We start from the raw sequence: 473,857 nt of genomic DNA on the forward strand, positions 1-473,857 counted from the left end.
ATGCCACTGATTTCTAAGAAGCCGAATTTATAGATCTTAGTCATTCAAGGTCTTCCTTTAGGTACAGGACTTCAGTTGACATAGGTCCTAAGGGCAAATTGAAGCCACACAAGGCAGGAGTCACACAGGTAAAGGCTTAATTTTCAGTTCAGTTCAGTCGCTCAGTCATATCCGACTCTTTGCGACCCCATGGACTGCAGCACGCTAGGCTTCCCTGTCTATCACCAACTCCTGGAGCTTGCTCAAACTCATGTCCATCAAGTTGGTGATGCCATCCAACCATCTCATCCTTGTCGTCCCCTTCTCCTTCCGCCATCAATCTTTCCCAGCATAAGGCAGGGTTTCTTCCAATAAGTCAGTGCTTTGCATCAGATGACCAAAATATTGGAGTTTCACCTTCAACATCAGTCCTTCCAATGAATACTCACGACTGATTTCCTTTAGGATGGACTCATTGATCTTCTTGCTGTCCAAGGGACTTTCAAGGGTCTTCTCCAACACCACAGTTCAAAGCATCAATTCTATGGCACTCAGCTTTATTTATGGTCCAACTCTCACATCCATATGTGACTACTGGAAAAACCATAGCTTTGACTAGATGGACCTTGGTTGGCAAAGTAATGTCTCTGCTTTTTAATATGCTAAGTTGGTTATAGATTTTCATTCAAGGAGCAAGCATCTTTTAATTTCATGGCTGCAGTCACCATCTGCATTGATTTTGGAGCCCAAGAAAATAAAGTCTGTCACTGTTTCCATTGTTTCCCCATCTATTTGCCATGAAGTGATGGGACCGGATGCCATGATCTTTTTTGTTTTGAATGTTGAGTTTTAAGCCAGCTTTTTCACTCTTTCACGTTCATCAAGAGACACTTTAGTTCCTCTGCACTTTCTGCCATAAGGGTGGTGTCATCTACCTTAAATTACTCAGCCTCCTGGAGGCTCAGTTGACCCATCTGTGATATGGAGATAATGACCTCCTCCCAGAGATAATAAATTGCAAACTATGGTTATTTTTATAACAAACTATTTTTAGAATGACATGTTTTTCTATTATAAGACTATATCTTTAGTAATATATTACAAAGAAAATTTAAAAATGAGGGGAAAAACCTATAGTCCTTCCACCCTAATACTGTTGATATTTTGATATATTTATTTTCAAACTTCTATCTTATATTTTTTCCTTATTTTTTAAATTATAAAATATTTATTTAAAAATTCTAAGAATATGTAAATGTAAAAAGTGAAATCTTTCTCATTTCTTCACTCCTTAATCCTGATATCAAGGGGTTTGTTTTAAAAACTATATAAATTATTTTCCCTCTTTACTTTATAATATTTATAACAAATGTTTAAAATAGCTATATAATATTCTATTAAGTGGAAAGTAAACATTTTTCAATTTATTTAAACAATTCTGGACATTTAGGTTGTTTTGAACTGTTAACTCTTACAGATCAACAATGAACATCCTTTTGCCCATAACTCTTTCCACATATTGAATTATTCCCTAAGAGAAGATTCCCTCAAAGTAGAATGACTGGGCCAATGGAAATCAATATTTTTATGGCTCTTAGTAAGTCTTGATAAATATCAAAAGGTTTTTAAAATTTGCTCACCCACCCATAATCTTTTATGAGAAGGCCTCTTTCATCATAGGGCTTCCCAGGTGGCACTAGTGCTAAAGAAGCCACCTGCCAACGCAGGGGGCATAAGAGATGTGGGTTCAGTCCCTGGGTGAGGAAGATCCCCTGGAGTAGGAAATGGCAACCCACTCCAGTGTTCTTGCCTGGAGAATGCCATGGACACAAGAGCCTGGCAGGCTAGAGTCCATGGATTCGCCAAAGAGTTGGACACAGCTTAGCAAGTAAGCAACTTTCATCACTCTCATCAACATTGGGTTTTGATAATTTAATAGGTGAAAAGAGTTTCTTAGATTCATAACAGTCACTAGAAAGGCAGCTTGGTGAGTGGAAAGACCCTGGTCTTTGGAGCCTGACAGTCATCACAGGGTCAATATCAGCTTTGCCAGTTGATATTGGTCAACAAGCTACCTAACCCTTCTGAACCTCAAGTTTCTTCATTCATAACAAGAGAATTATGGCATCTAACATGACCATGATTGTGAGGATGAAATAAAAATGCTAGCAAAATGCTTGGTCCCTAGGCAGGAGTGGTTTCCCTTCCTCTCCTGTTACAAGTGAGTGTTAATATTTTTCATAGCCTGTGTCTTTTTGTACTTTCTCTTTTGTCAATCATCTGTGCATGTCCTTGCCCATGTATCTCTTGGGTTCTTAGTGGTTTCCTTTTTTTTTTTTAATTAATTTGTATGAGTTTTAGACTATCAAGATATATTAACCCCTCCTGCCAGATGTGCTGTAAATCATTATTTGGCTTTTAATATTTTTCATTATATGCAGTTTATATATTTTAAATTAATTATTTTTGGCTGTATTGGGTCTTTGCCAGGACTTCTCTAGTAGTGGTGAGTGGGGGCTATTCTCTAGTTGTGGTGCATGGGCTTTTCACTGGAGTGGCTTCTCTTGTTGCAGAGCTCAGGCTCTAGGTGAGTGGGCTTCAGGAGTTGTGGCACTCAGGCTGTTTCTTTGAAGCATGTGGGATCTTCCCAGACTAGGGATCAAACCTGTGTCTCCTGCGTTGGCAGGTGGATTCTTTACCACTGAGCCACCAGGAAAGCCCCCTGCCAGGTGGATTCTGAATCACTGGACCACTAGGGAAGTCCGATAGTCTATACTTTTTTTAATAAAAACTCTGCCCGTGCTCCGCAACAAGAGAAGCCACTGCAATGAGAAGTGTGTGCACTGCAATGAAGACCCAAAGCAACCCTTACCCCCTACTGAAAAAAAGAAAAAACTCTATTCCTTTTTCAGCTAAGAACTGAGAGGTCTCTGATAGCACTGTTTATATTGGATAAGGGGAGCTTTCTCTGAGGTTTTAGAACTTTATACTGGTCACTTGGTATCTGTAGGGGATTGTTTTAAAGACCCTACAGATACCAAAATCTGAGAATGTTCAAGTTTCTTATATAAGATAACAGTACTTTCATGTAACCTATAAGCACCCTTCCATATACTTAATTTCATATACTTAAATTTTTTTTTCTTTTAGCTGCATTGCATGACTTGTGAGATCTTAATTCTCCAACTAGGGAGTGAACCAAGGCCCCTAACAGTAAATGCACCAAGTCCAAATCTCTGGACCGTCAGGGAACTTCCCCCTCTCATATACTTCAAATCATGTCTAGATTACTTATAATACCTAACACAATGTAAATGCTCTGAAAATAGCTGTGAACAGCATACTCCTTCATGCATACATACATACACACATTTGTCACTGAACGGCAAATTCAAGTTTTGCTCTTTGGAACTTTCTGGAAATAAACTTTCAATCCATGGTTGGTTGAATTTCTGGATATGAAACCTGTGGATATGAAGGGGCTACTGTATATAAATATATTTTAGTAAATTAGCAGAACCTTTGAGCAAGTAAGGAATATACAATAATTTTCAAGTGCTCTTGGAATCCTTTTAGTCTTTGACTCACCAAGCTTCATAAGGCGTACTTAGGAGGTATAGTTGATAGAATTTACTCTTTCTGAGACTGCTCAGCATCTTTGAGCCACGCTGCCTATATTTGCAGATCTCCTCTATCAAGTCTTGCTGCTCCAAGATAGACGCCAAGATCCTGCTTTCACAGCCTTTCTTGTCTTTGGGGTGCAGGCCTATGACTTAGCACCATAAATCAGAGGCATCCTCACATGACTTATGTTTAGAAGAGGAAATAAAAGGTACCAGCAGCAGACGGAGGCAGAAACCTGAGGCTCCAGCACTGTACCGGGGGCGGGGGTGGAAGCTGCGGTTCTGGGTGGAGACTGACAGTGGGGAGAGAGGACAGCTGGGGAGAGATAGCTGAGTAGGTGTAATTTTATAAGTGTGACGTTATAACATAGAAACTATTTTCTCAATTGGAACAAGACATTTAGTTTTTTATTTGAATAAACAGAAGAACCAGCTGAAGTGAAAATGAAATAATTATTCAACTTAAAAAAAATGTGTCTTTATCAATAAGCAATATTAGTTCCAAGGATACTCCTCCAAGATTAAGAAAAAAAATCATGAAAACTCATAATTAGATACGCTATTTTTATAAAATTATTTAACTTTAAATAGTATTTTTGATCTATCTGCTACGAAAAATAAGGAAAGGAGCACCTTATTCTCCTATACCTCCTGTTTTTGTTACTTCCATTATTTTTGCTTTCTGTAACTTTTATATTCCATTTCAAAACCTTAATTCTTTCATTTTCTTAATTCCACGTCTTTATTCTCTAACCAGATCCAGTATGTATCCCTCGTAGTTGATCCATGTCCAAATTCAGTGTTTTGGTTTCTCTCTTGGTTAGCAGGACTCCACTATGGAATGCTTTTCCTTGGGTGCTGGGTTCCCTGAAATCTTTCCTTCTGGATGATCTCTATTGCTTTCATGATCAAGAGGATAACCCTGTAGATACTGCGTCATGCCTTCAAGGTTGGCATGTTACTGTGAGGAAGTGTGGGACCAGTCAAATTCAACCCCTTTGAAGAAGACTTCCTTTACATACCAAACATTAATCTGGTCTTAAAAATGGGAAAAAAACAAAAACACACCATCCCTCCATGAATAGGATTTGTAAACCACTGCTAAGATGAACTCATTGACAAGTTTCCCAGGCCTCACAGTCTATGATACTATGTATGTGTGCTCAGTTGCTCGGTTGTGTCTGACTCTTCGCAACCCATGGACTGCCGCCCACTGGGCTCCTCTGTCCATGGAATTTTCCAGGTAAGAATACTGGAGTGGGTTGCCATTTCCTCCTCCAGGGGATCTTCCTGACGACCCTGGACCAAACTCGTGTCTCCTGCATTGGCAGGTGGATTCTTCACCACTTGAGTCACCTGGGAAGCCCCGATGATACTATGAGAACCAGTGGAACCTGTCCTTATTTCCCCAGGTAGGGTGACTATATCCCAGTTACTTGGTCTTTAGAAAGGAATCAACCTCAGTGTGGAATGGGGACAGCTGATAAGGAAGGGAGAGACAAGATAGTCCATGGTGAGGGTGATGGGTGTGGAGTCAGGAAAGCTGACCCTTGTTCCTCGATTAATCTAGTTACCACGGAGCTAAATATAGACCAGGTTCTATGCAGATTAAAAAATTATAGCACATTTCCCCAAACAAGTTTTGTCTCCTTGATGGTATTAGTATCACTATGATAATGACTTACAATAAAATTTAACAACTGCTGTGAAGTAAGCAGGAGGAAAGGGCAGAGGAATAAATATTCTAGTTCTATGTGAACAATAGGGTTTCCCAGGTGGCACTAGTGGTAAAGAACCGGCCTGTCAATGCAGGAGACATAACCTTGGGTTCAATCCCTGGGTGGGGAAAATTTCCTGGAGAAGGGAATGGCAATCCACTCCAGTATTCTTGCCTGGAAAATCCCATGTCCAGAGGAACCTGGTGAGCTACAGCCCATAGTGTCGCAAAGAGTTGAACATGACTGAAGAAATTTAGCACAGCACGGCACATCTGAACAACAAGACACCTGCTTCAAGCATGCCCATCATAGACACATGCTTCAAGCAAGCCCATCGTGCCCATAACACACATACATCAATGCCTGCTTCATCCCACGGTCAGAGCTAAATGATGTATCCCATCACGGAGACACACTTCAGAGATATCCTACCGTTTAATTAGGAATTATCTCTATTGCTATTTATAGAGGAGTAAACTCAGGATCAGATTAGTCAGGAAACCCATCAAAGGCACACAGCTAATAAGCAGTAGTGATGAGTTTCAAATCTAGGTTATTCTAGTTCAAAATCTCAATCATATCACAAAGTCTCAATTGACAGACTTGGGAAATATAAGCCACTCAGTGTTTCTGATTTGAATTTTTTTAAAACAAACCTAAAACAACTTAGTTGAAGAACTGTAATGATGTAACTGTTCCGTGGCGTTGAACAGGGAATCAAGGAATTCACATGAAGGGTAGTAACTAGTGTTACTTTTATTCTCATTAATGTCCAAGCCCAGTAAGCAAGAGGCTATGATCCTCTTCGTCACTCAGCGTCCCAGGCTAATAGTGGCTGCATCTCAACACGTATTTCCACGACTGCTGAGGCCAGAGAAATGAACACCTCACACAGCTCTTAAAGTGTTTTCCCAGAAGTGACACATTTCATTTCCCTTCACATTTCTTTGGCCAAAACCAGTCACACAGCCATATTTCAAAGTGGGTGTGAAGTGCAGTCACCACAAGCCTGGAAGGAAGAAAGCTGGAAGTACCTGGTGAACAGCAGAAAGCCCCTTCTGACCTCCGGGGAACCACTCACCTGTTTTCAGCCCCCTTGATCTTGTCTTTTTCCAGAATGAAACATAAATGGAAGCATACAGTGGGTAGCCATTGACATCTGGCTCTTTTCGCTCAGCAGGATATTTGTGAGACCCATCCACGGTGCTGCCTGTTAAGGTAGTTTGTTCCTTCTGTTTGGTGAGTGACAGTTCATTGTCCAGTGGTTCCATAATTCATCAGGTGAAGGGCTTTCTAGCGGGTCTTTAGTGTTTAGTCCACAAATGCCTGCTTGGGCCTTGTTTGCTACCAGAGATTTTTGTTAAGGTTTCCTGTTCAGTTACACGTTATGGCTACATACTTACCTAACATCAGCTAGTCATCAACCTGCAGCTACTAGAGGGGGTAGGTCTCCAGGAACTTTAACTTCCATTTACTTCTTCCATGGGATGATTCATCCACCCACTCACCTGTTCTTTGTTTATCTGCTAGGTGTCAGGCATTGAGCATATCATGTCGAAAGGACAGTCTGGGTTCCTACTTGTATAGAACTTATACTTTTTAGCCCATTAATCCCTTCATGATAGGTGAAGCAGGCTGGAGGAGGGAAGGGGAAATGACAAGAACTCTTTGATGGCAAGTCCAAGGTCTTTGGGACTAGTTATTAGTCAGTTTGAAATGACACATTAATCTTGTAATTGTCTCTTTTGGTGACAAGATGGCCCTACTGAAGAGAACCCACCTGTGTATGTTTCTTTGTAGTTTACAGTGTTTTCATATGAATCCTCCCTTTTTATCCTCACAACAACTCTGGGAGAGGTAATACTTATTATCTCCACTTCCTCGATCAGGTCAAGTAATGGACGCTCAGAGAGATAGCAGACTCTTAGGCCTGACATCATGATCTGGAAAAAAAACATCCAGGAAACTATTAGGGAGTGTCTCGTACCAGCTTGTTAGAGCCTAGGCCTTCTGATGATGCTGTAAATTTTTATGAGGTCTATAAATACCTACCTGCATTTCTCTTTCCTGGCATCTCTCTTGTATCTAACCTGAAGTTTTGGCAGGTGGCTTCAGGCCAACACCATCCAGTTAGGAGGGTTTAAAGCTGTCCTGGTTGATCAACATCAAGACAGGAGGACTCTGGCCTACATAATCTCTATGTCGTGCCCCTTACCTTTCATTACTTCCCAAACAATTGGAAAATGAGTGTGCCCTGCTGGGGTCATTTAAGTCCAAGGGTCTAAAAATATTTTCTAGATTGTTACTTACTGACAAATCAAGTCCTGAGGTGAAGGCTCAACATTGCCAGGTCAGAGGTATAGGTAGGACAAGCACTCAGGCTAGCGTGTGGGTGGACAGCAGACCTAAACAGTTCCCAGGGGACAGTGGGTGTGCTGTGATGTTTACAATGTCTGGCTGAGCTGGTTCCGAACGTGAACAGGGTCAGAGTCAGCAGATTCTGCTAAGGTCTCATGGGGGATTAAATGATGGGACAGAAAGTGTGCTGAGATGTTTGGTGGGCTGCAACCCTGATCTAATCTGCCAAAGTGTCACCTTCATGCCCCAAGCTGCGATTACTGGCGTCTCCTAATGTCAAGGTTACTGTCACAAAGCATCTGAAAGGCTCATCCATCCCTGTCATGAAAGGCCCTCAGTAAGTAATTAATAAACAAACGATCAGCCAAGCTGCCACACTCACTGGCCATGTAAATATGAGGCCCACAGCTCATCACCTTCAAGCTCCAACGTCTCTCCACCACAGAGCGCAGATATGTTTACTTTACCTTCTCCTCCAAAACCTGAAGAGTGGGCACCCAGTGGTGGTGGGAGGCATTCAGGAGGAAATTTTCTGTGTCTGAAGACTGGTTACTGGCTCTCTCAAACACACAGAAAGAACAGCAAACAAAAGCAGGTGTTATGCCTGAAGTAGGTTTTTCATCATTTAGGTCAATCCATCTGCCCATCCATCCATCATCAAGAGCACATTTCCTCACCCATACTGGGCACTGAGCATACAGAAATGACTCAGCCCCTGCTCTGCCACATTAGAGTTCATGGTGCAGCTCCATCATTTAAATGATGCCCTCATGAAAACGAACCTGTTGTACTCTGAGGTGGTGTGTTTGTTATCACCAGAAAAACACAGTGAAAATGATATTGATTTTATTGCATTATTTTACTGACTAGAACGCCAGACTTAATAGTGGGTATAAGTATAAAAATAATCGAATTCTTACAAATAATAGTTTGCTGCTACAGTACTGAATAATTAGTGAAGGTTGCAATTATAATACAACTTTAAATAACATTCTTATAATGGATTTAACACAATCAACCAGGGGCGAAGGTTTAAAGGTCTGCAAAGAGAAATTTGGGACAATGTGAAAACTCAAAAAGTTAATTTTCCAGCTACAGGCTTCATTTAACCAAAAATCCAACAACACAAACATTAGCTAAACTCACAGCAACCCCTGATGAGAGATCTTTTAAGAAATAGGCAAAATAATACAGAAACCTGGGTTAGTTTCCCAGGTAGACTGGTTCCATCCCATCCCTGTCTAGTCCCATCCTTCCTACCCAAAAACTCTGCACCTGAAGTGCACTATTATGTATCCAAGAGAAAAAAAATAATAAAGCCAGAATATAACATACAATTTCTTTTAAATGTGCTCTTTACAATGCCTAGAAGACAGAACCAGTATAAGATATGTCTCTTTTTAGACCTCAGTTGTCCCCTTGAGTTGCACACGGTTTTCTGTGAGCACTTTAAATCAAATAGGATGGATTATAACACGCTTGAAAAGATACTTTAGCACAACAAATTAACTAACATTTAATAATTTAATCTTTCTAGTAGTTTAAGCAGTTCCTTTCTCTGGGGATTCAAGAAAAGAAAAAGAATACATACTCAACAGCCAACTCTACAAAACTGTATCTGTTTCCAAGAATGCACACAAGAACCTCTGAATGACGCTTTGTCAAGAAGGAAAGAATGGAATGTCCCTTCTAATCCCCACAAAAGTTTCACACAGAAAAGAATCTCTCTGATATTAAGGGTGGTGTTCAATACGATACAAAATACTGAGATACTGAACTTTGCATTCTTCCTCTCTCCAAAGAAGTGCTCTAGTTTTGAAATCAGTGTATCTTAGAACCATGGGTAAAAGCCCTAATTTGGGGTGTATTTCACTTCACTTTTTTCCTTCAACTAAACTAAGCCAGGAACAGTTGGCCTGAACACTCTCGTTTCTACCAGCAGCATTCACAGTTACAGGCAACAGAATGCCCCGACAGCGGGCAAGATGGCTTAACAGAGGCTCCAAAAAGTCACATGTGAGGACTGACCCTGATGTGTCTACTCTGGGAACTTTTATATCTGAATGAGCATCATCCTTCAAAGACATTTTCATGGGCAGCCGTCCCATCTTTGCAGAGACACTGCCCTCTCATTTGGTCCAACATTAAGAACGACCTCTTCAAGAACTTAACAGTTACATCTTAGTTCTTGACCTGAAGTGCTGATAAACCAGCTTGATTACATTCTCCACTCAGCAATTTTGGTGCTAAATGACTTAGCTGCTTCTGAAAACAAACTTTTGTCAAAGGAGGAAGATTTGTCAGCATCTAAGACATTCAACTGAATGAATACGTTCCAGACTGATAATATTCACAAAAACATGCTTCCAATATGTGGGAAACACAGCCTCACCACTGGAACAAGGCAAGGCAGCGCTCAGAAGGATGACTAAGTCTGGACATGCCTGTCAAAAACCCAGGTCATCACCATACACTTCCTTCATCCAAAGCCACGTACCAATATGCTTCTTGCTAATAAGCATGAGCCAGCCACTATTAACAATGACCATAAGCATCCAAGCAAAAAATGTAAGGACCTGAAAGGACTTTTCAACATTGTGTTTTTGCACTTTATGGCATTAGTTTAGCTACTGCTTAACAATATTAAACACAACTTTTAAGCCCAGTCTCTCGAGCTCTCTGATACCGGATGGTGTGAGGCATCTGCCAGGGAGGTGAGGCAGGAGGTACAGTGGGAAGAGGGAGCCAGGCAGAGGGTATGGGTCCTGGCTCTCTAAGCCAAGGTACTGATCCCCTCTGAAGGTTCTCATGTCCGAGAAATGGGCCCTCTCATGCCCACTTCACAAGGGTGTGGTGAGGCCAGGTACTCTGCACAGAGCCTGGCTCTGGTGGGAACGCGTGAGATGCTCATTGGGACTATTTAGGCTTTCTAAAATGTCTTTAGCAAGGCTGGCTCATGAGGCAAAAAATGAAAGACACCAGATTTCAGACCCTCTGGAGCTTCAGCAGACTCCACAGATGATGGTAAGCCCCATAGAGCACTGCCCTGCTCTCAGAGTCACCATGCTCTGGCATGCTGCATGACACGGGGGTTCCATGTAGCTCCACACTTTCCTACTGAGGTTTGAGCGTCTTATGGGCAGCTTCCTCAAGTGGGGCCCCACAGAGGACCAAGGCATTTCTGTGAGCAGGAATCACTCCAGGTGCGTGGACTAACCTGAACCTGTGCCTGGGCTTCTAGTCACCAGGGGTGCATCCAGCCTTTCCCCTCAGTCCTGGGGCTATTGCCCCACCAGCTAGTTCTCAACTCAGGGAGGACCTTTCTGAAAGTATTTTAATCCCAACCAGGAATGAAGCCGGCCTCTCCCTTCCTCACCCAGGAGGGCAGCCAGCACTGGCACCCTAACCCCCGACCCCCACGAGCTGCCTAGGAACTGCATATGTGATGTGACCTCAGCCTTGCAGGGTGCCTCCCTTTTTCACAGTAAAAGAAAAAACAACACTCTCAATCCACTTCACATGCACAAAACCCACTCCCAGGAAAGCCTCCTTGAAACTCATAGCACACTCTGTTCTGGACGTTGGGATTCTGCTCCAGAACACACTCGGGACAGAACGCTTCATTTGGTGAAGAGTATAGCTTCTGGCCCCGGCACAGATGACCTGCCAACTGTGATGTCAGCTGCAGGCGGTGGGCATGTATGACTGGGGACGGCCCCCACTGCGGCCCTGGGTCCCGGGGGTGGCAAGGCTCTGCAGCAGGAGCCTGGAAGCAGCAGCCTCCACACGGCCCGGCTTGCTGGCTCAGGTGAGCTGAAGCTAGGAGCTCGAGCTCTCCAGTTAGATGAGAGCCCACGAGGCACACAAAGGCAAGTCTGGTTGCACGGAGAGAGACAAGACCCGAGATCTCTAACAGGTGATGCTATGAAATGTTAAGTTAGCACCCACTGACAAAAAGCAGGATTCTTTCCATGTGTCCCATGAGATGAATGCAATTTAACCACTAATGATCACACCTGAAGAGTAACCTGGCTGCGGTGGGGCGATGGTGACTCGTGCAGACCACAGGACTCAGAAATTTGCACTCAAAACTGTTAGGACGAGGATTACACTAGGATTAGATTCATTCTGAAGAGATTAGAGAACCCTGAAGGAACAATCATGCCTGGGCTAAAACGGTCTCCAAAGGCTGCACCATTTCCAGAAGTGTGGGTGTCACTGCACTCCAAGCTTTAGGATGGGAACAGTTATTTTACTTCTGTGGTTCACTTCATCCCAAACCAGGATGTTCAAAAGCAGATGACAGAGATCATGGGTCCACAGCAGCAGGTAAAGGCACAGCACTGGATATGCCCCCCGGCAGGACCCACGCCACAGCCTCATACAAATGTGTGGAGCCTCCTCCCCTGAGGCAGATGCTCCATTCCCTAAACAGCCAGCGGTCTTTAGTTCTCCGATGCTAACTTGAATTACACCCCTGTTTCAGGAGGGAACTCCGTAGTCGTAGAAAGAGTTACAAATTACTGTTTGAGAGAAAATAAGTTATTTCTTCAATGAATAAATAGCTTTGAGTGGTTGGCTGAACCACTCAACCAACACTGAGTTTGTGGATGAGATCAGGGTCTAGCAAAGATGCTGCACTGGTGGGTAAGCAGACGCACATGTGGTTCCAGCCCAGCTCCCCTTTCTTCCTTGGGAACCGCATACCTGGCTTCCCAAAGCACTGGCGTCTCAGAAAATGGACACACCTGTTCAGCCCGTTTCCTGAACCACATTCAGCTGCTTTTCCATTAGTGGTAAAGTACCTACCAGCTTGGACCCAACCTGCATTCAGACTTCTGCTCCACACACAGAAGCCTTGGCCTCAAGGGTGGAGGTCTGAGCCCATACCCCAGGCAGCGCCCTCAGGGCCAGCACCTTCCCCCAGGGTCCTTGCCCAGTGCCCATAGGGCTCACCATGGGGCGGCTGGGTGCCTCGAACTAGAATCAAACAAAACTTGTTTTGCTCTGATCCAGACATGAATGGTAACATGAGAAGTAACCGCAAAGGAATAATCCTAGATAAATGTGTCCCTTTGACCAAAGAAAACAAACTGGAGCTGTGTGCTATGCCTCACAAGTTTCAGTTCCTCCATCTAGGGGTTTGTTTGGAGAACATTGCACAAGAAGACTTAGGAGCGTGTGAAAATGCTGCCTGTTAACCTGCAGCATCTCCAAACACTAGTGGCATGTCCTTCGGCATCTACTGTTCAGCACGTAGCTACTGGGCAGGAAAACAATGAAAGAGCATTTCACTGTAAATGAATCACCAAACAGAGTCCCAGGGAAGTGTCTGAGGAGAAGAGGCCTTCTTTCCAGAGCAGTCTTGGAAAGAATCCGAAAGGAGGCCTCTCTCCCTCCTTCTGCATTTACTAAAGTGCAAACTGAGGAAAACCTGGGTTCCTGCATGGATGCCTAGTGATCAGCCCTAACTGGCAGCCACTCCAGAGCTGTGGCCATGCTGCGGTCACACGGGGACTCGACTGGACTGGCCCGTGATCACGTTCACAGTAGCAATGAAGGTGCCGAGCAGCCTGCAGTTCCACATCCAGGGGCTCCAGCTGTCCCCTCCACTGTGGTCACATCCCCCCATGCCCATCCCCGTTCTGCTGGCTGCTAAGGAATGGTCCCACTAGTCCTGGAAGCAGCCCCTGGGCAGTGCTCCCCTGGTGCAGTCAGAGCAAGGGGCCCCTCTCTCTTCTGCATTTAGAAGTAGTCTCTTCTCCTGCTCTCATCACTGATGAAAGATGGGTTATACTGTCCGGGGAAAATGCAAGAGTGCCGTGATCCTGGCAATCCAGTGTAGGCCGGGTAGAGTCCATTTCGTTCAAGTTCAGGATTCCTTACACTTGAGGGCTGGTGGCCAAAGAGAAAAGAAGAAAAGTCAATTTAATCTTAGGTTTAAATCTAATAGATAACAAAAAAAAGAAACAATGAATACTACATTTTGAGGAATTTAAAATGGAGACAGATATATTTAGCAGAGGAAGGTCTCACCTACAAGTCAGGACCTCCCAGATCGTCTCTTTATGGAACCTGGGACCCTTTGCCCATATTTTAAGGGCAGTTTTAGAAACATTATACAATCAAGAGCAGCCCAGCGACTCAGACCTGGGTTAATTATTCTCTTGATTATTATCAAAAGTAATGATTATCTGATTACTATTTTGACTTTCAAAAAGGCGCTTCTCTCTGGAGCACAAAGGCTTTACTTTTTTAAAGCAGTTTTATTTATTTATTTATGGCTGTACTGGGGTCTTCATTGCTGTGCAGGCTTCTCATTACAGTAGCTTATCTTATTGAAGAGCACAGGATCTGGGGCACTTGGGCTTCAGGAGTTGCAACTCCCAGGCTTTAGAGCACAACAGGCTGAACAGTTGCAGCCTGTAGGCTTAGCTGTTTCTCAGCTTGTGGGATGTTCCCTGGTCAGGGATTGAGGCCGAGTCTCCTGCACTGGCAGGTGGATTCTTTACCACTGAGCCAGCAGGGAAGCCCCAGCACAATGGCTTTAGATCCTCTATGCCATTTAGTGGTTTATTACCGTTCCAGATGAGACAGGGGCCTGGCCTTTGCAAGGTTGTCTGGCCACCCATTGGAGGGAGTTAGGACCCCAAAGCAGAAGGTGAGCTGATTCTCAGGTGTCTCTAATCAAATCCCAGCTTAGTGGGTCGTGACTACCTACCTAATGCAAAAGGAGCCCCTAAACTTAGACTCTGCCTCTACAGACTGTTCAGCCTACTGTCTGAAATGAGGACGGGGCTTATTTGAGTTCATGGCTACATCTCTGTAAGACAACTCTTTAGCTAGTGGCCTGGGAACACACAGCAAAGGCGGGTCTTGTGATGCCGCAGGCTCTGTCCTGGCGCTGCCCGGGGGCTGAGCCTCTAGAGAAGGGTGTGAGGGTGCGGGCACCCCTGGGAGAGATACTTGCTTAGTTTCAGCTGCAGTTATCAGAGGAAAAGAACTTGACTGACAAACCAAGGGGAAAGCAAAGCCCTTAACTGGAAATAGGGCTTCCCTGGTGGCTCAGACGGTAAAGAATTTGCCCACAATGCAGGAGACCGAGGGTTCAATCCCTGGGTCTGGAAGATCCCCGAGAGAAGGGAAATGGCAACCCACTCCGATATTCTTGCCTGGAGAATTCCATGGACAGAGGAGCCTGCCGGGATACAGTCCACGGGGTTGCAGAGTCAGACACAACTGAGCGACTAACACCATGTGGAGCTACCAACAGGACATTTGAACTAGAGCGATCTTCGTATCTACGGTTATCTTTCCCCTTATTTCTTTTTGTTTTTCTTCTATGCCAGGTTCAAATTTTTCACAGTCTGTTGAAACTACAGCTTCCTTAGCACGAATTGCCTCTCCCATCCAAAGTCTAAACCCACAGGTTAATCTCTATAGCAACCAGAGGGGTTGTGCTGTTAACAGGATTGCCTAAAGTGATTAAGTCCTCACAGGCAAGGTTTCATTGCTGTGCCTCTGACGGCTTTGCAAGGCAGAAGTCACCTGATGGCTGTTAATTTTTCAGCTCAGGTATCCCTGCCTGTGTTTGCTTTATGGTTGATGCAGTGTAACACAAAAGAACTGAGCAGGCATAGGAATATGACATGGGCTATTCAATGTGGGACAGAAGAAGCAAGGGTTCGAGGTGGTCCCCCATCTTTCCAAATGATCCAGTCCAGGGCCAGACATAGCAAATTATTAAAAACCTATTGAATCTTCTATACCTTTTGACAAGTGCTGGTTGAGGATGACATTGAATTATTCTCTTTACACTTTTTCCCAGTCCCTCAGTTTCAACTACCGAACCACATGATATAAAGCATGGCAGACAAGAGACAAAAAGAAAGGGTCAAAGACTAAATACCATTAAATTCTTTCTCTATCTTTTAACTTCCAGTCCTATAACTTAAAAGCAAGATCAGTGACAAGTTTATTGCTACAACCTCATAAAGTACATACAGTGCTCTGCAGAAGTACTCGTCTTATCAATGTCGAAACTAATAAATACTATGCAAAGAGATAGTGAGTAAATTGAATATTAAATTGTATGAGTCAAAGGTATAGGCCACCATTCTCTTTAACCCTTAATAAGCTGGAGTGTTTTTACTACAACAAAACAGAATCCCTTGGGAATTCCCTGGTGACCTGCTGGTTAGGACTCAGCGCTTTCACTACCAAGGCTCACATTTAATTCCTGGTCAGGAAACTAAGATTCTTCAAGTTGGAAACTAAGATCCTGCAAGTTGTGCATAGTGAACAAAAAACCAAACCAAAACAAACAGAAAAATCCCCAAACAAAAAAACAGAATCCCTTTAATTCTCCAAGGAAGTTGGAGCTGGGAGGTCACTTGGGCATAGGAATACACACCGAGTAATACACGTCTGTCATCTGGAGAAGGTTTTTGGTACTTCCATTCTCATGCATTTCAATAGCTTCTCGGCCCCATTCTTGTGAGCGAGGATTCTTGGGGTACTCAGCATACGGGGACATTTGGAAATCCCCACTTTTGAAGATAAGTTTGCTTATGTCATTTTTATTCTTTCTGCATGGTAAAAAAAAAAAAAAAATTGAAAAAAGTTCTATGAGGAAATGATATTTGTGAAAATACCATCTAGCTTTTTAACAAAGAAAAACAGACCTAAAGATACCACTATATTTTTTTTTGTAATTGCCCACTGAGAAATGTTATTGGTGTTATTTTTAGTATTTACCTATAAAAATGCAACTGAATGTAAATAAAATATGCAAAAAGCTTCCAACCCAAATGGTCAGGTTACTGGGGGGCTGGAAGAGGACAAAAACAGCTGCAGTGGAGCAGATTTAGACTCTACTGGGGGACAGAAATCACTGCACTGTGGGGGTGGCCAGGGAAACAAGTCATAAATTCACAAAGTGTTGGAGCTGGAAGGGCTTGATGGTTCTTTAATCCAGGGGTTCCCAACCTGCTCCAGGAGCTCTGGGGATGGGGCTTTGTGAAGGATATGACTTATCTTGGGGTCACAGTTTGCCTCTAGCAAAGCTGGGACTAGAATGCAGGCCTCCCAACTCCTTGGCCAGCGCTCTTCCACTTCATGAAGCTGTTAGGGGAAACAATGACAGAAACCGCCACCTGGCCAGGCAAAATAGGGGCCATTTGCATGAGCTAACTTACAACAGGAGGTCCTGGTAAGGAACTCAGAACTAATGAGCAACCCAACCAGAAGAACTTGGGAAAGGTCAAGAGGAGAGAGGAGACCCCAGTCCATATGTCCTACTGACCTCCCAGAATTCTCCTTGCTGGAGTCCATGTTGGTTGAGTAATGTGTGTACCAGCAGGAAGGACAATGAGTCAGAATGACTGGCCGGAGACAACCCGGACACTAACCCCATGACCATACAACCTGAGACTGCGAGCCACATGGTAGAGCAGTTCTCCTGGGTTCCCTTGCCCTGCACTTCTCTGCCCGGGCGCCCCTTCCCAAAAAAGTCTCTCACTTTATTAGCGTGTGTGTCTCCTCAGACAGTTCATTGCCACATGTTAGCAAGAGCCCACTCTCAGGCCCTGGAAGGGGCCTCCCTTCCTACAACAGAGCTGCTTCACAAACCATGAAAATAGTATGTTTTGTTGGCAGAAATGCCCACCTATGTATATAGCCATATAGATCCTCATGTCAGCAGGGCAGGGCAACCCTGGCACAAGTTCCTTACTATTGAGAGTCCTCTGACTGCAAACTGTTGGAGGATGTATTATTCACCTTCTGTAATGGGCCTCAGATCAGACAGTAAGATAACCTGGAGTTTCCTCCCTCCACCTCACTTTGCTGGAAATAAACTTTCTAGGGAAGACACCATATCATTCAGGATCTTCAGATGTCCAGCATGGGGCTTAGGTGCTATCTCTTCTTAAGCTGAGAACAGATCTGCCTTTGTGCTGCTCCCTGGGGGTGGAGCATCCAGTCTCAAACAATGCCTCAATGATTAACAACGACCTTCTCCCAGGGACCAACCGTCAGGAACTCTCTTTCCCCAGATGGCTGTATTACCTGACAGGGTACTCAGTAGATACGCAGCTTCTGTGCCCTGCAGAACTCAAGGTCTGTCCTCTAGCTCCTAGTCGCATACCCAGAACTTTATTTCTACTCATGCAGTTTCTCTTTGATGCTTTGATGGCAATTTTATAAACGACAGGTCAAGACTGAACCCTGAAGCGTGTGTCCCTGGATGGGAGCAGTTGACCCTCTGCAGCCTTCCTAGAGATAGATTATCTTAAAATGCCTTTTGGGTCAATGGTCAAAGAGATAATTTGCTACTTTTGTAAGTCCCCTCCATCAGTCATGTCAGGGTAATTCCTGCCATTTATTACCATCTAAACCAAAGATCTGAGTTTTCCTTTAACTGAATAACCACAGAGAAGGGAACTGACTCCTTTTTCTTCCTTTTCCATTCAAAGCCCAATCACACTGCTATCCAGGAAGCCTAGAGCCAAGCTTATAATGTCTGTTTATCTACATGCCTGCCACTTCTCCATTGCTAAATATTCAGGCAACCCCTTTTATCTTTGTTTGCTTCTTAATTTTCCCATTTAAAGTGTAAAAGTCAATGGCTGTTGGTATACTCAGGGTTATGCAGCCATCGGTTGTGCAATTTTAGAACAATTTCATCACCCCCGAAATAAACCCCACACTCTTTAGCCATTCCTCCCCAATTCTACCCCTGCCCATCCAGCCCTAGGCAACTGCCAGTCTACTTTGCCTCTCTTTGATTTGCCTATTCTGGACATTCAAATAAATGGAATCATACAGGTGTGGTCTTTTGTGACTGACTTAATTCACATAGCATACTATTTTCAAGGTTTATCCATGTTATAGTGTGATTCAGTATTTCATTCCTTTTTATGGCAAATAACACTCCAATGCATGGATATATCACATTTTGTTTATCTATCCATCAGCTGATAGACACTGGGTTACTTTCACCTTTTGGCTATCATGAACAATGCTGCTATGAAAACTTATGTACGTGTTTCTGTGTGAATACCTGTTTTCATTTCTTTTGATACAAGAATGGAAATGCTGGGTCAAACGACAACTCTGCTTGATGTTCTGAGGAACTGCGACTTTTTCAAAGTGGCTGGAGAAGGAAATGGTAACCCACTCCAGTATTCTTGCCTGGAGAATCCCATGGACGGAGAAGCCTGGTAGGCTACAGTCCACGGGGTCGCAAAGAGTTGGACACGACTGAGCGACGGAACGGAACGGAACACCACTTTACGTTTTCACCAGCAGTGTATGAGTGTTCTACTTTCCCCACATTCTCACTAACACTTGTTATTTTCTGGTTTTTGTTTGTTTTAGTAACCATCTTAGTGTTTGTGAAGTGGTATCTGATACTGTTGGTTTTGATTGTATTTCCCTGCTAAAGACAGTGAGCATGCTTCCATAGGTTTATTGGGTATCTGCATATCTTCTTTACAGAAATGACAATTCAAGTTCTCTGACCATTTTTAGCTTGGTTGCCTTTGATACGGACAAAGTAAAGGAACAAAATAGGTGGTTAAATAGTTAATCCCACTAAGGGATCATAAATAAAGAAAAGTATGGGAGACCCCCTGTAAGTTAATGATCACTCCAGAAAGCAGGTTTGCTTAACCACAAAACCAAGCTGCCTTGCTCTGAAACAAAACCATGCTACATAAGCACAAGACATGCCCCCAAACAATAAAACAATGGTAAAACAAGACCCACATCCTGCCTAGTAAGGTCAGTAAGTTAATGATTCCCAAGACATGTTCCCCCGTGCACACTAAAAACAAAAATACAGGGAAAAGAAAACATTATGCTCAAACCTGAGATCGTTTACCATTTTTAGCAGAGGTTACCACCCTTCTGCTCATTTAAACAGTGCCATGATAGTCCTGGCTTGATCAAGCGGGAATAAGAAAACTCCCCGCCTGACAGGGAGAAGGAGCTGATGATGGAAGCTTGACATCTGCTCAACAATGGCTGTCTCCCCGGCCCCATTCTTCCTTTGATTATAAAGCTATGGCCCACTAAGTTCTCAGTGCAGCACCCTCCTGCCCACCTGTTTGTAAACCTCAAAAGCATCCTATTCTCATAAATCACTTCTCATCCATCACTTTGCTGAATTCTTTTTGCACTGAGACAGAAGAACCTACACTCTCCTAAGTCCCAAAATGTGTTCTGTGGTTTCACCTTTTATTATCCAACCAGTCCATTCTAAAGGAGATCAATCCTGGGTGTTCATTGGAAGGACTGATGCTAAAGCTGAAACTCCAATACTTTGGCCACCTCATGCGACGAGTTGACTCACTGGAAAACAGTCTGATGCTGGGAGGGATTGGGGGTGGGAGGAGAAGGGGACGACAGAGAATGAGATGGCTGGATGGCATCACCGACTCGATGGACATGAGTTTGAGTGAACTCCGGGAGTTGGTGATGGACAGGGAGGCCTGGCGTGCTGTGATTCATGGGGTTGCAAAGAGTCAGACACGACTGAGCGACTGAACTGAAGGATTCCTTATATATTCTAGATACAAGTCTTTTATTACACATATGATTTGCAAATACTTTCTCCCCTTCTGTATGTTGTCTTTTTTCACTGTCTTAATAGTGTTCTCTGAAGTGAAGAAGTTTTAATTTTGATCAAGTCCAATCCCTTTACTTCGGTTGCTTGTGCTTTTGAGTATTCTTTTTTTTAGTGAAAATCCCATTTGCTGTCCTTTTCTTTCCCCAGTGGCACTATCTATCACAAGTTTCCCTTTTCTTAATAGTTCAGTCATACAATAGGATTTAATACTGTAAACCACCCCACGCATTCTTTTAAAAGGGTAAAAAATTGACCCTGGCTTAGCATAGGCAAAGAGAATTAGACTGTGTACTCTTGGCACTCACCTGCAACAGGTTACAATCAGTGCGATGCCCAGGATGAGTAGAAGCCCACCTCCTGCAGCTGCGATCACCACAGTGATAAGCTGATAGGCTAAAAAGGTTTAAAAATGAGAAAAGTGGATTGGGAGCAGACAAAGAATGAACAAAGGAATGCCCCCAAATGGTCCCCTTCCCCACCCCACGGCTGCCCCACGCCTCAGCTGGTGACCACGTTTCATTTTCTGGGCCGCCAGCAAAAGCTACTTAGGCCAGTTCTGCATTTTCTCCATTGAAGAGGGAGCAGAATGAGCCAACCCAAAATATGTCTCTTTGGTATATTTATTATTTCGAGCTGATATTTTTGAGAAATTCCAGACACCAGAGAAGCTCTTAAAACTGAGTATTATTAATAGTTACCCTTTTGTAAGGGAAATTTACATTAGAAAGAGACTTGTACCAGGAAGAAAGCTAGTATCAGAGAGAACTTTTTCACCTAAGAGACTTATCTGCTTGGCACCCAACCTTTGTTTCCCAAACACTTCCTCTTCTCACTTTCCTATAAACTGCACTTTCCCCTTTGAAACCTGAGACTCCTGGCCTTTTCTTCAGCTCAGGAGGGCATGTGAGCCTCAATCATCTGGCTGCCTTTTGAGTCTCACATCTTTGTGGGGTCCCCGAGTATATTCACAGAATTAAAATAGTTTTTTCTCCTGTTACTCTGGCTTTAAATGGAGGTAAGGATGTCTCAGCCAAGAATCTGGAAGGGTAGAGGGAAAATGACTTTTCCTCCCCAAAACTATTTTGAGAAGAGTTCCCCATTCTTAGCCCCTCCTAGAACAGGGGCTCCCAGATTCTACCTGCAGACCAGCCTGATTACACTGTTACCAATCCACAATCAGATGAGAAAAATAAGAGATGCATGCATGTATTTTTCAAAACCTAAACCTGTTTGGGTTTTTTTCTTAGTTTTAATACTTTCTAAAATTTGGTCCTTCTTACTTTTTCCCCTCACTTAATATAGATGCATTTTTTAATGTGTAAATTATGCCTCCAGTAAAGCTGGTTTTTAAAAATTAATGGGGGGAAAAGATAGTATTTTCTTGGTTACTTCCCATCCTTTGGAGTTTTTTGAAGGGATTGATGGTGATATAAAAATTTTAAAATACGGTTTTAGGTTCTTACTTGGTAAAATAGAAAAAAGGCAACAATAATTTTTAATTCCACAATTTTATAATCATCACTGCATAACCCTGGATAGGAACTGGATAGTCTCAACACACACATACACACATATTGAATTTAATTATCAGAAATTAGCAGTCATATAAATAAGCACTTATCATGTATAATAAACAATATAAATTTTAATTAATTGGTTTCATACCTGTGTATTTCTGGGAAAATCATATTTTCAATATAATCTATTAAATATTCAGATTGTTTTTTGCTGTGGAAATATGATTATAATTGTGCTTTCAGGCTGTAAGGTCCAGTATGAAAAAAAAAGAGCCAATAACCGGATTTTCTATAGTAAATTAGGATGGAACCGTGCTGTCCAGGTATTTAGGTAAAGTCAAAGGAGAATGCATAGAGGTCACAATGGGCAGATTGTGAGAGAGGAGCAAATACAAGAGAATACAAACACCCCCAACCGTTCACCTGTCTTTTCTTGAAATAACTAGCACAGAAACCTGATTACTATGAAAAATCGTCAGTATTAAAATACCCAGGAGACAAAGCCAAACCAAGAAATGAGTTAATTCTCTCCCTCACCTCCTGACACATGTAGTCAAGCTTCGTTTTTTAAAAGTGAGGGCAAAGACAAATCTCATGCGTGTGTCGACTTCTCTTTATCTCCAGCAACACAACCCTAGGCCCCTACTGACCCTGATCAGGCAAATGGAAACACCTCCCAACCCGTGTTTCTGTGCCCAGTGCTGCCCACTCAATTAAAAAACCAAACCTAACCAAGCCATCTCCCTGCTCCAAAAACTTAGAGTGGCTCCCTTTGTTCCCAAGCAGAGACCGAAGTCTGGTTCCTGCTCTGCTTATCCCTCCACACCAAGTTCATGTTTTCTCACTTCCGGCAAAACAAGCAAGCATTTGTCTTGGAAGTGACCCTTGCAAGTGGCTGCGACTGTGGCAGGTTCCCCTTTGAAACCAGCACCCTAAGAGCCCCCTTTGTGTCTGAAAGGAGACAAGACAGTGGAGACCAGTGCTTCCCAAACTATCCATGGTCAAGGGCCAGTGTTTTTGGCTTGTGCTTTTGGATATTATTTTTAAATGAAGAAAATAAAGTCTCATTTGTTCCTTTGTCTTTTCCCCAGGGCACCGGCTATCATGAATTTCTTTCTCTCCTTTTTTTTTTTTTTTTAAAGAGTCTACTGCAGACCAATACTAAAATACAACGAGGTTACTCCCTTTACAAAGGGTCCCACGCTCGGGTGTCACAGCCGCGTTCATATAAAGGACTCTAAGTGCCCACTTTCTGTTTCTGTGCCCTCGTGCTACCTTCTCGTCTCCGTTCACAGCCCCCCCACACTTTGAGAGGCGCTGTGCTATGAGGTGGTTTTATATGACTTCAGGTCCCCTTGACTGTGACAAAAATGAAGGTGTCTTTAAGAATGAAGCCACTGGGGAGCTCCCTGGAGGTCCAATGGTTAGCACTGTGTGCTCTGACTGCCGGGGCCCACATTCAATCCCTGACCGGGGAACCTGGACTCTGCAAGGCATGAGGCATGTCAAAACAAAACAACAACAAAAGAATGAAGCTGTTTTGCTATAAAAGTGAAAACATATTTCAGGATGTCATCACCCACATCGACGGCTGCCCACAGCACTTGACAGCGCAGCTGGGACCTTATCAATAGGAACCTGTGAGGAACATATAGACCCGACACACTCAAGAGTTTGTGAGGACTCTCCAAGAGCACCCAGTCCGGAGAAGGCCATCCTGTGCTGATCTAAACAGCTCTCTGAAGACCTTGGCACACCAGTTCCTCCCACCTCCCAAGGTAAAGGAGACTCTTCTACCAGCAGTGCTGAAGTCGTGCAGCAGTTTAGTCCCATGAAGATCATCTTGCTTGTCAACACAACTTGTCTTGGTTCCCTAGAAACCTGCTCTGGAAACAAGAACTCTGGCTTTTGTGCTGACAACTGGAGATCAGCTGAACCGTCTCTCCTGAGAACCAACTTGTTGAAAGGAAACCTCAGTTAAGTTTAGACTTTATTCCTTTCATCTCCCCTTTCCTGGAACAACAGTGTAATTAATAAACATGTCATTAGTTTGGACTGTTATTTCCTTATTGACTTACTAAGAAACATTATCCTGTATGCTATAGGGCAGTGCTTCTCAAACTTTTCCTGTCCATCTGAATCGCCCAGGGGATATGTTAAATCTCAGATGCCTGGTCCCCACCCCAACAGATTTGATTCAGCAGGTCTGTGCAAGGTCCAAGAAGCTGTATCTCTGGTAAGCTTCTGGGGGATGGAGATGCTGCCAACCTGCAGGCCAGACCTTGGGTGGCACTGGCTTAAATTATGCAGGAGAGGAAAGAACATAGGACTGAAAGCCAGAAGACCTCTGTGCATGTGAGCTCAGAGAAAGTGTCTGGGAGGGAACTCACAAAAATGTTCAGACACCATTGCCACCCCGGGTACTGACAGACTGGTACTTTCTTCATGTTTTTCTGCTTCCCAAACTTTATTCATGTGTTTATATATATATATATAGAAACACACAACCAGGAGAAGGAAATGGCAACAACCCACTCCAGTATTCTTGCCTGGAAGATCCCATTGATGGAAGAGCGTGGTAGGCTACAGTCCATGGGGTCACAAAGAGTTGGACACGACTGAGTGACTTCACTTTAAGGATCAGGAACACAGATTCCTTTGCTTTTTCCATCAATGTTCTATACATAGAAGGTCTTGATATTTGTTGAATGACTTTTTTAGGACATAATGTTTTTGTAAAGAATTCTATGAGGAACATTTTAACAAAGCAATCAAAATTAAAAAAAAACACACAACCTTCTCTAAATCTAGAAATTACATGTGTATATGTGTACATATATAATTTACTTTATACACATACATTTTTTAAAAAGTCATTTGATGTACTCTGGCAGCTATTTCACTGGAAACTTATAATAAGCTTGTAGACAACGTAGTAGATCTGTTTTTCTCACGTTGCTGTTGTTCGGTCGCGAAGTCGTGTCCAATTTTTTGTGACCCCATGGACTGCAGGACGCCAGGCTTCCCTGTCCTCCATCCACTATCTCCTGGAGCTTGCTCAAGTTCATGCCTGCTGAGCTGGTGACGCTATCCAGCCATCTCAGACTTTGCTGCACTCTTCTCTTTTTGCCTTCAATTCTTCCCAGCATCAGGGTCTTTTCTAATGAGTCAGCTCTTTACATCAGGTGGCCAAAGTATTGGAGCTTCAGCTTCAGCATCAGTCCTACCAATTGATATTTAGGGTTGATTTCCTTTAGGATTGACTAGTTTGATCTCCATACTGTCCAAGGGACTCTCAAGAATCTTCTCTAGTACTTTTTTCTCATACCTGCAGTCAAGTCAGCTCATGAACTGCAACTGATCTTTCACATTTAAGGACTGATTTAGATTTACGATGAGGTCACACAATGATTACAGTGCATGGGATTTATATCAATGCCTACTATAACGTTCACTAATCTTGTAGGTTCCCTGAATGTTCAGGTGAGAGTGAAGGTCATGGGTATTGTCTTAGGGTGGTCTGTTCTATCCTTCTCTACTTTGAAGAGATCCTGCAGAATGATGATCCTGGAATTCTTTGTTTTCCTTTGTCTTCCACATTGTTGACATCTCTTTATTCTTCTTGTTTGATCATAGGTTGCTGTTTTTGTCATTGCTGTTGCTATTTTTCATTAAACCAACCCACTCTGGGCCTTAGTCTTTCCTATAAGCCATATTTGTCCTTGCTTATATGGTTATTTGGAATCTATAGGACTGCCTGCTTAGCCAACCCCCTATTGGGAACTATCCACTCCCTTCCACATGCAAAGTTCAGTGGGGCAGTCATGCCTGGACTTTAACACCATCCCAAGACACAAAAGTTTTGGTCTGGGAGTAAACACAAGATCCCAACTGGATCAATTAGTTTTTCTCCAGGAATATCATTTTGGGAGAGAGAACCTTTTATTTAAAAAAGAATGAAACTAGAACACTTTCTAACACATTCACAAAAATAAACTCAAAATGGATTAAAGATCTAAACGTAAGACCAGAAACTATAAAACTCCTAGAGAAGAACATAGGCAAACACTTTCCAACATAAATCACATCAGGATCCTCTATGATCCATCTCCCAGAATATTGGAAATAAAAGTGAAATAAAAGCAAAAATAAACAAATGGGACCTAATAAAAATTAAAAGCTTATGCACAACAAAGGAAACTATAAGCAAGGTGAAAAGACAGCCTTCAGAATGGGAGAAAATAATAGCAAATGAAGCAACTGATACAGGATTCATCTCAAAAATATACAAGCAACTCATGCATCTCAATTCCAGAAAAATAAATGACCCAATCAAAAAATGGGCCAAAGAACTAAACACACATTTCTCCAAAGAAGACATACAGAGGGCTAACAAACACATGAAAAGGTGCTCAACATCACTCATTATCAGAGAAATGCAAATCAAAACCCCAATGAGGTACCATTTCACACTCAGAATGACTGCTATCCAAAAGTCTACATGCAATAAATGCTAGAGAGGGTGTGGAAAAAAGGGAACCCTCTTACACTGTTGGTGGGAATGCAAACTAGTACAGCCACTATGGAGAACAGTGTGGAGATTCCTTAAAAAAATGGAAATAGAACTGCCATATGACCCAGCAATCCCACTGCTGAGCATACACACCGAGGAAACCAGAATTGAAAGAGACACGTGTACCCCAAAGTTCATCACAGCACTGTGTATAATAGCCAGGATATGGAAGCAACTTAGATGTCCATCAGCAGATGAATGGATAAGAAAGCTGTGGTACATATACACAATGGAGTATTACTCAGCAATTAAAAAGAATACATTTGAATCAGTTCTAATGAGGTGGATGAAACTGGAGCCTCTCATACAGAGTGAAGTAAGCCAGAAAGAAAAATACCAATACAGTATACTAACGCATATATATGGAATTCAGAAAGACAGTAACTGATTATCAGTTATTAAAAAAGCTGATTTAAGCATCTGCAAAAAAAAAAAAAAAAAGAAAGACAGTAACGATAACCCTGTACGCAAGACAGCAAAAGAGACACAGATGTATAGAACAGTCTTTTGAACTCTGTGGGAGAGGGCAAAGGTGGGATGATTTGGGAGAATGGCACTGAAACATGTATATTATCATACGTGAAACAAATCGCCAGTCCAGGTTTGATGCATGATACAGGATGCTCAGGGCTGGTGCACTGGGATGACCCAGAGGGATAATATGGGGAGGGAGGTGGGAGGGGGGTTCAGGATGGGGAACACATGTACACCCGGGGAAGATTCATGTCAATGTATGGCAAAACCAATACAATATTGTAAAGTTAAAAAAAATAATAAAATTTCATCATGACAAAAAAAAAAAGTGACCAAGGTACTGACACACGCTTGAAGCTGTCTGCTGAGCCTATTTTCCATTGTGAGGCAGCAAGTTTGTGCACAGACCCACAGTAAGAGCCAAGACAGAGATGAAGATGGCTCCATGTTAACATGTGCTCTGAAAAGAAGGTGCCAACCTCCTCTGCTGAGACTCCCCACAACTCCCTGACTCTTGTCACTCCTGAAGCTGGAATTTCATGATTTCCAATAATCCATCTTCATTGTTCAAGCTGCTGCTGCTGCTGCTGCTGCTAAGTCGCTTTAGTCGTGTCCGACTCTGTGCGACCCCATAGACAGAAGCCCACCAGGCTCCCCTGTCCCTGGGATACTCCAGGCAAGAACACTGGAGTGGGTTGCCATTTCCTTCTCCAATGCACGAAAGTGAAAAGTGAAAGTGAAGTCGCTCAGTTATGTCTGACTGTTAGCAACCCCATCGACTGCAGCCTACCAGGGTCCTCTGTCCATGGGAATTTCCAGGCAAGAGTACTGGAGTGGGTTGTCGTTGCCTTCTCCATTGTTCAAGCTAGCTACATTTATTTACCCCAGAAGAATCTTAGTCAACTGTGATACTGATTTATAGGAAATAATTTTTATCTGTTCCCCATCCTTGTTCCAGGCACAGCTCCTAAAACTCTAGGAATTTCCTAAGCTTGCAGAGCAATGGTGTCTTTTGTTACATTAGTGACTTCTGGATAGCCCTTAGGTAACTCTTGGATGGATCTTTGCTGCCAAGGAAACCAATTTGTGATTAGCTCATTAGAACTTTCGATCCTACCCCCAATCTCCTGGGAAGGAAGAGGGGCTAGAGACTGAATCAATCACCAATGGCCAGTGATTTAATCAACTGTGCCTGTGTAATGAAGCCTCCCATAAAACCCCAAAAGGACAGGGTTTAGAGAGCTCCAGGTTGGTGAAGGTTGGGAAATGAGGGGAGGATGGGAGGGCTGGGAGAGGGCATGACATTCCCAGCCCTTCCCCTAACCTGGCCCTGTGCATCTCTTCCATCCAGCTGTTCAGGAATTCTCTCCTTTTATAATAAGCTGAAAAGAAAAGTGAAAGTCGCTCAGTCATGTCTGACTCTTTGCAACCCCATGGACTGTCCATGGAATTCTCCAGTACTTTCCAGAATACTAGAATGGGTAGCCTTTCCTTTTTCCAGGGGAATCTTTCCAACCCAGGGATCGAACCCAGGTCTCCTACATTGCAGGCGGATTCTTTACCAGCTGAGCCACAAGGGAAGCCCAAGAATACTCGAGTGGGGAGCCTATCGCTTCTCCAGCAGATCTTCCCACCCAGGAATCTAACTGGGGTCTCCTGCATTGCAGGCAGCTTCTTTACCAACTGGGCTATCAGGGAAGCCAATTACTCACAACTCAAACCAGTGGAAATGCTATGTGTGGCAGGAGTCACTCATAACACACTGCTCAGGAGGAGGAAGAGATCATTAGTTATCCAGCAGTAAGCTTGAAGTCTCATGCATCTCTTAATAAGCTGGCATCTAGTAAAATGTTTCCTGAGTTCTGTGAGCCAGTACAACAAATTAATGGGCCCTAGGGAGCAGGTCACTGGAACCTCTGATCTACAGCCAGTTGGTCAGAAGCACAGGTGACAACCTGGATGCGGGACTGGGATCTGCTGGGGAGGGGCGTGGGGTGGGAAAATCAGCAGACCCAGCCCTTAAGCTGTGGGATGTTCCTGGAGACAGTGTCAGAACTGAGATAACTGGCTTAGTGATGTGGGAAAAAAAACATCGGAATTGATGTCAGAACTATACCAACCTATATGACTTCCTTTAAAATTAGGCCTCATTATAGACCTTCCTAGGTGGCCACATTCGTTTCATTTTAAAATTCATTTAGTCCTCCCACCTGCCCTCTCACTGTGTTCATTAGTGATGTGTGGTTAGAGTTCTGCTGTTTAAATCTTTCCACTCCTCTTACATCATCTCTCCTTTAGAACTCTGTTCACAACATTCTTTTTTTTTTCCTCTGTACCTTTTGAAATTTCCCTTTCTCGCATCTACAGACTGTAAGTGTGGCCGTAACTCACAAGAGTAGGGACAGAGTTGCATCCCCCTCTTCCAGAGCTGCTTCCTATCAGTTCTGACACCAAGTGAGAAGTTTGCTATTAGCTGCATGAGACTTCCAGCTCACTGCTGGATAACTAATGATCTCTTCCTCTTCCTGAGCAGTGTTACAAGTGACTCCTGCTGACACATAGCGTTTCCACTGGTTTGAGTTCTGAGCCCAATGTAACTACAAGGTGAAGACATCATACACCTGCTGCCAGATTGTGGGTTGTGGTGGGAAGACAAGGCAGAAAGATCTGTAAGTTGAATGTTTGGTTTCAGTGGAAGAGGAAGAAGACACCAAGACGTGGAAAACAGACTCCACATCCTCCTGGCTGCTCAGGGAGCCTGGCAGGGAAGGAGTTTCCACTGGAGAGATGCAGGGCATTGGAATGGAAAGGGTGACTTACAAAATGATGTGTCATGGATAAGGAGGAGGGATGGATACAAATGTCTGCAACCAGAAAAAGGTAATCTAGGAAAATCATCTGATGATGTTCTGTCCTCACCAAGTGACAGTGACCACAAACAGAAGAATGGCAATACAAAAAAAAATTTTAATTCTTAATAAGAGGGGATGGTTAAGTAAACTATGATATATACAGAGTAGAATTTAACAGAACTATCTAAAGTCACCTTACAAATTTATGCCAATGAAAACACTGCACAGTTTACTAAATTCAAAGGCAGGTTACAAAACAGTATCTTCTGTGAGATCTAATTTCTGTTAAAAAGACACATATGCAAATCTCTGGTACACTGCTTCTTAAACTGTGAGATGTATGCAAATCTGCCTATTAACTGAATCCAGGAGTCTGGTTAAAATTCTGATTCTAATTCAGTAGGTCCAAAGTGAAGAGGCTTGAAATCCTGGATTTCTAACACGGTCCTGGGTGCCGTCAGTGGTCCTAGCCACCACATGTCATAGCAAGGATATCCAGAAGGGTATTAGCAGTGAGGTTTAATGGGTGATGAGACTTCAGTTTTCTTCTCCCCTTGTATCTGTCTGCTAATTAATTTAGATTACAGAAGGAAAATTAATGGGCAAGTATTTCTTTTTATGTTATGAAAAGACAAAATTCACCTACTTTAAAAAGAGAAAAAAAGGTGAAGCAAAACCATGTGGTCATAAGAGATATAATAAAATTGTGAGAAGAAGCCTCTATAAAATTCACGCAAAGAAGGAAATGTGCATGCCTGAGAAAGGCTGGAGACGGGACAAGGGGAAGTGGGGACACTCTGACAACAACTCTGTAAGAATTCTAGAGCCACAGGACAGTGGTACAAGAAAACAGAATTGTTGGGATCTGTGGTATAAACACATACTTTACGTGGAAAGGAAACTAAAAGGTGAGCAGCAATGAGACAGGTACAGCCCTGCCCTGCCCGGCGCGGGAGGCCCTGCCAGCTGCACACGGGGACTAAGGGATGCAAGAGGAGAGCTTGCTCTGCCCTCTCCAGTCTGAAGGACGTTCTCTATGAGGAGACAAGTGAAATCTGGGCGCAACTAGAAAGCTAATAGGCTGCAGAAAGGCAGGTCAGAGGCTATGCCTAAAGCCAGAATACGTTAGAGCTGGGTGATTCCCAGGGACGCAGGTGTGAGGGAACCACAGGACCGCGTGCGTGGTTGGACAGAGCAGGGTGCCCTATCTCACGGGGCTTGGGCAGCAGAGCATGTGTCCCCAGAAGACTGCAGAGAGCAGCGTTTCTTTTCTACAAAAGGTCCAGCCTGAGTCAGATCCCCAAGAAGGCATTGAAACTGTCTTTGGTGGCCACAGCAGAAATGACAGGGGTGGGCGGTTATCTCTGTTATTTGGCACAAAACACCAGGTGACAAGTCACAGACCTCACAAGGCATTAGCTATCAGCACAGGTGGGAATGAAATTCAGGTGCTCCGATTCCTTAACCCATACCAGGGCTGATCTGAGATGGCATGTGCTGTTTATTATCAGTGACTGTTAACTGCTTTGTGACACTGACATGCATACAGATGTCAAAGTCATAAAGTGGTATGCACGCCATCAGAGTTAACCAGAGTCCCCAACAAAACGTGGCAGAGAGCTAGCCATCCAGGCCAGAGTCTGCCCTCTGCTGGAAATGACTGTGATGACGCGGATAAAAGGGAGGAAAAGGAAATGTCAGGAACAGAGAGAGATCCTGCTACTTCCAAGACCCCACCCACATTATGCGGAGACACAGGAACTCAGAACGGTCAGTGGATGTAGCGTACATCATCTCCACATATATGGTATTTAATGATCTCTGAAAAGCAAATCACTAACTGCCATCAAGAGCAATACGCTATTCCCTTCTCTTTCAACCCTTTCGAGGGTTTTTCACTGTATCCATTTTTGCTCTTCCATTCACAGAGAAATAGGAAGCATTTTCTAGTGAAACCTAGTCAGGGAGCTGTTCGACTACAAGCAAGTGAGAAGTACTGGAACATCCTATGAGGGGCTGAGGAGCCCCAGGACAGGCAGGTGGGTCCCTCACCTCCTGCTCCCGGCTCACCCTGAGCTGGCTACATCTCTCCATGCCTCGTGTCTCACTCACGCTCTTATTAAACCAAGTACACCTGTCATATCGTGCCATCAGAAAGATCCACCTAGTCTTCACCCTCCTCCCCTGTTTCTTGCATGAGCGCTCTAAAAACACTTGGAATTTATGACTGATGGGGTAAGGGTAGCATCTCTCGTTAAATAAAATCATGTCTACTTGTGGGAAAGTAAACTTAAGACTATGGACTGCTGGAAGATTCTACAGAATGGGGGACAAAGCTATCCTAAAATACCGACTGTTATTAATCCTTCTTCATCTTATATCCTAGAATTTCTTTCAATAGTTTTGAGGGTCACTTTAACTTCTCAGGTCTCAGGATAAGAAAATGTCAGAGGAAGTGATCTGAAATGAATCCCAACTGCTTTTCTCAGAGAAGCAAACTGAGTGTGAAACATGCCGCACGCTCGGTCAGCGCCCCTCGACCATCGCACTGCAGGAGCGCAGCTGTCAGCGAAGATCAGGGGCCTCCCAAGTCTGCGTCCAGCCATGACCCCCGCCCTGACGACGCTGGTCTAAATGGCCCCACGCTCTCTGTCCTCCTCACTGCCTCCTGACTTGATTTTCTTGATCAAAAATGCCTTCCCGCTCTAAGACTTGCTAGTTCTACAGAGGCTACTGACTGGAGTCGAAATTCTCAGGCTCTATCAAAAACCCCAAGAGTTTGATCCTCACATACTCTGCCAACCTAATCCTTCACTTTCTACCTTCCTCTGTCCTCAGCCACACCTACTTACACATTGTCCCCCAAAATCACAGGCCCAGGCTGGCCCAAGACCTTTGTTTGGGTTGTTCCCTCTGCCTGGATTCCTTCTCCCTCCATACCAGTCGTCACTGCCAGTCTTCTTCCAGTTCCATCCCCTCTAAGAAGTGCCCAGGAGGTTCTTCTCTTCTCCTGGGGGTGGTCCCTCCCTCCCAGCCTCATTATTGACTGATATTCCTCTGTCCAGCTATCTAGGAAATTTATCTAGATAAATAAATGTTTATCTCCCCTACTAACGCCCAGCCCTGGTGAGCACTCTGCTCTCCGGGGAGCTGGGAAGCAGGCAGGTGGGGAGGGGAGGGGACCGACACACGTCAGCAGCCCTGCCCACGTGGAACTCCGGACTCCTGCGTACTTACGGTTTCCACAGTTGAGACCACCAAGGCCGAATGGGCAACTGCAAGTTGACAGAAAAAAAAAACAACAAGAATTAGTTTCAAATATCAAAAGAAATTACTGAGGCAATTTACCTACATAACTTCTAAATAAGGTTTGGAACAAATTCATCAGAATAAATGAACATGCTGCCTACCTCATACAGGTTTCATTTTCAAGCCTATATCCATCTTCACAGGCTGAAAGAGAAAAGGAAAATCCATGATCGTGTCTATTAACTTCTCTTGGCCCAACTGATGGTTAATAAAACCAGCCACCATAAAGTTCACAAGAATATTCTAGAACCAAAAGGCTACAAAATAGCTTTGTTGTAGGTTATTTAATTGCTGAGTCATGTCTGACTGCAACCCTATGGACTGTATGCCAGGCTCCTCTGTCCATGAGATTTTCCAGGCAATAATACTGGAGTGGATTGCCATTTCCTTATCCAAAGGATTTCCTGACCCAGAGATTGAACCTGTGTCTCCTGCATTGGCAGGTGGATTCTTCACCACAGAGCCACCTGGGAAGCCCACAAATAACTTTAGAATTATCTAACACCTGGCCTAAATACTGTTGCCAGCTCAACCTTTAATTTTATCAAAAAGACCCCAAAAACTTAATCTCTTAGTGATTCTAGCTTCTCAGCTATTAAAAGAAAAGGAATAAGTGGGAATTGAACGGACATACCTCAACATAATAAAAGCTATATATGACAAACCCACAGCAAACATTATCCTCAATGGTGAAAAACTGAAAGCATTTCCCCTAAAGTCAGGAACAAGACAAGGGTCCCCACTCTCACCACTACTATTCAACATAGTTCTGGAAGTTTTGGCCACAGCAATCAGAGCAGAAAAAGACATAAAAGGAATACAAATTGGAAAAGAAGAAGTAAAGCTTTCACTGTTTGCTGATGACATGATCCTCTACACAGAAAACCCTAAAGACTCTACCAGAAAACTACTAGAGCTAATCAGTGATTACAGTAAAGTTGCAGGATATAAAATCAACACACAGAAATCCCTTGCATTCCTATACACTAATAATGAGAAAATAGAAAGAGAAATTAAGGAAACTATTCCATTCACTGTTGCAACGAAAACAATTAAATACTTAGGAATATATCTACCTAAGGAAACAAAAGACTTGTACATAGAAAACTATAAAACACTAGTGAAAGTAATCAAAGAGGACACTAATAGATGGAGAAATATACCGTGTTCGTGGATTGGAAGAATAAGTATTGTGAAAATGAGTATACTACCCAAAGTAATTTATACATTCAATGCAATCCCTATCAAGCTACCAACAATATTTTTCACAGAACTAGAACAAATAATCTCACAATTTGTATGGAAATACAAAAAACCTCGAATAGCTAAAGCAATTTTGAGGAAGAAGAATGGAACTGGGGGAATTAACCTGCCAGACTTCAGGCTCTATTACAAAGCCACAGTCATCAAGACAGTACGGTACTGGCATAAAGACAGAAATATAGATCAATGGAACAAAATAGAAAGCCCAGAGATAAACCCACGCTCCTATGGACACCTTATCTTCGACAAAGGAGGCAAGAATATAAAATGGAGAAAAGACAGTCTCTTTAACAAGTGGTGCTGGGAAAACTGGTCAGCCACTTGTAAAAGAATGAAACTAGAACACTTCCTAACACCATACACCAAAATAAACTCAAAATGGATTAAAGATCTAAATGTAAGACCAGAAACTATAAAACTCCTAGAGGAGAACGTAGGCAAAACACTCTCCGACATAAATCACAGCAGGATCCTCCAAGACCCACCTCCCAGAATATTGGAAATAAAAGCAAAAATAAACAAATGGGACCTAATTAAAATCAAAAGCTTCTGCACAGCAAAGGAAACTCTAAGCAAGGTGAAAAGACAGCCTTCAGAATGGGAGAAAATAATAGCAAATGAAGCAACTGATAAAGGATTAATCTCCAAATTATACAAGCAGCTCCTGCAGCTTAATTCCAGAAAACTAAGTGACCCAATCAAAAAATGGGCCAAAGAACTAAACAGACATTTCTCCAAAGAAGACATAAAGATGGCTAACAAACACATGAAAAAATGCTCAACATCCCTCATCATCAGAGAAATGCAAATCAAAACCACAATGAGATACCATTTCACACCAGTCAGAATGGCTGCTATCCAAAAGTCTACATGCAATAAATGCTGGAGAGGGTGTGGAGAGAAGGGAACCCTCTTACACTGTTGGTGGGAATGCAAACTAGTACAGCCACTATGGAGAACAGTGTGGAGATTCCTCAGAAAACTGGAAATAGAACTGCCATATGATCCAGCAATCGCACTCCTGGGCATACACACCGAGGAAACCAGAATTGAAAGAGACACATGTACCCCAATGTTCATCGCAGCACTGTTTATAATAGCCAGGACATGGAAGCAACCTAGATGTCCATCTGCAGATGAATGGATAAGAAAGCTTTGGTACATATACACAATGGAGTATTTCTCAGCCATCAAAAAGAATGCATTTGAATCAGTTTTAATGAGGTGGATGAAATTGGAGCCAATTATACAGAGTGAAGTAAGCCAGAAAGAAGAACATCAATACTGTATATTAACGCATATATATGGAATTTAGAAAAATGGTAACCTGAACCCTGTATAAGAGACTGCAAAAGAGACATAGGCATTTAGAACAGTCTTTGGGACTCTGTGGGAGAGGGTGAAGGTGGAATGATTGGGGAGAATGGAATTGTAGCATGTATATTATCATAAGTGACCAGTCCAGGTTCGACGCATAAATTTTCCTCTGTTCAAAAAAAAAATAAAATAAAATAAAAAAAAGGAATAATAATAATTTTTTAATAGTTTCTTGGAGGCGATTAAGGAAAATAAGGCACGCAAATGACTTACCACAGCACCTAGCATACAGTAACCACTAACTGTAATTGTAATTATTATCTAACATTTGCAATTATTTTTGGAATTCTCTGTGGTCCCTGAGTAACTTCCTTCCATAAACACAAAGATAAATGCCTCACCTTCTTTAATGTAAGTCAGACCTTCTCTAACCTGCCATTGGCTCCATCAGTGCCCTTCCATCAGGAAGTGAGAGCTGTGACACCTATAGAGCCATGGTCAGTTTCCATAAGAGAACGCTCACCCTGTAGTCTGTGTAGTGGGTTCTGGACATACCAAGCTGAGCCCTAATCAGCACATCACACAAGACTATAGTTTTGAGCCCTCTGGCACTGCGGCTTATAGACCACTGTTTCACTGAAGGCTGTGGGCCAGCCATTCCCCTGGATCAGCAGTTCTTGCACTGATCTGATCACGGAACATTTTCAGCACTACAATAAGCTGATAGAACATCACGAGCTGTAAAGTGTGCTTGGATGAAAGTAGATAATAAAAAATAGCCTCTCAGATAAATTCACTGCTGCAAGGAATGACAGAAATTTGACTCATGGTTAATGTACGCCATACACTGCACACAGGGACCACAGCTGAGTAAAGGCTCATGGCATAGAGCAGTAAGCTCTGGACAGACAGCACACACACTGATGGAACATCTGAGTGCCAGCAGCACACATGGCTCACAGGCCGCAGGCCCCATAGATGCGGAGAGCTCTCAAAGGCTTCCCTTCAAGAATCAGTGCATAACAACATTGAACTACGTGGGTTTCCCAGGTGGGGTAGTGGTAAAGAACCTGCCTGCCAATGCAGCAGACACAAGAGACTAGGGTTCGATTCCTGGATCGGGAAGATCCCCCGGAGAAGTGCAAGGCAACCCACTCCAGTATTCCTGCCTGGAGAATCCCACGGACAGAGGAGCCTGGTGGGGCTACAGTCCACAGGGTCACAAAGAGTCGGACACGACTAAACCGACTTGGCACGCACACATGTAGACGTGCTTGATGTGTTCTATTTTTAAATGTTAGACACTAAATGATTCTAGCATCTATTTTATTGTCATAGACTATTGACATATCACTAGAGTCTTGCAGAATGGTGTGGGAAATACTGTTCTAAATAACCGAAATTCTCTCACAGCAGATCATGAGAGCTGTGAGGCTGCACTGCACTGTTTCAGCTCCCCTGGATTCAGTTCTCCTGAGCTACTCTTGCTTTATTAAAGGCAATCTATTACTAGCAGCAGCCCCAGGCATGGTCTAGGGTATTTATCACAGGCTATCATGGATCACATTGCCACAATACCACTCAGTAACCTCGTGATGTGGACTTCCCAGAGAAATTTCTCTTGCGTCCCAGGATCTAGAAAAATGGGGATGGTCCTAAAGAACTATTCTTTATTTTATGGTCACTATTTTTTTTTTTTTCAAAATCACGTTTCTCTCTTTGCCTTAGCGTCCCAGATGCTCAGAACTTGAGTGAGTGCCTATCTTTACCAAACAAGTGAGAACTTAGGGCATATCTTTTTGTATGCTCACATTCCTACTAGCCTCAACAAAGTAGTCACTGTATTTCTCCTTCAACCTTATTTACCTTTTAAATTAAATCTCATTTTGTTATAGTGAATCTTCATTAGGTGCTTCAAATCATTTTTGCAACAAGGTAGAGTATGATCATACACCATTTCAGGAAGGAGGAACCAGGCCCTGCTCCCAAATCTTTGATGATTTTGAGTAGGCCTCACGTAGGGGTGGGTGGCTGTGGGTGCGGGTGTGTTGTTCAGTTGTGTCTGACTCTTTGCAACCCCATGGACTATAGCCCACCAGGCTCCTCAGTCCAAGGAATTCTTCAGGCAGGAATACTGGACTGGGCAGCCATTCTCTTTTCTAGTGCATTTTCCCCACCCAGGGATCAAACCTGAGTCTCTTATGTCTTCTGCATTTCAGGCAGATTCTTTACCATCTGAGCCACCAGAGAAGCCCTTACTCAGGTGGGACCTTCTCTAAGGAACAAGCAGAGCACTCCTGTCTCCCTGGAGTGGAAGTGCCATGTCTGGAAGCCCCCACAGTACAGCTGGGTCATGGGAGCAGGGAAAGCTGCCCTTGGGTGACCCTCGGCTCTTGACTGCAGGGCAGTCACACAGGGACTGCAGGTGCCCCAGTGACTCATCCCCACCCATCTCAGCCCCAAGGCAGGTAGATGTCACACTAGTCTGTTCTATTCTGAACATTTCTTCCTGGAAATGTTTTTACATCAGATCTACCCACTCAACCCTCATTTGCTGGGTAGGAGCTTTCCACGCCGTGGCTGTCACCCACCCAGATGTAAGGTCCATGTGTTGTCCTGCCTGTGAGCGGATGGGCTGGGCTGTCCTCATGTAGCTTCAGAAGTGGCCTGGCTTCCTGGTACAATGACATTTCCTTAGCTCAGATGGGCCCATTCAGTCATTCATCAAAGACTGACTGCTGCCTCGGGCCTGGTACCATGGGCTACCATGGGCTGCTCTCGGGCTCTGGGAGGGAAGCCTTGTCACAGGGCACTCCAGTGGGCCTGTGGACCCAGCTCCTCATCTCCACACCCTAGAGGAACCCTGACCCACACAGCACTGAAGATGAAATCAAAGGGGTAGTATTCATATATGCCCAAAGTGGGCTCCCCCTATTGATATGAACATAAGCAAATTCAAGCCTTCTGGCCTTTTAAAATAAAATCAGTACATGGTAGAGTCTTTAAGGCTTTTTTGCTCCCTTGCAGGAAACCAAATCAAGACCTGCCAACCTTGTCATATCATATTTGCTGCCTATTATCCATTTGTTCTTTCAACAGACATTTGTGGAACCCCAGAATGTACAAACATATTCTACAGACAGGCACCCACTTCCCTGGTGGCTCAGACGGGAACGAATCTGTCTGCAATGCAGGAGATCTGGGTTCGATCCCTGGGTTGGGAAGATCCCCTGGAGAAGGGAAAGGCTACTCACTTCAGTATTTTTGCCTGGAGAATGCCATAGAAGAGTGCTGAGCAGCGCTGTGAGCTTCACACATCAGCCTAGACTTCACTGTGAAGTATTAGTCACTTAGTAGCGTTCGACTGTTTGGGACCCATGGACTGTAGCCTTCCAGGCTCCTCTGTCTAAGTATCTGCAGTCTAGCCAGAGGAAGAGACTTGCTAACGGGTGGCTGGGATTCATCAGGACATCTGCATGATGGAAGGAAGCTAAAAGACATTTATGGGAAGGACACCTACTTTAATTTTACATGATGCTTTGAAAGTCTGGTAAAGACATTTTACGTGAGATAGTAGGAAGTGTGTGTGTGTGTGCATGTACAACAAAAAGCAATATGCAGTTGCTAATATGCAACTGTTAATTGTAGAGATATAGAAAACACACACCACATGCCTTTATCCTCAGTTTACACCAGGGATTTACCCAGACTTGAGGTATCCTAAAGAGTGCTCCTGTTAACCATCCCTGTGCTCCAGCACCAATGGCCAGAAGATGTCACTGTAACCCCTCAGAACGCAGCCATGGGTCTGTGGCCCAAGGAGCTCCAGGATCCATTCATGGAGCCCTGATGTCCACGGATGAAAATCTAACCAACAGGATGCCGCAGAAACCAGGCTGAGTGGAGCCTTGGCTGGAAGCCCAAAAGCTAACCACGGCTTCCTTATTCTGATTCTTGGTTCACTACTTAATACACATAACGTTGCTGGTGCCGGTGTCCCAGTTCTGCTATTGCTAACGCTAGTCTGTAAGCGACACAATTAGGACATTGCGGACTTGCCGAGAGAGGTAAATGACTTAGGCCAGTCAGAAGCAGAGGTGGCAGGGCTACTGAAATTGCACAGGCCCTGCGTACAGAAGCCACCACTCCTCGGCCCCCCAGGGGCCACACAGCCCCCGGCACACGTGGATGTCAGCAGAGTTCACCTGCCCGCCCGAAGTGGGCTCAGTGCCCCAGTTAAGACAGGACAGGAGCACTCTGCATGAAAGCAGGTAAGAAGGAACTAGGAAGCAGCATCTCCACATCAAAGTGGTGGACTGGCAGGGTGCTGAGCAGTGCTGTGAGCTTCAGCATCAGGCCCGCTGCCCTACATCGTGGGCCCCCCTTCAAACCGGCAGGGCTGCACGCAGAGCCGAGAAGGTGCACTTTTAAAGTACCTAAGTCAGAGGGGCCGAAGCTGAGATGTATTTTTACCCTCTCCTCTAACAGGAAGTCCTAACAGAAATAAGTGACATGTCACCTTTCCCTGCTGCTGCTAAGTCACTTCAGTCGTGTCTGACTCTGTGTGACCCCATAGACGGCAGCCCACCAGGCTCCCCCGTCCCTGGGATTCTCCCTAGGACAACATTTTTACTCAGATTCCAGTACATCTGTCACTGGCAGGTGCTAACTGAGCAGGAAAGCTGGGCCACACACGTTCTCGTGTGACGTGAGGCCTAAGGCTACATGACACCTTTATGTTGCCAGTTTTCCTGTGACTGTGAATTGCAGCAGGCTTTTATAAGTCAGGGTACCCATTGCTCTGGATTTTAATTCATTTTATTTTAAAGCAGTATTCGTGCACTGTATTCACTGAACAGCCGATATATGAAACTGGATGAATTTAATCCTCACCCAAAGGTTAGCAGAATGAGGTTTCTGACATAAAATCTTTAAAACCAGAACCCACTGGTTCAACAATAACCTGGGTAAAACACAAGAGCAAATGCTGATGGCTTACAAAGTACCTCCGTAACCACTGCCTCTTTAATTCCTAGAATATCTGATGAAGTCTCACTGCACCCCTTGAACAGAAGAGGGAACTCGGGCTCAGCGAAGCAAAGTGACTTGCCTGAGATGATAGAGGATGGGCAGGCAGAAGAGGGTTCTGACTCAGGTCTCCCAAGCTGCCAGCTACTGCTAAAGGGTACACCCCTGCCTTCATGCTGGTATTTCCATTTTAAAAGATTAGCAGACAATAGAATAAAGCTTTAGGAATTAAAACAGTAATTTTTCTAACTTCCTCTAAGTAGGAAAAAAAGAAAAAGCCTGGCCACTCCAGGCATTCCATTCTCTTTTCTTTTCCTTTGAATCTGATTGGCCAGACTAGGGCGCACCAGTCAAAGATAATGCTATTATTCCAAGGAGATAACAAATTCAACCCTGCTGGGAGCCAAACAACCAGGACCAGTTACCCCCAGACTAGAACGGTCACCCCCAGAGCAGAGAGAAGCCCCTTCCCCCTATCCCTCGGGCCCCAGAGCCCCAGACCTGCCGCTACCTCGACAGGAGTGGTCCATCTTGTTGAACTGGAAGTAACCGGACTTGCACTGGCACAGCGCGACCCCGTCCAGATCGGTGCAGATGGAGGTCTCCTTGTCACATTCTGGAGTCTTCCGCTTGCACAAGCTGCCCGCTGAAATGGAAAAACAAGACAGTGAAACAAAACAAAACCTCCTCCATGTCAAACATTAAGATGCATGAACTTTCTATTTCAAGAGGCTCAGAGAACAATTTCCAAAAGAGCCTGCATGGAGTGCACTCCTCTCAGGGGGCCCTTCTGCACTGCCTTCTTCCACTCCTGCCCTGGGGCTGGCCCAGCCTGTTACTAAAAATTTATGCAGCGTGCCACAGGGAAAAAGCAAACCCAGAAGAAATGGGGTGGCATCCCCAACTCCAGCGTCCCATGCAAACACAGCCCCCAATAGGTGGGGTCCTCTGCACCTTCTCACTCAAGGGCTGCAGCGGAGAACTGGCACAAACCCAGAAAGCATGCCCCTGCCCTCTCAGGGAAGAAGACCTGTCTCAGCCCGCTGCTGCCGAGAAGACTCAAGAAGAGGTGTGGAATGTAATCTGGATATCTGTGCTCTGTCACTGTCCACCTCCCCGCTATGCCTGGCGCTGGCTCAGCTCTGTCAACCCAAACTCAGGCTTGACACATACACGCTGAAGGTGGCACTCGACAACCGGTTACCAGGCCAAGAGGGAGCTCACCCTTCCCTGCTCTGCCTCCTTCACTTTATAGCCTCAGTTCTTCCATGTGTGCATATCCACCTGGCTTTGTCCAGCCCTGGGCATGTGGGTCATGCTCATTTCAAGGATGACAAAGAACTCTTTCATGATTATCAAAGAGCATTCACTGTGGCCCATGTGGCCCTCTCTGAGGTTGCACACAGTGAATCGTCGCTTGGGTTGTATATAGCAGGCCCTCTGTGAGGTTGTAAACAGCAGGCCCTCAGAGGTTGTATACAGCAGGCCCTCTCTGAGGCTGTAAACAGTGAACCCTCTCTCAGGTTGAATGGGTTGTGTATAGCAGGCCCTCACGAGGCATTAAACAGCAGGCCCTTTCTGAGGTTGTACACAGCAGACACAATGAGGGTGCTTTTACCATCTAAGACAGGTCTAAACAAAAAAACACACATAATTGGGATTTACAGACAACAGAACAGAAATATAAATCAAGGGATAGTGGAGAGTATCTTATTTACACCATTTACAGACTGATGTACACCATTGTTTTTGGTGGGTGTGAACAAGTTCAGGGTGAGGACAGAGCTGAGGAAGGGCCACGGGTGTACACCGGGCAGTGAGGTTTGGGCTCCCTTCTCCTACCTTAAGGAAAACACCAACTGATTCAAAACCCCAAACCAGGTGCCTGCTCTTCACGCGGCAAAACTGCACCCCCCTCCCAACCTCAGGCAGGTTCGTGTGACAGGAGCGGACACCCACCCAGGGACCCTAGCATCCACCCCCTTGTCTGAGTCCGAGAGCTGGGGGCCTATGGGTGGCTTGCTCACAGGGAGGTTAGTTTAGGACACAGCTTCAGCTCTCAGTGCTGAATTTCCTGTCTTTATCAGTGGAAGCTGGCGTGCTAAATCAGAACCCTATTTGTGTGTGTGATAGAATTTCCTTTGTTTATTGTGAAAGGTTTGTATTTAAGGGAGAAAAATGAAAAATGGAAAATCTCACCAAGCAAACTGTGAAGCTGGCACAGAGGGCATACTAAAAGGCCACAATCTCTCATCTAAACTTTTTGAAGTCTTAATATAAAGAAATACCTCCAGCACAAAAGGCTGTCCAGGCCAGTACTAGTTTGTGCAGCAGCCAGTCTGAGCTGCCTGGCCTGATTAGATATTTTCTGGAAGCCAATGTCATGTTTTCCCTCTGCCCTGCCCACAAAGCCTGCCTGCGGGCAAATACCACTCGCTTTGTTGAAGTGACTCTGCCCTGAATCGAAGCAGATTCCCTCGAAGGCAGGGGAAGCTGGCCCTGCCTTTGTGACGGAGGGGTTGCTGTCCTCCAGATTCTTAATATTTTGTCATCAATCTGTCAAATGGAACCACATATAATGCAGCTTAATTTTAAGCCTGGTGATGTGATTTTTCTGCATCCACAATTCCCATGGTCCTTCCTGGGCATAACATCCGCCAAACAGACAATGAGAACTGATGTAAATCTAAGGCTGGGGCACTCCTCTGGGGGATTTCCAAGGACTCAAACCTCTGGAGAGATGAGAGCTACAGTTCTTTGAAAGGCGAGGAAGTAGATGTTTTGTGAATTGAAAGGGAAAATCCCGCCCGTCCAACAGCAGCATCCAGAGTAGCCCACGGCCTCTCATATGCTGGGAACAACCAGATGTCAGAATCTGACCGCTTCTGCTCATCTAGCCCGACTCTCTAGCACTCAGAGAGGTGAGTGAGACACCAAACACGTGCTGGCAAAACCTGGAGAAGCCCTGGGAGGGAAAACAGAGAAGTGAGGCCGGGTTCAGCCAGGAGGCACGGCTGCCTTTGTTCTCAGGGGCTCAGAAAGCAGAATCAAAGAATGGGCACCAGCCCCTGTGTGGGCAGGAATATATGGGAAGTCTCTATTTTCCTCTCAATTTTTCTATGAAACTAACACTGCTCTAAAATTGTTTTTAAGTCTTTAAAAAATAAAAAGCTTGGGACTTTGGCAAGGAAGCAAGGGAAGACAGGAGCTTTCCCATAAGCAGCTGGAAGGAGGAGGGTCACAGCATGGGCAGGGCAGCCATCGGCAGGGTCTTACAAACCCAAATATCTGGCCTCTTGATTGGCAAGACATGAAATATGTTTACAGAGGACAAAGTAGTAACCTGATATGATGTTGACCATGCAAAACACACAGCATACGTGTTTTATGAACTGAAAGGTGCCCTTTCCTCTTTCTGGGAAGGAAAAATCGGGACTTCTGCATCACTGGCAAGATAAAGAAAGCCAAATCAAAGAGTTCCTGCCTCAACAGGTAGAGCACAGTACGAGAGGGCAGGGACTTTTCAGCTAATTCCCCCGTGAAGCTGAATGATAGCAGCTTCAACTCCAGAGTGCTGGGCTCTTTCTTTTTCCTTCAAGTGAATAACTAGCCCTGAAATGGGCCAAAGCTAGCATTTATCCCAGAACAAAAGGTGAGCTTCCAGCTCTACAGAGCACAGTCCACAAGGAGGGCTTTCAGGACCAGCTCTAACAAAGCTCTGGCCCACCGGGAAGGTCCAGGATCTGCTCGCAGACAGAACACCAAACCTGCCACCTACAGTTGAGATCCAGCATCTGGGCACCAGATGTGGAGGTTGACTCTGACTCTGCGTCCCTCACCAGTCCTGTGTGTAGTAAAATGAGCTAAGCAGAGCCAGTTCAGACCACTTATGAGACGCACGGGGGCAGGCCCCCCTGCATGAGGAAGCACTTTTGATTCCAGCAGAGTTTTCCCATCCCAGAGGCGAAACCTCCCTTCCAAGACCCAAATCTGCCTTCCAAACTTGTTTCTAATCCCTTTATTCATCTGTTTCACACCAGATGCTCTGTAGAAGCTTTTGACAAAAACAGATAAAGAATAAGAAAAGAGAAATCACGGACGGCACCATGAGCTGTCTGGCCTCTAATCTTCATCTTGTTTCTATGCATTTAGAATCTGCAAACAAATACCCAGGAGGATGGGAGACACTGCACATGCTTTATTTACCTAATGGCATGTCATGATGAAGGTTTTGGGCCACTGACAAGTGTTGTACATTCTGTGTGTGAATTCTACCTCCCCAGAGGGAGGGAACCTTTCAAGGGAAAGAAGAGTGATTTCTGCTTCGTTACATCTGCTCCTATACCCCTTCCGATACCAACGCTGTAGAGGAGAAATAGAAACAGCATGCCGAGGACTGTGAGACTCCAAGGCTGTGTGTACAGGATTGTGTGTGTGTGTGTGTGCACGTGTGGGTCGGTGCACGTGTACACAAAGATATACACACACAAAGCCCTTGTGCTTAATGCCCATTTCAAAGACAGGCTAGCTCTATGACAAGTTTCTTGGACCTGTGCCCAGAAGGCCTTACACTTCTACCCTAGGTCTGTGCCTAACTGGATGGGGGGGGGTCCTCCCAGAGGGCCCCTCTCTTACCTCTAAAGATCCGCCTCTGAGACCCTAAGAGCTGGCAGACCTCAGCAGAGGCCCGGCAGGAGTTGACGCATTTCTGTATCCTATCAGCCAGGTCGAACAGCGTCACGTTGGAGGCCAGGGAAAAGGTGACTTGCAGTGACATCGCCACAACACTGGACTCCCTACAGGCAAAATATGCATGTTTTAATCGTCCTAAACTGATATGTGGGACCCAGGATTTTTGGAAAATGAGTGTCCTCTCCATTCTGCAATGAGGACCTGGGAGAGCATGAAAGTTCTGTGACCTTGGCCTGGGATCACCCCTCGCAGCCTACAATGAGCTGACCTAACTCACAGATAGGTCCTCTTCCAAAAGGCTCTCCATGAGAAATTACACTACAGTCATAACAGGGGCCAGTTTTGTTGCCAACACACTTGTTAGAATATCCTCCCCTTTCTAGAGACTGGTCCACAAACAAGTACATATAATCCTGCTACTTACCTAGAAACATGAGCTGTGGATCGGGTATAACCAGGTAATGTTGAGAAACACACATTTAACTGAAAGGAAGAAGAAGTTTATCATTAACTGTGAGTCAGACAAAAAAGCCTTGAACCCAGAACCAATTTCCTATTTTCAAGATCAAACAGGCATTTTCCAGTCATTGAGTTATCAGCAGGCAGCCTCACACAGGAGTGGTGTCCCTTTTTTTTTGTTCCTTTCTTAAATGCCTTTCTGCTCTTCTTCTGTTGTTCCATGAGCACAAAGAGAGAGAGGCAGATAGTAAATCAGTGGGGGAAAATCTTGGCAGGAAATGATGTTCAGAATAGCACCCTTGGATGTAAAACATCTTCAAAGGAGCAGATCTCATCTAAGACCCAGGGTTTCAAAAAACCTCAGAGGCAACTGTTTATTTGGACTTTGCATAGTGAACAAGACTTCCTGAAAAGGCTGGGTTCCTTTCAGCTCCCTCAGGTCTGGCAGGCCTTACACAGACCCTTCATAATCTACAATGAGTTGACCTAACTCACAGATAGACCCTCTTCAATAAAGGCTCTCCATGGGAAATTACATTACATGGGTCAAGAGCCCTTTTGTTGAGAGCAAATTAAGAGTGACGCCCTGTGTTTGCCTTGTGACCTTAGAAAGAGCAGAAAATCCCTGTGGGGCATGATGTACCATGCCTACTTCCCCACTCCACCCATAGCATGAACTGGGGCTTGGGGCTTCCTCTGATGCAGCTGAGGGTCTCAATACCTTGACCAATGCAACCTACCTGTCTTCAAAGCCTGTGTGTCAGACATATCTCATCCTTTACAAGATGGATTCAGACACAGGATGCTATCAAACCCTTTTTGTTTTTGTATTAACATTGCTTTATATTCATAAGGCAATGATTTATTATTATTAAACTTTCTTTTTCCCCAGGAAAAAACAGAAATAGCACATTTCAGAACAGAACAGCATCTTGGGAAAGGCCATTTGAGTCACAGCCTAAATCATCTCTAGTCATAGCCTAAACCTTCGCTATTTCTTGGGGGTGGGGTTGTCACATCACTAATAAATTATATGTTGATACTGGGTGTGCGTGCGTGTGTGCTGTTGCTTCAGTCATGTCCCACTCTTTGCAACCCTATGGACTGCAGCCCACCAGGTTCCTCTGTCCGTGGGATTTTCCAGGCAAGAATACTGGAGTGGGTTGCCATGCCTGGGTTGCCCAGGAATCAAATCTGTGTCTCCTGCATCTCCTGCATTGACAGGCAGATTCTTCACCACCGAGCCACCAGGGAAGCTGGTTGATACTGGGTAAAATTGAGCAAAGCAGATGGGTCATTGAGGACTGTGCAATGGGAAGGACTATATCTCTGCAGGAGGTTCTCAGCCCCTGTACTATCTTAGAAGGAAATACTGACCTACAGCCCAGCAAAAAGGCAGCTGCAGTGGGGTGCCAAGAACACTCACTATAGGGTTAGTAGACATAAAACCCTGCCATTTTGATCTCTTTGCCCCCAAAGAGAGGTCCGGCCCTTGACTCCTGGAAGGTAATCTCTAATCCTTTGGAATGTCCTGCCTTTGTAGACCTGGAGGCCCTGGCCACTCCAGATAGTCTCACAGTATGATTTATGCTGGGGGTTTTGAGTTACAAGGTACCAGCTGGACTTCCAGAGGGGCTAGAGACTCAGGTCAGGCTTACAGGCAGTAACTATCTGTGTTTTGGCTCCAGACACCAAGGCTTGGTGAGTCTGCCTGGTTGGCGATGCTCCATGAATACTGTATACATCATTGCCGAGAGGAGTTAACTGTGTCTATGACCTCACAGAGAGAGGATGACTGGAATGAATTTGAAACCTTCCTGGACTCTGCCCCACGCATATCTTCCCTTGGCTGCTACCTGGATCTTTCCACTGTTCAGTTCAGTTCAGTCACTCAGTCGTGTCCGATTCTTTGCGACCCCATGAATAACAGCACGCCAGGCCTCCCTGTCCATCACCAACTCCCAGAGTTCACTCAAACTCATGTCCATCGAGTCGGTGATGCCATCCAGCCATCTCATTCTCTGTCGTCCCCGTCTCCTCCCACCCTCAATCCCTCCCAGCATCAGACTCTTTTCCATTGTAATAAACCCTAATCATGAATCTAACAGCTTTCAGTGAGATTTCTGAGTACTTCTAGTGCATTATCAAAACTGTCTCTTGGAGATTCCTGAACTCACAATTGGTATCAGAAATGACAGTGGTCTAGTGGATTGCTTCTTAACTTTGCACCTGCTCTGTGTAATCTCAGGCAATGTCATTAATTTCCAGAGCCCTTCAGGTTCTCATCTCTAAAGGTGTTGGCAATACCTCTTACAGGAGGCAAAGTGCCTGTCACAGAGTAGATGCTCATACAGAAAGGGAACTGGAATCTAATTTTTACACAAATCAAACCCATGGTCTTATAAAATCTTATAGGTTTTGGCTAACATACTCTTACCCATAAAGAACAAGTAAAATCAAAATCAGAAATCAATCTCTAAAACTTATTTTAATGGCAAATTTCAGGTTTCTGAGCATTAACTCTTATACTCTGGTAGCAGCTGAGAAGCAAAATACTGTCTGAGCTTCATTTCTAACTCTTCTCCCTTCTTCTCCATTTTTACTTTTTTCCTGACAAAAAGGAGGCGAGGAGGGAAAGAAGAAGAATCAAAGGCCCCCAGATAATCCATTCAGTGAATTCTCAACCCTGGATAATGGGATTAACTTCCACCTTTGTCATTCCCTTGAGAAAAAAGCATCATGCTCCCCAAGTTCTGAGACACACACACAAGTCACATAGCAGGTCAACAGCAGATGGGATGGCAGGATTCTCTAGGTCCTTCCTCTTTACCAACAGCTCTTACTGGTGCATGTCACCTAAGTGTGTGACATGGAAAAGAAATGAACGCCAAGGCATTGAAAAAAGCAGTTCAGGAAGACACATTAGAAAAAATGCTTCTACCAGCATCACTAGTTCTCAACACCTCCCTACCATTTCTGAGAGGCCTTTAATTTGACCCTGACATTCACCTTTCAAACATGATAGAAACGAACAGTCTGGGAGATACAGGTGATCCTCAGGAGGTTCCCACTCTGAATAAAATCTGTTCTAGAAAACAAAGGACTAGCAGGGAGATGCCTCTCGGGAAACTTACCATTTTGGTGATCTCATTTTCAATTTCACGGAGGTCTGAATGTTTTTCCACGGTGGTATTAAGAAATGTTTTCTTTAGTTTAAACTCTGTCACGAAGGTTCTAACTGAAAATGAAAACATAACCTGTTAGACCTCACAAGGTCAACCTGCACAAGTGTGAGCATCTATAAATCTCAGGGCACCCAGCTTTCCTCCACCTCCTAGGATGCTCTCCAAACATTTCTTTCTCCTGGAGGGTGCAGACCACCTCTCCCTTCTCAGGGTTCATCTAGCAACATGAGCACCTACTCAGTTGAGCTGAAGGCTCAGACTGAGCACTCCTTTGGGTGAGAGGTTCCAAGGAGACTTTAGCCTACATGAGCATGAGCCCTCCTCACCTCTCCAATGGACTCTCAAATCTTGGATGCTCAGTGAAGCTGTGATAGAGAAGAGAGGTGAGCTAAGGACACAGTTCAAGGCGGAAGGGAGGGAAAGCTGGGGCTGGAAAGACTTGTCAACCCCTATAAAGCTTTGGATGAAGGAAAGTTCTTGCTTTCTAGGTCTTTTATCAAGTTAGTTAGCAAGCCCTAACTTCAAGGGTGTGCTCTGATTTCCTCTTCTCATTAGTTACCTCTATCCAATCCCCATTCCTCTTGCTCAGAGGAAATGTCTGTTCTATCATTGATAAAAGAGGCTTCCAGAAGCTGGGTTACTTCCCAGGATCACCCAGCTCCCAAGGGCCAAAATTAATATTTAACATCATGTGCGTCCACCTTCCAAGGTCTTCTACCCACTAAAGGCACAGCCCCCTGAGGAATCTGACAGTCTAAGGACAACTAAGTTGCTGCGGAGAAAGATGTCAAACATCCAAAGCAAGATCCCACTCCAGGGAGCTGTCAGACTCCATGATTATAAGCTTTATATGAAAACAACCCATAGTCAAGATACCGTTGGGTTCAGACACAAAAGGATGTAGCCCCATTTTCCAAGGTCCATTTCACTCCTAAAATAAAATTCTAGTTAACACCAATTTGTGCTGATTGGGCCTGAGGGGAATGGAACTTACAAATGGGTAAGCAATCAAAAATTAGGGTAGCCTGCCTTATATCTGGTTCTTATCTTCCTTTAAATTCTTATCTCTCCCTCTGGACAAGAAAAAAAAAATCTCAACACAGAAACCCATGAAACTGCTCTTTCACAGAAAGCTTGCCTGCTGAATTAAGAAAAAGGCCCACAAATGAGCCAGGGAAAACATTTAACATCTTATACTTACTGTCTAAAGCCCTTAATCCTTACTTAACATCTTTTTGCTTGTTCTACAGTTCAGTGAAGCCAGCTGCTTAGGACTCTTTCTGAGCAGCAGGGAGCTCTTTGAAAACATTCTTGGCCAAATGAAAGCGTTTCAGCACACTCTAATTTGCATGTTTCTCTGATGTTTATGAACAATGAAGCTAAATGACTTGAAAAGGGAAAGATGATTGTTAACACAGTAAGCGGCTCTCCTCCACACACAGGCTTCCAGAACAGTCCCCCCACTCCTTCATCCTCAGGTCGAGGTCTGCGCCCAGTTTCTCTGTGCAGAAACGCACATATGGTAACCGGCAAGTACAGATCCCTTCTGAATCAGCGCAGGAAACATGGCCTCCGCATCCGTGTGAATAAGAATAAGGCTCCACAGTGTCCCCGACAGTCACATCTTCACTCTGCAGTTACATCATCTAGCTTTAGGGCAACGTTTTCACTGGTGATTTACATATTATCTAAATGATTCTTAAAAGATCCATAATTACTGCTCTGTATTCAGAGTAGTTTATCACTTTCATTGCTTTCAGTTCTGGTCCAAGAGATTAGAAACCTAATGTCAAAGGATACCCCCCATCTGAAGAATCCTACCACTTTCCAAGCTTGCTCAAATACATTATTTTATTTGATCTTCATAAATATCCTCGAGTGGGAAGCAGAGCAGGTGGTAATCTGATTTTACAGACGAAGAAATCGAGGCTCAGGGAGTCAATGTGCTGTACATGCTGACCCTGGAACTGGAAACCTGGCATTTGAGTCTCTGGGCAAGTATACTTCTCCATATTGTTTCAAAATAAAATCATTTCCGTCTCCATTCTCAAACGGAAAACTCCTCGCTTATTTCTTATAGGGTGCAGCTAAATGGCGGAGAAGGCAATGGCAAGCCACTCCAGTACTCTTGCCTAGAAAATCCCATGGAAGGAGCAGCCTGGTAGGCTGCAGTCTGTGGGATCACTAAGGGTCGGACACGACTGAGCGACTTCACTTTCACTTTTCACTTTTACACATTGGAGAAGGAAATGGCAACCCACTCCAGTGTTCTTGCCTGGAGAGTCCCAGGGACGGGGGAGCCTGGTGGGCTTCCGTCTATGGGGTCACACAGAGTCGGACACGACTGAAGTGACTTAGCAGCAGCAGCAGCAGCTAAATGGAATAGGCTACGAGGATGTCTTGACTTTGACTGATGTCTATATTCTCAGATTTTTCTTCCTTAAAAAATAACACTTGATCCCTGTATTTTAAACAATTTTCAAATTTGACTCTTGTTTTAGTAGGGTACAAGTTGTTGAAATACATTTCTAGCCCCAAGATGGAGCTATACCTGCCTAGGGTGCCACATCAGCAAGTCCAACCTTCAAATTCCTAAAAATGCTCCCCTTGATTAGTAATGCAGCACATCAGTCAGCCCATCCTCAATAGTGAGGCCAACTCTGGGCTCTATACTTCTTTCTAAATAAGGTCAGATATGCAACCCCAGACAATCATGCCCTGTTTCCCCATTGCTGCTTCTATGTTCTATAAAACTCAGTTCAGTTCAGTTGCTCAGTCATGTCCAACTCTTTGCAACCCCATGGACTGTAGCATGCTAGGCTTCCGTGTCCATCACCAACTCCCAGAGCTTGCTCAAACTCATGTCCATTGAGTAGGTGATGCCATCCAGCCATCTCATCTTTTGTCGTCGTCTTCTCCTCCTGCCTTCAATCTTTCTCAGCATCAGGGTCTTTTCAAATGAGTCAGCTCTTCGCATCAGGCAGACAAAGTACTGGAGCTTCAGCTTCACTATCAGTCCTTCCAATGAATATTCATGACTGATTTCTTTAGGATTGACTGGTTGGATCTCCATGCAGTCAAAGGGACTCTCAAGAGTCTTCTCCAACAGCACACTTGCTGCTGCTGCTGCTAAGTCACTTCAGTTGTGTCCAACTCTGCGCGACCCCATAGACAGCAGCCCACCAGGCTCCGCCGTCCCTGGGATTCTCCAGGCAAGAACACTGGAGTGGGTTGCCATTTCCTTCTCCAATGCATGAAAGTGAAAAGTGAAAGTGAAGTCGCTCAGTCGTGTCCAACTCAGGCTCCTCCATCCATGGGATTTTCCAAGCAAGAGTACTGGAGTGGGGTGCCACTGCCTTCTCCGAACAGCACAGCTCAAAGACATCAATTCTTTGGCACTCAGCTTTCCTTATGGTCTAACTCTCACATCCATACATGACTACTGGAAAAACCATAGCTTTGACTAGATGGACCTTGGCCAGCAAAGTAATGTCTCTGCTTTTTAATATACTGTCTAGGTTGGTCATAGATTTTCTTCCAAGGGGCAAGCCATCTTTTAATTTCATGGCTGCAATCACCATCTGCAGTGATTTTGGAACCCAGAAAAATAAAGTCTGTCACTGTTTCCATTTTTTTCCCCATCTATTTGCCATGAAGTGATGGGACCAGATGCCATGATCTTAGTTTTCTTAATGCTGAGTTTTAAGCCAATTTTTTCACTTTCATCAAGAGGCTCTTTAGTTCCTTTTCACTTTCTGTCATAAGGGTGGTGCCATCTGCATATCTGAGGTTATTGATATTTCTCCCAGCAATCCTGATTCCAGCTTGTGCTTCATCCAGCCCAGTATTTCTCATGATGTACTCTGCATATAAGTTAAATAAGCAGAGTGACAACATACAGCCTTGATATATTCCTTTCCCAATTTGAAACCAGTCTATTGTTCCATGTCCAGTTCTAACTGTTACTTCTTGACCTGCATACAGATTTCTCAAAAGGCAGGTAAGGTGGTCTGGTACTCCTATCTCTTTCAGAATTTTCCACAGTTTGTTGTGATCCACACAGTCAAAGGCTTTGGCATAGTCAATAAAGCAGAAGATGTTTTTCTGGAACTCTTGCTTTTTCAATGATCCAACGGATGTTGGCCATTTGATCTCTGGTTCCTCTGCCTTTTCTAAATCCAGCTTGAACATCTGGAAGTTCATGGTTCATGTACTGTTGAAGCCTGGCTTGGAGAATTTTGAGCATTACTTTGCTAGCATGTGAGATGAGTGCAATTGTGCGATAGTTTGAGCATTCTTTGGCATTGCCTTTCTTTGGGAACGGAATGAAAACTGACCTTTTCCAGTCCTGTGGCCACTGCTGAGTTTTCCAAATTAGCTGGCATATTGAGTGCAGCACTTTAACACTCAGCAAAACTCACTCTTGCCCAAAATGGCTCCAAAAGAGTGTTCCTCCCTTGGTTTGGGAGGCCCTGTACTTTCCCAGTCCACAAATTGCTTTCCCTTTAATAAAGGACATCAAACTTGTTACCAAATTGTTTCAGTTTTGTCATTTGACACCACCTTCACAAAAAGTCTTGATGATCCTCCTAAGCTCATGGGCAGTAGAAGTCATGCAAATAACAATTTCAAAGGATACAGACATTTGTTCTCTCAAAAAAACATTTACTAACAACTTTTTCTGTGTTAAATACCACAGTAAGAGATTTAAGACGATTCCAAGTTGTGTCACTGTACCTGACAGTTTCCTTATCCATCTTCAGTTCAGTTCAGTCGCTCAGTCGCATCCGACTCTGCGACCCCATGAATCACAGCACATAACCCCATTCCTCACTTCTAATTTCTTCTAGGTCTTCATTGAACTTGGCATTCTAACATAGGTTATACACCCTGGGTGCAAGAAAGTTCTTAGGACAAACACAGCCTTGTGTGATGGAAGAACTGTGGGCTGCAAACCTGGCCTCTCACAAAGCAGTTACGGAAACTGGGCCACGAGTTTACTTTGTCAGGGCCTTAGTTTTCCTTTGGGTTGTTTGCTTTTTAACCTATAAAATGGAGATTATATCTAAAACCAACCAGCTTCCCAGTCTCTATTAAATTCAAGGTCAAAATGTGACAAATTGTATGATACAATTTTGGCAGTAGCTTTGTAAAAATGTATCTACCTGTGGACAAGAACATGAAGATAGTTTTTAAAAATGAAAAGTATGTGCTAATATGGTAGGACAATCAGGGTTTTAATCTCTGTTATCCTCTCCCTAATTTTTTTCTTTTCTTTTTTTTTTTTACTCTTTGGTTGAACTATCCTTTTGATCTTTTTTTCCCCCCTAACTGTAGGGTAGAACATTAAGCAAACAGTGTTTTCATAAATGATGGCATATTTATGCGGTCACTACAAAGTTTGTACAATATTTTTAATAACATGAAAAATGTTTAAGATATAAAGTTTGTACAATTACCATATGACTTCCAACTGTATAAAAATATAATGTACACTAAGAAAAGACTGCAAATACAGTGCTATGTCTCTGAGTGGTAGAATAAGAGTGTCTTCTACTCCTTCTGTATTCCTTCAATTTATACCTTGGGCAAATATTGATTTTGATTAGGGAGAAAAACAATAAATGTTATTTTGCAAAATACATTGTAGTGCAGAGAAAATTCCAAGACAGACGAACTCTCTTACCCAAATTGCATATCCCTTTTTCCAGCTGGTACCCCACTGGGCATCTGCAGGTGAAGGATCCCTGAGTATTGTTGCACGTAGCTAGGGGTGGGCAGGGGTTCGAGAGGCATTCATTCACATCTGTGGAGGAGGGAACACAGGACCACAGTGAATCTGCAGCAGGCAGCACACTTATAATCTGGTAGAAGGAGCAATTCTAAGGGCCAAATGGCACCGGGTGTGGAGAGGACCAGAAATGAGTGGACACTGCACTTGTTCTCAAGGGGCTACCAGTCTACTGAGGGTGGGGGCAGCCAGGGGTACAAATAAATATAAACATAAGGCAGGATTTGAAAGTAAAGAAGGTAATTATTTTGATGGGAGAGAGAATTAAGGACGGTTTCAAATAACACCTGGACAAAGACTGGAAGGACTTCAATAAGCAGATGTGGGTAGGGGGATTCCAGGCTGAAGCACCAGCACGGTGCAGAGCAGCAAACTGTGGGAGTTTTCAGGGAGCCGTGGGTGGTCCAGGAACACAGAGTCCGCAGAAGGCAGCCGGACCATGGGGGCCTGTCAATGTCACTGTCCGACATTACTCGGCAGACAATGCATGAGCATGCTAACCCTCAAGTAATCAGGGCATGAATTTAAAAATCTTACTGCCCTATGTTCTGGAGGAAAAAGGAGTCTATTGCCTGCCTCAGTGTGGCACTGTATTATAGACCATCGCAGATGACTTTTCTTCTTACCCACACTGCAGTTGTCTCCTTGCCAGGAAGGTAAGCACACACATTGGTACCCACGATGTGTGGTGGGATCCACAACGCACTTCCCGTCATGAAGACAAGGGTGAGTGGTGCAGCTGTTAACTGAAAACAAATTTCCAGAATAGAGCAGTTAATCACACAGCAAAGGTAAAAAGGCAGCTCTAGGCAAATATTTAATTCTCCCAGCTAATATTTGATTCTTGCTTATTTCTGTGTACTTGCCCTGAAAAGGCCATACTACGAAATAGACGGGGTTCCCGGAGGTGCAGCAGAGAAGCACGGGGACTGGATGCCAGCACTGGCTGTGTACACACAGGCATATTAAACAGCTGGATCCCCGAATACAGGTGCTGGTTCAAATCCGAATGCTGCTTACAGATTCCTGAGCCTGGAAATGATGACGTTGCCTTGGGATACTTAACAAATTCTATTTGAAGCAATGCCTATTTAAAACACACGTTAAGGGGGAAATGACACCTGATCAACTATCCTCCCTGCTCCAAGTTTTCTCCTTTCCAAGGATCTCACACTGTAAATAAGTCTCCAAATAACTGTGAAGCCATTCAGAAAAAAGCCTGCAAGTGAGCACTCTCTTCACACGGTGTGACCATGAGCCCATCTGACTCAGCCCGGCCCTGACGAGGCAGAGGCTCCACTGTCCTCTTGGACTCCCAGCTCCCGGGGCAGTGACCACACTCTCTGTTTTGGTTTCTATAACTGGCCTTGTCACACTCCAGTTATATGACAACTGCCTAATAAAGGTTTCTGACCCACACTGAGAAAAATCAAAACTCATAACAGAAGGAGAAAAATCATCTCCAAGGAGAAAAGTCAGTGGTAGAATGAGAAAAAGACAAAAATCAAGAGTTCTAGCCCCAGAATTACCCTGAAGACAAACAGGCTAAACCTGAAGACGGTGTCCTTGCTTCTCATGGCTACTTCAAATATACCTAAACATGCACACAGAACCTATATATCCAAACACTGCGCCCACGGGCTCTGTCACAAAAGACATAGCAACAGCCAATGACAATCCTCCTGCTGGCCTACAGATATCACTGCAGGGGCGGTCATCGGCTTTAAGGGACACTTGTGAATTATGTTCCATCTAATATTGGAATATACTTGGCATCTGGAAATGAAGCCTGTGAGTCCTGAAGCAGGACTGCAAACTCGCCAGAAGCAGCAGACAGCTTCTGTCTCTAGCGGCACTCAGACCACTGGCACGAAGCGGGCACTGATGCATCAGGGCTCTCGGGGCTGCGTGGGCTCTATGGCTGGACCACAAGCTGGATGATGGCTGCCTCGTTGGACCTGCCTCCAAGGCCCTCCCACTCTTCCCTCCTCCCTTCAGTCTCCATTTCACATTTTTATCAATAGAGTTTTCCTTGCCTGAGTCTAGACAAACTAACATCCAGCAAATCCTGACCCTGACACCAAAGGAGGCACCATCCTACTCCCTGCTACCCGTCCTTAAGTGACAAAGAATCACATGGATGGCTTTATTTCTCTTTTCCCAGCAATTTGAACATGGATAGAGAGATACATAACCTCAAGCGCAATGTCACACAGTCACTATGGGAAAGGTCAGTTCATCGTCTTATTGAACATGTCCCTTCACCCGCATTTATCAGCCAGCGCCATAGTCTTAGGGAAATCTCAGGGGATCAAGAGACGCTTCCCCGGTGACTGGGCCACCGGCTGACCAACCCAGCAGCTGGGGATTCCGATCTGGAAGCAGGCACTTGCTCACTCTGTGTCTCAGACAGGTCACGTAAAGCTTCTTGACTCCAGTTTCCCACCCTTTCAATCTCACTTCGCTACCCGACTCTGGCCTTGTTAAAGGCATGCTTGAAAAGGTCATGCAATTACAGGGCATTACAAGCTACTAACTACCGGTGTCAACACGGCCAATGGCATCTTCTCCTGTCTGCCCTCTGTAACTCAGGGGTGAGAAAAGGGCGAGAAAATGGTCACTGGGGCATTCTTTCCTGCTTTAAGTACTTCAACAGAAAGCACTGAGATCACACTGGAGTCCCGCGCAGTCCTCAGCGTGTGTCCACAGCCGTGTCCTACCTGAAGCTGGAGACGATGGTGCTGTGGGTGCCTGCGTGCTGCTCTGGACAGTGGAGGTGGTTGATGGAGAAGTTAACACCTTAGCTGTAGAGACAGGCGTGGTTCCGGGGGAAGGAGATGTTTTGAGGAAAGAAGAAGCCAGGCTGTCCTCTTCTGTAGGGCCAGGCCCTGCTGTTGAGTCTTCGGTCAGGGGGAACAATCTGGTGGCAGCATCTCCATGCACTGGGCTCCCTTCTGTGGTGACACCACCTTCTGTTGTGACTTGGACCACGAGAATTTCAGGACTGGTTGGCGAGAGCTGAACCACTGCCTGGACTGTTTCCCCAGTCACTGTCTGCACTGCTGTGGGGCCACCCATCAGAGCTGCTGTGCTTGACGGGAGGCTAGGGCTGGCCACGGGAGAATGAGAGGTCTCGAGAGTGGTGGCGGCCAAAGCTGGAGACGTGTGGGCTAAGTCGGGGCTCGTGGCTGGAAGGGCTTGCTCAGAGTCTGTAGAAGTGGAGTAGTCTGTGAAGGCCAGGGGTGAAGGGATCCCCAGAGTAGACATCACTGTTACAGATTCCGTGGCCTCCGCGGGCAGAGTCTGCAGGCTTGGTGGCTTCGATTCTGTAACGATGGTCTCGAGGTATGGGTTACTCTGGTTCTTAGGATCTGCTGCTTGACTGCTAGGGAGCAGTGGCATAGACGATGCCACTGCTGACGTCCGAACTGAAGTCACGGGAGCATCCCTTGCCCTGGGCAGGACTGGGGTAAAAGGTGCAGGTGGGAGGGCTGTCTGTGAGTCAGACAGCGAGGTGGGGGCAGATGCCGTCAGGGATACTGACGAGGGTGGTGGCGAGGAGGACAAAGGAGTGGGTGCATCGGGGGTGGACTGCAGGGGACGAGTGGAGGCCCCGGCAGATGGCACGGTTAACGAGAACAACTGGTAGGATTGTGACACTGAGGGCAGGGGCAAGGGCGGCTCCGATGAAGATGATAAGGCATCACCAACAGGTTTAGCATAGGCGTCCGCAGGAACCAGAGCGGTCGGCATGTTAAGGGTGGGTGTGTGAGACGGAGAGGTGGCCATGGGCAGAACCAGCGCCTCAGTGGAAGGCTGAGCATGTTCTCTGTGGTGGGACGAGACGTTACTCCTCTCGGTCTGAGCATGAGAAGAGGAAGAAGAGTCTGAACTCAAAGAGCTTGAGGTCTTAATAGAAGAGGTCGAAGTGTCCCTTCCATCCGAGGATGAACTGTTGTCTGTAATGGACAGCAGTGTCCGTTCCCCTTTGGTGAAAGGAGATGAAGCACAGGTGTAGTTTGTGTGTTCACTGGAGGTCCCGCAATCAGGATCCGTGCTGCTCGCTCCATCGTAGCTAGTCCCAGTGACTGCCAAGGGAAAACTAGTTAGGCCAAACAGACAGGCATCTGTGAACCCGCACTCTGAGACAGACTTTCAGTGTCCGGCCCATGAACTGCCCCCCCGGGGGAGAGACACTTTCTCTGGAGAGACTGCACAGGGAGGCAGGCAGGGTTTGAATGGACCTGCCCTCCTCTGAAGAGCATAGTGGCAGCATTGGAAACGGTAATAAAAGAGAAGTGGGGCCCCAAATAATAGGGAACAGGTCCAAATTCCTTCCACAGACCTTTTTTTTTGATAAAAGCAAATTAGTATCTGAAAAGCTCTTAAGACCCCAAATAGAACAATTGTTGTGCCTAAATGGAAAAAGGAAAACCCTCCCAACTTTCCATTCTGTATAATGAGATATTTCTTTCCCAGGAGATTGGCCCCAGCCACAACCCGGCTGGGCTCCTTGATTGCAAGCATCCTGGCTGACAACGGTGCCAATGTCTCGGGTAAGCGTGGGGGAGGATGGGGGTGGGGGAGGTGGGAGAACCCAGACAGTGCTCTTCAGAGGGAGCTGGTAAGACACTTTCTGGGTTGACAGCAAACTCATTCTAGGAAAGTGAAAGTGAAAATGTCATGTCAGACATGTCACTCAGTCATGTCTAACACTTTATGACTCCATGGACTGTAGCCCGCTGGGCTCCTCTGTCCACGGAATTCTCCAGGCAAGAATACTGGAGTGGGTTGCCATTTCCTTCTCCCAGGGATCTTCCTGACCCAGGGATGGAACCTAGGTCTCCTGCATTGCAGGCAGATTCTTTACCATCTGAGCCACCAGGGAAGCCAAAATCATCCTAGCACCACAAGCAAATTGACAGATATGCTGAAGGAACATGCAAAGAGATCCTGCCCTTCACCTCCATGCCCTCCAAAGGCCCTTGTGGCCGCCAGTGAACCCAAGGCTGGGCGGGCGTCCCCAGGCGCCGTCGTGTCCCCCTGCTGCGTGGCACTCTCCATGTCTCCAGTTGCCGCCGCCGACTGCTCCGCGTCCCGGGGAGCTGTGCTACCGTTGGTGAGAGATCGCAGCGTGCGCTCCCCCACTCCAGCGAACGTAGCCAAAGTGTGTGGGCTGTGAGTGCGGACGCCAGGCGCTCCCCAGGAAGCCCCCTCCTCAGCTCTGGCACCAACACTCAGCTCAGGACTGTCTTCGGTGGCTACAAGAGGACCAGAAAGGGGAGGGCTGGTCAGTGAGGTGTCCAGCGGGGCTGTGTGAGCCACAACGCTGTCCTCCGCCTTCTCAGGGTCTTTGTCTGAAACTGACAAGGTGAAAACCCAACACGTGTGTCTTTCCTGCTAACACAGCAGTGACTGAAACCTCCGGAGGCAGTGCAGGATCAGCACTGCTGTTCAGATGACTTGGATTTACGATAAGGTTCATTACTCCAGTGAACAGGATCAATACAATATTTCTGCTTGGTGATACATAATAAATAGTGTTTATGTCAGGGAAATTGGTGGTGGTCAGGGGAAGTGAAAATGAAAGTCGCTCAGCCATGTCCGACCTTTTGCGACCCCATGGACGATACAGTCCACAGACTTCTCCAGGCCAAAATACTGGAGTGGGTAGCCTTTCCCTTCTCCAGGGGATCGTCCCAACCCAGGGATTGAACCCAAGTCTCCCATATTGCAGGCAGATTCTTTACCAGCTGAGCCACCAGTGAAGACCTAAGTGGGCAAAAAACTAACAACCCTGCTGGAGCTTTCCACCTGACAGACCAGGGAGGGAGGCTGGTATTACCCTAAAGGCTTTTACCTCCAGCTGGGACCAGCAATAGCTGATTTACACAGGGCCATTCTCTAGTGGCTGCTATTCTACAGTGTAGCTCTTCACCCTAGCACTTCAGTGAGAAATGTCATCATGGTTAGAGGTTACAGGTGGGCTTGTTTTTTTTTTTTCTTGGTGGGGACTGAATAGGAATAGGTGACACATGAATAAATATCATTTTCCTTTTTTCTTGGGTATATATTTCATGCTATAAACTTAAAGAATCTTAGATTATTATCAAATAAATCCTTCTTTTCAGAAATGAGGGAAATGAGGACCAATTCTCCTTGGCCTAACTGCTTCATAATCTGGATCTAATGAGAAAAACAGGCTCTTTTCTGATTCTTATTCCAATTCCTAAGTCAGTCTAGTCCTTGAGAGACCTACCTTGGTGAGAAATGGATGTAAAGCTGAGGATAAGGTCAGTTCACTTCATGATGCTAGTGCTACGTGGCTTCAGTCGTATCCAACTCTTTGCAACCCCATGGACTATGGCCCCCCAGGCTTCTCTATCCATGGGATTCTCTAGGCAAGAATACTGGAGTGGGTTGCAGTGCCCTCCTCCAGGGGATCTTTCCAACCCAGGAATTGAATCCACATCTCTTACACCTCCTGCAAAGGTAGGTGGGTTCTTTACCATTAGTACCACCTGGGAAGCCCTCACTTCATGACAGGTTCGTGTTAACTGACCGGCAGGGATGAACACGGGCAGAGGCACATACAGGGAGCTGGGGCAGCACCAGGAAAGCCAGGACCTGGTCGCAGATGTGATCTGACCCTCGTCGGGGGACTTAAAAGAGACCCACGCAAAGTCTACCAGGAGAAGCTGGAGAGCTGAGCATACCTGACCACAATTTCCCTGACAAAGAGGACAGGCCTGTGATGATGTTACACAAAATGTAGGCTAACCACCCCTCTTAGGCTGACAGACTTAACACAGCGGGCAGTCTTGCCCTGAAACAGAGGGGCTGCATCTGAACCCAGAGGAAGGGATGAAACAAGAAATCTGAAAGTTGTATGGCAGAAGCTGTGAGCTGTGGGTGATTCCAAGGAAAAGAGAGAAAGCGTTATGTTAACCCAGAGCAGGTGGTTTCAGGAACATGGCTCTTCCTTATCTGGGGCCTCAGAACCCCACGTGCCACTCCCACTGAGGTCACATTGTCCACACACGCCAACTGCACCCTGACTGCAGAGTGCAGGGCGCTGAAGAGATGGAAGAGGGAAACTGGAAGGGACGCAAACTCCAGGCCTGCGAAGGCGAAACTTCTGAGACCACAGGGGCAGGGCAGAAAAGGATACCTTGTGTTTCAGTGACAGAAAGAGTGTGTTTTCCAAGCCTGGACATAAAACAGCACAGTCTCCACCCACACGGGTGGTATTCTTTACAACAAAGCATATGCTTTTCCATGTCACATCAGTAGTAAATAATAAACGCTGATTTTCCTCATTAATTAGAGAACTCGTAGCAGGGAAAAGAGCTGCCAGTGTTAGTGGAGAGGCAAGAATTTAGACCTATTATAAGCTTAAATGATAGTTACTGCATTTTTGGTTTATCAACATACAATTTACATTGATAAGGCTGATGAGAATTATTCTCAAAATATTTTCCAAAAACATTCTTAAAAAGGAACATCAAAGGAAAAGTGTTGTTAAAGTGACAGACTAGAATTCATCAAAATAAAAAAATTTGTGTTGTCATGGGATGACATCAAGAAAGTTAAAAGACAGCACATAGAATAAGACAGTAAGTGAGTGAGTGAAGCCGCTCAGTCGCGTCCGACTCTGCTGACCCCATGGACTGTAGCCCACAAGGCTCCTCTGTCCATGGAATTCTCCAGGCAAGAGGACTGGAGTGGGCTGCCATTTCCTTCTCCATAGAATAAGAGAAAATAACTGCAAATCATCTTTCTGATGAAGGACAAGAATCCAGAATATATAAAGAACTCTCACAACTCAATTAAAGATAAACAACCTAATTGAAAAAGGGTCAAAGACCTAAACAGACGTTTCCAAATAATATATACAAATGGTCAATGAGCACATGAAAAGATGCTCACCATCATTAGCCAGCTGGGAAAACTGCAATAATACCACTTAAGGCGCCACGTAACCTCCACTAGGATTGCTGTTTTTGTTGCTCAACTGCTAAGTCGTGTTCGACTCTTTGCGAGCCCACGAATGGCAGCATACCAGGCACCCGTGTGCTTCACTATCTCCTGGAGTTTCCTCAAATTCACATCCACTGAGTCGGTGATGTTATCTAAGCACCTCATCGTCTGCTGCCCCCTTCTTCTTTTGCCTGCAATCTTCCCCTGCATCAGGGTCCTTTCCAATGAGTCAGCTCACTAGAATCAAAAGAGCTCGACAACAACAAGCAGGGCTAAAGGTGCTGAGAAACTAAAACCCTCCTACTTTGCTGGTGGGAATACAAAATGGTGCAGCCACTCTGGAAAAACAGTTCCTCAGAGGTCAGAAACAGAGCTACCATCTAACCTGGCCATTCCAAGAAAACATATGTGCACACAAAAACACGTACTTGAATGTTCACAAGAGTACTATTCATAATAACCAACAGGTGGGAACAACCCACATATGCAATAACTGATAAAAGTATAAATTAAAATGTGGCACATCCATGCAATGGAATGGTATTTGGCAAAGGGATGAAGCAGTGACACATGCTACAACATGGATGAACCCTGAAAACCTGATGCTAAGTGAAAAACACAAAAGACCATTTATAAGCTACGTCTAGAGTAGGCAAGTCTATAGAGGCAGAAGGTAAATTCATGGCTGTCAGAGGCCCAGAAGCAGAATGGGGAGAGACCACAGTGAGCACAGTTTCTTTTGGGGATGATGAAAACGTTCTGGAATCAGATGGTAGTGATGGTGGCCCAACTCTGTGACTATACCAAAACCCAGTGAATTGTGCATTTTAACTGGGTGAACTGTGCAGAATGTGAAATATAGTGCAGTAAGGCTGTTTAAAAGGGGGAAAGGAGAATGTCGCTCGATGAAAGCCCAGGCCTGGTGTGAACAACCACTCATGAGGAGGTGATACTCTCACCTTCCAGAAGCTGTGTGATGGCGGCAGCATGGGGGTGTGGGGTGAGCTCTAAGGGCTGGAAGGACACTGCAGAGCAGTGCCCGAGCTGCATGTGGCAAGTGGTAACAGCAGAATCTTGGAGACATTACAGAAAAATGGGGGGATATACAGGTATATGGGTATCAACCAGCTAGAAGGATGGCCTGGAGATATGGAGAGGCCTGCAGAACTGTTTCATTCTCGCTGAAGATCAAGCTCAGGCAGCCCCCCACCCTCCTTGGGGTGCAGTTCCGTGGATGAAGACTCACTCGAGCGCTCCCCACGAGGCGCCGAGAAGCCCAGGCTTCCCGAGGAGGATGAAGACAAGGACTCGGCGGCCGGCTCAGAGGAGCTCATTCCATACAGCGCACGGTCACCTCCTCGAGACTGTGGGGCGGAGGCTGAGAAGCGGGTCAGAGCTGAAGCATTCACAGCCTCAGGATGGGAAGTGGAGCTTCCTGCTGCACCTGCAGAGGGCTTGCTGCCGGTGGGAAACCAGACAGCGGTGCTCTCTTCACCTCTGACTGGCGGGATGGACCGAGAGGAGGTTTCTGTCTGAGACACAGGGCTGCCATTCCCTGCACCGGAGCCGCTGGCCAGCTGGGGTCCTCCGGAGCCTGAAAGGTGTCGACACAAAAGGCCATTACATGGATGTAAGAGAGATCCCTCCACAACTAAGACATGAGTCTTCCCTAAGAGAAGGTGCCCTTTGCAAGGACCTTGTACAGTGTTTGCTATATGTGTGACCTGGCGTACACTTTCATGTTCTAAACAATTATTTCAAAACTATTCAGTGTCAATAAGAGAGCACTACCAAAAACTGGTGAAGAGCAGAACTTTTAAACGTACATGCAAAGTCTCAGAGTAACTTACAGGCCTGAGTGTTTTATTCTTTCCCCTAAAACATGGGGTAGTATGAGCCAGTGAGTATGCCGCTACGTCCATCAAATACAACGTGCCCAAATATTATGCTTAGTCGGCATTTTCCTAAGGCAGTTCTATTATTAATAAAGATTATTATAATTCTGAAATAGAGCAAAAAAAAAATCAACTATGGGGGCTCACTAAAACCATGAACTTGAGGAGTATATTTCCATACTCTGCACATTTTATTTGTGAAGATGATCTGTACATAAGATAACTGAAGCTGGCTTTAAAGAGCAGCCAGCTGTCAGTCAGAAGTTGAAGCTGCAGAGCCACAGGATGCATCCGCACTGGGAGCTCGGAGGTGGGAGTCTCAGCTTCGCGGTGAGCGAGATAAAGATCACGCACTCACTGCTTAAACCAGCTGAGCCTCAGTTTCCTCATCGACAAGAAAGCAGGAGGAATGATGCCTGTTTGACTGATTTCACAACACTGTCATGAGGCTGAAAATCAAAATGTGATAATGTGGTCTACCAGATAAAGGAGATAGTGTTATCCTAGAACACAGTTGTCTTCTATTTTTTTTAAAGATTACAAATGGTCTTGAAGTGACCCCTTGAGAAAATTCAACAATTTTAAAATGTCCATAATAAATCAAATAGAGGTTGAAGACTTACTTGGAGAATCATTTTGCCAAAATTCCCTTGAGACGTTGGAAGACGCAGAACCAAATGCACTTTCTGTGGACAGCTCTGTGAATGCCCCATCCCCTGGGCTCCCGAATACTCCACTGCTTCTTCTCAACTCTGCCTCCGACGGGGAAGAACCGACTGATGATGAAGTTATGGAAATTTCAGAGTCCTCGGGGAAATGTTCTGTCTCATTCAGAGGTCGCAGACTGATGACTAAAGACTGGGGTGTCCTTCGGACACTGCTGGGGAACATGGTGGCAACATGGACACTCTTTGTCCCACTCACCGAAGAGCTGTGGACAGCAGTAGAGCTGTTTAAATCCTCTGTACTTCCAGAAGCTAGAATGGAAGAAAATATGCTTTAAGACTAGCCAGGGTGTATCTGGATGCAAATGATGTTAACTACATTTTGGTAGATGAATATATGTAATGTGGAGCTAATCAATAAACACACCTAACACACTCACTCTCCCTCTTTTCACAGAGCTAAGTGGAGAAGCATGAGGTCCTTCACTGAGCACAATGAGAGCTTCAGATCAAGCTAAGAGGAAGACAGCAGAAAGTCTCTAGACCCGATTTGCGTCAGTCTATATAAAAGAAGTTGACAACTTCTGCTCTTGAGTTCCACCTTATAACTTACACAGGACAGGCCACTGTGATACAGTCTGTGTTTTGTTTTGTTTTAGCCACTCAAGTCTTTTGTTCAAAGGCTATTATAGATTAAAGCCTATACCTAAAAATGCATAAAAGTGGGTGCATCATAGGGGGCCCAGTCACCAGCGAGGAGGCCTTGGGCTCTGCACCCACAGTTGGAACAATGGTAGCCTAGAACAGTCATTCCCAGCCTTGCCACCATCGACCTTTCTTTATTACAATGGCCACCTCAGGGCCATTGTAAAACTGACATTTCGAAAGACTATTAACCAAGCTGCATTTATTAAGTAACAGAGCTTCTAATCAGCAGGAGATACTCATCATTACCCCACTGATTTGATTTAATTCCACCCAAAAGCAACAGGCTCCATCCCTGGAGTTAACCTCATGAAGCTTTGGAGACTGGCTCACACAGCACTCCAGTGGGCCCCAAGGACTCCAGGCTGGGAACAGTGTTTTCTGATGAAATGGATGGCAGACACTGGATCAGCCGTCAAGAGCCTCGAGAACTGAATAACACACCATTGGGCAAAGCGGACAGTCTGCTCTGCAGAAGTACAGTGGCTTGCTGGTGGTTCCTTTCCACAAAGAACTTTCCAAAGGACACCCTGAGAAATGACCTCCACAAGGGTACACCGAAAGCCTCATTCCAAACAGGAATAAACCGCAGGGAAGCTTGGTGAGTGGGCAAGAAGAGCCAGAGGCAAGAAGGAAGAGTGCTTTTTTTCTCTTTTTAAGCCAAATTTTAAAAAAAGTACTCTCTATACCTATAAAATGAAAGGCTTCAAATTGTTAATATGACCCAGGAAACGAAAAAATAAAGTCCTCATTATAAACGTTTCTTTGAAGACTAGTCCAATATGCAGTCCAAAAGCACAAATAAAAGTTAAACATATACATAGAGAGCAAGCACAGGAAACAAAAAGGCTCCTTTTACTTTTGTACAAAACCACAGAACCAGGTATACCTAGAACAAAGGCTGCTGGACCTTCAGGGAGACAAGGAAGATGCAAGCAGTCCATAAAACTAGTAATTAAATCAAAGGAATAGAGAGACCTGGAAAAAAAAAATAGTTGCAGTCTATAGCCAGCTCTACTTAAGAACAAAAACAAATGGACCTGGGGTTTTTGAGCACAAGCCATCCATTCTTGCTTAACCCTGAAATAAACCTTTCTCTGCTGCTGCTGCTGCTGTCACTTCATTCGTGTCCGACTCTGTGTGACCCCATAGACGGAAGCCCACCAGGCTCCCCCGTCCCTGGGATTCTCCAGGCAAGAACACTGGAGTAGGTTGCCATTTCCTTCTCCAATGTGTGAAAGTGAAAAGTGAAAGTGAAGTCGCTCAGTCGTGTCCGACCCTTAGCGACCCCACGGACTGCAGCCTACCAGGCTCCTCCATCCATGGGATTTTCTAGGCAATAGTACTGGAGTGGCTTGCCATTGCCTTCTCCGCCTTTCTCTGCTACAAACTAACAAAAAAAGGTTCAGTATTTTTTAAAAAAAAGCACAACACAGACATGTCCCAAATCCTCACTCACCTACTTAGCTTCTTGGGCCTAACTTCATTAGAGTCACCATTTATATCCACCAATTACAGCCCCATCGGATTGCTGAGTGCTCTTTCAAAACACTTTTATTCCCAGTAAATTGCATTATTTCATGGACTCAGTGCACAGTGACGGTTTTATTGGACTCAGCCTGAATACCTGTCCAGCAAAGCAAATGGCCTCAGAAATACAACCATAAACATCACAACCGCTGAAAGTCACCAAAGGAAAATGGCTAGGCTTTCCCTGACCCTGAGGCTCCATGGAACACTGTTCACCATTTCATTATCATCAGTATTACAAGCTGCCTTTTCAACCAATAACAATATGCCACTACCTTGCCTACACCTCCACACATTGTGCTGCCTAGGACTTTATTTGCATAATCTCATTCAATCCTCACAGTAAAGCTACTAAGCAGTGTGAATACTTCTGTAGAGTTGGTGCTTCTTAATAAAAGGAGAAAAGGCTTGGTCAAACTAACCTACAATCACCACTTATGTTACCAAATGAGCACCTGCTGAATACATCTGGGGGAAATGTACCATGTTTCTAATCAGCACTGCTCTGCTCTCTGCTCAGTCGCTTCAGTCATGTCCGATTCTGTGCGACCCCAGAGACGGCAGCCCACCAGGCTCCCCCGTCCCTGGGATTCTCCAGGCAAGAACACTGGAGTGGGTTGCCATTTCCTTCTCCAATGCATGAAGGTGAAAAGTGAAAGTGAAGTCGTTCAGTCGTGTCCGACCCTTAGCGACCCCATGGACTGCAGCCTACCAGGCTCCTCCATCCATGGGAGTTTCCAGGCAAGAGTACTGGAGTGGGATGCCATTGCCTTCTCCGCTAATCAGCACTACTGATTATTTAATAATTGCCCTTCCTGGCTCATTTTCTATCCTTGAAGCAGCCATTCAAAAATGAGAAGACCATCCATTTGGGAGCAGAAACAAGCTAAATTCCCTAATATTTACAATAAGAGGTGAAAAGAACGCCTGCTTTTCTGGGGAAAGAATATGCGTCCCTCTCCCATTACAACACAACTACTGGAGCCTTGGGCACGTATTATGATGCTTGCCCTCAACTTGGCTGCGATCCAGAACTTGCCAAAAATCTGGCTGAAGCAGCTGATATTTGGGAAAGGTATTGCTAAATCTACAACCCTCAGAATTATTTATATTCTCTTCCTCTACAAAGTGAAATCACCACAAAGCAATTTACCTGGACCACATCAGCTCAGCTGCCCACAGAAACACTTTCATGAGTTCAGATCCATCACTACACCCTCAGCTCCTATTGAGCATATATAGAAAACATCACCTGCCAAAGAACATTAGCACAGTTCCCACAAAACAGCAATTGAAGGCATTTTCTATTATGATCCTCAATATTTATATACAAAATTCCTCTTAGAATGTACTGCCCCCAAAACACTGAAGCCTATGGATCAAATTGTATTACTCACTTTATCTGACAATATATCATACCCCACCCAGTTTCCCTTTGTGCCCTGGTTTCCAGGAAGCTCGGTACTAAATTTAGTGCTCAACGGTAGCCACTCTCACATAATTCAACATACACATATCTCTTTTCACCTTTAAAAGATAACTTTTTTTCCTATTAGTTGCTTTGCTTACTTTTCCCCCTAATTATTAAATAGTACATGGTCATTCAAGAAAATATAAAAAGTAGAGAAGGAAAAAAAAAAAGCAGGAAGCAAAATAATCTCAAATGGCTTCCAATCTTTTTTTTAAATTTGAGTTAGCTGTCTAGGCCTATACTTGATTTAATGCATATATTTATTAGCATGTAATTTATTTTTGGAAGCAGGCAACCCGTGGCTACCCAAGCCTCAGAAAGGCTATGTTGTGTGTACATTTGTGTGCAGCAGAATGAGAAGTGAAAGGAGTCACAGAATACAAAGGCCGAAGTATCTGGAATAACAGATGCTGGAACTAGCAGGATCTTCAGGATCAGCTGGTCTAATCCCTTTGTGTTTCGAATAAGGACCCCCATCCTCCCCAAGCCACGCTACTGGCTGGCCATCCTAGCGCTCACCTAGTGAGCAGCATCAGTCCTCTGACTGATCCAAGTGCCAGGACTTTCACAGGGTCACATTCACTAGTGACAAAGCAGCCACGTGTCACAAAGTACACGCCCCCGCTACACTCCCTCTTGGCTTCGATTCCCCACGGAGAGGCCAGCTGGGTTGGGTGACTCCCAGTCTGTATCTGGCGAGTCCTGCTGGCTTTCTCAGCACTCTTGCCTGCATGCTTAGAACTCTTGGATCCCACAGTCAGGAAATCTACATCTCAAGATTCAGGTTTCAGGGGAGATAGGAGATACACTAGAGCTCTGGTTAGCAGGTTAGCAGGGACCAGCCCAGCACTCAAAAGAAAGCAGAGCTTTGGGACTTCCCTGGTAGTCCAGTGGTTAGGAGTCTGCCTTGCAATGCGGGGGATGCAGGTTCAATCCCTGGTCAGGGTACAGAGATCCCACATGCCGAGGGGCAACTAAGCCCATGTGCCACAACTAGAGAAGCCCATACACTACAATGAAGACCCAGCACAGCCAAAACACAAAATAAACAAAAATAATAAAACAGAGCTTCATCTCCCACGTGGCTTCAGGCCCTTGTTCATGCCCCCTGTACATCCCTGCAGCAGAATGCGGCTAGCAGGCTGGATCCAGATGGCTGGCAGTCACATCCTCAATGCCTGGGTCTCCCTGCATTGAAAAGCACCCAAAGTCCCCTCCAGTTTCTAAGAGGGAGGTGGGACTCTACCTGGCACAGAACAACTGGTTCACTAAGAAGGAAGAGCAATGCTCAGTGAAGGATTTAAGGAAGAGGAACAATATAGTAGACCACTTCAAAAATTAAAAGTATAAGGCTCTAAAAGGATGAAGGAATTGGAGGGCTAAATATTTTTCTGAAAGTACAGATGACTACAGTCAAGGCCTGTAGTTGGAAACATACACTGATTTTCAAATATACCACAATAAATATACCACAGCAGTGGGCTGAATTTAAACTATAAATATTAAATGATCCTGACCAGAGTCAAGTTTAGCTTCCTAGAAAATGCTTCCTTTCCACCATTTCGTAAAGTGGTTCTTAAACCACCGAACCACAGGACTTTGAAGCTGGAATGGATCTTAGCTTTTATCCAATCTAACCAATGTTTAAGAATAATTTTAAAAGCAATCCCCTAAAAATATGAATCATAAATTATATATATACCCAGCTGGCAGGAAACTGTATAGCGTATATGAAAGGGGAATGGGCTGCTTTCAATAGGTATTCCAGAGAGGATCTCCGTTTTCACTTTGATGACATAAACCCAAACCCCTAGTCCTGTAAAGTATTTCTAATATCCTCTGAAATGGCAACTTCTGAGGCCATTTAAACTTCATTTCCCAAGGATACTTCCAACCCTCTCGGCCCTGCTCCCAACGACATGGAGATGAAAACACAAGCAGCACGCACAGGCTCAGAATGAAACCTCATAGAAGAGAAAAGGTGGGCAGAGTTTCCAGCACCGGCCTGTGGCCGGATGAACCCTGTAATATCTGGCACATGCTCATCCCCTAACTCATCAACTGCACCTCGCCGTGGGGCAGAGGAACCCAAGAGAAGTAACAGACACAATCTGTGTCCTCAGAGGATTACAGTCCAGCTGGGTAGAACGCTAAGATGGATAAGGATAAGCTAGTGTGACCTGGTGGATGGCTCAGAGGGTTGATGAAAGGCTCAGTGGAGGTGGAACACCTACATGGAGACTTAACTGATGACCAGGGGTTGGAACACAAAGGGCCCAGTGATCCACCGCTATAACCTTGCAAGCACCTGCCTGCATGGGTTTTCTTGAAATGATGCCCAGAGAAAACCGTCTGTTATCTTTGCCATTGAAAGAAACATTTTTGCAATAATGAGGAAATACAAATACAACTCTCTATCGAATGGCACACTGTTCACCATTTTATTCACCCTGGAACTGGTCTCTTATGCAAGAACACACACCAGCCACACTCAGTCTTGGCTGTGTGTGTATGTAGGGGAAAGGGGAGAAAGCAGGGCCTGGTGGAGAGAAAAGTCTAGAGCAGCTACCAGACCAACTATTATTTTCTTCCTTATACAAGTAAAGAAAACGCATTTTAAATATGAACTTCAGCACTGCGATAAATGGTGCAGGTTGTACTTTTAACCCCCAATACTTTGCACTGGTGCTTAAAGTCTTCCCCCTTAGCGCCTGTAATGAGTATGTAACTGGCTGGACATTCAGGGTTATTTATTTCTATTCTGCATGACTTCAGAGGGTGAAGCTGGGACAGAAGCACTCACATGAGGGACTGTCAGAGGGAGGGGAGTAGGCCGATGTCCTGGAGAGAGGTGGCCACGAGGGCTCTGGTCCCGAGGAATTTCTCTGCCTGGGGAGTTCAGTCTCTTCTCCCCTCTCCACAGCAGGGAGAGAGGACTGGCTCAAAACTGAAGTCGCAGCCATCTGGGTGTGCACAGTCACTTCTTCGGGGAGCCCCTGCCCCCTCGCCGGGGAACCCCAGGATGTTCCACTCTCCATGTAAAGAGGGGCAGTTCTTGCTTCTGACCCTGAACTGCTGGATGGCGGGTGACGCTTTCCCAAGGCTGAAAGTAGACAGAGACAATTAAAATTCCACCAGCAGACTTCCAAATGTCTGAACCATCTTTGAGTGAGCTCACCTCTGACCTCTATAAAACAGACACAAGAAGAAATTAGGAGCCACTATTCATTCTTTGAAAAATTTCCTCCTGAAGCAGAGACCACAGACCCACACAAAGGCTGTTTTCAGATCTCGCAAACAAAGACTCTGCATTTTATGGTAAAATTATCAACAAAGGAGCACAAAGAAGCTAAATATCAGACGACATGGAACCAGAGGTCGGTTTTGGATCATGACATATCAACTCACATTCTACAAAGCTGGTCCCAGAATTTACTTAAATTTAACATAAAATTTCCACGATCTGAATGACCAAGAAACCCAGGCAGCATCACATACAGTGTCTAAGCTCCATATCCATCATTCACAAATGGAATGTAAAATACTGCCCTACATACCCTTTACAGAATTGAGTCCCCCAGCCAGACCTCCCATCTCTGGGGTGGGATGGGGTCACCTTTGATGGTTTTAGCCTCTTCCTTTAGGTCATCACCAAAGTGTATCAGTTTTCCTTTGTGAAGAGTCTTTACTGATTCGTTCCTCTCCATCCCCAAAGCCACCAGACCGCACATTAACACCAGGCCATCCACTAGCACCTGTATCTGGATTTCTGTGTCTGCTGGGGTGCTCCCCAGGACTCGAGGTTACTTCTGCTCCATCTCCCACCCCAGACATCGCCTACCCATCTGCCAGATGCACCTGCCCAAATCCACTTTAATCATGGACTGCCTTGTTCAAAAATCTTCAGTGACATTCCCCATCACACCAAATCAAAACTGCTTGGTTTTCAAAGTGTTGGATAATTGTGCCTAACCCCACCGCCACGACTGTCCTATCCGCTGCTCCTCTCCTCCGTGTGAGACTTACGTCCTCCCCAGGGGAGGCTGCTGGCCTCACCACCCACAAAGAGGCCACCTTCTCTTCCTTCCTCTGTATCTTCGCTCACATGATCCGGGCATTCCACTCCTCAGCCACCCCTCCCACCTCACTCAGATACACAGGCTTAGGCTCAAATCTCAGCTCTGAAACCCGTTAACCTTCTGACCTGCACACATCAGACTGATAGATTTCTCTAGCTTCAGTTTCCAAATGCCTAAAATGAGAGTACTGTGACCTCATCATCTGCTGTGAGAGCAGAGAGATGAGATATGTTGGCACTGAGTGGGTATCTAGTCGGTGCTAGCTTTCTTTGTCTTCGCTTCTTCAATCAAATCTTGCTCATTCAGCCTGAACCCCTTATTGAAATCCTCTGCTAACATTTTGTGCCGTGCAGATTGGCACAAGAACAATCATCTGAGCCACATCAACACAAACAACACAGCCCAGCAGTCCACCAGACCTGGTACCTAGGAGACGGCTGAGTGTGGCAGGATGGCCAATGTGGTGTGTATTTGGTACAGCCGTGGAATGTAGATTTCACAGGACTGGTCAGGCCACTCAGCAAATCTGCACCCTCCCCTGGTCTACACTTACAACTCAATTAACCACAAGGAGCCACAGGTGGAGCCGAAGAAACAGCGTGGTCCTCTCTGTCCCAGGACCCTTGGCTGAGCATCGTGACTCAGGATGGGGAAAGGCAGAGACCATCAGATATTTGGTTTCCCAGGACTGGATATACATGCATGAAATAGTGTCATTAGCATAAACCCACCTAAGGTGCTGCTCTGAGAAGTCAGAGTCGTTGTTCTTCCAGGCCCATAGGGGGAAACAGTGAAATCTGTTCTCCCTGAAGAGTCATTTATTCCTCTAGCAGCTGCTGTTTCAGTTTGGAGGGTGATGTTTTCTGGAGCATCCAAAGAAGGATGGCTCTTCCTGGGGGTCTGCACCATGACACCTTCTTTGGAGACCACTGTTGAAAAGTCCACTTGATTCTGACCAAAGGTAATGTTTTCTGTTCGGGGTTCAGTGTTGCTTTCTAGCCAGCGTTTTTTTACAACAGCTGAAACAACAGGGAAACGAATCAATGAGAACTTATTGCCATCTGAAAAGAGCACTAAACCTTCAGAAAAGGTACATCAGCACATACATCAGTGGAGAGGTGGGTTCAAGGAGAATAATTTCACCTTCCTTTTTTTCCAACAGTAATTATTCTTGCAATCCAGGGGAAGAAATTAGAAAGCAACAATATCATATAGGATTAAATTTTATAATAGAATAAGTGATGAAAATCGATAGAAAGAGACCAATTTGAAGTTATTGCTGACCACATGGCTCCTTGAAAAACCCATTTTTATGTTCCCATTTGGGAATGATATCTTTCTTTCTGCTTAGGACTGAGGGTGGTGTTGAGAAAGCTTTGCAGGGATGAATGAAGTCATTTCCATCTATATAAGTCAGGCAAAAATGGCCAACCATTGGACCAGCAAATGTTGCAGGCAGAACCTACAGTTCAACTCAAAATATCACACACACACCCCAAAGGAGCAAGTTATCTTCTAGATTAGCCCTGTCCAAGAGGCATATAAAGTAAGCCACAAATGCAAGCCACATAAGTAACTTTAAAACTCATAGTAGCCACATTTTTAAAGAAATGGGTGAAAATAATTTTAACAAATATTTTATTTACTCCAACATATTCAAAATATTACTTCAATATGTAACTGATATAAAACTATTGAGATATTTTGCATTCTTTTTTTGTAATTAAACCTTTAAAGTCCAGAGAGTAATTTGCCAGCCACACTTCAAGGGCACAATAGCCACATGAGGCCATACAGACAGCGCAATTCTAGAGCAGAGATTTTCAACATTGTCCCCACTCTGATCCACTCCTACCTGAAGCAATGACGCATAGACTGGAGTTGGAGGGGTGCTGACTATAAATTCTTCCATAAAGAGATTCTGATGACCTTTCCTAAGGGAATCATTTCCTCCCCAACCCCCTTGAGAATTACTTTTTCCATGCTTCCTATTCTGTTTCCTGTAAGTGATAATTAACAGAAGCTTCCTAAGAAGGAGGGCGTTTCCTAGGCATCTCAGCTCCCTTGGGGCCCAGCCCGACAGGCAACGTCCACACTCAGCTAGAAATGGGATGTGGAGTGGTGTTTCCAGGGCAGCCGCCAAGTTCATAAGTTCAACATGGGACTCTAGGGTTATGGACAGCAGTGAGCAACCCACACAGCATGTAACCTCTGTTCTTTCTCTCTGAGCTGCAAAGGCCAGGTGACCTCCCAAGAGGAGGGAAAGGATCTGAAGATGCCTTCCCTACCCTCTTGGTCAACTTGGCACAATGAGATAAATTATTCTCAAAAGAAGCCAGAAAACAGTGATTGTCAGGAGGCAGAAGGGACTTACAAATCCCTGCTCCAAAACTGGTAAGCCATGAGCAAAGGGAAGGAAATGAAGTTAGCTCTATTTACAGCCTGCAGATGAGTGTGAGGCTTGGCCAATGGTCAGCATGGCTGAGACTCTGGAAGCACAACGTCTCCTTCAGGGAGCAAGAGATGGGTGCCCCAAGATCCAATCAGCTCAAGGAATTCCAGTCTTCAAAAGGAAAAGAATGGCCACATGAAGACAGGACATGGCTATCACTGAACCATGCTGTCTCCCTGGAGGGTCGACTAAAAACAGAAGGCAGTAAAAATGCACACTATAAACAAAACTAAAAGGTAGACTATTGTCTTGCAGTATCCTGAATAACCCTGCCACTAACAAAAACTAAAAACGCTGAATAAAATGTTTTTTAAAAAATACTTCTAAATGCATTGCTGAGTTAGCAAGCAAATCCGGTGAGGTCAAAAATGAACCGAGAGCTGGAATTCAGAGAGGTAAGCTAACTCCAAAGCTGGCAGCTGCTCTGGGTCACCTGCTCATCATTTGTGACCTTGAACTTCTGTCCTGTTGGCCACAAGGATGCAGGAGATAAGAGGGAGCCTGAGAGGAAACTCCTATATGAAGTTGGGACCAGGGATATACCTTGGGTGTAAGGCAAGTAGAAACAAACCTGCCCTGCCAAAGAGGACAGCAAGAAATCTGGCCCCTCAATCTTGGTTTTAGGTGAAAGAAAAATAACTCACCCAAGAACTGATAACCATGAAGCTAGCCCTCATGTGGGTGTGCAGCACATACAATACCTGTGTAGTCTAAACCTCAAGCCAAGCGTATATTTAAGAGTGATCCTACAGAGATTATGATGCTAAGTGAAATAAGTGAGGCAGAGAAAGACAAATTTCATATGATATCACTCATAGGTAGAATCTAATTTTTAAAAATAATACAAATGAACTTATTCACAAAACAGTCTTTAGGATATCAGAAGCAAACTTACAGTTACTGAAGGGGAAACACAGCGGGGAGGGACAAATCATACTACCACAAACAAGAGAGGCAACCAACAAGAGCATGTTGCATAGTACAGGGAGCTCTACTCAATATTCTGCGATAACCTACAGGAGAAAAGAATCCAGTAAAGAATGAATATCTGTGTGACTGAGTCACTTTGCTCTGTACCTGAAACAACACTGTAAATCAACTATACACCAAGAAAATTATTACAAATATGTTTTAAAAAGTGGTCCTGAACCTTGTGAATATACTAGAAACCACTGAATTATATACAGGCATACCTCATTTTATTGTAACTCACAGATACTGCTTTTTTTACAAATTCAAACCTGTGGTAATCCTGTGTCAATCAAGTCTATTGGGAACAAAAGCATTATTTTTAACTAAAATATGTACATTGTGCTTTTTAGACATAATGCTATTAACAGACTACAGTATATTTTAAACATAACTTTTAAATGCACTGAGAAACCACAAATTTCATGTGACTTGCTTTATTGTGATATTCACTTTATTACAGTAGTCTGGAATTAAATCCACAACATCTCAGAGGTACGCCTGTACTTTAAAATGCTGAATTTTATGGTATGTAAATTATATCACAAACCACACACACACAGTTAACGGGGATGAAAAAGTGGTGCTGATACACAGTGTCTCTGAGTACCTGGAAGGAACAAATGTGAATGATCTTTAGGTGAACATACCTTCACCTTATTTTTATTGTTACTTAAAATTGGATAAAATCCTAAGGAATAAGAAATCACAGTAAAAAAAAAAATCACAAAATAAACAAGAAAAAGGCATTTGTGGGCAAAAGTCAGCAAACTAGACAAAGACTTCAACTACTGGAATTATCAGACAAAGAATGTAAGTATATAAAACTCCATGAAGATAAATAAGAAAAAATTGAAAATGAGAGAAAAAGACTATAAACAATGGCTAAAAATTGAAAGACATCTGCATGGGAACTCTAGAAATGAAAAAATAATAATTAAAATTAGGAAACTCAACAGCAGATTAGATACAGCTGAAAAGAGAATTAAGAATTACAAGACAGATGACAAGAGGATGCTGAGATGATATGAAGAGACAGAAAACATGAAAAAGAGGTGAAGAGACAAGAACATACAGTGAGAAAGTACAACATATATCTAACTGGAGTTCTAGGAGGGGAAATGAGAAAAAAGAAAAATAGTAATATTCAAAAAGGTAATGGCTAAGAATTTTCCAGAACTGATAAAAAGTATATGTCTTCTGACTAAGGAAGTCCAACAAATCCTTAGGAAGCTAAATAAAAAGAAATATAAGCCCATATCACAGAGAAAGGGCAGAAAATCACTAGGTCTTAAAAACAACCAGGAGGAAAAAATGAGAAAGCATCTACAGAAGATGATAATCCAAATAATTGTTGATAGCAACAATGGAAGCCATTGTGGATAAATATTTTTAACGTGCTGAGAGAGAAAAACTAGAATTGCATACTCGGCAAAACTATATTTGAAAACTGTCTTGAAACTATCTTTCAAAACAGAAACATTTTCAGTCAGATTTGGGTTAATCAACTACCCCCACTAAAGGAAATGATGGAGAATTTATTTCAAGTAGCAAAAAAAGCAATTTTAGGTGAAAGCTATAAGGTGCAAGAAGAAATAATGAGCAAAGCAAATGGTAAATATGTGCATAAAACCAAAGAAACACTGAATTTATAAAACAGCAGTTTCTCATTTGTCGGATTAAGAAGACAAGACAGAGTAAACGTAAGTCAGGTGCGACGGTCAGAATCATGTTGTGTAGGAGAAAGGGAACTTTAAGCTGTGTGAAAACGCATTTTAAAGCGGACCCTAAAGAGTAAAACTGGTAGAGCTTGGAATGATACAAAATTTCCAAGAGAAATCAGCGATTATATCCTAAAACCAAAACAAAAAATCAATAAGCAGGGACATAAGCATGCTACTTAGAGATATGGACATAATTCCTAAAAAAAATCAGTTAAAAGGGCTGAAAGTGGGAAGCAGAAAATGATAACAGTAGGAGTGGTCAGTGTTTTTTTTATAATAGCCATATAAAACGTACTCAATCTTTAAACCACGCAGAAGTTTGATAAAAATAAAAATAAAATTTTATAAAACAAGCCCCTGATGTCCCTAGCCTGGGATTTCCAAACAACAGTATCCCACTGCCCCTGGCTTAACTCTGGAGGTACCTCTACTCCCTTTATTGCAGATGAACTATTTCTCAGAAAAGGGATTCACAAACCACGTAGGTGGGGGCAGGCAGAGCCCAGCCCACCCTCTCTGCTATTCAAGGTCTTTCTTTCTTTTTTTTTTTTATTGGAGGCTACTTTACAATATTATCTTGGTTGGTTTTGCCATACATTGACATGAATCCTCCCCGGGTGTACATGTGTTCCCCATCCTGAACCCCCCTCCCACCTCCCTCCTCATCCCTTCCCTCTGGTTCATCCCAGTGCACCAGCCCCGAGCATCCTGTATCATATTCAAGGTCTTGATTGTGATCATTAAGTGCTTTGCACCATTCCAGGCTCTATCTCAGGAAAAGTAATGAGTCAAGTGCTAAAATATTTACTGAAATCCAAGGACGACTCCTTACAGAAGTCCTGGGTTGTTTAGGGTTCCTGTGGCTAAATTTTGCTTGAGGTGTGCTCCTTATTTAGTGCAGGTGTAAAAACCTGAGTGGGAGAGCAATTCAGAGTAAAGTGAACAGGACTCTACAGGAACCCACCAAATGCAGGGGCAGGTATCTGGAAACCTGCTCTTCTTGGGGGAGAAGAGGAATCGGCTCTTGAGAAACAAAGGAGAAAGTATGCCTCAGACCGCGGAGCCTGGGCCAGCCAGGCAGTAAGCAGAAGAGGCTTGCCCCACCAGATGCAGGGCGCAGCCTCTGGGTGGGAAGGGGCATCCCGAGGCGCAAGGGGGCTGTCACTCCTCACCTCACCCATCCCTCTCCCTGGAGGGGGTCAGAGGCGATTACCCACTCACATCCTGTGGCAACTGAGCCACACAACCAGCCTCATAGTGGACTTTAGATGGCCATTTCCCAGGTGTCTCTGGAGCTGGAAATACCATCCTTCCCTCTGTGCTCAGCCCCTGGTGTCAGGCCATCACTTTCCTTTGCACCATGAATGGAGATTACATTAACAAGAGAGCTTTACTGCTTAGTCTGTTTTATTATTTTTCCAAGTTGACAACTTCCACTTCTGTAATGTCTTAATGTTTCAAAACATCTGTTTGTGAACCAGCATCATCAGGGGTGCTAGCACTGCCTGGAAGTAGCATTTCCTAATTAGCAGCTGCTACAGAGTCAACTCCTCGCTCCCCAACCCCCTGATTTGAGGGTTTTGGCTCGCACTGTTCCTGAGCAGCAGAGTGGGTGTGTGTGGAGAGCCTGCCGTGCCATCCACAGAGGCAATTTCCTCCAGGCGGCCCGGCCACCCCCGCCCCCGAGGCACCACCTACGCTGCGGCCGCCCCAAGTCAAGTGTTGCCAGCTACGCCCTCTGCTTCTGGAGCACAGAGTTGACGTACAAGTGCTTTATGTTCATTTCCCTCCATTTAGATTCAGATCTCATGCCCCGGTGCTAAGTGTTTTCACCTGTGTTATCTCACTCAACACACGTGACAGCTGGTCCAGCGGGTGTCATGGCACATGAGGGAGACTAAGGGGCAGAAAGATTGACTGTTCAAGGTCACAGCTCAACAGCAGAGAAAAAACCATCAACGCAGGTCTCCTGCCATCACACCTCAGCCTATTTGGTGACACTGGGCCTTCAAGGCACTAACCAACGAGCACGGCCAGAGGAAGTCTCACCGGCCTCCAAACTGCAGCCTTAAGCCCAGCTGCACTCCCTGCTTCTAAGAGGAGCGAGACAGTGCCTATCACGTGGGCTCCGGAATCGGACAGACTTGGCCTGGCAGCAGCTGTGTGTTATTAGCTGGAAGACTGAACAAGAGGACATCTAAATTAGCTTCTAACTCAGAGATGAATTTCATGGGTAATGAAAAGGATGATAACAAAGAAGGGGTAGTGGTGAGACGGAGGATCAATGTATGGGAGAAGAAAAGACAATTTTCAAAATATGAAGTCTGGGATGATGTTATGACTTCCAGGTGGAAAGGTCTGACGGGCAGTTAAGATGTGGGACAAGCGATCAGGAGGAAGGACAAAGGGATGGCAGATGAAGGGGAAAGCAGGGCAAGGACTGAATTGAGAGGAAAACCAGAATCTGGTGGGAGGAGAAGAGCCAGTGAAAGAGACACAGGTGACAAGGGAAGGACAAGATGACATTAAAAGTAGGAGTCAGGAAGGCAGTGTGCGCAGAGATACAGCAGAGAGGCCACAGACAGCAGGCCTGCACAAAGGCCAGAGTCAGCCGAAGTTCCCAGGACTTTGCTGAGTGTTGCCTGGAAGATGGAAGGTGAAGGTCAGACGGCCAGGGGTTAAAGCTCCCCAGGGAGAGGCTCTGGGCGGTCAATAACACACTGAGCCCTGACCACAGTCAGCTGTGGGATTCCCGGTTCCTGCCTGTTTTCTGGGATCCTCAACCTGGGGAATGCTCTTCAGAGAGCTGCCGAGCTGGGTGCCTGAATCTGCAAGGTCATATGTGCCAACGTGGCTTCTTAAAACTATGACAGCAGTTACTTTGTAATTTTCAAAGACTTTCCTAAAATTCAGTTGCTCACACAGGGAGGGAAGAAATGAGACTTTAAAAGAGAGACTGTGAGCCCTTTCTCTTTTTAATTCCTTTGGCTGGAAACCACAAGAGGAGGAGGATATTGTTCACAAGAACTTTAAGGGAGAAGGAAACTAGGCTCCTATTCTCAGAGATGTTATCAAGAAATCTCACACATTCACAATCTGCAAAGTACTTTTTACGGGATAACTTTGGGGGAGGTGGCTAAATTATCCTATTAGATCCTGACATTCTGAGTGCAGTAGGATAGGAATTCTTACCCCATTTTACAGAAGAAAAGACTGAGGCTCAGTATCAGGGTCACTTGCCCAGAATAATCCAGACAATAAGTGGCAGAGTAGAGACTAGAGGCCAGCTCTTTCATTCCAGTGTCTTTCCTAATTAACGCACCTACGTGAACACCAGTCAGGACTGAGAGAAGCTCAGCCAGCTCTTCCCAAACTATGTAATATATGGTGTGTGACCTGTTTCACCAGCTAGCACCCAAGGGCTTTTATTTGCTCTGGGCAGAGTTGGGAATTTGGCTGTGTGGTCTTTGGTGCCCTCATCCCTCTTCAGAGGCGATCTCTGTCCTCAGGGACCCCAGCAGCCAACTACTCTGGCCCTCACATGACAGGACTGAGGCCCAAGAGGGGCAGTAACTGTTCCAAACCCACAATTCAGTCAGTGGCATTTATGAGTTTTAAAAATATGTTTACTTTCACGCTCAACAGGATAGAGATTATCCAAACAAAATGAAAAACAAAAAGTGTTAGCAAGGATATGGAGACATTGGGACCCTTGGTGCTTTGCTGGAGGGAATATAAAAGGGTGTAGCTACTGTGGAAAATGGTTTGGTGATTCCTCAAAAACGGAGACATATAATTATCATATGATCTGGCAATTCCACTGCTAGGCACGTACACAAAAGAACTGAAAGCAGGGAATCAAGATACAAGATACTTGTACAGCCATGTTCACAGCAGCATTATTCACAGCAGCCAGAATGTGGAAGCAGAGCAAGCGCCCGTCATCAGGTAAACAGATAAATGAACGTGGTACATGCACACGACAGTATATTACTCAGCCTTACAAGGGACAGAAACTGACATATGTTACAACATGGTGAAACCTGAAAACATTATGGTAAGTGAAAAGAGCCAAAATCAAAATGACAAATATTACATAATTCTGCTTCTTTGTGGTACCTAGAATAGATAAAGTCATACAGACAGAAAGCAGAATAGAGGTTAGCAGCGGCTGGAGGGAAGGAGGAAGAGGAAGTTAATACTTGATGAGTTTCTGTTTAGAAAATGAAAAAGTTCTGGGAATGACTGGTGGTGATGGTTGTATACCACTGTGGATGTGATGAATGCCAATGAATTGTACACTTAAAATGGTAAAAATGGTAAATTTTATACTACATATGGTGCTCGTACTCAGTCGTGTCCGACTCTGCAACCCCATGGACTGTATGTAGCCCATCAGGCTCCTCTGTCCATGGGATTCTCCAGGCAAGAATGCTGGAGTGAGGGGTCACTTCTTCTTCCAGGGGATCTTCCCGGCCTAGGGATCGAACCCACGTCTCCTGCATCTCCTGCACTGGCAGGTGAATTCTTGACCACTGAGCCACTGGGAAGTCACATGACTTATTTTTTCACAATAAAAAAATACATATGTTTACTGAGCGTCAACCACACACAAGACACTGGAATCTTGTGTCAAGGAGCTTCAAGAAAGCTGGACCATGGAAATAAATCCCTCTGGTGCTGCTGAGATGATGGCCCAGTGAGGCGGAGTGGGTGCTAGGGGAGTTTGGAAGATGCGGAGCTAAGACCAGAACACCACCCTCCCTCCCCGGCTGCTGCCCCTCCTCCAATCCTGGGCCTTCCACAGCAGGGCCCTGGTGGCCTCACGGCCTGCACCCCAGGAATCCTCTAAATGAGGGGGATTTCAGGCCAGATGGCCAGTGGCGGGATACTCTGGGGCCGGCAGGAACCTTGGGGGCGTGGGGGGAGGGTGGCTGCAATCTCACCAGCAAGGCAGCCGCCTGCTCAGCTGGGCCACTCTGGGCAGTGTTTTGAAATGCTGCTGCGGATGTAATGATTCTGGGTGGAGGACGTTTAGGAGCCAAATGAGTTTGTGTGAACAAAAGACTCAGCTCTCAATCTGGACTGTCCAGGGCTCTCGGGGAGTTTCGTTTCCTTCCTTGTTCTTACCCTGAAAGGAGCAGCCCCAAGAAAAACCATACACACTGAGAAGTGTTTGGACTCAAGATCCGATGATGTGATTTTTTAAAAAGATTCCCCTGGAAGGGCCTCCTGTCATGAGAAGCATGAACTTTACAAGGCACATTATCCTCCCCTCCCAGGGAAAGAGTCGGCTTTTGTCCAGCTGACCGTCCTCTGGGGACAAAGGCAGGCCTGAGGGACTGACCGGGAGTCTGCCTGACCTGGAGCCCACCCGGGACTGGGATCAGGCTTCCAGAGAGGGAACTGCCCCTGAGGTGGCCTCGGGGGTGCAAAGGAAAGAGGCTGCCTATCCAGGCAGGAATGAAAGATGAAGGACCTTGGTGTGACCTCATGCTCCTTGCTTTAAAAATAATTCTATAGGTTTAGGCGGGGAACAAGACCTTTAGAAGGACAAAGGTCAGAAGATTCCCATTGATTATATAAGTAAACAAAAGGCTTTCTGCAGGGGGCCTGTATACCTTGTGCCTTGGTGTTCTTTGTCCTGCTTTACCCTCTGAAAAATAAACATGCACAGAGGAGCTGAAACGGAGGCGCCTTAGCAAAGATGCCCTTAGAAGCAAGCGGCGCCTGGAGGTGAAGGTTCGGGGTGGGGAACCGGCCTCCTTGCCTCCCGCGTGGTCACTCTGACATTCGCTCACACCCAGAGAGGAAGCCTGGTGGCAGAGCTCCACCAAAGGAGGCCTGCCAGGTTAGCTAAACAATAAAGAGGCAAGGAAAACATCCTGGTTCCGAGGAGGAAGGGGGAGAGGCGTGGGGAGGGGGCGGGAAGCCTGGGCGCTGCCGGGGCGGCGGGCGGACTGAACCGGACGCCGGTGCCTTCACACAGTCTGCAGTCCCGTTACTCCACCGGCTCTGAGAGGCGGTCAGGCCTCCGAGGAAACCAGAGAAGCGTCCTTTGTCCGGAAAGTTTACAGGGTTAGAAAATGTACGCGTCAGACCCACGCTGAGGCCTGGACTGCAGAAAAGAAGAGGTGGTCGCCGTGGTCACTGGCTCTCATGGGACCAGGGCGGGGGGCTCGGGCGTGGGCCCACTGGGAGCCTGCAGGGGCAAAGGAAAACCTATTTTTGGAGATAAATTAAAAGTTGACTAACAGCCCTTTAAAATTAAGATTGAGAAACCTGACACTTGATTCAAACATAACCAATACTTGAAAAATCACCTGCCATAGCCAGGGAAGAACAAGGTAAAATAGAGGGAGAAGAAAGGAATGGGGCTGAAAAGAGAAATAAGACGAAGGAGAGGAACTTACAGAGGGAGGGAGAGATAAAGCTAGAGAGAATTTTTTAAAAGACGGCCACCGGAGTAGGGTAATTATTGGTTGTTATTACAGCAGCCCAGATGAGGGGGGCACTGGCTTCCAGCAGGCACGTGCCAGCACTTCACAGGGACCGTCCCAGTTAATCCTCTTGGCAGCCCTGGGAGGTAAGCACCGTTAATATCCCTGTTTTCTGATAAAGACACTGAGGTGCAGTGAGATAAGTAAACTGGCCAAGGTTACATGGCAAATAGAAGCCCTGGACATCAACCCGGGTCTGTCCAACTCCAAAGAAAGACTGATTAAAAAGATGGAAATAAAGAATGAAGGTTAGAAAAGGAAGAAGTGAAACAAAGACAGCTGTGAATGCGAAAGCAGGAGAGGGCTGAGGCAGACCTCCTGCTTCCAGGATGTCCTCCAAGGGACCCAGGCTCCACGCTGCGGCTTCACTACCCAAATGGGATGACACACCACGACAGCTTGGGTCGCCCACCATCAGAAAGGAGTTCTGTGAACTTAATTCCGTTCAGGAGGAGGAAGGAAGAAAGGGAGAAGGGAGGATGGGAGGAAAGAAGGGAGGGAAGAGTCCACAGTGATTACCCGTGAGTGAGAAAAGGCAGCGCAACAGAGATGACGGGGTTTTGAAGGTGCACTGGAGAGATTAACAGGGCCATTATCAGGCAGAGGGAGGCCAGGTCTAGGGGAGCAAAAGGGTGACATGTCTGCATTTATAACTGCTATCTGAGGTGTGGAAGTGAGGCAGGATAAATGTGTATGAATGTGTGAATGTCTGACTGCTGGCTGAAGGCATGGAACTGGGTTTCTGCAGAGAAGACAGGTTGCATGGGAACCACCCCCTCAGTGAAAACAGGTGAAGCCCTGCTGTCTCCTCTCCAAGCCTGCCTTCCTGCCACCCTCCTACCTAGAATACCCTGCTCTCTTTGGCTTTCTGACAAAATCCGACTCATTTCTCATGCCCAGCCCAGAGACTGCCACCTCCAGGAAGCCTTCCCAGAGACAACTCTCTCCCTCAACACTACTGTTTTACTTTTTTATACAATTATAACTTACATGATCCCATTTCTGTGTCCCCTGTGAGAGACTGTGGCTCACAGGAGAAGATGCTCGATAAATGTTCACTGCACTGAGTTGGAGGGAAAAGGCCAAGGGCGGGGCTGTGAGGGATTTAGTGGGTGAGGCAGAGACAGGGAGAAGCTATTCGGCCAGTGCTAGCTGAGAGGATAGGCAGAGGCTTGAAAAAGGCCACCAAGATTTTCTAGAATGTTCTTCCTCTCTCTCTACCTCCTCTCCACCTTTCCCTTATCGTCCCACATCTACTTTCTCCATGGAGCCCCACCTCACTTAAGAGTAGTAACAATGTCCAATGTGTTCCCCAGGAAGCATCAATGACTAACTCACACGCAGCACACACATTTACAAAGCTCATCCATGTGGATGCGCCCACTTCACCCCCTACAACCACACTGTGCGGCAGACACAACTGGTGTTATCACCTCCGTTTTACAGATATGGAAACCGGCTCAGAGACAAAAAAATCTTGCCCAAGGTCCCCATCAGTTCATTATATTATGACTCATTACTTGATACGCCAACATTTAAACATGCTTTCACAGTCATAATTATATTTGCTTCTCCTCAAAAGCCTTGTTAGGGAAGCATTAATAGACATTATTATCTTCATTTTTAACATAAGGACAGTAAGACCCAGAGATATTAGGTGTCTGCCCAGTGCCCCATACCTAGAAAGACCTAGAAAGTGAAGGGGTTAAGAGCAGAAGTTCTCTGACCCTGTCAGAGCACTTGAGCAACCACTGGTATCTGTCTTCCCAGCCCTCCCAGCGGCTAGAGACAGCGGCACTCTATCACCGCAAGGCGTGACGATACTATAAATAATTCCTAGCAAACCACAAGAATTCAGCTCCCCAGAGTCGGATCCCCTTCAAGGAGGTCCCATCAAGGCCACTTATTTCAACAATGCTATCACTGCTCATGCTCTTTTCTAAAATTCTCTAATTTTCAATACAGCCTGCAGAATTATCTCTTGAGTTTCCTAGACAACAGCAATTTTTCATCCCTTGATAAAGGGGTTAGATTATTTTGGAAACAGACACAAATTCAAACCCCATTCTAATATAAGAGGTGGAGATAAGTGAACCCATTTTGGATCTGGGAGAAGGTATAACTGCCAAAATAAAACAAATCAGCAGCCAGTTGCTTGCGCCCCGCAAACCAGCTCTGAAGTGGCTCCCGACTCCTTCAAACACTTCGGAGGTGTCAGTAATGTCCAAAGGTTCTGACCTGAAGAACAACACTCATTGGCCACAGAGGCCCAAGTATAACTGACTTTCAAAGGCTTAATGTTTTGAAGTCACGAGTGAACACTTCACATACTGTTTTTGCTGAATCCTAGATCCTCACGACCAAGATAGTCACGATAACGTGATCACTGACCTAGAGCCAGACATCTTGGAATGTGAAGTCAAGTGGGCCTTAGAAAGCATCACTACGAACAAAGCTAGTGGAAGTGATGGAATTCCAGTTGAGCTATTTCAAATCTTGAAAGATGATGCTGTGAAAATGCTGCACTCAATATGCTAGCAAATTTGGAAAACTCAGCAGTGGCCACAGAACTGGAAAAGGTCAGTCTTCATTCCAATCCCAAAGAAAGGCAATGCCAAAGAATGCTCAAACTACTGCACAATTGCACTCATCTCACACGCTAGTGAAGTCATGCTCAAAATTCTCCAAGCCAGGCTTCAGCAATATGTGAACTGTGAACTCCCAGATGTTCAAGCAGGTTTTAGAAAAGGCAGAGGCACCAGAGATCAAATTGCCAACATCCGCTGGATCATGGAGAAAGCAAGAGAGTTCCAGAAAAACATCTATTTCTGCTTCATTGACTATGCCAAAGCCTTTGACTGTGTGGATCACAATAAACTGTGGAAAATTCTGAAAGAGATGGGAATACCAGACCATCTGACCTGCCTCTTGAGAAACCTGTATGCAGGTCAGGAAGCAACAGTCAGAACTGTACATGGAACAACAGACTGGTTTCAAAGAGGAAAAGGAGTACGTCAAGGTTGTATATTGTCACCTTGCTTATTTAACTTATATGCAGAGTACATCATGAGGAACGCTGGGCTGGCAGAAGCACAAGCTGGAATCAAGATTGCCGGGAGAAATATCAATAACCTCAGATATGCAGATGACACTACCCTTACGGCAGAAAGTGAAGAGGAACTAAAAAGCCTCTTGATGAAAGTGAAAGAGGAGAGTGAAAAGATTGGCTTGAAGCTCAACATTCAGAAAACAAAGATCATGGCATCTGGTCCCATCACTTCATGGGAAATAGATGGAAAAACAGTGGAAGCAGTGTCAGACTTTATTTTTTTGGACTCCAAAATCACTGCAGATGCTGATTGCAGCCATGAAATTAAAAGACACTTACTCCTTGGAAGGAAAGTTATGACCAACCTTGATAGTATATTAAAAAGCAGAGACATTACTTTGCCAACAAAGGTCCGTCTAGTCAAGGCTATGGTTTTTCCCGTGGTCATGTATGGATGTGAGAGTTGGATTGTGAAGAAAGCTGACTGCTGAAGAATTGATGCTTTTGAACTGTGGTGTTGGAGAAGACTCTTGAGAGTCCCTTGGACTGCAAGGAGATCCAACCAGTCCATTCTAGAGGAGATCAGTCCTGGGTGTTCATTGGAAGGACTGATGCTAAAGCTGAAACTCCAATACTTTGGCCACCTCATGCGACGAGTTGACTCACTGGAAAAGACTCTGATGGTGGGAAGGATTGGGGGTGGGAGGAGAAGGGGACGACAGAGAATGAGATGGCCGGATGGCATCACCGACTCGATGGACATGAGTTTGAGTGAACTCCGGGAGTTGGTGATGGACAGGGAGGCCTGGCGTGCTGTGATTCATGGGGTCGCAGAGAGTCAGACACAACTGAGCGACTGAACTGAACTGAACTGAACTGAATTGCTTCATGTGTGTTAACCTGGTCTCCTCAGATGACTATAAGCAAGGACTGTCGCACTGAGTTTTTCCAACTTCAAATCTTACTCTTTTCTCTCTGTATCTGAAGCTGAGGATGGAGAGAGAGTTCTAGAAGACCACAGGTGGAGTGGCAGGGGTCTAGGGTGAGAGAGAATCAAGTAACAGAGGTGCTCGGAAGGCACCTTGAACCTGGAGGTGAAGGTGGCTGTGCCACCAGTACAACGGTCAGTGTGAACAGGCATTGGTTTCGGGAGTGTCATCATGGCCAGTATTTATAGAGCTCTCCTGCCCAGGAATGTCGCGTCTGCTCTCCAGGGGACTATGACACTCTATTCCCTGAGCACGGGCCTGTTAATAGCCCACTGGACAAATGAGAAACTGAAGGCACGGAGAGGCTGAATAACACAGCAAGGCCCCACAGCTGGCCAGCGGCACTGTTAGGGTTTGGACTGAGTCTGTCTGACCTCCAAGCCAGGACCTCCCTGGGTCCATGACTGCAAACCCAGCAAGGCTCTCATCCACACCCTGGCAAAAGATGATTCCAGAAAAAGTCTCACCCGGAGGGAGTGGTGGCCCCAGAGGCCAGAAGTAAAATTCATTCCCACATTGAAGCTTCTCTGTCTCCTCCTACCACCCGGGGACAGGAAACAGTGGTTGTCAATACTGGCCTGACACTCAGTAATCACGAGTCAGGACCTCACCCAAAGAACAACATCCCACCAGATTACAACTGGGTGTCTCTCCTCCAGATTCTTGCTGCTCCTTCCTCCTGTGTGAGCCTCTATTCAGACGCCCAGGATGGCCCAGGGCCAGCTGGAGAGCTTGACCTTGGCCTCTGCCCTCTTCTCGTCACCCATCTTCCTCCCTGGTCTTCATCTCCCAACTTATCAAAGACATTAAGCAGAAACTTGTCAAACTTAACAAATCCATCTCCTTGCCTCTAGCAGCCCAGCTCCTCCCCTGCCCAGAGATTGGGGGTGGCTCTTATTCAGGGTCTCCAATGAATTCAGAGCCTCCTCTCCAGCCCCCACCCGCAACAACCCCAGGAACTGAGAACGCAGAGCCTAACCTGCTGCCTACACCATCTGACCTTAAGCTTTCCTCAAACACGCTTACATGACAGAATAACAACATGACGTTCAAGTACCCCAAACCAAAATACAGCTCAAAGGCGTGTGTCCCTCTTGAACAGTCTCTGGGGGCCTGCCGGCTCCTTAAGAGACCTTACAAGCAGAGCCCTAGAGCATGTGGCGGTGTAGGTGCTGCTGCGGCAGTGCTGGGCAGAGGGTGACCTGACGCCAGACAGACGCTCCCTACGCCAGGGCCCAAGCTGGGCATGAGGGAACAAACATGAATAAAATCTACACTTCCTCCCAAGGAGCAGCAGCTCACGTGGGCTCACAAGTGCACATTGAGAGCCACTGGCTCCCCACAGTCTATTCTCCACATCACTCCTCTGCTTAACACCCCTCCTGGCGCCGAGAAGACAGTCTGCCCTCCTCACTGCCTTCCCATGGCCCCATGTGACCCGGGCCACTGTGGCCTCCCATCTCTCCATCCTGAAACAGGCAGCAAGCTCCTTCTGGCCTTGGGGCCTTTACACAGGCTGCTCCCTCTGCCTGCAAGGCAGGTACCACTACAGCTGGAGACACATGTGCCCCGTCTCCAGGACAGGAAGGGGCTGGGTGTGTACAAACAGTGATCTGGGGGTTCGGACGGGGAGTGGTGTGAGAAGAAGCCGGAGAGCTGGCGGGGTCAGACCTATGGATCTTGGGTTCTACCAGGGGGTGTAGATTTATTCTCAGCCCAACAGAAAGCCCATGGAGGGTTGAGAGTGAGGGGTTCAGCCCAAGAGTGAGGTTACCAGAAGCACATTTTAGGAAAATCACTGGCTTCTGGGAGCACAGAGGAGAGGGAGAGCCTGAGTATACACAGGGAGGACAAAAGAACAGCAGGGATGAAGAAGGCAGATTTGGGGTCTAGTTATGAAACAAAAGCAACTGGAGGTGCCCCCATCACCGCACACGCGCACCAAAATGCAGAGGGTGAGGACAAAGAGGGCGGAGGGCGGCTTCTAGGCTTCTCCTTTAAGTAACTAGGTGGACGGCGTCACCAACTCCCTTAGCAGGATGGGGGAGTCAACGATGATTTGGGGTAGGAACCAAGGGCCCCAGGTGTCTGACCTTCCTCCTTTGCGTCACCGTTGAACTTTGCCCAGCGAGGCCAACATCTACCTTCTTCCCTCAGGCCTCATTCTCCCCATCACCCTTTTCCTTTCAACTGAGACAGTGTACAGATGCGACAAGACTCAGCAACTAATGTCAGCTTACGTGATTTTTCACAGCTTTGTATACCCACAGTGGGTACTGACTCAAATCACCTGCCCTTCCACAGCCAGCCCTCAAGGTGCCCTCAGGCCTGCCTGGCCCTTGCCAGGCGCTGATTCCTTCTCACCATCTACGCTGGACGTTCTCCATCAGGGCAGAGCTGGCTTCCTCTTCTTCCAGGGTGGTCACTGCTGCTCAGGCTCACCCGCCAGGCTGAATCAGCCCTAAACTCATTTGAGCTCAGTTCTGCATCCTCAGCTGTCTGTGGAAGACACCCACTGGGACAGGCTACAGTCTTTACAGCAAAGGCACTTCAGCTGCTGGAAACCAGCTCCTCTCTGTCCACTGTACACCCATCACCCCCGCAGCCAGGTGGTCACCAGGTTCTCCTGCATGGGTTCTTGCATCGCTCCCTTTCAATTTCCACTCACTCCATTCTAGCCCTGCTCAGCCTTTTCCTCCCGACATCTGGATACACTGCCCATCAACATTCCAGTATCTCTGACCTGACTGCTGGGCTGTAGTATGGGCAGATGTGTATGTGACTCACCCATGGGCCCCAGCACCAAGCAAGTGTGAACACTCACCAAGAAAACAATACTTCTCCTTCCTCGCAAGCCCTCGGGGGGCTCCTCACTGTGGATGAGACAAACACAGATGCCTTCAAGAGGCCTCGAAAGCCTTCCAACATGACCCAGTCCTCTTTTCTAGTCCTGTCTTCAATGGCTCCGGTTATACTAGAGTCTAACTAGTCTCCCCAGGTCCTCTCTCCCATCTTCCTGGCTGTTAAGAAGCTGCATTTAAAAAAAAAATCTTCAGTGTTTCAGTATTTGGGATTTTGCTGATGTCAATAGCCTCCCCGTCTGTCTATCCATATTCAGGTAGCTTCTTCCTTCTCTCTATCGTGTCTGCCTGGAATGCCCGCATCAGCTGTCTCTCCACCTCTGCATGTTGCAGCCTGTCTCCATCCACACCATACCTAAGGGTCAGGATGATTGTCCCGTGACCCTGCATCAGCAATGAGTCACTTCTGCACCATCACTTCACTTTTTAGACATTGGTATTTGCACTCCAATAAGACTGCATGTACCCCAGGGGCAGGTACCCTCCCTATGACCTGCCGCAGCTCCTCACAAAGAGAAAGGGCTCTGTACTTATTTTCTGATCTACAGATCAATCAAATGTGATGCACACAGTCACACACCACACTCCAACAAAAGAAGAGCGAGAAGACAGGACAGAAACATCTTTGTTTTGATCTAAGCAAGATGCATGGTAAGTGGGTAGAAGAGAGTATAGATGTGAAAAGAGAAACAATTTTACAGCCTCTGAATGGGGTACCATTTGATGTCTCCTCCTACTGAATGGGTATTCATAACACGGCCTCAGAGTATCAGCCGTGCTCCTGGAGAGCCCATTAAGAACATCACCAATTCATTTCAGTTTGGTTGCTATCGAATGTAGTTACCTCTAGCACCAATAACCTATGGATTGGCATATAAGCAGGGTGTAATTCACAATCTGTATATAAAATACCATCTTATACATGTAGAAAGGCTCATGAGCCCACCTTCTTTCATTAGAATCTCTATTCTGCAGGTTGTCCCCATTACCCCTGCGATCTCCTCATCCCAATCCTAGTCCCTATTCTGTAAAAAAGGGTGAGAGCAAGGGACCAAGGAAGAAGGATGATACGCTAGAGAGGATCTTAGTGATCGAGACAACTCTCACCCCATTTTACTGATGAGAAAACTCAGGCTACAAGATAATTGTGGAAAGAGCAAATAGATCTGGTCAAATCAATTTAAATTCTTCCTCCTCCCTTTATATGTCTTATCTAACATCACCAGGCTTCAGTTTCCACAACTGTAAAAGGGCAATAATATCCCTTGTGGGGGTTATTTTGAGAATTAAATGGGATGAGGAATGTGAAAGTTCCCACCACACAGGAGCTCAAAGACTAGAAGTCAAAGAGGGAGTGAAACTATCTTTCCTGTTGCTTCCTTCCCCAGGATTCTTGAAAGAAGGGACATTTACTGCAGCTGAAACCTCTGTTCAAACAAAAGCGGGTGGGGCAGAGGGCAGCCGCTGAAGGAGACACCGAGGACTCGGAAACTGCAGCTGCCATAGGGGCTTTGCTTTCCTTCTGAGCGGCTGAGACAACATGCCAGTTCCGAGAAGGCCGTTTTCAGCCAGCTGGGCAGGGCTGCTGGAAGGCAGAGGGGAATCACTGGGAGGGCACAGGCTCCTCCCCGCCCCTGCTCCAGGACCAGGGGCGCAGTAACTGCTCAGCTGGGCAGCAAAAGCCTTTCATTCTCACCCTTCCCACACCATTGAGGCAGGAAACAACAGTTTAGCATTTGTACGCATGAGGTTAAAAGGATGTGGCTTTTAAACACACAGGGGCCAGGGTGAGTCCCTTTCCCCACACCTCTCCTTCTATTTGGGGTACCCCCCATCAAAGCAATAGGGCTACTCAGGAATCCCCACCACCACCACCAGTCCCAGCCAGGATGATCCTGAAGGGAAGCCCCTCTCTCTTCCCTGGGGGCTGCCTCCTGCCCAGCTTGGGTCTTCAGTGCACTGTGTAAGGGTTCCCCCCAACTAAAGCTGAATGACCAGCTAGCCCGCAAAGTTACAGCCACTCAGGGGACAGCTATGTAACTGCCCAGAAGGGGCTGGGCTCACTGTGCTTCCTTTACTCTAGGGAACTGCATTTTTCTACGATTATTATTCCTTGGGTTGGCTACTCAGCTCCTCAGCGTCATTTCCCCTTTGGGTGGGAAAGTTCTTTCCTTCTGCATTGATTTTCATTATGACTTAAGCCTCCTCCCCCAACCCCCACTCTCATTTGCGGATCTCACAATTAAAGCCTGGCAAACGGACTGCAAAAGTCAGTGTATAAACTTAAGCACTCTGCTTAAAACTGTGGCTCGGAAACCCCAAGTTGTTAAAAAAAAAAAAGAGAGAGAAAAGAAACCTCGAGGACTTGGCATCCTATCTCCGCTGGCTGAAATACCAGCAACAAGTTGAGCTGAACAGCCCGCGGGTGACAGGTGGGCGCAAAAGCTTAACAAAGGCCACACAAACGGGAAGCAGGGCAGAGCTGCCGGCCAGGGACTTGTGGTCTAAGGCAGGCTAACAACCCACAGAATGCAAGCCCAATCACTCAACAGTGAGAACCTTGATCTCTGCCAAGAGGAAAGGGGCTAGAAATGGCCCCAGGGAAGAAAAGGACATCTCTGGTCCCTCTGTTGACACCGTATTTGGAAGCCCAGGCCACGAGGACCAGGCACTGACCACCAACATCCCCACAACATAAGGGGCTGCAGGCAGTTTCCCCAACAATCCAACGAAGCACCTTATTTATAAGACTCAGGGCTCATAACCAGCAGCAGCAAGCATCTCCCCAAACACAAGAGCACTGGTGCAGATACTGGCTGTCCATTTGTCAGGGATGCAGAGAGGACAGACATCCAAATGGGATACTGTGTGGACCACAGGGCCTCCAGAGGCCCTTCCAGGATTGAGACTTGGCTGCCTTGGAAATAACTGATTATACCTTGTGATACACAGTGGCTGATCAAAAAAGGTCCAAAGAAAATCTCAGAGGTTACTAGGAAACTCAAACTCACTGCACATCACTTGATGCAAATTTCTTGTTCATTGTTTCTTTTTTTTCCCTCTAAATGACATTGTTGAGCCACCACCAGAAAAGAAGCACAAGTCCTGCCTGAATCCTCAGCTTTATCAGTAGCTTCTATTAGTTTTCAACAGGTAATCAATTTCCTCTCTTCTACTCTCACCTTCCTTACATTCTACATTGGAGCCAGCCTGAGCTCAACTGAAGCACAGACACTCCTTGGGCGGTCTCTGTGGAGGCGTGGGAGGAACAGGGGAGATGCTCTCAGGTCAGAGAAGTTTGGGATGCCCCCAGCTCCTGCCTAGCTGCTCTCTGTGGCTCTCATGTGCCTGCCTCTAGAGCCACCACGCACCTCAAACCTTCTTTGCTCTCACCTCCCCAAAGAAATCTTTGCAACTGGAAAGGTTGCAAAGTCAAGACTAGCAGAGTTACCCGCCACGCCTGTGAGGAAGCGTGGATCATCCACAGTGGCCGGGGTCCCTGACCAACAAGGGAGATCAGCCCCAGCTCTCACTTGCTGAGCCCCTAAGCCAGCTGCCTCCACTGTCCCTCTCCTGTAACACCGAGCTCGATGAGCTATGTGAGGATTCTCAGCCACAAGAGAAGGAAGGAGACTTCTGCACCAGTCCCGTCCACTCAGGTCCCTCTCAAGTCAGCATCCCTCCCACCCATCCATGAACAAGACCGGACCCCACAGCGAAGAAAGCCTGACTTCCAGCCATAGAAAGCTGATTTCGGTTCCTGTACCCCACTTTCCATTTAGAGGACTGACACAGTCTTCCTGGTTACTTTCCTTGTGTGAGAAAACCAGGAAATGTTCTCTTTCATGTTCTTGACTCCTTTCCGTGGAACTTAAAACAATGTGTGCTGTAAGTCACCTAGAGTTGGAGTCACGGTGAGTGTGTCTCTTAGGTCTCTGGGAGCTTCCTTCCCTTCTCTCTTCCCTTTCCAGTTTCTGTTTCTCAATCCTGTGCCCATGATGGAGAAGTTCACAAGGACAAGGCATTTGCAATGATGAGAGTACTAATGAATGTGAAATTGAGTTTTTACTTGAGGATCTGATTTTTTTTTTAAAGCTTTTTGCTTATTTAATTAGAGGAAGCATCCCTAGGTGAAATGAAGTAAGCTAATTCCTATCCCAGGAAGTTTGTGTGATATGAGAGACTTAAATGAAGTATCCACTAGGAAGATGAAACCTGTCTTCAGCCTTCACCTAAACTCTAAGACAATACCTAGTGTTCCAAGTGACCTGGCTTCTCTGGGTAGCCCAGAACCGACGCCTTTGTCACTCATGGGAAGGCAATGTTTTAACACCACCGCATTGCTGACTTTGTTCAAAGCACTTTCCACTTATTTTTACTTTCATTTTGTCCCAACATCACCAGGAGGCTGGGAGGAGGGTCATTACTTCCATTTCACAGATGGAGAGACCGAGATCAAAAGAGGTGACATTCCCAGGGTCACAATGGTATTATGGTTGGAATTCCACTCGGTCCTTAGAATTTCTTCCTGACCCAAAGAAGGAACTTGATACAAAGGTCTGGAGGAGAGTAGGCAGATCCCTCTCTGAGTGGACAGGCGGTGGCTGTGTATGGAGCCGCAGCTCATCATGAAAAGAAAAGGGAGGAAAGGCTGGGGGACAGTCCTGTGTTGGGGTCTGCCGTACAGGGCTTCACCTTGGAAACCCCCACCTCCACACAGTCCCTGGATCTCTCTGCTTTAGAGAGAGCCAGTGGAGTGTTTGGTTTCCAACTACATCCTTTGTCTTTTACAAATATCCTTAGCGCTAGAACCCTTGAAAAAAAAAATCAGTTATTTAAATTTGAAAGTCAGGCTCTGTATGGAGAGAGGCCTATTTCTGCATCCACAGAAAAAAAATGGAATTGGGGAATGGGCTGGCCGGATGTTATCACCTCCGAAGTGGGAGAAGTGCTTTTTGTGAGGTTGGATTTTTTTCTTTCATTTTTAAGGTAGGTGTATACAGGATCCGGGGTCCACCATGGGAGATAAGTTTTCTTCCAAGGGGGTGCGGGGACAACAGGATGGTCACACCCCCCAGTCCAGCCTCCCGCGAAAGCGTCTAGGAAACCACTCTTCCTGGCTCGCTGCCCTCCCTCCGGGTCCACCCGCAGAGTCCCAGCGCGCCCGGCCAAGCGGAGCCCCCACCTGGGTGAGCGTCGCCCGGGCCTCGGGCGGGGATGCGGCCCCGGCGCGCCCACGCCCCCAGCCCGAGGCTCGCGCGCGCCCGCCCCCGCTCTCACTCACCCGCGCTCCCGCCTCGGGGGGCCCGGCTCGAGGGGCCCGGCCGCCTCGCGGCGCCCGGCGCAGGGGCGGTCTGCCGGTGGCCGGGGCGTGCGGGCCCGCGGCGCTCCGGGAGCGGCGTGGGCGACGGCGGCAGCTCGCGACCCGGGCTGGACTCGGGCGGCCCCGCGCCTGCCGGGGAGGGCGGCTGGCCCCGCGTCCCGGGGGCGGCCGGCGGCGGCAGCAGCAGCGGCAGCAGCAGCAGCAGGAGCGGCGGCGAGGCCATGGTGGCGGCGCCCGCCCGCGCTCACATGCCCGGCGCGCGGGGCGGGCGCGGGGCGGCCGCGGGTGCGAGGGACGCGGGCGGCGGGTCCCGCGCGGGGCCGGGGAAGTGAACGAAGTGAGGCTGCGAGCGCGGTCCCCGCCTCAAAAGTTGTGGGGAGCCGGGGGAGGGAGGCCGGGGGCCGGGCGGGCGCGGCGGAGGCGGCCTCGGCGCCGCTCCATGCTGATTAGCCCGGGCGGGTCGCGGGGCGGGCGGCTCCTCCTCGGGTTGACATCACCGACCGAGCGCGGCCCGGCCGGCCGGGGCGGGGAGAGGGCAGGAAGGGGGCGGGGGCCGGGCCGCCAGCGCCGGCCTGGGACCGCGGAGGGGGTCCTCGGAGAGGGCAGCCTTGGGCGCGCGCACACAGAGACACGGACACGCACACACAAACACACACATGCACACACGCCCGCCCTTCCCCAGTTAGAACTGCCTGGCCATGAGCAGAAAATTCAGAAAACCCGAGTCTTCCAAATCCGGAACCAGAATTTCCCAACTCCTTAAATGCACAATCAATCGGCGAGAAGCAGGTACTGGGTAATGTGATTAGCACTGACCAGATCCTACAAAGTGCTTTGATATGCAGAGCAGTGGAACCTGTGGCCCTGTTCCCACCCTTATTAATCTGGTTTCCCCACGACCCACCACCACTTCTCCTCCAGGCCCCCAGGGCTGGGGCTGAGTTGGCGGTGGCCAAGCCTTAACACCTCACCCTTCAGCCAACTGAAGAGTCATCCTACCCAACTACCCGCGCCCTCTCAAGCCTAGATTCCATCCCCACCCCACCACTGCCTTTGGCTCACATCAGAGTTCTGCAGAAATGTCATGGCCAGGACACCCAAACAGGCTGAAGGGAAAAGAAAACTGTGAATTCAGACAGGCCTAGGGCAAACTCTATCCGGAAAAGGGCTGTAGATCGCGCATTAAACAGAATAATGCACAGGGATCCCTAAATTTTAAGCCGGTACCTTCAGGGGAAAGAGTCAAAGATTTCATGTAAACAGACTTTCTTGGTAAATAAAGGATAAAATGTCTGTAAAATTTTAAGACTAAGCGTCTGTATTTCTAGGTGAAGAAAGAAAGGCTCAAAATGAAAGAATAATTTGCTCAAGATTCTGAAGCTAGACCCAAAGATGAAGCGATTTATCTGTGAATGACCATGTGGCATCATTAATATTCTGGTCCCACAATTTTGAATTTGAAATAATCCAGATAGTGTCTCAACTGGAATGAATGCTGGAGCTCCTTGGGAGTCTCATCAGTTCTACTGTCTGACCACCAGATGCTTGGGAAGCTATGAGTGTGGACTTCCCTTTAAGGCCTGTCTCCACCCTGATTCTCTGCTCCTCTCAGTGGCCGTCCCTGAGCCCCATGATCCACCTTGAGGGTAATGAGCAGATCATGGTGTCCAGGACAGCTACAGATGGGCCCAGACCCACTCTGGTGATTCAGTCAAAGTGAGTCACTTGGTAGAAAACATAAAGGATGCTCTGTATACACAAGTTCACCTTAAACTGTGGAGTGAGAAGTTAACGACTTGGTTTTATTTTTAAAGAACCACAAAACAAACCCAGCTTTCCAGGGCTCTCGTGTGGAATTACCAGGCCTTTCCAAGAAAGTGTCATCCCATCACACCCCGTAGGAAACTTGGTTTGCCCTCCTGGCCCCAGTTCAACTTCTTGGATCCTGCTCTCATAGTAACAGGCTGCCCAGGGTTCTGATATAACCAGTTGCCCAGAGGCAGCCAGACAAACCCCAACAAGCCAAGACACTGTGAGGTTCAGAGGTTCTGGTCACTGCCATTCCCTTCTTTCCTCGGAGAACATTCCACATAATCCAGTTACCCTCCTGAGCAACCAGTGACATGTAAGGACTTAATGACTCTCAGGCTTCTGGTGTGGATTCAGAGAGATCTTCACCATCAAGGCCTGGGGACCAAACATGCACCTGCACACGTGCCTCCCCTTTAGGCACAGATTCACCATCTCTGATCTTCTCTCCACTTTCTAGGAGAAGGACCTATCTCAGGTCAGCTGGGTAAGGCTTAAACTGGGGGTGAGGGGCAGGGTGGGAAGCAGGAGAACCTAGAAAGATTGATCACAGTGAAGATGGATCCCAGCATAATTTCATCTCCTCCCAGGACAGAACAAGAGAAAAGAGCAAGAGAGAGTTGGAGGCAAAGAGAACCCTGAAGAGAGTAGTCATATTGTTTTAGGGCCCTTGCCCTCTGTCCTGACTTCACCACTATTTGTATGATCTGGGCCTGTTTCCTCATCTGTGAAACAAAGATTGTCCTGATGATTTCGAAGACTACTCCAGCTCTGCTATTTTAGTGTTCAATTAAAAAAAAAACAAAAAACTTCTGACACAGTAGCAAGGAAGTATAAAACAGGTGTCTAAGGAATTTGGAGTGTTTCCTTCCTAGGGATATAAAAATCCAGACAAGATTTTTGGTCATCTCAGATGGCTTAGAAGAGGCCTGTCCAGAGCCAAGGAGATAAATCAGATGACATTCCTAGGTCCATTCCAGATCTAGAATTAAACAGGTTGGAAACCCGTTCAGACCAAACTCCTGGACTGAATAGGTTAAGAGTCAGACATTCCTAACCTCTCTAAGGGTCCACCGGAGAGGGGACCACTCCAGAGTGGTTAACTGTGAAATCAGCAGTGAGCCTGGTGTCTCCAGTACTGTATATAGTCAGAGCTTTTGCAGGGGCTTTTCTGCTCTACTTGTAGGAGTTGGATTAGCCTTTGGCTAGGCTGCAGTAACAGATAGGTTCCCCAAAGGCAGCAGCTTTACGTGGTAGATATTTTGTTCTCCCTGTTCACTTACCAGACTCAGGCACCGATGTTCAGGTCGGGGGGTGGCTCTCCCCAACTTGTTTTGCAGGCTCCACACTGCGGCATCTCCGCCATCCTCTAATGCACCGCTTTCAAAGTTGCCCTTGGAATTGACATCCCAATCAGCCAGAGGTGAAAAAGAAGCATGAAGATGTGAGGATGGAGGCTTGGATGGGCCAGGCTTCACTTCCTCTTATATCCCACTAGAGAGAACATAATCACATGGCTCACCAAACGGCAAAGGAGTCTGGAAAATATAGTCTAGCCATACAGGCTAGAAGGGGAGAAGGGATTTGGGTAAACAGCTGGCATTCTCTGCCCCACCACTTACTATCAGTAGGGCAGGGAAAGGAAAGGGAGGAGAAAGGAGATTCATATCTCTGGCCTCAGTTTCCTCCTTCATGAAACAAGGGTGTTGAATCAGATGATCTGTCAGGGCCCATCTGTTTTAACATTCTGTGGTTCCAAGAGGTGATGAAATGTCCTTCTGCACCAAAGTAAACAAGCCTGCAGGCTCCTGCGGCAGCCTGTGCACGGCCTGTGGACTCCTCCTCTGCCAATCGTCTGGAGGGTGGACCCTGCAGAGAGGGCCTTGGGTTCTCTCCAAGTTCTCTTCCTGAGCTGTTCTCACTCCTTGGCCAAGAAAAGTGATCTCTACTGACCTCAGTCTCCCCAACTGTACAGTGGGGAGAAAAAAATCATTACCCTTTGCTGCCTCTTGGGGTTGATCTAAGGATATGATGAGATCATTGCCCGGAAGGCATCAGGAGCCCATTGGACTTAAAGTGCTACACATGATGCTCTGATTTTAACCAGAGCCTTTAATAATACTGCATTCAGAACTGGCCCAGAGTGTGCCCGTTCCTGAGGATAGTGCCCTGGTAGGGTTTGTGGTGGTAGACACAGTGGTGACTGCATATCAGTAACATCACGGGACTAAAGACCGTGAGGGCTGAGAAACCAGTCAACAGACTCCTGGACTGAGCATAATCTGGGGGTGGGATGCCAGGCCTGGTCATCACCGTCTCCTCCGTCCTGTCCTCTGCTGTGTGCTCATCACATTTTTACACTCATCCTCTCATCTGCTTGTCCCTTCTACCCCTCATCTGTGAATTGCTTTCTGGGAAGTCCTGAACCCAGCATAGTGCCTTCTTTCTTTCACTTAGTCATTCAACAAATATTTACTAAGTGACTCCTCTGTGCCTGGCACTGTGCTGGGTGCTGTGTTGTGCTGGCACTGTGCCTGGCCCTATCTGTTGGGTGAGTCTCTCAGACCTCACAGAGCTTAAAGGTTTGGAGGAGACAGAGAGCAGTCAAAAGAATGCAATGTAAATTTGTCATTGTGGAAAGTGCCCTGGAGGAAGAGACATGGTGTGAGGTTTCCCTGTGAACGAGATACTGAGCTACTATCTGGAAGCTCTGTAGGCCATTAATATGTAGGCTACTAATCGGGCAAAGGAGAGTGGGGAGCAAAAGCCCTGAGGCAGGAAGGACTGAGATAAAGGAAAGGAAAGGACCAAAGCAAGCCAACCTGGTTAGAACACAGAGAGTGAGGGAGAACATGGAGGGAAGGGAGGCTGGAGACTTTCAGAGCAGATCCTGACAGCCCATTTTTAAGATTTTTTGCTTTATCTTAATAATTTAGAGAAGTCATTTTAAGATTTTAGGTTAGTGAGGTGGAGATGGAAAGTATCATTCCGGCTGTGACAAGGGGAATGATTTAGAAAGAGACAAGCGCTGATGCCTGAACTCTTGGAGCCCATGTGAGAAATGAAAATTCTTGGACGAGGATGATAGAAATGGGTTCAGAGAAGAAAACAGACTTGAGACTGCAGGAGGTAAAATCCATGAGATATACAGATATATACAGAGGGTGAGGAAAAGAGGTCAAAGATTTCCCGAGTTTCTGGTTTTCATGACTGGATGGATAGCGGTATCACACAAGGAAGGGGAACAGTGGATGAGAACTAGATCACTGCGGTCAAGATCATTAACTTTGTCTTGAACTTGGGAAGTTTTTGAGATGCCCACGTGGCCATGTCAAGTGTGCCTCTGCAGACCTCGAACTGAGAGGAAAGGTCCAAGTTTGAGGTCTAGATCTGCGTAACAGGGAATGAGATCATCTAGAGAGGGCTGTAGTAAGTGAAGGAAGCCTAAAAATGAGCCCAGAGGACTCATCATGAAATGGCTGGGGAGAGGGACTGTGCCAGAAAGGAGACCGAGATGGAGGCATGGAGAAGTGGGAGGAAATCCAGGAAAAGCTGTGTCACTGGAGCAAAGGGAAGGAGATCATGGTTAACAGCATGTAACTCAGCTGAAAGGTCAAGTAAGGTAAAGACCTGAAAAGCCACTGGTTTTAGCAACATGGAAGTAACCAGCGACCATAGTAAGAAACATGTCAAGGGAGCTGAAGGGACAGTGGAGCAAGTCGGGAAGGATGGGAAGTGATGAAACCAAGCTGATCGATGCAACTTCAAGAGTTTGGTTTTGGGCTTCCCTGGTGGTCGAGTAGTTAAGAATTCGCCTGTCAATGCAGGGGATACGGGCTCAATCCACGGTCCAGGAAGATGCCACATGCCTGGGAATGACTGAGCCTGTGTGCCACAACTACTGAGCCAGCACTCTAGAGCCTATGTGCCACAACTTCTGAAGCCCACTCTTCAAGAACTCCTGCTCCACAACAAGAGAAGTCACCGCAATAGGAAACCCACACACTGCAACGAAGAGTAGCCCCTGCTCGCCGCAACTTAGAAAAAGCCCACATGCAGCAACGAAGACCCAGCACAGCCAAAATAAATAAACAAATAAATCTTTTTTTTTAAAAAAAAAAAAAAGGAGCTTGGCTTTGAAGGGGAAAGTGTATTAGGAGAGTGACTACAGGGGAGTGGAGGGGGCCAGGAATTTTAGTGGGAGAATGTGGTCATAGAAAGGGTCTGCCTGGGAGAAAGAAAAATCGAAGGTTAAAAACGAGAAAAGACGAGTGACAGAACAGGGATCCTGAGAAGCAGGAAAAGAGAACCTGTAGCATGGGTGGAAGGACCGGCCTTGGAAGAAGGGAAAGAGGAGAGGGCTGATGCGGTTTGGATTTCTTTCTGAGGACTTGAAATTTTTTGTAAAATAGCAAATACAAGGCTATTTGTTAAGAGTTGGGGAACTGAAGGGGTGGGGCCTCTGAATTTGAAATTTGGGGGAACATCAATACATTCATTTCCTAGGCTTGCTGTAAAACAAAGTACCTACAAACTTGGTGGCTTAAAACAACAGTTTATCCTCTCACAGATCCGAAGGCTGGAAGTCCAAAGTCAAGGTGCCAGCAGGGCTGTGCTCTCTCTGAAAGTTCCAGGAGAGAATACTCCCTTGCCACTTCCTAATTCCTGGTGGCTGCCAGCCATCCGTGGTGTTGCTTGGCTTGTAGACATATCGCTCCAGTCTCTGCCTCTGTCACCACATGGCCTTCTTCCTTCTGTCTCTTCACCTGGCCTTCTTATAAGGACACCAGTCATTGGATTTACAGCCCAACCTAATTCAGTCTGATCTCATTTTAACTTGATTACATGTGAAAAGATCTTTTCAAATAATGTCACATTCACAGGCACTACTGGTTAGGGTTTGAACATGTCTTTCTGGAGACACGGTTCTACCCACCAGAATGAAAAAGTTTAGAAAGCTGTCGAGTGTGAGACCAATGTGCCAGTAGGCCCACCCTGTTCAGGGCTCCCAGAGTTTTGTGGGCAGTGTCCAGCACTCCCAGCTCTTTCCAGGCTGCTCCTCTCTGCTGATCTGCACCCAGCATCCTTAGCCTGAGCTGGGGCATGTCAGCTCTCTCCCATTTCAGGGCAGATTCCCTCCCAAGGAACAAAACCTTCTGCCCTCCCTTGACCCTCCTCCTTTCCCATCTCAGTCTCATCTCGGCATTCCACCCCATCCTTTCCTCTGCCAGTGATATATCAAGAACCCTGCAGACAGAAGCTGCTGAGCCAGCGCTGACAGCACCAGGACTATAACAGAGGGAGAGGATGCAGGCCCCCAGGGAACACTTACTACACCTGCACTGTTTTGTTCACAGTTCCAGGAAGCAGAATGCCTCGGGATTTTGACAAGAGAACTGAAGGAATAAACACATCTCCTTATTTTTGACCCCCCAGAAGATGCCTTCCTGTCCTTTTCTGGTATGTCAGGAATGGTTTCATTTTGTCCAGGCCAAGCTGGGCTGCTCTCCACCTGCTGGTGCAGGGCTCTAGAGGCATTTGCCTTGGAGAGCCAAGGTGAGAACGTAAACACGGCAAGGCAAACGCACTGCAAATGGTCTGGGACCTCCTCCAGGGAGGAAGGCTTGTTCATGGCTTGGCCAAGCTCCCAAGCATCATGTACAGCAACCCTGAGTTCCAACTTCGACAGCTCGGGGTGGGTCCTCGAATGACCTTCCGTTTCTTGTCTGCCCATCTGAGAGGACCGTTCCTTTCCAAACAACATTCCTCCGATAAAATCGGTTACACACTGGAAATGTCAAGGAGCCAGGAACATTCTCCAGTGCAATGGGACTCTGATAAAGTGGTCTGATTTTGCAAGGCCTTCTAGCATGAAAAATCCTCCCCAGAACAGGCCTCTAATCAAATTCCTGGGATGCCAGGACACCGGGCAGAGTGGCCTGGGCATGAAGGAAGGAGCAGAAAACCCAGAATGACATTGCTGCCATGGCAGAGAGGCCTGCATTTGTAGGCATCATCTCATTCACCAGTCAACACCTAGTTGATGAGGACTCTCCAAGTGTCAGGCCCTGATCCAGAGTCACTGGGAAGGCGATATCTTCGTGTGACAGCTCAGCATCCCTGTCTTTCAGTTCAGTTCAGTCGCTCAGTCGTGTCCGACTCTCCGCGACCCCATGAATCACAGCACGCCAGGCCTCCCTGTCCATCACCAACTCCCGGAGTTCACACAAACTCATATCCACAGTCGGTGATGCCATCCAGCCATCTCATTCTCTGTCGTCCCCTTCTCCTCCCACCCCCAACCTTTCCCTGTCTTTCAAAGAGCAGCAATAACTTGCTCCCCACACACAGCCCAGCTTAGCAATCACGGGCAAGTCTGTGGCTTCACCTCCATGGGTCTCCTCTGTGGGCGCTTTCCTTCAAGTCTCACTTTGCATCAACAAGTGCCTCCCGGTTTGTCCATTTCTCTGTGTCTCCATCAGACTCTCTTTTCCTGCCCTTCCTCTAATCAAGTTCTTCTTTTTTTCTCCTTTTTTCTGTTTCTTTTCTCTAACAAACTGTTACACAGAACTGCTACTGCTAAGTCACTTCAGTTGTGTCCGACTATTAAAAAGCGTTTGTGGAATAAACCTTTACATTCTCTGGGTTTTATTCTTAAAATTGGTATTGGTTGAAGAACATGTGTCCTTCTCTGTGTCATCTGCATTTCTTACAGGACCGTGAGTCACTGTTTATGACTTCTTATTAAAATATGACGTACACAGAATATGTGTAGTGTTCTACAAGTGCACATGTAGTAGCTGTGAGTGTGCCACGCAGAGCTCACTACCAGAGCGTCAGCATAGGGAGCACTCACGTGGAAAGATGTCACGTTCTTCTCTGCCCATCCTCCCACACCGTCACCACCATCCTGAATTCTTTCAACACAGATTAGTAGTTTTTGATAAAATACAAAATACCTGTGTTTTAAATTTTCTATCAGTGGAGTGCTGTAGGATGCACCCTTTTGTGCGTGGCTCTTATTGCTCAGCATATGGCGGTAGATTCACTCACATGAAGCTATAAACCCTTCATTCTCCTTGCTTCACAGCACCTAAGGTGGGGCCAACCCACAATTTATTTTCCTTTCTATGGTTAATGGGCATTTGAGTGGTTTCCATGAGCAGCTTTTACAAATAATGTTGCTATTAACATTTGCGTATGTATCTTTTGATGGCATCTATTACTTTTATAATCAGGGGGAAAAAAAGAAAACTATTTCCATTTTAAAAGATGGAGGTGGACCAGTGCGATGTTTTTAGAAAAGGGCTCTGGAGTAGGAAGTTAGAACACATGAGAACACACGAGCCTTTGTTCTGGCCTCTCTATTCTCTATTTCTACAATTTTGAGCCAATCAATTAATCTCAGTTTCCTCATCTGCAAAAGATGGACAGTAAGATCTGCCTTTGGTAGGCATGACTGCCTCACAATCAAGAAGGATGATGGATATGAGGGGTTAAGTGTCATGCAAAAATAAAACACATTAAGGAAAAATAAATAACAGTTACATCTTGATTTGCCTGTTTTTAAAATTTGAGAAAACAAAATTGAACCTGGGGCCTTAGACAAAAGATCTCCCCACTCCTGACCCATTGTAGGCAATACAAGATACATGCATATCTCAAAGATAAGAAACAACAATTAAAAGACAATAAATGTCTCGAAATATCCTGTCTCCAAAAGTCTGTTTCACATGAGTGACTGAGAACAGATGGGCTGTGACATCTTTTATCCCTTTCAAGTGGCCTTGTCTCTGAATAGATGGGGTCCCTGGTCTAGAACAGCTCCTCACTGACTGAGCTATAGGAACCTGGGGGATGGACCCAGGACTCACAAGAGGAGCGATGTGCCCACAGAGGACACACAGAAGGCCAGGACTGGACGTATCTTCAGATCCAAACCAGTGCCCTGTCCAAGCCCCTGTATTGTTCCCTCATAAGGAGAGACTCAGACAACAGTACAGGACTGGAAACAGGGCTGCATGACTGCTGACCAGCAGAGCATGCATATCTGAGTCTCCAAGCTCTCTGCCAGCATGGGGTCATTTGTCAGTGGAAGGCAGTGGGACTGTCCACACGCTAGTGCGGATGCAGGCTAGGCATGGCCACCAGCTCCCACCCTGTTCTCTTCCTCCCCACCCAACCCAAACAAACCCTGTGCTGAGCCCCCACCCTGCAGGGAGCTCCCACAACACTGGCTGTCCTGTGCTTGGTGTCCAGGGATGTGAACCTGCAGGGTCCCTGCCCTTGTCTGGGTGGGAAGGGAACTGTGGCCTGAATGAAAGAGAGGTGTCTGGGAAGGAGGCCGCTGTGCAAGAGGTGTTCTGAGCAGGAACTCCTGAGGAGACGGAGAAGTGAATGAGAGCCTTAAAAACCAGGCATTGCCCTAGAGTTTCTCAGCCGAGGTTGAATATGAGAATTGCTGAGGGAATTTTTACAAAATGCTGGTGCCTGGAATCCACCTACGTAATCAGAGCCATTGGCCATAAGATGGGGCATCAATATTTTTTTAAAGTTTTCTAGGTGATTTTTGGGACTTCCCTAGTGTTCCAATGGCTAAGACGCAAGCTCTCAAAGCAGAGGGCCTGGGTTCAACCCCTGGTCAGGGAACTAGATCCCACATGCTGCAACTAAGACCTAGCTCAACCAAATAAATAAAAAATAAAATTTTTTTAAATTTTAGAATCACTTTCCAGGTGGCTCTAATTTACAGCCACAGTTGATAACCACTTCCTTATCCTTAGTGTGATAGGAATACTCAAGAGCATGTAGCCTTCAGCAGTAGAGGAACATGATCAAAGCAGTTGCTCAAGAAGCATTTATTGAGCACCTACTGTGTACCAGCAGGCACTGTGCAATGCTCTGGGTATACAGAGATGAGGAAGATGTCTATTCTCCCTGCCCTTGACCAGTCAGCAAATCAGGAGAAGGGACAGAACCACCAATAAGTATAATATAAAGAAATTTGTTTTACATAAGTATGAACCAAGTGCTCTAAGAACATTGAGGATTTGCTAGAGAAAGCTTTCTAGGGAAGTGACATTAAAATTCTTTCCTGAAGGATGTTTAGGAGTTTACCAAGCAAAGGAAACAGGGGAGAACATTCTGAAAGAAAGAAGAAAACGTGTTATACAGGTGCCGAGTTCGATCCCTGGGTTGGGAAGATCCCCTGGAGAAGGGGACAGCTACCCACTCCAGTATTCTGGCCTGGAGAATTCCATGGACTGTATAGTCCATGGGGTTGCAAAGAGCTAGACACGACTGAGTGACTTTCACTCACTCAGTCCTATGAAGACCCCTGTGCTCAGCACAACGTGGGGGTGTGGGGAGAAGAGGCCGGAAAGAGGATGAAAGCAGACACCAACAGCTCAATACCATTTGAGCTCTGAGCATTTGAAACGTGAGCTACAGAGAGCAGATTAGAAAAGGGAAAGGGTGGTAGGGAGAGCAGGCAGGAGCCACTGTAGATATCCTGGCATGAAGTGATGAGGCCTGGACCAAGGGATTGATGGTGGGAATGAGGGAGAGAGCAACCAAAGAGATACGGCCCCGAAAAGCAACAGAATGTAGTAGCAGAACAGATGTAAGGAAAGAGACAGGCAAAGATGGCCTCACAGTCCTCTGATCTGAGACAGCAAGAGAACAGAATAACACGGCCTTGGCAAGGACAGGAAGCTGCGTGGACTACTGGAATTTCGTTTAACTCCAAGACATCCACAAGGAGATATATGCAAAAGGCTAGTTGAAGGGCACACGCTGGGTTGTAAAGGTAAGGAGGGAAAATACAAGGGGAGAAAGTGAAATGTCCAGGTATAAACCATCTACACCAGGCATTTGTCAGGGAAAGAAAAAAATGAGATAGATACCAACCAGCCAGTAGATCAGGCACAAGGACTGATCTGTGTGTGGGTGGAGAGAGGAGGATGGAGGAGAAATTGGAGGAGGCTGAGGAGTTAGGTCCTGGAGGTGCATCCAGCACAGAAGGAATTTATCTTCAGGAAGGAGAGGCCTTTCTTCATGGAGATAGAGATGTCTAAGGAAACTCACTCCCAAGGGCCTGGGTCCAAATCAAACCCTCTAAAGCAGGTGTCAGGAAACTTTTTCCATAATGGGCAATGCAGTCAATATTTTAGGCTTTGTGTACTAGGTGGCCTCTGTCACAACTACTTAACTCTCCCATTGTAGTGGGAAGGCAGCGTGAATGAAAGGGCCTGGTTGTGTACCAATAAAACTTTATTTTCAAAAACAGGCAATTGGTTGCAATGGCTAATTCTATGTTATATGAATTTCACCTCAATTTTTTAAAACTGCAGACTCTAAGCTTGATTTGGCTTACAGGGCTACAGTTTGCCAACATAGAGGTGCAGGAGGACCTGCTGGGGACTTAGGGTCTGGGCTGGCCTCCATGGGACTGTGAACAATGAATGGTGTGAATTCAAATCCAGTACTACCACTTACTATAATAGCTAATTACTTAATTTTCTCAAGCCTCCATTCCTTCATCTGTAAAATGGGGGGAAGAACACTAATACTTCACAGAGTTGTTCTGAGGTTCAAATGAGATAATGAACACAGGGCTCAGTGAAGATTTTCTTTTTTTTTATTTATATATTTATTTATTTATTTAGATTTTCTTATTTATAAGGACTGACCATGAATTGCAGGACTCCAGATGCAAGCGGGACTGGAAGGAAGGAGTTGGGGGCAGGGCTGCAAGGTCAGGGGGAGGGGCTGTAACAACAGAGAGAACAAAATTTGTATACTCAGGGCTACAAATAGACCCACAGCTGCAAATGCACACACTTGTGCATACCACACCAAGGTCATGTAGCCCACCTCTCCTGTTCTTAGTGGAAGGAGGTTCTGCCATGCTTTGTCTCTGGCCAATCGATGTGGTCCATGGGGAAATGCCCCCTGCAGTTTGTTTTATCCAGTCCCAACATGGACCAGCACGCCTCACCAGCAAACAGCATACAGAGCTTGGGCCTGGGAATGCTACTGCCCGTCACAGAGCCTGCAGCTGATGGAGAAGACAGGTCTCAAATTTGGGTGAGCTCCAAACTTTTCCACCTGTGCTTCTCAACCTTTAGAAAATCATCTGGGGGAGCAGTTACTTTAAAATGTGTATCCTAGGTCCCACCCAAGAAATTCTCATTTAGTAAGTCTGGGAATGGTTGGGAAAATTACATTTTGGCAAGAATCCCAGGTCATTTTTTCTGTCGATGAGCTGAGAACCACAGTTTCAGAAATAAGCCTTTATACCCTCATCTCTGGAATGCAGCTGTGTGATGGAACAATGGGATCCCCCAATTTGTCCCTGGAATCATCGAACAGGGTCTACCCCTATCTCTTAGGCTCCTACTGCTCATGAGGACAACAAGCTCAGACTGGGTGTCTTGGGTAACATGACAAATTCTAAAACAGATGTGAAGATTTCCCAGGACACTGTATTTATCAGGAATGTTTTACCATCACCTTTAGGCTTCCCTAGTGGCTCAGAGGTTAAAGCGTCTGCCTGCAATGCGGGAGACCTGGGTTCGATCCCTGGGTTGGGAAGATCCCCTGGAGAAGGAAAAGGCAATCCACTCCAGTATTCTTGCTTGGAGAATCCCATGGACAGAGGAGCCTGGTGGGCTACAGTCCACGGGGTCGCAAAGAGTCGGACACGACTGAGCGACTTCACTTTCACTTTCAGAGAAGAGGTGATGCTGTGTCCTCAGTCCATAAGAAAATACGATGAATGATTATGAGACTCAGAACATTTTGGTTGAACCATCCAACAGCAGTCTATTCCAAATCCCATTTCCTCTCCTCCTGGCCAGCTCAGAAGTCTGCGCCCTTTTCCTGCTTCTTCATCCTAGATCACTCCTGCAAACTGAGCTGCAGGCTACTGAGGGAGCAAGTGCTGTCATCTGGTTTCACAGTTTCTGAATCAAAAAGAGTGGCTTCTACACATTCATTAAATACTTGCTAAGTGAGTGACTGAATGAATCCATGGTGAGATGGATGGGTTGACAAGGCCATAAAAAATACTTAAAGCCATGAATTGGGATGATTTATAACTAAAGACACACCTCTACTACTGAAGGTCTTTCAGTCTGGTTGAGCAAAAAACAAGCTACACAGATCATGAATAAAAGATGCACAGAACCAAAACTACAGCTGCTCACTACACACATACACATAATCTTCCTAAATAAACTGTGCTGTTCCTTCAAATCAGCATCTTGAAAGGCCTTATAAAATTATCCCAATGATGCTGTCAATCCTCAAAGTGTGTTGTAGTGGGATCTCACCTTTAGACTCGAGGGCTGTTTCTTGCAGCAGCAAGCCCATCCTGGCCCATACAGACACACAGAATTACACAGAGCTGCCCACTTGCCAAGCAGTTCAGTCAAAGAAATTGACACTGCCACTGTGTCTGTCCTTGTGACTTTCAGCTTGGGATTCATATTTGAACCTTAGCCTCTTAACACATATGGTGTATGTCACATTGCACAGATCAGCGTTCATCGAGCCCTCTTGCTGGCTGCTGGGGAATGATTGCTAATCCTTTGAAACGCCACTCACCCTCAGGGCTGCCCAGAGTGAATCTGATAGAGACCACATGGCCCATATTTCAACCCCGTCTTCACATGTGGTGAGTCCAGCTTCTTTTTACAGAGAGGCATCTCTAACTGACACAAACAGTCAGGAAAGTGCACAGGCATGCACACACATGTGTGTGTTTTCAAAGAAGCACAATTTACCTGCTTTTTTCCCCTTTTTCTTTCTTGGAATAAAACTTGGAGAAAAAAAGAAACAATTTTAAAAAAGAGAAAAACCCAGGCTCTCCATTGTTTTAAGAGACTCCCATTAGAGAAATGCTCTGCCTCTTTTAGAAGGAAGCTGTGGCCACCCTCACCTCAATGAATGGTGGTGAGCAGTCAACTATTCTTCTGCCCTCCATTCACCCTGGCCCAGCAGCCCAGGGAACAGGTAAGGGTGCCAGGCTTGATGCTGTGAGATGGGCTGCATGCCCAGGAGCAGAGCCAGCTGGGGACCCCATGATGCTGGTGGGCCTTTCTGCCATCTGTTTCACCCTTTACTTGAATGTGACCTTCCCCTCACCACCTAAGAAGAGTGCCTTGTCAAGAGGCAAGGGCTTACGTCTCCACTTCTTGCATCAAACCAACAAACTGACATCTATCTTTGCTTGTGAGCTCCCTCACAGCAGCCCAGACACACCTCCCAGATGCAGAGATGCTGAACAGTGTGTGGTAAATACAGACTTCTGCATTTTTGTCTGCAGAGAAGTACAAACAGTATGGGCTAATCAAGCCCATGCAACCACTGCTTCTGATCTTCTCTTCCTGGGCATCCACGTGGATATGTAGGGAATAAGATATAGGAAGAAATGGATTATTTGCTCTAGAAGGTTTCCCTGGTAGTTCAGACAGTAAAGAATCTGCCTCCAATGAGGCAGAACTGAGTTCGATTCCTGGGTTGGGAAGAACCCCTGGAGAAGGGAATGGCTACCCATTCCAGTATTCTTGCCTGGAGAATTCTATGGACAGAGGAGCCTGGCAGGCTGCAGTCCACGAGGTTGCAAAGAGTTGAACATAACTGAGCGAATTCCACTTTACCTTGAACTTGAGAGTGGGATAGATTTTTTGATGTTTAAAAAAATTTCCCAAGGCTCTGGGAAGGGAAGGAAGGCTGAGAGCAGTGGTATAGGGTCATGGCCAGATGAGTCTGATTAGCTGAGGGGGGTGAGGGGGAGGCAGAACTGAAATCAGCAAGTGGTGGCTGCCAGCTCCCCATACCCAGACTACACCTGCCACAGAGCCCCTGCTGGTGTCTGGAGAAGGGGGCCCACCTTGTCTGCTGCTGACAAGATACAGCGGGGCCTCCTGAAGCAAGTGGACTCCACCCTGCTCTGAGACCTCAAGCTAGCAGATGCCAAGAACCACTGCAGCTCCTGTGGATTTGTTTTCTTTCAATATTGCCCACAGTAAGTGACACAGAATCAGCAGCGCTGATGGGAGAACACTTCCATGACACCTCCTCCACCGTGATTTCCTCCCCCAAATACTCACAAAATCACTTGGAGGAAGGCAGGGATTATAATTCCCACTTTACAGAGAAGGAAATCAAGGCACAGAGAGGTTAAGAAGCCTACCCAAGGTCACAGAACTAGTAAATGGTGGAGCCAGGATAAACACAGATCTTCGCCCTAAATCCCATGAATTGGCAACTATACCAAACTCCCTCTCAGAGGAATCCATTTAAAGGTCAAAGGATGGAAGAAGGGATGATCTACATTCTCCTGTTTTGTCCTTCTGCGTTATTTGTCTTGGCTCACCTCATTCGTGAGCCTTTCCATGTACTCTGACCACCCACTTCCTTCAAGAAGTTGCCTGGGTTTCTTCCTCACTTGGTATCTCCTCAGCATTCGTGAATTCAACTTGCAGCAGTCATTTGACTGCGTGCTGGACACTTTGAGGTTACACTCCAGCCCTTTCCCTGTGCCCCTCCAGTGTCTCCCCAGCTCTCCAGACTCCCAAAGAGGGTCAGGTATTAAGCCTCAGCTCCTATGTAATAGTTACTTATATGGCCAAAGGCAAAAGCTTGAAAGCAAAAGGAGGAAGGCGTGACAGATGGTTAGATAGCATTAGAAAGAAAATAAAGTGAAGTTGCTCAGTTGTGTCCAACTCTTTATGACCCCATGGACTGTAGCCTGCCAGGTTCCTCTGTCCATGGAATTTTCCAGGCAAGAATACTGGCATAGGTTACCATTTCCTTCTCCAGGGGATCTTCCCAACCCAGGGATCGAACCCAGGTCTTCTGCACTGCAGGCAGGCTGTTTACCATCTAAACCACTGGGGAAGCCCTAGATAGCATTACTAACTCAATGGACATGAGTATGAGCAAACTCCAGGAGGTAGTGAAGGACAGGGGAGCCTGACATGCTGCAGTCCATAGGGTCCCAAAGAGTCAGACATGGCTTAACAACTGAATAACAACAAAAAATCGCCAAAGGAACTGTATAGACACAATTAAATTAATGATCTCGAGATGGGGAGGTAATACTAGATTATCCAGGTGGGCCTATCTAATTAAATGGGTTTTTAAAAGCAGAAGAGGCAGGCAGGAGAGTTAGAGAAGATTTGGTGGCAGAAGCAGAGAAGCAGGTAAATGGGCTTGCCGATTGCTGGCTTTGAAGCCTCCAGAAGCTGGAAAAAGTGAAGAAAGAAACACTCCCCTACATCCTGCAGAAGGAACCCAGCCCTGCTGATGTCTTGATTTTAGGCCCGTGGGACCCATTTGACACTTTCGACCTCTGGAACTGTAGGAGAGTACTTCTGTGCTGCAGTAAGCCACTGTTGATGGTGATTTGTTACAGCGGCAACAGGAAAGTAACACACCAGGACGGGCTGCTCTAACTGTCTGGCTCCTATCTCCACTGGACCCCCTCCACCCTCACTGTCCACACCCACGAGGCACTGGGACAACTGGTCCTCAGCATGGGGGAGGGGTGAGGGGCTCTGTGAACCTCTCACAGAGAGGCAAAGTTCAGAACTGGTTCCTCAGCCCCTCCTCCCACACGCTCTGATCTCAGGGGGGATGACCCCGCTGGCCCTCTCTTCCCTCCCCCATGGGAGAGCAGAAACAGAAACCATGTCTGAAGCCGGGTGGCTCCAGAGCCTGGAGCACACTCACTGGATTCTCACAAGGACCTTCTGGAAAAGCCCGAGCAATGCTGAGGGTGGATTTTTATCATCACTCTCAGACTCCCCTCCTTACTCCTCAGCAAAGAGTGGTACAAACCCCTTCCGGTCCTGGCCCTTGCCTGCCTTTTCAATACTTCCCCTGCTTTGCACTGCCTCACCCCAACATTCTGGAAGCCCTCAATTACCCTTCAGTCCCATATGCCTTTGATCACGCTGACCTTTCTATTGAAAATGTCCTGCCCCTCCGCTCTGCCCATGAAGTGCTTGAATGAGGTCAGATATCTCCTCCTCCAGGGAGACCTCCCTGACTACTTACTGTCAGAGTGGTTGAGAGCTCCTCGGTCTACTCACAGATACTGTGCCTGCCTCTATCACTGCTGTCACTACTACTGGGATCCCTTTAGCTTTCCTCACTTTCCTTCTCCATGGGGAAGATGAAGCCAAGCTCCCACCAGGAGAAGCAGAAGCAACACTCTGCCCCTCGCCCCTCAAGAGCCCATTGGTCAGTCTTAGCTCCTCCCCATGGGAGGGGGAACACCAGTCTGATTTGTCCAAGCTGGGGCCACAGTTCATGAGTAGGCAGGCCCTGGAGTTGAAAGGTAGCAGGTGATCACTTGGAGAAGGCAATGGCAGCCCACTCCAGTACTCTTGCCTGGAAAACCCCATGGATGGAGGAGCCTGGTAGGCTGCAGTGCATGGGGTCGCGAAGAGTAGGACACGACTGAGCGACTTCACTTTCACTTTTCACTTTCATGCATTGGAGCAGGAAATGGCAACCCACTCCACTGTTCTTGCCTGGAGAATCCCAGGGACAGAGGAACCTTGTCTATGGGGTCGCACAGAGTCGGACACGACTGAAGCGACTTAGCAGCAGCAGCAGCAGGTGATCACTTTATGATCTCTGTCCATGTGTTATTGGGAATGGGGCCAGCTGGTCATTCTCTGCCCTGATTCCAGCTCCTCATCCAAGGGTCTGGGAGAAGCAGATTCTTAGATTCAAGAGGAAGAAAGTTAGACATTACAGGTCTTGCTTCAGCCTTCTGGTATCAGCTACACCATACCAGCATGGTGTTTTCCATCCTTAATATACTCCCTCAATCAGACACCTGGAGGGAAGGCAGGATGATGAAATCCTGAACCTCAGACCTCCACACTGACTTAGAATCATTTGTGCATGATGCTCTCTATTGATTACGTAAGTCAGAGAACTTATTAGCATGATTCCCAGAGACATCTGAGAAAATGACCCCTGTCCTGGTTCCCAGTCCTGAGTTCAAGAATCCTTTAGAACTGAGCAGTACTCACCTTGAAAGTCTGACAGGGGTGACTGAGGAGTTGGTTCATTTCTTCCTAAATGGCCTGTGATCATATTTTTACATTATAAAGCTCCGAGATCAGTTACTCAACTCAGGTGAGGTGGTCTCAGGCCTGTGTACCACTGCTTCAGTCATGCACGGGTGGGTAGATGGGTAGACCAATGGGTGGGTCAGTGGGTGGGAGGATGCTTGAGTGAATGGAAGGATCAGTGGATGAATAAGTAGATGGTTAAATGGATGGGTGGATGGATGGATCATTAGAGGGATAAACTGAAAGAAAGTGTGGCCTGAAGGGAGGCATTCATGGTCCCAGAAGATCTAATACAATCCTCACTCATTCAGATGTTTTCCCCTACAACTTGACACTCCTTGGTTAAGACCTTGAGTCTAGGAATCTGACCCTTTGCCTTTTTAAGAAAATGTTGCTAGTCTCACTGCCATATATCCTGACTGTGCTGGCATTTTTAGCATTCTCTATACAAGCAAACTCTCTCTAAATGATCCAGTGTCATCTGCCTCACCTCTCTGACAACTTGAACTTACTGCTGACCTCTGTCATACACAGACAGTACATGGTACCTCTTATATGCCACCTCAGATTCTCTCTGCCCCACCTGATTCTGGGGCTGCGGCTGGTCCACCTTAGCCACCACCACAGCAAGAAGTAATGCTGGGCTCCAGTCAAGTTCATGTGCACAAACCCAACCATGCCTCATGCCCATGGGGTAGCCGCTTGCTGCAGAAACTCACTAGGTATTCACACAAGTTGAAATCACAAGTGCAGGGGGTGGGGTTAATGCCCCTCCCAGCTACCCTTTGACTGTAGGGAACAGGAACCAGTGGATGAATTTTCATCCTTCCCTCCCTCTGCAAGGTGGTCATAAGACAGGTGTTCCTACCATCCCTTAGAAGAGTCCTCAGAGACCAAGTGCTCCACTGCACATGATGCTAAAGGGCCACTAACCCAACGTCATGCCTTCTCACCTGGTCCACCCTCTTCTTTTCTCTCATTCCTTCCCTGGATGTACCCCCTCAACCCCCCCAACCCCACCAATAAAGCAATAACACATAGACTTCTGCTTTCTGGGGAGTTCAGCCTAAGAATCCATCACTCCATTACTGCTTTACTGATTACTATCTATATAATATAGTTTTGTTTAAATATAAGACATCTGGATCTAATTAGAGGTTCCAGGGTTGAGTGTCTGCCTCCCACACTAGATTGTGTGAGAGACTCCTTTCAGTATTCACAACACCGAGCAGAATGCTGGGATTCTCTAGCATACCCATTCTTCTTTCACCCTTTTCCATAAAATCAATCATCTGGGAAAGTTCTCATCTTGGATACCTGAATCTTCTGCTGTGTATGGTTTCCAAACCCAGGATCATCTCTATCAGAGGGGATACTTTCTTCCATCTTGTTATGCAGAATTCAAAAAAGCCAAAAGCAGAATCACTAAAGCCTTCTGTGACCGGCTGAAAAACAGTGCCCCCAAAGTGGGGGCCCCCATCCCCACCCGTTACTGTGACTGTGTCCTCATTCGCCAAGGCCTTTGCAGGTGTGATGAAGTTAAGGCTCTTGAGATGAGGAGATCAACCCACTAAATGCGATCACATGTCTCCTTATAAGAGGGAGGCAGAAGCCCGAGGTGTGTGCACACAGAGGAAGGCAAAGTAGTCACATCGAAAGAGCTTAGAAGACACTGGCCTTAAACAGGGAATGATGTGACTATGAGTCAGAGAATGCCAGCGGCTGCCAGAAGCTGGAATGGGCGTGGGTCAGATGCTCCCTGAGAGCTTCTGGAGGGAGCACAGTTCTGCTGCCACCTTGTTTTCAGTTCAGCAATACTGATTTGGGACATCTGGTCTCCAGAACTGGGAGAGAATAAATTTCTGTTGATTTAAGCAACTCAGTTTGTGTAATTTGCTACAGCAGCCACAGGAATCTAGCGCAGCTTCAGCTTTAAAAGGCCCTCAGAGACACCAATTCAGCCCTTCATGAGTACACTGTCTTTCATGCTTTCCCATAGACCTATAGTTAACTCAGCGTTTATTTTCTTTCCATTGTTTCTAATGATGTTTGGAAGTCTGGCATTTAACTCCAAAGGTGCAAAAACAGTAATTATAAACTAGATGTCATTGTGAAGTTACCATAAACTCTACTTCACTTTCTAGGGAAGAATGTTGAGACCTAACGGCCCCTCATCATGACATCCCTGCCCCCACTTGCTTTAAGCCTATTTCATCCAACTGGTCAGTGTTTCTCAAAATGGGGTCCAAGCATCACCTGCATTGAATCACCTGAGGCACTCATTAAAAATATAAAGTCCAGTACTCACCCCAAAACTCACCTCTAGGACTGAGCTGCAGAAATCTTCACTTTTAACAAACCTCCCTGGTTTCTTAGCGCACTGACTTCAAGAAACTCTACTACAGAAGAAGGGCTTCCCAGGTGGTGCTAATGATAAAGAACCTGCCAGCCAATGCAGGAGACCTAAGAGATACAGGTTCAATCCCTGGGCTGGGAAGATCCCCTGGAGGATTGTATGGCAATCCACTCCAGTAATCTTGCCTGGAGAATCCCATGGACAGAGGAGCCTGGTGGGCTACAGTCCATGTGGTCGCAAAGAGTTGGACACAACTGAAGTGACTTAGCACGCACTACAGAAGAAAGAAGTCAGAATGACCCAACAGTACGTCCCTTCGTCGCTCAGTGGTGACACCACCAATTCTGGGCCAGGACTGATTTCATGCAGGAACAGCCCCTGCCATGGCCCCTAGACTGGATGCCTGTGATGAATGCCACACTAGAAAAAGTGAGTTGTGAAAGTGTTAGTCACTCAGTAGTGTCCGAGTCTTTGCAACCTCATGGACTGTAGCCCACCAAGCTCCTCTGGCCATAGAATTCTCCAGGCAAGAATACTGGAATGGGTAGCCATTTCCTTCTCCAGGGGATTTTCCCAACCCAGGGATCAAACCCGGGTCTCCTGCACTGCAGGCAGATTCTTTACCATCTGAGCCCCCAGGAAAGCCACACTAAGGAACCAAAATAGTCCTGTCCCCTCATGTGTTCATACTGCAAAACAGCTGCAGAGGTGTCTGGAGTATGGGGCACCACACATGCTTTGGAGAACGTGAGTCACCATTAAGTAATTCTTGGTAATTTAACTTTTTAATTAAAAAGACCTTCACTAAACAATAATAGCTTACAAATGCATGTCCCCTTTGATCTTGCAATTCCACTTTTGGGAGTTTATCCTACAGATATTCATTATGCTTGTACATATGAACACGATTATTCCCTGCAGAACTGACTGTAATAGCAAAAGACTGGAAACAATCCAAATGCCATCACTGTAGAACTGATGAAATAAATTATAGCACATTCATACAATGAAAAATAATGAGGAAACTGCATGTGTATTGATATGGAAATGTCTCCAAGATAGATTGTTAAGGGGAAAGGCAAGGTGCAGAGCACATGTATAATATGCTACCTTTTGTGGGGGAAAAGGGAGCAATAAAACCGCACACTCCTATTTGCTTCTCTATTCATAACGAAATGCAGGTAGTGTACCTGAGAACAGTGGTTCTCTCTGGTGCTGCAGATGGGAACTGAGCAGATGAGAAACAAGAATGGGAGGGAGGCTTTTCATTGTATACATGATTTCACTTTGGGGTTTGGAACCATGTAAACATATTATTTATTCAAGGAATAAATAATAAAGCTTAAAATAATCATTTATTGTGGCCCTTAGAACAAGCAATCTGGCCTGGTTCTCCACACCTGCAAGTCTTGGTGTCCATGTGGTGCTCTTCAGACTGGACGCATGTTGCAGGGGCTACCACCACTGCAGTGGAAACCTGGTTAGATGTGGTTCTCCAGACCAGAATGCTCATTTCCATTATCCAAAACAGCAGGGGAGGGGACAGGTCTTCGAGTTTCTTACCAAGGAGAACCAGCTCCACAGAGGTTCTGGGATTTGGGTCCACTGCACCCTGGACAGCTCCAAAAGGGGAGGGTTCTGGGCTGCCTAGTACTGAGGACTCGGTACCTAGTACTGAGGCATCAGCTCTTCCCGGCTCACAAAGGAGGAGTGGTGGTAGCGATCCCGAGTGGCGAAGTCTGCGTTCTCCTGGGTGAGCTGAGTCATCTCCATGTTAACCCTGGTCAGGGACGGTGCCAAAATTATCTGCTCTTGGGGGGATCGCAAGCTCCTTTGGTGAGAGAAACATGGGGGACAGTCAGACGGAAAGACCAAAGTACTAACCACTGGCAGTCAATCTTCTCTAGGCCAGAGAAATGATTTGCAAAACATCATTGTGCCTATTACTTAATACGTATTAAACAAGAGAACTGCTGAAAGCTCTATGTACAACACTTCATGAATCCAAAGTATTAGAAATAAGTATCAAATAAAGAGTGACATTTCCCTTCCTTAGCAGAAATGTATAAAACTATAAAGATAATCTTCCAAATGCTGTGGTGTTGGGGCTCTATAGCTCTACTTTGCCTTTCTGTCAAATGAAATAATGGAATGGAGAGGTCAAAAAGTGGAAGCGAATAAAAAGAAAAACCTTCTCTTTAGTTCACCGGAAAGAAAGATGAATGAGGAACAGCCAAGGTTTACAGAGTAAGCAGTTATGCAGTAAAGCATAAAAGCTTTGGCACCAAGCCGGCCTGCAGGCAAAAAGTGAGCTCCAGTGTCAGAGAAAGGTCCACATAGAGTTGGAGTTGGAAGAAACTGGTAGAGAAAAATGTTAGGGATACGTGAAGAAAGTGCTGGCAGCAGAAAGACGAGCCTGGCAAACAGGATATCCAAAGAAGACAGTCACAGCTCTGTCACCAGTCAGCCTGGCAGCCTCAGGCAAACCTCTTCACCTCCTTCCACTTCTATCTCCTTACCTTCTCAACACCCTTCTAGTTGCTGCAGTGTGTTAGGTCCTGAAATCACCTTAGGCATAGATTTCCTCTTAAACCTTTACTTTGTGGGTAGTTATGTTGAATTGTTTAAATAAGGAATATATTCGATAGTTGTTAAAAAAAAAAAAGGTAGAAACCTTGTTATAAATCTGTGGAACTTAAGCAGAAAGCTTCACTGACTAGAAAAACTTGCTGTTATAGATTGGAGTTCAGATCACACGACTAAGGCTTTGCAGCCACTTGATGAGAACATATCTAAATTAGAGGGGTTGGGCTTTCTGAGAAATGAACTAACTTCTATAAAGGTTGAATGTGCAAGAAGTAAGGTTAAGAAGTGACAGAAATGCCATACCAGTCAACAAGTGTTTAAGGTCAAACCATAATATTTTTCTGAGTTCAGGGAAATAATACACTTCATTTCCTAGTCTAGAACGGCCTGAGTTCTCACCTGGGCAGTTGCTGAGACTTCAGGAAAGAAAGCTTCTCTAAGGTCAGGCTTAATTTTACATAAGTCTGGGAATTGTAGGTTTAACAGAGGAAGTAAAACACCCAAACTTCTTTGCCCCAAACACCCTACAGTGTTATTCTTCTTTGGTTTTGAAGAGCATCTGCAGTGACAGTTGTGAAAAATTCAAAATTACAAGAAAAAAAAAAAAACCACAGCAACCAATTTCTACTTTTAAATGGTCATGATTTCTAGGTCCTTTCCCCCGAACAGTCACCACAAGGTATCGCTCAGTAGCTGTGACGAGGCCAGAAGCTTGATGCTGACTCTTCGCTGAGGCCTCACCACCCACTCTGCAAGCCCACGGAGACATGAATAGTGTGAACCAGGTTCTCTTCCAACCAAAGCACTGTCATTTTCTAAGAATAATCTCCTCCTAACACATGCTTCTTTCCACATAGCACAACAGTGACCTCCGAGGTGAAATCCCAGAAATTCAGAGATCAGAAAAGAATGCTGCCCTCCCATAGTCATTGGTAGGCTTTCAAACCTACAATACCTAAAAATATCCATGTAAATTGGATAAGGCCAAATACACTCATCCACACACCAGTTGCAGCTCCAGAATCTGAAGGCAGCTTCCACACAGAATCTATTTCCACTTAACCTCTACTTGCCCTCAGGACTAGAATCAGTGCAGGTGTATTGTGACCTGAGCCACCAAGCTGGTGCCTCAGCCTGAAAGAGAGGCAGAGAGTGGCCCCAACCCTCCTACAGCGTCACACAGGACATTCAGTTCAGCTTCCAAGCAGATGGCAGGGAATCGCCCCTCTCCACACCACTCTCCCTGCCAGCCCCCTCCCTGTTGGTTGCCACGACCCCTGCTCCTGTCATCATCATTTCTCTAGCATCCAGGGTTTAGCATCCTGGTTTAGCATCCAGGTCATTCTTGGGCTGACTGGAACAGACTGGCAGTGCTTATATTGCCTTAAAACAGATTCATGGGCACTTCCCTGGTAGTCCAGTGGTTGAGAATCTGCCTACTGATGCAGAGAACACAGGTTCAATTTCCATTCCAGAGAGGTTCCACATGCTGTGGGGCAACTAAGCCCTCACAGCACAACTACTAAGCCTGTACTCTAGAGCCCTGGAGCCGTACCTATTGAGTGCCCATGTTGCAACTACTGACGCTGGTATATCTGGAGCCCATGCTCAGCAACAAGAGAAGCTGCCACAATGAGAAGCCTGTGCACCGCAGCTAGAGAGCAACCTCCACTTGCCAGAAGTAGAGAAAGCCACATGCAGCAACAAAGACCCAGTACTGCCAAAAACAATATAAATAAATAAAAATTCCCAGAGTCTTGAGGCCTCCAAAGGTGTGCAAGCATTGGCACTGGAAGCATAGAGGAGAAGGAAAGAAATTGGGGCACTCATGAAATCTTACCTTCCGTGAAAGGCTTTCTGCTATTTCTCAGGAAAGTTTGTTCTTCCCTGTCCTTGGGTATTTGAACACTGAAGTCCCACAGGAATCCTGAAGGGTCACTACTCTGTTTCTGTACTTGCTCTCTGCACTTTCACCAACAGTCATGTCAACTACCTCTGACTTGAGATGGAGGAACGGAAGTTCTGGGCCCTGAGTTTGTGTGTGAGTCAGTACTGATGCTAATGTGTCTTAGATTGTGAACTCATTAAAAGTAACTCTCTTGACTTAGATCTCTCAGCAACCAGATTCTAAAGAAGCCTCTGTTCTCGATTCCTGAGTATAAGAAAAGAGGGGCCCAGAGAAAGCTTCTGATGAGCTGAGGCAGAGGGGCTGGGTGGTGGAGGGCAGTGAGGGGCAGTCTCAGTTTCCTTGAGGTTCTCAAATGTCAGTTATTCACACCACAATTCACCCAAGCCCATGAAGCACCTTTAGCACCTCCCAGGCCATGCATCTGCCCTCATCCTGGCCCCAGGTTGGCACAGACCTGTAGGAGGGCATCAGAAGGGATCTCATCCATCTCAAAAGGCTGAAGTTGGAGGCTAAACCTGCAAGAAAGACATAGACATAAAACTTAGACTCTATGTAAGCATCTACAATCCCAGTTTCATTGGGGTAAATATATCCCCTGATACACACAAAGAAGAGCACAATTTTTCCCTCTTTTTCAGTCTAATCAAACTACTTTCATTATAATACTCTCTGACAGTAACCAGCTAAGGACTTCATACTTATAAGTAGTTTCCAAAAGTTTATTTCTAAACTCCAAAATCCCAAGAAAGAAAATGAATGTGTTAGAGAGAAAGAAGCAGATGACTTGCAAATTTCAGTCTTAGGAATTACTAATTTTTTAAAATTTTGTTTTTAGATTCAAACTGATATGTGTTAAATATATGCTATAAAATCCGCCACTAGACCATACCCTCCATGAGGACAAGAAGCACATCTTTTTCACCCAGTAAGACTCACAGTACAACAATAAGAGCATCTGGCCCTTAGGAAGTTTTCTACATGTGCCAAGTGACTCAAATAGCTCCACATGTACAAATGTTAGAGCTGAAGTCCGAGATGAGATTGTTGTTGAACTGACCAAATAGCCTGCCATCAGATACACTGTTAAGAACAGGGTTTATCAAATTTTTTAAAAGTTTTTTTTAATCCATTTCTCCTTTTATGTGATCACACAAAATGAATTATATACAACTTTAGGAAACTGAATGAAATGTAGTTTTATAAAATACTTTTCCAAATTACACATTTATACATATTCACTCCACCAGATATATTATTCAGCCATAAAATAGAACAAAATGATGCCATTTGCAGCAACATGGATAGACCTAGAGAGTGTCATACTCAATGAAGGAAGTCAGACAGACAAGGAGAAATATTGTATGACATCCCTTAAGTGTAGAATCTAAAAAGAAGTGATACAAATGAACTTACTTACAAAACAGAACAGACTCACTGACTTCGAGAATGAGCTTATGGTTGCCAGTGGGAAGGATGGGAGGAAGGGATAGTTAGGGAGTTTGGGATGGGCATGTACATACTATTATATTTAAAACAGACACCCAACAAGGACCTACTGTATAGCATAGGGAACTCTGTTCTGTGGCAGCCTGGAAAGGAGGGGTTGGGGGGGGAATGGATATATATGTATGGCTGAGTTCCTCCGCTGTTCACCTTAAACTATCACAACAGTGTTTGTTAAATGGCTAGCAGTTCAGTTCAGTTCAGTCGCTCAGTCGTGTCCGACTCTCCGCGACCCCATGAATCACAGCACGCCAGGCCTCCCTGTCCATCACCAACTCCTGGAGTTCACTCAAACTCATGTCCATCGAGTCAGTGATGCCATCCAGCCATCTCATTCTCTGTCGTCCCCTTCTCCTCCCACCCCCAATCTTTCCCAGCATCAGAGTCTTTTCCAGTGAGTCAACTCGTCGCATGAGGTGGCCAAAGTATTGGAGTTTCAGCTTTAGCATCAGTCCTTCCAATGAACACCCAGGATTGATCTCCCTTAGAATGGACTGGTTGGATCTCCTTGAGGTACAAGGGACTCTCAAGAGTCTTCTCCAACACCACAGTTCAAAAACATCAATTCTTCGGCGATCAGCTTTATTCACAGTCCAACTCTCACATCCATACATGACCATGGGAAAAACCATAGCCTTGACTAGACAGACCTTTGTTGGCAAAGTAATGTCTCTGCTTTTTAATATATTATCAAGGTTGGTCATAACTTTCCTTCCAAGGAGTAAGCGTCTTTTAATTTCATGACTGCAATCAGCATCTGCAGTGATTTTGGAGCCCAAAAAAATAAAGTCTGACACTGTTTCCACTGTTTTTCCATCTATTTCCCATGAAGTGATGGGACCAGATGCCATGATCTTTGTTTTCTGAATGTTGAGCTTCAAGCCAACCTTTTCACTCTCCTCTTTCACTTTCATCAAGAGGCTTTTGAGTTCCTCTTCACTTTCTGCCATAAGGGTAGTGTCATCTGCATATCTGAGATTATTGATATTTCTCCCGGCAATCTTGATTCCAGCTTGTGCTTCTGCCAGCCCAGCGTTCCTCATGATGTACTCTGCATATAAGTTAAATAAGCAAGGTGACAATATACAACCTTGACGCACTCCTTTTCCTATTTGGAAACAGTCTGTTGTTCCATGTACAGTTCTGACTGTTGCTTCCTGACCTGCATACAGGTTTCTCAAGAGGCAGGTCAGGTGGTCTGGGATTCCAATCTCTTTCAGGATTTTCCACAGTTTATTGTGATCCACACAGTCAAAGGCTTTGGCATAGTCAATGAAGCAGAAATAGATGCTCTTCTGGAACTCTCTTGCTTTCTCCATGATCCAGCGGATGTTGGCAATTTGATCTCTGGTGCCTCTGCCTTTTCTAAAACCTGCTTGAACATCTGGGAGTTCACGGTTCACATATTGCTGAAGTCTGGCTTGGAGAATTTTGAGCATGACTTTACTAGCGTGTGAGATGAGTGCAATTGTGCAGTAGTTTGAGCATTCTTTGGCATTGCCTTTCTTTGGGATTGGAATGAAGACTGACCTTTTCCAGTCCTGTGGCCATTGCTGAGTTTTCCAAATTTGCTGGCATATTGAGTGCAGCACTTTCACAGCATCATCTTTCAAGATTTGAAATAGCTCAACTGGAATTCCATCACCACCACTAGCTTTGTTCGTAGTGATGCTTTCTAAGGCCCACTTGACTTCACATTCCAAGATGTCTGGCTCTAGGTCAGTGATCACGTTATCGTGACTATCTTGGTCGTGAAGATCTTTTTTGTACAGTTCTTCTGTGTATTCTTGCCACCTCTTCTTAATATCTTCTGCTTCTGTTAGGTCCATACCATTTCTGTCCTTTATCGAGCCCATCTTTGCATGAAATATTCCCTTGGAATCTCTAATTTTCTTGAAGAGATCTCTTGTTTTTCCTATTCTGTTGTTTTCCTCTATTTCTTTGCATTGATCGCTGAGGAATGCTTTCTTATCTCTCCTTGCTATTCTTTGGAACTCTGCATTCAGATGCTTATATCTTTCCTTTTCTCCTTTGCTTTTCACTTCTCTTCTTTTCACAGCTATTTGTAAGGCCTCCTCAGACAGCCATTTTGCTTTTTTGCATTTCTTTTCCATGGGGATGGTCTTGGTCCCTGTCTCCTGTACAATGTCACGAACCTCCGTCCAGAGTTCATCAGGCACTCTATCTATCAGATCTAGTCCCTTAAATGTATTCCTCACTTCCACTGTATAATCATAAGGGATTAGATTTAGGTCATATCTGAATGGTCTAGCGGTTTTCCCTACTTTCTTCAAGTTATGGCTATACCCCAGTACAAAACAAAGTTTTTTTTTTTTAAAAAAAAAGGAGTCTTAGGCAAAGCTTATAAATGCTAAAAAATATGCCTGTAACAGTAAAATGAAAATATTACATGAGTAAATGAGATAAATGACAGAGGATGAGACGGTTGGATGGCATCACTGACTCAATGGACATGAGTTTGGGTAAACTCCAGGAGTTGGTGATGGACAGGGAGACCTGGCATGCTGTGGTCCATGGGGTCGCAAAGAGTCGGACACGACTGAGTGAACTGAACTGAACTGAAATGAGATAATGTAAAATTCTTAGCACAATAACTGGTAGTAGATATTTTTAAACTCTCACAAAATGAATTATATATAACTTTAGGTAACCAAATTAAATGTAATTTTATAAAATGCTTTTCCAAATTACACATATTCACTCCACCAGATATATATATATGGTTGAAAATTTATTAGATCATGTTCAATATATGATCAGGAAGTAAGGATGATTTTAAGAGGGTTACGTTAGAGTCTTGGCTAACATCAATAGTATGCAGCTGATAAGACATATTTATTGAATCTCATTTAGGGTTCTTATGGTTAGGGGGAGGACAAATTTTAAATTTGCATTAATAATCTGCAATTGCAAAGAGAAAGTCCCTAATATTTTTTTATATTGTCAGAAGGAAGAAAATAAACATTACATTAATTGGTCTTACTTATTTATGACCATTTTGATTCTAAATCATCTACATTTTAGATGTAGATTTTCCTGAAATTTGATTTCATATTTTCCTGTTAACAAATATCTGTGAAATATTTAAATTTCTTAAGATTAAACTAACTTCTAAGAAATTCAGGAGCAATCATTGATGTAATCACTATGTTAATTAAAATATATCTATCCATTAAATTGGGCTGAGAACCTGCCTGCCACTGCAGGAGATTTAAGGGACCAAGGTTCAATCCCTGAGTTAGGAAGATCCCCCCACCCAGAGAAGGAAACATCAACCCCCTACAGTATTCTTGCCTGGAGAATCCCATGGACAGGGAAGCCTGATGGGCTACAGTCCATGGGGTTACAAACAGCTGGACATGACTGAAGCAACTTAGCATGCAATGCATGCATCCGTTAAATTAGCTGATATAGGGACACTTAGCATGACTTTTTCTAAAACATTATTTTTAATGCACACATGATTCAAGTGTTTGAAGTGCATTTCTTTCAAAAATATATGTTAAACTACTCTAATTTGAAAGAATTTCTTTTTCAGTTGGCCTGGATTGTTACAGTCCATCTGATTTAGTTAGGACTTAAAACTACGTTATTTATTTTAAAAATTGAGACACTAGAATTTTGATGAAAAGGGCTCTAGAATATATCTTCCAAACAGTTTTATTATTGAGGAATAAATAACACACAATAAACAAAGTATTCAGAATATTTTCTTCCTTTCTTTATTCTTCCTGCTCTGGCACTTGGGGGTCTTGACTCCTAGAAAGAACAAACAACTCCCCTATGAGCACATTTTTGATAAATGGTGGTGGTTTAGTTGCTAAGTCATATCTGACTCTTGCAACTCCATGGACTGTAGCCTGCCCAGCCTCCTCTGTCCATGGGATTTCCCATGCAAGAGAACTAGAGTGGGTTGCCATTTCCTTCTCCAGGGGAAGATCCCTTTGACTGAACCCACATCTCCTGCATTAAGGGAGGTTTCTTTACCACTGAGCCACCATTAATTTGCCAACAAAGGTCCGTCTAGTCAAAGCTATAGTTTTTCCAGTAGTCATGTATGGATGTGAGAGTTGGTCTGTAAAGAAAGCTGAACACTGAAGAATTGATGCTTTTGAACTGTGGTGTTGGAGAAGACTCTTGAGAATCCCTTGGACTGCAAGGAGATCCAACCAGTCCATCCTAAAGGAGATCAGTCCTGGGTGTTCATTGGAAGGACTGATGTTGAAGCTGAAACTCCAATACTTTAACCAGCTGATGCGAAGAGCTGACTCATTTGAAAAGACCCTAATGCTGGGAAAGATTGAGAGCAGGAGGAGAAGGGGATGACAGAGGATGAGATGGTTGGATAGCATTACCGACTCAATGGACATGAGTTTGGGTGGACTCCGGGAGTTGGTGATGGACAGGGAGGTCTGGCATGTAGTCCATGGGGTTGCAAAGAGTCGGACACGACTGAGTGACTGAACTGAACTGAGCCACCAGGGAAGCCCCACCTTTGATACACAAACCAATTAATCCAGAGCCCACACTCCCAACCACTTCTTTTATCAAGCTCTTATACATCAAGTCAATATCCCCCTGGCTTAACTTACCCCAGGGCCAAATACTAGACAACTGGAGATGACCCCTCCAACCCAGAGCCCCTGTAATTATTCAAACTATCCAATCCTAAACTTTCTTACGTATCTGCCTTGCCCATTCTTTCCCACTAAAACTCCCCTAAGAGCACACTTTTGATATCTGGTGGTTGTAAGGGGCCATGCTCTCCCCTTGACCTCTTTTGCCTCATGACCAACTGTGGTCCTTCCCCTGTGACCCTACATGGCCCTACATGGCCCTTCTGTTCCTAGGGGTCTGTGAGTATAAACTTGTTTCTTCATTTCTGGGTCTGTGTCTTATTCTACCTGATTAAAACAAGTCCCAGGTACATTTTGGAGAAGGCACTGGTGACCCACTCCAGTACTCTTGCCTGGAAACTCCCATGGACAGAGGAGCCTGGTAGGCTGCAGTCCTTGGGGTCGCGAAGAGTCGGATACAACTGAGCGACTTCACTTTCACTTTTCACTTTCATACATTGGAGAAGGAAATGGCAACCCACTCCAGTATTCTTGCCTGGAGAATCCCAGGGACGGGGGAGCCTGGTAGGCTGCCATCTATGGTGTCACACAGAGTCGGACACGACTGACGTGACTTAGCAGCAGCAGGTACATTTTTAGAATAAAGTGTGTGTATTTAAGAATAAGATTGATTCTTTGTAGCTAGAGATGGAGAAGCTCTATGCAGTCAGCAAAAACAAGATCAGGAGCTGACTGTGGCTCAGATATGAACTCCTTATTGCAAAATTCAGACTTAAATTGAAGAAAGTACAGAAAACCACTAGGCCATTCAGGTATGACCTAAATAAAATCCCTTATGATTCTACTGTGGAAATGACAAATAGATTCAAGGGATTAGATCTGATAGAAAGGGTGCCTGAAAAACTATGGATGGAAGTGCATAACATTGTGTAGGAGGCAGTGATCAAAACCATCCCCAAGGAAAGGAAATCCAAAAAGGCAAAATGGTTGTCTAAGAAGACCTTACAAATATCTGAGAAAAGAAGAGAAGCAAAGGAGGAAAGGAAAAATATACCCATCTGAATGCAGAGTTCTAAAGAATATCAAGGAGAGATAAAAAAGCCTTCCTAAGTGAACAATGCAAAGAAATAGAGGAAAACAATAGAATGGAAAGACTAGAAATCTCTTCAAGAAAATTAGAGATATTAAGGGAACATTTCATGCAAAGATGGGCACAGTAAGGGACAGGAGCAGTATGGACCTAACAGAAGTAAAAGATAATAAGAAGCAGTGATAAGAATACATAGAAGAACTACACAAAAAAGGTCTTACTGACCCAGATAACCATGATGGTGTGATCACTCACCTAGAGCCAGACATCTTGGAGTGTGAAGTCAAGTGGGCCTCAGGAAGCACTACGAACAAAACTAATGGAGGTGATGGAATTCCAACCGAGCTATTTCAAATCCTTAAAAGATGATGCTGTTAAAGTATTACACTTAATATGCCAGCAAATTTGGAAAACTCAGCAGTGGCCATAGGACTGGAAAAGATTAGTTTTCATTTAAATCCCAAAGAAGGGCAACACCAAAGAATGTTCAAACTACCACACAATTGTACTCATTTAACATGCTAGTAAGATTATGCTCAAAGCCCTTCAAGCTAGGCTTCAAACGTACACAAGCCAAGAACTTCCAGATGTATAAGCTGGATTTAGAAAAGGCAGAGGAACCAGAGATCAAATTGCCAAGATCTACTGGATCATAGAAAAAGCAAGAGAATTCCAGAAAAAATATCTACTTTTGCTTCATTGACCAAAGCCTTTGATTGTGTGGATCACAGCAAACTGTGGAAAATTCTTCAAGAGATGGGAATACAGATCACCTTATCTGCCTCCTGAGAAACCTGAATGCAGGTCAAGAAGCAACAGTTAGAACAGGACATGGAACAACGGACTGGTTCAAAATAGAAAAAGAAGTACGTCAAGGCTGTATATTGTCACCCTGCTTATTTAACTTCTATGCAGAGGACATCATGAGAAATGCCAGGCTGGATAAAGCACAAGCTGGAATCAAGATTGCCAGGAGAAATATCAATAACCTCAGATAGGCAGATGATACCATTCTAGTAGCAGAAAGCCAAGAGGAACTAAAGAGCCTCTTGATGAAGGTGGAAAAGAGTGAAAAAGTGAGAGTTGGAAAGTTGGCTTAAAACTCAACATTCAAACAACAAAGATCATGGCATCTGGTCCCATCACTTCATGGCAAATAAATGGGGAAACAATGGAAACAGTGACAGACTTTATTTTCTTGGGCTCCAAAATCACTGTGGAGTGACTGCAGCCATGAAATTAAAAGATGCCTGCTCCTTGGAAGAAGAGCTATGACAAACCTAGATAGTGTATTAAAAAGTAGAGACATTATTCTGTCGACAAAGTTCCATATGGTCAAAACTATGGTTTTTCCAGTACTCATATACAGATGTGAGAGCCAGACAGTAAGTGCCTAAGAATTGATGCCTTAGAACTGTGGTGCTGGAGAAGACTCTTGAGAATCCCTTGGACAGGAAGGAAATCAAATCAGTCAATCCTAAAGGAAATCAACCCTGAATATTCATTGGAAGGATTAATGCTGAAGCAGAAGCTCCAACACTTTGGCCACTAAGGCAAAGAGCTGACTCATGGAAAAGACTCTGATGCTGGGGAAGATTGAAGGCAGGAGGATAAGAGGACAAAAGAGGATGAGATGGCTGGATGGCATCACCGACTCAATGGACCTGAGTTTGTGCAAACTTCAGGAAATAATGAAGGACAGGGAAGCTGGGCGTGTTGTACTGAAGCTGGGGACGCAGAGTCGGACACAATTGAGCGACTGAACAACAACAACAATATGCATTTACAGTGTACCATTTGGTGTTAATACACGTATGTTTTGTGAAATCACCACTGAACATATCCATCTCCTCCAAGTCCCCTCAAGCCACTTCATAAGACCTCCCTCCCACATACCCACACCTCCACCCCATCCAAAGGCAACCGCTGATAATGCTGTCATTATAGATTAGTTTGCATTTTTGATAATTATTCTTAAGTGGGAAACAGTGGTTACTGATTTGAGACATTTTTCTTTTATAATACAAGCATTTGATGCAGTAAACTTCCCTCTGAGCACTGAATTAGCTGCAGCCCACAATTTTGATGTTATATTTTCATTTTCATTCAGTTAAAAATACTTTTAAATTTTACTTATTTCTTCTTTGAACCATGAGTTAATTAGTTTCTTTAGTATATTTAGTGCTCTTTAGTATTCTTAGTCATTTAGTGTTATTCAGTGTTCTTTAGTTTCTAAATATTTGGGGATTTTACAGACATCTTTCTGGTATCTATTTCTAATTCACTTCCTCTTTGTTCTTGAATTGACTTAAATATTTTTAAATTTACTGAGACTTTAAAAAATTTCCTAAAATATAGTTTATTCTGGTAAATGTTTCATTCTTTTCATTTGAAAAGAATATATATTCTGCTGTTGTTATATATTCTACACTATCAATTTGGCCACATTTGATAATGTTGACAATGTTAGTCAAGTCTTCTAAAGCCCTACTGATTTTTTCTATTTGTTTTATCAATTATTGAGAGAGAGGTATTGAAATCTGAATATAATTGAGAACTTTTCTACTTATTGCAGATCTATCAGGCTTTGTTTTTTTGTATTTCAAAGCTCTGTTTTTAAGTTCATCAATATTAAGATTTATTATGTCCTCTTGGTTAATTTTCCCTTTGTCTTTATGAAATGACCCTCTTTACCCCTGTTAATATTCTTTTCTCTGAAATCTACTTTGTCTTATGTTAATATAGTCACTCCAGCTTTGTCTGATTTATCATGATACAGCTTGTCCTGTTCTTTTACTTTTTATTTATTTGTTTTCCTACATTGAAAGTAGGTATTTTGTAGACAACAACTGGATCATGCTTTTTATTCAATCTGATAATCTCAATTCAAATTGAGAATTGAAAAATTCAGTCTGACAGTGGTTTAGATCATTTAATCGGGAGTGTTTAGACCATTTAAAATTAGTGTGGCTATTGATACGGCTAGGTTTATATAAACCACCTTGCTATTTGTTTTTGGTCTGTTATCTTTTTCTCTTTTTTCTGATTTGAGTGTTTTAAATTCAATTTTATCTTCTTTATTGGCTGATTAGTTGTAATTCTTTGTTGTGTTATAGGCATAACTCATTCTATTGCACTACATTTTACTGTGCTTCTGAGTCCTGTATCTTATACATGTTGAAGGTTTGTGGCAACCATGCATTGAGAAAGTCTACCAGGGCCATTTCCCCCACAGTACTGGCTCACTTTCTGAGTCACATCATGGTAACTGTTATAATACTTCAAACCTTTTCACTATTATTAATATTATACTTCTTATGGTGATTTGTGATCAGTGATCTTCGATGTTACTGCTATGACTTGAAAGCTTAGACAATGGTTAGCATTTTTTAGCAATGAACTATTTTAATATTAAGATATGTACAATGTTTTTTAGACATAATGCTATTACACACTTAACAGATTGCTGTTTAGTATAAATATGACTTTTATATGCACTAGGGAACAAAAAAAAAGTATGTGACTTGCGTTACTGTGATATTCATTTTAATGCAGTGATCTAGAACTGAATTTGCAATATTTTCAAGGTATACTTGTCTTTTAGTAGTTGCTTAGGGTTTGTAATAACCTTTTTAACTTACCACAGTCTATCTTTAAGTGATATTTTAGTGCTTCATATATAGTATAAGAAACTTTCAATAGTATATTCCTATTTCTTCCCTCCTGGCTCTTAAGCTATTGTTGTCATCCATTTTACTTCTACATGTCTTATAAACCTCACAATTTATTATTATTTTTAATTTGTTATCATTTATGCCCATGCCATATTTTTTTCTCTTAGACTGTCAGTTTGAAAGTGGGATTTGTATCTGAGTCAGTGTTGTCATTTAACAGGTGTTCAAAACATGTGTTTTTCAATAAATGCTGAAAGAGAAGAAAGGAGGTAGTGGCAAAATGGCTGTATTGCTCACCAAGGTGAAGTCCAGGACTTGTCCGACCAATGTAGAAATATACAATGGCAGCAACACCTATGTTAACCAGGGTATAGATCCATTGGATGACAAACATGATGAGAAGGGACCCAACAGCCTGTGGAAAGAGAAGGAAGAACAAGTCAGCTCACGGCTGAAACACACACTAAGGAAGCCACAAGACAAGGGCCTTAAGTGGAGGAATTCCCTGGTGGTCCAGTGATTAGGACTCCACACTTCTACTGCAGGGGACCAGAGTTTGCTCCCTGGTCTGGGAACTAAGATCCTGCAAGCCACATTGTGTGGTCCCCTCAAAAAACAAACAAACCCTTGATAAGACTAGGGCCTTTAGAAACAATGGTCCTCTCATCAACCTCTGAATCCTATCAGTTCAGTTCAGTTCAGTTCAGTCGCTCAGTCGTGTCCGACTCTCCGCGACCCCATGAATCACAGCACGCCAGGCCTCCCTGTCCATCACCAACTCCGGAGTTCACTTAAACCCACGTCCACAGAGTCGGTGATGCCATCCAGCCATCTCATTCTCGGTCGTCCCCTTCTCCTCCCGCCCCCAACCTTTCCCAGCATCAGAGTCTTTTCCAGTGAGTCAACTCGTCGCATGAGGTGGCCAAAGTATTGCAGTTTCAGCTTTAGCATCAGTCCCTCCAATGAACATCCAGGATTGATCTCCTTTAGAATAGACTGGTTGGATCTCCTTGCAGTATAAGGGACATCCTATAGAAGTCTGAATAATTGAAGTTTACTCGTAACACAAAAAAACCTCTTTAAAGAAGATATTTGAGAAGATGTCCTTCTGAAAGTACCCTCTAATCAAAACAATCAATAAATAGATATTCTATTCCAGCTCCTTGTCCTACTCCTCTCTAAGAGAAGCAAATTAAATTATGCTAATATGGTGTACCTGGAAATTCAGTGATCCAGAATTTATCAGAGATGATTATTTAAAAAGTAAACCACTGATTAAAATAAATGGTTCATTAAACGTAATCTTGCCATGTGTTCAGTTCAGTTCAGTTCAGTCGCTCAGTCGTGTCCGACTCTTTGCGACCCCATGAATCACAGCACGCCAGTCCTCCTCATCTAAATTCTAATATAACAGGCAGTTAAAACACATTGTTCCTAATAAAGACTTTCCTCTGTCCTCCCCTCAACCCCTACCCCAATATCACAAATGTATCCACCTGAATTAAGTCTCAAGAACAGTTGAGATCAAAATGAAGTTACTCACCCCCAACAGGGAGACCCAGGGATTGCATATGTGAGTGTAGAAAGAAGTTGGTCTCCTCTGGATATCTTGTTCCTGTAGCCTGGACTTTAGGAAGAAATCTAAAACATAAATGAGCCAAAATCCTTGGTTATGATTTTGTTATCAAACCTTCTAGTGTTTTTATTAGCAAACACCTATGTGCTCCTCTTCTCCAATTTTGTAATTCAGTCTAAAAGACAATGTCCACTCACCTCAACCATTAGTTTCCTTGGCCACACCTGAGGCTTGTCTTACCAGAAAGTTCACCGCCTAAACCATGATTTCAATAAATCTGCCCTCAGTCCATCACCTCTGGTATTTTTTTTTCTCATTCACTCTGCTGTCTCCCAACCCAACTATTCATAGCCTGCAGGGGGACCTTCAGTCAACTTGCCCTAATATGTTTTTGCTTCCTACCACATACTTTCTCTTTTCATTATCCTCTTACCTAGCTTAGAGTTCATGTCCAAGACTGTTAGCAAGCACTCCCTTGGACAGATCATCTACTTCCTCACTTCGGCATCACTCACAAGTCTTATACCTTAAGTTAACTCATTCTCCGGTACTCTGATGTAATAAATTTACAACCTGTCCTCTCAAAAGAGAGCTTTCATATCCTCTCATCACCAAATCTACCAACCTGCCTTTCCATTGAGAAAGTAGATGAACAGTGCTGGCTCCTACCTAAGGCCCGTCCCTATATTTGTGCCCTGCTCATTTCACCTTTGCATCATCAATTTTTCCATCCTCTACCAAATCATCCTCATCAAATACAAATACACTGTACTTTCTTCCAACTAAAGAAAGTTTCTGGTCACCCCCTAGCTACTGTCCTATTTTTTTTTTTTGGTCTCCCTTATAGCAAAAATTCTCAGAAGAATCGCCTATGTGCTTTCTACCTCCTATTGTTTCCTCAGCCTACTTTGAGGAGAGTACACACCACTCAGCTAAAACTACTCTTCCTCAGGCTGTCAGTGACTTGAATCTTTTCAAATTCAATGGTCAACTCCTCATTTCATTTGACCTTTCTGGTAGCATCCGACACATGCGATCACTTTTTCCTGATTGAAATATATTTGTCTCCTGGTTTGTAAGATGCCTTGATCTCCTACTCTTCCTCCTATCTCACTGTCCACTACTCAGTCTCCTTTACTGGCTCGTCTCTTCCTTCTAACCCCCAGATACTTCATCCAGTCCTCAGCACTCTTCTTCACTGCAGTTAGGTATGGTCAAGTGACTAAGTTCTCACCAACAGAATGTGAACACAAGTGGTGAGTGCTAGTTCCGCAACAAAGCCTTTGAGAGGTGGGTATACCTCTTCTCTGTGCCTGAAATCTGGATATGGGAACTCAGTCTTGATTTTGTTCATGACAAGGTCCGACGGGATCAGTCCAGTTCAGTCGCTCAGTCATGTCTGACTCTTTGCAACCCCATGAACTGCACGTCAGGCCTCCCTGTCCATCACCAACTCCCGAAGTTCACCCAAACCCATGTCCATTGAGTCAGTGATGCCATCCAGCCATCTCATCCTCTGTCATCCTCTTCTCCTCCTGCCTTCACTCTTTCCCAGCATCAGGGTCTTTTCAAATGAGTCAGCTCTTCGCATCAGGTGGCCAAGGTATTGGAGTTTCAGCTTCAGCATCAGTCCTTCCAATGAATATTCAGGACTGATTTCCTTTCGGATGGACTGGTTGGATAGTGGAATCATAAAAATGGAAGGAGGCTGGGTCCCTGAATAGTGCATGGAGGAGAGCCTCCCACTGATTTGGAACACCCTTCCTGGACTATTAGTGCAAGTGAAAAATAAATTTCCATTGTGTTTGAGCCAGTGTTTTTACTTATTTGTTATAGCAGTTTCAGTTCAGTTCAGTCGCTCAGTCGTGTCCAACCCTTTGCGACCCCATGAATCACAGCACGCCCGGCCTCCTTATCCATCACCAACTCCCGGAGTTTAACCTCCCTTAATTAATATACCTCCAAGCAGGCTTTAGGTCCTTCTGCTACTTCTCTACAATCTATTCCTCACAAAGCCAGTGATCTGCTTTAAGGCTGGATCTTATCATATCACACCCCTAGCTAGAACTTTCAGTGACCGTCTGTTGTGGTCACCATGGCATGTGTGACTCTACACAGGACTGACCTCTGTGTTCCTCACTCTGCTCCTCTTCCATCCATCTCCCGTGACCCATTCCTCTCCAGTCACTCCTGGGATTCTGCTGTTCTTGCAATCTGCCAATCCAATTCCCATCTGTACCTTTACACATGCCATTTCCTCTACCTGGAACTCTTCCCTCACATCTCTGCCTGGCTCACTACTTTACATACTTCAAGTTTCCATAAAAATATCCTCTTAAAAAGATCTTTTCTGACAAAGCTATCTGAAACAGAACCACTATTCCCACCCTAGTCTCTATCCTGTTACCCCACCTTATGACTCATCATATGACTTATCACTTACTGACATCCCAGTATGTGTGTTTGCTTGTTTATTGTGCGTCTTTCCTGATAGAAGGCAACTTCAGTGACAGCAGAGACCCTCTACATCCATTCAGCACGTTCTCCATCCCTAGTCTAGAATAGTGCTTGGAAAGTAGTAAATATCCCATACATGAGGGTAAATTAATGACAAACCAACCCAGGCCCCAAAGAAGTCTGCATCCTCTCAACATGTCTGCCTTTATCATATACTTCCAACCCATTATACTTATTTTTTACACTTCCCTATCTTGAAGGCAAAGATTGTCTGTTGTAGCTCTAAATGTCAAATCTAGGCAGTTTGTGCATAGGAAGTGCTCAACAAATGTCTCCTTTTTAATTGTGGATTAAAAGAAACTCTTCCAGAAGACCTAGATAGACATTTATCCAAAGAAGACATACAGATGGCTAAGAAGCACATGAAAAAATGCTCATCATCACTAATTATTAGGGAAATGCAAATCAAAATAACAATGATGTATCACCTCATACGTCACAATGGCCATCATTCAGTTCAGTTGCTCAGTCGTGTCCGACTCCCTGCGACCCCATGAACCACTGCACGCCAGGCCTCTCTGTCCATCACCAACTCCCAGAGTTCACTCAAACTCATGTCCATCGAGTCGGTGATGCCATCCAGCCATCTCATTCTGCGTCATCCCCTTCTCCTGCCCCCAATCCCTCCCAGCATCAGAGTCTTTTCCAGTGAGTCAACTCTTCGCATGAGGTGGCCAAATTATTAGGGAAATGCAAATCTAAACAACAATGATGTATCACCTCATACATCACAATGGCCATCATTAAAAAGTCTATAAATAACAACTGCTGGAGAGGGTGTAGAGGAAAGGAAACCCTCCTACACTGTTGTGGGAATGCAAATTGGTACAGCCACAATGGAGAAAGGTATGGAGGTTCCTTAAGAATCTAAAAACAGAGTTGAATAGGATCCAGCAATCCCACTTCTGAGAATGTATCCAGACAAATCTATAATTTGAAAAGATATTTGTACCCCAATGTTCATTGCAGCACTATTTACAATAGCCAGGACTTGGGAACAACCTAAATGTCCACTGACAGATAAATGGATAAAGAATATGTGGTACATATATACAATGGAATACTACTCAGCCATTAAAAAGAATGAAATAATGCCATTTGCAGCAACATGTATGGACCTAGAGATTATCACACCAAGTGAAGTCAGTCAGACAGAGACAGACAAGTACCAAATGATACCACTTATATGTGGACTCTAAATGTGACACAAATGAACTTATCTACAAAACAGAAATAGACTCAAAGACATAGTTGCCAAGGAGGAGGTGATAAGGATGGACCAATAGTTTAGGATTAGCAGATACAAACTGTTACATATAGAATAGATAAACAACAAGGTCCTTCTGTCTAGCACAGGGACTACATTCAAATCCTGGAATAAACCATAATGGAAATTAATATGAAAAAGAATATATATATATATATATGTATAAGTGAATCATTTTGCTATACAGTAGAAGTTAATACCACATTATAAATCAACTACAACAAAATAAATTTTGGAAAACTCTGCCAAGGTTTATAACTGATTTGAATTGATGGTTCTATTTTTTTTTTTTTAAAGAAGAAGCACTGTTAGGATAGTCTCTGATTACACTGTATACTTTCAACATGCTCAATGCATGATTCATTTTTCCAATCACAAGCTTAGTAAAATATGGTTGCTCCATTGGTTATTAAGAAGAAACATGACTGGTGAAGAACTTAGATTTTTGCCTAACTGAAACAAAATGTTTGCCAAGTGTTAAATTTACTTTTTCACACTTGATCTTACACCAACTCAATTACACTGTACCCAAGGGAGCTACAGGGACAGTGATGGGAAGGGGTGTGTCTTTCACGCAAGCACAGTGCGGTTTTACACATCAGCAGTGCAAGGGGGGATTCAGTCAAGGATGCTCAATGACTCTGAAGAGGCATGACAATATAAGCAGACAATTACTCAGAATTCTGAACAGCTACGGTTTCCAAACCCTTCCAAAATGAGTGAAGGATTCCCTCCCCCCACTCTTCTCAAGGATTATGCTGAAAGAAATAAGTCTTACAGACTAGCGGCAGGAGACCGTTTTTCATGTTAGAAATACTAGAATAACAACTGGGAAGCCAACTTTATCAAGATTTAGTCACAAAACAAACAGGTAAGCACAGTGTGTGTAGTCACTCAGTCATGTCCGACTGTTTGCAACCCCATGGACTGTACTCCAGGGTCCTCTGTCCATGGGGATCCTCCAGGCAAGAACACTAGAGTGGGTTGCCATGCCTTCCTCCAAGGGATCTTCCCAACCCAGGGATTGAACCCAGGTCTCCTGCAGCTGCAGGGGGATTCTTTACCATCTGAGCCACCAGGGAAACCCTAGAATACTTGAGTGGGTAGCCTATCCCTTCTCCAGGGAAACTTCCTGATCCAGGAATCGAACCAGGGTCTCCAGCATTGAAGGCAGATTCTTTACCAGCTGAGCAACCAGGAAAGCATGTATTCAGCTCAGTTCAGTTCAGTTCAGTCGCTCAGTCGTGTCCAACTCTTTGCGACCCCATGAATCACAGCACGCCAGGTCTCCCTGTCCATCACCAACTCCTGGAGTTCACTCAAACTCATGTCCATCGAGTCAGTGATGCCATCCAGCCATCTCATTCTCTGTTGTCCCCTTCTCCTCCCACCCCCAATCCGTCCCAGCATCAGAGTCTTTTCCAGTGAGTCAACTCATCGCATGAGGTGGCCAAAGTATTGGAGTTTCAGCTTCATCATCAGTCCTTCCAAAGAACACCCAGGATTGATCTCCTTTAGAATGGACTGGTTGGATCTCCTTGCAGTCCAAGGGACTCTCAAGAGTCTTCTCCAGCACCACAGTTTAAAAGCATCAATTCTTCGGCAATCAGCTTTCTTCACAGTCCAACTCTCACATCCATATATGACCACGGGAAAAACCATAGCCTTGACTAGGCGGACCTTGGTTGGCAAAGTAATGTCTCTGCTTTTTAATACGCTATCTAGGTTGGTCATAACTTTCCTTCCAAGGAGTAAGCGTCTTTTAATTTCCTGGCTGCAATCAGCACCTGCAGTGATTTTGGTTAGGCATGTTAAAAATATAAAATATAATAAACATAATATATAATGTTAAATTGTCTTTTAAAATGTAGCAGTATATCTAACAAGTTCCGTTTTCACAAAACCCATGCAGATATGAAGACTTTAATCATGAAAGGGAAAACAATTATGTCAATTTTTTAAACCACAAATTTAAATAATTTTATAGAAATTATTTAAAATCAATATGAAGCCATCTCTGGAAATACACTCCATATTTTCATCAGGATAAACAAACACATAGTTCTAACTGCTGCTGCTGCTGCTGCTAAGTCACTTCAGTCGTGTCCGACTCTGTGTGACCCCATAGACGGCAGCCCATCAAGCTCCCCCATCCCTGGGATTCTCCAGGCAAGTACACTGGAGCGGGTTGCCATTTCCTTCTCCAATGTGTGAAAGTGAAAAGGGAAAGTGAAGTCGCTCAGTCATGTCTGACTCGTAGCGACCCCATGGACTGCAGCCTTCCAGGCTCCTCCGTACATGGGATTTTCTAGGCAAGAGTACTGGAGTGGCTTGCCATTGCCTTCTCCATAGTTCTAACTAGCAGGTACAAAATAAGAATGGGCATTGATATGGTCCACAAGGGATCATGTTTCAAGTTCATGTGGTATCTTATCATGTTGGTTCTGCAATCTTTTAACCACTTATCAAATACTGCACATTTATTTCTAGGTTGTTATCAGCACCAACAATGCAGTTATGAGAATCCTGTACATACTTATGGTTTGCTGTTCAGTTTACGGTTGTTTTCTTGAGATACAATTCCCCCAACTAGATTTACTAAGTCAGAGCAATTAGACAGTTTTATATTTCTTGTAAGTTCATTCTCCAGAGAGGATGAACCAGAGGGACTTCCAGCAACTTCAATGTGAAGAGGGCAGTAAATCCTCTCTGTAAGAGATAGGTGTACAAATAGATGAAATTATCAGAAACAATCCCTTGGGGCTCTAGAAATTTACCAAATGGAGACAAACTAAGAAGTGTTTATTTTTCTAAAACTGCTGGAGTTGAGGGTAAGAACAGTGAGAGCTTACAGTCTTCCTCCTGGGCTACTCGTATCCCCACTCCAGTTTTTAGTAGCATGGAGCTTGCCCCTACGTCTATGTGGCATAGGAGGCTTCCCCCTCTGCCAGCAGGTCTGTGTGTGGGTTGGGAAGCACAGCTGAAGCTGACTTTGACTTTTCCCAGGCTCTCTCAGGCTGCCCAGATTGTCAGTGTGGGGAGCTACAGTCTTTCTATGGCTCTCTCATTTCTAGAATCTCCCCATTAAATTTCTAGCTGGTACACTGCTCACCCTCACTGGTTCCACTCCCTCAGGCTAGCAAAGATAAAAATTTCCCCATTCCATTTCTTCTTGGCTCACCACATTGAGCTTATAAAGGCACAGGCCACAAATCAGCTCCCTCTGGGAGCTGCTGCTTTCCAAAGAAATCATGACCCCAAACAGCCTAAGTCTGCTGAAAAAACTAATCAATAGATCCAAAAGGAATGACTCCATTGACATTGCTTCCAACAATGCTTACATATAATACCTGATTTCCACCAACCTAAATACTTTTTATTGAAATTTTTGATAGCTTAATAGACATGCAGTGATATCTTCAGTTCAGTTCAGTTCAGTCGCTCAGTCGTGTCCGACTCTCCGCGACCCCATGAATCACAGCACGCCAGGCCTCCCTGTCCATCACCAACTCCTGGAGTACACTCAAACTCATGTCCACAGAGTCGGTGATGCCATCCAGCCATCTCATTCTCCGTCGTCCCCTTCTCCTCCCGCCCCCAACCTTTCCCAGCATCAGAGTCTTTTCCAGTGAGTCAACTCGTCGCATGAGGTGGCCAAAGTATTGCAGTTTCAGCTTTAGCATCAGTCCCTCCAATAAACATCCAGGATTGATCTCCTTTAAAATGGACTGGTTGGATCTCCTTGCAGTATAAGGGACTCTCAAGAGTCTTCTCCAACACCACAGTTCAAAAGCATCGATTCTTAGGCGATCAGCCTTCTTCACAGTCCAACTCTCACATCCATACATGACCACGGGAAAAACCATTGCCTTGACTAGACGGACCTTGGTTAAGGGTGGTTTAAATTGGATTCATTTAACCCAGCTTCGATCCCTGGATTGGGAAGATTCCCTGGAGAAAGGAATGGTTACCCACTCCAGTATTCTTGTCTGAAAAGTCCCATGGACAGAGGAGCCTGGCAGGCTACAGTCCTTAGGGTTGCAAAGAGTCAACACAACTGAGCAACTAACACTTTCAGTTCCGTGGCCTAGTTCATAATAGACACTGACCCAAGCAGCATACACATACTTTTATAGAGCACAGATCCTACAGTGAGATAGACCTGGGTTCAAATTCCAGCTGCCACCTATTCTGAGTAAGTGTATAACTTCCCTAAGCCTCACCTTTGCCATCTGGAAAAAGCTAGTAATAATGCCTAGATATGAAATAAGATCATCTGTATTTAAGAGAGTATCTCCACACCAGGCAAGTGGGACAGACTCAGTAAATGCTGTCTATTTTTAGCTACTAATAACATTCAACACTTAATCATAAAAGTTAGTTTGTTGAATGGACAGTGAGTGAGTTTGGGCACTGTTTTTTCAAATGTAAACTGCGTGTTCATTTCTTCTGACCTCTCTTTAGTAGAATCTGGATTTTGACCTTCCTGTTTTTAAAAATAATATGCTTTGGGAGGTATGCTTTTATCAGTTGTGTTTGTCAGAATAATTGTTTCCTTCTGTGACACTGCATTGTGCAAATGCTTTTTATTTCCGTTTAATCAGATCATTTTTGTCTTTGATGATATCGTCAATAGTCACAAATCTCTTTCTTGAGAGGAAAGGAATTTGTGGCTAAATAAGGTATCAAATACAGCCCCAAGTTAATTTTTTGATCCACTTACTCCCAACAATATTTATTCACTAGTGATTTGACTCATTATTTTATGGCATCTGGTTTCTCATACATTCAGTTCAGTTCAGTCGCTCAGTCACACATTAGGTTCTTATAGTTTAACTCTTTCTACTCTACCTATCAATGTTTAAAAATTTTAGCCAATATTTGTACAATTGTTAATCAATTTATTAGCCTTTACTGAGTGTTTGTCAGTGTCATGTATTGTGTGGGAATATTGTTGCTGAACACAAGGTAGAAAGACATGGTTTGTGACTAAAGGTAGCTCACAGACTAGGGGCAAAGAAATAAAACTAACATTTCTTTTCCTTAGACAGACAGATGAGTAAGCCTGAAGACAAATGTGTAAGCAAATGTATAACACAATGTGATAAGTGTTCATACCATCAGTGTGGCTCAAATGCTATGCTTGCATAGGAGAGGAGATCAGGGAATCCTTCCCAGAGTGGGTCTGAAAAGTCAAATGGATTTTAAACCGCAAGTCAGCATTTTTCAGATGGAAGAAGAGGATGATGCAACTGGAGCAGGCAGAATGGCATTGCAAAGGTAGGAAGCAATAAAGAACATGATGTGTTGGGGGCACACATCTGGGTGTAGCTGAACATCTGTATATGGGCTGTCATGAGAAAAGTGACCAGGAAGGTAGGGTAGGGCAAGATTGCCAAGAACCTTGCAAATCACACCAAGATGGAAGGTATTATATTCCAACGAAGGTTTTTAAGTAAAAGAGACAGGATGAGAATTTTATTCTAGAAAGATCATTCAGAGGACAGTGAAAAGGAGAAAGAGGATATGGGAGAATCTGGAGTCTGGAGGTGAGTGTGGAGATAAACAAGAGTCTGGGTGCTGGATGATGAAGGCCCACACCAAGGTACAGGCAGCAAGAAAGCGGGGTGGGGGTGGTCAACAAGAGCTCGGGACATTTCTAAGATCTGGCAACTTCACTGACTAAATGTTGGAAAATGACCACACTTCTTTCCTGATAACCCACTAAGAAAACAGAAGAGGAACTAAATAGCCATAAACCCACAAACACAAGAAGTCTCAGAGAAAAAAGATAAAAACAATTCTTGGAAGGTGGAGAGGTGACAGAGAGGAGAGGAGCAGAGCCGAGGATGAACTCTAGGGCCCACGGACAGGGTGCTGGCAAGGACCAACCCAATGTACCCTGCTGCTGCTGCTGCTAAGTCACTTCAGTCGTGTCCGACTCTGTGTGACCCCATAGACGGAAGCCCACCAGGCTCCTCCATCCCTGGGATTCTCTAGGCAAGAACACTGGAGTGGGTTGCCATTTCCTTCTCCAATGTGTGAAAGCGAAAAGTGAAAGTGAAGTCGCTCAGTCGTGTCCGACCCTTAGCGACCCCTCGGACTGCAGCCTACATCCAATGTACCCTAGTGGACCACAAAAGGTTCAGGACCAGAAATGGGAAGGTGCAGGCAACTGTTCGCAAGACTATATGAAACAGCTGGGCATCAAGTTCCTTTCCTCTGTTCAAGCAGCTGGGGAATAACTCCTCTTTGCCTGACCCCTCCCCAAGGTGTGTGTGTGTTCGCGGGGTGGGGGGCGGGGGGGCAGGGGAGTTCCTCTGAAGGAATCAAACCAGAGAGGGCCTGAACTTGGGACACCAGGCATAACAAAGAGAGAGGGGATGGAACTAGAAACTGCAGGATTCAATGACGTCTGTATCCTAAGCAGTGGGATACCTCAACTCCCTTATATCACCTGGCTCTCTGGGGGACTCCCAGGCAAGAGATTAAAGGACTCTTCTCTGGAGGAACTGAAGAGCCACAGAGGAAATCTCTAGCTAATCAACTTGGGGGTCCTCCCATGAAAAGCCAGCTTCTTGATCACTCTACAATGAGGTACCTTAACCAATAAGCTTTGCCCAGGACACAGGTCTTCTCAACAGGTTTTCAGGACTCACTTCTAAGTAGAAAAAGAAATAAAAAGATCAACAGACATTTTAGTAAAGCCTCCAATATAAAAGGGAGCATGAGACTAAGCCAAAGAAAAAAGAATCTAAAGATCATAAGGCAGAAAAAGACTTTAAAGGGAGAATAACCGATATTACCTGGAAAATAAGCATTGTACCCATAAAACAAGAATGAGATGATTTTCAAATTTTTTTAAAAGATAAAGACAAATCAGATTACAACCAAGAGCTCTTGGAAATCAAGAACAGGGTAATATGACCAGCTAAACAGATATTTCCCAGTCTGAGAATAGCTGGAAAGGCTAGTGAATCAATCTCAGAGGTAATAGCCAAGGACAACACTCAAAATTATGTCAGAGCAGTCTAGTCGGGATATCACTGCTGCAGCGACCAAGGTTCTGACACCGTTGACCCTGAAAAGCCCTGGATGGTGGAGCCAGGAATGTAGACACCTTGCAGCCACTATCATGCTTCCAGAGAGCTCCTCAAAGTCCTCTTCTCTTCAGGTTTCCGGTTCCAAGTATATGGAGGGCTTATCTGAATCACTGGGGTTTATTCCTGTACCTGAACTCTAGCTGTAGGAGGGATTGGAAAACTGAGCATCTGACATTTCAGTTTCAAGTGTGAAAGGCTTGCTTTGCCTCCCACCAACACTCATAGCACTGGAAATTCTTCAAACATAGGGAGGTCAGTCAATGCCAAGTAGGAAAAAAAAAAATGACAAAGAGAAATTCCATGACAACAGCTTTGTAGCAGGCCTAACGCACTGACAAACTAGTGGGGATCAGAATAGGAGCCATAGGACAGACAGGAAAAAACGAACGGATATGCTAAATGTCTTAAGAATTTGAGCATTTGGAACTTAACATTGAGAGCCATTTGCCATATTCACCAGAGTACTCAGAAAAAAATGATGACAGAAAAACCAAGCAAATAAAAAAGCCATGGCAATTATTAACCCCAGGAAACAGGAAAAGTTGGACAAAAAAGGCAATGTAGTCATAGTACAATATATGGCTCATAGTTAAGCACTATTTACTTAATCATGATAATATGAATACTAGCTACTAAAATTAATGTTTAAAACTGTGATATAATTACATGGGGGACACTGGATGAGAAATCAGAGTGGCATAAATGGGTTAGTCTTCATTTATCATAATAGTAAATCAAAAAATGATATTTAAAACTGATATATCAAGAAGCAGCAATACCAACATATTATTTAGTAACCTGAAGGTTAACACGATTTGATTGAAAGTGGGATTTTCTGGGACTGGAACTACAGGACGGAGAAGAGGGATGGTGTAGAAGAATAGAACTACTGTTTCTGACTATGTGACTTTTAATTCCACTTGGCTTATTAAACTGTATTTATTATTTTGACAAAAATGATATGATTAAAAAATTTTAATTATGCTCCTACCATTAAGAACCATCCACCTATCTGGAGGTAAAGAAGGAAAAGCAGCTGTACAAGAGAACCCAAAGCAATCATTTTTGGACATGTCCTTCCATGTCCCCCGTCTCCTCCTCTGCACCCACACTTGTCTGCATAGACCTCAGGAAGCAGGTTAACGTGGAGGAAGGTACTGGGCCTCAGATACAGGGAGACCTGGGCGTGACATCCAGCCACACAGAACACCAGCTCTGAGGCGTCTTTGTAATCTCACTGGGACGTGGGGTCTTCACTGGATGCTAAAGCTGAAACTGCAATACTTTGGCCACCTCATGCGACGAGTTGACTCACTGGAAAAGACTCTGATGCTGGGAAAGGTTGGGGGTGGGAGGAGAAGGGGACGACGGAGAATGAGATGGCTGGATGGCATCACCGACTCTGTGGACATGAGTTTGAGTGTACTCCGGGAGTTGGTGATGGACAGGGAGGCCTGGCGTGCTGTGATTCATGGGGTCGCGGAGAGTCGGACACGACTGAGCGACTGAACTGAACTGAACTGAACAATGATTATATGACATGCAATCGTGTATGTCAAGTACCTAGAATATGGGGCTTCAACAGGTGGTGCCGTGGTAAAAGAATCTGCCTGACAGTGCAGGAGTTGCAAGGACACAGGTTTGATCCCTGGGACAGGAAGATCCCCTGGAGAAGGAAATGGCAACCCACTCCAGTTTTCTTGCCTGGGAAATCCCACGGACAGAGGAGCCTCGCAGGCTACACAGTCCATGGGGTCACCAAGAATCGGACACCACTGAATGAGCACAAGCAAGCACCTAGAATGTGGAAGACTAAACAATTCTGAGTTCTCTCTTTCTCTTGGAATTTCTCATGCCCCGTAAGTCTCCCTTGACCGTCTCCCTCTGCCTCCGTCTGCAGATATGAGGAAGCAGAGAAAAGCTGTGCTCTTTATCACATCTCCTGTCTCTCCATCCCCCTCCTGCCTGGTTTGGGAGATTAATCCTCCAAAGACAAAACAGACTGAGCCCTTGCCAGGCAGCTTGTCACAACTCACTTTCACTTCCCTTGAAAGGAGAAACTGGTTTCATTCATGTTGGCTGATTTTTGAGTAAAATGAAATTAATATTTAGTTACCAGTCATGGCTCCCAGCCTTAACATACAAGAGTAGATAGAAATTTCTGCTTAAAATTAACACTCTATGCCAGATTAGAATTATAAATTCAGCTGATAACTGACCATAATATTTTAAAGTAAATATCAAACGAAATTAACAAGGATTTTAAACCCAGCTATAAAATGACCTAAGGATTTGAAAGAGGGTTGTGATAACTCCCAAATTAGAAGGCCCTGGTGTGACTGCAAAGCACCCACCTTCTCTGCTTGGCCTGGGCTGGTTACTTGGCTCAGGGATGAGTTTTGCTCCATAGGCTCTCCTAGACTGATCCCCTTCACTTCTGGGACTCTGTGCGTTCCCGTAAGGCCCCTGCCCCTCCCAGGAGACAGTAGGCCAGCCATCAGCCTCCCCAGGAGAGAAGGAAGCAGGGGACCTGAGGTCCAAGAGGAAGCTCTCTTGGAGGGTTTGCTTGCTCGCCTTCTTGGTCTTCCCCTTCTGATTCTCTAGGATCCCATGGCTCTCTCCTCCCCTGGGCTGGCTACTCTCAAGCTTCCTGGTTAGCTGGAGGAGCTGATCCATGTCCTTGGTGAATTCTAGCAGAGTGCCCTCAGAGGGGCACTGGGCAATGCCCTCAGAGCCATAACTGGGAGCCTTCTCCAGAAGCAGGGGTTCAGAGCAGTGGAGTGCACCCAGGCCCTCCCTGGGCACCGACTCAGGCCTCTCCGAGAGGCTGCAGGCCCCCATGGCCAGGGAGAAGTAAGAGTAGTCCACCGTGGCGTATGTCAGCATGAAGTTGATGGTGACGATGGGGGCCAGGACATTCACCTGACCCACGAGGACAAAGGCCATGGTCACCAAGCTGGTCAGGCAGATGGCAGCTACGGGCGTTTTATTTGGCCCTTTCTGCAGAAACAAAAGGAACATGCAGGACCATGAAATTTCATGGAAGAAAATCACATTACATTATAGAGACACAACTGAAATTGGCTCAGTCGCTTCTCCCAAGTGCTTCTTGGTGTGTTAATAACAGTTCATCTATAAGCTTGGGATAATGATGTCCAATCCAGAGTAACTATTAATATGGGACAATACTATAGAACACGAACTTCACAAATATTTCTCTTTTTGTCTTTCACTGGGTTTTAAAGTCAGCTTTGGAAATCGAAGAGGTACAAAATTGATTCTTCCCAAGCTTTAATGGAGAAAACAACCTCAAGGGGAGTGGCAGACTCCAGAAGACACAGCAGATTCGTTGGTGACTGAGGTGGGGAGATTCTAATACGAAACATGAACAAACTCACACACACACTTATGCACATCTGTTACTAATGGGGGTGAGTATGGAGAAAGTGTGCTAACTCCATGTACTGTGACCTGTCACTCCACAGAAGCTATTCTGCACAGTCTGACATGGTCCTTGGGCCAAAAGCAACAGTGCTTCTAAGTCCTCACCTTCCTTAACCTGAGGATTACATTTGACCCAGCTGGTTACCCCCTGGTCTCCTTACTTCTCTTGCTGATCCCCTTATCATTGACTGCTCCTTAGTCTCTGTCACTGGCCACTCCACATTTCTGACTTCTGCATTCAGAGCAATCTCCAGCTCCATCCTCAGATGCCTTCTCTTCTCTACCTATCGTCCTTCTCTAGGACCTCAATCAGGCTCATGGCCTTAAAAACCAGTTTAATGCTCTTAGCTTCCAAATTTGAAACTCCAGCTTGAAATGTTCCCCTGAAATCTAGACTTAACTGTCTACTCAGCATTTCCAGTTGATATCTAATAGGATCTCAAACCAAATATTTCCAAAACCAAACTGCTAATCCCTCGATGTCCTGCCTCTCAAATCTACTCTGCAGCTTCTCCACTTAAGAAAGTACCCATTTAATCCTTCTAGTTACTCAGTAAGCAAAATTCTTGGTGACTCCTCTCATTCCCTCGTTCTTCTTCAGGAAATACTGTCGGCCTTACACTCAGGATAGACACAGGACCTAACCACTGCACCCACCTCCTTTATGCCAGCACTGTGATGGGAGGGACAGGCACGTCAGCTATATCCAGACCTCATCTGTGAACCTCCCAAGTATGTCCCTCCAAGTGCATCCCCCTTAATGAAGATTGGAACAGAGTTCAACCTTCACGGGATGGAGGAAGCAAAGTCATCACTGGTCTGAGTCTCTGAGGATCACAGGCCCTATTGATCTGAAACACTTTCCCCAGAACCAGAGTAAGTTGGGTTGTTTTTTTTTTAAAAAAAAGGAGTAAAGATATATTTCATTGTTTTTGAAAACTACATTTTGGATATACTTACAGCTATTTAGAGTGTTGCTGAACTGCTGCTGCTAAGTCGCTTCAGTTGTGTCCGTCTCTGCGACCCCATAGATGGCAGCCCACCAGGCTCCCCTGTCCCTGGGATTCTCCAGACAAGAACACTGGAGCGGGTTGCCATTTCCTTCTCTGATGCATGAAAGTCGAAAGTGAAAGGGAAGTCGCTCAGTCATGTCCAACTCCCAGCGACCCCATGGACTGCAGCCTACCAGGCTCCTCCGTCCATGGGATTCTCCAGGCAAGAGTACTGGAGTGGGTTAGCTATTTAGCATACCCTGAGGAGCCAGGTAGGCTGCAGTCCGTGGGGTCGCTAAGGGTCGGACACGACTGAGCAACTTCACTTCCACTTTTCACTTTCACACACTGGAGAAGGAAATGGCAACCCACTCCAGTTTTCTTGCCTGGAGAATCCCAGGGATGGGGGAACCTGGTGGGCTTCCGTCTATGGGGTCACACAGAGTCGGACACGACTGAAGTGACTTAGCAGTAGCAGTAGCAACAATAAAACTATGAAGAATAAAGTAAACTGTCAAAAACTTATGAAATAAAAGGAGGGTCTGAAATAAGTGGAAGGAGGTCTTAGGTAAACTGTAGGATGTGCTAGTGATCCAGGAAGGACTTTGATAAGGGTGGGTTGTAAAGCAATAAAACAGTCACACACGGACTTCTGTTACCAAAAGACAGCACAAAGAAAAGTCGCAGAATCGGAAAAGATCTTTGTTAACACATGTAACTGACAAAGAGCAATTCAGAATGTACAAGAATCCCTACGACATAATTAGAAGACAGACGACCCACTAAAGACAATGTGCATAAGTGAGTGAAGGTCGCTCAGTCGTGTCTGACTCTTTGCGACCCCGTAGACTATACAGTCCATGGAATTCTCCAGGCCAGAATACTGGAGTGCGTAGTCTTTCCCTTCTCCAGGGGATCTTCCCAACCCAGGGATCGAAACCAGGTCTCCCGCATTGCAGGCGGATTCTTTACCAGCTGAGCTATCAGGAAAGACAATGTGCAGAAGGATGTCTATTAAACATATGAAAGATGCCCAACCTCATGAGTAATCAGGGAAATGCAAATTAAGACTGTAGTGAGATACCATTAAACACCCACCAGATTGGCAAAAATTAAAACATCTGATAATATCAAGTATTGGCAAGAACACAGAAGAATGGGAACACTTACCAACTGCTGACAGGAGTTTAAATGAACACAACTACTTTGGAGAAAGAGTTCAGTGTTATCTACTAAGCAAAGATATACACAGCTTACAACTGAGCAATTCCACTAACAGGTCTGGAAGAACTCCACACGTGAACCAGTCTACTGCAAGAATGTTCACTGCATTGTCCATAACAGTCCCAAACAGGGACATACCATGACAGCAGGATTAGTAAAGAAACTGCAGCAAATGAGGAAATGCTCTATAGAGATAATAAACAAGCTGCTGCTATCAGCAAAAACATGGATGAGTCACATAAACACAATGATGCCTGAAAAGCATGCCATATTTATGTAAAGCTTAAAAAGCAGGCAAAACTGAACTGTTTTGTTTAGAGATACATACGGAGGAGGTAATCCAGAGCTGGCAAACCACGGTCCCTGGGCCAGATGTAGTCACCATCTGTTTATGTAAGCCCACAGGCTAAGGGCATGTCCCCTTGACCTCATGAGTCTCCTAGAGACCAGAACAGAGTCCTATAAAGCAAGGTCCTTGGCCCAGGTCTAACAGTCATGCTGGCTGCTGGAAGACAGGAACTTTCATACATTACTGCTCCCATGGAAGGTGTTTTGACAATATCTATTAATATTAAAATGCACTTACCCTTTGACCAGCAAACTCACTTAGGATTGTACACACACACACACACAGAATATCCTTTGTAGCACTGTTTACTGGAAGCTGTACTGTCTATAGGGAACTGGTTAATAAACTATGGTATATCCACATGATGGAAAAAGAATGAGAAAGTTCTTTCTATATTCATACGAAAAGACAGATTTCCAAGCTACATTAAATGAAGAAAAGCAAGGCAAAGAACAATGTACAAAGAACACTACCTCTGTAAAGAGACAGAAGGATTCATGAAAAACTAATAAAACCAGCTTTGATAAGGCATGGGTACAGGTGACGAAAAGGTAGAAATACTCATGACAGGAGCAAAAATTCTCAGGGTATCTTTTATTTTTAGTTTTGAGTCCTGTATGCACATTATCGTGGAGAAGGAAATGGCAACCCCCTCCAGTATTCTTGCCTGGAGAATTCCATAGACAGAGGAGCCTGGCCAGCTACAGTCCAGCGGCACACAAAGAGTCGGATACAACTGAGCGACTGAACAACACAACTACCCACGTTACCTAATAAAAAATAAATTAAAATAAAAGGCACAGACCACATGGAAGTTACTAGAGATGACAGTCACTTGCCCTACCCGTCCACGCTGACTGGTGGATAAGCAGAGGAAGGTAAAAGGAGGGATTAAAGTGACTTGTACCTACGTGGCATCAAACAAGAGTGGGGCTGGGGATGGGACTGGGATGGGGAGAAACCCTGTCATGTTTCCACAACATAGATATCAACTACAGCTTGCCAGATGGGTTTGGGTGGACTCCGGGAATTGGTGATGGACAGGGAGGCCTGGCGTGCTGCGGTTCATGGGGTCGAAAAGAGTTGGACACGACTGAGCGACTGAACTGAACTGACTGACAGCTTGCGAAACACATTATTGGGAAGTGGGGTTCTCTCGGCTTCCTTCTCTTGCCACCCCTTCAGTTTTAAGAATGTCTCATTTGATTTGACTCAACCAAGTTGTATCAGTTAGGGTTAGGGCTATGAGGATTAACAGGGTACCCTTCTTGCCTGGAGAATCCCAGGGACGGGGAAGCCTGGTGGGCTTCCGTCTATGGGGTCACACAGAGTCGGACACGACTGAAGTGACTTAGCAGCAGCAGCAGCACAGACCAGAAGTGTGAGAGTTTAGCATAAAGAGACCCCAAAGGGGAGGTGAATCTCCAGGATAGAGTTAGAGTTGCAAGGACCAGGTCCTCTCTTCACCAAGAGGTTCTTTCCTCGAGGCTAAACTTGGAGGATCCGGAATTTATTTTTACTAAAGGTTGTGGCGCTACTTCTCTTGCTGTGGCAGGGTCCATGGTGCTATTGTGACGGTTAACTAACCCAGTGCCGAAGTGCTCTGGGTGGATATAACATTGACATATGCTTTGTCCAGTGGCCCCAGACTAAAGAAGCCAGAGGACAGGGGTGCAGGCTTGTTTCTCCCTACCAGAACCGGACCAGTGGCTCTTATCAGAAAGATTTAAGCAATTTATTCGCCAACAGTCAGTTGAGCGGCAAAAATGTACATTTCTCAAAGAAAAGGTCACTTACCCCTTGCCCCAAACAGGCCAGCGCGGGGATCACTCTCTCCTGGGCGATGCATTGCAGGATCCGGGGGGCTCCATAGAGGCCTCCCATACAGGAGGCCAGGGATGAGATGTACAAGCCCAAAAGGAACAGGAAGCCCACTAGGGACACCTGTATGAGGAAGCAGTTTCATTACTCAACATCAGAGTCTGCTTCTGCTCCCTTCTGCTCCCCGGTACCCACCCACCCACACCCCATCTGATCATAAATCCTGCAGACTCGACATCTTAGATATATTCCCAGTATCTCAGGCCCACCCCACCTCCTTGGCACTGCCACCATTTCAGTTTGATGCACCATCACTTCTTACATGGACTACATAGAACTTCTCAAACTGACTGTGTCTGATTCATCCAGAGTGCTTGTTAAAACACAGATTTTCTGGGTCTTTGCTCAGTTTCTTGATTCAGTAGGTCTGGTATATGGCCCCCAATTTGGATTTCTAACAAGTGTGTGTATGCTCAGCTGCTTCAGTCATGTCTAACTCTGTGCCACCCTCTGAACTATAGCCCACCAGGCTCCTCTGTCCATGGGATCTTCCAGGCAAGAATACTGGAGTGGGTAGCCATTCCTTTCTCCATGGCCTAACAAGGGCCCAGGTGATACTGATGCTGTTGGCCTAGGGACTATCCTTTGTGAACCACTGCCAGCAACAATGCTAAGGGCTAAGCTCTGTCCCCAGGCCTCTGCCAGCATGACCTACAAGCACACTGGTCATAATGAACGCCCCTGCCATAAAAATATCAATGGCTCCCCACTGCCCTGACATACCTGGCCCTTCTTGGTCTGTGACACTTCCAGTCCCACACTCTGCACACACAGAATCCATCAGCATGATTTCTCTGCTTGCTGGAACCCTCTGTCCACATCCCTAAGCCACTCACTGTCTTGTCTCTTAAACTCCCAATTGTGCTTCAAGACTCAGCATAAACCTCCCCTCCTCCATGAGCCTGCCCTCCAGCCCCTGACATGAGTGGGTGCTCCTCGGAGCTCTGATGCACTTCAATGGGAGGTTGGGGAGCACCAGACACACTATTGCCTCCACTGGCTTCACTTCCATGGGGCTCCTGTTTAGTTCATCCTGGTCCACTTGGTTCCAATACAGAGATGTAAGTGTTAAATGAGAGCGTGAGATCCACATAGCCCACAAGGTACCAGCAGATAGAAGGAGAGAGGGCAGAGTTGCTCCGCTTGATGTCCCCTTGCAAAGATCAGTGCTGCTGGTATGCAGCTGAGTCCCACACCGTCTGTCACGAGTCCATGCGTCCAGCCCCCTCCTGAGCTGCACTTCATCTACACCCACAGGAAAGCCTCTCTCTTAAGTATTTGAGGTGCCATTTCCTTTCTATCGATATTTTACTTTAGGCAAATAGCCTGAACTGTGTATTTTAAGTGCTCATTTGTCCAGCTGTTACAGCTGCGTTAGATTTCATTTTTCATTTTGTCCCTTATACCCTTCTCCATGAAGATGTTCCTCACCCCAGTTTTTACTTCCTTGCTTTAACAATGCATTAAGCTATACTGAACACTGGCTACAAACTAACACCAAAAATCTGCATCAGCCAGGATTCTTGACAGGAAATATTTTTTAAGCATGTGTTTATAGGATACTGGAGGGTCACAGAATCATCAGAAGGCTGAAAGATGAGGCTTGGAAAAATGCAAGACCCAAAGCTAGCAGCGCACTCAGATTCCTGAACAGGAGCAGTCTGACCAAGATGCTACCAGCACCTGCTGCCCCAAAGATGAATTCTCACCATCACCTTACCTTTGCACCATTCATGACATCTGAAGCATCTGGTGGGCCCAGCCTAAGTCACACACCTTACCAGGGGCACAAAGGGACAGGCAAGCAAGAGTCTGGTCATTTGGTGTCCTATAATAATAAATGGGGATCACTCCCTTCAAGACCTCACATAGGTGAATAACCCTCAAACGGTCAGAGATGTCAGAATTTTGTGGATAAGCCTAAGGTCCACTAAAGAGCCTACCTTTTCCTTAATTCAGCGTGGATTAGTTCTCCTTAAATGCAGTACTTCATCTTTATCCCCAGTGAATCTCCCTTCTTTTCTTCAATGTCATGAATTTATGTCTATCTCACCCTACACTATTTAACACTTTATTACTAGAAGAAATTAATGTCATATAATATTCCCTCGCTTTATTTGTGTACTCTAATGGCAGGTCGTCTACCCTGTGGTTAATTACACTCATGGCCCCCCTTGCCAGCATGCCATAAGCTTCTAAGTCTCCTGCATCTTGGCCCTCCCTACCACACTGAGTCTGGCACACAGCATTCAGCAAGTACCGTTGGCTGGAGTAATAAGGCTTCACAGCTCCACTGCAATTGGTGTCCTGGATGTCTTACAAAATTGTTAGATACCCTGGTCCCAGTAGCAAACCCCTGACTCATTCTGAGATGCAATCATTCATCTATATCCTTTGTTTCCACCTTCTGTTAAAAGGATTCTGTAATAAAATTTTATCAAAAACTTTTTGAAAATCTGGCCCAGTAGTCCTCCACTCTGATTATACACACAAGTCACCCCGAGATTCTGCTATAATTGTTACAGAGTGGGACTCAGACATGCTTGATTTTTCCAAAAGCCCTCCCAGTGATTCCAAGGTGCAGTCAGGGTGAAAGCCACTGGGCATGGTTCCCTATCTTCAATGCATGCTCCCCTCAGAGAATTCTCCATCACAGGCAGGCATGGTATCTCCTTGCAGAAAGTTTACTGCTTCTTATCCAAAAGGTTACATACACTTGAGTGTAAAAAGTTCTTTTCCATGTATAGCTTATCCATTTACAGTGAATGTGAGTGGGAAGGAGATGGCCCAGGCTGGTGTACTTCAGTGTTGGAACTAACCTCGGGAACTTAATGAGTCTCTGGCAACATGTGGCTGGATACGGTGACCTCCATCCTGGCCAGCCTTCCCACCAACACTCCCCAGGACCGCTGCAGAGCCCTGGGGCCAAGGACCAAAGGGATGACCATCTAGGTGTAGGAAGCTTTGTCCGGTTTGTCAGTTGCATTTAAATGGACTGTACATTTGCCACTCTTTTATGTAAAACTGTTACTCAACCAATTTTCTGAAAAAGAAACGAAACTGTGGTCCTTGTGGTTGAATAGAACACCTCCATTCTCTCTCTCTCCCACCTGAGTCCTGCCCCTTCCTTGTCACCCATCTACCCTTGTTGGGAGCACTGAGAACAGCAGAGACACCTGGCATAGGCAAAGCTTTACAGGTACAACAGTAAGCTCCATGGCTCTGCTCCAAGCCTTGTAGAATTAAATCATTTCCTTTATTTATCTGGGACTGTAAACTTAACTACCTGTGCCAGTGAAGGTGGAAGTGAGAATTTATTTGTGCAGATACATGTCAACAGTTCTTTAGGAAAACCCAAAAGGTGCCCTTCTATCATCTACCTGTGTGAGTCATCACAAAATGCTGTCTTTCTAATATATTACCTGGGGTGTGAACTACACTAATTTCTTTTTCAGTAACTACTGATGAAAAGCATTAACTCGTCTCTCTGTTCCTGGTACTTGATCCCATCTCCCATGGGACCTCCAGTCACTAAAAGATCCTGCCAACCCACTGGCCACTCCCTTCTCTTGAAGAACTGGGTTTAATAAGGTCACTTCCAAAGTATGCATTCTGCCTCATCCAATTCCTGTGGCCCTTTGACTGAGGACTACATCCTGACACCTTTACCCCTTAACAATCCCAAGCAGTTCCCTCTTTTTGCAGAAAGAGTTTTCTAATACTGTCCTCATTCCACAAGGTGACCAACATCTCCACTTTCAACCAAAGTTTTTCTCTCACTTGACAGCCGCTTTCCACAAGGAAACATGTGGGCTTCCCTTATAGCTCAGTTGGTAAAGAATCCACCTACAATGCAGGAGACCCGGGTTTGATTCCTAGGTTGGGAAGATCCCTTGGAGAAGGAAATGGCAACCCACTCCAGTATTCTTGCCTGGAGAATCTCATGGACCGTAGCCTGCCAGGCTCCTCTGTCCATGTAAGGAAACATGGTTGACTTCACTTGCTGAGAGGCAGAGCTGTGTCCAGGACAGAGAGCAGAGGGCAGGCAGGCGGGGCTCGGTGGCCGTGCTGGGCCAGGCTTGCCCCCAGCTACGAGCCCTGCCTCACTCCATGTGCAGCTTGTGAACATGGGAAATCGTGACTGTCAAATCCAAGAGTGATGAGAGTTTTCCCTGTGCCATGGCTCATTTTTCACAGGCATGCTTTGAAGATACTCCTCCTATTAATCTGTTCTTATTCCGCTAGTTAGCAAGCTCCAAGGCTCCTAAAATATTTTGTATTTTTGATGTGTAATAAACACTTCTTCTTGGGCTTCATATAAGTTTATTGTGAAACAACTAATCAGTCTATTTCATTTTAGCCCTACTAATACCTGCTGTTTATACAACTCCTTTTTCTGTAACTGAATAATATTGAGACTGACACTTTGGGGGCTTTTCCTATTCAGTTTAACATGTGGATTAATAGGGGAAAAAAATGTCCCCACCTGAAAATGTGTACTGTCTGTAAAGGTATCCCCATAGGAGTATGTCGAGTACGTCTGTGTCCAGTCGCTCAGTTCTGACCAACTGTTTGCGACCCCATGGACTGTAGCCCACTAAGCTCCTCTGTCCATGGAATTTTCCAGGCAAGAATACTGGAGTGGCCTGCCATTTCCTACTCCAGGGGATCTTTCCAACCCAGGATCAAACCCACATCTCTTGCTCCTGCATTAGGAAGTGGATTCTTTACCACTAGCGCCACCTGGGAAGTCCATAGGAGTGTAGGGGAATCAAAATGTAGTAAGCATCAGCCGGGCACCAGGTATTATGCCTCACACAGATTATCTCAGAGTCACTGTGACACAGTCAAGATTTTTTAGAAAGCTGAGCAACCGACCGCCAGGGAAAAGTTCCTCTGGGGTAGGGATATAAAGTGAAAAGAAACTTCTTAGAGAAACCATGGGCTGGGAAGCCAAATAATTAGAAATAGATCACAGGAGCGGCAGGAAACCCAGAAAGAAACAGATGAACTGACCAGCTGCAGGTCAGTGGAAAGGAATCCAGGGCAGCCGGCAGCCACTGAGGATAATTGTTCTGGCAGAAAAGGCCTGAGAGAAAGAAAAGGAAATGCTCAGAGGCGCTTGCTTCGTTAGGAGGAGAGTCAAGGGGCGGAGGCCACAGGTCTGGGCCCAGGCGAGACCCTCAGGGCACACAGACCAGGAGGAAGAGGCCTTGCTTTCTTGGAACCCAGGAGAGCTCAGAGATGGGCCGGCTCAGGACCAGGCCACAGCTAAGACAGGGGGCGGGGGGTGGGGGACGAACAGTTTACTAAACACCACATCAGGGTGGCAGGGGGTGTCAAGAGACCACGTGAGGCGAGTGCACCAGCCAGCCTCTCGTGCCACACGCTCCCCTCCTCCAGGTGCCGAGAGGACAGCTGCCTGGGGCCCAACTTACTCCCTTAGTGCCTGCTACTGCAGACCAGCCAGTCCCAAGGAGGGCAAGAAAGGAAAGCCAGGTTCGTGGCTTTCTGGGGGAATCTCACTTGATCCTCTTTTTGTGGGACCCCAGGGCGGGGCGGGGTGGGCAGCACCCCAGGGAGCCGCTGTTGTGGAGCTGCCCTGAGCGGTTCTGTCCCTGTTCCCGCACTTGTGGCCCCAGCCTCTGATTGCTACTGACAACCAAGGATACCATCTTTTCTTTCTTGCATAGGCTTTACAACCGCCTGTTCCCGGAAACAGTCTCGTGTCCTCTCCAAAAACCCATCTTCCACCTCTCACCTGGTGTGTGCATATTGGCTTGTCCACATGCTGCCACCAGGCAGGGTTTTAGCAGGTGCCCCAACCGCCAGCGAAGTGCTGGCCTGCCTGTCTGTTTTACTGCTGGGGACAGGTGGCCTTTCCAACAAGTCTCCCCACCCCCAACCTCCACGCATAGGTCTATTGTTAGAGGTGGAATCTCCACCCACGAAGTCTCCCGGGGCTGCTGGTGAAGCTGTTCTTACTCTCTTACTTGTGGCCTTCCTGGGACATGTGCTGCCCCCTCACACACACCTATTCTTAGCTTCCCTACAAAACAGGGGAAGGAGTGGAGAGAGAGGCCCCACCCAGTGGATCATTCGACTCTTTTCATCCAGATCAGAGTCTCTGATGGTTGAAAGCGCCTCTGTGGGGAAATCCACAAGAAAGAACCGGCTCAAGAAGGGGCAGAGCTTGCTGGCATGGTGTGGACAGCAGCTGGCCGCTCCCTCAGTCCAGGCCCAGCTATTCCCGGAGGCCTTTAGTCGCTCTAATGGAGCCCAGCTTTTCATTCCACAGTTACAGAAGAGGCCCCTGGGAGATGAGACGTGAGACAGCAGCAGCAAGCACAGATATAAAATGAGGGACATTGACTCCTTCCCTGAGAGTAAACCCTGCTCACCTGGGGGCTCTAAGACCTGGGAGATGGATGTCAGTGCTCTCACTCCCTGAACAGCTCCCCCTTGCAAACCTTCTTGCGAGGTAAGGCCAAGACACCTTCCCACCCCCAAAAATAAATATCACCTCGACACTGGTGTCCACACACCTGAAAAAGAAACCTGCACTAATGTGAAAAGCAAGCCCAAACACTGCTCTAAAACGTAAGTTCAGCGCTTCCAGCCCAAGGCTGCCCCAAGCAGCACCCCTCTATGTACCTGCAAGGCAGCTTTGCAAAGCCTCACACCAGAGAAAAATGTGCTTTTTCCGCAATAAGAGCAGTGGTAGTAAGGACACCTCCCTGTCCTGGCGCGTCTTTCTGATACATGACGGGAATCTCAGGGTCCACTTTCCCCCAGGGAACTTAAGGGAAGAGAGGAGTTTTGGGGTATTTCCAGCAAAATGTCTGGAAGTCTTAATCTCCTGGGTTCTAGAGATGCCAAGTGAGTGTCCTTGACTGTCACATGACCTCCAGCCTGTTCAGAGGCTGTGGAACATGAGGACTTGGCTAATCATCTTCAGGCCAGTGTAGTGCTCAGGAAAACAAAGATGCAGTATCCAAAGCCATCGGGCCATCCCCCGGGGAGCCCGAGAGGACAAGGGGCCTCCGACCCTTCCTCCCACCACCCCTCACCTTGGCACTGGGCTTCCTGCCCTCTTTTCTATTCATCAGCCTCCTCTTTCTTACTGGTTTCTTGTGAGTAGCTTTCTGCTCATGGTGGAAGGGAGGCTATTGGCAATAATGAAGGATTGTTGGAGCTGAGGATCTCAGGTGACCAGATTCTTTGTTTCTGCTCTGATTTTTGACATGCAGGATTGCCTGTGTCCCATTATTTAGCACCTGCATGCATGTGTCTTCTCTGATGTGGTTACCCAGGTTGAGATATACATATGAAGGACCTGTACCTTTCCCATGGTTTTGGCTGCTGTACTGCAGTCCTGGGCCTGCGACTACACGGGTTCCCCAGCCAGGATGCAAAGGGGAGGCAGCCATTGCTGCTCAGAGCTGATCAACGACCTACAGCCTGAGCCCACCAGGCTGCAGGACCCACCCACCTTTTCGGCTATCAGGAAGTCATAGCGAAGGGCCTCTCGGGTGCAGATGGCGCCGAGCAGGAAGACAAAGATGATGTACAGAAACCACCTGCAAGAAACCCAAGAGCAGAACAGGGCTGCCACCTGACATCACTCAATCCCATCCCACTCCACCCTCCTCAGCCTGAGGGCTCCCCCAGGGAACTGTCCCGAAGGACAGAGAATGGCCATCACGAAGGCTCCCCAGATTGTCTGGGGGCACTGCCAGTACTCTTTTCTCCTCTAGCATATTTCATATAAATATATATAAACTTGTCATTTCATATAAACTTATAGAAATGGATTATTTGCCTCTTACAGAGGAAAACACACAGAAGTTTTCTGGGGTGGGGAGCAGCCCAGCTGGCCGGGGAGCAGCCCAGTTTGCCAGGAAGCAGGCCATGGTTGACTGGCAGCTCTGTGCCCCATCATTCTACAGCAGAACAAGTTGATGAGCCGTCAGGCCTCGGAGTCCCGCTGTTCCTTGGCCCCCAGGTGAGAGAGAGCCAAGCCGAGTGTGAAAGGCCAGCAGTGACCTGGCTCTGCCCTCAGAAGCCCTGTGACCTCGATGAACTCCCATGAACCCAGTGGCCTCATTCCCATCTGGACAGTAGGAGGATGGGCCAAAGGCTCCTCCTGGGACCTCCCAGCTGTGACCAAAAATGAGGCAGGGCTCTTTCCTTTCCTTCTGGACACCCACCCTTATCTTTGTCAGCCTCATTTTCCTCCCAGAGAGATCACCTTATTTAGCACAAAACAGACAGGTGCTGTCCGCCTGGCTAGGAGCCACAGTGCCATTACAACAAGCTAAAGCAAACTCGGCAACGACGAAGAGGTGTATTAATATTTTTTAAACATCACGGTTAAAATAATGCAGGTACTTTAATCCTTGTCATGTCTGGGATTTCATTACCTTTCACTCCTACCCAGTGAAGGCAGAGGAGCCTCTTGCAGAGAGAAAACAGAAAATTCTAGGTCAGAATCAGACCCAAGGCACCCAGCCTGCTCACATGGGTGGCACAGTGTGAACTAACACAGGGAAGCCTGACAGCCTTGGGGCAGTCCTGGGGAGGCAAGCTGGGAGAAGAGGAGAATCAGCCTCTGACTTCCTACTGTGCGCCATTACACACAGCGTCTCCTCCACAACCTACAGGACACATGTGTTCTCATTAACCCCATTTTACAGAGATGAAAATGGAGGCTCAGAAGGTTAATCGTCTGAAGTCCCACAGACAATCACTGGGGGGGAGTAGTATGCAAATCTCATTTTGTCTGCAAAACTCTTCCTTTTTATATTCCCTGCAACGGTCCTGGAAACTCAATGGTTACAAAATGCCCAAGTTCAAAATGGGGGTGGGGAAGGGGAGGAGCAGGAGGCTGAGGGAAAAGGAGAGAAGGGAGTCCACCTTCTTTAACGACCCCCTTCCTTGCTGCATTCCCAGGCAGGGGGGATGAAAGGGCGAGCATCTAAACCCACCAGACATGAATTTTCCAGCTGGCTGAGTGTTAAAAGGAGGATTGGAATATAGAATAGATTGGTCACATACAGGGCACTCTAAGAACAAAAGGAGCAATCCCCTCTTTTGCCTGGGGTTTACTCTCCCTCCCTCCAGCTGATTGCCACAAGGGGAACTTACGAGATGCCAACGGCTACTAGGGAGCCCAGGGGGATGCTGGCAGCAGGCTCCCTGAGGTCGCCCCCCATGTTGAAGCCGGCCATGACTCCTGAAAGACACCCAGACAGGAGAGAAGGGTGAGCAGCATCCTCCACACATCACCTTCCCCTCCCCGGGGCCTCTCCTGGAAGGGATCCTCAGGCATGCCTTCCCATCTGCGGCTCTGCAAAGTGCACTTCTCAGTCTCCCCTGGCAACTGGGGAGGCATCCTCAAGGCGTGAAAGGGACTTTTGTGGGTTAGCTGATGCTCAGGAGGAGAGTGCGACTAGTGACAAAAGCATCTTATGGCCCAGTGCAAAGTAATGAGGGCCAGGGAGGCGGCTGGCGGGCCACACAAAGGTCCCAAGGCCACATGCTGAGCTCTGAGCTCTGCCTTCCAGCCGGACAACACCCTGGGGAGACTCAGCCTTCGCAAAGAACCCACCCCTGCCTGCTCAGCAGAGTTCTTTTCCTCTGCTAGCCCCAGACTACACTGGGGCTCAGGGGCCCCAGGGACACGTTTCATCCAATATTCAGAGTCAGCAGCCATGTTCAAAGCTCCTGAGCTGCCAAAGGGCTCTAAACAGATTTCAACGAACCCATCTTGATGCTATCAACACTGAGTGGCAAGCTCCTCTTCACTATGGATGCTATTCCTCATGAACACTCATGAAAAGCACGTAGTCATGATGGGAAGGTCATCACTGTGGTCCAAACACACACAGGCAGGAAACCAACAAGACAGCATGTGCTGAACATCATGTGGATCCAGCCCACACGTGCCCTGCAAGCCCACGCGGGTGGGTGCATTGTGAATGTGGTCTCGAAGGACATTTTGGGGAGAGGAATGGGTCAAACTCCATCAATGTGGATTTATGAATCCTTTGAACCTGACATGGCCTGTGTTAAGTGCTTTTCATGCTTTTTTAAAAAATCTCATTTAATCCTCACAACAACCACATCAGAAAAGTAGAATTATTTTCCCCATTTTATAGACAAGGAAACTAGTGCTAAAAGAGGTAAATTAAAATAGCCTAAGGTCACACATTTAGTAAGTAGCAAAGCTAAGATTCAACCCTGGTCTGTGTGATTTGGAAAATTGCTCTCTTAACGCCTCTGCTATAACGTTTGAGGGAACTCAAGTGCAGTGGAGTAAAGTGAAGGTTTGGGCCCAGAAAGTTAAAGAGGAGCTATTTCAAAGGCTACCGTGAATGCTGAACCAAGGCAGAGAACTACATACATTTTGACCCAGCAATTCCACTACTATGGTTGTATTCTAAGTGAACAGTCAAGGACGTAAGTAAAGATTTATCCAAAAATGTTTATTAAAGCTTGTATATATAGAGTGGTGAAAACTATAAACAATCTAATGTCTAAAAGTAGTGTGTGTGTGTTAGTCATTTAGTCGTGTCTAACTCTTTGCAACCCCATGGACTGTGGCCCACAAGGCTCCTCTGTCCATGGAATTCTCCAGGCAAGAACATTGGAGTGGGATGCCATTTCCTTCCCCAGGGGATCTTCCCTACCCAGAGTTCAAACCCGGGTCTCTTGCATTGCAGGCAAATTCTTTACCATCTGAGCCATGTAGAGGACTGGCTAAATAAGTGATGATACATCTTTCAACACATACCAGCCCTCCGATAACATCAAGGATATGTTGTAATGTGAAAAGAGCTATTGTTTCAATTTCAGAGGCATATCTGAAAGCCGAACATACGGTATGATCTTATTGTGGAAAAAAAAAAACAGATAAATAGATGTGTTCGTTCGTTCGTTCGTTCCGTCGCTCAGTCGTGTCCGACTCTTTGCGACCCCGTGGACTGTAGCCTACCAGGCTTCTCCGTCCATGGGATTCTCCAGGCAAGAATACTGGAGTGGGTTGCCGTTTCCTTCTCCAAAATAGATGTGTAGAAAAATGAAAAAGGAACTAGAACAAATTCAAAATGTTAATGTTATTTCTGGGTGATGGAAAAACAGATCATTTTTTATTCCATCATTTATCTCTACTTTCTCAATTTTCTATAGTGATCATTGTGAAATAAGGGAGAAGTAATTCTTAAATGTTTTTTGATTGTTTAAAATGGCATGTTGGGCACATTTTCTTTATTCTCAGTCCTCTCCCTCCCAAGATCCTATAAAAGGATAGTAAATGGGGAAAATGGATGTATGCCTAAAAAAAAAGAGGATTGGGAGAGGGAGCCATAAGTAGATGAAAAGTTTCCACATATGTCTGGAACATAGAAAATGGATAAAATGATATAGAGTACTAAAACGAAAGGAAAAGAAAACCTTGGAACGCTTATCTAGAGGATCTAAATAAACTGCCCAAGGAAAACCAGGACCACTAGTATGGATGTTCACACCCCAGATGAAGCTCTCCTCAAGAGCCAGACATACCCACAAATGTACTGCTGTCAACTCTTTCATGAAGGAAGAACCCCATCAGGGAGACAGACCCCCACACACTACAGTAGGAGATTCACACCAGCAACCAAAGATTGTCAAGTGTATAACAAAAATCAGCAACAAATACATAAACATATGCATGATAAAAACAGAACAACCTGGACTGGAAGAAACATAAAAATCAGGACACAGAGGAAAATTCTGAAGGAAATACTAATTAGTAGCTCCATAAACATCCAAGAAGAATATTCTACCTATAAAGCAAGATGCTATGAAAAACAAAAAATAAGAACAAGAAAAAGACATTTGGAAATTAAAAACATGGTCACTAAAATTAAAAACATGATCACTTAAACTAAAAATGCAGTGGAATATCTAGAAGATAAAGTTAAGTAAATATCCCAGAATTTAGAACAAAGACAAAGGGATAGAAATTTTGAGCAAAGAATAGGAGAAACAGAGAGGAAATCTTGGAGTTACAATATCCAGCTAACAGGAGGTCCAGAAAGAGAGAACATAGAAAATAAAATAAGCAGGTAAGCAACAGAAACAAATGTCTTCAACCTGAAGAAGACACAAGTCTTCAGGCTGAAATATCCCATAAAGTAAACAGCAAAAAGGCCCACACCTAAATGCATCATTGTGCACTTTCAGGAGAAATCCTAAATATTTTCAAAAATAAAAACTGAACAGTTACAAAGGAACAAAAATTAGACTGGCATCAGACTTCTCAACAGCAACAGTGAATGCTAGAAAACAATGGAGCACTGATTTTTAAATTCTGTGGAAAAGCTATTTTGAAACTAGAGTTTTAGCCAGATTACCAATTAAGTGAAAGTAAAGTTATGCAAAGAAGGGCTCAGAAAATTTACCTTCCGCACATCATTTCTGAGGAAGATACTAAAGCAAGGACTCCAGTAAAATAAGGATATAAGCTATGAAGGAGAAAAACAGAAGATTCAGAAAGCAGTGGTGGTAAGTCAGGAGTTAATAAAGTCCCAGAACAACAGTTGTGCAGTTGTACAGCGAGAAACCAGCAGGGACTGAAGCAGAAGAATGGAGACCCCAGTAGGGATGCCTCTGGATAGGAACTGGATTCAACAAAGGACACTATGAATTATTTTAAAGATTTGCTGACTGCATATTTTGGCAACAAGAGAAAACGCTAACCGAAACTCGAGGAGAAGTAAATAAGAAAGCCAACATGTAAATATGAAGGAAACTAAAATAGGACATGACTTTAAACAACTAATAAAAAAAAGTCTTAAAGTTAATCCATTTGGCCATTATATTAGGAACATTCTCCCCTAAATGACACAAGGGCCACGTCAGATGCAGCCAAAGAAGTGGAATTCTAGCCCACCACTTTGCTCTTCAGTGAACCACAACCACAGTCATAGACATAGCCCAGAGGACTCAACTTTAGCTGCAAAGTGGAATACAAATATTATCTACTTTGACAAAGTAACATAAAGCTATAGCAAACAGCTAATAAGAAATGAAAAGTGAAAAGAAAACTAGAAAGAGGAAAGGCACTCATATTTTTTTTTGTAGTAGTATGTGAAACAAAAGTCCCAGGATCTTCACTCAGGACTGGCTGAATGTTACAAGCTTCAGTTAGCTTAATAAGAAAACCTGAAAAGTGAGTTAGTCATTAGATTTGTTAGGTCAATAAGGAAATGGCCAGCAAATATTTATATACCAGCTGCAATAAATTTAAAGTTAATGCTAGAATTTATTCTGTATTTTGTCATCATAAAGGGGAGTTTCTAAATGTTTGTTAAGAGGAGCAAAGAACTTTCCAAGAATATTGAACAGCTTGTCTTTGAAGTTCCAAAATCTGTTGACTTGTAACCTAAAGGCAAAGGAAAAAAGAAGAAAAAATTTTTTAATAGAAAGAGAGAGGGTGTGTGTGTGTGAAACTGTGTTTGTTCACTGCAAGTTGTAAACTACAGCTTTCATGAGATTTTCCTCTTTACCTGCTAGTCATCAACTTGTCATAGCTTTCCTGATATTGCTTTAAACCATAAATATGAAAGGATTATTCATATTCCCTTAAAATCAGGGATTCCTTTAAGATAACTAAAGAAGTCCTGGTCAAAATACTTTACACATGAAATAAATATGATTAATTTAAATACATTAATCTTAAAACACAACACAGAATATTAATTTTCCACATCAACAATAAGCAGTGAAGAGATATAGCCTAGAATAGATAACAGACTTAAGCATATTATTTAAAGTTTTAAAGACAATCAAAAAAGAACTAAAAATTAAAATATGACTATTAAAAATTGGGAAATGGATAAAGGAACAAGCAAGGAAGCTAAACCCTCTACATTTCTTAACATGAAGTCAATAAATTCTTGCCTGGAAAATCCCATGGACGGAGGAGCCTGGTAGGCTACAGTCCATGGGGTCGCAAAGAGTCGGACATGACTGAGTGAGTTCACTTCACTTTATAAAGTTATAAATATAAGCATGTACATGCAAGCTAAGTCGCTGTGTCCAACTCTTGAGACCCTCTGGGCCATAACCCTCCAGGCTCCTCTGTCAATAGGATTCTTCAGGCAAGAATATGGGAGCAGGCTGTCATGCCCTTCCTCCTCCAGGCGATCTTTACAACTCAGGGATCCAACCCACATCACCTGCGGATCTCTCGCTGCAGGCGGATTCTTTACCACTGAGCCACCAGGGAAGCTCAGATATAGGCATATTGCTTGGTAATGCAGTTAGCTCCTGAAGAACTAAAAATGACTAAAAACGGTTGCCCCTATAGAGGGGTTCTTTGTGTGGTAACGTTGGTGGAGGAGGGAGGGCAGGCTGAGAGACTATCGCTTTATGAAACAAGCACCTCTGCACTATGTTGTTTTTTAATTACATACAGGTTTTATTTGGATCAAGAGAGCAAGGCCAAGGTCCTGCCTTACTCTGACCACAGCTCATGGGACCATGTCCTTTGCTGCTTGAACAGTCTGACGGCCAAGGTCAGCCTTGGCCAGATCTCCATGTCTACCTGATACTCAGGCCCCACTAACTTCGTCCATTAACACCACCTCTTTCTGAACCTCTGCCAAGGTTCTCACCTGTCACCAGGTTTACCAGTGTCTTACCTGCCTGGCTTCCTACCTTAGGCAATGACTTCATTCTGCCCCCAAGCCCCTGGCAGTTCTATGCCCATCCATTCAGCTTTGCAAGGTTACCTACTGCTATGTATTCTTTGCCATTTTCGTACCTCCTCTAGTTTGTCATGTCATTCTGTACGCCTTCCTTCAGATCATTTACAAAACTCTAGAAATAAGGAGCCACAAGAACTCCATTGCCATAGGCGCTTCTGTCTAGGAAAGTGACTGATTAATCGTAATGGCTTCCTGCTTCCAAAAAGGATCTGTATTCATAACAAACAAATGCTCTTTTCTTCTCCCTCCACAATCCCTTGCACAGTGATGACCCTGCCTTTAATTAGAGGTCCCACTAGCTGGCCTGGTATGGGGCACGTGGGAATCCTTCTCAGTGGGAGCAGAAACAGCTGACACTGACACAGGCCACCCTCAGGAATGGGCCAGACCCAGACAGCCAGGAAGTGGGCTTTTGAGACAAAACAGTCAAGCCAGAAAACAGGCAGTCAGTACCATGGACACAAAACTCCAGAGACAAGGAAATAGCAGTAACTTGCACTCCAGACAGGAAGCCTTGGGGTAACTCCCGTGGGTGTTCCGGGCACACCTGTTAGATTGGTTTCCACACTGTTACTCCCAGAATTTTGCCCTTGCACGACTACACAATTCTTGAGCAGATGATCTCTAGTTATGGTGGACTATAAATGTCTTGCTTACCATTTAGATCTAGAAAAGTTTTTTTGATTTCATATTTTTTCACCCATGCTTATCAGGTATTATAGAGATTCCCTAGTTACCTTTCTTTCTGCTTCTGCTACAATTTAAAAATATTATTAATGTTAGAGCTAGATTTAGAGGAGGAATAGTAGAATAGGTATTATTTCTCAGCGATATTTACAAATAATGCCCCCTAAAAAGAAGTTCCACAGTTAAAAAATGTAAGTGATTAACCTTGATTTAATCAAAACGTTGATTAAACAAGATTAGAGAGATTCTTACTGCTGGACTTACCATACAACATTCTAATTTTCATTGTCCATTTCTAAGAAGAGAAATGTAGCACATACTATTTCCCAAAACTTATTTGACATTCAACACTTTTTTTAAAAGAATGAAGCACTTTAATCATTGGAAAACACCAAGTGTCCATTTTGTAATTCCTATTTGATCTTTACACTCTTTTTGGCAGGCTTCCTAAAAATCTTTAAAGTGGCTATTTAGAATCAACAATACTTAAAGCTGGAAGTTATCTTAGAGATCATCGACTCTGGCCATTTATTTCACAGATGAAGAAACTGAGGCCCCAGGAGGGGAAGCAATTTTGCATATTTTCAAGCTAGCTGCTTGCAGAACCAGTAGAACTCATTTTGAAGTTTCCTTAATTCAAGTCATGTTATTTCCTCCACATCATACGGTCTCTCCATTTCTTCCTAACACCCATGCTCTTTTTGGATTTTTCTTTTTAAAACAGAGTAACAGCATGATTATCTGGGGCTACCGCCCCCACAAGAGTGCTGAACTTAGTGATAATCAGCACTACTTATAATCAGCTATAATCAGCACACACTGGTTTTCCTACAGCAATTTCCGTCACCAGTTCTGAATCACTAGTCTGTCCTGGTCCAGGGCATTTCCCCTCCTCGTTGGTCTTGAGCTGCCAGTTCCAGGAAGCAGTTAATTGCTTTACCCTAAACCATGTCCTCGCCCTGTATCAGGATGATGACATGGGCTGCATCTTGTGACCACGTGACTTAGGTAACAGGTTTCTTCATACGGGTAAAGCCTTCTGACTTGGTCTTCCATCCTAGTCCTAAGGCCTTTTACATCTCCACCGACTCAGCTTTCACAGGTGAGGGTGATGGTGTTGGCCATCACTTTACCAGCTTGAGTTGAGGAGGTTAAACCTCCAGCATCATCCAGACCTTTCTGGGCACTGCCATTAACCTCACGCTCTGGTTGTGTGGCACCAGGTGAACTGGGGGTTTGGCTTGGCACCCTGGCTCAAATATCTGTGACAATAGACGTGGATGATCAGGGGAAGAACTGATCCCTTAAACATCTCTAATATCAGTTCAGTTCAGTCGCTCAGTCGTGTCCGACTCTCCGCGACCCCATGAATCACAGCATGCCAGGCCTCCCTGTCCATCACCAACTCCCGGAGTTCACTCAAACTCATGTCCATCGAGTCGGTGATGCCATCCAGCCATCTCATTCTCTGTCGTCCCCTTCTCCTCCCGCCCCCAACCTTTCCCAGCATCAGAGTCTTTTCCAGTGAGTCAACTCGTCGCATGAGGTGGCCAAAGTATTGTAATTTCAGCTTTAGCATCAGTCCTTCCAATGAACACCCAGGATTGATCTCCTTTATAATGGACTGGTTGGATCTCCTTGCAGTCCAAGGGACTCTCAAGAGTCTTCTCCAGCACCACAGTTCAAAAGCATCTCTAATATCAGCTATTGATAAAAATAACCAGGATAAATGTCAATTAGCCACTTACCAGCATCTGCAAGACAGTGTCTCTGCCTCTCCTTGCTGCCCCTTCATCAGCAATAGTGCACAGAGAGCAAAGTCTTCACCTCTCACCTATTATTTTAATCCCACTCCCTATTTTCTTTTTTGAATCTGAAAATGAGAAGTGTTAACAAAAAAGGCTTCCCCAATGGCTCAATGGGTAAATAATTCACCTGCAATGCAGGGACACAGGAGGTGCAGGTTTGATCCTGGGGTCGGTATAGTCAAAGTTATGGTTTTTCTAGTAGTCATGTATGGATATGAAAGTTGGCCCATAAAGAATACTGAGCCCTGAGGAATGTATACTTTCAAATTGTAGTGCTGGAGAAGCCTCTTGAGAGTCCCTTGGACAGCAAGGAGATCAAACCAATCAGTCCTAAAGGAAATCAACCCTAAAGGGGCTGGATGTTGAAGCTCCAGTACTTTGGCCACCTGATGTGAAGAGCCGATACACTGGAAAAGACCCCGATGCTGGGAAAGATTGAAGGCAGGAGGAGAAGGGAGCAATAGAGAACGAGAAGGTTGGATGGTATCACTGACTCAATGGACATGAGTTTGAGCAAACTCCGGGAAATGGTAAAGGACAAGGAAGCCTGGAGTGCTGCAGTCCATGGTGTCATAGTCAGACATGACATAGTGACTGAACAACAAGCAAACAATGAAAAAGAAAGCCTGGGCCTTCTGGATAAAGCATTTGCCTGCAATGAGGGAGACCGGGGTTCAATCCCTGGAGAAGGAAATGGCAACCCACTCCAGTACTCTTGCCTGGAAAACCCCATGGACAGAGGAGCCTGGTAGGCTACAGTCCCTGGGGTCGCAAAGAGTCAGACATGACTGAGCGACTTCACTTTTCCCTTGTGGTCCAGTGGTTAAGAATCTGCCTGCCAATGAATGGGACTTGGGTTCGACCCCCAGTCCAGGAAGATCCCACATGCCACAGGGTATTGAAGCCTGTGTACCACAACTACTGAGCCCGCACTCTAGTAGAGCCCTCGAGCTGCAGCTATGAGCCCCCACGTCCTAGAGTCTATGCTCTACAAGAGAAGCCACCACAGTGAGAAGCCTGTGCACCACAATGAGGGACAGCCCCCGCTTGTCACAACTGGAGAAAGCCCGCACACAGCAACAAAGACCCAGCACGGCCAACAGTAAATAAAGACAGAAATGTTTTTTCTAAAGAAAAATACCTAATCATTTTCTAGACTTTCCTGGTTTCCGTTGGTTGGTCATTAAAGAACTACTTACTCTTACTTAAGGAACTTCCAAGCTTCCTCCTGGGAGCCTCTCTATCCAAATCTGTGACCTTAGAAACCTTCAGTTTTCCCTTTCCCTTTAGAGACTGTTTCTCTGTTGCCTTTTTTGTTTCTTTTTTAAGTTCATAAATTTATTATTTTTCTTTTTCATTAAGGTAGAATATCCATGTGCTAAAGTGACTTAACCTTATCTGCTGCCTTTTGTTGTTTGGAGGCAGTGTGGCTCTGAGCCTCGGTCTCCCCATTTGCAAATGGGGATAAGATTACGTACCATGCAGGACTGTTGTAAAGCTCGAAAGAACATCTATAAGGCACCTAGCACGGTGCCTGGCACCTAGCAGGTGCTAAATAAATGTCCACTTGGGAGTGGGGGGGGTGGGATAAACTGGGAGATTAGGACTGACATTATTATCTATAAAACAGATAACTAATAAGAACCTGCTGTATAGCACAGGGAACTCTATTCAATGGTCTATATGGGGAAAGAATCTAAAAAAAACCAAAAAGAGTGGATATATGTATATGTATACCTGTAACTCATACAACATTGTAAATCAACTATACTACAATAAAAAAATTTTTTTTGAATGTCCATCGGGGAAGATGGACTCCCTTCCGCACTCAGATCTCCCCTTGGGTTCCTAAGCACTCTGGGTGCCCCTCCTTACCTGCCACCTGATTGTCAAAACCCCACTCCTTCCCCATGCCTGGCTGATTGGTGTGTTTAGCTGTTAAGGTAGGAATCCTTCATCCCTCTATTCTTAGAGGCAGAACTAGTCAGTGCTCCACCCTTGCGATGCCTTAGAGATGCTGCTGAGACAGACTGTGTCGAATAATGGGACATTCAAACACTAGGATTCCAGCAGGATTTGTTGACTTCCGGGTAGAGCACAGCTCCAGACAAACGTGTGTCCTCTTTTCCAGCATCCTTGCCAAAGCACGTGGGAAGCAATGGGGTTCACCGTTTTTTGTTGGGTGACCTTGGGAAATCACCTTTTTGTGTCATTGTTTCCTCATATGTAAGATGGATTAATAATAGAACCCATGGGGCCTAAAACTTTTTAAAAATACAAAGTTATGAATATGAAACGGAACTTTAGAAGGAGTTCATGCAACCAAGGGACCCTGAAACGCAGGCTTCATTAACTTAATGGTAAATCTGCATCTGATAGAAGCACTGGGGTCATGATGAGGTTTAAATGAAAGACTGTAAAGCGTTCAGCACAGTGCCTGATGTTGTAGCCTACTGTAATGATAATTATTATAGATATTGTAATAATTTGATAAAATCATAAATTCTATAAATGAAATTACAAAAATAAACACATGTAATCATTATAAAGCTCCCTTCTTTTCTCCTGTTACTGCTCACAAGTCCATCAGAATGCAGTGGGGTGAGTCCCATCCTCAGACTGTCCTTCCTCAGGCTCTCTGTTCCTTAAAATAAGACCTCATTCTGGCCCAGCAGGTCCTTGTTCTCTTACCCACAAGAACACATAACTTAGGAGGAGGCCTGGGGATACACTGGGAGAGAAGGAATGTAGAAGTAGGCTGACGGCAAAGCCAGCATGGATGCCTAGAGCTGAGGGTCCCAGAGACAGCCAGCCAATCCAGAAGAGCCCAGAAGATTCCAGAACTTCTCAGAGTATGTGTGTGTGTGTGGGTGGGGGGAGGTAGGATCAGGTCCAGGGAGGCCAAAGGATGTCACAGAAATTGCAGGGCTCCTGACCACAAAGGTAAGCATGGGCATTCTGGTAAAGGCTGCTGGTTTTCCCCCATACATTTTGGCGCTGGGTGTAGTCAACCACAAGAGGCCCTTATCCCTTGCAGCAGGAGTCTGAAATTTGGGGACAAGCGTTACACAACTTCATACAATGGTATTTATCCCAGTGAATTTCCATTTTCTAGTTCCTCCATGTATTGTGGTCCCAGATTCCCAGAGTGGCTATGTGTGTGTATGAATACCTGCAGGGAGAGATGCTTGTTTTTCAGAGAAAGTTTGGTGATATAGCTCAGAGAAGGAAAGTGCTTCGGGAAACTAAACACAGAGTCTATTCCAAGGTCCCAGCCCCACCCTGCAGCCACCACCACAGGGTGTGGTGGAGTGCAGCGAGGAGGACGGACAGAAGACCTTGCTTCCTAAACCCAGAGGAGCCACTGAAACCTAGGCTTCAGTTATTCTCCCCAGGAAGTCTCCCACCACCGGGATAAAATCTCTGGAGTAACCTAAATAACATGTCACTGGTCGGAGATGAGGATGCAGGGTCGGGGGACTGAAAGTGTCTGTTCTTCTAAACTCCTCTCTCCTCTCACAGCCTGGAGGTTCTCTTGTTCCAGGAGAGGATGGCGTTGGAGGGAGCCCCAGCCATGACTCACTCAGAGCTAATCCTTGGCAAATCCGTCACCATGGAAACTGCCAATCATCCATGCTTTTCATAGCTTAATGGAACATCTGCCAGGGGAAAGCCAAGGGATACAAATTGCCTGTCCTGCCTACTGTGTTTACACTGGGGCCCCTGGAAAACAGAGATAGCCAGGAGAGGCAACCCTTTACAGAGGGATGGTGGCCCAACTCTGTTGCAGTGGGGGACCCCTTCCAGGGCTCGAAAGTGGGCTCTTGTCTAACACTCAGAAAAGAATTGTCAGAGGCGACACGTGCTGACAAAGCAAGAGACTTCACTGGGAAGGGGCGCCTGGATGGAGAGCAAGAGGGTCAGGGAACCAAGGAGACCTGCTCTGCCATGTGGCTTGTAGTCTCAGGTTTCATGGTGATGGGATTAGTTTCTGGGCTATCTCTGGCCAGTCATTCTGACTCAGGGCCCTTCCTGGTGGTGCACACACTGCTCAGCCAAGATGGAGTCTAACAAGGAGGATTCTGGGAGGTCAATGGGACATGAGTATCACCTTTTGACCTTTCCCAAATTCTGCCGGTTGTTGGTGGCTTTTTAGTTCCGTATTCCTTTCCGGGCCCTCCTGTCGCAAAATAACCCACAGGAATGGTTACTGTGGTACCTGATGAGAGTAGGCAGTTTCAGTCAGTGTGTTTCTCCTTACAACTCTGGTCACTAATTAGCTGGGTGACCTTCCACAATCCTTCATAAACTCCTCTGTGCTCATCTCCTAGATCAGTGATTCTCAACCTGGTTGGGCCCAGACCAGTGTGGAGGGTGGGGATGGGGCCGGGGGTGTCAGGGAGGCAGTAAAGCACACCCTTTAAGATGCGTGGGGTAAAAGAGGCCTGTGTAGACAGCCTGTTCAATATTATAATTTCATATTTGGAATATTACCAAACAATACCTTCATAACTTAAGCCACAGAAAATAAAGAAGCTTGGCTAATCTTCTTAGGTAGAATCTTTCTCAAAGAAAGGATCAAGATACTCCTGGTCCGGGGAGGCACAGAATTTCCAGTGTAGTAAGGTTTTCAGTATGATTAACAAAAATGAACATGGATTAAAAGATAAAAAGTTGAGAGTCGCCAAACTGGCTGATCTCAAATGGTAGTCCAGCTCAAATTCTGGGCTCCTGGGTGGCATCTTCCAACCTCAGGCCACTGCTGATTCCTTACTGAAGGGTGAAGCACCAGAGGGAAGGCTCGTCACCCCAGGCCCTTCACTCAGGCCGGGCATTCCCTCTCTTACAAGATGCAAGGCCTGCAAATAAAAAGGAGGGAAGCCATGGGAGAAGCTTGGAGGGGACCTGACAGGGTCACGCACATAAGGCAACATCCTGGTGGTACTGCCTGCCTCAAAGGACCACGGCCCTGCTTCAGTTGGAACTGCTAACCTGGCACCTGCAAACAAGGATTTGACCTGGCAATAGGCCTCCCTGCCAGGCCCAAGGAAACAAACACTCAGGTGGGAAGCCTCTTGAATGTGTTGGGGAGGGGCAAGGTGTGGGGGAATGGGGGCAGACGGGGCTAGAAAATATTTTCAGATGTTAATGTTAAAATCTTTCAAAAATTTTCTTCTTTGTGTATTTCATCCCCTCCCCCTTTCCTTTTCTGTCCATTCAAGAGGAATATGACCTTTATTTTATTGTCTTGGTGGAAATACGTGGCAAGGAAGAAGCAGACTTTTCACACTGTTTTGGGTTCTGTTTCTCAAAAGGCTCTGCCCTTAGGAGATTTTAGAGGATCTAGGAGGTAGAAAGTGACTTCACTTTCACTTTTCACTTTCACACATTGGAGAAGGAAATGGCAAGCCACTCCAGTGTTCTTGCCTGGAGAATCCCAGGGACAGGGGAGCCTGGTGGGCTTCCGTCTATGGGGTCACACAGAGTCGGACACGACTGAAGTGACTTAGCAGCAGCAGCAGCAGGAGGTAGAAAAGAAGCTGCAGAGTGACAGGAGAGCATGGCGGGAACAAAACCTATTTGCTACATTGTTTATAGGGCCCAGTGCAAAAAAAAATGTAGGACCCCTTGTTCAAAAATTATTAAGAATTTCAGCAACAGCAAAGCATTAAACCAAGTGTGGGGTCCTTCTGAACTTATGACCAAGTGTGAATGCATAAATTCATGCTCACGAAGCTGGCCCTGGACAGCAGTGTCCCCCGTATTAGAAGATTGCCCCTCACGCTTGGGCAGGAAGAGAAAGGCCCACAGGATTTGAACAATGGAGACCTGAGGCCTGCTCCCTGGCAGCACCAGTGGGTTCCAGCAAGGCCTCAGGAAAGAGAGTCTGAGGGTGCCCAGACTTCAGGCACACGGTTCCCAGGTTCAGCAAATCTTCCATCCCCAAAAGTGGCTCCAAAGCAGCAGAGACCATAAACCTAAAGGGATCTGCAGACAGGGCTGTGGGAGGGCCTGGCTCAGAGCACAGATGATGAACAGCCAGAGCCCCTGACATGCCCGGGTACTTAGTAAGACCCTGAGACCTAACAGGGCAAGGCAGAGGCGTGATGAATGACTGGCATCAGTTTCCAGCCACCCTGGAAGCCTGAAGGCTTAGGGTCAGAGACCAACTCTTTCCACTTCATTAAGATGAAAGAAACGCATTGTTTCTGGCACACCTGGACTGTAGAACAGCATGCTACCTGCCATCACTGAGACCTAGCTCCAGCCTCCTTCCTGTGATCAAGCCTCAAAGAGGGAGGGGGTGGCAGGAGGGGTGTCAACTCAGAGTTGCCTTAGTTACTCAGCCGAGAAATGAAGCTTGGGGCAGAGTGGTCAGGTGGTAGAGACAGAGGGAAGCGAGAGTAAAGGCAGGTAAATTTAGGAGGTAAAATTCACAGGACTTGGAGGGGACTGGTAAGGAAGAGGCTCCTTGACGGCTCAGTGGGTAAAAAGTCTGCCTGCAATGCAGGAGACACAGGAGACATGGGTTCAATCCCTAGGTTGGGAAGATCCCCTGGAGGAGAAAATGGCAACCCACTTCAGTACTCTGGCCTGGAGAATCCCATGGACAGAGGAGCCTGGCAAGAGGAAGGTGTCAGAAGTAACTCCCCATTACCAGCTCGAGCAATTGGGGGGATGAGGGTGCCATCCCTGAGATCAGGAGTGGAGGAGAGGAACCAGTTGGGGCTGATGGGATGGATGGGTTCTGAACATGTTGAGTCTAGGATACGAAGAGAAGGTGTCGTGTAGGCACTTAAATACATGATGTGAAGCTTAGAGAAGTCGGGGCTGGAGGCATAAATCTGGGAATGGCCCGCATTGTGGGTGGTCCCTGAACAATGGGCATGAATGAGATCCCAAAGGAAACAGTAGGCACAGCCTGAAGAACCCCAACACTGAATGGGCAGGCAGAAGAGGATGCCCCTACAAGCGGGTCAGAGGAGGGCGCTACATCACAGAAGGTACGAGAAATGAAGGAGAAGGTGGAACGCGGCTGAGAGGTCAAACGCACTGAGAAACTCTAAGTACCCACTGAACTGAGTGGAAGCCACTGATGACTTTGGAGAGAACCATTTCACTGGAGAGACAGGCCTGGAATTCCAAAAGGAGAGAGTGGATGAGCACAGCAGGAGGCAGGAGAGTGGTTGGGAGAGCAGAGACTGGCTGTGGAGGGGAGAGAAAGGGGCGGTGGCCAGGGGGAGAAATGGAATTCAGGGAAGTTGTTAAATATGACTATAGTCAGTAATTTCCCCCCCACGTTTTAACAGCTTTACTGAGGTATAACTAACATTCAATAAACTGCAGGTTTACAGTGTAACAGTCTGTAAAATTTGACAAGAACACACTTGCGAGTCCATCACCACAGTGAGAAACACATTTTTTCATCCCCCAAAACTTCCTCGGCCTCCCTTCTGCTCCCTTCACCTCCACCCCTAGGTATTAACTGACCTGCTTTCTATTACTGCAGTTTTCATTTTCTAGAATTTTATATAAATGGATTTTTAAATAATTTTATCTTTTTAAAAAGGAACTCTTTTTTTTGTCTGATTTTTTTCACACAGCAGCATTATTTAGAGAGTCATCTACATTATCACAAGTTATCAATAGTTCACTTTTTCTAATTGCTGAGTATTTTATATTGTGTGGTGATACCATAATTTGTCTCTCCATTCGCCTGTTGATGAGTATTTAAGTTGCTTCCAGTTTGGGACTATTAACAGACTAAGTTGCTTTGAACTTTCATATACAAGTGTTTATATGGAAACATGCTTTTTTTTTTTTTTTCCTCAATAGTAGGTAACCAGGATTGGAATGGCTGGGTATATGTTTGGTTTTTACGAAACTGTCACACAATTTCCAAAAATGGTTGTCCCATTTTATGTTCCCATCAGCAATGTATGCAAGTTCCAGTTCCTCCAAATCCTTGTCCACATCTGATAGGGACAGTTTCTTAAATTTTCAACAATCTAGTAGCTTTTCCTCCCTTCTCTCTGGAGGAAGGCAGAGGGAGGAGGGAAAGGAGACAAAATCAGCTCCAGGGCATCAGCACTGCCAGGATGGAGAAAGAAACGTTTTTCTGAGTCTGTGTTCTGGGAACAAGCCCAGTCCCTAGTAAATGGTAATTTCTTGTGGAGCATTTGGTCAACACGTTAGCTTACTACCTTCTGGGCCTGGGACCCGAGCATGTGACAGGAGTTCTACCAGGACCTCAGCTGTGGGAGGCTCCTCTGCAGCCACCACGTAATGGGAAAGTGGGGGAGGAGACGCAGTCCTTGCCCATGGGATCCTGATTCCACCCACAGCCAAAGTGGTAAGAGGATAAGAGCATTTCTCTGACCCCTGGGAGAAGACACGAGGGTTGGGGTAGGGGAGGGGGAGATTAGAGACCAGTCTGCACGCACTACAAGGTGGAAAGGGCAGCTGTCCTGTTGAGGAATCCAGCCTGCTTAGCCCTAAGAGAAATATGTCCCCTCTACTAACTTGGCCAAGAGGTGTCAATATGCGTAAGGGGTAAGGAGTCTCAAATCATGTTGGGAGCCTTCAGGAATTATGAACAAGTAAAACCTCTGTCAAAATAATAGATGTGTAGTTAAAGCTAAGGCCAGCTATAAAGCCAGACATATACCCTAAGAGCACATGCAAGTCCATTATGATACTGCATTTTGGGAACCAAGCATTTACTTATATCCCTAACATGATAATGAAAAAGAATGCCAGTACCTGTAGCTGCAGGGAAGAACACCCCGAAGACAGTGAAAAAGGACTCTCCAGGGCTGTAATCTGGCAGAGTGTTGTTCTGTAGCAGTTCTGGTGAATATCCAATAAAACCATGTTCTGAAATAATACAGAAGAAAGCAAAATGAGCTGAGTGACAAGACATAGCACAAGTTCCCTAGATTACAGTCCCAGCTTTAAATAGTAAATAGTCCCAGTTTTAAACAGTAACTTTAAATAGTAAAAGGTAGGTATGATGTGGGGGGCAGGGAGAGAGCACAGAAGATAATAGAAACGTCTCCTTCCCACATCTAGGGCTTGACTTTTGTGTATCTATATCTGCAGAGATAGGTAAATAAAATGACATGAAGCAGAGAGTAGTCACCTCTAGGAAAGGGAGCTTTTTTTTTTTGCTTATAGATTTCAGTACAGCTGAAATCTTTTGATGAGCATGCACTGATGTGTTTGCTTTTGATTTAAAAAATTACATTAACTCCCTGCTCAAAAACCTCCCCACAGATTCTATTAGCTACAGAATAAAGTCCAAACTCCTTAAGATGAGTGTGGAAGCTCCCCACAACCTGGCAATGGCCCACCGTTTCCTATTCGTGCTTTGCCTTTTCCTCTTCCCAGCAGTCACGCAGACAACTCTGCCCAAGTCGTCTTACCCATTCCTGTGTCCCCTGCTTCCAGACCCTTCCCCACATCTCTGAACATCGATCTAGTGCTCACTCTTCAAGGCCAACCCAAACGCCGCTCTCTTTGGGCTTTACATTAACTCTTTGGTCAGATTCCTCCTCCTAAAGTGCCCTCCATGACCAGACTCCTTGGGGCTAGAGATCTGGTCTTAAACACCTCTGTCCCCCAGGGCCAACCACTGTGCCTGCCACACAGCTGGCAGGGAGCAAATACGGGTCACGCTGAAAGAACCTTGCTCTTGGATCTTTTGCTTCCGTGCTTTCAGTCTGATGGTTCACAGACTACTTTATAGCAGGAACATCAGAGATCTCATTTCTTCAAAGCATTTTAAACATTTTTTACATTGCCTTAAATGCAGCTAAGAGATTTCACTCCTACAGATACCGCTTTTTTGTCAAAGGGGGTCACCTTGAACAGCATCTGTGGATGTGTTAGTGGGCTGTGGAATTTTAAGATACAAGTCCGGTGTCCTTGGGCTCAGGAACATGCAGGATATCCAGTGTCTGTTTTTGGAGAATGAGTTGGTTTGTTCCTGCTCACTCTAGTCCACAACTCGGTCTTGATCTTTTTCCCTCTATCCCCTCTGACATGCAAGACAAGCACTTAACAATTAGTCTCTCCATAGCTGACCCCCAGGGCTGCGGTGACAATCCCCTGCCAGCCTGTCCTCCACCACCCTCAGGGCTTAACTTCACCCTGAGCTTCCATCCAGTAAAGAGTGCCGGCTCGCTGATGAGTCCAAGATCACGGGCACTTCTCATGGCTTCCAAGATTCATATCTTCATAGGAAAAATATTTTTCCAAAAAAATAGCAAAATGAATGCTCAGTGAAGCACAAGGAACCCTGGGGAGTCCAGTCAGGACTTAAAATCATTGTCAATTGCTCTCTTTCTCCTGAACCTTAGATCCCAAGGACTGTGCAGCATTTCCGAATGTTTTGGCGTCTTCACAGCTGGTCCTCCCCTCATTAACAGAAAAGCAATAATAGCTAAGTTAACTTTAGTTTATCCGCTGGCTGACCCCGCTGACTAGACTTTCTGAGGAGAAAACCAGCCCAGCCTGCCTTGGAAGGGAGCTCAGCCAAGCTGGATGATACACAGGTCTGAGCACATTTGAGCACAGGGCTGTGCGCTGGGCAGGCCAGCCATGAGGACCATAAACACTTCATCAGGCTCCACTGATCTTGGCTGTCCCCGAGGCCACCCTGACATGGGCGGGTATTTGGTCACCAGGCCTGAAGGGCCTGGCCCCAGTCAGCCTGAAGGGTCAGAGGGATTTCAGGCGCCGTAGATGAGTCACCGGGAAGCCTCTTCTCTTTCTCCATCATCCCACCAATGAGATCCACAGATTGAGGGGATGAGTCACTTGGCTTATTTGAGGAGGCAGGGGTGGGGGCGGGGTCCCTCCTCAGCAGGATGATCACAAATGCAGCTCTCACACACTCACAAGCACGCTCACACTGACAACTGCTGCTGACCCCAGCCCTCTCCCTGCAAGTCCAGTCCTGAATTTTCTCAAGGAAATCTTAACTTCGACAAGAATTTTATGAACAGAGATGCTTGTCAATGAGTTATTTATAATCGTATAAGTGAGGAGTGTCAAAATGTCCAACTGAAAGGTTGAGGTATTTTAAATCCTTATAAAGACTCACTAGTGCCAAAGAAAACTATCCATGTTACATATGATATATATTAAGTAAGAAATTGGATACCATTTATAGGATGAATACCAAAAAAAAAAAGTTTTAATGTAAGTATGTAAGAAAAGCAAATATACCAAAAACTAATTGTTGTTGTCTATATAATGCAGTCATGGGCAATTTTTTTTTTTTAATGTTTAGAAACTTTCCATGTTGTCTCTCGTGAGCATACTCTCATGAGCATAATCAACCTATCAACAAAAATTAATGCCTTTTGTAAAAACTAACAAAACATCCCACAACTGAAAGCCTACTTTCTCCAGATAGCTTTTCTATAAACAAATTCATTTTTTTTCCTTTCCATTTATACTCTCCCTGTTTTTCAAAATGATACTTGCCCCATTTTTCAAAATGATTTAAGTAGCTTATGAGAAAAACATAGGTAAGATAGGGCAAGTAAAATAAGGGGCCAAAAAGAAACAGAAGAAAAAAAAATGAAATTGAGAAAAAGATAGGGAAGAAAAACCTACAGCCTCAGGTCTCTGAGGTAAGATCCTGCAGTGATTTTTTTCAAGCCTAGAGGAGAGATCATTTCTGACACAGCCCAGTCCAGCAGGGGAGGACCTTATGGCCACCATTCACACATGCCACATTCTGGTGGATGAGAAGGAGCCCTAGGCTCGCATGGCGGATCTGTCTCACTGCCTCTGCCCTTACTTTCCTGGGACCCTTACGACTTCCACCCACATGACAGCCCCCCACGTCATGCTCCCCAGTTCTGAGCTAGCTCCACAGAAGACCTGGCCTTCATCCTGACTTCTGGGGCCCCAGTCTCTTTCCCATAACCCTAACCTGTGGTCCAGCTGGACCTTGACTTTATGTTGCCCAGGTCAGGCACTGATGTCTCAGAATCATGTGTACTTTAAGGGGTGGCCTGAGGTCTGCTGGCCAAATCCAGCATTGCAGGGCTGAGTAGACACCACCTGCCACAGCCTCTCACAGTGGGTCTTACTGCCTGATTTGCTAATTCTTCTAGTCACGGGTCACGGGCCCATTTGAGAATCTGATGAAAGCACATTTTTCATTCCACTTGGGGGGTTCCCTGAAGCTTCCCCAACGTTCAGGACCTCTATGCTAGGGGCTGCCTCTGTACCTGAGACTTCCGGCAGGCCCCACAGGCATGGGTGGGGCATGATGTCTCAAGTCCCACCATGCCCTGCCGTGCTGTTGGTGAACAGAGGCCAACATTTCATGCTGTCATCTCTGCCGAGCAAGGCATCTGCGTGCATGGGGACAGGGCAGGTCTCCCAGGGACATCCCGGGACACTCCCTTCTGAACATAGTGACAAGTCATCATTTATTAAGCACCTCCTCTGTGCCAGTCACTGGGCACCAAGTCCTTTACAACATCATCCTTGATCCTTACAACTACCCCACAAGATCAGAAGTGAGCAAACCAGGCTCATGAAGGTGAAGAGTCTTGTCCAAGGTCACACAGCAGACCTGCCTGTATGACAGCCCTGGCCTCTCCTCTGGAAGGCCGGTCTCCAGGTCCCCAGGTCCCAACACCACCCTCCCACACAGAGGGATGCATACAGCCGAGGTTTCCTTCAACTCCGAGAGAAACGCCCACAAGGTCATGGCATCTCCCCTTCTCCACCTCTGTGGGGCCCACGGGGGTCTCCCTGTGGAATGCCACACACACTGAGGAGTGTGTGCACAGCTGGGAAGAGGCAGAGCCCAGCCTCCACCCCAGGTCTGTCTGAAGTCAACGTTTTCCATCTACCATAGCAGCTCCCTGCAATGTATCCTGAGTTGTTTCCCCAGAGATTTCTAAGGTGAGTGTCTTCGCCTCTGTGGGCCCTTCAGAGACTCTGCTGGTAGCAAGATGGGCTCTGGTGCTCTCAGCTGGTGTCTTCCAGCTCTGCAAGACCCAGAATGCCCAGTGCCTGCAGCTGCTGCGTGTGACTGTATCTGGGTTTGACCTGAACATCGGCTTCTGTATCCACACACAAAAATTCTTTGGCCCCACGTGGGTTACGAGCTTTTAGGAAGAACAAAGATAGAACAGTGAGGAAAGAGAAAGCATGATTAAAGCCAGGCAAGAACAGGAGGGAAGATGCCTGAAGCCTGGCCTTCCCCCTTGGCACTCGGGAATCACCGCTTCCTGTCACCTTAGGAAGCCCCCAGGGGGCTGCGGCTCTGCAGGGTCATGGATCTGCTCCCAAGGACTATCATGGGACCCTGCCTACCTCGTCTGGGCCAAAGGAGCCAGCCCGAGTCACACACTGCTGCAAAGGGCAGCTCCCTCAGGCTGGGCTGCACCCTCTGGGAAGGTGGCTTCTGGGAAACTCTGTGTGTCACCTGTGCCCCTGGGGTCCGCTGAAATCAGAGGAGGCCGCGGGAAGTCATCCCCCGCCCTCACCGTGGGTGTCAGATGGCAACCGCTGACTAACTTGGAAAGTGAGATTTCTAAAAATGAGCCGGCACGGCGGGGGGGGGTGGGTGGGGGGGGGTGGGCCCTGCCATCCCTCTGATAAGCCCGGGTGGGGCAGGGGGCTTCCCACCCGGTTTTCTTCTTGGCTCAGGTCCCCCACCCCTCGACCAGCAAGAGAGCCCTTTCCTGGGAACGACAATGGGAGAGGCCAGTCCAACCAGGAATAGAAAGAGCAGAGGAAGGGCCCAGGGAGAGGAAGGCGGGAGGGGCACGCTGCCCGGATCCTAGGACATCACAGGAAGAGCAGCTCTGCAAGGAAAAGGAAAGGAGAGGCCGAGCTTCTGGGAAGGGACACACACACCAAAACAAGGCCTGGGGGCGGGGAGGGCGCGAGAAGGCCGCCGGGCCTCAGAGGATCCCAGAGGAGCCGGAAGTACAGTAGGGTGAGCACTGAGGGAAAGGTGACCTGGGCGCCTTGACCAAGGGCCCCGCCTCACCCTGGACACTCACCCCTCCCGAGAGCCTCCTCCGCAGCAGAGCCCACCTGGAAACCAGGGTGGTCTGCCCACTGCCCGCATTGCCCTGATGGCTCTGGGACTCTGTCTCGTGGGGACAGAGACCTGCATTTTGGGGGAGGGACAGAAAGCCTCAAACGGCCTGACAAAGACAGGTCAGTGCCAAAGAGAAAAAAGGCGTGGCCAGGCCACATCCTATCACTGAGGCTCTCAGAGCTCTTGCCATGCAGCCCCTGCGCTTACTCAGATATGGTCCAACCCCAGAAGGTCCAAAGTGGACACAGACAGGCAGTCCGGCCCAGCAAGTGCCCAGGGGCCTGGGCTGCTCAGGGCAGTTTTCTGCCTCAGGGTTTTGGTGTCAGGCCTGGGAGCTGCAATGCATGAGGCAGCCTCAGTCATGAGAGAGCAACATGTGCCCAAACTGAACTCAAAGAGGGTAGATCTGGGAGAAGCCTGGGCTATTCTTTTCCTCCCTGGGGTGGAGCATGAGGCCCTGGGGATCTCTGGGAGGAAGGGAGAACCATGACAGGAACAAGAAACAAGACACCTGGGCTCACGCTCTGGTTCTGCCACAGACTCACTGTGGGACTGTAAGTGAGCCCTTCTTCGAAATGCAAATGGTAACTCTGTCCACCTGGAATGGGCGGGGGATGTCCACCAGGGATGAGAGTCTACAGCCTAAATGAGCCCAGGTGATGCAGATCACGCTCTCAGTAACAGGTAAACTAAATTCTCTTTCAGAACCCTTGTAATTCTGAAAGCCGCCGGTCAGAAGTCCACTCTCAGGACTCAGGGCACATCATCCAAACGCACCACTGATCTCCAGTGGCTGATACAAAATCCCGAACTAGCTTCCAGAGCTGCCAGTGCTGCCCTCCACCTCCCTGCTGTTGTGGTCCAGTCACTCAGTCGTGTCCAGTTCTCCGCGACCCCATGGACGGCAGCGCGCCAAGCCTCCCTGTCCTTCACCATCTCCCAGAGCTTGCTCAAACTCATGTCCACTGAGTCAGTGATGCCATCCAACCATCGAGTCCTCTGTTGTCCGCTTCTCCTCCTGCTTTCAATCCTTCCCAGCATCAGGGTTTTTTCTAATGAGTCAGTTCTTCACATCAGGTGGCCAAAGTACTGGAGCTTCAGAAACAGCTCTTCCAATGAATATTCAGGATTGATTTCTTTTAGGATTGACTGGTTAGATCTCCTTGCAGTCCAAGGGACTCTGAAGAGTCTTCTCCAACATCATAGTTCAAAACAATCAATTCTTCAGTGCTCAGCCTTCTTTATAGTACAACTCTCACATCCATTCATGACTACTGGAAAAATCATAGCTTTGACTAGATGGACCTTTGTCAGCAAAATAATGTCTCTGCTTTTTAATTTTCTGTCTAGGTTTGTCACAGTTTTTCTTCCAAGTAGCAAAGGGTAACCTCCCTGTTACCCTTCCCCATCTCTATGGCTGTGGATATCAAGTGTGCTCCAGACTGTGAGACAAGGTCACCACCACATTTTTCATCCACTAATGAAACAAAGCAATTATGAATTATAAGTCCTGCCACTAGGTCTTAGAGTATGACAGTCACGTGTGCCCTCCATTAATGCGTATACTAAAAGCTTCCTGGTCTAATTCATTGGTCTGTTTTTACCAGTGAGGGAACTGGCTAGAAGCCAGCTACTCAAAAGGCATGAGAGTTTAAAGTGGGAAAGGAACCCTGGCTTGGAGTCCCATTTGGAGTCCCCAAAATACTCCCTGTTTGCTGGATTCTCCCATTGATCTGGGTCATAACAATTCTAGTTCACGACAGGTGCGCCATCAGAAATACTCTGAAACTGAACCAGATCAGGCTATACTGACTGGAAGGAGCAATAATGATGGGTTAGGAAGAGATCCCCCCAAAAGGCCCCGTCCACAGCATGGATTTCCTTCTCCACAGGACTTCCGTTCCATGAGCTAGGAGCCTTCCCCAGACCACAACCGCCTCTCTGGCTTCAGCCCTGGTGAGTTTGGTCCTCCAAAGGGAGGGTGGAGAGAGGATGTGAACAGGGTTTCCAGCTCCCGGGCCCCCACCCAGAGAGAAAATACACAGAGGGAAGGCTGGGCATTCTAGCAGTGGCCAGAAGGGAAGTCTGAAGTGGAGCTGGGCCTGCCCAGAGGGCGTGGGGAGGAGCAGCCTGGAGCCTCCAGGCCCCTGGGGGAAGGCCTCCACCCTCAGGACAACTGACTGGCGGGAACAGCCGGAAAAGCCCCCAGGGCCAGGCAACCCAGGGCATGAAGGGCCTGGGTTCGGGGGATGTCAGGGCAACCCCTTTGGGAGGCAGTGGCTTAGTTTCCAGTAAGAAGAGAAGCTCCTGCCAACCCCTACAATCTAGGACAGCAGTCCTGGAATTCCTCCTGAGAAAAGGAGCTCTCACTTGTGAAAGGGGGCATTTCTAATATCTGAGAAATTGTTCCATCCTCTGACATTGGCTCTATTTTAAATGCTTAGCAAGACTTTTTTTTATAATGGCCTTGGGGTCAAGTTGAGATAAGAAGAGATTTTTCACCTGGAAAAGCCTACACAGCAGAGGACTGTCAGATGCCCTAGGAAATTTAGGAATCCGCAACTCACTTGGACCCAAGAAACAAAGAGGTGTCTTTGGATAACAACCAGGACTGCCACAAATTGCTGAGCAAAGGTTTGTGCCAGGCACTGTTCCAAGTGCATTACATATTTCTGCTCAACAAGATAGGTACATTTTTTCAGGTAAGGAAGCCAAAACACAGAGAGGAGACAAGATTCAACCCTTGGCTGCCGGGGTCAGAGCTCACCCAAAGCTGCAGGGAGTCTGGGAGAGGGGCCAGGAGCCCAGCTGGTCAGGTTGGGGCCAGATGGAAGGGACTGCAAAGCCCCCAGCCCCCAGCCTGCAAAGCCCCCACTGGCTTACCCAGCACTGCTCTCAGCTCAAAGGAGCACTGAGAAAGGAAAATCTGGCCTTCTTATCTCCTGGGGGAAAGGAATTCACTCTCCAGCCAGGATAAGTGGCTGTTTTGACAGGAAGTCTCCACCCAGGCTGTGGGTTCCTCCCAGCCACCACTTATTCCTTCTGGCTGTCCCTGCCTCTGGCATCCTAATTCCCATCCTACCTAATCCCCACACACTCCCCCACACCCCCCAAAATAATCTAACCCACCTGGGGTCCCCTACATCGACTGTCTCTGCATAGCCCCGGCCTCTGTGGCAGGTCCAGAGGTCTGACCCGGGAATCAGTCCTCAGCCCCTCTGTTGCCTGGACACTGTCTCCAGGCAGGCATTGAGAAGGGGGTGGGAGGACAAGAGGCCCCCCTGCAGGGCGCAGTCAGCATCCATGTGGTTATGCAAGCAGGGTCACCCTCCTGCCTAACACCATGCTGGAAATATCCGGACTCCACACGCCCCAGCTCTGCAGCCATGTGCAGTTCTCCCTTACCTCAAGCACTACCCAAGAAAAAAATGCAGGGGACTTACTCTTAGAATCCCACGGCAGAAGATTCAGTATCACAGGACTATAGCACGTTAACACTGCAGGTGTCCTTGTTGCAAGTCCATTGTACAAATGGGAACGCCAAGACCCAAAAAAGGAGACACCATGCCACACAGTGAGCAGCTGGCCAGGCAAGACCAGAAGAACCCAGTGCAGCCAAGCCCCTTCCAACATGTGCCCTCCTAGGCACTCATCCCTCTGTTGTCACTGCCTGCTGCCTGCCGGGTCAGGGCAAGAACTATGCTGTTTTATTTCATGATATATCTCATTGCCTAGAACCAGAGGGCAAGCAAAAAAATTATAGTTTATTAATAAACAATACAGGGACTTCCCTGGTTGTCCAGTAGCTAAGACTCCACTCCCAATGCAGAGGGCCTAGCTTCAATTCTGGGTCAGGGAACTAGATCCCACCTGCTGCAACTAAAGATCCCATGTGCCCCAAGGAAGACGAAAGACCCCATGTGCCACAACTAAGTCAAATAAATAAATACTGTTTAAAATACAAAATAAACAATGGAAACAACCCAAATATCCATCAACAGATGAGTGGAGAAACAGCACATGGTCTATCCATACAGAGTACCATTCAGCCATCGAAAGGAATGAAGCACCAACACTTGATACAACATGGATGAATCTCAAAAACACGTTAAGTGGAAAAAAAACCCGCAAAAAGACAAATACTGTATGATCCATTCATATGAAACATCTGGAATAGGCATATTCCAGAAACGGAAAACAGAACAGAGGTTATCAGGGACTGGCAGGGGAATGGAGAGTTATTTTTCCAGAAACAGTTTTTGTTTGAGGGTGATAAAAATTATTTTAGAAGAAGACAGTGGTGATGGTTGTACAACACGGTTAATGGAGTAAGTGCCACTGAATTGCACACTTTAAAAAAGGCAAATTTTATGTCATATATATTTTGCCACAATTTTTTTAAAAGCCATTTCTTTCCACAGTGCCCCCTGCAGGGACCACCTGCAGCATCCTTGTTTCAGCCAGGCCTAGTCTCTGCTTTGCAGATGTGGAATAGAGGATGAACGGAGCTCCCCAGCCAAGGCAGAGCGGAGAGGGAGGAGCAAAGCCACAGGTGCAGACTAGTCCTGGATGCAGAGTCCAATTCCCCCACCAAAGCAAGTTGCCTCCTCAGATGGAAGCAGATGAGTGAAAGCCTCAGCTCTCAGCCACTGCAAGGTGAGCACCACCCCCCACCCACACGCGCCCTCCACCGACCCTGCAGTGAGCCACCGGCCCACACACAACCCTCCCTGGAGGAACTGGGCAGAAAGTCATCTGCCCATGCACAACCCCTCCTTGGAGGAACTGGACAGAAAATCCCACGCTCTCAGGAGTTCAGGCAGAAACCCCAGCTCCTTTTGCTGACATCTAGAACTTACAAGGTTTTATTTAGGCATCACGGGCTGGGTTGTGGGACTTGGAGGAAGAGCTGTCCAGAAGCACAGACTGTGATTTCTCAATATCCACCATGCCCAGACCCCATGGAGAACTCCAGCAAAGTTAAGGACGCTATTGTCCCAGTCTTGTTTTGGACACATGTTCCTGCTTTCAATATTCTGCTGATCATTGGCACCCTGGGCCTGGGAGCAGTGTCTAACACAGGTCCCACTTAATAAGAGCTGGCCCGGAATGAATATGCCTTTAACCTGGGCTGTCCTGGGCAAGTGCGAAGAAAAAGGAGGCCAGGGATGCTCCTCTGGGGGACTTAGATGATGGGTCCTTACCTGGTCTTGGGCCAGTGGTGTCAGCATCAGCACCACCCCAGAGCTTGTTAGAACTGCGGCATCTCCCCCTGCCCCCACCTGTGTAACTGGCAGCTTTACCAATACAAGATCCCCTAATCTTGAAGCTTGAGAAGCACTGCCTTGGAGCATAACCCAGGGGCCTCCAGAGACACAGTCATCCAGGATAAACAATGTTAATAATAATAATTATTTATTAAGCACCCACTTCGTTCAGGCTATGACAGTAGGCCTCTTATATATATTATTTTATGCTCTGGCAACCCAGTAAACTAGGCATTATTACCTGATTTTCAGAAATGAGAGTGGTCAGAAAGGTTAACTAACTTGACCAAGTCTATGCAATGAGTTACAGCTGTGCTGGAATCTGAACACAGAGGTCCGAGTCCAAAGCTACAGCTCTGACAACTATGTAAGTGTGATGCAATCCTTCAAATGGGGCCAACAGTTACAGCCACTTGTCAGTTCTCTATGGGGCTCAGAAATGCACTGGCAAATGCAGTCCCCAGGGAGGTGTTCTAGGGGCTGCTGTGGTGCCTGGCGCTGGCTGGGCTCTGGGCGCTTGTGTGCTGAGATTGGACTACTTCACAGCAGAGGGATCACTATTTCTTCAGGATACATCCCTGAAGATGAATTTGCATGGCCCAACTCCCAGCAAGCATTAAGTATGGGACTGGAGAGACAAATAAATTAGATGGTGAGCAGGCTGAGGGCACCTGTGCCACAGGCTCAGAAACCTCTGGCCCTGACCCCATCTGAGCCCTGGAGTTTACGACTTGGGGCTGCATCTCCTGCCAGCCCCAAGGAGGAAGCACTCTCCTGCCGAAGGCCCCCATAGCAAACCCCACTCTCCCTTCCAGCCAGCACCCACAGGCTCCTCAGGTCGCAGAACATGGCCCGGCCCAGCCAGTCCTCTCTGCATCACCCACAGTCAGCCTGAGACTCTGTCTATAGATGGCCGTCATTCCCCACCCAAACATGAGCAACTTGAAGGCCGGTCTCTTGCCTCTGGGTCCCTCTCAGTTCAGTTCAGTCGTGTCCGACTCTTTGCGACCCCATGAATCACAGCACGCCAGGCCTCCCTGTCCATCACCAACTCCCGGAGTTCACTCAAACACATGTCCATCAAGTCGGTGATGCCATCCAGCCATCTCATTCTCTGTTGTCCCCTTCTCCTCCCACCCCAATTCCCTCCCAGCATCAGACTCTTTTCCAGTGAGTCAACTCGTCGCATGAGGTGGCCAAAGTATTGGGTCCCTCTCAGACCCCCTCAAATGTATCTCAATCTGGTCAGTGTTAGTTGCTCAGCTGTGTCTGGCTTTGTGTGACCCCATGCACTGTAGACCGCCAGGCTCCCTTGTCTACGGAATTCTCCAGGCAAGAACACTGGAGTGAGCAGTCATTACCTTCTCCAGGGGATCTACCCCACCCAGGGATCAAAGCCAGGCCTCCCTCACTGCAGGCAGATTCTTTACTGTCTAAGCCACCAGGGAAGCCAAGTAGGTGCCCCCAAAATGCTTGAATCTGAAAATGCCATCATTTGCCCCTCCACAGCCACGCTGAGGGCATCTGGTTCACCCTCCACAGCCAGAGGACTCCCTCCTGCAGTGAGCAGAGTACCAGGCTTGGCAGGGCGGAACCAGGGGTGCAGGCAGGATGTGCTAACCCACCCCTCAGGGTGTCACCCTCCATCTCCTTGAAAATCCCAGCTGCTCAGGGCTGAGGCAGGCAGCCCAGCAGGCGAGGGCCCTCCCAAGCCAGTGATTTCATGCTTCAGGCATCCATCCCAGGGAGCTGTCTGGGGAGCCTGGTGGGCCAAGCCCCCTCCTGCTCACAGAGCCGACACAAGGACAGAGCCGGGCAGCATTAGCTCGGGTTTCCTTCTGCAGCCATGACTGGGTCCTCACGGCCTCCTCAGCCTAGCAGTTTCTTTCTCTGCTTTCCACAGGCAAAGCCAGCAAATGAAAAATAATGCAATGGAGAGGGTGGGAGAGTTTTGGAGCTGGGGGCCTGGAATTCTGGGCAGTCAGTCACTCTCTTCATCAGAGGCAGCCTCAGAACAAGGGGAAGGCCTGAAGGTGCCTGCTTCTGCCCTCCTCCAGCCAGGCAGAAGTCAGGAGCACAGACCCCAGAAAACCTCCTCCTGAGGGCTGAACCCCAAAAGCCAGGAAGGCAGGGCACCTAGAGCTTCATGTCCTCTCTCTACCAGAGGAATGGTAAATGTTCAACTCAGTTGATTTTAAAAACAACAGTCACCAACATAAAGGACTATTTTTTAAAAGTTATTCCACAGGTAGAACAAATAGAGAAATGTGCTTTGCTTTCTACTTGGACTGCAAGACCAAACAAGTCAATCCTAAAGGAAATCAGTCTTGAATATTCATTGAAAGGACTGATGCTGAAGCTGAAACTCCAATACTTTGGCCACCTGATGTGAAGAACTGACTCACTGGAAAAGACCCTGATGCTGGGAAAGACTGAAGGCAGGAGGAGAAGGGGACGACAGAGGATGGCATCACCAACTCAAATGGACATGAGTTTGAGCAAGCTCCGGGAGTTGGTGATGGACAGGGAAGCCTGGCGTGTTGCAGTCTGTGGGTAGCAAAGAGTTGGACATGACTGAGCGACTGAACTGAACTAGGTCAGTCAGTGAGCAGAAGGGAGACGGAGTGGATGGCAAGAAGGGATGACCAGATGGACACAGAGAGAAAAGAGGGGAAAAGATTGGGGAGGAAAAACACAGAAAAAGAGACAAACCTAAAGGAAGAAAGAATGATGCAGGAAGAAGAGAGGAGAGAAACCAAGTATGGTTTTAAGGCATGCTGGAGATCTCAGTTCTGTTGGTTTACAAAAGTTTGGAAACCCTTACCCAGACCTGAGCCTTTGTTTACAATTCTTCACTGTTCTAATCCTTAAAAATCCTTCCGTTCAAATCCTTAATCTTTCCCCTTTCAGGGTCAGAGATTCCTTTGAGAATCTGGCAGTAGTCTGAACCCTCCCCTAGAAAAATATACATATTCACATAAAATTTTACCTGCAACTTGAGGGGTTCATGGATCCTGTTAAAAACTATTCTAGAAGCTCCACTCTGATTGAGAGACCTGTAAAGACCAAAGCAAAAACACTCCCACTGCCAAATTAAACTAAGATAAGGGAGGATGTGTTGAATCTTATGTGTATTCAAGCCATCATATCAGGCTTTTAATTATACCATTTTCTTCACTGATAGAATTTTGGGGCCTGAACACCCTTCTTTTGTTACTACCCCATTAGCGGTACTAAAAGCAAGGTTCCTTAGTCAAGGAGCTAGCTGTGTGTATGGGTGGTTATTATGCAGTAAAAGGTCTGCCTTTGACCCAGGCCAGAGTGTCTGCGCTTACCTTGAAATTAACCTTTTGCAGATTGATAGGATTATTAAGTTACACATATGCAGTAGTTCCCCCACCTGAATGTATATAAGCGTTAGCAAGGTACTGATTTAAAATGTAGATTACTAGGCCAAAATTTGAGAATCTAATTCAAACTTTTTAATGAGCTTCTTTCTAGGTGATTCTGACGCAGGCAGGCTCCAGACCACACTCTGAGACACGCTGCTCTTGTAGAGGATTGCAAGCTTCAGCAGATGTGCCGTTCCTGCATTGTGGGGGCCCTCCTTGCACACCAGGGGTGTCACTAGGCATGTATGGAGGGGTGGTCTGTGACTGTGCATCAGAAAGGCTATCTGTATGGGGTATAAAAGGCAGATAAACCATGTAGGGCATAAAAGGTATAGAGCCAAGTGAAACCCTCCAAGGGCCTCTGTGGCTCTGTGGTTCTCAAATCTGTCAGCACAGAAAGAATCACCTGGAATGCTTTTATGATTCAGTTTCCCAGGCCTCAGGCCAGTAGGGAATATATATGACACCATTGATACTAACGGTTTCCCAGTGGTTCTGACACATGGAGCTTGTTTGTTGATGGTACCCAAAGGCCAGAGGGTATTTCAATCAAGATATCAGACCACTACTGTAAAAATGCTTTGAAAAAATAAGATGCTCTTAAAATTCTCCAGCAAAAACCCAATGAACATTAGCAGGGCTTCTGCTTGCTTTTCTCTTCCTTCTCCTCCTCCTTGTTCACTGTAGACACTAACGGTGGGCTACACTGGGACAGCCTGAATGATTCCAGATGGTGAGAATTTGGACCTCTTGGCCTGACTGATCCTCCCTTTACCCTGGAGTCTTGTACAAATATTATCATTTTCTGGCTGTGCAGGGACATGAAAACAGTTGGAAGGCACTAGGTCAGGTGTAAAAGAAACTTGTGGAAAAGGAGGGACTGCTTGGTCCAGAAGTGATTGTTTTCTGAATCTCTATGAAGTGGAATCCACACAAACAGGAAGCAACAACATGCCCAAGCTTGCCCACACAGGGCCTGGCATCCAATTGGTGGGGGCAAGATATTGAGAGAAATGCTGAAAAGGCCGCCCGCTTGGCAGATTGCTGGCAGAGAGGCGGTAACAGGGACATCTGGGCACAGACCACAGCTCCACCGATACAGAGAGGGTAAGAAGATAATAACCCATAATAATTAGACTGCCTTACCCTCAATTTAGTGAGTTTTCTTTCCTTTTATATTTGATTTCTTGAAATTTGCCTTACATTCAACATGTAGACTTAATATAATGGTTTTTTCCACCTGAAAATTTGGTGTACTATAAAACGAATGGTATCTTAGAATTGAGGAAATAGGGCTTATCACCTAATTTAATCTCGAAATGACCCATGAATCAGGTGCTGTTTCCGTCTTCCAGATGAGGAAACTGGAACACAGACTGGTGACCTGCCCAGGGTCCCAGAGCGAGGAAGCAACGGAGCCAGCACTGGAGGCGTCTCCCAGGCCTCCCCCAAACCCCACCCCTCGCCTGGCATACCGTGTGCACTGTGTGAGCACACCTGCGTCAGCACACCTGACCACACAGTAGGAGCTGGGGTCATAGAGTAACTCCTGAGGGGAAAGTGCTCCAAAAAGTGACTTCCACCTGAGTCACTGCAGTGCAAGAAAGTAAAAAGTGATGGTCATTTTACCTCAAATACAAACTTGAGAAAAAATATAGAGTTTGTTTGGTTGCTATTGTTTATCTATTTTAGGCCATAACTCTACCTCTTCTCTGATTGCAGGAACTTAAGGATGTGCTGTAACTACTATATAATGATCACATTTTGGAGGTTTAGTTTAAAATGGTGTGCATTTGGACAGTGATCACAGATTCACTGTTTGAATTTATCTTATTTGTTTTTGAATGTTTCTACTGATTTCTTGTAATTGGGATATAGTGTTGAATACCTTAAGAAATCTCACATTTGGTTTCTGCCAGTTTAAGAGGAGCAGGAAGTAGTTTAACAGAAGAAATCATTGTCAATATAATAAAACCAAAAATTTATTCATTACAGTATTCAATAAGTGTTCATCTTCTGGAAAGCAGCCGAGGACAGAAAGAGAACCCCATCCTCCACTCCACACCCAACACACACACACATAAACTCAAAGAAAAAAAGCCACTATTGACATGCATTATTATTTATAATTCTTAAAAATGCCCATCCCATGTTACAGATGAGAAACTCAAAGAGTATCCGTGAGTTGCCTACAGTTACACAACTAGTAAGGAGTCTGTGTTGGGTGGCCCTAATATTAAAGCACATACCATTGTCATCGGCCATGATCTTTCCTAGTCATCGCCATGTTGAATGAGGATAGAGACCATGTCCATTTTATTCTCCACTATATCCTGGAGCCCAAAGTGGGCTTTGGTAACTGCTGGTTGGGTTGGTGGATAGAAGGGAGGCAGGAAGAGGTAAATGCACCATGGGCCGGCCCCTCGAGCAGGTGCTCTTCTCACCCCCCACCTGCACTTCTATGGCGACTGTGCTCCAACAACCCCTATCGCACTTCTGACCATGTTTCCTAGGACTGCATCCCTCTGCCTGCTGGCGCCTGCTCACTCTGATTCCTTTCCCAGTCATTCACTCAGCAAAGTGTAATTGAGAGCCAGCCACATGCCAGGTACTTTCTAAGATGCTGGGGGAAAAGCAGTAAGATTCGATGCCCATCCTGCAGGTTCCCACAGCTTAAGGCAATGATCTCTGTATTTCCTATCAGCTCTGGATACCTCAGAACCCAGTGAAGACAGGGTTTCCTGAAGCTGCCTATAAACTCTCTTACTTTCCACCAACACTTCTGCTGTTTCTGAAGTTTTGTCTGCTTATTTTCAGAGATGTCAAAGGACGGCCCACAGTGAGATTCTCCTCTCTTCCTTTTAGCATATTCTCACACTTTTCTCATCAGGGCACATTTTGCACATTGGGAGGCCTAAGAGACAGGAGTTAGGCTGCTGATGTCACACGAAGTTCCGCCCTGAGCTGTGAGATGGATGTGCCTGGAAGCACCAGCCTCAGGAGCTAGAAGAAGCCTCTTACAGGTGAGGAAACACAGGTAAAAGCCCTCCTGCCCCCACTCCTAGTGGAGTCAACTTCTCTCGGCCAGCATCCTTTCATGGCACCTACTCTGCACACCAAGAGATGAGGAGTTAGGTCAGAAGGGAACCATAGCCCACTGACTTCCAACAAATGATGACTCTAAAACCAAGCCTTATTACGAGGCAACTGAGACCCACAGATGGCAGGGCCCTGGCCCAGAGTCCCAGAGACAGCCATTGAGAGGCCCTGGCTTCATCTCTCTCAATGCAAAACACTGTAACTACAGTAGTTCTTTCTCTTTCCTGTTTAGCATCTTCTCAAAATGCATGTTAAATATCACACCCAAAGTGTACTGCTTGTTCCTTTATTCAGTAATTAGCGTGGCTAGGAGCAGTGTGAACTTGATGGATACAAAGGTCATGGAACCTGAGATCAGCTGCCAGGGTGCCAATCCTGGCTCCACGGCTTACTAGCTGTTTGACCTTGGACATAATAACCTCTCTGAACCTCAGTTTTCTCATCTTTATGGTAGGGACAAGAAGATGGAGAATAATGGAGAAATAACTCCAGAAAAAGTGAAGAGGTGGAACCAAAGCAAAAATACCCAGTTGTGGATGTGACTAGTGATGGAAGTAAAGTCCAATGCTGTGGAGAACAATATTGCATAGGAACCTGAAATGTTAGGTCCTAGAATCAAGGAAAATTGGAAGTGGTCAAACAGAAGATGGCCAAAGTGAACATTGACAATTTAGGAATCAGTGAACTAAAATGGAGCAGAATGGGTGAATTTAATTGAGACGACCATTATATCTACTACTGTGAGCAAGAATCCCTTAGAAGAAATGGAGTATCTATCATAGTCAACAAGAGTCTGAAATGCAGTACTTGGATGCAATCTCAAAAATGACAGAATGATCTCTTTTCGTTTCCAAGGCAAACCACTCAATATCACAGTAAGCCAAGTCTATGCCCCAACCACTAATGCCGAAGAGTGAAGTTGAACAAATCTATGATGACCTGCAAGACCTTCTAGAACTAACACCCAAAAGAGATGTCCTTTTCATCATAGGGGACTGGAATGCAAAAGTAGGAAGTCAAGAGATACCTAGAGTAACACTCAGGTTTGGCCTTGGAGTACAAAATGAAGCAGGGAAAAAACTAAGAAATCTTCACCAAGAGAACTCACTGGTCATAGCAAACACCATCTTCCAACAACACAAGAGAAGATTCTACATGGACATCACCAGATGGTCAATACCAAAATCAGATTGATTATATTCTTTGCAGCCAAAGATGAGAAGCTCTGTACAGTCAGCAAAAACAAGACTGGGAGCTGACTGTGGCTCAGATCATGAACTCCTCATTGCAAAATTCAGACTTAAATTGAAGAAAGTAGGGAAAACCACTAGGCCATTCAGGTATGACCTAAATCAAATCCCTTATGATTATATACTGGAAATGACAAATAGATTCAAGGGACGGGATCTCATAGATAGAGTGCTTAAAGAACTATTGATGCAGGTTCCTAACATTGTACAGGAGGCGGTGATCAAAACCATCCCCAAAGAAAAAGAAAGGCAAAATGGTTGTCTGAGGAGGCCTTACAAAGAGCTTAGAAAAGAAATGAAAGGCAAAGGAGAAAAGGAAAGATACACCCATTTGAATGCAGAGTTCCAAAGAATAGCAAGGAGAGATAAGAAAGCCTTCCTCAGGGATCAATGCAAAGAAATAGAGAAAAACAATAGAATGGGAAAGATTAGATATCTCTTCAAGAAAATTAGAGATACCAAGAAATGGTATGGACCTAACAGAAGCAGAAGATATTAAGAAGAGGTGACAAGAATACACAGAAGACGTATACAAAAAAGATCTTCACGACCAAGATAATCATGATGGTGTGATCACTCACCTAGTGCCAGACATCCTGGAATGTGGAGTCAAGTGGGCCTTAGGAAGCATCACTATGAACAAAGCTAGTGGAGGTGACGGAATTACAGTTGAGCTATTTCAAATCCTGAAAGATGATGCTGTGAAAGTGCTGCACTCAATATGCCAGCACATATGGAAAACCTCAGCAGTGGCCACAGGACTGGAAAAGGTCAGTTTTCATTCCAATCCCAAAGAAAGGCAATGCCAAAGAATGCTCAAACTACCGCACAATTGCACTCATCTCACATGCTAGTAAAGTCATGCTCAAAATTCTCCAAGCCAGGCTTCAGCAATATGTGAACCATCAACTTCCAGATGTTCAAGCTGGTTTTAGAAAAGGCAGAGGAACCAGAGATCAAATTGCCAACATCCGCTGGATCATGGAAAAAGCCAAAGTTCCAGAAAAACATCTGCTTCTGTTTCATGGACTATGCCAAAGCCTTTGACTGTGTGGATCACAATAAACTGTGGAAAATTCTGAAAGAGATGGGAATACCAGACCACCTGACCTGCCTCTTGAGAAACCTGTATGCAGGTCAGGAAGCAACAGTTAGAACTAACAACAGACTGGTTCCAAATAGTAAAAGGAGTATGTCAAGGCTGTATACTGTCACCCTGCTTATTTAACTTATATGCAGAGTACATCATGAGAAATGCTGGGCAGGAAGAAGCACAAGCTGGAATCAAGATTGCCAGGAGAAATATCAATAACCTCAGATATGGCAACCCACTCCAGTATTCTTGCCTGGAGAATCCTGTGGTCAGAGGAGCCTGGCAGGCTACAGTCCACAGGGTTGCAAAGAGTCGGACACGACTGAACGACTGCACTTTCAGATATGCAGATGACACCACCCTTATGGCAGAAAGTGAAGAGGAACTAAAGAGCCTCTTGATGAAAGTGAAAGAGGAGAGTGAAAAAGTTGGCTTAAAGCTCAATATTCAGAAAACTAAGATCATGGCATCCGATTCCATCACTTCATGGGAAATAGATGGGGAAACAATGGAAACAGTGTCAGACTTTTTTTGAGGGGGCTCCAAAATCACTGCAGATGCTGATTGCAGCCATGAAATTAAAAGATGCTTACTCCTTGGAAGGAAAGTTATGACCAACCTAGATAGCATATTAAAAAGCAGAGACATTACTTTGCCAACAAAGGTCCGTCTAGTCAAGGCTATGGTTTTTCCAGTGGTCATGTATGGATGTGAGAGTTGGACTGGGAAGAAACCTGAGTGCCGAAGAATTGATGCTTTTGAACTCTGGTGTTGGAGAAGACTCTTGAGAGTCCCTTGGACTGCAAGGAGATCCAACCAGTCCATTCTAAAGGAGATCAATCCTGGGTGTTCATTGGAAGGACTGATGCTAAAGCTGAAACTCCAATACTTTGGCCACCTCACGCGAAGAGTTGACTCATTGGAAAAGACTCTGATGCTGAGAGGGATTGGGGGCAGGAGGAAAAGGGGACGACAGAGGATGAGATGGCTGGATGGCATCACCAACTCGATGGACATGAGTTTGAGTGAACTCCAGGAGTTGGTGATGGACAGGGAGGCCTGGTGTGCTGCGATTCATGGGGTCGCAAAGAGTTGGACACGACTAAGTGACTGAACTGAACTGAAGGGAACATTTCATGCAAAGATGGGCACAATAAATGACAGAAATGGTATGGACCTAACAAAAGAAGAAGATATTAAGAAGAGGTGGCAAGAATACACAGAAAAACTCTACAATAAAGTCTTAATGACCCAGATAACCACAATGGTGTGATCACTCACCTAGAGCCAGGCATCCTGGAATGAGAAGTCAAGTGGGCCTTAGGAAGCATCAGTACAAACAAAGCTAGAGGAGGTGATGAAATTCCAGCTGAGCTATTTCAAATCCTGAAAGATGATGCTGTGAAAGTGCTGCACTCAATATGCCAGCAAATTTGGAAAATTCAGCAGTGGCCACAGGACTGGAAAAGGTCACTTTTCTTTCCAGTCCCACAGAAAGACAATGCCAAAGAATGTTCACACATTCCCAAAGAATGTACTGCACAATTGCACTCATCTCACATGCTAGCAAAGTAGTGCTCAAAATTCTCCAAGCCAGGCTTCAACACTACATGAACCAAGAACTTACAGATATTCAAGCTGGATTCAGAAAAGGCAGAGGAGCCAGAGATCAAATTGCCAACATCCGTTGGATCATAGAGAAAAGCAAGAGAATTTCAGTAAAACATCTGCTTCACTGACTATGCTAAAGCCTTTGACTGTGTGGATCACAACAAACTATGGAAAATTCTTCAAGAGATGGGAATACCAGACCACCTGACCTGCCTCCTGAGCAATCTGTATGTAGGTCAAGAAGCAACAGTTAGAACGAGACATGGACTGGTTCCAAACTGGGAAAGGAGTACAACAAGGCTGTATATTGTCACCCTGCTTATTTAACTTATATGCAGAGTACATCATGCAAATTATCTTGACTGGATGAAGCACAAGTTGCAATCAAGACTGCCGGGGAGAAATATCAATAACCTCAGATATGCAGATGACAGCACTCTTATGGCAGAAAGTGAAGAGGAACTAAAGAGTCTCTTCATGAAAATGAAAAAGAGGAGTGAAAAGGTTGGCTTAAAACTCAACATTCAAAAAATGAAGATCATGGCATCCAGTCCCATCACTTCATGGCAAATAGATGGGAAAACGATGGAAACAGTGACAGGCTTGATTTTGGGGGGCTCCAAAACACTGTAGATGGTGACTGCAGCCATGAAAATAAAGATGCTTGCTCCTTGGAAGAACAACTATGACAAACCTAGACAGAAAATTAAAAAGTAGAGACATTACTTTGCCTACAATGCTCCGTCTAGTCAAAGCTATGGTTTTTCCAGTAGTCACGTATGGATGTTAGTATTGGACCATAAAGAACGCTGAGCACCAAAGAACTGAAGCTTTTGAACTGTGGCGTTGGAGAATTGGACTCTTGACAGTCCCTTGGAGTGCAAGGAGATCAAACTAATCAATCCTAAAGGAAATCAGTCCTGAATATTCATTGGAAGGACTGATTCTAAAGCTAAGCTCCAATACTTTGGCCACCTGATATGTTGAACTGACTCATTAGAGAAGACCCTGATGCTGGGAAAGACTGAAGGCAGGAGAAGAAGGGGATGACAGAATGAGATGGTTGGATGTCATCACTGACTCAAAGGACATAAGTTTGAGCAAGCTCTGGGAGTTGGTGATGGACAGAGAAGCCTGGCTTGCTGCACTCCATGGGGTTACAAAGAGTCGGACACAACTGAGAGACTGAACTGAACTGAACTGATGTAAAATGCTCAGTACAGTGCCTGGCACATAGAGGGCGCTCAATAAACATTAGCCATTGTTACCTTCCTGGGCCACAATGCTGTCCTCAGATCTTCAGTTCAAGGAATCTGCAGCAATGTGAACTGACCCACAACTCCTGTCTCTTCTTAATAAACTATTTCATTTTAATTTTCTTCTCTACTTACAAGCAGAGATATACATAGTGTTTCAAAAAGTATTAACTGTATCTGGGCCCTTTGATAAACAATTTCTGAACAAAGGCATGGCAAGATTTCTAGTGCACTAACTGATATGGACATAAAAATCTGATGAACTATTAGAAATAAGTGTGAAAGTATTAAGACCTGGATAACAGTTTATGTTATGGGCTTCCCTGGTGGCTCAGAGGTTAAAGCGTCTGCCTCCAATGCGGGAGACCCGGGTTCGATCCCTGGGTCGGGAAGATCCCCTGGAGAAGGAAACGGTAACCCACTCCAGTATTCTTGCCTGGAGAATCCCACGGACGGAGAAGCCTGATAGGCTATGGTCCACGGGGTCGCAAAGAGTCGGACACGACTGAGCGACGGAACGGAACGAACAGTTTATGAACTCTTTTCTTAATCATTAAGCTTCCTCTTGCAAGAAAAAATCCAACCCTTCATAACCCAATGTTTTCAATTTTTTAGGAAAGGGACACAAATTCTTGGAGAAATGGGAAATTTTCCCCTTCACATCTCTAGACCAACTGTTCAGGGTGAAAGGAACTGTTGTTTGGGCCACAGACTTGTGAGGCAGACGGCTATTTTCACATGCAAATGATGGCCACATAGAGTGATAATCCAGGCTTGGGGCAGGCAGAGACTTCAGCCTGGGCTGTCTAGTCATGCTCTCACGGTGCATGTGGCTGAGCTAATTAGGGAGCCTACTGTCCAATGAGAGAGGGTATGTGTGAGAAAGACTAAAAATACAAAGTGTGCTAGAAACCATGCAAATGAGTTTAGCTTGGAGTAAACAGGCTTTAGTCACAGGATCATAGCTGGGGTTGGCCAAGGCTTACGAGCAGAGGTGAAATGTTTGGGTTGGTATGCCAGGCCCTGTGCTGGGCACTTAAGTATTTCAGGTGGGCAGTCCAGCAGTGCATGTGGCCCTGTGTGGGTTTATGTGTATGTCCATTCACACAGCTGGCAGTGGTGGGGGTCAGACAAATATTTGTCTTTGTTTATTATTCTGGATCATAAACTAACAAGAGAAAAATCAATCAAGGGTCTCATTGGTTAAAATAAATTTTGTTTGCTTGCATTTAAGGAGTGTGTGCATGTCCCTCAGGGTGGTGATGGTGTAAGGACAGGGGTAGGAGGTGGGGTGGGGAGAGAGGAGATGGAAAAATAAAGAGGTATTTAGGAACAAGTCAAGGGGATGAGATCATAAAATAGTTTCCTAAATTGCATCTGGTCCTCATCTCCACCCCACCTCCACTGCCCAGCCAGGCTGGGTTTCCTCCTGTCTGGATGACTGCAGCTCCACTGACTGGCTCCCTCTGCCTTCAGTCCCTCTCTGTCTACACCCACAACAACCCCAGGCAGGATTCCCCAAGAGCAAATCTGATTTGCAACTTCCCCACTTAAAAGAAAAACCTATTGACCTTGCTCAGCTTTTATATTTTCTGCATCTTTAAAATTCATGTGGAGTTTTAAGTTATCCCTGGTTATTCTGTGTTTCTTTTTGTTTGTTTGCTTTCCTAACTAAAAAGGCTAAGAACATCCTCAAGATGTGTCATGAAGCCTATGTTTATATTATATTCCATCTGGGACTTCTGAATGTTGCTACATTAATTTTAACTTTAAAAATACTATACATTGTGTGAGTTCAATTACGTTTTAAAAATATTTTTAAAAGTCTATAAAGAAATAGCCTTTATACTTCATATTTAAAAATGGAATGTGCTATTCTCAATAAGAATAAATTAGAATTATAATTTAGAGTACACCAGCTATTATGGACTGAATGTTTATATCCTTACCCCGCCCCTAACCCCTAGTGTGGCTATACTTGGAGATGGAGTTTCCAAGAAGTAATTAAGGTTAAGGGAGGTCTTAAAGTGGGATTAGTGTCCTTATCAGAAGAGACACCAGAGAGGTAGTGTGCACGCACTGTCACTTTCCCTGCCCAACCCACACATGTGCAAGTACGTGTACACTGTGTGCATGCACACACACACACTGAGGAAGGCCACATGGGGACATAAAGAGAAGGTGACCATCTGCAAGCCAGGCAGAGTCCCTCATCAGGAGCCAAATCAGCTGGAATTTTTATCCTGGACTCTCAGCCTTTAGAACTGTCAGAATACTAATTACTGTTGTTTAAGGAACAGTTTTCATATTGGCAAGCTCTTCCTGCCTCAAGGGATAAACCCAGCCTTTCTGAACTGGACAATCCAGGAAACCCGTGATGCCTCCATGCTTACATCTTTCAAGGATACGGACCATGAGAACTGATTTCTGCCCCAAGATCTCCCTGTACTCTATGCTTCTAGTTTCCTGGACACAATCTCCAAACCAGAATTGGGAGCCTGAGCCATAAGTGACATCATTTTATGTGTCTATTGGCCATCTGTCATTGTGCATTTTAAAGTTTTGTTAATCTTTTTTCTGTGATTCCTCCATTGCCACTTTGTCCTTCATTGCCCTTTGTCTCTTTGTCTCTTATTGTCCCCTCTCCACTTTTATTTCCCTCTCTCTCCCACTCTAATCAATTAACCAAAAACTTTTCCTGAGTGTCACTGTGTGCAGACCCAATGCTAGAAGTTTAAGATATATATAAGAATACTGTATAGTCTCCCCTAGTCAAATAATCACCATATGTTGGTTAAATGTTAGAAAATAAACATGTAACTGGTAGAGAATAGTGGAAAGATTACCTCCAGGTGTTGTATAGGTCTTCAAGGAGAAGGTGACATTTGAATAGACCTTGGAGGTTATTCAGGGGTTCACCTGGTGGGAAACTGCTCCTCCATCCATGGGATTTTCTAGGCAAGAGTACTGGAGTGGCTTGCCATTGCCTTCTCCGATATATATATAAAACTGAATCACTTTTCTGTACAGTAAAAATTAACACAACATTGCAAATCAACTACACCTCAATAACATTTTTTTAAAAAACAAAATGCACCGTGAAAAATCTTTAGGAATAAGTGCATTTTCCCATTTCAACCTTATGTTTCATTTCTAGTAGATTGTTTTTCTGCTTATTTTCTGTCCTAGTGAGCCCTGATGCCCTCTATAGGATCCCCTTTAGACAACTCAAGCTTTTTCTTAGATACTAATCTCACATATTTCAAGCATGGTGTCACTTTCTTCCTCACAGCAATACCTAAAACTTGTTTCTCGATAGCCTGCAGTCTCTCAAAAGTGGGGGAGGAAAGTTCTGACAGTCACTTGGGAGAGTTTTCACAGTGCAAAGTCACAGTTTCTGACTGCTATGATGAAGTAGCAACCCATAAGGTCACATGTACTGGAGATAACAAGTATTCTCAAATATTGATTATAACACCAGGTCACAAATCATATTGCAGCAATCCACCAAGAGAAAGTACTTCCTTCATATCTTTTCTACAGTATCATCCTTAGCAACGACAAAAAAAAATTTCTTTTTAAAAAGTATTATTCATAGGTATAATCCACACAGTGACTATAGTCCTAAGTACAATATTTTAGTTTGCTAAGGCAAGAGAGACAAGGATCTCTCATGAAAAGATATACTAACATTACTTTACACATGAAAAATTCTGATTTATAGAAGGGAAACAGTAAATAAAATTTTCTAATTAACATTTTTTAACATAGTTTATCATTTAAAAATATTAGCACCAGAAATCTGGGATAAGATTGTAGACTGAATACATGTTCCTAAATTTGTCCTCTCCTAAAATCCCACTTATAGACAGCAAAGAGGGCTTTTTTTTTTTTTTTAAATAAATGATGTAAATCAATAAGAATGGAGAAAAGAACAACAAACTTCAGAAGCTAAAAAGTGGATGGTCCAGTGGAACTAGGATCAGACCTGAGAAAACAGAATCTCAAGTCTGCAGAGGGAAAAGCAAGAACCCACCTGACTGACCCCACACAATTCTCAAAGGTCCCAAGATGAGCAGTACCAGGTGTCTGGATCTAAGAATGAGAGGTGGTAGGTTGAAACAAGAAAGACAGGTGGGAATTCTGAGAAGTCACTCATGCTACCAGGCACCTGATGCTCCCCAACCCACAGAAATCGGAAGGTTTGTTCCCTGGAGGGGATAAGCCAAGAGCTTTGACAAGGGGTACTAGGTCCAGCTGAGGGAAATCAAGTCAATGTTTATTGAATATTGGAAGCAGAGACCCCCAATCCTTTTCCCTAATTCAGCTCTCACAATAAGGGCAGCCAGAAACATCCTTCAGCCAGATTGGAAGATTCCTTTCTGGAGAAAGTGAAGTAATTCCACAAGTGCATAAAGGTATGAACCCAGGAGAGTAACCTCAACAACCAATCTACCCAAACTATCTAATGCAGTTCACAACTGACAGGACTAAACTGTGTGTTCAGTATTTCCAATCAGCTTTTATCCCCAACTTTTAATCGTAAACAAAATGTCAAGAATTACCAGATAGATGATAAATTCCTTTATGATAGAAGATAAAACCTAAACAAAGAAGGAAAGGGCCACTTAGGGGAAGCAGAAACTAGGCAGAGATTTCCTTTTAAATGTTTTAATAAATCTTTTGAGAGCTAAGAGAAAATACTGTATCCATGAAATAACAACAAAAAAGATATTATTAAAGCAATAAAAAGTAACATTCAGAAAACTAAAAAAAAACAAAAAAACTTGATTAGTAAGAACATGGTAACAAAGGAGGAAGATGATAGAAAGACTGGAGAATCAAGCTGAGGGAAATTTTCAAGAAGTGAAGATTAAGAATAGGTGAGAAAAAAGTAAGAAAACCCAATATCCAAATAGCAGAAGTACCAGAAAGAGAAAATAGAAAGTAGAGGGGAAAAAAATCATCACTGAAATAATTCAAGAAGATTTCTTAGTATGAAAAGATACAAACTATCAGAAAGGACCCACCAAGTGCCTAGTGTATCATAAATAGAACCTCATGATAACGTATCATTTTGAAATTTCAGAAAACTGGGGGCAAGGAGAACTTCCTTCTAACTCACAGTTACATCTAAAGGATTATGAATCAGAAATAACTTTAGACTTCTCCCTGGCAATACTAGAAACAATGAGATAAACAGTCAGAAATCTAAGATAAAATAATTTCCAACCTAGAGTTTGATACCCAGCCAAGTGATCAGTCAAGTATAAGCACAGGAAAAAGACACAGAAAATCTCAAACAACTGATCTCCCATGTGTCCTTTCACAAGAAATTACTAGAAAATGACCTCTATTAAAATGAGAGAGCAGATTAGGATGGCATGGTATTCAGAAATAGGAGATCCAACAGAGAAGCGAGATGAAGGAAGGTGAATAGAGATCCTGGGATGACAGCTATGGGCAGGAGTGACCACCCAGACTGAAGCAATGTGACTAGGGACATGTTGAAAGATTCCCACAGCTGCCACACCTAATTTTGAACCTGAGGTCAGAACACTGGCATGAACCTATCTCAGAGCCTTAGCTGTGTTTGGCTCATTCTGACCACAAACTTGGCCATGAAGTTGCTGGTCTTTTTTCTTCACACTGCTGCTTCAACCCCCAGAAGTGTTCTGTTTTTACTTACTCCTGAGGTCTAGAGGTAGGCAATGATGGATTTAGATGGAAAAATAGAAAGCAGCTCAGTCCTCCAAAACATCCCTTCAGATATTTAGTACATGACCCATATAACAACTGTGAGAAAGGCAGGCACCTAAAGTCAGATAGTGATTACTTCTGGTGGGGAAGGAGAGAGATGCACTTGGGGAGGAAGCAACAGGGAGCTTTCTGATTGCTTCCTTCCAGGACTAGCAATCTTCTGCTTCTTAATCTAGGACTAGATGACATTTTGCTACTCTTTAACAAGGACATATGTTTTTTATACATTCTTCTATATGTGAGATATGTTTTATAATAAATTAAGAAATCAATTCTCATGTAAATGTTGGAAGCAGGAATATTTTGCCACCTGATTAGGGGTAAACTACCCCCTCCATGTTCTTTCTCTGTAAAGTCCTGTACTTTATTCACAGAGAAAAACAAAATTGTTTACCTTATGAAGTAATATCTCCATATTTTCTATAAAGACTTTGAGAATCTCCTTGCATTTTCACAAAAAAACGGATGTGAAGACCAAATTAAATTAAGGACCAGAAGTTCCCCATCTCTGGCTTAAGGTCTAAGTCTAGGGTTCAATCCCTGGCCAGGGAACCATCCTGCATGCCATGCAGCATGGCCAAAATACAAAAACAGACATTAAAAAAAAAAAAAACAGTTTGCGTTCTGGAACTAGACTATCTGGGGTGACTGTCAACCCTAATAACGCTGTAACCTTAAGCAAGATCTCCCTCACAACCTCAGCTTCCCCAACTGTAAAACAGAAATAATACTACCTACCTCTCACTGGAAGAAGTAAATGAATCAACACATGTGAAGCCCATGAAACAATGCCTGACATATATTTTAAGTGCTCAGTAAAGACTAGTTGCTATTATTATTATTATTTTCATAAAGATAAGCAACTGTTTTACTATGTGTGGCAACCAACCATTTTTCTACAAAAGAAGCTGTTTCCATCAAAAGGTCCATGAGTACTGGCCCTTGCTGTGGTCAGTCCCTCTCTCCAGCGACTCCTGGTGTTCCACAGCTATCACTGTCTTCCAATCTGCTGCTACTTACAGATGTAAGTTTGGAGGAAGAAGGTGGTGTTTATAACAATTCGTCAATCTTCTTGCACTCAGGACTGAGGCGTGGTTCCCTAAAAGTGGCAGACTTAACTTGCAGGTGGGCTATCAAACAGCACTGCTGCCTCCTTCACCAACCAGCATTATAAGGGGATCCCTCTCAGCAGAGCCAACACTTAGATGTGAGCGATGACTCCCTGTAAACACCCAGGCCACAATGGGGTCTGAGGCAGAGAGCACTGGACTGGGAGTTGGGAGCACTCAGTTCCAACTGTGATTCCATGTGACTCAGCTAAGGCCGCTCCACTTCTCTCTGCCTGTTTTCTCACCCACAGAATCAAACACATCATTCAGCATTCCCAAGTTCTGGAATTCTCAATGTGGGTTGGTTTATCCTTAAATATGATACAATTAGTGCAGGGGGGGGGGGGAAGGGAGGTCAGTCATGGGGCAGAGAGTCTTCTGAAAGCATACCCCATCCTCTAAAACTGACTTCAGAGCTGGTGCTGACTTGCTGTGGGCTTCCATCCTCATGTCTAGGCAGGGCCTGTAACAATGTTATCACTTTTTAAAACATATGCCTAAACTAGTTCCTATTGCAGAAAATTGGCAGGTGCTCAGTTAATAGATTATTCCACCAGACAGTTGAATGCATTGGCCATTGGTCAAAAATGAGGTCATTGCAATCCTATGTGCTATAACTGGAAAAGCCTGATGAGAAACAATTGTCTATTTTGTAACAAATAGGAATCCATATTCTGATCTTCCTAAATTTGCCTTGCTTGGTGTGTGGTTCAGGAGCAAAGAAAGATCATGTTCAAGGTCAAGTTGGCTTTGCTCTTTGACTCATCTGATTGTCCATGCGTGTTTCACATCAGCAAATCCCCAATCAGATTCCAGCTGACCTGGTGGAATTTCTGGCCAACATCACTAGATCCCTGGTCTTTCTCTCAAACCTGCACAGTTGGAAAAAACGAGTCAGAAGACTCTTGCCCCAGCCATCTGGACACACACACTCAGGGGATATGCGTAACATGAAACCTGTGTGCTTTTCCAAAAAAAAATTTTTTTAAGGCTTTAAGGGACACAGAACTCTTATTACCAGAGGCTGAGGTGTCCTTCCAGCAGGCAGGCAGGTATTCGCAGATACAACTAGCCCTGTGGATTCACAGCAGGTAAGACCTGCACTTTGATTTTACCAGTAATTCGTCCACACATTTTCATCAAGTATTTAATGTTGACCTAAGCAAGCATCCCCACTCACTGCAAACAAAAAAATCCAAGAGGAAAACTTTCAAAGCCACAGTTTCTTCTCGGCTGCAACCCTTCCTTCCTTCCTCCTTCCCAAGACGGTCTGACTGAACTTGAACCTGACCCCACCCTGGGCTGGGCTCTCCACGCAGGCATTGTGGTTCCTCCCGCCAGCTGCAGCCTGTGCAGACAGAATACCTGAGAACCTCGGCCAAAACAGGAAGGCCGGCGCCTCTCTGAAGGGAGGCCTGGGGAGTATCCATCTCCCCGGCGACTGCAGATAAGAGATGAGGGGGCCGGGCTTGCCACACCTCCGGTTATGTCCCAATCAACCCATCTGACCCAGTCAACCCATCTGATTAACTGTTCATTCATTCACTCAACACACAAATTGAGCACCACTGGTTTAAAGCCCTGGCTTGGACACAAAGGTAGTTGAAATGAACCCCTATCTCTGGGGCCCCCGTGCTGTGACAGCCACTAAGGTGCCCAGCAACTTGCATGCCTCTGGGGCCCCCAGGGAAGCCTCTGCAATCCCAGTGTAGATCCCACAGCAGGGTCCCTGAGGTAATGGAGGGCTTGAGTAGGGGAGTGGGCAGATGATCACCGGCCCAGCCCTCTCCTGGGTCTCACCTCTCCCTTAGCACAGAGGGGGCTTGCAGATGCAGGTCCACCTTTCAGTCCCAAGAACACATCTTGTCACAGACTAGTGGCAGGCTGGCTGTGGTGAATAAACTTTTCAAGACTAAATCATCAACACCACCCAATTCTGGATCCTCCAAAAGCCTGCTCATTACCAGTCTGCAATGAAGCATGTCTTTAACTAGACAGCAACTGGCTTCTATCTACAATGGCAGAATCCTGTGTTTTACAGAGGGGGATTAGGGCAGTAAAAAGGACCCCAGACTGGGCCAGGAAACCCCCATATAGTAATTCATTCCAAGATCCAGCCATGAATAGAGGTAGAGGGGAGGAGGAAAGGGGATTAGAGGAGGAAACAAGAAAATGAGGGAGGGAAAAAAGGAGTCAGAAAGATGGTGGTGTGATGGCGGGGGGCGGGGGAGATAGCAGGAGAAATCTAAAGAGGCTTAAAGTGCTACTTCACATTCTCTTAATGTCCACCAATTCCAGTAGATGGTTTAATACTCCCACCTGGGGTCCTGTGGACCTCATACCTTTTTGAAGTAACACAACTTCCCAAGAAATCACCTAAGAAAGTGACAGAAGTCCCCACCCATGCTCGGGTCAGGCTGTCTGAGGCTGACAACGTGGAGGACAGAGGAATGAACATCCTGGCTCCCAGACCGGCCTCACCCCGTGCTCTCCAGGAAGAGGGGCAGTGCCTGAGGGCCAGAGGGGAGTATCCAGCTATGTAGGGAGCAACCCCCAGCCCTGACCCACACCAGGCCCTGCCTTGAATTCGGTCCCGGTCAGCTAGCTTGTCTACTGTCTCTGTCCCTGGTGGCCTTTGGGAACCACATTTTAGCCTCTGCAGCACCTGGTTCCAGCTTCTGATCTTGCCTCACAGTCCTCCACCTCATCTCCTGCTTCCCCAGCAAGCTCTGAGCCCTCATAGTTCTGAGCAGGCCCGAGTGGGCCCACAGAGGCTGGAAGGGCCTCAGAACCCCTTGATCCACAGGAGAAGGGGAGCAGTAGAAAATTCTTGGTGGAAGAGAACAATTCCACCACTTTTCTTCCAGGCTATGCCCAGAGAAGCACCATGGAACAGCACTTTGGAGCCCAAGCTCTGAGTTCAAAGCTTAGCTGAGCCACTGACTTTGCAATCTCAGGAAAGTTGCATAACCTCTCGGGACTTTAACTTCCTCATCTATAAAATGGGGACCACCATCTGACCCAAAGCACTAGGCTGTTTCAAGAATAAAATAAAATATATGTGAAGTGTCTGACCCAGAGCTGGTGCTCATTACATCCATACACACAAGCAAGCAGGTTCTGCCACATGAGGCTGGTCAAGTGAGGCACAGAGGAAGGAGGGACAAGCCCTTGTTCTGGGGCTCAGCGCTCCTGTCCCTGCCCTGAGCCCATTCCCAGAGCGGTGAGTTCTGCAGACCGGTCTCCAGGCTTCTGCCACCCTGAGCAAGTGAGGTCTTGGCCCATCACATTTGGTTTTTATTTCACTGAGGCTGAGAGCAGAGCCGAGTCTACATGAACAGGATTCTCAACCCTGGCCACGTGTGGGATCATCTGGAACACTTGAAAATACAGATCAACGGGCCCGTCCCAGCTGTGCTGATCCACTTGGTCTGGTGTGGGGCTGGAGATTCTTTTTTTTTTTTCTCCACGAGGATCTCCCAGTGTTTCTAATGTGCAGGCAGGGTCGAGAACCCCAGGGACAGAGGCTGGGATACTCATTTAAAGAGCTCATCAGCAGGGCTGAGAAGACATTGTTCTCTCTCGGCTGGACCAGGAAGGAGGCTGGGTACTGAGGCCTGAGTTCTTGGAAATCGTTTCTCCTCTCTGGGCCACTGTACCTGCATCTGTGAGATGCAGAAAACAACCCTGCCCAGCACAGGGTTACCTGTGAGGGTCACGCGAGATGGTGTGTGTACTGCAGCACCTCATAAGTGAGACACCAGGACCTCACAAACCACTTGGCGTGGGGGAGTTCAGGTTTCCTCCTGGTCCCGCCATGAGCAGAGAGTAAAGGCTGAGGGAGCCGTCCTGGGACAGGGCTCCCCAGCCCTGAGAGGCTCGAGAGCGGACAGCCAGAATCACGACTCCACACAGAGGCCATCCTGGGTACTGCAAGGCCCTTCCAGGCAGCCCTTCCTCCCCAGGGCTGGAAAACCCTTCCCCTTCCCAGCAAGGGCACGAAGCCCCGCGGAGGGAGAGGAGCCCGCCAGGAAGGCTTGGGAAACTGCCGGGAGGGGAGGACGATGCCACAGGGTCATGGGGGAAGTTGGGCCACTGTCTTCATCTCAGGAGGAGAATGGGGGCCCAGGGAAAGGGGGGCCCTGGGCAGAAGTTCCAGAGTAAGGGTGTCTGCAGACGGGCTATCATCACTGCAGGGGGGCTAAGAGGCTGCGTGCGGTGTGGTATCACCATCTCACACTCAACGTGCTCCTTCCTGCAACTCACTCAATGTCTACTACCCGCCAGGACCTTAAGAAGACCACCCAGGAAGACCCCTAGCCTGTCTTCACTAGCCACAAGCGCAAGCCAACAGTGAGTTCCAGAGAAGGGCAGAAGCGTGGGTGTGCTCATTACTTCCTGAGTGGAACACGGAACAGTCACCTGAAGAGTTTCTGGGGTGAATTCTTCAGAATATACATCTTTAGCCTACTCACTTTATATGTTTGGAATTTTGTCAGAGTTGTTTTTTTTTTATTTTTAATCCCAAACAGTGAAAATTGTCTCTTCTGGTGAAATTAATTTCCATCTTAACAAATACAGCTCTGTTGGCTTCAAAATCGGCACGCCCTGCCCAAACACCTTCCACCCATCCCAGCGCTTCACCTACGTGTCCGCACCGCTTCCGACTTGATGGCCAGATCTTCCCTCACCTCTTACATTCCCCTCCCCGCCCCCTCGCCCTCCCTGCCGCGTGTTCCTTCCAGATCCGTGCACCACACACTAGCCAGCCAGCCCCGGGGTCAGCCTTGTCTCTTCTACCTGCACCGCCTCTCACCATCTCGCCTTCACCTGCCCCTCCCCCACCTGCAGAGGCACTGCATCACCATTACTTTTCTGGGTTACCAACAACAGCCTCTCAAATCAGGTTTCTGCCTCCATTCTGCACCCCTGTCTCGAGTCACTGGTCTTCTAAAATATAACAATGCTATCACATTTCCCACAGTCTCAAGGAAAGCCCAAGTCCCTTGGTGCAGCAGACAAGGCCTTCGGTGAGCTGGCTCTGCCTGCTCCCCACCACCCCCCACCCCAGGCACCCTCACTGTATACTCTCTTCGGTCTTTGTATAAGCTTCCCTCCCTGTAAGATTTCCTTCCTTCTCTTCTTCTAAACCCTGTATTCCTGCAACAATCAGCTCAGGGGGAATCTCTTTTCCTGACTCTCAGGCTGGGTTGAGAGCCCACCACAACCCCAGGTTCCTATGTAAACCCCTGTCATGGTACTTTACACAATTTAGTAACGGCTTACTTGTCTGAGTCTCTGGTGACACTGTGAGCAATTAAAATGAATGAAATGGTAAATGTCATAACACAGATAAATCTCAAAAATACCTTGGGTGAAAAAAGCCAACTGCAAAATAATTCATCCACATTTAGCAGGTGAAAGGTTCCATGCAGTATGATTAAAGGTATGTACAATTTTCAAACACTAAACAACCGCAGAAATCAATTGTGGCTGTCTACAGACGGTAGAAAAATTAAAACATACAGGCAGGACACGCATCAGCCTCAGGCATGTGGTTGCCTGGGGGAGAAGAGGGAGTGTGTAAAAGTGCAGCTTAAACTATGTCTGTAATGCTTCATTTATTTTTATTTTTAATAGAGATCTGAAGCAAACCTGGCAAAATATTATCCATAAAATTTGGGGTGTGGATAGATGAGCATCTGTTATATTATTTCCTGTATATTTGAAGCATCTCATCAGTACATTTTAAAATTTTAATGAGGAACCAGAGTCTCAAATGCCCTCATGAATATCCCTCAGGGTCTGAGCAGACTCCTGCAGCCTCTTACCTCAACGGAACTCCTTCAGCCTGCCTGTCCCACTGAGCTGGGCAGGAAGGCGACCTGGATATAAACCCTACTTTTATCCTCATTTTTACCAATGAGAAAACCAGGCTCAGAACATCTGACATTGCTCAGACCACACAGGCTCCCAGATTTTGGACCATATCATCTGCTTATACTCTCTCCCCTATTTCACCCAAGAGCAAGAACTTAGGTTAAATGGAAAATGGTAAAGAGAATGCTAGAAATAGAAACAGTTGCATTCATCTGTATTTATAAACCAGTGTATATCAAGGGGAAGAAGAGAGTTCAGAGAGGTGCAAAGCTGGAGGTACAACCAAATGAGTAATGTAGGGCTTTCTGAATGAAATAATGAAGCTTACTGACTGGAAACCAAATGGGTTTGGACTTTGTCCTATAGGCAACAGACAGCTACTGAAGATGCTTAACCTGGGGAATGACACAAGCAAAGCATTGTTTTAGGAAAGATAATCTGGCTTCAGCACACAGGAGATGTCGGCTGCCTATAGGCGATGGATGAGAAGGTTTTGGAGGGATAAAGTTAGACTTAGAAATCTTCTAAGCAGCCCACATAAGAAATAACGTCTGCTGATCTAAGGTGACAGCTGTGAGACTGAAAAAGATAGGAGGATTTAAGCTAGACACAGAAATAAAAGCTAACACTACCTTTCCAGGCTTGGGGAAATTCAGAAGATTAGCTGATTATTTGTTTATTGTGTTGGGGGGAGAGAGTAAGGAGGAGAAGGTAAATAAAAAGAGGAGAGAGAAACTGAGTAGTTCAGCCCTGCTTCTCTCTAAGTCAAGGTGATGCTCAGACATCCAGGGAGTCGGCACTGTGGGGCTGAGTTCAAGGAAGTTGGAGAAGCAGGTAAGAGCCCCCCAAGCCTCAGTGATGCGGGAAGGCTCCCTGAGGAAGAGCAGAGAGAAGCACTGACTGCACAGCACAGACCCTGGGCCCTCTGCCCACAGCAGGGGTCAGGACAACTAAGAGGAGAGTTAGCACAGTGCTGCGTCCTAGAAGAAATAGGAAGAGACCACTTCCAACCAGCACAGGCTGGTTGCTACTGACTGAAGGTGTGTGTCCCCCGCCCCCAGATCCACGCGCTGAAACCTAACCCTCAATGTGATGGTGTTAGGAGGCGAGGCCTTTGGGAAGTGATTCAAGCTGGAGTTCCAGCTGATGAAGCAGGAATCCTCAGGAATGGGATCTGTGCCCTTGTCAAGGAGACCCCAAAGAGTTTGCTTACTCTTCCTCCATATGAGGACACAGTGAGAAGACAGCGGTCTATGAAGCAGGAAGCAGGCCTGCACCACAGTACCTTGGACTTCAGCCTCCAGATCTAGGAGAAATAAATACCTGTTGTTTAGAAGTCACTCAGTCTATGCCATTTTGATACAGCAGCCTAATAGACTGGGACAGTGGTCAGTGGCCCAACGGGGGTCAAGAATAAGAAATGAGCAATGGTTCTGGATTTAGGGATTGAGAAGTCAGTGGGACCTCAGACAGAAGAATTTCACAGACAGCGGAGTCAGATGTGTTGGATCCACTCCCTTTATAGCTCCTGAGAAGTGGCTCTGGCCTTCTTGTAGGCAAGCACAACCCCCCTCTCTCACCAAGCAGTACCAGCTCCCACCTGCCAACTCAGCTCAAGGCACCTGCTGGCCGCTGCTGTGCTCCATCCAGCGAGCCACCCTGCTGGAGGTGGCCAAGGCAGCAGACCAGCGTTTGCAATGTGGGCCCATGAGTGGAAGGCACCACACAGCCAGGCCAGGCAACAATCTTCCTAGATTACCAAAAAGTTAGGCTTGGAGATGCATTATTTCAGTTTTAAATGCAGAACAAAGAATTAAAATGTGCCACATGTCACTTTATTTTCTAAAATGTATTTCTATCTGCCCGACTTTTCCAGCAATAAAATTATTTTGGCATGACACTCATCTCACACAAACGAAAATATAATCCAAGAAAAGGGCCTTGTAGAAGCTTTAAGCCAAACAAATGCTTGAGAGTACCTTGTTTAAATTAAGCTGTCACGCTACTTAGCGTTGTATAGTAATGGAGCACTGCGCTGCGCAATGATGCATGTTTTGGAAGAGACAGACTGGGAGCTGGGAAAGGAAGAGGGGCTCGTGCTGCCCGCCCGCAGGCTAGGGAGTCAGGAGGTGAGGAAAGGGAGGCGAGAAGATGCACTGTCGTGGGAAGTTTAGACATGAAACGAGAGCCACGACAGCGGCTCGAGATGGAAGGTGAGATAGGACAAAGTGACCGGGGTGGAGAGGAGGACGTGCCAGACTGAGGGAAAGTCTGCATCCTGACCATGAGGCCTCCAGCCCCACTCCTCATCTCTACCCTGCTGCCAGCACTGTGGCAGTCAGGCATGGCCCTGGCAGGACACTGGAGAACTTTCTAGAGAATACGAACTGCACCAGAGGAAAGACCTACAGAAACTACAGAAAGACCTACAGAAACACTGGGGAGACCTCTGATGAAACAGCCCAGTCTGCCACTGGACCAGCCAACAGTGATGCCCTCCTGCCAACCACCACTCTGCACATCGAACTTCCAATCAGCATTTCAGAGCCTCATTATTAAATACGAAGAAATGACCAAGGACTATAAGAAAGCACTGAAGAACACTTGCAGCAATTATCACAGAGAACAAAACAGGATACAGCAGAATAAAAAAGCCTGGAAAACCAGATGATGTAGACAGCAAAGGAAAATTTCAAAAGAAAATAAAACCTCTACAATTTATAGGTTGAAGGAGTCAAAAGGAGTTACGATATCCATAAAATAAGAACAAGATATGCTATTAAAATTAACAGAGAACAACAAAGAGCTCTTGGAAATTAATGGACAAAACAAAACAAAAAATCAGCTAAAAGGTTGTAAATAAAGGTGAGGAACTCTCCCATAAAGTAGGAAGGAAAAAAGGAATAAACTGTAAAGAAAATTAGAAATACAAGAGGAGGTTCAGACCAGGCGCCAGAAATTAAGAAAATTTTAAAAATAAAGCAAACAAAAAAGAAACTGTCACAGAAATTGCTGAAAATTCCAGATGGAAAGGGTCCCTGCTTGCCTGTCTTCACGCTGAGTCATATTCGACTCTGAGTGCCCAATTAATAAAAAATATCATTATATTAATTGTAAAACGCAGAGTAAAGGGAAGATCCTAAGCACTTTGAGGAGAAGAAACAGGTTACCAAGAACAGAAATCAGATAGCACCAAACTCCTAGATGTCACTGAAGGATAGAAGGTAGAGCAACGACTGCAAAATTCAAAGACTGTGATTCACGTTCACTTCCCCATATGAAGCAATTCTCTGGCAATTCAGTTCTGTATCCTACAATTCAATCTAATTCTGACACTATCTACCCAAAGAGAGTATCATATCCCACAACTCACGGCTCCGTCCTACAAGACTGCCTCCTCCCCTTCAGATGGCCCTCCCAAGTCCAGGCTGACCCCTGTACTTCTGAGCTACAGGCTATAGATTGGAGGTTCCAAATATCCCCTCCTTGGCTTCAGTTAATTTGCTAGAGCGACTCACAGGACTCAAGAGAAACAGGTTTCTTACTAGATCACCGGTTTATTATGAAGGGATATAACTCAACGACAGCCAAATGGAAGAGATGCTCAAGGCAAGGCATGGAGTATCCGTGCTCTCTGAAAGCCACTCTCCCTTCATCTGCATGTGTTCACCAACCCAGGAGCTCTCCACACCTAGCCCTTTAAGGTTTTTATGAAGGTTTCATTACCCAGGCATGGTTGATTAGATCCTTGGTCACTGGTGTTTGAGCTCAATCTCCAACCACTCTTCTCTTCTCTGGGGTGGGGGAAGAAGGGTGATTGAAAGTTCCAACCCCGAAATCACAAGGTTGGCTCCATTGGCAACCAGCCCCCATCCTGAGATGCCTTCCGTAAGTCATCTAACTAACACAAAGACACCTTAGAGTTCTCATCACTGCAAATTCTCAGGTTTTTAGGGGCTCCATGCCAGGAATGAATGAAGACCACATCTATCCATCTATATATCTATCTAAATATAGATCACAGAATTACAAAAGGGAAAATGATTTTCAGCCTAGATTTCTACATCTCCTACCAATCACATGTGAAAGTGGAAAAGTAACATATTCCATCATAGATAAAGGAGGATGACTTGGGATACAGACAATAGGAACCAACACCTGGGAACAGGGAATGCAAGTCCCAGTACAACAGCCATGATCCAGGCCTGAGACTGTCCATCCAGAAGGACGATGAAGGTGGAGTCTCCACGAGAAAATATAGCAAAGGGAGCACAGAAGAAAATGCCTGTTAAGTATTTGAAAGCACTAAGTAAAGAACTTTTTAAAATAGTGATAATCACCTAGGAAATCAAGCAAATGAAAAAAATGGAAGGTATTGGATTGACTGGTGGCCTGCCAAAAGATGTCCACATCCTACTGCTGGAAACCTACTAATGTGACCTTATTTGGAAAGACAAAAGATCTTTTCAAATATAATTAAGGCTCCTGAGATGAGGTCATCTTGGATTAGCCAGGTTGGACCTATTTCCAATGAGAAGTTGGCCTTACAGACACATATAGAGCACAGACAAGAGGAAGAGAAGGCCATGTGAAGATAGAGGCAAGATGAGAGTGATATGACCACAAGCCAAGGAACTCCTACAGCCATCAGAAGCGGGAGGAGGCAGGACACATTCTCCTCCATAGCCTTTGAAGGGTGTGCTGCTGCTGCTAAGTCACTTCAGTCGTGTCCGACTCTGTGCGACCCCAGAGACGGCAGCCCACCAGGCTCCCCCGTCCCTGGGATTTTCCTGGCAAGAACATTGGAGTGGGTTGCCATTTCCTTCTCCAATGTGTGAAAGTGAAAAGTGAAAGTGAAGTTGCTCAGTCATGTCTGACTTGTTGCGACCCCATGGACTGCAGCCTACCAGGCTCCTCCGTCCATGGAGGAGCTTTCTAGGCAAGAGTACTGGAGTGGCTTGCCATTGCCTTCTCAATTTCAGATGCTCAGCCTCCAGAGCTGGAGGTGAATACACTGTTGCTGTTTTAAGTCACCAAGTTGTAATTTATTAAAGCAGCTCTAGGAAACTAATACATGAGTAAATTTAATTTTAGGAAAAGTTGAAAAATACACAAAAAGAAAGCAATCAGAATATACAATGTGACTCAAAATTAATATTTTTATATTTTATTTCATTACATATAAAAATGAATACTAAAAGAAAAAATGACATATTAGGAAAATTTTTTCAACATATAACAAACATTGTCTAGCACCAACATAAAGCTAAATAAATATTTGCTTTATGTTGAATTAATTGTTAAGGTAGAAGAGCTATAATATTGGGTTAGTCAAAAAGTTCCTTTGAGTTTTTCCATAGCATCTTACAGAAGCACCCAAATGAACTTTTTGGCCAACCCAATATGTTAAAAGGTAAAAGCAGAGACATTACTTTGCCAACAAAAGTCCGTCTCATCAAGGCTATGGTTTTTCCAGGGGTCATGTATAGATGTGAGAGTTGGACTGCGAAGAAAGTTGCTCGCCGAAGAATTGATGCTTTTGAACTGTGGTGTTGGAGAAGACTCTTGAGAGTCCCTTGGACTGCGAGGAGATCAAACCAGTCCATTCTAAAGGAGATCAGTCCTGGGTGTTCACTGGAAGGACTGATGCTGAGGCTGAAACTCGAATACTTTGGCCACCTCATGCGAAGAGTTGACTCATTTGAAAAGACCCTGATGCAGGGAGGGATTGGGGGGCAGGAGGAGAAGGGGATGACAGAGGATGAGATGGCTGGATGGCATCACCGACCAGATACACATGAGTTTGAGTGAACTCCAGGAGTTGGTGATGGACAGGGAGGCCTGGCGTGCTGAGGTTCATGGGGTCGCAAAGAGTCAGACACGACTGAGCTACTGAACTGAATGGAAGACAATCTAAAGGAAAAATAAGACTATAGACAATGCAAAGATAAAGAAATACAAGTGACAATAAAAAAAATGAATAAAATTATCCTCAGTAATGACTTAAGAAAAGCAAAATTTTAAAAAGATCACAATTTTTGCCCAACACATGGCAGAAATTTAAAAGACTAAACATATCCAACATTGTCAAGGGTGTGGGGAATAACTCTTATATACTGTTTCTTGGTGTTCAGAAAGGAACAACATTATTACAAGGCTATTTGGTAGAACCTGGCTTGCTGTGATTCATGGGGTCGCAAAGAGTCGGACACAACTGAGCGACTGAACTGAACTGAACTGAACAAAATGTTCAGTGTGCTTGATCTTTGTCCTATGAGTTCTTACTGATAAGACTTGATTCTCCAGAAATAATCCTTCAAATTTTGTACAAGGATATTCATGTTGGCAACATGTAATAACAACAAACTGTGAAAACCTAAATATCTATCAATAAATTAATGTTTTATATGGATATGGTATACTCTGCAGGTGTTACAACAAAACAAGGGAATCCTAAATGTACTGCCATTGCAGGATGTCTGTGATATATTATTGGGTGGGAAAGGAAGTACAGCAAAACAATATAGAATTACATTTTTACAAATAACTACATTTACATGTTTATGTATGTAAATGTGCATATATGCTTGTACACGTATAGAAAATAGACTGGAAAGATATTCACCAATCTCCCTCTGGGAATGGTAGTGGGAGAATCAAGTAAGGGGAAAATATTTTCACTTTTTGCTTTATATTTCAAATTTTAAAAAAATTAACAGCATAAAAATATTAACTTTGTCTTTGAAATAAAAGGAAAAATAAAATTTGACACGTTTGTTTTCTGATTTTAAAATTAACTACTGTGGTTTTTAAATGTGTCTGCAAATCCTTTGACACCTCTCCATTCAAAAGGTAGAAACTAAATCCCCTCCCTTTGAATGAGGGCCAGACTAAGTCACTCACTTCTAACAAACAGGCTGTGGTAACAGTGCTGCTGTGGGATTTCTGAGGCTAGGTCATAAAAAGGACGGCTCTCCGCTCGCTCTTGCTCACTCTCTCTCTTGTCTGTCCTTGGGGAATCCAGTTACCTCATGACTTGAGGACACTCAAACAGCTCTTTGGAAAGGACCACATGGAGAGGAACTGAGGCCTCCTGCCAGCAACCAATACCAACTTGCCAGCCAGATACTCCAGCTCCAGCTAAGCTTTAATAAGTCTGCAGGCCCTGAATCTCATGAGAAAACCTGAGCCAGAACCGTCAACCAAACCATACCCAAATTCCCGGCCCACAGAAAAGGCAAGAAATAATAAATGCTTATTGTTGCTTTGTGCCACTAAATCTGGGGGTAATCTGCTCAGCAACAATGAATAACAAACACCTACCAATCACCCTCTGGAGAGCAGAGTGGGGAAATGGAGGGTTTGTTTTTTTTTTTTTTAAGTTCTACCTTTTTTCTTTATACATCTATGATTGTTTGGCTTTTTAAAGTCATTTATATTTAAAGAAAGAGAAAGAAATAAAGTTAGACTTTTAAGTGTATTCCAAAAAATTGTTTTTCCTGACCTTAAAAATAACACTAGTGAAAAACGACAAAGTTGGAGGACTGACACTGCCCAACTTCAAGACTCACTACATAGCTGCTGCTGCTGCTAAGTCACTTCAGTCGTGTCCGACGCTGTGTGACCCCATAGACAGAAGCCCACCAGGGTCCCCCGTCCCTGGGATTCTCCAGGCAAGAACACTGGAGTGGGTTGCCATTTCCTTCTCCAATGTGTGAAAGTGAAGTCGCTCAGTCGTGTCCAACCCTTAGCGACCCCACAGACTGCAGCCTACCAGGCTCCTCCATCCATGGGATTTCCTAAATAATTCAAAAAGAGTGATATTAGAAAACAGACAAGTAGAGCAAGAAAACAGAATAAAGAGCCCAGAAACAGACCCATGCAAATACAGTCAACTGATCTTTTGCAAAGGATCAAACGCAGTTCAGTGAAGATAGGATAGTCTTTTCAACAAATGGTGCTAGAACGACTGGACATTCAGATGCCAAAAAAATTTAGATACTCAGCTTACACATTCCACAAAAATTAACTCAAAATGGATCACAAACATAAATGTAAAACCCAAAATTATAAACCTTCTAGAAGATAACATAGAAAATCTAGGTGACCTTGGGTTTTTAAATACATCACCAAGCACATGATCTGAGAAAGAAGGAAAAACTAATGTTAGACTGCATTACAATTAAAAACATCTGCTCTACAAAAGCCTCTGTTAAAAGAATGAAAAGACAAGCCACAGACTGGGAAAAATATGTGCAAAATATATATCTGACAAAGGATCCAAAATATACTAAGACTTCTTAAAACTCAATGATAAGAAAACAACCCAAAAAACAGGCAAAAGACACCTCACCAAAGATCATATATAGATGTCAAATGAACATATGAAAACAGGCTCAGTATCATATTCTTCAGTTCAGTTCAGTTGCTCAGTCGTGTCCGACTCTCCGCGACCCCATGAATCACAGCATGCCAGGCCTCCCTGTCCATCACCAACTCCCGGAGTTCACCCAAACTCATGTCCATTGAGTCGGTGATGCCATCCAGCCATCTCATTCTCTGTCGTCCCCTTCTCCTCCTGCCCCGAATCCCTCCCAGCATCAGAGTCTTTTCCAGTGAGTCAACTGGTCGGGAGCTGCAAATTAAAACAACAATAGATATCAATATGCCCCTCCCGTTCCGTTCCGTCGCACAGTCGTGTCCGACTCTTTGCGACCCGTGGACTGTAGCCTACCAGGCTTCTCCTTCCATGGGATTCTCCAGGCAAGAATACTGGAGTGGGTTACTGTTTCCTTCTCCAGGGGATCTTCCCAACCCAGGGATTGAACCCAGGTATCCCGCATTGGAGGCAGACGCTTTAACCTCTGAGTCACCAGCTCCCAGAAGAGCTAAAATCCAAGAAACTGACACCACCAAATGCTGATGAGGATGTGGAACAACAAAAACTCTCATTTGTTGCTAGTGTGAATGCAAAATGGTGCAGCCGCTTTGGAAGACAGTCTGGCAATGTCTTACAAAGGTAAACACAGTCTTTCCATATGATCTAGCAACCGTCCTCCTAGGTATTTATTCAAATGGGTTTAAACATTAGTTCTTCACAAAACCCTTCACACAAGTGTTCATAGACATCTTATTCAGAATTGCCAAAATTGGAAGTGACAAAAAATGTCCTTCAATAGGTGAATGGACCAAAAAAAAAAAAAAACCTCAAAACAAACAAACAAATCTGTAGTATACCTACTCAATGGAATATTATTCAGTAATAGAAAAGATATGAGCTATCAAGGCACAAAAAAACATGGAGAAACCTTGAATGCTTAGTGTAAAAAGGCAGGCTGAAAAAGATGCATACTGTATGATTTCAACTATATGGTACTCTGGGAGAGGCAAAATATAGAGGTACTGAAAAGATCAGTGAGTTCATCAGGTTGCCAGGGTAGGGATAGGAAGGGAATGAAATAGATGGAATATTTCAGGCATTAAAGCTATTCTGTATGATACTGTAATGATGCATGCATGCATGCATGCAAAGTCACTTCAGTTGTGTCCAACTCTTTGCAACCCAGTGGACTATAGACCTCCAGGCTGCTCAGGTAAGAATACTAGAGTGAGTTGCCGTGCCCTCCTCATAACAATGGATACATATCAATATATATTTGTCAAAACCTATAGAACTATAAATACAAAGGATGAACCCTCATCTAAACCATGGGCTTTAGTTAATAAAATGTGTCACTATTGGTTCACCAGTGATAACAAACATATCACACTGATGCAGGGTGTCATAGGGGAAACTGGCAGGGAAAGGAGACAGAAAGGATATGGAGACTTCTGTTGCACTGCGTTGTACGCATGCTCAGTCGTATCCGACTCTGCAACCCCATGGACAGAAGCCCACCCAGCTTCTCTGTCCACGGAATTTTCCAGACAAGAATACTGGAGTGGGTTGCCATTTCCTCCTCCAGGGGATCTTCCCAACCCAGGGATCAAACCCATGTCTACTGAGGCTCTTGCATTGGCAGGTAGATTCTTTACCCCTGAGCCATTTGGTAATCCAGGGACTCCTGTACTATGTGCTAATTTTCTATAAACCTAAAACTGTTCTAAAAACTAAAGTCTATTTTTTTTAAGGTAGCACTAACCAACTGAAGGAAAAGTTGAAATAAGATAATACAGCCACCTATAACCTCAGGAGAAAGACGACCACTGTTAACACCTGGGCTTAGTTCCCTCCAGTCGCTTTTCCAGTTTTATGTTTGTTTTTTTTTTTTAATGTCTATGCATATATCATTTTTTTTTTTTAAAGAGTTGAAATCATTCTGCGAAATCCATTCTGAAGGTTTATGGTCTAGTTTCAGTTTAGATTTTTAACTGCAAAGAAAGTAGCCCATATAAAACACTAGTGATACCAAAAACAGATTCTAGAGGGGCCAGTTGCTATGGGAATGACTGAAAATAAATTTCATTTCATACTACACCCTGGTAATGTACTGACCAGAAGGAAAGAGAAATATTGGGAGTAAGTCAGAAGGGTAGCCAAGAAAACTTCTAATCAGGAAGGCAAATACTTCAGCCTACTGAAGTTTCAAAGAAGCCAATAGCATCACTTTGCAATTTAACTACTTATGCTCTTTCAGCAACCATGTCAATGTGGGGAAAGGACCCAGGCAAAGCGGTTGGAATACATTCTCTCTCTTCTTAACTGACAGTTTGATGGCCAAACAGCCAGCAGGTCTCTCTCAGGATGTGGGCTATCTCAGCAGCATGGTGCAAAGCCAGGAAAAAAAAAATCACTCCTTCTCTACAAAGGAGATGCTGCAAATGTTCATGAAGCTGCAAAGCTCAGGCTGGAGGTGATCAGGACACTGCATTGGCCCTTAGCACTGGAGTGGGCCCTGGGTGCACCACACTGTACAGGGGTTAACACTTTAGATGCTGGATCATGGGGCAGTCTGGAGGTTCTGGGGGATGGACCAGGAGGCCAGAGGGTAGGGGGCATTCCAAGAGCTCAGACGAGTGACTATTTTCCCACAAATGAATCTTAACATATGAAAAAGCAAGAAGCTAGATCAGGGTGTACCAACTGATTTCTCACCTTCTCACAACCAACACTTTTATGAAAGACAAGACTGTTTAGAAGACACCCCAGGGGCAGCCTTGAAGGGAAAAAGCAGAGCTGATACCACAGACAGACGGTGGTACTGTTCCCATCTCAGGGAAGAGCACAGCTTTACCATCAAACAGATCCATTTCATACTCGGCTCTGCCAAGTGTTACTATAAACTATATAATCCCCACTTTCCTCATCTGTAAAAGGAGTGTAATGGTTTCTCCTCCCTGAGTTTATGATAATGAGATAAGCCCTGGGAGGTGCTAGCCAAAATGCCAGGTAGAGAAGTGCTCATCCAATAAAGCTACTGTCGCTGCCACCACCATTAGAGATGGCTGGTCTGTGCTTCCGATCTCTTTCCTTTTTCTTCATTAACACAGCTAGCGGCCCCATCGCCCTCTCTCTGTCCACATTCCAACATAGCCGTCCAGTCACTATCGCCATAAAAATACAAAGTCCCCAAAGTGTGAAATATCAGGCAGTTATCTTTTTCCTACAGCATCCCAGGAATAGTTCTTACTCTGGAGAAAAACAAAGACTTCTGATGCCAAACCATCCCAAATCACAAAGCTTTTGATACAGTTATGGACACTTTGGGTAACAGACTCTAACTCAAACATAGAAACTAAGATTAGAGTTGCCAGGCATCATCAAGGCTGAGGAAAACCCAAGATTACAGTAAATAGTGATTGATTGATTACCAACATATGACACCATTTCCAAATGGTGCAAAAGAATATCCAGCTGTTCACTTTCTTTCTTTAAGCTTAGTGGATTCATACTTTTGTTTTTAAAAACTCAATATTGAAAACTATAGATAATCAAACATACATCTGTCTGCATTTCCCAGAAATGACAATTGTTAACATTTGTTATGCTCGCATCAAGTCCTTTTTAAAAAAAAAAAATAATAGGACAGATAAAATTAAAACATATTACCTTCCCTATTTTCAAATCTGTTTATCTACAATTCCTATCAAGAATTTATCTGTCTAATCCAGTTTTACTTTATTCTTTCCCTTATCAAAATTTTCTTTTTTTTCTAACAGAAAGCAAATAAAAAAAAAACAATGTACAAGGGAAGATGTCTATGTGAAGAGAAGCGGTACCAGGACACACTCTCACCTGCTCCAGGCACAGCACACACTCACCGCAGGCAAAGGCTATCAGGGGTCATTCTGCATACTCAGACCTACCAACATCTAGAAAGCAGTGCAGACCACCCTAAGGCCTGAGACTGAACTCCCAAAGGCTTACCTGGGTCCAGGTGCGTGAAAGAGCCCACCACAAAGTCCAGGGTGGACACGGCGAGCAGGAGCAGCAGCAGCAGCTGGAGGCGGATTATCCATTTGACACCTGCTAGGTTAATCCCCAGCAAGGCCAGAAGCACTGCAGCTGAAATTCCTCGCACAGCCCAGATATTCCTGAGACTCAGCAGATCTGAGACGGACTCAGCGAAGCCGGTGATGTACATGGCACCTGCAACACACTGACAGGCAGCTCCAGGTAGGAAGAGTCACCAAGAAAAACAAAAAGCCTCAGGGCTGCCCAGCACTGAGGATCCTGCTCACCTTCGGAATTCAACATCCAGAAAGCAGCAAGTGGGTTAAACGAGCCCTTCTCCCCCAGGAGCCCTTCCTGGGGCCCCCTTCCTTCTTGCCGACATCTCTCCCACCATCCACAGGGGAGAATGACTATCGGTGGTAACTAACAAGAAAAAACTATGGGAGGAAGAAGATGGCGCTTTGGGCCAAAAAGACCTTGAGACTTCCCTGTGAAGAACTAAATAGAGAACACAAACACAAGGTGGGGATGGGGTCCTATCTCAGAGCCTTAGAAGGTCACTGAAGCAAACCTTGGTGTTTTCTCTATTTCTTTGAATATGCTACTATTATTTTTTAAATTACCTAAAACTTAGAAATGAGAAAAAAAAATAAGCAGCACATTCTTCCAATGTCATACGGAACATTTCATGCAAAAATGGGCTCAATAAAGGACAGAAGTGGTATGGACCTAAAAGAAGCAGAAGATATTACAAAGAGGTGGCAAGAATACACAGAAGAACTGTACAAAAAAGATCTTCACAACCCAGATAATCATGATGGTGTGATCACTCACCTAGAGTCAGACATCCTGGAATAAGAAGTCAAGTGGGCCTTAGGAAGCATCACCACAAACAAAGCTAGTGGAGGTAATAGAATTCCAGTTGAGCTATTTCAAATCCTAAAAGATGATGCTGTGAATGTGCTGCACTCAATATGTCAGCAAATTTGGAAAACTCAGCAGTAGTCACAGGAGTGGAAAAGGTCAGTTTTCATTCCAATCCCAAAGAAATAGAATGCCAAAGAATGCTTAATACTTTGGCCACCTGATGCAAAGAACAGACTCATTGGAAAAGACCCTGATGTTGGGAAAGATTGAGGGCAGGAGGAGAAGGGGACGACAGAGGATGAGATGGTTGGATGGCATCACCGACTCAATGGACACAAGTTTGGGTGAACTCCAGGAGTTGGTGATAGACAGGGAGGACAGGAGTACTGAGGTTCATGGGGTCCCTAACAGTCGGACACGACTGAATGACTGAACTGAACTGATGGAACAAAGGCTACCCAAGGACTATCTAGGTGAAAGTACTTATACCTACTCACTGTCCCAGACTCAGTGAAGTTACATGTTAACTTACAGATTTTTTTTTTCCAGCAGAGATGTACAGAACTTCTGGGTAGAAGAGGTAACACCAAACATTAGGGTTTGTTGTCTTATACGACATTAACTGGTTTTGTATCTAACCTAGCAATCTTATCCTTACATTTATTCATGAAACTGCCTAACTAGGAACTTATGGATCTGATCCGTATCTGTCCAAGACCCATACCTCACTCAACTTTAACATCTTACTGGCTTCTCTAGTAATCAATAAGGCAAGGAAACTCTCTGGCACATGTTTATATTTGCCTGAGAGTCGAGATGTTACCCCTTAAAAAATATGTGAAGCACAATTTCAAATAAACATTTGAAAAAAATACTGACCTCACTCCATAGTTTCTCAAGCCCCCTGTCGCTCTGCACTTACTGCTCTCTCAGGAAATAAATTCTACTCAAGCGTCAGTCAGTTCCTCCTTCTTCATGAAGCCACTCCTCATCCCCCATTTTATGAATAAATAGTATGCTTACTGCTGGTATGTGTGTGTGTGTATATATATACACACAATGGACTATTATATAATGCAATTATATACAATGAAATACTACTCAGTCATTAAAAAAATGAAATAACGCCATTTGCAGCAACACGGATGGTTCCAGAGTAAGTGAAGCAAGTCAGAAAGAGAAAGACAAATACCATATTATGTCAGTTATGTGTGGGCTTCCCTGGTGGCTCAGATGGTAAAGAATCCACCTGCAAAGAGAGACCTGGGTTTGATTCCTGGGTTGGGAAGATCCCTTAGAGGAGGCTGGACAATCTCCATGGACAGAGGAGCCTGGTGGGCTACAGTCCATGGGGTCACAAAGAGTTGGACATGACTGAGTGACTAACCACAGCACAACATCAGTTATGTGTGGAATCTAAAATATGACACAAATGAAACCATTTACAAAACAGACTCACAACAGAGAGAATGGACTTGTGGTTGCCAAGGGGGAAGGGGTTTAGGCAGGGATGGAGGGGAGGTTAGGGTTAGCAGACATAAACTATTCCATATATAGAATGAATAAAGGTATAGCACAGAGAACTAAATTCAATACCCTATGATAAACCATAATGGAAAAGAACATACTTTAATTTTTTTTAAAGTTATTGTTAGGATTAAATGAGACAATTCGTGTAAAGTCCCAGCGCAACACCCGGCTCAGTTCAGTTCAGTTCAGTTCATTTCAGTCGCTCAGTCGTGTCCGACTCTCCGCGACCCCATGAATCACTCATAGTTAGAGCTGCAGAAATAACAGCTATTGGCATTATCATTAGTGTTGCTGTTATTGTTGTTCAGCCGTAGCTACTGAAGAAAACAGCCATGAATTTAATAAAATACTTTGCTAGTGCTAAATAGATGATGGTACTGTCGCTGGAAATTTGCAACACAAGTTATAAATAAAGATCCTTGAAACTGAAGAGATTTACTTTTAGGGGAAAGTTTTGACAGCCCAAAATTAAATCATCTTGTCAAAAACCTAAGGATTTGAGGGTAAGAGGTAAGAGTAACTACGGAATGTAGGTAAAAGTATCAGAGATTTCATATTTGGTATGTGGAGGAGCTGATAAGTAATGTTTTTGTTTGGGAAGAATAGAAAAAGTATAATTACAGCTTCTAAAAGAAGATAGTAACTACCCAAAAAATGAAAAGCATTGTAGAACTTCCAAATCAACAAGAGGGAAAACAGAAATAAATTTAAGCCATGAAGGCAAAATAAGGAGAACTTTTTTAAATTTCAAATTATCTAGAAAGCAATAACACAGATTTATTCTAAAACTTGAGAAGCACATTAACCCTGCATTCAGAAGGGGGAAAACTACAACTCTCATTTTCCTTAATAGTTTAAAAATATGTGAACAAAGTATTAAGAAGTGATTTTAAAAATCAATATAAATACGAAGGTAGTCAGAAGAAATATTTAATAAAAGGATATCTGAAATTAATAAAATGAAAGGAAAAAACAAAAGAAGGTATACAAAGAACAAAGCTGATTTTTTCTTCATTGAGATCAATAAAATACATAAACACCTGACAGTCTGATTAAGAAGAGAAAGTACAAAAATATAGACTTTTAAAGTGAGAAAAGGAATAAAACTACTCTTACATAAGAGAGTAAAATAACAAATAGAGAATGAATGTACCATGAATTACAGTACAACCATATCATAAAATACTAAGCAACTAATTTAAAAGCATGACTTCAAGGCATTGACCTAGCAGAATGTCAATGACTTCTTGTTCAGTGATAAATACAAGTCTTAGAATAGGTTATAAAATTTGTCCCCATCTTTGTAAAAACAAGCAAGTGCTTCAAACATCCATAAATTCATGTCAGTGAACACAAGGGAAGGTGCTGAAGAGGAACTTGGTGTTCACACTGGTAACCACAAGAGGGGAGGGAAACAAACTTTCACCTTCATTATCTCTGATATGCTAACTGGTTACAATGCACAACATTTTGGAATTTTAAAGAAATTTTATCAAGGAAAATAAAAACAAACATATTTAGAGTATTATTCTGTTTATGCAAAAACTGCATCTGGGCCCAGTGCCTCTAGGAAACAAGGCTCCCCCATGGCCCAATCACTGCCAGCAAGCTCAGACTGGCCTGGGCTCCAGGCTCCCCTAGGGAGAGGTATGGACAACAGAGGCTGCCAGCCCTTGCCCAGAGCAATCCAACCACCTCAGACATGGTCTACCTTCCAACCGTGAAGCTCCTCTTCACTAGAAAATATCCCTTTCGATTTAATGTGTAAATCTCCCCAGAATTTACTATATTTAAAAAAATTTTTATCTCCTCTTACAGTTTAGAATCATGAGCATTCCTTTTTCTCTTTGGTCCTCTACAGAGAACTCCTAACCCTCTGACACAGGAACCAGAGGGCGTCACCCACTATATTTTCAGGGTATAACACCTCCCTTTGAAAGCATTGTTTTCTTAATTGCATTTTCACAACCATAGGCATTTTTCTTTCCAAAAAAGAAAATGTACCTAGAAGATAGAGCTGCCTCTCCACACCCCTTCTCTATCACATGAAACCCCTAGTTTAATGTTTGAGTTGGTAGGCTGTATGTCCTACAGATGTGTTTGCTCCCACATCACAAACCCCAGGCCTGTACTGGGTCCAGGAAAGTCTTCCTGTACTCCATTGTTTTTACAGAGTCTAGTGAGCAGCAGGTAAGCCATGAATACATGTTTTTAGATAGGACAGTGCAAGCTGAAGCTGGATATTCTGCGTCCAGGGCAAGTGGTCCTGAGGAAGCACTCAGGTGAGTAGGGCAGGGAGCAAGGAGGGACCCCAGTTCATCACTTCCTCCCCACACAACAGGCCTGGCACCAGTGTCTCAGAGAGATGAACAGGGAAGGGTCTGGAAGGATGCAAAGCAATGGAAAGTTTCATAAGCTTAAAAAAAAATCATTATTTTAAGTGTCTGTATCTTCTTAATGTTGATGTTCTGGGGCAAGGGCCAGCAAACTCTGGCACACTGGCCCTCTGGCCAAATCCTGCTGCTGCCTGTTTGGGGAATAAAGCTTAACTGGCACACAGTCATGCCCACTTCAAATTGTCTATGGCTTCTTTCACACTTATATAGCAGAGCTGAGTCACTGTGAAAGAAACCTATGACACTCTCACAACAAACTAAAATATTTACTATCTGGCCCGTTTTAGAACAAGTTTGATGATCCTGATCCAGGGCACAACAGGCCATCTCCTCAGTTCAGTTCAGTCACTCAGTCATGTTTGACTCTTTGTGATCCCACTGCAGCATGCCAGGCCTCCCCTGTCCATCATCGACTCCCAGAGCTTGCTCAAACTCATGTCCATCAAGTTGGTGATGCCATCCAACCATCTCAGCCTCTGTCATTCCCTTCTCCTCCTGCCTTCAATCTTTCTCAGCATCAGGGTCTTTTCCAATGAGTCAGTTCTTCACATCAGGTGGCCAAAGTATTGGAGTTTCAGCTTCAACATCAGTCCTTCCAATGAATATTCAGGATTGATTTCCTTTAGGATTGATTGGTTTGATCTCCTTGCAGTCCAAGGGACCCTCAAGAGTCTTCTGCATCACCACAGTTCAAAAGCATCAGTTCTTCAGCGCTCAGCTTTCCTTATAATCCAACACTCACATCCATACATGACTACTGGAAAAACCATAGCTTTGACTAGACAGACTTTTGTTGGCAAAGTAATGTCTCTGCTTTTTAATATGCTGTCTGGGTTGGTCATAGCTTTTCTTTCAAGGAGCAAACGTCTTTTAATTTCATGGCTGCAGTCACCATCTGCAGTGATTTTGGAGCCCAAGAAAATAAAGTCTCTCACTGTTTCCATTGTTTCCCCATCTATTTGCCATGAAGTGATGGGACTGGATGCCATGATCTTAGTTTGAGCTTTAAGCCAACTTTTTTGCTCTGCTCTTTTACTTTTATCAAGAGGCTCTTTAGTTCTTCTTCACTTTCCGCCATAAGGGTGGTATCATCTGTGTCTCTGAGGTTATTGCTATTTCTCCTGGCAATCTTGATTCCAGCTTGTACTTCATCCAGCCTGGCATTTTGCATGATATACTCTGAATATAAGTTAAATAAGCAGGGTGACAATATACAACCTTGACATACTCCTTTCCCTATTTGGAACCAATCTGTTGTTCTATGTCCAGCTCTAACTGTTGCTTCTTGACCTGCATACAGATTTCTCAGGAGGCAGGTAAGGTGGTCTGGTATTCCCATCTCTTGAAGAATTTTCCAGTTTGTTGTGATCCACACAGTCAAAGGCTTTGGCATAGTTAATAAAGCAGAAGTAATTGCCATCTCCTCTGGCAATTACTAAAAATACATAAGGGCATACATGCGCTGGGATGAGAAGATTAGGGGTTAATAAGAACCAAGGCTATGGTTTTTCCAGTAGTCATGTATGGATGTGAGAGTTGGACCATAAAGAAAACTGAGCACCAAAGAATTGATGCTTTTGAACTATGATGTTGGAGAAGACCCTTGAGAGTCCCTTGAACTGCAAGGATATCAAACCAGTCAACCCTAAAGGAAATCAATACTGAATATTCACTGGAAGGACGGATGTTGAAGCTAAAGCTCTAATACTTTGGGCACCTGAGGTGAAGAATTGACTCACTGGAAAAGTCAGTCACCCTGATGCTGGGAAAGACTGAAGACAGGAGGAGAAGGGGCCGACAGAGGATGAGATGGTTGGATGGCATCACCGACTTGATGGACATGAGTTTGAGCAAGCTCCGGGAGTTGGTGATGGACAGGGAGGCCTGGTGTGCTGCAGTCCATGGTTGTCGCAAAGAGTTAAACATGACTTAGCAACTGAACTGAAGAACCAGGAATGAGGCCCCTCAGAAACCCCAATCACTCTCTGGAAGAAAAAGATCTCAAATCAATGACCTAACCTTCAACCTTAAGACACTACAAAAAGAAGAGTGAACTAAACCCAGAGCAAACAGAAAGAAAGAATAGAAACTGGAGCAGAAATAAATGAAACAGAGGTCAGAAAAAGAATAGAAAAAAGCAACAAAACCAAAAATTGCTTCTTTGCAGACAAACCTTCAACTAGACTGACCAACAAAAGAGGAAGACTCAAATGATTAAAATCAGGAATGAAAGGGAGACCACTGCTATCAGTCTTACAAAAACAAAAGATTATAAGGGAATATATGAATGATTATATGCCAAAACGTTAGATAACCTAGATAAAAAGGACAAATTCCTAGAAAGATATAAACTATCAAAACTCAAGAAAAAACAGGTCAGAATATGCCTATGTAAGCAGAGAAACTGAATTAGCAATCAAAAAACTTTCTACAAAGACAAGCCCAGAACTACATGGTTTCACCACCAAACTCTCCCAACTGTTTAAAGAAGAATTAACATCAATCCTTCATAAACTCTTCCCAGAAATAGAAAAGTTGGGAACACTTCCCAACTCATTCTGTGAGGCCAGTATGATCATGACACCCAAACTAGACAACAGTATCACAAGAAAACTACAGATCAATATCCTTCATAATACAGAGGCAAAAATCCTCAACAAAATGCTGCTGCTGCTGCTGCTAAGTCACTTCAGTCGTGTCCGACTCTGTGCGACCCCATAGATGGCAGCCCACCAGGCTCCCCCGTCCCTGGGATTCTCCAGGCAAGAACACTGGAGTGGGTTGCCATTTCCTTCTTCAATGCATGAAAGTGAAAAGTGAAAGTGAAGTCGCTCAGTCATGTCCAACTCAGCGACCCCATGGACTGCAGCCTACCAGGCTCCTCCGTCCATGGGATTTTCCAGGCAAGAGTACTGGAGTGGGGTGCCATTGCCTTCTCCGCTAGCACACTGTATCTAGCAGCATATGAAATCAGCCACATCCTGATCAGAGAGCCCAGGCCAGGTCAGGCAGAGAAGAGGCAGGGGTGTGGTAAGAACACTGACCAGAGAGGCACAGATGTTTCTGGCTGGGCCCCAAACCAACAGAAAGCAAGCAAGCAAGGCTGTCAGTGCGATGGCTTTTCAAGAGGGGCTGCCTGCCCTTGGAAAACATCTTTGTGATCACTGGAAAAGAGTATGATGCTAGGAGGGATTGGGGGTGGGAGGAGACAGGGACGACAGAGAATGAGATGGCTGGATGGCATCACCGACTCGATGGACATGAGTCTGAGTGAACTCCGGGAGTTGGTAATGGACAGGGAGGTCTGGCGTGCTGTGATTCATGGGGTCGCAAAGAGTCGGACATGACTGAGCGACTGAACTGAACTGAACTGAACTTCCTCCCAAGTCAGTTCACATTCAGGAGACTTCCTCTCTTTGGGGGTAGGGGGCAGGATGGGGGGCGTGAGGAGGGAGGGCTTCCCGTCCACTGCACTGGTCCCTTGTCTGTAGTATCTGCTTCAAGAGCTGAGCTTTCTGTCTACCCCAGGAAGCAGGGGAAGTGAGGACTGCTGTTTGTCCCTCTTGCAGCCTGCTTGGCTATAAAACAAAGTAAAAAAAAAAAAAATCAGTATATAAATCCCTGGGGTAATAAAGTAAACTGACTGTTTATTGCTCACCTCCCAAACTACCCTGCTTAAAAAGCTTTCTCCGTAAAGGCAAGGGGTTTTTAAGAGTGCACTGACCATGTGTCTGCCTTCCACGCATCTGTCCTACACATACACACACACAGAGCTTTGTGCTGTTGGAGAATCAGATGTATTTTTGCTACAATATCCTGCCCCTGCTGCTTCAAAATAAAAGGAATGGACTGATGCTTCCTTTGAGGAGACTCTTGTACTCTTAGACAGATTCTTTTCTTTAAACTATTTTTTAAGCCACCCACCACCCTTTGCACCATCATTAAAGCCTTTTTCAGTCCAAGAAGTCTTCACAAAGACCTGCTTCTTAATGTCTGCACTTGTTTCCTCAGCGCGAGGTCACCATCTCTGTGTTTTGGCTAAACACGCTTCAGTACTTCTCCCTCCTCAGTGGTTTTCTGAGGGCCTCCGTCCACCCCGGTGAGGGGCCCCCTCATTAGTATTCTCCTTCTCAGACAGGGCGTCCACACAGGGGCTTTCAGCCTCCCTCTTGAGGCCGTCAAGTCATCAATAAGCCTAGAGCTCCGGTTCATTTGAGAACTGTCTGCTTCTAGGGAAGTCCCTGGCACGGGCGAAATGTCCCCTTTTCAGTGTAAAAGTGCCCCGGGGACTAGGCCACCCAGCTGCCATTCGGGCTCCGGCCACTGCTATGCACCCCCTCCCCAGAACAGGCTGTAAGGATGGCCGCAGCCCGCACCTCACTGCAGCAGCAGGCTCCAGGGGCAGCGGTGGCGGAGGAGGCGGAGGCTTGGAGACTGCTGGTTGGGGCGCTGGACCGGAGCCCGGCTCCGCCCTGAGCTCCCGCAGCTACCCGCCTGCCTCTCAGGCCAGCGCGGGGCAAGGGGCCGGTGGAGCGTGGTCGAGAAGGCCGGCAGAGGGCAAGTCAAGGGGAGCCGGTCCGCAGGCGGCCTCACCTGTCCAAACACATACAGCAGCCCGACGGTGCCTCCCGTCCGCCCGCCGAGGGCCGCGGCGATCATGGAGTACACGCCGCCGCTGCCCGCACCGCAGTGCTCCGCAACCCCGATGCCGGACAGCACGGTGACCAGGGCCACCAGGGCGACGAAGGACACCAGAAACACGCCCGCGAGCACGCCGGTGTTTCCCTGCATGGGGAGAGCAAGGAGCCAGGTCAGAGTCAGGGCAGCGGGGAGCACTGACCACCACCCCCACGCCCTCACAGGTGAGCCCGCTGGGAGAAGGCAGAGGCAGCACCACAGGCCTGAGGCCTGCAAGAAACTCCAGGTGGGCCGTGTTCTCACGGCAAACTCTGAGAGACTTCCAAGCCCTGACAAGTCAAGTCAAAGCCACTTCCTACCCCCAGGAGGCCCCTCCTGGTCTGTCCCCATCCCCTCCCTCCCATCCCTCAGCCGACATTCCCCTACAGACACACTGGGTGCCCCAGTGGTGACCTCACTGCTGCCTCACCTCCACCCTCCTACCCGTGAGGTTCCCGCCTGTAACGCCTTCCTGTCCACTCCTCTTCCCTGACAGGTTGACCCCAATGCAGCCTTTATGACAGGGTCCATTTCCTTCTCCAGGAAGTTGTCCCCTTCCTCTGGGCTCCAGCAGTACCCAGGGCTTAGTGCCCATCCCAGCACCTGTCCTACTGAGTCTGTTTCCAAGCCCATCTCACCTCTGGGCTTGTACTCCAGGAGAGCAGGATTAGGTCTGGGGAGGGGGCGGTTTCCTTGCTGTTTGCATTGCTCTTTCATCTGTGTGCATGGGGCACAGCTACTCTATCTACTCTTTTCTCGCTCCTCTGACATTTAAACGTACTTATCATCTGAAAGTTATCTGAGTGTTTAGAAGTTCAATGCATTGAAAAATTGGTTAATTTATATGAAATACCTTTTATAAATGAGTAAAGAAGCATTGTTGGAGAAGACTCCTGAGAGTCCCTTGGACTGCAAGGAGATCAAACCAGTCAATCGTAAAGGAAATCAACCCTGAATATTCCTTGGAAGGACTAATGCTGAAGCTCCAATACTTTGGCCACCTGATACGAAGAGCCAGCTCATTAGAAAAGGCCCTGATGCTGGGAACGATTGAAGGCAGGCAGAGAAGGGGATGACAGGGGATGAGATGGTTGGATAACATCACCGACTCAGTGGACAAGAGTTTGAGCAAACACTGGGAGACGGTGAATGACAGGAAGCCTGGTGCTACAATCCATGTGGTCACTAAGGGTTGGATATGACTGAGCGACTGAACAAGAAAAGCAGTGTGTGGCGGGGTGGATTTTCAGCTGAGAGTAACGCCATACCAAGCAAAACTATGATTCTATTAATAGAGAAGGGGAAAAAATGGATTTAAAGTTTGTCACAGTAAACTATAGGGTACCTAAAGGATTAGGTTTTATTCTGTTATGTTTTATTCAGGAAGTTACTTATTTTGTTGATTTTATATTTTTAATGAAGTTATACTATTATCTTCCTTTGTTTTTGCGTTCTTGTCTACATGGGATAATTTTTTAAAAGTCTGTATCAATCTTTAAGTTTTCATACCAAAACTGCCACTATAACATTTTTCAAATTACAAATATGCTGCCAAATTATTCTTTAGAATTAATATTTTCTATTTAAAAATTACTTGGGTATGACCTCTACTTTATGTTATCCCCTAAAAGCTCTACTTTATTTTTGGCATTTCACATTTACCTTTATTTCCATGTTCAAATATGATTTTTCAGGCAAAACTAATGTCAGAATTGAAAAGGAGAGATCGCTTTAGGGCACAAGGATGTATTTGTGTGGCAGCAGCCTCAAAGATGGTCCTGGTGATCCCCACGTCCAGGCATTCGTGTGCTTGTGCAGTCTGCTTCCCTGAGTGGGGGCTGGGTGGCGTGACTCACTGTCAGTGAGCGGAGCCCTGCAGCAGTGATGAGACAGCACTTGGGAGATGAAGGTATGAGAAGACCACGCCTTGCATCTTGGGCACTTGCTTCCTCACTCTCTAGGTTGTTGGCCCTGGGGGAGGCTAGCTGCAGGTATTGCGACAGCACTGTGCAGAGGCCAACATGACAAAGTCTGACAACAACCTCATCGTGATCTTAGCAACAGACCCTCTGCCAGTGGAGCCTTCAGGTGAAACTGTAGCCCTGACTGACAGCTCGGCTGCAATCCCATCAGAAAGCCTGAGCCAGAGGCAGCCAGCTAAGTTGCTCATGGATCTCTGAACCACAGTAACAACCAGATAAATACAAATTTGTGACTTCAAGCTGCTAAGTACTGGAGTAATTTTTTATGCAGCAATAGATGACAACTTATATAAGTTTACTTCACTTGGGAGATGGGACCAACACTTCTAGATAGCCACTTCTCAAAAATAATCACCCAGCAGAAAAGTTAAGAGGAGGCCCTAAGATTTAAGAATCGAGGTGGAGAATGCCTGTCCTTTCCTCCCTCCACTATTCTGCAATCATCCCCTGCGGAAGGCAGAACCCAGGGGCCCAGGCTGTCACTGCCAGGCCTTCCTCTGCCACAGCAGGCAGGTGGCTGGGCCTCCCTGGGACACAGGCTGGAGGTGCTGGGCAGAGGGGTGGTACCCAGGAAGGGGAAAAGCCAGAGCTCGATCCCAGAAGCCTGACAATGCCTGCCGGCACAAGGCATCTGAACTGGAGGCATTGTGCTTTGAAAGGACTCCCCTGCAAGTTATGGAGGAGTATGAGAGGTGGGGATTCACACCATCCACATCAGAGAGGTTGCTAAACTTGCTCAAGCATTCCATACATTAATAAAGAAAACTTTCAGACCCACTTTCAGACTCTGGTTAAAGGTAGAACCTGAAGCTACGGACCTGGGTATGGAGGAGAGCAAGCGCTGAGGAAGGGCTGGCCTCACCCAGCCTCCTGTGAGGGCTGAGAATCCCATACACCCCACTACAGTGAAGCGCTCATCCCCTAGAATTTACAGATGTGACAGTTCATGTTATGTGCCAGCTTGGCTAGATTATAATGACCAGTTTTTTGTCAAATACTAGTCTTGAAGTTGCTATAAATGTATTTTTAAGATGTGTTTAACATGTACAATCAGTTGACTTTAAGTAAAAGAAATTACGTAATATGGGTAGTTCTCATGCAGTCAGTTGAAGGCCTTAAGAGCAAAGACCGAGGTTTCCCAAAAAATAAGGAATTTGGTCTCCAGACTGCAACATATAAGTTTCTAAGTTTTCAACTCAAAAACCTACAACTCAATTCTTACCTGCATCTCACTTAGCCTACAGATTTTGGACTTGCCAGCCCCCATAATCACATAAGCCAAACTCTGACAATAAACACATGCACACACCTCTCTCTACCTCTGTGAGATGACAGAAAATATACACAGCCATCCCTCAGTATCCCCAAGGGATTAATTCCAGGACTGCTCTCAGATACCAAAATCTATGAGTGCTCAGTTTCCATAGTCAGCCCTCCCTAACCAATTTCACATCCACAGATTCAGTCAACAGTGGAACATGTAGTACTGTAGTATTTACTGAAAAAAATCCAAGTATAAATGGAGTGTGTCGTTCAAACTCATATTGTTCAGGGGTCAACTGCATATTGGTCTCTGCACCTGGTTTCTGGAACAAAGTCCCTGAAAGTTTGTCATTTCTCCAATGACAAGGGCACCAGGAACATCTGTCATTCTAATATTAGTGTTGGACCCCATCCCTTAGGCTAGTGGCTCAGATGGTAAAGAATCTGTCTGCAGTGCAGGAGACCCGGGTTCAATCCCTGGGTCAGGAAGATCCCCTGGAGAAGGAAATGGCAACCCACTCCAGTATTCTTGCCTGGAGAATCCCATGGACAGAGAAGCCTGGCAGCTACAGTCCATGGGGTCACAAAGAGTCGGACACGTCTGAGCAACTAACAGTTTTTCACTTTCCATCCCTGACCCAGGGCTACTAAAACCCTTGTAAACTCCTAAGGGATAAGAGCCCTAGGAGCATCTCTTGTTCTAACAAGGCAGCTGTGAGTGCGTTCCTGGGTGGGGATTAGTCACCAGAAAGACCAGGCCATGATTAGAAGCTTGGAGTTTCCACCACCACCACCACCCTCAACATGTACATACACTTCTCTAGAGAGGGGAAAGAGGCTGGAAATGGAATCAGTAATGGGTCAGGTATGCTGAAGTTATAAAAATCCCCAAGGTCTGGGGTTCAGAAAGTTTCCAGGTAGGTGAACACATCCACATACCGGGGGGGTGATACACTTCAGCTCTACGATGATAGAAACTCCTGCTCCTCGGAACCTGCAGACCTTGCCCTATGGATCTCTTCATCTGTCTATAAATCTATATCTTTTATCATATCCTTTAATAATCTAGTAAACATAAGTGTTTCCCTGAGTTCTGTGAGCTGCTCTAGCAAGTGAACTGAATCTGGGGGAGGTGTCAGGGAAAGCCCTGAAGCACAGGGGCAACCTGGACTTGTGACTGGCAGCTGAAGTAGGTGGGGGCAGCTTCACGGGACTGAGCCCTTAACCTGTGCGATATGATGCTCTCTCCAGGTAGACAGTGTTGGAATTGAGTTAAATTGTAGGACACTCAGCTGGTGTTACAGAATTGCTTGGGGAGCGAAAAAAAAAAAAACACATATCTGGTGACCAGTAGTGTCAGAAGTGAAGTGAAAGCAAAGAGAAATGTACATAGTGTGGAGGACTGCAGGCCTTTACAGTTCCCTCTGCCTCTCCCGGTGGGGCATCAGACAAGTCACAGATCAGCAGGAAGGCTGGAGAGGGTCACAAACTGGAGGCAAACCTGCCATCAGTCTGCTTTCTCTGACCCACCTGTAGTCCCACCCGAGACGCATCCTGACTTCCGTGTTCTCATTTTTGTAGCTGAATCCGTGGTGAGGCTTCCACACGAACCTCTGCCTGAGGCCCAGGTTCTCAGGATTCTCACTTAAAGAGCAATGCGAGCTACTCCATGTGCTTGATCTTGTTTCCTGTCTCTGGAGCATCTATGCTTTAAGAATCTGTCGAGCACTCTGTGGAATACCCAAGGGAGACAGAGCTTTCCACGTCCCAGGCCCAGAAGAGGCTCCAGGGCTACCAGCTCATCACTCACCACCAGCCAGCCGGTCCTTAAGAAAAGGACAACCCCAAAAATGTTGATCATGCAGGAGGTGAACACACCGTCCCAGGTCCCGAACAGCACTGGCTCCCATACAAACAGCTGGATCTTCCACCAGGGTTGGGGCTGGGCCAGGGCCTCCTGAAAACAGGGCACACAGCAGTCAACTCAACAGCAGTGGGGGTTGGGGGGATGCTGGGAGAAGTCAGCTTTCAAGCTCTGCGTTTCGCCACGCACACAGCCTGTGCACACTGCCATTCCTATGCCCGCATGCAGCACAGACGTGAACTTTGTTCCCTCTCCTCCCCCCTCTGGAGACTGTTTCCTAGCCTCTTTGTGGGCAGTGTGGCCACATGACAGTTCCAGCCACTGGGATGTGGGCAAGCCGGGGATGCTAGGCTCCAGCTCAGACAGTGGTCACGAGCTTTGGGTGATGCTACCCTCCCTCTCAGTCCTCTGTTCCTGGGGGGGAACAGCAGCTTCCAGCAGTTACTGGTCTTTGGGGAACCTTACTTTACATAACTTTTTGTTGCTCCCACCCCTCTAACACTTCTGTAATGAACTCTGTATGCTAAATTCCCTGTTTAAAAAACCTAGGGCAGTGTCTGTGTTCCTCATTGAACATGAGCTGAGACAGTGATCCCTAAGTGCCCTTTCACCCCAGACCACAGAATCCCAAGGCATCGTTTGGCAGTTGTCTGGAATGAAGGCTAACAAGTGGTGAAACAGACGCTTTGCTCATTTTTCCAATTCAAAAATAACAAAGGCACTTATAGAAGACTCATACAGAAACTCTTTACTAGAAAGACTAAAACTTATGGAAATGATCTTAAAATCAGTAGCCACTCATACTAGGAACTGCTTCTGCATAGGTTTGGTAATTAAATTCAAACCTCACTAGAGTCTTCCAATGGCCTCCAATTGCCACAGCAGTGATGACTGATTCTCACCTGGGGACTGGGGAGAGAGGCACCCAGTTAAGACCCACTGTGAGCAGTAAGCCTAAGCTCATGTATGTGAGCTGTAACTTCAGAGAGAAGGCAGGAAGGTCAAGTGACAGGGAAATCGGAGGTCCAGAGTCAGGGGCAGGGCCCCTGAACATCTGAGAACAGTGGGTGTGCCTATGATCTAGGACCAAGCCCAGTGTCCAGCTATACTCAGTTAAAACAGGACAGGATACCAGCTTCCTGCCTTGTACCGTGCACCGACAGAGGAAGAAAGGGCCTCGAATAATCATCAGGGACATCAACGAAGCCACAGGGGACAGATGGGCCGGGGGGCTCCTTCGAGTGTCTGACAGTCCCTGACACCAGCTGGAATGCCTTTCATCTCCGTGTATTTCTGTTCATCTGTCTTTAGCAAACTACTAATGAACAATCTCCTGAAAGTCAATAAACATGAGAACAGTGATCATGGTTCAGAGCGAAGACCCTGCCAACCTATGCTTGTCTTCAAACAAATGGGACCGAGGGATCTTGGCGTAAGTAGAATAAGACTGCTTTCCAGGATCTTAATCTCAAAACCCAGGACCTGGCCCAACTTCCTGTCTCTACTTATGTTCACTTCCTACCATGGCTTGTTGCAGGTCTGTTATTTATTAGAAACAGTCATAACAATAGCAACAAGGTGTAATAACTTAGTGGTTTCAGCTTCCACACCAATTCCCTTCACGGGTGCTCACATCACCCCCGAGGCAGGCAGGGAGGGGGCCCCTGTCTATAGCCCGCTGAGGAAAGAGCGCCCAGGAGAAGGTCCACAGCTGGATTGCCGTTCCCCAACCCAGACTGTAAAACCTGCACCATAGCTCACTTGCTCTTTTCTCTCCTAAATTTCACTCTTTATGATACAATTTCTAACACCTGGACTTTGCTTAAGTACTGGTGGCTCAGTGGTAAAGAATCTGTCTGCCAATGCAGGAAAGCCCTGGGTTGGGAAGATCTCCTAAAGAAGGAAATGGAAACCCACTCCAGTATTCTCGCCTGAAAAATCCCACGGACAGAAGAGCCTGGTGGGCTACAGTCCATGTGGCTACAAAAGAGCCAGACACGACTTAGTGACTCAACAACAGCATCTGCTTTATCCCTAAAATTCCTGTTGTGATTCTAGAAATTTTAATTATCATTCATCACAGTCTTCATATTTCCACTCTGAAGGGCTGTTTTGCTTATTTGTTTAGTTACCTAATAGGATATGAAAAGTCTTTGACTCCCCAGACCTCATTGGACTAAGCCAGCCTTAAAGATGCCGCACACATGAATGAGGCAGAAATTTTAGGAGATCTTCAACCTCAGAAAGGCACGCATGGTTTGAAATGAGTTTGGCGGCCCCAGTGTTGACCTTGTAGGAGAGTGCTAGCCAGAGAGAGACAGCTCAAACCAGCTCCCTTGCATAACAACAGCATGGTCCCAGGGCTGGTACAGTTCTTACACCAGTTTCAATGTGTATGTGTTTGCCCCTCATCAAGCAAGTCTGTGATACCAGTTATGTGTCCTGTAATTCAACTCAGTTCTGACACCATCTAACCAGAGATGGTGTCATCCCACAATGGAGGGCTCAGTCTCAGTTCAGTTCAGTTCAGTCGCTCAGTCGTATCTGACTCTTTGCGACCCCATGAACCACAGCACGCCAAGCCTCCCTGTCCATCACCAACTCCTGGAGTTCACTCAAACTCATGTCCATCGAGTCGGTGATGCCATCCAGCCATCTCATTCACTGCCGTCCCTGTCTCCTCCTACCCTCAATCCCTCCTAGCATCAGACTCTTTTCCAGTGAGTCAACTTGTCGCATGAGGTGGCCAAAGTATTGGAGTTTCAGCTTTAGCATCAGTCCTTCCAATGAACACCCAGGATTAATCTCTTTTAGAATGGACTGGTTGGATTTCCTTGCAGTCCAAGGGACTCTCAAAAGTCTTCTCCAGCACCACAGTTCAAAAGCATCAATTCTTCGCCGCTCAGCTTTCTTCACAGTCCAACTCTCACATCCATACATGACCACGGGAAAAACCATAGCCTTGACTATATGGACCTTGGTTGGCAAAGTAATGTCTCTGCTTTTCAATATGCTATCTAGGCTGGTCATAACTTTCCTTCCAAGGAGCAAGCGTCTTTTAATTTCATGGCTGCAATCAGCATCCGAAGTGATCTTGGAGCCCAAAAAAATAAAGTCTGACACTGTTTCCACTGTTTCCCCATCTATTTCCCATGAAGTGATGGGACCACATGCCATGACCTTCGTTTTCTGAATGTTGAGCTTCAAGCCAACCTTTTCACTCTCCTCTTTCACTTTCATCAAGAGGGCTTTGAGTTCCTCTTCACTTTCTGCCGTAAGGATGGTGTCATCTGCATCAGTTCAGTTCAGTCGCTCAGTCGTGTCCGACTCTCCGCGACCCCATGAATCACAGCACGCCAGGCCTCCCTGTCAATCACCAACTCCCGGAGTACACTCAAACTCATGTCCACAGAGTCGGTGATGCCATCCAGCCATCTCATTCTCCGTCGTCCCCTTCTCCTCCCGCCCCCAACCTTTCCCAGCATCAGAGTCTTTTCCAGTGAGTCAACTCGTCGCATGAGGTGGCCAAAGTATTGCAGTTTCAGCTTTAGCATCAGTCCCTCCAATGAACATCCAGGATTGATCTCCCTTAGAATGGACTGGTTGGATCTCCTTGCAGTATAAGGGACTCTCAAGAGTCTTCTCCAACACCACAGTTCAAAAGCATCGATTCTTTGGCGATCAGCCTTCTTCACAGTCCAACTCTCACATCCATACATGACCACGGGAAAAACCATTGCCTTGACTAGACGGACCTTGGTTGGCAAAGTAATGTCTCTGCTTTTTAATATACTATCAAGGTTGGTCATAACTTTCCTTCCAAGGAGCAAGCGTCTTTTAATTTCATGGCTGCAATCAGCATCTGCAGTGATTTTGGAGCCCCAAAAAATAAAGTCTGACACTGTTTCCACTGTTTTTCCATCTATTTCCCATGAAGTGATGGGACCAGATGCCATGATCTTTGTTTTCTGAATGTTGAGCTTCAAGCCAACCTTTTCACTCTCCTCTTTCACTTTCATCAAGAGGCTTTTGAGTTCCTCTTCACTTTCTGCCATAAGGGTAGTGTCATCTGCATATCTGAGGTTATTGATATTTCTCCCAGCAATCTTGATTCCAGCTTATGCTTCTTCCAGCCCAGCGTTCCTCATGATGTACTCTGCATATAAGTTAAATAAGCAAGGTGACAATATACAACCTTGACGTACACCTTTTCCTATTTGGAACCAGTCTGTTGTTCCATGTCCAGTTCTAACTGTTGCTTCCTGACCTGCATACAGGTTTCTCAAGAGGCAGGTCAGGTGGTCTGGGATTCCCATCTCTTTCAGAATTTTCCATAGTTTATTGTGATCCACACAGTCAAAGGCTTTGGCATAGTCAATGAAGCAGAAATAGATGTTTTTCTGAAACTCTCTTGCTTTCTCCATGATCCAGCGGATGTTGGCAATTTGATCTCTGGTGCCTCTGCCTTTTCTAAAACCTGCTTGAACATCTGGGAGTTCACGGTTTACATACTGCTGAAGCCTGGCTTGGAGAATTTTGAGCATGACTTCACTAGCGTGTGAGATGAGTGCAATTGTGCGGTAGTTTGAGCATTCTTTGGCATTGCCTTTCAGTCTAGCAGATGCCAATTCCAAATTCAGGCTGTAATCTGTGTTTACCTGGGAAGGTAAACAGTTTCCCAGGGGCTGTTGATCAGAGGTTCCCACCACCCACTTCCTGGGTTCAATTCATTTGTTAGAGCAGCTCACAGAACTCAGAGATCACCAGCTTATCATGGAAGGCTAGAACTCAGAAACCACCAGATGGCGGAGATGCCCAGGGTGAGACTGGGGAAGAGCCTGGGACATCCACACCTTCCTCCAGGGCAGCACCCTCGCTGCATCTCCATGTGCTCACCAAGCCAGAGGCTCTCGAAACCCTCTTTTTTGGTTTTCTTAGGAGGCTTCATCACATAGTCATGACTGATTAAATCACTGGTCACTGGCGACTGATTTAACCTCCAACTCTTTCCCCTCCCCTTAAAGTTCCAACCCTCTAATCACATGGTTGGTTCCCCTAAAAACAGCCCCCATCCTCAGGTGATTCTAAAAGTCACCTCATTAATATAAACCCAGTTGTGCTTGAAATGCATTTGTTATAAATATCAAGACATTTTATCACTTTTATCACTTAGGGAATTCCAAGGGTTTTAGGAGCTCTGTGCCAAATACATATTAGCATGAAAGTGAAAAAGTGAAAGTGTTAGTCGCTCAGTCGTGTCCTGCTCTTTGCGACCCTGTGGACTGTAGCCCGCCAGGCTCCTCTGTCCATGGAAATCTCCAGGCAAGAATACTCGAGTGGGTTGCCATTTCCTTCACCAGGGATCTTGCCAACCCAGGGATAGAACCCGGGTCTCCTGCATTGCAGGCAAACTCTTTACCATCTGAGAGACCATGGAAGCCCATATTTATCATAAATAACAGTATCCCAACCCTGCCCTCTGTCTGTCCTGCCAGCTCTCTAAGTATCCCCAGGTCTTTCTCAGACAGGCTGCAGGCAGAGCCACGTCCTCAGCATATGCAGACCTCCAACCAGAGGACAGAGAATCAGCTTTTCCCCACACTTGGGGGTCTCAAACCCAACTCCCTCCTTTATGGGAGGTTAAGGAACCCCTGCTCATCTACAGTACCTTCTCCCACAGAGGCTGTGGCCCACAGACACTTCCTTTGTGCCTCTGCCCAGTCATTTCTGGTGCCCAGAGGAAGGCAATGGAATCACTGGGTGATAGGGGTGATAGCTGGGCCAGTTCTGGGCTATCTTGTGATTGGCACCAACTGTTGATAACTCTCTTAGAACCTCACTGTCTTCAGATTTGGATCCCAGTCATCTATTCCAAAATAACAGGAGTATCGTTCAGTGCTCTACAGCACAGACATAACAGGTTGTGGGGAAAGGCAGATGGCAGTAAGACAGTGTGTGTGCCCAGCAGTGAGGTTTCTGGGAGACAGGGGTGGAGGCTAAGGAAGAAGAGAAAGCAAAGCAAGAGGGGCAAAGCATCCCTCGGAAAGGGCCCACAGACATGCTCAAGGGGCGGCTTCCTCTCTTCCTTGAGGCCCCTCAGGTGGACACTTGGCAGGTTCTGAGGCACAGCAAGTTGGAGTCTGGCCCCAGGTGATCACACCTGCGTGACGCTTGTTGCTAGGGCTTCCCTTCCTGGCCTCCCAGAACAAGGAGCCAGGGCCTGGTCCTGCTGAGCCGAGGGCTGAAACCACACTGGAGACACCACAGCTGCAGGGTGGGCGTTTTAGTTCTGAAGTAGAAGTCTTTCTCTTGTGAGTAGAGAATCTTCGCTCTTCAGCAGAACATCTGGGAAGGCAGGGAAACCGCACCCTGAAATGTGTCCTGAGTGGGACACATGTGGCTTCCGGCGTGCAACAAGCAGAGCTGAGGAGACAGAGAGAAGCTCTGCCACAGGCGGCCATGCAAGCTCCCGCCCTGGAGCCTTCCTCTCAGACAGCCACCTCCCTCCCACAGGCCACCAAGCAGGCCTGAGCGAGCACACCTGAAATGTGAGATGACACCTCTTCTTTCTTCCAGCAGCTGGAGAAAAAGAATCTGGCTTCTGCCCACTTGGGTCAGCAGTGGGTCAGAGCAGGACATGACCTGGCCCTCCCTCCCAAAGACTGGTTCTCCCCGGAGCACACACATACGCCAGCAGCTTGCTCTCTGAATGCTAGTTATTTAATTATCAATCGCACATCAGAGAAGATCCCAAGCTGCTGCTGGCCTGTGACCCAGTGGGCAGAGTGGGCACCAGCCACATTCCTCTCCTCTGACTCTGAATAAGCACCACAGGCAGAGCTGGGTAGGGGGGCAGCAGGCTTCACGGCCACGGCCACCTGTGGGCGACGCAGGTAGCAACATACCTGCCTCAAGGGGGGCTGCACACTTCAGATGAGATGATAATTGTGAAAGGTTTTTTCGTAAGCATGAAGCACATCAGGCAGTTTTAAACATGGGTGAGGATTTCTTCAGGGCAGTTGAGAGGGAAAGGAAAGATGTCTAATTGACTGTACCTCTTCTATTAACCCAGCCTACCTGGCCTCATGTTTCAAGTGAATCCTCACTCTGCAGCTCAGCCCCAGGGTTGGGGCAGCTGGCATCTTCTCTGTTACACTAGGAGTTTGAGAATGGGCATCCGATCAGCGCTCTGCTACGAGACTGATGCTGCTCGTGGAAACTGCTCCAGAGGGGAAGTGGCAAGGACCCATCAGGAGTGGCCAAAGTCTGATTTCCTTGGATCTGAATCTGGGCAGCACCCTTGGTCAATATTGATGTAGTCATTCTTAGCAACGTGAGATCTTCGTGGCTGTGTGGAAATCTACATGGAGTGAGTTCAAAAGCCAGCGTCTCCCTAACAGTAGCTCCAGATGCTTGATCTGTGTTCTTTCCATCCTGTGCATGCTGATCCTGGTCCAAGGCTAGGAATCTCTCAAGGCACAACCTGGTCATAGAACCATATAGGCAGAGGAGTGACAAGACCCTCAGATGCTGTGAAAATGTTGATGCCGGTGGAAATTCCTGATGAGGTTCTGCCTCTTAGAGTCACACAGCAGAAGCTCATTCCCCACAGAGCAGCCACTTCTGCACTCAGAATGCACAACCCAAAGACACTATGCCCTGGACACCTAATACCATCCCACATATCTAAATTCCCACCTAAACAAGAGCTTCCCCTTCCCTTCCCAGTCTCCTTGACAAGAGGACAGAAGCTTCCTGCAAGACTCAGGATGTCTCTAGTCAATCTACCTCGACTTAATTTCAGGAGAACAAACACAGGCCCTAATGCCCTTCACCAGTAACAGGCAAACTTGCTAAATATCAACTGCAAAAGATTTATTCTTCTAGGTGACTCAGTGAATCAGATCATACTATACTCATTCAAGAATTCCTATGTACTAAGTACTTTTGACTTTTGGAATCACATAATGTTTTACATACTCAAACAAAATCAAATCAAATCAACAGGATGAGAGAGAAAAATTTAAGAATGCAGAGAGAAACAAATTAACCTAACTATTTCTAATGAAAAACATAACTACACTGAAGGTGGAAAAAAAACAGCAGAGTAACTTTCGAACATGTTATTTTGAGTATATGCTTTTAGTCTAAAGACAAATAACTACAAACTAATACAAATTCTAGGCTTCCCTGGTGGCTCAGAGGTAAAGCCAATGCAGGAGTCACGGGCTTGATCCCTGGATTGGGAAGATCCCCTGGAGAAGGAAACTGGACCCCACTCCGGTATTCTTGCCTGGGAGATCATACGGACAGAGGAGCATGGCAGGCTACAGTCCACAGTGTTACAGAGTCGGACACGACTTAGCAACTGAGCACACGTGCAACACATATTCTAGAAAGTTTGTTTTTTGCAGGGGTAGGAGTTAATCTACTTTCCATCAATTATAGGATTGAGCAAATAAGTAAATATATTGACAGTCAAGTTTCTCACTGTTGGAGAAGGCAGTTAAAACTAAGCGGTGATAAATTAGAATGAGAGGCATCAATTTGAATTCATAGTTTTTAATATGCAGAGGAAGATAGAAATATATATTCCTTCTGTCTACTTAAAGGGTCTACAAGGTAAGACATCCCAGTAGCAATGAACAGATCTAACATCCAGATCTTGGTCTTTAAATACCATTTCTCACCTTACTGAGCCAGAGCTCTTTGGAGGAATAGCTGATTCAGGGCCAAGGCAGAGAAAATACAAAATGAGCCTAGAATATTTTCTGTCAGAAAGTAAGGAAGTGCTCCTAAAAATGATGAGGATGTGTCAAAAGGAAATAGGAAACAGCCTGCAGGGGCACCCATTGGCCAAATCTAGAATGATTTGAGCATCAAAATCAATAACAATAGAATACTCATGGGAAAAATAAGAATCTGAGTCCATACAGATATAAGTAAATGAATACATTAAAACAGCAGAAAGAGGGAAAATCCTTTTTAGTAGAAAACCAACTAATATATGTAGAAGAAATGATGGTGTTAGAAAATCATCATTCTGCAGCCATCACAGTAATAACTGATTCTGCCAAGAATCAACAACTGATGCTAAAGCTAGTGGGTATGAGATATATGAGGAATTGGATATTTCCATAGTCTCAAAATATCCCTAACAAATTATGTATTAACTACAAAGGGAAAATTAGAACTTCAGACTGGATTAACCTAGTGGGCACCCCCTGAAATGCTAACCAAAGTTAACATTACCAATAATGGAACAAGCGGAAACCCTATACCTCTCTCCTGATAGGCTGTCTGGAAAAGAATGCAGTATCATTCTATGGGTTCCTGCCCAAAATACGAAACCCAAATCTAATCATAAGAGATCATGTCCCAAACTGAGGAACATTCTGCAAAACAACTAGCCTGTATTTTGCAAAAAAAAAAAAAAAAAGTCAAGGTCATGAAAGACAAAGAAAGAACGGCTAAGGAACGGTTCCAGATTAAATGAGCCTGAGTGAGGCGTGATGACGGAATGCCCTGTGTGATGCTGGACTGACTCCTGGTCTGGCGGAAAAAGCGACAGGATATCAGTGGGATAACTGGCAAAAGTGGACTGTGAAACTGTAGATTAGATAGTAGGATTGATCAATGTTAAATGTCTTGATCTTTAAAAAAAAAATCCCACAGTCTGGCCATCCAGGCATGCACTATGGCTATTTTATTTGGCCACACCAAGCGGCTTGCAGGATCCTAGTTCCCTGGCTAGGGATTTGAATGCAGGCCCTCAGCAGTGAAAGCATAGAGTGTCAACCACTGAACCACCAGGAAATTCTCTAAATGTCTTGATCTTGATAAATATACTGTGGTTAGGTAAAAGAAAAGTCCTGTTCTTAGGAGATAGACACTGAAGTATCTACGGATAAGGGAATATGATGTCTACAAGTTACTTCCAAGTGGTTCAGGAAAAAATACATACAATAGAATATGTGCTCAGTCACGTCTGACTCTTTGCAATACCATGGACTGCACCCTGCCAGGCTCCTCTGTTCATGGGATTATCCCAGCAAAAATACTGGAGTGGGTTGCCGTTTCCTCCTCCAGAGGATCTTCCTGACCCATGGATCGAACCTGCATCTCCTATGGCTCTTGCATTGGCAGGTGAATTCTTTGCCACTGAGCCACCTAGGAAGCCTATAATAGAACATAATATGTATCAAAACATACATATGGAATAGAAATTTAGAGAGAGAGAGCAAGAGCAAGAGAGAGCACACAAATAATAAAGCAAAAGGACAAAATGTTAACAACTGGTAAACCTGAGTCAAGAGTATATGGCAGTTCCTTGTATTACTGCAACTTCCTATAAGTGTGAAAGGGTATCAGAATTTCAAAAGTTTACAAATAAATAATACATACAATTTTTATTTTTTAAAAGAAGCCCATATATACTGAAAAAATAGCTTGTTCACTCTCGTACCCCCAGTGCTCAACATGGAACAGGCGCTTCCTCAATGTGTTAGCGGAATGAGTGAATGAATAAAATGTGCTTCAGAAAGTCAGAAAGTGACATTAGACGTCTCTTTTAAGATGGCAGAATATGCACTCTCCTACCTTCCAAATTTCCATGACAATAACAGAAAAGATGTGGGTTTTTTTTTTTAATGTATGAAACCATAGTTATAACTAGAAAGGGAAAAAAACGAGTTCAACTAGTAGATCAGATGTGGACAGATGTCTGCATATGGGCTTGGATGGGCAAAAGAAGGCACATGATGGAGCAGGCCAGGGCAACCAAGAGAAGAGCTGTCTTCCAAGGCACCTGAGAAGTTCCAGGTTCAGAGCCAGCAAATGCTAGGAGCAGACACAGGGCACAGTAATCACTGGGAATAACATCATCTTGGAGGTTTCATCATGTAATGGATGTAACACATATGGCACTTATAGCATAAAAGGCTGAAGGACGGAGCGGGGAAACAGGCCTATGTGATTGCCAAGTTCCTACATTTTACATTGAAGCAGTATAATATTAACTCTAAACAAACTGTGAACATTTTTAAATGTGTGTTTAATTTCTAGAGCAACCGTTCTCAAACGTTTTGATCTCCAGATCCTTTTACATTCTTTAAAATTACTAAGGATTCCCAAGAGTTTTTGTTTATGTGAGCTATAACTATCAATATTTACCATAACAGAAACTTAAAGGGAGATATTTTAAAATACTTATTAATCACTTAAACATAATAATAAACCTATTATCTGTTAAAATAAGTATCATGTTTGCATGAAAAATACTTTCCCAAGCAAAAACACTTAATGAAAACATTTTAATCTCTGGCTTGATAGAATACAGCTGGACTCTCATATCTCCTGCATCCAGTCTGCTGTGAGATGTTATTTTTGAAGTACATGAAAACAATTTGGCCTCCCATGCTTCTATAGTTAGAAAGAGTAATCTACTACGACCAATCCATATATGAAAAAAATTCCTGTCACCCCAAAGAGAAGAGAAGAACATTCAAAAAAAAAAGTGATAGGGGATATAAGAAACAGCAGTAGCTGCATATGAACCACAAGAATTAAAGGTTACTTGAAAAAAAATTAAGACTTTATTGCTCAGAAGCAGCGAAGCTTTAACAACTTAGGCCTGTGTTTTCTCCTCCATGAGTCTGATAACGTCACTTGGTTTTCCAGTTAAACACACATATTTATATATCTTACTACAATAAATGTTATTTACAGATGTAAAGTTTTTATAACCAACTATAACAAACATTGGAGAAGGCAATGGCAACCCACTCCAGTACTCTTGCCTGGAAAATCCCATGGACAGAGGAGCCTGGTAGGTGCAGTCCGTGGGGTCGCTAAGAGTCGGACACGACTGAGTGACTTCACTTTCACTTTTCACTTTTATGCATTGGAGAAGGAAATGGCAACCCACTCCAGTGTTCTTGCCTGGAGAATCCCAGGGACGGGGGAGCCTGGTGGACTGCCGTCTATGGGGTCGCAGTCGGACACGACTGAAGCGACTTAGCAGCAGCAGCAGCAGCATAACAAACACGGAAATACTTATTACAATTAAAAAATATATAAATTTTATAAACCATGACAATGTAAAAGTAACAGTCCAACTAACAAAAAATTAGAAATGAAACAAGAGAAATGGAAGGAAGGGTACATATGTCAATGGCCTCTTTTTTTATACTGGGAAGCAAAAGTAAACTGATGTTAAATTGATAATGTAGTCAAGAAACTGAGGTATAAATAAAATATTTAAAGTTATAAGCCACTAGCGACTGTCTCTGGGGAATGGCGGTAAAGGAAGAGGAAGAAGGCTTTTAATTTTGTATCATTCTTTGCTTAAAAAATGTTTTTCCTGCATACATGTAGTACTTCTACGATATAAATAATAACAATTTTTATTTGAAGAAAAATCTACCACATATTAGAAATATTTGAAAAATAAAATGCTGGCCTCAAGTTAGAAATTTATTTATAACTCAACTTCACTTTATGCAATAGATGGATACACCAAAAGATACCTGTGATCTGAATCACATTTTAAATGTACAGTCTGCTTAAATTTCTTTCATAAAATTAATGTCTGTCCATACATGTGTATATCTTTGTTTAAAATTAAAATTTGCCTGTGCTTTTTTTCTTCCTAACTGATAACTGCCTAAAATAAAAAGGGAAAGCTACTCAAAATGAGCCATGGCCTTCTCTTTTCTAAGTTCTATGAACACTGAGACTCACTTTAGAGCAAATTTATCATCACGATCAAACATAACTATTTTTGGCTAAATGAGGATCACTAGGCTACTACGGCTTCAAATTCATCAGTAAGCACCTAAATCCTGCAACTTCTGACAGAGACTGTGGATGTGATTTACAAGCTATCTGCAGATTGGAAAAAGTATATCATCGAATTTTTTTACACAGACCAGCAGTTTTTACTTCACTATCTTTTTCTCTTTCTTTATGCCTATTCATATAAAGAAGAGAACACTTGCACACCAAAACAAAAACAAAAGAAATGTACCTTTTTTCTGATAAGTGACAATGACAACATCCTACTAGACAGGTATTCACGCCAGAGCAGTACTACCTCTGAAGACTGCTCATGCTGAGCTGTTCTGAAGCTTACTACCATCACTACAACCTCTGCAGTCTTTTGACTAAGTTGTTAAATGCAGAAAGAAAGAAAACAAGTTTTAAGAATCAGATTACATTACCACTTGAGAGTGTATGTCTGTGTGTCTATGCATGCACACGCACAAATGAATGCTCAGTTGTGCTCAACTCCTTGTGACCCCACGAACTGTAGCCCACCAGGCTCCTCTGTCCATGGGATTTCCCAGGCAAGAATACTAGAGTGGGTTGCCATTTCCTCCTCCAGGGGACCTTCCCAATCCCAGGGAGTGAACCCGTGTCTTTTACATCTTCTGTACTGGAAGGTGGGTTCTTTACCACTAGTACCACCTGGGAAGCCCTACATTACTACTTGATAATGACTAAAGAACAAACAAGTCTTCCCTGCTGGCTCAGACAGTAAAGAATCCATCTGCAATGTGGGAGACCTGGGTTTGATCCCTAGGTTGGGAAGATCCCCTGGAGACGGGAATGGCAACCTACCCCATTATTCTTGCCTGGAAAAGAGCAAAAAGAGGTACAGAATTACACTCCCTAAGGTATGTATATTTCTTTAAATGTTTTTTGATATTGTTTTATGAATACAGATATATCTAGTATTTAAACTTCTATCCTGAAGAGAGATATTTTGTCAGCAAAAGAATAAAATGAATGGAAAAATAACCTATAATTCTGTCATCCACCCCTACAGGAAGCCAGGTTGTTCAACTGGGCCAGACCAGAGTCTAAGCACCACCTAGCAGCTCCTTACTTTTCTTATAAGAAAAGTACTTCAGAATCATTAAGACAGCCTCTAGGATTTTCCGTCCAAACCCCAAACTATTAAATAAAGGACTGCATTTTTTCTGTATTTGACCATGGATGAAATATACCCTAAGGCAGTAAGAAAATTTTAAGTCATCTAGTTCATTCATTCATAGCTAGGCAGAATATATTAATCATGTTTTCTCCTTTCTGTCTTATGACATTGCTGCTCCTAAGTCGCTTCAGTCGTGTCTGACTGCGCGACCCCATAGATGGCAGCCCACCAGACTCCCCCGTCCCTGAGATTCTCCAGGCAAGAACACTGGAGTGGGTTGCCATTTCCTTCTCCAATGCATGAAAGTGAAAAGTGAAAGTGAAGTCACTCAGTCATGTCTGACTCTTTGCAACCCCATGGACTGCAGCCTACCGGGCTCCTCTGTCCGTGGGATTTTCCAGGCAAGAGTACTGGAGTGGGTTGCCATTGCCTTCTCCTCTTATGACATTATGATATCTTAAAAATCTTGCAGTTCAGGGAACAGATCAACCTTCCCAGGGCTAACCAGCTCTTATAGATAGCACACAGCTGGCCAGGAGCATGCCTTCCATATACAAACCTACCAATTCTGAGTATATTCCCTAAGCCACTCTGTTTATCTAGTTCTCACATACCAAGCCAATATTTCTTCTGCTCTAAATCACCCCCAGGCCAGTTTCTAGGAAACTAGAGACCACCAATGCTGCCAAAGCTTACCAGAACTACTAAACCCAGCCAGTCCTAAGCTGTTTGGTCTACCTGCCCTGCCCTTCCCACCAAAAGCACAATAAAGGCTGTGGCCCAGGTTTTCCCTTCATTCCTGCTTTTGCCTCCTGACCAGAACCTGGTGCTTCCCCTGTGGCCCTACATGGCATTCCTCCTTCTCTTGAGAAATGTAAGCAGTAAATTCTTCTTCCAATGGCACTGATCACTCTGTGTCATCAGTCACCTCTACAAATGAAGATCCTGTGAATATAAATGAGATAATCCCACCTCTTGTTTGACCACTTCCAATTTGCCTTGATTCATGGACCTAACATTCCAGGTTCCTATGCAATATTGCTCTTTACAGCATCGGACCTTGCTTCATGAAAGTGAAAGAGGAGAGTGAAAAGGTTGGCTTGAAGCTCAACATTCAGAAAACTAAGATCATGGCATCTGGTCCCATCACTTCACGGGAAATAGATGGGGAAACAGTGGAAACAGTGTCAGACTTTATTTTGGGGGGCTCCAAAATCACTGTGGATGCTGACTGCAGCCATGATATTAAAAGACGTTTACTCCTTGGAAGAAAAGTTATGACCAACCTAGATAGCATATTAAAAAGCAGACATTACTTTGCCAACAAAGGTCCGTCTAGTCAAGGCTATGGTTTTTCCCGTGGTCACGCATGGATGTGAGAGTTGGACTGTGAAGAAAGCTGATCGCCGAATAATTGATGCTTTTGAACTGTGGTGCTGGAGAAGACTCTTGAGAGTCCCTTGGACTGCAAGGAGATCCAACCAGTCCATTCTAAAGGAGATCAATCCTGGGTTTTCATTGGAAAGACTGATGCTAAAGCTGAAACTCCAATACTTTGGCCACCTCATGCAACGAGTTGACTCACTGGAAAAGACTCTGATGCTGGGAGGGATTGGGGGTGGGAGGAGACGGGGACGACAGAGAATGAGATGGCTGGATGGCATCACTGACTCGATGGACATGAGTCTGAGTGAACTATGGGAGTTGGTGATGGACAGGGAGGCCTGGCGTGCTGTGATTCATGGGGTCGCAAAGAGTCGTACACGACTGAGCAACTGAACTGAATCCCACCTCATTCATTTCAGTGAAGAATCATTTTCATTCTAGTTTCTTTGTCCAGAAAATGTCTCCACTCCAACTTCTTACAAATATGAAGCAATTTCAGAGCATTGTCATTTTTGAGGTTGGCCTCCTAGGCTAAGTGACAAGTAGGCCTGTAAAGTGGAAGGGGCTGAAGACAACAGAGAGAGAGCAAGAAAGACGGACCGAGCTCACATGAAAGCTGCAGACTCATTTCAACCCTGAGAGTAATCGCTGCCCTTTCTTCTCTCCCAGGCTCCAGGGCCCAAACCTGTTTCTTCTGTTATATCCCATAGGTGGTTCTGTCCAGGTACCCTTGGTCTTTCACAGTGAAACTAACAACTTAAGCCTCAACACCCTTCACTTGCATTGAGTCTCTCCAAAGACTACACCTGATTTTGTATTTATAATTTGTATCCTTTTAACTGAAGAGAATGCCTAAAAATGGTATGCTTCATGCCCTACAGAAACTGGGAGGGTGATAGGGGTTATGACTCCCAGAACCCCAGATGTAAGCCCTTCTCTTCCACCCAACCACGCTGGACCCCAGTTTCCCTATCTGTATAAGAGGGGATAACAAGACGGCCTTGTCTGAGGTTCCCTTTTCTTTTCTCCTCAGGTGCATTCATTTCTCTATATTCTAACAAAGCAGTAAGCTATCACCTAGCATGTGGCTGCCAAGGCTCACTTTGCATATTGACTTTTTAAAGATGCTAAAACGGGCCCGAAAAATGCAAAAATGAAAGTCAGTTCTTAACTGTACATGGGCTAATAAGGGTGCAGAAAACCACAGCAAAGCTTTTGTGATGGAGCCTGATACCAATGCTCAAAATTATAACCTAAAGATTGGCTGCATTAAGATCAACCCAGAGCCGTAATATAGGGTGAGGGTGTTCAGGGCTCAGTGCTCACCTGGCTCTGCCACTCTCTTTATGTATCTTTGGGCAAGTCATTCCACATCTCTGGGCTTGTTTATTGACAAGTTAAGCAAGGGTTGGACCAGAGGATCTCTAAGAACCCCTCCATTTTTTTGAGTTTGAGAGTAGAAAATTCCTCTCTATTCATTGCAACAACTTGTATCGCCTCTGTCTCTTAACATGTTTGCCTCTTTCTGCCTCTCTTGCTGGTCCCACAATGGGATCATATTCTTTCTTACTCTGAGCACACTGAGCTAACCTCAGTGAGCCACTGAATCGAGAAAGTGAGGACAGGGAGCGAGCACAGGAGGGGCCAGAGGAGGGAAGGGGAGGCAGAGAAGGGAAGGGAAGGGGAGGCAGTCCTGGTGCAGCATCATGAGAGCTGGCATCCTGGCTCACACTCGGGCCAGATGCCATAGCTCTGATGGGCAACTCACTCCCTGAGTCTGCATCGGGCTTTTCTCCAGGGTGATTAGCCAGAAGTTACCCCACAGACTTCCTAGAACAGGGTCCTCACAGACTCATTCCTGCCGGATCCCAAGTCTCCAGCTGCATAAAGAAGGAAGAGAATGAGTTACTCACACTAGCTAATCTGCGGCTTTTGGTCACCCATTCTCAGACCACAGCATGACACAGCTTCCCTTTACGTTTTTCTGGAGACTGTCCAATCCTGAGAGAAGGAAAACAGCACACCAGACTAGTGGGAGGCATCCCTTATTCCATCGTGATTAAGAGACTTCTGTTTTACTATCTGCAGCACTCGCTGGAGATCCTGGCAAGAACAGGCGCTCAATAAATACCTGCTAAGCCGAGCCAACTTTTCCCGCTCTTTCCCACACTAAGAGCACTGGATCCTGCTGGACCGCAGACCTTGCACAGATGTCCACTTGCAATCTCTCCCTGTCTCCAGCTACCTCCTTTCTCCTGTCAGCTTCATATTCCTGACCCCTGTGTCTGTCACAGTCCTCTCTGGCCAGTGACTGATGGAGACATGGCTGGTATCAAAGGCCATTAGCTTTCCATTCACCTCCCTCTGGTACCAGCTGCTCCTTAGCTTTCCAACCCTGCATCTCACAAGCAGACTACTCGACTGGGTTTCTGTGTGAACCTGCTTCATCCGATCACCGGACAAGCAATGCATTTAGTGTACACCATGTGACAGGCACGGGGCCAGCCCCTTCTGCAGATGGCATAAGAACCCTGAAGATCAGGTACACTCACCCCGTCTCGCAGGTGTGGAAACAGAGAGCAAGCCCTTAAGCAACTTGCCCAAGGGCCTGGCATGCCTGATGGCATAGTCAGAATTGGGAACCCCAAGTTCCCAGGTTCAAGTCCACCCTTAAACCACACTGCACATCAGTGAAGTGCCTGGGGACAGAGGTTCCTGAAATGACTCGTACCCCCACAAGGTACACACACATTCCCAAACCACTCCAGGCCTAGAAATCGTCCTCAATGGACTGCCCATCCCACATCGTCCAGAGTGTCCCAGACACTATCCCAGTCTCTGGTTTTGGCCAAGGAAACTATTCTGGATTTGGGACTCCTGCCTTAGGCCTTCTACCTGAATTTGATATGCTGAGTTATGTATTCATTTGCCAACTGAACCCTCTGATCATTCACATCACTACCTCATGAACCAAATACATACTCCCCATCTCAGTTTTATTATTAGACAACGTTTACAAAATGCCTCCTATGAACTGAGTGCTATACTAAACATTTACATGAAGTATCTCTGTTAATCTTCATAATTCTCTAAGGTGGGTTCTATTATTGTTGTCATTTTATGGGAGGATACAAAGGCTTAACCAGGTGAAGTAACTTTCCCAAAGTTACAAAGTGTTACAGTCAGTACTTGAACCAGGCAGCACCATCAACCCTCAGATCTACAGACCCTTCTCAGCTGGTCTGCTTGACCAACACACACCCACCCACCCACACCCACCCACACATACCCAATCTGGTCCTGAAATGAGTAAAGCAAACCAAGAATCCATTCACTAACCCCTCCACTTAACTCGCAAGCATCCCTACTCTTCCCAAATCTCTTAAGAGCTACTTTCCAGACACAGTGACCAAGAGAAGAGCAGATCTGAACAGAAGGGTTTAGGGTAACACCCCTCAGCCTGTCTTCCCACTGGGCATGGCCTTCTTGGTCCTATGCTTTTCAGGCCTCAAAGCTCTTAGCAGAATTCCTAACTCCCAAACTTGGAGTAAAGGGAGAAAAAGGTTCATGGGAAACTTCTGGAAGGCCAACCACTTCAAACATGTTAGCTGTCCAGCCTGCTATCTGTTCCCATACAGGCTTCGCTCAGGCCATCGAGGCAGGAGGCATAAAGCAGAAAGGATTAAAGCCTAGACCTTGGCAACAACCATGCTCGGGTTCAAAGTGCCTCCGTTTTTCATCTGTCAACCAAAATAATTATTATATCTACTTTAGAATGTTGTGAAGATTAAAAGAGATGATGCACATTAAGTGTTCAGCACATAATAAGTTGGTAGTTATTATCATTTTCTTACCCTCTCAGCCTGGGATGTGTGCCCCAACTTTACCACTGACCCTTCAAGACCGAATGCAAACAGCAACTCCCCTATCCTCAGCCAGGTGAGTTCCGTTAAGTGGAACCGGCACTGACTCGGCATCTTCCATATGCTGAGCGCTAACTCAGCATATGAGGACGCAACAATGAATAAGACAACGCCCTGAGCTTCAGGAATTCACAGCCTTAAGGAAGACAGGAATGGCAACCCACTCCAGTACTCTTGCTTGGAGAATCCCATGGAGAGAGGAGCCTGGCAGGCTACAGGCCGTGGGATCGCAAGAGTCGGACACGGCTTCACAACTAAACCAGCACCACCACCACCAAGGAAGACAGGACAGAAACAGCTCACTTCAGGGCTGCAGAGCAAGTGCACCAACAGAGCATATGGGAGGGAGCAGGGGAAGCCAGTCAGGTCGTGGGGAGGGGCTGCAGGGGCCGAGGTAAGGAGTCTGAACTGAGTTCAGCGAGAAGCCACGGAGAGGTTTTAAGCACAGGAGTCAAATGCACAAACTTGTGCTTTAAAAAGGGATCACTTTAGAGAAGATGTGGAGAAAGAAGGTAGGAAGGTATGAAATAATTCAATTAAGAAATGATACCTTGGACAAGAAAGGGCAAGGAAGACAAAGGGAGAGATTTCCAAGATGTCTAGATAATGAACACCAAAGGCCTTGACATTGAACACTGTCTAATCCCTCTATGTTCAGAGACTGAGGGAGATGGAGAGGAAGGTGATACATAGACATTTACATCCATCATTTTAAAAATCAACACTCAAGACTTCCCTGGTGGTCTAGCAATTAAGACTCTGTGCTTCCACTGCAGGGGCCAGGGGTTCAATCCCTGGCCAGGGAACTAAGATCCTGTATGCCACGTGGTTGTGGCTTTAATTAATTATAAAAATTTTTTTAAATAAAAATCAACTGTCTCTTAGGGCACTCATGGCAATTTAGCTTGCACTGTGGTCATCTGTTACTTGTTCATTTGGTTAGTCAATTAACATTTACTGACCACCTAAATGCCAGGCATAGCCTTAGATACTTGGAGAGTTCAGAGACAAATCAGCTGAGTGAGAATTATTAGCAAAGACCAGCAAGGGGAAAGATACAAGTACAGGGCCTAGGAATGGACCTTTGTCTGGAAGGTGGGGTACAAAGAGTAAGATGCAGGGAAGCAGGTTTGAAACTCAGACTGGGTCAGACTGTGCAGGACCTAGGCTAAGGAGCTTGAACTCTTGAGTGGTAGATATGGGGAGCCACTGAAGGTTTTAAACAAGAGAGAGGATCACAGCTGAGCCTTAACGGATCCCTCTCACAGCAATGAACCAAATGATCTCCTTTTGGAATCCCTGGAAACAAGGGCCTCACGTTTTCCATTTTTCAAGCTTAACACAGTACCCATTATTTAGGAAGTAGACCATGAACATATATTAGGTGCATAAACATTCATGCACAATCTTGCAAACACAAATAAAATGCATGGCAAGTATGACGAGAGACTGGTGGAGCTAAATACATTTTTAAAGTTAAATAAAATAAATAAGTCAAGGTTTCTATAAGGGTACTCAACCACATTAAAAATATGGTACTGGCTCTTTTACCTAGGAGCAAAGACCTCTGGGCAAGAGTTCTGAAACCTCTCTGAGGAGCTATTCTGGGTTTCTAGTCACTCATTTTTTTCTAAACAGCTTGAATATTTGCGGGGCTGGGTGTAAGGAGCTCAGTAGAGAATGCAGGATACAGTCCTGGGCCTGCTGGGGGGAGCGGGGAGCAGTCGGTACCTCTTGCTGAGCACTCACCAGCTGCCAGCCACCATGCTGCATTTTCATATGTACCCATGCACATTAAGAGGGATAACTAGCCAGCCTGGATTCCCCCACCAACCCTGAATCCCATCTGCCTGTCCAGCCTCTGCCCTTTGACTCAGGACTCCCCAGCTTTGGACACTATTCTCCTGTTACTGTGTGAGGCCATGAGTTGATTCTCTCTCCTTTTGGGGGGTTCATTCTCCCTGTTATAATGCCATAAAACCCCTCTACCCCTCTCTATAAAGATGAGAGATATCCAAGAGACTGAAAACTTCACAGTTGAGTGATCATGATAAATGCCTAAGCACGGTTGGTTTGCTTTTCAGGGGAGGGTCACTTTAATTCCATACCTACATTGAATACTTACTGTAATGATCAACAGGGAGAGGATAAAGAAAGAAAAAGAAAAACCTGCAAATATCAGGGAATCCAGAAATCTATTTGACTTTAGTATATACAGTATGACTTTTTCAGAAATAAATTTACCTTCTTACACTGGTTTGATTCAATATTAAAAGGAGTTTGTATTATCTCAGTCCTCACTCTGTTCATGGAAAACTTCCATGGGTGGGGCAGGGTAGGAGGAGGAGTGTCCAGGATTCAGAGTCTGCTAGATACCAAAGAATATTTTTTGCACACAGATGGCTAGGAGTTGGCTGTAACATTTTCACGATTAAGCTGGAATACCAAAATAAACGTCTGAGATCATTAGTTTTAAAATAGTGCACTGTAACGTTTCCATTTAGCATCTTGCCTGGTGACCTTTTCTCACAGACCCCCACAGGACCCAGGCCTACCTGCTGGGCTGCCTCGTGGAAGAGTTCCTGCACTTGAGACATCTGGGCCATTCTTCTGGAAATGGGGGTCCTGGTGGTCTGGGTGGGGAGATCCCTCTGGAAAATAAACAGTGTTCCCGGTCAGTCTAGCTCCTCTTTCCCTGGATCCTTATTGCCCATCCTTCCTATACCAGGCCCTGGCTGAGGAAGGAACTTTGTCTTGCCTCATCTGGAAACATCTCCTTCGCTCTTTGGTACCCAAATATTTGATCCCACTCATCCTTCACAGACTCCCTCTGCTCAAATGTTGCTGTTCTTTCAAAGCCACAGCTGCCCCCAGCTCTTCTTTTCCCTGAGCTCCTTCAGCACAGGGGTCGGAACCGACTGCCTAGCTGCCCAGCCCCTGAGGACACAGTTTTACACTCCTCTCCTTCCTTGTGAACCCCTCTGTCCAGGGCCAGGACACCATCGATCCACTAGAACTGGCTGCAGGTGGTCAAAGGACCGGGAGACTTACCGAGACCGGCTCCGGAGACCAGAGCACAGACCCCTAGGGTTTCGGTCAACGCTGAACTCGAGTCCCTCCAGCAATCCCACTCCCCCGAACCCCTACAGCGCAGCGTACACCCCGCCTCCAGCCTCCGCCCCTCTCGAACCAAGTTCTCAGGAAGCCCTGGGCCCGGCGGGACGCTCGGTTCCCAGTTGCCGTGTGCAGACAGGAAAGGGGTCTACCTGGGCAGAGGGCAAAGGTGACCCAAGCCGGGCTCCTGCTAACAGAGAGTTCCCCGGAAAGAGGAGCCGCCCGAGACCACCCTGCGCGCTCCCCACCCACCAGCCGCCCGGCGTCCGCCCTCACCTGTTCCCGCGACGCGGGCTCCCAGAGCTGGGCCCGCCCCGCCCCGCCGCCACGTGGCTGACCCGGGGCGCGCGGCGCGGCTGCCAGCTGTCCCGCCGACCAGGCGTCCCGCCCGAGCTCGGGCGCCGCGGCCGCGACTCTCGGATCCAGGTTGAGAGAGACGGGCTGCGGACGCGTCCCCTCCCCAAGGGTGGTGCCCGCGCACCGTCGGCCGCCCGGGAGAGCTGCCGGGAGAAAGGAGCAGCAGTCTGAACAGGGGTGGGAAGGGACTGAGCGCGGGTGCTGGACGGGACCAGGGAAGAGTCCGCGAACTCCCAGACTTGACCAGCCACCGCTCTGGATAGCTCGTTCACCGCACCCCGCCGAGGTGCACGACCCTCGGATTAGGGTGACAGGGCGCGAGCCTATGCACCTGCTCTCTCTGACACTGCTGATCGCAGGAATGAGAGGCTGGGGAGCAGAAGCACTGGGGCAAGAGACCAAGACTGCGCTCCAGGGACCCCAGGGTGCAGCGGCCACGCGGCCCAGGTGACCCTCAGCCTTGCCGGAAGTGGAATTCTTTTGCCAAGAAAGTGCCCTCGGGCATGCTGAGGTGTGGGAAGGAATTACCTTCGCCACCTTCAGCGTTTCCCAGAATCGGCTTGAAGGGATTAGGGATGAGGTAAGGTTTCCAGGACCCCAGCTTGCAGGGGGAAAAAAAAGTCATCAACATGCAGAGAGATTAAATAATGTCTATTTCCAATCCGGCATATTTCCTAAGCCTGAAATAACTTGCTAGGCCTCCTTGTGGGCTTCTGAGAAACAGGAGGGCAGCTGGGAGTACTTCCCACGCCCACAGGAGCCTTTGTGTGAAAATCCCTAAAAATAGAGGTTGTTCTTTTAAAAACAAAAGGGAAGGCAAAGCCATGGGAACACTGACAGAGCCCCAACCTCCTCTGCCCCAGCAAATGGTGTTTTGGTTTTGTGTGTGTGTGGTTTTTGATGTGGAAATATATATATAATATAAAATGAACCATTTAAACTATTTTTAAGGGTATAATTCAGTGGCATTAATAATATTCACCATGTGGTACAGCTTGAACTATTTCCAAAACTTCTTCATCACCCCCAAACTGACACTCTGTACCCTTCAGCAGTAACTCCCCACAGCCCTCTTGTCCCAGCAAGTGGTAACCTCTATTTTCTGGCTCTATAAATTTGTTTCTCCAACCTTTCTCATATAAGTGAAATTAGATGACATTTGTCCTTTTTATGTCTGACTTTTCACTTAGCATCATGTCCTCAAAGTTGTGGCATGTGTCAGAACTTCTTTCCCAGTAAAGAAGTAACAATGCATCTCTGTAAGAAGAAAAAACCCCAGGATGAATTACAGATTAGCCACCTGTGAGCAATGGATGGCCAGGTGGGCATATTATTGGAATCTCACATTTGTACAGACATCTGTACAGAGAGTAGAGCCATCTTTATTATTTACTTTGGGGTCACACATGACACTTTTGTTTTTTGCCTCAAGCTGGTTTCCTGTTTGCTGTCACCTTCTGATGAGCCTCTCTCAAAGTGTCAATGTGAACTTTGAAGAATCCACATTCAACTCCATATCAGCCTGAGCTAAAAACATTAAAAAAGGAAATCCACACCTCTGTTCATAACCACCTACTTCCTGTCACTCATCCTTTTCTAAACAAATGAAAAGTTTCCTTTAAAACTTATGAGCATCTTCTATACCTAAGAACAAATGTTTGTCCTTTTTCTTCATGTTAAGGCTAGAGAAACCTGTCCATTTGCAAATAAAACAAGTGTATCCTGCTTAATGTAGATTTATAACAATGATATAACTGTAAAAAAATAGTAATACTCTTACTGTATTGAAAAATAGTATCCTGCATAACCTCTGAACAGAACAATTCCATTTTTAAGATACTACCCTATATGACCTAGTACAAAGATGTTCACTGCATCATTACTTTGTAATAGTTTTTTTTAATTTAACATCCTAACTGACCACTAATAGAAGACTGATTAAATAAGTTATGGTACAGCCATACTATGATAGCCAGCATTATAAAGAACTAGGTGTTTTTATATGTACTAATATAGAACTTTGATCACATAATAACGAGTAAAAACAGCAAGTTGTAGAATAACGTATACAGTTTTTTTAAAGCAGTGCATATATGTGTATAGTTTGTATGGAAAATACACATCCATTTGTTAACTGGTTATCTCTAGCGAGGGGGGTTGAGATAGTAAAGTGGGAGAGGAAATCTAAGTTTGGTGCACAAATTTTGGATTTTTATTGAATTTTTTTCTTACAATGAGCACATGGAATCTGAAAAAATGAGTAAGAAAATTAAAAGACAATGTGGGGCAGATTGCATTTTCCAAAGATAACTGCATTAACATATTCCATCCCATATGCTCTTCTTGAAATATGACATTGACATTCCTTCAAAAAGAGATGGGAATCTATGTCCCCTCCCCTTGAGCCAAATGGACCTTTAAGTGCCTCAACCAATAGAAGTGAAAGAAATGACACTGCTTGACTTCCTAGGTTAGGTCATAAAGGCAGTAGGGAGTCCATCTGGCTTCCTTGCTCTCAGAGCACTTACCCTTGGAATGCAGCCACCATGTTGTGAGGAAGCCCAGGCCACACGGGGAGGCCACATGTTCCTACCAATAGCCAGCATCAATTGCCAGACATGTAAGTGAAACAAGCCTTCAGATGATGATTCAAGTTCCCTGCCTTAGAGTCTTCAGCTGAGGTCCCAGACACTGCAGAGCAAAGATAAGTTACCTTTGCTGGGCTCCGTCTGAATTCCTGACCACAGAAACCATGATAGATAGCGAATTATTGTTTTATGCTGCTAAATTTGGGGGTAATTTGTTATTCAGCAGCAGATAGCAAATACATAATGCATCTAACCAAGATAAAATATTTCATTTCCTTTCGTATTTTTATTCATCTCAAATCATTTTAATTTACCCTTGTTGCAGTACCGTTATATTTAAAAACAATAATAATATTATTATTATTCTTAAATGTTCTTAAACTCACATTTAAGAAATGTTCTTAAACTCACCTTTTTTTTCTATTTGGGAACCACTCCAGCTACAGTTGAAGCCCACAATAGTGAGGCTGTTGCTCTATGGGTCTTACCCTGGTCAGCTGCAGACAGAAGATCCTTCATCTTGTTCCTTTCCAGTGGTCAGTGCTGGGAATTGCCTTCTCTGTAAAGGCTGGAGAAGAGACCATGTCTTGAAAAATGATCCCATTTATCAGAAAGTCTGAACCCTGGGGAGGGATCAGAACTTCGACAAAGTCAACCAAAATAGAAATGTGAAAACAGGTTGAAAACATTAAATAAAAATGTAAATATGTATAATAATTACAAAAACATATCTCATCTCACAGTCTGTGCCCTAGAACCAGCATCAGAAGGGCCGCAAATAGTGGATCTGCCAGTCTGGTGGTTCTCTTTCCCCCAGGTCTGCATTTTGTAATCACCTGGGTATAGTTTTAGACAGTACGTCTGGGGTGGGGCCTTGGCACCAGTATTTTCTTTAAACTTCTCAGGTGATTCTAAGTGACAGCCAAGTTGTAAACTATGAATTTCCAGCTCAGTCGTTTTGGGGTTTTTGTTTTTCCCCTCTCTAAAATATCAGAGAGAGCATACATCGTGTCCACAATAGTGTTTTACTCCAGTTATCATGTTCAAGGACAAGGGGAAAGCGTGAAACATATCTGAGTGCAGAGAACACAAGTAAAACAAATATATTTGTAAAGATACAAATATAAAATATGTATATTTTTTCTTTTTAGTTGGATATGATGCACCGCCTGCAACATCATAACTGTCTAAAAAAGTCATAGATATTCTGCACACACTCAGCAAACTTTTGTTTGCTGGCTCTGAGGGGAGAGTCAGAATTTGAAACTAAACTTGGTTTAGTTTCAATACCAGACCCTTTCCTATACATAGCTTCTCTAATCCAGCTGAAGAAATGAGGCAGAAAAAGAGTTTTCCTTCTTCCTGGATTTTCCAAGAGCCCCAGATACAAAAAAAAAAGTCTGTTAGAAGGGCTATCATATGTTACTAGAGTTAGAAGGGGGTGAATCAAGAGATGGAAACCTGACAGAAGCACCAGCACCTCACACAGCCCGAGTGCTCTACATTCCCAGAGGAGGGGGCCAGCACTCCAGCAGACTAATCCTGCTCTGACATCCTGGGCTGGGCTGAATGGAGAGGGAGGGGCCGCCACTGTCCTGCTGTCAGGTGTCCCCAGCTCCTATTGAGCAGGTTTCTCCTCCAGGATCTAAACTATTTGTTGATTCTGGGGGTTTGCCCTCAGTCAAGAGAAAGGCATTCTCCCTCAGCCATCTGGCATCTGACGTGAGCCGGGACCTGGTGGAGCTGTGAGAAAACATGGGATGCACAGAGAAGCCTAATGAACAGGGTCCAGTTTATTTCATGGATGATGGTGGCAGTCTTACTGAAATGTGACAACAGTGCAATTAGCACTCAGCCTTTGTTCAAATATAAGACCCATCACAGACCTTCAACAGTCTGGATGACAAAAATTAGGTCTGAGTTTGAGTCCCAGATCTTCCTTTCTGCTGTGTAACTTCGTCCAAAGTCTTTAATGTGTGAGCCTCAGTGTCCTCATTTTTAACAGAGTTAATGATAAGACCTGTAAAGCCTGACAATTTTTATGAACATTCTAGAAGTTTCTGGAGATTGAAATCAAACTCAGCTACCTGTTGTTTTCAAAATATGCTCTTTCCTCCCATTTTGAAATTCACATGACCAGTTTTCTGGTCCCACAGCTGCTATCCCTAAAGCCTCACACTCTCTGGCAGTGCTTCTACACCACCTGCAAGCTCTTTGCACCCTCAGGTGTAACTCATATGCCTGAATGCCCTCTTTCCACCATATTCTCTAGACATCTGTTGATCACCACTGTGCCAATGCAGATACACAATGGGGAGCAAGATGGCTTCTCGACAGACAGAAAATCAAATCCCCACACTAATGAGTAAATCATTACAAACAGCCAATGCCAGTTCTTTCCTATGCTAGAAAAGAACAGTACAGGGTGGTCCAAGACTGGGGGTGACACAGAGGGGAAGGTGGGTGTGACTTGATCAGGGAGATCAGGATAAGCTTTTCTGAGAAAGTGATGCTGCAGTTGAAATTGGGGAGGGGAGATTAATAGAGAAAACCGTGCCAGTGGTAGAAAGGGGTCATAACCAAGTATAAGAGACCAGAAGCAGCTCAGTAATGAAAGAGCAGAGGATGAGAGGCTCACGGTGGGGGGAGGTGGAGACTACTGACTGCAGACAACCATAAGGGTCAAGATAAGAGCTTAGTGTTTATTCAAGTAGCAACTGAGACACTTCTAAAGGTCTTGTCCATGATTCTCATCTGGAGAAAATACTGGAGGCTATCAAGACTCCCTGTGCAGAAACTTGCAGGAGCCAGGGCAAGAACTGAGGTTAGCTTGGGACCCAGATAATCATGATGGTGTGATCACTCACCTAGAGCCAGACATCCTGGAATGTGAAGTCAAGTGGGCCTTAGGAAGCATCACTACGAACAAAGCTAGTGGAGGTGATGGAATTCCAGTTGAGCTATTTCAAATCCTAAAAGAGGATGCTGTGAAAGTGCTGCACTCAATATGCCAGCAAATTTGGAAAACTCAGCAGTGGCCACAGGACTGGAAAAGGTCAGTCTTCATCCCAATCCCAAAGAAAGGCAATGCCAAAGAATGTTCAAACTACCGCACAATTGCACTCATCTCACACGCTAGTAAAGTCATGCTCAAAATTCTCCAAGCAAGGCTTCAGCAATATGTGAACCATCAACTTCCAGATCTTCAAGCTGGTTTTAGAAAAGGCAGAGGAACCAGAGATCAAATTGCCAACATCCACTGGATCATCGAAAAAGCAAGAGTTCCAGAAAAACATCTATTTCTGCTTCATTGACTATGCCAAAGCCTTTGACTGTGTGGATCGCCATAAACTGTGGAAAATTCTGAAAGAGATGGGAATCCCAGACCACCAGACCTGCCTCTTGAGAAACCTATATGCAGGTCAGGAAGCAACAGTTAGAACCGGACATGGAACAACAGACTGGTTCCAAATGGGAAAAGGAGTACGTCAAGGCTGGATATTATCACCCTGCTAATGTAACTTATATGCAGAGTACATCACGAGAAAACGTTGGGCTGGAAGCACAAGCTGGAATCAAGATTGCCAGGAGAAATATCAATAACCTCAGATATGCAGATGACACCACCGTTATGGCAGAAAGTGAAGAGGAACTAAAGAGTCTCTTGATGAAAGTGAAAGAGGAGAGTGGAAAATGTTGGCTTAAAGCTCAACATTCAGAAAACTAAGATCATGGCATCTGGTCCCATCACTTCAAGGGAAACAGATGGGGAAACAGTGGAAACAGTGTTTAATAAAGTTTAATAAAAGTCTGTTTAATGAAGACTTTATTTTGGGGGGCTCCAAAATCACTGCAGATGGTAACTGCAGGCATGAAATTAAAAGACGCTTACTCCTTGGAAGGAAAGTTATGACCAACCTAGATAGTATATCAAAAAGCAGAGACATTACTTTGCCAACAAAGGTCCATCTAGTCAAGGCTATGGTTTTTCCAGTGGTCATGTATGGATGTGAGAGTTGGACTGTGAAGAAAGCTGAGCGCCGAAGAATTGATGCTTTTGAACTGTGGTGTTGGAGAAGACTCTTGAGAGTCCCTTGTACTGCAAGGAGATCCAACCAGTCCATTCTAAAGATCAATCCTGGGTGTTCATTGGAAGGACTGATGCTAAAGCTGAAACTGCAATACTTTGGTCACCTCATGCAACGAGTTGACTCACTGGAAAGACTCTGATGCTATGAAAGGTTGGGGGTGGGAGGAGAAGGGGACGACAGAGGATGAGATGGCTGGATGGCATCACTGACTCGATGGACATGAGTTTGGGTAGACTCCGGGAGTTGGTGATGGACAGGAAGGCCTGGTGTGCTGAGATACATGGGGTCGCAAAGAGTCGGACACGATGAGTGACTGAAGTGAACTGAACTGAACTGGGCTGTGGTAATGAGAGAGGTGGGGTTCAACAGGATTTGAGAAATATTCACAAGCCCTGCCTCCATGAGTTGCCAACCTGACTGATCAGCTCACAGAACATTTACTGGGCCACACCCAGCAGTGAGTAAGGTCATTTCCATTAACTGGCCACACATGTAGACATGGTTCTTCGTTCCTATGCAACTGGGGTAAGGAAAGGGCTGGGATTTCATAACTGATCAAGTCCTGGCTGTATTGTTCCTTACTCTTCTCACATATTGAGATGCTCTCATCTCTTGTAAGGCGCCAAGGGGAAGGAAACGCTCTAGGGGCCTCTGGACCTGGTGACACTGTCTGGCCCATTTCTGCATGAGGGTATGGGAAACAGGTCCAGCACTTAAGATAGCTTATATTCTACTAGACATTGGTCAAATCCCTCGTATGGATTTCTTTTGCGGATCTTGTTGTTAAGTTTGTGGTTGAGTGCAGAATCCGGCATTTCCAGGCTCCCTGATCTTAATGCCATCAGATGTCCACCACCACTTCTAGTACCTTCACTGCTAATGCCCCTTTTACCCCATAACATTGTTCATTCACTCACTGGTATCTGCTTATGTGTGAGGCATGGATCTATATTCTGTGAACAAATGCCTTCAAGGAGCGTACAAACTAACCTAGGCGTCCAGTCTTTTCCTGCTGAACAGTTTTGAATTCTCTGAAAGTAGGCATTGCACACTGTCTAGCTGTTTCTGATTGATATATACCTGTTATAATCCATACATACAACCATTTAGGAGGAAGAATATAAAGGAGATAAACAGAAATGGTGAAAGAAAAATAAAAAGGTGACTGGGCAGACCTCCTGCATCTACACACAACATCACTCCCTCCCAACTGGTGAGGCTGGCTGTGCTCCTCCAATCTTTTTGTCCATGACTCTGATTTGGCCTCAGGGGCAGCCAGGTCCCTGCTCATGATTAACAAATAGCTTAGGATTCAAAAGTTTAATATATTCTTGCTTTTGTAGGATGATCTCTTTTCCCTGAAAGTCTACTAATTTTGTTTTCACTCACAGCAACACAAATGTTCCATCCTTTCCAGGGTCTCAGATAATGAAATCATAACTTCACAAAATTTTTGTCACTTCCACCTCACTAAGTAGTTATTCTTTGCTGGTCAGTTAAATCCAGACAGGTAGATCCTCTCATTAACTCCTTTAATCTTTTGAAAGATATGATCAGCAAGTCAGGAATTTATTCCATGTGCTGCTTTACACAAAATTAAGCTTGCAACATCTGTCCAACTCTGCTCCATCTTGCCTTTGTGTTCTAAAGTCTAAACTAGGGAGTATCTATTTGTGCTTTTCTAGTTTATAAATTCTCTCAAATGACTTGTCACAGCAACTCTCATGGGATTATGCCTGTCTTACAGATGAAGTAAACAGACTCAGGAAAGGTAAGCAACTTGGACGATGTTACACAGATAGATCCAGGTGGAGCCAGAATCTGGAAAGTCTAAATTCCTTATTTCACTGCTCCTTATCTGAAGAGTACCAAACTGTACTGCTGTCTCACAATTATAATCAGCAAAGTCACACACGGCTTACTTAAAGCTGTCCCATGCAGCACCGGTCATGCTGTCCTGACGTGCCATCACCTGCCCCCAGATCCTGAGGGCCAGCTCCACAAGCTGCTCGGAAAACTCTCAGCCAAAGTCTCCTGTGGAGTCCTGAGGTGCTCTGAACACATTTACTCAGTTGTGTCCTCTTCCTAACATTTACTTTTGTGCTCCAGCAATCACTCTTAACCTTTATAACTGCCATGGAAAAAAGTTAAATGATAGTGCTGCAGTTCCCACAAAGAAAACAAAGGAAAACTACCATATTGGAGGTTTAAAGATAAATTTTACAGTGACCCAAACACATTGAAGGAAACAGCTAAGAAAAGAAGATATCAGATAATCAGGCACTAGTGGAAGGTAGAGGACCAAGGTTGGGGGCGGGAGGAGAAGGGGACGACCGAGAATGAGATGGCTGGATGGCATCATCGACTCTGTGGACATGAGTTTGAGTGAACTCCGGGAGTTGGTGATGGACAGGGAGGCCTGGCGTGCTGTGATTCATGGGGTCGCGGAGAGTCGGACACGACTGAGCGACTGAACTGAACTGAGTGGAAGGTATCTGACATGAAGAGTGTCACAATAATAGTCTGGGAGTAACGGCCAGTCAAGTGTTATTTCCGAGTACTTTAAAAATATTAATACCATTCTGCGAAGACTGCTAGAATGACTAAAAGCACTGGCCTGATTACTGCCAGGAAAGCATCCTCCAACACCCATTTCCAAACCCCCAATGAGAGAGAGGTGATTCTCTCCTCCATTTTCATCCTCAGGTTGGTGAATCCCTATAGAGTATTCATCCTCCTTTTTTGAAATAGGTCAGTTCCTTCTGAATAAAGCCTACAGTCTCATTTCCACAGCCCAGGTTTGAATCCTATCCATAATCCTATTCAATCCTACTTGATGTTTTAATTAGGGGATGATTTTAAACAACAGTTTCTTATTTCCACTGTATTTATCTGTGTATTTCTATCTTCTGGAACCAACTTACTAAAACTCTCTAGAAAACTCTCCTAAAATAAGACTACTACTTACTCATTCATTGAGAAATGACATATAAATTACCCAACACATCCTAACACTGAATATTTGCTTTAATAATCTAAAATACAACCCTGCATCCTGAAATTGATACCATGCTGCAGTTGACACCTTTCAGATGTTCATATAAAGATACTAGTAGCTTCAACCACCTATTTCCATCTAGCACAATGCCTGTTACTAAGTAGGTGATCAATGCTGAATACTATACCCTCACAAGTAAGAATTCAAATCAACAAAATACAGTTACTATCACAGATAATATACATTGTTTGGCCCCTTTCATCACCTTGGCACAAGCATCATGGCTTCAGAATCTTATTAAGAATGGTATAAGCTAGAGAAAATTAAGAAAGCAACAACTTTAAAAGTACATATGGATAAATATGCAAAGCCCCAAACGTTCTCTATTTCACAATTCAAGTCCATTTCTAAACTTGAATTTTTCCAGTAGTTTGGAAAAACCCCTTTGAAAATGTCACTCATTTACAGTATCACATTTCATTCCAGCTCTTATTCACATGGTTATACATCTGCATGAGTGTTTGTAAAATGTTTTTACTAGAAATGTCCTTTTAAGGACATTTAAAAATGACAAAAGAACTAAAATAATGAGACTGTAAATTTACCTTTAGTTCACTTAAAACTTCTGCTCCATTGATTCTTTATCCATCAAATGAAAATAATTTATTCCAATACCATACCAGTTTCATCAAAGTGGGGGGAAAATTGCCAGCACTCTGAAAAGAATTTTTAACTTCTATCCAAACATGCAGTCATCAAAATCATCATACTCCTCTGTGCCTGATAAATTTTCAAGTAAGATTCAATAACCAACAAACATTAAGTCAAGTGACTTCAATTTTTCCTGCAATCTTCAGAAGGTGGGAGAACTATCATGTATAGTTGATATGTATTTCACTGGCTCTCTCCCTACCATAGCTCATCATTCAAGAAAAAATGTGATCTAAGCAAGGTTTAGTAGATTATTGGTGGTATTATTATGTATAACTGGTTAAAGCACCACGCTAATAAACTCATCATTGTTTTAGGATCAATCTTTGCAAAAGCCAGTTAGTTTCTATTTGTCCCAAGGACCCAGACTGCACTCTGAGCTTCAGACAGCTTTCTTACAGTAAGTCCCACTGGTCACAAAACAGGGAGGGAGTACTGGCAAGGAGATAAATGGATGAAAACAAATTTCCACAAACGGGGCGGGGGGGGGGGGGAGCCATGTATGATGATAATTGAATCTATAAAGAAAAAAATCATACATTCTTACACTCTTATTCTCAGCTCTATGTTAAACTTGATTTCAAGTCTAAAATACTGGTGACTAACGTTAACACCTGACTCCTGCATTTTAGAACTGCCTGATAACGTTCTACACAAAGCTACAGTAAAGGCCCTCTTGTTACCCAATTTGTGTTAACAAACTGTTTGCTCTATACAGACATTCTTTTCCTCTTTTTAATATTAACCTTACCAATTTTAAAATATTTATCACGAAGTTACTCGGTTCAGAATATTGTGAAAAATTCAGCTAGGAAATTATTCATAAAACTGTATTCTGTATTTTATTTTTCAAACAGCCAGTGTCCACATTTTAAATGCAGAATTTTCAAATATAAATTAGTCTAATAATTCAATTAAAAAAACAAAAACAATTTCCTTTAGTATCACAATACATAAAATGGTATTATAAACTCCAAATGGCAAGGTTTACTACATGACAATAATGTCAAGAAGCTTTGAAACTCATTAAACCTCTTAATGAATAGGTCAGTTTAAAGAACATTTCTCTGTTCCATGATTATGCATGAAACAAGCTTTCACTATATTATGAAGGCTCAGCAATTTATTCATGGCATAATATGGGGTCAAGCAAAATTTTATTTTTACAATGACAATAAAAAACGCATTTAAACAACAACAAAAAATCCTCCCAATTGTTTAAAAACAATTCTTTTTGGAAGGTAAAATGTATTTTAAAATATATTGACTTACCGAATTTCAATTGCCAAGCTGCTGACCACTGATGTAAAAGTTTGTATTTAAAAATATCACAAACATCTTATAACAGTGAAAATTTTAATGTGACAAGCTTCGTTGCAAAGCAATTTTCACCTGAGTAGACTTTGAAATTTAGTGCTCATATGTTTGGAGGGGAAGTGGAGAAAGAAAGACCGACTGGTGTCAGATACTGAGTTTTTAGTTCTTTCACAATGATTTCCCAGAAGGCTGAAGAAACAAACTATTACCTTCCAGGACATATATGATGCCCCCCTTTCTCCAATAAATTTATTCTGGCATTTTATAAATTCTCAGTATCCATATTCCTGTTTACCCATTTAAACACAGCAACTCAAAATTCATTCAGTTCTATACAACAGTGTCTATATTATGTACATGTTTAATTATCAAGAGGAAATAGAAAATAAAATTTACAGTGATTGAGAAAGGGTCAGAAAATGGGATAGGAAAAGTAATACTGTATAATCAGAATATCCTATTATCCTACCAGTTTCAGTGACAAGGTTTTTCTTTTATTAGTTGAAATACAAAGAAGGCATAGGGGATCCCAGGAAAATAACACTATATATCAGAAAATTCAACGTGCTCCACCATCAGGATTTCCATTACACATTTAATTTCTTCTGTACAATTTTTATAAACTTGCTTTTCTTTTCAAAGTCATCAGATTTCCAGATTAAATTCAGCACTACACAGTATGCCCTTGAAGTAAAATGAGGTTACCTGCTTTATTTGGATACCAAGTTCCCTTCCAGACAGCATTAAAATAAAGACAAGTAAGACTACACAGATAAAATCCAGTATAATTCAAATCCAACAATGAAAAATTTCCCCCATATTGTTGCAAAATTCTTTCTACTGAAATGCTTTGCTACAATAATAAAAAGCATACATTACATATAAAAGATACCAGTGTACTAAAAAGTGACAGAAGTGGACTAGCAAATCCTTCAAAGCACATTATATAAATGACTAGCATTTAAAAACATTTTCCTATAAAATGTCGGTCATATACATTTATAAATTGGCGAGTTTATTTCTAAAGCAGTGATGTGTGTGTGTTCAAACAGTTAGCTGTTCTGTACAGTATAATATCTACTCAATTCAAACTATAATAGGTTTGTCTTTCTTTGTATTGAAGTTGAACAAACTCATCTGATCAGCTGAGAGACCAAGGTTGAAAAATAAGTATCTAAAAATCAAAGTAGAAAGTTCAGAATTGTTGAAATGTAGCTATGAAATATGAAGAGAACTATTTCACAATGGGGCTGAAGTCACCGCAAAACTTATGGGCTTGAATCTAAAACAGAAACAAATATTAAAATCCAAAGCAAACCACAAAGTTAGGTAGCAGTACAGAAGCAGGAAAAAGAACCACACCCCCTTCCTTCAGTGTGATGGGCACTAAGTTTTGCAGTCTTCCTCCATCTTGCAGAAGAGTGGTAAGGCCATTCAATGCTTAGTGAAAGTGAGTACAGATGAAGTCAGATTTAGCCTGTCTCCCCTGCAACTTCAATTATGCTGTGTAAACAGTGTTACGTTCCAATAGGAGGAACAATGGAATTTGCTTATAAAAACTGATTAAAGATAATCATTATTAAATGAAATAAAGATAATAACTCTGAAATGTTTTTAGAACTTTCCTGATGCTACTTGTAAAGTTAGCACTGCTATGTATTATTGCTTACATACAGTACAACATCATATGCCTTCTAACATAAAGCAGTACTGTGATTTGTTTGTACATATTTACAGATTCTTAAAAACAAGCTGTAAAAACATTACATACTTTCAGACAATACAAATTAGCACATTGGTACTCACTTCAAAACAAATGGAATGCATAACATTAATAAAACATCATAAAGGAAGACTCACATAAAAGTCCTTGATTGTCAAGACACGTTTATATATAAACTCTAACTGTGCAGAATTAAAGATTCAATCATAGGTACATCCTTATTTGATGAACCATATTTACAGCATGGTATTGCATAAAAAAATAAAATAATGTTTACAGGGTTTTACTTTTTTATCCATTGGATTAAAGAAAGCAACAAACACAACAAGAAATGTTTGTCTGCTGTAGTTTGTTTCCTACTAAAGTTTAAGTGAAAGAGGAAACATCCGTTTTTTATTTGCAGAATATAGCAAAAACAACTGGAAAATTATTTCCCTGAAATAAAGCAATTTGAAACGGAAAAAGTTTAAATTAAATTGCAGAGTCAAAAAGTTTCTCATCGATTATAATAGTGCTTCAAGTAAATATACTGTGAAAAAACGAGTTCTAGTTTAAAATGTTCTAAGTCTAAGAAATAGTTTTACAGTAATGCCTACTTTTAAGTTTCCCGGCTTTTTTTTTTTTAAACAGCCCTTTAAAAACCCAAATTAATAAAATGAAAGAAGTGGCAAAAGATCTAACCTAGCTGGCACTTTGCAAGCTTCTCTGGCCTGTGGAAATGAAAGCCTACCCTGAGCACAAGGCCTCTTTTGCCTCTCAAAACGAGAAAATTACCCGACCACTGGCAGTCCTCACTCAGCCAGAGCTAAGAGGATAGATTTCTGTGGTATCTACTAGAAAATCTGCAAGTAGATCCAAAAAATTTAAGAGCCACTTCAAATATTCTGAACTAAATGAAATATGTGTACAGTAAGTTAAAAAATAAACGCGCTTTTAGAAGATGTTCAAGAGATATTACTTCATCTAATGTGATCTGTTTCCAATCTTCAAATGTGAGAACAGGTCCTAAGAAAGCACACCTCGGCTCACATTTTGCCAAGTTTAAGGATGTAAGAGCATATTTTCATAGAACAATTTGCTCACCTAGAGAAATTAAAAAACAAAACAAAACTCAAATTGCAAAAGGATATCCTCAATATTCTGATTTAAAGCAGCACAAAAGGCTACGTGCTTTCTCTATTAATGCCCAGATAGAAATTAAGTAACTTTCTGAAGCAAAATGGGGAAACCCAACTGTTGAGATGTTTATCATATGATGATAATATTAATACACGGTAACTCTGGTAGGCATGTAAAATTTCACAGTAAAGACAGTAATGACTATACTTTAAGTGGTAAGTCAGTAAATTATGCCAAAGTATCATTTACCTCAAAATATGCTTCTAATGTGGTAGAAAAGTCTGCCATTATGTAGATGTAAAGAAATGAGGCGAACACAGGAATGCAACGCCTGAACTTCTTTCTACTGGCATTGACTGCCACTTTCAAAGGCTTACTGCTCAGCAGTAGAGCCACATTCTAAAAACTGTGCTGGTGATGTTAACACAAACCAAAAACCCCACTTTATTCTGTACCAAGTTCTCAACAGAACAGAAATTCTGATCAGGCTCAAAACAAAAACAAACAACTCAGGACATCAATGCCTACTATTACCCAATAAGTAGTATGAGAAAAACACAAATGCCTATTTCTACAGAGAGCACAGTTTCATTGTTAACATCTCGCCTGAACGATGACTTCTTGAGATTGTGATGTGCAAGGCAAGACACACCATTCTTAAGAGTCAATAATGGCAAAACTTAAATATATACTTCAAAGAAGTCTAAAATTCTTGAAAAATTTGGCAGCAAAGAAAGCTGTCAAATGGGAAAGTTTCAAGCAAAGTTTAATAACCAAAGTATAGAGGAAACCACATTAAACATAATTTATATTCCTTATCATAAAACACCATATATTCAAAATAAATGTAAAAGATGTTAAGGTTAGATATTTCTTTGTTCCCTTTCTTTATGAGAACAGTCTCGGGATAACATTAAATAAAAGAAAAAATAATTTAAAATGTAGAACATTCTATACTGAAACAAAGACTGAAGATCTATAAGGCCAATATAAAAGCTGAAATGGAAATTAACATTGAAGTTGCATCTTCAAGGGGCATTAATTTTAGATTACTGATGCTCTATCAATATGTGTGCATTGTGACAAAGATGGTGGAAATTTAAAACAAAAAACCAAAAAGTTGGAACAAATTAAAGAGGATAATAAAATCAATATAACTTATTTTCCAAAAATTAAAACAGTCCAATGTGTAACTCAAACCATCATTCTTTAGAAAAGTATATATATATATAATATGTATATATATAAAAGCACTATTTATTGTACCATGCTGTATTAAGACAAAATATTAAAAAAAAACATTCGTGGTATAAGGATAAAGTCTGTAGTTTATTTAGATTTTGAAATGCAACAAAAGGTTTCCGATCACTCATCTAGCTGAAAAAGAAACTGTAGTTACTAGAATTAGTAAACACTTTTGGTTGTAAAATTGTAATGAGCAGTGTTCATTAAAAAGTAACTCAAGATAAAATAAGCAATTAAAATGCCCATTTCTTTAGTTTCTCTGGATACTGTTTAATTATCCAATCTATCAAGATTCTAGAAAGGGAAGGATTAAACCAGATTTTACAGTTCCAAAGATACCCAATTTCCTTTTATTGCCAAAAATTAAGATTTTCAATTATGAGATGATTATGACACAACCATATCAAACTTAAAAATCTAAAATTTTTTTACTTTGAGAAATCAAAAATACCAAATAGATTCTAAGTGCTCTATGTTAACTGAAGTGTATATGTAAAGTAAAATACAATTAAGCTTTAAAACGTGGAATATACATTTTGTATAAGCATTATGTTCTTGGGAATGTAATCTACAGAGTATCTTCTTACTAAAATTTCAAAACCTTGATACTTGCACATGAAAAAATCATAAAAAATATCTAAGTACAACTGTACAAAGAAACTGACACCAATATGCATACTTCCATATAGAAGTGAATGCTTCAACAGTTACGTATTTTGGTAAAAGTTTTGAAAGTATGCATATTTTTTAAAGTAATTAGGCTTTTAAATAGTGGAGTCTTAGACTATCAGATTTTTATTACTTTTCTCAAAAAGAAAAAGTCGATATAATGCAAAATGAAAATCAAGGGTATATGGCATATCATTCTTTAAAAGGTGGTTTCTTTTTTCCCCTCATAGGACACACTAATTTATTTAAGCCATAATCTCTTGACATTTAAACTTTTAAGTTCACTCTGTCTGTAAAGTATACTCAGATTCCCTGCTGAAGTGCCATGACTATGCTGAAAAACTTAGAAACAGTATGAGCAAATTTCACACAATTACTAATCTCCTAAGAATGTACAATGATATCAGTTAGGAAACAATTGTGCGAAAGTCTTTTTTTTTTTTTTCCTTTTAAACTTGGTGTAGGTGGAATAGCAAGTTTCTGATCTAAAACAAGTAATGCATTGCTTCTGTAAAGGTGACAACATGTAAGGCAGTTCAAAGAATGCTGACTAACCAAACAAAACGCAGTTATTGGATTATCTTGCTATTCATATCAGCTTAACTTGTTATAACGCATTGCTCTTAAATCTGTACAGCACTCCATTTTACACAGAGTAACCCCACTCTTGATTAATCTGTTCTAAAGTGCCAGTATTATTTACACATTTTTTTTTTAGCCAAAAGTCTGGCCAGTTGTAGCATCAGGTGAGGATGTCATCCCAGCTCTATTATCATTTACATTCACCAAGGGAAATTCTGGAAATTCAGCACTTGTCCCTGGTCCCCGAAGGTTCACCTGTCCATTGGCAGTGCTAAACTGAGCAGCTATTCCAGCTCTGGATCCATGATATGGAGCACGGAAGGGTTGTTCAAAAGAGCTCATTTGGTAAGCTTGGTGGACAGGCTGAGCCTCAGCTTTCTTCTGAGAAGTCACTTGATCCAAAAAGTCCTGTGTTGATGTGGCAGAAGCATGGTTTGTCTCATCACCTGAAAAGGGAAATGAGTGCTGTGAATCACCAACCATGAGTCCAAAGTGGGATTTATCCGGAGTTGTTCTTAGTGGAGAATTCATTCCTGATCGAAAGCTATTGATGGGCATGGCTGCATAGACTTGCTTGTCTATGGAAGAGAATGCTGGCTGATTTGGAAGGGTCTGGTTATCAGTCACAAAGTTAAGGCTCGGGCTATTCAAATAGGCATCATTTTGGCTAGTTCTGTCCAAAGCCTGCTGCAGAAACTTTGAGTATTCCTGCAACATGTTGGCTTTATCTGATGAGGATGCTTGGGAGCTTGATCCAACATTCTCTGACTGGGTAACCTCAGGTACTTCTGAAGAATTTATTGATATGCTAGAAGTCACCTCCGTGTCCGCAACACTGAAGGATATCTCATGCTGTCCATTAGCTTTGTGGGAATAATGATCCAACAGAGTCTGCAGGACCTCATCTGGAATCACATTTTTGTCGTGGTTACTCTTTATCTCCACGTTCAGTGCCTGGGAGTCTAATATGGATGCTGTGGCACTCTCGTCAATGACACTGGCCACAGCCGCTTGTGTCACAGAAGGCTGGGAAGCTATAGTGCCCACATTCAGCGCATACTCCCGACTATTGTTACTTGCTGCCTGAAGATACCGCTTCTTCTTCAAAAACTGCATGGCATCATCATAGTTAGTGCTACTGTGCACAGGTTTACTGGGCCCCTCTTGCAAATTGTCAACCTGGTCAATATCAGCATTGCCTTCTGAGTCCAGTAAAGCTTGTTTGTCCACAAGTTCAAAAGCATATTTTGAAACTTTGCTCTCTTCGTATGTGGATAAAGGTGAAATTGTTTGATTCTGCTCCAATGGCTGTTTCAGACTTCTCTTACTATTAATCTTTTTGAGAACCAACTTAGGTGGATGTATTTCTCCTGATGCATCTTCTAAATGCGATCCCCCAACTGAGGAATGTGGCATTTCCACAGCATACTCTGCTACCATATACTCATCTTTCACTTTAGTACTTGAAGAATAAAGAGGCAAGTAATCATTTTTGTCTTTCTTTAGGTCAGATTTATCCAAAGAACTCTCTTTGTCCATCCCGGATGATTTTTTCTCAGTTTTCTGCCTTTTCTTTTTTGGCAGTGAGTTATCTTTTGGTGATGTAGAAAAGCCAGAATCTTCCTCGGATGTTAGAAGGCCACCTTTGATGGCACATCTGTTTAGTTTTTTATCATGATTTTCATGGCACATACGTTTATGTTTCAAAACACGATCTGTTCTGGAAAAATACTGTCGAATTCAAAGTTCGGAAGGGAGTTTTTTGTTTTAGTTTTGTGTTTTGGTCAACCAAGAAAAGAAAAGAAAAAAAGTAATTAATATAAAGATAGATTTAAGTGTAATAATATGAGCAACTCCAAAATAATTTCCCGAGCCAACTGTCTATTATAAATTGAATCAACAACAGTTAGGAAATTCTTCAGTTTTAGTAGTTGCTAACATTTTCTAATTTAACTTTTTAGAATTATTTTATAACTTAATTCCAGACAGAAGATTTTCAATGTCAATCATGCCTCAATAAAGTGACTTTTTAAAAAATTCAAACCACATCTTACCTGTAAACAGTATTCACACTGGTAAGGTTTTTCTCCACTATGAGTTCTCTTATGCCTTTCCATATGATATTTTTGAATGAATCTCATACCACATTCATCACAGCGAAATGGTTTTTCACCTAGTATATGATACATAAAGTTTAAAACAAAACAAACACTGTGAAATATAAGTTAGTGAATTACTTTACCACAAGAATCTCTAATAAATTACTTTACCACAAGAACGTTGCCATACTCTGTTCTTTTCAAATAACGTAAATCTTTATTCTAAATATATCTTCCAATTTATTTTGTTAAGGATATCTTGCTTTACAAAAATTAAAGAGAGTGGCACATGGCATTGAAAAGAAAAGACTGAAAGCACACATACTCAATTTCCCAGCCTTTTACTATATGTACACATAATATACTCTTTCTATAGAGACCAGTATTGCCAAGAACTTAACAGTAATATGAACGGGTCTCAGTAGAGTGGCTAACGTCTCTAATCTTTTTTTCAATCATGCAAAAAATATTTTTGAAAAAGAAAAGGTTACCCGTACACAGACCAACACAATTCTGAGTATATTTTTTAAAATTCATGTCTTTTCAAAGGTATTTGTGGTTAAATAAAATCTAAATCCTAAGAAAATATATTTTAAATCTAATTTATTAAAACATAAAAACAAGTTTAAATCAGAGGCTAGGTTTTAAAAGTAACATTTGTTCATATTGATTCTCTCTTCCTTAACTCAAATGAGCATTTTTCAAGCCTTTCTGGGAAAGAATTAAAATGAGCGATGTTAACTGTACACAGAACCCCCACCCCACCTCTAATTTTTTTTTAAATGACAAAAGGACTTCTTAGTTTGAAGGAACCATCTTATAAAGATCTAAAATAGTTTTTACTGATAAAGCCACAGCCTAAGTAAACAGAAGGGTGTGACTTGTTGTCACTAGTGACTTCTTGTCACACCCTTCACCTATTTGGAAAACCACTATTTCTACTTTTCATATAGTCAACAAAATTTTACTGAATTCTTCTCCTCTACCCATAACTCCTCTGTAAGAGGTTAAAAGTTTAAGACTTGTTACTTGTCCTCAAAGAGTTTATAACATGATTGGGAAAACATGATACAAATATTACAAAGGAACAACTAACAAAACTATATCCAGCTCTGGTTTACCTCTACAATTTTATAACCCACTAGCTCTCTTCTTGACCTTTTCCTCCAGACAAACTGAGAACCTACCATCCTCAGGCTTTTCTACTTCTGCCTGTTTCATGCTGCTCCTTAAGTCCACTTCTGTGTGTTCAGGTACTACGCTCCCCTCCAGGACCAACCCACCTGCTCTACACTTTGCCCTACTCTCCCAGAGGAAAGGTATCTTTATCTTCTTTGTTGTTGTTCAGTTGCCAAGTCCTGTCTGACTGCGACCTCGGGGACTCCAGCACACCAGGCTTCCCTGTCCTTCACTATCTCCTGGAATTTGCTCAAACTCATGTCCATTGAGTCAGTGATGCTATCCAACCATCTCATCCTCTATCCGCCCCTTCTCCTCCTGCCTTCAATCTTGACCAGCATTAGGGTCTTTTCCAATGAGTTGCCTCTTTGCATCACATGGCCGAAGTATTGGAGCTTCAGCTTTTGCATCTGTCCTTCCAATGGATATTGAGAGTTGATTTCCACGAGGACTGACCGGTTTGATCTCCTTGCAGTCCAAGGGACTCTCAAACGTCTTCTCCAATACCACAGTTCAAAACCATAGATTCTTTGACACTCAACCTTCTTTATGGTCCAACTCTCACATCTGTACATGACTACTGGAAAAACCTTAGCTTTGACTAGATGGACCTTTGTCAGCAAAGAGATGTCTCTGCCTTTTAATATGCTGCCCAGGTGTATCACAGCTTTTCTTCCAAGGAATATCTTTTCATTTCATTAAATTATCATCAAATTATCTTCTTTAACTTGCCACAGAACTGTAGTTGTACCTTTCCTAAGGCACTCATTACCTTCATCTCAATAATTAGTCTACAACTTTACTCTTTTACTAAATTTCTTTAGGTCAGAATCGGGGCCCAAATTATCTTTATGTAGCTCAAATTATCCTGGGCAATTTTTTAAGTGCCACATGAATGGCATAAAGGATTATTACAGAGGCTTATTAGTGGGAAAAAACATCATGAACTGGTATGATTTGGAAAAGTTTCTTGGAAGTGTTAGAATCTATGCTGAGCAGTCATTAAAGAGACTGTGTATATGTGATTAAAGCCAAGAAAAGAATATTTAGTGGGAAATAACAGAGCAAGTAAGGGTTTAGATAATATAAGATATACTGGAGAATCACAACAAACTGAAAAATTCTTAAAGATATGGGAATACCAAACCACCTGACCTGCCTCCTGAGAAATCTGTATGCAGGTCAAAAAGCAACAGTTAGAACTGCACATGGAACAACAGACTGGTTCCAAATAGGGAAAGGAGTATGTCAAGGCTGTGTGTTGCCACCGTGCTTTTTTAACTTATATGCAGAGTACATCATGCGAAATGCCAGGCAGGATGAAGCACAAGCTGGAATCAAGATTGCCAGGAGAAATATCAGTAACCTCAGATACACAGATTATACCACCCTTATGGCAGAAAGTAAAGAGGAACTAAAGAGTCTCTTGATGAAAGTGAAAGAGGAGAGTGAAAAACTTGGCTTAAAACTCAACATTCAAAAAAAGAAGATCTTGGCATCTGGTCCCATCACTTCATGGCAAACAGATGGGGAAACAATGGAAACAGTGACAGACTTTATTTTGGGGGGCTCCAAAATCACTGCAGATGGTGACTGCAGCCATGAAATTAAAAGACGCTTGCTCCTTGGAAGAAAAGCAATGACCAACTTAGACAGCATATTAAAAGGCAGAGACATTACTTTGCCAACAAAGGTCTGTCTAGTAAAAGCTACAGTTTTTCCAGTAGTCACGTATGGATGTGAGAGTTGGACTATAAACAAAGCTGAGTGCCAAAGAACTGATGTTTTTGAACCGTAGTGTTAGAGAAGACTCTTGAGAGTCCCTTGGACTGCAAGGAGATCAAACTAGTCAATCCTCAAGGAAATCAGTCCTGAATATTCACTGGAAGAACTGATGCTGAAGCTGAAACTCCAACACTTTGGCCACCTGATGCAAAGAAATGACTCACTGGAAAAGACCCTGATGCTGGGAAAGATTGAAGGCAGGAGGAGAAGGGGACGACAGAGGATGAGATGGTTGGATGGCATCACCGACTCAATGGACATGAGTTTGAGCACGTTGTGGGCGTTGGTGATGGACAGAGGCCTGCCGTGCTGCAGTCCATGGGGCTGCAATGAATTGGACACGACTGACTGACTGAACTGATACTGGAGAAATGGTGCCTAAGAAGAGACTTTAACTTGGCAATAAGTCAACTATTTGAAACTTTCAAGAATGCAACTTCTGTAATTGCTATGGAGTTAACTAAATTTTAGGGCTGAAGGGACTTTGCAATGACTTCAAACTGTGCTCTTGGGCGCTCCACAGAGGCCCCCAAAGGCTAATATGGCAAATGGCTCTAAGCTTCCACCCAGAATTCAGGAGCAAACAGCTCCACTTCTGTACACAGGGGGTCTGAGTAAGGACTCCAATGGTTTAGAGACTAGAATGAAGAACCTAACACAACTAACCTCTACCAATTTACCTATCATTACAAAAACAAAGTCCAGAAAAGTTAAGGTATTTGTCCAAAAAAAGCTGGGAGAGAAGACCACTTACTTAGAATGTTTCAAAGTGAAAGAAATGAGAAAAAGGAGGTGAGAATAGACAATCCATTTGACATTAAAAATTGTTAAGGGTGGGGAACTTAACTAAAACTGAAATGGACTATTATAGTGACTAATCAAAAGAACAAGATCTCAGAGAAACTAGGATGAAAAGGGAGAGTACAAGTACTATTTAAAAAAAAATAAGAATACATGCATATTTTGAAGTAAAAAGATGTATATGATAGAGCACATTAAGATCAGAAGTTAATTAAGATCATTTTTCAAAAGAGAGAGGATAAAGAGAAAATTAGTGAATGAATTAGAATTCAATTAATTCTCCATGATAAGACTTTAATATTGTTAATAATGATATAACACCTCACAATGGTCAAGCAGAAGCTGACAAACTGATCCTAAAATTCAAATGGAAATCCAAGGGATTCAGAGCAGCTAAAGCAATTTTGAAAAAGAAAACTCAGATTTCCCAACTTCAAAACTTACAGCCAAAGGCATAAGGAGACATACATATAAAATAATAGAACTGAGAGTCTAAAAATAATCTTTACATTTACAGTTAACTGACTTTTCATTATAGTCACCAAGATACTTCAGTGGGGAAAAAGGCTTTTCAACAATAATACTGGGACAATTTGATACCCATATGCAAAAGAATGGGATTGGACCTCAACTTCACTTTGCATATAAAAATTAACTCAAAATAGTTCATAGGCCTAAATGTGAAAACTACAAATATAAAACTCTAATGTATGAATAAATCTTGACTTTAGATTATGTAGGCAATGACTTTTTAGATATCACACCAAAAGCATAAGCAACCAAACAAAAAATGAATAAAAGTATACCTCATCAAAATGAACCTTTGTTCTTCGAAGGACACTATCAAGAAAGTGAAAAGACAAAATGCTGTGGTAGCTGTTGTGAGAAATAATTTGCCAAAATGTTAAACTTAGAATTATCATACAAGCCAACAGTTCTACTCTTAGGTATACACCCCAAAGAACTGAAAACAGGTATTCATTCAGAGATTTGTACACCAATGCACATAACAGCATTATTCACAACAAACAAAAGATGGAAACAACCCAAGGGTCCATCAACAGATGAACGGATAAACAAAATGTGATATATACAGAAGATGGAATATCTTTCAGCCACAAAAAGAAATGAAATTCTGATACATGATATAACATGAATGAACCTTGAAGAAATTATATCAAGAAGCTAGACATAAAAAAAACAAACACTGAGTGATTCCATTTATATGAAATACCTAGAATAGGCAAATTCACAGGGATAGAAAGTAGAATAAAGGTTACCAGGGATTGGAAGAGAGAGGAAAGGAGGGTTATTGCTTAATGGCTACAGGTTTTTGTGTATAATTTTGTTACACAATGTCATAAATGTACTTCATGCCACTATACTGCATCCTTAAAAATGATTAAAATGGTAAATTTAGTTAGTTTTTTTTCTTATAAGGTGAAAAGACGACTCTGGAATGGGATAAAATATTTTCAAATCATGTTTCTGAAAATGGACGTGTATCTAGTATATTATAAAAGCAACCCAAAAACCACTTACAACTCAACAGTAAAAAGACAAATTATCTAATTTAATAACAAGCAATGGATCTGAACAGACATTTCTCCAAAGAAAATACAAAAATAGCCGATAAGTACATAAAAAATGCTTAACATCCTTACTTATTCTGAGTGTTGAGTGAAGTCTGTTAGGAGCCCTAACATCTGAGTAGCCATGATAGGCCTGAGACCTTGCTTAGGCCCAAGTTTCGATTTCCTGGAGACAGGGTGGAGGCTAAATTCACAGAAACTCCTCCCTAAGAAAATCCCGCAGGTGCCAAAAATAAGAAACTCCTCCCTAGAAAAGTCCCGCTGGCGCCAAAAATTGGGCCAATCAGAAGAAAAAGGGAAATCCCCCAGAAAAACCCCTGCTGTGCGCATGAACTGGCCAATGAGCTTCTGCCCACGCATGAACTGGCCAATGAGCTTCTGCCAGCTTGATCTTTTGAACAAAAATAGGTGCTTATGTAATCTGAGACTATAAAAACCACTGTGACCTGGGCTCGGGGCCCTTGTCTGCACTTGGGGCCCTTGTCCGCACTCCACTGCGCTGGAGGAGGCATGAGCCCTAGCTCGAGCTAGAAATAAACCCCATTCTTGCTTTTGCATTGCTGCGAGTGTCTTATTCTACCACTATGGGGGGACTGGTCTCAGGGCATAACAAGTCGCTCAGTTGTGTCTGACGCTTTGCGACCCCATGGACTGTAGCCTACCAGGCCCTCCCTCCATAGGATTTTACAGGCAAGAGTACTGGAGTGGGTTGCCATTTCCTTCTCCAGGGGATCCTCCCGAACCAAGGATTGAACCAGGGTTTCCCGCACTGAAGGCAGATGCTTTACCCTCTGAGCCACCAGGGAAGTCCCTTCCTTACTTATTCAGTTCAGTTCAGTCGCTCAGTCGTGTCCGACTCTCTGCGACCCCATGAATCACAGCACATCAGGCCTCCCTGTCCATCACCAACTCCCGCAGTTCACTCAAACTCACATCCACAGAGTCGGTGATGCCATCCAACCATCTCATCCTCTGCCGTCCCCTTCTCCTCCCGCCCCCAATCCCTCCCAGCATCAGAGTCTTTTCCAGTGAGTCAACTCTTTGCATGAGGTGGCCAAAGTATTGGAGTTTCAGCTTCAACATCAGTCCTTCCAATGAACACCCAGGACTGATCTCCTTTAGGATGGACTGGTTGGATCTCCTTGCAGTCCAAGGGACTCTCAAGAGTCTTCTCCAACACCACAGTTCAAAAGCATCAATTCTTCAGCGCTCAGCTTTCTTTATAGTCCAACTCTCACATCCATACATGAACACGGGAAAAACCATAGCCTTAACTAGACGGACCTTTGTTGGCAAAGTAATGTCTCTGCTTTTTAATATGCTATCTAGGTTGGTCATAACTTTCCTTCCAAGGAGTAAGCGTCTTTTAATTTCATGGCTGCAATCAGCATCTGCAGTGATTTTGGAGCCCCCAAAAATAAAGTCTGACACTGTTTCCACTGTTTTTCCATCTATTTCCCATGAAGTGATGGGACCAGATGCCATGATCTTTGTTTTCTGAATGTTGAGCTTCAAGCCAACCTTTTCACTCTACTCTTTCACTTGCAAATCAATATCACAATGAGATACCACTTCACACCCAACAGGAAAATTACAATAGAAAGGACAATAATAACAAGTGTTAGCATGGATGCAGAGAGATTGGAATTCTCATGCTTGGGTGGTAGGATTGTAAAGTGGTGCAGCATCTTTGGAAAACAATTTTGCAGATCCTTAACATGTTAAACATAGAGTACCATACCATATAACTCAGCAATTCCACTCCAAAGCACATACCCAAGAGTACTAAAACATTATTTCCACACAAAAACAAATATTCATAACAGCATTATTCACAACAATCAGAAAGTAAAAACAATGCAAATGTCCCTAAATAGAATAAATAAACAAAACATGGTATATTCATACGTGGAACATCATTTAGCTATAAAAAAGAATAGAAGTACATGCTGCAATATGAATGAACTTTTAAAACAGTATGCTAAGTGAAAGGAGTTCGGCAAACAAACCACCTACTGTGTGGTTCCATTCATATGAAATGTCCGTAACAGGGAAATCCATAGAAATAGAAAGTAGATTAAAGATTGCCCAGTGCTGGGAGGAATAGGTACAGGACTTCAGAATGGTGAAGGTTATTCTAACTGTTAAAAGACTCCTGTGACAGTTGTACAACTCTGTCAGTATACTATAAACTATTGAATTGCACACTTTAAAGGGATGAGATTTTTGACACTGTGAATTATATTTCAATAAAGTTGCAAATTTATATACTGCATGTTAACACAATTGACATCATGCAGTGAGTAAGATTATTTTTTCCCGTGAGGAGCTAACAACTGAATTCAAAATAAATTAACTGGAAAAAAAATCACCCTTGAATTATTAACTATGTATTAATACTACATGTGGGGTAGGAAATGGCAACCCCGGTGGTCTACAGTCCATGTGGCTGCAAACAATCGGACATGACTGGGTGAGTGACACTCACTCACTCACTCACTCACACACACACACATACATTAGTACACGATCAAGAATGAAAAGCTCATTTAACTAGAAACAACATTAACAAACCTAAACAAAAAGGTACCAGAAACATTAATACCTTAAAAGAAATTTGTACAAATATTCCCTTGTTGCTTAAAAAACAACAAAAAACAAAACCAAAAGAAAAAAACACAACTTTCACAGCTGCCTAAACAGAACAATTACAGTGGCCAAGTCAGCCAGGATTAACGTAGACACAAATTTATCTTCCATAGTCATTTACTTTTTGAGTGCTCACTTTTGATATATTTATTTCTAATCCTTGGTCTGTTTTCTCCTTTAATATTTTCCTTTTTCACTGTATCATCTTTCTTCACATCTTTTTCTCCCATTTTTTCTCTCTCTTCTTCTCTCACTTTTTAACTAGCCATGCTAGAAACAAGACTTTTTAAAATTTAAGTTTTGTCATTTAAGGATCCTTCGTTTATGGATTAGATCACACACTTAAATGGTTAAAAAAAAAAAACACACACAAAAACACAAAACAAAACAGAGAAGTATATGGGAAAAGCTTTCCTCCTATCTTTGTCCCTCCATTGGTACCCACATTTACTTGTTGGGGGTCTATTTCCTTCCAATTTCTTGTTACAAGCATAAAGAAAAAAGTTCATATTCTTTTTATAATTTTTCTCTCTTTCCTATATGAATATAGCATATTTTATTGTTTATAGAGATTTGTCAGTAGAAAAAGAATTAGCTCATTTGTTTTGACAACTGATATATCTTTCACTGATGGACACACAATTTATTTAACCAGTCCCTTATTATTTCCAAATATTTCCTATCATAAATAATGTTGTAATAGATATCCTGTCAATATGTTAATTCATACATTTACAGGTACATTTATAGGGTAAATTCTCAGAAACAGAAATCCTGATCAAATAATAAAAATATTTGTGGTTTTGAAATACACTGACAAATTGGTCTCCATGGAGATATTAATGTGTATATTTCACCACCCATGTATGAGTGACTGTTTCCCTATAACCCTGCCATATAGTACTATGTTGTTAAACATCTTGATGACTTCAAATCTAATACATGAAAAAAAACAGTATTTCAGTATGAGGTTGACCATCTTATATGTTATTTTTCTATGAACTGTCTATATCTATCTTTCACCTTTTATTTTTTTAAACTAGGTCGCTGATCGTTCTCGTGATGATTTATGCTGCTAAGTCGCTTCAGTTGTGTCTGACTTTGTGTGACCCCATAGATGTTAGCCCAACAGGCTCCCCAGTCCCCGGGATTCTCCAGGCAAGAACACAGGAGTGGGCTGCCATTTCCTTCTCCCATGCATGAAAGTGAAAGTGAAGTCGCTCAGTCGTGTCCGACTCTTAGTGACCTCACGGACTGCAGCCCACCAGGCTCCTCCGTTCATGGGATTTTCCAGGCAAGAGTACTGGAGTGGGGTGCCATTGCTATAAGAGCTTTATTAAAGAGACTGGTCTTTTGATTGTATGAGTTCTACAATTATTTTCCATGGGTTGCTTTCGGTGTGCGACTCTTTGTGACCCTACGAACTGAGGCCACCAGGCTCCTCTATCCATGGAACTCCCCAGGAATGAATATACTGGAGTGGGTTGCCATGCCCTCCTTGAGGGGATCTTCCCCACCCAGGGATTGAACCCACATCTCTCATGCTCCTAAAATGGCAGGCGGATTCTTTACCATTAGTGCCATCTTTACACAGATGAATTATCAAACTTTTATGGATATTAAATTTTGAGTACTTTCAGAATTTTCCTGTTCCAATCTGTCCATATTTTTAATGACACATAGGTACTTTCACCTTTTACATTAAATTGGATACATTTGGAGTTCATCCTTAGGTAGAATGTGATGGATAAAAATCTGTTTTTCCAGATGGCTATCCTGGTTTTCCCACATAATTTACTGCAAGGTTCAGCTTTACTTGATCACTTTTTTATCATAATCATACACTAGTAAGTTCTACGGGTCTATTTCCAGACTTCATATTCTATTCTATCGGACTATTAATAAGCCAGAACCAACGTATTTTAGTTCTTAAGACTTTATGATATACTTTATCATTTGGTAGGATTAATCACTCTACATACTTCATTCAGGCCCATGGGATTGCAGAGTCGGACATGACTTAGTGAGTGAACAACAATCCCCCTCATTGTTCTTCTTTTCTCTGGTTTGTCTTATTTGTCCACTTTCCAAAACACTTCTGAATTAGCCGGTCTAATATCTGGGGTGAGAGGAAGGGACAGTTGTCTGAAATATTTATGTTAACTTATGGAAAACTGATACACTTTATGAGCTTTATGAAGCTGCCTCTTCTAACTGAAAAAAAGAAAGGGAAAGGGGATAAAGTTTTGTTCTGTGTCCTCAACAGAGTTTTAATAATTTCCCAATATGGAATTTTCCACATTTCTTATTGTGATATTATAAAAGGGTTATTTTCTTCCATTATATCTTCTACTGTGTGTGTTATTTACATACAAGGTATATGGTTTTCAGCAGTTTTACTGAATTTGCTGGTTTGCAGTCATTTTCAGTTGACTCTCATGGGTTTTCCGAGTTTACAATATATTGTTTGCAGACAGTTATTTTTAACCTATAATATTTTTCTCTTGCCACTTCTGCCGGCTACTATTCTCAAATATTATGTTAAAAATAATGGTGATAATGTGCTCTGTATCTTCTTCCCAACTTTGGTACTTTCGTGTATCTCTTAAATAGAAACGAAAATAAAATGACTAGTAAATATTTCCTTAAGAAACATAAAAACACTTAAGTTAAATTTCTTTAGGAGAAAAACCCCTTTATTATTTCTCCCTTAAGAACCAGAGCCTCTCTATTGGAAAAGGATTTGAGTGACTTTAAAGTGAACAGGAAAGGTTTGTTTACATGAAAAATACCAAGAATTTTGTAAATACTGTTTGCAATTCAGGAAAGCAATAACACGGTGAAGAAGAAACAATCTCAAGCTGTTCTACTAATGACAATTTTCCAATACTCAAGGAGCCTGGAGTTTCATTTTTACCAGTTATCAATGAGACCACGTTGTAGTGTTTTCTTTTTTCCCACTGCAGTGTTTTTTCCTGGTAACTTGACACTGAGTTGTTTAAGGGCAAGAATTCTTACTTAAAATATGTGTAAATATTAGGGAAAATTATATACAAGAAACTGATAAGGACATAAGCTTTATGAACAAAATACCTCACAATGACTCAATATATTTAATCTGACTTTTGGTAGTTTCAACTAATCTGCGTCTTCCTCTTCAATCATTCTAATCTGGCTTCTGTACTTAATCAAAATGGTTGTTGTAGATCACCTTCAGGTTACTAAATACAACCAAATCTTTTCAGTTATCATAGCAGACCTCTCAGCAGAATTCAATTCAGGTGATCCCTTCCTTTTTCCTTGACTTCTATGACATTCATGCTCTTTCAACCTCTCTAACCTTTCTAACCTTCTCAATCAATGCTCTTTCCAGTTCACTCTCCCTCCAACCATGAAATATTTAAGTTCTTTATGGCTTCCTTCTAAACTCCCTAATTTTCTCCTTCTATATCCTTTTCTTTGGCAAGAAGGGAAACTCATCTATTTCCACTGCTTTTAATTACTCTCAACTCTGAGCTCCAGATCATGCATCCAAATTGCTTACACGTCTATGACACTGAGTGATCTCAAATGTATCATATTCCACACTAGCGATCTTCAACTCACAGCCTCGTTCTTATCCAGACTCCCTCTTTGTATGAATTCTTACTTAAAATACGGGTAATTATTAGGGAATTTCATCCATCTAGTTTTGCAAACCAGAGGCCTACACAACTTTTCTCTTCTACCCCCTCCATATTCAACTGGTTAACACATTACTGACCTACTGATTCTACGTACTAAGTACCTGTCAAATCTGCCCACTTCTTTCCATTACTTCCCACTGTCATCACCCAAGTCCAAGATACTCTCATATTCTGGCCTGGATTACTATATAATATCCTCCTAACAGCAGTCTCTTTGTGATTCACTCTTGTCTCTTTCCAATTCCACACCACAGCTAGATTTTGATAACATTAAGTAAATGTGATCAGGTATAAAGCCTACGGTTCCTAGGATCAATACACACACACACACGTGGTAGTCCATTACCATCTAGTCCCTGTATCTTTCTCTCATATCTGATCTCTCTTTACAATACTACTATTCACCTTTTGAGCTCTCGTCAAAGCCTTCTTTCAATTCCTAGTACTGTCATGCTTTTTCTCCCCGCAGGATCATTTTCTCCTATAACTTCTCCCCCAAACCAATTATTCATCATCATAGTGAATCTAAAGTGCTTTCCACTCAAGAAATAGGACCTATTATTCTTAGGGCTTCCCTTGTGGCTAAGAGGTTAAAGCATCTGCCTCCAATGCAGGAGACCTGGGTTCGATCCCTGGGTCGGGAAGATACCCTAGAGAAGGAAATGGCAACCCACTCCAGTATTCTTGCATGGAGAATCCCATGGACGGAGGAGACTGGTGAGCTACAGTCCACGGGGTAGCAAAGAGTCGGAGATAACTGAGCGACTTCACTTCACTTCATTCTTAGTAATCAGAATGAAAATGGCAATCATTTTAATAATGAAGTCTTCAAAAAAATCTAGGTCAAAATACTTATATATTTAGATATTATGACATCAAATATAAAAATATATAATAAAATATTATAATATTTAGGTACTATGATATCTTTGACTATGTTCACAGGGCCGAATAATACATACTTGGTAACAGAAGGGATTTTCTATCTTTAATAAGTCATAAAAGTAGAGAAAATAAAATTTACAAGTATAGCACATATTACACTAATCAAAAAAGATTATTCATTACTATGAGAATGACTATAAGTACTTAAGATTATAGATTCTAGAAACAGACTAGGTGGGTTTTAGTGTTGCTGCTGCTAAGTCACTTCAGTCGTGTCTGACTCTGTGAGATCCCATAGACGGAAGCCCACCAGGCTCCACCGTCCCTGGGATTCTCCAGGCAAGAACACTGGAGTGGGTTGCCATTTCCTTCTCCAATGTGTGAAAGTGAAAAGTGAAAGTGAAGTCGCTCAGTCGTGTCCGACCCTTAGCGACCCCACGGACTGCAGCCAACCAGGCTCCTCCATCCATGGGATTTTCTAGGCAATAGTACCGGAGTGGCTTGCCATTGCCTTCTCCGGGGTTTTAGTGCTAGTCTCAGCATTTCTTAACTGTGAGACATTGAGCATGTTATTTAAACTCTTCCTGATACTCTCATCTGTAAAGTGAAAATATTAATAAAACACATATTGGAGTCAAATGTTAAATGAGATAACCTGTGTTAGTAACTAGTCTTTGCTTAAGAAAAATCTAGCAAATTTTAATAGCTCAATAAATATGAGCTATTAAAAATACAACTTAAGAAGCTGATGTAAATGATTATCATTATATTAATATATTGATTACAGTTAAAACCCAGTGACTGGGCTAAATATCCCAAATGAAAATATCCTTAAGCTAGAAAGACAATTCAAGAAAACAGGAAACAAGGAGGATTACTGAAACAGTTATATAGAAACATAATCACACTCCCAGTAACTTGCTTAAAACTTCAGAGCATATAAGAAATAAGAAAGTCACTTACTGCATGATTAAATTTATCTAACATTCTCAACATGGCACACAACTATAAAGATGGAAAACACATTAGTGTTTCTCAGGAGTTAATTATGGAGGAGAGGGAGCGAAAGAAGTCATGTGTGACTGTAAACAGAGAGTACAAGGAAACTTTCTATAATAAGATGAAGATACCAGTAAAATTTAAAACAAACCAAAACAAACAGAAATAAGAATATCCTTGGTACACAGGAGGTCAAAAAGTTCATTTATCAGTCTAAGAACCCATATACTATGCAGGAAACTATATATATGTGTGTGTGTATGTGTCTGTATATGTGCATATGTATTTATTTTCTTGATTATGCTGCATGGCATATATGGGATCTTAGTTCCCCAACTAGGGACTGAACCCATGTCCCCTGCATTAGAAGCATGGAGTCAATCCCTGGACTGCCAGGGAAGTCCCAGGAACTATATTTTATAGGAAATTATCTGAGACTAAAACCACAACCAATGAAGTACAAATCATGTTATTAAATAAAACGTGAAACTGCCACAGTAACATGAAGCAATGTCACTTAAACTGGTAAAAACCCAAAAGGCCTTAAGTTAACTATAACAATAGTAATCTTTGTGGGTAGCAAATTTTTTAAACTGCACTTTTTGATAAGTACAGAACAGTTTTGGGGAGAATTTTCAATGCCTGCCTTTACAACTTCAGAAAGAAACTCTGGCAATGTTTGCCCTTTTTAAAATAACACATTGGGGTCACCATCTCCCCCCACAAAAGAAAACAAAGAAGGAATTATTTCATTTTTTTCTGGGCTTCTTTACTTTGGTAGAGCTATGAAATTATACATTTATAGCGTAATTTTTTAAATGCTCTAGTTTCCTTAGAATGAAATAGCAAATGATAGGTAGGAAACTATGTTTTAGGCTACCATAGATTAGATTTAGATTCCTTTTTTTAGACAAACAACACTAAAAAATTATCAATTACCTCTATCTAGTAAGAGCAACCGGAGAAGGCAATGGCAAGCCACTCCAGTACTCTTGCCTAGAAAATCCCATGGATGGAGGAGCCTGGTAGGCTGCAGTCCGTGGGGTCGCTGGGGTCAGACACGACTGAGCGACTTTACTTTCACTTTTCACTTTCACACATTGGAGAAGGAAATGGCAACCCACTCCAGTGTTCTTGCCTGGAGAATCCCAGGGACGGTGGAGCCTGGTGGGCTTCCGTCTATGGGGTCACACAGAGTCGGACACGACTGAAGTGACTTAGCAGCAGCAGCAGTAAGAGCAACATCCCTGATGCACTATAAAAATTTTTAAAAATTTGAAAGTTGGTCTAGGAACCATTTGAAGAAAAAAAAAATCAAAACAACAAACACTGTCCTAATTCTGAAAATAAGTGAACATCATTTAATTATGACAGTTTCCACAGTTCATTTTTCTGTCAGCCAATATACAACTTATACTAATATCTAAGCATATTAACACTAAGCAACTGATGTGCCAATGATGGCACCTAGAAAAATTTAAACTACTATTAACTAATGACAAATAAAAGTAAAGATATAAGCATCTGAATGCAGAGTTCCAAAGAACAGCAAGGAGAGATAAGAAAGCCTTCAGAACAGCAAGGAGAGATAAGAAAGCCTTCCTCGGTGATCAGTGCAAAGAAATAGAGGATAAGAACAGAATGGGAAAGACTAGAGATCTCTTCAGACAATTAGATATACCAAGGGAACATTTCATGCAATAAAGGCTAAATAAAGGTCCCTACAGAAATGGTAGGGACCTAACAGAGGCAGAAGATAGTAAGAAGAGGTGGCAAGAATACACAGAAGAACTGTACAAAAAAGATCATCATGACCCAGATGACAACGATGGTGTGATCACTGACCTAGAGCCAGACATCTTGGAAGGAAGTCAAGGAAGCATCACTACGAACAAAGCTAGTGGAGGTGTTGGAATTCCAGTTGAGCTATTTCAAATCCTGAAAGATGATGCTGTGAAAGTGCTGCACTCAATATGCCAGCAAATTTGGAAAACTCAGCAGTGGCCACAGGACTGGAAAAGGTCAGTTTTCATTCCAATCCCAAAGAAAGACAATGCCAAAGAATGATCAAACTACCGCACAATCACATTCATCTCACACGCTAGTAAAGTAATGCTTAAAATTCTCCAAGCCAGGCTTCAGCAATACAAAAACCAAGAAATTCCAGATGTTCAAGCTGGTTTTAGAAAAGGCAGAGGAACCAGAGATCAAATTGCCAACATCCGATGGATCATCAAAAAAGCAAGAGTTCCATAAAAACATCTATTTCTGCTTTATTGACTATGCCAAAGACTTTGACTGTGTGGATCACAATAAACTGTGGAAAATTCTGAAAGAGGTGGGAATACCAGACAACCTGCCTGTTGAGAAACCTATATGCAGGTCAGGAAGCAACAGTTAGAACTGGACATGGAACAACAGACTGGTCCAAATAGGAAAAAGAGTACGTCAAGGCTACATATTGTCACCCTCCTTATGTAACTTATATGCAGAATACATCATGAGGAAAGCTGGGCTGGAAGAAGCACAAGCTGGAATCAAGATTGCCAGGAGAAATATCAATAACCTCAGATATGCAGATGACCACCCTTATGGCAGAAAGTGAAGAGGAACTAAAAAGCCTCTTGATCAAAGTGAAAGAGGAGAGTGAAAAAGTGGGCTTAAAGCCAAACATTCAGAAAACTAAGTTCATGGCATCTGGTCCCATCAAATCATGGGAAATAGATGGGCAAACAGTGTCAGACTTAATTTTTCTGGGCTCCAAAATCACTGCAGATGCTGACTGCAGCCATGAAATTAAAAGATGCTTACTCCTTGGAAAGAAAGTTATGACCAACCTAGATAGCATATTAAAAAGCAGAGACATTACTTTGCCAACCAAGGTCCGTCTAGTCAAGGCTATGGTTTTTCCAGTGGTCATGTATGGATGTGAGAGTTGGACTATGAAGAAAGCTGAGCACCAAAGAATTGATGCTTTTGAAGAAGAGTTGGAGAAGAGTCTTGAGAGTCCCTTGAACTGCAAGGAGATCCAAGCAGTCCATCCTAAAGGAGATCAGTCCTGGTGTTCATTGGTAGGACTGATGCTGAAGCTGAAACTCCAATACTTGGGCCACCTCATGAGAAGAGTTGACTCATTGGAAAAGACCCTGATGTTGGGAGGGATTGGGGGTAGGAGGAGAAAGGGACGACAGAGGATGAGATGGCTGGATGGCATCACCAAATCGATGGACATGAGTTTGGGTAAACTCCAGGAGTTGGTGATAGACAGGGAGGCCTGGCGTGTTGCAATTCATGGGTCGCAAAGAGTTGGACATGACTGAGCGACTGAACTGATCTATCTCAATGTGGTATATGTTGTTGTTCAGTCGCTCAGTCTTGTCCAACTCTTTGCAACCCCATGGACTGCAGCAGGCCAGGCTTCCCTGTCTTTCATCATCTTCCAGAGCTTGCATATGTAACATATGTAACTTTCTATTTATTTAAAAAACTAATTCTGACTATCACACAAGTCTATCTTCCACAGATGTGGTTAAAACTTTTTTCAATTAGTAAAATGGCTGGACAGATATCCTCACTAAAAAGAAATTTAATTTAGAATATCAAAATGTAAAACAGATTTAAAATAGCAGTGAGCTAACATTATCCACAAGCTGGAATCAAGATTGCTGGGAGAAATATCAATAACCTCAGATATGCAGATGACACTACCCTTATGGCAGAAAGTGAAGAGGAACTCAAAAGCCTCTTGATGAAAGTGAAAGAGGAGAGTGAAAAGGTTGGCTTGAAGCTCAACATTCAGAAAACAAAGATCATGGCATCTGGTCCCATCACTTCATGGGAAATAGATGGAAAAACAGTGGAAACAGTGTCAGACTTTGTTTTTTTGGGCTCCAAAATCACTGCAGATGCTGATTGCAGCCATGAAATTAAAAGACGCTTGCTCCTTGGAAGGAAAGTTATGACCAACCTTGATAGTATATTAAAAAGCAGAGACATTACTTTGCCGACCAAGGTCCGTCTAGTCAAGGCAATGGTTTTTCCCGTGGTCATGTATGGATGTGAGAGTTGGACTGTGAAGAAAGCTGATCGCCGAAGAATCGATGCTTTTGAACTGTGGTGTTGGAGAAGACTCTTGAGAGTCCCTTATACTGCAAGGAGATCCAACCAGTCCATTCTAAAGGAGATCAATCCTGGATGTTCATTGGAGGGACTGATGCTAAAGCTGAAACTCCAATACTTTGGCCACCTCATGAGACGAGTTGACTCACTGGAAAAGACTCTGATGCTGGGAAAGGTTGGGGGCGGGAGGAGAAGGGGACGACGGAGAATGAGATGGCTGGATGGCATCACCGACTCTGTGGACATGAGTTTGAGTGTACTCCGGGAGTTGGTGATGGACAGGGAGGCCTGGCGTGCTGTGATTCATGGGGTCGCGGAGAGTCGGACACGACTGAGCGACTGAACTGAACTGAACTGAACTGAACATTATCCTGACTTACAAACATTTTAAATTACTCCATCTATTTTTGAACTTAATATAAATCCCTCATTTCCAGCTACTTCTTTAAAAAAGTGTTCTAGGATAAAAGTTCAACAGTTAAGACTACATTAAGAACAATCGGGGGTTATCAAATCAATAGACTCTATCACTTCAGTTCAGTCGCTCAGTCGTGTCCGACGTTTTGTGACCCCATGAACCGCAGCATATCAGGCCTCCCTGTCCATCACCAACTTCCAGAGTTCACACAAACCCATGTCCATTGAGTCGGTGATGCCATCCAACCATCTCATCCTCTGTCGTCCCCTTCTCCTCCTGCCCTCATTCTTTCCCAGCATCAGGGTCTTTTCAAATGACTCAGCTCTTCCCATCAGGTGGCCAAAATATTGAAGTTTCAGTTTCAACATCAGTCGTACCCATGAACACCCAGGACTGATCTCCTTTAGGATGGACTGCTTGGATCTCCTTGCAGTCCAAGGGACTCTCAAGAGTCTTCTCCAACACCACAGTTCAAAAGCATCAGTTCTCGGGGATCAGCTTTCTTTATAGTCCAACTCTCACATCCATACATGACCACTGGAAAAACCATAGCCTTGACTAGATGGATCTTTATTGACAAAGTAATGTCTCTGCTTTTTAATATGCCATCTAGGTTGGTTGTAACTTTCCATCCAAGGAGTAAGCGTCTTTTAATTTCATGGCTGCAGTCACCATCTGCAGTGATTTTGGAGCCCAGAAAAATAAAGTCAGCCACTGTTTCCACTTGGAAGATCCCAAAAGATCTTCATGGGACTTCACATCCCATGAAGTGATGGGACCAGATGCCATGATCTTAGTTTTCTGAATGTTGAGCTTTAAGCCAACGTTTTCACTCTCCTCTTTCGCTTTCATCAAGAGGCTCTTTAGTTCCTCTTCACTTTCTGCCATAAGGGTGGTGTCATCTGTGTATCTGAGGTTATTAATATTTCTCCCAGGAATCTTGATTCCAGCTTGTGCTTCCTCCAGTCTAGCATTTCTCATGATGTACTCTGCATATAAGTTAAATAAGCAGGGTGACAATATACAGCCTTGACATACTCCTTCCCCAATTTGGAACCAGTCTATTGTTCTGTGTCCAGTTCTAACTTTTACTTCTTGACTGCACACAGGTTTCTCAAGAGGCAGGTCAGGTGGGCTGGTATTCCCATCTCTTTCAGAATTTTCCATAGTTTATGGCAATCCACACAGTCAAAGGCTTTGGCATAGTCAGTAAAGCAGAAGTAGATGTTTTTCGAAACTCTTGCTGTTTTGATGGTTCAGCAGATGTTGGCAATTTGATCTCTGGTTCCTCTGTCTCTTCTAAAACCAGCTTGAAGATCTGGAAGTTGATGATTCATGTGTTGCTGAAGCCTGGCTTGGAGAATTTTAAGCATTACTTTACTAGCATGTGAGATGAGTGCAATTGTGTGGTAGTTTGATCATTCTTTGGCATTGCCTTTCTTTGGGATTGGAATTAAAACTGACCTTTTCAAGTCCTGGGGCCACTGCTGAGTTTTCCAAATTTGCTGGCATATTGAGTGCACCACTTTCACAGCATCATCCTTTAGGATTTGAAATAGCTCAATTGGAATTCCAACACCTCCACTAGCTTTGTTCGTAGTGATGCTTCCTTGACTTCACATCCCAGGATGTCTGGCTCTAGGTCAGTGATCACACCATCGTGATCATCTGGGTCATGATGATCTTTTTTGTACAGTTCTTCTGTGTACTCTTGCCACCTCTTCTTACTATCTTCTGCTTCTGTTAGGTCCCTACCATGTCTGTCCTTTATTGAGCCCATCTTTGCATGAAGAGTCTGACAGAATGTGGTCCACTAGAGAAGGGAATGGCAAACCATTTTGGTATTCTTGCCTTGAGAACCCCAAGAACAGTATGAAAAGGCAAAAAGATAGGACACTGAAAGATGAACTCCCCAGGTCAGTAGGTGAACAATATGCTACTGGAGATCAGTGGAGAAATAACTCCAGAAAGAATGGAGGGATGGAGCCAAAGCAAAAACAACATCCGGTTGTGGATGTGACTGGTGATAGAAGCAAGATTCAATGCTGTAAAGAGCAATATTTAATAGGAACCTGGAATGTTAGGTCCATGAATCAAGGCAAATTGGACGTGGTCAAATAGGAGATGACAAGAGTGAACGTCGACATTCTAGGAATCAGTGAACTAAGATGGACTGGAATCGGTGAATTTAACTCAGATGACCATTATACCTACTACTGTGGGCAGGAATCCCTTAGAAGAAATGGAGTAGCCATCATAGTCAACAAAAGAGTCTGAAATGCAGTACTTGGATGCAATCTCAAAAATGACAGAATGATCTCTGTTCATTTACAAGGCAAATCATTCAATATCACAGTAATCCAAGTCTATGCCCCGACCAGTAATGCTGAAGAAGCTGAAGCTGAACGGTTCTATGAAGACCTATAAGACCTTTTAGAACTAACACCCAAAAAAGATGTCCTTTTCATTACATTATAGGAGACTGGAATGAAAAAGTAGGAAGTCAAGAAACACCTGGAGTAACAGGCAAATTTGACCTTGGAGCACGGAATGAAGCAGGGCAAAGGCTAACAGAGTTTTGCCAAGAGAACGCACTGGTCATAGCAAACACCCTCTTTCAACAACACAAGAGAATACTCTATACATGGACATCACCAGATGGTCAACACCGAAATCAGACTGATTATATTCGTTGCAGCCAAAGATGGAGAAGCTGTATACAGTTAGCAAAAACAAGACCAGGAGCTGACTGTGGCTCAGATCATGAACTCCTTATTGCCAAATTCAGACTTAAATTGAAGAAAGTGGAGAAAACCACTAGACCATTCAGGTATGACTTAAATCAAATTCCTTATGACCTATACAGTGGAAGTGAGAAATAGATTTAAAGGACTAGATCTGATAAACAGAGTGCCTGATGAACTATGGATGGAGGTATGTGACACTGTACAAGAGACAGGAATCAAGACCATCTCCAAGAAAAAGAAATGCAAAAAAGCAAATTGGCTGCCTGAGGGGGCCTTACAAATAGCTGTTAAAAGAAGGGAAGTGAAAAGCAAAGGAGAAAAGGATAGATAAGCATCTGAATGCAGAGTTCCAAAGAATAGCAAGGAGAGGTAAGAAAGCCTTCCTCAGGGATCAATGCAAAGAAATCGAGGAAAACAATTAAATGGGAAAGACTAGAGATCTCTTTCAGAAAATTAGAGATACCAAGGAAACATTTCATGCAAAGATGGGCTCAATAAAGGACAGAAATGGTAGGGACCTAACAGAAGCAGAAGACATTAAGAAGAGGTGGCAAGAATACACAGAATACACTCTATACTGAATCCCTTATGCCCCATCCCGTAAAAGAAAGAAACTCATCATCAGTTTCTTTCTTATCTGTGGCCCTGTCTTCATGTAAGACTGCACAAATACATATTAGCTTTCATTCTTGCTTTGTTTTTTTTTTAATTAACTAGGATATCAGTGAAGGGCCATTCTCTCAACAAATATTCTGTTCATCAATAAAATCCTTCTCATCAGAGCTACTCAAGATCCTTTAACTGTCTACCCACCCTTAACGCTGTCTCTATTGTTCTGCCACAGTACTGTGATTTGCCTTTTTATATTAACTGCAACCTACACTTTTACTTCACATACAAAGTATTTGATAAGTACAGTGTATTAATAGATGCTTTAATTTGAACAAGGAACACAACAGAACGTTCACGCAAAGAATCCAGGTAGGCTGACTCAATCAGTGACGATTTCAATAGTTAGCTTTTCTGAATTCAGTTGTCAGTTAAACAGCTAAAGAGAAGGAACAAGCACTACAGGTTCCAAGGACATGGTATGAAGTGGTCTGCTCCAAGCGCTCTATTTTGTTAAGTGTCACCTTGCAGGTGAAATCACACTCCAACCTAGAATATGTGTCTTATTTATGTCATTATTTTGAAATTTTATAGAGCACGTACTAGGTGCCGAACACATGCTGGGCACTCTTACACTTAAATCAACTCTGTTCTTGTCAAGTAAATTATCCTCATTTGTCAAGGCTAGGAAACTTCTGCCCAAAGTCAGGGTAGTAATGAACCCTGGTGGCTTAATTTTCGCATCAAATTCATGCACCTCGTTATCTCAAAGCAATCCCAAACTGTGGATCAATAAATACATCAGGTAATCCAGGCTTTCATCAATTCATTTCGCAAGTACTAAGTGTCTGTTAAGTTAAATAAGCAGGATGACAATATACAATGCAGAGTACATCATGAGGAATGCTGGGCTGGAAGAAGCACAAGCTGGAATCAAGATTGCTGGGAGAAATACCAATAACCTCAGATGTGCAGATGACACCACCCTTATGGCAGAAAGTCAAGAGGAACTAAAAAGCCTCTTGATGAAAGTGAAAGAGGAGAGTGAAAAAGTTGGCTTGAAGCTCAACATTCAGAAAACAAAGATCACGGCATCTGGTCCCATCACTTCATGGGAAATAAATGGGGAAACAGTGGAAACAGTGTCAGACTTTATTTCTGGGGGCTCCAAAATCACTGCGGATGCTGATTGCAGCCATGAAATTAAAAGACGCTTACTCCTTGGAAGGAAAGTTATGACCAACCTAGATAGCATGTTAAAAAGCAGAGACATTACTTTGCCAACAAAGGTCTGTCTAGTCAAGGCTATGGTCTTTCCCGTGGTCATGTATGGATGTGAGAGTTGGACTGTGAAGAAAGCTGATCGCCGAAGAATTGATGCTTTTGAACTGTGGTGCTGGAGAAGACTCTTGAGAGTCCCTTATACTGCAAGGAGATCCAACCAGTCCATTCTAAAGGAGATCAATCCTTGGTGTTCATTGGAAGGACTGATGCTAAAGCTGAAACTCCAATACTTTGGCCACCTCATGTGAAGAGGTGACACACTGGAAAAGACTCTGATGCTGGGAGGGACTGGGGGCAGGAGAAGATGGGGACGACAGAGAATGTGATCGCTGGATGGCATCACTGACTCGATGGACATGAGTTTGAGTGAACTCCGGGAGTTGGTGATGGACAGGGAGGCCTGGCATGCTGTGATTCATGGGGTCACAAAGAGTCGGACATGATTCCTGCCCCCAATCCTTCCCAGCATCAGTCTTTTCCAGTGAGTCAACTCTTCGCATGAGGTGGCCAAAGTATTGGAGTTTATCTTAATTTTATTATGAATATCTTCAGACATACATAAAAGGAGAGAAGACTCTAAAGAGCCCTCATGTACTCATCACTCAGTTTAAATAATTATCAGCACTAGGCAAATTTTGTTTCAACTAATTCTTTCTTTCCTCCTTTCTTACTATCAAGTGAACTTTTTATTGGAATATAATAACAGTGATACAGAAAAGCAAACAAATCATAATCACAGTTCACTGAATTTTCACAAATCCTACTAATGCCTGTAACAAGCATCCATAATAAAGAAACAGAACATTATCAGCATCTCCTAAGTGCCTCATGAAACCTCACTTGGCCATTAACGTCTCAAAAATAACCACTATCCAACTTCCAACATCAATATTAGTTCTGCCTTAACTGCCTATTACAGAAATTTTAAAGCATGTTAAAAAAAATATACAGAAGGTACTCTCACCATATTTTAAAAACAAATGTCTTGAAATGCAATATATCCTACACAAAAGTACACCAAGTAAAAATGCAGACTGATGAATTTTCTCAGAGTGAATACACCTGTGTAACACGCATCCCAAACAACAAAGAGAACTTAAGAGTTATAGGCACTGAAGAGGCACTCCTACTCCTTCTCCATTAGTAATTACTATGTTGATTTCCAACAGATAATACATTTTACCTTGTTTATGACCTTCACACAAAGGGAGTCATACAGTACGTATTCTTTTGCGTCTGGCTTCTTTCAGTCAGTGTTATGGTTTTAAGATTTATCTATAATGCTATGTCTAGCATTCTCTCATACGAATGTAGTACAGTTTATTTATTTAACTCCTGATGGAAATCTGGGTTGTTCCCAGTTTAGGGCTATTCATAACAATGCTGGCTTAACATTCTGTTACATGTCTCTTGGTGAATATGTATATATACTATATAGGCATTCAACTACAAGTGAAAATGACATATCAAGGAGTTAGTGCATGTGCAGCCTTGGTAGATACTGCTTACTAAAAATGGACGTGCCAGCTTACATACCCACCAGCATAATATTCGAGCTCCAGTTGTATAAAGCTCCACAACCTTTAAAGTACAGTCATCCTTTAGTATCCAGTAACAAAGTAGTCCCTTGGACCCAGGAATCCCCGTGGATACCAAAATCCCCCAGAGGCCAAATTTCAATCAACTGTAGATCATGTAGTATTTCTGATCTCTGGTTGGCTATACCCATGGATGCAGAACTGCAGATACTGACGGTCTACTGTACTTTGGACCACCTGTATTTTTCATTTTAACCATTCTGAAGTATATGCAAGTGGTATCAAATTGTAATTTAAATAATTTTGCTGGTGGCTAATGAAACTGAGTACCCTTTCATATGTTTCTTGATCACTCAGGTATCCTTTTTTGGTGTATAAAGTATCTATTCAAGCACTCTGCACTTTTTTCTACTAGTTTGTGTTTTTCTTAATAGATCAATAGGAATTCTGTACAGTTATCAGACTTATTTTCACTTTCTTAATGGTGTCTATAAGGAACAAAAGGTCTTAACGAACCCATTTTTAAATTTTCTATTATGACTAACACTATCTATATCCCAGTTAAGAAAGATTATATCCCACAAGTCTTTTTTTGTTTTTTCTATGATATTTTCTACTGATGTCTTCCATTTCACTAATCTCTTTTACTGCCTTTATTATTCCATTAAACCTATGCATGTGCTTTGTTCTCTATATCAATTACTATATTTTTCAGTTCTAGAATTTTCATTTGCTTCTTTTTCAGTTTACAATTCTTTAGTAAAATTCTCTTTTTCTCTATTTCCTATGCCTTTTCTATTATTTTTCAAAACATATTAGTCACAGTTTAAGTTTTAAAGCCCTTCTCTGATACTTCTAAATCTGGATCACCTTGGAGATTTTTTTCATTATGTTTTTTCCCCTCTTGCCTTTCTGTCATTCCATCCTATCACTTGGCATGCACTGTAATTTTTGACTGAATGCAAAATACCGTATGTAAAAAGTTGTAGAAGCTCTGGATGATTTCTTCTTTTAAAGAGGGTTCACCCTCTTTCTGAACACATACTGGGGAGGATGATAACCTAAATCCCCAAATGGATTAAGCCAACCTGAGCCTGGGTTTTGCTGCCGTCTACAGGGTCACACAGAGTCGGACACGACTGAAGTAACTTAGTAGCAGCAGCAGCAGCCAACAACTATATACTTTTGCAATATTATAAGTTCTACATGTTTGTATAACCCATTCTCTCTGTTATTATCAGGTCTCTATGAAGTTCATTATGTACTTTTAGATTATGCATTATGAATGGGGGTCATTGCTAATTGAGAATTCATCATTAACTTAGCATATAATATGGTAATAGCATCTTAACTGTTGCAAGCAGAGCACAAATCTGACAAATTACATCCTATATAATTAAATATAAGTCAAATACTAAAAATATTTTCTAAACAGGTAATTTATCTTCCATATAAATTATCTTCCATATCTTCCACTTAAATTATGTTGGTGTTTCAGGTTGGTACTAACACTGATTTATGTGAAATAGTTTAAGCAATTTTTCTAGATAACAGATGTTAGGTAGGAATAGTTTATTATCTACTAAATGTAAAAATATTCACACTGTTCTCTGAAATACATACTATTAATAAAACTTACGCTCTATACTTAAGGCAGAAAAATAAAGTCTAATATTTTGGGAAAGTTTTTGTTTTTGGATTTCTGCATATTTCAGAAAATACTTATATTAATGTAAATTCATTATCATTTTACTCTTTATTTTACAAAAATTAGAAATATGAAGCTAATATTGAACATAAAAATATAATACTCAACATGTTTGATCCTTGCTGTTGCTGCTAAGTCGCTTCGGTCGTGTCCGACTCTGTGCGACCCCACAGACGGAAGCCCACCAGGCTCCCCCGTCCCTGGGATTCTCCAGGCAAGAACACTGGAGTGGGTTGCCATTTCCTTCTCCAATGCATGAAAGTGAAAAGTGAAAGTGAAGGCGCTGAGTCGTGTCTGAATTCTCGCGACCCCATGGACTGCAGCCTACCAGGCTCCTCCGTCCATGGGATTTTCCAGGCAAGAGTACTGGAGTGGGGTGCCATTGCCTTCTCCGGTTTGATCCTTAGGGAAATGCAAATTAAAACCATAATGAGATACTAGTACACACCTATTACAATGTCTAAAATAAAGAAATCAGACAATGTTAAGGGAAGCCAATGACACAGATCTACTGGAACTCTAAGTCACTGTGGGAATGCAAAATGGTACAATCACTTTGCAAAACAGTTCAGTGGTTTCTTATAAAATTAAAACAGTCACTTACCATATCACCCAGCAAGTCCACTCTTAAGTTTCCCAAGCAACATGAAAATATGTTTGCAAAAAAAGCTGTTCACAAATTTTTATAACAAATGTTTATGGAAACTTTATTCATAATCACCAAAAACTGGTAACAACCCAAATATATCTCTACCGGAGGAAGGATGAACCAACTGTTATATATATCCATACAATAGAATACTGATCAACAATAAAAAAAAATTAATTACTCATGCATCAACAGTAGGAATGACTCAAATGCACTAGGATGAGTGGAAGAAGCCAGACTCAAAAGGCTACATACCGTGTGATTCAATTTATACGATATTCTGGAAGAGGAAAAACTAAGGAGACAGAAAAATATATCAGTATTTGCCAGAGGATAGGGGTAGGGGAGAGGCTGACTAAAAAATACATAGAAATTTTGGGGAGTGATAAGACTGTTCTATATCTTGATTGATGTAATGGGTTACAAAAATGTGTATGCTTATCCTTTTACATATACAGTGTATGTATATACTAAGAATACATACACTAAAAATAGTAAAGCTTATTGTATGTACATTATGTTTCAATTTAAAACAACGAAAAAAATCTAAAGTTAACAAAACACATACCCCTTAAAGATGAAAAAAATAATGAAAATTTAAACTATTCATATGTATCGCTACACAAAATACTGGAAAATCTTCAGCTACTTTGCAAAATAAATCACTAGCAACCTATCTTCCTCCAAAAGATCAAAACTTTCTAATAAATGAATAGATACAATACTAGAAATTTATTAAAGTTCTCTTTGATTATTTTGATTTTCTCAGTGAAACAGAAAGCAAGTAATCAGCTGAACATGAGAAAGTAGGAGAAAATGGAGATTTATAGAAAGAAGAAAGTAAAAATATGTTGGGGAAAGATTGGCAAGCATAAAGCCGTAAGAAATTGAACAATAAATATTTTCAATTTTGAGGATCATACAGTCTTTTTCACAATTACTCAACTTGGCTGTTATAGAGAAAATAGCCATAGCCATTGGATAAAGGAGTGGGTATGGCTATATTCCAATAAAATTTTAATTACAGTAACAGGCAGCAGGAACTGGTCTATGAGCTGAAAAATGGACCCCATCTAGATGAATGGTAGAATGAACAGACTAAAGAAATAAATTTCAGTAGGCATTAAGGGCCCACTGAAAATTTAAAGTGCACCTAATTCAGCACAGCTTTCTGTTTCATTCTCGAGATGGAATAAGTTACATTTTTCAAATGGGACTAATAGTAATGTTAGTCACTTAGTTGTGTCCGACTCTGCGATCCCATGGACTGTAGCCTGCCAGGCTCCTCTGTTCATGGAATTCTCCAGTCAAGAAAACTGGAGTGGGATGGCATTCCCTTCTCCAGGGGATCCCTACCCAGGAATCAAACTGGGTCTCCCACATTGCAGGCAGATTCTTCGCCACTGCACCGCTTGGGAAGTCCTAATATAAACAAACACAACAGAACAACCTAGGAAGATCAGATAGGACTTTTACAACTCAAAGACAGAGAAATCTGAGCTTCCCCCTAGAAGGCCTTGCTTAAGATTTTACCAAGCCAGCTTTTAATTTTTAACTGTATATGCATTAAAGAGCCCCCTCAATATTTAGGGCAAGTTTAATTTCTCCAGTTAACTAGGTACTTACAATTATGAGCTCCATTCCTTACATCTTTCTACAAAGGAGCCCACCTTTTTGTCTTTCAACTGAGTCCTGGGTATTTCTCAGTAAAGACTAAATCTGCCACCACCGGTGCCTTTCTATGGTAGGTATTTTCTCTGTGTTTCAACCAAGCCCTGGGTCCCCCTTACAGTGTCTTTCCAAAGGGAAAGACACAATACATCAAATTAAAAAGTTTTTGTACAACAAAGAAAACGATCAACAAAATGAAAAAGCCACTAATCATCAGAGAAATGCAAATTGAAACCACAAAGTATCACCCCACACCTGTCAGAATGGGTATTATCAAAAGGACAAGAGCTAGTAAGTACTGGTGAGGATATAACAAAAAAGGAATTTTTGTGCACTGTTGGTGAGAATGTAAATTGGTACAGTTACTACGAGAAAGAGTATGAATGGTCCTCAAAAAATTAAAATTAGAACTACATTATGACCCAGAAATTCTTCTACTGGCTCCTTCCAAAGGAAAGGAAAACACTAATATTTTTAAAAGATATATGCAACCTTACGTTCACTGCAGCATTAATCATAATAGCCAAGACAGTGAAGTAACCTAAGTGCCCATCCATAGGTTACTATAAAAAGAAGATTCCTAAATAGATACACTGGAGTATCACTTAGCCATTAAAAAAAAAAAAACCCTGCCAGAGTGAAATATGTCAGAGAAAAGACAAATACTATGATTTCACTTATACGTGGAATCTAAGAAACAGAAGAAATGAACACAGTCAACAGAAACAGAGTCACAGACACAAAGGAAAAACAGGTGCTGCTGAGGGTGGCAGGGGTGGAGACTGAATTTAACAGGTGAGGGAAATTAACAGGTACAAATTTCCAGTTACAAAATCAATGAGTCATAGGGATGAAATGTATATGTTTGTAGTCAATACTAATTAGTGCCTTTGTATGCCAATGAAAGTGGTAAAAAGTTACAACTTTTCAGTTATAAATATTAGGGATATAAGGGTACAACATGATTAATATAATTAACACTGCTATATGTTATACAAGAAAGTTGCTAGGAGAGTAAATGCTAAAAGTTCTCATCACAAGGAAAAACTTTTCCTTTTATTTTAAATAAAATAAAACATTTTATTATTTTTATTATTTTATTTTCCTTTATTTTTCTTTTCATTTTATCTATATGAGATGATAGATGCTCACGAAACACTGTCATCATTTCATGATGTATGTATGTCAAATCATTATGGTGTACATCTTAAACTTATACAGTATTACATGTCAGTTATGTCTCAATTATATCCTGTTGGAAGTAAAAGTTCAATCTATTGAACTCTATAAATATAATAACTTGAAAAAAAATAAATTTCCCACCAAAGCTGTAATTCAACAAAGCAAGTACTATGTACGAGAGAGCACAAGTGGTTCAAGCATAAGCAAAAGAGTGATTTAAAAAAATGATGACAAGATTTACATTGTGTAAAAAAAGTGATGAAGATATGAGGGAAACAAGGGATAGTAAAAAGGAGGTAGAATCACTGGACTGTAGAAGCTGTGTATTAATTGCTCAGCCACGCCCAACAGGGATTGAACGTGGGTCTCCTGTATTGAAGGCAGATTGTTTACTGTCTGAGCCACCACAGAAGCCCCAGACTGTAGGAGCTAGTGGAGACAAAAAAAATTGTTGAAGCTGAAGTACTAGAAGGCATGAGTAGGAAGTTAATGCTTCAAAAATGAGAAACGGAAATCATGAAGAGACTGAGGTTTAGTATCCAACGGTCTAAAACACGACTAACAGTAATGAAGAGTGAATGACAAGATGGCCAACAAAGCAGCCTAAGAACGAGTAGGACAGTCACGGAATAAACGTTGACAGAGATCAGGAAATTTGCTCTAAAAGGGCAAATGGTAAATGTATTAGCTTTGTGAGCAGAAAGGTAAAATCAAGGACAGTGTATACATACTCATATAACAAGAGGGCAAAAAAATCCATATATTTTACTGCTGAAATTCAAAATAGAATGATGATGATGACAGAATGTAATTTTTCATCATGCAGATGTACTAATGAGAAGACTGGAAACCTTTTTACATGAGAGGGTTGCATTTTGCTGAACTGGGATTCAAAGTAAGTACTCCCTGTCATCAAAGTCAACTGCAAGTGTTTATTTGCTAATTTGCAGTGAAACTTAACAAGAATTCTTTGAAATTCTTTTGTCACAAAGATAGGCACTGATATCGATGAAAATGTAATTCCAAGAATTACTCAACACTTGGAAAGGATATACAAAATTCTATTAGATTCTTTTCTTAATATTTGTCTTTTTAGCATACTATCACATCATAGATTATTTTCAACTGAATATTAGGTAGTTACAATTTAAGTTTTGAAATATGGAAATTTCCTTTGCATTTGTAAAAAAGGTCCAAAAACTGATCAGAGTGTAGCTTGAACTTAGAAAATATCTGCCCCATACTTGTGTGGGAAAGTAGACTGTACTTCCTGTAATTTGTAACAACACTGTTAAGTATATAAAGCAGCATTTTGTGATTCAAGATTAACAGCTGTCAAAATGACTTTACCACAGTAGAAGCTTCACTATAAGTCCTGTTTTCCCCTTGTAGGTTGAATTTTCACATCTTCAGCAAAAGCTAATTTTCCAGTCATTCTTCAATATTCAAATAATAGTGGTAGAGAGAGGTTGTTCTCACCCAGGCCCCACACAAAAAAATCTAACCTTGGCCCTACATGCAAACACTTCCAATAAAACTTTACCAATTTTAAGATATTAAATAGTTGTACAGTAGAAGAGTCAGGATATTCAGTTTATATTTAAGACAAAACTTCCACCAGAAGTCCACCAGAGCAAATGAAGTTTGCTGTTGATCTACCTGCTCAATGACACATAATATATTCAAATATTTTCCACAAAAGCCTGATCATCTAATACAATGAATAGCCATAAGCTTTAAATGCTATGCATTTTCTTAAGTTTTGTAAATTAGGCCAACTAAACTTTCTGCTCCACACATATTTCTCCCACCATTAGTTGTAACAACACATCTTGGTGCAGTTCACACTGCACTTATATTGAAATATGTTTTCTCATGTACTTTTTTAAAAAAAGCTTTGAAACTTAATTTACATACCATGCAATTCAGCCAAGTGTATATAATTCCATTTAAAAAATATTCTTGACTATGTTGTTCCAGAGGCTAATTCTTTAGTCGTTTGAAATCTGGCATTGTCTCCTTGAATAAATAACAACTAAGTAGTATTGGGCTTCCCTGGTGGCTCAGAGGGTAAAGCGTTGACCTGCAATGAAGGAGACCTGGGTTCGATCCCTGGGTCAGGAAGATCCCCTGGAGAAGGAAATGGCAACCCACTCCAGTACTCTTGCCTGGAAAATCCCATGGACAGAGAAGTCTGGTAGATTATAGTCCATGGAATCGCAAAGAGTCGGACAAGACTGAGCGACTTCACTTCACTTCACTTCAAGTAGTATTGGAAACATCTGTCAACTTATCAAGAGTCAAGGAAACCACCTGAAATTATCTGCCTTGACTACTGACACTGCTTCATGCAAGATTTTTTTGAAAACCAAGCTTCCACAATAAAAGCTTAAAAAATAAAAAGTCTTGCTCCTTTAGTTCCTTCCATTTAAATTGTTATTAAACTTCATCTATATTTATTCTTCTTTTAAAATGTCTTTCAAAGTTATTTCATGAGACTTCTAATGTCCTGCTGTATTAATGTTCTGTTCATTAGTTCAGACTCTCATCATCTGCTAGAGTAACGTAGTGGGATCACTAACATATCTCATTACAAAAGCAATTTTTTCATTTAAGGAAAAAAAGAAAGACTGGGATTTGTTTCAGAAGTTACTTTTCTGCAGTGAAAAAAATTTTAATAGCTAATTAATTCATCTAAAACCCAACCACTGCAAGAGATACCTGGAATAACAGGCATTTTGGTCTTGGAGTACAAAATGAAGCAGGGCAAAGGCTAACAGAGTTTTGCCAAGAGAACTCACTCCTCATAGCAAACACCCTCTTCCAACAACACAAGAGACAACTCTACATATGGACATCACCACGTGGTCAATACCGAAATCAGATTGATTATATTCTTTGCAGCCGAAGATGGCAAAGTTCTGTACAGACAGCAAAAACAAGACTGGGAGCTGACTGTGGCTCAAATCAGTTCAGTTCAGTTCAGTCGCTCAGTCGTGTCCGACTCTCCGCGACCCCATGAATCACAGCACGCCAGGCCTCCCTGTCCATCACCAACTCCCGGAGTACACTCAAACTCATGTCCACAGAGTCGGTGATGCCATCCAGCCATCTCATTCTCTGTCGTCCCCTTCTCCTCCCGCCCCCAACCTTTCCCAGCATCAGAGTCTTTTCCAGTGGCTCAAATCATGAACTCCTTATTGCAAAATTCGGACTTAAATTGAAGAAAGAAGGGAGTACCACCACTAGACCATTCAGGTATGACCTAAATCAAATCCCTTATGATTATACATTGGAAGTAACATATAGACTCAAGGGATTAGATCTAATATATAGAGTGCCTGAAGAACTATGGACGAGGTTCGTAACACTATACAGGAGGTAGTGAAAACCACCCCCAAGAAAAAGAAATGCAAAAAAGCAAAATAGTTGTCTGACGAGGCCTTACAAACAGTTGAGAAAAGAAGAGAAACAAAAGGCAAAGGAGAAAAGGAAAGATATAACCATCTGAATGCAGAGTTTCAAAGAACAGCAAGCAGAGGTAAGAAAGCCTTCCTCAGTGATCAATGCAAAGAAGTGGAAGAAAACAACAGAATGGAAAAGACCAGAGATCTCTTCAAGGAAATCAGAGATACCAAGGAAACATTTCATGCAAAGATGGGTTCAATAAAGTACAGAAACGGTATGGACCTAACAGAAGAAGAATATATCAAGAAGAGGTGGCAAGAATACACAGAAGAGCTGTACAAAAAAAGATCTTCATGACCCAGATAACCACAGTGGTGTGATCACTCACCTAGAGCCAGACATCCTGGAGAGTAAAGTCAAGAGGGCCTTAGAAAGCATCACTATGAACAAAGCCAGTAGAGGTGATGGGAACTCCAGCTGAGCTTTTTCAAATCCTAAAAGATGATGCTGTGAAAGTGCTGCACTCAGCATGCCAGCAAATTTGGGAAACTTGGCAGTGGCCACAGAACTGGAGAAGGTCAGTTTTCATTCCAGTCCCAAAGAAAGGCAATGCCAAAGAACGTTCAAACTATTGCACAATTGCACTCATTTCACACGCTAGCAAAATAATGCTCAAAATTCTCCAAGCTAGGCTTCAACAGTACATGAACTTCCAGATGTTCAAGTTGGACTTAGAAAAGGCAGAGGAGCTAGAGATCAAATGGCCAACATCCACTGGATCATACAAAAAACAAAAGAATTTCAGAAAAACATCTACTTCTGCTCTACTGACTACACTAAAGGCTTTGACTGCGGATCACAACAAACTGGAAAATTCTTAAAGAGATGAGAATACCAGACCACTTTATCTGCCTCCTGAGAAACCTGTATAGAAGTCAAGAAGCAAAAGAACTGGATATGGAACAACAGACTGGTTCCAAACTGGGAAAGGAGTACATCAAGGCTGCATATTGTCACCTAACTTAATTGCAGAGTACATCATGAGAAATGCTGGGCTGGATGAAGCACAAGCTGGAATCAAGACTTCCAGGAGAAATATCAATAACCTGAGATATACAGATGACAGTACCCTTATGGCAGAAAGCAAAGAGGAACTAAAGAGCCTCTTGATGAAAGTGAAAGAGGAGAGTGAAAAAGCTGGCTTAAAACTTAACATTCTATTATACAGAGTGAAGTAAGCCAGAAAGAAAAACACCAATACAGTATACTAACACATATATATGGAATTTAGAAAGATGCAAATGATAACCCTGTATATGAGACAGCAAAAGAGACACAGATGTATAGAACAGTCTTTGGGACTCTATGGGAGAGGGTGAGGGTGGGATGATTTGGGAGAATGACATTGAAACACGTATGTTGTCATATGTGAAATGAATCTCTAGTTCAGGGTCAATGCATGTTATAGGATGCTCGGGGCTGGCATGCGGGGATGACCCAGAGGGAGGATAAAGGGAGGAGGGAGGTGGGAGGGGGGTTCAGGAGGGGGAACTTATGTAAACCCGGGGCAAATTCATATCAATGTATGGCAAAACCAACCAATATAATATTGTAAAATAATTTGCCTCCAATAAAAAATAAATTAACTCCAAAAAATAAAAATAAAAATTAAAAAAAAAAAAACAAAACTTAACATTCAAAAAACAAAGATCACAGCATCCAGTCCCACCACTTCATGGCAAACAGATAGGATAACAATGGAAACTGACAAGACTATTTTCTTGGACTCCAAAAATCACTGCAGATGGCGACTGCAGCCATGAAATTAAAAGATGCTTGATCCTTGGAAGAAGAGCTATGACAAACCTAGACAGGACATTAAAAAACAGAGACATTACTTTGTCAACAAAGGTCTGTACAGTCAAAACTATGGTGTTTCCAGTAGTCATGTATGGATGTGAGAGTTAACCATAAAGAAGGTGCAGTGCCAAAGAATTGATGCTTTTGAACTGTGGTGTTGCAGAAGACTCTTGAGAGTCCCTTGGACTGCAAGGAGATCCAACCGGTCAATCCTAAAGGAAATCAGTCCTGACTATTCATTGGAAGGACTGATGTCGAAGCTCCAATACTTTGGCCACCCGATGTGAAGAACTGACTCACTGGAAAAGACCCTGATGCTGGGCAAGACTGAAGGCAGGAGGAGAAGGGGACGACAGAGGATGGCATCACCAACTTGATAGACATAACGAGCTTCAGGAGATGGTGAAGGACAGGGAAGCCTGGCGTGCTACAGTCCTAGGGGTCACAAAGAGTTGGAGATGACTGAGCAACTGAATAACAACAACAAAAAACTGCTGAGCAAATAAATCAGGACTATTAGAGAGCAGTAGTTTCAACTCTCAACTCATCACAGTTAATGATTTAATGCAAACTTTATACAAAATATTCAAGGACTTATTTACAGCTCAAGAACTGTCATCCAAAACATAAAACAATACAAATGCAATAGCTTAGATATAGAAAATACCACATGTAACACAAGTGGAGAAATGACCCCAAAAGATATTATTCTGCTAAGAGTTTTTGCTATTGTCTACTTCTTGAAGGCAATCTTTTTCTTTTTAATATCAAAAAAAGCCTAGGTAGCATTACTGAGCCACTGAGCAAATTCTCCCACTAAATAATAATCTAGAACTCTCAGTGATTAAGCAGAGCATCAAGCAATACTTTTGGTAAGTTGTCACCACCACTCCCCACAACAATCATTCTCTTCTCCACCCTTTCTTAGCTTCTCATCCCATTAACAGCAGCCCCTCAAGTGTTTCCTGGCCAGTCCCTAATATTTATGTCCATGGCTTCAACATAAGGAAAACTCTTGCATTTGTCACTGAACCCGAACATTTTAAAGTATCTTTCAGTTCCAGATTCCATGAGTCCATTGTCCTTTTTCCCCAATTCTCATATAAAAAATAAAGCACCTCAAGAACAGGGATAGTTTCTACATGAATAAAGTTAGACCTTAAGACCTCAAGTTTCAGCTGATCAGATTCCATGTCCCTCTCCTCTCTATCCAACTATAAAGAACTAAAAGCTAGATGAAGTAGGCAAGAATATATCCAACTGATTTTTAAGGATGAAGAGAGTAACTCAATTCTATAAGCACAACAAGCCTATATAGAACACCATGTCATTCAAACAAGAGCAATAAATATGCCGCTTTTTGTGTTGATAATAATTTTTTCACAGCTGCATTTATCTTTTTAATTTTTAAATAAATAATGTACAATCTGATCAATTCCCTAAATGTATTCCCTGAATACATTTCCCTGAATACATTTTCTGGAATAATTAAAAAAACACACTGAAAGCATTAATTCTTTAAATATCTTTAGAAAGTAAAAGTCAAAATAGTTAATGAAATGTAGGTAAAGAAGAATCAATTAGGCCTTGTAAAAGAATTTACAGAGGGATGAAAATATACCAGGATGGGGGCGGGAGGCGTCAATAAGCTATCAGCTTTTTAACGTAGCCAAGCAGGAAATAAAGAGTAAGGAGTACTTCTGTCAACAACTAATAAAGCAAACAGCATAAAGGCAGCCCTGGAAGAAGCTGGATGTATCAGTAAGTAACTACCTAGTACTACATTAGGATGTCAGTCCTATGACTCCATTTTTCATAACAGCGTCATCTCCCTAAAAGATCTATAGAAGAGCAAAACAAATTACAAAATATGCAGAAGCTATTATTATTATTGTGGCTGCTTTCAAAAACTATCAAGACACTTTAAAGTTCAAATGGGGGCTGAAAATGATGACACTTTAGGCTTTTTTTTTTTAAATAGAGACTCTTCAGATCAACAACTAAAGATCTTAAAAGTATCCAGAAAAATTAAAACTGAATGACCTTGATAAGCAAATTTAGACTGCCCTAAATATTTTAAACCCAATTTCTTTGCCATGACTGAGTCCATATCAAATACTACATTTTGTCAGTCATTCTTTCACCAAAAGGGCCAAATAAAAAATATAATACTAAAATACATGAATTCTAAGCCTAAGTGTCATTCAGTCAGTGAAACAAAAAACTTTATCAACAAATTTTTAAAATGTGTTGTCAGCCTATCCAGACATCTGAAACTTAATAAATTCAAGATTTGAAAGTCATGAATGTAGTCATCTATCATCTACCCAACCGGGTCTGGAACAGTAAGCAGTTGTTGTCCAAAAGGCAGCTTCAAAACTGGAGAATCCTGAAGGTCTTCCGGTGTTTGACTTAAAGGAAGTAATTAAGTACTCTTCCAAAAGAATATGATGTCAAAGGATTTGTAAAACATCGGATCCAGACTCAACTGTCTTAAAGCTTCATCTTCTGCAGAATGCAAAATAATTTGAAGAACAGGGAGGAGGCAGAGAAAAAGCCATATTAAGGAAAGGCAAATCAACAAGAGAAAGAGTAGAGAAACTTATCTGTTCTAGACTAACCATATTGAAAACGGTTAAAAAAGAAAAAGCAAAACATCAAAAATGAGAAACTGCTGTCGGAAGTAACATTTAAAAAATTAGAAAGTTCTATTTTTGAAGTTAAATTCTGGGAGTCCTTTTTCAGCCCTTTTTCTAAAAATTAGTTCATCCTAAACTGCTCAAAGAAAAAGAGGCTCTAAAGCCCAGCAAAATTAATTTTCTTTGTTTCTCAGTAATATTCAGTAGTCTCCAAATTTTGCCTGCTTCTCATAAACTTGGTGAAAATTGAAGTAATATTACATTTCATGAAGCTTAACAATGCTGTTTTGTTTAAAACGATTTTTTAATACTACAAATAAACCTGATTAATAAATGTGCAATTATCTAAGCTATAATTTCTCATATTAGTTATACAAAAAAGTAACATACTTGTCAAATTTCTAGTTTTCTTCACAAAACAGTAATGTTCCTCCAACATGGCAGTTAAATGCACTGCTTTTTTATAATGCTTACAGGATAAATTTGACACCCCTTTGCTTGGCATCCAGGCTTAACAATATAATTCTAAAATCACGCTTTCTAGTCTACCCCTCTCTGCTCTACTCAGAATGGCTCTTTACGTGTTATTTATCTTGCCTTTGTTCTTACTCTTACATCCATAGACTTTTCTCATTCAGACATACCCAACTGCCTTGCCGCAAGCCATAAGGCCAGGCCCAGGAATGGCTCTTCTCCTTCCTGAACAAAATAAAAACCTCCATGTTTGAAACCAAAGTTTTTGTGAACTAAAAATCTTCGTGGTGCTTGATTTACTCTTTCAGTAGCACGGCAGTTAAGAGCAAGAACTCTTAAGACTGAACTATGCCATTAACTGAACTATGTATACACTGGGGCAGATTTCTTAATCATCTTAACCTATATTTCCTTACCTTTTTTTTAAAAAAAGGAATAGTACCCTCTTCACAGAAATGCTCTGATGATAAAGCGAGATAATTTATGTACTGTGTTTAATACCGTGTTTGGCAGAAAATAGGTATTCGATAAATCTGACAGTATTATTAGGTTTATGATAATGGTGACTTTCAGGAATTTCTAGCATTTTAACTCGGAGAAAGCAATGGCACCCCACTCCAGTATCCAGTACTCTTGCCTGGAAAATCTCATGGATGGAGGAGCCTGGTAGGCTGCAGTCCGCGGGGTCACTAAGAGTCAGACACGACTGAGCGACTTTACTTTCACTTTTCACTTTCATGCATTGGAGAAGGAAATGGCAACCCACTCCAGTGTTCTTGCCTGGAGAATCCCAGGGATGGGGGAGCCTGGTGGGCTGCCGTCTCTGGGGTCACACAGAGTTGGACAGGACTAAAGCAACTTAGCAGCAGCAGCAATAGCAGCATTTTAATGATCTTAAAGTACCTCCTTCTCCTGGTTCTTTTAAACTAGTAAATCTGACACACTGTTTTCTCCTGTTATCCAGCATCTGCAATGATTCTAGTGGCTTCTTGTCTGTGTGATTTCTAACTTGCTGTTCTGTGTTTCCAAATTATCTGTGTATCTGTCTACCTATCCTTCCCCAAAGATTCCCAACTTCAGTACATCCCAGATTTTTCCTCCCAGTCCTGGCTACCATCATGCTTCTGCTTCATAGTTCCTGTGATGACACTTGACTCACATGTAACATATGAACTAAATCTAACTCACAGGGCCACCAATCTAAATCCTCACTGGTCTATTTCAACCGAACTCCTAAAGGACATGTTGTCTCTACTATTTGCATGCATGTGTGCTAAGTTGCTTCAGTCGTGTCTGACTCTGTGCGACCCCAGGCTCCTCTGTCCATGGTCTTCTTCAGGCAAGAATACTGGAGTGGGTTGCCATGCCCTCCTCCAGGGAATCTACCCGACCCAGGGATCAAACCTGCTTCTCTTACATCTCCTGCATCGGCAGGCAGGTACTATTTGTGTAGCATATGTCAAATTGTGAGTCATGTGATTCACATGTTCATCCATTCAGTAATTACACATAAATATGGGGTCGCAAAGAGTCGGACACGACTGAGCGACTAAACTGAAGTGAAGAATGAGACTACTTCAAGAGATTCCCGATTTGTTAAACTAGAAACCTGTCAAAAGAAATCGTAAACATTTTTAACTACAGACACTATAAACTGACATGGATTTGAGGGGAAGAACACTCACACACACAAAATGCATATAATTAACTGAAAATAATGCAACTTTCATTATAAATCCTCTGATTCTTTTCTTTATATTTCAGTTCTAAGGTATGTTTAAATGAAGTTAACTTTCTGGATGACTTCTCCTATCCCCTAAACAAAATACTTTAAAAAACTTATGGTATGGTTTTTATACATATATGCATATGTGTATGATTTTTTTATATTCTTTCTGAGATATTTTGTTAAATAGTCCTAAAACTTTTATGTTTTACATTATCATATCATTTAATATGAATTATTAACAGTTTTGCAAAGAAAAAAAAAATCTGGCTTCTGAAAACTTTGTTAGACCAGAGAATGTCAGTAACAGCAATCCGAACTTCCCTGCTTAATCTTTCTTGGCAACCTCTGTCTGCACCAGTGCTGTCTGGCTTCAGCAATCACAATGCCAGGAGCTCGTACTGTATGCAACCTTTTCAGTATCCCAAACAGTATTCAGTTCCTTCTTTGCCACAAATAATGAGTTTAACTAGGTCTGCAACATTTTCTTTTAATAAATTTCTCTATTATGCTAATAAACGGTAAGTTAAGGCTTCAAAATAATGAGAGGTAAATTAATTTTTGTCAATAATTGAACCATACTGAAGGAAATACAAAGTGTTGAACAAACTTAGTCAAGGGTGAAGCAACATGTTCTCTGACTCCACCTCACTAGCCCAACTGGTTTTAAAAAAAATAATAATAGTAATATTGTCATTCAGCTATTTAACATGGTTGAGAATAAAAGTCATAGTCAAGAGGAAAAGAAGATCAATGCATGTTTTCAGATATTTAGAATGCCAACTTAGAAGACTGATTTTCCAGTGTTTCTTGCTACATTTGTATCTATAAAACTGCATACATTCAAGATCTAAAGCCTTAAAAAAAGAATTTTGTGAGAAAACCTAATAAATATGTATAATTCTAAATGATTTGGTTTATTTTCAAAACCCCTTTTATTTTGGGAAGAAAATTACTTTATAAAAACTTACCCAAATAGAGAAATTATTTTATAACATTTTTAAGAATAAAATAAAAAACATTATGAAAATTGCCACAACTATAGAAAATAGCCATAATTTGCTATAATAGAATATTACAGTAAGTATTCTGTGGCTTACTACTTGAAGGAATTCAGAAAATTAATATAAAATTAAAGTTCTTTACTCTTCAACCCCCCAGACCCTACTCATGGCAATAAGATGGAATTTCCTTAAACTAAAATGGTGACAAAGTGATGAGAGAAAGAACACATGCATTAGAAAATGCAAAGGAAAAAGCACCTTAGATATAGGCACCTGATCACAAGGTAAATCCCCCAGTGATGAATATTTACCTTTGGTGTATACCTTACCAGTAATTCTGACCTTAACCAAAACAATCATTAGGATTATCATCTTCAACCTTGGCTTCAAATCCTCACCTTATCTCCCATATCCACAAAATCTATAATACACTCCCAAAAGATATAAATCTCCCATAACTGCCAAAATTAGCAGTCCCAGGGATACCTGACCTTTGACAGTTTCAGTGCCTTAGGCTAAAAGAACAGAGCTTTAATCAAATGTTCAGGGATCAGCGTTGGTATTCTACCCTAGTATTTCATAGGCCAGTTCAAATTTAGCAAACAATCAATAATAACCTGTCCAGGCTGAGTTTAAATTTTTTCAGTTTGAAAACCAAATCAAGCTAGGTTTCTGGGTTTTAAAAGCCACAGAAGATTTCTTAATTGGTAACAAGAGCAGCCAAGCAGGTAATGATTTTTAACCATCTTGCAAATGGAACAGATATAGGCTCACAGGCTGGGAGACTGGAGGTGACAGTATAAAGAGATCCAAAAGGATGAGGGAGGCTATAACGAAAACAAAGCCTATAAGAACTGGTAGCTCTTCTCACCACACAACCTTTAAGGTTCAGCAGATAGGTGACATTACTTTCTTGACAATTTAAAAATGGATAAACAATATATGCAAAAGCTTTTTTACTGCCAACTATTTTAATGCATTCTTCTAAATAAATACCTACAGAGAAAGTCTTGACATTAGGCACAATCCCCACCAAAAATAAAAGTCCTTTAAAAGATGAAATAAAGAACTCTAAGAACAAAATAATAAATGATGGAGAATATCTATATTGTTTTATACATATATTTCCAGCTCAGTAAAGCTTATAAGTAAGCTGGTAACAGGACAAAAATATCTTACTATCTTCAGAAACGGTGTACACAAAAAGAATCAAGAACAATGAAATAAAGGAAAATTTATTTCCTTTATATCAGTTCCACTTGGGGGGTGAGGGGTGGTGATAATGAAGCAAAATTACATTTCTCTTCAAAAGAAACTTCTCTGTTAAAGAACCATAGTGACTGGTTTGACTGGTTCCACTCAATTCCCTGTCGTCTCTGTACCTTGGAATGCTTCCCAGGTGGCTCAGATGGTAAAGTGTCTGCCTGCAATGTGGGAGACCAGAGTTCGATCCCTGGGTCAGGAAGATCCCCTGGAGAAGGAAATGGCAACCCACTCTAGCACTCTTGCCCGGAAAATTCCACGGATGGAGGGAGCCTGGTAGGCTACAGTCCACAGGGTCACAAAGAGTTGGACATGACTGAGTGACTTCACTTCTTTTTTGTACCTTGAGAACTCCGGCCTTTGCTTCCACCCTTTTAGGTGTTACTAAACCCACAGGAAGATTAAGCCATAACTGGCTTAGTGGTAGAGTAAGAAAAATTCCCAAAGGCCAAACAACATCATTCTGCTTCTGGTCATTCTTCACAGTTAGTGATTTCACATGTGTGCTCTAGAGTTGCAGAAACCTGAGCTGGAATCTTGGCTCCACCATATATTAGATTATATAAATTTAGGAAAGCTTCTTAACTTCTCTGTGCATCCTACTGCTTCTTCATCTAAAAAAAACGGGAATGGTAATAATAGCGCCTCCCTTTCAAGATTAGTATGAAGACTAAATGAGACATTTAACAAACATTTAGCACAATGTCTAGTCTTAGTAAATTCTCAATAAACATGAACTACCCAACATAAGCTGTTGAAATTCAAGATAGCCCATGACCCAGCACAATTATTTTTCCAAACTGATATCACTAAATTGTGACCAGCACTGTAAAAAAGAACTGGCTACTAGAACAGAACAGAAAATAATAGGGTGCAATAAGGGTAAGTAATGTTTTGAAAATCTTTTTTTCAGACTCAAACACGTTCTCTCAACTGAGCCTCCCAGTTTTTCTTCATTGCCTTCACTGTGTAGTCTTCAAAAGCAGCATATCTGGCTCTTCTTCAGGGTACAACAGCTTTTTGTACAAAACTCTACACCACTTACTATAGTGGGCTTTACATGCGTGTCTCTCACATTACAATGTAAACTCCAACATTGCTGTCAGAGAAATGCAAATCAAAATTACAATGAGGTATTGCCTCACACGTCAAAATGGCCATCATCAAAAAATCTACAAATAATAAATGCTGGAGATGGTGTGGAGAAAAGAGAACCCGCCTACACTGCTGGTGGGAATGTAAATGGGTATAGCCACTATGGACAACAGTATGGAGGTTCCTTTAAAAACAGAACTACCATATGACCCAACAATCCCATTCCTAGAAAAAAATCATAATTTTTTATTTTAGTTTTTATATACCAAAACTAGAGGAAAACCATCATTCAAAAAGATACATGCAAGCCAATGTTCACTGCAGCACTATTTACAATAGTTGGAACATGGAAGCAATACTAAATGTCCACCAACAGAAGAATGGATAAAGATGTGGCACATACAGACAATGGGATATTACTCAGCCATAAAAAAGAACAAAATAATGTCACTTGCAGCAACATGAATAGACCTAGAGATTATCACACTGAGTGAAGCCAGATAAAAAGACAAACATCATAACAAACTTATTTACAAAACAGGAGTCACAGATGCAGAAAACAATCTTAAGGTGAACAGAGGATAAGGGAGGGCAAGGATAAACTGGGAGACTGGGAATGACATAAACACGCTACTATATATAAAATACATAGCTAATTCAATCTACTGTATAGCTCAGGGAACGCTACTCAATACTTGGTAATGGCCTACAATGGGAAAAGAATCTAAAACAACAGTAGATGTATGTATATGCATAGCTGATTCACTTTGCTGTACACTTTGAAACTAATACAAAGTGGTAAATCAACTATACTCTAGTGGAAATTTAAAAAAGAATGCAAACTCCATGGAAGCTACCTTTTATTATCCTCTATTTCTAGTATCTGAAAAACGCTGCCAGCTCAATAAATGCTTGTTGAATGAATGAGTAAATCATTAAAATCTAATAGGCATTAAAAACATATAAAAATACTTAAACTGTTTTCATTTATCATTATCTGATTGGGTTTTATTATTGGATAAAATTTTAATTTAGCCATGTAAGTCTTACACACACACACACAAAATCAATAAAGCTGTTCTTCCTCCCAAGTGCCCTATATACTTCCTTCCATCTGCAAATGGTGAATAATGTTTACTTAAGAAACTGAAATGAGTGGTGTGCATAATGATCTTTGAAAAGTAGAACATCCAACCATAAAAATGTGCTGCACAGGGAACCAGTCACATTCATGTTTGTTAGGGGCAAATAAAGTTAAGGAAAGTTACTAGGCAGAAAAGCTTGCTGCTTCTATATGATAAAACTATCCAAGGACCCATTTCATAGGGACTGCAGGTAGCATGAGAACACATCTAAATAACAACACTGGGCAGGTAGCTGCTTGACCACTTCAGAGGTATATGAGAAACTTTAGTATTTTCAATATTTAAATATTATCACTATCATTTTTCAATTCTACTTAAACGTAAGAACCAAAGTTATATAAATTTACCAACCCTTTCACTCCATCACAAAAAGGCAAAATGTTGGAAATAAATTATGAAGAAACACTTTTCATCGTGCTCACAGATGTCAAAAGCTGACAATATACTAAATTAAGGTCATATATAAAATTTGGCTTTACATTTGTTTAAAAAAAAAAGAATAAATGCAAATAAACATTTGCTCTAAAATGAGGCTCAACTTTTAAAAGTATGGGTTCTTTTAATCTTCCAAAATGTTTGTTTCTAAATCCTTAACAACTTGAACGAAAAATTGGAAGTTTCCAATTTATAAGATTATGACTCTTGATATAGTAGCTACATATATGAAACAGGGGTGGGGAAATGTTACTGCTATTTAAGACTCAGGCATTTTGCTTCCTCCCCCCTTAATTATCACAAATGATAACTTTACCTACTCTAAACCTGTTAAACATCTAAGGAAACAACTATTTCACAAAAACTTCCTTCCTTCCTTCCCTCCCTTTGTCACTTTAAACATATCTTAATTTATTATGAAACTTTACTTCAAAGTAATTTGTTAGGCTAAAACAGTAAGCCAAGTCTTAACAGTTAACATTGATTTACTGAAGAAAGAAAAAAAGATGAGCTGTGATAAATACTCTTATTAAACAACATTACTAAAGAGGCAACAAGTTGTTGCTACTTATTAAAAATTCTTCCCTATGTTTGAAATGGTAATTTTAACAACCCTAGTAAGGGTGGCAACACTCACCAGTATGAATCTTCTCATGTCTCTGTAGCAGGTACTTCTGTATGAAACGCATGTCACATTGACTACATTGAAATGGTTTTTCACCTTAAAATAATTTCACATCCACAAATTAGTTACTGAATAAAACACAGTTTAGAGTTAACTATTTCTGAGGAAAGAGAAATCTTAGAAGCCCAAATTCTGAAAAATTGCAAATTATGCATACGCAGGTTTTATACTATTAACAGAATTTTATTTCCTCTCAATTTCCTCCCCCCCAAGATTTAAAAATTCACATTCTCACAACCACACAAAAATGAGACTGAATATGATCTATATCCTTCAAGGGAAAAAAAAAAGTAAATAAATAAAACAATTTACAATAGAATTTAAAACTCATAAGGCTAGAAAGGCCTGCACAGGTTACCAAGTGTCTTAAACAGCTTTGCTTTCTCTGTGGAGGAAGATCCACCTACCTTTTTCTCCCTGGCTAACAACCACTTTATGCCTTTTCACTTTTTTCTCTAGAACCTTCAAAACTTTCTAAACATCCCCTTTTAAAAAAAATAGTCCTGTCTCTTCAAACATTCCTTCTCTGTTGGAGCCTTTCCTTTCATAGTCCAACCTACGTCTCAAATTCTTCACCACACATGTGTCCTTTAACCCTTATACTCTGCTTTCTTAAGATACTAGTGATCTCCTTGCTATTTATTCTAATGTTCTGTTCTCAGTTCTCTCTCTTCTCTCAAAGGTTGTGCAGTTATTGATCATACTCTCCTTGGAATTCTCTCCTCTTTTGGTTTCTGGGTGTATTTCACCAGTTCATCAAATATACCTTATTATTTATTACTCTGTCTCCTTCCCCACCCTTTAACTCAACATACATGTCTAGTAATATTTCCCCAAAGATCTGTGATCAGTCTTTTGATCTGATCTCCACAACTTTATGGTCTAACTTTTTATATTTGATTTCAAATTCATATTTCAAATTCCATCTGGACATCTTATACAGAAAAATAAATGTTGACCGGCTTTTAATAGTTCATTCTTTAACTGTTTCTCTGGTTAAAAACAATACATTAAGCCAAATAAAGTGTTCAACTAAGCTAATTAATTTTGCACATCCATGCTAATTGTTTTCTCATTTAAAGTTTTTCTTGGTTTCCTTGTGACATCCTGGCCTATGAAATCTCTGATTTGACTTGCCAGGTTAACTACAGTCATAGGAATGAATGACATTTACAAGAAGATGAAAATAGCAAAGATAATTTTAATGGCCATAAGCCCACTTTAATTCAAGAAATACCTGTATGAATGAAGACATGTCTCTGTAAGTGATAGTTCGTTCTAAAGGCAGCATTGCAGTGCTCACAAACGTGAGATTTAGGGGTTTTCAAACCAAGTGATCCATCCTCATTTATTGTAAGGATCTGGTTTAAAAAAACAAAAAAAAAAGGCAAAACAAAAGAAAGAAATTTTTAAAATGTAATACTAATTATAAAAAAGATAATGGCTTTTAATGCAAACAGTGGTCACCAGAGATTATGAAGTATTTTTTTCCTAGATGATCTTGAGAAGGCTACTGGAATACTTTTATCATTATTTGAAGAAAGTACAATGTGACTCAAAGTGGGTAAAACTTACTAAAAAAACCTTGGAAGCTTGTTAAGTAAAATTTCAGCATTGTGTCTTCTCCTCTCCAAAGCTGATGTCTAATAGAGTCCCTAAGTGTTCTCTGTTAGGATGAGTATAGCTTTATTTTCAATTTTAAAATATCACACATGCAGTACAAGTCTTATGTTCTAGACATGGTAGAAACATCAATCAGATAGGAATGGTTAAATAAATCATGAAAAATGAATACAACTTAATATTACGTGGTTGTGAAATAAAATGAGAAAGCTCTTTCTATACTTAAATAGAAAGAGCTCCAGGATTTATTATTACGTAAAAAAAAAAAAAAGAAAAAGCAGGGTTTAGAATCTAGTATATAATTTTGTTAAGCTTGAATATAAGATAATACATACAGCAATATATACTTATTTGCATATGCATAAACGCTATTTGAGAAAGATGTACATAAATGTATATAACTTTGGTCGTCATGGCTGAGGAACTTGGCAGAAGATATGGTAGGAAAGAGACTTTACACTAAACATACTTTAAAGTATTTTTCTGAACCATATAAATGCTTAACTATTATATTTTCCTTTTTCTTTTTTCTTAAAGAAGTAAAAAGGAAAACTGTTTTTAAGTCATCCTAGAATATCATTTGGAGTCAGAATGGTTCTGTTAAGGATCTAAGGTTATTCTAGGACTACCAAACTATTGTTAAGCATATTCTTTAATAAATTAGAGGGGTATGGGGGAAGGAAGGCAGGTGACAAAGACATCAACCTTATCTGCCTGTGCTTCTTGAGGTTGACAGTATCTTGGGGAAGGTCTAAACAGTACCAGAGAGAAGTTCACTTTTGGGGTTCATGTCTTCCAGTTTAACAACCATTTGCTCAACGTACAATATTTAAACTGCCTCTCTCACCAGCCACGTGGCAGAGTAAAAATAACAAATAATCCCTTTTTTCATTATTGAGGAGAGAAGAAAGATGACAAAACATGATGTGAACATAAGAAGCAAAGAAAACTAGGAGGTAAGATCAGGAGGAATATGGCAAGTAAGAAGGAAACAGTAGTGGAGGTGGGAGCATAGAGAGTAGAAGCCAAGAAACTGTGTCACACACAGAATACAGAAATCTAACAGACATCTTAAGAAATACAAAGGCTTGTGGAAACTGATTAGGGCCTGTAAATACACAGCTATGACCCCCGTCCCAAAACTTAGAGGGACTAGGTAAGAAAAAAGGGCTTTAGTTTTTTAAAAAATAATTTTTTAGATTAAATTCAGGAACACATTTCAGACTATACTGTATGTAAATCAATGGTAATTATTATGCTAATTATACAGGGCATGTGGGTTCTGGGCAAACTGCCAATGTGGTCAACAATGCTTCAAAGTCTATGCACCAAAATCACAGAGGGAAACATTTGGCAGGAGAATGCAAGTGGGTGTCACAGCTTCCTGAAGAGTCAGTGAGAACAGAAAGTTTCATCTCTGGTCAGTCTAAAATTTTTCAACCCCTCCAAGTCACAAAATAATATTCAAGTCAACACTGTGTAAAACAAACAAACAAAAAAAACACAAAATCTTTTAAAACATGACTTAAAATATTCCTAACATAAAACCAGTAACAAAAAGATGTTAAACATTTTATACAAAACAGAATAAAAACAGGATAGCACCAGGTATTTTTTTCTCATATGTTGATAACAAGATCCAAGTGCCAAAAAAAATGGCAGCTCAATAGCTTTCTGTGGCATAGCAACTACGCGGAAAGGCTCTGTAAGGAATAAATCTGGCCCAAGTTACTTAATGTGAAACGGATATAATCCTTGACTGTACAAAGTGCTTTTATGAAGAGTTAAGGAGTTCTAGGTCATTGTTTTCTCACTAGAGGTAATACTGCCTTTCACTGTGGACTCCAAAGCCTTAATTCAAGGTGGATTTTATGGATGAAAGAGCAAACACTTACTTGTGAATAAGGAGACTGAAAAAAATCTAGCATATTTATAAGTTCAATGACAAAAAAAACAAATTGGTGGACATTTTACATTGAATTTTATATTATTTACTTCTTTTCTTAGGCCAGGAAAACACACATCTTTATATAAAAGACACAGAAGAAAATTATCTTGCCATAGAAGAACACCACTGGCTCTTTCAACTTGCAATCTGTTTTCACGTATAACCAACAGATTTGCCTGTTTTATTCACCACTATAACTGCAATACCCAAACTGTACAAACGGAGACTCAGTGCCTATTGATAATGGCAACATACTACCCATACCAAACATGCTCACAGCTTACCACTTCTATTCTTAAGTTTCTGCAAATTCACTAAGCAGCACCACAGAAAAAGGTGTGTAAAGAACAAAGTTTCTTGGTGGAAGAGAAATGGCTCATTAACACAGGTAAAATTATCGTCCTTGGTATAGACTTGGTTTCTTTTCCTGTCCACACCCTTTCCAGATCTTTTAGTAAAATGTGATCTACCAATTAAGTGTATTTGCCTTAGAGATTAGCTGTCTTATTTGCTAACAGTACCATAAAATATTTTTGCTTTTCTTTTTCCTTCAGCATATGAACACTATTACAACTGAAGCATTTGAAATTTCCAAGTTTAAACCCTAAAGTGTCTGCAAGACAAGACATGATTTGTCTTGACTCCTGTCACTGTGACTTTTGGAGAAATATAAAGATCAAGCAATTGGGCTTTATCAAGAGTAAAGAAATTGGTAATAGTCTAAACAATACTCTAAATACTTGATTGTTTTCTTAACCATTTCACAAGTTTAAAACAGAATTTTTCAGCAAAATATTTCAATACCAAATGAATTCCTCAATCTGCTTTCTTATCTCACCGTCCATTAGCAAATACATTTTTTGTTCTGAGACAAATCTGTTCCCTGTCAGCTATCCCTATATGTAGCAATTGCTATGTTAAATAATATACCAATTTTTAACCAACAAAACACTAAGCTCTACCTATTCAATTCAGAGATTTTTGACTCTTCAAGGGTCACTGCCACCAATCAGCCAAAACCTGACACCCCTCAGTGAGAAAGTTTTGTTCTCTTAAAAGGCAGACATGATATATCCCTCATTCTATACTGGAATTATTAAAGTATATTTTAAATTAATAATTATAGTTTTTATCATATATTCTTAATCAATTGATTTATAAATCACCAAAATGCAAAACAACAATTTGGAGGAAGAGTCTAAACTTCTCACCTATCACATTTTACTGCAACTGGAAAATGAGATCTTCTAAAATTCCCTTTACTCTCCAAACCCAACTAGAAATGGAAGAACAGTGCAACCCCAAAGACATACAACAAAACAACAAAGTAGCCCACAGCCAATACCTACCCTCAACATCTCTGATTATCCTAGTTATCACTAACATTCCATCTTCACACTGTCACGTTCTTTCATTCTCCCTGATTTTTACTGTCTCTCAGTACTTGGTTTTACTTATTACCAAACTTCATTTCTAAATGGCAAGTTTTTGGCAGTGCAAGAACATGATATTCACTATATCATAAGCGTGATATATATAACTGGCGTTCAGGAGAATGACCCAGAGCTTTAGAAAAGGTTTTTTCTCTCATATTTCCTAAGTATCAGGCAAAGATGTACATGATTTTTTTTTAGAAGAAAGATTTACATCCAAATATTTTTAAAATTTATAGTTTGGCTCTGTGGAAAAATTATATACCCAGAATTCAAAATTCCCTAGGGAAATTAGATAAATAAATAAATAAAACACTTATACTTTTCCAGTTTTTCTCTTAAGTACTATTTCCATCCCTAGTCTTACAATCAGTTATTTACCTTAAAGCTACTCCTTCCACAATCAAGTTAGCATGCAGGACAGAGTCTGGCAAATAGCTAGTATTTCTATTTCTCGCCTTTCAATCAAATTTTCCTCACTTTAAAAAAATTTTTTTTTTTTAAAAGAACTGAACCCAGTTCCTTTCTTCAGTACCCTATAAGAGATCCTGGCACATTAATAGGCACTCAAATTAACTGCTTAGAGAATTAAAAGGATATATATTCCAGAATAAGAAGTAGGTAACAAAAACATTCTGATCTAGCACTATTGAGGAGTTTGAAAAGACCTAAAAGATGTATATAATACTGGGTTAAGATAGTATTGTTACATCTTTACTGAAAGGATTCTTAGAGTTTATCGATGTTAACTCAACAATCCTCATACAACCCTTCTGTGGTGGAAAACATTCTCACTTAATTCACAAAACAAATCAACAGCAAAGTCAGGTGGCAATACCTCATTTATCCAGAAACTTTCAAAATCAAGACTTGAGATTCTCAAACTTAAATGTAAATTACAATTATCTTGGACTCTTTTTAGTATGAATGGAAACCCCTGAATAAGAATCTCTGGTGACGGGGCCTGAGTATTTATAACTGGAAAAGCCCTACGGATGATCTAATGCAGAGCCATGAGAACCAGTGACATAAATGCACTGAGACTGAATTAAGTACACTTAAGACTTTTCATACATTTCTAATAACTGTAGTTCTCTATAGTCCTAATCCACAAAGGGGAAAAAAGAGTCAAAGTGTCAATGGAAGGTGATGTTAAGTGGCCACACAGAATTAGCAATGTAAAAATGAACAGTATGTCATTAAAGAATGAGAGGATGAAGCACTTAAAAGCAGTCAAAAAAAAAAAAAAAACTTAAAAACTTAGCAGTTAGGATTTCTTAGTGTGTGTGTGTGTTGGGGGTGGGGTGGGGGAACCTAACATCTCAGTCCTCCCAGAAGGTTTCACTATGATACATCTGACTTTTTTTTTAATGTTTACAACATGAACCCCAAACCATTAAAAGCTGAATTATGTTCAAATGTGCTATGTTTTAAAAGAAAACAATATATTCAAGATTTCTAACAAGGTGGTTGAAATAAAACTAAATTTAAACATTTAAAGGGGACAAGTTTTTATTATGTAGAAAATTCACTTTCATAAAACAACTTATTCCATGACTGTATCAAATTACTTGATCAAAATAACCCTCTTCTTTAGACATGCTACCAAATATATTCTGGCAATTTTCAAGTACCAAATTCTACCTTAAGGTAACTAAGCTTTGCCATATGATAAAGGATCAGAAAGCAATTATTGCTTAAAATTCATGGCAGCTAAAGATGACATAATATTGCAGTATTTCTCACCATAAAGCTTATCTGGAAGGGAGCCAGGTCTATGTGGATATATAAGCTCTAATATTTTTACTGAAAGTCTGCAAGATAACTTCATCTATATTTCCTGTGCAGATCCCCAATCTAACATGATATAATGGGGACACATACTCAAAATATTCATAATGGCAAAAATTCAAGATTTGTGTAAAGTGTTGGTGGAGAGTAGAGTCCTCTAAGCATTGTTGTTGTGGTTGCTAAGTCATGTCCAACTCTTGCAACCCCACGGACTATATAGCCCACCAGGCTCCTCTGTCCATGGGATTATCCAGGAAAGAATATTGGTGTGGATTGCCATGTCCTTCCCCAGGGGATCTTCCTGACCCAGGGATCAAACTTGCATCTCCTGCAGTGGTTCCTGTGGTACAGGCAGATTCTTTACTGCTGAGCCACTGGGGAAGCCTCTAAGCATAATACACTACAATTATTTGAGAAACTTACAGTTGCTTTTAAGGAATTTAAAAGAAGTAACACTGATTTCTAAGCAAGAGATAAGCTTTTCCTTCTCTTCATACAAAAAGGGGAGAATTACTTTAATGAAAAATCTTAAGTGTGAATTTTTAAACACAAGTTCAAAGTTCTGAGAATCCAGACACAAACCACTCATCTGGACACTGCAAGACCAGGGTTAAAAACAGACAACAACCATTCTCTCTCCTGTCACATGTAATAGGTCAGGACAATGTAAAAATTCTTGTTTTTGTTATTCTCACAGCCCTGTCTGCCATGTGTTATTTCCAATAATTTCACTGTCCTAAGAATGCTCTAAAAAGACTGGCCAAAACATCTTCTTACATGCAATATATTCAGAATAGGCCAAACCTCTTTCATCCAGCAACAACATAAATATATATATATATAAAATTAAATAAATGCCTTTAGGAGTATTATGATAATACATTATAAATGAGTTTATTTCAAATCAGACAAGCAAAAACTAAACTTAAACTCTGTAAAAATATGATCTGTATTACTTAGGACATAATTCCAAACACCCCTGAAGAAGATAATAACCTAAGTTTTAGTCAGAATTTCAGAATTACAATCAAAAATAGTATCAGAAAAACATGGCTATAAAATATCAAGGAAAATGTACAACTTATATATGTTGTTTTTTTAAGACTTGAAATAGCTGATTCACTTTTTTCCATAGCAGAAACTAACACATTGTAAACCAATTATATTCCAAAAAGATAAATAAAAAATAAACCGATTAGATACGAAAAATAAAAATTGTTTTTAAAAGATTTGAAACAGGTTTTGCAAAGAACACAAAGTAACATAACCACTATCACAATTTTAGAAATTAATATTTTCCTTAAACAACTTGATTCATTCATTAATGTAAATTTTTTAAAGGATCATATATCACTGAGAAAAACAGTAACCCCAAGAAAAGAAAAGGAAGAAAGAAGCAGGGACGAGGGAGATAAAGGGACTGCACAAAACATGAAACAAAAAATGTCAATAATTATGAAAAAACACACAAGTTTTAGTATGACCAATAACCAAAGAAATTAAAATTTAAACTATAATGAGACACTCATCTTAAGTTACAAAAGAAGCAAAGTTTCATACTCAAGGTTATGAGAGAGTATGGACAAAGACATCTTAGGTCCACTTCAGGTAGGAATGTAACTACTAGGACATTTCTGGAAGGAGTAACATTATTAGAAAACCTCACTTATTTAGCTTACTTATTTGCTTATTTTACTTAATTTTTAAAGAAACTTTTTAAAAAGTTCACACCCTTTGATTTAGCAGTACATGAAAATGTATACACAAATATTTCAAGTGTAACATGATTTAAAATGAAGGCAAATAGAAAACAACTTTCCAACAACATAGCAATCATTGAATATAATGTGATATATCAAAATAATAATACATATGCAGCTAATATTTGTAAAAACCTTTAATAACTTTAAAAATAGCTTACAACTCTAGTTACAAACAGGAAATTCAGTGAACCTATACAAAGCTGAAAACAAAATAGGAATATGGCAGAAAACTGAAATATTTATCTCTAAGAATAAATGGGTTATTTTCGTCCCACTATTTTTCAAAATTTTCTGCAGTAACCATATTTATATATATCCCAAAAGCAGCATATTGGTAAATGTTTAACATTTTAAGGGGCTAGAGAGCAGGGATGCTGATTTCCACGGTATAAATATTCTCACCGTGGCTAATTTCAAATTACCAATGGTTTCAGAGTCAGCTTGCAAAATTCCTGAAAATTTATTAATCAGCTCTGGCAAGCCAGTACAAACTGCAGCACACCACATATCCAAAAGTGTACAAGATGCATAAATAATAATGATGATTTAAATCACAAATACAAAATTAAGTAGCCCTCAGAATAAAAAAGATATTATAAAATCTTTTTTAAAAAAAAAGATGAAAAATAACTGTAAAAAGATGTAAATTATACAGAGTTCTCAGACTTCCTAGGAACATCAAAATGATACATACAGTCAGCTACTACTGTACTGAAAGGAAAAAAAGGCAGGCAATTCCTAATAGTATTTTTGGGTCACTTGTTTATTTACTAAGCCATTCATTCACCCATAGTATTTACTGAGTCTCTTAGGCCTACTATTCCACACTCCTGGGATATAGCTGTGAATAAAATGAAGTCCCTGCTCTTATGGAGCTTACATTCTAGTCTACATCACAGGTATTGCACAACTTTTTCCTCACGACCAATTGGTACTGAATTTTCCTGAAATAGGAATACTAAAATAAGGAAGACTAATATGAATGAGAAGCAAGGGCACTGCATATTATCAGTTTTTAAAGAAAAGAGAGATATGGGGTAAGAAAAGTTTGTTAAAAAAAAAAGACGTGAAAGGGAAGTGGACATTTTAAAGCAATTCCCACCACCTCCATGCAGACATGTATCTCTTCCTTACTCCTGATGCATCAGTCCAACTGTACTAAGCCACATGAGACTTATGGTCCAGCCAAGTTCCTGCCCATAAGATTAAGCAACAGTTTGGGAACACCACCTTAAAATATTCTCTTACTTTTGCAGGAGAACGTTGTTTCCGTTTCTTCTTTTTCTGTAAGTCTACTGGCTCTCTGATTTGTTTTTTGTCTCTCATCAGTTGCTCAGATACATCAGTGAAAGTAATTTCCTGCTTTACACTTATCTGTTAAAAAAAAAAAAAAGCCAATTTTAGAAATAAACAAAAAGTCCACTGTGACAAAGAGCCATTGCATGCTTAACTCTCTGCTAAATCCACATAGAGATGTTCCCAGAAAGATTACTTGTGTGTGCAAGTAAATAGTGTGTTGAAGAATTCAATAAGTAATTGACATATGAGAATCAACAGTATATAAATTGAAGGCATAAACTAGGATTTTATAAAAATTTATCTGGAAAAAAAAAAGATTAAAGCTGTCCTGGGAAAAAGTAATAAGACCTAGGAGAATAAAGTAGAAGTGAGGATAAAATTTCACTCCCATATTTAAGAAAACTGAGGTTAAAAGCATAAAAAAAAACATTAAATTCCAAAATCAGTAAAATACTAGGTGACCAGACTTCATGATGGGTCTGAATTTGTCAATTTGTCAATTGGCAAAACATCACAAAAACAACAAAAAATTCTAAAAGGTAATTTCATCAAAAAATGGAATGATAATCTAACAATAAAACTTAATTACCTTTAAGTTCAATGTTTTTGGCAGTATTTTAACCAGTATTTTCCCAGGCTCTACAAAAAACCATCACCAAATGTGTGTTTACAGAATTACATATGGTTTTAGGCCACAGCTATGTACAAGACAATTCTAACTACATAATAAGCAAAGAAATACTACAAGCATTAAGATGTCAAAATATCTCATCTTTAGATCTCAGTTCTCATATATGTGAAGATATGTCCTAATATGTGGAGTGATGGCAGCATCAATTTTCATCAGAACTGAAGGTACACAGTCCCCCACTACTTACCACTACATTTTCAAACTATCCTTGAAATGAAAACACAAGTACATTAAAACTAAGAAACTTTCAACTCAACAGGCTCTGAAATACAATTAAAATTCTTGACCCTTCAACAAGAACAACACAATGAGAAGTCTGAAACCTGGAAGGGGACGCTCACCCAACCATGCTCGCACCCTGATCATGAACTTCCAGCCTTCAGAACTGTGAGAAATAAATTTCTGTTGTTTATAACCTTTAAAAAAAAAAATCTTGATTAAAAAAAAAATGTTGATAATACTTCAGGAAGTACAATGTGCTAATGGCTATATTTTCAAAAAATACACTTAAAAAGGGGGTGCTAAAGGTTATAAACATCTTACAGACTTATAAAGTCAGAAGACATAGCTGTGTAGAAGGGTTCATGAGGGAAATGCAACATAAGTTAGGGATTTCACACATCTGCAGATGTGTGATTTTTGAAAAAACTTATTTGCTGGATTTTTTGAAACATATTCATTAGAATATCAAGAATATCAATAGGCTAGGAAATATGCCAGATTAAAAAACAAATCTCTCGTTTCTCCCCATGGCTTAATCTTTACCATTTCACCTAGTCCCATGTGCAACCTCCTGCCTACATCTGAGAATCTGAATTTCAATGCTTTGCTCACTACCAAGTCAGAGAACGTCATCAACACTGTTAATCACCCTACTCCTACTTCTTTCTTATGATTTTACTAAACCCAGACAGTTCTCCACCTGAAACTCCTGCTCATCCACTGATCAAAGATCCATATGGGCCTCCCACTTTTAAGACAAAGGAGGCCATCAGCCATGACCATCCTGTGTCACACTTACTTTATGCATTCATCTAACTTCTCCCAACACCCTTTCAAGAGGCAGAGCCCATGCTTCCTCACCCCTTGCCACTTCCCAAGCTGGTTCATTCTTGTAAGTTTATATATACATATATATATATTAACTATACTGAGGTATTCCTCATTTTTTATTCTTCTCTCTTTATTCTCTCAACTTTAAACATAAAGAGGCCCTTCTCTATTGAAAAACAGAAAAATCTTTCTCTTGATTATAATCACTAGTAATTCATGCCCAGAATCCAGAATGATTCTTTTTCAAGACTTATATCATGTCTGGCTCAAACATAAACTATCTCACTTTTCTATTTTTCTGTTTCACGGAACTGTATCTTGGTATCCAAAAGGAAGATATTCTTCTTTGATATTCTCATAACAGCTTTCACTCACTCATTCAATAGCTATTAAGCGCTAAATTCAGTCGGTTTAAAGTAATACAATGAAAACTTTAAATTTACTGAGATTCTAACATTGTACAGAGTAAACTACTAGATACAAAGAACACATTCTAAAATCTTTCCAAAGATCTTAAAATGCAGATGGGAAGTTTTCATGCCTTAAAAAGAAAAAAAAAGAAAGAAAAAGAAACTTATAACACTAATAAACTAATAAAATGGCACATATTTGGTTCAACCTAAATGAATGACACAAGACAGCAACCAAATGGAGAAACTCATGAGATCTGAAATAACTGCAAAAAGCTTTCTGGATTGAATAAGAGACGTAATCAGAGCTGCAGGTTTCTCACAGTTCAGGTTCAGTTCAGTCGCTCAGTCGTGTCCGACTCTTTGCGACCCCATGAATCACAGCACGCCAGGCCTCCCTGTCCATCACCAACTCCCGGAGTTCACTCAAACTCATGTCCATCGAGTCGGTGATGCCATCCAGCCATCTCATCCTCTGTCGTCCCCTTCTCCTCCTCACCTTAATCCCTCCCAGCATCAGAGTCTTTGCCAGTGAGTCAGCTCGTCGCATGAGGTGGCCAAAGTATTGGAGTTTCAGCTTTAGCATCTGTCCTTCCAATGAACACCCAGGATTGATCTCCTTTAGAGTGAACTGGTTGGATCTCCTTGCAGTCCAAGGGACTCTCAAGAGTCTTCTCCAACACCACAGTTCAAAAGCATCGATTCTTCGGCGATCAGCTTTCTTCACAGTCCAACTCTCACATCCATACATGACCACTGGAAAAACCATAGCCTTGACTAGACAGACCATCTGTGCTGGTTTCATTCCTGACTGTGGGGGTGGTTTGCTGGTTGAAGGGAAAGTCTTGGTATCCTGGCATTGGCAGTGAATGTAGGAGGGGATGTGCAGGTTTCTCACACTATCCTATTTTCTTCTTCCATCAAACCTCCTACTCTTCCCAACTACCTTCTTTCACACTCAATAACGTCAATAAGCAATTTAACAAGTGTAGGCAAAGCTAAAATAACATTGCCAGACATAGTATGTGATGAACATTTGATGTGGTTTGCAAATTTTGGTCTACCCCTAACTCCCAAACAAAGTGACCCCTTACAATCATTTGGACTCTTCTTACTCTTTATTCTTAATAACCTACATCCATATCCATTTCAAGCTTTACGGCATTATAATCTACCAATGTATTCTTCTACAAATAAATTAACATAAGACTGCTTTCTTGCCATTTCCCCAGTGAGGAATATACAAGAGCTCCTTACTGCCCTTGCTATCAATTATACTCTTCCCTAGCTCAGCTTTCATGATTCTGCACAATCTCCTTAACAGTAAAGACCTAGGTCACTTGGCAGAAGTATCTGTCCTTACCATCTCTCCATTTCTGAAGCCATATGTTCCCTTCAATTTTCAACTTCACTTTTAGGTATTCTCAATCATCTTCCCACCCCTGTTTAAGAAAAAAGAAAGCGTCTTTGTGCTTTCCTCTATATTCTGTGCTGCGGATTCCTCTACTACCCATCTTTCTGGCTCTGCATCTTCACTGTCTCTAAAATAATCTCTCTTACTTTACCAACTACTTCTCTACCTAAAAGTACCCTTAAATTTACCCTATAAAATAATTTCCTGTGGACCAAAACATTTCCAACAACTTCCATTCTCTTACGGCTGAACTTTTTGAAAGAACAATCTAAAGTAAGTATATAATATACAAATAATTGCCACCAAACTTAGAGAAACGGTTATTCTGAGAGTAAAAATAGTACACAGTCATATAAAAAGAATGTGTTTAACTATCACTAGAAAGAAACTGTTCCAAAATATTGCCTAGGAAACATAATCAAAGTGACCACAAGTACAACAAAGTGTTTCAATGTAAAGAGAAAGATATAAAGCAATTTACTGTAAATATACTGAGTTTTCTGGGCTCCAAAATCACTGCAGATGGTGACTGCAGCCATGAAATTAAGAGACGCTTACTCCTTGGAAGGAAAGTTATGACCAACCTAGATAGCGTATTAAAAAGCAGAGACATTACTGTACCAATAAAGGTCTGTCTAGTCAAGGTTAGGGTTTTTCCCGTGGTCATGTATGGATGTGAGACTTGGACTGTTAAGAAAGCTGAGCGCAGAAGAATTGATGCTTTTGAACAGTGGTGCTGGAGAAGACTCTTGAGAGTCCCTTGGACTGCAAGGAGATCCAACCAGTCCATCCTAAAGGAGATCAGTCCTGGGTGTTCTTGATGTTAAAGCTGAAACTCCAATACTTTGGCCACCTGAGGCGAAGAGCTGACTCATTGGAAAAGATGCTGATGCTGGGAAAGATTGAGGGCAGGAGGAGAAGGGGACAACAGAGGATGAGATGGTTGGATGGCATCACCAAATCAATGGACATGGGTTAGTGTGGACTCCAGGAGTTGGTGATGGACAGGGAGGCCTGGCGTGCTGTGGTTCATGGGGTCGCAAAGAGTCGGACACGACTGAGCAACTGAAATAATGTTAACAGTATCTGAAAGTACTCATGGAGTCCAGGAAAAGAGAAATTTAACACCAAGAATATATCCCTATGGATATGCATGAGTGTGTTTATTTCCAGGATGGTTTTGGAAATAACAGATTTAACCAGTCAACAGGAAGATTTCTAAATCCAAGCTCACTAAGCCACAGAATAGGGCAGGAAGGAGAAGCAGCACATTGATGAACAGGTCTTGGTGTGAATCATAAACCACAACCCTCCCTTTCTGCCTGACCTGACAGCATGTCAACTTCTGATACGAGCTACATTTGTCAGGGCTTGAGAAAGTCCATAACCATCTTTTGATTTTGAAAAGGTTCAGGGACCCACAGTTCACAACAAACATTCTAATCTACTCCTCTATAATATTTCTCATTAAAAATTTGTATTTTGGTTGCTATATCAGCATCTTACAATTTAGTAACTATAAGATGAACTGGAACAAGCGATCAAATCAAGTTATCTTACCTGAAATAGTGCTGACAATCCCCATCTTACCCAGAAATTCTATTCTTTTAACTTCTGTATGTTCATGGTTCAAGTTCTTCCCTGTTCCTCACAGAAGTTCTTCTGGATCCATCCTTCTACTATATACATACCTTTATATTGTAAGAGTTTAGTAAATCTCTATCAAAGTTCTCAAAGTGTGGTCCAGGGACTCCAGAAGATCCCTGGCACTCTTTCTCATGGGTGGTCCATGAGAGAAAAGAACACTTTCACTATAATACATAGGTTTTTTCTTTTTATTCACTCTCCTCTTAGGAGTATATAGCAGCAGTATTTAGAAGCTAACATGTGATGTCACCACAGACTAAATGTATTAGCAAACACGAGATAAGCCAGACAGTAAACAGACTGTAAAATTTTAAAACAAATTCTCACAGAACTTTTTATTTTAGAAAAGTTATATTTCATGAAAAAATATGCTACGTGTTAACATGTAATGCAATTTATTTATAAAAATAAAATTTTTAATTGTTTTATTTATAAAACTGTAAATACAACATATATAACCAACAGAAGCAAGAGTTCTTAAGAGACTTCAAAATTTTTAAGAGCAAAGGGGTTCCAAGGCCAGAAATTTTGAGAACCACTGATCTAGATGCCACCACCCTTATGGCAGAAAGTGAAGAGGAACTAAAAAGCCTCTTGATGAAAGTGAAAGAGGAGAGTGAAAAAGTTGGCTTAAAGCTCAACATTCAGAAAACTAAGATCATGGCATCCAGTCCCATCACTTCATGGGAAATAAATGGGGAAACAGTGGAAACAGCATCAGACTTAATTTTTTTGGGCTCCAAAATCACTGCGGATGCTGACTGCAGCCATGAAATTAAAAGACACTTACTCCTTGGAAGGAAAGTTATGACCAACCTAGACAGCATACTAAAAAGCAGAGACATTACTTTGCCAACAAAGGTCAGTCTAGTCAAAGTTAGGGTTTTTCCAGTGGTCATGTATGGATGTGAGAGTTGGACTGTGAAGAAAGCTGATCGCCAAAGAATTGATGCTTTTGAACTGTGGTGCTGGAGAAGACTCTTGAGAGTCCCTTGGACTGCAAGGAGATCCTACCAGTCCATTCTAAAGGAGATCAGTCCTGGGTGTTCATCGGAAGGACTGATGCAGAAGCTGAAACTCCAATACTTTGGCCACCTCATGAGAAGAGTTGACTCACTGGAAAAGACTCTGATGCTGGGAGGGATTGGGGTGAGGAGGAGAAGGGGATGACAGAGGATGAGATGGCTGGATGGCATCACCGACTCGATGCACATGAGTCTGAGTGAACTCCGGGAGTTGGTGATGGACAGGGAGGCCTGGCGTGCTGTGATTCATGGGGTTGCAAAGAGTCGGACACGACTGAGCAAATGAACTGAACTGATCTAGATACATCTTAACTATATTTTGCATTCTCTCCCTTTTCTCCATTCAATCTCGTTCAAAACAGACGTCTCGGCCCAACCAACATAAATTAGTATAGATGTGTGTACATCTGTCAATTAGTAGACACACACAAAATGCCTAACTCTGTGCGCTAAGATCATTAAGAAGCAATGAAACACACCTAGCATCTAAAACTTAGCTTCTTACTACCATTATCCCAACAAAAGGAACTGGAGTTCGTTGGAGAAATGATGATTTCAAAGCTGGGCAAGGGGAACTATATATAAGATGACCTTGGAACATTTTGTGGTGCCAGAAACTAGAGTGCATGTCAAAAGGATACAAGAGCTTGTCTGAAAGAGTTCCTAATAGGCAAGCTGAAACAATGTGAGAAAAAAATAAATGGCAGTACCAGATTATAATACAAAGAATAAAACAAATATCCATTCTGATATAAATGGAATTTTTTTTTAATGGAGGGAAGGTACAGCTACAATTAACGTAAATATAGAAGGAATGAAGAAAATACAAATTCACATTTAGGTAAACACCACATTAAAACTACAGGACCCACCAATGGATGCTTACATAAGTAGGTAAAAATTTGAGTACAAATAGGATATTTAAACAGCCTCAAACTATTCAATATTTCCCACAAGATATCTGCCAATTATAAAAGAGAAACAGGTGTCTTTAAAATGGAGAAAACTGGCATTTATCACCTTACCAAAGCACAGAGAATGTAGTAACAGCAATAATAAGACATATATCCACATTTTATAATCCCTGATATGATGCTCTGAAATGAGCACAGCACTTCTGTGGCATTTGTCAAAAAATGAAAGTACCAATCTAATCATACGAATATATCAGAAAGACTGAAATTAAAAGTCATTCTACAAAATAATCAATACCCATCAACTATCCAGGTCATAAAAGATAAGGAAAGACGGAACTGTCATAGAACAGTGGAGACTCAATGGAATATTACTCAGTCATAAAAAAGAATAAACCAATGCTATCTGCAGCAACATGGATGGACCTAGAGAATATCATACGAAGTGAAGTAAGTCAGAAAGAGGAAGACAAGTATCATATGGTATCACTGATAACACGGAATCTAAAATATGACACAAATGAATTTATGAAACAGACTCACAGATACAGAAAACAAATTTATAGTTACCAAAGGAGAAAAACTGTGAAGGAGGGATAAATTAGGACTTTCCGATTGGCAGATACAAACTACTATCTATAAAATAAACAAGATCCTATAGTATAGCATAGAGAATTATATTTAAAATCCTGTTATAAACCATAATGGAAAAGAATATGTGTATAGGTGTATATATACATACACACACATGTATAATTGACTCACTTTTCTGTAAACCAGAAATCAACACATTGTAAATCTACTACAATTAAACAAAAAACAGCATTTATATAGTGTTCTACAAATTTGTGATTCCTCCTCAGCATAATAACTAAGATTTATCTAACATTTACTATGTGTCAGACACTCTTCTCAGTGCTATGGATACAATGCTTGGGAGGCATTCAGGGAAGGAAGGGGGTGCAAGTGGTCTCTATCCTGCATAATCTATTCCATTCAATCCTACAGGAAGACTATGAGGTAAGCATTTTCATCCCATTTTACAAATAAGAAATCTAAGGCTGAGAAAGGTTATTTGTCTAAGAAGGGAAACAAAAACTTACACCCAAGTCTTCCAAATCCAGCAACAGAGACCCTAATTACTGTAATCTGTGCATTATTTTTTATCCTCACAGTACCAATGAAGAAACTAAAATATCACAGAGGCAAGTGTCTTACCCAAGCTATCACTGGGACTAGATTTCAACACTAGTACTTAAACCAGGATTTTATATCTCTTAGTTCAGTGCTATTTCCATTACTATAACTGGTTCTTTATAAATCTAATAAATCATTCAAACCTTTAAAAATGATTTTTGTACAAACATACTTCATTTTCCCTTATACAAACTATAGTTTGGTTGCTTCCAGAATATGGAAAGAATTTCTAGTGGTTCTAGAGAAAGGAAATAATTTAAAAAATAACAAAGTGGACAAAATGTCAACAATATTTAGATAAAGCAAAAGACCTGAATTTCAATCCTACCTCTTCCAATTATTATTGGGTGAAGCTGGCTTCCAAAAGTAGTATGGAAAAACAAAAAAAGCACACGTTGGGAGTTAAAAGAAATACAATCTAATCCCAAAGAGTAATACTAGCAGTGTCAGAAATACAATCTAATCCCAAAGAGTGATACTAGCAGTGTCAAGCTAAACAACTAAAATTTACTCATTCATAACTTTCTTCACCCATAAATGGAGGGAATAATTCTCATAGAATCTCTGCAGAGTTAAAGGGGTTATATATGTAAATCATCAACTATGGCATATAGCATTACACAGTTGATTTTTGATGCCATTCATTATCATGACTTCCCTGGTGGTTCACACAGTAAAGCGTCTGTCTACAATGCAGGAGACCCAGGTTCAACTCTTGGGTTCGGAAGATCCCCTGGAGAAGGAAACGGCAACCCACTCCAGTACTCTTGCCTGGAAAATCCCATGGATGAAAGATCCTGGTAGGCTACAGTCCATGGGGTTGCAAAGAGTTGGACACGACTTAGCAACTTCATTTTCACTATCATCATCATTTCCTCACCTGCTTAGTAGTGACAGTAATAATATCCAGTTTATACACATCAGAAAATCCAATGAGAGTATACAAAAACTATAAATTCTAAGTAATTATTATTATACAACTGCAGATATGTAATTGCTTAGATATACAGAAGGCTACCAATTTCTATAGAACATCTCAACTTAATACATCCTATTATCTAAAACTCAATATTGCTAAAAATAAAATCTTTTTTCACATCAGAACCTCCTTCTAAATTCTCTGCTTCTTTTTTCTTCCCCCTGCCTTTCAGCAACCCAGTCTCTCATCTATAAAGACATCTTTTAATTTTTTTCTCCACTCCCAAACCAAGACCAAGTCCAGTTATTTCTCTTTTTCTTAGTATCACACACAAATTCAAGAGTCTTAGGAAATCTATACAGAAAAAATAATCTCACATGACAACACTATCTACATATAACATCACAATAACATTTACAACTGTAAATAAAGTGCAAACAGTCTAATACACAGTAAAGAAATAGTGAGATAAATTAAAGTACAGCTATATGATATACAGGAACGAGAAATCTAACTTTTGAATAATTTTAATACTATATTGAGATGCTCATGGTTTAAGATTAAATGATATTAATAAATATGGATAAATATACTTTTATAATTTTACAAACACAGATACATATGCAGCAAATTTTATACACACAAATATATACGCAGAAAAACAAAGGAAACACTAAAATACTAACAATGAAATGTTAGTAGTGATTATCCTAGAGTAGTAAGATTACAGCGATCTCTATTATCTTGATAGCTTTTTTAATTTAATTTTTATTTTTTTAATACCAAAAGCATTTTGTATTGGAGTATAGCTGATTAACAATGTTGTAATAGTTTAGCTTTCAAATTTTTATATTTTCTTAACAAACAATGTATTATTTTATAATCCTAAAAAGACATTAAGTTCAGTCTTAGTATAAATTCTTAGGATTAATCAAAGAAAAATCTATATATTATTATCTTAATATACTAACTTAGTGTAAGAATTGAAATATTAAGCCAGCAAAGTCAAAGTGAAAAAATTTCTATGGGTGAGTTGGGGAAAAAAGTAAAAGTCATCAAGTAAACTGTGAGCCCCTATCTCACATCATCAGCAAAATTCAATTCCAAACAGACTACTGATCTAAATGGGAAAGGAAAACCATAAAGTTTCCAGAAGTTAACAAAGGAAAAAATCATCACAACCTTGGGGCAGGCAAAGAACTCTTAAACAGGACACACGAGACACCAAAAGGAAAAGACATAAACTGAACTTCGTTAACACTGACTTCTGTTCCTCAAAAGTGTAAAAAGCAAGTCATAGTGGAAGCGTAGAAAAGATAATTGATACATATATATCCAACAAATATAAAAGAATTACCACAAATCTGTAAGAGAAAGGAATACCCTAACAGAAAAAAGAGCAAAAGATGAAAATGCACCTTACAAAAAAATAACATCCAAATTGTCAGTAAACATGAAAGGCACTCATATTAGTTATCAGTGAAATGCAAACTGGAAAACAAAACCCACACTGAAATACTACTACCAACCCACCAAAATAGTTAAAGTACTGACAATGCCGAATATCACAGATAGAGAACAATTAGTATAAACTGGCAAATCCACTGAGAAAAACTTGTGGATAGTAACTCCGATAGCTGAATGTACGCATACCCTGCAAACTCCAGGATGTAACCAACAAAGGTGAGTGTGCACTTGCACCAGAAGTCACATCGAGGAATATCTGCAGCAGGAAACTCCTTGGCAATCCAGTGGTAGGACTCAGCGCTCTCACTGCCAGGGCCCAGGTGTGATCCCTGGTCAGGCACTAAGATCCTGCAAGCCACGAAGCATGTCACCTGACCATCTCCCCCAAAACCTATTTGCAGCAGCACTTTTCAGAACTGTCAACATCATGAAACAAGATGCCTATTATGCTACAAAGAATAAATTTTGATATATTCACAATGCTGACAATTATACAGAAATGAGAATAAACTACTACTACATGCAATAACATGGATGGACATTCTCATAAAAATGCAAAAGAAAGCAAATATTAGATAGTACATACGGAATTCAAAAGTCAGAGAAAGCTAACTAACTGTGATAAAAGTGTTCTGAGAGGAAGCAGTTATCTTTAGGAATTAGAGGAGTGTTGTGACTAAAAGGGACACAGGGGAGGGCCTATGAGATGCTGATAATGTTCTATGTTTTAATCAGGGTAGTAATGTCACTTTTGAGGAAATTCATCACTAACAATTTGTGCACTTTTCTGGATAAATGCTGCATTTCAATAAAAAGATATACACCTAGAGAAAAAGCATCACAAATATGCAGATATACAGACAGATACAAGAAACATGCTTGTATCATATGGATATCTATATATATAAGCATTATCCTTTCATCATTATTTCATTCAAACAAATCTAGCAATAACATAAATATTCATCAATAGGGGAGTGATTAAATAAAACAAGGTACATCATTTAATCATTCATTAGAATAAAAAAGCAAGCTTTAGATGTAATAACATGCAAATTGCTACAAAATATTATTAAATGAATAATGCAGACTTCCAAAATATACAAAATTAACATTAATTTGTATAAAACAAAATATATGTATATTTTCATAAGATATATATTTACAAAACACATATAGAAATAAAGACACATTCTGAATGTTTTTCTATAAATTTAAAATTTTCAGGATATCAGTATTAGCAGTTATCTCTTTGGAATTAGAGTAGAAAACAAGGAACTTTTACTTTTTTTGTTCTCGTCTATACTAAATTTTTATGACGACTATGTAGTCCTTTTACAGTAAACTTCATTATACAAGTATGAAAAAAGTCAAAGTACACACATCTCTGAGACTGATCTAGCTAGATGGATGCTATCAGAGCCTTGTCTATAACTTCCAATTTGGGCACTACTTGATCTAAGAAAGAGTATAACTCATATTCAGTACCACTATCTCACAATTCCAGATGAATCAATTAGATATCAAATATCACATAGAACTATATGAAAAGTGTTAGAAAACTAGCTACGTTACTACAGAATATAGAAAAAAAACTTCTATTAACAATTTACGTCCAATAACCTCAGATATGCAGATGACACCACCCTTATGCAGAAAGTGAAGAGGAACTAAAAAGCCTCTTGATGAAAGTGAAAGAGGAGAGTCAAAAAGTTGGCTTGAAGCTCAACATTCAGAAAACAAAGATCATGGCATCTGGTCCCATCACTTCATGGGAAACAGATGGAGAAACAGTGTCAGACTTTATTTTTTGGGGCTCCAAAATCACCGCGGATGCTGATTGCAGCCATGAAATTAAAAGACGCTTACTCCTTGGAAGGAAAGTTATGACCAACCTAGATAGCATATTAAAAAGCAGAGACATTACTTTGCCAACAAAGGTCTGTCTAGTCAAGGCTATGGTTTTTCCAGTGGTCATGTATGGATGTGAGAGTTGGACTGTGAAGAAAGCTGATCGCCGAAGAATCGATGCTTTTGAACTGTGGTGTTGGAGAAGACTCTTGAGAGTCCCTTGGACTGCAAGGAGATCCAACCAGTTCACTCTAAAGGAGATCAATCCTGGGTGTTCATTGGAAGGACAGATGCTAAAGGTGAAACTCCAATACTCTGGCCACCTCATGCGACGAGCTGACTCACTGGCAAAGACTCTGATGCTGGGAGGGATTAAGGTGAGGAGGAGAAGGGGACGACAGAGGATGAGATGGCTGGATGGCATCACCGACTCGATGGACATGAGTTTGAGTGAACTCCGGGAGTTGGTGATGGACAGGGAGGCCTGGCATGCTGTGATTCATGGGGTCGCAAAGAGTAGGACACGACTGAGCGACTGAACCGAACTGAATTGAAGGGGAAAAAAAAACTTGAGTCTAACAACTTTAAGAGCACTGAAAAATACTGAAGAACAGACCATTCTAGGTTAGCTCCCTAAAACAACCTACTAATAGAGATACTTTGATTCATTTGCTTACCAGGTGAGTTGAAATCAATAATAATAAGCAATAATATGACTCTCATCAGGAAAAACTATAAAGCAAGATTACTTATTTTGTTTTCTGCTGAAACAGATTCCTATCAAATAGGATACTTTCTAAGAGTCACATAAAAGAGTAAAATCTTGTTTAAAAAAATAACCTTGGAGAACTAATATAAACTACCATCTATTCTCTTTAAAACAAGCTCAATTAATAAATCTATTTCTGAAAGTAATATTCAGAATATGATGAAGTGAAAGTATTTGAATAGGGGGGTACTCCTTAAAGCATGCAGACACAAAAAAAAGTCAACACAAATGCCTCAAAAGACAAGGACCCAAGAGCCAATAAACATAAAAATACTTCTGAATCCCTCAAATGAACTTTAAAAGAAATAGGGAGTAATAAGAACTGGCTATAACTAATAAATAACGTTATTGAAAAAGTATACAGTGTAACAGGGATAACAAGTTGGGATTTAGCCAAAAAGTGAGGAAGAAACATATCCTACCAATGACTATTTAAGCAAATAAACAAAATCAAATAGACTTGTCACCTTTCAAGATGACTGTGAAAGATCATTGATACCAATAAATGTAATCCAATCCTGTGACTAAAACAAAGTACAAAATTCATGCCAAAGTTAGTATTTTAAAATCACTGACACGAATAAAATAATTCTTTTTTCTTCTCACTTTGTTAAATAGGAAAGGAAAAGACACTTATTCCAGGACATGTCCTCAAATTCCTAGCAACAGCATGTTAAAGTTTTATTCATTGGAGCAAAAGGTATTTGGGGAAATGTCTATACAATCCTTCTTAAACTAATGACAGGATTTAAGGCAACTTTTAAAACTAAAAACAAGAGAAGTTTTACAGCAATGGCCAAATACGTCTTGAGTTTCCTAAGCTATTAAAATAATCATGAATACAAAATGCATAAAAGGAGGTCTACAGTTCTATTCATACTGCTTTCAGAACAGAAATTCATGACTAAAATAAAAAGCTTCATGACTGCTAGAGTATATTTATTTCAGGAATCACAAACACTTGAGATACTTTACACTTTATTATATCATTATATGACTGGAGCATGATTTTTTTTATAGCTCCTAATTTACATAAAATGGGATGTTCCCAACCCAGGGATTAAACCTGCGTCTCCTGCACTGCAGGCAGATTCTTTACCAACTCAGCTACCATGCAATTTCCTTGGGTAGGGAAAATCCCCTGGAGAAGGAAATGGCAACCCACTCCAGTATTCTTGCCTGGAAAATCCCATGGACAGAAGAGCCTATAGGCCACAGTCCATGGGGTCGCAAAAGAGTCAGACATGACTTGACCATAAACAATTAAAAAAATTCTTTCATTCAAGTGCAATTCAGTACCTTTCTAGGAAACAAATGTGGCATATATCATTACAAATAACAATTTGTTCCTTTCTGTCAATATAAACATGTCTTTTACTCTTCAACATATCTGACATCAGTTGGAAAAATATAGTTCACAAAGTTTCCAATCCCTTTTCTATAAAAGTAATTAAAAGGACAAGCCAAATACTTTTTTTTCAAATTTCTGAAATTAATTTTTAAGTTGAAAAGCTTTCTAACACAATGCTATCCAAGACTTTCTGAAATAATGGAAATATTCTTTATGCTGTCTAATACAGAAGTCATTAACCACATGTGACTGTTGAGCACTTGAAATGTAGCTAATGCAACTAAGGAACTGAAATGCCAATTTTAGTTCATGCTAATTCAAATTTCTAACATACTAGAAAACTAAGTTCTAATGAGCAAACTATAGACATTTGAAAGTTGGCTTGCAGATTGCTGCTGAAAATGTACAGCCAGATAGCTAAAGCTGGGTGATTGATTTAGAGTAATAAGGTCATGATAAATCCTGAAAGCCAGCAGTTATCACAATGAAGAACTTTACTTCAACTATCACAGAATAATAGGGAGTTTATACAGGCTACAAAACCTAAACTGTTATTAACAGTTTAAGGAAACACAAAACTCAACTTTCTCTTTTGAATTAACTAAAAAGTTAATATGAAGTAAAAGTTCAGTGACTTCCAAGTGAATTAGCAAATAAAAGGAAAAAAAACATCAACATGTTCAATATCTATTTTTAAAAACTTTTAGCATACACTCTAGAAAGGATGAAAGGCCTTGGAGCTTAAGTTTTTACACTGTGAGGGACCTAGATCATACTGTTCTACATCTACGCCTCTCTTTAACTCAAAAATGTATATTCATGATCCCAAGATCTGCCCTTCACAACTCTGCATTACCAGCAGGAATGCATAAGTAATAAGTAAGGGATATAATTTCTCACCTCTGTTAAGTTCTTCTATAAAACAATATTACACAAATCCTAAATTCTGCCATTTGGTATTCAGTATGAGATAACTTTCCATTGATTCATTCTCAGAATGGACTCAGATTTATCATTATCTATTAGGAGTAACAGGACTCAACTATGGATTACCCAAAATTTGGAATATCAAGCAGATATTTAAGAAGCATTAGAGGAATAAGGAGTTGAGAAAAGTTCAAAATATGCTGGTAAATGAAGAGATAAAAAGCAACATGATCCTATGCTTGGCATACATATTAAAGAAGCACTGAAGTACATATACTAAAACGTTAGAAGTGATTATATCTAGCGGGAAGGGTATGACAGGGTATTTATCCTAGAGCTATGTATACCTATGTTCACCCAAAAACCTAAACATCAATGTTCACAGTAGCTTTATCTGTAATAGCCAAAACATGGAAACAACTTAAATGTCCCTCATTTGCTGACAAAAGTCCATCTAGTCAAAGCTATGGTTTTTCCAGTAGTCGTGTATGGATGAGAGAGCTGGACCACAAAGAAAGCTGAGTGCCAAAGAATTGATACTTCTGAACTGTGGTGTTGGAGAATACTCTTGAGAGTCCCTTGGACTGCAAGGAGATCAAATCAGTCAATCCTCAAGCTGATCAAATCAGCTAATCCACTTGGAAGTCAGTACTGAATATTCATTAGAAGGACTGATGCTGAAGCTGAAACTCCAAAACTTTGGCCACCTGATACGAAGAACTGACTCCGTGGAAAAGACCCTGATGTTGGGAAAGATTGAAGGCAGGAGGAGAAGGGGACAACAGAGGATGAGATAGTAGGATGGCATCACTGATTCGATGGAGATGAGTTTGAGCAAGCTCCAGGAGTTGGTGATGGACAGGGAGTTGGTGATGTGCTACAGTCTATGGGGTCGCAAAGAATAAGACACGACTGAGCGACTGAACTGACTTAACAACCATACCATGGAACTGTGTGTGTGTGCTTAGTCGCTCAGTCGTGTCCGACTCTTTGCAACCCCATGGACTATAGCCCGCCAGGCTCCTCTGTCCATGGGGATTCTCCAGGCAAAAATACTAGAGTGGGTTGCCATGCCCTCCTACAAGGGACCTTCCCAACCCAGGGATCGAACCCAAGCCTCCTACACTGCAGGCAGATTCTTTACCATCCAAGTCACCAGGGAAGCCCAAGGATACTGGAGTGGGTAACCTATCCCTTCTCCAAAGGGTCTTCCTGACCCAGAAATCAAACCGGGGTCTCCTGCCTTGTAAGTGGATTCTTAACCAGCTGAGCTATACCATGGAATACTACTATATATTAAAAAAAAGAACAAAGCATTTACATATACAACAACTCAGATGGCTCTTTGAGGGCATTACATTAAGTGAAAAAAGTCAATCTCAAAAGGTCACTTAATATATTGATTTCAATATTTGAGATAAAATATTCTCAAAATGATGAAGTTTTAGAGATGGAAAACAGAGTAGGGTAGGATAGCCAGGGGTTAGGAATGGTGGGGGCAACAAGAATCAGTGTGACTACAGAGAGGTAGCACCAGGGAGATCTTTGGTATGAAGGATTAGTTCTGTATCTACTTGCAGGATAAAGCATACAAAAATGGACATGTTGTAGCAATGTCAATTTCTTTATTTTGAGATTTTGTACTATAGTTATATAAAATGCAATCACTGAGGAGCAACTGCCAGACTGGGTACATGGAAACTCTCTGTATTATTTTTGCAACTACCTATGAATCTATATAATTTCAAAATTAAGGTTTTTTTAAAGAAAACAAAAGGATAAATTTTATCCCTTCCCCTTCCTGACTTTCCCTATCTACTTAGGCTCCATGAACCATTCACCTCCAAGGCCATACTCTGGAGAAAAACATGGTTTCAGGTCCTAGACAGAATGAAGAGGGCACTGGCATGGGAGGGTTGCCCAAAGCAAGACATCAAAGTGTAAGCAGAGAGAGGAAGCTCTCCAGATAAACGGGCAGCTCAGCATGAGATGTCAGAGCCTAAGCAACATAATGAAGGGTCTATGCTGTGGGGAAAGAGCAGCCTTGAGCAAGGTGCCAGAACTAAGTGGTGTGAGGACTGAGCATGGACCAGCACAGTGTACAAGGAGGGATCCATGTGACGACTGAGGCCCAGAGCAATTGCCAAAGCACATGCAGGGGGAGGAAGGCATCCATGCAGGAGACAAGGGATGGCTTGCACTGCCATGGAGTATTGGAGCTGGGTGAAGAGAGCATCTGCCTGTATAGGAAGGGGGGAAGGGCAACAATGCTAAAGGGAAAACAGTTACATACAGGGGCTGGGAGGAGGATCTGATCAAGTAAGTAAATAAACATATTAAGAAGAACAGAATCAGGTTTATCATTGTCTGAGAAAGGACTCATAAAATATGGGAAGAAGCAAACTAAAATGTACTCCGTGGTAATGGACTATAATTGGAGGTATCAGTGTGAACTCATGGTTTTCAATACTTATAGATAAACGGATAATTACAGATGTAAATGTATGTACATATATACATATAAATGTATGTAAGTATATACATATGCATTCTCTGGCTTTATCCACTCACAGTCCTGGCAGCAGTCATGCTCCACCAGCACTGAGCAGCACACTTGAGCACACAGAGCCTGGCCTCTAAATACCATTCTCCACTAAAATGAACTAGGACTCCTTAGAAAACATGTCTGATTCCAGGGACGGGGCAGGCAAAATACAATACAAGCCAGAACATCTCATGACTTAAAGGAAGGAAGTACTCAAGGACTGATGGGACAGGTCAAAAGAACACAGAAGCCAACCCGAAGAGGCTCAGATTGGCCAAATCTTCAACTAAGCCTTTATCATAGTAGTAGATTTTACCCAGTGAATAAAACTCCAAAATCAATATTGATACAAATAAATAAATGAACAACTTTCAAAGTATGATGAGGAATAAGATTAACTTTACACTGGCAAAACCTGGCAGACCCTACCTTAATTAACTGATCAAAGTGAACCATCATCAGAAGGGGGAAAATAAAAATCATGTGCCACCTGTTCAAATGCAATGGGGAACAAACATAGCATCACTTTTTGCAATACACCTGCCAAAATAACAAGCCTCTCTAAGAGGAAAAATCATCTAAACCTGAACTGAATGACACTCTACAAAATAAATGGTAATTTTTACATATGATGATCACAAAATTTTTAAAGAGAGGAACTAACCCAGCCTAAAGAAAACTAAAGAGACGTGACAGTTAATGCAATGTATAATCTGAACTGGATCTTTCTGCAAACAAACTTCAATGCCTGGAGAATAAGTAGGTGAGTAAGGATATAAAAGAGTTACGTAGAGAACAAATGTATGGATACCAAGAGGGAAAGGGGATGGGTGGGAGAAATTGGGAGACTGGTCCTGACATATATACACTACTGATTCTGTGTATAAATCAGATAACAAATGAGAACCTCCCAGATAGCACAAGGAACTCTACTAGATCCTTTATGGTAACCTTAATGGGAAGGAAATCCAAAAGAGGGGATATATGTATACACATAGCTGATTCATTTTTGCTGTACAACAGAAACTAACACAACACTATAAAGCAACTATACTCCAATAAAAATAAATTTAAAAAAAATAAGAATACAACTAGTCAACTTGACCTAATTGAGGTGAGCTTCTCCAGGGAGTGAATGCAAAGGAAGAGAACCGAGCATCAGAGTTAGGAGAAACCCTAAGGGACACAAAGAGTGAAGTACAGTGTTGCTCAGTGGCCCCTCAGCACCGTCCCTTGTGTCCAGGTTGTACAAAGGAAACAAGACAGGCAGAATGAAAGACCACAGCATCGCAAATGGACTAGCAGGCATCATTCAAAAAGGAACAGTGTGGAAGAAAGCATAGGATAGGTGGCGCCCTCTCTTCTATACGGTGCGGCTGACTTGGTGTGAGAAAGTGAAATTGTACTTGTCAGCAGTGTAATGAAAATTCATGTGTATGTGAGGGTCATTTTTAAATATGAAAATAGTTCTGAGAAGAACAGGGTGATTATAAATCGCACTTTATGGGGTGAGGAGTGTCAAATGAAAAATCCAAAAATTGAAAGTCATCACTTAGAAAATTGCCTGGCATATTCTTTCTACGTAATAATGGCTCAAAGGGCGAGGAGATACTATACTTTTTGGATGCTGAAGTTTAAAAGGGATTTCCTAATGGAAATAAATGTGAAGGAAAACATCTTGTTAAAAAAAAAACCCATCCGACAACAGTCAGACTCCACATTCTTCTCAAGTGAACACAGAGCATTCACCAAGTAACCATACGGTAGACCTTGTAAGACTTAACAAATTTAAAAGGACTTAAGTTGTACATGTATAGTCTCTGATCACAATGACTAAATATCAATGACAAAAAGACACCTGGAAAACTTCAAATATTCAGAAATTAAGCATGGGTCACAAAGAAATCACAAAAGAAATGGAGAAGTTTAGAGCTTAAAATAGAAAGAAAGATCTAAAAGAAAGATCTAAAACAGCAACCAAGCCTTCTACTTTAAAAAGCTAAGAAAATAAGAACAAATTAAAATAAAGTAAACAGAAGGAAAGAAATAACTTGAGAGTAAAGATGAAAGTTGAAATGAAAAATGTGTGTGTGCATTCAGTCATCTGATTCTTTGTAACCCCATGAACTATAGCCTGCCAAGCTCCTCTGTCCATGGAATTTTCCTGGCCATGATTACAGTTTCCTCCTCCAGACAATCTTCCCTCCCAGGGATCGAACCCATGTCTCCTGAGTCTCCTGCATTGGTAGGTGCATTCTTTACTACTGAGGCACTAAAACCAAAACTTATTCTTTGAAGAGACCAGAAAAACCAACAGATCTCTACCCAGATTAATCAAGAAAAAGACAACTGGCACTATCAAGGTGAAAAAAGAAACTATTACAAGTCCTTTAGACAGTAAAGGAATTAAGAAAATATTATGAAAATTTTTGTTCAATTAAAAAATGAACTCCTAGGCATATACCCTGAGGAAATCAAACCTGAAAAAGACACACGTACCCCAATGTTCACTGCAGCACTATTTACAATAGCTAGAACAGGGAAGCAACCTAGATGTCCATCAACAGATGAAGGGATAAAGAAGCTGTGGTACACACACACAATGGAATACTATTAAGCTATAAAAAAGAACACATCTGAATCTGTTCTTACGATGTGGATGAAACTAGAGCCTATTATACAGAGGGAAAGTGAGAAAGAGAAATATAAATATCGTGTACTGGCACACATATACGGAATCTAAAGAGATGACGCTGATGAATTTACTTCCAGGGGAGCAATGGAGAAAGAGACATGGAGAGCACACCTGAGGCCCCGGTGGGAGGAGAGGAGGGAGAAGGGGAGATGTATGGAGAGAGTAACACAGAAATTTTCAACGCCATATGTATAATAGATAGCCAATGGGAATTTGCCGTATGACTCAGGGAACTCAAACAGGGGCTCTGTGAAAGGCTGAAGGGTGGGCTGGGGAGGGAGACGGGAGGAAGGTCCAGGAGGGAGGGGACACGGATGTACCTATGGCTGATTCTTGTTGATGTACAACAGAAAACCACAAAATTCTGTAAAGCAATTATCCTTCAATTAAGAAAAAAAAATTTTTTAATGAAATGGGCAAATTCCTTGAAAAATATAATTTGTCAAAACTGAATCAAGAAAAAAATTTTAATCTGATTAGTTTTTTATGTTTTAAAAGTTAAATTTGGAAGTAAAAACTTTCCCACATAGGAAATTCAACCCTAGATTAAGTTATTGGTAAAGTCCACTAAATATACATTATTATGATAGAAATAACACCAATTTTCTATAAACTTTCAGGAAATAGAGAAAGAACTATTTTTTATGAGGCCAATATACCTAAAACAAGACTGCAAGAAAACAATATGCCTCATAAACAAGTACATAAACATTCTTTTTAAAAAATCAGTAAACTGAATCCAAGAACATATAAAAAGGATGATGCATCATGACTAAGTACAATTTATCCCAGGAATGCAGGGTTGGCTTAACATTTGAAAATCAATCAACAAGTTCACTTAAAGAAAAGGAAGGAAAATCATATGATCATTTAATAGGTGCAGAAAAAAAAATCAATGAAGTTACACATCCATTCACAACTTTAAAAGAAATCTCAGCAAACTACAAAGAAAACACCTTTCACCTCGTAAATAAAGATAACCTATGAAAAATGTATAGCTAAAACAATTATTAATGGTGAAAAACTGAATACAGTCCCCTAAAGATCAGGAAAAAGGCAAAAATATTGACTCTAACCACTTTTATTCAACACTGTTCTGGAAGCTTAGTCAATACAATAAGGAAGAAAAAAGTAAAAAACATATAAATTGGAAAGGAAGATTTAAAATGTATGAATTCAGGGACCCTGAAAAAAACAGAAGGAATCTTACTAGAACAGGTACATATAACAACATCACAGGATACATGGTCAACATAAAAAGAATCAACTCCATTCCTATATACCAGTCACGAACAATTAGACACTGAAGTTTTTTAAAACACCATTTACAATTACATCTTAAACATGGAATACTTAAGGATAAACTTAACCAAATAAATATGCCCAGAAACTCTATGATAAAAACTATGCCAAGAGAAGTTAAAGAAAAGCTAAATAAACCTAACAATACATCATGTTCATGGACTGGAAGCCTGTACTTTGTAGTTGCTGGTTTTTATCAAGTCAATATATACAATCAATGCAATCCCAACTAAAACCCAGATAGTTCATTTCATAGAAACTGAAAGGCTGATCCTGCATTTTACATGAAAATGCAAACAAGCTAGAACAGTCACAGAAATCTGCCAAAGAATAACAAAACTGGAGGACCTACACTACCTCATCTCAGGATTTTCTATAGAAAATATACCAATCAAGAGTAATACTGATGCAAAGACAGAAACTAGATTAGACAAAGTGAAAACAGAAGAGAAATAAGCTTAACTTCTATAAAAATGTACCCAGAAGAAATTAAAAAAGACTTTTTTAACAACATTCACAGTGACTTTATTCATAAAGGTTGGAAACTATAGAGATAATAAATAACCATAAAGAGGGAAATAAAAGTTTAGGATACTATAACAACAGAATGTTAATCAATAATGAAAAGAATGAATTACTTACTGATACACTAAACCAACATGGAAAACTGCAAAAACACTACACTGAGCAAAAGAAGCTGGAGAGAAAAGTTACACGATTCCATTCATATAGAGTTCTCACATTAGTCACTCAACTGTGTCTGACTCTTTGTGACCCCATGTATGGTAGCCCACCAGGCTCCTCTGTCCATGGGATTCTCCAGGAAAGAATTCTAGAGTGGGCATCCATTCCCTTCTCCAGGGGATCTTTTCAACCCAGGGATTGAACCCAGGTCTCCCATACTGCAGGCAGATTCTTTACCGTCTGAGCCACCAGGGAAGCCCAAAGTTCTCAAGGGACAGCATTAATCTATGATGGGGGGTAGGGAGGGGAATCAGAACAATTGTTGTGGAGTGGACTGACCAAGAAGAAAACAAACTTTCCAGGATGATGAAAATATTCTATATCTTGATGCATTATGGGTTACATATAAGTTTATGCAGCTGTCAAAATTCTGAATTGTAACTTAGGATCCACATCTCACTTCAAACTTTTTCTCAATTAAAAAAAATTTCTTTCACTCAAAAAATATATGACTGCTTACCACAGCCCATTTACTAAGAATACAAAGTTAAAACACAAGTTTCAGAAAAGAGACCTCATGATCTCGCAAGCAAAGAAATGAAAAGTTAGTTATTATAATGAAAAAATTTTACACAAAGGAAAGTTTTGAGAAGTGAAAAACAGTAGACTGCCAAACAAAGAATATTACAGGTATATCCAACATGTACAGAAGTAAGAGAAAAAATTATATTGGACCTGGGTAACTAATGTAACTTCAATGTACTTAAACTATGAAGTGGGCAGTAGAGCCTGCAGGGGCTGGATAAGGTAAAAAGAGACCTGATTCAAAGGCTCTTTTAGCCTAAGCAAAAGAGTGCATTTCAGCTTTTTAGCAAAAAGAAACCTCTGAAAAATTTCTGGGAGGAAAATGGTAAGTATAAATCTCATTTTGAAAAGATCATTATAGCAATCATCTGAAAAACAGGTATGGCTCAGGTTACAATCAGTCCAAGAAGAAAGCTATTACCATCAACAAACTATTTTATTCTTTTCAATCTCACATGGAGCATTTGCCAAGTCAAACAACATTTAGGGCCAAATGTTTTTTAGTCAAAAAACACACAACTTCATAAATGTATAAAAATAGACAATCATACAATATACACTCTCAGACCATAACTGAATTAAAACTATAGATCAGTAACAAAAAAATAGCTGAAAAATCCCCAAAACTTGGAGATTAAATAACACATGAATCAAAGAACATTATCTCAGAAAAAAAGATAAAATGAACCAAATGAAAATAAAAATACAACTTATCAAAATTTGTGGAACACTGTGAACGCAGTGCTTAGAGAGAAATCTGTATCATTGAACACTGTGTGTGTGTGTTTAGTCGCAAAGTCATGTCCAACTCTTTGCAACTCTATGGACTGCAGCCCACCAGGCTCTTCTGTCTGTGGTATTCTCCAGACAAGAATACTGGAGTGGGTGGCCACGCCCTCCGCCAGGGAATCTTTCCAACACAGGGACTGAACTCGTGTCTCCCACATTGGCAGGCAGGTTCTTTACCACTAGTGCCACTTGAGAAGCCCAAAAACCATGGATGGCAAATTAAATCCAAAATAATACAAGGAAAGATATCATAAAAATTAGAGGAGAAATCAATGAAATTGAAAACTGGAAAACAACAGAAAAAAAAAAAACAAAAGCTAATTCTCTATAAAATTAGTAAGCTTTTACTAGAGGGAGGTAAAAATGAAGAACTGGTGTTAAGTGGGTATAGAAATTCAGCTTTGCAAGACAAAACAGTTCTAGAGATCTACTGTACAACGAGAGTGCAATTAACTGTACGCTGACACTGGATGCAATACTATATGCTTAAAAATTGCTAAGACAAAGAGCAGCCTCTGCTCACTGCAACTAGAGAAAGCCCACACACAGCAAGGAAGACCCAGTGCAGCTAAAAATAAACAAATAAGCAACTGTTGACATACTTTAAAAAAATAAAGGCAGCAAGCCTCTCATCAGGCTAAGACAAAAAGAAGACATAAATTACTGATATCAGCAATTAAGGTGGGAACATCATTACAGACCTCATGGACACTAAAAGGATAATAAAAGAATACTATGAACAACTCTATGCCCACAAATTTGATAACCTAGATGAATTGAACCAATTTCTCGGAAGACACAATCTGTCAAAACTCATATAAGAAGAAACATACAATCTAAATCTATAGCTATTAAAGAAACTGAATTATTAACCTTCCAAAAAGGAAAGTACCAGACCCTACAGATTCACTGGTGAATTCCATCAAACACTCAAGGAAGAAACTGTACCAACTCTCTACAATCTCTCCCAGAAGACCAAAGCAGAGTGAATATTCCTAACTAATTCTATGAAACCAGGGTTACTCTAACATCAAAACAAAGATACTGCAGGAAAAGAAAACTAGACCAATCTATCTCATGAATATAGATGCAACAATCTTCAACATGTACTAGTAAACTGAATGTTAAAAATGTATGGAAATAATTATACACCACAACAAAGTGGGATTTCTTCCAGGTATGCAAAGCTGATTCAGCATTAAAAAATTAATTAATGTAATTCATCACCATCAACAGGTGGAAAAAGGAAAAGGCTACTGCAATGGACTAGGTAAAAGTTGGTGAGCACATGTATCAGAACACAACTGTAAGTAGTTATCCACTCATTCACATCATGTGCTAACACCTGGGCCATAATGAAAAATAAGACAAAATTCATGCTCTCAAAGAGCCTACTATCTATTAGAGACAAACTGAACAAGTCCCTACTGCAGTGAGTAAACCCAGAGTGGACATCAATGGCAGGCTGATGATGATGAAGCACTAATCAGTTTAAAAAACAGAGAGGGGTTATGATTAAGGGGAATATTACAAGTAGGATACATGAAGGTCCTAAAGCAAAAGAAAAAGCACAGTATATCAGAAGTACTGAAAGGATCCAGGTTTAATATCACATAAAGAATAGAAGAAGATTTTACGACAGTAGTAGTTTTGCTGATCATCAGGTAAAAATCAAGACACAGGAAGGCAAAAAAAAAAAACACTCAGCTTCTCAGACTCCCTGCCTGCATCGGCACCATGCTCAGGAAGGCCCTGCTCCTCTGCCTGGTCTGCCCTGGCTGTGACTTATCCCACACTACTCCCAGAATTCACCACTGCCCTACAGTCAGTCAACCACTGAACTACTAGACTTGATCAGTGAGCAAAGTACAGAAACAATCACTGCCTTGTACTTAAAGAACACACAAGACTTTTGCATTGCTTACTGATGTGGAATTAAATACCCTCAGTACTGAGAAAGAAGTCACTGAGGCCAGACTGATTACAATTCACTTCACACAGATAATTTTTGGAGTGAAGATTATAAAGAGGTCATTGCTGGTTGTTCCAAAGAGACTGTGACTGAAGCACCAAAGGAGCCCTGAACCTTCAGGGGAAGTTTTGGTTTGTTACTGTTGTTCTTTTTTATCTTTTTTTTCCAGAAAATGTAGCAATTCTCCATCAGCTCTGAGCATTACTCTGCTAAGTACACCTTTCTAAAAAGATTGTGAGTTTGAACAAGCCTACCATTCCATTATAGAAGCTTGAAAGACTGTGAGACATAGCATGTATCCCCTTGATAAGCAGAAACTGTACACAGAAGGAGGACATCTCATAATATCTTAAGCATGTTCCATTTAATCTGGGCTCAATAAACGCTCATTTGAATTGAAAAAAAAATTTATGGGTATCTACAAAAAAGTATCTTAGGTGATGACCTGTGACATCGAGGTTAAACAGGAAAGACTGAAAGGGTGAAATACTTTTTAAAGATAATGAAAAAATAAAAGGCAGGAATTGCCAACAGTTACAAAACTTGAAGGAAAAATTCTCAAGTATATGATCTTTTTCTAGCTATGCTCCAGATTCAATCCTTATACTTTTTCTTTCCAATCCTTCTATTTTTTAAGGAGAAACACAAAAGTTAAAGTATCTGTTAAAATTAAGCACTTAAAATTTAACACACAGTAATCCTGACAAATAAATGTTATCCAGAAAATATGTTTCTAAAATGTATATAATACAAAAACTTAATTTTGCCTTTTCAATCATGATTTTTATCAATATTTGGCATATCTATTTTAGAACACACATTTGAACTATTTATATTCAGATTTTAAACACTTTTTGAAATTTCTTCAATGACTGTATCACTTAACAGAAAATTAATTATGTTTCTAACTAAGTTTAATATCTTATAAAGGAATTACTTACAGGGACATTAAGTGCATACTGTAGTCCTTGAGGAAGTCTTTCATGTGTTTCCATCTGCTCTTCATCATTTTTCACTGTTTCCTCATGGACCATGAGTTCATCATGTGGTATCATATCCTGTTGTCTCATTTCACTTTCTTGTAACACTTCATCTGCAGCAAGGATCTCCTGGTGAGGCATACTCCGATCTTGAAGCACCGATTCCTGCAGTTCCCCAGACACGGTAGACTGGCCAGACACTCCACCCATTACAACCATTGCCCTGGAAGACTGCATTTCGTCTATGCCGCCACATTTAAGAAATAATCCTTCCAGTTTGTCGTCAATGTTCATGCTTAAGTATAACTGCCTAGAAAGACCAAGTTTGGCAACAAAGCATAATAAATTAGTTTTGAATGTCTACTTGAATTTTTTAAATTTCAAATTATGAAAGGTATCCATACTTCAATAAAAGTTTTATTCACATGATTCAATATTGCCTCCAATTTAAAAATTACCAATAAATTTCCAAAAGCTGGTAGAATAAAACACAAATTTTTATTTCTGACATTAAGGCACTAATCTATTTCATTATGAAAAATGAGCATGAAATAAAGCAAACTGGGAGAAAGTATTTGTAACACCAGATGGTTCCATATCCTTTAATATATTAAAACAAGAAATAACATTAAGAAATAAACTGAGAGAATACTATCAGATAAATCATAAAGAAAATTTAGAAGTCACAGCAGTATCAAAGAAATGAACATTAAAACCGTATTTTATCCACAAAATTGTTAACAACTCTTAAAAAATACATCCAAAGTTGAGCTCACAGGGAAAAAAATCTACTGACAGTGGGAGTACTTTAGTTCAACGATTTCCAAAGGTAATTTGGTACACTGTATCAAAACCCACAAAAATGCATATATTCTTTGAACTGGTGATAATACTTTTAGGAAACTACCCTGATGAAATCAGAAATGCATATAAAGATATGCATGAAAAATCACTATGGCAGTACTTTAATAGTGAAAAACTGAAATTACACTAAGTATTCAACAAAAAGAAACTGGGTTAAATTATATTCATACATGCATTGTAAACTAAAGTAATGGTTGCCCCACTCAATAAATTTACTAAAAATTATTGAATTGTACTCTTAGAATGGGCAAATTTTATTCTATATAAATTATATCTCAAAGTTTTTCTTAAAAATAGAATCAGAAAAATGGCTACTCTTGTGTGAGGAGACTGTTGATAGGAGGTAGGAAAAGTGGGGTATCTGGGAGCAGACAACATTGTTTCTCGAGTTGAACGCTGGCTATACAAGTATGCTCACTTTGTAAAATTTTAAGATGTGTATCTGTGACATGCACACATTTCTGTCAGTTATTATACTTCAATAAAAAGTTAAGTCTGTTGGAATTTTAAAAAAATACAGTCAAAAAATATTCTTGAAAAATATTTTAAAATTTTGGCAAACAGCCCAATATATTAAGCGAAATGTGTATGTAAATACGTATCTGAATCTATACAGCTTTACTGAAAATGTTAACATTAATATTACCACTGGGTAGTGAAATTACTAATTTTTTTCATACTTGTATTTCTCTCTAATTTGAACTTTCTATAACGTAATTTTCTTTTAAATGTTTTAAATTTGTTAAAATGGAAAAAGTATTTTCAGTACTAATATATTCTTAAATAGTTGCCCATGATTAAATTTAAGAGGTCATAAGAATTAGACACTACTAAATAATTACATTACCTTTTTTCCCCATTATTATAGGAAAAATAGGCAATATTAAGCCTGCTCTTCTAACTTTAGTTGCTATAAATTCATATTCCATTGTGTTACTCGAGGAACTAGCATAACAATAATCTTGAAATCCAAAGAAATTTTACCTCAAAGACTGTCAAGGCACTGGTATGGCTTGTTTTTTACCAGGTTGTATAAAATAAACACACACACCCACCCAACATGAGAGGACTACAATTAGTAAATGTATTAAGCATAAATCAATGAGGTAGTAATGGTTACTACTTTAATCACAGCTTTCAAATGTTAAATTTAAATATACTACTGAAATCTAAAATAATATTTCATTTACTAACATCATCGAGGGAGAAAACTTTATTTAAATGTACAGCTCAAAAAATGGGGTTTTCCAGGTGGCTCAGTGGTATAAAGAATCTGTTTGCCAAGCAGGAGACTGGAGTTCAATCCCCGGGTCAGGAAGATCCTCTGGAGAAGGCAAAGTTCTTGCCTGGGAAATCCCATGAACAGAGGAGCCAGGTGGGCTACAGTCCATGGGTTCGTAAAAGAGTCAGATACGACTTAGCAACTCAACAAAAACACAACAGCTTAAAAACAGCTCACATAAAACAGTAATGGAAACAAAAGAAAAATGTAACTCATCCTTGCTGTGTCTTCTCTGGTACCACGTAGAATCACAAATCCAGAAGACAGACTGACAAAGGAACAAGAATTTAATTTCCTTTTTTGAAATATTTTAGTAGTCTAAATGGCAAATACTTAAAATATATCACCAAATAACTATCCTCTTCAAATATTCTATTTATCTTATTTCTTAGAGAATAAACTATCCTACAACTAATAAACTTAAGTCCCCTAGGGTTAAAATTTGCTTATTTCTTTGGAAATCCTTACCAAATCAATTATATACTTCTAATCTATTTACTGTTTTCCTAAAGGACTCAAAAGGGACCAATATATACACAAAGCCACCCTTTACTGCTGTGACATCTGCTATTGCCACATATATCATTATTTTAAAAAAAACCAAACCACCCTTGGGAGCTTTTAAAGAATATGAGAGAAGTAAAGAGAATTATTAAAAGCAGAAAAGATATTAGAAAAACTAACCTAGGACAGACTTTTTTTTTTTTTTTTAAAGATTACCAAAAGTTAAAGCTGATTTACTAACCCACTGCAAGGTCTGTATTTCCCTAAAGCAATGGTTCTCATCTCCAATGTTTTTTACAATGTACCTCATCAATTTTTTAAAATTTAGTATATGCTAACATTGGAGAAGGAAATGGCAACCCACTCCAGTGTTCTTGCCTGGAGAATCCCAGGGACGGGGGAGCCTGGTGGGCTTCCGTCTATGGGATCACACAGAGTCGGACACGACTGAAGTGACTTAGCAGCAGCAGCAACATACGGTGGTGGTGGTTTAGTTGCTAAGTTGTATATGACCCTTGCAACTCCCCACCAGGCTCCTCTGTCCATGGGATTCTCCAGGCAAGAATACTGGAGTGGCTTGCTATTTCCATCCCATTTCCAAAGGATATTCCCAACCCAGGAATCAAACCCGGGTCTCCCGCATTGCAGGCAGATTCTTTACCAACTGAGCTATGAGGGAAGCCCTATCCTAATATATGCACAATGCTTATAACTATACTCCTATAACAGTGTTTTAACATATAATAAACCTAGTGAAACAAACATAATCTAATTTTTAAAAAACTAATCTTATCCATAACATCAGGCTGGAACAGTAAGTATTGAAGAAATAAAAATACTTTGGAGGTAGAGAATATTTGGGGGAAGAAAGTAAGTATGCAAAAAAAAAGTGCCAGAATGAGGCATCTGAAACAGGAAGATACCACAACTCAATAAGGAAGCAGTAAATGGAATGGGAAGTGGAAACACTGTAAATAAAGGGAAAACTTGACCTCTATGAAAATTTTCTTGAAAACAGTCCATACAGACAGAAAAAGGAATCGATCTTCCTTTTTCACATTTGGTTTCTTATTCCTCTAACCCCAAATTAACCTATATATTTCAAGTTACTAGCTAGCCTAGAAACTGTTTCTGAGACAATTTCCCTGAAATACCAGAAAATATTCAGATATCAACACAGACTTCAATATCAAGGAACACTGCTCTGACAGTTTTAAAGTTAGCTTTGGAAATACCTACCAAAGTGAAAACTGTTGACTACTGACACAGCAATCTCATTGCTAGGAGTATATATAATCCTATATATGTGCTTAGTCATAAAAACTAACCAAAGGTTTATGTATAAGGATGTGACCTTTTAATGGAAAAAGATTGGAAACAGCCTAAGCATCCTCTAATGGAAAACTTGTTTAACTACGATTCAGCCACACAGTGGAATACACATTAGCCATTAAAATGAATGAGGCAGCCATATGTGCTGGGTAAAAAGTTTTCCAAGATACATGGGGGAAAAAAATCAAGGAGAAGATATACAGACAAATAAGTGAACCAAACTTGTACCACATATCTCAACCAGTGTTGGGGCAGAGAAAGCTGGACAGGAAATAAACAAGGCTTTCAAAGTTAATTTCACTAAGCCTATGGTAAAAGGGAAAAGGACAAAGTTACCCTAAGAAAAATGATCAGGAAAAGTATGTTTTTTACTATCCTTGAAGCTCTCACCAACCTTAAATTTCTCCCTTATACCTCCTATATGACCTCCGTCAAAGCTCCTATGTGATTCACTTCACTGCACATTCAAAAACCCAAACCCTGCAAAAGACTCCATGCATGCTTAAAAGTTAACACAGGCTACTTTCCCTCTAATTTCAGTATTTTCAGGAAGATTCAGTCAAGTATAAAGAAATGAAACTGATGTTATCAATCCACACTAAGATGTGAATATTTAAGTGTCTCTTTCTGCTAAATCTTCAAAAATCCAACTGTTTTTTGACCGACATGTCTATGTAATTAATGGAATATTACACAGTAGAGAGAAAGAAAGAACGCTTAAGTCATGTCTCTTACATGAAAGGCTGCTCTGGAAAAAAAAAGAAATAACTAATCTACATTCCGAGGAGTCTCTGTCAAACACAGGGAAAGAATGACTAGATGGAGTAATAAGCTCTAAGCCACCCTGAACTCCTTATAATGATCCATTATTTTGTATGTGAAGGAAGTTTGGGTAGCTGACAATATAAAATCGCAGAGCCATTAAGATCCAAGACAGCATGGACAATGAAGTTCTAGAAATAACTCAGCTGAAGGTGAAATGGCACTCCTTCTGGAGTTACCCAGAATACAGATGACTAAAAACCAGAACTTAGGAAGACAGAAGGAAGGAAGGGGACCACCTAGGGCCAATTTCTCCCTCCAACAGATTACTTCAAACGCTGCATTCTTTTCCTCCTTCCAAGTTTAACCCTTCTATCTCCATCCCTCTGCCAGAGAGGCTAGAAGGTATACATAATAACACAGATACTGAAGGGATCACAATTCAGCTTTCTGCTCCATTCATACACCCACACACAATCGCACTATCCTTCAGTATTGAAAAATGTTTGGTTCAGTTGTATAAAATTAATCCAAATTACAGCCAATTAAGTAATCCTAAACATGTAAGCCTAACAGCAGTACAGTACTTGAAAATATAAATTATAAGCCATCACTTTCTCCAGTCTTCCAGAAAAGACAAGTTGACCCTTCTTGTCACCTTCTAATTTAATGCTTCTTTCTCACCAACTGTGTGCAAGCAAATAGAAACTAAGCTTTATATTAATAGATTTGTATAAGTTGAAATAGAGTAAATAAGCTTTGAGTTAGGGTTTTTAATAAAGAGTCAAACACATGGGCTTTAATATAAGCATTTGAGGGAAGTATTTTCTCAGTCTGGGCTTGTTTTCAGAGGACAAAGTTAACAGAAACATAGTATGTGAACAAGTTGGGCCTTATTACTCATTTTTAATCAACTATACAAGACACTTAAAATGCTTACTGAGCTTTTTATGGGAATTCTATGCAATGAATGAAGAAGATGTCTCTCCAAATTTATTAATACGTTTGAGGCTATATTACAAAATTCAGAGATTAGCATAACCCTGGAGAAGAAAGAAAACTAACATGTGCTGAGGACCTACTGTGAGTAAGACAATATGCTGGGCACACTGGTGTGTTACTTCACTTAATGTTTACAGTAACACTCAAAACAGTAACAGCATATGCCCATTTAACAGATGCAGAAACTGGAGTTCACCCAAAGTTACACAGCTAGGAGGTAAACTGGGATTTGAAGACAAACTTACTTGGTTTACCGCACATTTTACCATACCATACTACCTTCTGTCTTGAAAAGGCCCTGGACACTAAGAGCTCGCTGAACTCATTCTCTTCTCACCCACCCACTGAGGCCACCCTGTCACCACTGCTTGGCTTGATAAAGCAATCCAACTCCCCATAGTTGGCTACTCCCATCTCATGGCTACCATAGGAGAATTCTATGTGACACAGAATCCCTTTTCTCCTTGATGAGGAATGGACACTTTCCACAATTCCTATTTTCCACTTTTGCCTCAGTGCATTTCTCCTTCATTATTTTTTCATGGATTTATACACCCTCTTAATCCTTCCACTCTTTCTTCAAACCTTTACCAAGTTATTTTAGGAAAATCTCTTTCTCTCTTTCCTTTTCCATTTTCACTTGGAAATTTTAAAAACAATCCTAAATATGGCTGATAAATGTAGGAGCTATGCCAAAGATACACCTATATCAAGAAAAAAAGGGCTATAAGTTTTAAACTGAAAACAGATTTGAAGATTTGTGCAATAATCTTCTCAAATTCTTGAAAGCATCTAATTTCTCCTTCAGAATACGGAATTCATCTGCCATTTTATCACCTTTAATTAAATCTGTACTCAACCATGAAAGAAATATTTCTCACTTAAAGATATTGCTTTTGTGTTTCTTTCACTGAGTCTGGCTGTAATATTATTTTCCATTAACATTTACTGAATAATATAAAACATTAAATGAGTCAAAACAGATTATAGTGGGCAAACCTAAATATCATTCTTTTCTTAAAAAAAAAAAAAAAGAGTAATTTCCAACTCAAAATATTCTCCCACATTAAAAATACCCTGCTTTTGTACCAGAACCCAATCACTTGTAGGCAAAACAGAACTACATAAAGGAATCTGGAACAGATTTTTTTTAAAAAGCTAGATTTCACAAATTACTTCTGATTCAAAGTATTTTTCAACAAACTCGTCTGAAGGATGCCAGTTACATTAATTTGGATAGCAATATTTCTAACCTATGTAGGATTCAGTAAGAAATTCTGCCTTACAAACATCAGCATTACAAATACAAATATCAATCAGCCTTAAGATCAAATTGGTAATACAAAGCAACGAAGAAACCCTTGACAAAAAAATGGATTTAACAATCTGCCATTTGTCACTTCTAAGTTTTCTATTCCTTCTTATCCTTCAAAATGTTGATCTAAAAGCAAAAACTGCTTCATCTCTAATTTAAAAACAAGATCTACCTCTTATCTGGGCTTCCCTGGTGGCTCAGAGGTTAAAGCGTCTGCCTCCAATGCGGGAGACCCAGGTTCGATCCCTGGGTCGGGAAGATCCCCTGGAGAAGGAAACGGTAACCCACTCCAGTATTCTTGCCTGGAGAATCCCATGGACGGAGAAGCCTGGTAGGCTACAGTCCACGGGGTCGCAAAGAGTCGGACACGACTGAGCGACTGAACAGACAGACAGAACAGACAGACCTCTTATCTAGGGATAATTTACCTCAGAAACCCCTTCAGATATACCTTTGTATAACTACCATCTTGCATCTACAAAGCTTATCTTGTAAACTATGCCCCCTGGTTTTTAAATTGATACTATTCAAAACATCCTAATAGGAGGATCATTTATAATAATCACAGCTAAACAAAATGGCCTTTCTTATTAGTGCCAGTGACAATAAAAGATGTTTCCTAAAAGAATTTACAGAGTAAGATACATCACTTTATACAACATGACAACTAAATAAAAACCTGTGATCATTTTCTAACCACAAAAAATTAATTTATAAATATTTAGCCAAAATTAACAGACATCTCCATATATCTGATGCTCTGCTCAAATAAAGCAGAATCTAAGCATATTCTCCATTCCAAATACTTGTCGTCAGTCTTCTAATATAACGTAACAATAAGAAATTAGTGCTATTTGGAAATACCAAACATCAAACTTAATGTCAACTGTTGGTTGAGAAACAGTTACATTTAAAAGGGAGAGGGAAAGGGTAAAAAGGAACCAAGCAAAACAGAATCCTATACTCTGCTAAATCTAGTTGTTTCATTCATTTCACTTTATGACAATACCAAAAATTCAAACATTAATATTATAAATAATTAATCTTGAGGAAACTATAAATTTTCTAGCCTTGTATACTAAAAGGAATATAAAAAATACTTCCTAAACTTCCCTGTACACAAGTTTACCTAGTCCAAACACTAAACGCCTAAGTGATTTTTTAACACATACTATATAATAACAAAGACTCATTCCAGAACAGAGAAGTGTTAACTATTCAAATCAACATTCTTTTAAAACACTGGACAAATGCTCCCACTTATCAGTACAAACCTTATTTGTGAAGTACAATAAAACTAAAAATGTATTCGTCACCTTAAATACCAAAAACACCTACAATGTCTTATAGCCGTTTACTAAAAGCTAAATCAAGAGGCCTGATATAAATACAAGTATACTAATTTATCAAAACTGTTATTTTAAAGCTCAGAAAAAGGTAACAAGGTTAAAACATGTTGATGTTGACATAAAATACGATGGAAAACTGACAACTAATTTCCAACCCTTTAATAAATTCTCTTATAGAAGCATACAATATTTGATACTTATTTCAAAATAAAATATTTAAATGGGATAAGAATCACAAAATGTAATCACAATGAAATACTTTTCATCTAAAAATACAAGTATATAATGTCTCTGGGAATACGTTGTTCTGATGAGATCTGAACATTTAGAATAACAGACTTTTTAGAGTTAGAAAGAACCAGTTACACATCATTTAGCTTTCAGTTCAGTTCAGTTCAGTCGCTCAGTCGTGTCCGACTGTAGCTAAAAGATTGTCTCACCCTAGGCCCTCATCCTTGCCTTAAGAGTCTAAAAGCATTAAATAAATCACGTCAATCTAATGGCAGTGAAACAAAATGAGGAATTATTTCAAATCAATTTTAACTTTTAAGACATATTCCATCTTATGATATCAAAATTAGCGGTATTTAATCAAAGAATTATGATGACTATTCACATAACTAAAATTGCCTCAAAACTCAAGTAAGAACAATTTCCAAAGTATTATCACAGGCCAAGAGTTAATACGTCTTAGATGATAAAAATTATATTTTAATTTGAGAGCAACTAGATAAATAGAAAGTAAATCTGACAAATCTTAACGTAAGAGACAACTAGCTGACCCCTAGATGCTGTTCTCTCCTTCTTGACCAAAAATAAAACATTAAGTGAGACACATATAACCTAGATCCTAGATAAGACTCATTTTCCAGCCTTCCTTGCAGCTGGCTGTGGTCATGTGACAGTTACAGTCAATGGGATATGAATAGAAATTATATACATAACTCTCCTTCCCTTTTCCTTCTTTCTACTGGCAGGCATGATGGTACCCTCTTGGACCACAAGCTAGAAGGCACATATTAAGAACAGCAAAGCAAGACAAAGACCTAGGTCATGATGATTCTGGAGCTTCCAGACAATCCTGAATTTGTTTATATGGACTTTTTAAAATAAACATCAATATATTTCGACCATTTTAAGCACCTATTAGAGTTTACAAGTCTAAATTTTAACCTATATACTTAATATAAATGATTATTAAATTATCTACATGATTGCTTCCTTCTATTGGCATAAACAAACATACAATATGAAAGAATGTACAGTAACTGCTATGTTTTTTCACATTTAAAAAATTGTATGCCAAACACCATTAAATTTGATTAACAAGTCTAATTTTCCAACATATGAAAATAGTTTTCCTGGAAATTCTGGAAAACTTAATGTGGGTGCATACGTGTTGATGACAGATGGGTGACAAATGCGAAATAGCCTGCTGAGAAAAAGGGTTAAAGAAGGAAACACCTTCCCACTTAAATTTCATCTAAGATTACATAATAAGCTACATATATCTTTCTGTGTTAAACTTAAAACCCAAAACTATATCTTTATTCATCAATTTCCTCTTAGTACTGTTTTCTCAAAAAAAAAATTAAATCCCAAGTTTCTTCCAGATATAAACACAACATAAAGAAACTATTACACAAACTCAACAGGAAAATCCAGCAACCAAAATAAAAGTTCTATATTATAAAAATTTACTTATTCATGATTATGAAAAGTTAAGTACTGAAGTTACCTGAGACTAATGTAAAAATGAAGACTTCAAGGAAGGGAATGCTGTAGAGTTGAAAAAGAAATCATGGTTGAGTTTCTACCTTTCATAGACTTCAGAAACTCTCAGTACAACCTCAGTTGCTTACGCCATCCAATTCCTACCAAAAAAATAAATAAATAACAAAAACATTACTTACGGAGAGAAAAAATACTCTATAAATACAACATGGACAAACTCACATGCATAATGAAGTGATCACTCTTTGTAAATAGTAAGCTATGTCTGAATAAACAGTGCAATGACTTGTTTTTAAATCTGAAACTAGGAAAATATAACAGTGATGAGGAGTAACTGTGCAATAATCCTGGCCTTGTAAAAAAATAATTTGCCTAGATCTGGGATGAACAACTTCAGAGACATGGGATATTGAAGAAAATTCAGAAAGTTACATACCTAAACATTTACAAAAGAGGAAGTAAATGATTAAAAAAATCACTTCATAACACTGTATCTGCTTTGTAAAGGCTATGAAGTAAAGAGAGAAGCAAATATAGTCTTAGGCCTGACAAGCAACAAACAGAACTAGTCCTACACAGAGTACACATGTATTTACAAGGAAAAAAACTGAGAGTTCTAAAATCATGAAATACCTACAGAAATACAATCAGCAAGGTCATCTGAGAAGAAAAGCTGACAGATGAGAATAATCACAGGAAGACTGCCTACCATACCCCTCAAAAATAAAAATGAAGATCATAAGCTATACACAAGAAAACTTCCTATCAGTGAATGTTTCTCAGCATAGACTAAATACACTAAAGAGTTTATGGAGTTTCCTACCATAGAGGTCTTTAAAAACATTACATCCTATCTATAAAGAATAGTTTGTATTTACTCCTCCACAGGAAGCTCTGAGACCAGACGGTGTATGATACATCCTATGATTTTAGATCTGTTTTTACAGTGGTACAAAGGCAAGAACAGTCTTTCTCACCTAAAACATACCAGTAATAAGTCCATCTTTGTACTTCAGAAAAAGAGAAAGTGTTAGCCACTCGGTTGTGTCTGACTGTGACCGCATGGACTCTAGCCCGCTAGGCTCCTTTGTCCATGGAATTCTCCAGGCAAGAATACTGGAGTGGGTTGCCATTTCCTCCTCCAGGGATCTTCTCAATCCAGGGATCAAACCCAGGTCTCGTGAATTGTAGACAGATTCTTTACCATCTCAGCCATCAGGAAAGCATAATTCAGAAAGTATAACACTAATTCACTTTTTAAAACATTTCAACATTGTATCCATTTTTTTTTAAAGTTTAAATTCTGAGGGAGCTATTTCCCTTTCAGTACCTTTTCATTTCAGAATTTTCCTAGACAGTCACTCATGCATGTCTATTTTAGCAGATAAACTTTTATTCAAAATTTTTAAATTTCAGTAGGATTGTATTAGATATAAATAATACCAAAATGACAACAGTAACAATAACCTAGGCAGGCAGGGATGGGGGAGTCACAATCTGAAATTACTCCAATATGTTTTCAACAATAAATTATAAGCTGAGGAAGGAAGAAAGGAAAGGAGAAGGAGGGAGGGAGAAAGGAAGGAAAGGAGGGAAGAAAAATGGGACCCACATTAATAAAAAAATAGCAATTGCTACAGATGGTTTCTGAGTATCCCCAGATGTTGGCTTAAGCAAAGATTTCAAAATATCCACCATAAAAATGTTAAAAATTTTAAGAGACCCCATCTTTAATGTTTAATTATGAAAACAATCAACAAATTAAAAAATTTTCAGTAAGGGTAGAGCATTTATGTAAAACTCGAACATGGAAACTCTGAAGCCGAAAAGTACAATAACTAAAACACAAACTTCACTACACAATTCAAGACGGCAGAAGAAAATCTATGACCTTGAAGACACATCAGTAGAAAATATCCAATCTGAAGGACAGTGAAGAAAAAACGGCTATAGAAAATTGAACAGAGCCTCAGCAACCAACTTACCAACATTTCTGGAGTTCCAAAGGAGAGGAGAGAAAGGGCAGGAAATAAGGTTTTTTTAAATAAAACATGAACCAAAAACTTCCCAAATTAGATTTTTCAGTAGAAATCACATCTATAGGTCTTAGAAGTTCAATGAATCTCATGGAGAATAATTACAAAGACACACACCTAGACACATCATAGTCAAAACTGTTAAGAACAAACACAAGGAGAAAAATCATGCAAGCGTAAAGAGAAAAATTACTCAGCACAGCAGAGAGCCATCAACACGATTGACAGCTTTCTTTCTTTTTTTTTTGCCTTTAACAATAATACTGTATTATAAAAAGCACTTTACAACTCCATCCCATCTTTGAGTACAAGTTACTGGAGATGTGGGCTAATGATTATCTGAAAGCATTTCTCAATCCAAGTGCTCTCTGAATATTATAAGGGGACAGTAAGTGGGAAGTGGAGAAGGAAGAGGAAAGAGAGGGGAATAAGGTTCTCCCAGTTAAGGGCTTTGTTGCAATGAGAGGATGAGGAAGTATGAAGATATTTTTGCCATCTTTTCATCCTTATACTGTGTTAAGTAATGCTTACAACATGAATTCAGCAGGCTTTTCCTGAGCTGTAACTCAAGAAATTTACTAACAGCTGACTTTTAATCAACAACAACAGAGGCCAGAAAACAGAGGAATCACATTCTGAAAGTGCTAAAAGAAAACAACCTGTCAACCAAGAAGGCAACAAAACTACCCTTCGAAATAAAGACATAAAAAACACAGTCTCAGATGAACAAAGACTGAGGGAATTTTTTGCAGACCTGCCATACAAGAAATACTAAAAGAAGTCCATCAGGTTGAAAGGAAATGACACCACACTAAAAATACACAGGAAGAAAAGAACACCAGAAATGGTAAATATGTGGGTTAAGCTAGAAGACTATAAATACGTTTTTCTCATTCTCTTAACATCTTTAAAAGACATAAGTATATATAAAGCAATACTTTTAACACTGTACTGCCAGGTTTATAGCATAGAGAGATGTTATATATATATGGCAATAGTGGCACAATAGAGGAAGGAGAAAATGGAGTTATACCGAGCAAAGTTTCTATATTTTACTGATATTGACTTAGTGTCACTACTAAATAAGTCTATTTAATTTAAATTTAACATTAAATAAGTCTATCTAATGTTAAAATGTATAATGTAAACATCATAGCAACCACAAAGAAAATATCTTAAATTATATTTTGAAAAAACACCAACAGAGTAACTAATATGGCATACTAAAAGACATTTAACTCAAAAGGCAGTAAGGAAGCACTGAGAAACAAAACCCATGAGATATACATAAAGCAAATGGCAAGTGTAAATCCAACGAAGTCCATAATTAAATATGAATGTGTGAACAGCCCAATGAAAAGATAGAGACTGTCAGATTGGACAAAGAAACACAAGATTCAACCATGTGCTGCCAGCAAGAGAAATACTTTAAATTCAAGACTGAAAGTAAAAAAATGGGGAACAAGGATGGACACATCCCACAACACACATCCCCTCCACACACATCCCCCGACACACACACACATACCACACACCCCACTCACCCCCCCACACACACACACATCTCCCCACACACACACCCCCACTCCCACCCCCATGGAAAGAGTAACCATAAGACAGGTGGAGTGGTTACATTCAGTTCAGTTCAGTTCAGTTCAGTTCAGTCGCTCAGTCGTGTCCGACTCTCCGCGACCCCATGAATCACAGCACGCCAGGCCTCCCTGTCCATCACCAACTCCCGGAGTACACTCAAACTCATGTCCACAGAGTCGGTGATGCCATCCAGCCATCTCATTCTCCGTCGTCCCCTTCTCCTCCCGCCCCCAACCTTTCCCAGCATCAGAGTCTTTTCCAGTGAGTCAACTCGTCGCATGAGGTGGCCAAAGTATTGGAGTTTCAGCTTTAGCATCAGTCCCTCCAATGAACATCCAGGATTGATCTCCTTTAGAATGGACTGGTTGGATCTCCTTGCAGTATAAGGGACTCTCAAGAGTCTTCTCCAACACCACAGTTCAAAAGCATCGATTCTTCGGCGATCAGCTTTCTTCACAGTCCAACTCTCACATCCATACATGACCACGGGAAAAACCATTGCCTTGACTAGACGGACCTTGGTCGGCAAAGTAATGTCTCTGCTTTTTAATATACTATCAAGGTTGGTCATAACTTTCCTGCCAAGGAGCAAGCGTCTTTTAATTTCATGGCTGCAATCAGCATCTGCAGTGATTTTGGAGCCCAAAAAAACAAAGTCTGACACTGTTTCCATTGTTTTTCCATCTATTTCCCATGAAGTGATGGGACCAGATGCCATGATCTTTGTTTTCTGAATGTTGAGCTTCAAGCCAACCTTTTCACTCTCCTCTTTCACTTTCATCAAGAGGCTTTTGAGTTCCTCTTCACTTTCTGCCATAAGGGTAGTGTGGTTACATTAGAATCAGATAAAACAGACTTTAAGACAAATATTAAAGATGAAGAAAGATCTCTCTTTCTAACGATAATAAATTAGGAAAGTATTATAACAATTATATACCCTCATGCGAAGAGTTGACTCACTGGAAAAGACTCTGATGCTGGGAGGGATTGGGGGCAGGAGGAGAAGGGGACGGCAGAGAATGAGATGGCTGGATGGCATCACTGACTCAATGGACATGAGTTTGAGTTAACTCCGGGAGTTGGTGATGGACAGGGAGGCCTGGCGTGCTGTGATTCATAGGGTTGCAAAGAGTCGGACACAACTGAGAGACTGAACTGAACTGAAAATACTGAAACAATAACATTATTAACAAGAAAACAGAAAATTCAACAAATTATCACTGGAGATTTTAATACTTCACTCTAAATAATTGACAGAATAAATAAACAGCAAATTAACAAAGATACAGAAAACCTGAAAACAGAAAACACTCTCAATCAACTAGACCTAGCTGGCATATATACAAAACTCTAACAAACAACATAAAACATATTGTTTCCAAGCACACACTCTCCAAGACAGATCAAATGCTAGACCACTAAACAAGCCTTAAAAATGTAAAAGGACTTAAGTCATACAAAGTATGTTCTCCAACCATAACAAAATTTAAGTAGATATCAACTAAATTAGAATTAAGTAGCTATCAACTGGAAAATTTTCAAGTGTTTGAAAATTAAACTTCACAATTCTGAATAGTACATACCTCAAAGAAGAAATTAAGAGATGTTAGAGAATACTTTTAACTGAATGAATAAAACAAACATAACAAAATTAATGGGATGCAGCTAAAGCAGTACTGAGAAGGAGTGATATACTTCTATATATTCGAAAAAAAGTGGGATCTCAAATCAATGACATGAGCCTCCATTTCAATAAACCAGAAAGAGAGCAAACTGGACCAACCTAGATAGCATATTAAAAAGCAGAGACATTACTTTGCCAACAAAGGTCCGTCTAGTCAAGGCTATGGTTTTTCCCGTGGTCATGTATGGATATGAGAGTTGGATGGTGAAGAAAGCTGATCGCCGAAGAATTGATGCTTTTGAACTGTGGTGCTGGAAAAGACTCTCGAGAGTCCCTTGGACTGCAAGGAGATCCAACCAGCCCATTCTAAAGGAGATCAGTCCTGGGTGTTCATTGGAACGACTGATGCTGAAGCTGAAACTCCAATACTTTGGCCACCTCATGAGAAGAGTTGACTCACTGGAAAAGACTCTGATGCTGGGAGGGATTGGAGGCAGGAGGAGAAGGGGACGACAGAGGATGAGATGGCTGGATGGCATCACTGACTTGATGGACATGAGTCTGAGTGAACTCTGGGAGTTGGTGATGGACAGGGAGGCCTGGCATGCTGCCATTCATGGGGTCGCAGAGTCAGACGCGACTGAACTGAACTGAAACCCTAAAGCAAGCTGAAAAAAATATTCAAATTTTAGAGCAGAAATACATGAAATACAAAACAGAAAAATAGAGAAAAACTTGGTTCTTTTAAAAAGACAAAAAATTTACAAACTTTTATGAAAACTGACGTACAGAAAAGAGAAAAAAATTAATGGGATACACACACACACACTTCTGGCTGATTCATGCTGTCATATGGCAGAAACCAACACAACACTGTAAAGCAATTATCCTCCAATTAAAAATAAATTTAAAAAAAAAAGAAAAAATACAAGCTACCAAAATTAGAAATGCAAGAAGGGATATTAATACTGACCTCGCAAAAATTTAAAGCTTATAAGGGAAGGAATACTATAAACAAATAAATGCCAAGAAATTAAACAACTTTTATAAAACTTCTTAAAAGACACATATTATTGACACATTAACTAAAGAGGAAACAGAAAAATCTGAACAAACAGTATTTAAAAATCCTCCCCAAAAGAAATGGTTTCACTGATGAATTCCATCAAATATTTAAGGAGGAAATACCAATCCTTCATAAACTCCTTCATGAAACAAAAGAAGGGGGTACATCTTCCAACTCAGTCGGTAAGGCTAGAGTTTCTTTGATATAAAGACATCAAATGAAAACTATACTCCAATGTCTATCAACAGATACAATATGCTTACAAGGTATTAACAGACTGAATCTAGCAACAGATTTAAAAAAAAGGCCTATACACCAAGACCAAGTAATATTTATCCCACGAAAGTAAAGCTAGTTTAACATCTGAAAACCAATTAATATAATACACCATATTAAAAGAATAAAGGACAAAAGCTACATGGCTATCTCCATAAACATAAAAGAAAGCTCTTGACAAAATTCAACATTTACTCATGACCAAAAAAATCTAAACAAACTAAGACTAGAACTTCCTCAAACTGATAAAAGGAATCTACAAAACATCAAACATCATGTTTAATGGTTAAACACTGAATGCTATCCTCCTAAAACCCAGAATGTACATTTTCACCACTTCTATTCAACACTGTCCTGAAGGTTCTAACTAGTAAAACCAACCAGGCAAAATAAACCAACCAATTAAGCAAAGACATCCAGGTTACAAGAAATAAACCTCTAGTGATGTGATTTCATATGTAGAAATTTCCTAATAAATCCACAAGTTACAAGGACTAATAATAATAATGTTATGACTAATAATGTTAAACGCTCCAACATTCGAATCATAGGAGTCCCAGAAGAAGAAGACAAAAAGAAAGACCATGAGAGAATACTTGAGGAGATAATAGTTGAAAACTTCCCTAAAATGGGGAAAGAAATAATCACCCAAGTCCAAGAAACCCAGAGAGTCCCCAACAGGATAAACCCAAGGCGAAATACTCCAAGACACATATTAATCAAATTAACAAAGATCAAACACAAAGAACAAATATTAAAAGCAGCAAGGGAAAAGCAGCAAATAACACATAAGGGGATTCCCGTAAGGATAACAGCTGATCTTTCAACAGAAACTCTTCAGGCCAGAAGGGAGTGGCAAGACATACTTAAAGTGATGAAAGAAAATACCCTACAGCCCAGATTACTATACCCAGCAAGGATCTCATTCAAATATGAAGGAGAAATCAAAAGCTTTACAGACAAGCAAAAGCTGAGGGAATTCAGCATCACCAAACCAGCTCTCCAACAAATGCTAAAGGATCTTCTATAGACAGGATACACAGAAAGAGTGTATAAACTTGAACCCAAAGCAATAAAGAAAATGGCTACCGGATCGTACTTATCAATAATTACCTTAAACGTAAATGGGTTGAAATTTTCAAAATGGCTAGGAAACAATTCTCATAGCCATCAATAGTTCAGTGTTGAGTTCATGAATAGTTTTTAAAGTTTGGGACAAACTGTAGTATTTGCTATTTGAAGTACTATTTGTAATTGGCATATTACGATGTAACATTGGTCTTCAATTCCATCTTAAAACGCCTAAAAATGCCTAACAGGTTTTTAGATTTGTGAATTTTAGTTGAAATGTATTTTACGATGTTACTAAACCTGCAGAAATATTGAACTATTTCAGAGAACTTAAAAAAAAAAATAATAATAATAAGCAGTTCAGCAAGGCCACAAGAGATTAGATCAATAAAGAAAAATCAATTATATTTCTATAGTGAAATGACAACTTTCTATCATATCTATCAAAAATTTGAATTAATCATATTTTCTTTCCTATCCCTCAGTAGTTTAAACTTTTTTTTTCAAGTTAGATTTATCCCAGGCATTTTATCTTTCTAGTTGTTATGAACATATAACTCTTCTTCAATAGCCCTAATCCTATTATTTATAATAAAAAATCATTTATGTAAAATTGAATTTATAAGAAGTTCCTTTACAGAATTCTCAGAACTATCAGCACAAAAAACAAGCAGGCAGATGAACTGAACAGAAATTATTTCAGAAACAGACTCTGCCTTTCCAAAAAACATGGAAATTCAGTATATGATAAATGTGGCATTTCAAATATGAAGAAAAGAAACACATCATTCAATAACTGGAATGAGGACAAATGGTTAGCCATCTGGAAAACAGTAAAGCTGATCTCTCCATTTACTGCTTATACCAAAAATACTCAATATAAATCAAAGATTTTAAACAATTTAAACCATAAAAATAGAAAACCCATACAATTTTTCAAGTTCACTGAATCTAAAACTACCAATCCTAAGAAACACAACTATTCTATGTTACTAAGAAAAAAACAATGCCCAACTATGATAAGACAGAAATTCATGTCTTTCAGAGATGTTACAATATGAAAGGAAAAATGAGTCCTACCATCAGTGGTAAACACATTTTAAACCTTACACAGGAAACTGCCTCCCCCACCCTTGACCATGAATAAAAAGATCACTAAATTCAATCATACAAAATTAAAACTTCTACAAGGCAAAAGCAAAATCAAAAGATAAGCAAAAACTGAGTAAAAACAATCTTCTTAACACATGACCAAAAAGATCACTGAAAATATACACATGGCCAGTAACAATGGGGAAAAAATGCTGAAACTCATAAAGAAATTTTGAAAATCAATACTAACAAAAACCTGACAAACATTAAAAAGTTTGACACTAGCTAGTACCATGGACGGAGGAGCCTGGTAGGCTGCAGTCCATGGGGTCGCTACGAGTCAGACATGACTGAGCGACTTCACTTTCCCTTTTCACTTTCACACACTGGAGAAGGAAATGGCAACCCACTCCAGTGTTCTTGCCTGGAGAATCCCGGGGACGGGGGAGCCTGGTGGGCTGCTGTCTGTGGGGTCGCACAGAGTCGGACACGACTGAAGCGACTTAGCAGCAGCAGCAGCATCATCAAAGAGACAGAGATTCCCATTTTCCAAGACTACTGATGTAGGGACAACCTTTTAAGTTAGGCAATTCAACCACAAATTATTAAATGTACACACTTTTTGACCCAACAATTTTTTCCTTAGGAATTTATACTGCAAATATATTTTTAAATATGTGCAAAAATGTATCCAAGAATATTCACTATATTCCCATTTAATACTACAAAAAAAAAAACTAAATTTATGGTACATCGACATATCGGAATATTACACAGAATGAAATGAGAAGGAATTATATGCAAAGGTACAGAAATTAACAACAAAAAAGATATTTTGCTAAACAATATGTATGCTGTGATTTCATTTTTATAAAGATTATGTAAATATATGTATACATAAAACTGTATGCATACGTATGGAAAATATATGGAATGATACATACACACACACAAATGTTAACAGTGAATGGGAATGAGGAGAGCCTTTTTAAATTTTTTTATAACATTCTCTACAGCTTAAGTGTCTATTCCTCTTATAATAAACCTAAGTAAGAAGTAAAAATGTTAAATGAAATCTTAAACTATGACCATTAAAACGGCTAATATTTTCACATCTTCATTTTAAAAGAATCCTCAAAACAAAATTGATGAGAATCTTAGAATTTTTTTAGGACATATGCATTTATTCAAACACAAGTGCATAATTACAAAGGTTCCAATTTATTAAGTCACAATCAAGTCATTCACTCATTCTACATATTAATCAGGACTCTTTTGGTTGCAAATAACCGAACAGAAAGTAGTTTAACCAAAAAGTGGGATTTACTGGTTGACACAACTGAGAAGGCTTCAAGCACAGCTGGATCTAGGGACTTATATCAGCACCTGGTTTTGCTATGTCTTGATGCTGTTCTTCTCTATATTGGTCCATTCTTGGGCAAATCTTCCCTGTGGTGGCAAGAGAAGCTTGAATCTTCACAGCTCCAAACCCAGGGGAAAAAAAGAGTTATGTTTCTCATTCAACAGAATTGCCTCTGGTTGAATCAATGAAATGTCCATTCCTAAGGCCAGAGGAATGTTCACTGTGATCATCCAGGCATATAGCATGGAAACACATGGATTAAGAAAAGGTTCCTTGCTGAAACAAAAATATCCAAGACTGGGTGGCTTAAATAATAAGCATTTACTTCTCACAGTTTCACAAGTTGGAGATCCAAGATCAAGAGTTGGATTTGAGCTAGCGTCTGGTGAAGACGAGAATCTTAGAACTGTTATGATCATTAATAATGACATGAGAATATGTGCCACATGTAAATACCCTGAAAACTGTTCATGTTTAATTTTCTTTCACTTTGAAAGATAAAAGCACAGGTCTAATACATGTACCAACATAGCCCAACAAGACAGGAGAGGATTTTGGGTCTTCCTAAAATAAGGGACCTTGGGCCTAAAAAAGAAAATTGCAAATAATCTTGTTAAGTGAGAAAAGATAATGGTTTTCATCAAAGAGAACTAATAACTTCAATTATTTCCTATGTATAGATGTTCATAACATGCTGTCTTTCTGTAATATTCATCCTGTGCTGTGTGCTTAGTCCCTCAGCCGTGTCTGACTCTTTGTGACCCCATGGACTGTAGACTGCCAGGCTCCTCTGTCCACAGGGAGTCTCCAGGCAAGAATACTGGAGTGGGTTGCCATGCCCTCCTCCAGGGGATCTTCCTGACCCAGGAATCAAACCCAGGTCTCCCGCATTGCAGGCATATTCTTTACCAGCTGAGCCACCAGGGAAGCCCAAGAATACTGGAGTGGGTAGCCTATCCCTTCTCCAAGGGATCTTCCCCACCCAGGAATCGAACCAGGGTCTCCTGCATTGCAGGAATACTTAAGTATAAAAGAAAAGGGATTATCCAGGAAAAGCAGAGTACTATCCAACAGCTGTGACAGGTATGTTCAATTATATAGGCATCAATCACAGGTAAGAGTGAAGAAAACAGTGCTAGATTACCTCTACAAAATAGCTCAGGAAAATGCCCATCCCGCCAGATCACTTCCAAGCTGTTGGTTCCTCCCTCTAGCCTATAAAAGTACAAAAATACAGGTTATTCCCCTCAAAAAATCATTATTAGATACATTCTTAAAGCCAGATAAAATAGTTAACAGTTATATAAAAACATGCTAAATCAGACAAAATTCTTTCCATGGATTAAATATTAGTTCACTTAGAACAGTGCAACTGTAATGACCCATCAGTGCTGAATGATTTCATGAAGAAATGATCCAGGCACTAATTGGACTTTTTCAAATTTAACTTCTAGCTAAGGATTCAGTCCAGTTCAGTCGCTCAGTCGTGTCCGACTCTCCGCGACCCCATGAATCACAGCAGGCCAGGCCTCCCTGTCCATCACCAACTCCCGGAGTTCACTCAAACTCATGTCCATTGAGTCGGTGATGCCATCCAGCCATCTCATTCTCTGTCCTCCCCGTCTCCTCCCACTCCCGATCCCTCCTAGCATCAGACTCTTTTCCAGTGAGTCAACTCGTCGCATGAGGTGGCCGAAGTATTGGAGTTTCAGCTTTGGCATCAGTCCTTCCAATGAACACCCAGGATTGACCTCCTTTAGAATGGACTGGTTGGATCTCCTTGCAGTCCAAGGGACTCTCAAGAGTCTTCTCCAGCACCACAGTTCAAAAGCATCATTAGGATTCTTTAAAATCGAGGCAATAAACTAGAATTACCACAAACAACTTAAAATATGAGGACACACAATGTACTTCACTAAAATCGTATGTTGATGTTCTCTATTACTCAAACAGTTCTATTCCTGATGAAATCTCACAGTAACATTTCCCTCATCTCAAAAGTCTAATTATATTAAAAACATTTGTTTTTGAAACTACAGAAATGTTAAGTATTTAAAATTTTCAAGACAAAGGTGTTTAATAATGTTAAAATCGTCCGCAGATGTTTTTTTAATGTCATGCTATAATCAATCTTTTAGCAACAAATATAGAAAATTAACACTCTATGATGGTATTACATTGATATTGGACATATATAATTTTCTTCCTGCAATTGGGATATGCTTTCCCGGTATATGAAATGCAGGTAATGAGGACTGAAACCTGAAATTTTATTAGAAACAAATAATAGGCCAAATATAACCTTTATTCAGAAATAATTAACCATTTTATAAAATAACCCAAACACATTTTTAGCGCTTAATAAATATCTTGCAAATTAATAAAATTATAATTATAAAAGCAGAACAATTAAAACCTAAATCTTCAGAAAACAACCAAGTATATTAATTCAAAGTTGCATTTAACACAATTTCATCAAGGGATTACCACGGCCGAAATTATTATTAGAAATAATAATTCAGCATTTTCTAGTCCTTAGCCAGTCTAGCTTTGTTGCTAAACTAGTCATCATCAACAACAACAAAAAACCTATTTAAAATAATTTTTCTACTAACCTTTTAATTGCCTGCCTCAAAGTTTTGTTCCCAAGCATTTAAAAGAGCATATATGCCATTCCTCTCAACTACCTATAACTACTTTTAAATACGTATTTTCTATATATAGCATTAGCACAAAAAAGATAAAAGCCATAGAATTATATCATTGTAGTTCAATTCAGTTCAGTTCAGTCACTCTGTCATGTCAGACTCTTTGAGACCCCATGAATCACAGCATGCCAGGTCTCCCTGTCCATCACCAACTCCCAGAGTTCACTCAAACTCATGTCCATCGAGTCGATGATGCCATCCAGCCATCTCATTCTCTGTCGTCCCCTTCTCCTCCCTCCCCCAACCTTTCCCAGCATCAGAGTCTTTTCCAGTGAGTCAACTCGTCGCACGAGGTGGCCAAAGTATTGCAGTTTCAGCTTTAGCATCAGTCCTTCCAATGAACACCCAGGATTGATCTTAAAAACGTGTAAAGTAAAACAAAACTATATCTGTACTACATTCCTATTCACCACTGTACATTCTTTACTAAATTCAACTTTTAGAATTTCTAACAGTTCACAGGAATAAAGTTGAACAGAAAAGGCATGGTAAACTCTACCTATATACAGTAAATAAAAAATCTTTAAATTATAAACTTTAGTATTACATTATAAATCTTTTAAAGTTGATAGCATATATATAGTCAACAACCAAGATGTTATTACTTATGTCATCATATAATAATGGTAACATATACAGCTGGACAAATGTTTTTGAAATGCTAATATTCTGTTGAAAACATTTCCACAAAAAGCCTACTTACTTTCCTGCATCACTTTTTATTGAAAACCCTAAATTAAAGCTATCACACATCAAAAACTGTAACTAGATATGTTAAAAGAGAAAGAAACAAAAATAGTGAAGCAAGAAGGAAAGGGAAACGTTTAACTTCCAAATACACACATTCCCCAAATGTACAAAAAATATAACCTCAAAAAATAATAATAATAACCTCAAACTCTTAAATCTATAAACAGAAATTCTGGAATATCTTTCCCATCACAACCTTTCCTACCATGGAAACGCACAATTTTCCCTAACTCACAGACCACACAGTCTCTGTCTCTAGAAACCTAAATTATTTAGCATCATCTACCAACTTCACTTCTCCTTCCAAGTGTCTCTATCCCTCTTTCTCCTCTGCCACTCCTCTCCACCAAGAATTGGGAAAAGAATCTACCAGGCTGGAAACTAAGATCCTGTAAATACAAAAAGAAAGGTATAAAGTTACTTGGACAACCATGTAACTATCAAGTAAAGTGAAAGTCACTCAGTCATGTCCAACTCTTTGCAATCCCGTGGACTATACAGTCCATGGAATTTCCAGGCCAGAATACTGGAGTGGGTAGCCATTCCCTTCTCCAGGGGATCTTCCCAAACACAGGCCTCCTACATTGCAGGTGGATTCTTAACCAGCTGAGCCACAAGGGAATCCCAATGATCAGGTAAGATCTTCCTCTTTCCCAGCCCCACTTCCCCTACTTACAGAGTGAGTGAATATTCCTGCTTAGCACCTCTTCTGATTTAAGACTGCTGGCTATAATCACTTGCACAGGTATAATCAAATTAAGACAAAACACATATTAAGAAATAAATGAAATTTCTTGCAAGGACCATTAGTTACTACCCTTCCACAGTATTTCAATGTATTTACCAGCAGGTCATGGCATCTGGTCCCATCACTTCATGGGAAATAGATAGAAAAACAGTGGAAACAGTGTCAGACTTTATTTTTTTGGGCTCCAAAATCACTGTGGATGCTGACTGCAGCCATGAAATTAAAAGACGTTTACTCCTTGGAAGGAAAGTTATGACCAACCTAGATAGCATATTAAAAAACAGAGACATTACTTTGCCAACAAAGGTCCGTCTAGTCAAGGCTATGGTTTTTCCCGTGGTCATGTATGGATGTGAGAGTTGGACTGTGAAGAAAGCTGATCGCCGAAGAATTGATGCTTTTGAACTGTGGTGCTGGAGAAGACTCTTGAGAGTCCCTTGGACTGCAAGGAGATCCAACCAGTCCATTCTAAAAGAGATCAATCCTGGGTGTTCATTGGAAGGACTGATGCTAAAGCTGAAACTCCAATACTTTGGCCACCTCATGCGAAGAGTTGACTCACTGGAAAAGACTCTGATGCTGGGAAGGACTGGGGGCGGGAGGAGAAGGGGACGACAGAGAATGAGATGGCTGGATGGCATCACCGACTCGATGGACATGAATTTGTGTGAACTCCGGGAGCTGGTGATGGACAGGGAGGCGTGGCCTGCTGTGATTCATGGGGTCTCAAAGAGTCGGACACGACTGAGCGACAGGACTGAACTGAACTGAACCAGCAGGTCATTAATCAGGACATTTCTGTCATTAACTGAATCAACATTTTTGATCACCTGATATGTATATGCAATACTACCTAAGATTTCTAAGACATGCATTAAAATACTGTGGTCTCTTCCCAAAGGAGTTCCTAATCTAGCTTGGAAAATAAATAAACATACAACAGATAATGTTAGTGATGATAATGAAAAGTGTTAAGTGCTATAACTGAAGTCTAAGCAATTTATCAGAGGAAAATCAAAGCAGGGATCAATTAATTCTCCCTTTGTTACTTTTCCAAAAGAGAAGAAGTGATCTTTTAATGTTGGTTCCACATTTAAGAATACAATGAATAGTATATGCTTTGGACTTTGGTCAATAATGTTGCTACATCTCTGCAGGTATTAACTCAATAAAAAAAACAAACCTATGATGTGGGTACTAATACTATTTACATTTTAAAGAAGAAAAAACTGACCAAAGGTTACAAGTAACTCACAAAAGGTTACAAAACTAGTAAGTGTTTCTGCATTGCAGGGAAATTCTTTATGCCTGGCTCAGGCATAAAGAATTTCCCTGCAATGCAGAACACTCCGGTTTGATCCCTGGATCCAGAAGATTCCCTGGAGAAGGCAACAGTATTCTTGCCTTGGAAATCCCATGGACAGGAAAGCCTGGCGGGCTACAGTCCATAGATCACAAAGAGTCGTACACAACTGAGCAACTAAACCGCCACCACAACCAGGCCCTCCAAAATCTACCGTGCTATCCACTCCGGTTTCTCATCACTACCACCACCACCACCAAACCAGGACGGCTTTAAGAATCTGAGAGGAAAAATGCGTCAAGTCCTTTAGCATTTTTAATTAAATCACATTTGAAAGTATTCAAATTCTACTTTTACGTTAGTTCTTATTTTAATGATTTAATGATACTTTCTGAACAGTGTTAAAAAAAAAAAGTAAAGGAAAAAACTTTGTTTCAGGCAAGAGATTTCTATGAATATGCTTAGAATTTTGACTCAGTAACAAAGTAGACATACATGTCCTTTTAATTTACACTATCTGCTTTGAAAAATTCATTCATTAGAACTCAGAGTGTACTTTTCATGACCAGATCTATCCTGAGGAGGAAAGGAAACCCCCCAAATTCAAACCTACTATCCCAGAAACTACCCTAACCAAGTCTTACTAGAATGATTTTCCATTTCAACTTTCACCAAAAATTAAGCCAAAATCTTAAAAATGTCACAATCAAAGTAGTCAATCCACTTGGTTAAGAAAGAAAATCCTACACACACAATTACCTGGGAAGGGACTACTGCTTGTCTCCATTCTACAAATGGTGAAACTGAATCAATTTACATTCCCACCAACAGTGCAAGAGGGTTCCCTTTTCTCCATATCCTCTCCAGCATGTATTGTTTGTATATTTTTGATGATGGTCATTCTGACTGGTGTGAAGTGATACCTCACTGTAGTTTTGATTTGCATTTCTCTAATAATTAGTGATGTTGAGCATTTTTTCATGTGTTTATTGGCCATCTGTAAGTCTTCTTTGGAGAAGTGTGTGTTTAGGTTTTCTGCCCATTTTTTGATTGGGCTCTTTGTTTTTCTGATATTGAGCTATATGAGCTGCTTATATACTTTGGAAATAAATCTTTTGTCAGTTGTTTCATTGGTGGAAATGTAAACAGATATAGTCACTATGGAGAACAGTATGGAGATTACTTTAAAACTTAGGAATAGAACTACCATATAACTCAGTTAACCCACTACTGGGCATACACCCTGAGAAGACCACAACTGAAAAAGACACATGTACCCCAATGTTCATAGCAGCCTTATTTACAATAGCTAGGATATGGAAGCAACCTAGAAGCCCATCAACAGATGAATGGATAAAGAAAATGTGGTACACATATACAATGGAATATTACTCAGTCATAAAAAAGAAAAAAATTTGAGTCAATTCTAGTGAGGTGGATGAACCTAAAAACTGTTATACAAAGTGAAGTAAGTCAGAAACAGAAAAACAAATACCATATATTAACACATAAATATGTAATCTAGAAAATAGTATTAATGAATCTATTTGCAGGGAAGGAATGGAAACAAAGATTTGGAGAACAGACTTATGGACACAGTGGGGGAAGAAAAGAGAGAGACAAATGGAGAAAGTAGAATTAACATAGACACACTATCACGTGTAAAACAGATAGCTGGCGAGAAGTTGCTATACAATACAGGAAGCCCAGCTTGGCACTGTGATGACTGTGAGGGATGGAATGGGGAGACGGGAAGAGAGGCAGGCTCAAAAGGGAGGTAAGATATGCATAAATATAGCTGACTGGCAGTGTACAGCAGAAACCAACACAACACTGAAAAGAAATTTTCCTCCAATTAAAAATATAAATTAGAAAAAAAAATCATGAAACTGAGGTTGAAGAGGGTTAAGTACCCATGGTGACACAACACTTAACCATCATGGCAAAGAATTCAACCAGATCTCCTGCATCCAAATAAATGTTTACTTTAACACAGCACAATAGGAGAGGTCATTTCCAATTAAAATATATTTAATGTTACTATTAACAATATTCTGGGAGTCAAAAAAAATAAACATCTTTGAAGTAAGGAAAAGATCAATGAAAATAAAATCTGAAATTAAAATGCTATCTACAGTAACGATCACTGTTACTGTTGTTCCGTCGCTAAGTCCTGTCCGATTCTTTGCAACCCTACAGATGCATCATGCCAGGATTCCCTGTCTTCCACTATCTCCAGAGTTTGCACAAACTCCTGTCATTGCGTCGATGATGACATCAAATCATCTCATCCTCTATCACCCCCTTCTCCTCTTGCCTGCATCAGGATATTTTCCAATGAGTCAGCTTTTTGCATCAGGTGGCTAATGCACTGGAGCTTCAGCATCATTCCGTCCAATGAATATTCAAGGTTGATTTCCTTAAGGATTGAGTGGTTTGATCTCCTTGCTATCCAAGGGACTCGTCACGAGTCTTCTCCAGCACCACAATTCGAAGGCATCAATTCTTCAGCACTCAACCGTGTTTTATGGTCCAACTCTCACATCCATACACAACTACTGGAAAAACCATAGCTCTGACTATACAGATCTTTGTTGGCAAAGAGATGGCTCTGCTTTTAATTCACTGTCTACATTTGTCACAGCTTTCATTTCAAGGAGCAAGCATCTTTTAATTTCATGGCTGCAGTCACCGTTAGCAGTGATTTTACAGCCCAAGAAAATAAAATCTGTCACTGTTTCCACTTTTTCCCCCTTCTATTTGCCATGAAGTGATGGGACCGGATGCTATGATCTTCATTTCTTGAATGCTGAGTTTTAATCCAGCTTTTTAACTCTCTTCTTTCACCCTCATCAAGAGGTGCTTTAGTTCCTCTTCACTTTCTGCCATTACAGTGGTATCATCTGCAAATCTGTGGTTGTTGCTTCTCCTGGCAATCTCAATTCTAGTTTGAGATTCAGCCAGTCTGGCATTTTGCATGATGTACTCTGCATATAAGTTAAATAAGGAGGGTGACAATATACAGCCATGATGAACTCCTTTCTAAGAACCAGTCCATTTTTCCATGTCCAGTTCTAACTGTTGCTTCTTGTCCTGCATACAGGTTTCCCAGGAGACAGGTAAGGTGGTCTGATATTTCAATCTAAGAATTTTCCAGTTTGTTGTGATCCACAAAACCAAAGGCTTTAGGATAGTCAATGAAGCAAAGTAGATGTTCTTCTCAAATTCCCTTGCCTTTTCTATGATGCAACAGATGTTGCCAATTTGATCTCTGGTTCCTCTGCCTTTTCTAAATCTAGCTTGTACATTTGGAAGTTCTCAGTTCACAAACTGCTGAAATCTAGCTTGAAGGATTTTCAGCATTACTAGCTGAATAACATTGCTAGCATGTTAAAGGAGTTCAATTGTACCGTAGTTTGAACATTCTTTAGCACTGTCCTTCTTTGGGATTGGAATGAAAACTGACCTTTTCCTGAGGCCACTGCCAAGTTTTCCAAATTTGATGACATAGTGATTGCAGCATATTAACAGCATTATCTTTTAGGCTTTTTAATAGTTCAGCTGGAATTCCATCACCTCCACTAGCTTTGTTTGCAGTAATCCTTCCTAAGGCCCACTTGACTTCACACTCCAAGATGTCTGGGTCTAGGTCAGCGACCACACCATCATGGTTTTCTGGGTCACTAAGACCTTTTTTGTATAGTTCCTCTGTGTGTTCTTGCCGCCTCTTCTTAATCTCATCTGCTTCAATAATGGTTACCATGTAAAGAAACAAAAAATTAAGTTCACCTGATTTTTATAAAAATTATTCTACTCTAATAACTTAGGAGACCCAAGAAGAGATTACAGAAATACCCATTTGAAAATAAGCTCAGTTATTTAAAGTGTCAATTCTTTATTAATAAAAATGTTAAAATACTATTAAAAACCAAAAATAACAAGAGGGAACCAAAATTATTACTTCAAATATGAAATATAATTAAATATTTTCATTTAAAAACATAAATGGTCCATTAAAAAGCCAGTTCACCTGTTGACAATTTTACCTTATTCAACACTGGAATCAATCATTTCTATCTCCTCTGTCTAGAACATACGTCCAGAATTCCTTAAGATACTAAACACAATGTAGAGGTGTGCTCACACACAAAAGAAATGGTTTCTAATCTGATTAGAAATCTAAGCTTTGTCATTAAAATCAATCTGAAAATACCTCAACAAGTGGCTGCAATGGAGCCCAATTATTTCTCTATAACTACAGTAACCACACAATTCACAAAATATGTTCAGTTCAGTCGCTCAGTCGTGTCTGACGCTTAGGGACCCTAGTATGCCAGGCCTCCCTGTCCATCACCAATCCTGGAGTTTACAAAACTCATGTCCATTGAGTCGGTGATGCCATCCAACCATCTCATCCTCTGTCGTCCCCTTCTCCTCCTTCCCTCAATTTTTCTCAGGTCTTTTCAAATGAGTCAGCTCTTCGCATCAGGTGGCCAAAGTATTGGAGTTTCAGCTTCAACATCAGTCCTTCCAATGAACACCCAGGATTGATCTCCTTTAGGATGGACTGGTTGGATCTCCTTGCAGTCCAAGGGACTCTCAAGTCTTTTCCAACACCACAGTTCAAAAGCATCAATTCTTCAGCACTCAGCTTTCTTTATATTCCAACTCTCACATCCATACATGACCACCGGAAAAACCATAGCCTTGACTAGATGGACCTTTGTTGGCAAAGTAATATCTCTGCTTTTTAATATGCTGCCTAGGTTGGTCATAACTTTCCTTCCAAGGAGTAAGCGTCTTTTAATTTCATGGCTGTAATCACCATCTGCAGTGATTTGGGAGCCCAAAAAAATAAAGTCAGCCACTGTTTCCATATGCTAGTGAGATTTTTTTAAAAAACAGTAATAGTTGGGAATTCCCTGGTAGTCCAGTAGTTAAGACTCCATGCTTCTACTGCAGGTACCATGGGTTCAATATATGGTAAGAAACGAAGATCCCACATGCTGAGCAGGATGGCCAAATGAATAAATAGCAGTAGTTGATTTAACAAGTGATTTTCCTTTAGAAACACTGGCTTCTTCTACTAACATAGAATGGACATTTTCTTATTCTGGGCCAATTTATTCTCAATTAGAAAACCATGGAATGTAAAAAGCAGGACCTTTTATCTTATCTTTCCTTTTCAACTAATGAATTAGAAACAGATTAACTTGTCTGTATAATACAACATTTTCAGTATTGTTTTTAAAAATGTTTACCAATATTAAAAAACTAGTATGTATTACTGACGCTTCGATCTGTGGTGCTGGAGAAGACTCTTGAGAGTCCCTTGGACAGCACGGAGATCAAACCAATCAATCCTAAAGGAAATCAACTCTGAATACTGGAAGGACTGTTGCTCAAACTGAAGATCCAATACTGTGGCCACCTGATGCGAAGAGCTGACTCACTGGAAAAGATCCTGATGCTGGGAAAGATTGAGAGCAGGAGAAGGGGAATGACAGAAGATGAGATGGTTGGATGGCATCACTAACTCAATGGACGTGAGTTTGAGCCAACTCAGGGAGATAGTGACGTACAGGGAAGCCTGGCATGAAGCAGTTCATGGGGTCACAAAGAGTCGGACACTACTTAGTGACTGAACAACAACAATCTAGTACTAAAATTATTAAATACTTTAAATACAAATAATCCTTTAAATAAACACATCTTTACCCAGAATTCACAGTTTCATTTTATTTAACTGTATTACAAAATTTGTTTATGTGATACATGCCTAGTATAACAGCAAGCATCTATTCCGGCACCCTCTTGAACTGATTATTACCGATGCTCCAAAAATTTCCTTAGGGTCCAATACTATGGCTTATAATTGAAGTAAACATTTATACTGTGCTCAAAAGTTCACAAAGCACATGGCCATAAACCATTATTTTCAAAGCTGAAATAACCTGCTGGGTGGAGATGATGCAGGTTCACAAAAAGTAAGGAATCTGAACTTCCAGTCTAGATGGCATACCTCTCTTTTTCCCTGCCCCTCCACATTAAGCACAAGTATAAACCATGAAAATAACAGAAAGAAACAACCAAAAGAAAACTATGAAAACTAGAAAGGCAGCTAACCAGTTTGGGACTCTAGGACCAGAGAAGCAAAAAAAGCATCATAGTGCTTTACGTCCCCACATCCAATAGAAGAAGGCAACCCAGACTGGCATTTCCCAACCACCAATTCAGCAACAGAAAGTAGACTAGATAATCATACTCCTCCCTCAAACTAAACAGGAGTCTCTCTGCAGTATCAAGCAAGGGAGGGCAATGGGAAGCTCAACCAACAACAAAGACCAGAGAGAGGAGGCAACTCTTCCTTCCCTGTATGATCTGAAACTCTTTTTTTCCACCTTGAGATGCAGAGGCAAGTGGTCAAAACTTAGGAACCCAGCCAGCACAAACAACTCAGTTTGGGCCAAGACTCTCCTCTCTCACCTGGAGATACAGAGTCAGGGAAGAACTGGGGGTTTGGGGTGGGTACAAGCAGGAGAACCCCACCACAATCCTCTCCCATCTGGAGACACCCAGAAACCTGGTAAGAAGAAATGCCTTCTATTCTCTAAGGTAAAATCAGCAAAAACCAGTGGGAGTCCGGACAGCATCAGATAAACAACTGCCATTAAAACCAAAGCCTACAAAAGCAGGCGAAGACCTGTACACTAAATCTAAGTGGGATGACTGTGTGATAAAATAAAAAATATAAATAGGGTCCAGAGCCCTCTGACATAATACACAACAGAAAATGACAAAAGAAAATCCCAACATGAGTGAGAAAAGATAATCAACCAAGGCCAATACAGAGATGAGTTGGATGCTACACAATTATTTGAGAAAGATTTTAGAGCACCAATATAAAATGTCTCAGCAGTCAATTCTAAATTCTCCTGAAACAAGTGAAAAAAATGGAAAACCTCAGTAAAGAAACAAAAGTTATAAAAAAAGAAGCAAAAAGAAATCACAGAACTAAAAATTACTATAACATAACACTTTAAAGGTTGCTGGATGGATTGGCTCAATACAAACACAGAAATAAAGAGAATCACTGAATTTGAGGACAGAAAAATAGAATTAACCCAATCTGAAAAACAGAGGAAAGACAAGACTGAAAGAAAACTAAGAGTCTTAAGGACCTGTGGGCAAATAACAAAAGATCCAACATTCTTATCATTGGAGTCCCAGAGAGGAGAGAAGAACTGTAAAAGTATATAAAGGAAAGATGGCTAAAGATGTCACAAACACAACACATACAAACTTACAGATTCAAAAAACAGAGCAAACCCAAAACAGGAGAAACCCACAGAAATTTACACCAGGACACATCATAATTAAAAATTCAAAAACTAAAAAGAAGAAAAACCTTTCAAGGCAGCCAGACAAAAATAACTATTTCCTAGAACGACTGACGGAGAAGGCAATGGCAAGCCACTCCAGTACTCTTGCCTAGAAAATCCCATGGATGGAGGAGCCTGGTAGGCTGCAGTCCGTGGGATCGCTAAGGGTCGGACACGACTGAGCGACTTCACTTTCACTTTTCACTTTCACACATTGGAGAAGGAAATGGCAACCCACTCCAGTGTTCTTGCCTGGAGAATCCCAGGGACGGGGGAGCCTGGTGGGCTTCCATCTATGGGGTCACACAGAGTCGGACACGACTGAAGTGACTCAGCAGCAGCAGCAGAACGACTGAACAACAACTGCAGCAATACCAGACTTCTCACCTCAGCCGTCAGTTCAGCTCAGTCCAGTCACTCAGTCGTGTCCAACTCTGCGACCCCATGGACTGCAGCACGCCAGGCCTCCCTGTCCATCACCAACTCCCGGAGGTTACTCAAACTCATGTCCGTTGAGTCAGTGATGCCATTCAACCATCTCATCCTCTGTCGTCCCCTTCTCCTCCCGCCTTCAATCTTTTCCAGCATCAGGGTCTTTTCAAAGTTCTTAGCATCAGGTGGCCAAAGTATTGATTGGAGTTTCAGCTTCAGCATCAGTCCATATAATGAATATTCACGACTGATCTCCTTTAGGATGGACTGGTTGGATTTCCGTGCAATCCAAGGGACTCTCAAGAGTCTTCTCCAACACCACAGTTCAAAAGCATCAATTCTTCAGCACTCAGCTCTCTTTACAGTCCAACTCTCACAACCATACATGACTACTGAAAAAACCATAGCTTTGACTAAACAGTCCTTTGTTGGCAAAGTAATGTCTCTGCTTTTTAATATGCTGCCTAGGTTGGTCATAACTTTTCTTTCAAGGAGCAAACGTCTGTTCATTTCATGGCTGCAGTCACCATCTGCAGTGATTTTTGGAGCCCCCAAAATTAAGTCTGTCACTGTTTCCACTGTTTTTCCATCTATTTGCCATGAAGCGATGGGACCAGATGCCATGATCCTAGTTTTCTGAATGTTGAGCTTTAAGCCAACTTTTTCACTCTCCTCTTTCACTTTCATCAAGAGGCTCTTTAGTTCTTCTTCGCTTTCTGACTTAAGGGTAGTGTCATCTGCATATCTGAGGTTATTGATATTTCTCCTAACAATCTTGATTCCAGCTTGTGCTTCATCTAGCTCAGCGTTTCTCATGATGTACTCTGCATGTAAGTTAAATAAGTAGGGTGACAATATACAGCCTTGACTAAAAAAAGTGGCAGAATATTTTTTGAATGCTTAAAAAAAAAAAAGAATTGCTAACCAAGAATTCTATACCCAGTGAAACTACTCTTCAGGGAAGTTGTAAATCTATTCAGGCTGCCATAACAAAACATGACAAAATGAGTGGCTCTATTATAAACAACAGAAATTTACTTCTCACAGTTCTGGGGCTGGAAATCCAAAGATTAGGGTGCCAACATGGTTAAGGTGAGGGCCCTCTTCCAGGTCACAGACTTCTCACTGGCAGAAAAGGAGCAAGTGAGCTCTCTTGGGGGCCTCTTTTGTAACAGCCCTAATCCTACTCATGGGCTCTCCCCCATGACCTAAAAATATCCCAGAGGACCTAATTCCCAATACTATTATGCTAAGCATTAGGATTTCAACATTTACATTTTAGAGAAATTCATTCAGACCACAGCAAGGAATAAATGGAAAAAATTTTAATGCATTTTCAAGAGAAGAAAAACTAAAAGAATATGTCACTATTCTTTTATTCCTCAGCAACTCAATCCCGGGCTGAGAAAAATTTTCTGAACAAGAAAAATAGAAATATAGGTACACATAACACATTATCTTTTCCATCATTAGTTTTCTGTTTTTCAGTCACTAAGTCACATCCTCTCTGCAAGCACACCAAGCTTCCCTGTTCTTCAGCATCCTCCAGAGTTTGCTCAAACTCATGTCCTTTGAGTCAGTGATGCCATGCAACCATCTCATCTTCTGTCACACATTTCTCCTCCCTCCCTCAATCTTTCCCAGCATTAGGCGTTTTTCCAGTGAGTCTGCTTTTTGCATTAGGAAGCCAAAATATCGGAGTTTCAGCTTCGGCATCAATCCTTCCAATGAATATTCAGCATTGATTTCCTTTAGGATGGACTGGTTTGATCTCCTTGCAGTCCAAGGGACTCTCAAGTCTTCTCCAACACCACAGTTCAAAAGCATCAATTCTCTGGTTCTCAGCCTTCTTTATGGTCCAACTTGCCATTCATACACTACCACTGGAAAAACCACAGCTTTGACTATATAGACCTTTGTCAGCAAGGTGGTATCTCCGCTTTTTAATACACTGTCTAGGTTTGTCATAGCTATTCTTTCAAGGAGCAAGCATCTTTCAATTTCATGGTTGCAGTCACCATCCACACTGATTTTGGAGCCCAAGAAAAATGTTTCCACTTTTTCCCCATCTATTTGCCATGAAGTGATGGGACCGGATGCCATGATCTTCAGTTTTTGAGTGCTGAATTTTAGCCCATCTTTTCCACTCTCCTCTTTCACCTTCATCAAAAGGCTCTTTAGTTCCTCTTCACTTTCTGCCATTAAAGTAGTATCAATCTGCATATCTGAGGTTTTTTATATTTGTTCCAGCAATCTTGACTTCAGCTTGTGAGTCATCCACTCCAGCATTTCATATCATCTACTCTGCATATAAGTTAAATGAGCAAGGTGACAATATACTGCCTTGATGTACTCCTTTCTCAATATTTAACCTGTCAGCTATTCCATGCCCAGTTCTAACTGCTGCTTCTTGTCCTGCATACAGATTTCTCAGGAGACAGGTAAGGTGGTCTGATATTTCAATTCCTTTAAATATATTCCAGTTTGTTGTAATCCATGCAATCAAAGGTTTTAGCATAGTCAATGAGACAGAAGTAGATTCTGGGGTGGAATTTCTTTGCTTTTTCTATGATTCAGCGGATGTTACCAATTCGATCTCTGGTTCCTCTGCCTTTTCTAAATCCAGCTTGTATATCTGGAAGTTCTTGGCTTGTGCACTGTTGAAGCCTAGCTTGAAGGGTTTTGTGCATAATCTTGCTATCATGTAAAATGAGTGCAACTGTACAGTAATTTGAACATTCTTTAGCACAGTCCTTCCCAACTGGAATGTAAACTGACCTTTTCCAGTCCTCTGGCCACTGCTGAGTTTTCCAAATTTGCTGATATATTGTGGAGAAGGAAATGGCAACCCACTCCAGTGTTCTTGCCTGGAGAATCCCAGGGATGGGGGAGCCTGGTGGGCTTCCGTCTATGGGGTCACACAGAGTCAGACACGACCGAAGTGACTTAGCAGCAGCAGCAGCAGCTGATATACTGAGTGCAACACTTTAACAGCATCATCTTTTAGGATCTGAAATAGTTCAGCTGGAATTTCATTATCTCCACTAGTTTTGCTTATAGAAATGCTTCGTAAGGGCCACTTGATTTCACACGCCAGGACTCAGGTGAGTGACCACACCATCATGGTTATCTGGGTCATTAAGAGCTTTTTGTACACTTTTTCTGTGTATTCTTGTCTTTTCTTAATCTCTCCTGTTTCTGTTAGGTCCTTGCCGTTTTTGTCCTTTATTATGCCTATCTTTTTGCATGAAATGTTCCCTTGATATCTCCAATATTCTTAAAGAGATCTCTAGTCTTTTCCATTCTATTGTTTTCCTCTACTTCTCTGCATTGTTCATTTAAGAAGGCTTTCTTAGCTCTCTTTGCTATTCTTGGGAACTCTGCATTCAGTTGGGTATATCTTTCCCTTTCATTTCTCTTCTCTTCTCAGCTATTTGTAAGGCCTTCTCAGACAACGACTTTGCCTTCTTGCATTTCTTCTTGCAGATGGTTTTGGTCACCAACTCTTTTACAATGTTAAAAACTTCCATCCATAGATCTTCAGGCACTCTGTATACCAGATCTAGTCCCTTGAATCTATTTGTCACCTCCACTGCATTTATAATCATAAGGGATTTGATCTGGGTCATAACTGAATGGCCTAGTGGCTTTCCCTTGAGAAGGAAATGGCATTCCACTCCAGTATTCTTGCCTAGAGAATCCTGTGGACAGAGGCGCCTGATGGGCTGCTGTCCATGGGGTCGCACAGAGTCGGACACGACTGAAGCGACGTAGCATGCATGCCTGCATTGGAGAAAGACATGGCAGCCCACTTCAGTGTTCTTGTCTGGAGAATCCCAGGGACAGAGGAGCCTGGTGGGCTGCGTCTATGGGGTCACACAGAGTTGGACATGACTGAAGCGACTTAGCAGCAGCAGCAGCAGTGGCTTTCCCTGCTTTCTTCAATTTGAGCCTGAATTTTGCAATAAGAAGTTGATGATCTGAGCCACAGTCATCTCCAGGTCTTGTTTTTGCTGACTGCATACAGCTTTTCCATCTTCAGCTGCATCTTAGTTCTCTAGATCATACTTAATGATGGAAACAAAATTTATACTGATACTTAATTACATTTAAAAAAGGCAAATGAGAAGTGAAGTTTCCACATGACAACTGAAGGAGTAAAGTACTGATACCAGGAGACTGCTGTAAGTCATATATACACTAGTAATAACTACGACAGCCACTACAAAATCTACACCAAAACAGACTCAAAACTATAAATAAATATTTTACAAATTATGAAAGACAGAATCTTAAAAAAATGTTTTAGTAATCTCAGGATGGAAAGAGAAACAAAAAACCAGAGAAAAATAACAAAATAAGAATAAAAAGGCAGATTTAAGTGTTAATATTTATCAGTAATTACCTTAAAAGTTGATGGTCTAAACAGACAAATCAAGAAAGACTGGAAGAGTATATTTCGAAATGGCCCACTATATGCAACTAACAAGAAATTCAATAACATATATTGAAAGTAAAAAGAATGGAAAAGCTAGGATGGTTTGTTTTTCATCAGAGAAACTATATTAATAACACAACCAACCAACAGGGTCAGCTTGATATACATAGAATAGTCCACCCAACAATAGCAGAATACATATTTCTTTTCAAGCATCCATGGAATATTCACGAAGACAGATTATATCCTGGGACATAAAACAAACCTCAACAAATCTAAAAGAATCAAAATAAAATAGGAGGTACATTATATAGCAATAATAGACTCAAACCAGAAATCAGTAACAGTAAGACAACATGAAAATTTCTGAACACAAATGAATAAACACTTTTTAAAAGTCCATGGGGTTCCTCCAATTAAAAACAAATTAAAAAAAAAAAAGTAAAGTGGAAAAAAAAGTCCATGGGTCAAAGACAAACACTCAAAGAAAATTTTTAAATATAAACATAAAGTGAATGAAAATAAAAACATAACATGTCAAAATATGTGGGATGCAGCTAAATCAGTAGTTAGGAGGAAATTTGTAGCAGTAAGTGCTTACGTTAGAAAAGAGGAAAGATCTCAAATCAATAACTGAGTTACTTACAAGAAAATTTTAAAAAAAAAGGCAAAATATAAATCCAAAGCAAGCAACAGAAAGCAAACAATGAAGAGCAGAAATCAACAAAATTCAAAACAGGAAAACAGAGAGTATCAATGAAGCAAAAATTTTACATTCGTCTACCATCACTAACAAAAACAAAGAGGCAAGACACAGATCCAATATTAAGATTGAAACAGGGATATCACTAAGATCTTGCAGCACTTTAAAAGATAATAAGGAAGATTTCCCTAGTGGCCCAGTGGTTAAGCTTCCACATTGTATATGCAGGGGGCCAGGGTTCGATCCCTGGTCACGGAACTAGATCCCACATGCCACAACTAACAGTCCACATGCCACACCAAAAATATCCCACATACCACAAGAAAGATCAAAAGATCAGTGTGCCACAACTAAGACTCAGCACAGTCAAATAAATAAATATTAAATAATATTAATAACATGGGAATACTACAAAACAACGTTACACTTTTAAACTGGACACAGAAAAAAATGGAACAATTTCTCAAAATCACACAACTGAAACTAAACCAAAATGAAGCCAATAATCTAAATAATTCTATATCCAGTAAAGAAAAATTAGTTAGCTGACAAAGCAGAAAAATAATCCAAAGGAGAAAGGACAGTCTTTTCAACAAACAATGCTGGAACAAGTGGGTAAAGAATCCAATCCGCCTGTGATGCAGGAGATGCAAGTTCAATCCCTAGGTCAAGAAGATCCCCTGGAGGAGGGCATGATAATCCACGGGGGTATTCTTGCCTGGAGAATTCCATGGACAGAGGAGCCTGGCAGGCTGTGGTTCAAGGGGTCACAAAGAGTCAGATACAACTGAAGGGACTGAGAATGCATGTATGCACATGCCAAATAAAAGTCTAGGCCTAAACCTCACAACCACATACAAAAATTATTTCAAAAAGGATGATGAACGTAAACATAAAACTACAGAATTTTTAGAATAAAAATTAGGTCTTCAAGACCTAAAGAAAAGGTTCTTGGGCTTGGCACCAAAAGCATAGTCTGTAAAAATAAATAAATCAAACTTCATCAAAATCAAAAACATGGTGCCCTATGAAACGATGCTTATCATTGCTAATTATTAGAGAAATGCAAATCAAAACTACAATGAAGTACCACTTCACACCAGTCAGAATGGCCATCATTAAAAACTATACAAATAAATGTTGGAAAAAAGGGATCCCTCTCACACTGTTGATGGGAATGTAAATTGGTGCACCCATTATGAAAAACAGTATGGATCGTCCTCAAAGAATTAAAAACAGAGTCACCATATGATCCAGCAATACCACTCCTGAGCATATATCCACACAAAATTATAATTTGAAAAGATTACATGCACCCTCATGTTCATAGAAGCACTACATACAATAGCCAAGACATCGAAGCAACTTAAATGTCCATCAACAGATGAATGGATAAAGATGTGGTATAGATACATAATGGAATACTACTTGCCCGTTAAAAAAGTGAAATAACACCATCTGCAGTAACATGGATGAAAAATGAAAATGAAAGTCACAAAGTCATGTCCAACTCTTTGCCACCCCATGGACTAAACAGCCCATGGAATTCTTCAGGCCAGAATACTGGAGTGGGTAACTAACCCTTCTCCAGTGGATCTTCCCAATCCAGGGATCGAACACAGGCCTCCTGAATTGCTGATGGATTCTTTATCAGTTGAGCTACCAGGGAAGCCCATAGTTACACAATGGAATACTACTCAGCCATCAAAAAGGAATGAAATAACACCAACTGCAGTAACATGGATGAACCTAGAGATTATTATATTAAGTCAGAAAGACAAATACCCTATAATATCACTTATATGTGGAATCTAAAATACAACACAAATGAACAGATCTACTTAACAGAAACAGACCCACTCACAGACGCACAGAAAAGACTTGTGTGGGAGCCAAGAGGGGGTGAAGGTGGCAGAAACCAATACAACATTGTAAAGCAATTATCCAAAATAACTAAATTTTTTAAAATGCTGAGAACTGATTAAGTTTGGCAATTTTTATAACAGTAATGTATTAATACCAATGTCAATTTCCTAACTTCTATGTCTCACCATTGAGGGGAAGCTGGGTAAAGGACACACAGGACTCCACTATTTGCAACTTCCTATGAGTTTATAATTATTTCAAATTAAGTGTTCAAAGTGTTTTTAAAAATTATGTTGAGTTGAGAGACAGGGTGCAGAAGCACAGATGAAATAAGACTGTCCATTAATTGCTAACTGTTGAGGCTAGTCTGGTATATAGCAGTTCATAAGAATGCTGCATTTTTTATCTTTTTAAATTTTTCATAATAAATAGTTAACAAAAATATAAGATGTCATATATCAAAACATTAACAGTAGTGTATTCCAGTTAGTGATTTTATTATTTTTGCTAAAAAGCATTTAAAATTTTTCTGTAAGTTTCTTGTATTTCTTAAATACAACAATTTTTTAAAAATCTTTGCTCATATTGGTCTTCTGTCCTACTTGTTTTCCTCATTTTTAAAAAGCAGCACCACAGAAAATATTTTTTAACTTGAAGTCCATTTCTTCCTCCAACAATACAGCACTTAATTTGAAATACCCAATTTAAATCTAAATATCCAATTTATATCTCATCCAACTGCACTTAAACTGAAAGTCCCAGTATCTTTTTCTAAAATTAACTGGAAGAATCTTGCTAAAATAGATCTACAATCAGTACAATAACTGACCATTATAGTAATCCTCCTAAAACAGATGTCAAAATTCAAGACACCCTAAGACATTTTAACAAGTCTAGTTGGGTTTGCATCTGCAATACTGTCAACGATATCCTAATTAACTCCAAATTGTTTTTAAATTTTATGTGGCCTTTTTTAATTTTTCAATTTTTTTTTTTTAAAAAAGAAGATGCTGAAAAGTTTACAGCCGGTAACAAAACCATGCTGAAGAATTCAACAATGTGGGAATATGAAAAAGTAACAATGATTTAGTGAATACTGAGATTCTCATGATGCAATTTTTAAAATTTTAATTATTTAAATTTATCAACCAAAAGTTATAAAATACCATTTCCCTCAATAATAATTAATTTTAATTAAGTAAATTAAAATTAAATAATGATACAGAAATAACAAGACCTGAGCTCTCCGTATCTGTAGGACCTTGGGTAAATCACAATCTGAAACTATTTCCTTATCCACATACTCAGAGTTATACTTGTTAATCTTTCAGCTCCAAACTCCTATTAACTGGTGCTCTAAAATATACTTCATAACCTCTGACCCATGATCATTCTAATGACAACCCTAAGAAAAGATTTATAACAGATGTGATATAGAGATATCAATTACATGACAAATTATAAGTAGAATATCATCCACAATAATTAAATCAGGGCTTCTTGACATCAACACTACTGACACTGCACTGGATAATTCTTTGTTGTGGGGGTTATCATGTGCATTGTAGGATGTTTAGTATCTACCCACTAGATGCCAACAGAATCCCCCAGCATGACGACCAAAAATGTCTTCAGACATTGCCAAAACCATCTCTCATGGAGAATTGGATTAAGATTAAAAATTTCCAGCGTTCTTTGGAGATGAGAAGCAGGAAGAACAGAGAATGTTTCTGTGACACAGAGGAAAAGTAAAAGGAAAGACTAGGAATGAACAAAACAAATCACAGCTAGTAATTATAATGAAAATAGCAATAGAGAAAGCTGAGAAGAAAATTCACAGGTATTCCATCAGGACCTTTGTAAGCATCTTCGATAAAGACTGCTAAAGATTTTTTACTCAGAAATTAATGAAATTAACATAATTCCTCTTCTCCCTAGCATTTATGAGGCTAAACATCTTCAAGTTACCAACTATTCTTCAATCACTGAGAACACCAACTTGAAAAACACATCCCCCACAATTAAATATAATAACCATCTATGTTTTAATCAAATGTAAATATGCTACAAATGCCATGAAAAGCAACATGAATATCCTCGAATCCTTTATGTATTTAAAGAACGGAGAAACTACATACATCTAAGTGCTACAGAGATTAAAAGTTCACACATTCCCTTTCTGGCTCTTTAATACTTAGTATAAAATCAACTCGCCCATATTTTCCACCAAACAGACAAATACCCAGTTTCCTTAGTCTATTCTTGGATAGGTCACCAGACTGGGAATAAGAGACCCAGAGTCTATTCCCAGCTGCAAACAGACTGGTAATCTCAAGCAAATTATTCACTCAGGTTAAGGTTCTACACCCATATCACGCTGACAATACTGAAAATCTGCCCAGAAACAAGCACTGAGAAACCTAGGTCTTCCTGCACCCAAAGGACAACTGCAAACGTATTTTTAGATTTCTTAAATCTAAAAATCTAAATAGGATTTTATTTATAGCAACATTTAACATACTTGAAATTTCAAAACTGTGTGGTGCCTTTATCAGGTGCCTTTATCATTGCCCTTTGTAAAATTAGTAAGAAACGCTCTTTTTAAAATCACACCATGCCCAACTGTGTAAAACTCTATATGCAAACCACACCAATAATAATTTATGTAAAATAAAACAAACAAAAAGCTGTTTTAAACGCAAGCTCTTGGTAAGGGCTTTAACTTTTTCATTTCCTAACTTTATCTAGTCTCCGACACAAGTAGTTCTTTCTTGGCACTGTAAAAAGTGCTTTACGAAGTCTGAAGAGACAAAGTGTGCCCTACAGCCTAATTCTGGAAAGGCCTTTACGACTGACTGTTCTTACCACTAAACAGGCAGGTTTTAGTAGCGCAACCAATATAAGGATAGATACAAGCGTACATTTTTTTGCTCTTGATACCAAGTAAAGAAAGTGTCTAGTAGACCCAAGTTACCCGTCTGACCTTTTCGCACACCGTAAAACTGTAAACACAATACAGTCCAATATAAGATTTGTCAAAAAAAAAAAAAAAAGCAGGGTTAGGACCGAAAGGAGGGTGTCAATTAGCGTTCGCTGGCCCCCGCTGTCAGGCAGACACTTGTTAGCCGCCGAGAAGTCACTCACAAAGTTTGCCATCTCGCTGGGGGAAGGGACCCGGACCGCGCCGCGGGCCCCGACCCGGAAGACGGGCGTCTGCGAGGCCCCACCGCCCGCCGAGGCCCGGGCGCGCCGCCACCCCGGCAGGAAAAGCCCCGGCGTCTCGGCCCCCCTCCGCCGCCTCGCTGCCCACGGGCGCACTCACGCACGCGCGCGCACTCTCACTCCCGTACACACAACAAAAGGAAGCCGTGCGAGCCGCGTGCGGAGGTTTGCTCGGGCGCTCAGGGAAGCCCCTCCCCCCGGCCCCCACCGCGCCGCCCCGGGCCTGCTCGCTCGCTGGAGCGCCCCCCGAGGGCCCGAGGGCGCGCGGATCCCTGAGGCCCGAGTCCCACCGGCCCAGCCCGCCTCCACTCGGCTCAGCCGCGCTCGCAGGCAGCTGCGGCGGCTCTGGGCCCACCATGCGCGCAGCTCCGCCTGCCGCTGAGCCGAGTTCCGATGAAATCCGCGAGGGCGAATCTGGGCTCCCACCAGGAGGGCTAGGAGGGCTCCCTACTTCCCGGGTTTCTTAAGAAATAAAACTATTACACTGAATTATCCTTGGTAAAAGTCCCCGTCCCCACCGAACCACTATCAAAAGTAGTATTTAACACAACATTCCTTACAATAAATCTTTTCCAGTAACCTCTTTAATCCTTCCTCTTAACGCTTCCACACCTTAGTTTTCTCCTTTTACTTTTCCCTTGCCTTCCTGTTTTCAACCTTTGAGCTGCATTTTCTCAAAAGAATTATCTTCCCTAAACCGTCTTTTCAATTTCACCCTTTTGAAATTTACTTTTCCAGTAATAGCAAGCTTTCTCCTAAATCCCTTCCATTACATATCCCACTTACCTACACAAACTTCTCCACAAATACCTTGTTTAATTTTTATCATCATCTACCAAATCAATTCATAAATAACTTTCTCAGGCACTGCATTTTTTGTTTGATCCTACGATCCCTCAAAGCTAACATCCCCCAACACAGAAATTTGCCCCAAACGGCCCTCAAATTTTGTGAAACTGCCAGACAGGCTACCAAAGTCACTGAAAAATCTACTTTCTAAACATCCCCCTAATAACTATCTTTCCAACTACTCTCCACCAATTCATTTGAATCACTCATGACTCCCATATTTATTTCCCCGAAGACTCTAATTATAGAACCTAATCAAATTAACACATTATCTCTGTCATTATATGTATCTACATATGCAGGTGTGTATGTATGTGTTGACAAGTATACAGGGCACCCTGCAAAACAGCAACTGTGTATTTCATTCTAATCCCTTATATATTGGATCCTCTCAAATTTACAATGAAAACTCCTTCACATGAACCAAGATTTTCAAGCATCCAACCCCTATCTTGTGAAGTCATTTATCTATGTTAAATTATCACTTTAAAACATACTGTCTCCATTTCTACTATAATCATTCCTCGTATCTTAAGATACCCATCATTGGTCTAACCCACACAATCCACTCAAAGACTCAGAGCATACCCCCACTTGCCAAAGCCCAGTGATGTATAAGGCAGGTCCGAAAAACAATTCTAGACTACTGGCAAGATTATAGTAAAGTTGTGAATTGAACAAGTGACATCCTTGGGCCATCTTAGGCCTTCAAAGTTCTGGGTGGTCTCCATAGGTTCTTCATTATTAAATTTGGTGACTTACTAAATGTAGAAATAAGAGAAAAAGGCTGAAATGACCCAGAGCTAGATTCTGAAACTAATTCTGAAGCAAAGCTGGCCTAGGATGGAAGACCAATACTATGTTTCATGCTTTGTCATATTTTTCTCACTGCCACTAAATAAGCTCTCTCTTGTCTGGCTGAGCTGCATTGCTGTGCACCTGAAACTATCACAACTTTGTTAATCGGCTATGCTCCAATGTAAAATTAAAAGTAAAATAAATAAACGCACTCTCTCCATGAAACATAAAGGAACATCAAAAACCCTGATCTGAACAGGGACAGTTAGGAAGTATTCTTTGCTCAGAGACTGAAAGATGAAAGAGTTCATTAATCATGTGAAGAATATAATGCAAATAGTAAGGATTTGAAGCATACAGCATTTTTCCCTTAATGGTTTAAAATGCCAATTACTGGGACCAGAGTAAGGCACTAATGGAGAATCTCTAAAAGCACTGTTAAGTAAGCACTTGAGAGTCAAGTCTTTGATAGTACAAGGGAAATGTTAACAGAAGACAAAGTCTGACAAAAATCAATTCTACTGTATAAAAGGACAAACAAAAGTCTAGGAGCAAAGATGCAACCAAAACACTGAAGGCCCACTCTGGGTCTTGTTCAGTCACTCAGCTGTGTCCAGCTCTCTACAACCCCATGGGATACAGCACGCAAGATGATGAAGGTTGCATGCCCTGAGCTGATAATGCTGAGATTTACAACAAAACAAAAAAGGAAGCAATGGTTCCATTTTAGCTATATTTTGGTTTTGGAACTGGCAACACCGCTCCTCTAGAAATGTTCAATAAATGATAATCAGAAATAAAGTAGGCCATATTTAGAACCATATATTTATATGCTCTCTCTTGTCTGGTGGAGTCGTGCTGCTGTGCACCTGAAACTATCACAACTCTGTTAATCAGCTATACTCTAAATAAAAAGTAAAAGTATTTTTTCAGATAATAAATGAAATGAGAAGACAGAGCAGACCAACTTCCTAAACACACTAAGAAATGTATCAGATAAAAGTCACAGACAAAAAAAGAAAATACAGAAGCCACTTTAGATCCCTTAAGACACTTCCTTTCACCATCCACCCCATATTTTCCATTTTATATCTGAACCTCTTTACAAATACAAATTATCACCACACAATTTTTGCAGAATTGTGTTTTTTAAGGCACTCAAGTAGAGATCAAAAATCTCAATGTCTCTATCATTCATTATTTTTTAAAAAACAATTATACATGACATAGTATCTATCACCTTTATAATAACATCATGGATAGCAAGGACTGTCCTTACATGCACAGAGAAGGAATAGGGTTCTGGCTTTGTTTCCTAAGGTGGCATTATGTCTTCTCCATATTTTCTCTATTACAAGCTACTCCCTGTCCTCTTCATCTTACTTATTCCTATTCAAGTCAACTCCAATCTCTTTTTTATTATTAATTTTTTTTTTATTTGAAGGATAATTGCTTTACAAGATTTTGTTGTTTTCTGTCAAACCTCAACATGAATCAGCCATAGGTATGTATATATATATTCCCTCCCTTTTGAAGCTCCCTCCCATGTCCCTCCCCATCCCTCCAGTCTAGACTGATTTAGGGTCAACTCCAATCTCTTCATTCGTTTCTATCCATTTACTAGCTTCTATCAGCTTGTCCATATTCTACTGTCAACAAATTACTCCATGTCTTTTGATTTTCATATTAGTAACCTCCACCTCAGCTTTTTTTTCCCCTTTGTCTCCTTTCTAATCCACAAATATCTCTCAGTTGAATTTATCTCAGTATACTACATGTGAATGGTTACGATTTTGCAAGTGTAATTTATTTATAAAAAACTTAAAAGAATGAAACAAATCCATCGTTTTATCTCCATCCTCACGCTACCACAATTCAGATCACTACCATCTCTTATCTGGATAGCCCCTCATCTTATCTCAAGTTTGGCTTTTCTTGGACAACCTGCTTCACAGAACTTAGCTATCCATTCTTCTTCCACTCCTTCAGCTTGATAAAAGCACCAATTGCTTTTTGTTCCCCAAGGCCACGCCCACTGTTCTATCACTAAAAAATCTCTTTGCAGTTCACATTACTCACTTACACCATTCTATATGCAGCATCTACCAAGCTCCAGAATCCCTCCCACCTTGCTCCCCACAAAGACTTCAGTCCTACTTTGTCCCACATTCAGCCACTATTCTCAGTGACTGAGGTGCGGAAGACCTTTCTGCACACTACACTGACCTTCAACTCCTAAAACCTGGATCTGCACTTCAGCCACTTACACATATATACTGAAAACAGGTCATCAATTGGAAGTGCAGTGCCACTAGGACTGTAACTTTAGAGACCTTTTTTTTTAACCACAACTACTTTATTTTCTAGGTCTACACCTGCTCTTCACCTCCTTCTGGCTTCACTTATCTCCCTACACAATTTAAATCTGTCCATCAACCATTTTAATACTGCCCTCTCCAGAATATCATGACTTCCCATTACATTCACCATGCATTTCCCCAAGGAAAGACAATCTTCACCATCTGTTTTATCCACACCCATAGACTGGGTGTTAAGCATCACCAGAAAGCCAGGAAATCTTCTACAACTGACTTATTCTAAATACAACTCTCCATCTCATTGACTAATCCAAATCATTTTCATATTTAAATCCTTAATCTCATCAAATAATCTCTTCCATAAAATTCTCTCAGATCACAATTTCTCCACCTGTAATCAAATCCTCTTTATAGCTTCTAAAATGCTGTATCTTTTCATCCATCTGTTACTTCTTGCCTTCAGTTTTGGAAGAAGAGTTGTTCGTCCTTCTTAAAATAAACTTAAGACAATTCCTATAGCTGATGCTTCCATATTCTCCCAACTCACTCAGTCCTTTAACCCTATGGACCCTGGTCTCCAAACTACTCTCTTGAAGACCAAAAAAATTCCATGTACCAAATCCTATGGCTCACCACCCAAGTTCTTATTCTTTTCAGCAATGACACTTGATCTACCTCCTTTGATTTAAATCACTTTATCACAGCATTCTGGGGCTTCCGAGGTGGCGCTAGTGGTAAAGAATCAGCTTGCCAATGCAGGAGACATGAAGAGGCGTGGGTTTGATCCCTGGATCTGGAAGATCCCCTGGAAAAGGGAATGGCTACCCACTCCAGCATTCTTGCCTGGAGAATCCCATGGACAGAGGAGCCTGGCAGACAACAGTCCATAGGGTAAACAGTCAAGACACAACTAAAACAACTGAACATACAGGCATGCACACACAACACAGAATTAAACTCCGGTCTCTCTGGTTGCTTCTTCTGTCTCCAATGACTACTACCCTCTTTTTAGCTCAAAGAATGGGTCTTTTCTGTCCAGGAGCTCTCTCCAGTTCTCTGCCTCTCGGGGTTTCATCCCTTACTGCTGTTTCTACATTTTCTCTCCTCTTATGGATACCTTCCCCCAGCTCCCCAAAATGATCTATAAATCATTACCTTCTGCTACAATCTAACCTATTCCTGAGGAATTAGAATACATAATTATTGCTTTTAAACTAAATTCTTCAATGATTGTTTCAAATTACATTTCAATCATTAGTCCAGATAATTTTATAGCCATCAGCACCCTATCAAACCCAGAGTTAGTAGCTTCAGTTATCAACTGTGCGTACTTATTCCCAAATCTCCACTGGACTCCTTCCTCAGCTGGAGCGGTATTTCTAACTCTAGCTAGACAATACCCCTTGGATACTTCCACTGGTGCCTCACACACTGGTCAATGTGTCTTAAAACTAAAGTAGCCATTCTTCCCCATCAACATGGTTCTGTTAAGGGACATAATAATTTCTTTTAATGACACCACCATTCTTACAGTCACCCAAATTAAAAACCCTGGAGTTCCCCTTTTTTTCTCCACTGTTTCCCAAAGCCCTTTTGCCATCAAACCCTTCAATTCATTCTTTCAATTATTTCTTACATGGCTCCCTTTCCTTTTAATCCCATTACCACCATCCCAACTTTGATTCTCTGTACTTCACACTTCTGTCATGCCTTCTTTGTCTTCTAGTTACTAGGTTCTCTTCATTGCAAAAAAAAACAGAGAAACGAACAAAACAGGTCACCAGATTAACACTCTTAAACCCACTCAAAAATCAATGGTTCTCCATTACATACCGAGTCAAGTTAAAACTCTCTATATTTCCAAAAAATAGAAACTACTCAATTTTCCAATAATCATGGAATGGATAAACACACTGGTTATATTCACATAATGAACCCCACAGAGCAATGAAAAAGAATGAATCTCACAGTCATATAGTGAGCACAGGAAACCAGATACAGAAGTATGATTCCCCTAATACGAAACATACAAAACTACTCTGTGTGACAGAGGTTAGTATAGTAATTACTTTTGGTTGAAGGCAGCATAAACTTAGAGGAGACACATGAGGAAACCTTCTGGGATGTTGAGAATACTTATATTGAATTGGGTGATGATTACATAAATGTAAACCTAAGAGAAAAAATTAAACTGTACTCAAGATTTGATTTCCTCAGGGTATATGCCCAGTAGTGGGATAGATGGGTCCACTTCCGTGGTGGCTCAGAGGGAGAAATGTAAAGCATCTGTCTACAATGAGGGAGACCCAGGTTCGATCCCTGGGTGGGGAAGTTCCCCTGGAGAAGGAAATGGCAACCCACTCTAGTATTCTTGCCCGGAAAATCCCATGGATAGAGGAGCCTGATAGGCTACAGTTCATGGGGTCGCAAAGAGTCGGACACGACTGAACGACTTCACTCACTCACTCAAGACTTGAGCATTCTATATAAGTCATTTCTCAACAAATTTTTAAGAACCACTTCAGCCTGGATATTTAGATATCTATTTAACTTTATTTTCCTCCATTCATCAACATGAACCCTAAATTCCAGTTCATGTAGACCACCAATTACTTAATATATCCAGAATTTTTCTATCAGTCATATCACTTCTTTCTGGAGTGCCAACCCTCACCATCATGCCTGCTGTAATCTTATTTATCCTTCGAGCTCTAAGCTATGTACCAATTCTTCACAAAGTTGAAGCTGCCATAGTACTGTCACAGACAGATGTGTACACACTTTTGTCCCAGGACAAACTCTTGAAGAATATGAACATGTTTACGTCATATATAAATGTGTATCCTTCACACAGCCTACCATAGAACCTTGCACACATTAAGTATATAAAAACATTTCCTGACTGAATAAATCCTGGCAGACCATCAAAAGTACCCTCCAATCTAACCCCTCCTTCCCAAACCCATCTATCACTGTCTTCACTCACAGTTCATTCCTTGGCTTACCTATTTAATCATTCAACAAACAACTGAGAACCTACTTATGCAAGAAACTGCATCTATTCTAATGTACCCCACCAAACTATCCAAAGAGGTAATCCAATTGCAGTTGCTGCCTTTTTACATCTTTCCCCAACTCCAATTTCCTAGTCATCTTCCCCTCTTCTCTCCATCCAATCACATCTCACACCCTCATTTATAATCCTCCTGTTATCAAACTAATTCAAGTCCTTCTTAGTTCCTCCTGTAGCCTCCAAACTGGGCTTTCCTCACCTCCAGTCATACTCTGCCACCACACTATCCCCAATCTATTTTGTATGGTATAGCTATCATCAGATTAAGGTATCTAATACACAGTCCTTGATTCAATTCTCTACTCAAAAAAGTTCAATAGCAGTACATTAATGATATATGTTCAGTTCAGTCCCTCAGTCCTGTCTCTTTGCGACCCCATGAATCACAGCATGTCAGGCCTCCCTGTCCATCACCAACTCCTGGAGTTCACTCAAACTCATAATGATATATGTTCAGTTCAGTTCAGTTCAGTTGCTCGGTTAGCATGCTTTAAATCCTAGATTAACGTACTTTAATCCTCAAACCCTCACAATAACCCTTCCCAGAAGGTGTAATGATTATCAATTTCCTGATGAGAAAACTGGGTCTCAGAAAGGAAGTAATTCTCTCCACAACCATGGAAGAGGTAAACAGAAAGGCCAAGACTAAAACCAAGCTTGTTTGCTTACCAAGCACAACACTAGGTCATATCAAATACAAACTACTTAGCTTAGCTTTCAAGGCCATCCATTTTCAACTCAACCCCAACTAAGCCTTCCTACCTTATGCCATACTCATGAACTCTTCATTACAAATTACAGGTTATGATCAATTAATTCATCATGAAATCAGTTTAGTAAGTGACAGCCATCTTTTTCTTCTTTTTAGTCAAAGAGAACAAACAACTGAGAAAACATATGGTGCATCCACCATGGTAAGGACAGTTACTGTTATTGAAACTTTGTGTTCTAAACATACACACATTCATATGTGCATATAGTAGGTGAAGACGTGAAACATTTTCCTTACTGTGGACCATAGTAAAAAAAAAAAACTAAACTAAAACCAACTCACTCTTCTCCACCTCTCCTTGACTTCTCACCACCACGTTCTTGCTTCTGTTAATTCCTCAGGTTGGAATGTTCTTTCCAGTAATTTCAGAATTACCAGTCAGAATCCTGTCTGTCCCTTCAAAGACTAGCTAAAATGTCACTTCCATGCTACTAAATGCAGTCCCAGGCTTTCCCTTAATCAAATATTTTTTCCACCTTTTAACTTCAGTAACATTTCGTACTTTTCTCCTAATACATTTGTGATCATACTGTGTAGTCACCTGTGCTCAAGTCTAGCCCCTCTATTAGAATTAAATCCTAAAGGATTTATCCCTGATTGCATCTAACAATGCTTTTGAACGTAACAAACGTGCATCATCTGTTGACTAAAGAAAACTCACCCCTTTACTTTCTGAAACTTATTATAAATCAACATCATAATTTCCACTACATTTCAAACTTCTGAAACTCTCATCCTTCACAGTCTTATCATCTTCCTCCCCAAATCAGCCATTTCAAATAGTCCTCTACTTTCAGTCTTCTCTTGCTTCCCTTTAACCATAACCTGTCACATATAACTTTCTTTCAGAATCATATTTTCCATCAAATAACACCATTTCTTCTCCATCTGCTTATATTCCACTTTATTCCTAGTTCTCTAACATCCATAATGATAAGTCTTACATTCTTTCCTTTTCTCGTCAACTAGACTTCAATTATTTCAATTCATTTATGGTGAACATATTTCCATCAGCCTCATTAAATCCTTGTAGAAAAAGTCAGGTTATGAATAAACTGAAACAAACAAAACGTATAGACAGTTCGGATAAATTATCTCAGACACTCTCATTCATTCATTTATTCAACAAACATGCGTCTACGGATATATACCCTCAATTTTCTTGTCTATTCTATTCTGTAATTCAGAAAGCAGCTCTGAAAAAAGCATTCAGGAAAATGCCAGGATAACAGAGCCAAGTTGACTCATTCTCTTCACTCACAGAGACCAAGTAACTTGTGGGGTATACAGGCTCAAAACAAAGGAAAAACTAAAAGTTTTACTAGATATAGCTGAGAACTGACACCATCCCCCCACAAGCTGTTCCAAAGGGAGCTCAAAATCTACCCAGCAAAGGTGAATCTGAAAAGGAACAGACCATTAAGAGTAGCTAAAATGAAATAGGCAGAAAGCATTCAGACAAAAATAGATTCAGACTCTAGGTTCATTCTAGGGCTGCAAGAGAAATTTGGAGCAGTTTAGTTCCTCTCCTGAGATCTCTAAGGAATCTTTTCAAATATCCAGCTAAAGTTTGGGACATGTAAATCCTCTCCCCAAACCTAAGCCAATATTCATTTCTCCATTCTCTGAACTCCTAAAGCAATTATTGTCTATAAAACTCATTTGGGAACTTAATCATAAACCATCTTGTAATGAACTGTTAACAAACAGAGCCAGAATTTATTTACATATTAAAGTCAGTGTGGTCTTCTTTAAAATAGTTACCTTGGGAGGCTACCACTTATTTATTCACTCCATCTATCCAACCATCTGATGCACTTAACCAACATTCATCCAGTACCTACTGCCACTGATCAAAATATTTCCAAATTCCTCTTTGGGAGTATATCGCAAAGTCAATTAATAAGTCAACCAAGAAAATCATCCCCATTTCTGTGCTAACTAAATCTAAACCAAAATTATTTTTTATTCACTCTATTTGATACTAACAGATCCAGGATATTTCTAAAAATCAAATCTTTCAAACTAAAAGAATTTGTCCCAATAAGACCATTCAGAATAACATTATGCCAGTATTATTTGTAACTGTGCTATCCTAGAGAGATTATGAACTCCTACAGGATAGGGACCATATTTTACTCATCTTTACCCACCCCTCAAGCACACTACAAGTACTCAATAAATAAGTAAATTGAATAGAATATGCTAGATATCAAATCAGAAAAGATGTTCCAAAAACCTTTTGAACACCACCACTCAAAGTGACTACCAAAATACAAAAATTCTCATTTGGAGGTATACTTTTGATACTTGTTTTAAAAAATCAGTTTTCTGAAAGAACTGAGGGTTGTGGGGAGAGAATGGAGGATTGTTGGAGAGATGGGAGGAATGTGGGAGAAAAACAATTGTGTGAGAGACAGCAACATGGGCTCCCCTTGTGGCTCAGTGATAAAGAATTCGCCTGCCAATGCAGGAGCCACTAGAGATGCAGGTTTGATCCCTGGGTCTGGGATGGAAATCCCATGGACAGAAAAGCCTGGCAGTCTACAGTCCATGGGGTCTCAAAGAGTCCAACACAGCTATACGACTGAGCACACAAGCATAAGCAGTATGGAACAGAACAGGAAATTTGGAGAAAGAAAGGGTAATTTGTGAAAGGAGTAATCGTGAGAGTGAGAAGATACGGAATGTGGGGATACATGTGGAATTGTAAAAGAGATGGAGATTCTGGGAGGAAAAAGAACAGTGGATTTTAGAAAAGAATAGGGAATTGTGGGGGAAAAAGAAAAAGTCCATTTTCTGAAATCTTACACTGTTATGAGATTACTTCACAACTGTATTTCTCCCTCTAAAAGAATAAAAATACCATAAATTCCTTGAGGGTAGAAACTTCATTTAACACTTTTTTTATTAAATCCCCAAAATGAATTAGACAGATTCTTAAAACAGCTAAAGATCTCTAAGCAGTCATTTAGGCCTGAGGTAAGAAAATCAAAATTAAACCAGCCTCCAGTTCCAAACCAGATTTACTCAGATTAAACTAGCCTCAAATTAGAAGAGAACCTTTGGTCCCACCAAAAGGTTTCTGCAGGACTATTACAGTTCCATTCTAATCCATTCTGTTGTCTTCCCTTAAATCTAAAGGCATTCCCCAGTTAGACAGCCCTTTGTTCTTCACTACCTCCAATACACACAGTCTCTCTCTCTCACACACACATACACGATTTTGTCTGTAATACATAATGCTCAACAATTTCAGTCCCACTACTAACAGTAAGGTGAATTCTACTTTCTATCAGTCATTCAACAACTACTTATTAAGCACTTAAGAATCAAGCTGTTATGAATTTTCCCAGAAATTATAGAAAGTGTCAGCTCTAGAGTAGGTTACAATCTAGCTACTATTTGCAAAACAAACAGAAAAAATTACCATAAACAAATATAAGATTTAGCACTATAGAATCAACATGTGAATGTTGTTCTTATTCAACATGTAAGGAGGAGTCTCAAGAGCTAGGGTTACTTAAAACAAGACTCTTGGGGAGCAAGACCTTTCTATACTCCCAATATCTGTCACCCTGACTCGGGAATGTCGAACCTCACACCAAATTTCAAAAACCAACATTTCAAGAATCTACAATATATGAGCAGCATGCTCTTTCCCACCATATTCCCAACATATTAGTGACTTAAATATGCTAATTTCCTTAATGACTGTCACAAATCTGTCTCACCACTGTACTTTAAATCTCCTTCAGAGCCAACTATATCCAAATGTCTTGAGAATTCTTTACCTTTTCTTCAGCCTCCCACAAAATTATCACCATCTCCACCATAACCTATCCCTCATCCTCCTCTCCCTCTTACCAATTTCCCCATCCCCCAGCCCACAAAGAAGAAACACATAATCACACTGATCCATTCTTTCCTAAAAAACATAAGAACACCACCCAAGCCTGGAAAGAATAATCAAGGATCGTTTCAATCCCTTCCCAGATTCCCCACGCTAAAACTCTCCAGAAGCCTGTCAAAGAATTCTGCACTGTTGACCTGTAACTACTTTCAAGATGAACGACTACCACTACCAAGCAACTCCCCCCATCTCTAAGCAGCAACACTTGGGCTGCAGAGATGCTGTTTCCCACAATCTAGTCTTTCCTAAAGGTCCACCAATCTAACTTCCCTTACTCATCTCACCCAGTTCTTCCAGCCTAATTTTAAATGTTTTTTTTTTCTTTAAGAATATTAAATATATACGACATCAAATGAAAAAGCTAAAATAATAACTATCGAAGTTTGAAAAGGAGGAGGAAAAAGAGGATAATGGCAATGACAAATCCTTTCCACTCATAGTAAGAATAAGAAGTCTCTTGACTCCTTTTTAATGTCACTTTGATCAATCAAGAAATAAGAATACATACATATTACCTGGAGACCTAGAGAAAAGCATGGTTAAGAACTACAAAAAATGCTTAGAAGCAGTCTCTGGAAAGCGGGGCTGTAATGGACAGGTGAGACAGGGGTTACTGTTTTTCACTATAAGCTCTCTCAGGACAATTTTTTTAAATTATGTACATGTATTATTTTATATAATTTAATGGAGAGAAAACAATGATATACTTTATTTAAATCCATTAAACTTACAAAAACTAAAAGAACTGACAATATATAGTGCCAGTGAGGGGAAAGGAAACAGATCTTATCATACTATGATGACAATAAAAATGGGTACAACCTACTATGTAATATAGTGAAACCCTTAAAAAGAACAAATAACTCTATAAACGTACTGACATAGAAAGTTTTTCAAATCTTTTAAAAATAATCCTGAATTATTTCTATTAAAAAAGTTTTAATAAAAGCCCCTCTCTACTCAAATATTAATCTGTATCCTCCTTTAGACTTATTTCCTAAAAGAACGAATGACTGAATTTTCCCATCCCTCCCCTAAATTTCTATCTTCCCCTTTAATCCCTCCACTCTCTATATCCATAAAAGGATTTTTCATACTACTCTCTCTTCAGTTTAATTAATATTACAATGTAATGTGTATACAGTCTTTAATAATATAAAATGTGAATAATTTTCAGATAAATTTTAAGGGTATGGTTTTAGCCCAGGGTTCCCTCTTGGAAATCCAGTCTGGTGTGAGCTCAGCAAACCCAATAGCCTGGCTACATTTCCTGATAGGGAAATGTTAATATTCCCTCCAACCTGGCTCTTGAATCACCCAGTCTCTTCAGGTTCCCCTAGACTTCAAAACAGCCAGTTCTGACCTCCTTGCAACTTCATAAGACCAAAACAGATATCCTCATCCTCCTTTCTGCAGCCGCACACTTTGTAGGCTGATGCACTTTCTTCAATTACCACCATGCCTTAGTGAGAGAATACATTCAGGAACCATGAGTGGAAAAGATCTCCAACCAGCAGAGAGGAACCAATAACCAGGGTTATGGAACCAATCCTGTCAATCAGACTAATCTGAGCTACAAATGGGGCCTCCAAAGAAGGGCCACCATGCATGGACTCTCCCCACCATTAATTATAACCCTGTGTACTGCAACCCAAGCTGAGTAACATGGCAACAGTTCTCTTGGACCAGATAAGCTGGGCAGTGAAGAAGAAAACCGCCAAGTCAAGTAATTTCCATTCCAGCATCTCCCAGTAGTGTTCAGTTCACTCAGCCACTGGTAAGTGATAATATTTCAAAATTTATAAAATCTAAACCCCGTGGCCTAGTGAATGCCTGTAGGCCAGGCGTTTTCTTAAGGTCTGCTTCAGAGATTCTCAGATTCACTAGTGCAGTTCTAAAACGTCTCAGACCAAACTACAGACTAAGGTCTCATTCTCAGTGACCCCCAACCACTGTCAGTAGCCACACTTACCAGATGTCATCTTACAGAGGAGCCCAAACAGGTTCGGAACTAGGCCATCCTGGCCCATCTGGAATAACTCTTTAGTCTCTGAACCAACATTTAGTAATTCTGCTACATCTGTCTATTCTATCATGCATTCTCTTCACAGTCTCCGGTATTAAACACTCCCTCTTGCTTCAAACCTACCCTTTCTATTCAGGGAAACTCCTCATACCCCTTCTTTCCTTTCCTTAGAAACGCTTGAGTTCTTTCCACAACGAGATAGCTAATGTATCTACACAATGAACACCCCCCGGAATCCTTAAGACGCCTGCACAGCCGCCCCCTGCATTCCTCCACCTACCTGGCATCTTCCCCTCCGGCCTCTCTCCGAGTGCGCGCTCCCACTACGTTTCCTGCAAGGATTCCCTGTTCTCCAACGCCTGCCCTTCCCTTCTCCCGAAGAACACATTCAGGCAGCAACAGCGACTGAGGCCTGCGGTGCATAAAGCACTGCACCAGGCACGGCAGACAAGAGACCTGGTGTCTCCCTAGGCTTTTCACACCCACATCCAGCACCCTCGGGCCACCCCGTGCAACCATCCCACCTCCTCCCCTACCTCTGACACCCGCTTCAGGCCTCGGAGGCTGCCTTCTCGCTTCAACCACCCCCGTCATTATCCTCTCTCAACCCCCCAGCCCACCATCCGCGCCCTGCTTCCTCCCGTCCCCCAGCCGGCCCCCGGGTCTCCCGCGGCCTCGGCCGGCCCCGGGGCCACCCCCAGCCCGGCCGCGGCCCGCTCCCCTCGGGGTCAGGCCGATACCGCCGCGCGCTGCCCCCGCGCGCCGCCCCCTCCCCCGCCCGCGCCCTCCCCCGGGCCCGGGCCTGCCAGGCCGAGCGCTTTACCGCGGGCGGGCGCCGAGTCGCGCGGTCAGCGACTGCAGGCGGCGGCAGCTTCAGCCTCTCTAGGGGCCTTGAGAGGAGGGGAAGGGGGGAGGGGGGAGAACTTTTGCTGTGGCAGCTTCGGCAACAGCTCCCACCCCTGCGCCTTTCTCCTCTTCCTCCCCCTCCTCCTCCTCCTCCTCTTCCTCCTTCTCTTCCTCCTCCCAGAGCAGTAGAGACGCAGACATGCCGCGTCTAGAGCGCCGCCGCGGTCGCCGCCACTGCCGGCGCGGTGCATTGTGGGAAGCCCCGCACATGGGAAGCGCTCCGCGGCGCCCGCCCTCCTTGGGCCGGGGACCAGGCTGAGAAGACCCAGCGTGGCTTCGATTCCGGCGCCTGCGTGTCACCAGACCGGCGTGGTCCGGGAAGCTGGCCCTGAGCCGCAGGGTCCCTTCGGGCTGCACCCGGAAGGAAAGCAATTTGAAAAAAATCAGAACTGAGGAAATGTCTTTGAGATGGGGGCCCGGCTTCAGTATAAATCAGTGCCTAACTCCCTGAGACGTGGAGGACTCAGTGGTCGCCTGCATTTCAGGCCCAGGGCAAAGGAAGGGGCGGGTGGGGACCCAGGTGAAAGGTTTTCTATCAAAATTTGGGGGCTTTTTCGTTTCTTCTGTCTTCCCCAGCCCTCTCCGCTATGACCGCCAGTCACTACCATCCCAAATGCTACCTGTCCCAGAGGCGGTAGCCCTGCGCCCTTGAAACTAGAGAGCCCCTTTAGTGTCTGCAAACATATGCAAGGTGTGAACATAGGGAAGGATCAAGAGACCTGGCCCTGGATCCTATTGGGCAAGATCTTACATGGTGTTTCCCCTTCATTTCGCTTAGGGCCCAAAACGTCTCTGTATGGCAAAAACTTGGTAATGGTCTATGTAGAGCTAGAATTGCACAGTTAATGTCTCAACACTTGGAGGACCTGTAAGTGACCTTAGCCAAACTGTGACCTCCTTAATGGTGCCTTTATTCAACTAACATTTATTGGGCGCCGTGAGGTGCTCGTGCATAATGCAGTGGCTTACAATTACTCATCTTTGTGTCCACACCCTAGCACAAGGTCAGCCATGTAAAATAGATGCTCAGTGAATGTTGGCTGTGAGATCAGAAAGATATCATGGGATGAAACACCTTCATTAAGATTTCTTCATAATAGTCTGAAGATTTATTTAGCGTCTCTCTGCAATACTTAAACATAACCCCTGAGAGGAGAAGGAAAGGGAAATCATCAAAATATCTATATAACCATTTCTGGAGTTCTTCCCTTGTCCACACCCCACCTTCTCACCCCTTGCCAAATGAATCTTCATTTGAATAGTGCTTTTTGGCAAAACTCCAAACTCCTGCATTATGCACTTGTGATGGCACTGAATTAGATTAGTGTCTGCAAGGTTAATGTTCCCCCCAGGCATTAACCTTAGTAAATCGTGATGCCTGTTTAGAAATAGCAGAAGCCCAGAGGTTCAGCTTAATTTAGACACAGGTGACTAAGAAAAAGCAAGGGTAAACCATAGCTCCACAATCAACTCTTCCTGTGCTCTCTTCATTAAAAAATATAAATTTTAATAAGATGACAGTGCATATTCTCAATGCTAATTGCAACAAAACATTGATACAAACTAGAGCAAGGGACAGTTATCTGGAGGACAGCCTTCTGGCAACTTCTAGCATCTGCAATGGCGTCAAATTCAGATGTTAAAAAAAACACCTCTGGCAGCAAAGAGGCAGACTCTGAATATTAGGTAATGGGAAAACTAATAACCAAAAAGAATTAAAAGCCTGGAGATTACACCCAGTAGGCTAAGATTGATTGGCCTATCATAAGGAATAGACCTAGTTCTCTACTCAGGACCATAACTAAGAAATAATAGAGGAGAACTGTCTAACCATGGGCAGAATAAAGAGCATAAAGAGGTAGTGACAGCAGAAGTGATGACAGGGAGCAAGTTTAAGCCTTTGGTAGGTTAAACTTCTGGTAATATTTCGCAGAGCCCCAGTTTGCCTTCTTCATGCTCCTCTTGCTCACGTCCCCGATGCCAATCCTAGGCATTCAGCCTACTTTCTCTTAAAAAGAAAAAAATTTAATAATTAAGAACTCACAAGAAATTGCAAAACTAATACAAGGAGTCCCATTTACCCTTCACTCATCTTCCCCCAATGGCAACAGAGTTTTAGAAATATATCAAAACCAGGAAATTGACAATGTTACATTATTTTCTAGTAGACTATAGAACTTACTTTTTACCATTTTTAAAAAACATTTGTGTGTATTCATATTGCACGATTTTGGGCTTCCCAGGTGGTGCTCAGTTCACTTCAGTTGCTCAGTCGTGTCCAACTCTTTGCGACCCCATGAATCACAGCACGCCAGGCCTCCCTGTCCATCACCAACTCCCGGAGTTTACCCAAACTCATGTCCATTGAGTTGGTGATGCCATCCAACCATCTCATCCTCTGCCGTCCCCTTCTCCTCCCACCCCCAATCCCTCCCAGCATCAGAGTCTTTTCCAGTGAGTCAACTCTTTGCGTGAGGTGGCCAAAGTATTGTAGTTTCAGCTGTAGCATCAGTCCTTCCAATGAACACCCAGGACTGATCTCCTTTAGGATGGACTGGTTGGATCTCCTTGCTGTCCAAGGGACTCTCAAGAGTCTTCTCCAACACCACAATTCAAAAGCATCAATTCTTCAGCGCTCAGTTTTCTTTATAGTCCAACTCTCACATCCATACATGACCACTGGAAAAACCAGAGCCTTGACTAGACGGACCTTTGTTGACAAAGTAATGTCTCTGCTTTTTAATATGCTATCTAGGTTGGTCATAACTTTCCTTCCAAGGAGTAAGCGTCTTTTAATTTCATGGCTGCAATCACCATCTGCAGTGATTTTTGGAGCCCAGAAAAATAAAATCAGCCACTGTTTCCACTGTTTCCTCATCTATTTGTCATGAAGCAATGGGACCAGATGCCATGATCTTAGTTTTCTGAATGTTGAGCTTTAAGCCAACTCTTTCACTCTCCTCTTTCACTTTCATCAAGAGGCCCTTTAGTTCTTCTTTACTTCCTGCCATAAGGGTGGTATCATTTGCATATCTGAGGTTATTGGTATTTCTCCTGGCAATCTTGATTCCAGCTTGTGCTTCTTCCAGCCCAGCGTTTCTCATGATGTACTCTGCATATAAGTTAAATAAGCAGGGTGACAATATGCAGCCTTGACGTACTCCTTTTCCTATTTGGAACCAGTCTGTTGTTCCATGTCCAGTTGTAACTGTTGCTTCCTGACCTGCATATAGGTTTCTCAAGAGGCAGGTCAGGTGGTCTGGTATTCCCACCTCTTTCAGAATTTTCCAAAGTTTATTGTGATCCACACAGTCAAAGGCTTTGGCATAGTCAATAAAGCAGAAATAGATGTTTTTCTGGAACTCTCTTGCTTTTTCGATGATCCAGTGGATGTTGGCAATTTGATCTCTGGTTCCTCTGCCTTTTCTAAAACCAGCCTGAACATCAGGAAGTTCACGGTTCATGTATTGCTGAATCCTGGATTGGAGAATTGGTGGCACTAGTGGTAAAGAATCTGCCTGGACATAAGAAATGCAGGTTCAAGCTCTGGGTCAGGAACATCCCCTGGAGTAGGAAATGGCAACCCATTCCAGTATTCTTGCCTGGAAAAATTTCCATGGGAAGAGGAGCCTGGCAGGCTACAGTCCATGGGGTTGCAAAAAGTCAGACACAGCTGAGCACCTGTCAGCAGCAATAGCATGTACAATTTTATTCCATGTGTCATTTGTGTACCCTGTACAACCAGGATATGAAACTGTTCCATTATCACAAGAAAAGTCCCTCATGCTACATTTTTGTATTCACAAATTTACCTCCCCTTTTAACCCCCCACACTATCCCTGTTTCCTAGTAACCACCAATCTATTTTCATCTCCATAGTTTTGTCATTTCAATAATGTTATATAAACAGAATCATATAGCATGTAACCTTTTGATGTTTTTACCTAACATAATGCCCTTTTCCAGTAGTCATGTATGGATATGAGAGTTGGACTATAAAGAAGACTGAGCCCTAAAGAATTGATGCTTTGAACTGTGGTGTTGGAGAAGACTTTTGAGAGTCCCTTGGACTGCAAGGAGATCAAACCAGTCAATCCTGAATAAAATCAACCCTGAATATTCTTTGGCAGGACTAATGCTGAAGCTGAAGCTCCAATACTTTGCCCACCTGATGCAAAGAGCCAATTCATAAGAAAAGACCTGGATGCTGGGAAAGATTGAAGGAAGGAGACGGGGATGACAGAGGATGAGATGGTTGGATGGCATCACTGACTCAATGGACATGAGTTTGAATAAGCTCTGGGAAATGGTGAAGGAAAGGGAAGCTTGATGTGCTGCAGTCGGTGGGGTCACAAAGAGTCAAACACTACTGAGCAACGAAACAACAACAATGTCCTTGAGTTCCACCCGCGTGTGACAGGTTTCAAACATTCATTTCTCGTGATTGTTAAGTGATATTCCATTGTATGGCTGTACCAAAATCTGTTCAGCCATTCCCTAGGTGAGGTACATTTGGGTTGTTTCCAACCTTTTTGCTATTATAAGTAAAACTGCTGTGAAAACCTGTGTACATGTTTTTGTGTGAACTTAAATTTTCATTTCTCTAGGATAAATACCTAAGATTATGATGGTAAGTGCATATTTCGTTTTTTTAAGAAACTGCCAAACTATTTCCTGGAGTGGCTATTATCCTTTTACATTCCCACCAACAATGTATGAGAGGTCTAGTTTGTCTCCATCCTCATCAGCACTTGATATTATCATTCTTTTTTATTTTAACTGTTTTAATAAATATGTAGTGGTATCTCATTGTGGTTCTTTCCCTTTTAAAAAGGGGTACTGTCTCCACAAAACTGGTTCCTGAATAGGATGTATGCTATCTCTCTCTTACTTTCCGTGGTGCATTTTTAAACAAGCTTACCAGCCCGTTTGTTGGAGGATACTCAAGTGTCCACCAACAGATGAACAGATAAAAGAATATGTGGTGTGTACATACAGTAGAATCTTATATATCTTATGTATCACTGCAGAGAAACACAACTCTAGTGGATAAGTTATTAAATTTCTTGAAACATTAAGTACATATAGCTTATATCTTTTTTTCACATCCTTTTTGAGATGGCTCCAGGAAACATCTGTTAAACAGATGTAGAAATTTCTCTGGGGAAGTGATACATATAAGCTGCTCAGGATGCAGTTCACAGGTAGAAAACTTTAATGCCCAACAAGCTAAGCAGATAACAGGAATAAGTGAGGCAGGCCACATATAAAGATAACTGACAGTAAAAGGGACAGTAAAGAGCCAAACAGTTCAAGCCAGTCTAAAGGGCATCGCCACTACTCATTTCCAGCTGACTATTTCCAAGTGAGAATGTAAAAAGCAAGAAATCAAGAGAAATCAGGAATCTGAATTTTGGGGTAAACTCTCCCTACTATTAATGTTGGCAAATAACATTTAAAATTCTTTAAAATAGGAAAGCATATTAAACAAATATATCTGTGGGTCAGATTCAGCCTACAACCTTCTGGCTCTCTGGCTTCTTTAGAAGAGGAATGTACTTCCATCTCTTGTCCCCAAAGACTTTGCCAGGTCTTCATAACCTCCTGTGTGGACCATCTTCCAAGCTTCCTGGACTTCTCAGGCTCAGGAGGATGTGGAAGTACTACCTTCTCTACTATGTGTTGCCTGCAGCATGAGCCATTTATAAAGGCTGCTCCTACCTTAAGCAGAAACTTGGCTATCTTTTTTTTTCTTTTTGAAAAATTCTAAAAATTCATAACCCTGTCAGAGATTGGGTCACAAGAGCCTGCTCCACTATATCTTGTCATTCCCACTCAATCCAGAAAACCATGGCTTTTCCTGTTCTCAAGGACCATCTTTTCATGGGACACTTCTCCCTCAGTTCCTGCTTCAGATTTGAAGGACACTTACTGATCACTGATGTGTACTAAAACTAATGACCAAAATATGGAAACAACTCCAGTGTCCATCAACAGATGTACAGATAGAAGAATATGTGGTGTATACATACAATGGGATCTTATTCAGCTTTTAAAAGGAAGGAAATCCTGCCATTTGCAACAGCGTGGATGAACCTGGAGAAAAGTGTGCCAAGTGAAATAAGCCCAACAGCGAAAGACAAACACTGCATGATTCCACTTGTATGAAGTATCCAAAATAGTCAAACTCATAGAAGCAGAGAATACAATAGTGGTTACTAAAGGCTGGGGACAAGGGCCACAGGGGAAATGGAATATTATTATTCAATGGGTATAAAGTTTCAGTAATGCAAGATAAATAAGTTCTAGATATCTGCTATACAACATAGTGCCTATAGTTAACAATACAGTATTGTACACTTAAAAGTTGTTTTCCTTGTACTTCCCTGGTGGTCCAATGGTTAAGACTTCACCTTTCAATGCAGAGGGTATGTGTTCGATCTCTGGGCAGAGAGCTAAGATCCCACAGGTCTCCTGACCAAAAAGCCAAAATATGAAACAGAAGCAATATTGTAACCAATTCAATACACACTTTAAAAAAAAACTGTCCCCACTAAAAATAATCTTTAAAAAAAATTACTTTCCTGACAAATCTCATGTTAAGTGTTCTCACCACCAGAGGAGGGGGGAGGGGTAGAGAGAGAGAAACACACACAGAAGGAAAGTCTGGGAGGTTTTGGATATCTATGACCTTGACAGTAGTGACAGTATCACCAGGGTTTGCATATGTCCAAATCATCAAATTGTACACATAAATATGTGTTGCTCTTGGTGAAAAGTGAAAGTATTAGTCCCTCAGTCGTGGCTGATTCTTTTTGACTCCATGGACTATAGCCTGCCAGGCTCCTCTGTCCATGGAATTCTCCAGGAAAGAATCCTGGAGTGGGTAGCCATTCCCTTCTCCAGAGGATCTTCCCAACCCAGGGATAAAAGCCAGGTCTCCTACATTACAGGCAGATTCTTTACCATCTGAGCCACCAGGGAAATAAAGCTATTTAATAAATAAAGCTAAAACTAATGAATGGCCTATTCTTTCCTGCTTAGGATAGATATTGAGTTTAGACAATACATTTTTCAGTTTAGGAAGGCAAGTAGCCCTCCACCTCTCAGTAGCCTCTGAGAGGGGTACTGGGTTGCACTAAAATTCATTAGCTGTGAGATAACTATAGTTTGGAGGGGTCCAGGGAAGACCTGAGTGAACATCAAGAACACAGCAATGAATGAAAATAATGCCTTGGGCCAGGATGATAGCCGGGGAAAGGAAAAATTAAATAAAGCAACATTATAAGGATAAAATATTATCAGGACCTAGAGATTAGCCTTGTGGTTAAACTAAATCCTTCTGGGTTTAAATCTTATCACTACCACTTACTAGGTTTGTGACCTTAGCTACTTCTCTGTGTTATCAAGTACCCCACCTAGAAAATGAGACTAATAATAGTAACTTCTTCTTACAGTTGTTAAGAACATGAAATGGTAATACATGTAAAGTATTTAAAACAGTTTCTGGCACATAGTTAAACGTTCTATGTGTTATAGATATTGTTGTTGTTCAGTTCAGTCACTCAGTCATGTCCAACTCTTTGCGACCCCATGAACCGCAGCACTCCAGACCTCCCTGTCCATCACCAACTCCTGGAATCCACCCAAACTCATATCCATGGTGTTGGTGATGCCATCCAACTATCTCATCCTCTGTCATCCCCTTCTTCTCCTGCCCTCAATCTTTCCCAGCATCTTGTTGTTATTCTTACTATTAAAAAGGATTTAAAGATGGTGCTGAACCAAATTGCCTAAAAATAAAATTTGATAAGGGCAAAAAGTCAGTTCTTGGAAGTGGACTGAGGCAAGGGAAAAGATAAGAACTATTCAAGTACAAAAAATGTGATTTGAATGGGAAAATATCTTAGAAAATGTTTAGCTCAGGGAATAAAGAGGATATATGATAGATGGAGCCAGGAAAAATAAGCTGCAGGAAAAAAAAATACATAAGATTATTCAAGGGCTTCTCTGATGGCTTAGACAGTGGTGGCTCAGTGATAAAGAATCTGCTTGCAATGCAGGAGACCTGGGTTCGATCCCTGGGTTGGGAAGATCCCCTGGAGAAGGGCATGGCAATCCACTCCAGTATTCTTGCCTGGAGAATCCCCATGGACAGAGGAGCCTGTTGGAACACAGTCCATGGAGTCACAAAGGGTCAGACATGACTGAGCAACTAAGCACAACATTATTTAAATAATTTATTTCTGAGCATAATCTTTGCCTGAATAATTTTATTTATAAGGCTAATGAAATTGTAAAGATGCTTGCTATTTTCTACTCAGCAAGTACAAGTGAATCAAGCTCCTACCTCTCCTTTCCCAAAGTTCAAGCAGAATGAAGACAAGTTAACTGCTGTTATATGTATTAAAGCTGTGGGTTTCCATAAAATAGAAAGAATGGCAATTTGAAATTTTTATCATTCTAGAACTTTCAAAGATTTCATACTTTAGCTTATTGCCAGATAGTGTGATATAACGTGGAGATGATTTTTTTTCTTCTTTTTACTATCTTTTATAATTTAAATTTTAAATGCATGTCAGAATTCCAGACTTACCAGAGAATCTTAAAAATACCCTGTTGCTAAACAATTGTTTTTGGGGGCTCCAAATTCACTGCAGATGGTGACTGCAGCCATGAAATTAAGACGCTTGCTCCTTAGAATAAAAGTTATGACCAACCTAGACAGAATATTAAAAAGCAGAGACATTACTTTGCAAACAAAGGTCTGCCTAGTAAAAGCTATGGTTTTTCCAGTAGTCATGTATGGATGTGAGAGTTGGACTGTAGAGAAAGCTGAGTGCAGAAGAATTGATGCTTTTGAACTGTGGTGTTGGAGAAGACTCTTGAGAGTCCCTTGGACTGCAAGGAGATCCAACCAGCGCATTCTAAAGGAGATCAGTCCTGAATATTCATTGGAAGGACTGATGCTGAAGCTGAAACTCCAATACTTTGGTCACCTGATGCGAAGAACTGACTCATTGGAAAAGACCCTGATGCTGGGAACGATTGAAGACAGAAGAAGAAGGGACGACAGAGGATGAGATGGTTGGATGGCATCACCGACTCAACTGACATGAGTTTGAGTAATCTCCAGGAGATGGTGATGGACAGGGAGGCCTGGCATGCTGCAGTCCATGGGGTCGCAAAGAGTCGAACATGACTATGCTACTGAACTGAATTGTAGCAATTGTGAGGGCTTCCCTGATGACTCAGTGAGTAAAGAATCTGCCTGCAATGCAGGAGACACAGGTTCAGTCCCTGGGTCAGGAAGATTCCGTGGAGGTGGAAATAGCAACCCGCTCCAGTATTCTTGCCTGGAGAATTCCATGGACAGAGGAGCCTGGCAGGTTACAGTCTATGGGGTCTCAAAGAGTCAGACACAACTGAGTGACTAAGCATTCACACAAACAATTGTAAAGATCAACACAATGAAGGAGTTCCTCCAAAATGACCATCTTCCTACCTGTTAGTATTCGGGATAAACAATTATGAAAAGCGCATATGCAAGACTCAGCAAAAGAGATAAAAGAGGTCCTGGATTTCACTGAAGTTCATCAGCTATAAGATAGCTATGGTTTGGAGGGATTCAGGGGGAGACACAGGTGAAAGGTCAAGATGCACAAGAATGGATTGCTAGGGTTGAGGCTGATCACCACTAGTGATCATCCAGTTAGCCTCAGGCCCCACATCATGTGAGTCTCCATGTGTGCTCCACTGAACTCGAACACAGAGAGACATGACATCCAAATAACTGATATCTGTAGGTAGAGCCTCAAATCAACAAAGAACCATTAATATTTCAGGCATTTTATTTAAAAAGCAGAGAAGTGTGCAATACTTTTGGAAAGTTCCCATTGTTTGTTTGTTTGTTTGTTTTTAATGTTTTGGTATTTACAAGAGTAAATATCAATGTTTGGAAACTCCACTTATATCAAATATTGCATTCCCCAAGATGCCAGAAAGAGATATTACAAAAGAGAAAAATAAAAGTCCTGGAGTACAATTTAGTTATTGTGAAACCCTTATTATATACCCTTTGGCATATATTGTTGGAAGAAACATTAGTACCGTCAGTCTTAAAAAATGCTGTGAAAGGGACTTTCATGACTTTGTATGACCTGTAAAAAGGTCATACAGGGACCCTGCTCAATGTCATGTGGCAGCCTGGAAGGGAGGGGAGCTTGGGGGAGAATGGATACATGTATATGTATGGCTGAGTCCCTTTGCTCTTCACCTGAAACTACCACAACATTGTTAATCAGCTATACCCCAATACAAAATAAAAAGTATTTTAAAAAACTGCATAGGTTGTATTCTGGAATCTCAGAAAAGGAGAATACTGGCATTAAAATTTGGATATATAGTAAGATAACATTAAATGCACTGAAAACCTACATGAAATATGGATTCTAATATTAACTCAAAAGTTTAATATTGGGACTTCCCTGGTGATCCAGTGGCTAAGATTCTGTACTCCCATTGCAGAGAGCCTGGGTTCAATCCCTGGTCAGGAAACTAGATCCCAAACACTGCAACTAAAGATCCTGCGTGCCACGACTAAGACCCAGAGCAGCCAAATAAACAAATAAAGATCTTTATTTAAACAAATAAATCTTGTTTAAAGATTCCTGTTTACTCTATTGCTACTTTGCACTAAGAGAAAAACACAATGTCTGTACTGCAGATTTCCTGACAGTCTGCCCTCTGTCGCAGCAAGCCTATTTACTGAAGGGCCAAAAGTCTCTTCAGGCACAGATAGACATTCTGACCTCATTTCTGACCTCTTCCTGGGCAGACAGTAGAGAATAATGTCACATAGTGCCAAGCCATTTGAATCGGAGACCATCTCTCAAATAATTTTTTAATGTAATATCACTAGGGTGAGGAGCAGCATTTACTTCTTTCAGTCATTCAGCAATATTTTTTGAATGCCTAGCAGTATCAGGCGGTGTGCTGAATGTTACTGCAATTCATTTCCTTGAGAAATCCGTACATTTGTTCTTTTATTCATTAACCAGATCATTCCTGAATATTTGATACTATAGTAAATACTAGAAATACAATGGTAAGTAAAATATTCTTCCCCCAGCCCTTGAAAAGGAGTTTATAGTCTTCATTCAGCTGAAGTAAAACACGTAAGGAAGCCGCTTCACTGGAGGATGATACACTCTAGGATGGACAAGCCAGGTTCCTGGGGAGGACATGGCTTAACTCTAGGGCTGGGCAGCTCTCCCTTCCCAATATAAGACCAAAGCAGAGACCTAAAGGTGGTAGGCTGGGGTTCTGATGGAGCCTTGGACAGAGGAAGGAGATGGCGAGTATAGAGTCCCAGAGCCAGAGAGAGCTCCGTGCACAGACAGAGCTCGGTGTATTCAGGGGAACTGCCAGTCATTCAGAATGAATGAGTGCAGAAAGTGGTAAAAAAAAAAAAAAAACAACTGAGAGACTGCAGCAGAAAGCACCAGCCAACTCCAGAGTGCCTCGTGGACTACACTGTGGTATCTGACCTTTTACCTGGGAGCAGGTTTCCCAAAAGTGTGGCTGAGTGGTGACCAAGATTTTAGATGGTGTGCAAACCAATGTGTGTTTCTTTCTTTTTCTGGTAGCTAATGGATTTTATATGCATTAGAAAATACATAATGCAAGTATCCAACATATTCTCTTACATTATTGCTCAAGATGGGACTGAGCAACAAAAGTGATTTAATTCACACAAATTTTAAAATATATTATCACTGGTACATGAACAACCATAAAAGATGGACATTTGGGAGAAACTGCCTGAGACCCAGAGATCGCCTTTGAAAGATTTTCTGCAGTAAAGTAACAGGACAAGACTTTTGAAGTCAGAAAGAACACTCTAGTTTTGGACCAATGCATCAGGGAAGTGTTCCTGAAACTTCTGATTAAATTCCATTAGAGGATTCTGAAATCAAATTTAAAGTTGTAACTGGCAGGGTTTTTTCAATGAAATGTAATAGAAGAGAATAAATAATATCAGACAGCTTCACACTCACGATACTTTTAACTATATTATGTTCATGTGTGCCTGTGTGTGACTCTTCACTGGATTATACTGTGAAATGTTTTTCCTCCTGTGAGTCAAGTTCAAGGAAAGTTTAAAAGCCTCTGAAAATAGACCAGTTAAGAGGCTATTACAGTACTCTTCATTCATTTGATTGGTATTATTGAGCACATCCTATGTGAAAGGTGCTGTTATAGGCACTGAGAATATAGTTGGTGAACAAAACAGAAAGTGTCTCTGATCTCACAAGATTTACACATCGGTGAGGAGAGGTGATACCCAAATATATACATAAAACAATTTGAGGGATGGTATGTTTTTAAAAGCTATAAATCTAAGGGAGAAATGTAAGCTCCACACAGGCTGTTTTTTCACTGCTGTGTCCCAAGCCCAGAGAATAAGGAATAGTCCCTGGAACATAATGCTTATCAAGAAGTATTAGTTGATTGATTGAATAAAGGAAGTTGTTGGTTTGACACAGATGGCAAAACAGAAATTAAACAGATGGGTTCAACATATATTTAAGAGGTAAAAAGGGCCTAGTGAGAAAAAATTAGGGGGGAGGTGCTGAGAGATAAAAAGAAGAGGAATGATTTCCCTACAACCTGTTCTAAGCATTCTAATCAGAGTGACTGTATGGTTCCCTATTATACTCAGAGTAAAACTCAAAATCCTTACAATGGCCAGTAAGACTGCCAGTGATCTGGACGTAGATCCTCCTTGACCTCATCTCTAATAATCTCCCCATGGTTCTGTCTTCAAGCCACACTGACCACCTTGCTGTTCCTCAAATCCTCCAGCTAAGTTTCTGGTCAAGGCCTCTGAACCAGCAGTCCTTCTTCCCGAAACCCTCTTCCCCCAAATATTTATTCCTTTAGCACAGTTCTGGCTTCCTTCAACAGTCTCTTCCTTCATGAGGTCTAATCAGACCATTCCATTTAATACTACAGTATACACTCCATGACATTCATTGCTCTGCCTCCTCAATTTCTCCCTGATAGCATTTATTGTTTTGTATAAATATATAAATGGGCTTCCGTGATGGCCCAGCAGGTAAAGAATCCGCCTGCAATGTAGGAGGCTCAGGAGATGCAGGTTCAATCCCTGGGTGGGGAAGATTCCCTGGAGAAGGAAATGGCAACCCACTCCAGTATTCTTGGCTGGAAAATCACATGGACAGAGGAGCCTAGTAGACTACAGTCCATGGGGTCACAAAGAGTTGGACCAACTGAGCACACACGTGTGTATAACAATTACACCAAAATGTATTGGCTTAAAATAGAGCACATTTATTATCTTACTCCTCCTGTGGGTCAGGAATCTGTGCAATGCTTAGCTGGGGCCTCTTGTTATGTTATCTTACCAGGCTGTAGTCAAGTTATTAGCCAAGGCTGTCATCTCTTTGGTAGGGTTGACTGAGAAGGAATCCTCTTCCAAACTGTTAGACAACTGGCCAATTGTTGGCAGGATTCCATTTCCTAAGATCTGTTAGGACGAGGGCCTTGGATCCTTCTCATGTGGGTCTCGCCACAGGGTACCTCACAACTTGGGAGCTTGCATCAACAGAACAAACATGCAAGAGGACTGAGGAAAAGTGCAAGTAACTCTGTTATAACTTAATCTCAGAAGTGCCATGTCATCGCATCTCACATTTGTCTTATTCTGTTCTTTAGAAGAAAGGTACCAACTCAGCCCACACACAAGGGGAGAGGATCATGAAAGGGAGTGAATACCAGGAGGTGGAGATCACTGGGATCCATTTTTGAAACTGCCTCCTACAGAAGATGTGTCAGCAGTATTAAATGTTGTAGCATGATCAAGTGTCCAGGAGATTTGGCAATCTCCTGGGAAGCCATTTGTTATTTTAGAGAGAGATGGCTTAGCAAAGGCCAGACTCTGATGGCCTAAACAGTAAGAATGGAAGTAGTCGAGACATCTATCCCAGACAGTTTAAAGATGCGTATGAAAAGATGCTCAACATTGCTAATTATTAAGAGAAATGAAAATCAAAACTACAATAACGTATCACCTTGCACTGGTCAGAATGACCATCATCAAAAAATCTACAAACAAAAAATGCTGGAGAGGGCGTGGAGAAAGGGGGACCCTCTTACACTGTTGGGGAGAATGTAAATACTGTTCTCCATAGTACCTCTATGGAAAACAGTATATGCTGTGCTGTGCTAAGTTGCTTTGCTCCTGCTGCTGCTAAGTCGCTTCAGTCATGTCCAACTCTGTGCGACTCCATAGACGGCAGCCACCAGGCTCCGCCGTCCCTGGGATTCTCCAGGCAAGAATACTGGAGTGGGTTGCCATGCTCTCCTCCGGGGGATCTTCCTGAACCAGGTGTTGAACCCACATCTTCTGGGTTTCCTGGATTGCAGGCTATTTATTTACCACTAAGACACCGAGGAAGACCCATGGAGAACAGTATGGAGGTTCCTTTAAAAGCTAAAATTAGAAATACCATATGATCCAGAAATCTCACTCCTGAACATGTACCTGGAGAAAACTATAATTCAAAAACATACATGCAACCCAATACTCATTGCAGCAATATTTACAATGGCCAGGATATAGAAGTAACCTAAATGTCCATTAACAGAGGACTGGATAAAGAAGATGTGCTACATATACACAATGAAGTATTACTCAGCCATTAAAAGGAATGAAATTGGGTCATTTGTAGAGATGTGGATGGACCTAGAGACTGTCATATAGAATGAAGTAAGTCAGAAAAAGAAAAAAATATATCATATATTAATGCATATGTGTGGAATCTAGAAAAATGGCATAGATGATCTTTTCTGCAAAGCAGAAATAGAGACGCAGAATAGAGAACAAACATATGGATAACCGAAGTGGGAAGAGGGGTAGAATGGATCGGGAGATTGAGATTGACATATATACACTGAGTGAAGTCACTCAGTCGTGTCCGACTCTTTGAGACCCCACAGACTGTAGCATACCAGGCTCTTCTGTCCATGGGATTTTCCAGGCAAGGGTACTGGAATGGGTTGCTATTTCCTTCTCCAAATATATGGGAACTCTATTCAGTGCTCTGTGGTGATGTAAATGTGAAGGAAATCCAAGAAGGGGTGATAGATGTATACACATAGTTGATTCATGTTTCTGTACAGCAGAGGATAACACAACATTGTAAAGCAACTACACACCAATAAAAATGTTTTTAAAAAAGATGTTTAGATCAGGTGGTAAAGAATCCACCGGCAATGCAGGAGACCCCAGTTCAATTCCTGGGTTGAGAAGATCCTCTGGAGAAGGGATAGGCTACCCACTCCAGTATTCTTGGGCTTCCCTGGTGGCTCAGCTGGTAAAGAATCTGCCTGCAATGCAGGAGACCTGGTTTCCATCCCTGGCTGGGAAGATCTCTTAGAGAAGGGAATGGCTACCCACTCCAGTATTCGGGCCTGGAGAATACCAAGGACTTGCAAAGAGTTGGAAACAACTGAGCAACTTTCACACAGATATGAAGGAAAGGAGAGAGATAGGATGGCAGGAGGAAAAAAGGGAGTCAAAGCCAGATTATAGGTTTTTTAAAAACTGGAAGAAATTTCTAAGTGTTGAAATGTTATTTGGTAAGCATCAATAGAAAGGAAGAGATTGTGGTCAGAGAGAGAAAAAAATCACTCAGATGGTTTTATGAGGGATGGAGAAGACCAGTAATGAGTCCAGCAGAAAGATGGTGAGGGCCTTGATAATTGCCGTTTTTAAGGCCTTGTTTGTCCAGGCTTATTGAAAGTGCTTTACTGTATTATCTCATTTAATCCAACTCTCAAACCTAAGACTTTTATCACCATGCTATATACCAGGAAACAGGCCTAGAAAAACTAAGTAACTTGCCCAAGGTCCCACAGTAAATAAGGGGAGTAAAATTTGAAATCAGCCCATAGATCACTAGGGCTCAAACTGTAGTCCAGCAGCAGCAGCAGCACCAGGGAAGTCATTAGAAAAGCAAATTGTCATGTCCCACTCCAGACCAAGTGAATCAGAAATTCCGGGGGCAGGGCCCAGTAATCTAACACGCCAGGCCCTCCAGGTCACTGAAGTTAGAGAAGCACTGCTCCAGGCAATGCTGCCCTTCAAGGCCTACAATGGGGCGTGTGTGCCAAAGATGAGTGAAAAGTATAGATTTGAGAATTATTTAGAAAGTTAAGGGAGAGGAACTGGGTGAAGAAACCCAGGATGAGTTTCTAGCTTGAATGACAGAGAAATCACCCAAAGAAGGAGAAAGTTTAGTAGAGAAAGGTACGAACTTTGTTGTGGACAAGCCAATTCTGATGTTCTAGTATCAGATGGTAGAAGGAAAGACGGTGACAGAAAAGCTGGTCCCCAACATTTGCAGAGCCTGAGGCAAGAGTACACATAACCTGAACCTTAATATTTAAATGTTTGAAAGTTATCAATCAGACTGTTATTTTTAAATAAAATACACTGTCTCCTTTAACTATGACACATATATCTTCATAATGACAAAATTTTTTTTAATGTGTATAAAGAGATGGTTTTTTATATGCCTGAAAGTTGGCAAAATGGCAGATTCCTTGGAAGTTCTGTTGATGGGTCAGTGATTAGGATAAATCATAAAGTATATATGTAATTCATAAATTACTGTTCATTTCCTTTATGAAATTTATTTTCCATGCCTTCATTTCAGCAGAATTTTCAATGAAGTTGTTATAATGAAGATTTTCACATAATTTGTATGCAACTGACAATAATGATTCTAAGGGTTAAACAATAAATGTAACTATTCAAAGTACACAAAAATTTTTTAGTAAATTTTCATTAAAATGTAAATCAAAATAATGTAAAAAATTTCAATTACCTTTCATGAAGGTTTCTGAAAATTCTTTTTCTTATAAACTATTCAGAACTATTAAAATTAAAAAGCAAAATACAAATTACAATGAATGAATATCAATTTAAAGAGAAAGCACTTAAAGTTGAGAGTCTTAATTTTTTGACAATTTAAAATGTATTAAATATTTTTAAAAAGATAAAACTATTAGCAACTCTAGCAATTCATGTTTTCCTTTTCTCTTGCCATGTAACTAATCATCTCAAAATTTAGTACCTTAAAATCATGAGCTCTTATCTCTCACCATTCTGTGGACTGGCTGGTTGGTTCTTCTAGTCTCTCTTGAGCTTTTCATGAGTCTGCAGTTGTATGGAAGCTCAGCCAGAACTGGGTTGGGAAAATCCCCTGGAGAAAGGAATGGCTACCCTCTCCAGTATTTTTTAGGGTCGCAAAGAATTGGACATAACTGAGCAACTAACACTCTTCTAAAACTAATTCTTCTCCAAACTCCTCTTCCCTCCAGGCTGCTACATAAACACTGAGCAGAGTTCCCTGAGCTATACAGTAGCTCCTTGTTGGGTATCCATTTTAAACAAAGCAGTATGTACATGTCCACCCCAAACTCCCTAACTAGCCCTCCCACCCCCCAACTCTGTTCTTCCCCAGACTTCTGTCACCTTCTACTGGTCAAAACAAATCATAAGGTCATTCCAGATGGAAAGAAACAGACTGCTTCTTGATGGGAGAAATGCCATGAGTGGACAGGGATGGGAAGCATTATTAACAGCTATCTATGCAATTTACCACAGTCCATCTTGTTGTCAATGTGAAGAACTGGTTATCTTCATAGCTGCACAGACCTACATATATACAAATTTTAAATAATAGGATATAGTAAATAACAGGATATATAACTTAATAATTTTGTTTAATATTGCAAAATGGTCCTCCACTATTCTGTACAACAATAGGAGAATCAGAATTTAGAACATGAAGAAAAGCAAGAAAATGGAGATTCATCACCCATTTTCTACGATTAGTGGGAAACACTTTGTTGTGCAAGAACCTGTTATACTTCATGCAGTCTGAGAGAAAGGATTTGACCAGTTAATTGTCTAAATACTTACCCTGCTCAAATCCTCTTCAAACTCAGAAGCAGCAGCCCTATCTATGTCAGCAGCGGGAATTTAGAGGCAGCTGCCTTTTGTTTGGGAGAAGGCAATGGCACCCCACTCCAGTCCTCTTGCCTGGAGAATCCCAGGGACGGTGGAGCCTGGTGGGCTGCCGTCTATGGGGTCGCACAGAGTCGGACACGACTGAAGCGACTTAGCAGAGGCAGCAGCAGCCTTTTGTTTTAGGGACATAGGGTGAAAGATGTGGAGAAGTGTTTCCTTGGGACCTGAACAGTATTAGTAGAGTGGATGTTTACAGATATGGATCACACTGTCCCTGTGCTGAGTACTGAAGCTAATACCTGAATACTTGTGCTGATCCTGGATGACAAAGGTGCTCGGGTAGTCCTCCATTCATTTATACTGTATATGTTTGCATTTGAAGGAATCTCCAAAGTACACAAGTCAGGGAAGGACCCTCTTGTCTAATGGAAGTACTGAGTAGGTACCATTGGATAGGGAGTAACATGAGAAGAGAGGAGAGAAAATCCAGGGAGAGTGGGGAGACCAGCAATGATGGGACTCTGGGGAATAAACACACTGTTTATGGTATGTGAAAGTCACTCAGTGGTGTCTGACTCTTTGCGACCCCAGTCCATGAAATTCTCCAGGTCAGAATACTGCAGTGGGTAGCTGTTTCCTTCTCCAGGGGCTCTTCCCAACCCAAGGATCAAACCCAGGTCTCCCTCATTGCAGGTGGATTCTTTACCAGCTGAGACACAAGGGAAGCCTGTTTATGGTATGGATGGACTGAAATATCCACTGACAGGAGAAATGATTAAATCAATTATAACGCATTCATTCTAGGAAATCCTAAGGAATTCCTTTCATTCTGTCTTTGTCTCTATCTCTTTTCTCTCTATATATGCATGGACTGATCTCTAAAATAAAGCACAGAATAAAACAGCCAGCAAAATGTAGGACAATAGATATAACATGATTTATATTACATTTATATCACACACACACACGATGCATAGAAAAACGACTAGAAGCAAACATACCAAACTGCCAAATGTTTAGAGGTGCAAAGGGGAATTTTCACATTTAGTCACTTAGAATAACTTGTCTCTGAACGTGAGTTTTCTGTTACGTAAAGTACAGATAATAATAGTAATCACTTCACAGAGTTCTTTTTTAAAAGTTCAGATACAATTCACCACAAAATTCACCCTTTTAAAGTGTACAACTTCGTATTTTTTAGTATATTCACAAAGGTATATAACTATCACCACTATCTAATCCAGAACATTTCATCACCCCAGAAAGAAGACCCAAACCCCTAAGCAGTCACCCCCCCAGCTCTCTTCCTCCCAGTCTTTGGTGACCACTCATCTGCATTCTGCCTCTCTGTATTTGGCTATTCTGGGAATTTCATATAAATGGAATCATACAGTATTTTCAAGGTTCATCCATGTAATAACATGTAACCTATTTTATTCCTTTTTATGGCTGGATAATTTTCCACTGGGTAAGGGTATCACAATTTGTTTATTTATTCATCAGTTGACAGACATTTAGGGCTTTTTTTCCATTTTTTAGCTATTATGAATACTGTTGCTATAAACATTTCTGTACAAGTTTTTGTTGTGGGCATAGAATTTATTACTCTTGGGCACATATCTAGGAGTGGAATTGCTGAGTCATATGGTAACTCGATGTTTAACTTTTTGAGAACTGCCAAACTTTTTTACAGCAGCTGCACTATTTTACATTCTCATCAACAATGTATGACTGTTCCAATTACTCCACATCCTTGCCAACACTTGGTGTTGTCGGTCTTTTTTCTCACAGTCATCTCATTGGGTGTGAAGTGGTATCTCATTGTGGTTCTGATTTGCATGTCCATAATGGCTAATGATATTGAGCATCTTTTTACATGTTTATTGGCCATTTGCATATCTTGGAGAATGTGTATTTACTTTGCCCATTTAGAATTATTTTATGTTTTTTATGAGTTTTTTTAAATATTTACTATTTATTTGGCTATGTTGGGTCTTACTTACGGTACATGTGCTTCTCTCTGCAGTGTGCAGGCTGAGTTTTTTTGTTTGTAATTTTGTTTTTTTTTTTGGCTGCGCTGGGTCTTCATTGCCACCTGTGGGCTTTCTCCAATTGCAGTGAGCAGGGGCTACTCTTCATTGCTGTGTGCAGGTGTATCATTGTGGTGGCTTCTCTTGTTGTGGAGCATATGCTCCAGAGTGAACAGGCTTAGTTGTCCCTCAGCATGTGGGCTCTTCTCAGACCAGGGATCAAACCCATGTCCCCTGCATTGGCAGGCAGGTTCTTAACCACTGGACCACCAGGAAAATCTCAAAAGCTTTCAATTTTGATGAAGTTCAGTTTGTTCTTTTTTATTGCATGTGCTTTGGGTGTCATATTTTTTAAAACATTCCCGTCCCGTTCAGTCGCTCAGTCGTGTCCGACTCTTTGCGACCCCGTGGACTGTAGCCTACCAGGCTTCTCCGTCCATGGGATTCTCCAGGCAAGAATACTGGAGTGGGTTACCATTTCCTTCTCCAGGGGATCTTCCCGACCCAGGGATCGAACCCGGGTTTCCCGCACTGGAGGCAGACGCGTTAACCTCTGAGCCACCAGGGAAGCCCATTACCTAATCCAAAATCACAAGGATTTACAACTATGTTTTCTAATAGTTTTAGCTACAAAACAGTAAGTTTTAGCTCTTAAATTTAGGCTGTTGATCCATTTTGAGTTGTTTTATATTTGGTGATAGATCACAGAGTTTTTACAATTATTCAATGAAATGAATATTGCATATTACAAAGCACGTGATAAGCTCTCCATGACAGGTAGCTACTATTATTACTGTATTACTTAGAAAACCATCAAATGCACAACAATCACCAACAAGGCTTTGCAGAGAAAGATCAACCTTATTACTTTGTTGTCACACCTACTTTTTGAGAAAAAACATAACCACCTAATACGGTTACCCCCTTGCTCATCATTTTTGGTAACTGCTAGAGTTACCAACAGAGAAGGCAATGGCAAGCCACTCCAGTACTCTTGCCTGGAAAATCCCATGGATGGAGGAGCCTGGTAGGCTGCAGTCCGTGGGATCGCTAAGGGTCGGACACGACTTCACTTTCACTTTTCACTTTCACACATTGGAGAAGGAAATGGCAACCCACTCCAGTGTTCTTGCCTGGAGAATCCCAGGGATGGGGGAGCCTGGTGGGCTGCCGTCTATGGGGTCGCACAGAGTCGGACACGACTGAAGCGACTTAGCAGCAGCAGCAGTAGCAGCAGTGTTACCAAAAAGATGAAGACTTGCCATGGGTAGGGATTTCAAAGCAGAAGCAGTTTCCAAGGACAGGCCCAGCACCACCCTAGATAATGAGGCACCTTGGGCCCAAATGTAAAGCTCCCCACAGTGACTATAAGAGGAAAAACATGCACTTTGACATAGTTATTTAGCATGAAACTTCATGGCTTCATCGTTGTATTTCTATGTCCATGTGCATACATATTCTGCACCTGAGCCTCACGTAGAATTAACTTCTGAGGATTCACCCACTACTCAAATGCTCCAAGTTAAGTCAGGGCTCCAGCTACCCAAATATCTTAGATATCTTCTCTGGGTCTTTAGTGTTCACAGTGACCCCATATTGGTCTTTCCTTGAGACAGTCTCCCTGAAATCTCAGTATTTTTAATGGGGAGGGGGTTGCCCCCAGGGTACATATGGCAACGTCTGGAAATATTTTTGGTTGTCACAACTGAGAGAGGACTATTGGCATCTAGTAGGCAGAGGCCAGGGACACTGTAAACATTCTACAAGGCACAGGACAACCCCCCAAATGGAAACCTCTGTGTGTGTGTGTGTGCTCAGTCATGTCCGACTCTTTTCAACACTATGGACTGTAGCCCACCAGGCCCTTCTGTCCATGGGATTCTCCAGACAAAAATACTGGAGTGGGTGACCATGCCCTCCACCAGGGAATCTTCCTAACCCAGGGATTGAACTCGTGTCTCCTGCATTGTCAGGTGGGTTCTTTACCACTAGTGCCACCTGGGAAGCCCAAACAAAAACTTACGCAGTCTCAACTGTCGATCATGCAGACTGAGAAACCCTGACTAGATATATGAGTCAGTCATGCTTACATTTTGAAGTAGGGCCACAAGATGTGAAGGCTCTGGAATCAGACACAGCTGGATTCAAATCTCAGCTTTTTCACTTACCCCCCTTTGTGAGCTTGAGCAAGTTTCTTAACCTCTCTGAGCCTTAGTTTCCTCAACTAATAATCACTCTAATATACGTATGTGTATATACATATACTTAGACACATCTAATATGCAATGTGTGGCATAGTGACTGGCACATATTAAATGTTCTAATATTAGCTCACATAAACAGAGTTGATGACGATATCCTAATAAAAATAATATCTTAGGATTTTTTTTAAGTTGGGTGTATTGTATTGATTTACATAGGGTAATATCATCTTTTTAAGTATACAGTGAGTTTTGACAAATGAACACAAATGTGTGATCACTGATGCAATAATGATATTGAACAGGTTCATCACCCCCAAAATTCCCTCATATCCCTTTGTACAAATTCCTCACCCCACTGATCTACTTTCGGTCCCTATTGTTTTTCGCCTGTTTCAAAGCATCATATAAATGGAATCATAGAGCATGTAGCCTTTGAATCTGGTTTCTTTTGCTTATATAGTGCTTTTGTGACTCATCTGTGCTTTCGCACGCATCACTAGCCTTGTTCGTTTATACTGCTGAGTAGTATTTCATTGTGTGGATGTGCCACAGTTTTGTTTATCCATTTATCAGCTGATGGGCTTTTTTTTGTTTCCAGTTTCTTGGCTATTATGAATGTAGCCGCTATAAACATTGGCACACAGGTCTTTCTGTGGATGTGTGTTTTTATTTCTCTTGAAACTAACAAGTTTAATCCCAGGAGTAAGACTTCTTGGTGTCATAGTAAATGTATGTTTAACTTTGTGAGAAACTGCCCAACTGTTTTCCAAAGGGAGTGAAGTGTACCATTTTGCATTGCTGATCTATAGTCTAGCTAGCACATGATGCTGTTAGTTTTTGTTTTGCAATTTTAGTTATTCTAGAAAGTAGGTAGTAGTATCTTATTGTGTTAATTTGCATTTTCCCTAATAACTCACAGTGTTGAGTGCCTTTGTTTTGCTTTCATTTCTTAACATACAGACCATTTTGGATGCCTTAAACCTCACAGAAAACTATATTAAGTAGGTAGAAATAAACAACATGTTCATACTGATGAGAATTAAATGCATGCATTCTCTCCACCCCACCATCACCAAAGTGACTGTTTCCCCACTTCCCATAAGAAAAGAGACGTCTGGTTTTGTACACTCTAGCAACCCGGAGCTGCAGCCAATCTGCGTCATCCTCACTGTGTAATTAGAGGCTGGAGGTGCCCACGTGTCTCATTTTTAGGATGCTGTGGGCTACATTTGGCCCAGATTAAGTTATACTTTAGGCATTTCACTGCATATCTCTTTTTCCCCCTCAGCGTTCTGTTTCTCAGAAGGCTCTCAAAAGAACAAACAGCTCTGGGTCCGAGTGAAGATTCTCCCTCTCTGAGGACAGTGCGGGTGATAGAGACCTCCCTCAGGCATACTCTCTAAAGCAGAAAAGGAAAGAAAAACAAGTCCCAGCAGCCCTGAGGGTGCAGTGTCTTAGACTCAAACCCAGCAAGAGCATGCTGCTTAATGTACTAAAATCCTCCATCCACAAGTTTATTTCACCAAGTGGACATTGTCTTGCCTTCTCTTCTTCTCACATAGAACCCATCACCCCTAACACTTTTCCTTGCTCTTCTAGTTATGGTTGCCAGAAAAAATAGAAGATCCCCAGTTAAACTTGAATTTCAAATAAACAACACACAAATTTTTAGTGGAAGTATATCCCATACAATAGTTGGAGTCTTTTTGTAGTGCCAGTGTTGGAAGGGCTAGCTTATTTTTATTAAGGGGGTCAAGATATTACTTGGGGAGAGAACTAAGAACCTATTTGATTTTGTTTTAGCCCTATGCTTGTTCTCCCCCTGGTCCCTGCTCCCACACCTCCAAGAGGCAGGATATATAGACAACTATTTATTTTCTCCACCACAGCATCAGTTACGGGACTTCAGAAGCAAAAAGACCAGAGCTAGATGGCAATGACCATCAGTAGCAATTCCTGCTTAAAAAAAAGGCAAAGCTCCTTCTAGGCTGGCTCTGTGTATAGTCAGATGAAAAACTGACCACTCCATTTGTTCAACACAGGATGGCTGGGGATGGAAGTGAGCCAGTCTTTATTAAAGGGTCACTTAAACTCATTTCTGGAATCAGCCTGATATAAATGCATTCATGTTAAACTTCTTGAGTCACTGTACTGCCAGAAAATCCACTAAGAGTGAGCCTCTCCTACAGAGAAGGGCACAAGCAATTTCAGACCCTTCAGCCTCTCATATAAGGTTATTGGGAAAATAAACGCAAACTATATATAAAAGTAAATAGAACAAATGTTATTTTTTAAATAAGAGAAAAAATTTATTGACTGCCTCCTTGTACAAGTTCCCTATGTGTGTTAATGTGAATGGGTCCAATTTTACCTAACATACTTGTGGACTACGTGTTATGAATTACTGAATAATTAAATAATTTACCCAATGCTAGTAGGAGTAGCTTGGATTTTTATTAGGATCAGTCTGATTCTAGAATTAGGTCTCCCTACTAATCCACATAAATCTGACACCATAATTACCCGGGAGAAGGAAAGAGAAACTTCTCAGTGAAAATGCTCGGTAGTGTATGGAAATTCTCATAATGAATCGTCCCCACAGTTATAAGGCCTATGATTCCAACAGCCAAGCAGAACCAACACAGGCAGTTCTGACAGCAATATGAAAGATGGGTTCCAGGTGCCATGGCCGTAGATTATTTACGAGGCAGCACTGGGGCTCTAGTGAAGCTGCAGGACTGGAGATCGGTGTTAAAAGTCATTGACACAAAGGCGAATAAAACTGTCTTGTAATTTCCCAGAGACCAGAGCAGACAAGAGATCAGAAATCGAGGCAAGTAGAGAAATACAATCACATCTCTAGCTATCAAAGCATCATGAAGTGATTATGACTCTGACATAATGTCTGGGCCAGCCGCAGCTTGGTCAGGGCCTTGGACCTGTCTCACCAGGTGTGATGCCAACAGCAAGAGTTAATGTTGTCATGGTGCTGTCCAGGTGTCAGGCTCTGATTCAGGTGCTGCACAACTTCTAACCCATTTCATCTTCACCAAAACCCTCTGAGATAAGTATAAGTACTCTTATTATCTCTCTTTCATCCTTGAGGAAACCATGGCAGAAGGAGGCTAAGTAACTCACCCAAGATTCCAAGTGGCAGATCTGGGATTCAAACAGAACAGTCTGGATGCAGAAGACTCTGGACCATCACACCACACGCTATGTGCTAAGCATCTGCATCTGTCAAAGAGGCGGACCTGAGGTAAGGATTGAAACTGACGGCTGGGATCAGCTTTCCAAAGGAGGGCACTGAATGTAGAGGAGAAAATCAATGGACAAAGCCATGGTGAGAGGAGGGAAAGAGAAGGGAGGACCACGGAGGCAGACAAAGAAGGAACGGTCAGAGAGGTATAAAGGGAAGCAGGGTTGTGCAAAAACAGGCGAGTACAGGAGAAGGAAGCTCCAGGAAGCAAGGTCATCCACAGAACCCCAGTACTGCAGAAAGATCACGAACAGTGGGGCCTGAGAAACAGACATTGAATTAGCACTCTGAAGCGTGTGTTGATGAAGACTGGGTTATCCCTGAAGGATACCAATTTGGATGCTGTGACTCAGATGGTAAAGAGTCCACCTGCAATGCAGGAGACCCGGGTTCAATCCCTGGGTCAGGAAGATCCCCTGGAGGAGGGCATGGCAACCCACTCCAGTATTCTTGCCTGGAGAATCCCATGAACAGAGGAGCCTGGTAGGCTACAGTCCAGAGGTCGCATGGAGTCTGACACAACTAAGTGGCATACAAAGGCCTACAACAAAAGCCAAAAATGCCAGTGTGAAGCGTATTTTTCTTCATATGACAGTCCAGCATAAGCAGTTCCGGGCTAATCTCACCTTGGTGCACTGCCATCTTGAGCATGAGGTTTCTATCTTTCAATGACTGTTCCTGTCATCTCTCCACAGTCTAGGCAGCATGAAAGCTAAAAACTTCATGGAAAATGCACCCCTTCCTTTCAAGGGGATGGTCTGGAAGCTATGAACCTGGCAACACCAAGCTGCAAGGGAACCTGGAAAATGTAGTCTTTTGTTGGGCAGTTGTATTCAGATAAAAGTGATGAGTTCTATTTCTACAGGTAGAAAAAAAGATGACAGAATCAGGACACAATTCTCTACCATAGAGGTCACTGATCACCTTGGCAGTTAGCTTCATCTAGTGGGCTGTAGGGAGTTCACAGGGAGAAGGTGGGTCTTTCCTAGAGAGGAAAGACCATGTGAGAAGGTTACTGGTCACTGGAAATGGAGAAAACAATTGAGGCAGAGGAATAGCAGAATAGAAAGATGGTCTGTGCAAAAGGGGGAGAATCAGGAATGTTTATGGAGAGCAGAAGGAAATCAAGAGGGAAGAGAGATCAGATGCTGTGAGGTCTGCCTTGGACACTTCTTTCTTTGAAACAAGAGGACAGGAGAAGACAGTGAGTAAAGATGTACATTTCTTTATTTCTTTCTTTATTTTTATTTGGCCTAACTGGGACTTAGTTGCGGCATGAGGGATCTTTTTTTTTTTTTTTTTTCGTTGCAGCTTGTGGGATCTAGTTCCCTGATCATGGATCACACCTGGGCCCCCTGCATTGGGAGTGTGGAGTCTTAGTCACTGGACCACCAGGAAAGTGTGTATTTCACTCTGGAGATTAGGGAAGTTGAGCAAGCATGGGTTCATGTTGCTCCAGTCCCAACCACATAGGTGAGATCAGTTACCTCCTTAACAGCGTGTTTCCAAATATGAAGGCTACCAGGAGCTTGCAAAACGTAATGGTGATGCTCCCTGTGCCTGACTAGTGTCCTGTCACCTGCATCTCAGGAGGACACTCGAGACTACGCATTGTCTCTCTCCTACAGAGTTAGAACCCTACAGAGAGCCACTTCTCACCCATACAGCCACTGTGGACACAGAGATGACCCCCAGTAAATATCTGTTAAATCAGTGAATAAATGAATAGGTGAATGAACAAACACATTTCACGACTGAGTAGCTGCACATGTTCAGAACATTTAAATTCCTCTTCAAGCAGCATAATTCCTTATGGGCTGACATTCATCTCAACAGATTCCATTTCCAAACCTGCTTCCTTCTTCTCTAAAACATGAGAATGATACATTCCCTGGAATATCTGAGATGTTGTGGATTTTACTAGGCAATATCTCTCTAATAGCAGAGAGAAGTGCCCCCGTTTATTAGTGGCTCTAATAGTGGCTAATATCTCTCTAGGTCTTTTGTTTGCATTGTTAGAGAAGCTTGTGAGGATCCATTCAGGCTAAACGTTGACATCTTTCAGTTTAAAGAAACAGCACTCAAAATAGGCTGCTTTTTCCCTAAAAGGAAAATATCCTTTCATGGAAGTTTTTTGCATGTACTTGTTTCTAGCTGCCACAATGTCATATCATTTCGGATGTCAGCCAAGCCATGTCAGAACTCAAAGAGTTCAGATATTTCAGACAAGGAAAATGCCCCTCCCTTCTGTTCCCCACCTTCAGTTCTTACAGTTAATTGTTCATCAGCTCAAGTCTGTTATTTCAGGAGGTTACTTACAGGAAGATGGTGAAAACAGCAGGAGAAAATCAGATCAAAAGTGGCCTCATTAGCCATTAACTACCCCAAAATTCAGAAAGTCTTTCATTTCGTAGTTATTATATGTGGTGACACGTATGTGGTGACTAAACACAGTGACAAAGTGGCGCCTGGGCTGGTGTCAACATAGCTTCAGTACCTGCTCCTGTAGGATGGTCCCAATCATATGACCACTTGAGACTTTGGCCCTGCCCTGGGTTTTTTTCTGAATTAAATGCACTCTGTTGGTGAGTCACAGAACATGTTCTCTGTAAAGGGAGACTCTCCAGGTTCAACTATTACAACTGCAGAAACTATAAGCAAGCATAATGATTACATCACTTCTAATTACAGATCCTCTTTCTGGCTCCGACAGGAGGAAACATTGTGCTTGCTCACCTCCAGACTGCCACTCTCCAAGCAGCCTTCACCTTCTGAAGGACGAAGCTGCCTCTGGTCTTCTACCCTTGGAAATCACCCTGAGCTTGTCTCTCTCCAAGACAAGACACTCTTTAAAGCATTCTTTAAAGCCCAGACTCTCTGGCACAAGACAGAAACAGGTGTGCAAGGGACTTGAAATAACTGTCCTCTTCCTTCTCCAAGAAAAGTGACTTTTGGTGAGTATATTTGGGGCGCCACCTCTGCCTCCTCCATGCTCTCCTGAAACACTGAGCTTCCACTGTTCTTGGCACTAACACCAGTACCCATTATTTGGTCTCAATCCCTCCCTGCTTCCAGATTGTTCCATTAGCTTTAAGGCACCACCCAGTCCTCTCAATAACTTTGGTTTGACATCACAGCCTCTGACTTCTCAGCCCACAAGCCAGAGGTCAACAAGGTCCTTCCTGCCCAGAGCACAGGGAGCACTTTCCTACCTTGCTGTTCCTTCTTGTCCATCTGTGGGCCTCCCTCTTTTCCATATGCAAAGACAATACAAAGGACAGACCACACATTTTCAAGATGTTTACTAAAGAAAATTAAAGGAGTGATCTAAAATTACAGCGTAGCATTTGTGTGTAATCCTTGGTTACAAATTGGTGCTAAATCCTGTCCATCCTTCTCTGATCACACAGTTATGGTCACCCAAGAGCTGTGCCTCTCCCAGGTCTATCTGGGACGATGCCAGAGCCCCCATGCTGACCCAGGTCGGGCCCGGCCTCCTCCTGTAATCAGAGGCAATAGACCATGGTGGTCTGGGGTCTGAGTCTTGTCCTAGCCCTTGATGCACCTGCTATTTCTTACCCTGTGTTTAGTCCTGGTGGTCATGATTTGAGAAGCATATTGACAAACTTGAGAGAACAGCCAAGAAGTGAGGAATCTGGACGACATCAGAACGATCAGAGAAACTGAGGCTGTGGCTAGAGGAGGAGGACTTGGGCAGTGGACACGGCCATCACGGAGACGGTTGAGATCCACCTGCTGCTTTCAGGCCAACCCAAAGAGAATGCCTTTCTTACACTAACCCAGATATATTAAAGTGGTGCAGCGTGTTCTAGAAAATGGTATTTCTGTCTCTAACTTGTTCTAGCAGTGATGTTCCTTCCAACAGAGATGGTCCAGAGATTCGTGTGCTGGGTAAGGGCTGGCCTTCCAAATCCATAATTGTCTACTTCTATGGAGAACAGCAAGGGAGGGTCCAGAGGTTTTTGGTGACTAGGATCCTGTTAAACCTTGTGGCCTGCTTGGCACTAGACATCAGTCGGCTTTCACCTATTATTATTGGCCTTTGAAATTCTGACATGCTCTCCAGGAATTTAAAATATTCCCTTCTGCAGGACGGCACAGCTTGCCAGCTTTAAAATTCAAACTTCAAAGCTGCTTTGGAAATAAAAATTTGCTTTTACAATTTTAAACGTTTCTAGCCACAAGAAAGATGACTTGAACTTTTGGAAACTGGCTTTTGAAATGTACATCTATTGACCAGTTTAGTGGTGAACTTGGAAGGCCCTCTGCCAGCAGCCTGTTTAACTTACCTTTGCCCTCTAGCAGGTCACCCAGCGTCTGATTCAGAGCAGGCTACAGCAGTGGCTCCCAACTGGGCTGGGATTGGGTCAGGCATCGGTCATTTAATTCTCTGGGTCAATGTGCAGCTGGAGGTGAGAAGCTCTGTTGTTGAAGGTTTGAGAATTGCCATTTTAAACCATGTTCCTCTCAGACATCATTTCAGAACAAGCCAGTTTGCTTGCTGCTGCTGCTAAGTCACTTCAGTCGTGTCCGACTCTGTGTGACCCCATAGACGGCAGCCCGCCAGGCTCCCCCGTCCCTGGGATTCTCCAGGCAAGAACACTGGAGTGAGTTGCCATTTCCTTCTCCAATGTGTGAAAGTGAAAAGTGAAAGTGAAGTCGCTCAGTCATGTCTGACTCCTAGCAACCCCATGGACTGCAGCCCACCAGGCTCCTCCGTCCATGGGATTTTCTAGGCAACAGTACTGGAGTGGCTTGCCAGTTTGCTTACATTCTATCATATCACAAAGCACCATTCCACAATCAGTGGATGAGTTGTTTTTATCTGTTGTCCTGATTCTCAGAGGAGCCTCAGGTCTGCTGACCCAGCTATGATGGTGGAGTGACAGTGGGGTGTAGGTTGAGAGGTGTTTTACATCTCTGATGACAAAGTTAGGGTGGTGGTCAAGCTACACTCACCCCTAGGTGTTGTGAGGGTTTCTCTTGGGTGCCCCTGGCCAACACACAGCTTCCCTAGGCCTGGACAAAAACCTCTTTCTCTGGAGCTTCCACAGTCTCAGACAAGACTGCGTTCCTTTAAGAAGGCTTTTGACATGCTGATTCACAGCTGTTTGTAGTCAAGAATAGCTGCCCACTGGGGAAATCACATCTGTGCTGACTATTGAAATAAAACTGCCCACAGAAGTTGATGAGCCAGCAGACTCATTCTTCTGGATGGTGCTAGGTCCCTGCCATCCCCACACAAAAGTAAACTCCATGAAGGCACAGATCTCATGGGACTTCCACACCCTGGTGACCTCAAAGTCTATAACAACATCTGACAGGAAGGGGGTGCTCAAGAAATGTATTCAACGGATGTGTAAAATGAATGAATGAATCTAATACTAATCAGGGCCCAGAGAGAACTCCAGAGACCATCGATACTACTTAAAAATAAATAAGTAAAATATTTATTTACAGATTTTGGTTTTCCCAGAGCTTCAGATACTAGCAGAGGAAAACTTTCTGGACAACATTACGTGTTAACCTAGGGTGTTGTGCTATGCTTAGTCACTCAGTCGTGTCCGACTCTGCAACCACATGAACTGTAGCCTGCTAGGCTCCTCTGTCCATGTGGATTCTCCAGGCAAGAATATTGAAGTGGGTTGCCATGCCCTCCTCCAGAGGATCTTCCCAACACAGGGATCAAACCCAGGAAGCCCAATAATACTGGAGTGGGTTGTCATGCCCTCCTCCAGGGGATCTGTAGGAACAAAGATGACTCAACCTACATGAAGTCTTAGATCCACTGCTAACTGACCAGCCCAAATGCTCTCATTGCCGAGAATTCCCTGAGCATCAGGAAGCATCCCTCCACAGAGTTGCCTCCCCCAACTCAGGGGTTCCCCGATATTAACTGCACTAACCCACCCCACCTCCAGGGAGGGCCCCTCATAAATCCATTCTCATGTCTCAGGTCTCCAGCCTGACCCCTGACACCCTTGCATAATTTCAGTTTTACTGACCTGGGTGATGCATTAACAAGCCCTTTTCCTCATCCTCAGAAGCAGCTTAGAAAATCTTCTTTAATGTGTGTGTGTGTGTGTGTGTGTGTGCCTTAAGAAATTAGAACTAGGCTTGTCCAGCCCTGCCAGTGTTAGCAATCATCTGCTGGAGAAGCATACAAATTTGAGTAAAAAAAAAAGCCATGCAGCTGTGTTCTCCCAATCCCTAGGGCCCTAGAACACAACCCATAGAGAGGAGAAATCCTTTCTTGCAATATGGAATGTGGGATTGAATGAAAAGATTCTGACCTAACCACCTTTCTCCTGGGCTCTCACATCTTTCCCCTAGAAGAAGCTGGTATATAGGGAAGTGTTCACATCCATTGCTTTTCAGTTTCCCCGTCAGCTTGGCTGCTGACCGCATGACTTGGCAGAGCCGAACAGCTCTCCCTGAGTCTCTGACTGGTACAATAAGGAATTTTAACTTTGAGGCTCAGTCAGCTCTCTGATGAAAAGGATTCTCTATGTCTCAGTGTAAGCATTGCCTGTATCAAAATGTGCACATGGAGAAATCAAGTGCTTGCACCCACTAGTTGATGTGTTGAATCCCTTGTATTTATCACATTCTCTGGCTGAGATTCAAAGTGAGGGATTAAATGCTGGCAACCTGGGAGCTAGCATTATTTAGTGGCTCTAGAAAAGTCCCCTCTATGGTGCATCATTTAGACTGGGAAGATTGTTTTCTGCGGACTGCACCTCTAGGGAAGTGCATCTTAAAATCAAGAGGGAAATAGTCAAGCAGCTTGATCTGTAACAATAACTTGTGATTGTTAAGTACAGGTTAATGCTTTAAGAGCAGCATTCCAATTTCTAATCAAGGGGCCATTGTTACTGATAATAGTTAATCGTCTCTCTGCTTATCCCTTGCCTTGAACTAGACAGGGTGGAAAGTGATCACTTGTTTAGGAAACTTCACTCTCGTCTGTGTTATCACAACCACAGGGACACTCGCATAAACGAGGTGGAGGTATTAGACCGAGAGCAAGGCATTACATTTAAAGTACCACCTGGTTAGCAGCCGCTGGAGGGAGCTTTCCCCACCCCCAAAATACATGCAGACACAAAAAAAGATTAAAACTCTAAGTCATCCAGGGATTTAAAAAAACATTCATCTGACAAGTGCTGAATAGTCACTGCTTTCAAGGAATTTCTGGCCCAGTCACTAAACCAAGCTCTTAGTTAACTAATTTGCTGTGTAGCAAATTGCCGCAAAACTTAAGGGCTTAAAGCATTTCTCACAGTTCTGGGGGTCAGAGTCCAAGCATGGCTTAGCTGGTTCCTAACTCTGGGTCTCTCTAGGCTCAACAAGGAAGGATTCACTTCCTCCCTCATTCATGGGGCTGTCAGTGGGATTCAGGTCCTCATGGCTGTCAGTCTGCGGATTCCTTGGTTTCTTGAGATACGGGCTTCTCCACAGAGCGAATCACAACATTGCAGCATTTGAAGAGCTTCAATAACAAAACAGAATGGAGTAAACCTGGAGACAAGCACGAATAGTTCCAAATTCCCTGCCTTGTTCCCCACTCGCAGCCGATTTGAGGAGTATCTTAAATGTTTTCACGCCCACCCATCTGTGACTAGACGCCTTCTCAGTCCTTCCTTCACTGATTCATCCACTCAACTATTAATATTTGGGGGTTCTCTCTACGTGCCAAGGTAGAGGGAATAGAGCAGTGAACAAAGCAGATTTCCAGTTCCTAGGGATTTTACAGTCCAGTAGAGAAGACAAATAATAAATAAATAAGAAATGTAATGCTCACTCCAGCCTCACATACTAAAATTAGAATGATTATAGAGAAGATTAGCGTGGTTCCTGCACAAGGATGACACACAAATTCATGAAGCGGTCCATATTTCTGTCCATCAACAGAGGAATGGATAAAGAAGATATGGTGTTTATATGTATATATATATATATATATACAATGGAATATTGTATATATGGTGTTTATATATATATACACAATGGAATATTACTTGCAGCGATATGGATGGATCTAGAGACTGTCATACTGAGTGAAGTAATTCAGGCACAGAAAGACAAATATCATTTGATATCACTTATATGTGGGATCTTAAAAAAGGGTAAAAATGAACTTATCTATAAAACAAAAAGAGAGTTACAGACATAGCAAACAAACATATGGTTACCAGAGGGTAAGAGGTGAGAGGGCTGAACTGGGAGATTGGGATTGACATATAAATAGTACTACAAATAAAATAAATAACTAATAAGGACCTACTGTACAGCACAGGGAACTCTACTTGATACTCTCTAATGACCTATATGGGAAAAGAATCTAAAAAAGACTGGGTATATGTGTATGTATAACTGATTCACTCTGCTAACACAATGTAAATCAACTGTACTCCAGTAAAAATTTTAAAAGAAAAGAAATGCTTCAAAATTATTTATTCATATTTTATTTCCAATTTTAAATAAGGTTATTACTATTTTACTATTGGCAAGTATTTTTTAAAATATCAACCCTCTGTTGTTATATTTAAAGCAAAACTTTACAAGTTTGATTCTGTCCTTTTATTGTGTTTATTATTTTAGATTATATGTATTCAGATTTACCTGTCTGTCAACTGGTAGTCGGAGAAAGCCGGAGAAGGCAATGGCAAGCCACTCCAGTACTCTTGCCTAGAAAATCCCATGGACGGAGGATCCTGGTAGGCTGCAGTCCATGGGGTCGCTACGAGTCAGACATGACTGAGCAACTTCACTTTCACTTTTCACTTTCACACATTGGAGAAGGAAATGACAACCCACTCCAGTGTTCTTGCCTGGAGAATCCCAGGGATGGGGGAGCCTGGCGGGCTGCCGTCTATGGGGTCACACAGAGTCGGACACGACTGAAGTGACTTAGCAGCAGTAGCAGCAGCACTTCAGTTTTATGTCTGAGAAAATTTTTCCTATTTTTAATTTTAAAAAAAGAACTGTATAGTTTATCAGAAGACAAGTGCTATAGAAAAGAAAAAGAAGTGTTAGCCTCTCAGTCGTGTCTCTGTGTGACCCCATGGACTGTAGCCCATCAGGCTCCTCTGTCCATGGAATTCTCCCAGCAAGAATACTGGAGTGGGTAGCCATTCCCTTCTTCAGGGATCTTCCCAACCCAGGGATCAAACTCAGGTTTCCTGCATTGCAGGTGGATTCTTTACCATCTAAGCCACCAGGAAGTGCTGAAGGGTGTGTAAGTCTGTGCTGTGGGAGGTTATAATATAACATTTGAGCAGAGAAGTGATAGAAGGTAGAAGTCTTGGGGTGGCAGAGTGCTTGATGTGTTTGAAGCACAGCAGTAAAGTCCACAGGACTAAAGCAGAGCCAGTGAGGCAGAGAATAGTACAACAGGAGGTCAGAGGGATGGTCGATTCACAGAACGTAGTAAACTCATTTCACAATCACTTGAAGGGTTCTGTAGCTCATTTTAAGACTTCGATTTTTACTGTGAGGTGGAACATGGTGGGCAAATTTGGACAAGAGAAGTAACATGATCGGATGTAAGACCACGTGGTTGCTAGGTTTAAAAAGAAATGGTCTGTGGAGCAAGACTGGAAGCCAGGACACCAGTTACAAAACAAAAGAAATAATACAGGCAAAAATGGTAAGAAGTAACTGGATTCAGTTACCTTTATTTACCTTTATTTACCTTTATTTTAAAGGTAAATTGGATTTAATGAAAGAATGAATATGGGAGCAAAAAAAAGAGTCATTAAGGACAATTCCAGAGTTTTTGGCCTGAGCAACTGGTGCCATTAAGAAGAGGAACACTGGCAGAGGAGTAAGACGGGGAAGGTTCAGAAATCAAGAATTGTGACAGAACCAAAACAAATAATCCTAACATTTATACAGACCCTGAACAGCCAAAGCAAGCTTAAGAAAAAAGAACAAAGCTAGAGGTATCATGCTCCCTAACTTCAGATCATCCCACAAAGCTACAGTAATCAGTATATACCAGCATAAAAACAGACACATAGATCAACGGAACAGAATAGAGAGCCCAGAAATAAACCCACACACAAGTGGTCAATTAACCTACAGCAAAGGAGGCAAGAAAACACAATGGAGAAAAGACAGTCTCTTCAATAAGTGGTGCTGGGAAAACCAAACAACTGTATGTAGAAGATGACATTATATTTTCTCACACAATATACAAAAATAAACTCAAAATGAATTAAAGGCCAGAAACCATTAAAGTTTTCGAAGAAAATAGGCAGAACACTCTTTGACATAAATTGTAACAGTCTTGTTTTTTGGATCTGTCTCCTAAGACAAAGGAAACAAAAGCAAAAATAGACAAATAAAATTTAGTTCAATTTAAAAGCTTTTGCATACCAAAGGAAACCACTGATAAGATGAAAAGACAACTTGCCAAATGGGAGAACATTTTTGCAAATGATATGACTAATAAGGGGTTAGTATCTAAAATATACAAACAACTCATGTAACTCAATATCAAAAAACCAAACAACTGGATTAAAAAATGTGCAGGACTTCCCTGGTGGTCCAGCGGCTAAGACACTGCTCTCCCAATGCAGAGGGCCCAGGTTCAATCCCTGGTCACAGAACTATATTCCACGTGCTGCAACTAAGACCCAGTGTGGTCAAAGAAAGAAAGAAATATTTTTTTAAAAAATGGGCAGAAGACCTAAATAGACATTTTTCCAAAGGTGACACAGATGGCCAACAGGCACATGAAAAGATGTTCAACATTGTTCATCATCAGAGAAATGTAAATCAAAACCATGAGATATCACCTCATTCTGGTCAGAATGACTATCATCAAAAACACCACAAATAACGGTCATTGGTACTGTAATCATCATTATGTTGTAAACCTGAAACCAACAAAATACTGTAAATCAACTACACTTCAAAAAAGACCATAATAAAATAAAAATAAATAATATAAAATAAATCTGTTGAGATACCTATTAGATGCCCAGATGGGCAAATTAAGTAGACAGTTCAATAAATGAGTCTGGAGTTCAAGGATTGATTTTGGCTAGAGATGGAAACATGGGAGTTATCAGTTTATAGACATTAATTAAAGCCCTGAGTCAATGAATTCACTCGGAAATTAGAGCAGATAGAAAAGATTCAAGAACTGAACCCTGGAACACTCTAACATGGAGAGGAGGAGGATGGGAAAAGTGCAAGTGGCTAGTAAGGAAAGGGGAGAATGAAGAAAAAGTGGTATTTAGGAAAACAAACGAATGAAGTATTCCAAATTGTTGAGTCTTCCTTTAGTTTTGTTTTTTCTTCAGTTTTTCTTTTTTCTTTTTTTCTTCAAATGCCCATGTTCATAAGAATCACTCTACAAAGTATCCAGTTCAGTTCAGTTCAGTTCAGTTCAGTCGCTCAGTCGTGTCCGACTCTCCGCGACCCCATGAATCACAGCACGCCAGGCCTCCCTGTCCATCACCAACTCCCGGAGTTCACTCCAACTCATGTCCACAGAGTTGGTGATGCCATCCAGCCATCTCATTCTCTGTCGTCCCCTTCTCCTCCCGCCCCCAACCTTTCCCAGCATCAGAGTCCTTTCCAGTGAGTCAACTCGTCGCATGAGGTGGCCAAAGTATTGCAGTTTCAGCTTTAGCATCAGTCCTTCCAATGAACACCCAGGATTGATCTTCTTTAGAATGGACTGGTTAGATCTCCTTGCAGTCCAAGGGACTCTCAAGAGTCTTCTCTAACACCACAGTTCAAAAGCATCAATTCTTCGGCGATCAGCTTTCTTCATTTTGTGGGAAATTTAAAAGATTTTCAAGGCAGTTCTGACTTGAGTTGATTTTAGTCATAGGTACTGATGCAAGAATCTAATTGTGATGGAATGGGATCTACTGTAGTTTTGAGAGAGCTGGAAGGATTCTAAAATGCTATAAGGATAGAGGCAGTGTTTACTGGGTGATTAAGTGAATGTTTTAGATAGTTGCAATTTTTAAAACTTCCATTATAAAGACTATCACATGTGCAAAATTAGCAGAATAGTCTAATGTGATAATAGCCTCTGTGTTCCCATCACCCAGTTCAACAATTATCAACTCATGGCCAAATGTTTTTCTTTTCTATTTCATTCACTATCTCCATATATTTTGAAACAGACTCCAAACACCATATTATTTCATCTGCAAAAATAAAGACTTTTTCACATTAATAAAATATCATCATCACCCCCAGAAAGTTAATGTAATTTCTTAATATTGTAAAGAAATCCAGTCAGTGCTCAATTTTTCAACTGTTTCATAAAGATTATGATTTAAAAACAAAATTGTGGCCACACAGCATGTGTCATCTTAGTTCTCTGACCAGGGATTGAACCTGTACCCCATGCACTGGAAGCACAGAGTCTCAATCACTGAACCACCGGGGAAGTCTTGATTTATTTAACCGTTTGTTTGTTTAACTAGATGCTTCCCAGGTGGCTCAGTTGGTAAAGAATCTGCCTGCAATGCAGGAGACCTAGGTTTGATCCCTGGGTCGGGAAGATCTCTTGGAGAAAGGCATGGTAACCTTGTTTAAATAAGGTCTATACATTGAAAGGAGAAGGCAGTGGCACCCCACTCCAGTACTCTTGCCTGGAAAATCCCATGGAGGGAGGAGCCTGGTAGGCTGCAGTCCATGGGGTCGCGAAGAGTCAGACACGACTGAGCGACTTCACTTTCACTTTTCTCTTTCATGTATTGGAGAAGGAAATGGCAACCCACTCCAGTGTTCTTACCTAGAGAACCCCAGGGACGGGGGAGCCTGGTGGGCTTCCGTCTATGGGGTTGCACAGAGTCGGACACGACTGAAGCGACTTAGCAGCAGCATACATTGAAAATGGTGATAATACTATCTTTATACACTTTCCCTTTACCATTTCTCATATGTGTGTGTGTATATATATAAAATTTTTTTTCTTTTTCCAGGAAAATTGTTTGTGGAAGGGAATAGGCAGTTTCCCACCATCTGGGTTTTTATGATTGCATCCTCATGGTGGTGGTGCTGAAATCCTTAGCACCTTAACTCCTCTATCCCCTGAATTTCCTATAAAAAGAAGTTGAATCTGGAGGCTTAATCAGGTTTGTTAGATTCTTTTTTGGCAAGACTACCATATAGGTGCTGCTGCTTTCTTCCCCCAGGAGTGCCTTACTGTCTGGTAGCATCTCTTCTTTGTGATGTTGATGGCTGTTGATGGTCAAAGCCTAGGCCCGTTATTACAGTGGAGGTTGCAAAATGGTTCTAACTCTATCCGTCCTTCTTCATTTACTAACTGTAATAAAGAGAAACTTTATTGTTTTTATTTTTTATTTCTTTCTATAAAGAGAAACTTAGCACAATCTGTATTTGGCTTCTACATGATACAGTTCAAAAAAGGAAAGGCACCATAACTGCTTAATTTATCTTATTTATTAATTTTATAAACAATGAGTTGGTCTCTAGCACTCGCCCACAGAGACCAACTAGAGTTTTGCCAGCAAAGGGTTTATTGTGAATGCATGGATTTAATTATTTCAGTGTTTCCATCCATTGCAGTTATCCTCACTTATGCTCAAATTATCCACCATTGGCCAATGGAAACCCCTTCACATTAGTTCCTGAATCCTTCTGACGTACAATCCTCACTATCTGGTGTGACAAGATGTTTAGGCTTATCTTGTATATCTCCCATCCGGACCTGGAATCAGCCATATTCCCTAGAAGCCCTGTTTCCTTTTAGTGGAAAAGGAATTGAAGTTGTTACATACCATATAGGGTCACAGAATCAAAGAGCCAGGAGGTAGGTGTGGAAGGAGATGTCACTTTAGTGAGCAAAGCTGTCTAGAGTCCCCTAGGACTCAGAATTTGACTGGGAACCATTCACACCAACCTCCTCTCAAGCTGTTGATCTAAGAAAAGGATGCTATTATCTCCCAAGCAGAAAGTGTTGGGCCAAGCTGATGGCATTGTTTCATTCAATCCAAGTAAGTAAAAGGAGAAAAAAATGGAACCCATGAAAAAACTCTACTAAATAAGAGAAGGACAAACCTCTTGATCCCTGAACAACAAGAGGAAGGGAAGAATCCCTGAAAATGTAGACTGCTACAGGATACAGAAGGAAAATACCAAGAAATTGCTGGGTACCCTCAAAAAGATGGAAGAAGAGATGTCTTTCATAAAACATAAGCAGATAGTCATAGGATGAAAACAAGCTAAGAAGAAAAAGAATGAAATAAATAGAAAAGTAGATGCATGAGATAAAGAATGCTAAGGGAAAATCATAAACACAAGGGCAAGAATAAGATCAGACCAGATATCTACATGTATACTACTACTATTTTCACTTAACAATATACGAGAAACATCTTTCCATATGTCATTTAAATTTTTTTAACCATAATTTTCCTAGGAACTGGACTGGGAAATTTAAAATATGAAGAGAAAATTAGGCGCTTTCCAAGTTTTTCTGCCACTCTGAGCAATCTTAAGATATACAGATTCTTATATATCTGTCCATGTAGTCAGTAACTATTTATTGAGCATCTAATGGTTATTACTGGGCACATTCTGGGGTGCATGGTGGTGAAAGAGATGGACACAGTTCCCATCTTGATGGACCTTGCAGTTCAACTGGGAAACCGACAATTAAGAAATTGCAACACTTTTGTGATAAATGGTAGAGAAATTGTATGGTGATAATGAGATGGCTGGATGGCATCACCGATTCGATGGACATGAGTTTGAGTGAACTCCGGGAGTTGGTGATGGACAGGGAGGCCTGGCGTGCTGTGGTTCATGGGGTCGCAGAGAGTCGGACACGACTGAGCGACTGAACTGAACTGAACTGAATGAAGCACATGGCCAGGGAGCCTAACCTACTTTAGAGTTTCCTAAGTAAATGACATTTAATCTGAGACCTGAAGAATGAGAGGAGGTAAAAGAATTGCAAATAATATTTTCAGGAGAAAGAACAGCGAGTGCAAAGGCCTGAATGTAAGAAGAGCAAGGCACATTCAGGACAAAAGAAATTCAGTGGCAGGTCACCAAGGGCCTTGTCACTGAAGGATGTTAAGCATGGGTGCTCCATGGTCAAATTTTTTGCTCTAGAGGAAGCACCCTGGAGCACAATGGACATTGGTTTGAAGTGTAGCTTGACTCAAGGTAGAGAAATCATTCAGGAAGCTCTTCAATAACACAGGCAAGAAAGGGTAGTAAGCCAGAGGAGGGTATTGACCCTGAGGACTCAGAGAAGCAAATGGATCTGGAAAATATTTAGGAGAAACTGTTTCATTTGAATCAGGGGTGGTAAGGGAGAGGGGAGTCAAAGTTGGACCCTAGGTTTCTGACTTTAGCAACCAGGGGGTGCCATTTACTAGCATCAGGAGAAATAAATGAGAAAAATTATGAATTCAGTTGGATTAAGTTGAATTTGAGGTTCCTCCAAAATTCCCAGATGGAAATAGCCAATATGCAATTAGATATACAGATTTACAGCTCAGAATTGCTCCTGAGGCCTGGACTGGAATTCTAGATTTGGGACCCATCAGCATATGGGTTATAATCAGAGCTTTGGGAGGGGCAGAGATCTTACAGAAAGAATATGTGGAGGGAGAGAGAAAAGCACCTAGGGCACAGCCTGCGAAACGGTGCCAACACTGAGGGAGGGCCAAAGACACTGAGAAGGAAAGGCCAACAAGACAGGAAGGAAACTGGGAGGAAGTGCAGCCTTCTAGAAGCTGAGGAAAGAGCTTGTACAGAGGGGAAAGGCGTGGCTTGCAACATCAAATATTTCCAAGAAGTTAAGAAAGACAAGGGCTGAAGAAACTCCATTGGATTTAGTGACCACCTACAAGACAAGAGCAGTGACATAGGAGTTGCGCATGGTGACCAGATTTCACAGTAAATTAGCTGAAGTTGAGGGAACAATCTCTTATTTGACTCCTGACCCAATTTTGAGAACCACTTTTCTTTACTCTAGCAAGTTTAACTCATTTACAATTATTTTCACAATAGCTTCATTTGGGTTTGCTTCATTCACTCTGTTTTATGCTTTCTAGCTTTTATGTATCCTTGCTCTTTTTTTTCTATTTTACCTTTTGCTGAGTTCAGTTCAGTTCAGTTCAGTCGCTCAGTCATGTCCGACTCTCCGTGACCCCATGAATCACAACACGCCAGGCCTCCTTGTCCATCACCAACTCCCGGAGTTCACTCAAACTCATGTCCACAGAGTCGGTGAGACCACTGCAAAATCACGGCAGATGGTGACTGAAGCCATGAAATTAAAAGACACTTGCTCCTTGGAAGAAAAGTTATGACCAACCTAGACAGAATATTAAAAAGCAGAGACATTACTTTGCCAACAAAGGTCCATCTAGTCAAAGCTATGGTTTTTCCAGTAGTCATGTATGGATCTGAGAGTTGTACTATAAAGAAAATTGAGGGCTGAAGAATTGATGCTTTTGAACTGTGGTGTTGGAGAAGACTCTTGAGAGTCCCTTGGACTGCAAGGAGATCCAACCAGTCCATCCTAAAGGAGATCAGTCCTGAATATTCATTGGAAGGACTGATGCTGAAGCTGAAACTCCAATACTTTGGCCACTTAATGTGAAGAACTGACTCATTTGAAAAGACCCTGATGCTGGGAAAGATTGAAGGCAGGAGAAGAAGGGGACGACAGAGGATGAGACAGTTGGATGGCATCACCAACTCAATGGACATGAGTTTTAGTAAGCTCTGGGAGTTGGTGATGGACTGAAGCGACTTAGAGCAGCAGGGAAGCCTGGTGTGCTGCAGTCCATGGGGTCACAAAGAGTCAGACACGACTGAGCAACTGAACTGAACTGAACTGAGTAGATCACTGTGTTTACCATTATTTCCTAAAGCAAACTTGAGGGTAAGTAGTCTGCTTTCAATTCTACTCAGTAGTGGAGCTAGAATTTGAACCCTGGAGTCCACAGTCTCAGCCATGATGCTATACAGCCTTATGTGTGACCCCAAGTATCCTACATCCATAGAAAATTAATTTGCCCTTGAAAATAGTTGGGCTTTCCTTGTGGCTCACCTGGTAAAGAATTTGCCTGCAATGAGGGAGACCTGGGTTCGATTCTTGGGTTGGGAAGATCCCCCGGAGAAGGGAAAGGCTACCCACTCCAGTATTCTGGCCTGAAGAATGGGTCGCAAAAAGTTGGACATGACTAAGCACCTTTCACTGAAAATAGTTATGCCATTAGGGCAATAACTTCACCTATAGAAATATGCTTTAGAGAACTAATCAGAGAATTATGCACACAGTTATTCATTGTAGTATTATTTATAACAATATAAATTTATATAGGTTTTTCTGTTTTAAAACAATATTCATCAGTTGTTCCTCTCTAATGATTATGTTTGTCTGTGTTTATAATTTTTGGCCCTGCATCTGAATTTTGGTGTACATTGATCACATTCATTCAAATGCTGACTGAAAAAAAATATTTACATTAAAATCTGTGCCCTGCTTGCTTCCTAAGTTGGCTGACTTAGGAACACAGAACAAGACTTGACATATAAGGATGAAAGAGCTCAGAGTCCATCTGAAGGAGGCAGAGGAGGCAGGCATTTTCTGGCATCAGAGCAGAACGTATTACAAGACCTGAGCAACTTGGTTCTAAGTTGTCTGGCAACGAAGCAGGAAGAAACACAATAAGTTACATAATTTTCATTGTCCTATAAGAAAAGAATTCATACTAATTCTTTTGTGGAGGCAGCTCTTTTTGACATCTAAAGTCAAGCAGAAAGTTTTGTGAATCTTCATGTAATGGGTATTGAGGAACACTGACGACTGGAACAGAGTTCCCCAAACGCTTGGAATTTTCTGAGCTTTAAGAGTCGTGAGAGCATCTTTTGTTGTAATATTCGGTTTTTCGTCCTCAGTTTCTGAAATTGCTTCAGAGCCATAACAGTGAAGTGACTATCTTGTTATGTGTAAGTCCCTTTCAACCACAACTGATTTTATGTTAATGAGGCAACTTTTGGAAAGCACCTAAAGATGGGGGGCCGGCTACTGGAGGAGACAACCTTGTGATTAAAGGGTTGAAAGTTTCAGTCCTACTCCCTGATAGATAGAGACTGAGTTCAATCACCAACAACCCTGATTTAATAAATCCTGCTTGTGTAACGAAGCCTCCATAAAACCCAGAAGAACAGGGTTCAGAGAGCTTTGGAGCTGGTGAGCACATGACGATGGGGGAGACGGCGCACCGCTGGTCCCTTTCCTGTGCCGCACCCTGTGCATCTCTTCCATCGGTTGTTCCCCGGGTTCATCCTTTCATAATAAACTGGTAATGTAGCAAGTAAAATGTTTCCCTGAGTTCTGAGAGCCCCTTTAGCAAATTGACTGAACCCAAGTGGGGGTCATAAGAACCTCCAATCTATAGGCAGGAGGTCAGAAGTACAGATACAAACTAGATTTGTGCCTGGAATGTCGGTGGCGGCTGGGGGGTGGTGTGCCTCTTGTGGGACTGAGCCCTTAACCTGTGGAAGCTGGCACTATCTCCAGGTAGACAGTGTCAGAATCGAGTTGAATCGCAGGACAGCCAGCTGGTGCAGGAGAATTGCTTGTTGGTGTGGGGAACACACCCTAATGCCCACCCCTGCCACAAGTTGGGACTGGGTGCTCGAATCCCTTACTGCCTTCAAACAGTTTACAAAGATATCCTTTAAACTCATTGGCCTGGATGGCTCTCCAAGAATTTACATAAAATCACATACCAAGGTACTTCCCTGGGGCTCCAAGGGCTTCTCTGGTGGCTCAGACAGTAAAGAATCTGCCTGTAATGAGGGAGACATGTGTTCAATCACTGGGTTGGGAAGATCCCCTGGAGGAGGGCATGGCTACCTACTCCAGTATTCTTGCCTGGAGAATCCCCATGGACGGTGGAGCCTGGAGGGCTACAATCCATGAGGTTGCAAAAGAGTAGGACACAACTGAGCAACTAAGCACACAGCACATCCCTGGGGCTCCAGTGGTTAAGACTTTACCTTCTAACACTTGGGGGTGTGGATTCGATCCCTGGTCAGACAGCTAAGATCCCACGTGCCTTGTGGCCAAAAAATAAAACATAAAACAGAAGCAATATTGTAACAAATTCAATAAAGCCTATAAAAATGGTTCACATAAAAAAAAATTTTTAATTCATTATAAAAATGAAAGTACACAGTAAGATATCCTCTCCCAACCTGGGGAAGTTATTTATGTAAATAGACAAGACAGGGGTCCAGGTATTTTATTTCCTGGTCCCAGTTGAGTCTTCCTCTCATCTGGGGAGCTCTACCACCAGCAAGGCGCTTTCAGATCCCGTGCTTTTTCAGTTTTGCCACAAAAGCACCCTCACGTGAATACGAGCTGGAGGTGGGTGAGAAGATGTTGTAGCCCAAAAAGGCCAGCTGTAAGCTAAAATGTGTTTGAAGATTTGCAATTTATATTTAAAGTCCATGTGAATTACAGTCTGTTTCATAATGTGTTATAGATAAAAATGTGTCCCCCCCCCCCTTAAAACTTCTAACAGAATTGGTGCTCCAGGAAGATGAGCCGTTTTTATCCCAACTGAGCAACTCTGGGCCAGCTGATTTGGACCTCCGTATGCCCACAGATACACTTTTACTTTAATTTTGATGTTGGGTCAGTGCTTCCGTGGTGGCTCAGACGGTAAAGCGTCTGCCTGCAATGTGGGAGACCTGGGTTCGATCCCTGGGTCGGGAAAATCCCCTGGAGTAGGAAATGGCAACCCACTCCAGTACTCTTGTCTGGAAAATCCCATGGACGGAGGAGCCTGACAGGCTATATTCCATGGGGTCGCAAAGAGTCGGACCTGACTGAGCGATTTCTCTTTCTTTTTTTCTCTTTCAGTGCTTTCAGAGTCTAGATTAGTGAACTGTTCTTTCCAATATTAAATGTCTTAGAACAGAACATTGTGTATTCTTCTAAAATATAGAAAAAAGGGTCTATATAAGCTCTGGTTGACAGGTATTTTTTTTTAAGCTGACATTATGTGGTGAACACAGATCAGTTGAACTTACTGTTTAGCCACTGTTTTACACAGATAGAAACATTAAGAGTGACCACATTAGGCAAGAGCCAATACTTACTTCTTAAGCAAGATCTTTTAATCTCTAGCATTCATGACCATGACCTACCTGAAATTCTAGGGAGAAGATGCCTGGGTTTTGGACACTGGGTGGGCTGACGCCACTAGAATAATGAGGCTCTAAGGAGAGGTTTGAACCTGCCAACCTGGCACGGGCTCTCTGTGAAAGCAAGCACACACTGAGAACTTTGCACATCGAGTCATTTATCCTATAAGCTCTTTCCTACTCAGCTGGCCCTTTCTCTGCCTAGAACTCCTGGATGTTGAAAGCCTAGGGGTAGCTAAAGCAGCTCTGGGGAAGGAGTGTTGTATAGATCCTCCAGCTGGACTTAGGACTGGACTGGACCATCATATGTGAATACGGAAGGATGGAAGGCCCAAGATTATTTGGGAAAAGATGTATTCTTCTGAAATCAGAGGCCATAACCTTCATGAGCAAGCCTCATAGAGTGCAGGCCAGGGGTCGGCTGGTAGGCATGTGGAAAGCCCCATCAAACAAGGAAGAAAGACTTCCTTGTGGAAAATGATCTAAAGCAGATGCTGTCACTTCTTCCGTAGAAGAACTTCAGGATGGCCTCAGAAGTAAACTATTTAAAGAAAAACACGCACTGAACTATCAAAATGAGTAAGCTATAAATTGTATCCCTAAATATCTAATAGAACTCTTTGGTATCATTTTTAAAGGCTCATTGAGGGACTTCCCTGGTGGTCCAGTGGCTAAGACTCTATGCTCCCAATGCGAAGGGCCCAGGTTCGATCTCTGGTTGGGGAACTAGATCCCACAGGTTGCAACTAAAGATCCTGCGTGCCACAGCTAAGACCCGGAGCAGTCAAATAAATATTATTAAAATAAATAAAGTCACTTAAATACTGGCAAAACTATATGTGTTGACCAGGGGGAAGACCCAGGAGGAGGTAAGATCAGGTGTTCATTCCTCCAGAGCCCTCCTTGCAGGGCTGAGTTGGAATGGTGGCATTTCTGTTCTGAAAGCTATAGCCCTGCTGAGGCCCTCCTCCAGCTACAACTCTCACCAAATCCTAGCAACTGCTCCGTCCTCTGCCCCTTCAGGCTTGGGGGTAGTAGTGCTGGCCTGGGACATCTCACCATCCTTCCCCAGTTTCTGCTAAGGCTGTCCACGCCTTTGTGGATTAACACCTCATTAAACTCTCAATTCCCCTATTGCCTCTGTCATCTTTCCCCTGCTGGACCCTGACTCACAGATGGTCCTCACTCCAGGGCCAGCCTGGTGAAGATGCCACCATCTAGAACTTGTCTGGAAAAAGAATATAGTGGCATGTACCTTGTTCTTAAGGTTTCTTCTTCCTGAAAATGACATGTGACACTTCTGTCCATTCTTTATAAGCCAAAGCAAATCACAGGGGTATTAGTTATCAATTGCTATATAACAAATAACCCCCAAACTTGGTAGCTGAAAATAATGAACATTTATGATCTCACATAGCTTCTGAGGGTCAGGCATCTATGACCAGATTAGCTGGGTGGTTCTGGCCCCAGGCCTCTCACAAAGCTGCAGGCATTTGGAGGCTTGACAGGGCCTGGAGAGTCTGTTTGCAAGGCAGCTCACTAACACGTCTGGCAGCTTAGGACTGGTTCATGGCAGGAGACCTCAGGTCCTCGCCACGAGACTTTAAAGTACTCCTCGAGTGTTCTCATGACATGGCAGCTGGCTTCCCCTGGAATGAGTATGTCATCAGAGAGTCCAAGAAGAAGCCACGAAACCTTTTAGAACCTTCTCTGAAAGTCAGAATATTCTGTTTATTCTAAGTGAGTCGTTAAATCCGTTAATGCCCATACTATATGGGCAAAGCGAAGTTCCACCTCCTGAAGGGAGCAGTATCAAAGAACACTTAGATATTTTAAAACCACCTCACAAGCCTCCACCTAACTTCAAAGCAAAAGATATAACTTGGAGATGAAATGTAAACATCTGGTGAATAGCACTAACGACCAGAAGAATCCTAGATTTTACTGGCCACTTAAAAGTTCAACAAGGTCTGGACCCGAGCCTTACTTCTGTGTTTATGAGTCTTTGCTATATGAATCTTGGGGCTATGGTGTTGAAGTATAACTTGAACCCGATCCAGGAATTCCTTGGGATGAGGAGGGGGCAGACCAGCATACAGACTTCCTTGAAATACTGTCATTCCCAGGGCTAATCCCCTCTGGGAGGAAGGGGTTCTTCACTTAAAATGAGGCCCTAGGCAGACAGGAGTGAGGAATCCACTTCTTTCCACGATCCTCACTGTTCCCACAGCACAGCTGGGAATGACTCAGCCAGGTCTGAACCCATGCTTTAGGAAGACTGGCAGTTCCCCCTTCCTCCCTGTTGGTCCCCAGCATCCATGCTGTGAGGAAGCCCAGGCAGCCACATGGAGAACCAACCCTCTTGCACAACGACCCCAGCTGACCTCCCCGCTGTCAGCCAGCACCAACTTGCCAACCAGGTGACCAAGCCATGTGGAACATGGGCAGATATCCCCACTGAGCCCAGTCTGAATCGTAAAGATGTGAACAAATCTGTGATTACTGTTTTAAGGCACTAGTTTGGGGGGTGGTTTGTTTTATAGCAATCAGTAACTGACACGCTTCTAAGTTCTCCAAGTAGCCCGTGGAAGGCTTTACCACTAGGTTGGACATGAAATAGATGGTAGGATGGGGACTCAGCCTGGCAACAGATCTCTCCAAGATCTGTGATCTCTCACAAGTCACCCTCTCTCCCCACACTCTAACCTGGAATAGAGTTCATAGCCCTAACCTGAGTTACTTTCATATCCCTAATCTGTCTGAGGAGTCCAAGAGTCATGGAATCAGCTCTTTGAAATTTCCTTTACAAATTCAAAGTGCATGGGAATTCTGTCTGATGCTCACACAAGCATCTAGTATTGTTCATAGTAATTCTTCAGTTAAAGCTGAGGCCCAAAGAGCCTCACTTTCAGGTTCTGTGGCATTGGGTCCAGGACCAGCTGGGGCAGACACTGACTGGGAGTCTTTAAGCAGATGGATGGGGCAGTGGTTTTAAAAAAAAAAAAAAAATTTTTTTTTTTTTTAGCTGGGAGATCCTGGCAGAGTCCTATCTGAAGGTCCAAACAAGTTAAAAGCTATGCTGTAGTTGAAGAGGGAGGGGGACATACAAGCTGGTCCAGAGGACGCCCTACTTGCTCCTGCGGTGCCCTATAAAGCGACATCAATGGCTTGGGGTATGCAGAGCATAATTTGAACACCACTTGTGTAAGGTAACCAGCTTGGGCTTCAGAGCAGGTGAACACCTCTGTACCTCCGTATCTTTATCTGTGCAAGGTGGACAATGACGATGCTGGCCTCACCGCTTTCAGAAGAATTTGATGAGACCAAGAGGGCAAGCACGTCTGCTCTTAGTTGGTAATTCAAGATGTCTGCGCTTCTCTCATTTCACTCTAATTCAAGTCTTCGCGTAACATGGACATTCCTCCCTGGGCTTGGTGGAGAGCCCACCACAGTACCCCAGGCCTCTGCGGACTGTCACCGTGTGGGATGACCAAAGCCCCTTTCCTGGAGGTTGGCCAGACTTCTGGTAA

At 42.3% G+C, this 473,857-nt stretch overlaps 3 protein-coding genes and 1 non-coding gene across 15 annotated transcripts; 1 reads left to right on the forward strand and 3 right to left on the reverse strand.

The window, feature by feature from the left end:
- Window positions 1-8,374: 8,374 nt before the first annotated feature.
- HEG1 (heart development protein with EGF like domains 1) lies at window positions 8,375-100,217 on the reverse strand. Of its 2 annotated transcripts, none has more exons than XM_055397275.2 (18): window positions 96,923-97,385; window positions 73,826-74,113; window positions 71,819-72,118; window positions 65,268-65,621; window positions 63,996-64,343; window positions 59,734-60,030; window positions 57,490-58,857; window positions 55,396-55,515; window positions 54,665-54,784; window positions 48,928-49,031; window positions 45,759-45,817; window positions 45,278-45,438; window positions 41,154-41,288; window positions 33,136-33,178; window positions 32,963-33,000; window positions 20,615-20,702; window positions 16,092-16,266; window positions 8,375-13,573 (listed from the first exon to the last, which is right to left on the reverse strand). In XM_055397275.2, exons 1-18 carry the CDS (start codon window positions 97,182-97,184, stop codon window positions 13,424-13,426), a joined length of 4,410 nt encoding a protein of 1,469 aa, XP_055253250.2. In that variant the 5' UTR covers window positions 97,185-97,385; the 3' UTR covers window positions 8,375-13,423. The 2 variants fall into 2 exon arrangements, with proteins under 2 accessions (XP_055253250.2, XP_055253337.2); XM_055397362.2 differs by lacking the exon at window positions 96,923-97,385 and adding an exon at window positions 100,054-100,217 and having other exon boundaries at window positions 8,378-13,573.
- An 18,647-nt stretch (window positions 100,218-118,864) lies between these two features.
- Window positions 118,865-268,581, reverse strand: SLC12A8 (solute carrier family 12 member 8). Of its 5 annotated transcripts, none has more exons than XM_055397487.2 (14): window positions 267,675-268,581; window positions 263,760-263,855; window positions 241,906-242,052; window positions 236,767-236,958; window positions 227,354-227,585; window positions 179,950-180,063; window positions 163,086-163,173; window positions 161,431-161,518; window positions 153,855-154,001; window positions 148,403-149,048; window positions 135,129-135,226; window positions 133,883-134,000; window positions 123,175-123,235; window positions 118,865-120,056 (listed from the first exon to the last, which is right to left on the reverse strand). In XM_055397487.2, exons 2-14 carry the CDS (start codon window positions 263,808-263,810, stop codon window positions 119,894-119,896), a joined length of 2,145 nt encoding a protein of 714 aa, XP_055253462.2. In that variant the 5' UTR covers window positions 263,811-263,855; window positions 267,675-268,581; the 3' UTR covers window positions 118,865-119,893. The 5 variants fall into 5 exon arrangements, with proteins under 5 accessions (XP_055253462.2, XP_055253543.2, XP_088693817.1 ...); XM_055397568.2 differs by lacking the exon at window positions 267,675-268,581 and adding an exon at window positions 264,595-264,703; XM_088837691.1 differs by lacking the exon at window positions 267,675-268,581 and adding an exon at window positions 264,256-264,555.
- Window positions 268,582-276,723: 8,142 nt separating this feature from the next.
- Window positions 276,724-424,692, reverse strand: ZNF148 (zinc finger protein 148). Of its 7 annotated transcripts, none has more exons than XM_055397689.2 (9): window positions 424,486-424,691; window positions 387,506-387,576; window positions 376,245-376,380; window positions 366,058-366,406; window positions 338,859-338,984; window positions 330,290-330,413; window positions 329,005-329,088; window positions 283,773-283,891; window positions 276,724-283,449 (listed from the first exon to the last, which is right to left on the reverse strand). In XM_055397689.2, exons 4-9 carry the CDS (start codon window positions 366,388-366,390, stop codon window positions 281,851-281,853), a joined length of 2,385 nt encoding a protein of 794 aa, XP_055253664.1. In that variant the 5' UTR covers window positions 366,391-366,406; window positions 376,245-376,380; window positions 387,506-387,576; window positions 424,486-424,691; the 3' UTR covers window positions 276,724-281,850. The 7 variants fall into 7 exon arrangements, with proteins under 7 accessions (XP_055253664.1, XP_055253822.1, XP_055253905.1 ...); XM_055397847.2 differs by lacking the exon at window positions 424,486-424,691 and adding an exon at window positions 423,943-424,177; XM_055397930.2 differs by lacking the exon at window positions 424,486-424,691 and adding an exon at window positions 423,609-423,909.
- Window positions 424,693-457,941: 33,249 nt separating this feature from the next.
- Window positions 457,942-458,048, forward strand: LOC129553532 (U6 spliceosomal RNA). Its single transcript, XR_008685489.1, has one exon. It is a non-coding gene; the product is annotated as a U6 spliceosomal RNA (small nuclear RNA).
- The last annotated feature ends 15,809 nt before the right edge of the window (window positions 458,049-473,857 follow it).

This window comes from Moschus berezovskii, chromosome 1 (assembly GCF_049115385.1).
Source record: "Moschus berezovskii isolate FMDL1 chromosome 1, NW_MosBer_1.0, whole genome shotgun sequence".
Lineage (NCBI taxonomy): Eukaryota > Metazoa > Chordata > Mammalia > Artiodactyla > Moschidae > Moschus > Moschus berezovskii.

Bases quoted from the DNA above. Each gene is read 5' to 3' on its own strand.
- SLC12A8 (XM_055397487.2), bottom strand. From the start codon at position 263,810: ATGGCCCAGATGTCTCAAGTGCAGGAACTCTTCCACGAGGCAGCCCAG. The intron at 227,586-236,766 runs GTGAGGCCGCCT...GCTGCCTGTCAG, and splicing joins TGCTGTATGTGTTTGGACAG to TGTGTTGCAGGTGCCATGTA. The intron at 154,002-161,430 runs GTGGGTGGGTCC...TTCCTCATACAG, and splicing joins ACTTCCTGATAGCCGAAAAG to GTGTCCCTAGTGGGCTTCCT.
- ZNF148 (XM_055398001.2), bottom strand. From the start codon at position 366,390: ATGAACATTGACGACAAACTGGAAGGATTATTTCTTAAATGTGGCGGC. The intron at 330,414-338,858 runs GTAAGAGAATAT...TTTTTAAACCAG, and splicing joins AACAACGTTCTCCTGCAAAA to ATCCTTACAATAAATGAGGA. The intron at 329,089-330,289 runs GTATTTCTTGAA...AATTATTTTAAG, and splicing joins ACATGTCTTCATTCATACAG to GTGAAAAACCATTTCAATGT.
- HEG1 (XM_055397275.2), bottom strand. From the start codon at position 97,184: ATGGCCTCGCCGCCGCTCCTGCTGCTGCTGCTGCCGCTGCTGCTGCCG. The intron at 58,858-59,733 runs GTGAAGGGCAGG...TTCCCTTGGCAG, and splicing joins GGCCTTTGGAGGGCATGGAG to TCACTGGGACTAGCTACGAT. The intron at 13,574-16,091 runs GTGTGTATTCCT...TTTGGCCACCAG, and splicing joins TGACAGACGTGTATTACTCG to CCCTCAAGTGTAAGGAATCC.